This window comes from Hippoglossus hippoglossus, chromosome 10 (genome assembly GCF_009819705.1).
Source record: "Hippoglossus hippoglossus isolate fHipHip1 chromosome 10, fHipHip1.pri, whole genome shotgun sequence".
NCBI classification, from domain to species: Eukaryota; Metazoa; Chordata; class Actinopteri; order Pleuronectiformes; family Pleuronectidae; genus Hippoglossus; species Hippoglossus hippoglossus.
In genome coordinates this window covers 15,223,927-15,673,238 of record NC_047160.1, presented here as the reverse complement: position 1 = coordinate 15,673,238, position 449,312 = coordinate 15,223,927, and the positions used below count along the sequence as shown (strand labels likewise).

Sequence of the window (449,312 nt, the reverse complement as noted above, 5' to 3'; positions counted from 1 at the left end):
ATAGTATCTATGGTTACAACTATTTGGGGAATAGTCTCCATAGCAACAGCCTCATATACTTACCAAACACAAGGGTTCAAACAGTGAGGTGCTGGTGGGCCTTGAGGAAGTTTGGGGGTGTGTCCTTTCATATGCCGCACAGAGCACAGCTGACTATTGCTGCTGATTTGGTGATGCACAAATGTATCTCTAACTCCTAATTGACTATTAACTGGAAGAACAACAATTTCAACAAAAACCACAAACACCCACACATTTAAAATGCCTACAATCCCCTGAGTATTCATAGAAATTGCTCTGGTCCTCCTGAACTTATGCTCATTTGAGTTATACAAACAAATTAACAAACAAGCAAACTGGCTCAGTGTGCAGAAAAGTAGCCTGCAGTGTTTACTCTGCCGAGCAGTGAAGTGAATATCTGGCTCATGAATATGGATATATATTGTACCATGGCAGTGCGAACAAAGCCATGCAAGGAGTGCGTGTGTGTTTGTGTGTGTGAGGGGGGGCACTGTTCCCAATTTAGACACAATATAGATACAGACTTCATTAAATAGAGCTGTTGCCTGCATGCCTTCATCTTTTGCAGTATGGATTTGACAAACTAAGTACAACAAATATTTAGAGGTATGATATGCAAACACAAACAACTTAAATGGTCTAATAATATGAAAAGGGTCGATAAACATGATCTCACATGATTGTATGTAAATCCTCAGTGGGCAAAGTGTGTATGTGTTTGGGTGAGGTGATATTGCCAGCTGCAGTGACTCAGCAAAACCATCATCCTGCTGAGGAAGGCAAATGAAGTGACTTGGAAGCAGCCACGATGGAGATGGAGAGATTAATGTGCACCATAATTTGTGGCCTGCGGCATAACAGCACTGCACATTACACCTCGGAGACAGTGTGTGTGTGTGAAGTGCAAGGAAGTTCATAAAAAAGGGTGAGACCATGGGTTGATAATGAAATACGTTTGTTTCAGCCTGTGCAAGTGAACTTAAACGACTTACTGGTATGGCAGATATATAAAGAAGAAGCATTATAGCCTTCCCTATGTGCACATTTGTGGTAAGCAGTGCTGCCTCCCAGCAGCAGGTTTGTGGCCCAGAAATTGGGGATCAGGGATTCTGCATTGCATTCATTGTTCCAGAACCACTTGGAGTTCATATTTTGCCATGTGCCTGCATGGGTGTTCTGCAGGTATTCAGTTTCCCACTCCAAAATTAGCTGTAGGTGTGATTGTGAGGGTGAATGATTTATATATTCCAGCCCTGCAGTTTATGTTGTGAAGCTGATGGATGGGTTGAAGTTTCAATTATAATGACATAAAAATGTTGATATACTTTGTTCAATTTTTGCGTTTCAGTTGGGATGTATTTCATCCTGTAGTTACTTTGACTCACCACCATGGACAGCTCACACTATCCATCTGGAACATTGGATTTTGATGCAACCATGCTGCAGGGGAACAGGCAATGAGATGAAAAGCTACACATGAAACATAGATCGCCCACTTATCATGGTGTTTACTATGATGCATGCTGCAACACAATCTTTAATTAATTATTTCAATTAATATATTTTATTTTACTTGTTTTATTGATGCTTTTGATACATTGTTTTTTGTTCTTGTGTTTTTATCTCTGCCGTGTAAGGTGACCTTGAGTGCTCTGAAAGGTGCCTATAAATAAAATGTATTATTATTATTATTATTAACCCTTTACATTGACCGTATGACCGCTGTAAATCAAGAAAACAGGCTTGATTACCGAAACAATAACTGATCTCTGTAGAGATTTGTAGTGTTTGCTACACCTATACAATGAGGCCATAATAATTGGCTATAATGCTCGTACATGTCTGTGTTTTTACGTTGTGTGAATTCGCCCTCTTCTGTGACAAACTGAGCGTCACAGTTCTCATCGACATCAAGTCTTGCTGCGAACATGAGGCAACACCTCAGCGAAAAGAGTGTTGGACTACATGTACCAGGATGCAGTGCGTGCAGGACGTGGCACACCGTTTTGGTGCCTGCTTGAAGTGTTACAGCATGATATATTTTATTTAACAGTGAGGTTCACGTTCATGTTATAAAAACCTTCCTGTTTGAAAGGAACTGCATGATGCCGACACACTGCCTGTTCCACTCACTCCTGTGTGCTGCATGTGGTCCATCTGCAGGAGTGCTGAGCAAAAGGCGCCATCTCCTGGCCAAGGTTTGATGGCACATTTGTTTGTGAACAGAAGAAGCAAAAGAAAAGCTTTTTTGTGTGGAAAGACAATTTGTAAAATCATATTCGAACTTTCCGCCACCAGATGATTATAATGAGAAAATTGTGTAAAGCAAGGAAAGGGTAATGAAACTAAGTACTTTTGCACTTTTGGTGTATTTTGTATGGTTTTATTTTGACATTTAATCTGCATTATATTTTAGTCTTGAACGTCATTATTTCTTATGACTAAATAAAAGCTTTTATAGCAATTCTACTTTTAGATATTACTTTTCATTCATGGTTGAGCTCAGATGATTTCACGATTTTTCATTTGGGAAATGTACAGTCACTGCTCCAGCCCTTCCATTTATTTAAGTATACAAGTATAAGGCTGTGTGTAATGCAGTGCAATAATGCAGTGCAGTTTACTTCTTTTGAAAATGAAATAACTTAATAAAGGCTGCCAGTGGGTACCTGCTTTTACAATACGTTCATAAATGTCATCCATGTAAATCTAGAACTTCTTCAACAATACTTTGTTCTCATTTCAAAGAAAGATTTCAACTTCCCAGCAATAAAATGTCCAAGATATTTGAACTCTCTCACACTTTCAATATCAAAATTGGGTCATAAAGCAAATTTAGAGCTTTTATCATGTTTAGAATCAGATTTCTCTTTTTAAATAACAAAAGCTAAAAAATATTGTGATAAAGATATTTAAATATTAACATAAAGTATATATGTGTGTGTGTATATATGTGTAAATATAATATATAAGTGTTGCTATCTAGATTATAAATCATATTCCTGAATTTAAACGTGGCTCAACTAACACTGACGTAGACAGCCTGTTTAAATATTCAAACAGGTGTTTCCAGGTACCGGAAGTAGACTGAACACGAGAAACATCCGGTCCGCCAAAAAAACTGCTTTCCCCGTCAGTCCGCTGTGTTCATGTCGTGCTCTTCTCTTCGAAATGTTTAACAATTCACCACAAACAATAAGGAGGACCTCCTCGGTACCTGAGCTGCGATACACAGACATATTAATGGATACGTCGACGGCGTAACCAAAATGGCTACTAACACGATCAGGTAGGAACATTTCCCGTTTGTTAATGAATGACTAAGTTTGTCAGCTACTAGCTTAAATGCTATCATTGCCTACTGTAGCTGCTCTACCAGTTTGTTGGTTAGCCTAACTGAGTTAACCATGTCACCTTGTTAGCTACAATAGTTATATTGTCATTGACTTGTACATGTTTATTGAAGCTCAACATGGAGTTGATATTTTAGTTTTTAATGAAATAAAGTTAGCACAGCAGGACATAGATCACTGTTTACTTACAAGAACACATAGGCAAACACAACAGCTATAGCTAGCTTGGTGACGAGTGTAGGCTACACGATGACAACACCAACACAACGCCACATATATCATTTAATTTAGTAATAAAAAGAAAGAAAAACAGTCTCCACACATTAGACACTAGTTCAGAGCAGTAGTTTCCCTACAGCAGCTTTTGTTTTTGCTCTGTGATAGTTTTCTGATGTCTCTTTTCTCCACGCAGAAGGAACAGGAACAACTTTCAACAGTGCTAATAAGTGTTTTATCCTGACAACAACATGGTGACTCATAATTTCAAACTGTTGCCTCCTACACTTATCAGGCTTTACTTCTATTTTGCTAATGTCTATAGACATTACTAATGTGTGTCCCCTTTTCTCCACTAACTGGACACTTTCAACAGAGAAACAATAGCCTACTATTGGTCTTTGTATTTGTGTGCAAACCATATTTAATTTAATATTATGAATGAATATGTTCATTTGAATAATCTAGTTGTACAATGCAATAATAAAGCTACATGTTTTGGCTTTTCGGGCTAGTTGTAAAGTATAAATGTTCATTAATGCCAAGCTTTTTATGCCATCAATTCAAACTACAGTATGCAAAACTAAATGTAAGAATTCTCTCCTTAGGTTACTGTACTTCCTGGGAGAACGACCTTGCTTGTGGATAATGCTGGACATGCCTCGTCTTTCAGAACAACTCTACTGGTGAGTAAATTCAGATAAAACTGCTTTTGTGCGATCAGAAGATGTGAGGAAGAAATTCACATAATGCATTCTTGCAAACAAAATTCAGGATGTCATTCATTTCGTATTTTATGACTTGACTCTGTATATATCCGCCTTGAAAGAGTAATGTTACGACATGAATAATTTGATATCAGTGCAACTTAATGATCATTTTATTGCTGGGGTGGAATTTGTTGAAATTAAAATGGTACTTGTGGTATTGTTGGCCAACTTGTTTAACTTTAATCTTTACAGCTGATATTTATGGGTTACATTTAAAGGAACTATGTGGACACATTTCTGACTTTGGCACTCAGAGTATATTGAGGCTGGTATACAGCAATATAAACCAGCTTTCACGTATTATACAGCCTGAGAGAGCTGGACAAAGACATTATCATAAAAAGGTGGAGCTGCTAGATGGTGTGTTGTACTGAAGCTGTAATATCATTTGACCACCAGCTGAAGGGCAAAAACGATGGAGATTGTTTATAGTTTGAAGCCTAAAGGTAAATTAGAGTCTAGTTTCAGGCAGTTTCCAGAATAAGGTGAATTATTTGGTTATTCCACAAATACTATCACCAGAAACCAGTCTGACATGATGGGTTGGTCATCAAAACCAAATATATTCCACAGAATGGAATGGTAATCTTTTGAAAGACATGAAAATGTTGTTGCAACTTAATCAGTTCAGTTTAATGCTGTACATCTGTAATTCAGTGACACCCAGTGTATAAGGACACTGGAAAAGTATATTGTGCGTCTCTGAGCTTATTTCCTTATAAAGTGGAGCTCCACAATTTTTGCACTTTAAGTCTATTTGGAGAACTCTGGAGCACTGCTGCATATCTGAAATACTTTGTATAAAGCTCTTTGCGGCTTCAGAGGGAGCTGCATAGAAATCCCACGATTTGCCTCAAGTAATGTCACTCTAAATATGGAAAGTATGTGTGTCTGTGGAGTGAGAAAAGGAACTGACTAGACCTCTGTTGCTTGCCTCTAATCCTTGTCAGAGGCTAGTTGTTCCAGGCTACATTTGCCGCTACCAGCATAACAAACTCTAATACCCAGCTGTACTGCAGGCATTTGAGCTGAACTGTGAACTGAACTCAATCAATTTTGACTTTTTCCCCCCTCCAAACTGTTCATTGTGGCTCATATGTAAAAGTTGTCCAATGCAAAAGTTGTGAAGTAGTTGAACATGTATGCAGTTGTGGCATAGCATTATGGTCAATCTAGAATATAATTAACTATAATAATTTGTGTTTGTGTGTGAATTTGATCCTTACATGTTGCATTTATGTGGATTACTTTCTTTTGCCCTATATCTATCTGTTTTACTGCCTTCTTTGAGTGGTGTTAATGTTTTTGACCCACATCACATTGTTTCTCATCATAATACAAAGATTGATTGGTGAAGATTTTTATATGAGATATATTTTATGGATTAATTTATGCTGATATCACTTACAAATAAATGAAACAGGTGTCCTTTACCTTCCTGGGACTGACACACATTAACTCAGATGGAAAGTTTGTTGAAGAGCCTTCAAAACCAAGTGATCCTCCTGTTGTCCCTGTCCATGGTCCTGAAACAACTAGTCCTGAGCAACTGGACATTTCTTTTTCTCTTTTAGAAACATTATCTGTATTGCAAAATAATTATTTTAAGGGTCACACTATGAAGTAATTTGAACAACTTCTAAAGGAAAATAATTTGCCAGCATGATTTTTATATATGCCTACAATTGCGACACTACTTTCAGAAACATAAAGAATGGGGAAAATATATGTAGGGAACCAACTGAAGTACAATTACTGTCACTTACAGAGAAGAAGTCAAAGAAAAGACTGATATAAAAACTCTTTAATGCACCACAATATGCATCTAATGATAATAATATGAATGTTAAAGAAAACTGGGAACTGTAAACAAATATTTTAATAAGAGATGATGTTCAAAAAGAGATCAAAATGTTTTGGGTATCAATTATGATATAACAGTAACAGTATGCAAATAGAACTTGGCTTACTGGTTATATTTCATCAAGACCAAATAGAAAGAGATTTGATTTCATTCTGATCTTAATAGCAAATAAAATGATTACAATCTTCTGGTTAAAGCCACGACCCTCCAACATAATACAGTGGAGAGACAAATTAAATACGGTCAAAATATACATTGAGACTGCAGCTGAGAACAGATTTGATATGCACCAGTAGCACAGGCAAAGACAGAGCTCTGAACACCTCTTTTTCTGTTGCTTAATCAACAGGTTTTTATCAGATTGCGAGTATACCTATTTAGTTCAGTGGACTACTAAGAGATAAGGGAGCATGCTTTGTAAGAGAATGTAGTTTTGTTAGAGATTTGCTAATGTGATGGATATAAATTATGATTAATGTTTTATGTGAGGTATGTGTTATTCGACAGGTTTTATTTGTAGGTTAAAAAGTGAATCAACTAAAACTGGTAATATTATGTCACATATCCTGATGTGTTTGTATTTCATTTGTGAAATAAATAAAAAGTAAAAAAAATAAAAGAAACATTATCTGAAGCATTGTCTGAATATTGCTACTTTCATGATATGGCTAATAAACATGAATGTTTTGTAACAAAAATAAAGACCTTCAAATCAATCAGTTTCTCCTCTTATATTGTTAACAAAACATATTTTAACACACTGTTTGTAATTTGATATAATCCATATAAGGCTATTGCAGTAAATGATTGTTCAGATCTGTATTGAATATATGCTGGAGCTGTAGTTTATGCGTTTCTGTCATGGTTCATAGTTGCAAAATATATAAAATCTGTAATTAGGGCTCTACAAGTACGGCGCGTTGCTTGCAGCTGTAAAGAGTGAAAAGCGACTCATGGTGCCGCTGTGGGTTAGCACAACAGCAGTACAGACATCTCCACCCACCGTTACTGCATCAAATACAGTCGGAAGAAACCCCTTGTTTCCACGACAAATTTTCATTGTGCTCGCTGTTGTGAAATATTGGATTATTTACCCTGCTTTGCAACAGAGTTGCTTTCTTCGGGGGAAATCATTTGTTCAAACATCGAACGTATTTTTTCGAGGATGGGAGACAATGGATTTTCAGCGCTTCGATCTGTCTTCTGCTGCGCTTTCTTTATTGTAACGCTGAACCTCGTTTATGGAGACCTGAGTTATTCTTTTCCAGAGGAGACGAAGCGCGAGTCAGTTATTGGAAATATAGCGAAGGATCTCGGCTTTGATCTGAGGACCTTATCTTCCCGAAAGGCCCGTGTTGATATTGAAGGGACTCGGAAACGGTACTGTGACATGAATCTAAACAACGGGGATTTGATCACCACGGAGAGAATCGACAGAGAAAGCCTTTGTGGAAAGAGACCGTCGTGTGTTCTGAAAGTAGATCTGGTGTTAGAAAATCCTTTGGAGCTTCATCGTGTGAGTCTTCATGTTCAAGATGTAAACGACAACTCGCCAAAATTCAAAAAAAATTTGATCGAAATGGAAATAAGGGAGTCAGCTGAGAAGGGAAACCGCTTCTCAATCGAGGAGGCCCATGACGCAGATATAGGTCAAAATACTGTTCAGAGGTACAACCTGCAAAAGAACGACAACTTTATTCTTTCTGTTGATAATAACAAGGTTGAACTTGTATTGGAGAATAAACTTGATCGTGAAAAGCGAAACGAGATGAATTTGCTTCTGACAGCTTTGGATGGTGGCTCTCCTCAGAGATCAGGCACCGTAGTTATACACGTCACTGTGCTGGATGCTAATGATAACGCCCCAGTGTTTAGTCAGGCCGTTTATAAAGCCAGTCTGCCGGAAAACTCTCCTCCAGATACCGTAGTGATTAATGTCAGTGCCACTGACGCAGACGAAGGAGTGAATGGAGATGTGACGTATGACTTTGGTCACATGACTGACGACGATGTAAATGTGTTTTCTATCGATTCAAAAACGGGACAAATTACAGTAAGTGGTGTGATTGACTTTGAAGAAAGGAGTTCTTTTGAAATAAGAGTTGAAGCTAAAGATGGTTTAGGACTAACATCTTACGCTAAAGTTATGATAGATGTTACTGATGTGAATGACAATGCTCCAGTTATATATTTAAAATCCCTGACCAACCCCATACCTGAAAATGTGTCACCTGGTTCAGAGGTGGGCATCATTAACGTGCAGGATGAAGATTCTGATAGTAACCAAAAGGTTCGCTGCTCCATTCAGCAAAATGTCCCTTTTAAGTTAGTTCCTTCTATTAAAAACTATTATTCTCTGGTGACCACAGGACAACTGGACCGTGAACTAGTGTCAGATTACAACATTACAATCACTGCCACTGACGAGGGCTCTCCACCTCTGTCCTCCTCTAAAACTGTTCAGTTATCTGTAGCTGACATCAACGACAACCCACCTGTGTTTGAGGAACAGTCCTACAGCGCATATGTGACTGAAAATAACAAACCTGGCTCCACTTTATGTTCCGTTACTGCTCGAGACCCCGACTGGAGACAAAACGGTACAGTGGTTTATTCTCTGTTACCTGGCGAGGTGAACGGTGCCTCGGTGTCCTCCTATCTATCAGTTAACGGAGACACGGGGGTGATCCACGCTGTGAGGTCGTTTGATTATGAACAGTTCAGGAGCTTTAAAGTCCACGTGATGGCCAGAGACAACGGTTCTCCTCCGCTCAGCAGCAACGTGACCGTCAGCGTCTTCATATCGGATGTGAACGACAACTCTCCTCAGATACTGTACCCCGCCCCGGAGGGCAACTCCTTCATGACCGAGCTGGTCCCCAAAGCTGCACACGGAGGCTCTCTGGTGTCCAAAGTGATCGCGGTGGACGCGGACTCCGGACAGAATGCCTGGCTGTCCTATCATATAGTCAAATCCACTGATCCGGGACTTTTCACTATTGGTGTCCACAGCGGAGAGATCAGGACACAGCGGGACATTTCTGAATCTGACAGCATGAAACAGAACCTTATTGTGGCGGTGAAAGATAACGGACAGCCCTCTCTGTCTGCCACCTGTTCCATGTATTTACTTATTTCTGATAACTTGGCTGAGGTGCCAGAGCTGAAGGACATTTCTTATGATGAGAAGAATTCAAAACTGACCTCTTACCTGATCATCGCGCTGGTCTCTGTCTCCACCTTTTTCCTGACCTTCATCATCATCATCCTGGGTGTGAGGTTTTGTCGCAGGAGAAAGCCCAGAATGTTGTTTGACGGTGCTGTCGCCATCCCCAGCGCTTATCTCCCTCCTAATTACGCAGATGTTGACGGCACAGGAACTTTACGCAGCACTTACAATTATGACGCCTACCTGACAACAGGTTCCAGAACCAGTGACTTTAAGTTCGTGACATCTTACAATGACAACACACTTCCTGCTGACCAGACTCTGAGGAAAAGTCCTTCTGACTTTGCTGATCCGTTTGAAGACTTGGGGGCATCTTTAGAGGTAGGAACCGTTCAAAGTACTATATTAGTATTTAGACGTTTGGCTTGAATGAGTCCTTTTACTCTCTGTCTTACTGAATCACATGTTTTTTCCGAATCTGCAATGATAAAGTGAATGTGGTGTTGTTGGAGGAACAGGTATGGAGGGAACCTTGACTGTTGCCCCCTGTACTGTCTGTAAATCATTCCAGGAAGCTTTTGCATGTAATTAACAATTTTCCTGAAACATCATCGGATTGGTCACTTGTTCTCTAGTATTGTTGACCCCACCTCACCTGTCCTCATATGAGTAGCACTTTTGCTTAAATTGTTTTTTTCAAGTCCCGTCTCGGAGAAATCAAATTAGTATTTGAACGATTTCCTGACATACTTTAATACGTAGTTCAGGTCAATGATTTTATAAAACTGCTAATGTCGTATTTGGTGCTTTTCCGGTTTTAATCAAGTAAATCATTAAGAAGAGTAAGATCAGTCGTTAGATCAACTGAGCCTCAAGGATGTTAGTGCGACCAGATATGTAAGACGTCACTGTCTCTCTCCTTGGTGCTGAAACACTCCTGGATAGCTCAGGCAAAAACCTTAAATGGAGATTTTTTCCCCCCGTCAGCTACACTTTCCGTTTTTTTAATAATAATAATAATAATAATAATATAATTCTGTGGAGTATTGTAAAACCTGATTGACACAGCCCATTGTCTTGATATTGAGTGCTTTAACACATGTATTCAAACTTGTATTTGTTTTTCGGACGGCCGGAGATCAATATGCTCATGCAACCTATAATCACTCTTTCAAAGCTAGAGCGAAAGTAACATTTATCGGCGCTAAAATGTAGCGTTGGTCCACTGTATTGTGGTGAAACGTACAAACCTCGCGTTCAGCCAATTAAAGTGATAAATGTACGTGTGTTTTTTACGGAAACAAACGGTTCATATTAGGTGAGTGAATATTGTCTCAACTTGGTTTAAAACTATCTGAAAATATATTGTATTCCACATTTGTATAAACATTAATAAAAATACTCATGGTGTCGCTGTTGACTGACGGGAAATAGACACTCACCACTCCACCCACTGCAACTGAATATTTCAGTTGCAGATATTTCGGAGTAAAGGTTCAATTTCCGATCATATTCGGTCGTGTCCACTGCTGTGAAGTGTTACATCATTGATCTTTTCGGACGGATATTATTTCATCGCACTGGAAAGGATACGTTTAACAAGCTAAGGAAAGGTTTTGTGTCAGGATGGGAGACAAAGGATTTTCAGTGCTTCGTCCGGGCTTCTGCTTCGTTTCCTTCATTCTAATGCTGAACGTAGTTCATGGAGACCTGAGTTATTCTATTCAAGAGGAGATGAAACGAGGATCTGTTATTGGAAATATAGCGAAGGATCTCGGCATTGATCTGAGGACCTTGTCTTCTCGAAAGGCTCGTGTTGATTTTGAGGGGACACAACAGCGGTACTGTGACATGAATCTGAATACCGGGGATTTGATCACCACGGAGAGAATCGACAGAGAAAGCCTTTGCGGCAAGAAACCATCGTGTGTGTTCGTGGTAGACCTGCTGTTAGAAAATCCACTAGAGCTTCACCGTGTGAGTCTTCATGTTCAAGATGTAAACGACAACTCGCCAAGTTTCAAAAAAAATTTGATTGAAATGGAAATAAGGGAGTCGGCAGTCAAAGGAAACCGCTTCTCAATCGAGGAGGCCCATGACGCAGATATAGGTCAAAATACTGTTCAGAGGTACAACCTGCAAAAGAATGACAACTTTATTCTTGCTGTTGATAATAACAAGGTTGAACTTGTTTTGGAAAATACTCTTGACCGAGAGAAACAAAAAGAGATGAATTTGCTTCTGACAGCTTTGGATGGTGGCTCTCCTCAGAGATCAGGCACCGTAGTTATACACGTCACTGTGCTGGATGCTAATGATAACGCCCCAGTGTTTAGTCAGGCCGTTTATAAAGCCAGTCTGCCTGAAAACTCTCCTCCTGATACCGTAGTGATTAATGTCAGTGCCACTGATGCAGACGAAGGAGTGAATGGAGATGTGACGTATGACTTTGGTCACCTGACTGACGACGATGTAAATGTGTTTTCTATTGATCACAAAACGGGAGAAATCATAGTAACTGGTGTGATTGATTTTGAAGCAAGAAGTTCTTTTGAAATGAGAGTTGAAGCTAAAGATGGTTTAGGACTAACATCTTACGCTAAAGTTATGATAGATGTTACTGATGTGAATGACAATGCTCCAGTTATATATCTAAAGTCACTGACTAATCCCATACCTGAGAACGTGTCACCTGGTGCAGAGGTGGGCATCATTAACGTGCAGGACAGAGACTCTGAGAATAACAGACAGGTTCGCTGCTCCATTCAACAACATGTCCCTTTTAAGTTAGTTCCTTCGATTAAAAACTATTATTCTCTGGTGACCACAGGACAACTGGACCGTGAACTAGTGTCAGATTACAACATTACAATCACTGCCACTGACGAGGGCTCTCCACCTCTGTCCTCCTCTAAAACTGTTCAGTTATCTGTAGCTGACATCAACGACAACCCACCTGTGTTTGAGGAACAGTCCTACAGCGCATATGTGACTGAAAATAACAAACCTGGCTCCACTTTATGTTCCGTTACTGCTCGAGACCCCGACTGGAGACAAAACGGAACAGTGGTTTATTCTCTGTTACCTGGTGAGGTGAACGGTGCCCAGGTGTCCTCCTATTTATCAGTTAACGGAGACACGGGGGTGATCCACGCTGTGAGGTCGTTTGATTATGAACAGTTCAGGAGCTTTAAAGTCCACGTCACGGCCAGAGACAACGGTTCTCCTCCGCTCAGCAGCAACGTGACCGTCAGCGTCTTCATATCGGATGTGAACGACAACTCTCCTCAGATACTGTACCCCGCCCCGGAGGGCAACTCCTTCATGACCGAGCTGGTCCCCAAAGCTGCACACGGAGGCTCTCTGGTGTCCAAAGTGATCGCGGTGGACTCGGACTCCGGACAGAACGCCTGGCTGTCCTATCATATAGTCAAATCCGCTGATCCGGGACTTTTCACTATTGGTCGTCACAGCGGAGAGATCAGGACACAGCGGGACATTTCTGAATCTGACAGCATGAAACAGAACCTTATTGTGGCGGTGAAAGATAACGGACAGCCCTCTCTGTCTGCCACCTGTTCCATGTATTTACTTATTTCTGATAACTTGGCTGAGGTGCCAGAGCTGAAGGACATTTCTTATGATGAGAAGAATTCAAAACTGACCTCTTACCTGATCATCGCGCTGGTCTCTGTCTCCACCTTTTTCCTGACCTTCATCATCATCATCCTGGGTGTGAGGTTCTGTCGCAGGAGAAAACCCAGAATGTTGTTTGACGGAGCTGTCGCCATCCCCAGTGCTTATCTCCCTCCTAATTACGCAGATGTTGATGGCACAGGAACTTTACGCAGCACGTACAATTATGACGCCTATCTGACTACAGGTTCCAGAACCAGTGACTTTAAGTTCGTGACATCTTACAATGACAACACTCTGCCTGCTGACCAGACTCTGAGGAAAAGTCCTTCTGACTTTGCTGATCCTTTTGAAGACTTGCAGGCCTCTGAAGAGGTAGGGGCTTTTCAAATCATTGTATTTGTTTAAAGTAATCTTTTTTGGGTTGTTTAGTGTCGTTGATTTCACTCATAAGCTGTCTCTCAAATTACAAAGTGCTTTGAACGGAAATATTTGCTTAATCAATAGTTATACAACATTAGCAAGATTCATATTTGTTTTCCTTCTGTACTCTATAACCACAAATAGCTGTTTATGAAACACATTTTACTCTCTCGTTTCTTGGCAACATGGTATTTTGATCGATTCACTTTTTGTTTCTCGTATCATAAAGGCAATCTTTTTAATAACTGTTCCGACAGATAGCTATTCCACATTTTCAATCGAATTTATTTGTTCAATGAATCCATATTGCTTTTAGGAAAAGAAAATCATGCACCACCAAAGAGTTGTTGATGCAGTAGAAAAGTTTGGCCTCATGGAAGATTTTCGTGGGTCAATGCCAGAACAAACTGCAAATGTGATGCAGTGACATAATTAGTTTTAAAAAAGTAGTGATGAACATCATCCTCTGAGGGTTCGTTGTCCAGCAGTTTTTATCCATCAGCCGCATGCATCACGTTTTATCTATGACCATCAAGTGTCACTGACTTGTTGAACCTCTGCTGTTTGTGCAACTGATTTTACCTTGGTGCATGGTACACATATGTAAGAAGGGAATAATCACATTCATTGAGCCTAAAAACTCTTTTCTAGGGACGTACACAAATTTAGAATACCGCATATTGATATCTTTGTGCCACAATAATCTCAAAGTATCTGTCCATGGTGCTGAACTGCTGTTCATGCAGTAGCAAAATGTTTGTTTTTGTCCTAAGCCATGCTGCTAAAGTAGAATAATGACATACCAAATAAAAGCATAATAGTGTTAAGTACTGCTAATTCTAATAATAATACTGCTATTACTCTCAACAACAAAAACATAATAGTAATATTTATAATACATTGTTTAATAATAATTTCCCATTAAAAATATTACAACTTTCGATGATCGGTTTCCCTTTTCAACCAGGTGGTGATGTGAATATTTTTCAAAGATCTCCTATTTTCTTGTAAGCTTTTAACTTCAGGAACACAAGGGGTTTACGTGTACCTTGGTCAAGTGTCCATTCCTCTATGTTATGACTAACACTTATAAATGCACCACCACATTCAGAAGGTAATTCAATTATTACTGCACCACATTTATCTGACAACCTTAGTCCATTGCTACTTTTCAGATTAAGATTTTAAAATCAAGACACGTTTTTAATGCATTATTAAAGATTTGAACTGTGGTTTCCACAGTATTGAATGACTTTCAGTCACAAGAGATTTGTTTACACAGATCAAGAACTTCAAATACTTTCAGTATGGTCGATGATAATATTTCTGTACTATTTTGAGTAAAACATTCAATCAAGGACTGTTACTTTGCATAATGTTGTATGTGTACTTTTACTAAAGCAGATCGTCTAAGTAGCCCATACTTCTTTCATCACTGTCCATGGTGATGAACCTTGCCTCTGTACTGTGCTGGAGCCATTATTCTTCATCTGAAACAATACTCAGGGTAATTAAGTTGTCTTCTTGGCAACATATTGCGCATGTAATTGAAATGGTTGTATTCAATGAGATATTTTTCTTTTCTTTCCTATTATCACTTGCTCTGTGGTTTTTCTCATCTGATCATTTCCCAGTCACGTGGAGGCAGGCGAATGAAAATCGGGTCATTTTAGTCTTTATGAAGAAAATTTCCTATTATACGGCTGTAAAGATAAAATCAGACTGATGGTGTCGCTGTTGCCTGACAGACGTTTAACGCACACCCCTCCACCCAGGACTACTATGTGGGAATCGCTTGTAATTTACCAGAGAGCCAGTTAAATCCTTGAAAATATTTCGTCGTGTTTCGTCGTGCCATTAAGTGCTGGATTATTGAAACCTTTTCCATCAGTTTTATTCTTTTGCACTGGACACCAAGTAGTGCACGCTCGGGACACGTTTTGTGTCAGGATGGGAGACAAAGGATTCAAAGCTCTTCCTCCGGTCTTCTGCTTCGTTTCCTTTATTCTAACGCTGCACCTCGTTTATGGAGACCTGAGTTATTCTTCACCAGAAGAGATGAAACGAGGGTCTGTGATTGGAAATGTAGCGAAGGATCTCGGCATTGATATCAGAACCTTATCTCCCCGACAGACCCGTGTTGACTTTGATGGAAATCGGAAACGGTACTGTGATATTAATTTGAATACTGGAGATTTGATCACCACAGAGAGAATCGACAGAGAAAGCCTTTGTGGAAAGAAACCGTCGTGTGTTCTGAAAGTAGATCTGGTACTAGAAAATCCTTTGGAGCTTCATCGTGTGAGTCTTCATGTTCAAGACGTAAACGACAACACGCCGCAATTCAACGATAATCTGATTGAAATGGAAATATGGGAGTCGGCTGAAAAGGGAAGCCGCTTCTCAATCGAGGAGGCCCATGACGCAGATATAGGTCAAAATACTGTTCAGAGGTACAACCTGCAAAAGAATGAAAACTTTATTCTCGCTGTTGATAATAACAAGGTTGAACTTGTATTGGAGAATAAACTTGATCGGGAAAAGCAAAACGAGATGAATTTGCTTCTGACAGCTTTGGATGGTGGCTCTCCTCAGAGATCAGGCACCGTAGTTATACACGTCACTGTGCTGGATGCTAATGATAACGCCCCAGTGTTTAGTCAGGCCGTTTATAAAGCCAGTCTGCCTGAAAACTCTCCTCCAGATACCGTAGTGATTAATGTCAGTGCTACTGACGCAGACGAAGGAGTGAATGGAGATGTGACGTACCAGTTTGGTCACGTGTCTGACGATGATATAAATTTGTTTTCTATCGATTCTAAAACGGGAGAAATCACAGTAACTGGTGTGATTGACTTTGAAGAAAGGAGTTCTTTTGAAATGAGGGTGAAAGCTAAAGATGGTTTAGGACTAACATCTTACGCAAAAGTTATGATCGATGTTACTGATGTGAATGACAATGCTCCAGTTATATATTTAAAGTCACTGACTAATCCCATACCTGAGAACGTGTCACCTGGTGCAGAGGTGGGCATCATTAACGTGCAGGACAGAGACTCTGAGAATAACAGACAGGTTCGCTGCTCCATTCAACAAAATGTCCCTTTTAAGTTAGTTCCTTCGATTCAAAACTATTATTCTCTGGTGACCACAGGACAACTGGACCGTGAACTAGTGTCAGATTACAACATTACAATCACTGCCACTGACGAGGGCTCTCCACCTCTGTCCTCCTCTAAAACTGTTCAGTTATCTGTCGCTGACATAAACGACAACCCACCTGTGTTTGAGGAACAGTCCTACAGCGCATATGTGACTGAAAATAACAAACCTGGCTCCACTTTATGTTCCGTTACTGCTCGAGACCCAGACTGGAGACAAAACGGCACAGTGATTTATTCTCTCTTACCTGGTGAGGTCAACGGTGCCCAGGTGTCCTCCTATTTATCAGTTAACGGAGACACGGGGGTGATCCACGCTGTGAGGTCGTTTGATTATGAACAGTTCAGGAGCTTTAAAGTCCACGTGATGGCCAGAGACAACGGTTCTCCTCCGCTCAGCAGCAACGTGACCGTCAGAGTCTTCATATCGGATGTGAACGACAACTCTCCTCAGATACTGTACCCCGCCCCGGAGGGCAACTCCTTCATGACCGAGCTGGTCCCCAAAGCTGCACACGGAGGCTCTCTGGTGTCCAAAGTGATCGCGGTGGACGCGGACTCCGGACAGAACGCCTGGCTGTCCTATCATATAGTAAAATCTACTGATCCGGGACTTTTCAGTATTGGTGTCCACAGCGGAGAGATCAGGACACAGCGGGACATATCTGAATCTGACAGCATGAAACAGAACCTTATTGTGGCGGTGAAAGATAACGGACAGCCCTCTCTGTCTGCCACCTGTTCCATGTATTTACTTATTTCTGATAACTTGGCTGAAGTGCCAGAGCTGAAGGACATTTCTTATGATGAGAAGAATTCAAAACTGACCTCTTACCTGATCATCGCGCTGGTGTCTGTCTCCACCTTTTTCCTGACCTTCATCATCATCATCCTGGGTGTGAGGTTTTGTCGCAGGAGAAAGCCCAGACTCTTGTTTGACGGAGCTGTCGCCATCCCCAGTGCTTATCTCCCTCCTAATTACGCAGATGTTGACGGCACAGGAACTTTACGCAGCACTTACAATTATGACGCCTACCTGACAACAGGTTCCAGAACCAGTGACTTTAAGTTCGTGACGTCTTACAATGACAACACACTGCCTGCTGACCAGACTCTGAGGAAAAGTCCTTCTGACTTTGCTGATCCGTTTGAAGACTTGGGGGCATCTTTAGAGGTAGGAGCCGATCAAATTACTTTGCTGGTCAAAGCTGATGCATATTTATATTATTTTTGTGTGTGTCCGCTTACTTATATTTTTGATCCAAAATTAAACTGTTGAAAGGTATTTCAATTGAAATGTCTGCTGAAGGAATTGAGACTTAATTTTCTTAATACATTTCATACAAGGCGACGTCAGCAACGTTTTAATATATTGTAAACTGTTCCTATCCATATCAGTCACCGTTTCTTATTTTCATGACAAACCTTTTTTACTCGGTTCTCTCTCTTTTCAACGTTGTCCTCACTTTACAATGATGGAAATGTAAAACTCTCGACAAATAACGTGTGTTGGTTTCTGATACCTGTTCTTGTTTGATTAAATTCATTGAATTTATTCTTTACTAAGTATATTGAAACACGCGCCTATATTTTCCAACTTGCTCTTGTCTGTCAGATACTCTTGGGCTTGCAGGCTACCTGCTCTGACATATTCACAGGAAAGTCCAATGACAACTGGTGATGGAGCCATATTTTTATTGAAGGCTTTAGAGCAGGTTTTTAACAATTTTAAGCTTCCCGTTCTTTCCTGCTCGATTTATTTTTGGCCAATACAAATTGGTTGGTCGCCTATTATCAAGTGATGAGTGGACAGATAGTTCCGAATCAGTCCACCATCATCTCAGGTCTTACAAGCAGTCTGTATTTACTTTTGTTAAAATGTTTGACTTGCATTTTTTCAGTAGAAAATTATAGCTTTATATTGTCTTTGTGCTTTCAGCCCTGTCAAATCTGACAGTATCTGTCCATGGTGCTGAAACAGTCTTAATGATCTCATACAAAAAATTGGTGCAATCACTATAACTACAGCTGCAATCCCAAATACTACTAATACAATCACTTCTACTACTACTACTACTATTAATAATTATAATAATAATAAACTAACAACTGAGATTACTTTTTGATTTACCTGAATGCTGGCAAACATCTTAATAAACAGCCATCACCAACAGTTTGATTTTTACAATGTTGGTACATGCTTCATTATTACACTTAATTGTTTGTTCTCTACCATTTTTGTTTCTTTAAATTTATAATCCCCCCCAGTTTTTGTCTACATATATATACTAACAAGTTGACGGAACTGAATCACAGATATCAATTGTTACTGTGTTCCATTGAGATTTGCCGTATACTGGGGACTACAGCAACCAAGAACTGTAACCCTGAGCCAGTTATGAATAGAAAAGGGTTTTGTCAGAGCTGAAAGAAATGGTTTTAACCATTCATACACAATCATTTGTCTGTAACATTTATTGTACGCATGGAGTGAAGTCTATTCAGCAGTGAGTATCTTTATTTATCATGGTGGCGTTTTCAAAAGCACCAGTCACAGCGCTTTGTGAGAATGGTCCATTATGCAGATGTAGAGAAAAGAATTGACTGCTGGTGTCGCTGTTGGCTTACAGACGATGAACACACACACCACTCCACCCACCGCTACTGCATGGGAATTGGTTGTGATTTTCCAGAGAACCAGTTAAATCCTCGAATTTGTTTTGTCGTGTTTCATCGTGGTATTGAGTGTTGGATTATTGAAACGTTTTTCTACATATTGGATTTTTGCACTGGACACTAAGTCTTATAGGCTAAGGACTCGTTTTGTGACGGGATGGGAGACAAAGGATTTTCAGCGCTTCGTCCCACTCTCTGCGTCGTTTCCTTTATTCTAACGCTGCACCTCGTTTATGGAGACCTGAGTTATTCTACACCAGAAGAGATGAAACGAGGGTCTGTTATTGGAAATATAGCCAAAGATCTCAGTCTTGATATGAGGACCTTGTCTTCTCGAAAGGCCCGTGTTGATTTTGAGGAGGCACATAAGCGATACTGTGACATGAATCTGAATACCGGGGATTTGATCACATCCGAGAGAATCGACAGAGAAAGCCTTTGTGGAAAGAGACCGTCGTGTGTTCTGAAAGTAGATCTGGTGTTAGAAAATCCTTTGGAGCTTCATCGTGTGAGTCTTCATGTTCAAGACGTAAACGACAACTCGCCACAATTCAACGATAATCTGATTGAAATGGAAATAAGGGAGTCAGCTGAGAAGGGAAATCGCTTTTCAATCGAGGAGGCCCATGACGCAGATATAGGTCAAAATGCTGTTCAAAGGTACAACCTGCAAAAGAATGACAACTTTATTCTTGCTGTTGATAATAACAAGGTTGAACTTGTATTGGAGAATAAACTCGATCGTGAAAAGCAAAACGAGATGAATTTGCTTCTGACAGCTTTGGATGGTGGCTCTCCTCAGAGATCAGGTACCGTAGTTATACACGTCACTGTGCTGGATGCTAATGATAACGCCCCAGTGTTTAGTCAGGCCGTTTATAAAGCCAGTCTGCCTGAAAACTCTCCTCCTGATACCGTAGTGATTAATGTCAGTGCTACTGACGCAGACGAAGGAGTGAATGGAGATGTAACATATCAGTTTGGTCACGTGTCTGACGATGATATAAATATGTTTTCTATCGATTCTAAAACGGGAGAAATTACAGTAACTGGTGTGATTGACTTTGAAGAAAGGAGTTCTTTTGAAATGAGGGTGAAAGCTAAAGATGGTTTAGGACTAACATCTTACGCTAAAGTTATGATAGATGTTACTGATGTGAATGACAATGCTCCAGTTATATATTTAATGTCACTGACTCACCCCATACCTGAGAACGTGTCACCTGGTTCAGAGGTGGGCATCATTAACGTGCAGGACAGAGACTCTGAGAATAACAGACAGGTTCGCTGCTCCATTCAACAAAATGTCCCTTTTAAGTTAGTTCCTTCGATTAAAAACTATTATTCTCTGGTGACCACAGGACAACTGGACCGTGAACTAGTGTCAGATTACAACATTACAATCACTGCCACTGACGAGGGCTCTCCACCTCTGTCCTCCTCTAAAACTGTTCAGTTATCTGTAGCTGACATCAACGACAACCCACCTGTGTTTGAGGAACAGTCCTTCAGCGCATATGTGACTGAAAATAACAAACCTGGCTCCACTTTATGTTCCGTTACTGCTCGAGACCCCGACTGGAGACAAAACGGTACAGTGGTTTATTCTCTGTTACCTGGTGAGGTGAACGGTGCCTCGGTGTCCTCCTATCTATCAGTTAACGGAGACACGGGGGTGATCCACGCTGTGAGGTCGTTTGATTATGAACAGTTCAGGAGCTTTAAAGTCCACGTGATGGCCAGAGACAACGGTTCTCCTCCGCTCAGCAGCAACGTGACAGTCAGCGTCTTCATATCGGATGTGAACGACAACTCTCCTCAGATACTGTACCCCGCCCCGGAGGGCAACTCCTTCATGACCGAGCTGGTCCCCAAAGCTGCACACGGAGGCTCTCTGGTGTCCAAAGTGATCGCGGTGGACGCGGACTCCGGACAAAACGCCTGGCTGTCCTATCATATAGTCAAATCCACTGATCCGGGACTTTTCACTATTGGTGTCCACAGCGGAGAGATCAGGACACAGCGGGACATTTCTGAATCTGACAGCATGAAACAGAACCTTATTGTGGCGGTGAAAGATAACGGACAGCCCTCTCTGTCTGCCACCTGTTCCATGTATTTACTTATTTCTGATAACTTGGCTGAGGTGCCAGAGCTGAAGGACATTTCTTATGATGAGAAGAATTCAAAACTGACCTCCTACCTGATTATAGCGCTGGTCTCTGTCTCCACCTTTTTCCTGACCTTCATCATCATCATCCTGGGTGTGAGGTTTTGTCACAGGAGAAAGCCCAGGCTGTTGTTTGACGGAGCTGTCGCCATCCCCAGCGCTTATCTCCCTCCTAATTACGCAGATGTTGACGGCACAGGAACTTTACGCAGCACTTACAATTATGACGCCTACCTGACAACAGGTTCTCGAACCAGTGACTTTAAGTTCGTGACATCTTACAATGACAACACACTGCCTGCTGACCAGACTCTGAGGAAAAGTCCTTCTGACTTTGCTGATGTGTTTGGAACACCAGATGATTCTCCAGAGGTAGGCCGTGTACATTTTCAATGTAACATTTAAAGTTGATATTGGCTATAGATTATCTTGCATTTGAATGAACCTTGTATGTTAATGTTGAAATTTTGTGTACATGCTAACGTTATAGCTGAATCATAAAGGCCTACTTTTATCGTAGCTTTTTTCTGGCACAAGAGAGTACTCTCTAGGGAAAATATGAGGTTAAGTTTTTTTCCTTTTATATTTAAATATTCACATGGCATCGTGTAACTCCGAATTCCAAGCACATTTATTCATCAACCAACCGTAGACATTTTATACCAACACGGTAGTCGTCCTTTTATCCGCATACTTTATATTCAAATTCATGTTTACTGTGCATCTTTGACGACAATAGATACCTACATAGACAATTTATTTTTGGGCATGGCTTTTTCTTTTTCTCTGATCACGTAAACCAAAGCTTCCATTCAGATAAAGCACTTGTTGAAATACAAGTTCACTAATCATCTGTGCTTGGGCAACATTTTGAACCATGATTTGATGAAATGTTTATTACCACCTTTGATTATGTTTTCAAATTCTGTAACTGATTGAAACTTGAACCGTTTCTCTAACGAATATGCAGATTACTGAGCTTTTCAAGAAATTAGCTTAACATAATTTACAGTATGCCCATTGGACTTTATACTTACATGTATCTATTGCTTATACAGCATATGTCTGATTCAGAGGTTACGAAAGACACTCTCCCATTGTAGATGAAGTAATTGTGAAAAGATAAAAAAAATGTATGGGTGTCATGATAGTTGAAGTTGAAAAAATGTTTCTGACTTTGTCACATTAGATAACATGTAATTCATTCTTAAACACTAGAAATGTAACTTCACAATAAGTTTTTTTTTTTTTTTTTTTCGTTGATCAGTTTGTCTTATTAATACGTTAAGGACGAATATGTTAGATATGAAAAAATTGGGTCAAACCCTCGCCGTTCAAACGCTTTCCATGGATGCTGAATTGTGTTTTCTCTATATAACCCTAATAAAATATATCATTTAAAATGATTAATTTCACTTGGAATTAAAATAGCACCCTTACTAAACATTGCAGCAACTGTGGAATATACCTTTTACCTCGTGCTTATTCATTTGTAATATTGCAAATAAACTCAGGGCGTCGCTGCTCACTAGCACATATGAAGAACATTTCTCCACCCACGACAAAAGGAGTATTCCAAGCATTTAGACGATAGCTGCCATTGCTGTGGGAGCAACCTATCTTGATTTTTACCATTACGTTGTAATGTAATCAGGCACTAGTAGATTTTTGTGTCTGTAACCACGCTCTGGAAAAATAATGGACCTCAAAAGGAAATCGCTTGTTAGTTTTGTCTTTGGATTTGCTCTTTGCGTCAGCATCACCACGGCAGACCTCAGCTACTCCGTTCCGGAGGAGATGAGGCCCGGATCCATTGTTGGAAACATCGCAAAGGACCTCGGCCTGGAAGCAGGGAGATTATTTACACGAAAAGCCCGCATTGACTCCGAGGAAAACCACCAGCACTACTGCGACATTGATTCCAAAACTGGAGAATTTGTCATCAGGGAAAAGATTGACAGAGAGGAGCTGTGTGGGGAGAAGGTTTCGTGTTTGCTTAAATTCGAATTGGTCTTAGAGAGTCCTCTGGAGCTGCACCGCATTTCACTTCTCATCCAGGATGTAAATGATAATTCACCCGTTTTTCCAAAGGATACAATAAAACTAGAAATAAGAGAATCAGCCGTCAAAGGAGCCCGATATCGGGTCAACGAAGCACACGACGCTGACATCGGACAAAATACAGTTAAACAATACAGTTTACAAAAGAACGAACATTTTGTTTTATCTGTTCGAGACGACAGTGATGGATCTAAGAGTGTCGAGTTGGTATTAGACAAAGAGCTTGACCGTGAAAAGGAGCACGATTTAAATTTCATGCTAATTGCAGTTGACGGTGGCGTCCCACAAAGATCAGGAACTGCGAATATACATGTTACTGTGTTAGATGCTAATGATAACGCACCGGTGTTTGACTGGGCTGTTTACAAAGCCAGTCTACCTGAAAACGCTGCCGTTGATACTATTGTTGTCGCAGTCAGTGCCAGTGATGCAGATGAGGGAATCAATGGGGAGGTGACATATGAATTTAGTCGGATTTCAGAAAGAGCTAAAAATGTGTTTTCACTGAACAGTAAAACTGGAGAGATAAAAGTCATAGGACCACTTGATTTCGAGAGTAATTCTAAATATGAAATGCGGATTGATGCCAAAGATGGCTATGGACTTTCATCTGACTCCAAAGTCATGATTGATATTATTGATGTAAATGATAACGCCCCAGTTGTATATCTAAAATCATTGACCAATCCCATGCCCGAGAATGTGTCACCTGGTACAGAGGTGGGCATCATCAACGTGCAGGACAGAGACTCTGAGACAAGCGGACGGGTTCGCTGCACCATTCAACAAAATGTCCCTTTTAAGTTAGTTCCTTCTATTAAAAACTATTATTCTCTGGTGACCACAGGACAACTGGACCGTGAACTAGTGTCAGATTACAACATTACAATCACTGCCACAGACGAGGGCTCTCCACCTCTGTCCTCCTCTAAAACTGTTCAGTTATCTGTAGCTGACATCAACGACAACCCACCTGTGTTTGAGGAACAGTCCTACAGCGCATATGTGACTGAAAACAACAAACCTGGCTCCACTTTATGTTCCGTTACTGCTCGAGACCCCGACTGGAGACAAAACGGTACAGTTATTTATTCTCTGTTACCTGGTGAGGTGAACGGTGCCCAGGTGTCCTCCTATCTATCAGTTAACGGAGACACGGGGGTGATCCACGCTGTGAGGTCGTTTGATTATGAACAGTTCAGGAGCTTTAAAGTCCACGTGATGGCCAGAGACAACGGTTCTCCTCCGCTCAGCAGCAACGTGACCGTCAGCGTCTTCATATCGGATGTGAACGACAACTCTCCTCAGATACTGTACCCCGCCCCGGAGGGCAACTCCTTCATGACCGAGCTGGTCCCCAAAGCTGCACACGGAGGCTCTCTGGTGTCCAAAGTGATCGCGGTGGACTCGGACTCCGGACAGAACGCCTGGCTGTCCTATCATATAGTCAAATCCACTGATCCGGGACTTTTCACTATTGGTGTCCACAGCGGAGAGATCAGGACACAGCGGGACATTTCTGAATCTGACAGCATGAAACAGAACCTCATTGTGGCGGTGAAAGATAACGGACAGCCCTCTCTGTCTGCCACCTGTTCCATGTATTTACTTATTTCTGATAACTTGGCTGAGGTGCCAGAGCTGAAGGACATTTCTTATGATGAGAAGAATTCAAAACTGACCTCTTACCTGATCATTGCGCTGGTCTCTGTCTCCACCTTTTTCCTGACCTTCATCATCATCATCCTGGGTGTGAGGTTTTGTCGCAGGAGAAAGCCCAGAATGTTGTTTGACGGAGCTGTCGCCATCCCCAGTGCTTATCTCCCTCCTAATTACGCAGATGTTGATGGCACAGGAACTTTACGCAGCACTTACAATTATGACGCCTACCTGACAACAGGTTCTCGAACCAGTGACTTTAAGTTCGTGACATCTTACAATGACAACACACTGCCTGCTGACCAGACTCTGAGGAAAAGTCCTTCTGACTTTGCTGATCCTTTTGAAGACTTGCAGGCCTCTGAAGAGGTAGGGGCTTTTCAAATCAGTGTATTTGTTTAAAGTAATGTTTTTTGGGTTGTTTAGTGTCGTTGATTTCACTCATAAGCTGTCTCTCAAATTCCAAAGTGCTTTGAAAAGAAATATTTGCTTTTTCAATCGTTATACAACATTAGCAAGATTCATATTTGTTTTCCTTCTGTACTCTATAACCACAATTAGCTGTTTATGAAAGACATTTTACTCTCTCGTTTCTTGGCAACATGGTATTTTGATCGATTCACTTTTTGTTTCTCGTATCATAAAGTTAATCTTTTTAATAACTCTTCCGACAGATAGCTATTCCACATTTTCAATCGAGTTAATTTTTTCGCAAATCTCTTGGTTTTTGACTGTGTTCAATGAATCCATATTGCTTTTAGGAAAAGAAAATCATGCACCACCAAAGAGTTGTTGATGCAGTAGAAAAGTTTGGCCTCATGGAAGATTTTAGTTGGTCATTGCCAGAACAAAGTGCAATTGTGATGCAGTGACATAATTACTTTAGAAAAAGAAGTGATGAACATCATCCTCTAAGGGTTCTTTGTCCAGCAGTCTTTGTCCATCAGCAGCATGCATCACGTTTTATCTATGACCAACAAGTGTCACTGACTTGTTGAACCTCTGCTGTTTCTGTAACGGATTTTACCTTGGTGCATGGTACACATATGTAAGAAGGGAATATTCGCATTCATTGAGCCTAAAAACTTTTTTCTAGGGACGTACACAAATTTATAATACCGCATATTGATCTCTTTGTGCCACAAGTATCTCAAAGTATCTGTCCATGGTGCTGAACTGCTGCTCATGTGGTAGCAAAATGTTTGTCTTTGTCTTAAGCCACACTGCTAAAGTAGAATAATAACATACCAAATAAAAGCATAATTATCTAAAGTACTGCTAATTCTAATAATAATACTGCTATTACTCTCAACAACCAACAAATTCATAATAGTAATATTTATAATACATTGTTTAATAATAACTTCCCATTAAAAATATTCCAACTTTTGATGATCAGTTGTCCTTTTCAATCAGGTGGTGATATTATTTTTCAAAGATCTCCTATTTTCTTATAAGTTTTTAACTTAAGGGGCACAAGGTGTTTAAGTGTAACTTGGTCAAGTATTCATTCCTGTATGTTTTGACTGACACTTATAAAGACACTGCCACATTCAGAAGGTAATTCAATTATTACTGCACCACATTTATCTGACAACCTTAGTCCATTGCTCCTTTTCAGATTAAGACTTTAAAATGAAGACACGTTTTTAATGCATTATTAAAGATTTGAACAGTGGTTTCCACAGTATTGTATGACTTTCAGTCACAAGAGATTTGTTTACACAGATCAGGAACTTCAAATACTTTCATTATGGTCCCTTGATAATATTTCTGTACTATTTTGAGTAAAACATTCAATCAAGGACAGTTACTTTGCATAATGTGGTATTTGTACTTTTACTCAAGCAGATCTTCTAAGTAGCCAATACTTATTTCATCATTGTCCATGGTGATGAACTATGCCTCTGTACAGTGCTGGAGCCATTATTCTTCATCTGAAACAATACTCAGGATATTTAAGTTGTCTTTTTGGCGACATATTGAGCACGTAATGGAAATGGTTGTATTCAATGAGATCTTTTTCTTTTCTTTCCTACTATCAGTTGCTTTGTGGCTTTTCTCATCTGATAATTTACCAGTCACGTGGAGGCAGGTAAATGAATATTGGGGTCAGTTTAGTTTTAATGAAGAATATTTCCTATTATACGGCTGTAAAGATAAAATGAGACTGATGGTGTCGCTGTTGACTGACAGACGTTTAACGCACACCCCTCCACCCAGGACTACTATGTGGGAATCGCTTGTAATTTACCAGAGAGCCAGTTAAATCCTTGGGAAATATTTTGTCGTGTTTCGTCGTGCCATTAAGTGCTGGATTATTGAAACCTTTTCCATCAGTTTTATTATTTTGCACTGGACACCAAGTCGTGCACGCTCAGGACACGTTTTGTGTCAGGATGGGAGACAAAGGATTCAAAGCTCTTCCTCCGGTCTTCTGCTTCGTGTCTTTTATTCTAACGCTGCACCTCGTTTATGGAGACCTGAGTTATTCTTCACCAGAAGAGATGAAACGAGGTTCTGTTATTGGAAATGTAGCGAAGGATCTCGGTATTGATATCAGAACCTTATCTTCCCGACAGACCCGTGTTGACTTTGGTGGAAATCGGAAACGGTACTGTGATATTAATTTGAATACTGGAGATTTGATCACCACAGAGAGAATCGACAGAGAAAACCTTTGTGGAAAGAAACCGTCGTGTGTTCTGAAAGTAGATCTGGTGTTAGAAAATCCTTTGGAGCTTCATCGTGTGAGTCTTCATGTTCAAGACGTAAACGACAACTCGCCACAATTCAATGATAATCTGATTGAAATGGAAATAAGCGAGTCGGCAGATAAGGGCAATCGCTTTTCAATCGAGGAGGCCCATGACGCAGATATAGGTCAAAATGCTGTTCAGAGGTACAACCTGCAAAAGAATGACAACTTTATTCTCGCTGTTGATAATAACAAGGTTGAACTCGTATTGGAGAATACACTTGATCGAGAGAAACAAAAGGAGATGAATCTGCTTCTGACAGCTTTGGATGGTGGCTCTCCTCAGAGATCAGGCACCGTAGTTATACACGTCACTGTGCTGGATGCTAATGATAACGCCCCAGTGTTTAGCCAGGCCGTTTATAAAGCCAGTCTGCCTGAAAACTCTCCTCCAGATACCGTAGTGATTAATGTCAGTGCTACTGATGCAGACGAAGGAGTGAATGGAGATGTGACGTACCAGTTTGGTCACGTGTCTGATGATGATATAAATATGTTTTCTATCGATCCTAAAACTGGAGAAATCACAGTAACTGGTGTGATTGACTTTGAAGAAAGGAGTTCATTTGAAATGAGGGTGAAAGCTAAAGATGGTTTAGGACTAACATCTTACGCTAAAGTTATAATAGATGTTACTGATGTGAATGACAATGCTCCAGTTATATATTTAAAATCCCTGACCAACACCATACCTGAAAATGTGTCACCTGGTTCAGAGGTGGGCATCATTAACGTGCAGGATGCAGATTTGGATACGAACCAAAAGGTTCGCTGCTCTATTCAACAAAATGTCCCTTTTAAGTTAGTTCCTTCGATTAAAAACTATTATTCTCTGGTGACCACAGGACAACTCGACCGTGAACTAGTGTCAGATTACAACATTACAATCACTGCCACTGACGAGGGCTCTCCACCTCATTCCTCCTCTAAAACTGTTCAGTTGTCAGTAGCTGACATCAACGACAACCCACCTGTGTTTGAGGAACAGTCCTACAGCGCATATGTGACAGAAAATAACAAACCTGGCTCCACTTTATGTTCCGTTACTGCTCGAGACCCAGACTGGAGACAAAACGGTACAGTGGTTTATTCTCTGTTACCTGGTGAGGTGAACGGTGCCTCGGTGTCCTCCTATCTATCAGTTAACGGAGACACGGGGGGGATCCACGCTGTGAGGTCGTTTGATTATGAACAGTTCAGGAGCTTTAAAGTCCACGTGATGGCCAGAGACAACGGTTCTCCTCCGCTCAGCAGCAACGTGACCGTCAGCGTCTTCATATCGGATGTGAACGACAACTCTCCTCAGATACTGTACCCCGCCCCGGAGGGCAACTCCTTCATGACCGAGCTGGTCCCCAAAGCTGCACACGGAGGCTCTCTGGTGTCCAAAGTGATCGCGGTGGACGCGGACTCCGGACAGAACGCCTGGCTGTCCTATCATATAGTCAAATCCACTGATCCGGGACTTTTCACTATTGGTGTCCACAGCGGAGAGATCAGGACACAGCGGGACATTTCTGAGTCTGACAGCATGAAACAGAACCTTGTTGTGGCGGTGAAAGATAACGGACAGCCCTCTCTGTCTGCCACCTGTTCCATGTATTTACTTATTTCTGATAACTTGGCTGAGGTGCCAGAGCTGAAGGACATTTCTTATGATGAGAAGAATTCAAAACTGACCTCTTACCTGATTATAGCGCTGGTCTCTGTCTCCACCTTTTTCCTGACCTTCATCATCATCATCCTGGGTGTGAGGTTTTGTCGCAGGAGAAAGCCCAGGCTGTTGTTTGACGGGGCTGTCGCCATCCCCAGCGCTTATCTCCCTCCTAATTACGCAGATGTTGACGGCACAGGAACTTTACGCAGCACTTACAATTATGACGCCTACCTGACAACAGGTTCTCGAACCAGTGACTTTAAGTTCGTGACATCTTATAATGACAACACTCTGCCTGCTGACCAGACTCTGAGGAAAAGTCCCTCTGACTTTGCTGATGTGTTTGGAACACCAGATGATTCTCCAGAGGTAGGCCGTGTACATTTTCAATGTAACATTTAAAGTTGATATTGGCCATAAATTATCTTGCATTTGAAGGAACCTTGTATGTTAATGTTGAAATGTTGTGTACCTGCTAACGTTATAGCTGAAGCATATAGACCTACTTTTATCGTAGCTTTTTTTTGGCACAAGAGAGTACTCTCTAGGGAAAATATGAGGTTAACTTTTTTTCCTTATATATTTAAATATTCACATGGCATCGTGTAACTCCGAATTTCCAAGCACATTTATTCATCAACCAACCGTAGACATTTTATACCAAAACGGAAGTTGTCCTTTTATCCGCATACTTTATATTCAAATTCATGTTTACTGTACATCTTTGACTACAAGAGATACCTACATAGGTAATTTATTTTTGGGCATGGCTTTTTCTTTCACTCTGATCATGTAAACCAAAGCTTCCATTCAGATAAAGCACTTGTTGAAATAGTTCACTAATCATCTGTGCTTGGGCAACATTTTGAACCATGATTTGATGAAATGTTTATTACCACCTTTGATTATGTTTTCAAATTCCTTAACTGATTAAAACTTAAACCGTTTATTTCACGAATATGCAGATACTGAGCTTTTCAAGACATTAGCTTAACATAACTTACAGTATGCCCATTGGACTTTATTCTTACATGTATCTATTGCTTATACAGCATATGTCTGATTCATATGTTACGAAAAATAATTTCCCATTCTAGATGAAGTAATTGTGAAAAGATCAAAAATATTTTATGGGTCTCATGATATTTGAAATTGAAAAAAATGTTTTGGACTTTGTCACATTAGATAACATGTAATTCATTCCTTAACACTAGAAATGTAACTCCACAATTAGTTTTTTTTTAATTGTCGTTGATCAGTTTGTCTTATCAATGCTTTAAGGACGGATATGTTAAATATGACAAAATTGGGTCAAGCCCTCGCCGTTCAAACGCTGTCCATGGTGCTGAATGGTATTTTCTCTATATGCCACCTATTCAAATAAACCAATTACACTGATTAAGTTCACTTGGAATATATATGGCATTCTTACCAAGCATTGCAGCAACTGTGGAATATACCTTTTACCTCGTGCTTGTTCATTTGTAATATTGCAAATAAACTCAGGGCGTCGCTGCTCACTAGCACATATGAAGAACATTTCTCCACCCACGACAAAAGGAGTATTCCAAGCATTTAGACGACAGCTGCCATTGCTGTGGGAGCAACGTATCTTGATTTTTACCATTACGTTGTAATATAATCAGGGACTAGTAGATTTTTGTGTCTGTAACCACGCTCTGGAAAAATAATGGACCTCAAAAGGAAATCGCTGCTTAGTTTTGTCTTCGGATTTGCTCTTTGCGTCAGCATCACCACGGCAGACCTCAGCTACTCCGTTCCGGAGGAGATGAGGCCCGGATCCATTGTTGGAAATATCGCAAAGGACCTCGGCCTGGAAGCACGGAAATTATTCACCCGTAAAGCCCGTATTGACACGGAGGAAAACTACCAGCACTACTGCAACATTGATTTAAAAACGGGAGATTTTGTCATCAGGGAAAAGATTGACAGAGAGGAGCTGTGTGGCGAGAAGGTTTCATGTATGCTTAAATTCGAATTGGTCTTAGAGAGTCCTCTGGAGCTGCACCGCATTTCACTTCTCATCCAGGATGTAAATGATAATACACCCGTTTTTCCAAAGGAAACAATTAAGTTGGAAATCAGAGAATCTGCTGACAAAGGAGCCCGATATCGGGTCAACGAAGCACACGACACTGACATCGGACAAAATACAGTTAAACAATACAGTTTACAAAAGAACGAACATTTTGTTTTATCTGTTCGAGACGACAGCGATGGATCTAAGAGCGTCGAGTTGGTATTAGATAAAGAGCTTGACCGTGAAAAGGAGCACGATTTAAATTTCATGCTGATTGCAGTTGATGGTGGCGTCCCACAAAGATCAGGAACTGCGAATATACATGTTACTGTGTTAGATGCTAATGATAACGCACCGGTGTTTGACCGGACTGTTTACAAAGCCAGTCTACCTGAAAACGCTGCCGTTGATACTATTGTTGTCACAGTCAGTGCCAGTGATGCAGATGAGGGAATCAATGGGGAGGTGACATATGAATTTAGTCGTATTTCAGAAAGAGCTAAGAAGGTGTTTTCCCTGAACAGTAAAACTGGAGAGATAAAAGTCATAGGACCACTTGATTTCGAGAGTAATTCTAAATATGAAATGCGGATTGATGCCAAAGATGGTTATGGACTTTCATCTGACTCCAAAGTCATGATTGATATTATTGATGTAAATGACAACGCCCCAGTTGTATATCTAAAATCATTGACCAATCCCATGCCCGAGAACGTGTCACCTGGTACAGAGGTGGGCATCATCAACGTGCAGGACAGAGACTCTGAGACAAGCGGACAGGTTCGCTGCTCCATTCAGCAAAATGTCCCTTTTAAGTTAGTTCCCTCTATTAAAAACTATTATTCTCTGGTGACCACAGGACAACTGGACCGTGAACTAGTGTCAGATTACAACATTACAATCACTGCCACAGACGAGGGCTCTCCACCTCTGTCCTCCTCTAAAACTGTTCAGTTATCTGTAGCTGACATCAACGACAACCCACCTGTGTTTGAGGAACAGTCCTACAGCGCATATGTGACTGAAAATAACAAACCTGGCTCCACTTTATGTTCCGTTACTGCTCGAGACCCCGACTGGAGACAAAACGGTACAGTGGTTTATTCTCTTTTACCTGGCGAGGTGAACGGTGTCTCGGTGTCCTCCTATCTATCAGTTAACGGAGACACGGGGGTGATCCACGCTGTGAGGTCGTTTGATTATGAACAGTTCAGGAGCTTTAAAGTCCACGTGATGGCCAGAGACAACGGTTCTCCTCCGCTCAGCAGCAACGTGACCGTCAGCGTCTTCATATCGGATGTGAACGACAACTCTCCTCAGATACTGTACCCCGCCCCGCAGGGCAACTCCTTCATGACCGAGCTGGTCCCCAAAGCTGCACACGGAGGCTCTCTGGTGTCCAAAGTGATCGCGGTGGACGCGGATTCCGGACAGAACGCCTGGCTGTCCTATCATATAGTCAAATCCACTGATCCGGGACTTTTCACTATTGGTGTCCACAGCGGAGAGATCAGGACACAGCGGGACATTTCTGAATCTGACAGCATGAAACAGAACCTTATTGTGGCGGTGAAAGATAACGGACAGCCCTCTCTGTCTGCCACCTGTTCCATGTATTTACTTATTTCTGATAACTTGGCTGAGGTGCCAGAGCTGAAGGACATTTCTTATGATGAGAAGAATTCAAAACTGACCTCCTACCTGATCATCGCGCTGGTGTCTGTCTCCACCTTTTTCCTGACCTTCATCATCATCATCATGGGTGTGAGGTTTTGTCGCAGGAGAAAGCCCAGACTGTTGTTTGACGGAGCTGTCGCCATCCCCAGCGCTTATCTCCCTCCTAATTACGCAGATGTTGACGGCACAGGAACTTTACGCAGCACTTACAATTATGACGCCTACCTGACAACAGGTTCTCGAACCAGTGACTTTAAGTTCGTGACATCTTACAATGACAACACACTGCCTGCTGACCAGACTCTGAGGAAAAGTCCTTCTGACTTTGTAGATATGTTTGGAGGTGTTGATGATTCTCCAGAGGTAGGAATCATTTTACTGATTAAAACGCATTCATTGTTTTCTTTTACTGCTTTCTTCTGGTTATACATATTTCTTATGTTTACTTGATGACAGATGTTCAAAGTTTTACCAATTGAAGTAACCACCAATCTTCCCAATATGTCACAGGCTTCCATGTTGAGATGTGCTTTTGTTCAAATGATCATTCCATTTGTGATATCAACCATAGAAGGATGATGGCATGGGAACTTTACACAGCACTTAGTATTTATATGGTGCCTACCTGACCACAAGTTGTAGAAACATTGCATCACGTTACGTTTGTTACAATTGACTACGCACTCACTGCTGACCAGACTCTGAGCCCTACTAACTTTGTTGAAGCATGTAGGCAGAGTTCTTAGTGGTGTAAGCTACTTGATATGTTTCTTTTGTGATGGTGTTCACCTCCACTTTGTCTATTTTTATTGTGGTTACCACGCAGTATTTTATCTGGATGGTCATTGGTACTATTGTTATAATGACAAGGGATATATATTTCCGGCTATATATTTGTTCTTATTATTTGGTTGTGCTTGGCTGCTCCAGTGATATAGATGTTTTGATACACATTTGTTGAAGTGTTCCAAGATGCTTAGAGGTCGGTGCCTTTGCTTTTTTCGCAAAGTTAGTTTTTACACCCAAACCTATTCAAATAAACCTCGGTGATGTTACTTCCTTATTTTTTTTCATTCACCTTCATTTGATAGTTATCCAAATATTTAATTAGGCTATTTACCCTACTAACTTCACACAAACATGAACAAAACTCAAACATAACCCTTACATTATTTAGTTTAATGTGAATAGAAGGAAAACCTCACTCTGTTATAGGACATGTTGTTCCAAAAATCTTCACTATGTCTACCATTTGAAATGTCTGGAATTTTTTACCTATTTTCTTATCGTGAAGGCTACACACTCCTGCAATTTCCCTTAACTTGGCCATTTCATGAAAATCCATCTATGACAACTGCTTTGTAATCACATGAACAAGTCAGAGGGACAGGGGCACAGCATCTATCAAATGAGGCGCAGTGGGAAACTTTTCTTTCTCCAGAAGACTCACAGCATTTTCCATAAACCCTTTCCTTGAGTAGTGGGAAAAGGTTAAGGTAATCAAATTATTTAGGCTCTGCAATCTAATTTGTTTTTCATGCAACAATCAAAATGTTAAATGATATGTAGCCCATTGCATTATTTCAGGTAGTCACTTTAGACCACTAGTTTTTCTCAAAGAAGCAGTTTTTTTAATTAAATATATGGATTATCGTGTTCAGATTTTCAGTTTTATTTCACTAACCTCTTACTTTAGTTTTTATGCTTGGGAAACATCTTCTGAGAGTCCAGATAAACTCTGGCCCTGCTCAATGGTGCCATTCTATTTACTGTGGGATCTATCCATGGTGCTGAAATCAACCAGCCTTAAATATCACTGTTCTGCAATTAAGGCATTGTTAAGTAGTAAATAACATTCTCTCTGCTTTGGTCAGTAGAATAATAATCTCATCAATCTTAATTTATATTTTATTAGGCTATATATGATTGATTCTGACTGCAGCCTGGACTTTGTTTCTTTTTCCCCTTTTCTTTTTACTTAATTTTTCTTTTATTTCTAGAATACTCAATTATTTAAATATTTTGTAATACACACACTTTGCTCAAAGTGTCGCTGTCCACCAGCTTTACTTATTGTTGCTTGACGTTACTACCGTACGTGCTTGCACATTTCTAACCCATGATAGATTATCCGTCGTTGAAAACAGCGAATTTGCAGCATTGATTGTCGGGCTGTACATATTGTCTGAAGAGGATTACGGTTGCCTGGGTTCATTTTTTATGTTCCAAGTCTTCTTTGTGGTGATTGCAGCATTGGTCTTCCAGAAGAAATGGGACACAAAGGATTTTCAGCTATCGGCCTTGTTACCTTCTTGGGAGTATTTTTTCTGCTCCTGCGTAGCGTCCGTGGAGATGTGGCTTATTCGTTCCCAGAGGAGATGAAACGCGGCTCAGTTGTTGGAAATTTAGCGAAAGACATGGGACTTGAAGTGGAAAAACTGTCTGCCCGAAAGGCTCGCATTGATGCAGACGGGAACAGCAAACGGTATTGTGACATTAATCTGAGCACGGGAGAAATCATTGTTGCTGATAGAATCGACAGAGAGGGGCTTTGTGGCAAAAGGGCATCTTGCCTTTTGAAGCAGGAGCTTGTTTTAGAGAATCCTTTGGAACTGCACCGCATTAATATTCACGTTCAAGATATCAACGACAATTCACCACAGTTTAAAAAGAACACAATAAAATATGAAATTAGTGAATCGGCTGATAAAGGAAGTCGCTATCGTTTAGATGAGGCCCATGATGCAGATGTCGGTCAAAACGCCGTCCAGGGCTATAGTATCGAGGCAAATGAAAACTTTAGATTGAATGTTGTTACAAAGGGCGGAGGAGGAAAATACAGTGAGTTGGTTTTAGAGAAGGAGCTGGATAGAGAACAACAACAAGAGCTAACGATTGTGCTTGTGGCAACAGACGGAGGCTCTCCTCAGAGATCAGGCACTGCGGTCGTTCACGTCACTGTGCTGGATGCTAATGATAACGCCCCAGTGTTTAGCCAGGCTGTCTATAAAGCCATTCTGCCTGAAAACTCACCTTTAGATACTGTGGTGGTCACAGTGAGCGCGACTGATGCAGATGAGGGAGTGAATGGAGACGTGACTTATGAATTTGATCACATTTCGGATGAGGGTAATAACGTATTTTCCCTCGATCAGACAACTGGTGAAATAACAGTAACTGGGCCAATAGATTACGAGGAGTTGTCTGCCTATGAAATGCAAATTACAGCTAAGGATGGTCCGGGATTAGTATCCTCTTGTTCATTAATAATTGACATCACAGACGTAAATGACAACGCCCCTCTTACGTTCATTAAGTCACTGACCAACCCCATACCAGAAGACACCCCACGTGGTACAGAGGTGGGCATCATTAACGTGCAGGACAGAGACTCTGAGAATAACAGACAGGTTCGCTGCTCCATTCTGCAAAATGTTCCTTTTAAGTTAGTTCCTTCCATTAAAAACTATTATTCTCTGGTGACCACAGGACAACTGGACCGTGAACTAGTGTCAGATTACAACATTACAATCATTGCCACTGACGAGGGCTCTCCACCTCTGTCCTCCTCTAAAACTGTTCAGTTATCTGTAGCTGACATCAACGACAACCCACCTGTGTTTGAGGAACAGTCCTACAGCGCATATGTGACTGAAAATAACAAACCCGGCTCCACTTTATGTTCCGTTACTGCTCGAGACCCCGACTGGAGACAAAACGGTACAGTTATTTATTCTCTGTTGTCTGGCGAGGTGAACGGTGCCTTGGTGTCCTCCTATCTATCAGTTAACGGAGACACGGGGGTGATCCACACTGTGAGGTCGTTTGATTATGAACAGTTCAGGAGCTTTAAAGTCCACGTGATGGCCAGAGACAACGGTTCTCCTCCGCTCAGCAGCAACGTGACCGTCAGCGTCTTCATATCGGATGTGAACGACAACTCTCCTCAGATACTGTACCCCGCCCCGGAGGGCAACTCCTTCATGACCGAGCTGGTCCCCAAAGCTGCACACGGAGGCTCTCTGGTGTCCAAAGTGATCGCGGTGGACTCGGACTCCGGACAGAACGCCTGGCTGTCCTATCATATAGTCAAATCCACTGATCCGGGACTTTTCACTATTGGTGTCCACAGCGGAGAGATCAGGACACAGCGGGACATTTCTGAATCTGACAGCATGAAACAGAACCTCATTGTGGCGGTGAAAGATAACGGACAGCCCTCTCTGTCTGCCACCTGTTCCATGTATTTACTTATTTCTGATAACTTGGCTGAGGTGCCAGAGCTGAAGGACATTTCTTATGATGAGAAGAATTCAAAACTGACGTCTTACCTGATCATCGCGTTGGTCTCTGTCTCCACCTTTTTCCTGACCTTCATCATCATCATCCTGGGTGTGAGGTTTTGTCGCAGGAGAAAGCCCAGAATGTTGTTTGATGGAGCTGTCGCCATCCCCAGCGCTTATCTCCCTCCTAATTACGCAGATGTTGATGGCACAGGAACTTTACGCAGCACTTACAATTATGACGCCTACCTGACAACAGGTTCAAGAACCAGTGACTTTAAGTTTGTGACATCTTACAATGACAACACACTGCCTGCTGACCAGACTCTGAGGAAAAGTCCTTCTGACTTTGTCGATATGTTTGAAGGTGTTGATGATTCTCCAGAGGTAGGAATCTTTTTACTGATTAAAACACATTTAATGTTTTCTTTTACTGCTTTCTTCTGCTCAAACATATTTATTATTTTTACATGATGACAGATGTTCAAAGTCCTATCAATTGAAGTAACCATCAATCCTCCCAATATGTAACAGGCTTCCATGTTGAGATTGGCTTTTGTTCAAATTAACATTCCAATTTGTGATTTCAACCACAGAAGGATGATGGCATGGTAACTTTACACAGTACTTAGTATTTGTATGGTGCCTACCTGACCACAAGTTGTAGAAACACGTTACGTATGTTACAATTGACAACACACTCACTGCTGACCAGACTCTGAGTCCTACTAACTTTGTTGAAGCATGTAGGCAGAGTTCTTAGTGGTGAAAGCTACTTTATATTTTTCTTTTGTGATTGGTGTTTACCTCCACTTTGTCTATTTTTAATGTGGTTACCACGCAGTATTTTATCTGGATGGTCATTGGTACTATTGTTATAATGACTAGGGCTATATATTTCCGGCTATATATTTTTTCTCATTGTTTTGTTGTGCTTGGCTGCTCCGGTGATTTAGATGTTTTGATACACATTTGTTGAAGTGTTCCAAGATGCTTAGAGGTCGGTGCCTTTGCTTTTTTCACAAAGTTAGTTTTTACACCCAAACCTATTAAAATCAATCTCTGTGATGTTATTAACTTTTTTTTTTCGTTCACCTTCATTTGTTAGTTATCAAAATATTTATTTAGGCTGTTCACCCTACTAACTTAACACAAACATGAACAAAACTCAAACATAACCCTTAAATTATTTAGTTTAATGTGAATAGAAGGAAGACCTCACTCTGTTATAGGACATGTTCCAAAAATCTTCACTATGTCTACCATTTGAAATTTCTGGAATTTTGTAACTATTTTCTTATCGTGAAGGCTACACACTGTTCTACTGCAATTTCACTTAACTTGGCCATTTAATGAAAATCCATCTATGACAACTGCTTTGTAATCACATGAACAAGTACATGGGACAGGGGCACAGCATCTATCAAATGAGGCGCAGTGGGAAACTTTTCTTTCTCCAGAAGACTCACAGCATTTTCCATAAACCCTTTCCTTGAGTAGTGGGAAAAGGTTAAGGTAATCAAATTATTTAGGCTCTGCAATCTAATTTGTTTTTCATGCAACAATCAAAATGTTAAATGTTATATAGCCCATTGCATTATTTCAAGTAGTCACTTTAGACCACTAGTTTTTCTCAAAGAAGCAGTTTTTTTAATTAAATATTTGGATTATCGTGTTCAGATTTTCAGTTTTATTTCACTAACCTCTTACTTTAGTTGTTATGCTTGGGAAACATCTTCTGAGAGTCCAGATAAACTCTGGCCCTGCTCAATGGTGCCATTCTATTTACTGTGGGATCTATCCATGGTGCTGAAATCAACCAGCCTTAAAGATCACTGTTCTGCAATAAAGGCATTGTTAAGTAGTAAATAACCTTCTCTCTGCTTTGTTCAGTAGAATAATAATCTCATCAATCCTAATTTATATTTTATTAGGCTATATGTGATTGATTCTGACTGCAGCCTGGACTTTGTTTCATTTTCCCCTTTTCTTTTTACTTAATTTTTCTTTTATTTCTAGAATACTCAATTATTTAAATATTTTGTAATACACACACTTTGCTCAAAGTGTCGCTGTCCACCAGCTTTACTTATTGTTGCTTGACGTTATTACCGTACGTGCTTGCACATTTCCAACCCATGATCCATGTCCGTCGTTGAAAACAGCGAATTTGCAGCATGGATTGTCGGGCTGTACATATTGTCTGAAGAGGATTACGGTTGCCTGGGTTCATTTTTTATGTTCCAAGTCTTCTTTGTGGTGATTGCAGCATTGGTCTTCCAGAAGAAATGGGACACAAAGGATTTTCAGCTATCGGCCTTGTTACCTTCTTGGGAGTATTTCTTCTGTTCCTGCGTAGCGTCCGTGGAGATGTGGCTTATTCGTTCCCAGAGGAGATGAAACGCGGCTCAGTTGTTGGAAATTTAGCGAAAGACATGGGACTTGAAGTGGGAAAACTGTCTGCTCGAAAGGCTCGCATTGATGCAGACGGGAACAGCAAACGGTATTGTGACATTAATCTGAGCACGGGAGAAATCATTGTTGCTGATAGAATCGACAGAGAGGGGCTTTGTGGCAAAAAGGCATCTTGCCTTTTGAAGCAGGAGCTTGTTTTAGAGAATCCTTTGGAACTGCACCGCATTAATATTCACGTTCAAGATATCAACGACAATTCACCACAGTTTAAAAAGAACACAATCAAATATGAAATTAGGGAATCCGCTGATAAAGGAAGTCGCTATCGTTTAGATGAGGCCCATGATGCTGATGTCGGTCAAAACGCCGTCCAGGGCTATAGTATCGAGGCAAATGAAAACTTTAGATTGAATGTTGTTACAAAGGGCGGAGGAGGAAAATACAGTGAGTTGGTTTTAGAGAAGGAGCTGGATAGAGAACAACAACAAGAGCTAACGATTGTGCTTGTGGCAACAGACGGAGGCTCTCCTCAGAGATCAGGCACTGCGGTCGTTCACGTCACTGTGCTGGATGCTAATGATAACGCCCCAGTGTTTAGCCAGGCTGTCTATAAAGCCATTCTGCCTGAAAACTCACCTTTAGATACTGTGGTGGTCACAGTGAGCGCGACTGATGCAGATGAGGGAGTGAATGGAGACGTGACTTATGAATTTGATCACATTTCGGATGAGGGTAATAACGTATTTTCCCTCGATCAGACAACTGGTGAAATAACAGTAACTGGGCCAATAGATTACGAGGAGTTGTCTGCCTATGAAATGCAAATTACAGCTAAGGATGGTCCGGGATTAGTATCCTCTTGTTCATTAATAATTGACATCACAGACGGAAATGACAACGCCCCTCTTACGTTCATTAAGTCACTGACCAACCCCATACCAGAAGACACCCCACGTGGTACAGAGGTGGGCATCATTAACGTGCAGGACAGAGACTCTGAGAATAACAGACAGGTTCGCTGCTCCATTCTGCAAAATGTTCCTTTTAAGTTAGTTCCTTCTATTAAAAACTATTATTCTCTGGTGACCACAGGACAACTGGACCGTGAACTAGTGTCAGATTACAACATTACAATCACTGCCACTGACGAGGGCTCTCCACCTCTGTCCTCCTCTAAAACTGTTCAGTTATCTGTTGCTGACATCAACGACAACCCACCTGTGTTTGAGGAACAGTCCTACAGCGCATATGTGACTGAAAATAACAAACCCGGCTCCACTTTATGTTCCGTTACTGCTCGAGACCCCGACTGGAGACAAAACGGTACAGTTATTTATTCTCTGTTGTCTGGCGAGGTGAACGGTGCCTTGGTGTCCTCCTATCTATCAGTTAACGGAGACACGGGGGTGATCCACGCTGTGAGGTCGTTTGATTATGAACAGTTCAGGAGCTTTAAAGTCCACGTGATGGCCAGAGACAACGGTTCTCCTCCGCTCAGCAGCAACGTGACCGTCAGCGTCTTCATATCGGATGTGAACGACAACTCTCCTCAGATACTGTACCCCGCCCCGGAGGGCAACTCCTTCATGACCGAGCTGGTCCCCAAAGCTGCACACGGAGGCTCTCTGGTGTCCAAAGTGATCGCGGTGGACGCGGACTCCGGACAGAACGCCTGGCTGTCCTATCACATAGTCAAATCCACTGATCCGGGACTTTTCACTATTGGTGTCCACAGCGGAGAGATCAGGACACAGCGGGACATTTCTGAATCTGACAGCATGAAACAGAACCTTATTGTGGCGGTGAAAGATAACGGACAGCCCTCTCTGTCTGCCACCTGTTCCATGTATTTACTAATTTCTGATAACCTGGCTGAGGTGCCAGAGCTGAAGGACATTTCTTATGATGAGAAGAATTCAAAACTGACCTCTTACCTGATCATCGCGCTGGTCTCTGTCTCCACCTTTTTCCTGACCTTCATCATCATCATCCTGGGTGTGAGGTTTTGTCGCAGGAGAAAGCCCAGACTGTTGTTTGATGGAGCTGTCGCCATCCCCAGTGCTTATCTCCCTCCTAATTACGCAGATGTTGACGGCACAGGAACTTTACGCAGTACTTACAATTATGATGCCTACCTGACAACAGGTTCCAGAACCAGTGACTTTAAGTTCGTGACATCTTACAATGACAACACACTGCCTGCTGACCAGACTCTGAGGAAAAGTCCTTCTGACTTTGCAGATATGTTTGGAGGTGTTGATGATTCTCCAGAGGTAGGAGTCATTTTACTTATCAAATTGCATTTAATGTTTTCTTTTACTGCTTTCTTCTGGTCAAAAATATTTAATATTTTTTGGTCGAAAATATTTAATTTTTTCACATGACAGATGTTGAAAGTCTTCCCAATTAAAGAAACCATCAATCCTCCCAATAAGTAACAGGCTTCCATCTTGAGATGTTCTTTTATTTAAATGATCAATCCATTTTCTCATTTCAACCTTTTTGCCGAAGGATGGTGTCATGGGAACCTTACACAGCACTTATTATTAATATGGTGACCACAGGTTGTAGAAACATTTCGTGACATTACGTATGTGACACACTAGAGAAGGCTGCTATATATTTATAACGTGATTACCACGCAGGATTTTATACATCCCTTTGGACATCTAGATGGTCATGGAAGTTTTGTTAAGATGACAAGGACATTTGTGGCATTATATTTGTTATTTTTGTTTGGTTGTGCCTGGCTGCTCCAGTGATGTGATGTTGGTTAATATACTTCCAAAATAATGAGGAAAACGTTATATAGATCTTTTGATTCACAATTGTTGATACAAATCTTGGGAGTGTAACCCTCAAGCAAATAAGTACTTGCCATTATTTGCACTGCTAAATGAGTGGATTTGTGGATCTAAAATGAACTTTCCAAAAATATAGTTTCTTTGGCCCCATCTGCATAACCATGGTCATAGTTCTAAAGGAATGATTCTCATTTCATTGGTTAAAATACGTTTTGCAAGGCGTCGCAGAGTGCATGAAATATCCAAAATACTTATAACAGCGCAACATTTTTAATGTCAAACCTTTTAAAGATATATTTTGATATTAGTTTTTTATTTAAATAATTTTACCCACCCCAGTTTATTTTTTATGTATGTTTCATGGATTTAAGCCACACTGTAATCATAAAGAATATCCATACAACTGCACAGTTAGAGTACTGTATTGCAGGTATATAAATTTGATTTAAGCGTTCTCCGATTGTTTTTATTTTGCTGTTGCAGAAAACGTCCTTGAGTCACTACAGTATATGTTGAATGCGTATGGGAAAGTATTACATGTATGACTAATGCTAGAGTTTCAATTTAAAACACTTGGGTGTAGAAATCCATATTAAGTGACTGCAGTTGCAAACGTTTACATCAGTGAGTGATGACTGAAATGCTGGTTGCAGACCGTGTGTCAAGTTTTTTGAATTGTTTAATCTAAGAATGACTGAAGCAACTTCTTTTCCGGCAAATATTGTTAAACTACAATTATATTGAACAAATACATCTCTTTTGCTTCTTGCAGTTTGGGATTTTACTTGACAGTATCTGTCTAACAATGGATGCATGTGTTTATACTGCCTTTGAGGTAAAGGTAAACAAAACGAGCATGTACAATAAGTTGTTCTCTTGTTGAAATACAGTGGGTCAGTGATGTTCACAGATAATTCCAACACTTGTATTTTATAATATATTGCTGAAGACCATCCATTGTGGATTGCATTTATAACGACAGCGCATTTGTTTGTCTGTCTTGCCTTAAGTATATAAACGTGTAGATTGAGGAGGCCCTTGTCTGAGTTAATTCATGGTCAGGGTCATAAGCTCATCCACAGAATTTACACAGAGCAAGAAGTCATACTGGCTTGGAGGTTGTCACCTAAAATACAAGTGTTGTCAGTTGTGGTTCTTCCTCCGTATTAGAACCTCTGTAAATAGTTTGATTATCGAATTGGACTTGAGGTTTCTTTTCCTTTTTAGGAGAAAATATTTAACTTTTTCATATCTTTTCTGAGATACAGGCCAATATTGAGTGTGGTAATGTATCGTAAATTTTGCTGTTTAAGTTCGTTAAGTCGGTTTATTGAACACGTTCAAATAAACTATCTGCAGCCTATTTCCAATTCGAAGTTAATACACAACGGAATGACTTGGAATATTAGATTTTCTTTTTTGTCGTGGGCTTTACAATCACATGATTTTCAGAAGTCTTATTTTCCAAATCAACTCATCCTGAATTCCAGCATATATTGAATATCCAAACATTTTATTGCAATATTTCCACTGCACATTTGCTTTGTTATTGTTGTTATTTAACCAGTTCACTCACTTGTTGTCCCTCTCAGTGATGCAGAGAGGAGTCATGTTGGTCTCTATGAAAATATACGTAGCAGTTGGTTGATACACACTGAATGCTGTGCATTGTGTGTCTTGGTATTTAACCTCACTTTGTTTGGTTTTGGTTTACAGTACAACTTTCTGTTGCATATACTCTTAGAATCTCTATGCACATAATACCATCTTCCAGATAAGTTGTAATGGGAAATTCATGTTTACCAATGAATACAGAAGTGTAGTGTCTCTTAAGGTTATACATTTATTAACATTATTTGTATTAAGGACAGTTTATGAAAAGTGCAATGCAGAAAAGTAATCGGTGCTAAAATAACACTGGGACTTCTACAGATATGAGGTGTTCACACACAGCAGAAAACAAAATTACAACAGTTGCTCCGACATTGTAACTGTTTCACAATCTATAGGACAGTGTCATTATCATAATTTATAATTGATTGAGCAACAGTCTTTTTATACCTTGATACACAAAGTGAAATTGTCTACTTGTAGAGATTGCAGTGCTATAACTAAATTTAACTCTGGGTGTCACTGTGCACCAACCATGGAAGTACGTGCCATTTGCTTCATCCGTTCTCTTCCACCATTGCAAACCGTCTTGTTGTTCAGTGCGCGTGTGTGTGTGAAGAACGATACAAAGGGCTTACATCGTCGTGATATTCGGACAATAATTCGCGAGGAATATATCCGTCTTTGACCACTTTGAAAGACTTGCCCAGGGAAGGATGAACGCCTGGTCGATGACGGGAAAACCCGTGTACAGAGGGTTTTCTATGGATCGTTATGGTGTTGTTCTCCTTTTCATCAGCCTGCATTTCGCGTACGGAGACGTGAGCTACTCTGTCGCAGAGGAGATGAAACGCGGGTCTGTGATTGGAAATCTAGCAAAGGATCTCGGCCTCGGGACTGCTGCACTTTCCTCGCGTAAAGCTCGCATTGACACGGACAGGAGTGGCAAGCAGTATTGTGATATTAATCTGAGCAGCGGAGATTTGATTGTGACGGACAGGATCGACAGAGAGGGTCTTTGTGGTAAGAAGGCGACTTGCCTTTTAAAAGAGGAGCTTGTACTGGAAAACCCTTTAGAGCTTCATCGTATCAGTATTCATGTGCAAGATATAAACGACAACGCCCCTCACTTTAGTGAGGAGTTGATTTCATTTGAAATTACAGAATCAGCCGTGAAAGGAGCGAAATTCTTACTCACTGAAGCCCATGATGCAGATATCGGTTCAAATACCGTGCAGCACTACAACTTACAAAATAATGAACATTTCACTATTAATGTGGATACAGACGGTAGTGGACGGAAACACTCCGAGCTGGTTTTAGTGAAAGAATTAGACCGAGAACAAGAGAACGATCTAAAATTGGTGCTTACGGCTGTAGATGGTGGTTCTCCGAGGAGATCGGGTACTGCGATCATTCACATCACTGTGCTCGATGCTAATGATAACGCACCAGTGTTTAATCAGGTCGTATATGAAGCCAATGTGCCTGAAAACGCACCGTTAGATACAGTAGTTATTGCAGTGAGCGCAACTGATGCAGACGCGGGACCAAATGGTGACATTACGTACAGTTTTGATCATGTGTCTGATGACCATGCCACGTTATTCTCTCTTGACCAGAAGACTGGAGAAATACGAGTCATCGGGTCCATTGATTATGAGACTGAGACGTCTATTGAACTACGGATAAGAGCTAAAGACGGGCCAGGTCTTACCTCATATTGTACAGTAATTATGGACGTAACAGATGTCAATGATAACCCACCTGCTATCAGTTTAAAGTCACTGACTAACCCCATACCTGAGAACGTGTCACCTGGTTCAGAGGTGGGCATCGTTAACGTGCAGGACAGAGACTCTGAGAATAACAGACAGGTTCGCTGCTCCATTCAACAAAATGTCCCTTTTAAGTTAGTTCCTTCGATTAAAAACTATTATTCTCTGGTGACCACAGGACAACTGGACCGTGAACTAGTGTCAGATTATAACATTACAATCACTGCCACTGACGAGGGCTCTCCACCTCTGTCCTCCTCTAAAACTGTTCAGTTATCTGTAGCTGACATCAACGACAACCCACCTGTGTTTGAGGAACAGTCCTACAGCGCATATGTGACTGAAAATAACAAACCTGGCTCCACGTTATGTTCCGTTACTGCTCGAGACCCCGACTGGAGACAAAACGGTACAGTGGTTTATTCTCTGTTACCTGGTGAGGTGAACGGTGCCTCGGTGTCCTCCTATCTATCAGTTAACGGAGACACGGGGGTGATCCACGCTGTGAGGTCGTTTGATTATGAACAGTTCAGGAGCTTTAAAGTCCACGTGATGGCCAGAGACAACGGTTCTCCTCCGCTCAGCAGCAACGTGACCGTCAGCGTCTTCATATCGGATGTGAACGACAACTCTCCTCAGATACTGTACCCCGCCCCGGAGGGCAACTCCTTCATGACCGAGCTGGTCCCCAAAGCTGCACACGGAGGCTCTCTGGTGTCCAAAGTGATCGCGGTGGACGCGGACTCCGGACAGAACGCCTGGCTGTCCTATCATATAGTCAAATCCACTGATCCGGGACTTTTCAGTATTGGTGTCCACAGCGGAGAGATCAGGACACAGCGGGACATATCTGAATCTGACAGCATGAAACAGAACCTTATTGTGTCGGTGAAAGATAACGGACAGCCCACTCTGTCTGCCACCTGTTCCATGTATTTACTTATTTCTGATAACCTGGCTGAGGTGCCAGAGCTGAAAGACATTTCTTATGATGAGAAGAATTCAAAACTGACCTCTTACCTGATCATCGCGCTCGTGTCTGTCTCCACCTTTTTCCTGACCTTCATCATCATCATCCTGGGTGTGAGGTTTTGTCGCAGGAGAAAACCCAGGCTGTTGTTTGACGGAGCTGTCGCCATCCCCAGCGCTTATCTCCCTCCTAATTACGCAGATGTTGACGGCACAGGAACTTTACGCAGCACTTACAATTATGACGCCTATCTGACTACAGGTTCTCGAACCAGTGACTTTAAGTTCGTGACATCTTACAATGACAACACACTGCCTGCTGACCAGACTCTGAGGAAAAGTCCTTCTGACTTTGCTGATGCTTTTGGAGACTGTGATTCTTCTCCTGAGGTAAGGGCAATGCATATTTGATGCACATACATAATTAGAAAACGAGCCCCCTTTTCAGATTTTTGACTTGTAATGTGATAGTAATTTTGGAATAATCGCTTCTTAAAATATGAAATAAAAGAGTTCCTTGACGTGGTCATAAGTTGGGTCTATTTTTGCTATTTGTCTTTAGAATTATGAACTCACATTGCTTAGTAACAATTCCCTACCTGATATTCTCCAGTCATTCTTTGAAACATTGCCAACCAAGCGATGCAGCTGACATTAGATGCATTTATAACAGCTGTGTAGTTCCCTAGCTGGATTTTGTGAAGTTTGTGACTTTCCTTATACATCTTTTATAGCTGCACAATCGTCAGGGATGTTTGTTTTGGTACTAAATCATCAGGTATATATTTAAGTCTCAGGGGAATTTGCCGTTTTAAACGTGAGTATTAAATATGAGTGATTGTCATATGTGAGCAGTATATTCCGTATGCGGTGTCCTCGTCAAATAATCGTGTTGTAGATGCGCTCTTTATGTGGAATATTCCTTATATGTCACTAATTATTTTCCTATAGAAGTTTTCATTTATACTAATTTGCTCTTCATATAAATCTGTTTTATTGAGTCTAAATCTTGCGCAGACTTCCTGCAAGTGGACCTTATTCAGTTTGTAGAGGAGACTCACGATGTCGCTGTACACCAGCTGTGAAATTGTGTGTGTGTGTCATTATCCAGCCACTCCTAGCGAGCAGTAGTGTGGTTTATGCTTTTGCAGTTGATCGTCGAGACAGGCAGAGACTTGATTCTTCCTTGTTGAGATTTCGGATTTATTCCTTACTTTTTGGCTGTGTTCCTGCCCACCGAATAGGAAACATTTACTGATTCGGAGATCAGCGACACGATGGCTATCGCTGGATTTACGTTACGAAGCTGTGCCATTGTTTTGCAGCTCCTTTCTTTGCATTTCGCAAATGGAGATGTGAGCTATTCTTTTCCCGAGGAGATGAGACGTGGATCCCTCATCGGAAATATCGCGAAAGATTTGGGTCTTGAAAGAAGTACACTATCCGCTCGAAAGGCTCGGATTGATACGGATGGAAGCGACAAACGTTATTGTGATATAAACCTTCGTAACGGGGATCTGACCGTTGCCGAGCGCATTGACCGAGAAGGCCTGTGTGGAGACAAAGCATCCTGCGCTTTAAAACAAGAGCTCATGTTAGAGAATCCGTTAGAGTTGCATCGAATCAGTCTACATATTCAGGATATAAATGATAACTCGCCAAAATTTAATAAAGATTTGATTCAAATAGATATTAGTGAATCCGCGGCAAAAGGTGCTCGTTTTCCAATAGAAGAAGCACACGATGCGGATATAGGTAAATATTCAGTTCAGAGGTACGACCTGCAAAGTAATGATAATTTTATTCTGGGGGTTGGAACAAATTCTGTCGAACTTGTACTTAGCAAAGAGCTTGACCGTGAAAATTTGAAAGAAATCAATCTGCTTCTCACAGCTCTTGATGGTGGCTCTCCTCAAATGTCAGGTACTGTGGTCATTCACATTACGGTACTGGATGCTAATGATAACGTCCCAGTGTTCAGTCAGGCCGTTTACAAAGCCAGTCTGCCTGAAAACTCTCCACTGGGCACTGTCGTGCTGACGGTGAGTGCAACTGATGCAGACGAAGGTCTAAATGGAGATGTTACATATGATTTTGGACACATATCGGAGGATGTGAAATCAGTTTTTACTATAGATCATAAGACGGGTAATGTCAAATTGACGACCCCGGTCGACTTTGAAACGGTGTCATCATTTGAACTGCGTGTTACTGCAAAAGATGGTTTGGGATTGACCTCTTACGCAAAAGTCATGATAGATGTTGCTGATGTGAATGACAATGCTCCAGTTATATATCTAAAGTCACTGACTAACCCCATACCTGAGAACGTGTCACCTGGTTCAGAGGTGGGCATCATTAACGTGCAGGACAGAGACTCTGAGAATAACAGACAGGTTCGCTGCTCCATTCAACAAAATGTCCCTTTTAAGTTAGTTCCTTCGATTAAAAACTATTATTCTCTGGTGACCACAGGACAACTGGACCGTGAACTAGTGTCAGATTACAACATTACAATCACTGCCACTGACGAGGGCTCTCCACCTCTGTCCTCCTCTAAAACTGTTCAGTTATCTGTAGCTGACATCAACGACAACCCACCTGTGTTTGAGGAACAGTCCTACAGCGCATATGTGACTGAAAATAACAAACCTGGCTCCGCTTTATGTTCCGTTACTGCTCTAGACCCCGACTGGAGACAAAACGGTACAGTGGTTTATTCTCTGTTACCTGGTGAGGTGAACGGTGCCCAGGTGTCCTCCTATCTATCAGTTAACGGAGACACGGGGGTGATCCACGCTGTGAGGTCGTTTGATTATGAACAGTTCAGGAGCTTTAAAGTCCACGTGATGGCCAGAGACAACGGTTCTCCTCCGCTCAGCAGCAACGTGACCGTCAGCGTCTTCATATCGGATGTGAACGACAACTCTCCTCAGATACTGTACCCCGCCCCGCAGGGCAACTCCTTCATGACCGAGCTGGTCCCCAAAGCTGCACACGGAGGCTCTCTGGTGTCCAAAGTGATCGCGGTGGACGCGGACTCCGGACAGAACGCCTGGCTGTCCTATCATATAGTCAAATCCACTGATCCGGGACTTTTCACTATTGGTGTCCACAGCGGAGAGATCAGGACACAGCGGGACATTTCTGAATCTGACAGCATGAAACAGAACCTGATTGTGGCGGTGAAAGATAACGGACAGCCCTCTCTGTCTGCCACCTGTTCCATGTATTTACTAATTTCTGATAACTTGGCTGAGGTGCCAGAGCTGAAGGACATTTCTTATGATGAGAAGAATTCAAAACTGACCTCTTACCTGATCATCGCGTTGGTCTCTGTCTCTACCTTTTTCCTGACCTTCATCATCATCATCCTCGGTGTGAGGTTTTGTCGCAGGAGAAAGCCCAGACTGTTGTTTGACGGAGCTGTCGCCATCCCCAGTGCTTATCTCCCTCCTAATTACGCAGATGTTGATGCTACAGGAACTTTACGCAGCACTTACAACTATGACGCCTACCTGACAACAGGTTCTCGAACCAGTGACTTTAAGTTCGTGACGTCTTACAATGACAACACACTGCCTGCAGACCAGACTCTGAGGAAGAGTCCTTCTGACTTTGCTGACGCGTTTGGAGACTGTGATGATTCGCCCGAGGTAGGGAAACAGCTTAAATACAGTCAGTAAAATACGCTTAAAATACAAATATACATTTTTAACATCAACAATGAACATTTCATTTTGTGTTTCAAAGTATTTTTACTTTTAAATCGTATCTATTGTTTTCAATACATACATGAACACACACACACAATGCACACAAACACACACACAGACATCGTAATCCTTTCCCTCTCTGTGTTTTAGTTGTTTCCACTAATTCGAACAATTTTTGTAAATCGGTGAACGATTTATATGCCGCTCCTCTTTTCTCTGTCCATGGTGCTGAACACAGTTTTGTATCCAGCTTCATGATTAGAAGTTGTAAACATTTATTTCCCGTGTTAATTAATATGGCATATATAGCCACAAAGTCGAGTTGTCATCTTTTATATAGCTCTCATCTCTTTTTTTGATTTCTTTCCCCCTTGCATTTCTTACTTATTATTATAATTTTTTTTACATATTTCAGCATAACCCTTAGAAATAGAATAATTATATCTCGGTTCATTTTCATTGTATTGCAATCCAAAACTTGTTTACATATTAGGGAGTCATTCTTATCCCCGTAAATATATCTGGTATACACGCTTTAAAAGAAAAAAAAGAAAAATACTCGTCAGTGTTATGTCTCAAAAAGTACTCAAGGTGTCAGTGTGCACTAATAAACGTGAATGCACGTCTACTCCCCACCCATTCATGTAGACAAATATAAAGGCAGTTCTACATATAGTGGTTCTACGCTGAACCCGTTTGGAAGAAGGACGGTAGTGTGATGAAATTGGAATATCCGAATAAATAGCGAGTGTATTGCTAAAACGTATTTGAGGCTACGTCAATTATTCGCCATTTTTTCTACCTTCCTGCCGCAGCTATGGAAGCGAACAGATTTGCACTTTGCAGCTGCGGCCTTGCTGTCATGTTTTTTGCCTTCCACCCTGTCAATGGAGACGTGAGCTATTCTGTTGCAGAGGAGATGAAACGTGGATCTGTGATCAGCAATATTGCAAAGGATCTTGGACTGGATTTACGCGGTCTGTCCGCTCGCAAAGCCCGAATTGATACCGAGGACAACGACATTCAGTACTGCAGCGTCAACCTCAACAACGGAGACTTGATCGTACAAGAAAGGATCGATAGAGAAGGGCTTTGTGCGAAAAAGGCATCGTGTGTTCTGAAGCAGGAACTTGTGCTGGAAAATCCATTAGAGCTGCATCGTATTAGTATTCGTGTTCAGGATATTAACGACAATTCACCGCAGTTTAAGGAGGATTCACTTAAGATTGAAATTCAGGAATCGGCTGTTAAGGGGGCACGTTTTCAACTGGATGAGGCGCACGATGCAGACATAGGAGAATATGCTGTTCAGGGCTACTCACTGCAAGAGAATGATCACTTTAAATTACATGTTAAGTCAAAGGGAAGCGGGAGAAAATATGGCGAGTTAGTCCTGGATAAAGAATTGGACAGAGAGGACAAAAAAGAGATTGTGCTTTTGCTTACTGCATTTGACGGTGGCTCTCCTCAGAGATCAGGTACTGTAGTAATACACGTCACTGTACTTGATGCTAATGATAATCTACCAGTGTTTAGTCAGGCCGTTTATAAAGCCAGTTTACCTGAAAACTCTCCTGTGGATACACTGGTTATAACTGTGACTGCAACTGATGCAGACGAGGGAGTGAACGGTGAAGTTAGTTACGGATTCGACCATGTTTCAGATGGAAACCAAGTTTTCTTACTAAACTCTAAAACTGGAGACGTTACAGTTGCTGGAGCTATTGATTTTGAAAGAGAGTCGTCATATGAAATGCAGATCAGTGCAAAAGACGGTCTTGGATTGGCGTCATATGCAACGTTAATTATTGAAGTGACTGATATAAATGACAACGCCCCAGTTATATCCCTGAAATCACTGACTAACCCCATACCTGAGAACGTGTCACCTGGTACAGAGGTGGGCATCATTAACGTGCAGGACAGAGACTCTGAGAATAACAGACAGGTTCGCTGCTCCATTCAACAAAATGTCCCTTTTAAGTTAGTTCCGTCTATTAAAAACTATTATTCTCTGGTGACCACAGGACAACTGGACCGTGAACTAGTGTCAGATTACAACATTACAATCACTGCCACTGACGAGGGCTCTCCACCTCTGTCCTCCTCTAAAACTGTTCAGTTATCTGTAGCTGACATCAACGACAACCCACCTGTGTTTGAGGAACAGTCCTACAGCGCATATGTGACTGAAAATAACAAACCTGGCTCCACTTTATGTTCCGTCACTGCTCGAGACCCCGACTGGAGACAAAACGGCACAGTGGTTTATTCTCTGTTACCTGGCGAGGTGAACGGTGCCCCGGTGTCCTCCTATCTATCAGTTAACGGAGACACGGGGGTGATCCACGCTGTGAGGTCGTTTGATTATGAACAGTTCAGGAGCTTTAAAGTCCACGTGATGGCCAGAGACAACGGTTCTCCTCCTCTCAGCAGCAACATGACCGTCAGCGTCTTCATATCGGATGTGAACGACAACTCTCCTCAGATACTGTACCCCGCCCCGGAGGGCAACTCCTTCATGACCGAGCTGGTCCCCAAAGCTGCACACGGAGGCTCTCTGGTGTCCAAAGTGATCGCGGTGGACGCGGACTCCGGACAGAACGCCTGGCTGTCCTATCATATAGTCAAATCCACTGATCCGGGACTTTTCACTATTGGTGTCCACAGCGGAGAGATCAGGACACAGCGGGACATTTCTGAATCTGACAGCATGAAACAGAACCTTATTGTGGCGGTGAAAGATAACGGACAGCCCTCTCTGTCTGCCACCTGTTCCATGTATTTACTTATTTCTGATAACTTGGCTGAGGTGCCAGAGCTGAAGGACATTTCTTATGATGAGAAGAATTCAAAACTGACCTCTTACCTGATCATCGCTTTGGTCTCTGTCTCCACCTTTTTCCTGACCTTCATCATCATCATCCTGGGTGTGAGGTTTTGTCGCAGGAGAAAGCCCAGACTGTTGTTTGACGGAGCTGTTGCCATCCCCAGCGCTTATCTCCCTCCTAATTACGCAGATGTTGACGGCACAGGAACTTTACGCAGCACTTACAATTATGACGCCTACCTGACAACAGGTTCTCGAACCAGTGACTTTAAGTTCGTGACATCTTACAATGACAACACACTGCCTGCTGACCAGACTCTGAGGAAAAGTCCTTCTGACTTTGCAGATGCTTTTGGAGACTGTGATTCTTCTCCTGAGGTAGGGACAGTCGTTATCCATCTTTCGACTTCTCTCTGCACTTTAAAGTTGTCTTTCTTTCTCTATCTATATACTGAACAATTGAAACAATGTAAGGCACGACACAATTTGTCTCAAAAAACCATACAACTTAATTTTCATTATTTGAATCCGTTCTGAAATGCCTGAAATAAGCACAGTGTTTTGGTTTTCTTGTCAGATTTATTTTATAGCTATTGTTCAGGGGTTCTACTTCAGTAACGTTTGATGGGCTGATCTTTTTTGTACCTCTTTTCCCCAATACGAGATTTTCTGTTCAATCACATACTTATTTTGTCTCCTGAGTAGATGCAACTTGTGTGTTGGGTCTCTGTCCGTGGTGCTGAACTTTGGAGTTACTGTTGTGAATACTCCGGAGCTACTACCCATTTCTTCTATATTTCCACCTCTCAATCATCTTGGGTCACTCTTTAGTCCTCCAATATCTTTTCTTGACCCGCCTGGGTATTATATCACAATTAACATAAGTGTTGTTTAATGCAGTTAAAGGTTACTCCCCTTTGAATAAAAAAATTATAATAACAAACAACAACAGGGAAATAGCATTGAAATGGGTGTAAGCCGTTTGTTGTTAATGCAGCGGTTTTTTGTGAAACATTTCATGAATCCATAACAAAAGTATTTCACGTAGATTTTCACGTCCCTTGTTTTGCATCCTCTTATGTCTTCAATTTCGAACCGAATTTAAATCAAAAACTTATTTTTTCTCCAACCGTGCAATATGAAATACATCCTGCAGTTCTTCTCTGCTGTGTTTACGCAAGCTGTGCCTTTGTTTAGATTGTGTTTTATGATGTAATTTCTTTTGGGATGAAACTGGAGGCAGACTTTTGCATGTTCCCAGTCAAAATGACCTGGATGTTTTTAAGAGAGAGTAAGAAAGTTTACTGAATTGGTGACGAGTTTCTAAGCGCTCTTGATCTATTCAGCTTTAAACCCTAAAGGACACTTTCTTTGGTCAAACATTACCTCACATTCAGGGAATGTTTTGTAACTCGTGTCACTATGAACTGCCATTGGTGGTTCACATCGATAGGAGACACAATATTGTGTCAAGATATTTAGTGAACAAGTATCTCACCTTACTTCCATACGGAAAACACTTTAAAGTGACTGATTACTTTCCTCTTTACCTAATGATATAAACCTTTAGTCGAACTTTAAGACCAAACGATGTGATTAAAAAGTTGAATCACTTTTGTTACACTGTAATATTTCCTCTGTACTCACGGTGTCACTATAGACCAATGGAGTCGAATATTTAGCCTGATTTGCACACCACCCATTATAGGGATCGACCACCCGTGTGTTCTTCACAGCCTTCAACAAAGACGACAACTGCTCGACAGGCAGATACAGTGACTGAATAGCGTGTTTTTAGTGATTGGAACTATACAGTTCTATTTCGCGTTGTGCCATTTAAGATGATGCACAAACGGTGCATTATTCAAAGCTGCGGCTTTGTCTTTTTCTTTGTTATGGTGCAGTACGCACACGGAGACCTGAGCTATTCGGTACAGGAGGAGCTGAAGCGCGGATCTGTTATTGGGAATATCGCTAAGGATCTCGGACTGGAAGTGGGAAGACTGTCTGCTCGCAAAGCTCGTGTTGACATGGAGGGAAACGAAAGAGAGTATTGTGGAATTAATCTTCGAAGCGGGGATTTATTGGTTGCGGAAAGAATAGACAGAGAGGAGCATTGTGGAGAAAAGCCTTCGTGCGTTCTGAAATTCGACTTGCTATTGGAGAATCCTTTGGAGTTACACCGGTTGTCTCTGCAGGTGCAGGACGTGAACGACAATGCACCAATTTTCCCGAAGGATACAGTAAAGCTGGAAATACGAGAGTCAGCTGACAGAGGAGCTAAGTATCGCATTAACGCAGCTCACGATGCAGACATAGGCAAGAATTCAGTTGAAAGCTACATTTTGGAACAAAACCCTCACTTTGTGTTTAGTATTCAGACGACAAGTGCAGGCAGTAAATATGGTGAATTGGTTTTAAATAAGGAGCTAGACCGAGAGGAGCAGCAGGAAATGAAATTATTGCTCACGGCTGTGGATGGTGGCTCTCCTCAGAGATCCGGGACTGTAGCGATACACGTCATTGTACTAGATGCTAATGATAACGCCCCGGTGTTTACTGAGGCCGTATATGCAGCCGCATTACCAGAAAACTCGCATTTGAAAACCAAAATTATCACCGTAAGTGCATCAGACGCAGACGAAGGTGTCAATGGAGAGGTTACATATGAATTTAGCCGACTCTCTGATAAATCAAAAAAGATATTTTCACTTGATGAGAAAACGGGAGAAATCAGTGTGACAGGCGAGATAGATTATGAAGACGGATCCAAATATGAAGTGTTTGTCGAGGCTAAAGATGGTTATGGGCTGTCTTCAGAAGCAAAAGTGATTATTGATATTACTGATGTGAATGACAATGCTCCAGTTATTTATCTAAAGTCACTGACCAACCCCATACCTGAGAACGTGTCACCTGGTTCAGAGGTGGGCATCATTAACGTGCAGGACAGAGACTCTGAGAATAACAGACAGGTTCGCTGCTCCATTCAACAAAATGTCCCTTTTAAGTTAGTTCCTTCCATTAAAAACTATTATTCTCTGGTGACCACAGGACAACTGGACCGTGAACTAGTGTCAGATTACAACATTACAATCACTGTCACTGACGAGGGCTCTCCACCTCTGTCCTCCTCTAAAACTGTTCAGTTATCTGTAGCTGACATCAACGACAACCCACCTGTGTTTGAGGAACAGTCCTACAGCGCATATGTGACTGAAAATAACAAACCTGGCTCCACTTTATGTTCCGTTACTGCTCGAGACCCCGACTGGAGACAAAACGGCACAGTAGTTTATTCTCTGTTATCTGGTGAGGTGAACGGTGCCTCGGTGTCCTCCTATGTATCAGTTAACGGAGACACGGGGGTGATCCACGCTGTGAGGTCGTTTGATTATGAGCAGTTCAGGAGCTTTAAAGTCCACGTGATGGCCAGAGACAACGGTTCTCCTCCGCTCAGCAGCAACGTGACCGTCAGCGTCTTCATATCGGATGTGAACGACAACTCTCCTCAGATACTGTACCCCGCCCCGGAGGGCAACTCCTTCATGACCGAGCTGGTCCCCAAAGCTGCACACGGAGGCTCTCTGGTGTCCAAAGTGATCGCGGTGGACGCGGACTCCGGACAGAAACGCCTGGCTGTCCTATCATATAGTCAAATCCACTGATCCGGGACTTTTCACTATTGGTGTCCACAGCGGAGAGATCAGGACACAGCGGGACATTTCTGAATCTGACAGCATGAAACAGAACCTTATTGTGGCGGTGAAAGATAACGGACAGCCCTCTCTGTCTGCCACCTGTTCCATGTATTTACTTATTTCTGATAACTTGGCTGAGGTGCCAGAGCTGAAGGACATTTCTTTTGATGAGAAGAATTCAAAACTGACCTCTTACCTGATCATCGCGCTGGTCTCTGTCTCCACCTTTTTCCTGACCTTCATCATCATCATCCTGGGTGTGAGGTTTTGTCGCAGGAGAAAGCCCAGACTGTTGTTTGATGGAGCTGTCGCCATCCCCAGCGCTTATCTCCCTCCTAATTACGCAGATGTTGACGGCACAGGAACTTTACGCAGCACTTACAATTATGACGCCTACCTGACAACAGGTTCTCGAACCAGTGACTTTAAGTTCGTGACGTCTTACAATGACAACACACTGCCTGCTGACCAGACTCTGAGGAAAAGTCCTTCTGACTTTGCAGAGGCCTTTGGAGACTGCGATTCTTCTCCTGAGGTAAGACCGGGTGTCATATTCCGCTCAACACATCAATTTGCATCTTAACAATTCAACAAAACCCCCAGAGAAATTTAAACATGCCTGTCTTGCCTTTTTAAATGGCAAATTAACAATCTACAATGCGTGTGCTATGAAGATTATTTCTATAGATTCAATCCATTTTAGAAATATTCAACTTTTACTCTAAAGTCCTTTGTTCCTTTACGCTCATCCTGAACTTATTGGAGCATACTTCTCTTCACAGTTAAGGTTGAGTATTCTGGTGTCTTCCAATAGTTCAGAGAAGAGTTATCCACTCTTGTATGCAGGTAATTTAATTTGTGGTCATTCAAGAGACAGTAAAAACTTGTCCCCCCCTTAAAGCTGTATCACTTGACCACAAAGTTTCTGTGTGTCTCTGTCCTCGGGGCTGAACCTCACTTTTGCACTTGAGATGCATTTTCAAGCATTTCAGATTAGTTTCACTAACTAACTTGTTTTGCCAATGAGGCTCTGAATTAAAGTCCAGTAGATTTAGTTGATGCTTTCAGGAATTTTGAAGTGTTGAATATCATTGAGACCAACTTGACAACCGGTTCCAGATGCCGTAAATTTATGCCAAACAACACTGTGTGCTGACCATAATGATGAAATGTCCTTGTAACTTTCCTCATGCATTTAGAGAAGTCGATGGTTCTCATAGGGACACACTCAATATCACTAACGTCATCTTCAGTGTTCTGCAAAAGGCATTCTTTGGTTTTGGCTTAGATAACTCTACCTGGTATCATTTTACTGTATTGCTAGTTTGGCTTTTATGCAGGTGATTTAGAATTCACGTGACACATTGAGTTTAGTTTTTTTTTTAATTTAGTCTCACATGAAAAACTTTTCAAGATACGTTCTTGTTATTTTGTGCTTGGAGCTGTTTTTTTGTTGCATTTTTGTGTGTTTAGAGATACGTAACCCATGTGGTTCTTGCAATTTTCATTTAACCCTTTCCTGATTCTCTTGAAGATCTCAGCCATTCGGATTTTTCACAATATTGCTTATTTTCTTTGAGTATTTTTGTATCAACGGTCATTTGATGTTTAATATTGAAGCTGTATGAACAAGTTGAACATGAAGTGTGAGTTTGTCCTGGTTTGTTAGTTGTCTCTCTTTCCTAAGTTGGTCCTTGTGTAGAAGTTTGAACATTGTAAGAAATACAGTGCGTTGTTCTAAATTACTGGATGCATTGATTTGATTTTAAAACTGTTTAAGGAATATTTGAAAGCACACAACAGTTCAGATTACATCTATAACAGTCAACAGATTGTCCTGGAGGTTCAGCCTCAAAGGTTAATGTGCAGTACTAAATTTCACAAAGCGTTAAGAAATTTTTCTTCGGAATTCTACAGGTTTAAGTTAAAAATGAATAACGGTTCCCCTTTTGTCGTCAGACAAATAATAGGTTCTTCGCTTTTTCAAATTATAGTTTTTAAACTTGGAGTGTCCCAGAGGAACGGTTAAAGCAACTTACTGTTTATTTAGCTTTTTCCTTATTAAACATGCGCCAATTAGAACAGTAATTTTCAGTTTTTTATCAAAATCCAGTCACGGTAGAGATGAATATTTTTAATAACAGTTATGTTATACCCAACTTATGCTCATGGTGTCAGTGTGCACCAGTCAACCAGTAGTGATTCTCCACCCTTCAGTGTCATCGAATTTAAAGCCTCATTCTGCTTTTGTGCCGCAATTCACAAGCACAGCTGCGTGTTTGACTGGATTGTGACGTCTTTTTGGTTTATTTCGAGAAATCACAGATGCGTCGTTGATATATATTAACCTACTTGGGAATTGTTTTAAGGAATATTTGCTTTTCCTCGCAATAACAATGGGATGCTTTAGATTCTCACTGCACGGCCTGGCTTTCATTTTTCTTGCCGTCCTCCCCGTCAATGGAGACGTGAGCTACTCTGTTCCGGAAGAGATGAAACGTGGATCTGTAATCGGAAATATTGCAAAGGATCTGGGGCTTGACTTGGGCAGACTGTCCGCTCGCAAAGCCCGGATTGATACCGAGGACAACGGTGTTAAGTACTGCAGTGTAGATCTGAAGACCGGAGACTTGGTCGTACAGGAAAGGATCGACAGAGAAGGGCTTTGTGCGAAAAAAGGCATCCTGTGTTTTGAAGCAGGAACTTGTGCTGGAAAATCCGTTAGAGCTTCATCGTATTAGTATCCGTGTCCAGGATATTAACGATAATTCACCGCAGTTTAAGGAGGATTCACTTAAGATTGAAATCCACGAATCGGAAGACAAGGGTGCACATTTTCTTTTAGGAGAAGCGCACGATGGAGACATTGGGGAAAATGCTGTTCAAGGTTACTCACTTCAGCAGAACGAACATTTTAAATTAAATGTTAAAACGAAAGCAGGGGGACGAAAATACTGTGAATTGGTCTTAGACAAAGAATTGGACAGAGAGGAAAAAGAAGAGCTTATGCTGTTGCTTACTGCATTTGATGGTGGCTCTCCTCAGAGATCAGGTACTGTAGTGATACACGTCACTGTGCTGGATGCTAATGATAATGTGCCAGTGTTTAGCCAGGCCATTTATAAAGCCAGTCTGCCTGAAAACTCTCCTCTGGATACACTGGTTATAACTGTGAGTGCAACTGACGCTGACGATGGTTTGCATAGTGAAGTCACGTATGCATTCGATCATGTTTCAGATGAAAATAGCAACGTGTTCTCTTTAAACCCCAAAACTGGAGAGGTGAGAGTAGCTGGAGCTATTGATTATGAGAAAGTGTCATCATATGAAATGCAGATCAGCGCGAAAGATGGTCTGGGATTAGTTTCTTATGTAACGTTAATAATTGAAGTTAATGATATAAATGACAACGCCCCAGTTATATCCCTGAAATCACTGACTAACCCCATACCTGAGAACGTGTCACCTGGTTCAGAGGTGGGCATCGTTAACGTGCAGGACAGAGACTCTGAGAATAATAGACAGGTTCGCTGCTCCATTCAACAAAATGTCCCTTTTAAGTTAGTTCCTTCTATTAAAAACTATTATTCTCTGGTGACCACAGGAGAACTGGACCGTGAACTAGTGTCAGATTACAACATTACAATCACTGCCACTGACGAGGGCTCTCCACCTCTGTCCTCCTCTAAAACTGTTCAGTTATCTGTAGCTGACATCAACGACAACCCACCTGTGTTTGAGGAACAGTCCTACAGCGCATATGTGACCGAAAATAACAAACCTGGCTCCACTTTATGTTCCGTTACTGCTCGAGACCCAGACTGGAGACAAAACGGTACAGTGATTTATTCTCTGTTACCTGGTGAGGTGAACGGTGCCTCGGTGTCCTCCTACGTATCAGTTAATGGAGACACGGGGGTGATCCACGCTGTGAGGTCGTTTGATTATGAACAGTTCAGGAGCTTTAAAGTCCACGTGATGGCCAGAGACAACGGTTCTCCTCCGCTCAGCAGCAAACGTGACCGTCAGCGTCTTCATATCGGATGTGAACGACAACTCTCCTCAGATACTGTACCCCGCCCCGGAGGGCAACTCCTTCATGACCGAGCTGGTCCCCAAAGCTGCACACGGAGGCTCTCTGGTGTCCAAAGTGATCGCGGTGGACGCGGACTCCGGACAGAACGCCTGGCTGTCCTATCATATAGTCAAATCCACTGATCCGGGACTTTTCACTATCGGTGTCCACAGCGGAGAGATCAGGACACAGCGGGACATTTCTGAGTCTGACAGCATGAAACAGAACCTTATTGTGGCGGTGAAAGATAACGGACAGCCCTCTCTGTCTGCCACCTGTTCCATGTATTTACTTATTTCTGATAACTTGGCTGAGGTGCCAGAGCTGAAGGACATTTCTTATGATGAGAAGAATTCAAAACTGACCTCTTACCTCATCATCGCTTTGGTCTCCGTCTCCACCTTTTTCCTGACCTTCATCATCATCATCCTGGGTGTGAGGTTTTGTCGCAGGAGAAAGCCCAGACTGTTATTTGATGGAGCTGTCGCCATCCCCAGCGCTTATCTCCCTCCTAATTACGCAGATGTTGATGCTACAGGAACTTTACGCAGCACTTACAATTATGACGCCTACCTGACAACAGGTTCTCGAACCAGTGACTTTAAGTTCGTGACATCTTACAACGACAACACACTGCCTGCTGACCAGACTCTGAGGAAAAGTCCTTCTGACTTTGCTGATGCTTTTGGAGACTGTGATTCTTCTCCTGAGGTAGGGACAGTCGTTATCCATCTTTCGACTTCTCTCTGCACTTTACAGTTTTCTTTCTTTCTCTATCTATATACTGAACAATTGAAACAATGTAAGGCACGACACAATTTGTCTCAAAAATCCATACAACTTATGTTTCATTATTTGAATTCGTTCTGAAATGCCTGAAATAAGCACAGTGTTTTGGTTATCTTCTCGGAATTATTTTCTAGCTATTGTTCAGGGGTTCTACTTCAGTAACGTTTGATGGGCTGATATTTTTTTACCTGTTATCCCCAATACGAGATTATCTGTTCAATCATCGATGTGATTTATTGTGTCTCCTGAGTAGGCGCAGCCTGAGCGTTGTGTCTCTGTCCGTGGTCCTGAACTTTGCAGTTAATGTTGTGTATACTCCAGCTACTACCAATGTCTTCTATATTCCCACCTCTCAATCATCTTGCATCACTCTTTAGTCCTCCAATATCTTTTCTTGACCCACCTGTGTATTATATCACAATCAACATAAGTGTTGTTTAATGCAGTTAAAGGTTACTCTCCTTTGAATACAAAAATATAATATAAAAAACAACAGGCAAATGGCATTGAAATGGGTGTAAGCCGTTTATTTTTAATGCAGCATTTTGTTCTGAAACATTTCATGAATCCATAACAAAAGTATTCACGTTGATTTTCACGCCCTAGTGTTGCATCCTCTTATGTCTTCAATTGCAAACTGAATTTAAATCAAAAACAGATTTTTCTCCACCCGTCCAATATGAAATACATCCTGCAATTCTTCTCTGCTGTGTTTACGCAAGATGTGCCTTTGTTTAGATTGTGTTTTATTGTGTAATTTCTTTTGGGACAAAACTGGAGGCAGACTTTTGCATGTTCCCAGTCAAAATGACCTGGATGTTTTTAAGAGAGAGTAAGAAAGTTTACTGAATTGGAGACGAGTTTCTAAGCACTCTTGATCTATTCAGCTTTAAACCCTAAAGGACACTTTCTTTGATCGAACATTACCTCACATTCAGGGAATGTTTTGTAACTGGTGTCACTATGAACTGCCATTGGTGGTTCACTTCGATAGGAGACACAATATTGTGTCAAGATATTTAGTGAACAAGTATCTCACCTTACTTCCATACGGAAAACACTTTAAAGTGACTGATTACTTTCCTCTTTACCTCATGATATAAACCTTTAGTCGAACTTTCAGACCAAACGATGTGATTTAAAAATTGAATCACTTTTGTTATACTGTAATATTTCCTCTGTACTCACGGTGTCACTATAGACCAATGGAGTCGAATATTTAGCCTGATTTGCACACAACACCCATTATAGGGATCGACCACCCGTGTGTTCTTCACAGCCTTCAACAAAGACGACAACTGCTCGACAGGCAGATACAGTGACTGAATAGCGTGTTTTTAGTGATTGGAACTATACAGTTCTATTTCGCGTTGTGCCATTTAAGATGATGCACAAACGGTGCATTATTCAAAGCTGCGGCTTTGTCTTTTTCTTTGTTATGGTGCAGTACGCACACGGAGACCTGAGCTATTCGGTACAGGAGGAGCTGAAGCGCGGATCTGTTATTGGGAATATCGCTAAGGATCTCGGACTGGAAGTGGGAAGACTGTCTGCTCGCAAAGCTCGTGTTGACATGGAGGGAAACGAAAGAGAGTATTGTGGAATTAATCTTCGAAGCGGGGATTTATTGGTTGCGGAAAGAATAGACAGAGAGGAGCATTGTGGAGAAAAGCCTTCGTGCGTTCTGAAATTCGACTTGCTATTGGAGAATCCTTTGGAGTTACACCGGTTGTCTCTGCAGGTGCAGGACGTGAACGACAATGCACCAATTTTCCCGAAGGATACAGTAAAGCTGGAAATACGAGAGTCAGCTGACAGAGGAGCTAAGTATCGCATTAACGCAGCTCACGATGCAGACATAGGCAAGAATTCAGTTGAAAGCTACATTTTGGAACAAAACCCTCACTTTGTGTTTAGTATTCAGACGACAAGTGCAGGCAGTAAATATGGTGAATTGGTTTTAAATAAGGAGCTAGACCGAGAGGAGCAGCAGGAAATGAAATTATTGCTCACGGCTGTGGATGGTGGCTCTCCTCAGAGATCCGGGACTGTAGCGATACACGTCATTGTACTAGATGCTAATGATAACGCCCCGGTGTTTACTGAGGCCGTATATGCAGCCGCATTACCAGAAAACTCGCATTTGAAAACCAAAATTATCACCGTAAGTGCATCAGACGCAGACGAAGGTGTCAATGGAGAGGTTACATATGAATTTAGCCGACTCTCTGATAAATCAAAAAAGATATTTTCACTTGATGAGAAAACGGGAGAAATCAGTGTGACAGGCGAGATAGATTATGAAGACGGATCCAAATATGAAGTGTTTGTCGAGCTAAAGATGGTTATGGGCTGTCTTCAGAAGCAAAAGTGATTATTGATATTACTGATGTGAATGACAATGCTCCAGTTATTTATCTAAAGTCACTGACCAACCCCATACCTGAGAACGTGTCACCTGGTTCAGAGGTGGGCATCATTAACGTGCAGGACAGAGACTCTGAGAATAACAGACAGGTTCGCTGCTCCATTCAACAAAATGTCCCTTTTAAGTTAGTTCCTTCCATTAAAAACTATTATTCTCTGGTGACCACAGGACAACTGGACCGTGAACTAGTGTCAGATTACAACATTACAATCACTGTCACTGACGAGGGCTCTCCACCTCTGTCCTCCTCTAAAACTGTTCAGTTATCTGTAGCTGACATCAACGACAACCCACCTGTGTTTGAGGAACAGTCCTACAGCGCATATGTGACTGAAAATAACAAACCTGGCTCCACTTTATGTTCCGTTACTGCTCGAGACCCCGACTGGAGACAAAACGGCACAGTAGTTTATTCTCTGTTATCTGGTGAGGTGAACGGTGCCTCGGTGTCCTCCTATGTATCAGTTAACGGAGACACGGGGGTGATCCACGCTGTGAGGTCGTTTGATTATGAGCAGTTCAGGAGCTTTAAAGTCCACGTGATGGCCAGAGACAACGGTTCTCCTCCGCTCAGCAGCAACGTGACCGTCAGCGTCTTCATATCGGATGTGAACGACAACTCTCCTCAGATACTGTACCCCGCCCCGGAGGGCAACTCCTTCATGACCGAGCTGGTCCCCAAAGCTGCACACGGAGGCTCTCTGGTGTCCAAAGTGATCGCGGTGGACGCGGACTCCGGACAGAACGCCTGGCTGTCCTATCATATAGTCAAATCCACTGATCCGGGACTTTTCACTATTGGTGTCCACAGCGGAGAGATCAGGACACAGCGGGACATTTCTGAATCTGACAGCATGAAACAGAACCTTATTGTGGCGGTGAAAGATAACGGACAGCCCTCTCTGTCTGCCACCTGTTCCATGTATTTACTTATTTCTGATAACTTGGCTGAGGTGCCAGAGCTGAAGGACATTTCTTTTGATGAGAAGAATTCAAAACTGACCTCTTACCTGATCATCGCGCTGGTCTCTGTCTCCACCTTTTTCCTGACCTTCATCATCATCATCCTGGGTGTGAGGTTTTGTCGCAGGAGAAAGCCCAGACTGTTGTTTGATGGAGCTGTCGCCATCCCCAGCGCTTATCTCCCTCCTAATTACGCAGATGTTGACGGCACAGGAACTTTACGCAGCACTTACAATTATGACGCCTACCTGACAACAGGTTCTCGAACCAGTGACTTTAAGTTCGTGACGTCTTACAATGACAACACACTGCCTGCTGACCAGACTCTGAGGAAAAGTCCTTCTGACTTTGCAGAGGCCTTTGGAGACTGCGATTCTTCTCCTGAGGTAAGACCGGGTGTCATATTCCGCTCAACACATCAATTTGCATCTTAACAATTCAACAAAACCCCCAGAGAAATTTAAACATGCCTGTCTTGCCTTTTTAAATGGCAAATTAACAATCTACAATGCGTGTGCTATGAAGATTATTTCTATAGATTCAATCCATTTTAGAAATATTCAACTTTTACTCTAAAGTCCTTTGTTCCTTTACGCTCATCCTGAACTTATTGGAGCATACTTCTCTTCACAGTTAAGGTTGAGTATTCTGGTGTCTTCCAATAGTTCAGAGAAGAGTTATCCACTCTTGTATGCAGGTAATTTAATTTGTGGTCATTCAAGAGACAGTAAAACTTGTCCCCCCCTTAAAGCTGTATCACTTGACCACAAAGTTTCTGTGTGTCTCTGTCCTCGGGGCTGAACCTCACTTTTGCACTTGAGATGCATTTTCAAGCATTTCAGATTAGTTTCACTAACTAACTTGTTTTGCCAATGAGGCTCTGAATTAAAGTCCAGTAGATTTAGTTGATGCTTTCAGGAATTTTGAAGTGTTGAATATCATTGAGACCAACTTGACAACCGGTTCCAGATGCCGTAAATTTATGCCAAACAACACTGTGTGCTGACCATAATGATGAAATGTCCTTGTAACTTTCCTCATGCATTTAGAGAAGTCGATGGTTCTCATAGGGACACACTCAATATCACTAACGTCATCTTCAGTGTTCTGCAAAAGGCATTCTTTGGTTTTGGCTTAGATAACTCTACCTGGTATCATTTTACTGTATTGCTAGTTTGGCTTTTATGCAGGTGATTTAGAATTCACGTGACACATTGAGTTTAGTTTTTTTTTTAATTTAGTCTCACATGAAAAACTTTTCAAGATACGTTCTTTGTTATTTTGTGCTTGGAGCTGTTTTTTTGTTGCATTTTTGTGTGTTTAGAGATACGTAACCCATGTGGTTCTTGCAATTTTCATTTAACCCTTTCCTGATTCTCTTGAAGATCTCAGCCATTCGGATTTTTCACAATATTGCTTATTTTCTTTGAGTATTTTTGTATCAACGGTCATTTGATGTTTAATATTGAAGCTGTATGAACAAGTTGAACATGAAGTGTGAGTTTGTCCTGGTTTGTTAGTTGTCTCTCTTTCCTAAGTTGGTCCTTGTGTAGAAGTTTGAACATTGTAAGAAATACAGTGCGTTGTTCTAAATTACTGGATGCATTGATTTGATTTTAAAACTGTTTAAGGAATATTTGAAAGCACACAACAGTTCAGATTACATCTATAACAGTCAACAGATTGTCCTGGAGGTTCAGCCTCAAAGGTTAATGTGCAGTACTAAATTTCACAAAGCGTTAAGAAATTTTTCTTCGGAATTCTACAGGTTTAAGTTAAAAATGAATAACGGTTCCCCTTTTGTCGTCAGACAAATAATAGGTTCTTCGCTTTTTCAAATTATAGTTTTTAAACTTGGAGTGTCCCAGAGGAACGGTTAAAGCAACTTACTGTTTATTTAGCTTTTTCCTTATTAAACATGCGCCAATTAGAACAGTAATTTTCAGTTTTTTATCAAAATCCAGTCACGGTAGAGATGAATATTTTTAATAACAGTTATGTTATACCCAACTTATGCTCATGGTGTCAGTGTGCACCAGTCAACCAGTAGTGATTCTCCACCCTTCAGTGTCATCGAATTTAAAGCCTCATTCTGCTTTTGTGCCGCAATTCACAAGCACAGCTGCGTGTTTGACTGGATTGTGACGTCTTTTTGGTTTATTTCGAGAAATCACAGATGCGTCGTTGATATATATTAACCTACTTGGGAATTGTTTTAAGGAATATTTGCTTTTCCTCGCAATAACAATGGGATGCTTTAGATTCTCACTGCACGGCCTGGCTTTCATTTTTCTTGCCGTCCTCCCCGTCAATGGAGACGTGAGCTACTCTGTTCCGGAAGAGATGAAACGTGGATCTGTAATCGGAAATATTGCAAAGGATCTGGGGCTTGACTTGGGCAGACTGTCCGCTCGCAAAGCCCGGATTGATACCGAGGACAACGGTGTTAAGTACTGCAGTGTAGATCTGAAGACCGGAGACTTGGTCGTACAGGAAAGGATCGACAGAGAAGGGCTTTGTGCGAAAAAGGCATCCTGTGTTTTGAAGCAGGAACTTGTGCTGGAAAATCCGTTAGAGCTTCATCGTATTAGTATCCGTGTCCAGGATATTAACGATAATTCACCGCAGTTTAAGGAGGATTCACTTAAGATTGAAATCCACGAATCGGAAGACAAGGGTGCACATTTTCTTTTAGGAGAAGCGCACGATGGAGACATTGGGGAAAATGCTGTTCAAGGTTACTCACTTCAGCAGAACGAACATTTTAAATTAAATGTTAAAACGAAAGCAGGGGGACGAAAATACTGTGAATTGGTCTTAGACAAAGAATTGGACAGAGAGGAAAAAGAAGAGCTTATGCTGTTGCTTACTGCATTTGATGGTGGCTCTCCTCAGAGATCAGGTACTGTAGTGATACACGTCACTGTGCTGGATGCTAATGATAATGTGCCAGTGTTTAGCCAGGCCATTTATAAAGCCAGTCTGCCTGAAAACTCTCCTCTGGATACACTGGTTATAACTGTGAGTGCAACTGACGCTGACGATGGTTTGCATAGTGAAGTCACGTATGCATTCGATCATGTTTCAGATGAAAATAGCAACGTGTTCTCTTTAAACCCCAAAACTGGAGAGGTGAGAGTAGCTGGAGCTATTGATTATGAGAAAGTGTCATCATATGAAATGCAGATCAGCGCGAAAGATGGTCTGGGATTAGTTTCTTATGTAACGTTAATAATTGAAGTTAATGATATAAATGACAACGCCCCAGTTATATCCCTGAAATCACTGACTAACCCCATACCTGAGAACGTGTCACCTGGTTCAGAGGTGGGCATCGTTAACGTGCAGGACAGAGACTCTGAGAATAATAGACAGGTTCGCTGCTCCATTCAACAAAATGTCCCTTTTAAGTTAGTTCCTTCTATTAAAAACTATTATTCTCTGGTGACCACAGGAGAACTGGACCGTGAACTAGTGTCAGATTACAACATTACAATCACTGCCACTGACGAGGGCTCTCCACCTCTGTCCTCCTCTAAAACTGTTCAGTTATCTGTAGCTGACATCAACGACAACCCACCTGTGTTTGAGGAACAGTCCTACAGCGCATATGTGACCGAAAATAACAAACCTGGCTCCACTTTATGTTCCGTTACTGCTCGAGACCCAGACTGGAGACAAAACGGTACAGTGATTTATTCTCTGTTACCTGGTGAGGTGAACGGTGCCTCGGTGTCCTCCTACGTATCAGTTAATGGAGACACGGGGGTGATCCACGCTGTGAGGTCGTTTGATTATGAACAGTTCAGGAGCTTTAAAGTCCACGTGATGGCCAGAGACAACGGTTCTCCTCCGCTCAGCAGCAACGTGACCGTCAGCGTCTTCATATCGGATGTGAACGACAACTCTCCTCAGATACTGTACCCCGCCCCGGAGGGCAACTCCTTCATGACCGAGCTGGTCCCCAAAGCTGCACACGGAGGCTCTCTGGTGTCCAAAGTGATCGCGGTGGACGCGGACTCCGGACAGAACGCCTGGCTGTCCTATCATATAGTCAAATCCACTGATCCGGGACTTTTCACTATCGGTGTCCACAGCGGAGAGATCAGGACACAGCGGGACATTTCTGAGTCTGACAGCATGAAACAGAACCTTATTGTGGCGGTGAAAGATAACGGACAGCCCTCTCTGTCTGCCACCTGTTCCATGTATTTACTTATTTCTGATAACTTGGCTGAGGTGCCAGAGCTGAAGGACATTTCTTATGATGAGAAGAATTCAAAACTGACCTCTTACCTCATCATCGCTTTGGTCTCCGTCTCCACCTTTTTCCTGACCTTCATCATCATCATCCTGGGTGTGAGGTTTTGTCGCAGGAGAAAGCCCAGACTGTTATTTGATGGAGCTGTCGCCATCCCCAGCGCTTATCTCCCTCCTAATTACGCAGATGTTGATGCTACAGGAACTTTACGCAGCACTTACAATTATGACGCCTACCTGACAACAGGTTCTCGAACCAGTGACTTTAAGTTCGTGACATCTTACAACGACAACACACTGCCTGCTGACCAGACTCTGAGGAAAAGTCCTTCTGACTTTGCTGATGCTTTTGGAGACTGTGATTCTTCTCCTGAGGTAGGGACAGTCGTTATCCATCTTTCGACTTCTCTCTGCACTTTACAGTTTTCTTTCTTTCTCTATCTATATACTGAACAATTGAAACAATGTAAGGCACGACACAATTTGTCTCAAAAATCCATACAACTTATGTTTCATTATTTGAATTCGTTCTGAAATGCCTGAAATAAGCACAGTGTTTTGGTTATCTTCTCGGAATTATTTTCTAGCTATTGTTCAGGGGTTCTACTTCAGTAACGTTTGATGGGCTGATATTTTTTTTACCTGTTATCCCCAATACGAGATTATCTGTTCAATCATCGATGTGATTTATTGTGTCTCCTGAGTAGGCGCAGCCTGAGCGTTGTGTCTCTGTCCGTGGTCCTGAACTTTGCAGTTAATGTTGTGTATACTCCAGCTACTACCAATGTCTTCTATATTCCCACCTCTCAATCATCTTGCATCACTCTTTAGTCCTCCAATATCTTTTCTTGACCCACCTGTGTATTATATCACAATCAACATAAGTGTTGTTTAATGCAGTTAAAGGTTACTCTCCTTTGAATACAAAAATATAATATAAAAAACAACAGGCAAATGGCATTGAAATGGGTGTAAGCCGTTTATTTTTAATGCAGCATTTTGTTCTGAAACATTTCATGAATCCATAACAAAAGTATTTCACGTTGATTTTCACGCCCCTAGTGTTGCATCCTCTTATGTCTTCAATTGCAAACTGAATTTAAATCAAAAACAGATTTTTCTCCACCCGTCCAATATGAAATACATCCTGCAATTCTTCTCTGCTGTGTTTACGCAAGATGTGCCTTTGTTTAGATTGTGTTTTATTGTGTAATTTCTTTTGGGACAAAACTGGAGGCAGACTTTTGCATGTTCCCAGTCAAAATGACCTGGATGTTTTTAAGAGAGAGTAAGAAAGTTTACTGAATTGGAGACGAGTTTCTAAGCACTCTTGATCTATTCAGCTTTAAACCCTAAAGGACACTTTCTTTGATCGAACATTACCTCACATTCAGGGAATGTTTTGTAACTGGTGTCACTATGAACTGCCATTGGTGGTTCACTTCGATAGGAGACACAATATTGTGTCAAGATATTTAGTGAACAAGTATCTCACCTTACTTCCATACGGAAAACACTTTAAAGTGACTGATTACTTTCCTCTTTACCTCATGATATAAACCTTTAGTCGAACTTTCAGACCAAACGATGTGATTTAAAAATTTGAATCACTTTTGTTATACTGTAATATTTCCTCTGTACTCACGGTGTCACTATAGACCAATGGAGTCGAATATTTAGCCTGATTTGCACACAACACCCATTATAGGGATCGACCACCCGTGTGTTCTTCACAGCCTTCAACAAAGACGACAACTGCTCGACAGGCAGATACAGTGACTGAATAGCGTGTTTTTAGTGATTGGAACTATACAGTTCTATTTCGCGTTGTGCCATTTAAGATGGTGCACAAACGGTGCATTATTCAAAGCTGCGGCTTTGTCTTTTTCTTTGTTATGGTGCAGTACGCACACGGAGACCTGAGCTATTCGGTACAGGAGGAGCTGAAGCGCGGATCTGTTATTGGGAATATCGCTAAGGATCTCGGACTGGAAGTGGGAAGACTGTCTGCTCGCAAAGCTCGTGTTGACATGGAGGGAAACGAAAGAGAGTATTGTGGAATTAATCTTCGAAGCGGGGATTTATTGGTTGCGGAAAGAATAGACAGAGAGGAGCATTGTGGAGAAAAGCCTTCGTGCGTTCTGAAATTCGACTTGCTATTGGAGAATCCTTTGGAGTTACACCGGTTGTCTCTGCAGGTGCAGGACGTGAACGACAATGCACCAATTTTCCCGAAGGATACAGTAAAGCTGGAAATACACGAGTCAGCTGACAGAGGAGCTAAGTATCGCATTAACGCAGCTCACGATGCAGACATAGGCAAGAATTCAGTTGAAAGCTACATTTTGGAACAAAACCCTCACTTTGTGTTTAGTATTCAGACGACAAGTGCAGGCAGTAAATATGGTGAATTGGTTTTAAATAAGGAGCTAGACCGAGAGGAGCAGCAGGAAATGAAATTATTGCTCACGGCTGTGGATGGTGGCTCTCCTCAGAGATCCGGGACTGTAGCGATACACGTCATTGTACTAGATGCTAATGATAACGCCCCGGTGTTTACTGAGGCCGTTTATACAGCCGCAATACCAGAAAACTCGCATTTGAAAACCAAAATTATCACCGTAAGTGCATCAGACGCAGACGAAGGTGTCAATGGAGAGGTTACATATGAATTTAGCCGACTCTCTGATAAATCAAAAAAGATATTTTCACTTGATGAGAAAACGGGAGAAATCAGTGTGACAGGCGAGATAGATTATGAAGACGGATCCAAATATGAAGTGTTTGTGGAAGCTAAAGATGGTTATGGGCTGTCTTCAGAAGCAAAAGTGATTATTGATATTACTGATGTGAATGACAATGCTCCAGTTATATATCTAAAGTCACTGACTAACCCCATACCTGAGAACGTGTCTCCTGGTTCAGAGGTGGGCATCATTAACGTGCAGGACAGAGACTCTGAGAATAACAGACAGGTTCGCTGCTTCATTCAACAAAATGTCCCTTTTAAGTTAGTTCCTTCTATTAAAAACTATTATTCTCTGGTGACCACAGGACAACTGGACCGTGAACTAGTGTCAGATTACAACATTACAATCACTGCCACTGACGAGGGCTCTCCACCTCTGTCCTCCTCTAAAACTGTTCAGTTATCTGTAGCTGACATCAACGACAACCCACCTGTGTTTGAGGAACAGTCCTACAGCGCATATGTGACTGAAAATAACAAACCTGGCTCCACTTTATGTTCTGTTACTGCTCGAGACCCAGACTGGAGACAAAACGGTACAGTGATTTATTCCCTGTTACCAGGTGAGGTGAATGGTGCCCAGGTGTCCTCCTATCTATCAGTTAACGGAGACACGGGGGGGATCCACGCTGTGAGGTTGTTTGATTATGAACAGTTCAGGAGCTTTAAAGTCCACGTGATGGCCAGAGACAACGGTTCTCCTCCGCTCAGCAGCAACGTGACCGTCAGCGTCTTCATATCGGATGTGAACGACAACTCTCCTCAGATACTGTACCCCGCCCCGGAGGGCAACTCCTTCATGACCGAGCTGGTCCCCAAAGCTGCACACGGAGGCTCTCTGGTGTCCAAAGTGATCGCGGTGGACGCGGACTCCGGACAGAACGCCTGGCTGTCCTATCATATAGTTAAATCTACTGATCCGGGACTTTTCACTATTGGTGTCCACAGCGGAGAGATCAGGACACAGCGGGACATTTCGGTATCAGACAGCATGAAACAGAACCTCATTGTGGCGGTGAAAGATAACGGACAGCCCTCTCTGTCTGCCACCTGCTCCATGTATTTACTTATTTCTGATAACTTGGCTGAGGTGCCAGAGCTGAAGGACATTTCTTATGATGAGAATAATTCAAAACTGACCTCTTACCTGATCATCGCTTTGGTCTCTGTCTCCACCTTTTTCCTGACCTTCATCATCATCATCCTGGGTGTGAGGTTTTGTCGCAGGAGAAAGCCCAGACTGTTGTTTGACGGAGCTGTCGCCATCCCCAGCGCTTATCTCCCTCCTAATTACGCAGATGTTGATGGCACAGGAACTTTACGCAGCACTTACAATTATGACGCCTACCTGACAACAGGTTCCAGAACCAGTGACTTTAAGTTCGTGACATCTTACAATGACAACACACTGCCTGCTGACCAGACTCTGAGGAAAAGTCCTTCTGACTTTGCTGATGCCTTTGGAGACTGTGATTCTTCTCCTGAGGTAAGACCGGGTGTCATATTCCGCTCAACACATCAATTTGCATCTTAACAATTCAACAAAACCCCCAGAGAAATTTAAACATGCCTGTCTTGCCTTTTTAAATGGCAAATTAACAATGTACAATGCGTGTGCTATGAAGATTATTTCTATAGATTCAATCCATTTTAGAAATATTCAACTTTTACTCTAAAGTCCTTTGTTCCTTTACGCTCATCATGAACTTATTGGAGCATACTTCTCTTCTCAGTTAAGGTTGAGTATTCTGGTGTCTTCCAATAGTTCAGAGAAGAGTTATCCACTCTTGTATGCAGGTATTTCAATTTGTGGTCATTCAAGAGACAGTAAAATCTTACATTAAAGCTGTATCACTTGACCACAAAGTTTCTGTGTGTCTCTGTCCTTGGTGCTGAACCTCACTTTTGCACTTGAGATGCATTTTCAAACATTTCAGATTAGTTTCACTAACTAACTTGTTGTGCCAATGAGGCTCTGAATAAAAGTCCAGTAGAATTAGTTGATGCTTTCTGGAATTTTGAAGTGTTGAATATCATTGAGACCAACTTGACAACAGGTTCCAGATGCCGTAAATTTATGCCAAACAACACTGTGTGCTGACCATAATGATGAAATGTCCTTGTAACTTTCCTCATGCATTTAGAGAAGTCAATGGTTCTCATAGGGACACACTCAATATCACTAAAGTCATCTTCAGTGTTCTGCAAAAGGCATTCTTTTGTTTTTGCTTAGATAACTCTACCTGGTATCATTTTACTGTATTGCTAGTTTGGCTTTTATGCAGGTGATTTAGAATTCACGTGACACATTGAGTTTAGTTTTTTTTTAAATTTAGTCTCACATGAAAAACTTTTCAAGATACGTTCTTTGTTATTTTGTGCTTGGAGCTGTTTTTTGTTGCATTTTTGTGTGTTTAGAGATACGTAATCCATGTGGTTCTTGCAATTTTCCTTTAACCCTTTCCTGATTCTCTTGAAGATCTCAGCCATTCGGATTTTTCCCATTATTGCTTATTTACTTTGAGTATTTTTGTATCAACGGTCATTTGATGTTTAATATTGAAGCTGTATGAACAAGTTAAACATGAAGTGTGAGTTTGTCCTGGTTTGTTAGTTGTCTCTCTTTCCTAAGTTGGTCCTTGTGTAGAAGTTTGAACATTGTAAGAAATACAGTGCGTTGTTCTAAATTACTGGATTGCATTGATTTGATTTTAAAACTGTTTAAGGAATATTTGAAAGCACACAACAGTTCAGATTACATCTATAACAGTCAACAGATTGTCCTGGAGGTTCAGCCTCAAAGGTTAATGTGCAGTACTAAATTTCACAAAGCGTTAAGACATTTTTCTTCGGAATTCTACAGGTTTAAGTTAAAAAGGAATAAGCATTCCCCTTTTGTCGTCAGACAAATGATAGGTTCTTCGCTTTTTCAAATTATATTTTTTAAACTTGGAGTGTCCCAGAGGGACGGTTACAGCAACTTACTGTTTGTTTAGCTTTTTCCTTATTAAACATGCGCCAATTAGAACAGTCATTTTCTTGTTTTTATCAAAATCCAGTCACGGAAGAGTTGAATATTTTAAAATACACAGATATGTTATACCTAACTTATGCTCATGGTGTCAGTGTGCACCAGTCAACCAGTAATGATTCTCCACCCTTCAGTTTCATCGAATTTGAAGCCTCATTCTGCTTTTGTGCCGCAATTCACAAGCACAGCTGCGTGTTTGACTGGATTGTGACGTCTTTTTGGTTTATTTCGAGAAATCACAGATGCGTCGTTGATATATATTAACGTCCTTGGGAATTGTTTTAAGGAATATTTGCTTTTCCTCGCAATAACAATGGGATGCTTTAGATTCTCGCTGCACGACCTGGCTTTCATTTTTCTTGCCGTCCTCCCCGTCAATGGAGACGTGAGCTACTCTGTTCCGGAAGAGATGAAACGTGGAGCTGTAATCGGGAATATTGCAAAGGATCTGGGGCTTGACTTGGGCAGACTGTCCGCTCGCAAAGCCCGGATTGATACCGAGGACAACGGTGTTAAGTACTGCAGTGTAAATCTGAAGACCGGAGACTTGGTCGTACAGGAAAGGATCGACAGAGAAGGGCTTTGTGCGAAAAAGGCATCGTGCGTTCTACAACAGGAACTTGTGCTGGAAAATCCATTAGAGCTTCATCGTATTAGTATCCGTGTCCAGGATATTAACGATAATTCACCGCAGTTTAAGGAGGATTCACTTAAGATTGAAATTAGGGAATCGGCTGTCAAAGGTGCACATTTTCTTTTAGGAGAAGCGCACGATGGAGACATTGGGGAAAATGCTGTTCAAGGTTACTCACTTCAGCAGAACGAACATTTTAAATTAAATGTTAACACGAAAGCAGGGGGAAGAAAATACTGTGAATTGGTCTTAGACAAAGAATTGGACAGAGAGGAAAAAGAAGAGCTTATGCTGTTGCTTACTGCATTTGATGGTGGCTCTCCTCAGAGATCAGGTACTGTAGTAATACACGTCACTGTGCTGGATGCTAATGATAATGTGCCAGTGTTTAGTCAGGCCGTTTATAAAGCTAGTCTGCCTGAAAACTCTCCTCTGGATACACTTGTTACCACCATAAGTGCAACTGACGCTGACGATGGTTTGAATAGTGAAGTCACGTATGCATTCGATCATGTTTCAGATGAAAATAGCAACGTGTTCTCTTTAAACCCCAAAACTGGAGAGGTGAGAGTAGCTGGAGCTATTGATTATGAGAAAGTGTCATCATATGAAATGCAGATCAGCGCCAAAGACGGTCTGGGATTAGTTTCTTATGTAACGTTAATAATTGAAGTTAATGATATAAATGACAACTCCCCAGTTATATCCCTGAAATCGCTGACTAACCCCATACCAGAGAACGCGTCACCTGGTTCAGAGGTGGGCATCGTTAACGTGCAGGACAGAGACTCTGAGAATAACAGACAGGTTCGCTGCTCCATTCAACAAAATGTCCCTTTTAAGTTAGTTCCTTCTATTAAAAACTATTATTCTCTGGTGACCACAGGACAACTGGACCGTGAACTAGTGTCAGATTACAACATTACAATCACTGCCACTGACGAGGGCTCTCCACCTCTGTCCTCCTCTAAAACTGTTCAGTTATCTGTAGCTGACATCAACGACAACCCACCTGTGTTTGAGGAACTGTCCTACAGCGCATATGTGACTGAAAATAACAAACCTGGCTCCACGTTATGTTCCGTTACTGCTCGAGACCCCGACTGGAGACAAAACGGTACAGTGATTTATTCTCTCTTACCTGGGGAGGTGAACGGTGCACAGGTATCCTCCTACGTATCAGTTAACGGAGACACGGGGGTGATCCACGCTGTGAGGTCGTTTGATTATGAACAGTTCAGGAGCTTTAAAGTCCACGTGATGGCCAGAGACAACGGTTCTCCTCCCCTCAGCAGCAACGTGACCGTCAGCGTCTTCATATCGGATGTGAACGACAACTCTCCTCAGATACTGTACCCCGCCCCGGAGGGCAACTCCTTCATGACCGAGCTGGTCCCCAAAGCTGCACACGGAGGCTCTCTGGTGTCCAAAGTGATCGCGGTGGACGCGGACTCCGGACAGAACGCCTGGCTGTCCTATCATATAGTCAAATCCACTGATCCGGGACTTTTCACTATTGGTGTCCACAGCGGAGAGATCAGGACACAGCGGGACATTTCTGAGTCTGACAGCATGAAACAGAACCTCATTGTGACGGTGAAAGATAACGGACAGCCCTCTCTGTCTGCCACCTGTTCCATGTATTTACTTATTTCTGATAACTTGGCTGAGGTGCCAGAACTGAAGGACATTTCTTATGACGAGAAGAATTCAAAACTGACCTCTTACCTGATCATCGCGCTGGTCTCTGTCTCCACCTTTTTCCTGACCTTCATCATTATCATCCTGGGTGTGAGGTTTTGTCGCAGGAGAAAGCCCAGACTGTTATTTGATGGAGCTGTCGCCATCCCCAGCGCTTATCTCCCTCCTAATTACGCAGATGTTGATGCTACAGGAACTTTACGCAGCACTTACAACTATGACGCCTACCTGACAACAGGTTCTCGAACCAGTGACTTTAAATTCGTGACATCTTACAATGACAACACACTGCCTGCTGACCAGACTCTGAGGAAAAGTCCTTCTGACTTTGCTGATGCCTTTGGAGACTGTGATTCTTCTCCTGAGGTAGGATCAGGTGTCACATATTACTCAGAATATTAGAATTTGCATTTGAACAATTCACCTAAACCCCTTAGGAAAACATGTACTTGCCTGTGTTGCCTTGTCTTTTTTTTAAATGACCGATTCACAATGTGTAGCACGGGTGCAAAGAAGACGTCAAACCGACCTTTATTCTAAAGTAATTTGTTCCAATACTCATGGAGTATACTTCTCTTCTTATTTTAGGTTGAGTTCTTGTGGTATCTTTCAAGAGTTCAGAGAAGATGTTTCCATTGTGTTATTCAGATATTCAAAGTTTTGGTCATTCAAAGTACTTTTTTCCTGATCTTTTTCGAAAAATCTGTTTCACTTGATCTCAATGTATCTCTGTCCTTGGTGCTGAACATCACCTTTGCACTTGAGATGTTTTAGACCCAACCCCCATGTTTCTTTTCTTTCTTTTGTTCAAACATTTTAGATCACTGGTCCATTTGCCAACTTGTCTTACCGACGAGACTAAACAAAAGTAACTTTAGTGAGTCAGTAACTTTATGACATTGATATGACAAACAATGCTCCGTCGGCTGACCACATTCTGATTCTGACAAAATGTTCCATTATGCTGATGCATTTGGAGATTATAATTCCCCCCCCCAACCTAGGGACACATTAAATATCTCTAAATTCATCTTCAGTGTTCTGCAGAAGACATTCTCATTTTGCTTTGGCTATTTTAGATTGTACCATGGTTTTACTGCATTGGTAGTTTAATGTCTGAGGGGTCATTTGGAATTAACAAAGGTACATTCCGAGTGTAGATTCCTTTTTTAAATTTATTCTCATATGACAATTTTTTAAAAATATTTTCATTGTTTTTTGTGCTTGGAGCTGGTTTATGTTGCATTTTGGGTGATTTAGAGATCTGCTACCCTTGTGGATCACGCTTTCTTCCTTTTCCCGTTCGTTGATTCCTTTCTTGGACATCTCAGTGACACTGCTTTTTTCAATTAGTGTTTAGTTGCTTAAAGGTTTTCTTATGAATACAGCCTCCTTTAGATAAACAGTGATTAGACATAGATGAAGTATTGGAGCAGTGTGAACAGTCGGAACATGGAACCTGTGAATTTGTCCTTGGCTTGATTATGGTCTCCCTTTCTTAAGTTGGTCCTCCATATCTACAAATATAGACATTCATTTGTGAAAAATACAGTGTCCAGCCTTAAATTAATATGCAGTGCTAAAGTTTTTAATTGCATTCATCTGTTCTCGTCTTTGTTTCTTTGTTAGATGCTATAGATTGTTTGCAGGTGCATATAGTACAATTACAAATACTTTAAAGGTTTAAGCAAATTAATGGTTATCAGCTGCAATATGTCACAATCAAATGTTGGTTGAGCAACTTGCCACAATAGTAGTTTTAACTGGAAGTGCGATTGTGTTGTATCTGGTGAATTTCTAAGGTTGGAACTTCACAACTTACATTTATCCATATTCCTCACCCTTACCACAACTGTTTACAGCTGTTTATCTATCAGTTTGTTTTAATATTTGCTAAATTTCACAACTGAATAATAACTTGCATAGAGCACACTCAATATTTAACAATGTATATGTCTTTCCTTATAATGTTTTTATTTCTCAATACTGGATATTCAAACACAGATGCAAAAAATCTGATCTCTCGAGACTTGCCATCACTCTTGCTGGAGTGTGATTACTCCAAATCAATTTGTCTTTGATTGCAGTGCATTACTTTAAGTTTCAAACTGTTGATGGTATAAGCGTACAGCAGTTACATTTATATCTACAACAGTCAACACATCATCCTGAAGGTTCATCTTGGTTAAAGTGCAGTAACATATTCCAACATGTTCAACATCTGCAAAATTAGGAAGTTGAAGATGTTTAGTCATATGATTTGAGCAAAATGATAAATATACCAAGTTCCCTCAGTTTTACTTGATCTAATCTTCACCAGGAATTTGAAGAAAGTGAATGTTTAGGAAGCAATCTCCACCATTTTATCAAGGAGGGATTTTTGTACACTAGTTATCCTGCACTTTTAATATAAAACCAAATAGATGTCCCAGTGTGTCTTCAGATATATTATAGGTTGTTCAGTTTTTCATATCGTGAATCTACAAATTAGACTCTTCTTGAGACACGATTACAGCTTTTTCATGCTTAATTTGCTTTTTATGCATCAAGGGCCAGTTAGAATATACATTTTATTGTTTTGATTTAAAAAGGATGTCTGGGAAAGGGTCGTTTTTTTTTTTAAAGCACAGAAAACGTTTTGTTATACTTGAAAAATGCTCATGGTGTCAGTGTGCACCAGAAAACAAGTAGTGATTCTCCACCCTTCAGTGTCATCGAATTTGAAGCCTCATTCTGCTTTTGTGCCGCAATTCACAAGCACAGCTGCGTGTATGACTGGATTGTGACGTCTTTTTGGTTTATTACGATAAATCACAGATTCGTCGTTGATATATTTTTACCAACTTGGGAATTGTTTTAAGGAATATTTGCTTTTCCTCGCAATAACAATGGAATGCTGTAGATTCTCGCTGCACGGCCTGGCTTTCATTTTTCTTGCCGTCCTCCCCGTCAATGGAGACGTGAGCTACTCTGTTCCGGAAGAGATGAAACGTGGAGCTGTAATCGGGAATATTGCAAAGGATCTGGGGCTTGATTTGGGCAGACTGTCCGCTCGCAAAGCCCGGATTGATACCGAGGACAACGGTGTTAAGTACTGCAGTGTAGATCTGAAGACCGGAGACTTGGTCGTACAGGAAAGGATCGACAGAGAAGGGCTTTGTGCGAAAAAGGCATCGTGTGTTCTGAAACAGGAACTTGTGCTTGAAAATCCATTAGAGCTGCATCGTATTAGTATCCGTGTCCAGGATATTAACGATAATTCACCGCAGTTTAAGGAAGATTCACTGAAGATTGAAATTCACGAATTGGAAGACAAGGGTGCACGTTTTCAACTGGACGAAGCGCACGATGGAGACATCGGAGAAAATGCTGTTCAGGGCTACTCACTACAGCAGAATGATCACTTTAAATTAAACGTCAAGTCAAAGGGCAGTGGGAGAAAATATGGTGAATTAGTCTTAGAAAAAGAATTAGACAGAGAGGACAAAAAAGAGATTGTGCTGTTGCTTACTGCGTTTGACGGTGGTTCTCCTCAGAGATCAGGTACTGTAGTAATACACGTCACTGTACTTGATGCTAATGATAATCTACCAGTGTTTAGTCAGGCCGTTTATAAAGCCACTTTACCTGAAAACTCTCCTCTGGATACACTAGTTATAACTGTGACTGCAACTGATGCAGACGAGGGAGTGAACGGTGAAGTCAGTTACGGATTCGACCATGTTTCAGATGAAAACCAAGTTTTCTTACTAAACTCTAAAACTGGAGACGTTACAGTGGCTGGACATATTGATTATGAAAGAGAGTCGTCATATGAAATGCAGATCAGCGCCAAAGATGGTCTGGGATTGGCGTCATATGCAACGTTAATTATTGAAGTTACTGATATAAATGACAACGCCCCAGTTATATCCCTGAAATCACTGACTAGCCCCATACCTGAGAACGTGTCCCCTGGTACAGAGGTGGGCATCGTTAACGTGCAGGACAGAGACTCTGAGAATAACAGACAGGTTCGATGCTCCATTCAACAAAATGTCCCTTTTAAGTTAGTTCCTTCGATTAAAAACTATTATTCTCTGGTGACCACAGGACAACTGGACCGTGAACTAGTGTCAGATTACAACATTACAATCACTGCCACTGACGAGGGCTCTCCACCTCTGTCCTCCTCTAAAACTGTTCAGTTATCTGTAGCTGACATCAACGACAACCCACCTGTGTTTGAGGAACAGTCCTACAGCGCATATGTGACTGAAAATAACAAACCTGGCTCCACTTTATGTTCCGTTACTGCTCGAGACCCCGACTGGAGACAAAACGGTACAGTGGTTTATTCTCTGTTACCTGGTGAGGTGAACGGTGCCCGGGTGTCCTCCTATCTATCAGTTAACGGAGACACGGGGGTGATCCACGCTGTGAGGTCGTTTGATTATGAACAGTTCAGGAGCTTTAAAGTCCACGTGATGGCCAGAGACAACGGTTCTCCTCCGCTCAGCAGCAACGTGACCGTCAGCGTCTTCATATCGGATGTGAACGACAACTCTCCTCAGATACTGTACCCCGCCCCGGAGGGCAACTCCTTCATGACCGAGCTGGTCCCCAAAGCTGCACACGGAGGCTCTCTGGTGTCCAAAGTGATCGCGGTGGACGCGGACTCCGGACAAAACGCCTGGCTGTCCTATCATATAGTCAAATCCACTGATCCGGGACTTTTCACTATTGGTGTCCACAGCGGAGAGATCAGGACACAGCGGGACATTTCTGAATCTGACAGCATGAAACAGAACCTTATTGTGGCGGTGAAAGATAACGGACAGCCCTCTCTGTCTGCCACCTGTTCCATGTATTTACTTATTTCTGATAACTTGGCTGAGGTGCCAGAGCTGAAGGACATTTCTTATGATGAGAAGAATTCGAAGCTGACATCTTACCTGATCATTGCGCTGGTCTCTGTCTCCACCTTTTTCCTGACCTTCATCATCATCATCCTGGGTGTGAGGTTTTGTCGCAGGAGAAAGCCCAGACTGTTGTTTGACGGAGCTGTCGCCATCCCCAGTGCTTATCTCCCTCCTAATTACGCAGATGTTGACGGCACAGGAACTTTACGCAGCACTTACAATTATGACGCCTACCTGACAACAGGTTCCAGAACCAGTGACTTTAAGTTTGTGACATCTTACAATGACAACACTCTGCCTGCTGACCAGACTCTGAGGAAATGTCCTTCTGACTTTGCTGATGCCTTTGGAGACTGTGATTCTTCTCCTGAGGTAAGACCGGGTGTCATATTCCGCTCAACACATTAATTTGCATCTTAACAATTCAATAAAACCCCCAGAGAAATGTGTACATGCCTGTCGTGCCTTTTTAAATGGCAAATACACAATGTACAACGCGTGTGGTATGAAGATTCTTTTTATAGATTCAATCAATTTTAGAATAATTCAACCTTTTCTCTAAAGTAATAATTTGTTCCTATACACTCATCCTGAACTTCTTGTAGCATACTTCTCTTCTTCTCCACTCTTGTATGCAGGTATTTCAATTTTTTTGGTCATTCAAGAGACTTTTTTGTCTTTTTCCCCAAAGCTGTATCACTTGACCTCAAACCATCAGTGTGTCTCTGTCCTCATCAGTGTGTCTCTGTCCTTGGTGCTGAACCTCACTTTTGCACTCGAGATGTATTTTCAGAAGCAACCCATGTCTTTTACTTTCTACCACCATTCCAACCTTTCAGATTAGTTTCACTGACTAACTTGTTTTTCCAATGAGGCTCTGAATAGAAGTCCATCAGATTTAGTTGATGCTTTCAGAAATTTTGGAGAGTTGAATCACATTGACACCAACCTGACAACAGGTGACAGACGCAGTAACTTTGTGACAAACGCTTTTTGCTGAACAAACTCTGAGGAAATATCCTTGTAACTTTCCTGATGCATTTAGAGAAGGTGATGGTTCTCATAGGAACACACTCAATATCACTAAAGTCATCTTCAGTGTTCTGCAAATGTCATCATTCAGTTTTTGCTATCATTATTTTACCTGCTATAATTGTATTGCGTTGGTCGTTTTGTATGTCTGCAGGTGATTAAGAATTCACTTGGACACATTGAGTTGAGTTTCCTTTATCTATTTAGTCTCACATCAAAAAGTTATCATGATATGTTCTTTGATTCTTTATGCTTGGAGCCCGTTTATGTTGCTTTTTTTGTGTTTAAAGATACGTTACCCGTGTGGTTCATGCAATTTTCCTTTTCCCTTTGTTGATTCTGTTGAAGATCTTACGGATTCTGCTTTTTCCACATTAGTGCTTATTGTCTTTGAGGATTATGCATGAATACATATAGTACTATTGTGGATCAACGGTCATTAGATGTTTAATATTGAAGCAGTGTGATTCATTTGAATATGAAGTGTGAGTTGGTCCTGGTTTGTTAGTTTTCTCTCTTTCCTGTCCTTCTGTAGAAGTTTGAACATTGTAAAACATACACTGTGTTATTCTTGATAAATGGATTGCATTGATTTTATTTTAAAACTGTTTAACGAATATTTGAAAGCACACAACAGTTCAGATTACATCTATAACAGTCAACAGACTGACCTGGAGGTTCAGCCTCAAAGGTTAATGTGCAGTACTAAATTTCACAAAGCCTTGAGTATTTTCTCATTGGAGTTGTGCAGGTTTAGATGAAATGAATAACGGTTCCCCTTTTGTCGTCAGACAAATAATAGGTTCTTCGCTTTTTCAAATTATAGTTTTTAAACTTGGAGTGTCCCAGAGGAACGGTTATGGCAACTTTCTGTTAATTCGGCTTTTTCCTTAGTAAACATGCACCAATTAGAACAGTCATTTATGGTTTTTATCAAAATCCAGTCACGGAAGAGTTGAATATTTTAAAATACAGATATGTTATACCTAAATTATGCTCATGGTGTCAGTGTGCACCAGTCAACCAGTAGTGATTCTCCACCCTTCAGTGTCATCGAATTTAAAGCCTCATTCTGCTTTTGTGCCGCAATTCACAAGCACAGCTGCGTGTTTGACTGGATTGTGACGTCTTTTTGGTTTATTTCGAGAAATCACAGATGCGTCGTTGATATATATTAACCTACTTGGGAATTGTTTTAAGGAATATTTGCTTTTCCTCGCAATAACAATGGGATGCTTTAGATTCTCGCTGCACGGCCTGGCTTTCATTTTTCTTGCCGCCCTCCCCGTCAATGGAGACGTGAGCTACTCTGTTCCGGAAGAGATGAAACGTGGAGCTGTAATCGGGAATATTGCAAAGGATCTGGGGCTTGATTTGGGCAGACTGTCCGCTCGCAAAGCCCGGATTGATACCGAGGACAACGGTGTTAAGTACTGCAGTGTAAATCTGAAGACCGGAGACTTGGTCGTACAAGAAAGGATCGACAGAGAAGGGCTCTGTGCGAAAAAGGCATCGTGTGTTCTGAAACAGGAACTTGTGCTGGAAAATCCATTAGAGCTGCATCGTATTAGTATCCGTGTCCAGGATATTAACGACAATTCACCGCAGTTTAAAGAAGAGACTCTAAAATTTGAAATTCGTGAAATGGCAATAAAGGGCTCGCGTTTTCAGCTGGATGAAGCGCACGATGGAGACATCGGAGAAAATGCTGTTCAGGGCTACTCACTACAGCAGAATGATCACTTCAAATTGAATGTTAAGTCAAAGGGCACTGGGAGAAAATATGGTGAATTAGTCTTAGACAAAGAATTAGACAGAGAGGACAAAAAAGAGATTGTGCTGTTGCTTACTGCGTTTGACGGTGGTTCTCCTCAGAGATCAGGTACTGTAGTACTTCACGTCACTGTACTTGATGCTAATGATAATCTACCAGTGTTTAGTCAGGCCGTTTATAAAGCCAGTCTGCCTGAAAACTCTCCTGCGGATACATTGGTGATAACTGTGACTGCAAATGATGCAGACGAGGGAGTGAACGGTGAAGTCAGTTACGGATTCGACCATGTTTCAGATGAAAACCAAGTTTTCTTACTAAACCCTAAAACTGGAGATGTAACAGTGGCTGGAGCTATTGATTATGAAAGAGAGTCGTCATATGAAATGCAGATCAGCGCCAAAGATGGTCTGGGATTGGCGTCATATACAACGTTAATTATTGAAGTTACTGATATAAATGATAACGCCCCAGTTATATCCCTGAAATCACTGACTAACCCCATACCAGAGAACGTGTCACCTGGTACAGAGGTGGGCATCATTAACGTGCAGGACAGAGACTCTGAGAATAACAGACAGGTTCGCTGCTCCATTCAACAAAATGTCCCTTTTAAGTTAGTTCCTTCTATTAAAAACTATTATTCTCTGGTGACCACAGGACAACTGGACCGTGAACTAGTGTCAGATTATAACATTACAATCACTGCCACTGACGAGGGCTCTCCACCTCTGTCCTCCTCTAAAACTGTTCAGTTATCTGTAGCTGACATTAACGACAACCCACCTGTGTTTGAGGAACAGTCCTACAGCGCATATGTGACTGAAAATAACAAACCTGGCTCCACGTTATGTTCCGTTACTTCCCGAGACCCCGACTGGAGACAAAACGGTACAGTGATTTATTCTCTGTTACCTGGTGAGGTGAACGGTGCCTCGGTGTCCTCCTATCTATCAGTTAACGGAGACACGGGGGTGATCCACGCTGTGAGGTCGTTTGATTATGAACAGTTCAGGAGCTTTAAAGTCCACGTGATGGCCAGAGACAACGGTTCTCCTCCGCTCAGCAGCAACGTGACCGTCAGCGTCTTCATATCGGATGTGAACGACAACTCTCCTCAGATACTGTACCCCGCACCGCAGGGCAACTCCTTCATGACCGAGCTGGTCCCCAAAGCTGCACACGGAGGCTCTCTGGTGTCCAAAGTGATCGCGGTGGACGCGGACTCCGGACAGAACGCCTGGCTGTCCTATCATATAGTCAAATCCACTGATCCGGGACTTTTCACTATTGGTGTCCACAGCGGAGAGATCAGGACACAGCGGGACATTTCTGAATCTGACAGCATGAAACAGAACCTTGTTGTGGCGGTGAAAGATAACGGACAGCCCTCTCTGTCTGCCACCTGCTCCATGTATTTACTTATTTCTGATAACTTGGCTGAGGTGCCAGAGCTGAAGGACATTTCTTATGATGAGAAGAATTCAAAACTGACCTCTTACCTGATCATCGCGCTGGTCTCTGTCTCCACCTTTTTCCTGACCTTCATCATCATCATCCTGGGTGTGAGGTTTTGTCACAGGAGAAAGCCCAGACTGTTGTTTGACGGAGCTGTCGCCATCCCCAGTGCTTATCTCCCTCCTAATTACGCAGATGTTGATGGCACAGGAACTTTACGCAGCACTTACAATTATGACACCTACCTGACAACAGGTTCTCGAACCAGTGACTTTAAGTTCGTGACATCTTACAATGACAACACACTGCCTGCTGACCAGACTCTGAGGAAAAGTCCTTCTGACTTTGCTGATGCGTTTGGAGACAGTGATTCTTCTCCTGAGGTAGGAAGAGATGTGAGATATCCTATGACAGTTTTGTATTCGCCACTAAAATCGTAAAATTGTGATTTTTCACAATGTGGTTATGTTTCGTTGTGTAGATTCACTTTCTTTCAAACGTAACTACAGCCTTCAGTTTGAATTCAGTATATCACTGGTTTCTAAATCTGAGCACGGTGATGCATTGTGGAGCATCACTAAAGTAATGTTTTTTTTGTACTGTTGGCACTTTTCAAGTGTTCTTCCATTAGTGTGCAGGTAATGCCAATATCCTGGTCCTTTAAGAGATTGTTGGTCTCTTTTAGTATATTTTTTCATCCCCAAAACTGGTCTTTCTCTTTATACATAACAGGTGTGTCTGCCGGTTTCTTTTTGTTTTGCTGAGCTGGAGTTTCAGTTCTTTGTCTCTGTCCTTGGTTGCTGAGCTTTACTCTTCTTCTTGTTGCGTATTTGTGGAAGTAGTTTACCCGTCTTTTCCTTTTTTCATTGCTCAAAAGTTTTCCATTACAGTTTCACTTAGAAAAATGTGTTCCTGATCAGATTGTAATGGAGATGTCCAGGAGTCTTTCCTGATGATGTTGATTTTTAACGAACTTCAACACATGTATAAAATGACAGTAGCTTATAAATAGAAATGTGTATAGTGTTTTGTACTTTCTTTCTTTTTTACTTACTTTTTAAATTCTTTCTTTCATTCTTAATGAATTATCCTTTGCAGTTAAGTTTTCACTAAGTCTCATGCTAACTTTTCATTTGGATCTAAGAGCTGACCAATCAAAACTAGCTCATCATAAAATGAATATTACACAAAAGTTGTCATGGAAAGAATGTTTTTAAAATATTGGTAATGTTAGACAGAGTCAGGGTTTACTCTTAGGTGTGTATTTGGGATCATATCTTACGGACAACTTTGAGGTTGTAATTGATATATTTCATTTCAGTATGAGAGCCACTGAAAATATAACACTGTTGTACTTTACCTTTACAAACCTGGGGATCCTCGGGCTTATTATGAATGCTTTTTTCTTTTTTTTTTTAAATGACTGCAATATTTGAGGACTTGTTGTGTTGGGTGGCCTTGCACCTTGAAGGAGGCTAAACTGGTTATCCATCTATTTTAAGGGCCTTAACGTTGTGCTTCTATAGAATTTGATGTTTGCTGGTTTGGTAAAGAGGTGTAAGTCATTTGGTGTCTCTTTCTTTACGCAGTGGGGTACACTGAGCTGTAGTGGTTTGTTTACACGCTTTAATTAAAGGAGGATAAGTCAAACATCCTTCTCACCTGCAGTCTCTCTTTCCTTATCTCTCTGTTTCTTTCTCAGGCGCCTAATACATTTCAGTTAGGTCTTGTTTCATGGAGAATTACTTTCCAGGAAATTGTTTGATTAGTAAAGACTTCTCTCTGTTTCCATCTCTCTCATGGTTTACAATGATGGATCGCGACAATGTGCTTCATTTATGTCTTCCTCCTGTACATCTATCAAAGTTTTATTATGTCAGAGACAGTTTACAATGTCTGGATGACCAAATATTTTGGAGACTGGGCTTTTCAATATCAACAATATTGGCTTTTTACATTCCTTTCTAAAATAGCTTTAATGTGCCAAATTGATTTGTACGTCTCATTTACAATTACATGAATTACCATTTATTCATACCCACAGTTTATTTTGTCTTAAAATAATAAATTGAATTGTACATTCATTTATTTAATCTGTCTTTAACTTTAAGCTACCATTATTACAACAAATAGTGTTATTGTTGTTTCTATTCGTAATATTATACGTGTGTGCAGTGTGTCATTGCTTCATACCCACTCATGGTGTCGCTCTTCACTAATCTACATGAAACGTGTCCACCCTCTGTTGTACAGACCAATAAAGGGGCATATTTTTGGTTGCTTCTGGTCTCAGGAAGCATCGACAGTAGCCCGACGGTGAGCTGCTTTGGATTTTATTCTATCTGTTATATTCAACCATTGTTGGAGTCTAAATCAGACAGTCGTGGTTTTCTGTAACAAACGCATTGTCAGGATGGGGCCCAGGATGAGCTGCTTTGTGTTGCTCCTGCTCTGGCAAGCCGCGAACGGGGACGTGAGCTACTCGCTGCAAGAGGAACTGAAGCGCGGATCGCATATTGGGAATATAGCGAAGGATCTCAACCTGGACATGAACAAACTGTCTTCTAGAAATGCCCGTGTTGACGCCGCAGGAAATCGCAAACGATATTGTGACATCAATCTCGCTACTGGGGACTTGATTGTTTCCGACAGGATCGACCGAGAGGAGCTTTGTGGAGAAAAGCTGTCGTGTGTGATAAAACGCGATCTCGTTCTGGAGAATCCTCTGGAGCTGCATCCATTCAGTCTACACGTTCAGGATATTAATGATAACTCACCGCAGTTTAATGAAGAAATTATCAATATTGAAATTCAAGAGTCGGCAGTCAGGGGAGCTCGCTTTGTGATAGAGGAGGCGCATGATGCGGACGTAGGGCAAAATTCTGTTCAACAATACAGCTTGAAGAAGAATGATAATTTCATTTTGGCTGCTAGTGGAAACACACTCGAGCTTGTTCTTGATAAAGAGCTTGATCGTGAAAAACAAGGGGACATGAATCTGCTCCTTACAGCTCTAGATGGTGGCTCTCCTCAGAGATCAGGTACCGTAGTCATACACGTCACTGTGCTGGATGCTAATGATAACGCCCCAGTGTTTAGCCAGGCCCTTTATAAAGCCAGTCTGCCTGAAAACTCTCCTTTAAATGCTGTGGTGGTCACAGTGAGGGCAACTGATGCAGATGAGGGAGTGAATGGAGATGTGACTTATGACTTTGGACACGTTACTGAAGATGTGAAGAAAGTTTTTAGTATTGATCGCAAAAATGGCAAAATAACAGTAAATGGTGCAATTGACTATGAAACTGTTACATCATATGATCTGCGCATTAAAGCAAAGGATGGTTTAGGATTATCCTCTTACACAAAAGTAAACATTGATGTCACCGATGTGAATGACAACGTCCCTGTAATCTATATGAAATCTCTGATAAATGCAGTACCTGAGAACGTGTCACCTGGTACTGAGGTGGGCATCATTAACGTGCAGGATGCAGATTCAGATAGTAACCAAAAGGTTCGCTGCTCCATTCAGCAAAATGTCCCTTTTAAGTTAGTTCCTTCTATTAAAAACTATTATTCTCTGGTGACCACAGGACAACTGGACCGTGAACTAGTGTCAGATTACAACATTACAATCACTGCCACTGACGAGGGCTCTCCACCTCTGTCCTCCTCTAAAACTGTTCAGTTATCTGTAGCTGACATCAACGACAACCCACCTGTGTTTGAGGAACAGTCCTACAGCGCATATGTGACTGAAAATAACAAACCTGGCTCCACTTTATGTTCCGTCACTGCTCGAGACCCCGACTGGAGACAAAACGGCACAGTGGTTTATTCTCTGTTACCTGGCGAGGTGAACGGTGCCCCGGTATCCTCCTATCTATCAGTTAACGGAGACACGGGGGTGATCCACGCTGTGAGGTCGTTTGATTATGAACAGTTCAGGAGCTTTAAAGTCCACGTGATGGCCAGAGACAACGGTTCTCCTCCTCTCAGCAGCAACGTGACGGTCAGCGTCTTCATATCGGATGTGAACGACAACTCTCCTCAGATACTGTACCCCGCCCCGGAGGGCAACTCCTTCATGACCGAGCTGGTCCCCAAAGCTGCACACGGAGGCTCTCTGGTGTCCAAAGTGATCGCGGTGGACGCGGACTCCGGACAGAACGCCTGGCTGTCCTATCATATAGTCAAATCCACTGATCCGGGACTTTTCACTATTGGTGTCCACAGCGGAGAGATCAGGACACAGCGGGACATTTCTGAATCTGACAGCATGAAACAGAACCTTATTGTGGCGGTGAAAGATAACGGACAGCCCTCTCTGTCTGCCACCTGTTCCATGTATTTACTTATTTCTGATAACTTGGCTGAGGTGCCAGAGCTGAAGGACATTTCTTATGATGAGAAAAATTCAAAACTGACCTCTTACCTGATCATAGCTCTGGTCTCTGTCTCCACCTTTTTCCTGACCTTCATCATCATCATCCTGGGTGTGAGGTTTTGTCGCAGGAGAAAGCCCAGACTGTTGTTTGACGGAGCTGTCGCCATTCCCAGCGCTTATCTCCCTCCTAATTACGCAGATGTTGACGGCACAGGAACTTTACGCAGCACTTACAATTATGACGCCTACCTGACAACAGGTTCCAGAACCAGTGACTTTAATTTCGTTACATCTTACAATGACAACACACTGCCTGCTGACCAGACTCTGAGGAAAAGTCCTTCTGACTTTGCTGATGCGTTTGGAGACTGTGATTCTTCTCCTGAGGTAGGAAGAGATGTGAGATATCCTATGACAATTTTGTATCCGCCACTGAAATGGTAATTTTGACTCAAGTGTTTCATTTTTGTGCAAAATTGCGATTTTCACAATGTGATGACTACAGCATTCAGTTTTAATTCAGTATATCACTGGTTTCTAAATCTGAGCACGGTGATGCATTGTGGAGCATCACTAAAGTATTGTTGGCACTTTTCAAGAGTTCTTCCGTTAGTGTGCAGGTAATGCCAATATCCTGGTCCTTGAAGAGATTGTTGGTCTCTTTTAGTATATTTTTTCATCCCCAAAACTGGTCTTTCTCTTTATACATAACAGGTGTGTCTGCCGGTTTATTTTTGTTTCGCTGAGCTGGAGTTTCAGTTCTTTGTCTCTGTCCTTGGTTGCTGAGCTTTACTCTTCTTCTTGTTGCGTATTTGTGGGAGTAGTTTACCCGTCTTTTCCTTTTTTCATTGCTCTAAAGTTTTCCATTCTAGTTTCACTTAGAAAAATGTGTTCCTGATCAGATTGTAATGGAGATGTCCAGGAGTCTTTCCTGATGATGTTGATTTTTAACGAACTTCAACACATGTATAAAATCACAGTAGCTTATAAATAGAAATGTGTACATTGTTTTGTTCTTTCTTTCTTTTTTACTTACTTTTTAAATTCTTTCTTTCATTCTTAATGAATTATCCTTTGCAGTTAAGTTTTCACTAAGTCTCATGCTAACTTTTCATTTGGATCTAAGAGCTGACCAATCAAAACTACCTCATCATAAAATGAATATTACACAAAAGTTGTCATGGAAAGAATGTTTTTAAAATATTGGTAATGTTAGACAGAGTCAGGGTTTACTCTTAGGTGTGTATTTGGGATCATATCTTACGGACAACTTTCAGGTTGTAATTGATATATTTCATTTCAGTATGAGATCCACCGAAAATATAAGACTGTTGTACTTTACCTTTACAAACCTGGGGAACCTCGGGCTTATTATGAATGCTTTGTTTTTATTATTAATGACTGCAATTTTTGAGGACTTGTTGTGTTGGATGGTCTTGCACCTTGAAGGGGGCTAAACTGGTTATCCATCTATTATAAGGGCTTTAATGTTGTGGTTTGATGGATTTTGATGTTTGCTGGTTTGGTAAAGAGGTGTAAGTCATTTGGTGTCTCTTTCTTTACGCAGTGGGGTACACTGAGCTGTAGTGGTTTGTTTACACGCTTTAATTAAAGGAGGATAAGTCAAACATCCTTCTCACCTGCAGTCTCTCTTTCCTTATCTCTCTGTTTCTTTCTCAGGAGCCTAATACATTTCATTTAGGTCTTGTTTCATGGAGATTTACTTTCCAGGAAAATAGTTTGATTAGTAAAGACTTCTCTCTGTTTCCATCTCTTTCATGGTTTACTATGATGGATCGCAACAATGTGCTTGATTTATGTCGTCCTCCTGTACGTCTATCAAAGTTTTATTATGTCAGAGACAGTTTACAATGTCTGGATGACCAAATATTTTGGAGACTGGGCTTTTCATTATCAACAATATTGGCTTTTAACATTCCTTTCTAAAATAGCTTTAATGTGCCAAATTAATTTGTACGTCTCATTTACAATTATATGAATTACCATTAATTTATTCCCATAGTTTATTCGTCTTAAAATAATAAATTGAATTGAACATGAATTGATTTAATCTGTCTTTAACTTTAAGCTACCATTATTACAACAAATAGTGTTATTGTTGTTACTATTCGTATTATTATAAGTGTGTGCAGTGTGTCATTGCTTCATACCCACTCATGGTGTCGCTCTTCACTAATCTACATGAAACGTGTCCACCCTCTGTTGTACAGACCAATAAAGGGGCATATTTTTGGTTGCTTCTGGTCTCAGGAAGCATCGACAGTAGCCCAACGGTGAACTGCTGTGGATTTTATTCTATCTGTTATATTCAACCATTGTTGGAGTCTAAATCAGACAGTCGTGGTTTTCTGTAACAAACGCATTGTCAGGATGGGGCCCAGGATGAGCTGCTTTGTGTTGCTCCTGCTCTGGCAAGCCGCGAACGGGGACGTGAGCTACTCGCTGCAAGAGGAACTGAAGCGCGGATCGCATATTGGGAATATAGCGAAGGATCTCAACCTGGACATGAACAAACTGTCTTCTAGAAATGCCCGTGTTGACGCCGCAGGAAATCGCAAACGATATTGTGACATCAATCTCGCTACTGGGGACTTGATTGTTTCCGACAGGATCGACCGAGAGGAGCTTTGTGGAGAAAAGCTGTCGTGTGTGATAAAACGCGATCTCGTTCTGGAGAATCCTCTGGAGCTGCATCCATTCAGTCTACACGTTCAGGATATTAATGATAACTCACCGCAGTTTAATGAAGAAATTATCAATATTGAAATTCATGAGTCGGCTGACAAGGGAGCTCGTTTTTTGATAGAAGAGGCGCATGATGCGGACGTAGGACAGAATTCAGTTCAACAATACAGCTTGAAGAAGAATGATAATTTCATTTTGGCTGCTAGTGGAAACACACTCGAGCTTGTTCTTGATAAAGAGCTTGATCGTGAAAAACAAGGGGACATGAATCTGCTCCTTACAGCTCTAGATGGTGGCTCTCCTCAGAGATCAGGTACCGTAGTCATACACGTCACTGTGCTGGATGCTAATGATAACGCCCCAGTGTTTAGCCAGGCCCTTTATAAAGCCAGTCTGCCTGAAAACTCTCCTTTAGATACTGTGGTGGTCACAGTGAGGGCGACTGATGCAGATGAGGGAGTGAATGGAGATGTGACTTATGACTTTGGACACGTTACTGAAGATGTGAAGAAAGTTTTTAGTATTGATCGCAAAAATGGCAAAATAACAGTAAATGGTGCAATTGACTATGAAACTGTTACATCATATGATCTGCGCATTAAAGCAAAGGATGGTTTAGGATTATCCTCTTACACAAAAGTAAACATTGATGTCACCGATGTGAATGACAACGTCCCTGTAATCTATATGAAATCTCTGATAAATGCAGTACCTGAGAACGTGTCACCTGGTACTGAGGTGGGCATCATTAACGTGCAGGATGCAGATTCCGATAGTAACCAAAAGGTTCGCTGCTCCATTCAGCAAAATGTCCCTTTTAAGTTAGTTCCTTCTATTAAAAACTATTATTCTCTGGTGACCACAGGACAACTGGACCGTGAACTAGTGTCAGATTACAACATTACAATCACTGCCACTGACGAGGGCTCTCCACCTCTGTCCTCCTCTAAAACTGTTCAGTTATCTGTAGCTGACATCAACGACAACCCACCTGTGTTTGAGGAACAGTCCTACAGCGCATATGTGACTGAAAATAACAAACCTGGCTCCACTTTATGTTCCGTCACTGCTCGAGACCCCGACTGGAGACAAAACGGCACAGTGGTTTATTCTCTGTTACCTGGTGAGGTGAACGGTGCCTCGGTGTCCTCCTATCTATCAGTTAACGGAGACACGGGGGTGATCCACGCTGTGAGGTCGTTTGATTATGAACAGTTCAGGAGCTTTAAAGTCCACGTGATGGCCAGAGACAACGGTTCTCCTCCGCTCAGCAGCAACGTGACCGTCAGCGTCTTCATATCGGATGTGAATGACAACTCTCCCCAGATACTGTACCCCGCCCCGGAGGGCAACTCCTTCATGACCGAGCTGGTCCCCAAAGCTGCACACGGAGGCTCTCTGGTGTCCAAAGTGATCGCGGTGGACGCGGACTCCGGACAGAACGCTTGGCTGTCCTATCATATAGTCAAATCCACTGATCCGGGACTTTTCACTATTGGTGTCCACAGCGGAGAGATCAGGACACAGCGGGACATTTCTGAATCTGACAGCATGAAACAGAACCTTATTGTGGCGGTGAAAGATAACGGACAGCCCTCTCTGTCTGCCACCTGTTCCATGTATTTACTTATTTCTGATAACTTGGCTGAGGTGCCAGAGCTGAAAGACATTTCTTATGACGAGAAGAATTCAAAACTGACCTCTTACCTGATCATCGCGCTGGTCTCTGTCTCCACCTTTTTCCTGACCTTCATCATCATCATCCTGGGTGTGAGGTTTTGTCGCAGGAGAAAGCCCAGAATGTTGTTTGACGGAGCTGTCGCCATCCCCAGTGCTTATCTCCCTCCTAATTATGCAGATGTTGATGCTACAGGAACTTTACGCAGCACTTACAATTATGACGCCTACCTGACAACAGGTTCTCGAACCAGTGACTTTAAGTTCGTGACATCTTACAATGACAACACACTGCCTGCAGACCAGACTCTGAGGAAAAGTCCTTCTGACTTTGCTGATGCCTTTGGGGACTTAAATGGTTCTCCCGAGGTAGGAACATGATTCATATCGTGTGTCCCTGATGTGTAAAACGTTTTCAGTGTTGACTCTCTCTCTCTCTCACTCACTCACTCATTCACTCAAGCTGATTGATGCTGCTCTCTTCCTCTGTCCTTGGTGCTGAAACACATATTTCTTGATGCATTGTTTAGGCCTTGAACTCTCTCACTTTTTGTTTTTTTGACAGAACCTTAGCTCATTTTCCTGGATGGGGAAATATTTCATATTAAATTTGCTATGAAAAGGTATTTCACTAGTGTTTTGAAGACCCAAAATATATTTGCTGACTATACTTAATTGCCCTGTAATTGATGTAATTTTAAGTATATCATTCAGAAATAACTGATAGATAGCAAATATCCACTATAACATTATTTTGTTCAACAATTTAAGTAAGTTCGAAACGGGACATTCAAAGATGATATTTGACTGTTGAATTTTCAAATCATCACTTACATATTTGTAACATTAACCTCTGTACCACTGATCAGCTGCATGGACCATAGAGGATGTGACTGAGATTCAGTGATGACCTCTGACAGATTATGCACATGCAATTTACATTCCATAAGTTTTCTCTCATTGATCGTCATTTTTGATTGCTAGTTTGTGATCACTGAGTCTAACATGACCTGCCTCTGCTTTCTGTTTCTGACAGTCAAAATATATTCTGCAAACTATAATCTTAGTTGTAGGACAGATGATTATAATGTACTCTAGGTTTTTAGAGTTTATAATAAGTTTCTTTATGTTGTGTTATAATTTAGTTTAAAGTGATGGCTGTTTGAAAAGCAGTGTTGGTGTGAGACTGGTCAGATGGGACAGTTTGTCTTAGCAAGAACTGACATATAGGAGACTCTTTTTTCTGGGCAGAGCTGGGTTAGACTGGTGTTTGAATGGTGATCATTTGGGTGGGGTCTGGAATCAGCCTGCTGAAAGATGTGAGTGCTCACTTTTTATGTAAATCATCAGAGGGGAATCTACCTATTTTTGCTCAAAATATGTTGGTTTCTGTTTTTCTTAGGTGTCCTGCATGTAGAACTTCTATTGGTTGTTAATAGCTATGATGACTGAGTGCAGATCCTATAATTAAGAACCATCTCTCTCTCTCTCTCTCTCTCTCTCTCTCTCTCTCTCTCTCTCTCTCTCTCCCTCTCTCCCTCTCTGTGCCTGCAACATAAATTCATGTACATTTTTACCCTGGTCTTACGCTTAAGCCCTTGAAAGTATGTTTTATTGATATACCGACTGACTGAAAACCTATATATAGACATGATGAATGACATAACTTGTATATGTAGTGTTTTATATTTGAATCCAGTCTCTTATTAATCAGCGTTTTGTTCCTGGTGGTTTGGTTTGTATTAGTGAATGGTGTGACCACAGTTAGTGCAAAATAAAGATTATACAAATTTGGAAAGAAAAAACAAAGTTTGTCAGTCTGGACTTTGGTGTCTGTCACATGGATAGGTCTGCAGTGACTGTGCTTGTTCAACATCTCGCTGTGAATGTGTGACTTTTGTTCATCGTCATGTGAATCGTGTGTATTTTATCCAGTGTGTTTTGACTGTGAAGAGCCAGACTTGGTCTTAAGCTGAGACCAATAACACATTTTCTTCTCAGGCTGTGATCTTGCTGAATATGAGTCACCTTGCTCATTAAAACACACTCAGGGTTTCAAACAGGTGATCTTAGGTCCTCCTGAAAGAATGAGGGATTTGCCCTTTTAGGTAACTCAGATATTTAGTTGTTTCTGGTGTGCAGTGATTTTCGTAACAGCTGTTTTTCCTGAGTTCATTTTCATGGAATTGACTGGGTGTCTGCCTGTTACAATTATTTATATTGATTACCTGCATGCAGCTATGTTTTGGTTGACAGTGTAAAGGAATGAAGTCATGACTGAACATAAACTGGATCCTAACCGGAACAAAACATTACACATATATAGTGAGAACTTTAAAACAGTATTTACCAGCAAGCTAAACTCATATTAAGGCGTTGCTTTTGTTTCTGTCAGTGTTTTTTTTTTCACTCTAACTCACGGTGGCGCTGTACACCAGGCTTAAGAGAATTGCATTCCTCTAGCCATTGGTGTGGACACGCATTCTTGTGCTCTCCATACGCACAGTCACCCGCAGTTGTTCGTGTTAGGAGGTTGGGCTGTCTTTGTTCGCTTCAATCTTCAACTCAGTAATTTATGGTTTATAATGGATTCGAAGATGATCTTGTTTCAGCCGCGCTTCGTCTATTTCCTCCTTCTTTTTTCGCACCTCGCATACGGAGACATGAGCTATTCTTTCCCTGAGGAGATGAAGCGAGGATCGGTTATTGGGAATATAGCGAAGGACCTCGGGCTGCAAACGGGTGCGCTGTCTATCAGAAGAGCCCGCATTGACACCGACGGGACTGACGAACGTTATTGTGACATCAACCTGAACAACGGAGACCTGGTTGTTGCCGACAGGATTGACCGAGAGGGGCTTTGTGGCGGAAAGGCTTCGTGCATCCTAAAACACGAGCTTGTGCTGGAGAATCCACTCGAGCTCCATCGGATTAGTCTCCACATTCAGGATATTAATGATAACTCACCGCAGTTTAACGAAGAAATTATCAATATAGAAATTCATGAGTCGGCTGACAAGGGAGCTCGTTTTTTGATAGAGGAGGCGCACGATGCGGATGTAGGACAGAATTCAGTTCAACAATACAGCTTGAAGAAGAATGATAATTTCATTTTGGCTGCTAGTGGAAACACACTCGAGCTTGTTCTTGATAAGGAGCTTGATCGTGAAAAACAAGGGGACATGAATCTGCTCCTTACAGCTCTAGATGGTGGCTCTCCTCAGAGATCAGGTACCGTAGTTATACACGTCACTGTGCTGGATGCTAATGATAACGCCCCAGTGTTTAGCCAGGCCGTTTATAAAGCCAGTCTGCCTGAAAACTCTCCTTTGGATACTGTGGTGGTCACAGTGAGCGCGACTGATGCAGATGAGGGAGTGAATGGAGATGTGACTTATGACTTTGGACACGTTACTGAAGATGTGAAGAAAATATTTAGTATTGACCGTAAATTGGGTGATATTAGAGTAATCGGTGCTGTTGACTATGAAAGTAGTTCTTCATTTGAAATACGCGTTAAAGCGAAAGATGGGTTTGGTCTTTCATCTTATGCTAAGGTAATAATATCTGTCACTGATGTGAATGATAACGCCCCTGTTGTTAATTTGAAATCACTGACCAACCCCATACCAGAAGACACCCCACATGGTACAGAGGTGGGCATCATTAACGTGCAGGACAGAGACTCTGATAATAACAGACAGGTTCGCTGCTCGATTCAGCAAAATGTTCCTTTTAAGTTAGTTCCTTCGATTAAAAACTATTATTCTCTGGTGACCACAGGACAACTGGACCGTGAACTAGTGTCAGATTACAACATTACAATCACTGCCACTGACGAGGGCTCTCCACCTCTGTCCTCCTCTAAAACTGTTCAGTTATCTGTAGCTGACATCAACGACAACCCACCTGTGTTTGAGGAACAGTCCTACAGCGCATATGTAACTGAAAATAACAAACCTGGCTCCACTTTATGTTCCGTTACTGCTCGAGACCCCGACTGGAGACAAAACGGCACAGTGGTATATTCTCTGTTACCTGGTGAGGTGAACGGTGCCTTGGTGTCCTCCTATCTATCAGTTAACGGAGACACGGGGGTGATCCACGCTGTGAGGTCGTTTGATTATGAACAGTTCAGGAGCTTTAAAGTCCACGTGATGGCCAGAGACAACGGTTCTCCTCCGCTCAGCAGCAACGTGACCGTCAGCGTCTTCATATCGGATGTGAACGACAACTCTCCTCAGATACTGTACCCCGCCCCGCAGGGCAACTCCTTCATGACCGAGCTGGTCCCCAAAGCTGCACACGGAGGCTCTCTGGTGTCCAAAGTGATCGCGGTGGACTCGGACTCCGGACAGAACGCCTGGCTGTCCTATCACATAGTCAAATCCACTGATCCGGGACTTTTCACTATTGGTGTCCACAGCGGAGAGATCAGGACACAGCGGGACATTTCTGAATCTGACAGCATGAAACAGAACCTTATTGTGGCGGTGAAAGATAACGGACAGCCCTCTCTGTCTGCCACCTGCTCCATGTATTTACTTATTTCTGACAACTTGGCTGAGGTGCCAGAGCTGAAGGACATATCTTATGATGAGAAGAATTCAAAACTGACCTCTTACCTGATCATAGCGCTGGTCTCTGTCTCCACCTTTTTCCTGACCTTCATCATCATCATCCTGGGTGTGAGGTTTTGTCGCAGGAGAAAGCCCAGGCTGTTGTTTGACGGAGCTGTCGCCATCCCCAGCGCTTATCTCCCTCCTAATTACGCAGATGTTGACGGCACAGGAACTTTACGCAGCACTTACAATTATGACGCCTACCTGACAACAGGTTCTCGAACCAGTGACTTTAAGTTCGTGACATCTTACAATGACAACACACTGCCTGCTGACCAGACTCTGAGGAAAAGTCCTTCTGACTTCGCTGATCCGTTTGAAGACTTAAATTGTTCTCCTGAGGTAGGAACATGATTCATATCATGTGTCCGTGATGTGTTAAACATAAAACGTTTTCAGTATTCTCTCTCTCTCTCTCTCTCTCTCTCTCTCTCTCTCTCTCTCTCTCTCTCTCTCTCTCTCTCTCTCTCTCTCTCTCTCTCACTCACTCACTCACTCACAATCTGACTGTTGCTGCTCTCTTCCTCTGTCCTTGGTGCTGAAACACTGATTTCCTGATGCATTGTTTAAGCCTCTTGAAGCATCGCTCCTTTACTTTTTTGACAGAGCCTAAGCTCATTTTCCTGGATGGTGAAATATGCAACATTAAATTTGCTGTGGAAATGTTTTTTACTTGTGTTTTTCAGCATTATATATTTGCTGACTTTTTACTTAATTGTCGTGTTTTTTATGTAATTTTTAGTCAATCATTAAGAAATAATTCTCATCAGTATTTTGACCTTTGAAATAACAGATAGGTATTGAAACCAAATATCCACTATAACATTATTTTGTTCAACAATTCAATTAAGTTGCAACAGGACAATAATAGATATTTGACCGTTTGATTTTCAAATCATCACTTAAATATAACAGTTTTTTCCAGTTTATAATAGGTTTGTTTATGTTGTGTTATAGTTTGGTTTACAGTGATTGCTGTTTGGAAAGCCGTGTTGGTCTGACACTGGTCAGAGGGGACAGTTGGTCTCAGCAAGAACTAACATATCGGAGTCTTTTTTTCTGTGCACAACTTGGTTAGACTGGCGTTTGAATGGTGATGTTTGGGGACTAAATTCAGGGTGATGAAAGATGTGTATGCTCGCTTTTGATGTCAATCATCAGGAGGGAATCTCCCTATTTTTGCTCAACATATGTTGGTCGGTGTTTTTCTTATGTGTCCTGCGTGTAGAACTTCTGCTGTTTGTTTATCTCAATGGTTAATATGACTGAGTGCTGATCCTATAATTACTACTCTCTCTCTCTCTCTCTCTCTCTCTCTCTCTCTCTCTCTCTCTCTCTCTCTCTCCTCTGTCTCCTTTCTCCTCTGTCTCCTTTCTCCTCTGTCTCCTTTCTCCCTCCCTCTCTGTGCCTGCAACATAAATTCATATACATTTTTACCCTGGTCTAACACTTAAGCCTATTGAAGTATGTTTTATTGATATACCGACTGACTGAAAACCTATATATAGACATGATGAATGACATAACTATGTAGTGTTTCATATTTAAATCCAGTCCCTTATTAATCAGTATTTTGTTCCTGATGGTTTGGTTTGTATTAGTGAATGGTGTGACCACAGTTTGTGCAAAATAAAGATGATACAAATTTGCAGAGAAAAAAAAAAGTTTGTCAGTCTGGATTGTGGTGTCTGTCACATGGATAGGTCTGCAGTGACTGTGCTTGGTCAACAACGCGATTTGATTGTTGGACTTTTATTCATTGTCATGTAAATCGTGTGTATTTTATCCATTGTGTTTTCATTGTGAAGTGCCGGACTTGGTCTTAAACTGAGACCAATAACACATTTTCTTCTTACGCTGTGATCTTGCTGAATATGAGTCACCTTGCTCATTAAAACACACTCACGGTTTCAAACAGGTGATCTTAGGTCCTGCTGAAAGAATGAGGGATTTGCCCTTTTAGGTATCTCAGATATTTAGTTGTTTCTGGTGTGCAGTGATTTTCGTAACAGCTGTTTTTCCTGAGTTTATTTTCATGGAATTGACTGGGTGTCTGCCTGTTACCATTATTTATGTTGATTACCTGCATGCAGCTATGTTTTGGTTGACAGTGTAAAGGAATGAAGTCATGACTGAACATAAACTGGATCCTAACAGTAACAAAACATTACACATATATAGTGAGAACTTTAAAACAGTATTTACCAGCAAGCTAAACTCATATTAAGGCGTTGCTTTTGTTTCTGTCAGTGTTTTTTTAAAAGTCTAACTCACGGTGGCGCTGTACACCAGGCTTAAGAGAATTGCATTCCTCTAGCCATTGGTGTGGACACTCATTCTTGTGCTCTCCATACGCACTGTCACCCGCAGTTGTTCGTGTTAGGAGGTTGGCTGTCTTTGTTCGCTTCAATCTTAAACTCAGTAATTTATGTTAGGTTTATAATGGATTCGAAGATGATCTGGTTTCAGCTGCGCTTCGTCTGTTTCCTCCTTCTTTTTTCGCACCTCGCATACGGAGACATGAGCTATTCTTTCCCTGAGGAGATGAAGCGAGGATCGGTTATTGGGAATATAGCGAAGGACCTCGGGCTGCAAACGGGTGCGCTGTCTATCAGAAGAGCCCGCATTGACACCGACGGGACTGACGAACGTTATTGTGACATCAACCTGAACAACGGAGACCTGGTTGTTGCCGACAGGATTGACCGAGAGGGGCTTTGTGGCGAAAAGGCTTCGTGCATCCTAAAACACGAGCTTGTGCTGGAGAATCCACTCGAGCTCCACCGGATTAGTCTCCACATTCAGGATATTAATGATAACTCACCGCAGTTTAACGAAGAAATTATCAATATAGAAATACGAGAGTCGGCTGACAGGGGAGCTCGTTTTGTGATAGAGGAGGCGCACGATGCGGATGTAGGACAGAATTCAGTTCAACAATACAGCTTGAAGAAGAATGATAATTTCATTTTGGCTGCTAGTGGAAACACACTCGAGCTTGTTCTTGATAAGGAGCTTGATCGTGAAAAACAAGGGGACATTAATCTGCTCCTTACAGCTCTTGATGGTGGCTCTCCTCAGAGATCAGGTACCGTAGTCATACACGTCACTGTGCTGGATGCTAATGATAACGCCCCAGTGTTTAGCCAGGCCGTTTATAAAGCCAGTCTGCCTGAAAACTCTCCTCTAGATACTGTGGTGGTCACAGTGAGCGCGACTGATGCAGATGAGGGAGTGAATGGAGATGTGACTTATGACTTTGGACACGTTACTGAAGATGTGAAGAAGATATTTAGTATTGACCGTAAATTGGGTGATATTAGAGTAATCGGTGCTGTTGACTATGAAAGTACAACTTCATTTGAAATACGCGTTAAAGCGAAAGATGGGTTAGGTCTTTCATCTTATGCTAAGGTGATAATATCTGTCACTGATGTGAATGATAACGCCCCTGTCGTTAATTTGAAATCACTGACCAACCCCATACCAGAAGACACCCCACGTGGTACAGAGGTGGGCATCATTAATGTGCAGGACAGAGACTCTGAGAATAACAGACAGGTTCGCTGCTCCATTCAGCAAAATGTTCCTTTTAAGTTAGTTCCTTCTATTAAAAACTATTATTCTCTAGTGACCACAGGACAACTGGACCGTGAACTAGTGTCAGATTACAACATTACAATCATTGCCACTGACGAGGGCTCTCCACCTCTGTCCTCCTCTAAAACTGTTCAGTTATCTGTAGCTGACATCAACGACAACCCACCTGTGTTTGAGGAACAGTCCTACAGCGCATATATGACTGAAAATAACAAACCTGGCTCCACATTATGTTCCGTTACTGCTCGAGACCCCGACTGGAGACAAAACGGCACAGTGGTTTATTCTCTGTTACCTGGCGAGGTGAATGGTGCCCAGGTGTCCTCCTATCTATCAGTTAACGGAGACACGGGGGTGATCCACGCTGTGAGGTCGTTTGATTATGAACAGTTCAGGAGCTTTAAAGTCCACGTGATGGCCAGAGACAACGGTTCTCCTCCGCTCAGCAGCAACGTGACCGTCAGCGTCTTCATATCGGATGTAAACGACAACTCTCCTCAGATACTGTACCCCGCCCCGGAGGGCAACTCCTTCATGACCGAGCTGGTCCCCAAAGCTGCACACGGAGGCTCTCTGGTGTCCAAAGTGATCGCGGTGGACGCGGACTCCGGACAGAACGCCTGGCTGTCCTATCATATAGTTAAATCCACTGATCTGGGACTTTTCACTGTTGGTGTCCACAGCGGAGAGATCAGGACACAGCGGGACATTTCTGAGTCTGACAGCATGAAACAGAACCTTATTGTGGCGGTGAAAGATAACGGACAGCCCTCTCTGTCTGCCACCTGTTCCATGTATTTACTTATTTCTGATAACTTGGCTGAGGTGCCAGAGCTGAAGGACATTTCTTATGATGAGAAGAATTCAAAACTGACCTCTTACCTGATCATCGCGCTGGTCTCTGTCTCCACCTTTTTCCTGACCTTCATCATCATCATCCTGGGTGTGAGGTTTTGTCGCAGGAGAAAGCCCAGAATGTTGTTTGACGGAGCTGTCGCCATCCCCAGCGCTTATCTCCCTCCTAATTACGCAGATGTTGATGGCACAGGAACTTTACGCAGCACTTACAATTATGACGCCTACCTGACAACAGGTTCCAGAACCAGTGACTTTAAGTTCGTGACATCTTACAATGACAACACACTGCCTGCTGACCAGACTCTGAGGAAAAGTCCTTCTGATTTTGCTGATGCGTTTGGGGACTTAAATTGTTCTCCTGAGGTAGGAACATGATTCATATCATGTGTCCATGATGTGTTAAACTTAAAACGTTCTCAGTATTCTCTCTCACTCTGTCTCCCTGTCTCTCTCTCTCACTCTGTCTACCCGTCTCTCTCTCTCTCTCTCTCTCTCTCTCACTCACTCACTCACTCACTCACTCACTCACTCACACACACACACACACACACACACACACACACACACACACACAATCTGACGTGTGCTGCTCTCTTCCTCTGTCCTTGGTGCTGAAACACAGATTTTCCATTTAGTTTTTTTGACAGAGCCGTATCCCACTTTTCTGCAGTGGGTAATGTTTCACTAGTGTAGTTTTTTCTTTTTAATATACCCGAACTATATTTGCGGACTTTTTACTTAATTTGACTATATTTGAAGTAATTCTGATATGTGTTTTGCCCTTTGAAATAAATAATAAATTATTTGGCAGACACGTTTTTGGCTTGATGTTTACTAACTGTCCACAGAAACAGTTACATTATTGTTTGTACAGCTACACAATAATTCCAGTACTTTTTTTGTCACTCAACATTTTTGGGGATTTTCAATGATAACAGTAACATTCTTAAATGCAGGGTTGGTGATAAGGATATTGGTTCTGGTGTAGAGGTCATGAGACATATACATAGAAGTGGGTACTTCAGTTCATAACAGAGGGAGGGAGAGTACTGTATTCAGTCACTGGTGCTGAAAAGATCTTATTCAACAAAAGGAGATTACAATTACTTACTCATTAATAGAAACTCTGAACTGGACACAAAATGCTGTAAAATGTATTTTCAGAGCTCTTCCACATTTAAGTCATCTTTTTCTAATTCTCTGGTCCTTAATTTGAGTTCATTTAGAAACCTGTGATTTTTTTCATATTTAACATTCATTTTCAAGCTCTCATATCTATCTTGTATATTTATCACACACCAGAAATATTATAATGTAAGATGCAATTCATCATTGACCTGGAGCTTTTCAGTTTGCATTCACTGCTTCATAGTATTGCACGTTTAATATGCTACTCTTCATTCAGAGCTTGTTTGTGCATGTGCAGTGTTGATTGAAGAATATACTGTCAAGTGAATACGGAGATATCATGAACATGCTATTGCACAATATGTGTTTGACTATTATATACACTGCTGTAAGGCAATGGCCTGTGGGAAAACAAAACATTGTGTTGTGTTAGTTGTTTGTGTGTGGAGTGCCCTGTAGCACATCAAGCAGGGAGAAAAAATTGACTCAAGTAATGTGTTGTGAGTGAGAAGTCAACCCTGTCATTCTTCACTTTGAAGGTGTACAATTCCTGGAAGTTATGTGATTCACTGCAGATTTAACCATGTGTTTAAGACTGTGACTCTCAGACCAGACTCTGAGGAGAGTCAGTCATTTCTCTAGAGCTGGATCAACTGTGAATCTTTCTCAGCAACACAGGAAGTAGCGTCATACTTGTATGAAGTATAATGTTGCAGGCCCTCTGCTGGTGGGAGGTGGTTTTCACAGCCATGCAGCATTTAGTGCTCTTCCTCAGTATGGTTAGCCTGGAGAGTGTGTAACATCCACAGTTGCAGTTTGACCATATTATCCGCAATGCAATGCAAATTCATATATTACACTAGATGTAGAGCATTATAATGAATTCATTGTCAGGGAAATGTTAAATGAAACATAATAAAAATGTAATCAAACAATAAGCACAAAGCATTCATGGGAAACTTCTGTAAAGAACGGCATTGCATTATTCAGGTGTTGCTTTTACTGTGTCCATTCTGCATCAATGTTATTAAGCTTTTATTGTAATATTAAGTTAGCACAGCCTGATTTGTTCTGGTCTTGCCTTGGTTGCATGTGGTGCAAAAATGACAAATATAATGCACACGTATCTCATTGCTGTATACTGTCCACCGTTGTAATTATCCTCTCAGTCTCTTGGTGACGCTCTTTTATAATATCTGACTCATGGATGCTGTGGATGGCGTGTCTCACCTTATCTGTGTCAGTGGAACTGGAGTATTGGGCTGGAGCCGCGGGCTGTGTGTGCTTGCGTGGGTGTGTGTTGGAGAGGGAGGATTGTGTGTGCGAGTGAGCGAGAGAGAGAGAGAGAAGAGAGACGGAGAGAGAGCAGTGGTGAAATGGGAATAGAGAGAGGGATCCAAGCCGACAGCTTTCTTAATAGAGCATGATTAACTCAGTTGAGAAGCAGGGACTCGGTGTGTTACAGCAACATTTTCAGCTCCATATTCGGATGTAAACGTGTAGGATTTCTATGATGTCGGCGGTACATTTGTTTCTGAAGGCATGTTTAATAATGGACCAACCAGAAAACTTCAAACGATGGCTGCGTTTTTTATTCTTTAGCCTCCTTTTTGGTGTTTCGTTTGGAGAAGTCCGTTATGTCCTTCCAGAGGAGATGCAGCGGGGCTCTGTTATCGGGAATGTTGCGCGGGATCTGGGGCTGAAAGTGACGGAGCTTGGCGCTCGTCGCGCCCGGGTTGTTGCTGAAGGAACCGGCCAGCTGTGTGAACTGGACACTGCGTCAGGCAATCTTTTGATCAGCCAGCGGATAGACCGAGAGGAGCTCTGCGCGCAAGCAGCTGTCTGCATCCTACAGTATCAGCTCTTACTGGAGGCTCCCCTCCAAGCACACAGCTTAGTTCTGGACATTGCTGATATAAATGACAACAGCCCGGTTTTTGCTGCTGGAGACATACATCTGGATTTAGTCGAATCCACAGTTCTAGGGAGGCGCTTTCCATTGGAGAGCGCGCATGACCCCGATCTGGGTACCAACTCAATACGTGAATATAAACTGAGCCCGAACGATCATTTTGCACTGGAAATGAGCACGCAAATCAACGGCAATGCCTATCCGGAACTTGTTCTTAAAAAGCCCCTGGACAGGGAGGCAAAGGCTGAACATGTACTGAAAATCAATGGAATTGACGGGGGTAATCCAGTCAGATCAGGAACCGCCTCTATACACGTCCGTGTTTTGGATGCCAATGACAATGTCCCAGTTTTTAGCCAACGAGTTTACAAAGCGTCTGTGCCAGAAAACTCTGCCGTAGGGACTGTCATATTGACACTGAATGCCACGGACTTGGATGAAGGTGTTTATGGGGAGATAACGTACTCTTTCAGTCACCTTTCAGACAAGCTCGCAGGAGTTCTTGATATGAATCCCCTGACTGGAGAAGTACGGGTAGTTGGTCTTATTGACTATGAGGAGGCTAGTACGCACGAGTTAGATGTTCAGGCTAAAGATGGCGGTGGTCAGGCCTCTCACTGTAAACTTATAATTGATGTCATTGACGTAAATGACAATGAGCCCGTGATAGAAATAAAGTCAGCATCTGCCAACATAGGTGAAGACTCTAAACCAGGTACCATGGTTGCTCTGATTAATATCTATGACATGGACACTGGAAGCAGTGGGCAAGTCACATGTACGATCCCAGACAATGTCCCATTTAAATTTGTTTCAGAGGTAAAAAACTATTACATGTTAGTGACTGACGGGAAACTAGACAGAGAGCTTCAGCCAGGGTATAACATCTCAATCACTGCCACTGATGCAGGCTCCCCCTCACTCTCCAGTGTAAAAGTTCTAACAATCGTGGTTAATGATATAAATGATAACCCCCCGACTTTTATGCAGAGCGAGTACAATGCCAACATTTTGGAAAACCAACCAATTGGAACGTTTGTCATGAAAGTGAAAGCAGAGGACACTGACGATGGACCTAATGCTAAAGTGCTGTTCCAAATTTCAAGGGACACAAACTCAGAAGTGTTCTCTTTTCTCACCATCAACTCAGACACGGGGGAGCTCTTCACATCTCGTCTCTTCGATTATGAACAGTCAGTTCACTTCCAAATCAAGGTGATAGCTCGAGATGGAGGCGACCCCCCACTCTCCGCTACCTGCACGATACACGTTTTCATTAAGGACCAAAATGACAATACACCTGCGGTCCTATATCCTGTCCAGTCCAGCGGGTTCATCGCTGAAGATATGGTGCCAATAGAAGCACCCAGAGGGTACCTGGTTACTAAAGTGGTAGCTGTGGACGCAGACTCTGGCCACAACGCCTGGCTTTCTTACAAAATAATCACAGCAACGAGGCCTAACCTGTTTATGGTGGGGCTGCACACAGGTGAAATCAGAACAGCGCGACCATTCATGGAGGAGGATGAACAGAAACAGACTGTTGTCGTTTTGGTAACGGATAACGGGCCAGAATCTCTCTCCGCCACTGCTACAGTCAGCATAGTAATCGGTGATGGCCTGCCGGTTTTAAATGAACTTTTTGAGTTTGTTGATGAATCACAGGACAGCGATAAGCTAACGCTCTATTTGATCATCGCTCTGTCAACCGTTTCTTTCCTTTTCCTCCTTTTAATCACCGGGGTGTTTTATTTTAAACTGTGCCGGCAAAGTTACGTTTACCGTTCAACAACCGCCAGTCTCCCCGTCTTCCCCACGACCTACTGCCCCCCTAGTTTTACAGACTTCAGTCATTGTGGGACCCTGCTAAATGATGATCGCTATGATTCCTTCTTGACCACTGGCTCGTGGAGAGGGGACTTCCGTTTTGGCGCAAACACAGACACTGACACACTGAAGAAAAGAAGCGCAGCCTATCAGAAAAGCACCCTGAGGCGCATTAGTGCAGACAGAGCTAGTCTGAAGGTGAGGGCAGGTGTACCTCATCCTTGCTACGTGGTCAAGTGAGAATCGACCATAACATAAATAGTACATATACAGTATGGTCAAATAATCCAAGCCCCTTCTGACTGTCCAATTAATTATAATTCCATTATTTTTTATCAAGGTTGAATAGAATTTGTAGTAAAATCCATACTGTTATGTTCACTTTTCTACAAGTATTTGGATGAAAATGATGTAAGTGCATCACAATGTTTTGTAATGGTCTTAGAGATTTTGTATATGACCTTATTCCTATTTCCCTGAAATCTGACCTTAAGCTTAAATGGTGATCTTAACCTTTTATCTTCTGGAATATTTTTTGAAAACAGTATAAACTATGCCATTTGATTGAATAAAGCAATTATGCTGTTCAAATTAAAGACAGTTTCTTGTGTAACTTCAGTCAGGTTTGTTTTGTTTGCCTGCCTAATTATATTATTGTACTCTGTCATTAGTTTGAACTCTTTTACTCTCTTTTCTCGATTGATGGGTTGCCATGCTTATTTTTCTCTGATTTGTTATCTGCTAATATGAATTGTTGCCACACCTTAACAAACTAAACAGATGGTTATAGGGTATTAATGAAAAACATAAGCATGAGTTTCTCTCTGATAAAATCTCATAATATATAAATATTAAATATGTCCGTTAAGAAGATTAATATAACCAATCACCTAATGTTGATGTGTCTTATATTTTGCATTTACAATGCATGATAGTCCTCTGACTATATTTACCCATATGTCTTCTGAGAGTGATACAGTTGATATAATATATAGTCCGAGCTGTTGTTTTGCTTTCGTCTGTGGTAAACTTGTCTTTGCCTCGTTTTTGAGTTTTGTGTAAAACAATCTCTTTTCAGCTGGAATACACTCAATTCAGTTTTTGAAATTGCTTTTATGTTTTCAGAAAATAACACATGATTTGTTGTGACAGACATTAAAAGCAAAACATTTGCGCTACACGACTTGAAAAATGTTTGAATAGACTGTATATTTCTGATGAAAAATAAACATTAAGAGATGATTGTGTTACACTTCTCCATGAGCTGCATGACCTGCTGCACAGAAGTTGTGAAGGACATAAGTGAAGCTCAGTAACAGAAACTTAAACACATGGATATGATAACAACAGCACATGGTAATGCAAATTCACCCCCAAAAAAATTGTCAGCTACACAGTCAATAAAAAAGAAGACCTCTACTTTAAGATAACTGGTTTCAATTTTTTTAATGTGAATAATTAAAATATGGTAGAGAGTCTCTACACACAATAAGCTTTAAGTAATTACTTGCAACATGCCCTCCTTCTTGTTAGAGCAGCAAGAATTTGCAACATGTTGGTGAATAAAACCAAAATTAACCTTCTGTAGATAATTGTATTTAGTTAATGCAAAACAACACTTCTAGATATTTGCTAAATACTTTATTTTTAACCATAATTTTGCAGCTAATTTGAGATTTCAGCTTTGATAATCATATATATTTGTCCACTGACATATAATAAGATGTGTTTAACCAGGGGAGCTGATTATGAATGGATTGTTTATTTAAATTGTTGTTGCCCTTGTGACGTGAGTGCTGCCCTAAAAACTAGCAAATGTAAAGAATAAAAGAATAACAATGGTATTGGTCTTTGTTTCTCTCTCAAAGAATCATTGACAACATAACAATTTATTTCTCAGTAGGTTGTCATTGTGCAAACATGGACCAAGTGTCCTTCTCAGTTTATTGTTCAGTAAAAAAAAAAGAATTTGAAAGCAATCTAGCAGTTCAGAAATCAAAAAAACATCAACACTATACTTAAGTAGCTAATCAAATAATTAAAGTTACAACTTACAACAGATAAGTGTTGCTTATTTTTCTTTCATTTTTAAACCCATGTTTTTTTTTTAGATCAGGTGTCAACTAGACTCTACTAGGGCACAAGATTTAGACATACAATAGTAAACATGCAGTGTAACATTTTAATTACAAAAATATACAACCATAAAAAAGAAAAACATGAAAGTGCACAGTACATGAGCTGCACTCAGATCAGTGGTTAGAGTCTAATTCGACAGTCAAATGGTTGTTTGTGTGCGTGTAGTGTGTGTGTGTGTGTGTGTGTGTGTGTGTGTGTGTGTGTGTGTGTGTGTGTGTGTGTGTGTGTGTGTGTGTGTGTGTGTGTGTGTGTGTGTGTGTGTTTGTGTGTGTGCCTGCTACTGACAGTGTCATGCCAGTGAAGCAGATAAGTTTTGTCAGCAAAATAACTCCCATGTGAATTCATGTGTGTTCATCTTGGTGTTATAGCTGTGGGCCAATTTGTGCTCCTACTTTCAGCTGGGGAAGGAGAAGGAAAAAAAAAACAACCAGTGCTTTTTTTAGACATTATCTGGGTCATGAGAACACTGTTTGAAGCAATGTATTTGACAACATTGGAGCGTGATAGAAAAGTATGTCAACAAAATGCCAATTAACACAAGCATCACTGAGTCTCTAGTGTTTTTAAATACTGTGGGAAGTCTTTTTTTTATTTACACACACATGTTGTGTAGAGGATGAAATGTTGGAAAACCTCTGACACATAGGAGCATCCATCTTTTAATGACACCCTTTAAGCTGTGTTTCCATGTGTATTTGTTTATAACATATTTTCACTTGTTCCTATCAGTCTATGCCATGTCGTCACCCAACGATATGATCCATGCATATGAATGATCTGATTGGGTTTTATTAGGATTCATACTAATTGTTATCTCTTTTCTCCTTGTTTCTTTCCACATTGCTCTTCTTGAATGAACCGTCTACTTTGATCGAACAGGTAAGACAGTTTTCTTTTCCCATTCATTTTAAATGTCAAATTGTACACTATTTCTTTATACTGTGTTATGTTGCTGCTACAGCCTCATCAACACAAAACTCAATTCCCACGGTCAATATGAAACACAGTTGACGCAAACTTAGGTTTAGTCCATTTTCCATCTCCATTCTTTATCTCTTTATCTCTATTTCACCACATGGAAACCTTGTTGAAACCAGCTAACATATGTTAGGAGTGTTTATAAGACACATTTCTTATTCCTGCAAGACTGAACGTTCTTGTAACACAGGCAGCTGCATTGGTGTGTGCTGTGTGATTCGACCCCTGCAGGCTTTAAATTACATAAATATTAATAAATGTGGCTGCTGCTCTGCAGTGACTCCCTGAATAATGCACAATCATGATGTGCGGAATGTTTTGTTCTGTGAGTGCGAGTGCTGTCAGGCACAGAAAGAGTGTGTGTGCATGAGAGAACATGATGAAATGCAAAATCCTGACCTATAAAATTGTTATTCCTACTCATGCAGACATCATGTTTCAGGAACATACAGAAGAAATATACTGCTGTAAAATGTTGATCCGTTCTTGCTTGTGGGTGAGCATTGCAGTAGTTTCATAATGGATGATAATTCCACTGCTCAAATGTAGGTCACTGGATTTATCAGTTAGACTGGTTAATGAGAGAAGAGATTATCTATCTATCTATCTATCTATCTATCTATCTATCTATCTATCTATCTATATGCCTGTCTGTCCTCTTTTATTGCTGTAAAAAAAATATCAGATCACTTACTTACATTTAAGACTATATGGAGCTGTTGCTCTAAAAGAAGATGTGAGGGTTAGATGTGTTTGCTCTCGGCCTCTGCCCAAACCAATGCAGTGTCCCCATACTTACACACTTTTTTGTAATTCATATTTATAGTTCAGTGTATTATCAGAAAACTTTAATTCTACATCATCAATTGTATAAATTCCCATTCTAAATATAATGTTGCAGTTGTTTCTGCGGTTAGTGGGCAAATCCGTTACGATGAGAAAAGGATTGTTTGTCGGAGACGTTGCAAAAGACCTGGGCTTGGATGTAAAAAGGTCGGTTTCTGGTCGAGCTCGACTTGTTATCGATGACGACAGCCAGTATGAGGTGCTGAACAAAGGGCATATTATTGTCAGTGAACGAATTGACAGAGAAAAATTATGCACCAAGAAATCCCCGTGTAGCTTTAGTCTGGAAATTGTCCTGGAAGAGCCACTTGAGTTGTTTTCCATTACCATCGAAATACAAGATATAAATGATCATGCTCCTGCGTTTCCCAAAAAGGAAATCAATTTGGAAATTAGTGAATCTACGCCCCACAGGGACATTATTCTTGCTCGATAGCGCAGCTGATCCTGACGTAGGAATAAACTCACTGCAAAGTTACTCTTTGAAAGCAAATGAGCATTTTGTTCTCAAACAACACACTTGATCAGATGGGAGTAAATACGCTGAAATGATGCTTCAGACTGGTTTGGACCGAGAGGAGAAAAGCGAGCATACGCTCATTTTAACGGCTGTGGATGGCGGGGAGCCGCAGAGGTCTGGGACAGTGAGGATGCACTGGACGCAAACGACAATGCACCCGTTTTTACGCAGTCTGTGTACAAAGCGTCTGTGATTGAAAATGTCGGTCGAGGCACAGTCATTGCCAGAGTCAGTGCCGTAGATGTGGACCAAGGTTAAAATGGTAACGTAACCTATTTTTTCAATCACTTGGAGGAGGATTCCTCTTGTCCTTTCGAAATAAACTCATACACGGGAGAGGTTAAACTTCAGCCACCAGAGAGCCACCAGTCTGGACTGGCTCTCTGGTGGCTGAACTGGTGCGTCGTTCAGCAGATGTGGGCTATCTGGTCACTAAAGTGGTGGCTGTTGATGTGGACTCTGGACAGAATGCCTGGCTCTCCTATAAACTGCAGAAAGCCACAGACAGGGCGCTGTTTGAAGTGGGCTCACAGAATGGAGAAATAAGAACTATCCGCCAAGTCACTGATAAAGATGCTGTGAAACAAAGACTGAGTGTTATAGTGGAGGACAACGGGCAGCCCTCTCATTCAGCTACAGTCGTTGTTAACGTGGCGGTGGCGGACAGCTTCCTGGAAGTGCTGTCGGAGTTCACTGACTTTACGCACGACAAGGAGTACAACGACAACCTGACTTTTTACTTAGTGTTGGCTCTGGCTGTAGTTTCCTTCCTCTTCATCACGTGTGTAGTGGTTATTATCTCAGTGAAAATCTACAGATTGAGACAGTCTCGCGTCCTGTATCACTCAAATGTCCCTGTCATTCCATATTATCCACCACGTTACTCAGACACTTTGGGGACAGGGACTCTCCAACACGTGTACAATTACGAGGTGTGCAGGACGACTGACTCCAGAAAGAGTGACACGAAATATATGCAGCCAATGAGTCAAGATCTGTTGAGTGTGGATGGCGCTGGAAATGAAACTTTGCATAATGGAGAGCAGTCGTCAGCAGTATCTCGCATGTCTACTCTGGTAAGTCTGTCCTTTCGGATTTAATTGAAATCAAATTGACTCCAACATCTGTGAACATAATGCTATTTATGTTTATGGTTACCGGTTGTGGGCACATTAGAAAGTAAGCACAGAGCGCAGCATGTTTAAATGAATGGTGATCGGGTCTCCGGCTATTGCTCTGTCCATGGTGCTGAAGGTGGGTTTTGCGCTGAGATATTGCCCGTTCTAAATACTACTACTACTACTGCTACTACGTCTGGTACTACTACAAGTAATAATAATAATACATATAATAACATGTTATAGGGTAGTAAATAATAATTAATTGTTGCTAAATATTCCTTGCAAATTAGTATTATATTGCAGTACTTTGTTCATAGTGGTTTAGTGTTTTTTCCATTCCTGAAGATACTCATTACTTTCCTTATGTTCTTTTATAAGGACAAAATCACATTTTAATGACATCACACAAATTTAGGATGATTAAATGCAACTCCTATGATATAAACAACAAATCAAAATTTTACTGATTACGAATTTGCACCCGCTTATTCCTCTCTTTTTTTGTTTCTTTTCTATTAGATTTTTTTTTTTTAAAGATTGAGGCTCATTTATACAACTGTAAATAGATGTTTCATAGTCAGAAATACTTGATCGTTCCCCTGGGGGAAATCTTATTGGCTGTACAAAATTTACATTACATTACTTACAGAATTAGAATTTGCAATCATACACGTGTGTTTATTTCCAAGTTTGTCGTTGCTGTCGAGAATATCATAAAAAAACTCATGATATAATGTCTGGTTATACAATTTTCATGTATTATCCTCTAAGTGACGCTGTTGTCTGGTAAATCAATTCAACCTTTGATTGTGGGGCAGTGTCGTCGCCTCCCCTGTCACTGCGTTTTTAGAGGAGGAGATGATCTGCGTCTCATACGAGCTGGGGTTCTTAGACGTTTGATTTCAACTTCAAACGCTACTAGAAATCAGTCTGTAATATTTGCGATTTTCTCTTTGAGTTGAAATCTGCTTTGTTTTGCTCAGACGTCCTTTTCACATGGCATTTATAGAACATCATCGAGACGGAGGACTAAAATGGCGATTGTTTGGGAGATCGCGAGGGGTAGTGTATGTATTTATGTTGCAGCTTATTTTTCTTCTTCAAACGGAGGGACAGATCCGGTATTCGATCCCAGAGGAGATGAAGAAAGGGTCTCTTGTTGGTAACATCGCACAAGACCTGGGTTTGGATTTAAAAAGGCTGCGTTCTGGTCGGGCCCGCATCGTGACCGGAGAGAGCATTCAGTACACCGAGCTGAAGACAGACAAAGGGACCTTGGTCGTGAATGAGCGAATAGACCGAGAGCAGCTTTGTGGTGACGTGACACCGTGTAGCTTTACCTTTGAGATTTTACTGGAAAGCCCCATGGAGCTGCACCCTGTGACCATAGAGGTACTGGACGTAAACGACAACGCTCCCACATTTCAAAACAGCCATCAGGAATTTGAAATAAGCGAATCAGCCGCACTCGGCTCCCGTTTTGTTTTGGAGAGTGCGGACGATGCTGACGTTGGGCCAAACGGTCTGCAGAACTACATTTTAACCCCCAACGACAATTTTGCGTTGAAACAGAATGTTAATCCGGATGGCAGTAAATATGCTGAAATTGTGCTTCAGAAATCATTAGACCGAGAAGAACAGCCACGCCTGTCTCTAAAGTTGTTGGCAGTGGACGGAGGAAATCCACAGAGATCCGGTACAGTAAATATAGGTATCAATGTCTTGGATATTAATGATAATGCGCCTGTCTTTAATCAATCGATATATAAGGGAACTGTGATCGAAAACGCACCGAAGGGTACTCCTATTGTTACCGTGAATGCAAGCGACGCAGATAGCGGTTCAAACGGCCGAGTAACATATTTTTTCTCAAAGTCAAAAGCAGGAATAGCTGATTTGTTTGACATAGATGAGGCTACAGGGAGAATTTATGTGGCGAAGGAAATCGATTTTGAAAAAGACAAAAAATTTGAGTTCAGAGTGGAAGCTAAAGATCAAGGAGGACTAACAGATTCAAGTAAAGTTGAAATTGAGGTTATAGATGTAAATGATAACGCTCCGGTCATTAACGTTATGTCATTCACCAGCTCTGTTTCGGAAGACTCGCCTGCTGGTACCACCATCGGCATAATTAATGTTAAAGATGTTGATTCGGCTGAAAACGGTCAAATAAGGTGCACGATCGAAGGCAGTGTTCCTTTTAAAATTAAATCCAACGTGAGAAATTATTATGCATTGTTAACTGATGCCCCATTAGATCGTGAACACCTGTCAGAGTGGAACATCACTGTCATTGCGTCGGACGCAGGATCGCCTCCCCTCTCAACTAAAAGAACGTTTTATTTAAAGGTCTCGGATGTCAACGACAATGCCCCCGTATTTCCGAGAGGCCTTTACAGTGCTTTCATAACAGAGAATAACTCCCCAGGCGTTTCTGTACTAAGTGTTAATGCTAAAGACCCCGATGAAAACCAGAACGCCCGTGTTTCTTATATTTTGGAAGACTGTGAGATTGGTGGATCACCAGTATCTCAATATGTTTCCGTTAATGCTGAAACCGGAGTCATTTGTGCAGATCGTTCATATGATTACGAGCAAATCAAAGAACTGATGTTCGTCATCAAAGCTCAGGATGGAGGCTCTCCTCCATTCAGTAGTAACGTGACTGTGAAAATACTGATCCAGGACCAGAACGACAACCCCCCTCAGGTTCTGTACCCAGTCCAGACTGGTGGCTCTCTGGTGGCTGAACTGGTGCCTCGTTCAGCAGATGTGGGCTATCTCGTCACTAAAGTGGTGGCTGTTGATGTGGACTCTGGACAGAATGCCTGGCTCTCCTATAAACTGCAGAAAGCCACAGACAGGGCGCTGTTTGAAGTGGGCTCACAGAATGGAGAAATAAGAACTATCCGCCAAGTCACTGATAAAGACGCAGTGAAACAAAGACTGACTGTGATAGTGGAGGACAACGGGCAGCCCTCTCGTTCAGCTACAGTCGTTGTTAACGTGGCGGTGGCGGACAGCCTCCCGGAAGTGCTGTCGGAGTTCACTGACTTTACGCACGACAAGGAGTACAACGACAACCTGACTTTTTACTTAGTGTTGGCTCTGGCTGTAGTTTCCTTCCTCTTCATCACGTGTGTAGTGGTTATTATCTCAGTGAAAATATACAGATGGAGACAGTCTCGCGTCCTCTTTCACTCCAACCTCCCTGTGATTCCATATTATCCACCACGTTACTCAGACACTTTGGGGACAGGGACTCTCCAACACGTGTACAATTACGAGGTGTGCAGGACGACTGACTCCAGAAAGAGTGACTGTAAGTTCGGAGGAGCTGGTAGTCAGAACGTGCTGATAATGGACCCCAGTTCTACAGGGACGATGCAGCGGATACAGAGTGAAAAGAGCATCCTGGATGAACCAGACTCTCCTCTAGAGGTGAGTTAAATAATTGTGCTCGCCGCTTCTCTTTCTCTGTCTAGTTTTTAGACATATATCAAGTCATTGCATTGTACACTGTTACTTTCAGCACCATGGACAGCACGACACTGTTCATTACCCGATAGAAATGCTGATCATCTGAAAATCTTTATAGATTGAGCATCGGGAAGGAAATGCTCCTCACCTAAGCTTATACGAACACTGCTATGTAATTATATGTTGTATTACAAATACTTTGGCAAAGTAATGCTGCATTAGTGATAACATATATTTTGGGGTTTGCCCCAGGTGTGACTTATTTATTTTGGTATGTCGATGTTCTGTTGTGAAGATGGTGAATCTTGTAATAATATAATGTCATCGCTGAGTAGAGCATCACACAGCATTCATTTCCAACTCCTACTTCATCTTTATAAGTTACTGTCAATCAATAAATATGTCAATTTAGAATGTACACTCTTAGATAACAATTAATTTTTGTTAGGCTTTTTATAACACACTTAGTCATTTCCCCTGTACCATCCGTTGCACTGGAGGCAAATTGTTACTGAGACTTGATTTTCTGTTATTTTTGATACATAACTCTACGTTCTACTTTTACAATGTATTTGTTTTAGTACAGATACTGACTTTGAACATGTTTAAATTTCCAAATATACTAAAATCAGTCTCATTGTAACATCTACATGTGATAGAGATGTGTTCAATTTGTCTATTTATGAGTCATAGCACTGTTGTCTTGGTCTCGCTTAACTTCCACTTTTTAGACTCTAAGCGACGCTGTTGGTCAGTCAAATATAATTTTCCTCTGTTGTGTCGTCATTCAGTCCATCCCCTGAGTGATTATACAGTGAAATAGGCTCTCTGTGTTTCGTCGAGGTTTGGTGCGAACATGGTCTCACGGACTTGCAGATGAACGTTGGAGACTTTTTTAGGATTCAACCAGGAAACCAATATATCTGAATCATCTTCACCGTGACATTGTACGGATATAAATCGATCGTTTACTTGTGGTCGGGATGGCATCTCGAGGATCTCCAATATTCTTAAAATGGCGATCTTTTTGTGGACTGCGACAACAAATAGGACTGCTTATGTTGGTGCTTCATGTGGTTTGCATGGTAGGTGGTCAGATTCGTTATTCTATACCGGAGGAGATGAAGAAAGGCTCGGTGATTGGTAATGTGGCGCAAGATCTGGGTTTGGATCTGAAAAGGCTCCGCTCTGGGCGGGCCCGTATCGTGACCGGTGAAAACGTTCATTACACCGAGCTGAAGACAGACAAAGGGATTCTCGTCGTGAATGAGAGAATAGATCGAGAGCAGCTTTGTGGAGAAGAAACTCCGTGTAGCTTCAGCTTTGAGGTGATTTTAGAGAATCCAATAGAACTGCACAGAATCACTGTTGAGGTTTTGGATATAAACGATCACGCACCAGTTTTCCCGAAAAACAATAAACCTATCCGTTTTGAAATAAGTGAATCAGCGGTAGTGGGGGTTCAGTTTCCACTGCAGAGTGCAGAGGATCTTGATGTGGGTCAGAACGCATTGCAAGATTATGTTTTGTCGCCAAACGACAATTTTATTTTGAGGCAACATGCCAATCCAGACGGAAGTAAATATGTTGAAATGGTGCTCCAGAAGCCTTTAGACAGAGAACGACGTCCACATTTGACATTAAAACTAATCGCAGTTGACGGAGGAACACCACAGAGATCTGGCACAGTGAATATAGATGTAACTGTGTTAGATGCAAATGATAATGCCCCAGTTTTCAACCAGTCGGTGTATAAATCTTCCGTGACGGAAAACACGATTAAGGGCACCCGCATTGTTATTGTAAATGCCACAGATGCAGACAGTGGTTCAAATGGACGTATTGTTTACAGCTTGTCTAACATGAAAGGAAGCGCAGCAGACATATTCACTATTGATGAAAACACCGGAACAATTTCTGTGTCTGGTCAAATAGATTATGAAAAAGACAAAAAATACGAGGTGAGAGTAGAGGCAAAGGATCAGGGTGGTTTAACCGGGACAAGTAAGGTTATAGTCGATGTTATTGATGTTAATGACAATGTTCCAGTTATAAATATTATGTCATTTTCTAGTCCGGTATCAGAGGACGCACGTCCCGGTACAACAATTGCTGTCTTGAACGTAAAAGATACAGATTCTGATAAAAATGGACAAATAAAATGTTCTATTGACGCTAAACTTCCGTTTAAAATTGAATCCTCAATAACAAACTATTACAATTTAATCTCGGATCAATACTTTGATCGAGAATCCGTTTCAGAATATAACATAACAATAACAGCCACTGATTTTGGGATTCCCCCACTTTCTAGCTCAAAAAAATTGCATCTTAAAATCTCTGACGTAAACGACAACGCACCATTATTTCATAAAACCAGTTATTCTGCTCATGTCACTGAAAATAACTCCCCTGGATTTTCGATATTTGCTGTCAGCGCGAAAGACTCTGACTGGAATCAAAACGCCAGAATATCGTATCTTCTAGAAGACACACAGGTCGGTGGTAGTCCAGTTTCTACTTACGTGTCTTTAAACTCTGAAACTGGAGTTCTTAGTGCGGTTCGTTCCTTTGATTATGAGCAAATTAAACAGCTTGAATTAGTGGTGAAAGCTCAGGATGGAGGCTCTCCTCCACTCAGTAGCAACGTGACTGTGAAAATACTGATCCAGGACCAGAACGACAACCCGCCTCAGGTTCTGTACCCAGTCCAGACTGGTGGCTCTCTGGTGGCTGAACTGGTGCCTCGTTCAGCAGATGTGGGCTATCTGGTCACTAAAGTGGTGGCTGTTGATGTGGACTCTGGACAGAATGCCTGGCTCTCCTATAAACTGCAGAAAGCCACAGACAGGGCGCTGTTTGAAGTGGGCTCACAGAATGGAGAAATAAGAACTATCCGCCAAGTCACTGATAAAGACACAGTGAAACAAAGACTGAGTGTTATAGTGGAGGACAACGGGCAGCCCTCTCTTTCAGCTACAGTCGTTGTTAACGTGGCGGTGGCGGACAGCTTCCCGGAAGTGCTGTCGGAGTTCACTGACTTTACGCACGACAAGGAGTACAACGACAACCTGACTTTTTACTTAGTGCTGGCTCTGGCTGTAGTTTCCTTCCTCTTCATCACGTGTGTAGTGGTTATCATCTCAGTGAAAATCTACAGATGGAGACAGTCTCGCGTCCTGTTTCACTCCAACCTCCCTGTGATTCCATATTATCCACCACGTTACTCAGACACTTTGGGGACAGGGACTCTCCAACACGTGTACAATTACGAGGTGTGCAGGACGACTGACTCCAGAAAGAGTGACTGTAAGTTCGGCGGAGCTGGTAGTCAGAACGTACTGATAATGGACCCCAGTTCTACAGGGACAATGCAGCGGATACAGAGTGAAAAGAGCATCCTGGATGAACCAGACTCTCCTCTAGAGGTGAGTTAAATAATTGTGCTCGCCACTTCGCTTTCTCCGTCTAGTTTTTAGACATATATCAAGTCATTGCATTGTACACTGTTACTTTCAGCACCATGGACAGCACGACACTGTTCATTACCCGATAAAATTCTGATAATGCGAAAATCTTTAAAGATTGAGCATCGGGAAGGAAATGCTCCTCACCTAAGTTTACACGTACACTGCTATTTAATTATATGTTGTATTACAAATACTTTGGCAAAGTAATGCTGCATTAGTAATAACATATATTTCGGGGTTTGTCCCAGGTGTGACTTATTTATTTTGGTATGTCGATGTTCTGTTGTGAAGATGGTGAATCTTGTAATAATATAATGTCATCGCTGAGAAGAGCATCACACAGCATTAAATTCCAACTCCTACTTCATCTTTATAAGTTACTGTCAATCATGAAATATTTCAATTTAGAATGTACACTTTTTGATAACAATGATTTTTTTAAAGGCTTTTTATAACACACTTAGTTATTTCCCCTGCACCCTCCGTTGCACTGGAGGCAAATTGTTACTGAGACTTGATTTCTGTTATTTTTGATACATAACTCTACGTTCTACTTTTACAATGTATTTTTTTTACTACAGATACTGACTTTGAACATGTTTAAATTTCCAAATATACTAAAATCAGTCTCATTGGAACATCTACATGTGATAGAGATGTGTTCAATTTGTCTATTTATGAGTCATAGCACTGTTGTCTTAGTCTCGTTTAACTTCCACTTTTTAGACTCTAAGCGACGCTGTTGGTCAGTCAAATATATTTTTCATCTGTTGTGTCGTCATTCAGTTCATCCCCTGACTGATTACACAGGGAAAGAGGCTCTCTGTGTTTCGTCGAGGTTTGGTGCGAACATGGTCTCACGGACTTGCACATAAACGTTGAAGCCTTTTTTTGGATTCAACCAGGAAACAAATAAATCAGAATCATCCTCACCGTGACATTGTTCGGATATAAATCTATCATTTTTTTGTTGTCGGGATGGCTTCTGGAGGATCTCCAATATTCTTAAGATGGCGATCTTTTTGTGGACTGCGACAACAAATAGGACTGCTTATGTTGCTGCTTCATGTGGTTTGCATGGTAGGTGGTCAGATTCGTTATTCTATACCGGAGGAGATGAAGAAAGGCTCGGTGATTGGTAATGTGGCGCAAGATCTGGGTTTGGATCTGAAAAGGCTCCGCTCTGGGCGGGCCCGTATCGTGACCGGTGAAAACGTTCACTACACCGAGCTGAAGACAGACAAAGGGATTCTCGTCGTGAATGAGAGAATAGATCGAGAGCAGCTTTGTGGAGAAGAAACTCCGTGTAGCTTCAGCTTTGAGGTGATTTTAGAGAATCCAATGGAACTGCACAGAATAACTGTTGAAGTGTTAGATATAAATGATCACGCACCAGTTTTCCCGAAAAAAGATAAACCTCTCAGTTTTGAAATAAGTGAATCAGCGGTAGTGGGGGTTCAGTTTCCACTGCAGAGTGCAGAGGATCTTGATGTGGGTCAGAACGCGTTGCAAGATTATGTTTTGTCGCCAAACGATAATTTTATTTTAAAGCAACATGCCAATCCAGACGGAAGTAAATATGTGGAAATGGTGCTCCAGAAGCCTTTAGACAGAGAACAACGTCCACATTTGACGTTAAAACTGATCGCAGTTGACGGAGGAACACCACAGAGATCTGGCACAGTGAATATAGATGTAAAAGTCTTAGATGCAAATGACAATGCTCCAGTTTTCAACCAGTCGGTGTATAAAGCTTCTGTGACGGAAAACACGATTAAAGGCACCCGCATTGTTACTGTTAATGCCACAGATGCAGACAGTGGTTCGTATGGGGCCGTTACTTACAGCTTGTCTAACATGAAAGGAAGCACAGCAGACCTATTCACTATTGATGAAAACACCGGAACAATTTCTGTGTCTGGTCAAATAGATTATGAAAAAGACAGAAAATACGAGGTGAGAGTAGAGGCAAAGGATCAGGGTGGTTTAACCGGGACAAGTAAGGTTATAATCGATGTTATTGATGTTAATGACAATGCCCCAGTTGTAAATATTATGTCATTTTCTAGTCCGGTATCAGAGGACGCACGTCCTGGTACAACGATTGCAATTTTGAACGTAAAAGATGCAGATTCTGATAAAAATGGACAAATAAAATGTTCCATTGATGCTAAACTTCCGTTTAAAATTGAATCTTCACTAACAAATTATTACAATTTAATCTCAGATCAATACTTTGATCGAGAATCCGTGTCAGAATATGACATAACAATAATGGCCACTGATTTTGGGATTCCCCCGCTTTCTAGCTCCAAAAAATTACATCTTAAAATCTCTGACGTAAACGATAATGCACCAATATTTGACAAACGCAGTTATTCTGCTCATGTCACTGAAAATAATTCCCCTGGATTTTCGATATTTGTTGTCAGCGCGAAAGACTCTGACTGGAATCAAAACGCCAGAATATCGTATCTTCTAGAAGACACACAGGTCGGTGGTAGTCCAGTTTCTACTTACGTGTCTTTAAACTCTGAAACTGGAGTTCTTAGTGCGGTTCGCTCCTTTGATTATGAGCAAATTAAACAGCTTGAATTAGTGGTGAAAGCTCAGGATGGAGGATCTCCTCCACTCAGTAGCAACGTGTCTGTGAAAATACTGATCCAGGACCAGAACGACAACCCCCCTCAGGTTCTGTACCCAGTCCAGACTGGTGGCTCTCTGGTGGCTGAACTGGTGCCTCGTTCAGCAGATGTGGGCTATCTGGTCACTAAAGTGGTGGCTGTTGATGTGGACTCTGGACAGAATGCCTGGCTCTCCTATAAACTGCAGAAAGCCACAGACAGGGCGCTGTTTGAAGTGGGCTCACAGAATGGAGAAATAAGAACTATCCGTCAAGTCACTGATAAAGACGCAGTGAAACAAAGACTGAGTGTTATAGTGGAGGACAACGGGCAGCCCTCTCGTTCAGCTACAGTCGTTGTTAACGTGGCGGTGGCGGACAGCTTCCCGGAAGTGCTGTCGGAGTTCACTGACTTTACGCACGACAAGGAGTACAACGACAACCTGACTTTTTACTTAGTGCTGGCTCTGGCTGTAGTTTCCTTCCTCTTCATCACGTGTGTAGTGGTTATTATCTCAGTGAAAATCTACAGATGGAGACAGTCTCGCGTCCTGTATCACTCCAATCTCCCTGTGATTCCATATTATCCACCACGTTACTCAGACACTTTGGGGACAGGGACTCTCCAACACGTGTACAATTACGAGGTGTGCAGGACGACTGACTCCAGAAAGAGTGACTGTAAGTTCGGCAGAGCTGGTAGTCAGAACGTGCTGATAATGGACCCCAGTTCTACAGGGACGATGCAGCGGATACAGAGTGAAAAGAGCATCCTGGATGAACCAGACTCTCCTCTAGAGGTGAGTTAAATAATTGTGCTCGCCGCTTCGCTTTCTCTGTCTAGTTTTTAGACATATATCAAGTCATTGCATTGTACACTGTTACTTTCAGCACCATGGACAGCACGACACTGTTCATTACCCGATAGAAATGCTGATCATCTGAAAATCTTTATAGATTGAGCATCGGGAAGGAAATGCTCCTCACCTAAGTTTATACGAACACTGCTATGTAATTATATGTTGTATTGGGGAAATACTTTGGCAAAGTAATGCTGCATTAGTAATATAAGATTTTTTTGGTTTGCTTATTTATTTTGGTATGTCGATGTTCTGTTGTAAAGATGGTGAATCTTGTAATAATAAAATGAGATCGCTGAGTAGAGCATCACACAGCATTAATTTCCAACTACTACAGCATCTTTGCAAGTTACTGTTATTTGTTTTAGTACAAATACTGACTTTGAACATTTTTAAATTTCCAACTAATCTAAAATCCGTCTCATTGGAACATTTACATGTGATAGAGATGTGTTCAATTTGTCTAATTATGAGTCATAGCACTGTGGACTTGGTCTCATTTAACTTCCACTTTTTAGACTCTAAGCGACGCTGTTGGTCAGTCAAATATAATTTTCCTCTGTTGTGTCGTCATTCAGTTCATCCCCTGACTGATTACACAGGGAAAGAGGCTCTCTGTGTTTCGCCGAGGTTTGGTGCGAACATGGTCTCACGGACTTGCACATAAACGTAGAAGACTTTTTGGGGATTCAACCAGGAAACCAATATATCTGAATCATCCTCACCGTGACATTGGTCGGATACAAATCGATCGTTTTTTTGTTGTCGGGATGGCATCTGGAAGATCTCCAATATTCTTAAAATGGCGATCTTTTTGTGGACTGCGACAACAAATAGGACTGCTTATGTTGCTGCTTCATGTGGTTTGCATGGTAGGTGGTCAGATTCGTTATTCTATACCGGAGGAGATGAAGAAAGGCTCGGTGATTGGTAATGTGGCGCAAGATCTGGGTTTGGATCTGAAAAGGCTCCGCTCTGGGCGGGCCCGTATCGTGACCGGTGAAAACGTTCACTACACCGAGCTGAAGACAGACAAAGGGATTCTCGTCGTGAACGAGAGAATAGATCGAGAGCAGCTTTGTGGAGAAGAAACTCCGTGTAGCTTCAGCTTTGAGGTGATTTTAGAGAATCCAATGGAACTGCACAGAATAATTGTTGAGGTTTTGGATATTAATGATCACGCACCAGTTTTCCCGAAAAAAGATAAACCTATCAGTTTGGAAATAAGCGAATCAGCGGTAGTGGGGGTTCCGTTTCCACTGCAGAGTGCAGAGGATCTTGATGTGGGTCAGAACGCGTTGCAAGATTATGTTTTGTCGCCAAACGACAATTTTATTTTGAGGCAACATGCCAATCCAGACGGAAGTAAATATGTTGAAATGGTGCTCCAGAAGCCTTTAGACAGAGAGCGACACCCAAATTTCTCTTTAAAGCTAATCGCAGTTGACGGAGGAACACCACAGAGATCTGGTACAGTAAATATAGATGTCACTGTGTTAGATGTTAATGATAATGCACCAGTGTTTAACCAATCGGTGTATAAAGCTTCTGTGACGGAAAACACGATTAAAGGCACCCGAATTGTTTCTGTAAATGCCACAGATGCAGACAGTGGTTCAAATGGACGTATTATTTTCAGCTTGTCTAACATGAAAGGAAGCACAGCAGACATATTCACTATTGATGAAAACACCGGAACAATTTCTGTGTCTGGTCAAATAGATTATGAAAAAGACAAAAAATACGAGGTGAGAGTAGAGGCAAAGGATCAGGGTGGTTTAACCGGGACAAGTAAGGTTATAATCGATGTTATTGATGTTAATGACAATGCCCCAGTTATAAATATTATGTCATTTTCTAGTCCGGTATCAGAGGACGCACGTCCTGGTACAACGATTGCTATCTTGAACGTAAAAGATGCAGATTCTGATAAAAATGGACAAATAAAATGTTCTATAGATGCTAAACTTCCGTTTAAAATTGAATCCTCAATAACAAACTATTACAATTTAATCTCGGATCAATACTTTGATCGAGAATCCGTTTCAGAATATAACATAACAATAACAGCCACTGATTTTGGGATTCCCCCACTTTCTAGCTCAAAAAAATTACATCTTAAAATCTCTGACGTAAACGACAACGCACCATTATTTCATAAAACCAGTTATTCTGCTCATGTCACTGAAAATAACTCCCCTGGATTTTCGATATTTGCTGTCAGCGCGAAAGACTCTGACTGGAATCAAAACGCCAGAATATCGTATCTTCTAGAAGACACACAGGTCGGTGGTAGTCCAGTTTCTACTTACGTGTCTTTAAACTCTGAAACTGGAGTTCTTAGTGCGGTTCGTTCCTTTGATTATGAGCAAATTAAACACCTTGAATTAGTGGTGAAAGCTCAGGATGGAGGCTCTCCTCCACTCAGTAGCAACGTGACTGTGAAACTAGTGATCCAGGACCAGAACGACAACCCCCCTCAGGTTCTGTACCCAGTCCAGACTGGTGGCTCTCTGGTGGCTGAACTGGTGCCTCGTTCAGCAGATGTGGGCTATCTGGTCACTAAAGTGGTGGCTGTTGATGTGGACTCTGGACAGAATGCCTGGCTCTCCTATAAACTGCAGAAAGCCACAGACAGGGCGCTGTTTGAAGTGGGCTCACAGAATGGAGAAATAAGAACTATCCGCCAAGTCACTGATAAAGACGCAGTGAAACAAAGACTGAGTGTTATAGTGGAGGACAACGGGCAGCCCTCTCGTTCAGCTACAGTCGTTGTTAACGTGGCGGTGGCGGACAGCTTCCCGGAAGTGCTGTCGGAGTTCACTGACTTTACGCACGACAAGGAGTACAACGACAATCTGACTTTTTACTTAGTGTTGGCTCTGGCTGTAGTTTCCTTCCTCTTCATCACGTGTGTAATGGTTATTATCTCAGTGAAAATCTACAGATGGAGACAGTCTCGTGTCCTGTATCACTCCAATCTCCCTGTGATTCCATATTATCCACCACGTTACTCAGACACTTTGGGGACAGGGACTCTCCAACACGTGTACAATTACGAGGTGTGCAGGACGACTGACTCCAGAAAGAGTGACTGTAAGTTCGGCGGAGCTGGTAGTCAGAACGTGCTGATAATGGACCCCAGTTCTACAGGGACGATGCAGCGGATACAGAGTGAAAAGAGCATCCTGGATGAACCAGACTCTCCTCTAGAGGTGAGTTAGGATAATCCCACCTTTTTTGTGCCTGTATGTGTATCTCCCTTTATCCTAAACATATGCTTTGATGAGTTTTTATACTCTGGTATCACATTTAGCACCATGGACAGCATCTCATTTAGTTTATACAAAATATAATTCTTCAAAACACTTTGTAAATACATCAGTGGCTTTGAACCACGTTTACAAATTAAATTGTAATTCATTTATCTAAAATTCAAAAATAGAATATTTAGTTTTGGGTCGTTTGGGCTTTTAACTTATTTTTTATTTAACAGCAAATGCAAGTGATAGGGAGATATTGTTGTCACGTTTAATCAGCAGTGTTCACAACTTGAGGACAGTGGTCATAGATTACATCTTAACATCCCTATTCTAATATTTATGTTTCTCCACTGAATTTGCACAGCTCATATGAAGTGGTAGAGTACAGTAGTACTTATTAAATATACATGAATTTTGCAGCTTCCACAAATTTCATGTAACAACTTTCAAGTGATTGAATTAACAGTGAAGTCAATAATGCTCTTTTTGAAGAAAGAGGTTTGTATTTTAAAATTGTGTTGCTTGCACAGAGCTCTTGAAATTGTGCCGTTTATTGACTTGGAATGGGTTTTAGACTGTTATTTAGTAGGTTGACTGTTTCTAGGATGAAGAATACGGCCCTAATGTTGTAGAAATGCTTTTGTCTCTTTTTTGGTATTATAAAAGCTAATACTTATTTCCTTATGGGGGTTTGTTTAAGATTCAGTAACCATGAACAATTGATTTGGAGTTATTTTCCTTATCTGTGTTGATATTCAGTGACTGGACTCTAAGGGACGCTGTTGGTTTAGTAAAAACAAATCCAGGCAGTGTATCAGGCGGTGCCTTCCTTCATTCTGTTCTGTGGTGGGTGGATGTGCTTTAAACCGTGTACGGCGTCGAGAAGGGCGCAGATAGACCGGTTCGGATTTGACGCTTTTTTCCACGCGAGAGGACATTGGACACATACATGCTTTTAGAATAAATTACCCTGGAATCTGTTGTTCATTGGGTTGTATCGGATTAGTGATTGGATCGTATCCCTCATACCAGTCTTTTGATAACATGGATTTGGGAAAATATCTCCGCCGGACTCTAAAATGGCGTTTATGCTACAAACTGTCGTCGCAGTGCATTCTGTTTCTCTTTTTTCTGAGTCACAATGCCACCGGACAAATAAGATATTCGATCCCCGAGGAGATGAAGAAAGGTTCCCTTATTGGAAATGTCGCATCGGACCTTGGGATAGACATTCAGAGGCTCCGTTCTGGTCGGGCCCGTATCGTGACCGGAGAAAACATCCAGTACACCGAGCTGAAGACAGACAAAGGGACTTTGACCGTGAATGAGAGAATAGACCGAGAGCAGCTGTGCGGAGACATGACGCCGTGTAGCTTCAGCTTTGATTTGATTTTAGAAAACCCGATGGAATTACACCACGTTACAGTCGAAGTGTTAGACATAAATGATAATTCACCTTCTTTTCATCAGCACGACATGAAACTGACGATTGGAGAATCAGCCGCTCCGGGAGCACGTTTTGTTTTGCCAACAGCAAATGATCCTGATGTGGGAGTCAATGGGCTTCAGAGCTACCATTTATCTCCGAACGAAAATTTTATTTTAAAGAAGCATTCAAATACTGACGGAAGAAAATATGCGGAGATGGTACTGGAGAAACCGTTGGATAGAGAGCGATATCCAAGTCTGTCCCTAAAACTGATAGCAGTTGACGGTGGAACGCCACAGAAATCTGGTACAGTAAATATAGATATCACTGTCCTAGATGCTAATGATAATACTCCGGTTTTCAATCAGTCAGTCTACAAGGCTACTGTAATGGAAAATTCCGTAAAAGGAACATATATCATTACTGTAAATGCAACTGATGCTGATAGTGGCTCAAATGGTTTGATTTATTATTCTATTTCTAAAATGCAGGGAAACATTGACAGGATATTTGAAATTAACAAAACAACGGGTGTGATATCTCTTTCAGGGGAAGTCGATTTTGAAAAAGCAAAGAAATATGAAATAAGCATTGAGGCAACGGACCAGGGAGCTTTGACGGACTCGTCTAAAGTTATAGTTGATGTGATTGACGTGAATGATAATCCGCCTGTCATAAATGTGATGTCATTCACTAGTCCTGTGTCAGAGGACTCTCCTCCTGGAACAACTATTGGCATCATAAATGTAAAAGACCTCGATTCAGGTGATAACGGACAAGTCAGTTGTAGAATAGAACAAAACACACCTTTTAAAATTAAATCTAATTTGAGAAATTATTATACATTAGTGACAGACACTGTGTTAGATCGTGAAAGTGCTTCGGAATATAACATCACTGTTGTGGCGACAGATGCAGGAATTCCTCGTCTCTCAACACAAAGAACTTTTCATTTAAAGGTCTCTGATGTGAACGATAACGCCCCAGTGTTTTCACAAAGTCTTTACAGTGCGTTTATCATAGAGAACAACTCACCTGGCGTTTCTCTTCTCACTGTAAGAGCGCAAGACCCAGATGAAAATCAAAACGCTCGTGTATCTTATATTCTAGAAGTTAATGAAGCTGGCGGATCTCCAATTTCTGAGTATGTCTCTGTCAGTGCAGAAAGCGGAGTTATACATGCAGTGCGCTCTTTTGATTTTGAGCAAATTAAAGAGTTGGCTCTAGTCGTCAAAGCTCAGGATGGAGGCTCTCCTCCACTCAGCAGTAACGTGACTGTTAAAATATTGATCCAGGACCAGAACGACAACCCCCCTCAGGTTCTGTTCCCAGTCCAGACTGGTGGCTCTCTGGTGGCTGAACTGGTGCCTCGTTCAGCAGATGTGGGCTATCTGGTCACTAAAGTGGTGGCTGTTGATGTGGACTCTGGACAGAATGCCTGGCTCTCCTATAAACTGCAGAAAGCCACAGACAGGGCGCTGTTTGAAGTGGGCTCACAGAATGGAGAAATAAGAACTATCCGTCAAGTCACTGATAAAGACGCAGTGAAACAAAGACTGAGTGTTATAGTGGAGGACAACGGGCAGCCCTCTCGTTCAGCTACAGTCGTTGTTAACGTGGCGGTGGCGGACAGCTTCCCGGAAGTGCTGTCGGAGTTCACTGACTTTACGCATGACAAGGAGTACAACGACAACCTGACTTTTTACTTAGTGTTGGCTCTGGCTGTAGTTTCCTTTCTCTTCATCACGTGTGTAGTGGTTATTATCTCAGTGAAAATCTACAGATGGAGACAGTCTCGCGTCCTGTTTCACTCCAATCTCCCTGTGATTCCATATTATCCACCACGTTACTCAGACACTTTGGGGACAGGGACTCTCCAACACGTGTACAATTACGAGGTGTGCAGGACGACTGACTCCAGAAAGAGTGACTGTAAGTTCAGCGGAGCTGGTAGTCAGAACGTGCTGATAATGGACCCCAGCTCTACAGGGACGATGCAGCGGATACAGAGTGAAAAGAGCATCCTGGATGAACCAGACTCTCCTCTAGAGGTGAGTTAATGTAGCCTTGTTTCTTTACCCATAATTCCCTGTGTTGATTTACGTGCATTAGTGATCAGTTGCGCGCCATGTCCTAATTTTCAGCACCATGGACAGCATTTTTGATAGGGATGCTGCTACTGTGCTGACATTCCGAACTTCAGATTAATGGCATCCCTTTCTCTATTTAAATTTTGTGATGATATACAATTTCACAGACACATTACTTTTGTGTTTTTTAACACACAGTGAAAGGTTGTTGGGTTCTTTCATAATAAGGACTATTTTTCGTCAATGTAGTCTTGTCTCTTTACTCGTTTTGTCCTTTTTGCTTTTACTTAAATTTGTCAAAAGTCACGGGCCATGTCCTCATTTCAGCACCATGGACAGCATATTTCTTTGCATCGTTTAATAGGGTTGCAGCTGTGCTGATATTCAGAATTTAAGATAACACCAGCCGTTACTTTAACATAATTTTGATCTGATATAAAATTTCACACACACATTGCTTTGAATTAAATGTGGCTGTTTACTTGGAGCGATAACTTGCTGGGTTCTTGACTAATTATACATGTTCCAGTACAGTGTATGTAGTGTAGTGTATCTCCTGGAAAGCTTAATGTGCATTAAATCGTGATGGTTTCTATTTTTTTTACTATTTCATTAAAATCATATTTCTGGGAATCAAAAAGACTCCCCTCACTGCTGCAATCACCACATTGTCTTTTCTTTCCCAACACTTCCTGAACTATTGCGGTGGTTTATATTTTAGTGGGAACTTGATTAATGTTGCTTTCCAGTAATGGTCAGGCTTATATTTCGTAATTTAACGTGTTGAAATATCTGTCCAACCACATTCAATAAAATTTCCCTGAAATATTTATCTGCTGCATGTTGTTACTGGTTTTGAACTGTAAGAGACGCTGTTGGTCAATCCAATATAATCTTTAAAACATTGCCACACAGTCCCCTCCCTTGCTCCATACAGTGGGTCGTCAGAGAAACGGAGATAGTGAGCATTATGTGGGCTGACATTCGAGAGGAGGACTCGCATTAACGGATACATCCACAAATACAGTAAACTGTAAGGACAACATATTCCTTCTTCAGAAGATTTTTTCTTGCTTATTTCTTGCAATAAGCATCGTGCTTGGATCATTGTGGATAATATTGTCGTGTTTTTCTTGCCATGGCATTTGGATTGCAACGCTACGCCCGGTGCGTAAAATGGCGCTTTGGCTGCGGACGGAGCTGTCAGCTTCTGTTCTTCCTTTTTTGTCTCAACGATATTGTCAGTGGTCATATCCGATATTCAATCCCAGAGGAGATGAAGAGGGGCTCTCTTATCGGTAATGTAGCCCAGGATCTTGGTTTGGATCTGAAAAGGCTTCGCTCTGGTCGGGCCCGTATCATAACTGGAGAAAACAACCAGTACACCGAGCTGAAAGCAGACAAAGGGATTCTGGTCGTGAATGAGAGAATAGACCGGGAGCAGCTTTGTGGAGACGTGACACCGTGTAGTTTCAGCTTTGAGGTAATTCTAGAAAACCCTATGGAGCTACATCAGATTACCGTTGAAATAACAGACATAAATGATCATTCGCCCACGTTTAAAAGAAATAGCATCCCGTTTGAAATCAGTGAAACGGCCAATGTTGGCTCACGCTTTTCCTTGATGAGTGCAGAAGACCCAGACGTGGGTGTTAATGGACTCAGAGAATACTTTTTGTCCGAGAATGACAATTTTATTTTAAAACAAAGTTCGAATGCAGATGGAAAGAAATACGCGGAGATGGTGCTTCAGAAGACATTAGACAGAGAGACAAATCCTCGTCTGTCTCTAAAGCTAATAGCTGTAGATGGAGGAACTCCGCAAAGATCTGGCACAGTGAATATAGATGTTATTGTTCTGGATGCAAATGATAATGCACCTGTTTTTAATCAATCTGTGTACAAAGCTACAGTAATGGAAAATTATCCAAGTGGTACATATGTTACAACTGTTAATGCTAGTGACGCAGATTTTGGGTCAAACAGTCTCGTATCGTATCATTTTTCAGACCTAAGCAGTGGTTTTGGTAAGTTGTTCACAGTCGATGAAAAAACTGGCGTAATTTCAATATCTGGTGTAATTGATTATGAGAAAGACAAAAAATACGAGCTCAGAATTGATGCAAAAGATCAAGGAGGTTTGACAGATGCCAGTACAGTGATAATTGAAGTAAGTGATGTGAATGACAACACCCCCACTATTAGTGTGATGTCATTCACTAGTCCTGTGTCAGAGGACTCCCCTCCCGGAACAACTATTGGTATCATAAACGTAAAAGACCTCGATTCAGGTGATAACGGACAAGTCAGTTGTAGAATAGAACAAAACGCACCTTTTAAGGTCAAATCTAATTTGAGAAATTATTATACATTAGTGACAGACACTGTGCTCGATCGTGAAAGTGCTTCAGAATATAACATCACTGTTGTTGCAACAGATGCAGGAATTCCTCGTCTCTCAACAAAAAGAACGTTTCATTTAAAGGTCTCTGATGTGAACGATAACGCCCCAGTGTTTTCACAAAGTCTTTACAGTGCGTTTATCATAGAAAACAATTCACCTGGTATTTCTGTTCTGACGCTCGTTGCGAAAGATCCCGATGAAAATCAAAACGCCCGAATATCTTATATTCTCGAGGATACTAAATTTGGTGGATCTCCAGTTTCTAATTATGTTTCTGTAAATTCAGAAAGCGGAGTGATACATGCGGTCAGGTCGTTTGATTATGAGCAAATTAAAGAGCTGACTTTTGTCGTGAAAGCTCAGGATGGAGGCTCTCCTCCACTCAGTAGTAACGTGACTGTGAAAATACTGATCCAGGACCAGAACGACAACCCCCCTCAGGTTCTGTACCCAGTCCAGACTGGTGGCTCTCTGGTGGCTGAACTGGTGCCTCGTTCAGCAGATGTGGGCTATCTGGTCACTAAAGTGGTGGCTGTTGATGTGGACTCTGGACAGAATGCCTGGCTCTCCTATAAACTGCAGAAAGCCACAGACAGGGCGCTGTTTGAAGTGGGCTCACAGAATGGAGAAATAAGAACTATCCGCCAAGTCACTGATAAAGACGCAGTGAAACAAAGACTGAGTGTTATAGTGGAGGACAACGGGCAGCCCTCTCGTTCAGCTACAGTCGTTGTTAACGTGGCGGTGGCGGACAGCTTCCCGGAAGTGCTGTCGGAGTTCACTGACTTTACGCAAGACAAGGAGTACAACGACAACCTGACTTTTTACTTAGTGTTAGCTCTGGCTGTAGTTTCCTTCCTCTTCATCACGTGTGTAGTGGTTATTATCTCAGTGAAAATCTACAGGTGGAGACAGTCTCGCGTCCTGTTTCACTCCAATCTCCCTGTGATTCCATATTATCCACCACGTTACTCAGACACTTTGGGGACAGGGACTCTCCAACACGTGTACAATTACGAGGTGTGCAGGACGACTGACTCCAGAAAGAGTGACTGTAAGTTCGGCGGAGCTGGTAGTCAGAACGTGCTGATAATGGACCCCAGTTCTACAGGGACGATGCAGCGGATTCAGAGTGAAAAGAGCATCCTGGATGAACCAGACTCTCCTCTTGAGGTGAGTCGCAATTCGCGAAGTTTTATGCAGTTGTTATTTTTTCAGAACTGAAATTAAAGTGCAACAAGTAGTTTGCTGTCGTCTAAATGAAATGATCACGATTCTATTCAGCACCACAGAACGGACAGGTCCTATTTGAATCAAAATGGTAAATATGTAGGCATTTTTTAGTTTTTCTAATAATTTATAACCCGAAACTATACAGTTTGATATACTACTTCTAGTGTTAGGACTATGACTATACAACAACAACCACAACAATAATAATAATAACATTATAAGCCTATCGTTAAAGCATGCTTAGTTGGCAATTTTCTCAAAATTTCCAAATGCAATATTTTGTCACTTACATATTCATTATTTTATGTTTTTCTTTAAGGCAGTCGGAATTATAAAACATAAATTAATATTGATCATTTGACTTCATTTGGATACTGCTTATCTCCGTTGTGCTTTCAAACGGTTTGGTGTTCACATTACCGACTCTAAGTGACGCTGTTCAACAAGAATATGATTTGGACCCATAATGTCTCTGTTGCAGTTCAGTTACGTCCCTTGTAAGATCACACTGTAGACTCAGAGGCAGCACAAGGAAACATATATCTCGGAAAAGAAACGCTTTTTGGACTCTATGCAGCTTTTTCTGATATTTTAACAGAGCTCACATGGAAGAGTGGACGTAGATGGATTCAGGTTGAAGGATTTCGTTTCTTTTTTCTCGGAAAATATTCCTCTTTGACATGGCGATGCAACGACCACTCTGCAAATGGCGTTTGTATTTCGGACCTCATCCGGTAATTGTTATCTTTTTACTTTACTTCTTTAATATCGTAGCTGGTCAGATACGCTACTCGATCCCAGAGGAGATGAAGAAGGGCTCTCTTATCGGCAATGTAGCACAGGATCTCGGTTTGGATGTGAAAAGGCTCCGCTCTGGTCGGGCCCGTATCGTGACCGGAGAAAACAACCAGTACGCAGAGCTGAAGACAGACAAAGGGATTCTAGTCGTGAAGGAGAAAATAGACCGAGAGCAGCTTTGTGGAGACGTGACACCGTGTAGTTTCAGCTTTGAAATTATTTTAGAAAACCCTATGGAGCTTCACCACATAACGATTGAAGTGTTGGATGTGAATGACCATCCTCCCGTTTTCAAGACGTCAGATATTATGTTAGAAATAAGCGAGTCCGCTAACCTCGGTGCGCGTTTTGTGCTGGACAACGCAGAGGATGCTGACGTTGGCGAGAATGGCCTGCAAAATTACGTTTTAACCTCAAACGACAATTTCGTCTTAAAACAGCATGTGAATCCAGACGGGAGTAAATATGCAGAGATGGTGCTGCAGAAGCAGTTAGACAGAGAGGAGGCTCCGAATCTGTCTTTGAAGCTTATAGCTGTGGATGGTGGAAATCCACAGAGATCCGGTACCGTAAATATAAAGATTTTAGTTTTAGATGCCAATGACAATGCACCCGTTTTCAATCAGTCTGTGTATAAAGGCACAGTGATAGAAAACGCAACAAAAGGCACGAATATCGTTACTGTCAACGCTACAGACGCAGACAGTGGCTCGAATGGTTACATCACGTATTCAATTTCAAACGTAAAGAGCAATATAGCTGATTTGTTGTCTATAGATCAAATATCTGGTGTGCTGTCTGTTTCAGGTCCGATAGATTTTGAAAAGGATAAAAAATTTGAGCTCAGAATTGATGCAAAGGATCAGGGAGGTTTAACAGATTCAAGTAAAGTGATCATTGAAGTAAGTGATGTGAATGACAACGTCCCTAGTATTAGCGTGATGTCATTCACTAGTCCTGTGTCAGAGGACTCCCCTCCTGGAACAACTATTGGCATCATAAATGTAAAAGACCTCGATTCAGGTGATAACGGACAAGTCAGTTGTAGAATAGAACAAAACGCACCTTTTAAGATCAAATCTAATTTGAGAAATTATTATACATTAGTGACAGACACTGTGCTCGATCGTGAAAGTGCTTCAGAATATAACATCACTGTTGTTGCGACAGATGCAGGAATTCCTCCTCTCTCAACACAAAGAACTTTTCATTTAAAGGTCTCTGATGTGAACGATAACGCCCCAGTGTTTTCACAAAGTCTTTACAGTGCGTTTATCATAGAGAACAACTCACCTGGTATTTCTGTTCTGACAGTAGTGGCCAAGGATCCCGATGAAAACCAAAACGCCCGAATATCTTATATTCTGGAGGATACTAAGATTGGTGGATCTCCAGTTTCTCATTCTGTGTCAGTTAATGCAGAAAGCGGAGTGATACATGCGGTGAGGTCGTTTGATTATGAGCAAATTAAAGAGCTGGCTTTTGTCGTGAAAGCTCAGGATGGAGGCTCTCCTCCACTCAGTAGTAACGTGACTGTGAAAATACTGATCCAGGACCAGAACGACAACCCCCCTCAGGTTCTGTACCCAGTCCAGACTGGTGGCTCTCTGGTGGCTGAACTGGTGCCTCGTTCAGCAGATGTGGGCTATCTGGTCACTAAAGTGGTGGCTGTTGATGTGGACTCTGGACAGAATGCCTGGCTCTCCTATAAACTGCAGAAAGCCACAGACAGGGCGCTGTTTGAAGTGGGCTCACAGAATGGAGAAATAAGAACTATCCGCCAAGTCACTGATAAAGACGCAGTGAAACAAAGACTGAGTGTTATAGTGGAGGACAACGGGCAGCCCTCTCGTTCAGCTACAGTCGTTGTTAACGTGGCGGTGGCGGACAGCTTCCCTGAAGTGCTGTCGGAGTTCACTGACTTTACGCACGACAAGGAGTACAACGACAACCTGACTTTTTACTTAGTGTTGGCTCTGGCTGTAGTTTCCTTCCTCTTCATCACGTGTGTAGTGGTTATTATCTCAGTGAAAATCTACAGATGGAGACAGTCTCGCGTAATGTATCACTCCAATCTCCCTGTGATTCCATATTATCCACCACGTTACTCAGACACTTTGGGGACAGGGACTCTCCAGCACGTGTACAATTACGAGGTGTGCAGGACGACTGACTCCAGAAAGAGTGACTGTAAGTTCGGCGGAGCTGGTAGTCAGAACGTGCTGATAATGGACCCCAGTTCTACAGGGACGATGCAGCGGATACAGAGTGAAAAGAGCATCCTGGATGAACCAGACTCTCCTCTGGAGGTGAGTTCAGTTTAAGCAAATGATCAATACTTGTTTTTGGGCTCTCCAGATCCCACAGTTTTCATCCCTGCTCATTGTTTGTTTTTTTATAATTAATCAAGGGTCCGCTGTTTCAAATTTAAATCTACAGATCACTTGGGTGAAGTAATTGACCTCTACATGGGCCAAAAAGCAAAATCTGAATTTAGTCAAAATACATCAGACATGACGTTTTTCTCTTTGTGCAGTGAATGGAACGCTTACTGTTCTTTAATGAGGGTTTGTACATTATGGTCAATAAGGTTCATTGAATTTATTTGAGTACTCAAATCTGATCTTGCATATCCTTCCTCTTCCTCCAACTATCTGCGCTCTTTTTTGTTTCAGTACCACAGACAGCGACATTTTATAAGTCTATATACATTCTATTCATCTACTGCTTTCTAAATGTTGTGTAGTTTTTTTAAACAACATTGTATTTAGCGCCATGGTTGATTGAGTTCAGATACAGTTCTGAACATATGACAAATCAAGAAATCTGATATATTTGAGCATTTAGTTCATATGGACCAATTCACATGGAATAACATACTCAACCTCCAGGTCCCAGTGCGAGGAGTTCAGGTTTTGGACTCCAAGCGACGCTGTTCGTCAGTGAAACAATTTATGTGTTCACAGCCAGCCTCCCATTTCTCCTCCCTTCATCGTAGTGTAGCATAACAGTGGAGATCTTTTCCGTCGAGGGAGGACACGGTGTGAAGAAGTGCCTTTCTACACATTGGTGTTTGGAATATAACAGGAGCGCATTGTTCAAGAAAGCTGAATCATTTTTAAGGTGGATTACAAGCTCGTGTTTATTTTCTTTAAGTGAGGATACTTCATTCTTCTGGATCTATTGTTTGTGATATGGCAACCCGAAGCCAACTGCACCCTAGAAATGTAAGATGGCGTTTATTTTGTATATTGCAATGGGAAGTGGGCTTTCTTCTCCTGCTCACTTCTATGGGTAACAGAGTTGCTGGACAGATTCGTTACTCTATCCCAGAGGAGATGAAAAAGGGTTCCGTTATTGGCAGTGTCGCACAAGACCTCGGTCTGGATCTGAAAAGGCTCCGTTCTGGCCGTGCCCGCATCGTCAGCGGAGAAAACATCCAGTACACTGAGCTGAAGACAGACAAAGGGATTCTGGTCGTGAATGAGAGAATAGATCGTGAACAGCTTTGTGGAGACGTGACGCCGTGTAGCTTCAATTTCGAAATGATCTTAGAAAATCCCATCGAACTCCATCGTGTCACGGTCGAAATTTTAGACATAAACGACAATGCTCCTTTCTTTCCAAATAAAGACATCCAGTTCGAAATGAGTGAATCTGCTACAGCTGGAGCAAAATTTCCGGTTGAAAGCGCAGTTGACCCTGACGTCGGATCAAACGCATTACAAAATTACATTCTGTCTCCGAATGATTATTTCATTCTGAAACAGCATGCAAATCCAGACGGCAGTAAATACGCTGAATTGGTGCTTCAGAGGCCATTAGACAGAGAGGAACATCCCAGTCTCCCTCTGCAAGTAATCGCTGTAGATGGTGGAAACCCGCAGAGGTCTGGCACGGTGAATATACATGTATTAGTTTTAGACGTAAACGACAATGCCCCTGTATTTAACCAGTCAGTTTACAGGGCTGTCGTCGTGGAAAATGCCGCCAAGGGGACTTACATTACAACGGTTAACGCTACAGATGCTGACAGCGGCTCTAATGGGGAAATTATTTTCAATTTTTCGAAAATAAAAGGCTTCGCTGTTGATATATTTAGTATTGATGAAAACACAGGGGTCATAGCAGTTGGTGGAATTATTGACTTTGAAAAAGAAAAAAAATTTGAGCTCAGGTTAGAGGCAAGGGATCGAGGTGGTTTCACTGGGACCAGTAAAGTTATAATTGATGTCATTGACGTCAACGACAATGACCCGGTTATTAATATCATGTCGTTTTCTAATACTGTATCAGAAGATGCCCCACTTGGTACAACAATAGCTGTAATCAATGTCAAAGACGCTGACTCAGAGAAAAATGGCCAAATTAAATGTACCATAGACAAAACGCTACCGTTTAAAATCCAGTCTTCATTAACAAACTACTATAATTTAGTAGCAGATCAGCATTTTGACAGAGAGACAACTTCTGAATATGTTATTACAATAACAGCCACGGATTCGGGGTCTCCTCCTCTTTCTAGCTCCGTCACATTACAACTTAGAATCTCTGACGTAAACGACAACGTTCCGTTGTTCGAGAAAAAGTCGTATTTTGCCTACGTCACAGAGAATAATTCTCCTGGAATGTCCATCACCACAGTCAGTGCGCAGGACTTGGACTGGAGTCAAAACGCTAGAATCTCTTATTTTCTGGAGGACACGCTAATCAGCGGTAATCCAGTTTCTAACTGTTTGTCCATAAACTCTGAAACTGGCGTTTTATATGCGGTGCGTTCGTTTGATTATGAGCAAATTAAAGAACTTCAGCTCAGTGTCAAAGCTCAGGATGGGGGTTCACCTCCACTCAGTAGTAACGTGACTGTGAAAATACTGATCCAGGACCAGAACGACAACCCCCCTCAGGTTCTGTACCCAGTCCAGACTGGTGGCTCTCTGGTGGCTGAACTGGTGCCTCGTTCAGCAGATGTGGGCTACCTGGTCACTAAAGTGGTGGCTGTTGATGTGGACTCTGGACAGAATGCCTGGCTCTCCTATAAACTGCAGAAAGCCACCGACAGGGCGCTGTTTGAAGTGGGCTCACAGAATGGAGAAATAAGAACTATCCGCCAAGTCACTGATAAAGACGCAGTGAAACAAAGACTGACTGTGATAGTGGAGGACAACGGGCAGCCCTCTCGTTCAGCTACAGTCGTTGTTAACGTGGCGGTGGCGGACAGCTTCCCGGAAGTGCTGTCGGAGTTCACTGACTTTACGCACGACAAGGAGTACAACGACAACCTGACTTTTTACTTAGTGTTGGCTCTGGCTGTAGTTTCCTTCCTCTTCATCACGTGTGTAGTGGTTATTATCTCAGTGAAAATCTACAGATGGAGACAGTCTCGCGTCCTGTTTCACTCCAATCTCCCTGTGATTCCATATTATCCACCACGTTACTCAGACACTTTGGGGACAGGGACTCTCCAACACGTGTACAATTACGAGGTGTGCAGGACGACTGACTCCAGAAAGAGTGACTGTAAGTTCAGCGGAGCTGGTAGTCAGAACGTGCTGATAATGGACCCCAGTTCTACAGGGACGATGCAGCGGATACAGAGTGAAAAGAGCATCCTGGATGAACCAGACTCTCCTCTTGAGGTGAGGCCTTTAACTTATTGATTAAAGTTATGTCTGTGCTTTTTCAGAGAGGTTAGTAAAGAGTGGGTACCCTTGTGTCCACTCGTTAGGCATTTTCAGTACCACAACTCGTGGACAGCTCCACTACCCCTTTTCAGCTGCTGCTTAGTTCTCTGCGGAGGAGGGGGTTTGCAGTAGTGGGTGAGTGTGTGAGTCCATATTTGTTGCAGAGTGCATCTGCGGGGTGATTAAATGTTCGGTTTCTATCACTGAGAGATATACAATTATGTTGGTGATAAATGAAATTCACAACTTGTAAACAGTCTTTTTTTGTGTGTTATCTTGAAGGATGGTAATGTATTTTGTGTTGGTTTTTGTTAACAAACTCATCTCCACCGGAATGCATGGCAAAAACATGTTGATCCATCATTCATCAAAAACCTAGTGTATTTCTAGATTACATGTTGGTTATTTCTTTTCTATGGCTTGTCTCTTTGACTTTTCGAATGGTGTCATTATTACTTGTAGTTACTTGCTCAAATCAGAGTTGAGGCCAGTTGACTGAAAAGTGAAGGAGGCAGTGAGGACGGTGCACATCGTGACGCTATCAGCTGATATCAATCTATAATGATGTCTGTGTGTTTTTGTCTGTTGTGATTAGAACTTTTACATTGTCCTCTGCAGGGTCTGGATGTGATTCTTAAACGTATTAGTACCACAAATGTGGGTTTTCACTCACAAACTACATTGTGGCTCCACTGAATTTTGCTCTCCCAATTTGTCGCTGCCATTCAAGCATCTTATGAGCTGCATCATTGATTTAATTTTGTTTTTAATTTTTATGCAACTCACTTATGCACAAATTTAATGAAACATAATTTCTAGATCCCCCCCTTTCTGTTGTGACTGCTCTTGTTATTTTCATATCAGACTCTGAGGGCCGCTGTTGCCCTTCAAAGCAAATGTGAAGCCTTTGAAATGCAGCTACACCTCCAGTCGTCGTCTTAGTGCACAGCGGAGAGCAGGACATACGGTGCTTCAATATTCCGGTTGATTTATAGATTTATTCGTTGCCACACTGCGGATTACAAACACACCAGCAGAGGAAATATACGGGATAATAAGCAGACTGTTTTGGACCCTTTTTGTATGGCGGATTGCCTCGTGAATATGATTCTTATCAGCAACGAATCCACGGTTAAAAGGCAAGTACGGGCCTTCATCCTTGTTTTTCTCATCGAGGCGACAGTGTGCCAGATCCGCTACTCTGTCCCAGAGGAGATGAGAAAGGGCTCCTTTGTAGGAAACGTGGCTGAAGATCTGGGTATCGACGCTAAAAGACTGAAATTAGGAAGTGCCCGAATTGTTAGTGGTGATAGCAGCGAGTATATCCGGCTGGATGTAGACAAAGGGACTCTGGTCGTGGGAGAAATAATAGATCGAGAGCAGCTCTGTGGGCAGACATCGCCCTGTAGCTTAAATTTTGAAATGATAATGATGAATCCAATGCAACTGCACAGCGTCGTAGTGGAGGTGTTGGATGTAAACGACAATGCACCCGTGTTTCACGAGAAAGAAATACATTTAGAAATAGTAGAATCTGCTCTTCCAGGTACCGAAATGTTACAAGTGAGTGCCACCGACCTAGATGTGGGTATCAACGCTTTACATGGCTATACGTTAAACCCAACAACGCATTTTAATATCAAGGTCCTGTCCAGCCCAAATGGTCATAAATATGCACAGCTGTATCTCTCCGGTGCTTTAGATCGAGAGAAAGAAGAAAAGCTGCTTCTCACGCTAACTGCTGTGGACGGGGGTGAACCACAGCGTTCAGGGACACTAAAAATTCATGTAACCGTCCGAGACACAAATGACAATGCCCCCGTTTTTACGCAGGCACTTTTCAAGGCGTCTGTTAGAGAAAATGTGCCAAAAGGAACCTTAGTGGTGAGTTTGAGCGCAACAGATGCAGATGAAGGGATGTACGGTCGTGTCACGTATCACTTTAATCGCATGTCCAGTAATGTTGCGGAGCTATTTCTCCTGGATGAAAACAGCGGCGATTTGACTGTAAACGGTGTTATTGATTATGAGGAGAATAAAATATATGAGATCGGTGTGCTGGCAAAAGATCAAGGTGGACAAAGCACATCAACAAATGTCATAATTGAGGTGACGGATGTAAATGACAATGCGCCAGTAATAACACTCACCTCGTTTTCTAGTACCATCGCCGAAAATTCTCCTAGTGGAACCACTGTAGCAATAATTAACGTTAAAGATGTAGATTCAAGCAAAAATGGCAAAGTGAGCTGCTCAGTTAAAGACAATATCCCGTTCACGATCCAGTCATCTCTAAAGAATTATTACACTCTGGTAACAAGCGGTGCACTTGACAGGGAGCGTAATCCTGAGTACAATATAACTTTCTCTGCCGTGGATGACGGAAGCCCACCTCTCTCAATTAACAAGACCATAACACTTAGAGTCTCTGACGTCAATGATAACGCCCCTGTATTTGAACAGAGTTATTATGAAGCTAATATCATGGAAAATAACTCACCAGGATTATCTGTGTTTACCGTAAAGGCACACGACTTTGACTCGGGGCAGAACGCACGTGTCTCTTACCTGCTTATTGACACTCAGATGAACGGTAACCCCATATCCACTTACATATCTGTTAACGCAGAAACTGGAGTTATACAAGCAGTGCGATCATTTGACTATGAGCAAATTAAAACTATAAATATTCTAGTGAAAGGACAGGATGGTGGTTCCCCACCTTTAAGCAGTAATACGACCGTAAAATTAAATATTCAGGACCAGAACGACAACCCCCCTCAGGTTCTGTACCCAGTCCAGACTGGTGGCTCTCTGGTGGCTGAACTGGTGCCTCGTTCAGCAGATGTGGGCTATCTGGTCACTAAAGTGGTGGCTGTGGATGTGGACTCTGGACAGAATGCCTGGCTCTCCTATAAACTGCAGAAAGCCACAGACAGGGCGCTGTTTGAAGTGGGCTCACAGAATGGAGAAATAAGAACTATCCGCCAAGTCACTGATAAAGACGCAGTGAAACAAAGACTGAGTGTTATAGTGGAGGACAACGGGCAGCCCTCTCGTTCAGCTACAGTCGTTGTTAACGTGGCGGTGGCGGACAGCTTCCCGGAAGTGCTGTCGGAGTTCACTGACTTTACGCACGACAAGGAGTACAACGACAACCTGACTTTTTACTTAGTGTTGGCTCTGGCTGTAGTTTCCTTCCTCTTCATCACGTGTGTAGTGGTTATTATCTCAGTGAAAATCTACAGATGGAGACAGTCTCGCGTCCTGTTTCACTCCAATCTCCCTGTGATTCCATATTATCCACCACGTTACTCAGACACTTTGGGGACAGGGACTCTCCAACACGTGTACAATTACGAGGTGTGCAGGACGACTGACTCCAGAAAGAGTGACTGTAACTTCGGCATAGCTGGTAGTCAGAACGTGCTGATAATGGACCCCAGTTCTACAGGGACGATGCAGCGGATACAGAGTGAAAAGAGCATCCTGGATGAACCAGACTCTCCTCTTGAGGTGAGGCCTTTAACTTATTGATTAAAGTTATGTCTGTGCTTTTTCAGAGAGATTAGTAAAGAGTGGGTACCCTTGTGTCCACTCGTTAGGCATTTTCAGAACCACAACTCGTGGACAGCTCCACTACCCCTTTTCAGCTGCTGCTTAGTTCTCAGCGGAGGAGGGGGTTTGCAGTGGTGAGTGAGTGTGTAAGTCCATATATGTTGCAGAGTGCATCTTCGGGGTGATTAAATGTTCGGTTTCTATCACTGGCAGATATACAATTATGTTGGTGATAAATGAAATTCACAACTTGTAAACATAGTCTTTTTTTGTGTGTTATCTTGAAGGATGGTAATGTATTTTGTGTTGGTTTTTGTTAACAAACCTAGCTCATCTCCACCGGAATGCATGGCAAAAACCTTTTATATTCTGCCTGTGTTCATGACGTTCATGCTTTGGACAGTAAGGGACGCTATTGGTCAGTGAAACAAAAATCCAGAGTTGATTCAGAGGAGGCAGAACCTCCTTTTTCTGTTTAGACACGAGAGAGATCAAACGGCACTTAACGGGGACAACAGCCAGAAATTCATTCGGAGCGAGGACTTTAATGTCGAAGGATTTCTTGATTCCACTGCCTCTGTTTTTTCTGGATTTTATGTAGCAGGCTGTTGGTATAGTATCTTTTCTTTTTTGTGCAATGGCGTTTGAAAATTCTCCTCCCTCCTGCGTAAGATGGCGTTTGTATTGCAGGCCAGTAATGCTTTTTCTGCTGTTCCTGTGGTGTTTCGGTCACATCGTATCCGGCCAAATAAGGTATACAATTCCAGAGGAGATGAAAAAGGGCTCAGTTATTGGTAACGTAGCTCAAGACCTTGGATTAGATGTGCAAAGGCTCCGTTCTGGCCGTGCCCGTATCGTGACCGGACAAAGCCTCCAGTACACCGAGCTGAAAACAGACAAAGGCATCTTAGTCGTGAACGAGAGAATAGACCGAGAGCAGCTTTGTGGAGACGTGACACCGTGCAGCTTCAGCTTTGAGGTCATTTTAGAAAATCCAATGGAGTTGCACCGAATAACAGTGGAAATAACTGACATAAATGACAATTCTCCTACTTTTAGAAAGGATGAAATCACATTTGAAATAAGTGAGTTAGCTGCACTGGGGTCGCGCTTTTTATTAGCCAGTGCGGAGGACGCAGATGCGGGCAGTAACGGTCTGCAGAAATATATTCTATCTGCCAATGACATATTTAATTTGAAGCAACACTCAAGTCCGGATGGTCGAAAATATGCCGAGATGATTTTACAAAAACCATTAGACAGAGAAACCGAGCCAAAAATATCCCTGAGGCTCATCGCTGTTGATGGTGGAACTCCGCATAGATCCGGTACAGTAAATATCTATATTACAGTGCTCGATGCTAATGATAACCCCCCCGTATTTAACCAGTCTCTATACAGGGCTGCTGTTAATGAAAATGCTTTAAAAGGCACCTATATCACTACAGTGAATGCAAGTGATGCAGACAGTGGATCAAACGGTCAGGTTACATATAGATTTACAAATATGAAAGAGCAGCTGGCAGACATATTTCATTTAGACAGCACAACAGGAACCATAACACTTTCAGGGCAAGTGGATTATGAAAAAGATAAGAAATACGAAATTATAATTGAGGCTATGGACCAAGGAGGTTTGACAGATTCAAGCAAGGTGCTAATCGAGATTGTAGACGTCAATGATAATGCACCTGTCATAAATGTGATGTCATTCTCCAGCCCGGTGCCGGAGGATTCTCCCTTGGGCACCACAGTTGCAATAATTAATGTGATTGACGCAGACTCAGAACTAAATGGTCAGATTATTTGCACAACAGACAGAAGCCTCCCTTTTAAAATAAAATCCACATTAACTAATTACTATGCATTATTAACGGAGTCACCTTTTGACAGAGAAGTTGTGTCAGAGTACAACATAACTGTTAGGGCTGCCGATTCAGGATCACCATCTTTGTCAACTACAACAATATTACGGTTGAAAATCTCTGACGTGAATGACAACGCCCCGTCATTTGACCAAATTAGCTACATTGCTCACGTGGCAGAAAACAATTCCCCTGGAATGTCCATATTTTCTGTCAAGGCACGAGATATTGATTGGAATCAAAACGCCAGAATTTCGTACTTTCTAGAGGAAACACAGATCAGTGGTAATCCAACCTCGTCTTACGTCTCCATCAACAGTGAAACTGGAGTTATTCATGCAGTGCGCTCGTTTGATTATGAGCAAATTAAAGAGCTTCAGTTAGTGGTCAAAGCTCAGGATGGAGGCTCTCCTCCCCTCAGTAGCAACGTGACTGTGAAAATACTGATCCAGGACCAGAACGACAACCCCCCTCAGGTTCTGTACCCAGTCCAGACTGGTGGCTCTCTGGTGGCTGAACTGGTGCCTCGTTCAGCAGATGTGGGCTATCTGGTCACTAAAGTGGTGGCTGTTGATGTGGACTCTGGACAGAATGCCTGGCTCTCCTATAAACTGCAGAAAGCCACAGACAGGGCGCTGTTTGAAGTGGGCTCACAGAATGGAGAAATAAGAACTATCCGTCAAGTCACTGATAAAGACGCAGTGAAACAAAGACTGAGTGTTATAGTGGAGGACAACGGGCAGCCCTCTCGTTCAGCTACAGTCGTTGTTAACGTGGCGGTGGCGGACAGCTTCCCGGAAGTGCTGTCGGAGTTCACTGACTTTACACACGACAAGGAGTACAACGAAAACCTGACTTTTTACTTAGTGCTGGCTCTGGCTGTAGTTTCCTTCCTCTTCATCACGTGTGTAGTGGTTATTATCTCAGTGAAAATCTACAGATGGAGACAGTCTCGCGTCCTGTATCACTCCAACCTCCCTGTGATTCCATATTATCCACCACGTTACTCAGACACTTTGGGGACAGGGACTCTCCAACACGTGTACAATTACGAGGTGTGCAGGACGACTGACTCCAGAAAGAGTGACTGTAACTTCGGCGGAGCTGGTAGTCAGAACGTGCTGATAATGGACCCCAGTTCTACAGGGACGATGCAGCGGATACAGAGTGAAAAGAGCATCCTGGATGAACCAGACTCTCCTCTTGAGGTGAGGCCTTTAACTTATTGATTTAAGTTATGTCTGTGCTTTTTCAGAGAGGTTAGTAAACAGTGGGTACCCTTGTGTCCACTCGTTAGGCATTTTCAGAACCACAACTCGTGGACAGCTCCACTGCCCCTTTTCAGCTGCTGCTTAGTTCTCTGCGGAGGAGGGGGTTTGCAGTGGTGGGTGAGTGAGTGAGTGTGTGAGTCCATATATGTTGCAGAGTGCATCTTCGGGGTGATTAAATGTTCGGTTTCTATCACTGGCAGATATACAATTATGTTGGTGATGAATGAAATTCACAACTTGTAAACATAGTCTTTTTTTGTGTGTTATCTTGAAGGATGGTAATGTATTTTGTGTTGTTTTTTGTTAACAAACCTAGCTCATCTCCACCGGAATGCAATGGCAAAAACATTTTATATTCTGCCTGTGTTCATGACGTTCATGCTTTGGACAGTAAGGGACGCTGTTGGTCAGTGAAACAAAAATCCAGAGTTGATTCCGAGGAGGCAGAACCTCCTTTTTCTGTTTAGACGCGAGAGAGATCAAACTGCACTTAACGAGGACAACAGCCAGAAATTCATTCGGAACGAGGACTTTAATATCGAAGGATTTCTTGATTCCACTGCCTCTGTTTTTTCTGGATTTTATGTAGCAGGCTGTTGGTATAGTATCTTTTCTTTTTTGTGCAATGGCGTTTGAAAATTCTCCTCCCTCCTGCGTAAGATGGCGTTTGTATGGCAGGCCAGTAATGCTTTTTCTGCTGTTCCTGTGGTGTTTCGGTCACATCGTATCCGGCCAAATAAGGTATACAATTCCAGAGGAGATGAAAAAGGGCTCAGTTATTGGTAACGTAGCTCAAGACCTTGGATTAGATGTGCAAAGGCTCCGTTCTGGCCGTGCCCGTATCGTGACCGGACAAAGCCTCCAGTACACCGAGCTGAAAACAGACAAAGGCATCTTAGTCGTGAACGAGAGAATAGACCGAGAGCAGCTTTGTGGAGACGTGACACCGTGCAGCTTCAGCTTTGAGGTCATTTTAGAAAATCCAATGGAGTTGCACCGAATAACAGTGGAAATAACTGACATAAATGATAACTCTCCTACCTTTGAAAACGATGAAATTACATTTGAAATAAGTGAGTCAGCTGCACTGGGGTCGCGCTTTTTATTAGCAAGTGCGGTGGACGCAGATGCGGGCAGTAACGGTCTGCAGAAATATATTCTATCTGCCAATGACATATTTAATTTGAAGCAACACTCAAGTCCGGATGGTCGAAAATATGCCGAGATGATCTTACAAAAACCATTAGACAGAGAAACCGAGCCAAAAATATCCCTGAGGCTCATCGCTGTTGATGGTGGAACTCCGCATAGATCCAGTACAGTAAATATCTATATTACAGTGCTCGATGCTAATGATAACCCCCCCGTATTTAACCAGTCACTGTACAGGGCTGCTGTTAATGAAAATGCTTTAAAAGGCACCTATATCACTACAGTGAATGCAAGTGATGCAGACAGTGGATCAAACGGTCAGGTTACATATAGATTTTCAAATAGGAAAGAGCAGCTGGCAGACATATTTCATTTAGACAGCACAACAGGAACCATAACACTTTCAGGGCAAGTGGATTATGAAAAAGATAAGAAATACGAAATTATGACTGAGGCTATGGACCAAGGAGGTTTGACAGATTCAAGCAAGGTGCTAATCGAGATTGTAGACATCAATGATAATGCACCTGTCATAAATGTGATGTCATTCTCCAGCCCGGTGCCTGAGGATTCTCCCTTGGGCACCACAGTTGCCATAATTAATGTGATTGACGCAGACTCAGAACTAAATGGTCAGATTATTTGCACAACAGACAGAAGCCTCCCTTTTAAAATAAAATCCACATTAACTAATTACTATGCATTATTAACGGAGTCACCTTTTGACAGAGAAGTTGTGTCCGAGTACAACATAACTGTTAGGGCTGCCGATTCAGGATCACCATCTTTGTCAACTACAACAATATTACGGTTGAAAATCTCTGACGTGAATGACAACGCCCCGTCATTTGACCAAATTAGCTACATTGCTCACGTGGCAGAAAACAATTCCCCTGGAATGTCCATATTTTCTGTCAAGGCACGAGATATTGATTGGAATCAAAACGCCAGAATTTCGTACTTTCTAGAGGAAACACAGATCAGTGGTAATCCAACCTCGTCTTACGTCTCCATCAACAGTGAGACTGGAGTTATTCATGCAGTGCGCTCGTTTGATTATGAACAAATTAAAGAGCTTCAGTTAGTGGTCAAAGCTCAGGATGGAGGCTCTCCTCCACTCAGTAGCAACGTGACTGTGAAAATACTGATCCAGGACCAGAACGACAACCCCCCTCAGGTTCTGTACCCAGTCCAGACTGGTGGCTCTCTGGTGGCTGAACTGGTGCCTCGTTCAGCAGATGTGGGCTATCTGGTCACTAAAGTGGTGGCTGTTGATGTGGACTCTGGACAGAATGCCTGGCTCTCCTATAAACTGCAGAAAGCCACAGACAGGGCGCTGTTTGAAGTGGGCTCACAGAATGGAGAAATAAGAACTATCCGCCAAGTCACTGATAAAGACGCAGTGAAACAAAGACTGAGTGTTATAGTGGAGGACAACGGGCAGCCCTCTCGTTCAGCTACAGTCGTTGTTAACGTGGCGGTGGCGGACAGCTTCCCTGAAGTGCTGTCGGAGTTCACTGACTTTACGCACGACAAGGAGTACAACGACAACCTGACTTTTTACTTAGTGCTGGCTCTGGCTGTAGTTTCCTTCCTCTTCATCACGTGTGTAGTGGTTATTATCTCAGTGAAAATCTACAGATGGAGACAGTCTCGCATCCTGTTTCACTCCAATCTCCCTGTGATTCCATATTATCCACCGCGTTACTCAGACACCTTGGGGACAGGGACTCTCCAACACGTGTACAATTACGAGGTGTGCAGGACGACTGACTCCAGAAAGAGTGACTGTAAGTTCGGCGGAGCTGGTAGTCAGAACGTGCTGATAATGGACCCCAGTTCTACAGGCACGATGCAGCGGATACAGAGTGAAAAGAGCATCCTGGATGAACCAGACTCTCCTCTTGAGGTTAGTTAAGTAATTAAGAATCGTATTTGTATCGTGTTTTTTTTTTTCTGTCTAAAGTTGAATTCATTGTGAACTACTTTGCACCATGCGTTCTTATTCAGCACCAGGGAAAGCATCCCACCCAAATGTGTATCACCTAACATCACTGCTTCTCTATTCATATTTATAACCTTAAACATATCAAATTATGCTCATTTTGAAACAATAATTCCCTCCTATATCACATATTCTCCTTTGCACCGTGTCTTAAAGTGGAGTAATTACTTGCCAATATTTTATTTTGCAACCGACTGTTGTCTAGAGGTTTGCTGATTACAATACAATGTCCTTTTGTACCTTTTCTCTTTTGAACTTTATATCATATTGTAGTCGCTGGCTTTCTGACTGTTTGATTGTTCTTGGAGTATGTGGTTTGATTGTGTATCCCGGTTAAAGACGCTCCATTTATTATTATTATTAGTTCCACTAGTTGTATTCTCTCTCTGTTGGTTCACACAGTGGATTGCATCGAAATTAATTCATAACCCAGTTGTGGTTATCCATGTTCTTGCCTCCGTTTGGACTCTAAGGGACGCTGTTGATCAGTAAAACGGAGTTTAGTGTTGTTACGACTGTGATAGAGGAGAGAAAGGCAGGAGGAGAAAAACACAGCCCTCGTATAAGGAGGCGTCCGACACAACCACAGTTGCTCTGACACGGCGTGTTTTTGTCTGAATACTCGAACAATTCTGCTGAAGAGAAATGCAGCTATATTGAACTGGAGTGTATATCTTGCATCTACGTGTCTGGCTGAAGGATTTAATTCACTGTTTCAATTGGATTTAACTCTTAACGACATGGGGATACGCCAGCATCGATGCGGAAAATGGCTGTCGTGTTGGACTCTGACATTGCAACTCTTCGTTTTTGTCTTCATGATTTCTACCGTCAGCGGCCAAATCCGTTATTCGATACCGGAGGAGATGAAGAAAGGTTCACTAATCGGTAATGTAGCACAAGACCTTGGTTTGGATCTGAAAAGGCTTCGTTCTGGTCGCGCCCGCATCGTGACGGGGGAGAACAACCAGTATACGGAGCTGAAAACAGACAAAGGGATACTAGTCGTGAATGAGAGAATAGACCGAGAGGAGCTTTGTGGAGACGTGACACCGTGTAGTTTCAGCTTTGAAATTATTTTAGAGAATCCAATTGAACTGCACAGGGTGACGGTAGAAATATTAGATATAAATGACCATGCGCCAACTTTCAAAAATAAGGTGATTAACCTAGAAATTAGCGAATCTGCAACGATGGGATCGCATTTCGATTTAGAAAGCGCATATGATCCAGACGCGGGGCTGAACAGCCTGCAAAATTATGTTTTATCGCTTAATGATAATTTTGCTCTGAAGCAGCACTCGAACGCAGACGGACTCAAATTCGCTGTAATGATTTTACAGAAGCCATTAGACAGAGAGATGAACCCACACCTGTCATTAAAGCTGATAGCAGTAGACGGAGGAACTCAACAGCGATCTGGTACAGTAAACATAGAGATCACTGTTCTAGATGCTAACGATAATTCTCCTGTATTTAATCAATCACTGTACACTGCCTCTGTGACAGAAAATGCAGCTATAGGCACCTATATAGCTACTGTGAATGCTTCAGATGCTGACAGTGGGTCTTATGGCCTAGTTACATATACTTTCTCAAATGTAAAGGGAAAGTCTGGGGAAATGTTTGAGATTGATAGTTTATCTGGCAAAATAACAGTTGCTGATAATATTGATTTCGAAAAAGACAAAAAATACGAAATAAGAGTGATTGCCAAAGACCAGGGTGGCTTAAGTGACTCAAGCAAAGTGGTTGTTGAGGTCACTGACATAAATGATAATGCTCCAGCTATAAATATAATGTCATTCACCAGTCTGATTTCAGAGGATGTCTCTCCAGGCACGACTATAGCAGTTTTTAATGTAAAAGATGCTGACTCTGAAAGAAATGGTCAAATAACATGCTCGGTGGATCCCAAACACCCATTTAAAATCCAATCATCTTTGACTAATTATTATAATTTGCTTTCAGATGAACCCTTTGATCGTGAATCCAAACCAGAATACAACATAACCATAAGTGCTACCGATTCAGGGTCACCTCCACTTTTCACTAAAGTAACTATACACCTCAAAATATCTGATGTAAACGATAATGCTCCAGTCTTTAGCAAACCGAATTATTCTGCTGATATCATTGAAAATAATATTCCTGGGATGTCAATATTCACTGTGAGTGCACAAGATTCTGATTGGAATCAAAATGCAAGAATTTCATACCTTCTAGAGGAAACACAGGTCAGTGGCAACCCAGTGTCTTCTTATGTATCTATTAACTCTGAAACTGGAGTTATACATGCAGTGCGCTCATTTGATTATGAACAGATCAAGCAGCTTGTACTTATTGTCAAAGCTCAGGATGGAGGCTCTCCTCCACTCAGTAGTAACGCTAGTGTGAAAATACTGATCCAGGACCAGAACGACAACCCCCCTCAGGTTCTGTACCCAGTCCAGACTGGTGGCTCTCTGGTGGCTGAACTGGTGCCTCGTTCAGCAGATGTGGGCTATCTGGTGACTAAAGTGGTGGCTGTTGATGTGGACTCTGGACAGAATGCCTGGCTCTCCTATAAACTGCAGAAAGCCACAGACAGGGCGCTGTTTGAAGTGGGCTCACAGAATGGAGAAATAAGAACTATCCGCCAAGTCACTGATAAAGACGCAGTGAAACAAAGACTGAGTGTTATAGTGGAGGACAACGGGCAGCCCTCTCGTTCAGCTACAGTCGTTGTTAACGTGGCGGTGGCAGACAGCTTCCCTGAAGTGCTGTCGGAGTTCACTGACTTTACGCACGACAAGGAGTACAATGACAACCTGACTTTTTACTTAGTGTTGGCTCTGGCTGTAGTTTCGTTCCTCTTCATCACGTGTGTAGTGGTTATTATCTCAGTGAAAATCTACAGATGGAGACAGTCTCGCGTCCTGTTTCACTCAAATCTCCCTGTGATTCCATATTATCCACCACGTTACTCAGACACTTTGGGGGCAGGGACTCTCCAACACGTGTACAATTACGAGGTGTGCAGGACGACTGACTCCAGAAAGAGTGACTGTAAGTTCGGCGGAGCTGGTAGTCAGAACGTGCTGATAATGGACCCCAGTTCTACAGGGACGATGCAACGGATTCAGAGTGAAAAGAGCATCCTGGATGAACCAGACTCTCCTCTTGAGGTGAGGCCTTTAACTTATTGATTAAAGTTATGTCTGTGCTTTTTCAGAGAGGTCAGTAAACAGTGGGTGCCCTTGTGTCCATAACTAGTAACTCGTGAGGCATTTTCAGAACCACAACTCGTGGACAGCTCCACTGCCCCTTTTCAGCTGCTGCTTAATTCTCTGTCGAGGAGGGGGTTTGCAGTATTGGGTGAGTGAGTGTGTGAGTCCATATATGTTGCAGAGTGCATCTACGGGGTGATTAAATGTCTGGTTCCTATCACTGAGAGATATACAGTTATTTTGTTGATAAATGAAATTCACAAGTTGTAAACATAGTGTTATTTTTTGTGTTATCTTGAAGGATGGTAATGTCTTTTTTGTTGGTTTTCATTAACAAATCTAGCTCATATCCACCGGAATGCATGGCAAAAACATTTTATTTTCTGCCTTTGTTCATGCTTTGGACATTAAGTGACACTGTTGGTCGGTGAAACAAGTATCCAGAGTTGAGTCAGATTAGGCAGAACCTCCTTTTTCTTTTTAGACACGAGAGAGATCAAACTGTAGTTTCCGAGATGGACAACAGCCAGAAATTCATTCGGAGCGAGGACTTTAATATCAAAGGATTACTTGATTCAACTGCCTCTGCTTTTTGTGGATTTTATGTAGCAAGCTTTTGGTAGTCACTTTTCTTCTTCTTTTTGCAATTGTGTTTGAAAATTATATAGTGGTTTGCAATTTTTCCTTAAGTTCTATGGAATTACAATTAAAAAATAATTTACCATTATATACTTGATCTTAATTTAAATATTTCAGGTTTACCAGACAATTATAATTGTGTCAATTATTGTGCATGTTTCCTGATTTGAGCACCAGTGTCAACATTACCAGCACACATAAAACAGAATGAATGAAATTATTTGAAAAGCATAAACCTTTAAGAATAGAAGAACAACAAACAATAGTTTTGAAATAATCAGACATTGTCTTTTTGATCTGTAAAACTCTCATTAATCAAAACAAGCACATTCTCCTACAATGGCTTCAATTCATTATTTGTTCCTTTTGTTTTCATGCATACTAACGTACGGTTTCATTCATAAGTATATTTGAATTAACGTCTTTTTTTGTGCATCTTGCCTTCGTAGCTGGCTCATTGTGCACACGTGTGTGTCTGATTTCCTGGGCTTATGTGTGTTTCTGTATTTGTGTAAAACGGGAATGCATAAAATGTGTTCCTGTATCAATACAGCATCATATCATTTTTAAATGTGCAGTAAGTCAGTTCTTGTTTTATTAATAAATAGTGAGTAATCAAAATGAACAAACTTGACTGGCCATTGTAATCAACCACTTACAAATCAGAAAAAAAACAAGCATGTGCATATGTAGTTCAGTGCCTCCAACTCGGAGGGACGCTGTTGGCCAGGCGTCTGAGATTTCAGAGCTCAGTGTGGCTGTACCTCCCCCATCATTTATGAACGTTACCGAGGAAGAAATAGACTTACATGACCGAAAAGGCACTGCTTGGAAAAAGGAGATGAACAAACACGGAGACAGCAGGAGAATTGGGTGCATTCTTGCGACTGAGGATTGTGGATTATTTTACTGATTTTTTTGTCGAACATTCTTTGACTGAAAAACGGATTTGAAACCACTCTTTTATGCACCGGGATATGTCGGAGGGAACAATGACACGGCAAGTAGGCCTACTGTTGTTTGTGTCGTTTGTTTCCCTCAGCTTGGTTTCTGGGCAGGTCAGCTACTCCATCCCTGAGGAAATGGCCAAAGGATCTTTGGTCGGTAACATAGCGCAGGATTTGGGTTTGGATGTGAAACGGCTGAAATCGGGGAAAGCTCAAATATATACCGGAGACAGTACAGAATACATCGAGCTGAATAAAGAAAGAGGAGTCATTGTAATCAAAGAGCGGATCGACAGAGAGGCGCTCTGCGGACAGACGACGCCCTGTGCTCTTGATTTTCAAATAATTTTAGAGAATCCAATGCAATTTTACAGCATCACTGTCGAGATCACCGACATTAATGACAACTCTCCCCTTTTTAAGAACAGTGAAATTAAATTTGACATCAGTGAGGTGGCTAAAATAGGATCGAAATTTGTTTTAGAAAAAGCACTTGACGACGATGTGGGTATCAATGGGCTCCGTGGCTATTCGCTGAGCTCAAGTGACACATTCATTTTAAATCCTTATAGAAAAGGTACCAGTAGAAATGTTGAGATGGTTTTAAAGAACCATCTTGACCGAGAGAAGCAGGAGCAGTTGTCTCTAGTATTAACTGCTACAGATGGAGGCGAGCCGCAGCTCTCTGGAACCATTCTGATTACCATAACCGTACTGGACGCTAACGACAACGCTCCTGTTTGTAGTCAAACAGAGTATAAGAGTAATGTAAAAGAGAACTCCGGAAAAGGAACTGTTCTAACCACAGTGAGCGCTTCTGATGCAGATGAAGGTCCACACGGACATATACAATACTCAATTTCTAATGCTCCAAAGGGAGCATTAGGCTTATTTGACATAGAGAAGGAAAGCGGTGTTGTGATGTTAATGGGAAAACTTGATTATGAGAAATTTCGACATTATGAAATAGACGTCCAAGCATCAGATGAAGGTGGTAACTCAGACGTATGTAAAGTTGTAATTGAGGTGCTGGACACAAACGATAACCCTCCAGCTATTAATATTATGTCCGCGTCATCGAGTATATCAGAGGACGTTAAGCCAGGCACGGTTCTGACAATGATGAACATTCAGGATCCAGATTCAAATGAAAATGGCAAAGTCCACTGCGCTCTTGATGAAAATACTCAGTTCACAATAACATCAACGTCAAATAATTTCTTTACTTTGGTGACGGACAGTGAATTAGACAGAGAGAGATCCTCAGAGTATAATATCACAGTGACCTGCTCTGATGAGGGCGTGCCCTCCCTCTCCAGCAGCGTCACTCTCACCTTACAGATCTCTGACGTGAATGACAACGCGCCTGTCTTTGAGAGGAGCTCATATGAGGCCTACATTGTAGAAAACAACACACCAGGTCTCTCTGTATTCACAGTGAAAGCCAGAGACGCTGACTGGAACCAGAATGCCCGTGTTTCTTACATACTGGAGGACTCCTCTGTTAACGGAGTGCCAGTCTCCTCATATGTGTCCGTTAGTGCTGATAGTGGAGTCATCCATGCAGTGCGCTCTTTTGACTACGAGCAGATCAAAGATTTTAATTTCCTAGTCAAAGCTCAGGATGGAGGCTCTCCTCCACTCAGTAGCAACGTGACTGTGAAAATACTGATCCAGGACCAGAACGACAACCCCCCTCAGGTTCTGTACCCAGTCCAGACTGGTGGCTCTCTGGTGGCTGAACTGGTGCCTCGTTCAGCAGATGTGGGCTATCTGGTCACTAAAGTGGTGGCTGTTGATGTGGACTCTGGACAGAATGCCTGGCTCTCCTATAAACTGCAGAAAGCCACAGACAGGGCGCTGTTTGAAGTGGGCTCACAGAATGGAGAAATAAGAACTATCCGCCAGGTCACTGATAAAGACGCAGTGAAACAAAGACTGAGTGTTATAGTGGAGGACAACGGGCAGCCCTCTCGTTCAGCTACAGTCGTTGTTAACGTGGCGGTGGCGGACAGCTTCCCTGAAGTGCTGTCGGAGTTCACTGACTTTACGCACGACAAGGAGTACAACGACAACCTGACTTTTTACTTAGTGTTGGCTCTGGCTGTAGTTTCCTTCCTCTTCATCACGTGTGTAGTGGTTATTATCTCAGTGAAAATCTACAGATGGAGACAGTCTCGCGTCCTGTATCACTCCAATCTCCCTGTGATTCCATATTATCCACCACGTTACTCAGACACTTTGGGGACAGGGACTCTCCAACACGTGTACAATTACGAGGTGTGCAGGACGACTGACTCCAGAAAGAGTGACTGTAAGTTCGCCAGAGCTGGTAGTCAGAACGTGCTGATAATGGACCCCAGTTCTACAGGCACGATGCAGCGGATTCAGAGTGAAAAGAGCATCCTGGATGAACCAGACTCTCCTCTAGAGGTGAGTTAAATAATTGTGCTCGCCGCTTCGCTTTCTCCGTCTAGTCTTGACATATATCAAGGGTCTTTGTGCATGGAAAGTACTTTAAATGGCAAAGATGTGATGTTCCTCATATGTTTTTGGAAATTAGAATCTTTATCTTTTTCCTGCATCAACGTCTGAATAAGTGGTTAGTCGGTCATTTCCTCATTGATTATTTATCTGCATAAATTTAGATCTACCTGTGATTAGTTGACTTTAAAACACTTTGTGGAAGGTGATTAAAGGCTACAAACAAAATTGACCATTTACTCATATAAAGGTGCTGGTTCTGATTAAAACCACATAATGGTGCTGGGTCTTCAAGGAATCTGATTAAAAATATTCCACCTGGAATTTGTAGCTTACTTCCTACCCTTAATGGTTTTTAAGACTGATTTGTTATTGATACATTAATGAGTGATAATCGTGATTAATTAAATGGTTAGATGTGACTGTCATGGTTTGAAAATGATCGAGAATGTATAGGAACGTCAGATTTAACCTTTGTCGGAAATAGTAAGCTTAAAAAACGTGTGTGTGTGCGTGCGTGTGAGTGAGAAAGAGAGAGATTTGAAAATGTATAGATGAGCTGCAAGTGCAGTAAAATATACTCTTCCTCTTCCCTGTTTGTACCCTATTTACAATGGTTTATTTTTTTTATTCACCTCAATCCACGTGGTTGACATTTCAGGTTAATCTGAAATACTAATAGTCATAATAGACATTAAATCGGGTAAATCGGACAACATGTGCATCATACGAAAGTTTGAATCCTCCCTTTTCCCCACATATTCTGTAGTTCAACATGATGAACTCTTAGGGCCGCTGTTGGCCAGTCTGTGTTTGTTGGGAGAAGAAAACAGCAATACCTCCCACATCATTTCAGACCGAGAACGAGAGAAAGGCACAAGGGATCGTGTGGAATACGAAGTCAAGAGCTCTTAACGTTATTCTGGACGGATACGGTGATATTACCTTTTTAATCTACCGCCTGACCGGTCACTGTTTAAAACCCAAGGACATACGAAGGATACGTACCGAAGAACAGCAGGCATTGTACAGGAATAATACGCGATTCATTTTACAGGACCATGACGGACAGAACAATGAGACGGCAAGTGCTGCGGTTTGTCTTGGTTCTCAGTTTCAGTTCAGCGATAGGCCAGGTCAGTTATTCAATCCCAGAGGAAATGCCGAAAGGCTCTTTCGTTGGTGATATTGCGCAAGATTTGGGTTTAGATATGAAGAGACTGAAATCGGGAAAAGCTCGTATTTATACGGGAGACAGTGCAGAATACATCGAGTTACATAAAGACAGAGGAGTCCTCCTCGTCAAAGACAGAATAGACAGAGAGGTGATCTGCGCTCAGACGTCGCCCTGTGCTCTGCATTTCCAGGTTATTTTAGAGAATCCGATGGAGTTTTACAGCATTACCGTCGAGGTTACAGATATTAACGACAACGCCCCGATTTTTAAAAGAGGTGAAATGAAATTCAGAATCAGCGAATCAGCTACGACAGGGGCAGTGTTCATGTTGCAGCAGGCGATAGATCTGGACGTCGGTGTAAATGGCCTTCAAAGTTATTTGTTAAAACCAACTGATAACTTTGTTTTGAGACTGCAAAATCAAGCAGACGGAAGCAAGATGGTAGATATGGTTTTACAGAAACCTTTAGACCGTGAAAAACAGGATCAGTTGTCGCTTATTTTGACTGCAGTAGACGGCGGTGAGCCACAGCTCTCCGGAACTGTTCAAATACACATCAACGTGCTAGATATTAACGATAATGCTCCAGTTTTTACGCAGAACGTTTATAAATCCACCATAAGAGAAAATTCCCCCTCAGGAACGGAGGTAGTGATGGTTAGTGCTTCTGACTCAGATGAAGGATCTAATGGCAAAGTGTCTTATGCGATACTAAATTTACTCGACAATGTGTCAGAGTTATTTGAGATAAACAGAGAGAGCGGAGAGGTTACACTGATCGGCAACACTGACTTTGAAAAAAAGCGACAATATCAAATACATGTCCAGGCCAGTGATGAAGGAGGATTAACCGACTCGTGTAAAATTTTAGTGGAAATAACTGACACAAATGACAATGTGCCTGCAATAAATGTGATGTCAAAGTCCAGTGAAATAAAAGAGGACATTCCGCCTGGAACTGTTGTCTCAATGATCAATATCCAAGACCCAGATTCGGGCAAAAATGGAAAAGTTCAATGTTACATTAACGAGAATATTCCATTAAAAATTTCCTCAACGTCGAATAATTTCTTTAGTTTGACAACCGACAGTGAATTAGACAGAGAGAGATCATCTGTGTTTAATATCACAGTGACCTGCTCTGATGAGGGAGTGCCCTCCCTCTCCAGCAGCGTCACTCTCACCTTACAGATCTCTGACGTGAATGACAACGCACCTGTCTTTGAGAGGAGCTCATATGAGGCCTACATTGTAGAAAACAACACACCAGGTCTCTCTGTATTCACAGTGAAAGCCAGAGACGCTGACTGGAACCAGAATGCCCGTGTTTCTTACATACTGGAGGACTCCTCTGTTAACGGAGTGCCAGTCTCCTCGTATGTGTCCGTTAGTGCTGATAGTGGAGTCATCCATGCAGTGCGCTCTTTTGACTACGAGCAGATCAAAGATTTTCACTTCCGAGTCAAAGCTCAGGATGGAGGCTCTCCTCCACTCAGTAGTAACGTGACTGTGAAAATACTGATCCAGGACCAGAACGACAACCCCCCTCAGGTTCTGTACCCAGTCCAGACTGGTGGCTCTCTGGTGGCTGAACTGGTGCCTCGTTCAGCAGATGTGGGCTATCTGGTCACTAAAGTGGTGGCTGTTGATGTGGACTCTGGACAGAATGCCTGGCTCTCCTATAAACTGCAGAAAGCCACAGACAGGGCGCTGTTTGAAGTGGGCTCACAGAATGGAGAAATAAGAACTATCCGCCAAGTCACTGATAAAGACGCAGTGAAACAAAGACTGAGTGTTATAGTGGAGGACAACGGGCAGCCCTCTCGTTCAGCTACAGTCGTTGTTAACGTGGCGGTGGCGGACAGCTTCCCTGAAGTGCTGTCGGAGTTCACTGACTTTACGCACGACAAGGAGTACGACAACCTGACTTTTTACTTAGTGTTGGCTCTGGCTGTAGTTTCCTTCCTCTTCATCACTTGTGTAGTGGTTATTATCTCAGTGAAAATCTACAGATGGAGACAGTCTCGCGTCCTGTATCACTCCAACCTCCCTGTGATTCCATATTATCCACCACGTTACTCAGACACTTTGGGGACAGGGACTCTCCAACACGTGTACAATTACGAGGTGTGCAGGACGACTGACTCCAGAAAGAGTGACTGTAAGTTCGCCAGAGCTGGTAGTCAGAACGTACTGATAATGGACCCCAGTGCTACAGGGACGATGCAGCGGATACAGAGTGAAAAGAGCATCCTGGATGAACCAGACTCTCCTGTTGAGGTTAGTTATAGACTCTTCCATTCGTCTTCAGGCTTATTCTTGTGAATTAGACAATTTTCAGTGTTTCAGTTGCATATCTACTCTTTTAGCTCTGCTTGCAGACTGATTTTCAGTTCTTTTGATTCAGTACCATGGACAGCGCACAGAACAGCCTTGTTACTGTTTTATCTATCTATCTCTTTATCCCTCTATCTCTCTCTCTGTCTCTTTTTATATCTCTCTATCTCCATATCTATATCTCTGTCTTCCTTTTATGTGTATTTTTGTGTGTGCGCTAGGTTTCTAATGAACAAAACGACTTGGACAAATAGACATCTTTTTTTATTTATTTTGATGTTTACATTTCCTATCTGAACTCTAATGGGCTCTTTTGAAATTGGAAATTTCTTTGTACAGTATATTTTGTATGTTAGACCCACGGCCAGTGCAAATGATATATTTCTTAATACAATGGACATGGTGCATGGAGAAATACTTTACATTTCCCTTTTTTAGTCTTTGAATAATGGTTTATATAGTTGTCTGGGTGTTCATACTTTTTGTTTGATTGTATTATTGTTTTATATTCTGGTTTTTATTATAAGTTCTTCCCTGCAGTAATTTGTATTGCGTAGGTTATACAGAAACACACAAATTCGAGTATTTGAATCAGATTTAAATCCGTTAAAACGTTTCTCAGCAAACATGTGTTACATATATATGTATATATATTTTTTATTTCTTTATTGTGATTGCATGAGACACCCTGTAGTTCAATTCAGTGGACAGAGAGGGACGCTGTTGGCCATCGATTTGCTAATGAAGCATTTGTTCCAGCACCTCCCCTGTTCCAGCACCCCCCTCCCCCTCCCCCCTCCCCCTCCACATCTCATCGTATATGTTTCGAAATAGAGAGAGCCAGTTAACAGTCGGGATTGACATGAGCAACATAAGCGTGGACAGTACAATGGGATTCTTTTGTTCCTTCATTTTGGATAATTCTCATCTTTAGGACCAAACACGTGAATAATCAGGTCAAAATCGGAACCTGGAGTGAAGAAACAGAGGATTTATTCATTTCCTTCACAGACGAGTCGACCGGAACGATGGGATGGCAAGTGCTGTTGTTTATCTCCGTGCTCTCTCTCAGTGCAGTGTGCGGGCAGGTCAGCTACTCTATTCCTGAGGAAATGTTAAAGGGGGCTCTAGTAGGCAATATAGCCCAGGATTTGGGTTTGGGTGTGGAGAGATTGAAGTCTGGTAAAGCCCGTATTTACACCGGTAGCAGTGAAGAATATATTGAGCTGAAGAGAGAGAGAGGAGTGCTCCTTATTAAAGAGAAAATAGACAGAGAAACGCTCTGTGGGCAAACAATGCCCTGTGCGCTCCATTTTCAAATGATCCTCGAAAACCCAATGGAATTTTACACGGTTACCGTCGAAATTACCGATATAAACGACAACCCTCCTACATTTGAGAGAGGAGAAATGAAATATGAAATTACCGAATCAGCTCTTACAGGGGCACGATTTGTTTTAGAGAAAGCCATAGATGATGATGTTGGTGTCAATGGGTTGAGCAGCTACGCCCTAAAACCCAGCGATAATTTCGCTCTGAAAACCATCATCCGCGGTGATGGGACTAAACACGTCGAGATGGTTTTGCAGAAACCTTTAGACAGGGAAAAATATGAGCATATATCATTAGTTCTGACCGCTGTGGATGGTGGTGAACCACAGCTCTCGGGGACAATGCAGATTCTCATAACAGTGTTAGACGTTAATGATAATCCTCCCGTTTGTTCAAAAGCAGAATACAAAGTGAGTGTGACAGAGAACGCTCCTATCGGCACTGTAATAACTACAGTAATGGCTACTGATGTGGATAAAGGCAATAACGGGAAAGTAACATACACAATTTCAAAATCTGGAGCAGCGAGTCTCTTTAAAATTGGTCCAGATAGTGGAGTACTGACCTTAGATGGAAATGTAGATTACGAAAAAAAGCGACGTTACGAGCTAGATGTTCAGGTGTCAGATCAGGGGGGATTATCCGATGCATGTAAAGTGATTGTGGACGTGACAGATACAAATGATAACCCTCCATCCATAAACATCATGTCTAAGTCAAACACGGTATCTGAGAACATGAAACCAGGGACAGTCGTGACAATGCTTAACATACAAGATCCAGACGCGAATGAAAACGGCAAGGTCATGTGTGTTTTAAACGAAAATATTCCCTTTGCCATTAAATCAACAACAAATAATTTCTTTACCGTCGTCACAGACAGTGAATTAGACAGAGAGAGATCCTCTGAGCATAATATCACAGTGACCTGCTCTGATGAGGGCGTGCCCTCCCTCTCCAGCAGCGTCACTCTCACCTTACAGATCTCTGACGTGAATGACAACGCGCCTGTCTTTGAGAGGAGCTCATATGAGGCCTACATTGTAGAAAACAACACACCAGGTCTCTCTGTATTCACAGTGAAAGCCAGAGACGCTGACTGGAACCAGAATGCCCGTGTTTCTTACATACTGGAGGACTCCTCTGTTAACGGAGTGCCAGTCTCCTCGTATGTGTCCGTTAGTGCTGATAGTGGAGTCATCCATGCAGTGCGCTCTTTTGACTACGAGCAGATCAAAGATTTTCACTTCCGAGTCAAAGCTCAGGATGGAGGCTCTCCTCCACTCAGTAGTAACGTGACTGTGAAAATACTGATCCAGGACCAGAACGACAACCCCCCTCAGGTTCTGTACCCAGTCCAGACTGGTGGCTCTCTGATGGCTGAACTGGTGCCTCGTTCAGCAGATGTGGGCTATCTGGTCACTAAAGTGGTGGCTGTTGATGTGGACTCTGGACAGAATGCCTGGCTCTCCTATAAACTGCAGAAAGCCACAGACAGGGCGCTGTTTGAAGTGGGCTCACAGAATGGAGAAATAAGAACTATCCGTCAAGTCACTGATAAAGACGCAGTGAAACAAAGACTGACTGTGATAGTGGAGGACAACGGGCAGCCCTCTCGTTCAGCTACAGTCGTTGTTAACGTGGCGGTGGCGGACAGCTTCCCGGAAGTGCTGTCGGAGTTCACTGACTTTACGCACGACAAGGAGTACAACGACAACCTGACTTTTTACTTAGTGTTGGCTCTGGCTGTAGTTTCCTTCCTCTTCATCACGTGTGTAGTGGTTATTATCTCAGTGAAAATCTACAGATGGAGACAGTCTCGCGTCCTGTTTCACTCCAATCTCCCTGTGATTCCATATTATCCACCACGTTACTCAGACACTTTGGGGACAGGGACTCTCCAACACGTGTACAATTATGAGGTGTGCAGGACGACTGACTCCAGAAAGAGTGACTGTAAGTTCGGCGGAGCTGGTAGTCAGAACGTGCTGATAATGGACCCCAGTTCTACAGGGACGATGCAGCGGATACAGAGTGAAAAGAGCATCCTGGATGAACCAGACTCTCCTCTTGAGGTTAGACTCCTTTAATACTGTTTCAGTAACAAACACAACTGTTATTCTTTATATTCAAGCATCATATGACCACACCAATGACTTGTTTTTTAATAGGAATGGTTTTATATTTAATATAAAGGCTAATATTATGGAATATATAGTACTTTGTGTGTTTTTGCTGCATTGGTCTTATTCACTTTACTCACTTCAGAACAGCGGACAGCGACATTATGGTTAGTAATACCAATAGACATTGTATAGGCACATGCCTGTGTCCTCAGTTTAATTATCAGTATATTCACCTTTTCTTCTAATTATCTGTTGAAAATTGTCATTACTTATGGAAAACTCTTTTTTCCGAGCTCTTTCTTCCCTTCCAGTCTTTCAGTTACACTCTGCTGTACATCTGACGCTTGATTTATCTGTGACATCTGATAAACACATCATCTCTTAGTTTGTCTCTATTATCTTAGATCTATGGTTGAATTGAGTTGGATTTTCAACACAATACATTTTTATGTCTGCGAGAAGCCGTTTGGAAAGTCACATATAGTAGGTGTATTAAAAACATATGTCCAGGTGGTTTATAGTTAGTGACCATAGACTTTAATCTTAGTTGATGTTTTGCAGTGTTATAGTTTGAACTCTGAGGGACGCTGTTGACCAGAGTGTTGATGACTGAGAGCAGGATTGTTGCAGAACCTCCCATGTAACCACGACATAACACAGACAGAACACGACGGGAGACGAACGAAGAATCAGGGCTGTGGATAATTTTCGGAAAAAAAGAGAGATTTCGACTTGCAAGAGAATCACTTCCAGTGACTTCAGCTTGTAATTTGGGATTTGAAATTGGAATCTAATAGTTGTCTTTTTTGTTGGATGTAAGCAGTCGGTTGAGCTTCACAGGGAAAAAAAGACGGGTTGAACAATGAATCGGCAAGTACTGTTCTTTATCTCTCTCCTTTTCCTCGACACGGTGTTCGGGCAGGTCAGCTACTCTATTCCGGAGGAAATGGCGAAGGGATCTCTCGTCGGAAATATAGCTCAAGATTTAGGGGTGGAAATAAAACGCTTGATATCGGGTAAAGCCACGATCTATACGAGAAACAGCGACGTGTACATCGAGCTGAACAGAGAAAGAGGAGTCATCCTTGTCAAACAGAGAATCGACAGAGAGGCGCTGTGCACAGAGACCGCGCTTTGTGCGTTACATTTTCAGATTATTTTAGAGAATCCTATGGAATTTTACAGTGTGACAGTCCAGATCACAGATATCAATGATAATGCACCGACATTTGAAAAAAATGAAATGAGATTTAAAATAAGCGAGTCAGCGATCACGGGGGCAAAATTTGTACTCGAAAGGGCTGTGGATCTTGATGTAGGAATTAACGGTGTCCATGACTATAATTTAAAACCAACAGACAATTTTGCTCTAAAGGTTCATAACAACGCTGATGGAAATAAAAACATCGAGATGGTTCTACAGAAACCTTTAGACAGAGAGAAACAGGAGCAGATATCTCTCGTGTTAACGGCTGTAGATGGAGGAGAGCCGCAGATGTCAGGAACAATGATGATCGTTATTACAGTTTTAGACGCTAATGATAACGCCCCTGTTTTTACACAGTCCACATACAAAGCTACAGTGACTGAGAATTCGCCCAAAGGAACAGTTGTAGCCACTGTTACAGCTACAGATGCAGATGAAGGCTCGTATGGGAAAATAACATATTCAATTACAAATACATTGGAAAATATAAGGAAAATGTTTGAGATTAATCCCACAAACGGGGAAGTTTCCATAATTGCAAACATTGACTTCGAGAAGTCAAGACACTTTCAAATTAATTTACTCGCTAGCGATGAAGGAGGACTCACAGATTCATGTAAATTAATCGTCGATGTACAAGATGTAAATGACAACAAACCTGAAATTAATATAATGTCGAAGTCAACTGTGATTTCCGAGGATGCAAAACTTAATACAGTTGTGACAATGATAAACATCGAAGACAAAGACTCTGGAGAAAACGGAAAAGTGCAATGTTTAATTAGGGAGAATATACCATTCATTTTAAAATCATCTACAAATGATTTCTATAGCTTAGTGACAGACAGTGAATTAGACCGAGAGAGATCCTCAGAGTATAATATCACAGTGAGCTGCTCTGATGAGGGCGTGCCCTCCCTCTCCAGCAGCGTCACTCTCACCTTACAGATCTCTGACGTGAATGACAACGCGCCTGTCTTTGAGAGGAGCTCATATGAGGCCTACATTGTAGAAAACAACACACCAGGTCTCTCTGTATTCACAGTGAAAGCCAGAGACGCTGACTGGAACCAGAATGCCCGTGTTTCTTACATACTGGAGGACTCCTCTGTTAACGGAGTGCCAGTCTCCTCGTATGTGTCCGTTAGTGCTGATAGTGGAGTCATCCATGCAGTGCGCTCTTTTGACTACGAGCAGATCAAAGATTTTCACTTCCGAGTCAAAGCTCAGGATGGAGGCTCTCCTCCACTCAGTAGCAACGTGACTGTGAAAATACTGATCCAGGACCAGAACGACAACCCCCCTCAGGTTCTGTACCCAGTGCAGACTGGTGGCTCTCTGGTGGCTGAACTGGTGCCTCGTTCAGCAGATGTGGGCTATCTGGTCACTAAAGTGGTGGCTGTGGATGTGGACTCTGGACAGAATGCCTGGCTCTCCTATAAACTGCAGAAAGCCACAGACAGGGCGCTGTTTGAAGTGGGCTCACAGAATGGAGAAATAAGAACTATCCGCCAAGTCACTGATAAAGACGCAGTGAAACAAAGACTGAGTGTTATAGTGGAGGACAACGGGCAGCCCTCTCGTTCAGCTACAGTCGTTGTTAACGTGGCGGTGGCGGACAGCTTCCCTGAAGTGCTGTCGGAGTTCACTGACTTTACGCACGACAAGGAGTACAACGACAACCTGACTTTTTACTTAGTGTTGGCTCTGGCTGTAGTTTCCTTCCTCTTCATCACGTGTGTAGTGGTTATTATCTCAGTGAAAATCTATAGGTGGAGACAGTCTCGCGTCCTGTTTCACTCCAATCTCCCTGTGATTCCATATTATCCACCACGTTACTCAGACACTTTGGGGACAGGGACTCTCCAACACGTATACAATTACGAGGTGTGCAGGACGACTGACTCCAGAAAGAGTGACTGTAAGTTCGGCGGAGCTGGTAGTCAGAACGTGCTGATAATGGACCCCAGTTCTACAGGGACGATGCAGCGGATACAGAGTGAAAAGAGCATCCTGGATGAACCAGACTCTCCTCTTGAGGTTGGTTGAGTACCTTTGCTTCCTCTCTGCTCTTTAATGTCTCTTAGTATTTAACTATATTGATTCTAAAATGTTTAAAGCCGTTCCTTTATGTTCTGAACCGGACAGCATCACATCTCCACATTTTAAATCACAAGTGTGTCAAATCATCTAAACTACACCCTACTCTTGTGTCGCAAATCATACTTACAACGAATTTAGAGAGAAGACAACGTAAATATTATTTTCAGAACTTTTTAATGGTACAAGTTTTATCACATTGTGTTTGAACAATTTTAAACACTCAGGATTCTTATTGTACTTTCTTCCCATTTAACGCTACTATTACTTTAATTGCAATCATTTTTATTGGTGTTTTTTTTAATCAACTGGTCCTAGAGTGTGATTTCGTGTCAATGTTCAGTTGAAATATCCAAAAATACTTTATCAGTATTAAAATATTTCTATTCTATTCTCGTCCAGATTGGAGGTGCACTGTAATGCCTTTTTGAATACACAATATATAATTATTTTTATTGTTAATACTGGTACAGAGTTAAAATATCAGTGAGAGACTTAATTTTCTTTTATTGTAATTGGTACATAGTTTGTTTTCCTTGTAACCACATGTGATGGTCATGTTGTTACTGTAGGATTTAAGTCTTTTATCATTTCAGGACCTCGGTCAGCGACATGTCCAGAATATACTCCTCTCGTTGTCCACGTTTCTCAGTTTAACCTCATAGCTGTTTTTTTTTTTCCTGTAATCTGGTCATCCATTTAAAAACACATTATTTGACCATCTCAGTCATGGTTCGTGCAGTGTGTTTTTGGACACATGAAAAACTGGAGATTCCTAGAAAAAAGTGAGAAAGCAGAAATATAATTTTTTTTAAAGAAAGACTCAATGTTTGCAAAGAGGATGTTTCTGAAAACAGTTATAGTCTTAGAATGTAAAGAGTCAATCTTCTGGGCAGATTTATTCATGTGGATTTCCTGCAGTTTTGCAGTGTGGACTCTTAGGGCCGCTGTTGACCAGAGTGTTGATAAACCAGAGTAGGTTTGTATCAGCACCTCCCTTGTATCCTCGACATTATTCAGAGAGGACCCGACGGAGAAGAACCGACACTCGAGAGCTGAAACATATTTGATATCAGAGAGGTCGAGCATCGAGCCTTTTTTTTCCTGTATGTGGATTTTACAATTACAAGATTCATGCTTGACCCTGGATTGTATTTCAGTTACTGGGATATATAACTGGACTGTAGCGCCTCGCTGAGAAAATACTCGGATAGAACAATGAAAGGACCGGCGCTGTTGTTTGTCTCTCTTCTGTCCCTCGGCTGCGTAACTGGGCAGGTCAGTTACACGATACCGGAGGAAATGGCCAAAGGATCTTTAGTAGGTAATATAGCGCATGATTTAGGTTTACAAACCAAACGTCTGGCATCTGGTAAAGCTCGAATTTATACCCGAGGAAGCGACGAGTACATCGAGCTGAACAGAGAAAGAGGAGTCCTCCTCGTCAAAGAGAGAATCGACAGAGAGGCGCTCTGCAAACAGACGACGCCGTGCGCTTTACATTTTCAGATCATTTTAGAGAATCCTATGGAATTTTACACCGTCACAGTCCAAATTGCTGATATCAATGATAATGCTCCAACCTTTGAGGAAAGTCAAATCGAATTTAAAATTAGCGAATCAGCGATCACGGGGGCAAAATTTGTGCTGGAAAGGGCTGTTGATCTCGATGTAGGAATAAACGATCTTAAAAGCTACGAATTAAAACCAACAGATAATTTTGCTCTGAAAATTCACAGTAACGCTGATGGAAATAAAAACATCGAGATGGTTCTACAGAAACCTTTAGACAGAGAGAAACAGGAGCAGATATCTCTCGTGTTAACGGCTGTAGATGGAGGAGAGCCGCAGATGTCAGGAACAATGATGATCGTTATTACAGTTTTAGACGCTAATGATAACGCCCCTGTTTTTACACAGTCAACATACAAAGCTACAGTTACTGAGAATTCACCTAAAGGAACAGTTGTAGCCACTGTTACAGCTACAGATGCAGATCAAGGCTCTAATGGTAAAATAACTTATTCAATCACAAATACATTAGATGATGTAAGAAAAATGTTTAAAATAGACAAGGGAAGTGGTGAAATTACTTTAATTGGAAACATTGACTTTGAAGAGTCGCGGATTTTTCAAATAAATGTACGTGCTAGTGACGAGGGAGGACTCACGGACTCATGTAAGTTGATTGTCGATATACAAGATGTAAATGACAACAAACCAGAGATTAACATAATGTCAAAATCAACGGTGATTTCAGAGGATGCAAAACTTAATACAGTCGTGACAATGATAAACATCGAAGACAAAGACTCTGGAGAAAATGGAAATGTTCGATGTTTTATTGGAGAAAATGTACCATTCATTTTGAAAACATCAACAAATAGTTTCTATAGTTTAGTGACAGACAGTGAATTAGACCGAGAGAGATCCTCTGAGTATAATATCACAGTGAGCTGCTCTGATGAGGGCGTGCCCTCCCTCTCCAGCAGCGTCACTCTCACCTTACAGATCTCTGACGTGAATGACAACGCGCCTGTCTTTGAGAGGAGCTCATATGAGGCCTACATTGTAGAAAACAACACACCAGGTCTCTCTGTATTCACAGTGAAAGCCAGAGACGCTGACTGGAACCAGAATGCCCGTGTTTCTTACATACTGGAGGACTCCTCTGTTAACGGAGTGCCAGTCTCCTCATATGTGTCCGTTAGTGCTGATAGTGGAGTCATCCATGCAGTGCGCTCTTTTGACTACGAGCAGATCAAAGATTTTCACTTCCGAATCAAAGCTCAGGATGGAGGCTCTCCTCCACTCAGTAGTAACGTGACTGTGAAAATACTGATCCAGGACCAGAACGACAACCCCCCTCAGGTTCTGTACCCAGTCCAGACTGGTGGCTCTCTGGTGGCTGAACTGGTGCCTCGTTCAGCAGATGTGGGCTATCTGGTCACTAAAGTGGTGGCTGTGGATGTGGACTCTGGACAGAATGCCTGGCTCTCCTATAAACTGCAGAAAGCCACAGACAGGGCGCTGTTTGAAGTGGGCTCACAGAATGGAGAAATAAGAACTATCCGCCAAGTCACTGATAAAGACGCAGTGAAACAAAGACTGACTGTGATAGTGGAGGACAACGGGCAGCCCTCTCGTTCAGCTACAGTCGTTGTTAACGTGGCGGTGGCGGACAGCTTCCCTGAAGTGCTGTCGGAGTTCACTGACTTTACGCACGACAAGGAGTACAACGACAACCTGACTTTTTACTTAGTGTTGGCTCTGGCTGTAGTTTCCTTCCTCTTCATCACGTGTGTAGTGGTTATTATCTCAGTGAAAATCTACAGATGGAGACAGTCCCGCGTCCTGTTTCACTCAAATCTCCCTGTGATTCCATATTATCCACCACGTTACTCAGACACTTTGGGGACAGGGACTCTCCAACACGTGTACAATTACGAGGTGTGCAGGACGACTGACTCCAGAAAGAGTGACTGTAAGTTCGGCGGAGCTGGTAGTCAGAACGTGCTGATAATGGACCCCAGTTCTACAGGGACGATGCAGCGGATACAGAGTGAAAAAAGCATCCTGGACGAACCAGACTCTCCTCTAGAGGTTGGTTAATAGTTTGTTTTTTTCTTTTGCCTTTGTGCAATCATATTTCTTTCATTCTTTAGTTACATTCATAGTCAACTGTTTCAAGTTATTTCATCATTTTCAGAACCAAGGACAGTGTCCCATCAACAAAGTACATATCATTTAACCTTTTAATATGATAAAATTCACATTTTGTTTGTCAAAGCATCATCATACCTAATTTTGAGCTAACACAACGTAAACATGAATCTCTGAATATTTTCATAGTATAACTTGTATTAATTGCTGTGGCAAATACGTTGTTACAAGAATTCCACATCTAAAATGATTTCCATAGTTCTTACCTATTTTTAGTAATTGTATTGGTCCATTTTTTTATTGGCAGAAAAAAAACCTGTCTTTGACTTGTGACTTGGTTTTGATCGTTTTTCAACTTATGTTTTCGTGTTATACTATATATATTTATATATATACAGTATATACTGTTTTCGTTCATCTTGGCCGTGAACTCTACAGATATGTTGAAAACTCGGTTTCACATTTCACAATAGCATATTTTCAGTGACATGTTTGACAGTTTGAATTTGTTTTATATATCTTAACTGGAACATGCTGTCTTGAACTTGTTATCGCCATGATTTTAGTAAGCAAAACTGATTTCAATTCAGCACCTCGGAGAGCGAAATTTTTAGTCTGCTTTTTTCCTCCCTTTGTTCATGTTTCTCATTATCTAATACTTAAATTTCATAGTTCATGTTTCCTTATTCTTCTTCTTGTTTGTTTGGGTTATTGGTGAAAAACATATCTTAAACATCCCCTCTTTGATTCTTTCAGTCATGGTTCGTGTAGTTATTGACACATGATACTCACAGAAGATCCAAACAAAATGTGTAATCAGTTACAAACTGTTTTGAATTAGCGACTGGCCGTTTGCAAAGAGGATGTTTCTTACGTTGCTCTTGTTACCGTGTTTTAGTTTGTTTTTTCTTCAGTATCAGTCTTGTGGGTAGAATAAATCCTGCTGGGTTTCTGTAGTTTTGCAGTGTGAACTCTTAGGGACGCTGTTGACCAGATTGTTGATGACACGGAGTAGGTTTGAATCAGCACCTCCCCTCTATGCTCGACATTATTCACAGAGAACACGACGGAAAAGACCAGACACTCGAGATCTGTAAAATATTTGATGTAAGAGAGGTCGACCATCGAGCCTGATTATTCTGTTTGTGGATTTTCTCATCTCAACACCCATGCTTTACCCTGGATTGGATTTCATTTTGTGGAATATATAACCGGACTGTAGAAGCTCGCTGAGAAAAGACTCGGATAGAACAATGAAAGGACCGGCGCTGTTGTTTCTCTCTCTTCTTTCCCTCGGCTGCGTAGCTGGGCAGGTCAGTTACACGATACCAGAGGAAATGGCCAAAGGATCTTTAGTCGGCAATATAGCGCATGATTTAGGTTTACAAACTAAACGTCTTTCATCTGGTAAAGCTCGAATTTATACCCGAGGAAGCGACGAGTACATCGAGCTGAACAGAGAAAGAGGAGTCCTCCTCGTCAAAGACAGAATCGACAGAGAGGCGCTCTGCAAACAGACGACGCCGTGCGCTTTACATTTTCAGATTATTTTAGAGAATCCTATGGAATTTTACACTGTCACAGTCCAAATTGCTGATATAAATGATAATGCTCCAACCTTCGAAAGAACAGAAATGAAATTCAAAATGAGCGAGTCAGCGATAACGGGGACAAAATTTGTGTTAGACAGGGCTGTGGATCTTGATGTTGGAATTAACGGTGTTAAAAGTTACGATTTAAAGCCAACAGATAATTTTGCTCTGAAAATTCACAGTCACGCTGATGGAAATAAAAATGTTGAGATGGTTCTACAGAAACCTTTAGACAGAGAGAAACAGGAGCAGATATCTCTCGTGTTAACGGCTGTAGATGGAGGGGAGCCGCAGATGTCAGGAACAATGATGATCGTTATTACAGTTTTAGACGTTAATGATAACGCCCCTGTTTTTACACAGTCCACATACAAAGCTACAGTTACTGAGAATTCACCTAAAGGAACAGTTGTAGCCTCTGTTACAGCTACAGATGCAGATCAAGACTCTAATGGCAAAATAACATATTCTTTCGCAAATCCATTGGATGCTACCAGGAAACTGTTTGAAGTGAATGAGGAAAAAGGTGAAGTTATTTTGATAGGAAATACTGATTTCGAAGAGTCTCGAAATTATCAGATTAATTTACTCGCTAGTGACGAGGGAGGACTCACAGATTCTTGCAAGGTAATCGTCGATGTACAAGATGTAAATGACAACAAACCTGAAATTAACATAATGTCGAAGTCAAATGTGATCTCAGAGGATGCTAAACTTAATACAGTCGTGACAATGATAAACATCGAAGACAAAGACTCTGGAGAAAACGGAAACGTGAAATGTTTTATCAACGAAAATATGCCTTTCAATTTAAAATCATCTACAAATAATTTCTATAGCTTAGTGACGGACAGTGAATTAGACAGAGAGAGATCCTCAGATTATAATATCACAGTGAGCTGCTCTGATGAGGGAGTGCCCTCCCTCTCCAGCAGCGTCACTCTCACCTTACAGATCTCTGACGTGAATGACAACGCGCCTGTCTTTGAGAGGAGCTCATATGAATCCTACATTGTAGAAAACAACACACCAGGTCTCTCTGTATTCACAGTGAAAGCCAGAGACGCTGACTGGAACCAGAATGCCCGTGTTTCTTACATACTGGAGGACTCCTCTGTTAACGGAGTGCCAGTCTCCTCATATGTGTCCGTTAGTGCTGATAGTGGAGTCATCCATGCAGTGCGCTCTTTTGACTACGAGCAGATCAAAGATTTTCACTTCCGAGTCAAAGCTCAGGATGGAGGCTCTCCTCCACTCAGTAGTAACGTGACTGTGAAAATACTGATCCAGGACCAGAACGACAACCCCCCTCAGGTTCTGTACCCAGTCCAGACTGGTGGCTCTCTGGTGGCTGAACTGGTGCCTCGTTCAGCAGATGTGGGCTATCTGGTCACTAAAGTGGTGGCTGTTGATGTGGACTCTGGACAGAATGCCTGGCTCTCCTATAAACTGCAGAAAGCCACAGACAGGGCGCTGTTTGAAGTGGGCTCACAGAATGGAGAAATAAGAACGATCCGCCAAGTCACTGATAAAGACGCAATGAAACAAAGACTGAGTGTTATAGTGGAGGACAACGGGCAGCCCTCTCGTTCAGCTACAGTCGTTGTTAACGTGGCGGTGGCGGACAGCTTCCCTGAAGTGCTGTCGGAGTTCACTGACTTTACGCACGACAAGGAGTACAACGACAACCTGACTTTTTACTTAGTGTTGGCTCTGGCTGTAGTTTCCTTCCTCTTCATCACTTGTGTAGTGGTTATTATCTCAGTGAAAATCTACAGATGGAGACAGTCTCGCGTCCTGTGTCACTCCAACCTCCCTGTGATTCCATATTATCCACCACGTTACTCAGACACTTTGGGGACAGGGACTCTCCAACATGTGTACAATTACGAGGTGTGCAGGACGACTGACTCCAGAAAGAGTGACTGTAAGTTCGGAGGAGCTGGTAGTCAGAACGTGCTGATAATGGACCCCAGTTCTACAGGGACGATGCAGCGGATTCAGACTGAAAAGAGCATCCTGGATGAACCAGACTCTCCTCTAGAGGTTAGTTAAATAGTCTTTCGTATTTGTGCTTATATATAGCTTTCTTAGCAGATTTCCCTTGATTGTAAACGTTTTGCTTGGTATTCCAATATGTTCAGAACCATGGACAGCATATATAGCCTAACTTAATGTTCAATCAATTAACTTCTTTTAAATGCACCTTTTGTCGGTCAAAGAACTCTGATCACTCTTTTCGAGGTAACACAAATTTAAAAAGGAATCTCATTATATTTTAATAGTAAAACTTCTTTATATTTCAGTAGCAAATGGTTTTGTAAACGAGACACATTCTACAGTTATTGTTGTTTAAAAACCAGAAGTCATAGCTTTGAGTGTTATCTGCAGAGGTGTGGGTATGATTTTATATCGAGTTTTTATTTATACTGAGTCTCATTCACATTCAGATATATACTGAACAACACAGAGTAAGTAGTTTATGTTGGAGTTCTGCAGTTTTATATTGTGAACTCTTAGGGCCGCTGTTCACCACAGTGTCGACGGCAGACAGTGGGGTTGGTACAGCACCTCCCATGTAACATCGACATTATAAAGAAAGAGCGAGACGGGAAAGAAGGGACACTGGGCTCATGGAGAATATTTGATAAACTAATCGATCTTTCATTATTCTTTCTCTTGTGTGGATTATATTTGCGCTGGTGTAACGTTTCATACTGGATTCTATATCAGATTTCTGGGATATAAACAAACTCAACCTTTTGGAAGCATTTCGGAAAGAACAATGACGAGGCGAGTACTGCTGTTCATGTCTCTCCTCTCCGTCGGCACGGTGCTCGGGCAGGTCAGCTACACTATTCCTGAGGAAATGGCCAAAGGATCTTTAGTCGGCAATATAGCGCATGATTTAGGTTTACAAACCGAACGTCTCACATCTGGTAAAGCTCGAATTTATACCCGAGACAGCGACGAGTACATCGAGCTGAACAGAGAAAGAGGAGTCCTCCTCGTCAAAGAGAGAATCGACAGAGAGGCGCTCTGCAGACAGACGACGCCGTGCGCTTTGCATTTTCAGATTATTTTAGAGAATCCTATGGAATTTTACAGTGTGACGGTGCAGATCACAGATATCAATGATAATTCCCCGACCTTTGAAAAGAATGAAATGAAATTTAAAATTAGCGAGTCAGCGATCACGGGGGCAAAATTTGTGCTCAAGGGGGCTGTGGATCTCGATGTTGGAATAAACGATCTTAAAAGCTACGAATTAAAACCAACAGATAATTTTGCTCTCAAAGTTCACAGTCACGCTGATGGAAATACAAATGTTGAGATGGTTCTACAGAAACCTTTAGACAGAGAGAAACAGGAGCAGATAGCTCTCGTGTTAACGGCTGTAGATGGAGGAGAGCCGCAGATGTCAGGAACAATGATGATCGTTATTACAGTTTTAGACGCTAATGATAACGCCCCTGTTTTTACACAGTCCACATACAAAGCTACAGTTACTGAGAATTCACCTAAAGGAACAGTTGTAGCCACTGTTACAGCTACAGATGCAGATCAAGATTCTAATGCTAAAATATCATATTCAATCACAAATACATTAGATGGCATTGTTAAAGTATTTGATGTAAATGAGGAAAACGGTGAAATTAGTTTAATTGGAAATATTGATTTCGAAGACTCTCGAAATTATAAAATAAATGTTCTTGCCAGTGACGAGGGAGGACTCACAGATTCTTGTAAATTAATCGTCGATGTACAAGATGTAAATGACAACAAACCTGAAATTAACATAATGTCGAAGTCAACTGTGATTTCAGAGGATGCTAAACTTAATACAGTCGTGACAATGATAAACATTGAAGACAAAGACTCTGGAGAAAATGGAAATGTTCGATGTTTTATTGGAGAAAATGTACCATTCATTTTGAAAACATCAACAAATAATTTCTATAGCTTAGTGACAGACAGTGAATTAGACAGAGAGAGATCCTCTGAGTATAATATCACAGTGAGCTGCTCTGATGAGGGAGTGCCCTCCCTCTCCAGCAGCGTCACTCTCACCTTACAGATCTCTGACGTGAATGACAACGCGCCTGTCTTTGAGAGGAGCTCATATGAGGCCTACATTGTAGAAAACAACACACCAGGTCTCTCTGTATTCACAGTGAAAGCCAGAGACGCTGACTGGAACCAGAATGCCCGTGTTTCTTACATACTGGAGGACTCCTCTGTTAACGGAGTGCCAGTCTCCTCATATGTGTCCGTTAGTGCTGATAGTGGAGTCATCCATGCAGTGCGCTCTTTTGACTACGAGCAGATCAAAGATTTTCACTTCCGAGTCAAAGCTCAGGATGGAGGCTCTCCTCCACTCAGTAGTAACGTAACTGTGAAAATACTGATCCAGGACCAGAACGACAACCCCCCTCAGGTTCTGTACCCAGTCCAGACTGGTGGCTCTCTGGTGGCTGAACTGGTGCCTCGTTCAGCAGATGTGGGCTATCTGGTCACTAAAGTGGTGGCTGTTGATGTGGACTCTGGACAGAATGCCTGGCTCTCCTATAAACTGCAGAAAGCCACAGACAGGGCGCTGTTTGAAGTGGGCTCACAGAATGGAGAAATAAGAACTATCCGCCAAGTCACTGATAAAGACGCAGTGAAACAAAGACTGAGTGTTATAGTGGAGGACAACGGGCAGCCCTCTCGTTCAGCTACAGTCGTTGTTAACGTGGCGGTGGCGGACAGCTTCCCTGAAGTGCTGTCGGAGTTCACTGACTTTACGCACGACAAGGAGTACAACGACAATCTGACTTTTTACTTAGTGTTGGCTCTGGCTGTAGTTTCCTTCCTCTTCATCACGTGTGTAGTGGTTATTATCTCAGTGAAAATCTACAGATGGAGACAGTCTCGCGTCCTGTGTCACTCCAACCTCCCTGTGATTCCATATTATCCACCACGTTACTCAGACACTTTGGGGACAGGGACTCTCCAGCACGTGTACAATTACGAGGTGTGCAGGACGACGGACTCCAGAAAGAGTGACTGTAAGTTCGGAATAGCTGGTAGTCAGAACGTGCTGATAATGGACCCCAGTGCTACAGGGACGATGCAGCGGATACAGAGTGAAAAGAGCATCCTGGATGAACCAGACTCTCCTCTGGAGGTTAGTTATAAACTCTCATTCGTCTTCGTGCCTATTCCTTTGAATTAAACCATTTTCAGTGTTTCAGTTGCAGATCTACTCCTTTAGCTCAGCTTTCTGAGAATCTGGGTTTATTTCACTTTTAGGTTTTTTAGTTTCAGTACCATGGACAGCACACAGAACATCGATGTTACTGTTCTATCTATCTATCTATGACCTGATGTAGGGTTATAGTGACGTTGAACTAAACTCCCCTCTATAGGTGATGTCCGTATTTAATGAGTAACATTGCTATCATCCATTGTTTTTAGTAAAGACATAAAACAAAACAAACAAACAAAAAACTTGCTGTAAGTCGTTTTAGTTGATTTTCTTGCGTGGTTTTATTTAGTTCAGCACCACGGACAGCGCTAGACGAACCACCATATGTATGAGGTTGAGGCAGATTCTCGTGTATGGCATCTGTCATTCTGTTTTTCCATTGCTCTTTTGATATTGACTCATACCTGAATTCACACACAACTGAGTGAGACACTTTTGGTCATCATGGTGCAATGCTGTTTTGTTCATGCACAATGTCCTATCAGGAGTAATTTGTGTCGTCTTTTATTTGAATCTACCGAATGCTACTGTGAGAAGTTCTGTGAATAGTATTTTTTAAAACTACAGTTCCTTATCTCCTTAATAGCCCCTATATTCTGCAGTTTCGTATTTTGCACTCTTGGCGACGCTGTTGGCCAGTGTGTGTTAGTGCCATTGCAGTTTTCAGCAGCACCTCCCAGATCATTTAGTTGCTGTGGGATGTAAGGACGGTACAACACAATATTTTAGTCATCGAGAAGAGTACACACGGACCAAAGAGTTGGAATAATTTACATGGACATTTTCACTGACGTTTTTTATTATCTCAGTCCCGCTGTTTGTGGATTACTACTGCCTTTTCTGTGGATTATTTTCTTATTCGTTGTGACGGTATAGCTCCGTTGAAACGAACAATGAGACGGCAAGTGCTATTGTTTCTCTCGACGCTCTCTCTCTGTTTCGTGCACGGGCAAGTCAGCTATTCCATCCCCGAGGAAATATCGAAAGGCTCACTGGTCGGAAACATTGCACAAGATTTAGGTTTGGATTTAAAACGGCTGAAAACCGGAAAAGCTCGCTTGCATGTTGGAAACGGCGCCGAATATATCGAGCTGAATAAAGAAAGGGGCCTCCTTCTCATTCGGGAGAAAATAGACAGAGAGGCGTTATGCAAACAGACGAGTCCGTGCGCTTTACAGTTTCAAATTATTTTGGAGAACCCCATCGAGTTCTATCGTGTAACAGTAGAAATAACAGATATAAACGACAACGCTCCGATATTCAAAATGAACAGTATGTTATTTGAGATAAGTGAATCGGCTGTCAGGGGGGCTAAATTCGTATTAGAGAAAGCATTAGATACTGATGTTGGAGGAAATGGGCTCAAGAGCTACTCCCTTAATCCAACAGATAACTTCGTTTTAAAACTCAACGGAAACGCAGAGGGAGAAAAGGAGGTTGAGATGGTCTTGGAAAAACCTCTTGATCGTGAAAAACAAGAGCATCTGACTCTAACACTAACCGCCTTCGACGGAGGTGAACCTCAGCTCTCAGGGACAGTGAAAATTCACGTAACTGTATTAGATGCGAATGACAATGCCCCAGTATTTACGCAGTCAACATATAAAGCGAGTTTAATGGAAAACACTCCGAAGGGAACTTCATTAATGACTGTAGAGGCTAGAGACGTAGATCAGGGCGCAAATGGTTTAATAACGTACTCCTTATCTAGTAACACTGATGGGATTCTGGATTTATTTGAAATACACGGTGCAAGTGGTGAGGTACGTTTGATCGGAAAAGTAGATTATGAAACATCAAAACATTATCAGCTAAATGTTAAAGCAAGAGATCAAGGTGGGCTCACTGACTCCTGCAAAATACAATTTGACATAATTGATGTGAATGATAATGTTCCAATAATAGATTTGATGTCAACTACACAGTCTATACCGGAAGATTCTGCGATACAAACAGTTGTCGCTGTGATGAATGTGCATGATGCTGACTCAGATAATAACGGAGTGGTTAAATGTTTTCTGAGCGAGAATGTACCTTTAATCATTGAAAATGCATCAAATGTTTTTTATAGTATCGTCACAAACAGTGAGTTAGACAGAGAGAGATCCTCTGAGTATAATATCACAGTGACCTGCTCTGATGAGGGCGTGCCCTCCCTCTCCAGCAGCGTCACTCTCACCTTACAGATCTCTGACGTGAATGACAACGCGCCTGTCTTTGAGAGGAGCTCATATGAGGCCTACATTGTAGAAAACAACACACCAGGTCTCTCTGTATTCACAGTGAAAGCCAGAGACGCTGACTGGAACCAGAATGCCCGTGTTTCTTACATACTGGAGGACTCCTCTGTTAACGGAGTGCCAGTCTCCTCATATGTGTCCGTTAGTGCTGATAGTGGAGTCATCCATGCAGTGCGCTCTTTTGACTACGAGCAGATCAAAGATTTTCACTTCCGAGTCAAAGCTCAGGATGGAGGCTCTCCTCCACTGAGTAGCAACGTGACTGTGAAAATACTGATCCAGGACCAGAACGACAACCCCCCTCAGGTTCTGTACCCAGTCCAGACTGGTGGCTCTCTGGTGGCTGAACTGGTGCCTCGTTCAGCAGATGTGGGCTATCTCGTCACTAAAGTGGTGGCTGTTGATGTGGACTCTGGACAGAATGCCTGGCTCTCCTATAAACTGCTGAAAGCCACAGACAGGGCGCTGTTTGAAGTGGGCTCACAGAATGGAGAAATAAGAACTATCCGCCAAGTCACTGATAAAGACGCAGTGAAACAAAGACTGAGTGTTATAGTGGAGGACAACGGGCAGCCCTCTCGTTCAGCTACAGTCGTTGTTAACGTGGCGGTGGCGGACAGCTTCCCTGAAGTGCTGTCGGAGTTCACTGACTTTACGCACGACAAGGAGTACAACGACAACCTGACTTTTTACTTAGTGTTGGCTCTGGCTGTAGTTTCCTTCCTCTTCATCACGTGTGTAGTGGTTATTATCTCAGTGAAAATCTACAGATGGAGACAGTCTCGTGTCCTGTTTCACTCCAATCTCCCTGTGATTCCATATTATCCACCACGTTACTCAGACACTTTGGGGACAGGGACTCTCCAACACGTGTACAATTACGAGGTGTGCAGGACGACTGACTCCAGAAAGAGTGACTGTAAGTTCAGCGGAGCTGGTAGTCAGAACGTGCTGATAATGGACCCCAGTTCTACAGGGACGATGCAGCGGATACAGAGTGAAAAGAGCATCCTGGATGAACCAGACTCTCCTCTTGAGGTTGGTCTCAAGCACTAACACAAAATGTTGCATTAGCAGCACAGCTTGTTGTTTCTTTTCAGTAGTTTGCACCCAAAACTGGGGGATCTTGGAACTAATTACAATGCAATTGACTTATACTTCTTCCTGTTGTCATTTTCACTCTTACAATCAATCTTCTTTTGTGGTTTTAAAGCTACACCCTCAGTATCCACCTCTTCACATACTGTTTTATTGTTTGTTTATAGCAACATTACAGTTTTGACCCTGTGTGTCCTTGTCTTTACAATGTCAACCTTTGAAAGTCTTAAGTTGCTTGAGAACTACAGGGACTCATGTGGAAACTAATTTAAAAGTTGCATATACCACGCTGAATTTCAAACTTAGATTTTTTATATCAGCAATGTTGTAATCAGTTGCTATGCCTTATTGCACTAGAGTAAAAACTAGTGATAAATATCTAAGTGTTAAGGTTGTCTTTAGCTGTCGGGCAACTAAAATCTCTAAACGTTGTGTTCAATACAAGTTTCAAGTCAGCAGGACTTGGTAAAAGCAACATATTTTCTGATAATCTACTGTCTCTACTTTTGGCAACACACAAGGCTTTGATTAGATAGACAATGGTGCTGAGCTTTAGATTGTGCTAACACATACTATTTCTGGAATTTACAGTTAACCTGCTTACTCATATCCACAAATAGTTAACTTTTCAAGTAACGTAATTTTTCGGTTAATGTCTTGTGTGCAAATTTGCTTTAGATGAAAATTGAGGTAAACTGAAAAATTGACCAGATACATTTTTTTAGCTGAGCTGTTCGTGTTGCTGACTTCTTCATCAGCTATTTCCACCCTATATATTATACATTCAGCACCAGGGCCGTGGACAGCACTTTCAGCTTTGTCCCTCACAAAGCACCAAGATAATCGATGAAGAATTATTCCCAGTCAGTCCATCACTCCAAAACACATATCCACATTCTCATTTATTGGCAATTGTTGTGTTTCTAGAATCCCTTGGCCTACAGGAAATATTCTGTTTTGTAGCTAAAGACTGGGTGGATTAGGGGGCTGCTATGAGCTCTGAAATGAGCTGTGTTTTCTTGTTATTCGGACCATGAACACTTCCGAGCACAAGGTTGGCCTAGCTGTACTTGCATAGTGGAAAACATATTGTCTCAAGCAAAAATCTTGCTGTCTTTGTTGTCTGAAATATCCACCTGTTGTTGATAACATATTGGTCATGAGGGAGGAGACACCCACGTCATTAGATGCATATGTTGAGATTTGCTGCGATTACAGTCCTCCTATCTCTGATGATGTTAAGTATGTTCAGTATGGCTCAGTGAAACATAATAAGTCACTCACTCTGAATTCCTGCTCCATCTTTATTCAGAGAACTGCGTGTTTGAAGGGATAGAGCTGTGGAAGGGAAACAAAATTGTTTAAAGACGTAGAACAAGACATCACTTTGATTTACAGTCAAACTCTGTGTTCAGCAAGTGGCAAATAGTAAGTAATTAGTATACTGTCATTTTAAATGTTAGGAGGATCATGTAAAAAAATTGTATTGCTGGGTACATATGGTGATAAGTTATCTTGTGCTTTATCTGTTTACCCAACAACAAGCTCAGCCAAACATGTTCAATTGCCTATAACTTATCAGCATGGTAAAGTTTTTGTCGTGGCTGAACAGCAGTACATTAATTTTTGTAATGTGCTGAAGTCTATAGGATGTTTCTTTCCCGTGCTCAATTTATCATAACAGCAAAACATGTATTATTTAGATATTTATGAACACAATTTACCAAGCTCTGATGGTGCCTTTTTCCCTGCAATTTCATGTAAAAAAATGTTACTCAAGTGAATTTGTTTAATATCTGACTTAGTTTAAAGGGTGACTGTTAATTATTCTATATTTCCAAGATAACCTTTTAGGATTTAACTGTTTCTGATTAACTAAACATGCTTTTATTTTCTACTAAATAACTTAAAGGAAAAAAAGTACATTGCTACCACAACAACTGCACTCTCAACCCAGTTATGTCTACATGATGTAATTTGCCTTTAAGTATCATTTCACTTGAGTAAAGTGATTATACAACCCCCCCTGTAAAGTGAAGCGTTGCTCAGGAATCAAACAGAGTGGTGTGATCTATTTGTTTTATAAAGACTGCGAGTCCTATGTATTTCCTTATACTGAGCGTCCTATACTGCACATTGCAGTTTCCTGCAGTGCAAGTCTTTGGACTCTCAGGGCCGCTGTTGACCAGCGCAGAAGCTTCTCCTTTCATTTTGTGACATGAAACTGAGACAGAGACGCACACAGCACACTGGCGTCGTTGCAGAAACCCGGACTTATCGGCGTTGCGAGTCGTTTTTCTCGGATTCAGAAAAAAACCCGCGGATTTTATCAATCTCCCTCTCACACGCTTTGTGATTGAGGAACATTTGAGGCTTTGTGGAATACAGTACCTTTTACATCTGCAGGACTCGTCGAAGATAAAATGTGGGAGAGAACAATGAGACGGCAAGTACTGTTGTTTGTCTCGCTCTTTTCCCTCAGCTCAGTCTTCGGGCAGGTCACCTACTCCGTTCCAGAGGAGATGACAAAGGGCTCTCTAGTTGGTAACATAGCGCAGGATTTAGGGTTGGACGTAAAAAGACTGAAGTCGGGCAAAGCTCGCATTTATACGGAGGACAATGCAGACTACATCGAGCTGAATAAAGACAGAGGAGCCCTGCTTGTGAAGGAGAGGATCGACAGAGAGGCGCTGTGCGGGCAGACAACACCTTGTGCATTACATCTTCAAATTACACTGGAGGACCCTATTGAATTCTTTTCTGTTACAGTTGAAATTAATGATATTAACGATAATGCACCGAGCTTCAAAAAGGAGGAGAGGAAATTTAGGATCAGTGAGTCTGCTGTTATTGGAGCGAAATTTGTACTCGAGAGAGCCGTGGATCTAGATGTGGGTGTTAACGGATTGCAGGGTTATTCGCTAAAACCTACAGACAATTTTCAACTAAAACTTCACAATCAGCAAGATGGTAGTAAAATAGTGGAAATGATTTTGAAAAAACAACTAGATAGAGAAGCGCAAGAGCATCTCTCCTTGACGCTCACAGCTACTGATGGGGGTGGTCCTCAGCTGTCGGGAACAATGCGAATAGAAATTTCAGTGCTAGACGTCAATGACAATGCCCCAGTTTTTACGCAGGAAATATATAAGGCAACCGTTGTGGAGACTGCTCCTAAAGGTACCGTTTTGAGTACAGTTAGTGCTGTAGATGCAGACGAAGGTTCCAATGGAAAAGTGTCGTATTCAATAACAAACACGTTAGGTGATGGCCCTGTCATGTTTAAAATTGACGAAGACAGTGGTGTTGTAGCTTTAGCCGGAAGCCTGGATTATGAAAAAGCACAGCACTATGAAATACACGTACAAGCTAGTGATGATGGAGGACTAACAGATTCATGTAAGATTATTGTTGACGTTACAGATACGAACGACAATCACCCCTCAATTAATGTAATGTCTAAGACGAATTCGATATCAGAAAATACCAGGCCAGGAACTGTAGTAACTATATTTAATGTTCAAGATCCTGACTCTGGAGAAAATGGAAAAGTCTCATGCAATATCGAAGAGCACATGCCATTTCTGATGAAAACAACGTCGAAAAAATTCTTTAGCCTCGTGACAGACAGTGAATTAGACCGAGAGAGATCCTCAGAGTATAATATCACAGTGAGCTGCTCTGATGAGGGAGTGCCCTCCCTCTCCAGCAGCATCACTCTCACCTTACAGATCTCTGACGTGAATGACAACGCGCCTGTCTTTGAGAGGAGCTCATATGAGGCCTACATTGTAGAAAACAACACACCAGGTCTCTCTGTATTCACAGTGAAAGCCAGAGACGCTGACTGGAACCAGAATGCCCGTGTTTCTTACATACTGGAGGACTCCTCTGTTAACGGAGTGCCAGTCTCCTCATACGTGTCCGTTAGTGCTGATAGTGGAGTCATCCATGCAGTGCGCTCTTTTGACTACGAGCAGATCAAAGATTTTCACTTCCGAGTCAAAGCTCAGGATGGAGGCTCTCCTCCACTCAGTAGCAACGTGACTGTGAAAATACTGATCCAGGACCAGAACGACAACCCCCCTCAGGTTCTGTACCCAGTCCAGACTGGTGGCTCTCTGGTGGCTGAACTGGTGCCTCGTTCAGCAGATGTGGGCTACCTGGTCACTAAAGTGGTGGCTGTTGATGTGGACTCTGGACAGAATGCCTGGCTCTCCTATAAACTGCAGAAAGCCACAGACAGGGCGCTGTTTGAAGTGGGCTCACAGAATGGAGAAATAAGAACTATCCGCCAAGTCACTGATAAAGACGCAGTGAAACAAAGACTGAGTGTTATAGTGGAGGACAACGGGCAGCCCTCTCGTTCAGCTACAGTCGTTGTTAACGTGGCGGTGGCGGACAGCTTCCCTGAAGTGCTGTCGGAGTTCACTGACTTTACGCAAGACAAGGAGTACAACGACAACCTGACTTTTTACTTGGTGTTGGCTCTGGCTGTAGTTTCCTTCCTCTTCATCACGTGTGTAGTGGTTATTATCTCAGTGAAAATCTACAGATGGAGACAGTCTCGCGTCCTGTTTCACTCAAATCTCCCTGTGATTCCATATTATCCACCACGTTACTCAGACACGTTGGGGACAGGGACTCTCCAACACGTGTACAATTACGAGGTGTGCAGGACGACTGACTCCAGAAAGAGTGACTGTAAGTTCGGAATAGCTGGTAGTCAGAACGTGCTCATAATGGACCCCAGTTCTACAGGGACGATGCAGCGGATACAGAGTGAAAAGAGCATCCTGGATGAACCAGACTCTCCTCTGGAGGTTAGAAAACTTTAACATTCATACATTTTCTATTAATAATTCAAATGTAAGGGTATTAATGCACTATGTTTATAATCAGTAGTTTTCAGTGGGAGACAATATATATAAATGTCTCAGTTTCTCTGTAAAGCCCCACCATTCCTGTTCAGCACCATGGAGAGCGACACTCAACACCAGTGAATACGTTGCCCATGTATCTTTGGTCTTGGCTTCATTTGTTTATATATATTATGAAAGTAACGTTCTTCAGTTACATAAAACAACTCTTTTCTGATTACAACACTTAATATGATATAAACAACACTTATCAAGTGTGACCATCAAAGTATTTATTTGAGAATATTAAAGTAGTTATTTAAGAGTTCAATTTACTCCGTTTTTTTCTCGCTCGTTTGACAGTGTGACTTTGGACTTTATTTATTCATATTACATGTAATTTGCTCGGTCAACTCAAAGGGTCGCTGTTGGCAAACGAGTTGCTGTATAACTACATGTTATTTGTGTCTGTGTCCTGCCTCTTCGAGTCGATACGTTGGGCACAATCAGAAAAAGGCAGAGTGAACAGTCTGCGCTCATAAAACGCCCTGACAAAGGTTTTACCGGACACATTGCTGAGCTTTGCATAGCTGGATTTTGGACGTATTCCTCTTTTTGTCACTAACTTCACATCGACTGCAACGGAGACGTTTTTCTTTTAATGATACAGGAAACGAATCGATGTCGGAAAGAACAATGAGACGGCAAGTACTGTTGTTTCTCTCGGTGCTCTGTCTCAGCTACGTGGTCGGGCAGGTCAGCTACTCCATCCCCGAAGAAATGGCCAAAGGCTCTGTGGTTGGTAACATAGCGCACGATTTAGGTTTAGATCTTAAACGGTTAAAATCAGGCAAAGCTCGGGTGTATACGGGCGGCGGTGCACAGTACATCGGGCTGAATAAAGAACGGGGAGTCCTCCTTATACAAGAGAGGATAGACAGAGAGGCTTTATGTGGAGAGACGACGCCTTGTGCTTTACATTTCCAGTTAATTCTGGAAAATCCAATGGAGTTGTTCCGTGTTACTGTGGAGATTACAGATATAAACGACAATACTCCTAGTTTTACAAACGCAGAAAAACGCTTTGAAATCAGCGAGTCCGCCGTTATAGGATCGAAATTCGTATTACAGAAAGCTATTGATTCCGACATCGGTATTAATGGCTTACAACATTACGCACTTACTCCAACAGATAACTTTGCATTGAAACTAGAAAACCAGGCAGACGGGAGTAAAAAGGCAGAGATGGTGCTGCAGAAGCCTCTGGATCGAGAAAAGCAGAATCACATTTCGTTGTTACTCACTGCAGTAGATGGAGGAGAGCCGCAGATGTCAGGGACAATGCAGATATTTATCAATGTGTTGGATGCGAACGACAACGCACCCACATTCGCTAAACCACTGTACAGAGCAAAAATACTCGAAAATTCTCCAAAAGGCACCAGCGTAACGACTGTCAGTGCCTCTGATAAAGATATTGGCTCGAACGGAGAATTATCATATCTGATATCTCCCAGCAAACGGCTTTTATATGAATTATTTAAGATTGACTCGAAAAGTGGTGAAATTGTCCTAATCGGTGAAATAGATTATGAAAAAGCAAATGTTTATCAGATCGATATTGAGGTTACAGACAGCGGGGGACTCTCTGATTCCACGAAGGTGATAGTTGACGTTATTGATATAAATGACAATAATCCTCACATAAACATTGTTTCTAAATCTGAATCTATTCTTGAGGACTCGCCTCCAAACACTGTAATTGCAATGTTGAGCATAAGTGACCCAGATTCGGAGAATAATGGAAAAGTGCAGTGTAACATAGACAATAACATTCCTTTCAAAATACAAACAACACTAAATGGATTTTATACCTTGATTACAGAGGTCGCTTTAGACAGAGAGCTCGCTTCTCGATATAATATCACAGTGACCTGCTCTGATGAGGGAGTGCCCTCCCTCTCCAGCAGCGTCACTCTCACCTTACAGGTCTCTGACGTAAATGACAACGCGCCTGTCTTTGAGAGGAGCTCATATGAGGCCTACATTGTAGAAAACAACACACCAGGTCTCTCTGTATTCACAGTGAAAGCCAGAGACGCTGACTGGAACCAGAATGCCCGTGTTTCTTACATACTGGAGGACTCCTCTGTTAACGGAGTGCCAGTCTCCTCATATGTGTCCGTTAGTGCTGATAGTGGAGTCATCCATGCAGTGCGCTCTTTTGACTACGAGCAGATCAAAGATTTTCACTTGCGAGTCAAAGCTCAGGATGGAGGCTCTCCTCCACTCAGTAGTAACGTGACTGTGAAAATACTGATCCAGGACCAGAACGACAACCCCCCTCAGGTTCTGTACCCAGTCCAGACTGGTGGCTCTCTGGTGGCTGAACTGGTGCCTCGTTCAGCAGATGTGGGCTATCTGGTCACTAAAGTGGTGGCTGTTGATGTGGACTCTGGACAGAATGCCTGGCTCTCCTATAAACTACAGAAAGCCACAGACAGGGCGCTGTTTGAAGTGGGCTCACAGAATGGAGAAATAAGAACTATCCGCCAAGTCACTGATAAAGACGCAGTGAAACAAAGACTGAGTGTTATAGTGGAGGACAACGGGCAGCCCTCTCGTTCAGCTACAGTCGTTGTTAACGTGGCGGTGGCGGACAGCTTCCCGGAAGTGCTGTCGGAGTTCACTGACTTTACGCACGACAAGGAGTACAACGACAACCTGACTTTTTACTTAGTGTTGGCTCTGGCTGTAGTTTCCTTCCTCTTCATCACGTGTGTAGTGGTTATTATCTCAGTGAAAATCTACAGATGGAGACAGTCTCGCGTCCTCTATCACTCCAATCTCCCTGTGATTCCATATTATCCACCACGTTACTCAGACACTTTGGGGACAGGGACTCTCCAGCACGTGTACAATTACGAGGTGTGCAGGACGACTGACTCCAGAAAGAGTGACTGTAAGTTCGCCAGAGCTGGTAGTCAGAACGTGCTGATAATGGACCCCAGTTCTACAGGGACGATGCAGCGGATTCAGAGTGAAAAAAACATCCTTGACGAACCAGACTCTCCTCTAGAGGTGAGTTAAATAGGGCTCAACTGTAACTTTACCGTGTTTGCATTTTTTTGTACTTACTATTATCGTATACTGGGCGCTGAATGTAGTCAGCACCATGGACAGAGACATTGTTATTCCCTCTAAGCTTTTCTTATTTTTCCATTGGCACGTGTGTTTGCAAGCACATGTGTGTTTTTATATGCAGTGGGTTTGGTGTTTGTCCACCATTTCCTTGATATAGTGCTTGGAATGATTGTTACTTCATATTAACTTTGTTGAATACTGATAACCTAATATTTTACGGTTAACCCACCAGCTGTTTATGTAATACAACCCTTAGCCTTTATTCTATCTATCTATCTATCTATCTATCTATCTATCTATCTATCTATCATACATCTACACATCTATATATCGATACATCCATACATCTAAACACACACAGCTATACATGCAAATAAACATACATACATACAGTACATGCAGTTCATTCATACATACTCTATATCATACAATTATTTGACCCTCAATCATTGGTGATAGATATTGTGTGAGTTTACCTTTCTATTGTACATTATAATCACTGAATATTATTTATTTTACCCTGAGCCATATGGAAATTAGGTCTTTGGTGTTTAATTCTGGCTATTAGATTCCTCTCTCCTGGAACATATACAAAGGTATCCTCTCCAGTACAGAGTTTTTTTTTTTTTGCCCAGGATTTGTCTGTAGTTCATTACAGTGTACTCTTAGGGCCGCTGTTGACCAGCGTGTTGATGTTTTCCAGCAGATTTAAAGAGAAACGTCCCCCATCACGATGATATCAGACAGAGAAAGAAAGGCAGGGTTATAACGTCGACGCACACTAAAAAGGACAACGGTGCAGTGGCTCTTGTTTAACCGATGTGGATTCATATTGTTTGACTTCTGGATTTCTAATGGACTATACATTTTCTGCCTTTTTGGGACACTATTCATCGTAGTAAATTGCGCGAGGACAATGTCGGGCAGAACAATGAGACGGCAAGTACTGTGGTTTTTCCTGGTCCTTTATGTCAGTTCAGGACTCGGCCAAGTCAGCTACTCCATCCCTGAGGAAATGCCGAGTGGCTCTTTAGTCGGTAATATAGCTCAGGATTTGGGTTTAGATGTAAAACGACTGAAATCAGGCAAAGCTCGTGTTTATACGGGGGACAGTGCGGGGTACATCCAGCTGAACAAGGAACGAGGAGTCCTCCTTGTCAAAGACAGAATCGACAGAGAAGCGATCTGCAGACAAACGACGCCCTGTGCTTTACATTTTCAGATTATTTTAGAGAACCCGATGGAGTTCTACAGCGTCACTGTCGAAATAACAGACATAAATGATAATCCGCCCACATTTGAAAAAAACGAAGTCAGTTTCAAGATCAGCGAATCTGCTGTTATTGGAGCTAAATTTGTTTTAGATAGAGCAATAGATCTTGATGTCGGCAAAAATGGTCTTCAGAAATACGAGCTTAAGCCCACGGATAATTTTGTTCTTAAACGGGACAGTCATGGTGACGGAACAGAAAAGACAGAAATGATTTTACAGAAGCCTCTCGACAGAGAAAAGGAGGAGTTGGTGTCTTTGGTTTTAACAGCCTTTGACGGAGGAGACCCGCAGATGTCGGGAACAATTCGCATTTTCATCACAGTGTTAGATGTCAATGATAATGCACCTGTTTTTTCACAGTCCACCTACACAGCCACTGTTTTTGAAAATGCCCCAGAAGGGACAGCTGTCACCAGCGTGACTGCAACAGATGCAGACCACGGAGCGAATGGTCGGTTAAAATATTCAATCGCCAACAGTTTAGATCAAGCTCATGCATTGTTTCAGATAAACGAAGACAGTGGTGAAATTAGGTTGATTGGAAATATCGATTATGAAACTGCGCGGAATTACCATATCAACATACGTGCTAGTGATGATGGTGGACTTACAGATTCATGTAAAGTCATTGTTGAAGTAGTGGATATGAACGACAACAAACCAACTATTAATATAATGTCGAAGTCAAACGTGATATCTGAACACTCTAAACCGAAAACTGTTGTAGCGATGATGAACGTTCAAGACCCGGATTCAAATGAAAACGGTAAAGTTAACTGTTTTATCAACGATAACACTCCATTGACCATAATGTCGACATCAAATAAATTCTATAGTTTAGTGACAGACAGTGAATTAGACCGAGAGAGATCCTCTGAGTATAATATCACAGTGACCTGCTCTGATGAGGGAGTGCCCTCCCTCTCCAGCAGCGTCACTCTCACCTTACAGATCTCTGACGTGAATGACAACGCACCTGTCTTTGAGAGGAGCTCATATGAGGCCTACATTGTAGAAAACAACACACCAGGTCTCTCTGTATTCACAGTGAAAGCCAGAGACGCTGACTGGAACCAGAATGCCCGTGTTTCTTACATACTGGAGGACTCCTCTGTTAACGGATTGCCAGTCTCCTCATATGTGTCCGTTAGTGCTGATAGTGGAGTCATTCATGCAGTGCGCTCTTTTGACTACGAGCAGATCAAAGATTTTCACTTCCGAGTCAAAGCTCAGGATGGAGGCTCTCCTCCACTCAGTAGCAACGTGACTGTGAAAATACTGATCCAGGACCAGAACGACAACCCCCCTCAGGTTCTGTACCCAGTCCAGACTGGTGGCTCTCTGGTGGCTGAACTGGTGCCTCGTTCAGCAGATGTGGGCTATCTGGTCACTAAAGTGGTGGCTGTTGATGTGGACTCTGGACAGAATGCCTGGCTCTCCTATAAACTGCAGAAAGCCACAGACAGGGCGCTGTTTGAAGTGGGCTCACAGAACGGAGAAATAAGAACTATCCGCCAAGTCACTGATAAAGACGCAGTGAAACAAAGACTGAGTGTTATAGTGGAGGACAACGGGCAGCCCTCTCGTTCAGCTACAGTCGTTGTTAACGTGGCGGTGGCGGACAGCTTCCCGGAAGTGCTGTCGGAGTTCACTGACTTTACGCACGACAAGGAGTACAACGACAACCTGACTTTTTACTTAGTGTTGGCTCTGGCTGTAGTTTCCTTCCTCTTCATCACGTGTGTAGTGGTTATTATCTCAGTGAAAATCTACAGGTGGAGACAGTCTCGCGTCCTGTTTCACTCAAATCTCCCTGTGATTCCATATTATCCACCACGTTACTCAGACACTTTGGGGACAGGGACTCTCCAACATGTGTACAATTACGAGGTGTGCAGGACGACTGACTCCAGAAAGAGTGACTGTAAGTTCGGCGGAGCTGGTAGTCAGAACGTGCTGATAATGGACCCCAGTTCTACAGGGACGATGCAGCGGATACAGAGTGAAAAGAGCATCCTGGATGAACCAGACTCTCCTCTTGAGGTTAGACTGCAAAGTTTATACTGAATACTTACATTTTTGTATTTTTAAGTGACCATTATTTCTTGTTTCTATTTCATATAAAACGTATGTTTTTTTCTTATTATTTGTTTGGATGACAAAGAGCTCGAGTAAATAGAAACGATATTTTGTTCCTTGCACTCATTTGAATCTCACTGAAGTTTCAACCACTATTAACAATATTCTGTAAATAAGTAAATCATATTTTCTAGGACTTAAAAGGATTTTTCCGACACCAGCCCATTAGTCTTCTTCTTCTACTACTAATACTATTACTATTACTATTATTACTACTAATAATAATAATAATAATAATAATAATATGCTCACTTATGTTTAGTTTTTTGCATAACTCGCAACATTCTCGTCCCCCTTACCCCAACATTTGCTGTTTGGTGAATTGAACAGAAAGGGCCGCTATTGGCCAGAGTGTGGCAGTCTTAGATAGGGCTAGTAACTGTACCTCCCCCTTCGACTGTGACATGTTAGACAATAAAACAGGCACCAATCCCCTGCCTTCATTTAAGCAGAAACCTGCTCACGGACATGGAAAGCGGATATTTGTGTTCATAATCTCTTGGAAATACAATCGGACATTTTAAGGATATTCCTATGGATTACAATTTTATGAAAAGGACACAGGAATACTCCGACAAAATAATGTTACGGCAAGTACTGTTGTTCATCTTGGCGCTGTCTGTATCCTCGGTGTTCGGGCAGGTCAGCTACTCCATTCCCGAGGAAATGGAGAAAGGTTCATTAGTGTGTAATGTCGCTCAGGATTTAGGTGTGGATATGAAACGGCTCAAATCAGGCAGAGCTCGTATTCATTCCGGAGACAGTGCAGAATATGTCGAGCTGAACAGAGAGAGGGGAGTCCTCGTCATCAAAGAGAGAATAGACAGAGAGACGTTGTGCGGAGAGACGACGCCTTGTGCTGTACATCTGCAGATGATTCTGGAAAACCCGATGGAATTGTTCCGCATAACGATTGAAATCACAGACATAAACGACAACGCTCCCAGCTTTGCATCGAGCGAGAAACGATTTGAAATCAGCGAGTCGGCGGTTATCGGGTCTAAATTCGTGCTGGAGAAAGCCATCGATGCTGATATAGGTGAAAATAGTCTCCAAAGCTATTCGCTCAATCCAACCAACAATTTCGCATTGAAACTAGAGAATCAAGCAGACGGGAGTAAAAAGGTAGAGATGGTGCTACAGAAGCCACTCGACCGAGAGCAGCAGGAGCAGATATCACTGCTATTAACGGCTCTAGATGGTGGAAAGCCGCGTATGTCTGGAACAATGCAGATAATTGTGAACGTGTTAGATGTAAACGACAACGCACCGGTCTTTACTAAGTCTGTATACAAGGCAACTATAACCGAGAATTCCCCGCGAGGCACCAGTGTCATTACTGTCAGTGCATCTGACAAAGACGGGGGCTCAAATGCAGTAATTTCATACGCAATTTCAAATAGCAGGCGTCGTTTATCTGATCTGTTTCAGATTAATAGAAAAACCGGAGAGGTCATTTTGATCGGTGAAATTGATTATGAAAAAAACAAGCTCTTCCAAATTGATATCGAGGCTATAGATAACGGTGGACTCTCTGATTCCAGTAAGATCATAATTGATGTTATTGATATCAATGACAACAGCCCTCAGTTAAAAATACTGTCTAAATCAGACACCATTTTAGAAGATTCTCCTGACAATACTGTCATCGCTATGCTCAGCGTGAATGACCCTGATTCTGAGAGGAATGGAGAGGTGAAGTGTAATATTAATGATGACATTCCGTTTAAAATACATAACACAATGAGTGGATTTTATAGTTTAGTGTCAGAGGTAGCTTTGGATAGAGAAGCCGCTTCCCAATATAATATCACAGTGAGCTGCTCTGATGAGGGAGTGCCCTCCCTCTCCAGCAGCGTCACTCTCACCTTACAGATCTCTGACGTGAATGACAACGCGCCTGTCTTTGAGAGGAGCTCATATGAGGCCTACATTGTAGAAAACAACACACCAGGTCTCTCTGTATTCACAGTGAAAGCCAGAGACGCTGACTGGAACCAGAATGCCCGTGTTTCTTACATACTGGAGGACTCCTCTGTTAACGGAGTGCCAGTCTCCTCATATGTGTCCGTTAGTGCTGATAGTGGAGTCATCCATGCAGTGCGCTCTTTTGACTACGAGCAGATCAAAGATTTTCACTTCCGAGTCAAAGCTCAGGATGGAGGCTCTCCTCCACTCAGTAGCAACGTGACTGTGAAAATACTGATCCAGGACCAGAACGACAACCCCCCTCAGGTTCTGTACCCAGTCCAGACTGGTGGCTCTCTTGTGGCTGAACTGGTGCCTCGTTCAGCAGATGTGGGCTATCTGGTCACTAAAGTGGTGGCTGTGGATGTGGACTCTGGACAGAATGCCTGGCTCTCCTATAAACTGCAGAAAGCCACAGACAGGGCGTTGTTTGAAGTGGGCTCACAGAATGGAGAAATAAGAACTATCCGCCAAGTCACTGATAAAGACGCAGTGAAACAAAGACTGAGTGTTATAGTGGAGGACAACGGGCAGCCCTCTCGTTCAGCTACAGTCGTTGTTAACGTGGCGGTGGCGGACAGCTTCCCGGAAGTGCTGTCGGAGTTCACTGACTTTACGCACGACAAGGAGTACAACGACAACCTGACTTTTTACTTGGTGTTGGCTCTGGCTGTAGTTTCCTTCCTCTTCATCACGTGTGTAGTGGTTATTATCTCAGTGAAAATCTACAGGTGGAGACAGTCCCGCGTCCTGTTTCACTCAAACCTCCCTGTGATTCCATATTATCCACCACGTTACTCGGACACTTTGGGGACAGGGACTCTCCAACACGTGTACAATTACGAGGTGTGCAGGACGACTGACTCCAGAAAGAGTGACTGTAAGTTCGGCGGAGCTGGTAGTCAGAACGTGCTGATAATGGACCCCAGTTCTACAGGGACGATGCAGCGGATACAGAGTGAAAAGAGCATCCTGGATGAACCAGACTCTCCTCTAGAGGTTAGTTAAAAGGGGCTAAATTGTCACTGTAAGGGTTTTCCATTCTCTTCGTTTGTAATGTACCATACCGGGCGACACATTCTGTCAGTACCATGGACAGAGGTGCCACACTCTCCTCTGTAGGTTGGTAGTTAGGGGTTAAGTTAATTGCTTTCATGCCATTTAAAACTGTTTAGTTTGTTACAAGGCATCATGTTGGCTACATTTCAGTACCTTGGACAGCGACCACAAAAGTACAGCTCCTTTTTTTACTCTCCTCCTCCATGTGTTTTTCTGTAGTAGCCTCTCCGGTATTTATAACAGTTTTATAACACATTACTAATCATTCATATTCATATCATAGTAATCAAGTATTTTGAGATTCTTACTTTATTTTGAAAATAATAATACTACTAATTGTGGTAATTTACACATATGTGAGCTTTCAGTGTTTTTTTCTCTTACTGTTGCATTTAAAAAAATACATGGCGTTATTGTTGCTTTTCGTATGTACTTTCACAATTTGAACTCACTGGGCCGCTGTTGCCCAGCGTGTAGCGGTGGAGCAATGCTTTTGGAAGATATCCTCCCCGCCATCATTCTGGCACAATACTGAGGCTCAGGCTCAGATGTACAATTCCCTTCTCGGAGATCAGACCCTACGATCCACAGGCATCACCAACCTGGATTATATTTTTCTGCTGTATGGACTAAAACCAAATTCTCTTCAGTTTTTGTTTACATGGGTGGAATCTTACTGCTAAAACGGAATAACACGCTCTATCTGTTGTGCTACAGAGGTATCGGCCAGAACAATGAAACGGCAAGTACTGTTGTTGATCTCCATCTTTTGCCTGCGTCCTGTGCGCGGACAGGTCAGCTACTCAATTCCGGAGGAAATGGCAAAAGCCTCTTTGGTCGGTAACATTGCACAAGATCTAGGTTTAGACGTCAAACGGCTGCGGTCCGGTAAAGCTCGTATTTACACGGGAGACAGCGCTCAGTACATCGAGCTGAATAGAGACAGGGGAGTCCTCCTCGTTAAAGAAAAAATAGACCGTGAAGCGCTCTGCAGACAGACAACGCCTTGCGCTCTGCATTTTCAAATTACGTTGGAGAACCCATTAGAATTATTCCCGGTTACTGTAGAAATCACTGACATCAATGACAACGCTCCACTTTTTCAAAAGGAGGAGAGGAGATTTGAAATAAGCGAGACTGCCGTCATCGGCTCTAAGTTCTTGCTAGAGAAAGCGATTGACCCCGATATCGGAGTAAATGGTCTTCAGAGATACACTCTAAAGCCGAGTGAGAATTTTGCGCTTAAACTGCATTCTCAGTTCGATGGAAGCAATAAGGTAGAAATGGTTTTACAAAAGCCTTTGGACCGAGAGAAACAAGAACACATATCGTTAGTGTTGACTGCGGAGGACGGAGGAGAACCACAGAGGACAGGAACAATGCAGATTCACGTGACTGTGTTGGATGCAAACGACAATGCCCCTGTCTTCGGTAAACAGGTTTACAAAGCAAGTATTACAGAAAACTCCGCAATAGGAACACTCGTTACTAAGGTCAGTGCTTCAGATGCAGACAAAGGCTCAAACGGCGAGGTTACATACGCCATAGGGAATAGCATGGATACCGTTTCAAAATTATTTCACATTAACAGTCAAGGTGAGGTGATACTAGATGGTGCAATAGACTATGAAAAAGAAAAACATTATCACATCGACATAGAAGCGGTCGATCAGGGCGGACTCTCAGATTCAAGTAAGATAATTATTGATGTAATTGACGTGAACGACAATAGCCCTATTGTAAATATGATATCAACATCAGGCTCAGTACCGGAGGACTCGGCCCAAAAAACTGTAATAGCTCTAATGAGTGTTAATGACCCTGATTCTGACACTAATGGCAAAGTCCAATGTGTTATAAATGAAAACATGCCATTTGAAATTAAATTTACCTCTAATAATTTCTATAGCCTGCTAACAGACAGTGAATTAGACAGAGAGAGATCCTCTGAGTATAATATCACAGTGACCTGCTCTGATGAGGGCGTGCCCTCCCTCTCCAGCAGCGTCACTCTCACCTTACAGATCTCTGACGTGAATGACAACGCGCCTGTCTTTGAGAGGAGCTCATATGAGGCCTACATTGTAGAAAACAACACACCAGGTCTCTCTGTATTCACAGTGAAAGCCAGAGACGCTGACTGGAACCAGAATGCCCGTGTTTCTTACATACTGGAGGACTCCTCTGTTAACGGAGTGCCAGTCTCCTCATATGTGTCCGTTAGTGCTGATAGTGGAGTCATCCATGCAGTGCGCTCTTTTGACTACGAGCAGATCAAAGATTTTCACTTCCGAGTCAAAGCTCAGGATGGAGGCTCTCCTCCACTCAGTAGTAACGTGACTGTGAAAATACTGATCCAGGACCAGAACGACAACCCCCCTCAGGTTCTGTACCCAGTCCAGACTGGTGGCTCTGTGGTGGCTGAACTGGTGCCTCGTTCAGCAGATGTGGGCTATCTGGTCACTAAAGTGGTGGCTGTTGATGTGGACTCTGGACAGAACGCCTGGCTCTCCTATAAACTGCAGAAAGCCACAGACAGGGCGCTGTTTGAAGTGGGCTCACAGAATGGAGAAATAAGAACTATCCGCCAAGTCACTGATAAAGACGCAGTGAAACAAAGACTGAGTGTTATAGTGGAGGACAACGGGCAGCCCTCTCGTTCCGCTACAGTCGTTGTTAACGTGGCGGTGGCGGACAACTTCCCGGAAGTGCTGTCGGAGTTCACTGACTTTACGCACGACAAGGAGTACAACGACAACCTGACTTTTTACTTAGTGTTGGCTCTGGCTGTAGTTTCCTTCCTCTTCATCACGTGTGTAGTGGTTATTATCTCAGTGAAAATCTACAGATGGAGACAGTCTCGCGTCCTGTTTCACTCCAATCTCCCTGTGATTCCATATTATCCACCACGTTACTCAGACACTTTGGGGACAGGGACTCTCCAGCACGTGTACAATTACGAGGTGTGCAGGACGACTGACTCCAGAAAGAGTGACTGTAAGTTCGGAGGAGCTGGTAGTCAGAACGTGCTGATAATGGACCCCAGTTCTACAGGGACGATGCAGCGGATACAGGGTGAAAAGAGCATCCTGGACGAACCAGACTCTCCTCTAGAGGTTAGACCGTTACATTAAAGTAGTTCTTATTATTTTGCATTTGTATGTGTATAGTTACCACTCCATGCATAAAATTCATGTACATAAGTACAATTTCCGTGGTCACTTTCAGCACCAGAGACAGTTTTTAGAAGAAAAAAAACATTCTTGATTACTATTTCTACACATATATCTTATACATCCTACTAATTGCATTTGTGATAAATTGCAGCAACTTTGTTCCAACAAATTAATAAATGCCATTTCATCTTATTATCAATGTACCTTTCCCAGCATTTATAACATCATTGTGGTTCAATCTTCATCACTGTGCTCCAGACAGGAGTTTATTTTTATCAGTGTTCCTGTAGTTATGCATGTTGAACTCGTAGGGACGCTGTAGTCCAGCATGTTGCTCGGGTGGAGCATATTATCAACAGTGCCTCCCCATCTTCAAACGCAAACGAGGAGAGGAGGGTACTAGATATAGCACACGACGGTGTTAGAGTCGAGACTAAAACACCCATCTCGCTTGGATTATTCTCTTTCTTTGTTGAGGAATATACCCTGACTTTGTGCTTGTTGTTGGAATATATCGTTGGCTCATTTTCTTCGACAGCTAAACGTGCATTTCTGCCTTTAATATAATATCGAGGAGAACAATGAAACGGCAAGTACTGTTTTTCATCTCGCTCCTTTTTGTCGGTGCTGTGCTCGGCCAGGTCACCTACTCCATTAACGAGGAACTGTCTGTGGGCTCTGTTGTCGGTAATGTCGCAGAGGATTTGGGTTTAGATGTCGAGAGACTGAAATCACGTAATGCTCGTGTGTACTTCGGTGATAGCAGAGAATACATAGAGCTGAATAAAGCCAGGGGAGTCCTCCTAATCAAAGAACAAATAGACAGAGAAACGCTCTGCGGACAGACGATGCCTTGTGCTTTGCATTTCCAGATTATATTAGACAAACCCATTGAATTTTACAGAATAATAGTTGAAATCGTAGATATAAACGATAATTCTCCTGCCTTTGAGAAAGGTGATATTAAATTTAAAATAAGCGAGTCTGCAGTGATCGGATCTAAGTTTGATTTGGAAGGGGCGGTGGATTTAGATGTGGGAATAAATGGTGTCCAAACCTATCGCTTGGAACAGACTGATCATTTCGCTCTAAAACTACACAATCAAGCAGACGGCTCCAGGAATGTGGAGATGATTTTGAAACAACCTCTTGACAGAGAGAAGAACGAGCATCTGTCTGTAGTGTTGACGGCCGTGGATGGAGGAGAGCCTCGCAGGTCTGGAACAATGCAGATTCTTATCACGGTGTTAGATGTCAATGATAACGCACCAGTTTTCACAAAGCCCATATACAAAGCTACCGTTGAAGAAAATTCACCAAAAGGCACAGTTGTGACGACAGTCAGTGCATCAGATGCCGATCACGGATCAAATGGAAGAATAACGTATTCGATCAGAAGCACGTTAGATAGTGTCCGAAATTTGTTTGAGGTAAATGAACACACTGGTGAGGTTAGATTGATTGGAAATATAGACTACGAAAAATCACGTAATTATCAAATCAATTTACGTGCGAGTGACGAGGGAGGACTAACCGACACATGTAAAGTAATGGTCGACATTTTAGATGTGAATGATAATAACCCACTGATAGATGTAATGTCTAAAACAAATGTGATATCCGAAGATATTCAAAGTGGCACTGTCGTAACAATAATTAACATCCAAGACATAGACGATGGTGAGAATGGAAAAGTTAAATGTGCAGTAAATGAAAATATTCCGTTCTTATTGAGGTCGACTGAAAATAATTTCTATAGCTTAGTGACAGACAGTGAATTAGACCGAGAGAGATCCTCTGAGTATAATATCACAGTGACCTGCTCTGATGAGGGCGTGCCCTCCCTCTCCAGCAGCGTCACTCTCACCTTACAGATCTCTGACGTGAATGACAACGCGCCTGTCTTTGAGAGGAGCTCATATGAGGCCTACATTGTAGAAAACAACACACCAGGTCTCTCTGTATTCACAGTGAAAGCCAGAGACGCTGACTGGAAGCAGAATGCCCGTGTTTCTTACATACTGGAGGACTCCTCTGTTAACGGAGTGCCAGTCTCCTCATATGTGTCCGTTAGTGCTGATAGTGGAGTCATCCATGCAGTGCGCTCTTTTGACTACGAGCAGATCAAAGATTTTCACTTCCGAGTCAAAGCTCAGGATGGAGGCTCTCCTCCACTCAGTAGTAACGTGACTGTGAAAATACTGATCCAGGACCAGAACGACAACCCCCCTCAGGTTCTGTACCCAGTCCAGACTGGTGGCTCTCTGGTGGCTGAACTGGTGCCTCGTTCAGCAGATGTGGGCTATCTGGTCACTAAAGTGGTGGCTGTTGATGTGGACTCTGGACAGAATGCCTGGCTCTCCTATAAACTGCAGAAAGCCACCGACAGGGCGCTGTTTGAAGTGGGCTCACAGAATGGAGAAATAAGAACTATCCGCCAAGTCACTGATAAAGACGCAGTGAAACAAAGACTGAGTGTTATAGTGGAGGACAACGGGCAGCCCTCTCGTTCCGCTACAGTCGTTGTTAACGTGGCGGTGGCGGACAGCTTCCCTGAAGTGCTGTCGGAGTTCACTGACTTTACGCACGACAAGGAGTACAACGACAACCTGACTTTTTACTTAGTGTTGGCTCTGGCTGTAGTTTCCTTCCTCTTCATCACGTGTGTAGTGGTTATTATCTCAGTGAAAATCTACAGGTGGAGACAATCTCGCGTCCTGTTTCACTCCAATCTCCCTGTGATTCCATATTATCCACCACGTTACTCAGACACTTTGGGGACAGGGACTCTCCAACACGTGTACAATTACGAGGTGTGCAGGACGACTGACTCCAGAAAGAGTGACTGTAAGTTCGGCGGAGCTGGTAGTCAGAACGTGCTGATAATGGACCCCAGTTCTACAGGGACGATGCAGCGGATACAGAGTGAAAAGAGCATCCTGGATGAACCAGACTCTGCTCTTGAGGTTAGACCTACATAATTATTACTAGAAAATCATATTTTTTTGTTTAGTTATATTTTCAATTACGTAATTTACAATGCATACACTTTCAGTACCTTGGACAGCGAAAGAACAGCCTCCGTTTTTTCCCATTCGATCTATTTATATATCTGTCTATCTCTCTCTCTCTCTCTCATAGTGTTATTTATTGTCTTCATATCTTTCTCTTTTCTTCACACTTTAGAAACAAATACTTAGTTGGCAAAATGTGATGTTTATCACCAATTTAATTTACAGTAAAGCTTTCCCAGTAGTTTTGAATGGGTGGTTGTTTGTTCAGCGAATACATAAGTAACAGCAGAGGTAAGATTGTGTTTTTTCCTTTAACACGTGTAGTTTCAAGTAGTGAACTGAGTGGGCCGCTGTTGACCAGCCTCTCAGCGTTTATAACCATATTTATACGAGGACAACCTCCGTTCTCTCACAAGGGAGACGGACTCCGACACATAAATGCACAGTCGACGGAGGATGAAACACAATGCGCGGAATATATCAATCTGGAATATTTTTCTGTCAGTTGTTGATTAAACTGACCTTCCTGTGGGTTTGATTTGCATCAGTAACGGTGATATCTAAAGGGAGGACAACACGTTATTTTTTATTCGAGGAGTTTTCTGAAAGAACAATGAGACGGCAAGTACTGTGGTTTTTCTCGGTCCTGTGTCTCAGCTCAGTGCTCGGCCAGGTCAGCTACTCTATCCCCGAGGAAATGGCCAAAGGCTCCTTGGTCGGTAACATAGCTCAGGATTTAGGTTTGGATGTTAAACGACTGCAAGCGCGTAGAGCTCGTATTCACACAGGGGACAGTACAGAGTACATTCAGCTTAACAAGGAAAAAGGACTCCTCGTTGTCAAAGAGAGAATCGACCGCGAAGCTCTGTGTGGCCAGACAACGCCTTGCGCTTTGCATTTTCAGATTGCCTTAGAAAGCCCAATAGAAATATTCCCGGTTACTGTCGAAATCACAGACATTAACGACAATGCTCCAGTTTTCCAAAAGGACGAGAAAAACATTGAAATCAGCGAGTCGGCAGTCATCGGCTCTAAATTTGTGTTAGAAAAAGCAATAGACCTCGATATAGGACGGAATGGTCTTCAGAGCTACACACTGAAGCCCAATGATAATTTTATACTTAAATTACACGGTCAGTCTGACGGTGTGAAGAAGGTTGAAATGATTTTACAGAAGCCTCTGGATAGAGAGAAAAAGGAGTTTGCCTCCTTATTGTTGACGGCTGTAGATGGTGGAGAGCCGCAGAAGTCTGGCACTATGCAGATTCATATAACTGTGTTAGACGTTAATGACAACGCTCCTGTGTTTACACAAACAATATACAAAGCAAGTGTGAAAGAAAATGCTCTCAAAGGAACCATCATCACCAAAGTGAGTGCCTCCGATGCGGACAAAGGCTCGAATGGGGAGGTTAGCTACGTAATCGGTAATGATGCGATAGGATCTTTAGATTTATTCCACATTACCGAAGACGGTCAGCTCATTTTAAATGGGCCGATTGATTTTGAAAAGGCGAGAAATTATGAAATAGATATTGAGGCAGTTGACCGAGGGGGTCTGTCTGATTCAAGCAAAGTGAGCATTGATGTGGGTGATATTAATGACAATAGTCCTGTTATAAATATGATCTCATCATCAAATTCAGTTGGAGAAGATTCACGTTCACACACCGTGGTAGCTGTAATGAGCGTAAATGATCCTGATTCTGAAGAAAACGGGAAAGTCCGGTGTGTGATTAACAAAAATATACCATTTGCTCTTACAGCTACATCTAGTAATCTATACAGTATTGTGACAGACAGTGATTTAGACCGAGAGACAGCATCTGAGCATAATATCACAGTGAGCTGCTCTGATGAGGGAGTGCCCTCCCTCTCCAGCAGCGTCACTCTCACCTTACAGATCTCTGACGTGAATGACAACGCGCCTGTCTTTGAGAGGAGCTCATATGAGGCCTACATTGTAGAAAACAACACACCAGGTCTCTCTGTATTCACAGTGAAAGCCAGAGACGCTGACTGGAACCAGAATGCCCGTGTTTCTTACATACTGGAGGACTCCTCTGTTAACGGAGTGCCAGTCTCCTCATATGTGTCCGTTAGTGCTGATAGTGGAGTCATCCATGCAGTGCGCTCTTTTGACTACGAGCAGATCAAAGATTTTCACTTCCGAGTCAAAGCTCAGGATGGAGGCTCTCCTCCACTCAGTAGCAACGTGACTGTGAAAATACTGATCCAGGACCAGAACGACAACCCCCCTCAGGTTCTGTACCCAGTCCAGACTGGTGGCTCTCTGGTGGCTGAACTGGTGCCTCGTTCAGCAGATGTGGGCTATCTGGTCACTAAAGTGGTGGCTGTTGATGTGGACTCTGGACAGAATGCCTGGCTCTCCTATAAACTGCAGAAAGCCACAGACAGGGCGCTGTTTGAAGTGGGCTCACAGAATGGAGAAATAAGGACTATCCGCCAAGTCACTGATAAAGACGCAGTGAAACAAAGACTGAGTGTTATAGTGGAGGACAACGGGCAGCCCTCTCGTTCAGCTACAGTCGTTGTTAACGTGGCGGTGGCGGACAGCTTCCCTGAAGTGCTGTCGGAGTTCACTGACTTTACGCACGACAAGGAGTACAACGACAACCTGACTTTTTACTTAGTGTTGGCTCTGGCTGTAGTTTCCTTCCTCTTCATCACGTGTGTAGTGGTTATTATCTCAGTGAAAATCTACAGATGGAGACAGTCTCGCGTCCTGTATCACTCCAATCTCCCTGTGATTCCATATTATCCACCACGTTACTCAGACACTTTGGGGACAGGGACTCTCCAACACGTGTACAATTACGAGGTGTGCAGGACGACTGACTCCAGAAAGAGTGACTGTAAGTTCGGCGGAGCTGGTAGTCAGAACGTGCTGATAATGGACCCCAGTTCTACAGGGACGATGCAGCGGATACAGAGTGAAAAGAGCATCCTGGATGAACCAGACTCTCCTCTAGAGGTTAGAAAGGTGTCACATCACTTTTCCTTACTATTTGTCATCACGAAAATCTCGAATGTAAATGCTACACAATTTATATACATTTTCTGGTTTTCTCCTTTTCAGCACCTTGGAGAGCAGCATTTGCACAGTATAATTTTGTGTTATTAAATACGACAGAAAATTACCAATTTTATTCTTCACACTTAAAATGGAATTAAGGTTTGAATATATATACTTTTAAGCCTGATAGTGTAACAATTCAATCCCAGCTTTTATCAGTCGTCAGTCTTCACTTTTTCTCCTCTCCCATCCCTCCTCTTTCCGTGTAGTTTTGCTTTCTGAACTCAGTGGGCCGCTGTCGGCTAGTCTGTTGCAGTTATAGTATACTTACAGCAGCACCGCCTCTTCATGTCGATATATTCGAGAGGAAGGGCAGGCGCAGACGGCATTGTCTCCTCCAGAGTGGCCGATTTATCTCGCGACAGGATTATCTTTACGTTTCGCCCATCCTGAGGACTGTTTTTGTTTCACATTTTGTTTCGAGTGACTTTACAATCTTTCCAAAGGATTACAGGAAGTGGCTGTTTCTTATTGCCGATGAAATTTTAAACAATGGGACGGCAAGTACTGTATTTTATTTCGATGCTCTGTCTGAAGTCAGCCTTCGCACAGGTCACTTACTCTATTCCGGAGGAAATGTCGAAGGGCTCTTTCGTCGGAAATATAGCCCAGGATTTAGGGTTGGATGTTAAACGACTGAAGTTGGGTAACGCTCATGTTTATTCTGGTGATAGCAGAGTATACATCGAGCTGAACAATGACAGAGGAGTCCTCCTTATCAAAGAGAGAATAGACCGAGAGGCGTTGTGCGGCGATACGACGCCGTGTGCTGTGCATTTCCAGATCGTGTTAGAGAACCCTATGGAATTTTACAGCGTCACAGTAGAAATAACAGATATTAACGATAATGCACCGAACTTTGAAAAAAACGAAATTAAATTCGTAATTGGCGAGTCTGCAGTTGTTGGGGCAAAATTTGACTTGGAACGAGCAGTGGATTTGGATGTTGGCTCAAATAGTCTTCAAAGTTACGTGCTTAAGCCAACTGATAATTTTTTATTGAAGCTGCACAGTCAAGCGGATGGCACAAAAAATGTTGAAATGGTTTTACAAAAACCATTGGACAGAGAGAAAAACGAGTTTATATCGTTAGTGTTGACGGGTGCAGATGGAGGAGAGCCACAGATGTCGGGAACAATGCAGATTTCCATCACTGTATTAGATGTGAACGACAATGCTCCCGTTTTTACACAGAAGATTTACAAAGGAACGGTGGCTGAAAATGCTGCAAAAGGCACGATCGTGACCACCGTTAGTGCTTCAGATGCTGATCATGGTTTGAATGGTAAAATAATGTATTCAATCACAAACACATTGGATGACGTCAGACATATGTTTGAAGTAAATGAGGACAGCGGTGAAGTCAGATTGATCGGACGTTTGGATTATGAAAAGAAGAGACATTTTCAGATCAGTGTACGTGCAAGAGATAATGGAGGGCTGACGGATTCTTGTAAAGTGATTGTCGATGTAGTTGATATCAATGACAATGAACCTACGATTAAAATCATGTCTAAATCAACCGTTATATCAGAGAGTGCAGACCCCAACACAGTCGTCACAATGATAAATATCCAGGACCCCGACTCGGGTGAAAATGGTAAAGTTCAGTGTTTTATAAATGATAATATTCCGTTTTTACTGAAATCGACTTCGAATAATTTCTATAGCTTAGTGACAGACGGTGAATTAGACAGAGAGAGATCCTCTGAGTTTAATATCACAGTGACCTGCTCTGATGAGGGCGTGCCCTCCCTCTCCAGCAGCGTCACTCTCACCTTACAAATCTCTGACGTGAATGACAACGCGCCTGTCTTTGAGAGGAGCTCATATGAGGCCTACATTGTAGAAAACAACACACCAGGTCTCTCTGTATTCACAGTGAAAGCCAGAGACGCTGACTGGAACCAGAATGCCCGTGTTTCTTACATACTGGAGGACTCCTCTGTTAACGGAGTGCCAGTCTCCTCATATGTGTCCGTTAGTGCTGATAGTGGAGTCATCCATGCAGTGCGCTCTTTTGACTACGAGCAGATCAAAGATTTTCACTTCCGAGTCAAAGCTCAGGATGGAGGCTCTCCTCCACTCAGTAGTAACGTGACTGTGAAAATACTGATCCAGGACCAGAACGACAACCCCCCTCAGGTTCTGTACCCAGTCCAGACTGGTGGCTCTCTGGTGGCTGAACTGGTGCCTCGTTCAGCAGATGTGGGCTATCTGGTCACTAAAGTGGTGGCTGTTGATGTGGACTCTGGACAGAATGCCTGGCTCTCCTATAAACTGCAGAAAGCCACAGACAGGGCGCTGTTTGAAGTGGGCTCACAGAATGGAGAAATAAGAACTATCCGCCAAGTCACTGATAAAGACGCAGTGAAACAAAGACTGAGTGTTATAGTGGAGGACAACGGGCAGCCCTCTCGTTCAGCTACAGTCGTTGTTAACGTGGCGGTGGCGGATAGCTTCCCGGAAGTGCTGTCGGAGTTCACTGACTTTACGCACGACAAGGAGTACAACGACAACCTGACTTTTTACTTAGTGCTGGCTCTGGCTGTAGTTTCCTTCCTCTTCATCACGTGTGTAGTGGTTATTATCTCAGTGAAAATCTACAGATGGAGACAGTCTCGCGTCCTGTTTCACTCCAATCTCCCTGTGATTCCATATTATCCACCACGTTACTCAGACACTTTGGGGACAGGGACTCTCCAACACGTGTACAATTACGAGGTGTGCAGGACGACTGACTCCAGAAAGAGTGACTGTAAGTTCAGCGGAGCTGGTAGTCAGAACGTGCTGATAATGGACCCCAGTTCTACAGGGACGATGCAGCGGATACAGAGTGAAAAGAGCATCCTGGATGAACCAGACTCTCCTCTAGAGGTTGGTTATTTGCGGTTCATTTTAGGTCAAAATTGTTTGCATATATATTTTTGCTGTAATATGTGAAGTTATTAATAGTCGTCAATAGTCATAAACCTGCAATCAGCACCATGGACAGAGACACTGTTACTGATCTGAACTACTCTACTCCTTAAAAGTTAAATGTCAGTAGATATCTTGACTGATGTACAAGATATTTTCAAAAGGAAAAAAATATTTTCAAAATGATTTTGTTTTGAAATAGTATTCCTCTCGCTTACACTCTGTCTGTTTTCAGCAACAAAAAAAGTCTGTATAATATCAGCACCTACTGTCTTCTCTGCAATCTACACGAATTTTTTATTTTTTTATTTAATTTAATTTTACCAAACTAATTTCTGTAACCATCACCAATCATATGACTCGTTTGCACATCCCTTGTGTAATTTTGACTTCGAACTCAGAGGGACGCTGTTCACCAGTGTGTACCAGTCTTACAGCAGATAAATAGTGTTACCTCCCATCATCTCCGTATATCTGAGCTTCAAGCAAAGAACGGGGACATACAAAGAAGCACAGGCGAGGTTCCAACAGTTAGCATGGACATAATGAACGACTGTTTCTTTCTTCGCTGAGTGGATTATTGAGACCTTGTTTTTGACAGCAGATTTGGGGGAAATACTTGTAAAGGAGGACTGACTGGTTTACATACGGATTTCTTGCAAAGACGACGACGTACGTAACAATGAAGCGGCAAGTACCGTTGTTTCTCTCGGTCCTCTTCTTCAGCGCAGTGCTCGGACAGGTCAGCTACTCCATTCCAGAGGAGATGCCGAAAGGCTCTTTCGTCGGCAACATAGCTCAGGATTTAGGTTTAGATGTCAAAAGACTACATTCCGGAAAGGCTCGCGTTTTTACAAGAGACAGCACGGCGTACGTCGAGCTGAACAGAGAAAGAGGAAGACTGCTGATTAAAGAGAGAATAGACAGAGAGGCGATCTGTGGACAAACGACGCCCTGCGCACTGCACTTTCAGATTCTATTGGAAAATCCAATGGAATTCTACAGTATCACAGTTGAAATCATAGATATAAACGATAACCCCCCGACTTTTATTACAAACGATGTTCAATTTAATATTAGCGAGTCTGCACTTATTGGCAGTACATTTAATTTAGACAGGGCGACTGATGCTGATGTCGGCGAAAATGGTTTAAAAACGTATGTCTTGAAACCAACAGATATATTTTCTCTTAAAATGAACAATCAAGGAGACGGTAGTAAAAACGTTGAAATGGTTTTGAATGCACCGCTGGACAGAGAGAAAAATGAACACCTTTCTCTAGTTCTGACGGCGGTGGATGGTGGCGAGCCGCAGATGTCAGGGACAATGCAGATTCACATCACTGTTTTAGACGCTAATGACAATGAGCCTGTTTTCACACAGTCTGTTTACAAAGCCTCTATACAGGAAAATGCAGCAGTAGGAACAGTGGTAGTGAGAGTAACAGCAACTGACGCTGATCATGGATCGAATGGTAAAATAACATATTCAATTTCAGGTATGCTAGATCATGCCCGTGGGATGTTTGAAATAAATAAGGCGACAGGCGAGGTCACCTTGATTGGAAAAGTGGACTTTGAAAAGTCGAGAAGTTTCCAAGTTAATATTCGCGCTAGTGATGATGGTGGACTAACTGGTTCATGCAAACTGATAGTCGATGTATTAGATATGAACGACAACAGCCCTGATATTCATATTATGTCAAAATCAAATGTGATATCAGAAGACGCAAAACCTAACACTGTTGTGACAATGATAAATGTGGAAGATGTAGACTCTGCTGAAAACGGAAAAGTACATTGCGTCGTTAATGATAACAACAACTTCATGTTAAAGTCAACGTCAGATAAGTTTTATAGCTTAGTGACAGACAGTGAGTTAGACAGAGAGAGATCCTCTGAGTATAATATCACAGTGAGCTGCTCTGATGAGGGTGTGCCCTCCCTCTCCAGCAGCGTCACTCTCACTTTACAGATCTCTGACGTGAATGACAACGCACCTGTCTTTGAGAGGAGCTCATACGAGGCCTACATTGTAGAAAACAACACACCAGGTCTCTCTGTATTCACAGTGAAAGCCAGAGACGCTGACTGGAACCAGAATGCCCGTGTTTCTTACATACTGGAGGACTCCTCTGTTAACGGAGTGCCAGTCTCCTCATATGTGTCCGTTAGTGCTGATAGTGGAGTCATCCATGCAGTGCGCTCTTTTGACTACGAGCAGATCAAAAATTTTCACTTCCGAGTCAAAGCTCAGGATGGAGGCTCTCCTCCACTCAGTAGTAACGTGACTGTGAAAATACTGATCCAGGACCAGAACGACAACCCCCCTCAGGTTCTGTACCCAGTCCAGACTGGTGGCTCTCTGGTGGCTGAACTGGTGCCTCGTTCAGCAGATGTGGGCTATCTGGTCACTAAAGTGGTGGCTGTGGATGTGGACTCTGGACAGAATGCCTGGCTCTCCTATAAACTGCAGAAAGCCACAGACAGGGCGCTGTTTGAAGTGGGCTCACAGAATGGAGAAATAAGGACTATCCGCCAAGTCACTGATAAAGACGCAGTGAAACAAAGACTGAGTGTTATAGTGGAGGACAACGGGCAGCCCTCTCGTTCAGCTACAGTCGTTGTTAACGTGGCGGTGGCGGACAGCTTCCCTGAAGTGCTGTCGGAGTTCACTGACTTTACGCACGACAAGGAGTACAACGACAACCTGACTTTTTACTTAGTGTTGGCTCTGGCTGTAGTTTCCTTCCTCTTCATCACGTGTGTAGTGGTTATTATCTCTGTGAAAATCTACAGATGGAGACAGTCTCGCGTCCTGTATCACTCCAATCTCCCTGTGATTCCATATTATCCACCACGTTACTCAGACACTTTGGGGACAGGGACTCTCCAGCACGTGTACAATTACGAGGTGTGCAGGACGACTGACTCCAGAAAGAGTGACTGTAAGTTCGGCGGAGCTGGTAGTCAGAACGTGCTGATAATGGACCCCAGTTCTACAGGGACGATGCAGCGGATACAGAGTGAAAAGAGCATCCTGGATGAACCAGACTCTCCTCTAGAGGTTTGAATTTCTTAGCTCTATGTTCCTATGTTGAATTCGCCATTTCAATTTACTATCCCCTATTTATTTGTGATACAATGTTGTTCAAAGTGATTTATAGCAGGGTCTTACACTGAAGCTTCAGTTTAACAAGTACTATATGTCAAGCAGTACAACAAGTACTATATGTTAAGTAAGAGAAAGTGTGTGGAATCAGTTGAAGAACCACGCCGATGTGTTATTTTCAGCACCCTGGAGAGCGACACGAGTTTATATTGAAAACTACGTATGTTTTTCAGTTAGTTTTTGGTGAGTTTGCTGCTTTAATTAACCTAATCTGTTGCAAATCGAATATTGACACCTCACATTCCTCTATTAGGTGCCTTTTCATTGTTAGTTAGCTGTTGTATCAAACATCCCCGCCCATTCACATGTAAAGTGTTTATTTTTAATTTTTTATGTTTGTCCATTTAGTTTTGCCACTTTCCGTTGCAATTTGTATTAATAGCCTCGGAGGGCCGCTGTTGGCCAGTTTGTATCAGATTTACCGCAGACTCTTTGTACCTCCCATAAAGCCTTTATTTTAGAGCGAGAGAAAGACAGACGCTCAGCGCACCGTTTGGAATTAACCGGAGATACAGGACGTCGAATTCCTTTTCATGCCCGGACTATACTTAAATAGCTTTGTTTTCGTTTCAATGCGGGACAACAAACGATAAACATCGTTGATGGTTCACACTGGAATTACGTCGGACAGAACAATGAGAGGGCAAGTACTGCTGTTTTTGTCGGTCCTCTCGCTCAGCTCGGCGCTTGGGCAGGTCAGCTACTCCATTCCTGAGGAAATGCCCAAAGGCTCTCTCGTTGGAAATATGGCAAAAGACTTTGGGTTGGAAGTTAAAAGACTTAAATCTGGCAAAGCTCGCATATTTAATCCAGACAGTGTTGAATATATTGAGCTGAATAACGAAAGAGGAGTCCTCCTCATCAGGGAAAGGATAGACAGAGAGGCGCTCTGTGGACAAACGACGCCTTGCGCTTTGCATTTTCAGATCATATTAGAGAATCCGATGGAATTTTACAGTGTAACTATTGAAATCACAGATGTTAATGATAACCCTCCTTCATTCGAAAAGAACGACGTCAGATTTAAAATTAGTGAATCCGCGGTCAGCGGGGCTAAATTCATATTAGACCGGGCCGTTGATCCTGATGTTGGTTCAAATGGTTTGCAAACATATAGACTCGAGCCGAGAGATAATTTTATGATTAAACTACACGATCAGGCAGATGGAACAAAAAATGTGGAAATGGTTCTCGAGAAACCTCTCGACAGAGAGAAGCATGAGCACTTGTCTTTAGTTCTGACGGCCGTGGATGGAGGAGAGCCGCAGATGACGGGAACAATGCAGATTCTCATCACTGTTTTAGACGCTAATGATAACGCCCCTGTTTTTACACAGCCAATTTATAAAGCCTCGATAAAAGAAAATTCTCCAGTCGGTACATTTGTAGTTACAGTTACTGCAACAGATGCAGATCATGGAAGTAATGGTAAAATAACTTATTCTATTTCAAGTATATCAGATCACGCCCGTGGGTTATTTGAGGTAAATGATGAAAGTGGTGAAATTCGACTGAAAGGAAATGTTGACTATGAAAAAGCTCGAACCTTTCAGATAAATGTCCGAGCAAGTGATGATGGAGGACTAGTTGATTCATGTAAAGTGATGATTGACGTCACTGACGTGAATGACAATAAACCCGAAATTCATATAATGTCAAAATCAAACGTGATATCAGAAGATGCCAAACCCGGTACTGTTGTGACAATGATAAATATTAAGGACGCAGACTCGGGTGAGAATGGTAAAGTCCAGTGTTCTATGAATAACGATATTCCTTTTGTTATGAAATCAACAAACAATGGTTTCTATACTTTAGTGACAGACAGTGAATTAGACAGAGAGACATCCTCTGAGTATAATATCACAGTGACCTGCTCTGATGAGGGAGTGCCCTCCCTCTCCAGCAGCGTCACTCTCACCTTACAGATCTCTGACGTGAATGACAACGCGCCTGTCTTTGAGAGGAGCTCATATGAGGCCTACATTGTAGAAAACAACACACCAGGTCTCTCTGTATTCACAGTGAAAGCCAGAGACGCTGACTGGAACCAGAATGCCCGTGTTTCTTACATACTGGAGGACTCCTCTGTTAACGGAGTGCCAGTCTCCTCATATGTGTCCGTTAGTGCTGATAGTGGAGTCATCCATGCAGTGCGCTCTTTTGACTACGAGCAGATCAAAGATTTTCACTTCCGAGTCAAAGCTCAGGATGGAGGCTCTCCTCCACTCAGTAGTAACGTGACTGTGAAAATACTGATCCAGGACCAGAACGACAACCCCCCTCAGGTTCTGTACCCAGTCCAGACTGGTGGCTCTCTGGTGGCTGAACTGGTGCCTCGTTCAGCAGATGTGGGCTATCTGGTCACTAAAGTGGTGGCTGTTGATGTGGACTCTGGACAGAATGCCTGGCTCTCCTATAAACTGCAGAAAGCCACAGACAGGGCGCTGTTTGAAGTGGGCTCACAGAATGGAGAAATAAGAACTATCCGCCAAGTCACTGATAAAGACGCAGTGAAACAAAGACTGAGTGTTATAGTGGAGGACAACGGGCAGCCCTCTCGTTCCGCTACAGTCGTTGTTAACGTGGCGGTGGCGGACAGCTTCCCGGAAGTGCTGTCGGAGTTCACTGACTTTACGCACGACAAGGAGTACAACGACAACCTGACTTTTTACTTAGTGCTGGCGCTGGCTGTAGTTTCCTTCCTCTTCATCACGTGTGTAGTGGTTATTATCTCAGTGAAAATCTACAGATGGAGACAGTCTCGCGTCCTGTTTCACTCCAATCTCCCTGTGATTCCATATTATCCACCACGTTACTCAGACACTTTGGGGACAGGGACTCTCCAACACGTGTACAATTACGAGGTGTGCAGGACGACTGACTCCAGAAAGAGTGACTGTAAGTTCGGCGGAGCTGGTAGTCAGAACGTGCTGATAATGGACCCCAGTTCTACAGGGACGATGCAGCGGATACAGAGTGAAAAGAGCATCCTGGATGAACCAGACTCTCCTCTTGAGGTTAGACAGGTGTCACACTACACGTGCTAGAATTTCTTAGAACTTGAACTCACCATTTACAATCACTGTTGTATTGATTGTCATTTTGTCATTTTGCAAACGCTTTATAACTGGGGAACAACACCAAAGCTTCCATATGCTACCGTACAGCTTGAAGAAAGTACTGAGTTAAATATTTTTCGATAAAATAAAGTGAGGGAAATCAGGTGAAGTTAAATAAAATTATGCTAGTTATTTTCAGCACCTTGGAGAGGGACACGAGACAATGTGTCAGAGACATCAATTATCCTCCATCTATCTATCAATCTGTCTTACGGTCTATCTTTCTGTCTGTCTGTGTGTCATGTCTGTCTTGTCTGTCTATCTACATTTTTTTCTCTGTCTGACGGTTCTCTTAATTCAGGCAGACAACTACAATTTAATGATCCTGCAATATCCTTTTTACGTCCCTACGTGCCGCTGTTGATCAGTGTGGGGAAATTCTCTCCCTCTCTACAGCGCATTCCTCCCTTCTCTGCTCTGTTTCGATTTCAAGTGGCAGTATAAAGACGACGCACGACTACAGGCTCACAGCTAAATATCTCTATCGCGGTGGTGTTTTTTAAATCCAGTTGAATTTTGCATTGACTTAACCATCATGGGGGGAGGTTTTACATTTCCACGGAAGCTGTTGTTTCTCTGCATTTGTGTCGCAAATGTAACCGTCGGGCACGTCCGCTATTCTATACCAGAGGAAATGGCGACGGGCTCCATTGTTGGGAATATCGTTCAGGACTTGGGCTTGGATGTTAAGCGGCTGAAATCTGGGCGGGCGAGGATATTTACCGAGGACGGCAGTGAGTACATCGGTCTTAATTTGGACAAAGGGACTCTAATTGTCAACAAGAGGATTGATAGAGAGGAGCGGTGCGGGCTAGTGTCTCCTTGCTCTCTGCATTTTCAAGTCATACTGGATAATCCTATGGAGCTGCACCGCGTCGATGTGGAGATTCTTGACATTAATGATAACGCTCCGGGTTTTGCCAAGCGGGAAATGAATTTTGAAATCAGTGAATTAGCTGTAAAAGGAGCCCGTTTTTCTCTTGACAGCGCCAGAGACCCAGACGTTGGGTTGAATTCTCTCCAAACGTACAAACTTAATCCTACAGATCATTTCAAATTAAACATGCTGTCTCGACCTGACGGTACTAAATATGCTGAAATGGTTCTCCAGACCGTGTTAGATAGAGAAAATCAAGAAGAGCACAAACTAACATTAACAGCATATGATGGCGGTGATCCCCCTAAATCAGGGTCTGTCAAGATAAACGTTATTGTCATGGATGCAAATGACAATGCACCTGTGTTCAGCCAGTCTCTTTACAGAGTGACGGTTCCTGAAAACGCATCAAGTGGTACTGTCATTTTAAAGGTTAGTGCCACGGATGCTGATAAGGGAACAAACGGAGAGCTGGTATATTCGTTCTCTCAAAATAGTGATATCACATCATCTAAATTTAATATGGATTCTCATACCGGGGAAATAACTGTAGGAGGGGAGTTAAATTATGAGAAGGTCAAACATTTCGAAATTGATGTTGGAGCAACAGATAAAGGAGGGTTGACAGACACAAGTAAGGTTCTAATTGAAGTGACCGATGTGAATGACAATGCCCCTGTCATCAGCATAATTTCCCTTTCCAACCCCATCCCAGAGGATTCGGCTCCAGATACTGTTATAGCTATGCTCAATATAAAAGATCTAGACTCGGGTAAAAATGGTCAAGTTAAGTGTTTCATTAGCCCAGATTTACCTTTTAAAATCAAGTCAACGACGTCTAATTTTTATAGTTTGGTATCTGATGATGATCTGGACCGTGAAACTGTGCCTGAATATAATATAACAATAACTGCAATGGATGAGGGTTCACCGCCCTATTCGACGAACAAGACCATTAATTTAAGGATATCAGATATAAACGACCACGCCCCAATGTTCCCACAACCATTTCTGAACGCTTTCATCCCTGAAAATAATTCACCTGGCATGTCACTCCTCTCTGTCAAAGCCAGTGACCAGGACTCTGGGAACAATGCGCGCATTTCCTATTTCCTAGAGGAAAGTCAAATGAACGGGATGTCAGCCTCTTCTTATTTTTCAGTGAATGCAGAGAGTGGAGAGATACTTGCTGTGCGTTCCTTCGACTATGAGCAAATGAAACATTTCCATATCCGAGTCAAAGCTCAGGATGGAGGCTCTCCTCCACTCAGTAGTAACGTGACTGTGAAAATACTGATCCAGGACCAGAACGACAACCCCCCTCAGGTTCTGTACCCAGTCCAGACTGGTGGCTCTCTGGTGGCTGAACTGGTGCCTCGTTCAGCAGATGTGGGCTATCTGGTCACTAAAGTGGTGGCTGTTGATGTGGACTCTGGACAGAATGCCTGGCTCTCCTATAAACTACAGAAAGCCACAGACAGGGCGCTGTTTGAAGTGGGCTCACAGAATGGAGAAATAAGAACGATCCGCCAAGTCACTGATAAAGACGCAGTGAAACAAAGACTGAGTGTTATAGTGGAGGACAACGGACAGCCCTCTCGTTCAGCTACTGTCGTTGTTAACGTGGCGGTGGCGGACAGCTTCCCGGAAGTGCTGTCGGAGTTCACTGACTTTACGCACGACAAGGAGTACAACGACAACCTGACTTTTTACTTGGTGTTGGCTCTGGCTGTAGTTTCCTTCCTCTTCATCACGTGTGTAGTGGTTATTATCTCAGTGAAAATCTACAGATGGAGACGCGAGCGCCTGGTTTACAAATCCACTGGGAATCTTCCAGTCATTCCATATTACCCGCCCCTTTACGCAGACGTAGGCACCGGTACCCTCAAGCAGGCCTTTAGCTATGAGGTGTATGGAACTACTGACTCCCGGAAGAGTGATATGAAATACCCCCGACCCTACAGTCAGAACACTCTGACTGTTGACCACAGTGCTACCAGGACAGTGCCAAGACACAAAACAGAGTCAGAGAATATTCTCACAGAGGTGAGATCAGCACATTCATTAAAACCCTTGTTCCTATAATGTTGTGTGTGTGAGAGTGTGTCTGTGTGTGCCATCAGTTAGTTAGTGGTCTTCTCAATACTGTTGTACTGTGCCAAACAGGTGGTCAACAGATATTTAGTCTCTTGTTTGATATTTAGATTTATGATGTCTTGCAGCTTATCCTGTGGTTGGAGCTACAAACAGTTATTCTCGGGGGTTAAGAATCAAATATCAAATTGCATCAAGCATAGTGGAACATTGAGAATATATGTCTCATCAACACTTTCTTTTTTGCTGTTCCCTTTGTATTCTGTGTTTCTTCATCAGCTCAACGTTGCCCACAATGATACAAGTAAAACAGGCAATATCACTTAAATATATCACTCAGGTTCTGTTTCTTTTTTTGGCATTTTTCTTTTTATTCGATGCAACAATTTCCCTCATGTTTATATTTTGCTTTGTTTCTCTCTGACTTCTATTCTTTGATATTCATAAAGATTCATTTGTACTTTTGCTGGGCATTATATTGAATATCTTGCATTGAAACATAATGTAAAAATGCCATTTATTTCCTATGTTTAGATCCCTTTATAGTCCTGCCAGAGAGCATTGTGTGATGGGCTGCAGAGGTGTGAGAGAACAATACAAAAGCTACAATGAAAAAAAAAAAACCCTGGCATCATCCCTGGTCAAGCTTTGCCACAGATTGCTCCCACATAGAGACACACAACCATGCAGTGCACTACTTCAGTGACCTAGTTCCCTTCGTGACGTAGTGCAGCCCATTGGCATAAAGCTGCACACAGAGAAAATGAGCAGAGATGGATGCTGTCGATGCAAATCAATAGATTAAATGCAAAGGGTCACACAATACTGTTTATTGAGAGCTTTAAAATGCGGTAGAGCTGAAGCGGGAACTGTCACTGATGCTGGGGAGATGGAGAACGAGGGAGAGATGCAACGTGATGGAGAAGCAGATAGAGAGAGAGGCAGCGGGGGAGGGGGAGGGGAAGAGCCACGTGGTAACCAGCACAGTCTCCTCCATCCCTGTGCAGAATTTGTGTTGGTGATGCAGGGCAGCCATTTTGATCTGCAGCTCTCTTTGTCTGCTCAAGTACAGGGCTACAGGAAGTCTTACATGTGAAACAGTCGTGTCAGGCTGCTGACTGCACTGTGAAGGACTCAGAGGGGCTGACATTTTTTGAAAGAATATTAAGGAAAGAGAAGAGAGAGAGGGAGAGAGAGACATCTTCATGCATTATGTCACAAATGACAAGGGGGTGTCAGAAATCAGGACACAGGCTTAATGTGAAGAGCACGTCTGTGACTGCTATGATCTCCTGTAAGAATCCCCACCTCAGAGGGTTTGTTGTGTGGTAAAAGTGACTGTGTGGTCGACAGGGCACAGATAACCCTGTCATTATGATGATACCTGTGGTGAGGGAAATAAAGAGTGGGCAAACTAACTTTCTTCTCTCTCGTTTGGTGGAAATAACATGTTTGTTTAGATTTGGGGCACATGAAGCTTCATTGAAACATGTGTGTGGAAGAGCTTGTTCTGTTCTGCATGTGCTGTGTGTTTGATGAGTTTAGTCCCTGTTTCAAAGGAAGCATTAGATCAACTAGTGTGCCTCATTCAGTCGCTCTGTGTGTGTGTGTGTGTGTGTGTGTGTGTGTGTGTGTGTGTGTGTGTGTGTGTGTGTGTGTGTGTGTGTGTGTGTGTGTGTGTGTTAGCGATAAATTCCTCATGATGCTCAGTGTGTGCATGTGAAAACAGAGGTTGACAAACTACAAAGCAGAAAGTTAGGTTAAGTGTGTTAACCCCCATATCCGCTGGAAGCAGTCTGTCAATATTATTAGCCCACATCTGTATCTGCTTTACCCCAGGGTCTCATGTTATCAGGTTTATAGCGGTGAACATTATACCAAGTTCCATAAATTCTTTTGACCACAGTGTCGCCAAAGGGGTCAAAGCTCACAGAAACCAGCTACGGCTCAGTCTCTTTGATTTGCTGCACCCCATCAGCGTGTTGCCCTTTTATCTTTCAGTTTCTTATAAACCTCCTCAGATGTGTCATCAGCCATTTTGGATCTCATACAAAGCCCCTAAACGTCGGTTTATTAAACCAGTTACTGACCACAAAACTGTAATCAGCAGCAGACCTCCCGGTTCCCACAGGCCCAAGCTCTTGTTCAAGCATTCCACCTTCTTAGCCAAGCTGTCTGGTGAGCAGCTGTGTACCCATGTGTCTGCCGGCGGGGCCCATCAACATACTATGCACTGTTTGTGAGAATGAGAGGATGTGGTTGTTGTCACAGATGTTTATCAGCACCTAATCCTGTTTTTGTTCATATACCAGATATCGTACCTATAAGGGACCTTTGGGTGTGACTACTTACTACAAAAGAGATACTTTGATACATTAAACATGCAATTAACAGATACAAATAACACATACTACTTCAGTACTGCTTGGTGCTGTCCCTCTGTTTGTTGCTTTTTGCAAAAAAAGGTCCAGTCATCCAGTCTGCTTAAGTTTCAACAACATGGCACTGTTGAGATTGCTTTGTTTTTTGTTATGGAAGTGGGGAGAGTTTTCAGTCACTGTATTTTCTGTGTAACAATTGCAGATGCATTGCTTGGTCATGTAGAGATGGCAGTTACATTGTTTATATCATTACTGTAACTAGGTGTAGATAAGTAGCTGGTTAGAGGAGTGTGCCAGTCTTTGCAGTGTGAGACAGGAATCCCTTTCAACATATTTATTCAGGATCTAGTTTAAGTTGTACAGTCCAGTGTAGTAGTGAGTTTAAAGGATCTAAACAATTAATATAAATGTATGATTTAGTCATTCAGAGATGAAACTGAAAAAATAACAGCAAGTACATCCCCACACTAGAATTAGATTATAAACTACAAATTCACATATGTAACTTAACCAAGGAGGCATCACAACAGAATGTTTCTTGCCAGAGAAGGGTTGTTTATATCACGACAGGATGGTGGCTCATTAAACACAAAGTCATCTCTTTGATAGTATTCATCTGGGATTATGATCCCTTTCGTACGACAACAGAACTATACTTTTATTAGTTTAGTTTACTATCTGTATATTATTTTGTTCCTCAGCTGAATAGAATTTACAGCAGCAGTACAACTAGCACAGTATCAATTTGCAAGGACCTTTCTTTACCTGAAGTCAGATAACCCAGAAATATGTTTACGACAACTTGATGTTGTTGTTCGATGTGGGATTGTGTCTCAGAGGTGGAAGTGAGGAAGTCTGTACTGGTTGATTCTCTGGAAAGGATTACACTGACACTACGGATTACTGGGAGCAGTGTAATATGGGGCAATGACCAAGTTTTGTCAACCTCACAAAGACTGTGAAATGTATCCACATACAGGCTTTACCAAAATGTTTATTCTTTTCTAAAATTCTTCAAATTTAGTGGCAACAGTGATTCTCAGGGGCTGTCAAACCATATCTGCTGTTTTCACCCTTAAGATGTTTGATGTGATTCATTAGAAAGACATCTTGCCTATTGGTATAGGAGATGTATTGCATTATAATTATTATTCTATTATAATGTATTTACATTATACAACCTCCTATATCTATTTACCATGGATTGTATTAACATTGTAACTATAGCATCCTAATTTAATTATAGTAATAATTCTGTGAATACTTGCTTTGAGGATTTCCATTTACTCTGTCACTAACTCTGTATCAAACTGGATGGCCACTGTTCAGCAGTCCCTCTCTCTCGGTTTCCAACAGTACTCCTTTTTCCTCCTGATCTCATTTTCTGCATCCCTCCCCTCCCCCTCTCCAGCTGCACCACTCTGCAGCAGAGAGTGAAAGGGACAGAGAGAAAAGGAGGAGATTGCTCAATGTAGGACATTTTGTTCGGTCTATAAAAAGACATTAAATGCCAAACTGTGTCGTTTCATCACTGAGTAGGTCATTGTGTTCGTGACAAGAAGAAATATCTTCTATCTACCACTTTTCAGTCATTCGTCACAAGACTCTAAAATACGTGTATAAACATGTGCTTTAGTTGAAGAACATATTATCAGTGTGTGTTTGTGTGTCTCAGCATCATTTCTGTCCCTGTCCTTTGTTTTCTTCTTTACCCTCCATGTTTTTTTATGTGGTTCCTTTTTTTTTGCCACCATTGCCTGCTGGCAGGAAGCTGGGTGGGATGCAAGTAAGCGAGGTGGGATGTGTTGCCATAGCAACAAGCTGACTCACTGGCAGGGCTGTACCATTTCCAAGGAGCCACAGGGGGTCAGCAGCAGATGCAGCCTCGTATGTGTGATGGCTCCATGTATTTGTGGTTACTGGGAGGACAGGAGACACCCCTACTTTGGGCAATGAGGTGCAACATCCAGAAACCAGGGGTGGTGATGATGATGGAGAGAAGGGAGGGGGAGGGTGTGATCATGGCTGCTTGTGATATTTATTCTGATCAGTGCTGCCCTGTTTGTTTTGCCTTCCCTTGTTTCAGCAACTCATGTCCATGATGAGTGTATTGACTAATATGTAGCCTTTGATTTAAGTTCTTATTACGTTCCTGTGTTTTGTTATATGAATAGACAGAAAACAGCCTCTTGACATCCTTTGTTTGTGTCTTTGTTGCTCCTTTCCCTGAGGGATTGGTTCATTTTGTAGGTGCGGGTGTTTTGGAGCAATAGTATCATATTATGTATTTACTCAAAATCATTTCATTTGCAGAAACACAAGGTATAGGATGTACACTTTTATTTAAAGTAAAGTACACTGCTCTATTTTTTTTAAAGCAGGAACTGCTTTCCTTTGTCAAACATGCTTAGAATTGATCTCACAGAGACACATCAGCTGCAACACACACAGGGTCACAGAGCAGAGAGTCTCATTAATAAGGCATGGATTTGTCTGGGGGCATCGCCTAGAGGCCCCCTGCTGTTGATATGAGGGTAGTGGCTTGGTGCAGCAGTGCAGTGTTGTGGTTTAGTCTAAAGTGGTTGTATTGTACCAGAGTATGTATACACTTGATTATTATTCATTATGTTCTCTATACACACACACACATATATGTAAATAAAACTCTTTCTCTATATACGTATATGTACATAAATCTGGGATTCAAGACTGTGAACGTCACCTGAAAACAACCTGATTCATTACCATCACTCTTCAGAGAGGTAGAGCTACTGCCTCTGTCTTTCTAAACAATATTATCATTGAGCTGTTTTTTTAAAAGAAAAATTTAATATTTTTGTTTTGCTCATTGTCATAATAGTCATCCCTCTCACAAGGATGTCTGGATTTTAACAGTTTCCCTCATTGTCTCTATCTCATTCTCTCTCTCTCTCTCTCTCTTCCTCTCACTCTCTCTCTATCCGTCAATCACTCATGAATTTGTTCATTAGTTGAACATATAATTTAATTCTTAGAATATTGTCCCAATGCATAAATAACCCTATTACACTGTTCTATTATTTGCATACATTTAACCAAAAATAGTTTTAGTTTCCTATTTCCTTAAATTCTTTCTGACAGTATGTACTGATACTTTATTTAATCTTGTCATTACTCCACTAATTGAAGGCACTTACAGATAATGCAACGCATCATTATTTTTTTTACTTCAATAATTTCTTTACACACGCAGCAACACAATTATGACAGACAACCTCTTTAAAAGCACAAGTAACAGAAATGACAGACTTGTGAATTATGTCACACACGATTTGATGTGGGCCCCATGGTAAGTATGTTGGTTGCTGTACTTCCCGAAGCCAGACTCTTGTTTTCTGACCACCAGTCTAACTGATATGTTTTCTCTCTTGTTTTTCTCTTTCATGTGCCCCTCCCCTCTCCCTGATGTCTGCTGTTGTTCCTGTTTCCACCCCGACTCCTTTTATATCCTGACTCACCAAATAAGGTAAGAAATATAATCCCTACTGTGCACAGACACATACAAACAAACATACAGTACAAACTCATACACGTTACTGATGCACATACAGCTGAACATCATGCTCCAGATCACCACGCAGTCTACACAAACTCTAGCGGTGACTATCACAAATTGGCACTGAGTCAAGCTGTTAATCAGATTTTCCACAAGTGACGCATACACAGGCCTCACACAACATCTCACAGAACGTCTATCACCACTGATGATAACTTTAATCAGGCACTGATGGACAGAGCTTGTGTTGACAGCAGATCATGAGTGACCGTGTGAGTGGCTGGATGGTCAAAACAGGGTGTGATTGTTTTATTTGAGGTGTTATGCAGGATTACACTCAACATCACATGAAAGTAATATAGAGTCATTTGATAAGTGTGCATTAAATTTGTATACTAGTCCCTCAAATTGTTTGTTAAAACTTTAGACTGGCAACTTTAATATGTAATTCATTTGAATCAGTATTTTCGCCCTTTTGAGCATTCCCTCTTTTTTCAGGGTGCTGAAACGGTGCTTCATTACAATTGAAGTTAGACAGCTCACTCTACTAACATGCTTACATGGTTTAGTAGTAAGTATTAGCAGGAAGCACCATATGTTAAAGTAACTCATGCCAGATGAAGAAGCAGTGTATCTTGGAGTTTAGCCTTTGATTTCTTACTCTGGACCATTATACACTGTATATAGGCAATAAAACAGCATGACATCGCACTCATTAAAACATGAATCACACCATAAAGGAACCTTTCATAATAGTTGGATTTATGGTGTTGATATATTGAATTGCATCATATCCTTATTTAGCAAAATATCATATACATTGTTGCCAGTCAAGCTGAAGCTAAAACAGTCTAATGCAACAGCTCTGAAGTTATTCCTGTCTCCATGAACATTTTTGTGATGACGTTTAACTTAATTGATTTACACAGAGGTGTGTCTGTTATTCAACCTACCTCCACTGATGTAAGTGGGCTGGACAGAATATTAGAAACACCTCTATATCTAACAATAGGGCACCACAACTGCCCTTTGCTTTATAATGAAGGCTATGTTAGAAGATCTAATGCAGACCAAAGACACTAACACAACATACTACGACCTTAAAAAGACAACACAACTGGTTTAACACACAAACATCTAATGTAGCAGTCTTAACTAAACCTAAACATCATGTATGCCTGGCATTATTTATAGTGTTTAAAGATCTTTTGTATTACAGTGCACTGGAGATTGTGTGTGTGGCTGTTTTTCCAGTCACTTAGTATCAGTTCATCTGAAACAGGTTTGGGTACAAACCTGTGTCCCTATTCACTACATAGTATTTTACAATTTGAAGGTCTTAGCACAGTTATAACTGTCACCTCGCAGCCACTACATTAAATACACAGCTGGGGGTCTTGTGTGGGTGCAGTGCATTTGCCCTGTGATGTGGTATTTACCTGTGACTAAGTGTGAGGTGGAAAATGCTCCATCTTGTTAATGAAAAAGAGTAATAGAGAAAAAATGAATGTATGGATCGATTGTTTTTGCCTCATCTTAAAATAACAGTTAGCTTTAGTGGCTGTGGCTCAGGGGACAGAACGGGTCGTCCACAAACCAGAAGGTAGGTGGTTCGATCCCCAGGTCCTCCAGTCCACATGCAAAAGTCTCCTTGTACATGAGATTTAACCCTAAATTGTCCCTGACAGTGGTGTGTGAGTGTGAATGATATGTGACAGAAGAAGCACATTGCTTCAGAGTCAACTGTACATATGAAAACCCATTTGTTCAAGATTTTGCTTTACTTTAACATTTCTGAAAAAAATATAGAATGATTTGAATCAAAAATATACTTTTTTTATATATATACTTTCTTATAGGATGAATTTCGTTGTCTTTTTATGTAAATCTTGATCTTTCCATGTCCAAAATGTCCTCTACAGTTAGTATTCGTAAATTAAGCTTTGCTGGATTAGGTTGTTTCCATTTACCTGACACTTTCTTCATGGTCAGTACACATAAGACTTCTCATCTGGATTTATATTTCCTAATAAAATCTTCATTTCAGTTTTTAAAAAATGCTTTAAAAAAAAGAATGTGCTTTCATGTCTTTTTCAATTTCTTCCCAAAGGGATATTGAAACTATGGGGTCAAATAAATAAAGCATAATAAAATATCTCTTGCTCACTTTCCAAGCAAAACTGATTGTGATCTCACATAAGTGTCAGCCCAGTGTTCTGTTGATATGTTATTTATAGCTTTTTTCAATTTCTCTTTTTGCTTTATTATATGCAATCCTGACTTTTTGCTGGATTTTATTGATATTTTAGATATTCCTTTAGCTTTGTTTCTATTCAGCATCAGGCATTGTTTTAAATATATAAACATTTGTAAATTGTCCTCTTCTAAATGTTTCATGAGATAACTCCCCCATTGTAATTATTATCAGGCTCTGTTTATAGCAGTTAAACTTGATGAGCGTCTGAAAATGATGTGGTTGTGTATTTATTCCTGTTTGATAAGAAACAGAGAGGCAGTCGAGCTGCCTTCTGTCTTCAATAGGAGCCTGTGAGGATGTTGTTTCCTCTCGGTTCTCATCAGCCTGCAGCAGCAGCAGTTGGCCGCCTGTGTGGCGCTGTCCACATCCGTGGTGCTGAAATCAGCTCCAGCTCGCTCTCCCCCCCTCCCCTCCCCTCTCTGCCTCTCCAGCTACATCTCCCTCTGTCGACCACATCCAGGTAGGGCAGAGGACTGTTGCAGACACTAGGTTTATTGTGTTAATTGTCCACAACAATTAGAACAATTTAAATACTTACATTGGAACAGATTGTTTCTCGGTTTTTAGTATTGAAAATAGGCGTTTTAGACGTTATTTTGAATTTACTTGTCAGCCTATAATGCCTGCTGCAAAACAGGTGTATTGCTTTTTGGAATGATTTGATATATACAAGTGTAACACAGCCTTATCTGTGACTACAATTTGCATCTGGTCTGTATATTGGGTAAAATAGTGTTGTGTGTATGTGAAGGGAGGGAGAGGGAGAGGGAGAGAGACAGAGAGATCATCTGCGCTCCCCCTCCCTTTTCATTTGCTCTACAGACCTTCATACGGGTATCTGACGCTCGCTGCTGACAGGATTATTTCTCTGAGGCTTGTTGGGAGCCGTGAAGACGTAATGACGTGTTCAGGCTGCACTGGCTTTCTGTCGCCACAGGAAGGCAACGAAGAGCCTTATCAGCCACAGAGGCATGTGCATGCATGCAGGCACATAAAGGACATATGGATAAAGACATATTATTATATATGTGATCATGTAATGATCAGTCTTTCACTTATGAATAGGAAACTCTTCTTAAGTCATCTGTTACCTACAGCTGATATTAAAAATGTGTGCTTTATAGTTTTTTCTTTATGATATTTATATTTTTATACACATTTAAATACCGTATGAGGTGATGAGAAGGCTTTTAAATGCATATTATTAATGTTAAATGAGTGGTATTTATGATTTTATATTCATATTTCAAGGCTTGTCCGTAAATTCACATTTTTTAAATCATTATGAGTAATGATGATACTGTTAGTTTATTATAATGATATGATATTTATACTCATCTATTACCTATTCCCAATGTTAAAGCCTTTGCAGGTGATGGGGACTTTAATGAGTAGTAACTGATGACATTTCTGGAGCCATGAAAACCAGAATATTTTTTTCAGTGGACTATCCTTTTACGTCACTGTTTGGTAGATGTTCACTGTACCAGGATTGGTGGAAACGCGTTTGCTTTTTCCACCAGTCACATCCCTAGCTGTACAAAGAGATCTACTCCGTCTCATCGAGTAGCTTCAGCGTCATAACCATTGCAATGCTCTACACGGGAGCGGAGGGATATGCAGACACAAAGCATGACCGTCATTGTTATGCATAAGGACGCTTTTGCATTGGATTATAGACCTTCTCTGCTTAATCATTTGAGAATTTGGAGTTGTGGTGAGAAGATATGGGATTTATGGAACGAGGAATAATGTGGAACAAACTGCTCACATGGCAGGCGTTTTTGTGGTGGCATCATTTCTTTGTATTGTGGAGTACAATAGATGGACAGACTCGCTACAGCATCCCGGAGGAAGTGAAACAGGGCACTGTGGTAGGAAATCTAGCCAAAGATTTGGGTTTGGTTGTATCTGAACTGTATCGACGTAAATTGCGGATAACCTCTGAAGCTGGTAAGCAGTTTTTTAATATGGACTTGGGGAAGGGAGAACTGGTGGTGATTGATAGGATAGACAGGGAGGAACTGTGTGGACAAAGACCGTCATGTCTGCTGCCTTTGGAACTAGTTATAGATAACCCCCTGCAGCTGCATAGAGTCGAAATTGAAATACAGGATACAAACGATAATTCACCCAGTTTTCTTACTAAAGAACAAGTGCTGAAAATTGCAGAGCTGGTAAATCCAGGCGCGCGTTTTCCTTTAGAAAGTGCACAGGATCCAGATGTCGGCACAAATTCTGTTCGCTCTTATCTCATAAGCAAAAATGACAATTTCAAATTGACAGTTAAAAACCACAAGGATGGAGGAAAGATTCCTGAACTAGTTCTGGAAAAACCTCTTGATCGAGAGAAGCTGTCTGTACATAATCTTATCCTCACCGCTGTAGATGGTGGAGATCCTGTGCGCACAGGGACGTCAGAAATAACAGTAATAGTACTTGACAACAACGACAATGCACCACAGTTTGATAAGCAGGTGTATGAGGCTAATGTCAGTGAGAAGGCTGCACCTGGAACTCAAATACTGCAAGTTAAAGCCACAGATGCAGACGAAGGACTTAATGGAGAAATTGAATATTTTTTTGCAGATAAAACTAAGGATCTAATTTTATTATTATTTGATATTCAACCTTCTACAGGAGTCATTACTGTTAAAGGAAATTTAGATCATGAAACAAACTCTTTTCACAGATTTGACTTAGTTGCTCGAGACAAAGGGAATCCTAAAATGGATGGGCATTGTAGCGTCGAAATTAAAATAGTGGACATTAATGACAATATTCCTGAAATAATAGTGACGTCGTTAACGACACCTGTTCCTGAAGATTCTCCGATTGGAACAGTTATTGCGTTAATTAGTGCAAAAGACCCAGACTCAGGTGACAACGGCAAGGTTAGGTTAACCGTTTCTTCCAAATATCCCTTCAAGTTAAATCCCTCGGTCTCTAATCATTACTCATTAGTAACGAGTGGGCCACTTGACCGTGAGAAAAATGACCGATATAGTGTCAAGATCAGTGCGACTGATTCTGGAAAACCCCCATTATCGAGTGAAAAAATAATACTCGTTGAATTATTAGATGTGAATGACAACCCACCAGTTTTCTCCCAGCCTTCTTATCTCGTTTATGTAAAAGAAAACCATCCTCCTGGGAAAATACTGTGCTCTGTGTCAGCCTCTGACCTGGATTTTGGTGAAAACGCTAAAATCTCTTACGCTATACTGGACTCTAAAGTGCAGGACGTTTCTGTCTCATCGTATGTTTACATTAACTCAGATAACGGCAGCATCTACAGCATGCACTCGTTTGACTATGAGAAACTGAAGGTGTTTCAGATTCAGGTTCAGGCAATGGATCAGGGCTCTCCGTCTCTCAGCAGCAACACCACCGTCCATGTTTTTATCCTGGACCAGAACGACAACGCCCCCGCTGTTATTTACCCCTCCTCCGCTGCCCTGGGCTCCCTCTCTCACCAGAGGATGCCCCGCTCCGCTAAAGCGGGTCACCTGGTCACTAAGGTGACGGCCGTGGACGCGGACTCGGGCCATAACGCCTGGATCTCCTACAAAGTGGCGGAGGCCACAGACGCCTCTCTGTTCACTGTCAATCTGTACACAGGGGAGGTGAGGACTAAACGCGCTGTGTCCGAGCAGGACGACTCCTCTCAGAGGCTGCTTATAGAGATCAAGGACGACGGGGAACCGGTCCAGTCCTCCACCGTCACGGTGTCCATCCTGCTGGAGGACGGTCTCCATGAGCCCATCTTAGACCTCCGACAGAAAGTGACCGAGCCCAGCAAGAAAACTGGGAGAATCACCCTGTATTTGATTCTCTCTCTGGCCTCGGTGTCCGTGCTGTCTGTGGTGACTTTTCTCATCTTAGCGGTTAAATGCATGAGGAGCAGCAGAAGCAGCGGTAGTTGCTGCATGACACAGGGCGACTATGATGGTTACAAGAACCCCAACAGAAACCTGCAGATTCAACTCAACACTGATGGACCCATAAAGTACGTGGAGGTCCTGGGAGGAGACATGTTGTCTCAGAGTCAGTCCTTCAGGTCCTGTATGTCTCCAATGTCAGAGTACAGTGACTTCACTATGATTAAGCCCAGCAGCACCACTGACTTTAAGGAGGTGATCAGTGTCCTGGATGCGTCTTTACCCGACAGCACCTGGACCTTTGAGAGCCAGCAGGTGAGCAGAAAACAGCCATTTATCTGTGTAATAACAAAATAAAGATATGTTTTGTTCAGAACACCATAAACTTAATCATGAGGTAATTGTATTCAACCCACACGTCTCACACACGTACGTCTGAACACTTCAGCACCATCATAGTGGAGAGCGAAATACTATACTATAATACCCATGCATAACGATTAGTTGTGTGTTTTGTCCCTGTTGTTCTTCATATTTTCAGAAAAAAACAACCAAAATAGACGAAAGGAAAATTTGATTTCTCTGTAGAGTTGAACATTTATCTATTTTCTGTCTTTTATTTACGTTATTTTTCATCTCCCACGTTTTATAATACCTGCCTGTGGTTAAAGTGAAGAGCCACAAACACAGTGAATGCTGCGTCTTTAAGAGTGTCGATCAGTCTCGCTCTCATTGGATGGTGGAAATGGATGCTGTGCACCAATAGGATTCGGAACTGTACAAAGCAATCTAGTCCCTGCCCCCATGCAGCCTCGGCGCTGTAACACTTAGTCTGCAAAGAGGTAGAAGAGAGAGCAATGAGCTCTTGTTGTAGAATACGAAATGTGTATATTTCGGCTTATTTGCATGGTCAGTAATTTGTGAAACATTTTCTGTGGGAATAATACCTGCGATGATGGATTCCGAGATTTTTCTACACATCACGACGGTTGGAATTAAAGACTTTTAGCGGAGGAAGGATGACAAAGACAATAGGATACCGAGACTGGAGATGGCAGGCGCTTTGGTGGCATCACTTATTTCTCTTGTGGAGTATAACAGACGCACAGACTCGTTACAGCATCCCGGAGGAACTAAAACAGGGCTCAGTGGTAGGAAATCTAGCCAAAGATCTTGGTTTGGGACTGTCTGAGATTTTTGACCGTAAGCTGCGAGTCGCCTCTGAGGCTGGTAAGCAGTATTTCAGTGTGGATGCGGGGAAGGGCGAGCTGGTGGTGAATGACAGGATAGACAGAGAGGCTTTATGTGGACAAAGCGCCAGCTGTGTGCTGCCTCTGCAGGTTGTAATTGAAGACCCGTTACAACTGTTTCGTGTCGAGGTTGAAATACAAGACATTAATGATAATTCGCCAAGATTCCCATCAAATGATATCACATTGGAAATTGCTGAATCTACAGTGGTCGGTGTTCGATTCCCTCTGGAAAACGCTATCGACCCAGATGTCAGCAGTAATTCGCTGAAGTCATACACTCTCAGTAAAGACGAATGTTTCAGTATTAGAGTTAAAGAAGTTGCCGGTGGAAGAAAAGTCCCTGAATTGATTTTAGCAAAACTTTTAGACAGAGAGAAAAAGGCTGTTCATAAGCTTTTGTTGACAGCTCTAGATGGAGGCAACCCTCTGAGATCAGGCACCTCTCAAGTTACGATTAAAGTCCTTGACAACAACGATAACGTTCCAGCTTTTGAGAAAGCATTGTATAAAGTATCTATTAATGAAAATGCTGCGGAAGGTGCAATAATTGTACAAACAAAAGCCTCAGATATGGATGATGGTCAAAACGGAGAAATAGAGTATTCTTTTGGAGCGCACACATCGGATGCTGTTCTCTCCGTTTTCAGTATTGATCAAATATCAGGAACAGTATTTCTAAAAGGAAATTTGGATTACGAATCAACTGCAAATTATGAAATAGACATAAGTGCGAAAGACAAAGGCATTCCGAGAATGGAGGGGCACTGTACTGTCCATGTTGATGTTTTAGATGTTAATGATAACCCCCCAGAAATAATACTCACCTCTCATCCAAAGCCAGTGCGTGAAGACTCTCCTGACGGCACCGTAGTAGCTTTAATCAGTGCCCGAGATCTGGACTCGGGTGATAACGGTAAAGTCACATTACAGCTCCCCAAGAAATGTCAATTTTCACTAAAACCATCGTTTTCACAAAATTATGCGTTGGTTACCAGAGGTATTTTAGATCGAGAAAATGTCTCCGAATATAACATTGAAATAACAGCCACTGATTCAGGCTCTCCTTCTTTGTCCAGTAAGAAAATTATACCAGTCAGCATCACTGATGTGAATGACAACCCTCCTGTATTCTCTCAGCCCTCCTATAATGTGTATTTAAAGGAGAATGGGGTACCAGGATCTATACTGTACTCAGTATCAGCCTCTGACCTGGATTTTGGTGAAAACGCTAAAATCTCTTACTCTATACTGGACTCTAAAGTGCAGGACGTTTCTGTCTCATCGTATGTTTACATTAACTCAGATAACGGCAGCATCTACAGCATGCACTCGTTTGACTATGAGAAACTGAAGGTGTTTCAGATTCAGGTTCAGGCAAAGGATCAGGGCTCTCCGTCTCTCGGCAGCAACACCACCGTCCATGTTTTTATCCTGGACCAGAACGACAACGCCCCCGCTGTTATTTACCCCTCCTCCGCTGCCCTGGGCTCCCTCTCTCATCAGAGGATGCCCCGCTCCGCTAAAGCGGGTCACCTGGTCACTAAGATGACGGCCGTGGACGCGGACTCGGGCCATAACGCCTGGATATCCTACAAAGTGGCGGAGGCCACAGACGCCTCTCTGTTCACTGTCAATCTGTACACAGGGGAGGTGAGGACTAAACGCGCTGTGTCCGAGCAGGACGACTCCTCTCAGAGGCTGCTTATAGAGATCAAGGACGACGGGGAACCGGTCCAGTCCTCCACCGTCACGGTGTCCATCCTGCTGGAGGACGGTCTCCATGAGCCCATCTTAGACCTCCGACAGAAAGTGACCGAGCCCAGCAAGAAAACTGGGAGAATCACCTTGTATTTGATTCTCTCTCTGGCCTCGGTGTCCGTACTGTCTGTGGTGACTTTTCTCATCTTAGCGGTTAAATGCATCAAGAGCAGCAGAAGCAGCGGTAGTTGCTGCATGACACAGAGTGACTATGATGGTTACAAGAACCCCAACAGAAACCTGCAGATTCAGCTCAACACTGATGGACCCATAAAGTACGTGGAGGTCATGGGAGGAGACATGTTGTCTCAGAGTCAGTCCTTCCGGTCCTGTATGTCTCCAATGTCAGAGTACAGTGACTTCACTATGATTAAGCCCAGCAGCACCACTGACTTTAAGGAGGTGATCAGTGTCCTGGATGCGTCTTTACCGGACAGCACCTGGACCTTTGAGAGCCAGCAGGTGAGCAGATGACAGCATTTCATTCTACTAATGAAAATTAAATGCCATGGCTATTTTTACTTAGCAAAACAAATATTTTGTCAAAACGTGTTTTGTGTGGAAGTAAATCTTTCAAAACAAATCTATATGCCTACGTCCATCCATCCTGGCTGTATATTATTTTCATCACACCTTTTACGCATTGTCTATCATAAAAACTGACTTCAAAGGCAAGTAACATACATTAAACCTGTGCAGAAATGTTGGAAACAACTGTGTTAAAGGAATGCAACGACTTAGTGTTACACATGCACACTTGAATAATTCAGCACCACCACAGTGGACAGCGACTCAGTAATATAGTGGATATATTTTGTGAGGATTTACTTACTCTGTATTGAAACTACATTACTGTTATTCTTTCAAATCTTTATCTGTGTCTTTGAGATTTTTAGTGGCAGGATTTCTTTTTATTATTAATAATATTTCGGTTCCATGTTATTTGGCATTTACAAATATTTGCTATAATCCCCCATGAGAGCTCAGAATCAGATTGAGGCTGCCTCTACAGCAGTGTCGATCAGTCTCTCTCTCATTGGATGTTGGACATGGATGCTGTGCACCAATAGGATTCAGAACTGTACAAAGCAATCTAGTCCCTGCCCCCATGCAGCCTCGGCGCTTTAACACTTACAATGCAACGAGCTCGGGGAGAGACAGCAATGAGCTCCCGTTTTTTTTAAAGATTTAAACATATGCATTTCAGCTTTCAGCCATGCTTAGACGACGTGGTCATTTTTCTTTGGGAGTATTTCCTACTCTGTTGGATTCCAGCATCGTTATGAAGAATATCTCGTTTGGAATAAGTGTGTTATAACGGAGCGAGGATGACAAAGAGAATAGGATACCGAGACTGGAGATGGCAGGCGCTTTGGTGGCATCACTTCTTTCTCTTGTGGAGTATAACAGACGCACAGACTCGTTACAGCATCCCGGAGGAACTAAAACAGGGTTCTGTGGTAGGAAATCTAGCCAAAGATCTTGGTTTGGGACTATCTGAGATTTTTGATCGTAAGCTGCGAGTCGCCTCTGAGGCTGGTAAGCAGTATTTCAGTGTGGATGCGGGGAAGGGCGAGCTGGTGGTGAATGACATAATAGACAGAGAGGCTTTATGTGGACAAAGCGCCAGCTGTGTTCTACCTCTGCAAGTAGTTGTTGAAAACCCTTTGCGGTCGCATCGAATTGAAGTGGAAATCAGAGACATAAATGACAATTCTCCTCGTTTTCTAACGCAGGAGATTAACCTTAAAATACCAGAATCCGTTGCGCTTGGCAGACGTTTTTCTCTGGAGAGCGCAGAGGACCCTGATGTTGGGAGCAATTCTTTGAAAACCTACTCGCTAAGCAAAAATGATTATTTTTCTCTCAAATTTAAAGAAACAAAAAATGGAAAAGCGGTCCCAGAATTAGTGTTAGAAAAAACATTAGACCGGGAAAAGAATGCTCTCCATCATATGCTGTTGACAGCATTAGATGGAGGAAACCCAGTCACGTCTGGAACCTGTAAGATCATCATTACTGTACTTGATAATAACGATAATTTCCCAGTATTCAACGAAAATGAATATAAAGTCTCATTAAAGGAGAACAGCACCAAAGGGACACTTGTCATCAAACTCAAAGCCACAGATGCTGACGATGGTCTTAATGGTGAAGTTAAATATTCTTTCGGGTCCCGAACTCCAGACTTTGTGTTATCAACATTTGAAATTAATGATATAACAGGTGAAATCGTATTAAAAGGTTTATTAGATTATGAGACTTCTAAATCTTACCTGATCGATGTAACTGCTAAAGACAAAGGCGTCCCTGAAATGGAGGGTGACTGTCGTGTGCAGCTGGATGTGGAGGACATAAATGATAATGCGCCAGATATTGTGTTGACTTCAAAACCCGTGCCTGTTCGCGAAGACGCACCAAGTGGCACAGTGGTGGCTTTGATCAGTGCACGAGACCTTGACTCCGGTAATAACGGTAAAGTGAATTTGCGTTTACCCAAAGGTTCTCATTTCACTCTAAAACCCTCATTTTCTAATAATTATGAACTGGTAACCAGTGCTGCTTTAGACCGAGAGAGTTTCTCAGAATATAATATTGAAATTACAGCCACTGACTCAGGCTCTCCTCCTCTATCCAGTAAGAAAATTATTCCTGTCAGCATCACTGATGTGAATGACAACCCTCCTGTATTCTCTCAGCCCTCCTATAATGTATATTTAAAAGAGAATGGGGTTCCAGGGTCTATACTGTACTCAGTATCAGCCTCTGACCTGGATTTTGGTGAAAACGCTAAAATCTCTTACGCTATACTGGACTCTAAAGTGCAGGACGTTTCTGTCTCATCGTATGTTTACATTAACTCAGATAACGGCAGCATCTACAGCATGCACTCGTTTGACTATGAGAAACTGAAGGTGTTTCAGATTCAGGTTCAGGCAAAGGATCAGGGCTCTCCGTCTCTCAGCAGCAACACCACCGTCCATGTTTTTATCCTGGACCAGAACGACAACGCCCCCGCTGTTATTTACCCCTCCTCCGCTGCCCTGGGCTCCCTCTCTCACCAGAGGATGCCCCGCTCCGCTAAAGCGGGTCACCTGGTCACTAAGATGACGGCCGTGGACGCGGACTCGGGCCATAACGCCTGGATCTCCTACAAAGTGGCGGAGGCCACAGACACCTCTCTGTTCACTGTCAATCTGTACACAGGGGAGGTGAGGACTAAACGCGCTGTGTCCGAGCAGGACGACTCCTCTCAGAGGCTGCTTATAGAGATCAAGGACGACGGGGAACCGGTCCAGTCCTCCACCGTCACGGTGTCCATCCTGCTGGAGGACGGTCTCCATGAGCCCATCTTAGACCTCCGACAGAAAGTGACCGAGCCCAGCAAGAAAACTGGGAGAATCACCCTGTATTTGATTCTCTCTCTGGCCTCGGTGTCCGTGCTGTCTGTGGTGACTTTTCTCATCTTAGCGGTTAAATGCATGAGGAGCAGCAGAAGCAGCGGTAGTTGCTGCATGACACAGAGCGACTTTGATGGTTACAAGAACCCCAACAGAAACCTGCAGATTCAGCTCAACACTGATGGACCCATAAAGTACGTGGAGGTCCTGGGAGGAGACATGTTGTCTCAGAGTCAGTCCTTCAGGTCCTGTATGTCTCCAATGTCCGAGTACAGTGATTTCACTATGATTAAGCCCAGCAGCACCACTGACTTTAAGGAGGTGATGAGTGTCCTGGATGCGTCTTTACCCGACAGCACCTGGACCTTTGAGAGCCAGCAGGTGAGCAGATAATAGGACATTTTGATGTTATCATGACATGTTTGTTATCGCTGTTTAATTTTCACCTGGTAAAAACGAGAAAAACTGAATTTTCATCTTCATTTTCATCAACCTCATATTGAAAATGTGTGAGCAATGCCATATCATTTCATCCAGTACTTACATAAATAGTGCAATTAAGTGTCCAGTCAATATTTTGATTCAGCCACTGCCACTTTATTCTGCCCAAATTCAATTATCCAGTAACTCGCAGTTGCAAAAAAAAGATTTGTCTAAACAACTGTAAAAAAAAAAAGGTGTCTGTGTTTTGCTATTGTAGTTGTGGAATTTTCCATTTTCTTTTTTAATTCAAGAAAGAATAGTGGTTTATTTTTCTTCAAGAAGGTGTTTAACCTTAGTAAAGGGGATAGAGGTGGGAATTTCGATCTGTTAAAGTGGTGTATACTTAATACACAGTTTTATATGATGGTATTTCATAATGCACTAGAAACACAAGTTTAAATCCTGAGCACTATATCACACACTGTAATGCGTCTGTGCCTCCTCTCGTGGGCGCAGCTCTGTGTCTAAATGCACTGCTCAGTCGTCTTCCTATTGGATGCTAGTGAGAGATGCTGTGCACCAATCCCATACAGAACTGTACAAAGAGATCTACCCCCTCCCCTTGGCTGCCTCGGCACCATACGCGTCAACAATGCAATGAGCTGGAGGACGGTGTGTGATGCATCTCGGCGATCAAGACGAGATTTTCCAATTTAAGCATCAGAGATGAACGAAAATGCTTTGTATATTTTTATGGGGGTAAATAACGCTCCTGTGGAATTGGATATTATCTTCGATTTTCTCGATGGGAAATAACATATTCTAGCGGACCGGGGATGACAAAGACAATGGGATACCGAGACTGGAGATGGCAGGCGCTTTGGTGGCATCACTTCTTTCTCTTGTGGAGTATAACAGACGCACAGACTCGTTACAGCATTCCGGAGGAACTAAAACAGGGCTCTGTGGTAGGAAATCTAGCCAAAGATCTTGGTTTGGGACTGTCTGAGATTTTTGATCGCAAGCTGCGAGTCGCCTCTGAGGCTGATGAGCAGTATTTCAGTGTGGATGCGGGGAAGGGCGAGCTGGTGGTGAATGACAGGATAGACAGAGAGGCTCTATGTGGACAAAGCGCCAGCTGTGTTCTACCTCTGCAGATCGTTATTGAGAACCCTCTGAGTTTACATCGCATTGAGGTCGAAATAAAGGATATAAACGATAATTCACCCAGATTTCACACAAAAGAAATGTCTTTGAAAATTGCTGAATCTGCAGCAGTGGGATCTCGTTTTCTTCTCGAGGGTGCAGAGGATTCAGACGTTGGAAGTAATTCGGTGAAATCCTACACGTTGACTAAAAACGAATGCTTTACGTTGAAAATGAAGGAGGTTGAAGATGGAAAAACTGTCCCTGAGTTAGTGTTAGAGAAGCTTCTTGATCGAGAGAAGAAAGCAGCTCATCAGCTACTACTGACTGCGTTAGACGGAGGGAACCCAGTCATGACTGGTACCTCACAGATCACTGTCACAGTGCTTGATGTAAATGATAATTTTCCGGTTTTTGATAAAAATATATACAAAGTGTCGTTGCAGGAGAACACTGTAAAGGATACTTTTGTTGTGAAAATGACAGCAACGGATGCTGACGAGGGACCAAACGGTGAAGTTGAATTCTCTTTTGGCTCGCGGACACCTGATTCCGTTTTATCAGTATTTGAAATAAATTCATTAACAGGGGAAATACAGTTGAAAGGAGACTTAGATTATGAAAGAACAGCCTCCTACAAAATTGAAATAAAGGCGAAAGACAAGGGAGTTCCTGAAATGGAAAGTCAAAGTCGTCTCCAAATCGATGTTATAGATGTTAACGATAACACTCCAGAAATTGTTCTCACCTCTGAACCACAGCCGGTGCGCGAAGACGCACCAAGTGGCACAGTGGTGGCTTTGCTCAAAGCGCGTGATGCTGACTCTGGCAATAACGCTAAAGTGACATTGCAATTACCCAAAGGTTCTCCCTTCTCTCTAAAACCATCATTTTCTAATAATTACGCACTGGTTACCAGTGGTGCTTTAGACAGAGAGAGTTTTTCAGAATATTATATTGAAATTACAACCACTGACTCAGGCTCTCCTCCTCTGTCCAGTAAGAAAACGATACCAGTCAGCATCACTGATGTGAATGACAACCCTCCTGTATTCTCTCAGCCCTCCTATAATGTATATTTAAAAGAGAATGGGGTACCAGGATCTATACTGTACTCAGTATCAGCCTCTGACCTGGATTTTGGTGAAAACGCTAAAATCTCTTACTCTATACTGGACTCTAAAGTGCAGGACGTTTCTGTCTCATCGTATGTTTACATTAACTCAGATAACGGCAGCATCTACAGCATGCACTCGTTTGACTATGAGAAACTGAAGGTGTTTCAGATTCAGGTTCAGGCAAAGGATCAGGGCTCTCCGTCTCTCAGCAGCAACACCACCGTCCATGTTTTTATCCTGGACCAGAACGACAACGCCCCCGCTGTTATTTACCCCTCCTCCGCTGCCCTGGGCTCCCTCTCTCACCAGAGGATGCCCCGCTCCGCTAAAGCGGGTCACCTGGTCACTAAGATGACGGCCGTGGACGCGGACTCGGGCCATAACGCCTGGATCTCCTACAAAGTGGCGGAGGCCACAGACGCCTCTCTGTTCACTGTCAATCTGTACACAGGGGAGGTGAGGACTAAACGCGCTGTGTCCGAGCAGGACGACTCCTCTCAGAGGCTGCTTATAGAGATCAAGGACGACGGGGAACCGGTCCAGTCCTCCACCGTCACGGTGTCCATCCTGCTGGAGGACGGTCTCCATGAGCCCATCTTAGACCTCCGACAGAAAGTGACCGAGCCCAGCAAGAAAACTGGGAGAATCACCTTGTATTTGATTCTCTCTCTGGCCTCGGTGTCCGTGCTGTCTGTGGTGACTTTTCTCATCTTAGCGGTTAAATGCATCAAGAGCAGCAGAAGCAGCGGTAGTTGCTGCATGACACAGAGTGACTATGATGGTTACAAGAACCCCAACAGAAACCTGCAGATTCAGCTCAACACTGATGGACCCATAAAGTACGTGGAGGTCCTGGGAGGAGACATGTTGTCTCAGAGTCAGTCCTTCAGGTCCTGTATGTCTCCAATGTCCGAGTACAGTGATTTCACTATGATTAAGCCCAGCAGCACCACTGACTTTAAGGAGGTGATCAGTGTCCTGGATGCGTCTTTACCCGACAGCACCTGGACCTTTGAGAGCCAGCAGGTGAGCAGAGAACAATAGGAGAGCTACTATGTAATCTTGTGTCATTTCATGCAATATTTCTGTCATTCGGATATTCAACTTCCCTCTGGTTACATTGTGTTTTAATTGCTTTTAATATTGGCTACAGGTCACAAACATTAGTTTTCAGTTTGTTTGGGGTATTTTTAGTTACCTTCACTGGAGTTCTGGTGATAGTTAAACTTCTGTTATCACATAATCTCATGTTATTTCATAATTTATTTTAATTGTTGATGTCAGATTACAAATAGAAACGAAATACCAACATGGTAATCACTCCTCATTTCAACCCAGTCATCGTCATTAACAAATCCTGGCCATTTTGCTGGGCTTTTGTTACTCATGGACATCCTGTGCTGCAAAATGGGTTGTTGTTTTTAACTCCCTCTATTATTTTATTATTAATCCACAAAATCATATTATTTAAATTCAAAACTTGTATTCAGTTCTGTTTACGGTATACAGTGCTCTTGTTTTTTGAAATGCTCTTATAATGGCAGTTTGTTTCAGCACCAGACACATGAACAGCGACACCTTGAATAGGTTTTCTTATGACTGATGTAAACTGCTTTCTCTGTTCTTTCTTCTTGTTCAAATCACAACAGTAGTTTTGTTTAATCAAAGGTTCGAACAACCAGATCAGTATTGTTGCACTCAGAATATTATTATAGGTGCAGTAACATTATTGGCCACGTGAAGCAGCTGGCATTTCTCTACACACTGTAAATGCATTGAGGCGGATTCTTTGAAGGGCGACTGTGTCTTTAACAGCACTGCTCACCTCCCTTCCTATTGGTTGGTAGAGATGAATATTGTCCACCAGTGAAACATAGAACTATACAAAGAGATCTACTCCCTCCCCCATGCAGCCTCAGCACCATCAACACTTACAGTGCAATGAGCTGAATGAGAGGGAGTGATGCTCTTTTCGGAACTAGAAGGAATAATATTCATTTTACTTTTTGTTATGAGGCGATTTTGGAACTTTCTTTTAGATTAATGCCTCGTGGCAATGGGTGGTAACAATTTTCTTTTCGATTACCTCACTGGGAAATAATTCGAACGGACCGGGGATGACAAAGACAATAGGATACCGAGACTGGAGATGGCAGGCGCTTTGGTGGCATCATTTCTTTCTCTTGTGGAGTATAATACACGGACAGACTCGTTACAGCATCCCGGAGGAACTAAAACAGGGCTCTGTGGTAGGAAATCTAGCCAAAGATCTTGGTTTAGGACTGTCTGAGATTTTTGACCGTAAGCTGCGAGTCGCCTCTGAGGCTGGTAAGCAGTATTTCACTGTGGATGCGGGGAAGGGCGAGCTCGTGGTGAATGAAAGAATAGACAGAGAGGCTTTATGTGGACAAAGCGCCAGCTGTGTGTTGACTCTGCAAGTTGTTATTGATCAACCTTTGCAGTTGTACCGAGTCGAGGTGGAAATACAGGATATTAATGATAATTCTCCAAAATTTCCTTTGCAAAATATAATATTAGAAATAGCAGAGTCTACGGCGGCAGGGGCACGTTTTCCAGTGGAGATCGCTAAAGATCTCGATGTCGGAGTGAATTCAGTGAGGTCCTATACCATAAGTAAAGATGATTATTTTAGTTTAAAGATAAAAGACGTATCTGGTGGGAGGAAAGTCCCAGAACTCGTCTTGTCTAAATCTCTCGACAGGGAGAAAAAGGCGAGACATCAGCTTCAATTAACAGCTATAGACGGAGGAAACCCAGTGAAATCTGGGACTTCTGTAATAACCATTAATGTGCTGGATAATAACGACAATTTTCCTGTATTTGAAAAAAATATTTATAAAGTTTCCATAAGAGAAAACAGTGTAGAAGGTGCATCTATCATCAAACTGATTGCAAAAGATATTGATGAAGGCCCTAATGGAGAAGTAGAGTATTCATTTGGAACCCACACACCAGATACTGTCCTGTCTATGTTTAATATTGATTCGTTAACTGGAGAAATACGACTCGCAGGGCAATTAGATTTCGAAACAAACGAAAATTACGAAATTGACATTTGTGCAAAAGACAAAGGAGCTCCAAGAATGGAGGGACACTGTACTGTGCACATCGAGGTGGGTGATGTTAACGATAATGCTCCGAATATATTCCTGACCTCCCAACCAAACTCTGTGCCTGAAGACGCACCGAGTGGAACTGTTGTAGCGTTAATTAGTGCCCGAGACCTTGATTCAGGGGACAACGGTAAAGTGTCTTTACAGCTCCCGAAGAATTCTCCTTTCAATCTGAAACCCTCTTTTTCAGACAACTACGCACTGGTTACTGGTGCAGCTTTAGACCGAGAGAGCTTCTCAGAGTATAAGATCGACATTATAGCCACTGATTTAGGCTCTCCTCCTCTGTCCAGTAGGAAAACAGTAAATGTCACTATTACAGATGTGAATGACAACCCTCCTGTATTCTCTCAGCCCTCCTATAATGTGTATTTAAAGGAGAATGGGGTTCCAGGATCTATACTGTACTCAGTATCAGCCTCTGACCTGGATTTTGGTGAAAACGCTAAAATCTCTTACTCTATACTGGACTCTAAAGTGCAGGACGTTTCTGTCTCATCGTATGTTTACATTAACTCAGATAACGGCAGCATCTACAGCATGCACTCGTTTGACTATGAGAAACTGAAGGTGTTTCAGATTCAGGTTCAGGCAAAGGACCAGGGCTCTCCGTCTCTCAGCAGCAACACCACCGTCCATGTTTTTATCCTGGACCAGAACGACAACGCCCCCGCTGTTATTTACCCCTCCTCCGCTGCCCTGGGCTCCCTCTCTCATCAGAGGATGCCCCGCTCGGCTAAAGCGGGTCACCTGGTCACTAAGATGACGGCCGTGGACGCGGACTCGGGCCATAACGCCTGGATCTCCTACAAAGTGGCGGAGGCCACAGACGCCTCTCTGTTCACTGTCAATCTGTACACAGGGGAGGTGAGGACTAAACGCGCTGTGTCCGAGCAGGACGACTCCTCTCAGAGGCTGCTTATAGAGATCAAGGACGACGGGGAACCGGTCCAGTCCTCCACCGTCACGGTGTCCATCCTGCTGGAGGACGGTCTCCATGAGCCCATCTTAGACCTCCGACAGAAAGTGACCGAGCCCAGCAAGAAAACTGGGAGAATCACCTTGTATTTGATTCTCTCTCTGGCCTCGGTGTCCGTGCTGTCTGTGGTGACTTTTCTCATCTTAGCGGTTAAATGCATGAGGAGCAGCAGAAGCAGCGGTAGTTGCTGCATGACACAGGGCGACTATGATGGTTACAAGAACCCCAACAGAAACCTGCAGATTCAGCTCAACACTGATGGACCCATAAAGTACGTGGAGGTCATGGGAGGAGACATGTTGTCTCAGAGTCAGTCCTTCAGGTCCTGTATGTCTCCAATGTCCGAGTACAGTGACTTCACTATGATTAAGCCCAGCAGCACCACTGACTTTAAGGAGGTGATCAGTGTCCTGGATGCGTCTTTACCCGACAGCACCTGGACCTTTGAGAGCCAGCAGGTGAGCAGAAAACAATGGACGTCACACATTTTCAGTTATTATTGGCCAATACGTTTATTTTTAACCCTCAGTGTTGGTTTATATTTATGAGAGCATTATGGAGGTATAGTGTTTTGACTGGGTTCTTTTTCATTTTTTTCTATTTGCTGCTTCAAACGTATGATTTGATATTCGCACAAACAACATTTACAAGTGTGTTATTCAGTATTTGTTTCCATTCATGCAATCATTCATTATCTTCTATAACCTTCAATATCCCGAGTTTAAACCTGCAATGCAGTTAAGCATTGACACCCTGCTGTTGTCTCATTATAATCAGAAAATGAAGATGATTATACGTATATAACTCGGAACCAATACAGTATTTTTTAGCGAATGGAATATTTGGTAATATGTTTGACCAGCATTTTTTAGATTGATTTATTATTGATTGATTTCATGCAAAGGCAAATACGGCAGCAGAAATCACTGAAACTTAGATATACATTTGTTACTCAATTATTGAATATAAAGACACGCTTTATGTGGCGTTTCTGTTTATTTTCTTCTATTTTGTATGTGATAATTCGAGTAAAATTATCACATAAATCTCACTCCCCTCCCCTCACTGCTGTCTGTGACGGAGGGGAGGGGGGGGGGCAGACTTGGCTCTCTGTGATTGGACAGCAAAGATGGCTGCTGTGAACCAATAGCATGGAGCACTGTACAAAGAGATCTACTCCATCCCCCTTTCTGTCTCACCACGGTAACAAACACAGTGTCAGAGCTGGAGGAGAGATGTGCGTATTCGATGGCGTCTGGCATTTAGGTCTTTATTATAACCTATCTTGGAGTTAATTATGATGAAATGTCCATTCTGCCTGTGGAATTTATGTTGATCTGCCTGTGTGAACAACACCTCGATGGGAAATAACATATTCTAATGGACCAAGGATGACAAAGACAATAGGATACCGAGACTGGAGATGGCAGGCGCTTTGGTGGCATCACTTCTTTCTCTTGTGGAGTATAACAGACGCACAGACTCGTTACAGCATCCCGGAGGAACTAAAACAGGGCTCTGTGGTAGGAAATCTAGCCAAAGATCTTGGTTTGGGCTTATCAGATATTTTTGACCGTAAGCTGCGAGTCGCCTCTGAGGCTGGTAAGCAGTATTTCAGTGTGGATGCGGGGAAGGGCGAGCTGGTGGTGAATGACAGAATAGACAGAGAGGCTTTATGTGGACAAAGCGCCAGCTGTGTGCTGCCTTTACAGGTTGTAACAGAGAATCCGTTACAACTACACAGAATAGAAGTGGAAATTAGGGACATTAATGACAATTCTCCCATTTTTTCAACAGAGGAGCGATCTTTAAAAATAGCAGAATCTACTGCCACAGGCATACGCTTTCCCTTAGAAACAGCACAGGATCTGGACGTTGGTAGTAATTCAGTAAAATCTTATACTCTGAGTAAAGATGATTGTTTTAGTTTAAGGATTAAGGAATTGTCAGGAAATCGAAAGGTTCCAGAACTACTACTGGAGAAATCACTCGACAGAGAGAAACAAAGTGTCCATCAGCTACTGCTGACAGCTGTGGACGGAGGCAACCCTGTCAAAACTGGAACCACAAATATTATAGTTACTGTACTCGACAACAACGATAATGTCCCTGTTTTCAAACGACCGTTGTATAATGTAACTGCGCATGAAAATAGTGTCACTGGTTCGATTCTTGTAAAAGTCGAAGCAACGGACGCAGATGAAGGTGTTAATGGAGAGATTGAATATGCATTTGGTGAGCACACACCGCAGTCATTGTTGTCAATTTTTCATTTAAATTCGGAAACAGGTGACATTTCCATAGTAGGTTCGTTAGATTATGAAAGTAATGCAATACATGAAATAGATATCACTGCAAAAGATAAAGGACTTCCTGAAATGGAGGGACACTGTCGTGTACAAGTAATAGTACTAGACATTAATGACAATGCGCCAGAAATAGTTCTCACCTCTGAACCAAATCCGTTACGGGAGGACTCGCCAAGAGGAACAGTAGTAGCTTTAATCAGTGCACGAGACCTTGACTCCGGTGATAACGCCAAAGTGACATTAAAGCTCCCAAAGGGATCCCCCTTCAATTTGAAACCGTCATTTTCTAATAATTACGCACTGGTTACAAACAGTGTTTTAGACAGAGAGAGTTTCTCTGAATATAATATTGAAATAACAGCCACTGATTCAGGCTCTCCTCCTCTGTCCAGTAAGAAAATTATTCCTGTCAGCATCACTGACGTGAATGACAACCCTCCTGTATTCTCTCAGCCCTCCTATAATGTATATTTAAAAGAGAATGGGGTACCAGGATCTATACTGTACTCAGTATCAGCCTCTGACCTGGATTTTGGTGAAAACGCTAAAATCTCTTACTCTATACTGGACTCTAAAGTGCAGGACGTTTCTGTCTCATCGTATGTTTACATTAACTCAGATAACGGCAGCATCTACAGCATGCACTCGTTTGACTATGAGAAACTGAAAGTGTTTCAGATTCAGGTTCAGGCAAAGGATCAGGGCTCTCCGTCTCTCAGCAGCAACACCACCGTCCATGTTTTTATCCTGGACCAGAACGACAACGCCCCCTCTGTCATTTACCCCTCCTCCGCTGCCCTGGGCTCCCTCTCTCATCAGAGGATGCCCCGCTCCGCTAAAGCGGGTCACCTGGTCACTAAGATGACGGCCGTGGACGCGGACTCGGGCCATAACGCCTGGATCTCCTACAAAGTGGCGGAGGCCACAGACGCCTCTCTGTTCACTGTCAATCTGTACACAGGGGAGGTGAGGACTAAACGCGCTGTGTCCGAGCAGGACGACTCCTCTCAGAGGCTGCTTATAGAGATCAAGGACGACGGGGAACCGGTCCAGTCCTCCACCGTCACGGTGTCCATCCTGCTGGAGGACGGTCTCCATGAGCCCATCTTAGACCTCCGACAGAAAGTGACCGAGCCCAGCAAGAAAACTGGGAGAATCACCTTGTATTTGATTCTCTCTCTGGCCTCGGTGTCCGTGCTGTCTGTGGTGACTTTTCTCATCTTAGCGGTTAAATGCATGAGGAGCAGCAGAAGCAGCGGTAGTTGCTGCATGACACAGAGCGACTTTGATGGTTACAAGAACCCCAACAGAAACCTGCAGATTCAGCTCAACACTGATGGACCCATAAAGTACGTGGAGGTCCTGGGAGGAGACATGTTGTCTCAGAGTCAGTCCTTCAGGTCCTGTATGTCTCCAATGTCCGAGTACAGTGATTTCACTATGATTAAGCCCAGCAGCACCACTGACTTTAAGGAGGTGATCAGTGTCCTGGATGCGTCTTTACCCGACAGCACCTGGACCTTTGAGAGCCAGCAGGTGAGCATGGTGTAATACAAACGTGGCAAACACAGAATTTTATTGTAATTGCTTTGTTTGTGGGAAATCGCAGCGTTCTCAGCAACTAAACAGATTACTGCATTTGTATGTGGTTTTATTAATTAATTAAATAAAATATTTATCAAATATTCTAAATATTTAAATATATAATTTACATACAAAATGTAAACGTATTTGTCAAGTAATCGTAGTGTATTTAGGCCTCGCACACTGGCTGTTGGAAATGTACAGTGTGTTAGAAACTGCAGACCTCCTATATCTGAGACTTTCAGCACCACAGGGATGGACAGCGACTCTGACCCATGAGACCTGTGGCCGGCCAGCGAATAAATTGTTGTTTGAGGCATTTACTCAGGGTGTACCAAATCACTCAACTATTTTCATTTATTTCATGACTGGTCTGTTTGTTTATTTTTTTTAACCAATTTACGTAAAATGGGCTGATGGTATTTAGGCATCAAATACATGAAAACACATATACTGTCAATGTAATTTAATATTAAACGTACATTTAATGTAATGGAGGCATCGACTTAATACATTTATTCATTTTTCATTTATTGGATGCGTTGATATGTTAAAATACATCTCCCTCTGACTCTTCACTCGCTCTTTGATGACAGTGCAAATGGTGAGTGTGTCTTTAACGGCGCTGCTTAGTGCTGCTCTCATTGGATGTAAGAGGTGGATGCTGTGCACCAATAACATTCCGAACTGTACAAAGAGATCTACTCCCTCCCCCATGCAGCTTCAGCACCAAAACCACATTGCTCAGAATGGGGGAGAGAGAGTGTAGGTAAATGTTGAATATAATCGAGGGAATCATGTTAATTCTGAATTCATTTTTGGGCCATAAACGGACATCTTTTTAACGGAATATGTCCCGCTCTTGGGATGTGGATTTTGACTTTATGTTCTTTGTTCCTGTGGATTGGAAATGATGCATTTTACTGAATCACGGATGACAAAGACAATGGGATACCGAGACTGGAGATGGCAGGCGCTTTGGTGGCATCACTTATTTCTCTTGTGGAGTATAACAGACGCACAGACTCGTTACAGCATCCCGGAGGAACTAAAACAGGGCTCTGTGGTAGGAAATCTAGCCAAAGATCTTGGTTTAGGACTGTCTGAGATTTTTGATCGCAAGCTGCGAGTCGCCTCTGAGGCTGGTAAGCAGTATTTCACTGTGGATGCGGGGAAGGGCGAGCTGGTGGTGAATGACAGAATAGACAGAGAGGCTTTATGTGGACAAAGCGCCAGCTGTGTTCTACCTCTGCAAGTGGTCATTGAGGACCCGCTACAGTTGCATCGCATTGAGGTTGAAATACGAGATATTAATGACAATTCACCAGGTTTCATTTCAAACGAATTATCTTTAAAAATAGCAGAATCAGCAGCGGTTGGCACCCGCTTTCCTTTGGAGAGCGCAACGGACCCAGACGTTGGCAGCAATTCACTCAAATCGTATACTCTTAGTAAAAATGAGTGTTGTTCCCTCAGAATCAAAGAGATAGAGGGTGGTAAGACCGTTCCGGAACTTGTCTTAGAAAAGCCACTAGATCGAGAAAGGAAAGCTGTTCACAAAATCTTACTAACAGCATTAGACGGAGGGAATCCAGTTAGATCAGGAACGTCACAAATAACCATAACCGTGCTTGACAATAACGATAATTTTCCAGTTTTTGAAAAGAACGTTTATAAAGTAACACTGGGTGAAAAAAGTATGAAGGGAGCTATTGTGATAAAACCCAAAGCAACAGATGCAGATGAAGGTTTGAATGGTCAAGTCGAATTCTCATTTGGCTCCCGGACTCCAGATTTTGTGTCGTCAATCTTCGATATTAACTCTATAACGGGTGAAATCAGTCTGAAGGGGGAGTTAGACTATGAAACTGTAAAGTCGTTTGACATCGATGTCACTGCAAAAGATAAAGGAAGCCCTGAAATGGAGGGACACTGCCGCGTGCAGGTTGATATTACTGATTTCAATGACAACGCTCCTGAAATTGTCCTCACGTCTCAGCCAAAGCCAGTGCGCGAAGACGCACCAAGTGGCACAGTAGTTGCTCTGATCAGTGCGCGTGATCTTGATTCTGCTGATAATGGCAAAGTAACGTTGCAACTCACCAAGGGCTTCCCCTTCGCTCTGAAACCTTCTTTTTCTAATAATTACGCACTGGTTACCAGTGGTACTTTAGACAGGGAGAGCTGCTCACACTATGATATTGAAATTACAGCCACTGACTCAGGCTCTCCTCCTCTGTCCAGTAAGAAAAGGATACCAGTCAGCATCACTGATGTGAATGACAACCCTCCTGTATTCTCTCAGCCCTCCTATAATGTGTATTTAAAGGAGAATGGGGTACCAGGATCTATACTGTACTCAGTATCAGCCTCTGACCTGGATTTTGGTGAAAACGCTAAAATCTCTTACTCTATACTGGACTCTAAAGTGCAGGACGTTTCTGTCTCATCGTATGTTTACATTAACTCAGATAACGGCAGCATCTACAGCATGCACTCGTTTGACTATGAGAAACTGAAGGTGTTTCAGATTCAGGTTCAGGCAAAGGATCAGGGCTCTCCGTCTCTCGGCAGCAACACCACCGTCCATGTTTTTATCCTGGACCAGAACGACAACGCCCCCGCTGTTATTTACCCCTCCTCCGCTGCCCTGGGCTCCCTCTCTCACCAGAGGATGCCCCGCTCCGCTAAAGCGGGTCACCTGGTCACTAAGATGACGGCCGTGGACGCGGACTCGGGCCATAACGCCTGGATCTCCTACAAAGTGGCGGAGGCCACAGACGCCTCTCTGTTCACTGTCAATCTGTACACAGGGGAGGTGAGGACTAAACGCGCTGTGTCCGAGCAGGACGACTCCTCTCAGAGGCTGCTTATAGAGATCAAGGACGACGGGGAACCGGTCCAGTCCTCCACCATCACGGTGTCCATCCTGCTGGAGGACGGTCTCCATGAGCCCATCTTAGACCTCCGACAGAAAGTGACCGAGCCCAGCAAGAAAACTGGGAGAATCACCCTGTATTTGATTCTTTCTCTGGCCTCGGTGTCCGTGCTGTCTGTGGTGACTTTTCTCATCTTAGCGGTTAAATGCATGAGGAGCAGCAGAAGCAGCGGTAGTTGCTGCATGACACAGGGCGACTATGATGGTTACAAGAACCCCAACAGAAACCTGCAGATTCAGCTCAACACTGATGGACCCATAAAGTACGTGGAGGTCATGGGAGGAGACATGTTGTCTCAGAGTCAATCCTTCAGGTCCTGTATGTCTCCAATGTCAGAGTACAGTGACTTCACTATGATTAAGCCCAGCAGCACCACTGACTTTAAGGAGGTGATCAGTGTCCTGGATGCGTCTTTACCCGACAGCACCTGGACCTTTGAGAGCCAGCAGGTGAGCAGAAAACGAAAAGGCCATTTGTAAAATTGTGTTTGTAAAAGTTGCACTAATTTTGTTTGTGTGGTGCTTCTAAACAACGAAAACCAGATGGCACAACTTCTCTGGGAGGGGATTTCAACACTAATGTTGTAACTCTTATTGCGTGACAGACCATTTGTTTTGGGCCTGAATGAAATGTCACAATATTCTTAATAAAATTAGTGTACTAAAAATGGCAATAATTTTAGTAAGATAGTGACTTATTTTTATGGAATAGTTAGATATCTTAACATAATCCTAATTTAATTTTGCACTTCTTAATGTTAGAATAAAACAGTTCATTTAAATGTTTCATATCCAGGTTATTATTTCAATATTTTTGTCCAACTTTCCTCTTTTGTCCATTCATTCCAACTCCAATAATGTTCTTTTGTATTGTCTGCAGCAATTATTTTACTTTATTATTCTTTAATAAATGCACTTTAGTTTGAGCTACATTACGTTGGCATTTTTATAGCTGTGATTTATTTGAAAGTATTTTCAATAGAACGACTTCTCTTTATTGCCCCATGAAGTTTGACTCCAGCTTTACTTTGATGTGCGCTTGGGTTTCAGGGCAAAACCACTTTGGAAACTATGCCCCCCCGCGGTTACAAATGGCATCGCTATAAATAACAGCCACCACCTACTGCTCTAGGAGCTCTTCGTGGGAGCGTGCGTGTGCGTGTGCGTGTGCGTGTGCGTGTGTTTGTAACACTAAGTTCACATCTACACTCTATACAAATACATTTTTCATTATCCAAGAAAAAGCACCGATACTTCCTCGTGCTTTTCCCTCGGCATTGTCCTCTCCACCCTCTAAGCTGTGAGACTGGTACTTGCCTCCCAGTGGAAGTGGAGTGACTGAACAAAGTTTTCAGTGTGTGAGGGAGTGTGTGAGCTGTGTGACAGCGCTGGTCCAGCCCTGTCCTCCAATGAGAGGGGAGGCCCTCAGTGGCCTCTCCCCGCCCATGAGGGGAGTGAGGCGGCGGAGACTGAGCAGAGTTTCAGCGGAGACGGGGAAAAAAAAAACTCTGATTTTCGCCCTCGTTTTCTCTCTCAAGTCGGCCGTCATGATAACTTCAAAACTTCCCATCGCCCTGTTTTTAAAACGGAAATGTTCACCCTCGAGAGGGACAGCCTGGTTGTGAAACTACCATGGACACGTTACGGTGAGAGAAGAAGTTAGAAACTTTCCCCCGGATCCTCGGAGCGCAGCACAATGGATTCCGGGCAGAGGAAGCGCTCCAGAGGAGGGAGGCTGTGGAGCATTTGCTTGTATCTCGCTGGCCTCTCCTGTGCGTCCCCTCAGCTCAGCTATTCCGTATCGGAGGAACTAAGCCCGGGCTCCGTCGTTGGGAATATCGCAAAAGATTTGGGTCTGACTGCTCAGCGGATCGATCAGAGGAGGCTGCGGGTGGTCTCGGATTCCACGACTCAGTACTTCGAGGTGAAGCAGGCGACCGGCGATTTGGTCATCAAACAAAGTATAGACAGGGAGCAAATGTGCGAACTGAGTTTAACGTGTACGCTCCACCTTCAAATAGTCCTTGACGATCCATTAGAGATCCATCGCGTGGTGGTGGTCATTCTGGATGTGAATGACAACGCGCCGCACTTTTCGACCAGCAACATTTCTTTGGAGATATCCGAGGCGGCCGCGCCGGGCACAAAGTTCCGCCTGGAGAGCGCGCACGACCCGGACGTGGGGACCAACTCGTTACGCACGTACCATCTCGCCGCAAATGACTTTTTTACTTTGAACGTGGAAACTAAAAGCGACGGCAGTAAGTTTCCAGAGCTCGTGGTGGATAAACCTCTGGACAGGGAGACGCAGGCCAAGTTTCGCCTGATGCTCACGGCTGTAGATGGGGGACAGCCGGAGAAATCTGGCTCAACACTTATGCTCATTAAAGTTCTGGATGTAAATGACAATGCGCCCGTCTTTGAAGAATCAGTGAATAAAGTTAGACTATTAGAAAATGTTGCACAGGGCACTTTAATCACAAAGTTGAACGCAACTGACGCGGATTCCGGCAACAATGGAGAAATCTCTTTTCTTTTTAGTAAATATACACCGGAGGGGGTTCTCAGACTTTTCAGTGTGGATTCTAAAAGCGGGGAGATCCGTGTGAAGGGCCATGTGGACTATGAGAAGGCCACTGCGTACCACATCACAGTGCAGGCCAGAGATGGGGGCTCTCCTGCTATGGAGGGCTCATGTAACGTCATAGTGGACATCGTTGATGTGAATGACAACGCACCAGAGGTCACAGTGACGTCACTCACCAGTCCTATTAGAGAGGACTCAGCACCAGAGACAGTGATAGCGCTCATAAGTGCCCGGGACCTGGACTCAGGTGTGAATGGAGAGGTTACATTGACTGTCCAACAAGGTTTGCCATTTAAACTTATTTCAGCCTTTGGCATGCATTACAGCCTCATCACAGCTGGCAACCTGGACCGTGAGACTGTCCCAGAGTACACAGTGGTCATCAGGGCCACTGACGCGGGTTCACCGCGCCTTTCATCACAGATAACCTTTGTGGTGGAGCTCTCTGATGTGAATGACAATGCTCCAACTTTCTCTCAGAAGTCATACTCTGTGGACATCCCAGAGAGCAACGCTCCCAGTGCCCCCATCGCAGCTGTTTCAGCCACTGACCCAGACCTCGGTGACAACGCTCGCATATCGTACTCCATCCTTCCCAGCATGGTCCAGGGCTCATCCATTGCTTCTTATGTCTACATTAACCCAGATAACGGTCACATCTACAGCATGCGCTCTCTGGATCATGAACAGCTCAATGCATTCTGTATTGAGGTGCAGGCCCGGGATGCTGGGGTGCCCCCACGGACCGCCAATGTCACTGTGCATGTGTTTGTGGTGGATGTGAATGACAATGCACCAGTGATTGTACACCCCTCCTACCCAAAAGAGAAAGGATTACAGCTCACTGTGCCCCCATCTGCAGGCCCAGGGCACCTCATAAATAAACTTGTAGGGGTGGATGCAGACAGTGGGCACAATGCATGGCTGTTTTACTCCATAGCCCCGGGACCAAATGCTGGAATGTTTCGTATTGGGCCACACACAGGTGAGCTCCGCACAGCCCGCAAATGGGCCGAGGAGGAAGAGGGCTCAGCCTATGACATTTTGGTTATCATTCAGGACAATGGTGAACCGCCCAAGTCTTGTTCTGTGAACATTACAGTAACCGTGGATGAGAAGAGCACAGCCGTTGATGCTCCAGCAAGCCCTCGCCACACGCCCTTTTACCACCGCACAGGGATGTCAGACATCACCTTGTACCTTATCATCTCTCTAGCCTGTGTATCAGCAGTCTCCTTTATCACCTTTGTTGCCCTCATGATACGCTGCCTAAGGCACCGGAGCCCGGGCCTGGGAGACTCCGACTGCTGCTGCTACGATAGCCACAGGTCCACCCGCTACCATCAGAGGCCCAGCAAGGACCTGCACCTGCAGCTCAACACTGATGGACCTATACGCTATATGGAGGTTGTGGGAGGGTCCCAGGATCCAAACACACGCACTTACAGGCCCTGCTACTCCACCCTGTCCAGCCGGAGTGACTTTGTATTTATGAAGACACCAATGCTGAGTCACAACAACACACTCAACATGACACTCAGCAGGAAGCACCTTATGAACTCAGTCAATGAGGTGAGGGCTCAAGTTGGAGAGAGGGAATTGCATTGGTTGAATTTACAAAGGTGTGACCCGACAAATACAGGTGTTGCAGTTTGGATGTATATGGATGTGGATGTATGGGTTGTAGAGTATCTGAAAACATCACATATCATATTTTTTTGGTGCTTTGACTCCTGACAGTAGAGTAGTACTAACTGAGGTTTCCTCAGTCACGCAGCTCTGCAGTATCTTATCTGTATTAAACTTTCTACGTGGAGAAAAAGCTCTTAAGGCTTCTACATGACAGATTTGGGCAGAGAGAAGAATCTTTAATATTTAATATTACCCGATGGTCGGAAATGAGGTCTCTCACTTTCAGTCACTAAACTGGCCGAGAAGAACTGTTCTTTATGGTAAAGATGCAGATTGAGTGAAATATGCTGAAAGAACATAGATGAAGATCGCTGAAGAAATGGGAAAGGAAGGGGAAAGGGGGGAACATAAGTGCTTCTAGCAGATGGAGAGGTGGAGACAACAGATGAAAATAGGTCCTGCAGTGTTGGCTCAGTGGAATAGCTGAGAGACTGAGGGGAACAGGATGACAGGGGGAGGGGGTTAGAGGGAGAGGAAAAGGGCCAAGGAACGAAAATGGTGAGAGGGGTGGGGGGGGAGAGTCAAAGAATAAAGCGGTGACTGAAAAACAGGAATCCATTGGGTCAGTGGCCTGACCCCTGACTTCCTGTTGTCCTCTGAACTTTTGGTTATCGGTTCCAGGACTCAGCATCACATGAGTGGTGTGTTCCTGTTCCTAATTATCATTTGAAGATCCTCCTTTCAATGTGTTCAGTGTTGGGTGTGAAGGATGGCCGACCAGATAATGACCACATGTCAGCTATAGAAAATGGCTGACAGTGCTCTCACCAGGATGAGTCATTTTAAGGGAATTCTAAAAGGATTTTGTCCTCCTTAATCCATTCATCCTTAGTCATGTTGTCTTTAATGTGGAGTTGATGATTGAAGGTTGTTATTTTTCTTTGGTGATTTAATGGTAACTGTTCCTTCTCCACAGTTTACCCTTTAACGTCGTCTAATTCTTGTTTTGTGCGTCTGTGTAACATAGATTCTCTCTCTGCATTGAATGGGTTTGTCCCTGAGGTTAGCAGGATGCCATCTGTCTCTCTGCTCTAGTGACACGTGTGCAATGAGGACAACAGAGGAAAAGAGGTGGAGGGAGATAGATAAAGGGAAAGAAAGGATGGCTTTACGCACGTGTGCCACAGCACAGGCTGTAATGGCTTAAGAGCTGTAGCTATCACTGAGAGTGTTTATGTGCCTGTGCGTGAGATTGTGTGTAAAAAGCATCAGGCACAAGGAGCCCTGCAGTAGTGTGTAATTTTAGCAGGACCCTGGGGCCATTACGCCTTCCCACTGCCCTTCTTTTTTACCCTCTTTTCCTTTGCAGTGTACTGGCACACTCTATTTAAATGTGTGCTAACACAGAAAGTTTGAGGAAAAAGTCAGTTTTACGTTTCTTCCCCTGAAGCAAATTAACAGCCTAATTATTTCCAATTGGCAAATCTTTTCTTTTTAAAGCAATAGTCTCATGATCAGGAGAGTTTGGGACTCAGGAACATGCCATGTAATCCTGATGTCACGAGTCTGCCGCACTATTTTAGTGCAATGGGACCATTTGCCACCGATATCTTTCAAATGATCACTTTTCTCACAGTATGAACATTTCCATAATATATGGGTTTTTCGGTCTCGGAGTCTGTGGAAGTTTATGAGGGTTGGCACGTGCACCGAGTGAGTCCAAGTGTTTTGTAAATATGCTTTTTATGGATGATAAAAGCTGCACATGCGACAAACTGGCTCATGCGGTTCAGTGAAACTGTCCACAAGGGTTCTGTCAATTGAGTCATGATGTTTGTCTCGGGGAAAAGAAGATTAAAACCAGGAAGTGCAGATTCAGTCCTGAGGTTTTTCCCTTATAGTGGATAAACGGTATAATCCTGCATTTTAGAGAGTCAATATTTCCACTAGCCTAATCATTTGCCGAGCATTAAACAACACTGTCTTTGGCAAGAATGTGAGATAGCTGGGAAACAGCACGAGGGAGTGAATGTGTCTGCCTCTATCTGTTCTGGGTTATATGGTGTGCATGTGTGTGATAAAGATTATCAGAGCAACAGAATAGAAACGACTTCCTCTTTTCAAACAGCACCAGGTGCAGTCCAGCCATGGTTCTTTTAACACCAATACAGTTAATGTGTGTGTGTGTGTGTGTGTGTGTGTGTGTGTGTGTGTGTGTGTGTGTGTGTGTGTTAGGAAACTGGATCAGGGTCAAAGAGCACCAGGTGGACCAGGTGAAACAGTTTCTCCTTTGTACACCTGAATAAATATTTGTGCGTCATGATGAAAGAATTGGTTAGCTAGTAACTCAGATGTTTTAACATTCACATGATTTACATACATGCTGGATGGAGTCCAGATGTTCCTGTGATCAGTCCATCTTATTCCCCTCCTGATGAATCCGGTGCTCATATAATGAATATCCATCTCATCTCTGAAGGTGATAGTGTTTCAACTGACACACATTATGGTGCAGGAGCTAAGGAGCTCAGTCCAGTTGTAATTCACCTAAAGAACCTTCAAAGCTCTTTAGTTCAGTTCCGTGATGTAAGGAAAGCAGACTGACAGCGTGTAAAGCTTCCAGACTGACATGAAAGTCTTACAACTGGCCCACAGAGCTGTAATCCCTTCATCTCTCTACACTGGCCGAGCGTGCCTGAGCGTCTGTCTGACCTTCTCTCTCTCTCTCTCTCTCCCATCGAGGCATTTTAAAAACCTTAATTTTTACTTAGAGATCAACTCATTTAGTAGAAAATGTAATAAATATAATATGCTTCATATACGTGGAGTGGGATCGGACCTTGGAAAGGACGAGTCTGTGTCTGCGAATGTTTGCGCGTAGAGAAGGAGTCACACAGCTGGAATGCTGGGCCTCTCTGTGGATGTTAACCTCCATGTGTCGATGCTTTTCTCTCCCTATAGCAAAACTCAGCCGGACTCACATGCCCACACACACATAGTCAACCCTGAGTCCAATTTTAGACTCTAAACATCGACCAAGCTCTGCTCTGAAGAAGAATACGAGGTCAAATATGTCTTACTCATCCACTATGATTTCCTGTTGTAATAACAACAACAACTTGTGAGTTCTGGCACTGCAGGTTGTTATGAGGATGAGGGCGAGCAGACATGTCCTCTCTCTATCTGACTATTTCCTCTCAAGTGTTGAGGACTAGATTAATTGTATTTGGTGATCACCAAGGAGAAACAAATTATTTTGTAGACAACGATGAAATTGGATCCAATTTGACTCAACACTGAACGAACTATAGGGTTATTCAATATTGTGTTATTGACAGAACACTGAATGCTATTCAATTCCCTCATGTCTTTACATTCACACTCCCTCTAGCACTTTGTGGTGTCCATCACAGGTCCATAGACAGTGCGTTCTTTCATTCCTCTGTTTCTGCAGTAATTCCATTTTTAATGGGGCAGTCACTTGTTTTGTCTTTTTTTCCCCCTTTTCTATTAGACACTCCAGTTATGATAGTCACCAGTTTACTCCACAATACTCTTCCTTTAGCATCGGTATTTTTTCTCTTCCCGTTCTTTTGCTCCTGTCGATGATTCTCTCGGGTACAGCGGCTCTTTCAATAATGCAGCACATCATCCTGCTGGCCTCTCTCTCAGGGGAGCTCTTGTGTCGATTAGGCGGCAGAATCTGGAGCCGAGCCAAGGGTCTATTCACTGCATCAGTGCACAACAAGAGAGTCTGAGAGAGAGAGGGAAAGAGCCAGAGAGATGGAAAAGACACGGTGACATGGTCAGTGAGGTAGAGATGGACAGGAGTGCAATTGCCTTGAAGACATTTATAGAGAGAAGCAGGGAGAGATCAGAGAAGCTGCTGCTCCGTCATCATTGCAGTGTCTCCATGACATTTAGGTATCAAAATAAGAACATGATTATATTTCAAGGTCTCTCCCGGACTTAAACTTAACATCCTCCCTGTTATCGAATATGGTTGAGTTACAGTTTCATTCTGTCTGCTTGTTTCCACTCATAATCATTTGAATGTATTTCAGACTGATCTTTGTGTGTTTGTTCATCCAGTAAGAGAATCTCTTTTTGATACACGTATCATGAACGTCCCATTTCATCTTCTGGCTGCTACTGGTGTATTTTTTTCTGGGTTATTATATTGTTAAATAGCCGATTGCTCACACATGTGACTATCTACATTTTGGTTTGAGTTTTAAATCCAGTTTTACAAGCTGTGTCCCATTTTGCAATTTGTTTGTCTGAGTGCGAGTGTATGTTTGTCTGTGCGCGTGTCTGTGTGTGTGCGTGCGTGTGTTTGTGCTCCTCTGCAGCATTTTATGCTCCACAGCTCTCGGAACAACATGGCTGCCTGAGTACACAGAGATTTGTTGCCATCTGTAGCCCTTTGTTGAGCCTTACTGAAACAAAGAGGTTTTCTAAATCACAGCCTGACACACAACAGGATGCACACAGACACAAACACCCTCACACACAGTTGTGTCAGCCGCAGAACAACATGTCATGAACCAAATGGTGCCCCTCAAACGTTCCAGCTGTTGGCCCAGTGTAACACACGTCTCATGTTGCATCTTCTGTTCTCTTCACAGCAAAAACCCCCCAACAATGACTGGCGCTTCACCCAGGGACAGCGACCTGGACCCAGCGGGTGAGTACACTGACACACTGGTAAAATTCCCATATTGACATGTTGTTGTGCTGCAAGGGGCAGCTTATCAGGCAGAGAGAGCGATGGAGGATGGAGAGTAGAATATAAGGTGATGGTAGTGAGTGCTGCTGCTGATTCTAAAGAGCTGATTACAATGAAATCCCTTCAATTTAGTTTTATTTATACAACACCAAAACACAGCGTACATTATCTTTAAGGCACTTTACATAGTAAGACTGAAACCTCACAATATTATAGCGATAAACCCAACAGCCATGATTACACATCAGAGTCTGACTTTGAATGGCATCAATGTAATTTATTGTTCCATTTTAATTGCATAATTCTGCTCCACCGGTTTCTGATTTATATTCCCGGAATGAGCATCTCTGCCTGTTTCCAGGCTGCTTTATAAAATGGCTGCCGCAGCTTCCACTCCCCCCCTCCCCCTCCTGTTCCCCTCCTCTCTGCGCTCTCTGAGCCTGTGCGCCATCACTCAGTACTGCTGATGAGGGACTGTGACCAGAGCCAGTGGGGGGATGGGATTCTGTGTTTATCCTTCGTGCTCTCTCTTCATTTTCTGCCATCTGAGGGGTCGTACTGACTCAAATTCAATTGTTCACATCAGTGAATTATCTAGCAAATGACAGCAGACAAACTGTGTTTTCTATCCCAGCTATGTGTTTTAGTTTTTCGCCCATTATCATGTGGGCTCAAATGCGGTGCCTGCACCAACAGTTTCTCACAATAATGATTGCACAACACGCTCCGTGAGACAAGGTTTCTCCCTGAAACAGCCGAGCTGAGCCAAGTCAGGAACATTTTAGACACACACAAGCACAAGCCACTGCAGTTTTACAAGACAACTGGGATTATGGCATCTCTGGTATTTTCAATGGATTTTGCAGACACATGTTTTCCACAGAGCTCTAGAGCAACAATATTTTCATTAATGCTGCCCCCCCCCACCCCCCACCCCAAAACCTTCAGTGAAAAACAAAATGGTAATTTGAGACTGTATAACTTGTTGTGTTTTTAGTCCCCACATGCCATACGGTACACACATACGATGGACGCCGAACAATGGGAACAGGTACTAATTTAGACGTAGAAATTGTCTGGTCTCTTTCTGTCCTTATTGGCTGATCAGTGGTCACTGTTCTGAAGTCACTGTTTTGTGAGAGAGGGGCCTGATCAGCTGATGATGGCAGATGGTGGCTGTAATCTGGGTAGTGCACTGCAGTTGCGTGCTGTGCTGTGTGTAGATGTACCTAACCCATAGCTTCTGTTAGTCTCCCTAAAAGTTTGATGGGGTTTGTTGATCGATGTGCATAGGCCACAATGCCTGCTGTGGCGTAGAAAGGATTGTGACACTTTTGATTTTGCGTGCAGTGTTTTGTAGATTTCTTGCTATGCCTTGTATATGTGTGCTATACATACAGTATATAGTCATTACAGTCTGAGAGCTCCTGCTTTTCTCCCTCCAGGGAACTGGCTTCCCCATGAGTGTTGCCTTTGTTGTGTGTCTGTGATGGTTGTAGCTCAACATCACCACATGTGGCTTTTTCATGTGATCAACTGGACTACAAACGCTGAAAACAGCATTTTCATGATTTAATTCTTTAAAACACCTGTTAGAAGGTGAAAAGTTCCTTAATGGAGGAAGAAGCACATTACATTTGACTCTTGAAGTCGATGTGCGGATGAGACAGACGTCACCATGGGACTCTGTATCGTCTTAAATTAAGTTAGAAGTTATAGTGTTCTCTGCAAAACATCAAGGAGAGTTAAAACATGTCACACAAGTTTGCAGAGGAAAAACTGATAGCAATGTCTGGTCAACCAAGGACACCCCTCTGGACCACAGTTCACATCTTAACCACAGGAAGTGATAATTCTAACCACAGGAAGCTCTTAACTCAACCACAGGATGTGATAAGCACAGGGAGACGCTAATTTGGCACAAATGAAGCATTCCCTTTTAGCTTAACTGAGGTAAAGAGGCACAAAATGGCAGCCCTGGCTATACTGACTGTGCACTACCCCGCAGCCTGTGTCTCATTGGCTGCCTGGCACAGGACGTACATGTTTCTCTCCCTCGGTCTTTCTCTGGCACTGAAGGGAAAACCACTTCAGAGTTCTGGCAGTGCAATCTGGCAACCTGCTCTCGAGCAGAGCCCAGTTTTTTCTGTCAGAATTCCCTTTTCACTTTTTTCTCCTTATTGTGTCCTTAACTCTCTTGATTCCCTTGAGCAGACCAATTTGTCCAAAGGGTCTTTTAGTTAGAAAGGAGAGCTTTTCTCTCCACACTGTGGATGTACGTGCATTCTTGTTTTCCTCTTGAAGCCTTTATTCGTCAGACATGAGACTTCAGTGTCAGCGTAGACCCTGATGTGTCACTGACTGTCCTTCCCGGAGCTGTACACTCTAGCAGAACCTTTTACCCATGTGCCTGTGTCAAATAACCAATGTTCTCAAACACACAGACACACACGCATAATTCAGGATATTGAGCGAGAGTAGTTAAAACCATGTTTGTTGTTATTTTTGTCCCCGTAAATCTGAACATGCAAGCAGCATAGCATGCAGATAACATACTGCAGTTTAATTGCAAACTGAAGCCACCATCTAAAAATCCAAAGTTAGAGCTTTTTGGGAACAGAGGCATGGCCATGATTAAAGCACTGACCTAGTTATCAGCTGTGGAGCTTGCACTGCTGTGTCATAAGAGGGGGAATGGAAATAAGTAGGCGTGCATACAAGATCGCAGGTCCTATCCTCTGTTGCTCCCACATGCAAATTGCAGACTTTAAATAAACAAGCCTTTGAAGGTGAAGTTTACCCAGATGGAAATGTTCAGTGCTGTCTGAGCGCTGCGTGTGTGCCTTTTATGCAGAGCACTATTTCCTTTACAAAGGTGGGATCATTAAATATTTCATCCGATTTACTAGACGGCACAGCACTCACGGCCATAACTGAGAGAGTGGTTACTGTGTGTGTCGAAAAAGTGTTTGTTTGTGACAGACCCCGTTTTGTAAACTTAACATCCTCCCCGTTATCGAGTTCTCCTCAGGCTGTGTACTTCGCCATCAGCTGCTTTGCCTTGACATCATAAACCACCAACTGTCAATCCAACGAGCTCAACATACACTCACATGCACTCACTGTAGAGAACAAACCACGAGTTAATTACGGTTCTTTTTCGCCACAGGGCAACTGGAGGACCTGAGGTTGCCATGGGAACTGGTCCCTGGCCCCAGCCCCCTACTGAGGCTGAGCAGCTCCAGGCCCTGATGGCTGCAGCGAACGGTGAGTCCTATACCTTGTCACCTCTCCCCTCCCTCCTACCAATACATCTCCTTTAACCCAGCTCTTTTCTTTTTGTTTGGAGGAAAACTAACTCACTCAGTGTTAAAGTTCCCTCTGTCCACATTGATGTTTCCATGAAGTCAGACTGTGAACGTAGCTACCAGCACCAGATAAACAGTACACAGTGGATGTGTTGAACTCAATAACATGACAGAGATGCATGTTTCCACTGTAGCACACTGATCACACGCGCAGTGTTTTCTTATAAGCAGCAGGCTTAGGGCCACTCGTCTGCAGTGACTGCATAACCAGCACACACACACTCACACTCGGTGAGTCATCTTTGGGCTGTTACTGTGGTAATCACATGGAAAAATACACATGAGAGCAGCCACTGAATATAGTGACACAAACACAAAATAGCCCAAAAATGGCGGAAGGACAAAGATGTATTGCCAAATGCACTCAAGTCATTGTTTCCACTGTTATTTAATCCAATCGACACATCACACACACACACACACACACACACGCACACGCACACACACACACACCCTGTCGTCCTCCTGGACACTGCACCGGATGGTGTGTGGAATTTTTCCATTGCAGTGAACAGAGAGAGAAAAACGCTCTCTCTCTCGGGCCAACTGATAATGTCAGCACAAAGTTAGACTGAACAAACAGTTTGTGTCGTCAGGAAAGAAAGAACAAACGGTGCAAGTGATAAATACTGAAGGTCATCTCTCCTCTAAAGTTAATGTCACTGCGTTGATAAGGATGATGCTGATGGAATCTCACAACTGGAGCACCGAGTCAGAGCAGAAGAGAGTTTAAAGAGTGTACGTTTTCAGTGTGAAGCCGCTGAAAATATATCATATCATGACAGCTTCCACGTACGTGTTTATATAGGCTGAGAGGATCTACAGGATGGGGGAGGGAGAGCGTTTGTGTCTCTGGCTCTGCAATGCAGGGGCTGTGGGAGAATTATGAGCTGAGCAGCTACGTCACTCGCACACTGGCTCAGAGCATGCATGACGGAGAAGCAGAAACACATGAGAATACTAGAGAGACAGTTTAATCATTCATTTAAAACAAATCTGCACACCATGAACATTTATTCTCACCATCTCCTCTTCCTCTTTTGTTCATTTTTCTTTTTCTACTTACTGCCACCAAAGTCTAATGTTCACACCCTTTAATCCACAGCCTCATTCCTTATAGATTGTTTAATAGTAATTAGTTGTATCTCTTTTCATGACCTGTTTTTAATTCACCACCTCTTTGTAACACTGTCATACTAAAAACCTTCAATTTCTCGATGTCTAACAAGTTTCATTCCTCTCTCCTTCTCCCTCCTCCCTCCTCACCCCTTATCCCCCCACTGTGTCTCTCTTCCCCCCAGAAGTGAGTGAGGCTACAGCCACCCTGGGGCCTGGCACCATGGGCCTTAGCACCCGCTACAGCCCCCAGTTCACTCTGCAGCACGTCCCCGATTACCGCCAGAACGTCTACATCCCCGGCAGCACCGCCACCCTCACCTCCAACCCCCAGCAGCAGCAGCAGCAGCAGCAGGCCACCGCCCAGCAGGCCGCCCAGCAGGCGCTCCCTCCACCCCAGGCCTCGGCCCAGCCCGAGCCCCCCAAGGCCGCCCAGACCCCTGCCTCCAAGAAGAAGTCCACCAAGAAGGAGAAGAAGTAGATCTGGATGGAGAGAGGAGGAAGAGGAGGAGGAGGAGGAGGAGGAGTAATGATAAACCCGGCCTGATCTGATGAGAAATTCAACCCCCCATATCCTCCCATTAGGTATCTGACTGTCACTGTCACTCATACTAGCCTCGGTCTAAATATTGACATCTAATCATTTTAGGCCGCATGGACGATGTTGATGGTTCTTTGACAGAGTGTCTTGAAGAATATGAATGTGTTGAAGGCTGTTGATGGTGTTGATAACCCGTGCTGTGCTAAAGGTCTAGTATTGCTCATGTAATCTTTGTTGGTAGATATGTTTGGCAGGGTATGGGGGGTTATTGTGATTTTTGTTTTCCTTTTGGCAAAATCAAATGAACTTGGACAAAGCGATTCAGTGTAACGAACCTTGCTGGGATGACAAGGCTATACGCAGTGATGTATTAAGAGATGAAATGTTGATGTCTTTCATGTTGGATTTATTGTTCTTTCCTGGTGGTGGAGAGGTGTAAAGTACGCTAGTTGCCATCCATTAGATTCCTATATAGGATCAGCCTTACAGGGTCCTAAAGCAAAAGTCCTGTGGATATAAGGCTGTTGTTCGACAGGTATTACAAACTCTTCTGCATGCTCTTTAAGGTTCAAACCACATATTCTAGTTTAGAGTTAAAAACTATGCATTGCAAAAGCAGAGGGGAGGACCAACCGGAGTCTAGCATCCTCCCTCCAATCGCAGGTCAACATAATGCACATGTAGCATTTATTTGACACAAAATGAAAATTACTTTTGTAATCATAGTTAAAAAAAAAAAAAGATAAGATTTTAATCTCCTGTTATTTTTGATGACCTGAGCATGCACCCAGAGGACGGGCCGGTAGAGGGTGGGATGCACGGCGTTGTTGAATGGAGTCGTGAGCCGTGCTGTCCGTGCAGGTGGTGTAACAGCAGGGCCCCGGCTGCTGGTGTAACACGTCCAGATGGGCACAGACATGTCCTGCACCCTGTACCGCCCCCTCTTCCTACCCAGCTCGTGTCCTCCACCTCACTCACTACCCCACGTTGAGAGCCAAACAAAGAGAAATGCACAGTTCGTATTCTGAAGATGAGATGAAGCAGGGGCTAGGATATCCCTTCGGTCTTTAAGGAAACGCGTAGATGTGGTGAACTTAAGTGCTTAGGTGTTTCTAGACACTTTGCAGGCCTCTAGGGCCGGGGCGGAGTATTTTCCCTCACTTTCCTAAAGTGCTGAAGAAATTTATTGATGTGACACAGTAACACGCTTTTTTTTTCTTTGGGAGATAATGATTCAATAGCATAGAGGAATTGTTTGTATAAGAAATGAAGTCTTTACGTTGCCGTCCGTCCATCTGTCTGTCGGGGCCCTGGCCAGACACAACTGCATGAGGAGAGGCAGCTTGCACGCTGGTTCTGGGGGGGGTGGAGATGGGGTTTTGGGGGTGAAGGGTACACAGACTGAGGTGGCACCATTACATCGACCAGGAGGGTGGGGAACAACCTTGGCTCTACCCACTGAATGTACAGAGGAACCACTGTTGACCCGCCCACCCCGTAAACCTTCTCTAATGCACTGACCCAGGTAGAGGTCAACAGAGCCAGGCACAGCTGTCCCTGTAGGGGAGGAGACACCACTCCGGAGCCCTTTGAAACATCCTTCTCCACTGAAACCGAACCTCAGCCTCTGTACCGCTCACCTCTCCCCTCCACTCCCCGGCCCTGTGAGGCTCTTCCCACTGTAAATAAACACAAGTCCTGTCGATGGTATGAGCCAGTTGTTTGTATAGTAGGGACCACGTCCAACATTTTCAAAATAAAAGTCCCTCTCCACAAGGCGTGGCTTACTACTGGAATGTGTTGCATTTTGTTTTTCAAGAAAAATAAGAAAAACCACGGTTTAAAAAAAAAAAAATCAGTAATGAATAAAAAATCTGAGATGTTCTTCAACAGTTTGTGTTGCAATGTAGTAACTAAGCACCATGGAAGCCAACTAACTCTTCAGTGTAAATAAATGAATTAAAGATAACTTTAGATAAGTAAACAAAGTGACACACGTAGACTAGTTAACTTGTGATATGTGTTGCGCATATTTTTGTGTTCATTTTCTCTCTACTATCTTTTATCACCCTGTAAAGAAACAAAAAAAAAAAAAAAATATGGAAACTGTTTCTATCCTTCTGTAACCTCTTAATGTTCTTTTGCGGTGATTTTATCTCGTGCATTTGTGAAAGAATGCCTCTCATTCTCTCTTTCTGTCCATATGAACAAATGATTATAAATATTATATATGTGTATGTCCGTCCGCTGCTGAATTAATACTGCTCTATCCTGCTGTATTATCTTTCTTATCAAATGCTTAGCCCCCACGCTACCCCTGTGTTACTCTCTTATTTTTATGCTAATATTTATATTGCTGTTTTATTTTCTCTTGGACACTGACATTTCAAATAAAAAGATTCTGAAATCATTTAAGAAATTATCGTCTGTGTCATCTGTTGTATGCTAATATGTATTTTTTCTTCTTTCTTAACTGCTGTTTAGCAAGTTAACTTAGTGTTTACATTGCTAGTAAAGCTGCAATATCCAGTTTGCTGTACATTCAAATCTGTGTTAAACCTTTTTGTCAGTGTGAGCCAAGTTCAGCAGGACTGCAGCTCTTCTAATGAAGCTTTACTCCTGGTCCAGTTACTGTGTTCTTTGTGTCTGTGAGGCAGATAGAGAGTCGGTGTCAGTTCAAAATAACACAAGCTTTTTAACTCCTTTTTTATTGCATGATGAATTGGAGTAATGATTCAGAGTGATTCTGATGATAAAATGATTCAAATACAAAACTAGAATGACACTCAGAGTGCATACACCTCCACCAGGGACCAACTGTCCCCTTGAAATTAGACATACTTACATTTATCAGTCCCTTAAAGATGCCGGGTTTTCTTCATCATGGCCACTGTATATTTCTTAAGAAATTCACAAAAATGTTGAAAAAAACTCCTTCTAATTACGCTAAAGAGAGGGAAATCTGCACAAATATTTGATGGTTTCTCCCCTGACCCAATCTGCATCCTTCCACCAAATTCCATCCAGTAGTACTTACATAATTCTGCTAACTTACTAACAAACAACAACTGATAAAAACAAAACTGATGTAATTGATTAAATTCCCATTTTAAACGTTACTGCAGCAAGACCACCAATTAAAAAAAAAACATTACCCCGAGCAGGAAAAAGAGTGATACTAACAATCTTTGAATTTGATAATGAAAAGCTATAAGCACCTTTAACACTGAAAAGATGCTTCCACTCTTGTCTAGTAAAAGTACAAACATGTTAGCCAAGTCGTTTACATAAGGAATCCACTTCCAAACCTTTTTGTCTTGAGCAATTATCAAAATGTAAAAATAAAAGCTTGTTTAAGTCAAATATGTTCACATTTATATAACTCATTCCCACGTAATCTCCCTTTCTCCTGCTCCATCTCATCGCCCATTTTTGCACATGGAGACTTCAGGGGACATGGTGGCCTGCTCAGGCTCTTTGTGCCTTTCACGAGGTCTTACACAATAACATACGTCCCTATAAATAGCCCATTGGAGACGTCACCGAGCAAAACAAAAGGAGCAGCCTTTAACTCACTGCTGCAGATGCTGGGGGATGGAAGGAGTGACTGCTGAGCTGGAGGGATGGAGATGATGAGAGTGTTGCTCATGAATCAGACGTGTCGTCCATTCAAATGTCAGCGGACGCAGGTTGTCTGAGTTTATGTTGCTGAACATGACACGAGAACAGCAGCTATGAGACATCTGAGTGCACACTTGGATAAAGATGCTTTCATTCATGTAAAATTCCCCATCTGCTACTTAAGCTTTCCTCCTATTAGATTTAATGAAAACCTTTTTTAATTTGACAATCCAGCAGCATTCCCCCATCAAACACTGCACACTCACATGCCCAAAATGGCCGACTCCTCTCCTACCCTGCTCTTGTTGTATTATGTGGTTGCTACAGCAACTGTCAGTCCAGGCGCTTGGATGCTTTTCCTCGTATCCACATCTTCATTACGGATCTATGCAGTGGACAGTACTGGCTCCGCTCGGGGGGGGGGGGGGGGGGGGGGGGGGCCTGGCTGAGCTGAATGACCTGCGGGATGACAAACATATTGGTCAAACCCTGGCACCACAGAGAGAGACATATGCAGGAAACATGGCAGAGCCCAGCAGAGAGAATCCCACACACTGAAACAAGAGGATGAGTCAGAGGTAGAAATGCACAGTGGGCCTGCTCCACTTTGATTCACTCGAGATTTCGCAAAAGAGCTTCTAATTTTGGTGAACAATCGACGGAAGATTAAATATGATTCATGTGGGTATATAATGCACACTGTGTACTGTCAGGCTTTAAAATAACTTTAAAGCTACTTTGTCAGCTGATGTTTCTCATCCTGTGACTCACAGAGGCTCCTGATGTCCTCACTGTCCCCATGTGTCACCCGTTTCCTGCAGGGGAGACCCAGCAGAATGGGGAGATTGTTCTATTTTATTGCCCACCCCCCTTTATCTCGCTTAATTAAGCACATTCCTGCTGATTATACACACAGAGAGATATGCACAATAGAGTGACAGTAACACACAGGAAAAAGCCTTCGAACCAGAGATATATAGCCGGGTCGTCCAGTGAGGGGAAGCAGTAGCAGACTGTAACTTGACAATAGACAGGCTGTGTGCGGTAATAACATTAGCAAACCAGCCCGCACATAAGACAGAATAGCAGGCGTCTTCACATCCTGAGTGTGACACATGCACACTCATGCAGGCATGTGGTTTGCGGCCCACAGACATAAACATAAACATGATCAGACGTTCAAACACAGCTCACACATTTCATGAGCAGCCTCAAAATCTAATTTATTCTAGTTACACTAAGATCAGTGGGAGAGGAAGCAGCGCTGCCTGCCCTCCCTCTCCGTGTGGGAGCTGAACTTCCAGCGAGAGGAAACAAGGATCTGGTTTCAGGCTGAGGAGGATCACCTCTGATCCATGTGTGAAAAGAGCAGGACGTGACGCAACAGGCCACATGTGGCGGGACAGGAAGTGAATTTCCGCGCCTATTTTGCACTTTTTTTTCCCCCCTCTTAGTAGTCCAAGTAAAGGGAAATAACCCTCCCCCTCATCCTCTCTCACTGACTTCCTCTCTTCTCCCCCCTCTATTCCCTCCTTCCTCTCATCCTGCAGCTGTCTCTGCAGTGTGCCGGGTCACCACATGTTGGAGGACAGAGCTCTTCTCTGTGGATTCGAACACTGAGGGATAAACACCAGCTTAATCTGGACTTTAGTGTGACTCTGGGATGAAGTGCACATATATTCACTCAGCCACAGTCAACTTAATCAGGGTCTAAATCCAAGTGACACACTTAATGGAAAGACCCAGAAACAGGCAGCAGAGGATTAATGCAGAGCAGAGACACAGAGAAAAACTCCTCCTCCTGTTTGAGATGGACGTTCTCCATAAAAAATTAACAGGGAGAGAAAGGAATGGAGTCTTTTTTTTCTGTTGGCTCACCCAGCCAGCTCCAAAAATAAACCCTGACTGTCCTGCACATGCACAGTGTCCAACATGTTCAACTACCTGCCCCTGAACACTCGATATTTCTAACATTAAGTCGAAAAAAAGGAGTGTTTGCATCATCTGAGAGGAATGTGCTCATCAGACAGGGTCAACAGGGAGCTCAGTCGTCTTTGGCTGAAAGAAGAAGCCGGAGCACTGGAGCCTGAGCGTTGCTAAGGCTAACGCTACCCTGATTTAAAGAGACACAGTAATGTGCTGGCTTGCTGGCTCGGCTAAATCACAGAGACGGAGCTGTAGCAATGTGGAAGAAGAAGAAGAAGAACACAAAGCTCCCTTTCAAGGCAGCAAACTCCTTTTTTCTTCCACTGAAAAGTCTCACTCTCTCTCTCTTTCTCTCCAGCTCCATCTTCTTTGCCAAGAGCTCTCGGGCCTGTTGTCTCAGCTGGGAGGATGGAAATCAGACAGGGGGGAGACAGGAATGAAGGGGAGAGACAGAGGGAGGGACAGTGAGGGTTGCATTTAAAGGGATAATTTCTTGGTTATGAATTGTCTACAGTGAGGGATGGAGGGAGAGGAGAGGAGAGGGCGTCACTTTACAGGTTATGAGTCAAAGGTCAAGAGTGTGAAACAAACAGCGGCAGTTCGGTCCTGTTACTTTGCTATCGTGGTTTCAATTCACTCGACACGATGGAGCAATGTGTGATTTTAAAGAGATCATAAGCTTCCATCTGGTGCAATGTGGTTTTGGGGGCATCATCTACCCCCCCACCCTGTCTCCACACACACAAACACACACACGCAAAAAACATTCAACCATAACCCCAATCCCTCTTTATAAGTCTTACACCCTATAAGTACCCCCCCCCCCCCCCCCCCCCCCCCCCCCCCCCCCGCATACAGCACTCACACACATACAGCTGCCACACCCCCCAGCACAGCACAGAGCATCTAATTCATTTCCTCCGACGCTGCGGTTGTCATGGAAACGTAAAATTCCCCATCTGAGTGAGGAGAGAAGGAGGGAGCGGAGAGGAAAACCAGCGGATATACAAAATGTGAGGATGCGTCATAAATAGACAATGAGGAAGTGTGTGTGTGTGTGTGTCTGTCTACATGTCATTGCATACAAAGGATGTTGTCTTGCATGTACGACATTTTGTCCGTGCCGTGGCGTTCACTGGGAAAGCGTGTGTACACGTTCTCAGGCGTCGGACACATTATGAATGTGAAGCCCCTCACACATGCAGACACTGACACAGAGGCATGTCGACAACTCAGCACCATGGCGACAGGTGTTGCCGCGGAAATGGTGCAGCTGCTGCATGGATATTTCAGGCTAATCAGCGTATCCCCCCCCCCACACACTCTCCTTACTGTGCTCTGCTCCGTTCCCTGGACCAACACACCCCTGATGGTAATGGAGGCTGGAATGCAAACTCTGAGGGGGAGTCCATCTTACACATACAACTGTGTGTATGCTGTGTTATTACATATTCAGCTGTTTAACAAGAAAACCAGACACAGGGGAAATGATTTTCAAATCAATCAATCATGTGAAAAGTCTTTAACTACTCGGCTGTCAAGAAAATAAAGATTTGAAGAAATGTCCATCTTTAATCCTTCAGCCATCCCTAAAAACATGAACATTTAAGTTCACATAATCAACAGCTTTAAAATTACCTGGAAAATTTGAATTTTATGTTGAGGCAATAGTTGCACAGTTTGGGGAAATGCACTTATTTGCTTTGTTGCTGGGAGATGGATGACAGGATGGATATCATGATGTTTGCTGAAGTATGGAGATGGAGCCAGGAGGTGATTAGCATAAAGCTTAGCATAAACATTGGAGGCAGGAGCAAACAGCCAAACTGGTTCTGACCAAAGATTAACAGTCCAACTTTCAAAACCCCTGAAGACAAACAGAAATTTGAGATTCCAGGAAGTGGCTGCAACCTGTTTGCCAACAAATAGTTACAGCATGTAAGTAACCCGAAAATGAGAACTTAACCTTTATTTACATTTCTGATTGAGTAGGAATAAAACTTTAATGTAGCTTTCTTTTTTACCATCACATCCTGGTTCCACCTCTTTATACAAAGCTAATCACTTCTCAGATCCAGAGCCGTGATGAATACACAGTCATGAAAATGTAATATTTTCTTATGGAATATTATTACAAATGTTATGTAGTTTATTCCAACATTAAATAATAGTTGTCTAAACAGTTATAAAGGTGGAGGGGGTTTAATAAATCATTATTTACTAAGCATTAAATCTGAAGCACTAGATCTGCTTCATCCGGACTCTGTGGTTTAATCACATCTGACTGACAGTAGGAACTTCCTGCCACAATAACAGATTCAGACACTGGCAATATTGTTGGATTCTCCCTTTTCCACTGCGCCCAGCTCAAAATACTGACAAGAGCAAACGTAAAGGACAAACGCAGCAATATCTCAATTTGAAACAAGCAGTAACGTCCTAATTTTGCAGAAAACATGTTCATGTCAGACCCAGAGAAAATAAATTGTCATAATTGAGGTCATCATCAGAAGACACACGCACACCCATTAAAATGCACCAAGATAAGACCAACTATCTGCACACTGCCATCATATCTCTTCTCTGCTGTACATTACACAACGTGAGAAACTGCATCTGTGCAGTGGTGACAAGCAGAGTTAATAAAAAGACTAATAGAAAGGATATTTCATCTTATGAACTTCATCATCAGGAATTCCAGAAATGTCTAGAATGAGCAGACATCCTTCCACAGTCAGGACTCACATCAGAATCTAAAACAGAACGAAGAAGGAGTGGATCCAGATGGAAACTCAAACACTGCGAATTATATGAGAAAGTTGCATATTTGTGAAGCACCAGGGGAAAACAACCTGGATCTAAACACATGAAATCAACAAGGGGGACCTAAGGGAATATGTTTAGAGCGATACTTCACATTCAGATACGAGGGACTTGGCTGCAGACCACGACCTCTGGGACACGTGTGAAACAAATCAGCAGCGCAGGACACTCACAATGCTGGAGAATGAGGAGGTAACACAAGACACGCGAGAGGTTAGAGGTCTAAGGGAAACGTGTAAGGCATAGGGCCGACTGTAGCATCTTTTTTCTGAGCCACATGAATTTTTAAGAGCGTGAGAAGAACCAGAAGAAGATTAATGACACAGAGCTGGAAGCTGGTGACGGTGAACAGGAGCCTGTTCTTCTGCTTCTTTTGACGCAGTGCAGTCACACTGTGCACTATTATACTTCCCAAGTCAGTTCACAGTCTGCATGAATCATGACTATAGCTTGATTGCATGAGTAAGGCTCTGTGTGTGTGTGTGTGTGTGTGTGTGTGTGTGTGTGTGTGTGGGTGTGTGTGTGTGTGTGTGTGTGTGTGTATCAACAGCAGTGAAAGGAAACAACACTTGAAGAGGATTAATTAGAAAATACTGCAGGATGTTCTGAGAAAAAAGGAGGAGGAGGGAAAAGAGGAAAAACAAGCTCCAGTGCCCTAATTTACTGCTCTCATGGAACGTCACCAACCCTTCATCTCCCCTTCTCTTTGTCCCCCCCCCCCCTCTCATCATCTCTGCATTTCCACCAACACACAAAACTCATTAACTTGGTTCAAATACTTTAACCCCCCCCCCCCCAGTCTTTTCTAATATTGTCGCTATACATCCATTTCATAGTCTCTCTTTTGCCAACCCAGATAACCAGACACACTCTGCCCCAGATAAAATGGAGGTCTGTAAGTCTCCCTCTGCGACCCTGCCTCTCCTCCATCCATCCTCCCACCTCTCCCCCTGTAGTGACCCCTCTGTGTTTCCATCTGAGGTTGTGGTGGGGGTCCAGGGAGCAGTCTGTGTCACTCATCTGTCCCTGTCCATAATACTCAAATATTCATGCGCCCGCTCTGCATCGCGCAACAACCGATGATGTCTGCTGGCAACAGACTCCCAGTTTCCATGGCAACCTCCACCATCCATCCCCTCCCTCTCCCCTCCTTTCCTCTCCCCTCCTTTCCTCTCCCCTCCTCTCCTCTCGAGTCTGCTGGGTGGGTACAGACGGTGATTACCTCCCTGGCAACATGTAGCACTGGGGGAAGACATGTTGGCATCACAGGGAGTAGATCACCAAGAGGTGAGACAGAAAGAAGAGAGGAGCCGGAAAAAAGGGAAAAACTACAAATAATTGATGCCATTAAAAGACAAAAGGAAAAAAAGCACATGTTGGTGTTTGTTCAGTGAAAGAAAGACATCTCTACACAGGGGAGAGACGAGCCTCCCCATCCTCAGCTCTGCCTCTCTCCAGGTCTCCTCCTCTGTGTCGGCTCTTTGTTCTTGTTTCTCTCCTGCACCCCCCCCCCCCCCTCCATAAAGAAGCAGAGAGACCATAAGCTGCTTACTGTAATACAGCAGCACAATGGCTTCTAATGCTCCTCTTTTACCCCCACACCCACCCTGCCTGGCTGAAAAACAAATTGTAATGCTGCACGCTGCCCCCCCATCCACACACACCGCTTCACACTGGCTGCTTCTGGGAGGCATGGCTTCTCTGAACTAGACGTGACACTGCAGCACTTCCTCTGCAGAGGAAATGTCTCTGGACCAGGATTTAATGGAACACTTGACCCGTCTGTCCTTTATGTTATCAGTGTGGAGCTGTGACTCATGGCTGAGCTGCCCTGCTGTGACTGTCCTCCAATCACACGTCAGTCATTGTTTACAAGCCTGATCTTTTCTTCTCATCGCCTCGGCCGCCATCATTACTGCAGGCTCCACCGAGCATCACCCGCGATGGTTATTAAACTCTGTTTCGGCTGCAGCTATACATTCACATCTGTGCGTTCTTTGTCTATGTGGGTCATCTCTGTTTCTGCATCGCTCCCTCCATTTCCTCTGGTAATGTACAGACTCCATTTTAAAAGTGAGGAGGAGAAAAGTGTGAAAGCTCAGACACACAAAAAAACATAAAACCCAACATGTTTTGAGAAAGAGCAAGAAGTGGGAAATTGAAGAGGAGGAGATGAAAGGAGAGGATGGAAGAAGAAAGGAAATTTGGAAGGAAAAAGGAGAGAGAGGCAGACGTGAGAGAGGAAACAAAGGGAGTTAGAGAGAGAGGTGAGGAAAGGAGACGAGACAGGCAGGGAAAACATCAGGGGAAGTCGGGTATGGATGCTGATTCTTGCCAGCATGAGGTTGAGTGTAACCATGGTTACGGGGAAAAGGGGTGATGTCATCGTCTCTAACATGTGCTTGGCATGGTGGGGGTATTTTTGGGGAGTTGGAGGTGTGGGTCTGTCTTTACCCACAGTGATTTATTGTCTCACATCAGGAGGAAAATGTGGAAACGTGTTTGTCTATGTGGATTTTCTGGAATTTCATTTAGAGATAATAAAAGAGGAAGACTGATATTGTCATTGTCTTTAACATGTGCTCCAGTAATGTAGTTTTATTTCCATTATCAGTTGATTTGTTGATTATTTTCCAAATAATGAAAAGTCATCTTATATGAAAACGTTTTGTATTGTGAAAAATGAATCTCAACCCTCATTCCAGTATTTGATATTTTAGCACGACAGGTGGATGAAGAAATTTTGTGATGTTCAAATCATGCAAAAAAAACTGTGTGTGTGTGTGTGTGTGTCTGTGTCTGTGTCTGTGTCTGTGTTTTCTGGTTGAAGATCACAAGGGTCAACACTTTTCTACATGAACTTCTATAGGGAACTTCTTCATCTAGGGATAAAGATCTGTCCCCATACTCAAACTGGGTCAGAACAAATGTCTAGAAAGATATTAAATTGTCTCTTTAATTCTCTGTAACCTCTAAATGTCAGTGTCGATGTAGGTTACTCATCTTCACCCCGTGCTTAACCCCTTAGATGGGGATACCTTATGTAGGACACACACTCACACACACACATACATGTAGACGCTTCCAAGACATGCATGCATGCACCTCATAATACCCTTATATGCCACACCCAGAGATGTACTGCCCCCAGAGGAAATCAGACTGCTGCAGGCTGAGCCAATGTAGGTCAATGGACTGACACCTCCCCTACCTCCATCAATGTGTATGGACAGATAGGGGGCAGGAGGGAGGGGCGAGGCACGTGCACACTCACACGTGGAAAAATCAAATCTTAATTTTGTTCCTGTCTTCTTAAAATCACAAGAAAACAAAACCACTGACAACAAAAAGAAAATATATATGTTACAGAAATTCTAAAATAATGTGAATGTGCTTATGAATGTATAGTAAACAAACTGGAGGATCTCGTAAAATAGGTCAGCGGCTCAGACCCTTGTGATCAGAGTCTGACTCGTCCACATAGACACAACAGCCCCGGGGCTTCCTCGTGGTACCACTATCATTTTATAGCTTCCTCATATCAGTAATCGACTACATCACTAGCACCACGTCTTCCTCATGCTGAGAACATCTAAAGGTTCAGACTGGACCTCAGAGGTTTGTCCCACCTCATTGTCTTATCGGTAAAGATCAACCATCTGCTCATCTAGAAAGGCTTTTCTCTGCCCTGCAAGAACGTGTGGTTTATCCCGACGTATCCAAACACAAACAGAGCAGCATCTGATTCCAAATCACAACAGTATCCACGTGTTTCCTCAGTGTGTATCTGAGCACAGAATCATCACTGTCTCCTTAAAAATCACACACGTTGAGTGTCAGTCACAGAAAAGCTCCATTCAACATTCGACGATCACCAATCTCATGTTGGTTTGTGTACTATGTTTTATTATTTCCATAGTTACTAAACTAAACAAAGCCCAATGGAAGTAAAGGGAAGAACTGTCAAATCAAATATTTGCACATTTGTTTGGTTAAAAAATGGTCTCATCTACCAAGCATTTCAATCAATCAATCGTGTTTTATATGTTTAGCCCATATTCACAAATCACAGTTTGTCTCATAGCAAGGTGCGTCATCCTCCGCCCTTAACCCTCAGCAAGAGTAAAGAAAACTCCCCAAAAGATTCTATTAACAGGGAACAAAAACATAGAAATAACAATATTTACAGCATTCATTAGAAAAATGCATTAGTCTAACATAACTGGAGAGGTGTATCCATATTTTCAGTATTTATACAAAAGGAAATTCTGACAGAGATGAAGGGAGCAGTCATGACAGCTGTAATGTGTAGTAAAGTTATTGTCTATAATAGTAGTTTAAGTGTGTGGGTATATATTTTAGCAGTCTAGTTGTAATCATCATAATCCACAATCAGCTGCCACCATGATCCACGATCCATGATTCCGACTGGGTTTGCATAACAGTTGCTGTGAGATTAACCTCTGATTTGAACTATATCTACAACATTTTTATATGTATAGAACTAAATAGTTATTCTAATATACTCGAATTTACATTTGCTCAATTCATTAGGTCCATTTAAAAGATTTCACAGCTTCCAGATTTACTCAGTCACTATCACTTTAAGTTTCTCAGAGTGAAATACTGATGGAGGCAGGAAGACACGACTACACATGCTGGGTTTCAAAGCTGCCTTATTGCACACGATTCACAGGGATGATCCTCATCCGTCAGCTGTGGTCATGTTAAAGACCACACGTGTGTGAGATTACGGATTCTAAACACACGTCACTATAAGATAAATGCCAGGTTTGTTGTGTCCACACTGATATCGTCTGTACTGATCCTATATGTCTCTATCATGATTGTTTATCTATCATGTCTGCAAAGGCTGTGTAGGTATTCCAGACTGTGCCTGTGAGAGAGAAACAGGGGGGGGGGGGGGGGGGGGGGGGGAGCAGAGAAAGACAGGGAGCACTGTAGTCATGAATGTGGCTGCGTAACCCCATGGTGCTTATTGATATTCTGTTTGCATCGGCCTTCAGCTCAGCCTGCAGGAGAACACAGACCCTCCTCTCTCTCTCTCTCGGCCTCGCTTATATTTTGGGGAAAAAAATGACTCCTCAGAGAGACGATGTTGAAAAAAATGTGTAATAATGAAAATTGTGGGTGGTGGAAGGATTTATGTGAATTGGGATTGTGGGGTTCATGGTGAATTTGGGCAGATATAAATAAATAAAGGGAAATTCTGCCGTAACTGGCAACATAATACATAGTAGGAGACAAGAAGATAAGCAGGAATACAGGAACAGATGAGGAGGGAAGAGCAAAATTGTGTATCGATGCAGCTCAACATGGAGACGGAGACACACAGACAGACTCACACAGACAGTGCTTTTCATCTGTGAACCTCGGGGCCTCAGGGTTGAAGACGGCCAGCGCTGTGATGATGGAGATGTCACTCAGCGGTGCGATGGCACAGCCAATCGGTTGACACTCTCCGGCCCCATGTTAATTGTCCGCTAATTGTGTGTCACATGGGGAAGTGTTGAACATGAAGCCGAGTAATTTGATCAAGGTGATATTATTAAGATATGATGACCAGGGCAGGGAGACTGAGTCAAGCAGTAGGACACACAATTACACACCCGACAGAGACGTGTGTGTGTGTTATGTTAATTTGCAGGAAAAATAATGCAAATTGCAAGTACATACTGTAAATACCACAGCACCATTTACATATTCAAATACACATGCGTACTATTATTTAGAAACATCAGCTAGAGCCAGTTTTTCTCCTTGGCATTCATCCTCAGTCACTCAGAGCCTGTTTCTCTGGAGTTTAAATGCCACAGCAGAGTGTATTTCTCTCCTTAACCAGCAGGAAAGCTGAGAAACGGCCAAACTAAACAAATGAAGTTAGACTTTAATCCACAGTTCTCAGAATCTGAGGTGGAGAGACAGAGGAGCTGAGCAGTGTACGGCCAAGTTTAAGACAAATGAAACATTTATTTCAGAGCCCTGGCAATGAGGATGCTGATGGCAGCCAGAGCAAAACAAACACACACACACACACACACACACACACACACACACACACACACAAACAGACACATGAGAATGTCAGTCCAAGAGAGAAAGTTTGAGCAAAGAAAGGATGGGAAAACCAAAAGGAAACCAACAAATTATTAATTATGTTCTCTGTATGTAATTCTATTGTTTAGCTCTCTCCATAGTTGAGGTCACATCTCGACATCTAATACTCCCTCCTCCTCCTCCTCCTCTTTTTCCTTCTCCCTCCTCCTCCTCCTCCTCTCCAGGAGGCGGAGGGGTGACAGATATGCTCCAAGGTTCACTTTGCTACCTGGAGACCGACAGCCTCCCTCAGCCAGCCAATCAGAGGCTATAATTCACAGCCTCCTGCTCTTCCATTGGTCCACCGCTCCCGGGAACTCATTCCACTATCAATGGCCATATCATTGTGTCGTCTGGCAGTGCTGAAGCCAATTATACTGCCCCCTCTCTTTGTTCAGATCTCTTTTCTCCAGCAGACCCCCTTCACGCATATAAGGGCACAGACCCACACACACCCACACAGACGCACAAACGCATACAAATCTCCCCCGACTCCCTAGAATGTCACAACAAGAGTCTGAAGGAGTCTGGGAATCAAGAAAACCTGAAACTCATAGTAATGAGACTTCACTTTGGATCCGTCTGCAATCCCTGCTATTACTGCAACTACAACAAACCCACATTCATATCAAAATAAATACGCAAAACCTAAATATATATATTTTTTACTATAGCCATAATCAAAGATAATTCTTATAATTGTCTCCAGTACAAATTTGATTTATAACAGCTTTTGTGCAGCTGCAACATTGAGAAAGAAGAATGATAATTTAATGTAGTGAAAGGATAAATAAGCCTGTAGACGAGGAAACAGTCGGCCTTCAACACCTGTTGTCTGCATCATGTTTCACACAAGCAGTGTGTGTATATGTTTATCATTTCAACACATAAGATAATATTCCTGTATTAAATATCAGTGATAAATAAATAGTAAATGCTATTGAAACACACTAATATTTGCTGATTAGCATTGGATAAGTAGTACAGGTCTGTGTCATATGAAACATCATTTGTTTTACAGGTACTTGATCAGAAGTGAAAGTGTTGGCAAAATGAATATGATGACCTGATCATGTCCGGATAATAATGAATCCTGATTGGAATATGAAAGTATTTTTTTTTGTCATGCTCATATTTCTAATTTCAGATCCATCAGAACATTTCACTAAAAACCACATGAGTCGATCTCATGAGGCAGCATTACATTTCCATTTCTCCCTCATCTGAACTAGAACGATTTATAACTGCGAGAATGGAAACAGCGAAGTTTAACAAAGTTAAAACAGATGGCACAACTGTTCTCCACCAGGCTTTATTCAAACTTCTCAAATGTGATGTGTGACAGCTGAAGAAAGCAGAACATGTTTACTTACCACCCTGATAATGGCTGGAAACACTGAAAAAGAAAAGATTAATGTGTTAAGAGTTGTGCAACATGTTGTAGTTGACATGAGCTCGATTCATTCTAAACTACAAGATGATTTCTATAACTGATGTGACAAATACGGGACCTCCTGATAGAAGCAACATGTGTGAGTAAACTGAGGATCTGTGTATGTGGGAGAGCAGGACTTGTAATAGACAAGTGGTGGGAAGTAACATAGTACATTTACTTTGTTAGTTTTACCTGTGTTTTACTTAAGTAGGTTTATTTACAACTACTTTTCACTTTTACTTCACTAGATTGTTATAATGCATTGTGTTACATGTCAGTATTGCTTTTTTTAAAGTAATCAATAACCATAGGGGACTTTCTTCCCTGAGCCAATCAGAGCCAGCGGGTAACATTAGACCCCGCCTCCTGCTGCAGCATCATCAATGTCTCATCCTCACATAACAGGACAAACTCTGTGATACTGAGTTCATGTCATGTCATGACTTCTTCCAGCTTCCTGTTGGCAACATGAACAGGATGTTTACACGCAGCCAACCGCGTGTCTCAGGAGTGTAACAGGAGTGTAAGCACCCGCTCAGACACGCCCACGTGAGAACACACCTATAGGCTACATCTACTCAAGGATGCAAATGAGCCAAACAAAGGAGGCAAACACAGCAGGCGTGAGTCCAGAACACACACACAGAACACACACACAGAAAACACACGCAGAACACACACACAGGACACACACACACGCAGGTCGTCTGTTCTCAGCGGCTCCTGCTGTAACGTCGGTGTGAACACAGGCCTCAGCTTTTGTTCTTCACCTAATCACTTCATCATGGCCGACATCTCCTCCCATATCGCCCCTCACTGTTTCAGTCCCTCAGCTCCCCGTCTTTTCCTCTGCTCTTCTATATGTTCCCTGTTTCGTTCATTCTCAAACACACTCACTTGCTTTAAATTGCAAATCTCACCCTCTGCTCCCAACTGTGTCAGTCACTGGAGCACGACGTCACGCCTCTTTAGCATTTCATTTAGAAGCTCCATGTTGGATGAAGGGAACTGTCGACTGGAGAAGGAAACATTGTGAGGAAGAAAGTTGTTTTAACTACTAATGACTGTCAAAGATTAATGGTCCAATATTGTAGTAAGTGAGATTCCCATGTCTCTTGATTACAAAGCAGATCAGGGTGCTCTATGAAAACTGTGAAAGGATCTAAAACACTCAATCCACAGAGAAAAACTCAAACACCATATTCACCATATTTACCATATTGCTGCCAGTACTTCTGTAACTTTGTGATGTCCCAGCTATACCATGAAAACACAATAAAAACTGATGGCTGTGTAGATTGAACTTTGTTTCATGTGAATATTTGGGTTGTATTGTTTCTGCCAGCATCATTTCTGATCTCTTTGCAGTTGCAATATCAAAATTTGATCAAAAGACAAATGTTCTCCGCTCCACAACACAACTAACTCTTGCAGGTCTGCTACACAAATGACTTCAGCAACATTTTTGTAGATAGCATATGGAACACACACACACACACACAGCTATGGGCCCTGTTGTTGTCTTTGATTAGGATCAGATGCTGCTTTCTGTTTTCAAACCGACAGGAAAAGCGACAGAGACACAAACAAAGCACACTTTGATTTGATTTTCTTTCGTGCCACGCCAGAATGATTGCAGCCCCATGGCCTACATGTGTGTGTGTTTTCCCACAGAAGGGTGATAAATGATGAAAGGAAGTCAGCGTTTTCCGGTTAAATTAACACGGAGCGGTTAATGAGGTGAAAGCTCAGATTCACTGCAGAGCCGAGGCCTTCGTTCACAGCGCACAGGAGAGCTGCTGGGAACCGGGCTCCTTATTCTCCAGGTGTTCCACATGAAACCACTTCCAAAAACAGAACTCGTTATTTTTCCCGAAGTAGTGCTAAATCAGAGAGGAGAAAACAGTAGAAGGGGCTCTGTTTAAAACGAGAGAAATGCAAAACACTGTGTATTCAGATGTTTGAATAGTTTTCAGAATCCTGCAAAAACATTGTATTCACATACAACAGGGTAACGAGGAAAACACGAGGTAAGTGCTTAAAGCTTTGGAATCAAACCGCCCAGCAGAGCTTATACTGAGGTACATTATCCATAAACTCCTTTTAGCTTTCACTGGTAGTTTCCTGTAAAGTTTCTTGGCCAATAAAACCCTGCACATGGAGTCTGGCTTGACTGATGTTTATCATCCTTGCTCATTAACACATACAAACAGGGGGGTTGGATGTGAACTTAGTTTTCAGGTAAAACCGTGTCCTGCTGAATGATAAAGGACACAAGTTTATTTCTTTCCAATTAAAATCAAAAGCAGAAGCAAACCGGTTGTTATGTGGTGACGTGTCCAACATGCCGCAGGGCTGTGTCCCTTACCTTTGTCTTTTGCTGGTGTGTGCTGACACAGATATGGATATCAAATCACAAAGGTTTCAGTCTGAACACACCGCGGCCTTCATCCTGACTGAAACTGTGAATTCACCTCAATGAAGACAGCTGAGTCCAAGAAAACCTCCAGCTTTTATGCCAGGTTTGCATCTGTGGTATGTGGCATGAGCCAGCAGGGCATTTCTGAGATGTATTTCCAGACAGAACAGGCCCGTGTGACTGGGCTGACCACTGCAGGGAGGAAACTGGGATCAGTGCAAGTCATGATTATTCATGTTATATGTTTGGAAACTTTTCCGAGTGTCAGCTGTGGTTCCAGGAGAAGGGGATGAGGGATCCAAGCTGGTGATTCTGCTGACGGTCAGACACAGATGAGCTTCCTCTGGGTGAGCTGGTAAAAAGGGAAATCCACATATTTCACATATTAAAGTTTACAGGTCCTGGGGAGCATCACTCAATACGTGCAGTGCCTGTTAAGTCTCAGGAGCTACTTCTGATAGAAAACTTTGTGTCCATCCTACCTGGTTTATCTGCAGTGAAGATTTTATTGTCATTTGTTTTATTACTATTCAAGTGTCTTGTATATTAGTTTGAATAATTAACACGCTTACTTTTTCATACACTGCATGTCGGCTATTTCAGAGGTCCGTTAAGCAATGGACACAATTGACGCCCTTTGTGGCGCCAGAGAGAGCTGCATGCAAATGTGGTTAGTAAAAATCTATTTTTATAATAAACCTTATTTATATGTAACTTATCAAAACAGGGTTACGAGGTGCTTTACAAAATGGAAAAAAATACACATAGCAATAGAGCATAGTTACAGAAATAACAGAGAAGAGTAGAAACAAGACTAAATAAAACATGAAAGGATTAAAATAGATGGTAAGATCAGAACAAGGAGAAAACACATGTAAAAAAATAAAAGGTTTTAACAGTGTGAATGTTGTTGTTCTCTTTTAAAGTCACAACATCTAAACGGGGCCACCAACACTGTGAAGATACAATGATCTACGCTCTGGCCCACCGAGTTAATTTTATTAACTTTAGACAATTTTATTACAAAACACATAAAACAAATAGAAACTGAGGCCAAACTATGATGTTGTTGTTGCTGGAATGTAGTTATCTGAGTTTCTATATGTTTATTTGTTAACAGACATTGAGGTGAAAGAGGAGGTGGTGAGAAGAGGAAGAACAGCAACATGAGGGTGTAAACAGAAAATGAGAAAAGAAGGGACACATGATGAAAAACAGAATAAAGGCATCAACTGTTCTCCATCTCTCAAACACACACACACACACACACACACACACACACACACACACACACACACACACACACACACACACACACACACACACACACACACACACACACACACACACACACACACAAAATTTCCTGGTGAGGGATCATGTTGTAAACAGGCAATCAATGCTGGAAAATGTCTGTGGAAACCCTTGAGCCATGGAAGTGGCTGGAAATTGTCTGTAAAAATAACTAATTCCTCTGTTTATTCATTCTTCTGCTGCCTTTTGGCCATAAAATGATGGTTTTCACAGAACGCAGCGGCTGTCTGGTATTTCACAGCACAACGTGTTTACATGAGAGAGAGAGAGGGGGGGAAGAAGAGAGAGAGAGAAGGAAATTCAGTAAATACATGAAAACGACTGAGCAGCCGTGTCTTCTCACTAACACACCTGCAACACCCACGTGACAACTAAAAAACGAGCAAATCATTCACTTTCTTGAGACATTTTTTAATAAGTTTTGTGTAGCAAACAGAACGACTATGTGCATTATTCTGTGTACATAGGGAAATCTCGGAGAAAACAATCAAATACATTAAAACAATCAACTGTAAAAATTCACATAGAAAACATTCTCTTAAAAAAGAATTTAGGAGCAAAAGGAATGACTCAAATTTAAAAAAGAAAAGAAGCAAAAAAATATTCCAGTGATGTTGTGATATCCTTTTCATTTTCTCTCTCTGGTTTAAGCTAAGGCATATTTTGTACTTAAGAGCGGGTGCATGGTCTATGGGGTTTTGCACCCAATTATAATCAGTGTTACTGTATGAGACTAAAGCACGAGATCAGAACAAAGATTTCTCCTCCTCCTGTTCTTAAAGAAGCTCATTTATTTGTACATGTTAAGTGCCAGTTCCTCCAGACATTCAAATATATATGGAAATGTCATGTTATCACTTGGGGTGTTGCGATTTTTAAAAATTCCTAAAATTCGGAAACTTCTGCAGCTATCGAGCTTTTCCTCGGCAACACCACGCACTGATCTCGAGTCAGCGGGTTGATAATAGATCACCTATGTCAGCCCAGTGGTTTTTACGTCCTGAGGTTGGCTGGGCGAGAGAGTGCACGCCACACTATTGTGTTTGCATAGATATAAATGTTGTGTGGAGCAGCTGACATCACCTCTCAGGATTCCTGTCAGATATTACACCGCCACATCATGGCAACATGTCTGCTGCCGCCTGCTGAATACCAATGGAAGCAAGGCCAGACATTCAGCAACTTCTGCTGCAGTTCAGTGGGAGGGGAGGAGGGTGAACGCATACACACACACACACACGCACACGCACACACAACTGAACACATACTTGTCTCAGCAGTTTTTGGGCAGTTTTCCAGTGTGCTATATCCTCAGCAGAACGACCACAAAGCTGTTTGTGAAACCTAACATTTCTGACAGCATGGTCGGTACCGTACAGTAATTACAGATGGCAACACACACGCGCACTCTAGCCTACATGCACAAACACAGACACTTGTAGGGAGTCGATTGTACACACAAGGCTAAATATAGGCGGCTTATACTTCTGACACACACACACACATACACGTTCTCATTCTCATACACGAACACACAGGCACGCAAACTCCTCAGACTGGGTTTTGTACGGAAACACCCTTTTTAAAGTTTTTTTGGTTTAAGTGACTGTGAAAGAACTTTCTCCCCTAACTTTACTTCACCGTGTAGGATTTATGAGAACATTAACGTTCATGGATGAAAAGTTTTCTTTACTGTTGTGTGCATTTGTGGCAACACATCTAAGACATGTTTATGTAAATTAATCCTCAACATCCCAACTCATACATGCAGACAAAACGAAAACTCACCCAGGTGACGACTACTGTCTGACTGGTCCACACACCACCGCAGTGCAAGCTGTGACTGGACAAAACCAGGAAGGGAATTGACAAGACTGGATTTCTATTGGTTGGCACTTTTTCATCAACAATACAGGAAAAATGATTAACATTTTCAAACAGTAACGTACAGTATATAAGACAGATGTAACACAGTTTGTTGTATGTAAAAAAAAAAAATTATAAATCAAAAAGCGCAACCTGCTTGTGGCTGAAACATCCAGAGAAAACTATGAAGCACCTGCAGGATATTGCCAAATTCCAGACGTTCCCAATCTTAATTTGGAATTTGGAAATAACCACAACACAATGGGTGGATCCCTCCTGAGTTAAGTCTTTGGAATTTCTCAAGATGCCCTTTGATGAACGACAGGTGAAGTGAAAGAAGCAGAAATACGGAGGAAGGGAAACAGAAAAAAAAATACATAAACAGATATGTGCACATGCTGAAAAAAGCAAATTAATATTATCATGACAATGGCAAAGATCGAAAGGTTGATGAGGGACATCCAAGATCTGAGGTGAGAGCCCCGCCCTCATCCTCTGCCTCTCTCCGTCCTCACAGAAGACACAGACAGCGCTACCCATAAAGATGCTCCTGTTAAGACAAAGGTCAGAAAAACACAGGCCTTTTTTCCCCCCTGTAAAATAATCTCAGATCGATGTTGGCCCGTTGGAATGCCTCCGAAATATATCTTTGTCTGTATATCACCCTCTCAGTGAGTAAAAACATTCTGCATGTGTTGTCTAATTAGAGCGAGTGGGAGCAGCCTCCAGTAACTCCTCTAGCGACTCGGCTCCTTCTTGTTTAGGCTCCTCTTTCTCCTCGTTCTTGCTCTTCTTTGCCGTCACTTTACTGAACGAAGGCTTGTCCTCCTGCATCAGCTCTTTGGCCAGGATGTTGGTCACTGCATTACCAGCTCGTCGGTGGTTGGCTAAGGAAGAGAAAGACAGAGTGAGACAAACAAAATAGGACATGACGATAAGTTACAGAAATAGTTCATCACGACAAATCCATACAGGTATGTCAACGCATGCCATAAAGTGACATATCTGATGCACGTGCAAAAAAGACTTGCTTGCTTTAGGCTTGTCGGTTAAACATACAGCATCACCACTTCAATATGTTAACACACACGAGGCTGCGAACACACTGTGAGCAAGTGTGAGTCTCTGAGGATATTATAAGCTGGTTTCAGACATGCACTGAACTCTGGGAGATCTCCTGAAATGATCTGGAGGGGCCGTATGCGGACATTCTCCAGAGTTTTTCCTGCCAGGCACCTAGTAAAAACTCTGGATAAATGTCTGAGTGACCCCATGTGAGAATACAGCAGGATATTGCCTGGAGGATTCACCCCAAGCAAGTGGGCACACAAAGAGTACAAATGTGTCAGGATGAAAAAGAGGTGTCATACAACAAGGATGTCCACCTGGAATTTAGATGCAAGACTTTTGGTCAAATGTGTTTATAATTTAACATAAAAACACAAATGACGTGGTCGTGTATGTGCGTGAATCAGATTGATATGTGGGGCAATTCACTGCTATAGTCAGATTAGACCTACGTATGAGCTTGACGAAGAGATTAGGAAAAGAGGAACGAAACAAATGGAGTAAGAAAAGTAGGACTGGAGATAGTGAGTGTGTTAAAGTAAGCTGAAACACCATGAGGAGTTGGATGATTCATTCTGTGGGAGGATTAAAGATGCAGCGATGAATGAAAATGAGACAAACATAGATGGAGAGACGGAGGGAGAGGAGGAATGAGCCGTGAGGAATGACAGGAATAAGTAGTGGGATAGATCACAGGGGAACAGTGGATGTGGTGAAGAGAGATTAGAGATGCACAGGGATGTAATAAGAGAGAAAGAGAGACAGAGACCGAGAGAGAGAGACAGCGAGAGAGAGAAACAGTGCGATGGATTATGCCCTGAAGATGCTGTCGTTTTTATTCGTCTACCTGCTCACTGTTCCATCCTCTTCCGCCACACACACACAAGCTTTTACCTCTCTTTCCCTCACTCTACCCTTTACCACTCTTATCATCCTGCTGTGTGGGAGGACAGCTGTGCGGCAGCGGCCATTTTGAATTATATAGGTCAGTGGGAGATTGTGTTTGTGTGTTTGCTGTTATTTTAAGAGCTCCTCACTCCTCAAGCAGAAGATGCTCTGAATTAAATGTTAAAAAAAGTTTAGTATCATTAACACAGAAAAAAATCAACATCACAATGCAATCCAAAAGAAATACACATGCAAATGAACCATGGGAGCAGACGTGTCGCATGGTTCTGATGGACGACAAAAAACAACACACACATAACACACATAGCCCAACACACAGTTACCGAGCAGGTCTCCAGAATGAGCTGTGACAAAGACACAATTGAGTCTGGGGAGAGAGAGGAGAAGGAGGATCATGTTCACAGTTGACTTGTCTCGGTTCTATGTGAGGCTCAGCTGGACTGATCAGCTGGGGTGTCAAACTATCACCTCCAACTCTTTCCTCTGAGAGACAGAGAGACGCAGATTTCTCCCCATCGTCAACACCAACACTTGGGAACGCTTTCTCTCTTTCTCAGTCTCCTCTCACATGCGTCCACATCTATTTCCGTCCCGTTCCAAAGCTCCTCTCCCTCACTCATAAACTTATTAATTAGAAATTATGCAATTGACCCAAAAACAGAGAGAGAGAGAGAGAGAGAGCGCAAGTATGTGTGTGTGCCAGCGTGGGTGTTGCTCTACATGTATTTGCGCTGTGCCGAGCGCGTCCTAAAAAAAACCAACCCTGCAGAGAAAAGCTCTTCAAAAGGCTGTCAACCCAGCTCCTCTCCTCTCACATCCCTCTCCTCTGTCTCTCGAGGGAGAAGACATGGAGGAGGATAAGAGTCAGGATCAGAGGGTTGTTGTGTTGGAAGCAGCATGGGAAAAAGTTTAGACAGAAACCTGCAGATTAACGTCATGACAGGAAAATGTCTTTCTATATTTAAATATATAGTTAAAATACAGGAACTCAAACAGCCTCAGGAGCAGATACATGACGTAACAAACAGCTCCGAAAGTATGAACAGGCAGTTTGTTACATTGGTAACACATGAGTGAAAGAAAAAAATAAAAAACTATTATGTTCTGTACTTGTATCCTATTATTATACTATAAACAGTTTATCTATGTGCAGCACTTTCTCTATCACACATCAACTACACACTGTCGGTACAGCAATCAGGGGGCAATATGGGGTTCAGTGTCTTGCCCAAGGACACCTTGGAGGAGCCAGGGATCGAACCACCAACTTTCTGGTTAGTGGCCGACCCACTTTACCTTTACCTGCCCTTGGAGAGTGTGACCTAAGTCTAAGACCAGTAATTTGTAATATTTATAAATGGGTCAATTGTGATATATACTTACATTTTTCCTTCAAGTAATAAAAGGCACCCAAAATCAACCAAGACACTTGAGTTTCTAGTGTTACTCAAAACAGAAGTTAATATGGCATCTGCTGGATGTAGTAAGAAAAATATAGACCATAAGCAGAATCATCTTTGAAGGAATGACTCCAGCATTCTGGCTCCACTGGAAATTTGGTGGCATAACCTTTAAACTTTCAGAAGTGATTGACGCAATAAATTATCCCAGTTTTAATTATTTAGAGGGGCCCTAGACCAAATTTTGTGTGGCTCTGGAAGGAGCTATTTAAAGCCTAAGAACATAACCATGATGATGAGACGTAAGATCCATTGTTGAAAGGCTGTTTTGGGGTCTGTTTACTGGCGTGTGTAAGAGTGAATGAGTGAGTTTGCAGGCCGAGAGTCGATCAGGGGCACAAAGAGTGTAGTTAAAATATCATCTGTAACAAATTACACACCAGGGGACTGCATAATGACTGCCTGCTGACGGAAAGAACGCTTTGTTGTTACAGTATACGTGCGCTGCCCTTAAGAGGGGAAAACACAGAAACAAGGAGCAGCGTGAGGAGGGAATTAGCAGACGAGCAAGAGTAGAGCTGTTTGTGATGAGAAGACAAGATTGTTGCTTCGATGCTGAAGAATACAGAGAATGCTCAGCTCTGCTTTGATCACGGATTATAACAGATACCTAATGACAGTGAAATCAGCATGGTGTGACGTGTGTATGACGAGGAAGCAGCCGTCTTCACACTCCGCAGCAGTCACGTGGTGGTGACAGTGCCTCCACTAGAAGATGGTGTGTCTGCAGATGGAGGCTAGATCTTCATCTGTGTCTCCGGCTAAGCGGAGACTCATATCGCCCTCTTCAGGCTACACCGGGGAACACACTGCTGCTGCTCTGCACTAGAGGACTGTGGGAAAGAGTGACGTCATCTAACACCACTAGAGGCTTGTGTCTCTGGGTAAATACTGATGGGCAAGAATACATTTCACAGTATGTCACTGAATGTGCTAAACTGGCACATATACGTGGTCTGATGGTCTGAATGATCTCTGTGAGGGTTAAGAAGAGGAAGCACAGGACAACAAATCTTCTTCATGAATGGTTTGATTGATGAGTGCTCTCCTATTGGTCTGAATTAGCTCTGTTGTGTGTGCGCACGCAAGTGTGTGTGTGTGTGTGTGTGTGTGTGTGTGTGTGTGTGTGTGTGTGTGTGTGTGTGTGTGTGGACATCTGTGAAAGCACAGATCTTTGTAGGGGTCTTTTTCTTTTTTTGTAAGAGCAGACTGTCTGCAGAGGCAGCGTGTGCCTCTATTGTTGCTAACCCCTTTATCTCCCCCACCCTTTCCTTTGACTACTGCTTTGTCAACTTGTTGCTACTGTGATTGGTTGTTTGAGCGAGGGTCAAGACCCAGCAGATGTGTCTATAGTGAGCGTTTAGACACGTCATTCCTTCACTTCAATTGCTTTTAGAACACAAACGCATGAATTAGCCAAATGTAGCCAAGCTGACAAGTCTGGATTCATACAAAAGGACATGAAGAGACATTGAGATCAGAATCTAAAGCAAAAAATATGCAAGGTTGTCTGTCCTCTGGAACGTAATATGCGTGTTGGCATGTGTATTGGTATGCAAACGTCATCCATGTTTGTCTTTGTATTGGCATGTGGGCATCTGTGTGTGTGTGTCTGTGTAGGGGGGGCTAGACAGACGGTGGGTAGACAGCTGAGGATCCCCCGTGCCGTCTATTTATTCTATACAACCAGCACAAAAACACACACAGTGAACTGAGGTGCAGGTCAAAGGTGGGAGCCTCTGCAGCCTCGTGACTTTTGCATTCAGTCACACTGCTGTGACACAATGAGCATGACAACACACTCAGTGAGCCCTCAGTCGGCTTTTAACAGCAAGTTGGTGACGTCTGCAGTCGCCACAGCTGTGACGGGACGAAGACAAAGAGGAGGGACACACTTCGTGTAATGAAGGCCATTACATGCACAATGGCAATCAAAAGCCCCACAGGGGAAAAAAGTTAAATAAAACAATGTATGTGATTAAATAGAAAATGTTGCTTGTGTTTTGAAGGCACAGTCATAAATATATTAGCAGTAATCATGCAAATATCTGATCATAGTGCATTTGTGTAACTTTATTTCTTCTGTCATTTATGCGATTCAAAATCCAGACACCCATTAACTTTCAACAAACTTTATACATAACGTATCATATAATATAATAAAATGTAATGTCAGATGTTAAGGCACCTAGAATGACTCAGGGAGTGAGTTTCAATGTAACATACTATGAGTAAGGTTATTAATGTATATAATTAGTTATTTGCAGCAAATTGAAAATGCAGGTTTAAAAAGGCTTTTTAAGACCCAGATTATAAGCATTAGTATGTATAAGGTAAACTTTCACCTAATATTACTAACCACTAATATTATTCCCAATTAATACTTCACTTAGCTTAAATGCAAACCGAATTAGCTTATGACATGCATTCAAAAAATGAATAAATGAATAAACCAGCCCGGCACTAGTACCTGTTTTTCATGTGCAGGGGAATTATGTTGGAATATCAGGAAGCCGACACTTCTGTTTTAACAAATGACTTCATTTTGATTTAATAGGTTATTTTCCTTGTTTGCCTCCACTTATGTTTATTTATAAATCATTCAATTGGATGAACCTGTGTTTTGTGTTTGTAGTGCCATTATGTGACACCTGATCTATAAGAGTTTAAATAAATTGTGTTTTAACTGCATGGAAATGTAATAAGAACGAGGAACAATGAGCAACTGGTTTAACTGGCTTTAGTGCTGGTGACATTATCCCTTACAATCATTGGAGGGCAAGATGAGAAACCTATATTACCAAAAACTATATTACTATATTACCAGCTTCAAATGTTTTCATGTATAGAAAAGCAATGTAAATCTTTTCCATAAAATGGTAAGAACATTAATCACCTTTAACCACAGCTGTGTTATTGTACTGTGTTATGTACTTATACAACAGAGGTGGGGGAACGTCTGACGTCCGGGCCACAAACAGCCCACATGACTTAAATAGTAGAACATTTCCTTCAGGTTGGTCCCTTCTGTCTGTTTGTCTTTCAGGTCACAGTCATGGTGAATGTAACTTAGTTGTTAAGTGTCATAGCTGACAAACATCATGGTGACGGCACATAACTAATAGTAGATGTGGGATGTTATGTTTTACAAGGGAGGGAGAAACCAGTGTGCCAAGTTTACGAGGAAGCTATCGCAGTGATGAAAAGGGGAAACCTTGAGTGTCATTACAAGGACAAACGCTGATTAAAGTTAATTATCTTCGGCAGTTTGGTGCCAAACAAGTACCTTTTACAAGACTGCTTGTTTATATTCTGAAAGAGACAATTGTGCAGTTTTGTGGTGAGTAAGCTAGTTAAGTAGTGAAGAAGCTGAAACCTAATTCAGAAGGCGAATTTGTGAAGGAGCCTCACTGTCGCTGTAAAGCTGCTGCAACATACAAAGTGAAATTGTTTAGAGTTGCAGAGCAAATAACTGTGGGCAGTTCTGATGCAGTCACTGATGCAGTTCTAGTCATTGCATTAGGTCATGGTGTGTTCATTTCAACAATTGTAATGGCCCTTGTGAGTAAAAAGATTCCCCAGCTCTGCTATAAAACAAGCACAGAACAAATTAACGGTAACTTTTCTCCAGATCTAATTCTCTTTAGCCACATTTTATAGATGTTCTACACATTATGAGGCAAACACTACAAATACTCTCCCTGTGTACATGAGCTGGATAGAGCAGTGGTTTCCAGCCTGCTGACTGAGGCTGCCTGTCGCCGCACTGGTGCATGATATGTATCAATTGATCCAAAGTCAGGATGTGCCTCCTCCTACTTTGGCTTTACTTAATTGAGACTCAAACAAACATGCACAGTCACAAGCACGAAGACACCATCCTATTGTGTGGGTGAAAGACTTGAAGCCCTTCCTGGCTGGAAGAAGCAGAGCTGGCAACTCTAAAAGGAATGGCCTTTAAACATTAGAGAAGAAAATATAAACTTCTAACACATCTGAGATTGCCCCAAAAAATCCCAGCGTGGTTTCACAAGCTTCTAATGAGCCAAGGAAAACACTAAACTTGGGTAAAAGAAAAACAGGGATGAAAAGGCTGTGGAGGAGAGCAGACTGGAGGAGGTAGTGAGCAGAAATGTGATACATACGGCCACTTTCCTACCACAGACCAGTATGCGTAGGGAGGAAGGCTCGCGCGCCCTTTCTCTGTCTCACACACACACATGTTCAGGTATTTCCTGTTAGGAGTGTGAGGTGGCCAAACAGTATTATGGGTGACTGACTGAGCCCTCAAATGGGCCCCATTCTTAGTCATAGAGGTCTCCTTCCTCTGCTCCCTCCTCTTGCTGTTGTCTGACTCAGTTTAGTGGTGACGAGTCTGAGCCTTTTGTACTAACAACTGTTAACTGCAATAATTTCTCAGTGTGGCAGAAGCTCTGTTTTACGGTAATGGAAAATTACAAAAGATAGAAAACAAGCTAGAGGGACAGAAAGAAAGCAAGAAACAGAGCAAGAGAGAAAGCAGGCAAGAGAAAGATCCTTTAGTTATTCCACTCTGGATCACCGCTTCACATCTGGCTTCTATTGACGGAGGGATTGGGTTGCACACACTCTTCCCCAACCTCTCTTATGTGTGAATATGCAACCCACACACATGTGTGTTAATACACACACATACAAAGTCTCTCTCGCTCTGAGTTAATGGCTATGGGAATCTTTCCCACTCACATGGTTCCACACGAGTTCCCTAACACCAGGAATCATGTTCCATACATCCCAACAGCTCACTTGACCTCATTTTCATCTGCTTGGTCATATCTACTAAATGTGGCTTTTTTTTTTTTTTTAAACTAAAAGGGGAGAGAGAAAAACTGTCTAGTCTCCAATAAACGCAGCTGGATTTAGCAGAGGAAGTAACAGATTAATGGCCTATCTCTATGAGCTGACAAACTGAATTACGTTGCCTGAATGAAAATCAATACAGGCTGGGGATGAGATGAGGAGTATGTTCTGAAAACCTTTTAATACACAGATAAAATAGAAAGTTAAATTACTGTGATTCAACAGATTCTAGAATCATTTTATAGTGAGCTGTGGATTCAAACCTTTCGAGAAAACGATGTGAAACAAGTTTGAATTACTTTCATACTCAGGGTATGTGCACAGGTGATTTCCAGTTTTTCACATCACACTTGTGTAAGTTGTATATCGGACCATGATTGCCTTCTTACTATGTCTTACTAACTATGAAATAGTTTCTCTAATGAAGAAAAACACTGCAGTAGTATTGATGTAGCCTTGAGGTCAAACTCTCTCCTTCACCATAAGATGAATTAAAAACATGGACTCAGACTCATAGCTTCAAACTTTCAAATGAAGTATCAATAATAAAAAGAGATTTTTGAGAGGAGGGGGACTTCATATGAAATATGTGTTGTCTCACTCAGTGATCTCACTTCCTTCAACTTTCTTCCCACACTGGTTTACCCTCCTTGGCTCAACATTCATATTTCTCTTATATGTTCCTATTTTGCGACCACACCCTCATCAGTCGCTCCCCTTCTTAGTATCTTGCTGCCCACACTAACCCTTGGCACCCTCCCCTCTTCTTTTTTTGTTATACCAGCTCCTCGTAGAATTGGATTTGAGGCATGCTAACCGTGGTCAGCGAATACCTACCACATCTCACAGTCTCTGAGCCATGAAACATGTGGAACAGAGACAGGAAAACAAACATATCTGCTGCTGTGCATTGACAGAAATATAGAGACAGCGAGGAAGAGGAAGAAATTGGTCTCATATGGTACATGTGTTTCAGGATTGTACACATGCCATAAATGTGCATAAAGAATTGAAATCTGTAAATCAAGTGAGACATGACACTTTGAAACATCCACATGTTTCGTGGGGATCTACAGTTCTGCTTGTGTATGTGTACCTGCTTGCCGGGGTCCTCTCTTTCTCTTGAAAGCAGCACCGGACTGCAGCGCCTCCAACAGGCCATCCATGATACCAGTTTCATCACCCTCTGTAAACAGCAACAAAACATGAAATCAGGAATGCATCATCAACCACAGGAGTAATCAACACAAACCAACACGCACACTACCTTCTCTGAAATACACACACATTTTCTATCCCTCCCACACAGCAGTGATTGGTGTTTGTTTTTTTTAAATCCTCCACACATATCTAGCAGACACACCAACACACATGCAGGCAGGAGGTCATTTACCAGCCACGTGGCCACTTGAGCAAATGAGCTATATTAACCCAGATAGGCAGTGACCTAGCTCAGCTAGCGTCACTGCTAGGGGGCTAAACACAAACACACCCTTATTGGAAAGACGCACACACAAAGACTATACCTGCACATAAACATTAAAATACTATAGAATAAGATTGTAGCTTACAGATGAAAGGCTCCTTATATCTCAGTGGGTGTGCAAGTACAGTTTGTATGGGTGGCCTTGTTGTTTGTGTGTTTGTTTACATCAATATTCTCTGCACAGCTTCAGTGGCTGGTGGCCTTAAATTAGGAGTGGGGGCCAAACCAAGAGAGGGGGGTACTCCATGGTAATGCTGCTGTGTGAGTGTTGCCATGCTTGTTTTGTGGGCAAGATTCAGTGGCACAGCTCAGCGCTCAGGCAGATGGTTTTAATTATTTCTATTTGAAGCTGAAACAGACCGAGGGGGCAGTGGGGCTGGGGGGTTAAAGGTTTATGTCGTCGCCTCCCAACCCCCAAACACAAATACACACATACACACACACACTGTTTAATCCTGCAGTAAGCCATGAAGCAGATGGCCAGTGGTCTCGCCTGTCACGTCAGAGAAAGTCTCTCAGACATTCACAGAGCCCTTGCACAGCTCACATACACCCCTCAATGTCCACGTCCTGGAACTGCATACACACTTTAAATTGATGTAGGCCACGTTTTCCGCCTTCTGGGGAAACACATCTGGCACATTTCCTCTTACACTAATCACATGGTTGGCTTAAACCACGAGTGGAAGCACAGAGACACACAAACCTATTTGTGAAAATGTACTGTAGGCAGTAGAGGGACCACACAATGACCTGGCTGTGCATAAAACAGACTTCTTGTTGACCGGCTGAACTCCCGACTAAAACTAGAAAGTCCTGGGGCCTTTGTACTCTCCAACCTTATGCAGTTCTATTTTGTTTTTATGAGACTGTGGCCGAGGGCAACAGTATTCGATGAAAACATTTATGAGTGTTCTTACATCAAAGAAAAGTTTTACAGAATTTGGTTTGTTAGCACTTAGTAACAGTTTAAAAGTAATGGTGAGGGGGGCACTTGTTAAATCACATGATTTTTCTGTGGACTTGACATTTAAACAATGGTATATTATTGACAATTTATACAAAATCAGGTTTGAACTGGCTTCACTCAGTGCAACAATGCAACACACACACACACCGTGATACAAACAGCAAGGTTTTGCCTGAAGGAAGACAGAACATAAGGCAAATGAATTAGTGTAATAGCATTAGATCATGAGCTGTTGAAGATGTCTCTGCGGAGCCAATCTATGGCACACACACCGAACGCACATGCGCACACACATACACACGCACACAGGGGAGGGTAGAATGTTGTGTGGAGCAATAGCACCCCTAATGGTTGTTCACACAGTAGCAGATGAGGACATGGATAAAGAAATGACAGAGAAGAGAGGTGGAGCAACAACATAAATAAAATAGAAACAAAATAATGGAATAAAAACAGAGGAAAAGATAAAGCATATGAGAAGGAAAGACAGAGTTCAAATGAGTCTTGGGGCAGATTTTGCATCTCTCTAATGTGACAGGATTGTGCCTCTCCTACAGTCAGCGGGGGTGAGACATCAGGCCATCCTGGCTCATCCCATGTGATTCCCTCTCTCACCATGTGCCTTTCTCCTCTCCTCCTCTTAACCTTCTTTTCTGAGAGATGACAACACAGTCTAATCCCCAAAAGAGCATCTGCTGACCTACTCTCCTCCCTCCCTTTACCCTCCCCCCTCACTACCACCTCGCTTGCTTTCTGAGTGGAGCACAAGCACTCCTGGTGGCCATTCCCATACTAGCAGCTGCATGGGTGTGTAAATCACACATGCACACACCCCCACATTCAGAGGAAAAGACAGCCTCAGACAATCTTTTACAGACAGTACTGACACCTAGCTGTGGAAATAAGGAATAGTTGGTTTCCAAACAGCTTTGGCACATGTCCAAAGATAAAATATATAACAAACAAGAAAGGATTTTTTCATTACAGTGGTAAGAAATAGTCATCAGATCAAATTAGAGCAAAGATTTTACTTTAACCACAGATGGTGAATGTGGACCTTTGGGTGTGGCATCTGCCAGTCTCACACACTGAATCACGAATCCTCCGTGTTACCAAGAGCCACACAATGTGAGTAAAAGCTCTTATTAAAAACAATCTCAAGTTATAAATCTATGACGTATAACAGAAGGACTGTTTGTTCCCAATAACCATCATCACATTCTCTCACACATGTGAGGCCCTGCTGAGTGGAGCGTCTCTGCGTCCGTCTGACTCACACAGGAATGACAGGGCCACAAACTGCAAACACACACTGACCTTGCAGGGTTTAGCCAACAACTGGGACATTATGTTTACTCATTCTAAGAGTTCATGAGATAGCAAGGGTATGTGAGTGGATAAGTGGGAGCCAGGGAACCAGTGAAGATTTTCAGCATGCGAGAGACTGGCTGCTGAAAACAACCATTGTGTAAAAGGTTATAAACAAATACGGAACAAAGAACAGGTGTGTGTAGGGCAGATTTGCATGTGGGTGTTGAATGACTCGAGGCAACAGGGGCAGTCAAATATACCACCTGTATGTAAATGATCCCACGAATCCACACGCACACACACATCTTTGAAGCACTATTATGTTCCATTCGAACATGCCTCTAGGGAATAAACATGAAATTTGACTATCTTACTTTCTATCAGAAACTGTCTACCCCGACACTGAGGCTAAATATTCCAAGTGGGTTGCTGTGTCTTTAAGTGCCCTTTAAATGAACGGCTGACAGAGTGGGAGGGAAAGGGGAAAAAAACAAGAGGGAGTGATGGAACAAAAGTAAGAAAGAGAGGAGAGGAGAAGCCAGCTGGAACATGGAGAAGTAGGAGAAAGGCCAGAAAGACTTTTATTAAAAAGGGATTCAAAAAACACACGCACTTTGGCCAACTCAACATTTCTCTAACACAAACCCTGACTGAGAAACAGACACGGGGGCTCTAGCAAATTTTGACTGTGGAGTCCCAGGAGAATCTGAGTGGAGCCACAGAAAAGAGGAATGTACTGAAACTAGGTCAGAGTCAGAGAAAAGGGGGAAAAAGTGCCTGAGCATAAATGTCTGCGAGGGAGGATTTGAGTTTTAACTGTGTGTATACAGGGATGAGTGTGCGATAACGTGTGTCTGTTACACAGGACAATGTACCGCAAGCGTTTTACAAAGTACAACAGCATCTCATAGAGGGGAAGAAACGTGTTTTTGGGTGATAAAGAGATTTAGCCATCCTTTCAGTTCTCTTTAATGGAGGCAAATCCCTTTTTTCGACAGAGGAGTGAAAAGAGGTCAAGCAGTTGCTTGCGTACCCTTCGTTTGCCTCCTCCTCACTTTATGTGGAGTTTCCTTGTCATGTGTTTACTTCAAAACAAGGATCATCAACATTAGATTAACTCCGGTCTATAAATACTGATGGGTTGCTCTTTCACACACGCACACACACACAAATATTCCATAAAAGTGTGGACTCTGACTGCCCCCAACTGGAGTCTGAGGGAAATACAAAATGAAAAGACGTGGAGTGAGTTGCTCTGTCTTTCAGTCACATATGCAGGTAAAGACATATGATCCAGAAATCGTGACCTGTGTTGAAGTCGGGGAGCTTGTTCCTTTTCTGTTTCTCCTCCTTCTCCTTCTCCGCTTTTTCCCGAGCCAGCTTGGCCTTCCTTATCTTCTCCTCAGCCTCCCTCCTCTTCTGATTCTCCTTCACTGCTTGCTGTCGGGGAGAGTAATTGAGAAGGAGAAAATATACATGATGTTAAATGGATCTGTTGGATGTTTTCGTATGTTAACAAAACTTAAATCCACTTCAGTGGATGGCAGTTATCCATAATAACTGGTAAAACACGTTACTTCCAGAGGGAGACCTCCCAATGGCACATTTACAGCTGATGTATAAACTGACAATATAATGGAGTCACTCCCTTTCATTATTGTGTCAATACAAACAGGTGCACCGGCTCCTGTTTTATCCCATCCGGGTTTGACATTATCTTTCATTGACTTTTTCTTCCCCAACTCCATGTGTGTGAGCCTTTGTACTGTATGCATAACAATGTTTTTGAGTGTGGTCAGGAAACACTGAAAACCACACCACCCCCATTTTGAATGATATGAGACTTTGTTTATTCACATGAAAAACATTCACGCACCTGGAACATGTTCTTAAAGGTGTTGAGTTCCCCGAAGAATTCCTCAGCAGACATTTTTCTCGGGTCAAAGACAAAATAGTCTCCCATGTCAGTATATTGCTTCTCCATATTCTTATGCATCAGATCCAGCTTCTCATATTGCTCATGGGCAATGACCACAAAACTGTGGAGACACTGTGTTAAGGAACACGGAACCATTATCTCTGCCTGTTAATTAAGAGGGCATAAAAATGGTATCTTATGATGTATTGGAATTGTAAATGAACACATTCTATTAAATTTGGAACAGAATAAGAGGATATAGACATCTTTTCCGCAAACTGGTCCTTGTCATTTTGTGGAGGAGGGAAGGTCTCCAGATCCTTCTCCAGGTTCTTGATCTGACGGCCCATCTGTTCTATGCTCCTCTGAATCGTCTCTCCAGAAACTGTTGGGGACAGGAGGGAAATGTTAATGTCCACACAGATGGACATAGTATATGCTTTTTTCATTTGAATAAAAGTCCTGCTGTGAATAATATGTATATGTATGATCCATATGAGTGTAAACTCTAGTCATAGTGAATGATACTGTGGGGAAATGAACATATAGAGGTCAGTTAGATGACCCATGTACCTCTGCTGGCCTTTTCCACATGGATGAGATCATCTGTAAAGCCCATGATATCAGGATAGTGCTCCTGGCACACATCGGCGAGGAAATGGAGCAGTGTCTGCTTCAGATCAGCTGATTTGGTGTCACGCAGCTGATTGGAAGAGGGATCGATTAAAAAGGGTAGACTGGGATGTCAATCAATCAAAAGTTATTCAATGTCTGCACGTATGTGCGGTCAGTGTGTTACACTTTCCATATGTGCTAAATATGCTTAAAATTCCAGCATTTATGCACTGTTCATCTGAGTGTCTCTTGTCTATTCTACATTAAATACATGTAATACGGTATAAACCTTTGTTACTGAAGACATTTAAACTATCACAGCAGGTAGCAAAGTACAGGTGTAAATAATGACATTAAATACTGTCTCATTTGATCGTTATTGCTGGCAGGAAGATGTGGGCCTTTCTTTCTGTGACAAGTCAAAATGTCTGCTATAGATTTCTTGTTGCTACACAAAGTTTAGCCGTTTTCAGACATGAACTCCGGAAAATATCAGGACAACTGGAAAGTCTGGACTTTGCCTTTCACATATGGAGAAAGCAGCAGGAGATTCTTCGGGTCGGACATTCAGAACAACAGGAAAATCTCCAGAGGATTCAGGTGAGAAACCCTAACCCTCACATTTAGCCCCTCTGGACAATTTCAGGAGGATATCAGGAGTTCATGTCTGGATAGCATCAGTGTACTAATGAAGGGACTATGGTGTCACCTGTACCTGTGTATATGTATATGTATATGTATATTTGTGATATTACATACCTAGATACTATTGAAAAGGCGACGGGGAAAACCCTACATGTTATTGTCTACATACACATCTTCCATTAGATCTCCCCTGACCACTTGCTATAAAACTGAATCATATGGCATGTCCACACTTGACCTCAGGAAATGACACAACAGGTAAGAGTAAAGTGGCTGGTTTTCACTTTGTGTGTATGTAGATTGGCTACACCTCCTATTACCTTGCACAGGTATGAGATGGAGAAGCCGAATGCCTTTCCATTGCGAGAGCCAGAGTTCATGTAGTTCCCAAGGAGGAGGATAATCTCTAGCAACGTGGAGAAGTTCTTGCTCTGCCTGAGCTCCTCGCACGCTGCCGTCACAGACACCACATCCGGCTTGATGTTGTTCAGCTGCTCCTCAAACTGCAGCTTGAACAGGATGGCCTGGAGTCGTGGCATCAGTTTCTTCACAGAGGACATCTGCAGAGAGTGAGGGGGGGGGCTTCATCCATTACTCACACCTTCCACAGTTGAACAAAGCAGTCTGTGTTCAACAGGCAGTGTTTTAATATAGCGACAACTGCATGACTATCTCACTCGCTCAGCATTTTTCATGCCTCATTTGTCATCACACTGATTTCCTCGCTGCTTTGGGGCAATTCACATTCAAGTCAGCTGGCAATTCAAATAATAGCTATTAAACTTGCCGTTTGTTTGTGTGTGCTTTAGGTTTGTGTGTCTCATCTCACCACTACTCCAAACTGTTCAGCCTCAGCCAAGTCATCGTATTCATCCTTCATCTCTCCCAGGACACTCAGCTGTTCTGGTGCTGGCAGCTGCTTGACCAGGTTCTACATGGTAATAACAGAGAAAACACACAAGATTAACTGGATAGGGAGAAACTTCTCATTGAAAAGAAACATTGGGTCTTACAACACAGACATATTGGTCACACAGTGCAAAGTGATTTAGTGTTTGCATTAGCCACTTTTCTAAACTCTTCAGCAATTATCCTAATATTGAAACATGCTTTATGTCCAATACACAAATTAATGGAAATAAATACTGTGAATGAAGCTACTTATTCATCTAAATGATCAGTACCACAACCAGATTTCTGCAATGGTGATGGTCACTACTCATGATATACTATTCTGCTTATTTACTTTGTGTACAGACTCTGGAGCAGATCTGAGCTCAGTACCTGAACCAGGGACTCTGTTAGGATCTTCTCATTGACCTCCAGGACGGCATCCTTGATCTGTTCATAGGGGAGACGGAACGATCCCAGGAAAATGGCTGCAAGCATACGAAATTAAAAGAACATATTTAAATCCAACTGTAATTTAGTTGAGCGTGCTTTAGAATTTACTTTTCAGTGAAGGAGTTAATTCAATGTACTTGATACTCCCATGAAATTGGTATGGGGGTATCAAATGTCAAAGTGTGGACTTACAGAGGTTCTGTGACGTCTTGGCGTCAATAATCTTGAGCTCCTTCACCTTCTTCTTGTGCAGCTGCGTCTTCTCGTCACCACCATCCTGCTCCTTTTTGGCTGGAGAGGTGGACAGAGAAATGGGAGGGGAGGTCTTTCTTAGAAATTACATATATACATATGTGACTTTCAGATAACTAGTACAGCTGGCTATGAATAGAAACGATGTCAGACGGAAGGACAGTAGTGAAATCGGTGGGTTCTGTGGATTTGAGCTATGGACAGAGGGCTCATGTGATGGCTATAACAACAGACAAACTTGACACAGCCTTCACTTTTTTTGCCCCTTCCCAACTGTATGGTGTCACAGAGGTGATAGGATTATTGCATCATTGGCCTTTGGTAAGCCTGAACTACTATGAAATGGCTCTAACACTGGAGGAAAGATATGTGTGTGTGTGTGGTGGGGGTATGGTAAATTTGGTTGGATGTTTGTTAGCTGAAGGCATTTAAAGTTTGCTGTCAGCTTACACACATGCATATACAGTACTATAACACATACACACTTCACATTAACTTGCTCTGACAAGGTCAGGTCTGTGTTAATGTGTGTGTGTGTGGGGGGGTGAATATGCACTGGACAAGATGAACAAGCACATGGGTTTGAGCACATTAGAGCCCACTGTACAGAGACAAAGGCACATCATATCTAGGGTCAGTGGAGAAGAGGATGTCACACTTGTACACTTGATCCTGTCAATAGTATTAAACCTATTTTTATCAATTTTTCAGTCACCTGAAAATACAGCACAAAAAGTGAATATCATGATTAGCCAGGCGATACAACAACGAGGGCAATCATCACTTTCATACAGGGTTAGTAGTGTACACCTATTAATATAAGTTGTTATATAAGTTGAAATGATATTAAATGCACAGGTAACTGTTTGGTACCCGGGAAGAGAAATATGGTATGGAACACAAACTGTGTAAACACAGTACATAAAAAACATTTATCTCTGTGTTTCAAAAACTATGAACATATGTGTCTTTCCGATATTCGTCTATTTCTCTCTCTCCCTCTTCAGGTCTAGTAATTCTCTGTGTAAGATTTTTGTACTCGTCTCTCTGTGGCCTTGTCCTCGTCTTATCTCTTTAAAAACAAGGCAGGAAACAAGAATTGTTGTCTGGAAAACAGCCAGAAACAACGCTGGTACAGCACATACAGTACGAGTGTGCTGACCTTCTTTGTCACGTTGTATCTGAAAGACAAACAATGTGAGTCAAAATCAGTCCCTGTGTGCTGAGCAGCCCATCAGTTTCCACAGCCAGGTGATGACCTCATATAATGTCATCTGAAGCTATAATAAAGCCTCAATCTGGCCTGAAATCACAAAATATTGAATAATAAAGATGAAATGTTGCGGCGAATTTCTAACATCTGCTTTAATCACATCTATAAGGATTACCTAACCCCATTTAACCCCCTTTTTCTGACATCCATTCACATCCTTCTCTACTTTGTTAGATTAATGAAAAATAGTTTCATTCGCGCAGTCACGGAGACAGCCACTACAGCATAACAACCGATTCATTCATCGGTCCATCCTTCCATATGTCCAGTCAAACAGGGCTTTGTCTCCATGCGAGAGGCCAAGTTGGACTTGGCCTCTCGTTGGTCTGTTGGTCTGTTAACGAGTCTTGTCCTCTTAATGAGCTCCACGTCTCTCCATTTAGCCATTCATTGAGTACACACACATACACACAAAACAGTCAGTCAGACAGTGCATTGGGGCCTCTATAAGTCCCAGTGTATCACTCAGTGTCAGCTTCATGAAACTCTTCTATCAGAATCGACCATCATCGTTTCTCAAGTTTGAAGTCTGATCCGTTTGAACTCTTCTGCCATATATATGTAATGTCTGTTATATCACTGTAATCAGCTGCGTGCATTTCTTATCATGAATAAAAACTATTGAGTGTCCAGCTCTCCAGCCAGAGTCCCTGCTGAGAGTAGGAAACCATAACAGGAAGTGAACCGGTACGCACGCACACACACACACACACACACACACACACACACACACACACACACACACACACACACACACACACACACACACACACACACACACACACACACACACACACACAGGGTAGGAAAACCCACCAGGACATCAGAGAGGAAACAACATAAATATCTCTGCACACAAACACATAAACACAGCTGAAGGGCCGGAAGAAACTCAAAGGATGTGACCGGCAGTCACAAATAAACATCTTTACACAGAGACACTGACGGGGAGACTGATAACAAACTAAAATTATCAACTTCTTTAAGATGGTGCCATCTAGAAAATGAGGGAAATTAAATCTTTTAAGATAAGAGTGAGAAAAATAAAGATAAATATTAAAATCAGTGAAGCATAAGCACAACAAACCCTTGTATACACAGTTAAACATGCACATGGAGATTTGTACAAAGACAAGTGTACATGCTGCAGCGCAGATGACTGTGTAACCTGGCCAGTATATGATCAAAAATAAGGAATAATCCAGTTAGTCTTGGACTTAGTGACCTAGTGACAGCATCATGTCACTAGGTCAGTGTGTGTGTGTCTCAGAGAGATGGAGAACTGGTGAGTGAGCATGCGTGTGTGTGTGTGTACATCTGTGCTATAATAGCCACAGTGCCAGCTGCGCTCTAGCCAATGAAATCAGTCTATGCTGACATCATGGCTGATTCATAAAATGGGGTCTGGTGTGCAAGAGTGTAAAATGGCTGCTCCGTGTTTTCCACATGCACAGCCGGCTCATTTCATTTATGAGCCTATGGCACCTCTGGTGGAGGCTATCTAACACTGCACCACGTTACACTTAGTCATCGTTGGGGAGGACAGGAGATGACAGAGGCAGAACACAACTGTTACCAGACAGACACACACACACAACTCAAGCAAATATGAACACACTTGTGGAGTTCTGACATCCACATGTTTTGTTCAGAGGACCCTTGTTCAGAGAAAAGGACCCTTTTCTGAAAACTAATCACTACCACCCCATCTGACACACACACACACACACACACACACACACACACACACACACACACACACACACACACACACACACACACACACACACACACACACACACACACACACACACACACACACACAGCGTTTCCTGGACCACCTCCCCCCCATCTCTCCAACAGCTGCTTGGCACTGAGAGAAAAAAAAGGGGGGGATGTGTGTGTGTGTGTGTGTGTGTGTGTGTGTGTGTGTGTGTGTGTGTCATTGCATGCATACACGTGTGTCATGAAAGAAAAACAAAATTCTTCCATTTGTAACTTCTGTTTTTAATTAGGAGCAGGAGGGAGAAAAGAAATGAAAGGGGAAAAGGCGGAGGGATGGAGGGGGAGAGGAGGTGAAGGAAGGGTACAAAGAATCATGAGGAGCCAACTCATGCAGAGTTCTCTGTCAATATGTAACTAAGTGTATCCGTGCATGTGTGTGTGTGTCTCTCTGCACAAAGAGGAGTCTGTTTATCAGTCAGCAGACCTGAGTGCCCCCCCCTCTCCCACTCTCTTCCTCTCTTGTTCCCTCACTCCTTAAAAGGAGAAAATGTGTGGAGGGGAAGATGATGGGTAGCCAGGCTTGGAGAAAGAAAAGTAAAAAAGGATTAGACGAATGGAAAGAGGAAAAAAAGAAGAAAGACTAATAAAACAAAGACAGAGAGAGAACAAGACACTTTCATCCTTGAACACTCAACTCAAAAAACAGTTTCAGTCCTCACTCATAGCCTCTCTCGCTCTCTCTCTCTCTCTTTCATTCTTTTCATGCAGTGCTTTCATCCCACCATCACCACTCCCTGTTTGTGGAGCACTACAGTTTATTTTTAAACCACTAAAAGCTTTCAGATGATGTGCTCTTTTGTGTATCCGTAATGCCAAGGGTGCTTTTCAGGGGGCCCTCTGGTGGCAAGACAGGAGAAAAGCACAGCATTCATTTTATATAACTTTTAAACTAACTTTTTCCATTCAACATTCCAGGGCTGGGGATTGTGTAAACTGGAGCAGAGGAGAGGGTTTAAAGTTTCACCATCAGTTTCTGTGGGGGTGAGCTGCTCTTTGGAAAAAAAAAAAAAAGAAAAGTTGCTGAGGTTGCTCAGGAGAGAGAAACGCACAAGACACAAACAAGTCTTTTGCCAACTCTTAACAGCAACACAGACTGAATACGTTTGAGGGAAACTAAATAGGAATACATTATGTTCACGGGTTTAGAAAGTTCCCCTTTAAGAATTTTGAAGTACTGGTATTAAAAGTATTAAAAGTGAAATGAGAAGAAGAGAAAGGAGAAGAGAGAGGGGGCATAACGTTCTTTGTCTAAAATAAACAGAAGGCCAGAACAGTGGCAGACAGAAGGACAGCTGTAGCTTTGGTCCCTTTAAACTTTAAATGTCCAACATTCTGTCACTAAGAATGTGTGTGTGTTTGACAGAAGAAGAATAAGGGGGTTTCCACGGTAACCTCGGGTCTGAAAGAGCCCCTTCATCCTGTTTTTCACTGTGAAAGGAAATGAGGAGAAAAGATTCCTGACTGTGTGCGTGCATGAGTCAGTGTGTGTGCGTGTGTCTGAAAAGGACCAGATGGCAGGGTGGGGCAGGGAGGAGGGGGGACGGGGGCAGGATGTGGGACGGCCAGGATGCAGGGGGAGGGCATATGGGCGTGGCTAAACTGTGCTCACTTGCGCACCCCTCGTGTATGAAGAGTGTGACTGCACCTGAAATTATCTGAACTGATAAAGTTGCATATTATCACAGTATTTTTGCTTTTTAAAAGCTATTATATCATAAAAATTATGGAGAAAAATCGGAATAACTGAACTAGTTTCACTACAACACACTTCTCAATTTTTGCTTTACAACAGAATTATAAATAGTTTATATATTCATGTTTATTGCCTGAAGACATTTGCATTACATGTTAAAATAATTTTCATTATTTACCTGAACACATATTCTTATAATACTAATCTAATAAATACTAAATGGACATTCTGGGTCTTTGTCATAAATTTTTGACAACATGGCATCTTGTTATTCATTATTCAGGCTCACTCTGCAGTTTTTTTAATATAAGAGTTAAGATAAATTTGACATGAGGCAGTATATTAAGTGACCAGTCAATTATTTCTAGAGTGACACCACGTTGCAAATCTATGTTCTGAGTTTTAATAATTTAGTTGATGCTTGAATGACACACTTCAGTATACTTTAAACTAACAATTACAATAATCTACCATAGACCTTCAATGTAAAGTAGATTTTTTTATTTGCCAACACAATTAAAGCCATTTTTACTCTTCTATGTATTAAAAACAATGTGTAGTTTAGTGTAATCTAGAGTGTAAATGGATTTCCATTCAAATGTATTGACAGGAGGCACAAAGTGTGGCTGCTTCAGTGAGGTTACAGTTTTTGTATGGGGTCACAGTGCCCTCCATTGGACAGATTGGTGTACTGCAACCAGACTGCAACTTCACCTGGATACAGTATTTATTACTTTTACACTCCATCTCACTCCCCATACCAGTTGTGTGTGTATATAGGTGTATGTCAGAAAAAGGGAGAGAGGAATAAAAGCTAAAGTGAATAATGTTCTGCTTGTGATTGTTTGTATGTGACATAACAAAAAAAGGGGGAGACGGCGCCGGAAAGAGTGTGTGGACGTGTTTGAAGGGGAAAGAAGGGACAGAGGTTTGGAAACAGTTGGTCCCTGTGTGTCACTGTGTGTCAGTGTTGTTCTCTCAGGGCCACTCTGACCTCCCTCTGCTCTTCTGGCCATGAAGGTCTTCAGCAATGACGCACTCACGGCACGTAACTGCATCGCTGATGGCACGCATACACACACACACGGAATGCTGCCTGCATTGCTGATAAGGTGCACTACAGTCGACACACCGACACAGCACTACCTTGAACTTGAATTTGCACTTGCTGAAACCACACAAACAGCCCATAAATCCCCAAAGCAAATAACAGAGGACACAGACAGACCCCCCCACCCCCACCCACAACACGCACACACACACAAATGCACACACGCAGGGAGAGGTGAGTTGCTATGGTGTGCTTATTAAATCAGTCCTATATCAGCCAGTCTCCTTGGGACAGCAGAAAAGATTTACTACAGCAATTACACTGGCTAATTACAAGGAGGAGAGACAGAGGGAGCGAGGGAGAGCTGGAGAGTCTAAAGGAGAGAAGGTAATCAAATCAAAAGCAGCGAGAGCAAATAAAAGGTGCAAAAACGATAAGGGAGCAAATAAAAGGGAGAGAGATAGAAGTTGGCTGTAAAGGACAAAGATGATGAGGATGTGACCTTGAGACAATCACAATACCTGGGACTTGAATGGGGAACATGGAGACAACACAAAGACACAAAGGTGCAATGTTCAACTCACAAACCACCGGTGTTTGTCTGTGTGAGAAACAGGGAGAGAGGGAGAGACAGAGAGAGAAAGAAAGAAAGAAAGAGTGAAAAAGAGAGGGAGAGAGACGAACGGAGTGACTCACTGAGTATCTAAGTAGTTTTTCTGTGGTACTCCGGTGTTTGTTATTCACAGTGTGAATGTCCTTGACGCTGCACTGGCCTTCACAGCACAGTGCTCCCTCTACGGGGAGGAGAGTGAATTACATAATTAAGCAGGCTTGCTCAGTGTTATGCTTGGTGTAAATCACCCTGATCTTTGTTCTTTCGCTGTTAAAGACATGCGGTGACGTTTGCAGAAACTTAATACACTTTGTGTGTGTGTGTGCGCGCGTGCGTGTGTGAGAATATGACTGATGAGATTAGTGTTCTTTGAAGGTCTGACAACCTGAAGGACTCACACTGAATATAGTCTGTAAGAAAAGAAATGAACAACTAATAACTTTATACTTAATTGATCCCCTTCAAGAATTACAATTTTAACTGGTGCCTTACCTTCAATAAACAGCGGAGGCTACAGATTTAAATTGGGGTTTTGTTATTGGTATGGATTCAAAGTGTTGCTCATGGACACATCGACTCAGGTCGTGCAGTTCAATGGTACCCTCGCTACACACGGCGCCAGCTGCCTACCAAATGTACTGACATTTCCCTGCAAGTTAAGTGCACTGTTCATCCTGACCGCTTCTATTACATGTGCACAACCATGCAGAAAGTCTCATTTACATGACCACTGAGGTAGAAATGAAAACTTATAAACTGGGTTTCTATCTCAATTAAAAAGTTAGATGAACTGTAACACACATTCACCCCATGAGGCATATTTTGCCCCGGGCAAAAAGGATTAGGTTGAAGCGCTCCTGTCAGCCTTCAAATATTCATTATTACCTTATAGAAAGATAGCAGACAGAGTGAGTGGGAGCGAGAAGGAGCAAGAAAAAGGGAGAGTGCAAAAAAAAAAAAAAAAAAGAGCATGGGTAAGAAATAGAGAGGCAATTTATGAATACAAGCAGTCCTGACTTATGCAAAGCAAAATAGATGAAAGGAGGACAGAGAAAAATGGAGGTCTACACGGTGTCATGCCATGGAGGACAGTTAAAAGCTCATCGCAGGGCTGGAGCACAGACTCATCCTCTGTTAATCCCTCAGCTTCTGTCCTCTCGTGTCCAACCATCCATCCCTTCACTCGTCTTTATCTCTGCTTCAGTGATGAGGACAAAGGAAAGCACTCACTCATTTGCCCCCCCTCCATCGTGTCTTGGTCTCTTCAGGCAAGGCTCGCAGGCCTGATTAGCAATTGTGACTTGACCGCATGGTGGAAAGATTGGCACACAAGAACAAACACACACAGGAGCATGTACACATACACGCATATGTGGCAAAGAGAATGACGTGGGCCAGTTTTGCTAGGTCTAATAAACCCTTGAGCGTGGCCCCAAGACAAAGAGGGGGCTGGAGAGGAGGAGAGAGTTTTGCCTTTTCTAATGTCAGCCATCGCTTGCAGGATACACATACACACACACACACACAGACACTTGAGAAAGTGTATCTGTCTGGCGGCTAAAAGATTGGGCTATTTTCTTGTGCTTGTCACTACGGTTTTTTCCCCCCACCCAACATGTTAATAGGACCAAACCGAGAGGAGAGGAGAGGATGTAAAATATTGTAAAAGGAAAATAGGGGACAGATAATATTGCTGTGGGGTAAAGGGGATGAGTAACATACCAGAGAAATTGCAATGGGAGGCAGCATTATGGAGGACACACTGTGGAGCAAATAGGATGAGAAACAAGGATGAAGAAAAAGACGATGAGATATGGTCAACGGATTAAGAGATAATCAAAGTCCTGCTCCTGAAAGACTTTGCCTCAAATATGACGATTAACAGACAAGATAGACACAAATCTCCATATGCAATCCTCTCAATTTAAACTGGAATTTAATTTACAGCTTTGAATCTTTTCAAATGCAGCGAGTGCAGTGGTCTTGCAATCCATACTGCTGAGAACACCGCAAGTCTTTCTTTTCATTGGCTTGTGTGAACCTTTTTCCTTTGTTGCACATGCTTTGGGAAAACTACTGCAGGTGTTTCAAATACATCAATAACACTGGATCATAGTCAAACTCGGTAGCTGGAGGGGGGGTGACAACCATGATCTGGCAACCTCCACCTTTGTATTTAAACCTGGGGAAAAGTCTGTCTCATCAAAGATCTGTTGAGGTGCTGCAGGGTTTCCTGTGTGTGAAATCAGTTTTACCTCCTCCCCAGGAGAGAGGGGGAGAAAAAACACACCCCAAAATAAACTACACGAGAGAAACATATTTAAACAGAGAGACAGACGTGCAAATTCTCTCCTAGAACATCTGTCTGCTGGCCTCTCTCAGGAATTGGCTGTAGTTGGGGCTAGACAAAAATACACACATACAGGCAACACAAAGACACAAAACAATAACACGCATACACAAAAGTACACACCATGTGCTTAGTGAGTCGTCGGGGGACGTGTTGCCACTCAGACAGCTATGTGAGGCCAGGCGAATGAAAACAATCAAGGAATAACACAAAATATGGCTCAGAGACGAGCATGTGTTTGTGCGAGCCACAGCGTGTGTTTGTGTGCTTGTTTGTGTTCACACATTCACGCGCACACACACACACACACATAATGCAGGGACCTGCCTGTGTGTTCACCCAGTGCATTCCTAGAGGGACTGTGTGTGCAGAGATTTTCTGGATCTTGTGTAAATAAAAATGATTACTGGCAAGAGTGGCATATTGATTGATTTAGTACTCAAGCATCCAGCACGCACGTGTTTTGATGAAAGTGTCTGAAAATAAATGTGTATTGTAGAGATTATTTTATGTAAAGCGGAGCTATTTCAACCTGTACATTTACCTGAATGTCAATTGTTTTTATTTGACCATTTACTTATTTTGGTTGATTCCTGATTTCGAACATGACGCAAGGCAAATTCAAACTAAAAGACAAACTCCTCTACCGGTATTGGGGAAAGGAGTCAATCAACGTTTTTAGCAGGTATACCTGCATATAACCACTAATATTTGCTTACAAGAGGTATAGGACAATGAAGCAACAGTGTCCTGTATCTTCACAGTGACTGTATCTTATGTTTAAAACAAACTGTCAATAAAAGAGCAGGATTCGCCTTTAAGGTCTGACAGCAAGTCAATAGAATACTCCCTAAACTACAGGACAGGTGTAGTATTTTCTTTCTTCTACCTGTTGTTTGTGCTGTGGACTTATGACCTAGCATGTGTATGAATGTCTAGTGAGCTATCGCTGCTCTCTCTGTCTTGTCTCTTCTCATGGCTCAGTGAGTGTGTCAGTCTGCATTGGCCCTCTTTCAGAAGCTACTGAGAGATGGCAGCACCATTAAAATTTAACCCACTATCTCACCACTCACCACAAGCTGACAAGTGAGGGAGGGGGGGGTGGGGAATGGCAGAGATAGCTGGGACAGGCATACAAGGATATACAGGCATGTATCTAACCGCAGATATGCGCGCACACACACTCATTCCCGAAGAGTTAGTCAGATGTGATAGCGAGAGATGGGAAGCGACAGAGCGAAAGATCCAATACAGATGGGGAGTAAAGAATAAGGTGGAACAGATTACCACTTGAAAACACACACAGACAAACACACACAGACAAACACAGTGGTGTGATTTGATTCATATATGGCTATATGGAAATGAATGGCATCAATTTAGTAGGGAAATGGGGAATGTGTTTGAATCTGGCGCCCCATCATTCTGCATCATTCCCCTTTGAATCCACATTTCCTCACTTTCTATTACTTTCTCCCTCATCAGCTCGGGCTTCTCACTCCCTCACAGACAATCCTTCTTTTAGCTTCCCTCCGTCTTCTCTCTATCACTCTTTAAGTTCAATATTTTTTGACACGTAGCATCTCTCTGTACTCTCTCTTTCTCTGTCTTTTGTCTCCTTACCATTTTCTCTCTCTCTCTCTCTGTTCCTATCCTTTTCTGCCCCAGTGGAGTGTGGGATAGCAGGCAGAGCTGGGAGGCCTAGGGTCTCTTAATTAAGAAGCAAGGCGGAACGAGGCCACAGTTAACAAGGACACACACATGCACTGCTTTACTTGTAAGGACCATTTTGTCAGCAGGCCCAAGAATCAAAATTAACCATCAGGACCATGAGTCTGACCCGAGGCTCTACCCTCTAACACTGATCTGCACATGTTTGATACCTTCACCATAAATCCAGGTTCTAATCCCTCACCTGGAAATGCTGAGAACATTTTTTGAAATGCCTTGACGTTTTAACAGTGTCTTCACTTGTAAAATCTATATCCAAATTCTGCTGCACAAAGATAGAAGCACAAGAAAACACACACATGATTTCCTCCTCCTTCCTTCCTCCTCACAACACCTAATCAGGGGTCTGGGATGAAATCTGCGGGGCTAGGACTCAATCAGCTAGTGCAATCAGACACAGGCCACACACACACACACACAGACACATAATAAGCCCTGAGCTGACGGACGAGGAAAAGGCCATGATATTATTCAGTCTACCTCATCACCACTGTAACCAACACACACTCGCACACAGACACACAGAGGAGGCGGGATGGAAGCAGCTATTTTGAGCGCGTGTGTGCGTGCGTCCATTCTCTGCGAAGGTGACTTTGGGCTGGCTGGAGTGGTAATTGGGTACACATACAAATGCCTTTTTCTTCCTCTTCCCCACGTTCGCTTCACCCCACCCCACCACCATGCTCCCCCTCTTTCCCTCACTACAGAGCCCGAACGTGATTACATTTCCGACATGAGTGAGGGGTGAAGAGAGAGAGAGAGGGAGCAGTGGAATGGAGAAAAAGTGAGAGAGACAGATGACTGACTTGAAAAACAAAGAGGGGGTAGAAAACAGCCCTTGCACCGAAGGGTAATAAAAAAAGAAACAACAACAACAAAAGAAATGCATAGACAAACACACATATATATACACATTAGTATTTGCCCTCTGTACACAAACACACATCTATATATGCATATACATCATTTACTCGGCAGGGGAGCGAGGAAAAGCGAAAGAAAAATACACAAAATGTAACCCTGATCTTTTCTGTTGACACACACACACACACACACACACACACACACACACACACACACACACACACACACACACACACACACACACACACACACACACACACACACACACACACACACACACACACACACATTTCCTCGGACGAGTGACATTTCTCTCTCTCTCTCCCCTATTCTGTCTCTCCTCCTGCACTTGTCACGGTGGTGATGAAATTAGCATTCCTTTCCTTCCTCTGCTTCTCCCTCCCTCGATGGCTGGACAAGAGGTTAGGACCACAGGGACAAAAGAAAGAAGAGAGAAAGAGAAACAAATGGAAAGATGGGAACAAAAGAAGACATTAAGAGGAAAGAGGGAATAGCCTGAGCGAGACGCGAAGACAATCAAACAAACAGAACGCTGAGTGCGACAGGTCGGAGAAAGAAAAAGGATAGTTAAGACAAAGACAACAAGAAGCAATAACCGAGAGCAAGAGAGGAAAAAAGAAAAATACAGCAAGTGGACAGGACGCAGACTTGTGGAGAGAATAAATGAGGGGGGGAATTCAGCCTTGAGGGAATCGAATCACCATGACAACCTTCTCCTGTCTCCTTTGCTGTCCAGTTGCATGACAAACTCCTGCTACCTTAGTGGACCTCAGCATGGATCAAATCAACCCAGTTATCAATAAGTGATGAAATAGTTAGTTTTAAAAAGTTCCCTCATACCTTTAGTGACTAATTTCAAAACAGTGCGTTTAAAAGAACCTATAAAGAAACAACAGGGTAAAAAACATAACCATTTAAATTGTGCTGGGCAATACTGATTGAGCCTACTTTGTTTGTAATGCATGAATGCACTCCACTTCAGTGCATGTGGGCAGGTGCATAAATCCGCATGTGTGCACGTTTCTACAGGGACAGGGCCCGCAGAGTATAATTAAAAGCTAGAGACAGAGTCCTTGGGAGAAACAAGAGAAGAAAAATAAAAAAGAAAACTGACCTTTAAAAACACAGAGTGAGATGGAGAGCAACAGCGAGGGATGAGAGAGGTGTAACAGAAGATGGGAAAGTGGGAGATAGACTGAATTAGATTATGGTGAATTGAATGAGAAAAAAAAAAAGAAAGAACAAAAAGGTGAGAGATAGAGCGGGACGGGAAACATGACTGGACTGAGTTGTTTGTGGGGGAGGACCAGAGGGAGGGACAGCAGAGCGGGGAGACGTAGGCTGTCTCAAATAGGAGTCATTACACTCACTATATACACTGTATACACAGAACACTGTCATAGTGTTGTCCCAAATCAAACACTGCCATGGTGCACTAACCTGAAATGACAATCGCAATATGTGCCGTGATTGTCACCAGTCAAGATACCTGCAGAGTGCTTTGCTCACTGGACTCAAGGACAGACATTTTATTTTCTTGTGTGTGCTGTATTGTTTCTTGCGGCAAGGAAATTACATCAGCATTGCACTGACGAACTATCTTCCTTCGGCCACCATTTTCACAGCTATTCTTTCTGTTATGTAATCCAGATGGTGACCTTTGAGGACAATAAGTGTCCATCTTATTACAAGGGGCTTTTTAAGGGATTTGGGTGCATGATCAGGCTAATTTTCACGCACTGCATGTTGCAATACTTGTCATTGTGAGTGCACATATGCACTGAGCATTCCATGTGTGAGTATCGGGGTACACAAATTGCGACAATAGAGAGAGAGAGAGCGGGACCAAAACAGAGAGAAAGAGAGGTTACAAGAGAACTCTAATCAGAAATGTGAAGAACAAAATAATAAGGTTGACTGACTGCAAATGTCAGCTGAGGGAGGGGAGCAGACAGAGGGAGAGAGTTGGAGAAAGGCAGAGACAAAAAAGAAATAGAGGAAGAAGGGCAGAGAGAGGAAAAGATGCAGTAGGAGACAAGTGGGGTTGGAGTGATGGAGACACTTCCCCATCACTGCTCCCTCCAGGAGAAAGGAATTAAATCTTTGCAGTGCTACGATGCAACACATTGCAAGGAAAGATATTCCCAATCTCCCATTGGAGGGAAACAGAAATATCAGGTCAAGCAGGTGAATCCTCATATGAGGGTCTGTACGCACGTGTGTGTGTGTGTGTGCGCTTGTACACCAACACAGTCATTGCCTGGCAGACAATTGCTGCCCTTGAGCCAACCTTGACTGCAGTTTCACTCTGGCTGAGATGTGCTTTAATTCCCAAATCAAAAGTTATCTTTTTCTCGACCACATGTAACTTCATCGTGACTTAATGGAAAGACAGAGGCCAAGCATTCTCTCGTAGCTTTCCTATATAGCTGTCTAGTTATAATTCTTCGGTCTTATTCCCATAGAGACAGAGCAAAAAGCAGGAGGGAGCAGACCCGTATCGACATTAAAAGGGGAGAGTTACCTTAAAATTAACCTATTTTTTCTTCAAACCATCATAGACAGCCAAAACGTGGAGAGTAACAAAAATAACCTCAAATAAAAGATGTCCATTTCTAATATACAATTTCATAAATCTATGATTAAATTGAACTTTAGCCATCGTCTTTAAAATTTAAATACTCAACAGTGTCAAGAAGCCAAGCAAAAGTCAGTGGTGAATTAGATAATATATGCATCGTGTCAGGGTGAACATGAACAATGTGAATCTTAAAAGGAAATCAAACTTTAATGAGTTGAACAGTTCTTTCAAGTTAACCTAAGGTCAGTGGGTTGGAACCGAGGTTATTCAGAAGTGTATATTACACATTCTACTACAGTCAAATACTGCTCAACTTACGGTTTCAGCCTGAGCAGTCTGCCTCGATCTATTGTTGTGATTCCTATAATGGAAAAATATCCACGCATTACCAGCTGTCAATTCCTGCAGGAGAGCTGTACCTGTTAAATTCATTTATTACCTCTGCCCAGGAGGTTATGTTTTCATTGCAGTTTGTCTCTCTGTTGGCAGGATTATGCAAAAACTACTGAACCGATTTTACTGAAACTTGGTGGAAGGGTGGGGTATGGGCCAAGAAAGAACCCATTAACTTCTGGAGCAGATGCGATTAAGGGGGCAGATCCAGGATTTTTGTTTTTGAACTTTCTTTAACATTATGCGATAGGGCATTAGCACTCAGAGTTGTTGTCAACAGGATTATGCAAAGACTTCTGAACAAAGTTCTGCGAAACTTGGTGGAAGGATAGGACATGAGCCGTAAACGAACCCATTAAATTCTGGGCAGATCATCTTTAAGATTTTCAACAATTTCCCAGGTAATAATGCATGGATCTTAAGAAAAAAACAGGAATATTTAGGGGACTGACATTTGGTGCAGCACGATTGAATTTAAGGAGACCGTTGGGCCTTGGCGGAGGAATGCGCTCTGCTGAGTGCCATTCTAGTTATTAATGTGTCTGTACTCATGCTTCTTATTTCTTAGCTGGCCACAGTCAAAATGACAAATGTCACACACAAATTTCATCTTCTGCAGGTTATTGACTCTATAATTCCATGAGGTAGCCAAAGGACAAAGTCAAAGGGTTGGCTGTTGCCTGGTTAGCATGTACACGCAGAGTATGATGGTGTTTGTATTATTTAGGCTGGCTCAGAGAAGCTTTCTTGAAGGGACCTCACTCTGTTTTGTTTTGATATTTCAGCAGATTCTGCTCATTTTCATTTCAGACAAACACACAGAGTGGTGAATCTTACTTTAGCGAAATGAAGTGATTGCGTTAAACCTTTTCCACGCTGGTAGACAGCAGCTGTTAACATCAGGTAAGAGTCGAGTGCAAAACAAGTGGCAGATAACTCCTGCAGTTAAGCATATCAATATTTTAAGCTTAACTGAGATCTTAGCTGAGCAGTGTGGGAACATTTTGGTTATTGACAAATTATAAAACCTACTCTGACTTAAAATTAGGGGCTGTGAATATGAGAAGCACCTAGATATCTTAATCCAAATATAATGACTGGACAGTACATGCTCACATTTGGATTATACTTGAAGGATTAAAAGTGTATAGGTACTGTGAGTTTGAGCCAAGGATGGAAATCTTAACAATTACCTAAACTTCCCCTGGAATAATAGCATTCGTTCAGCCCTGAGCAATATCTCTATAAGAAGGTCAAAAGGAGATAGGGGTTATCAACTACTTAAAAAGCTGTCTCTGCATTTCATTTCCCATAAACCACGGTTTCACCATCGCACCTCAACCGTCTTCCTCAGTAAGGACATCTTCCCAATCACTTGTTCACCCACTCTTTCCCTCCCCTAGTCGCTTTCTCTCGCTACACCCAGTGAGTAATGGCGGGAGCAAAGGATTGTGGCAGAGAGCTATAAAAGTGTAATTTGCTTCATTTTCCTCAGGAAACCAAATTCACTTTCTGTCCTGTGTTACAATCTGTTAACATTCAGATGGCCAGCTTTTCAGACAGCGCATTACCCGCCTACACTCGCTGCTAATGACCCTCACGCAGAGTGCACACACTCGCAAGCAAGGAGAGCAAGGACACACGAGCTATAAGTGTATAAACAGTGCAAAGTGTATACACATATTCTTGTAGACACACAAAGGCTCAAATTCTGGTTGTAATGGATTGAGAAAAATACAGAGCAGGAGAAAGGAAAGAGAGAGAGACATTATGAAGAGAAACGGTAGATAGAAAGTTTCTCTCTGAATTAAATTAAATAACTTGTTCAATCTCACTTTTTCGCTTCTTAAGAAAGAGAAGAGAGCTCTCTCTACTGCCCTACAAGCCTTTCTCTTTTTCTAATCCGTCTCTCCTCCTTTCCATTCCGTCCATTCTTTCTCCTACTCTTTATAAATCTCCCAAACTCTTGTTCCCCATATTCTTTGTCACTTCTTTCATGCCCGTCTCTCTCCTCGCCTAACTTGTTCACCAATTCTCTCTCACACTCTCATCACATCTTCCAGCCCTCACAGCAATCCATTCTCTCTTTCTCTATCCCTCTCCTCCATTTCCACCACTCCACTCTCAGGGTGCTAATAGTCTCCTCCTTTGTTCTTGGAGAACAGCGGGGAACAATGGCGGAGTGAGGCTTGTCGTTGTGGCAACAGGCATGAGACAAGAGAGAGGGAGGAAGACAAAGAAGAAAGGCAGAGAGAGAAAGAGCAAGCACAGAGGGGATGCTGGTTGTTAGCCGGGCGGCAGGGAAGCGAGCGCTGGCTAATTACACTCGTTTCTATGCACTCCGCAATTAAACCCTGATGCACGCACACACACGCACACACACACACACACCGCCCGCGCTCAGAATATCCATCGCCAGCCACACATACACACACTTGCTCAGCAACATCAGAGAGAAAGAGCGAGCAAGATAGAAGGTGGCAGAGAGGCAGAAAGGGGGAGGGCTGGGACAAAAAAAAAAAAAAAAATGACAAGAAAAGACTGAGGCTATTTTAAATCAATGCCACTGTTCTCTCAAGTAGCAGAGTAAAAGTTCATTAAACTTCTAGCTCAAACACAATCAGCTTCATCAACTCCATTTAAAGACTGTAAGTTGAAAATTCAAGTATTAGGTGGCTTGGCGACCTCATTACTTTCACACATTCTCCAACTTAATTAAAAGTCAAACGGCATATACCAGCAAACCAATAGTTGCTGCATTGTCACCGGTTAGAATCAACACGCTTAATTCTTCTCCTCTGCTTATATCAGTTCCATCCCTCCCACTCTGCATATAACCATCAGTTCATCTCGATCCATCTAATCAGCTCATCTGGCCCCATCTCTCCACAGGATGATCTCACCCTCTCCAGAGATGAAGAGATTTAACTTCACACAAATTAACAAACTGGGAATATGGGAGCAAGCGAATGAGAGGTTGAGATAAATGTGAGAGAGAGAAAAGAGTAAGAGAGACGACAATGGGGAGACTTGCATCCAGGTCACACCACCCTGTAGGGTAGAACTTATCCTCCATCTCATAAACACCTCTTCCCAGCTTCCTCCATCCCTCTACCAAAGCACCAACACTCTTTTCCATTAACGCACGACTCGCAGGAACATGTGTTACATGCTGTCTGCCTGTCTATTCTATTATTCATGCAGTTTAATGCTTACCCAAAGTGTGTGCATGTGTGCGGTGAGAGTGTTGCAAGTTCATGTTAAAGAGCAGGAACATGCCACTGCATGTCTGAGGGCCAGCTAATGTCGAGCTTTCAGTCTTCATAGACGCTTAACATTGTGCGCACATGCATACAAATATCCACACAAAAAGCAGCATGGACAAACGCACACACATACATGCAGGCTGCCAGTGAGGCACATGAGGAGTGAAAGGAGTCACATTAAACAGCCAAACTTGTCCTGTTTCGCTTTCATAGCCTCAGTCCATTTTCATAATGCATTAAAACCACCGCTGAGAAGAGAGGGAGACACGGAGGGATGAGGCGGGGGAAGAGAGGGAAGGAGGCACAGAGAGAGAAATGGAGAAAAAAAAAAACAAGGAGGGAGAAGGGACAAGAAACATTCACAAAGTAATCCAAGGCTGCCGAATGCACGGGGATGCGAGGAAACAAGATAAGGATGAAGGGAGGGGAGGAGTAAGAAAGGAAAACCCATCTCAGAGTCAAGATATGGGAATAGAAAGTGTCTGATAGAGGCACAGTCAGATTAGGAAAGTGAATAAAGGAAGATGGGATGCACTGATAAAACAAGTGAGGGTGACAGCAATAGATGGGAAAGATGATTTAGTCACAAACTTTGACTGTGTTTATTATGAATGCATGAGGGTTTCTTTACGTGTGTATCTGTGTTAGTAGTTTTTGTAGTGTGTGTGTGGTTGTACAGTGGCAAGGGGCAGAAGGTTCTCTGTTTCAGCACCAGCAGGCTGATGAGAGTTTGGGGCCAAACAGCCTGGAGGCAGTGCTGGCCTTGTTACTCTCTCTCTCTCTCTCTCTCTCTTTTTCTCCCTCTCTATCCCCCTCTCTCTGGATCACACAAACAGACACACATTCTCATATTTAAACCAGATAGAGCTACCACCAGTGCAACATGCCGAGCATTTTGAACACTAAACCTCAGATCACAACAACGTGGCGAACACACACAAAAAAATACTATAATATATTAAAGTATTTAGAATAATAATCCACTTGTATTATGAGTAACAAGTAATCCACTTGTATTATGAGTAATAAGTGCTAATTAATCCATTTTGGTTAAATATATTTCAATATCACACAAGCAATTATACTGCAGCAGTTGACAGACTCATTTCGACAGGTTTGTTGAAATGTTTTAGTTTGTTAAAGCTAAGACACCAAACTAACGCAACATCCTACAGGTATGTTTCAGCTCAGTGAGTTTATTTACATGGACAGCAATATTCCACCATTAACCAGATTAAGACAATAGTCTGAATAAGACAATGCCATGTGAAATAGCTTTTGTGATTACCTTAACCTGAATAAGGTCATACTCCTGGGGTATTCTGATCTTAGTCACATTATGTAGACATGAATTCCTCTTAATCACATTATACATGTAAGGTTGTGATAGAGTTTTCAAAGCATTTTGAGGCATTGACAAACAGCAGTGACCAACTGCTTGAAAACACCTGCCCTGGATGTAAACAATAAAGAAAAAGAAAAAAGTTGTCGCTTTTGCAAAAAATCTGAACAAAAACACCCAAAATGGTCATTGTACATTACACTATTTCAGGTTGGGGTCTTATAACTGGCCGATGTATGGCGTAGTGGATGCAATAATGTGAGTCATAATCAGGCTATGCTCTTTAACATTTTCCATTAACAATGAATGGAATACTCTATTCACAACCCATGTAAACACCATAATCAAAGTAATTCTGAATATGGTAAATAGCTGGAATAGCGTTGTCTATGTAAACGTAATCAGTGTTGTGGTTTAAAAGATTGTACCATTGTCCTATCTTACAAACCCACACAAGGCAGTTGCATGTTATCTGATCAGCACAAAATATTTGGGGCAAATGCATGAAAATGTGAGTTAACGTGTCGTCACAAAAATCTCACAAGCATAAAAAAGCCCATGTATTTATTTTTGGAGAAAGTGGTGAAGGTAAAAGAAATGTGACTGTGAAATCCCCTTGACTCTCTATGTTTGCTGCATGTGTAAATATGAAAATGTTTGAGAGCACATGAGCCATAAAAATTTCACAAGCTTGACCACTCACCGAGGTTTGGTTTTCTGAGACAGTTTGGAAAACTTTTTCTTTTTAATTCAGTACTTGCTGACACCTGAAACTTGCTTGAGGTGTATAATCCATCATAGCTAACACTATGCCGGCTTACTTCCTGTCTTTGACAAAGTTAGGCTGTTGTCATCAGTGACACTGTAGCAAAACTTGCAAGTGAGATGTGTTTATGACCTAGAGAGAAGCTATCCAAGTCACATTAACGTGCTAATTATATTTCCATTATGCTCATCCTATTGTCTGCCTCCGAGGGTTGATTTTCTGACAAAGCCTCCAATATTTCATAAAACATATTAGCAGTCAACTCTCGAACCATTTTTCCACCAACACTAATATACAAAGGCTAAACCACGTTTAAAAAAAGCGGATTTTCATTCCCTGAGCAGAAACACATGCCTAAAAGAAAGGAAAACTGACAGAGGGTGATCTATGAAAAATTGAATAAGCATCAACCAAATCTGAGAGACTCTAGAACAAGTGACTATCTGCTTTTTGACTGGGTAGTGAAGAGTTAAAGAACTAGTCTAACAGCAGCTGAGGCATCCAAAAGCCTATCTCGTCCAAAAGTCAATGGCGTGAAGGCTATCTCACACACACCTGACAGAGACAGAGTGCTGCCAATAGTGCCAGAGGGAGTAAGAAAGAGGGAGGGTGGCAGACAGTGAGAATGAAAAAAAAAAAGGAAAGAGGGAGCAGAAGGCAGCTAAAGAAAGGAGACAAAGAAAGAGCATAAAACCAGAGACATGAAAATGAAGTTGGAAGGGTGACGGTGAACACTGTGGCGGAAGGATGACTGCTGCATGTGTTGATGTCAGCACACGGACAAAGGGAGAGGCAGCATTTTGTATTTGTGTGTTAAGTGTGCTGCAACTGAAAGAGGCACACCACACACTAAAACTTTAATCAGGCATTAATAAAAACAATATCATTAGAGTCTGCCTAAGGTAGAATCAACACACCTCACCGCATCTTGCAAGCACACACACACACACACACACACACACACACACACTAGAATACAGTTCACAAAACACTCACGCAGACATAAACAACCTCATTTTCCCTGTTTTTACTCGGTCTCCATTCCCCTTTTTATTGCCTTTCATCTGTCAGTCTATCTTTAAAATCATTGTGCAAGGTAAGGCACAGAGTATGGGTGTACAAGTGCACACGCTTCTGAAAATGAGCAGCTAGATGGGTAGAGGAGTGAAAAAGCAGGAAGACCGAAAAGCCTCGTCTCAAGGACAAAGGTAAGCCACTCAACACTTGTCTGAAAGCAGAGCTGCTTCTTGTAGCAAGAAAAAGGGCTGAGACTTGAGCCAGGCAATTGTAAGTAGTGCATTTCCCCAGCCACACTCTTCACAACAGAAATAAAGAAAAAACTATGAAAAATGGGAAGCCAGCCACAAAATGGACATCCAGAGAGGCACACCTGAATGCCGGAGCCTTCTTTAAAGAGTAGCACGGCTATAGAAATCTCTCTCACACTCTTTCTGTCTTTGACAAAGCAGGACTGGAAGGATAAAAGCAGCGAATAAAAGCTGACACAGGACCTTAACAAGACAGGATAATGGTGCCAGTGAAAGCAAGACAGGAGTTGCAGAAAACAAGGGCAAGGAGAAGACTGAAAAAAAGTAATTTTATGGATGTCCCTAGAATATACTAAGGGGAGGAAGATGAAGGAAAAGAGAATGTGAGGGTGGATGACGAGTGGAGGAGGGTAGGAAGCAACAAGGAGGTAAGTAAGGCAGCCAGAGGAGGAGAGGGAGAGGGCAGAGAGAGGAAACTGAATGAGAAAGTAATAAAGTCAGAAAAATCATAAAAAATTACTTTACTTTTCTTTCTCAGTTTGGAATAATCCATGCCCTATATACACACTCTAACAGAGTGAGATATGTGTATGTGCACGCGTGTGAGCGGATCACGCACCGATAACATTACACTCCTTAATTCCTAATTAATCCTTCTAAACTGGATTATGGCGCAGAGCCTGACAAGTCCAGGATTTCCACCCCTCGCCCTGATGACTGTGTGTGACTGTGTGTGTGTGCGTGTGCGTGTGTGTGTGTGTCACTTTGCTGTTTTTCAGCTCGAGGTCTCATAAGGCCGGCCTGTCCTTGGTTACATGATGTTGGGAAATGAAGCCGACAGTGTCTGCGGTCCCCTATGACACAAACGCACGGGCCCTTGAACACGCACACACTCAGTTAGACTCTCTCTCACACACACACACAAATACACTGTTGCTTGCATGCGTACACAACTGCACAAGGAGCCCCTAGACCACAGGTCTTGAAACACTTATGAATTATAGTGGTGAGTGGCAAGAACTCTTAGCATTACTTTACACATTTTAAGTGAAGACTCGTGGGGGATATGTGCTTGCTCATATAACAAACACAGGTCCCCCGACACATACACTTGTCCTGGTTTAAAAGCTGCCACACAAACTGTCCCATGTGATGTATTCTTTATTACATTGCAGTTTGAAATAAAGCAGAGGGCTCAGCATACACCAATAGGTAATGAATTCATCATATTTTCAATTGTACTGAGTAGATGAGCTGACAAGTGTATTCTGCTGCAAAATAGATCTGATATATAAAACACCAGAAAAAACTATGTGGGGTTAATGTTATAATAAATCCACTGTTTTCTTTCCCAAGAGAATTTAGTGATGATTGCCGCATGATGTACAAATGAAGGGTACCAGCACATGACATATATACACACACAACATATGTGACATACTAGATTCAAAACAATGTACTGATGTTACAGCAATATTAAGATACACTACACAGAGTCGTACCATTCTGAACCTGGCCGGGGACTTTTAGGACAACGCCATCACTCCTCTCTCTCTCCCCACAGTCCCCCATGTTCTTCCCTTTCAACTGTCGATACTTCTGGTTTAAAAAAAAAATCTAACTACAGTGACATTCCACCGCTTGATGACGGAGAAGGCAGAAGGACAGGAAAACAGACACTGTGCAAATTGCTTTTCTCTCAAATAACCAAGAATAAAGTGACAACTCAGAAGGAAACTTAAGGACTGCACAGCACAGAACATAATCTGGATTTTCTGACAAATTTATATCTGTGTCCCTCGAGCCTGAAACTCAACTTAAAAGTTTGGATTTATAGGAAGACAGTTCATTTGATGGGAGAGATGAACAGAAACAGAAAATACACGTCTCAGGCTTTTGCAATATAATTGGCTGATGCTTATGTTTGACTCCAGAAAATCCCAAAATAATAATGGTAACATCCTAGATTTGTGTTTTAAAATGTGGACAATCTGAGATAATTTTCTATTGTTTTGGGGGAATGTAAGATGATGAAAAAATTCATGGAAGAGGTAAAATGATATAATACAAGATTTTGCCAGAGCAATAAACCATGGAGCCCGAGTTTTTCTGATTCGGTTGTTAGTGAAAAGAACATTACATAAGGAAGAAGATATTTCAACATGTTTGTTAGAAGCAAAACATAAGATAGCACTGATATGCTCCTCCACTTGGAGCAGAATGCAAACCCAGCATGAGCATTTAGATCATTTTGAATGTTGGGTGGGTTGAAACACTGTATGATATTGGGGATTTCTTTCTTCAGGAGAAATACTTTTATTTTCCATTTCTATCTGTTAATTTTTTAAAAAAAGAACGAGAGTTTCGCATCTGAATTAACTGTTCTCACATTCTAACCTTTACCAAAAGAGACCCCACATTTTTGCTGCAACATACAATAACCCATTTTAGGTGTGGTTGGATGCGTGGACGGATGGAGGGGGATTACAAAGGGATAGATGGAGTAAGTTGGGGGGAATTAGCATGCTTTCTTGCATTCTACGCCTCAGTGGAGCACTACGGGGCTTGTTGATGCCTCTAAGTGCTATGCAGTATTAAGCAGACAATCTCTAAGGAGGCCCAGTGGCATAGTGTATGTGTGTGCGCGTGTGCATGCGGACTGACCACTAACTGTGTACAGTGAAGTACAAAGCCCTAAATAACCTGTTTGGGGAACAGAGAGAGGGAAGGGACGCGGCGAGATTCAGTGGAGAGCCAAACAGTGTCAGAAGAACAAGGCATTAAATTGCTCTATGTGATGTGTTCCACCCCTCAGAGAGAGACAGACAGGAGCAGAGCAGAATACGATTAAAAGGCAGCAAAAGGTCTCAGTACCTCCCGTCTTTTCTGCCACATACTGTACACCAACAGAGAACACAGATGTTGATCACCTTTCCCTAAGAGCGGAAGCTGCGTCTCCCCCGTGGAGAACTCCACTGCAATGAGCCGGCAACGCATTAGATGTCACAGTGACCATCCTGACCACCTCCTCTGCCCGGCTCGCTCATTTCGCCTTTTCTCACTCCCATGCTATCACATTCAACTTAACTCACTCTCCTCATTTTACCTGCACCTCAATCCCCATCACTCTCGTTGCTTCATGTCTCCTCACCTTTTGATCATTTGTCATCCCTTCATTCCCTCCCTCACTGCTCCCTTCAATCGTACACAGATCACTCCCTGCCTCCATTCGTCCTTCTTCTAGCCTCATTCATTCGCTGCCTCTCTCCTTCACTCTGCCCTCAATAACACCATCCGTCTTCTCATCTACTGAACCAAGATTAGTCTCCATCCATCTGCGCCTTTGACAATAAGCTCTAGTGCTTTTTTTTTTTCTTCTTTTCTTCAGTACATGCAGTTTTCCAAAGTCACATTAACGACATCTAGAATAAACCTGAGGAGAATTTAACACATAAACGGGATCAATACATAGGTGAAATCCTTAATGCTGAACCATACCATTTGCATACGCTGAATACTGATCGACTGGCTTCAGAATGCAAGTGTGAACCTGCCGTCACTGAAGGTTTTTGTTTTTCCTGAAAAACAGTGCACTAGCCTTCATGTTTGTTTCCTTCAACTGGCTTCAATCGAGCAGCATACTTGTTATCATCAATCCAGCGCCCCAAAAATGTGCACTTTGTGGCGGCAAGCTGTTATCTATCTTCGTCTATGCCCACCATCTCGTGAGAAGTAACTTCCTTTAAAAAATAAATAAAAAGCTGCAGTGCTGCATAGAGCAAACCCACATTTTTCAGTCTGGAAAAAAGGGAAAGCAGCATGTTTGTTGTTGTACTGAGAAAGATTTACAGCCCTGAATATCCTTAAAACGTAATAGCTAAACTGTTAAATTAAATTTGATTGATTATTAGTTAGTCAATTATTAGTCATTATACACCAAAGAACTGCACTTTAACGCAAAAAAAACGACATCAATTTCATGTTTCATTCTATTATTATGAGTATTTTTTTTTCTTTAATGCTGTTATGGTCTATTGCTCCTGCAGTATTAAACCGCAATCTTCTTTGAGGCTGGAAACAAAGACAGCCGTGAGAGGGAGAAAAACTTCAGAGCAAAAAAAAAATCAACATGAAACTTTGAAAGCACAAACTCTCTGGGTTCTTCAAAAACTTTCCAAAACAGACTTAAAAAGCCATTCTTGGAGAGATCTTTAGATATCTCTGGCGTGTCACCCTATTCACCCAAACAGACAGGAGTTGCTGCTGCATGCACAACAAGTCCTGAAAGGTTTGCTCTGCTCGCTGCACATCTACAGTGCAGCAGTTCCAGCAGACAAAGCACTTCTAAGTACAATACACCAAAAACAAAAGGCAGAGACAGTATCTAAGCAAAACACCTGACTCGCATTAGTTATAGGTACCGTGTGGTTAGTGCACTGCAGCTTGTTATAGGTGTAATTCAGTGTTAGGTGAAATGGCTCTAACATCAGGACTGTACTTCTACACTGATGATTCATATTTGTGTCCTAATGAAACTGCAACAGGAAGCTTTGGTGTCAGGCTGACGTGGTTTCTGCCTCTAAAAGTGGTCAAGGAAATGATTAAAGAATTCAGTAAGGTATTAGTCACTCCACAGGCTTTGTTCAAGCCAAGATGGAGTTTTTCTGGTGAAGTTGGACTCCAATTTTCTGGCGCAGTCAAGCTCTTCGGCCGCTCGGAAATGGTACAACTCCAAAGCCCACTCACTCAGATCAATACATAAAGTAGTAACTCCATCCGCACAATGACAAATTACTCATCTCCTTTCTTTTCTCTTTCTTTCACTGTTAGTCTCTGACGCCCTGCAACCATCACCCTGCTTTGCCAGTCTCAGTTTCACCCTGCAGTTAATCTGCTGGGTGGAGTGATGTGCGCTTGGGGAACCGACAAGAGGAAGATGAAGGAGATGAAGGAAGAGGGGAATGAGAGGAGAGGGGAGGCGATGGGGAGATGGCCATGCATTATTGAGCATACAGAGTGGAGTTTTTAGGGGATAAATGTGAAAGCGTGTTTAGGGACAACCTTTTCCTTTCTGCCTCCCCCGCCTTCTCCCTTCCTTCATTCCTTGCCCTCCCTCCAACTTTCTTTCCCCAAGAGGACAGCCACATGTCTTATTCAGCGGGGAGGTTAAAAATTCAAAACTAGGAGGGAGGAGGTGGAGGGGAGAAGGAAAGAGAGTACCTGAAAATGGTCAAAATGAAGGAATGTCTTTAGGGAGTTTTCTCCAGTGCTAATCTGGAGAGCTCCGTGCTTTGATTAGACACGTGCGTGTGTGCGTGCGTGCGAGAGGTGGGTGGGTGTGCGGTGAGGGAAAATGAAGACGGGGGAGGTAGATGAATAGAAAGGGAAAGGAAACGGGCGCAGGAGAGGGAGTAGACACTTTCATGCAGCGCGGTGTAGTGTAGCACACAGCATGGTGAAAAATTAAGGTGCCTGCAGGGCGAAGCAGAGCCCACGTCTCACAGAACACGACACATGCAGATACTGAGTAATGGAGCCAGGGCTTCAGCATGCAAATACGCACAAACAGGCACAAAGACACAGGAGCACACCAACTGTAATTGACCAGGTAGCATACACACACACACACACACACACACACACACAACAGAATTGTACTCACATAAACTATGCATACACATCTAAGTTCTTATGCCTACCCTACACATCACTGACACACAAACACACAATTTAGTACACACACACAGTTACACGGTTACTGGTAGCAGATTAAGGTCAGAAAGTGGAGCATGGCCTGGTCCACCTAGCCCTGTAAATACCATCGGTGTCTGGCGTAAATGCCACTGGGTTATCCATATTACACACACAGCCTCACACGCAGTTCGAGACCAGGGGCCTTGTTACACGAGCAGCAATAAAAGCCAGGCAGGTTCAAACACACTCACAAAGCTCACACACACACACACACACACTGATATAAACAACATAAAGTGCACCTTGAGAAAGTTGGTGCAAGTGTGTACAAAGTTGGGCTGAAATTGATAGTTTTAATATGTGTGGTTGTGTGAGAACCCTGAAGACACGGTCTGAGCCATCAGCATAATGGGGGAGATAGTCTAATAGCACCCTAATAACTCACTAGCTAGCCAATACAGCATCAGTCGCAGCTTAAGGCTACTGTTAAAAGATGCGAATGAGATAGAAGCTTTTGACTTTAAAAGGCCACTTTCAGATGCCTCTGTTGCAACCATCCATCTTTCCTTTTCTCATTTCCCAGCATGCTTTATCTTAACCTCTCCACCGTTCTTATGTCCTTTTGCTGGTTCTATCCCTTGTTCATTGTCTCTTTTCATAAGAAGCCCTTTATCAGGGGGAGATAAGAGATGAGAGGTGAGGAAATCAGGAGAGGAAGAGGAGAAGAAGGAAGGGGGATGGGAAGGTTAATGCTCCTATCTTGTCAACTCCATCTTTGAAGTTGTTGCTCTTTACCGCTCCATTTTTTTTATGTATGCTATCAGTGACATCAAAGTGGGCTAAGTCTCCTATGTGTGTCTATGCATCTGTGCATGTGCGTCTCTGCCCTCCGGGATAGGTAGCTAATATTGCAAAGAATAAACAGAGAGGGATTCGCTGCCTCAGGCAGAACAGTCAATCTGCACTTTTAGCGGCACTACTACTTCTCTCTTTATCTTTTTCTCCTAATTAACATGCTTTCTATGCATATCATAGATATGGTCTCAGTAAAACAACCCTTCCTCCAGAACAGATCAATAATAAAACTTGAACTGAACCTATACCTTCAAGAACACTAGTGCTTCAGAAACACAGATCCTGCACATGGTAATACACATGCATACATATAAGGAAACTGGACAGGGGGGGGGGGGATGCTGATGCTGATGTGACCAAGAGAAGCTAAACAGATAGGAGGAGTGGGTGGATGGAGTGTAGGTGTGCACAGATATATCCCTTCATCCCCTATCTCTCGTCATGTCTTTTCCCCTCATGGCCTGGGTGGAAAGAAAAAAAAAATCTCACAAACAATGGGAATACTTAGCATCTGTAACAAGCTTTTGAGCTTATCGGCCAATCCCTCAATTAAACACACACACACAAAGATTACAAATGTACTCACAGGCGCACACACAGGCGCACACATACACACACCCAGAGGTTCTCTCAGCCCCTGCTCAGCTGTCATATCACTGGGAACATTTTAATGGTAATGGTGTTAGGATGAGAGATTGGAAAGCAGGCAGGCAGGCTGGCTGGCTGGCTGGCTGGCTGGCTGACCGACCGACTGGTTGGAAGAGGAGCCAATTGAAGCGAAGAAGGCCTATTCCGTTTAAAAACAGGATAATCTCCGCGAGAGAAAAGGCAGCAAGGAGATTAGGCACACACAGCGGTAATGCTCCAGCATGAGTACACAGCTCATTTGCATGTAAAACAGAGGAGAGAGAGATGTAACGAGGGCGGGATGGCGGGAGAGATGGAATGAAGAGAGTGAGACAAAAGCATCCGTGTGTGTGTGTGTGTGCTCATATGTACTCGCATAAGTGTATGCTTCTGTTTGTGCATGTGAGCTATTGCGGTTGGCAGTGAGAGCCACACAGATGTGTTTGAACCTGATAAGGCCTGATGAATGAGCGTCGTTTTGCGGCTGTTCCTCAACCATAAAGAGACGGTGAATGAGGAAACGCTGGCTATTGCCGCACTGAGAATACCCACCGAGGCTTAGAGAGCGAGCAAAGCCAACCTAATGCACCGCTGCTGTTAAGGGCTTAAGAGGTATAGTTAGGATTTAAACTTAAGCAGTGGTACACATAAACACTTAAAATTACACGTAAACACACAACCCCAAACACAACCTATAACCATCAAATCTTCCATTTACAGGTTACTGAAAAGCGTGTCTATATATGGGCCATAGGTGCTGTTCAGATTCATGTGTCTCACAGACACCACACACAGTCATCCAATCGTGGGGCCATTTGTTGGGGGCAAAAGGTGCGGAGGGAAAATGGGGAATAGAGATGTTAGGGGAGAAATGGCTGCATCCAGAAATGAAATGGAAAATGGAGAAAAGAAGGGAAGAATAGCGCAATATTTTTTCCAGCTCTTTCTGCGGCATTAGTGACCCTTGCATTAACCTGCTTCTCCCTCTGCAGCCTGAAAAACTGCATGATTTATTAACAAAGCTGGCCACTGTAGGCTACACAAGTACAAATATACACGCAGAGATGTACACACGCTCAAGGAGAACTCAACACATTATACACAAGATTTTCAAAGCTAATACTAATTTATCACCACGGCGCGAGCATGCACAAACACTGTTATGGCTTGATAACATGCGCCCATTCCTCATTTAGTCATGTAAGTGCTTTATTAGTGCACATTTTAAACAGTCTCAGGAGATGCCAGCTCTGAGTGTACACATTCCATAAACAGTTATCTGAAACCCTCTAATTATACACATAAACACACATTGGAACTCGCAAATGTTTCTTGGCTCTGACCTAGAGGGAAAGGGAACTAACAGTAGGAAAATAAACATGCTCTAGATGCGAGTTGTGGAGTGATTATCACACTGGGGTTGGCGAGGAGAAGATGAAGAGGTAAGACAAGCTGAGGTAACGTCCGTGCTACTATGTTTGCTGTAATGATTGCTGTCCACATGAGCGTTTTGGCTCTGAATCAGTTAAAATCCCTGTCCACACTATCATGCCAGAAACTGCATGTCACGTGACCACCCACGTACACTGGGCAAGTCTGAACTACCTTGGTAGCTGAGGCTGATGCTGTAAAGTGGTCATGTTATAGGAGCCTGACGAAACCAGCGAAGGCTCCATCAAGACTGAAAAGGACACCTCATTATTTCAGAACATCTCTGTATGTGCCTGTACAGACTAAAGCCCTGCAGTTTTCAAACTAAAACACGTCCAGGAGCGTTTTCCAAACATCTCCGTTTTAGGGGCTCTAAAATTCCGCAGTAGTGTGGACGCCAGGCGTTTCCTTAGCAGAATAGAGGTGAATTAAAAATAAAGAATAGCAGTGTCTTCCAGTTTCTCACCAACACCAGATTAAAAAAAGAAAAAAACTTGAGGGTCATTTTGTATCAGTCACAGTAAAGAGCCCTGCTTGAAGAGCAGGACTGTGCTTGATTTAATTAATTTGCATAGAAATTCTCCTTTGAATGACAATGACCTTGAATCAGTGCACTGTAACGAAAAGTCAAAAACAAACAAGTCAACAAATGTTGTCAACTCTGTAGAAGAGGTAATGTTAGTCTAACACTTCGCCATAATTCTCGGTGCCCCTTGGTCTTCCATTGGTAATATATTATATCTTATTGCTTTCACTGAGACAACTCGAGAGGCTCCACGTAAGTGCACACACACGCACACACACACACACGCACGCACACAGTAGTTAGATGAAAGTCTGCAACACAAATACACAAACATCCACGACCACACTCACATAAATACCTACAGAGAAGGAAATTGATTTTTTAGAACATAGGGAGATCATTATTATAATTGGTTCGTAAATGTGGCTGAGCTCACCCACCCACTCTCTCAAGAACATAAGCAGCAGACAGACAAACATGCATTTAATTGCAATTAATTTGCCTCGATTTTACGGGAAGCACGTGTGTTACCAGAGGGTGATGGTGCATGTGCAGGTGTGTTACAAAGCGAAGCCCTGTGGATGGTGTCACAAAATTCCTCCTTGGCATTTTGGGGGGGGGGGAAAGGGAAACAAGGTCATCTCACTACAACAGACCACAGAAACACAGGGAAGGGGAGGGGTGAAACGGCTGGAGAATTGGGATATGAAAATTATGTTCCCATTATGAGGATTAATAATCATATATGCTCCTGGCACTTTTCTTTCTTTTCTCTCCCGAATCAAATTAATCACAGACGCTCCCCGTAGCCCAGACTTTCCCTCTGCTCACTCTTGTTTTTTTCCACCTATACCTCCTCCTCCTCTATCCAACTCTGGCTCTCTTTCTCATTCTTTTGCTAATTGGCCTATCTGAGGTACCAACTTCAATAGCTACCCGCTAGTCTAAAAAGTGAGAAAATAACATTTCAGGATATATTATATATACATACGCATTGGATGAAAAAGGGACAAATTCTAGCCTTGTCATTGCCGTCCTACACTTCCTAAACAACTGAGTAACTTTGATTAAAAAACATTTCTGTCCACCTATTTATATCGCTATTATTATGACCAAAAGAAAGAAGAAAACTTATCAAAAAGCAGAAAACAAACACACTGACTTAAAAGTGAGGAATTAAGAACCAGTGGCTTGAGAGAAAATGTGAGAATAAGCTTGCCGCCTGAACTACTTTACAGCAACACATACTTGCTCATGTCTCTACTCTGTCTGCAATTGCAAATAGTTATATCACGTCGCTGATCCTAAGCCCTTACATTCACAACGATGGGGAAAAAAATAATAGCATGGTCTCTCCAGCACAAATATTGCAGTGGAATTTGGAGTCACATTAACACATAAATTGCTGTGAAGGCTCTGGATGGAGCCTTAAATAGATTTTTTGTAATCAAATCAAAACAGACATTCACAGATGTACAGCTTGCTATAATCTCAGACTGGGCATCAGTTCAACTTCATTCAAAAGCGTAGTTGTGTAATAAAAAGAAAAAAAAACGCAAGCAGTCTTATTAATATATCATCACATATTTTCTATTCAAAAGGCAGTGGTTTGGTAAAACTAAAACGCCCACCACCTAAAATCTACCTTCAACCTCAATATGTTTTATCAACATCACACAAATGGATATGCCGACTGGACCACATGAAGAAAACTAGCAGGCAGCCTGCAAGCAAGACTGAAAAAAAGTATGCCCCAACAGATCCCAGAGGTGGTGCAACTTCTGGAAACCTTGACAGTGAAAACCTAACTCAATTTATTGACTGGCATCAAAAATGAATATTTTTTAGTTGATATCAGAGTTTTGTATTTCAATCCGAGTGAATAATATGTTAACGGTGACCTTGACTTCAATGGTTGTTTGCCAGGAAGGTCGAGGAGTTTGAGGGGAGGAAAGGTGAAAAGTCTTGAGGTAAAGAAGGCTCGACTGGAATAAATCAGCAAAGGTGGAGCTTTTCTCCAATAGTTCATGTTATTGCTTTGCCTGACCTCAGAACCACGGTTGAAAACACGTAGCCAAGTAGGTTAAATGCCGAAATAGTTTAGTTCTATTAGGCATGAGGTGAGTGTGTGTGCACTTGTACTCATATTTGTGAGGACCATTTTGAGCATAGACCTTATGGAGTGAAGACATGAAGACCGGTCCTCACTTTTTCAAAGTCTTGTTTGAGGGTTAGAATTAGGGTTAGGTTAGGTTAGACCCGAGGGGCACAGGCACACAGGGATGACTTGGTCCCCGGTACCCTTCAAGGAGCACGGGTAAGGGTTAGGCACTTAGTTGTGATGGTTAAGGTTAGGGTAAGGGGCTGGCAAATGCATTATGCCAATGAGTGTCTTCACTAAGATGTAAGTACAAGAACGTGCGTGTGTGTGTGCATGTGTGTACGAGAGCTAAAATAGTACAGATGTATACATTTCAAATATAAATATGTAACCAACCTAATACCACACAATTTAGGAAATATTTAGGAAATGCTCCATATTCAATTTGCTGTAGGATAGTAATATAGAATAATTTACGTGTAAATTAACATAAACAAAATGCTAATAACTGATTGTAAATGTCAGGGGCCTCAGGGGATGTCTACTGTTAAATAGGATTTCACAAGCTCTGCTCTTGTTGGCGCAAAATCCATCCTAACATAAAAAATTATCACTTCAATTAATACAAGCGATAAATGTTATGATTGTAATCTCTTCCATTTGATTGGATTGTGGGGACATTTTGCTAAGTAGCTGAAGAGTATCAGCAGCATAAAGGATAACTGGCCTGAGCTTGATAAACAGATACAGAGACTGATAACGGAAATAACTACAGAGATAAAATGATTGAATATATGTGCAGTCTCTCAGTGTGTGTGTCAGAGTGTGTAATTGTGTCCATGAGAGCCATTTGCAGCCAGAGGGTGTGTCTCCCACCATCAGCTCTCTGCTCTTCCGCCGAGCCTCGGAGGTCAACACCCCTGACCCTGCCCTGAGCGTGCCACCCCCACCCGAAAGTGTGTTTTTCTGTGTGGGTGTGTGTGTGCGTGCAACCCCAGTTGCGCTGCTGGGCAGGCGATGCAGAGGAGGAGGAAGGGTCAGGGAGGGTCAGCGGAGACTCGGTGTGGTGTCGGTCTGCTTTTGCTGGGTAACAAGGAATGGGAGGCGCAAGAGGAGGAGTAGGATGAGGAAGAGTGAAGCCAGGCTCCCAGAGGTGAGGGATAAGGAGATGATAAGGAATGGATTAGGCCTTGAGCAGAGTGTTTAAGCAAGAGAAGGAAGGACGGGGGGTGAAGGGTCAATCGGCAGCTGGTAGCTTATTGGGAATATGTGTATGGGCTGCCACAGACACACATGCATGTATACACACTAAAGACACAGTGTGGATCAAACCACACGAGTATTCACAAGCACACACGCACAACTTAAATGCATCCACAACCGCTAAACAAAATCCCAATACTGCTTCAATGTTTTAGTCCGAACTACCACATTTCAACACATTCAAAACACACACCGGAAATCAACCACACACACAGAGTAATAAACACTCGGCGAATCTCTCTCCCTCTCCTTCTCATTCAGTGCATCCACACGGGCAGACAAACAGACAGGTGTGGGGCTATGAAAAGGCCACGGTGTCTTTATAGTGAGCTCTCAGAAAAGGTTATTAGACATCAACTGCAACAGGCGGCTGTCTCAGCCAATAAAAGGAAAGCGTGGGTGAACAGGCCAAGGGGGTGGGGGGGTCAAATTAAGGAGTGACAAGCGGAAGTAAGGACTTGCCATACAGGTGAATGCAGATGGGGCAACTGCCAACACTGACATTTAGGTGACATCTACAGCTAGCATCAGCCATGTGTGCCTGCATAGGCTGTTTATGTATATGACACAAGCTGTGTGTGTGTATGTGCAGTGAGACTAAATCTGAAGGTCAGACGGAATTATATACACACCCACACGCACTGTCTGTCTGAGAGTTCCCGGTACCCTGGTTATGATATGAATATGGAGAAGTGAGAGCAGAAGGCTCAGTGACACCGGGACAAGGTGATAAGAGTGGACAGGTGTGCGTATGTGAGCGTATGCCCGTGTGTCAGCGCTTTGTGCCAGGACAGCAGGTGGCTAGTCAAAGGACATCGGTGACCTTCTCCTTATCCCTCTATCCATCTCTCCCTCCGTCCCCCAAGTCCCAATTCATCTCACCCGGATGGGAGCGCACCGTCTCTGCACAACAACTCATGGGCACACTCGAGAAGATGAACACAAACACAGGTGTGGGTGGTTTATTCATGAACTCACGGGAGTGTCTGGTTTGACACAGCATTGCTGAATAATGTAAATATGCAGCGTGTCCTCCGAGCAGAGAGAGAGAGAGAAGGGTGAAAAGGGCTGGAGAAGATGTGTGAAAAAACTAACTAAATGGAAGCGTGTGTGTGATATTCTTACCTTTAGTGGCTGATGGAAGCAAAGGCACGAGGATTGAAATAGATGTGGAGTTTGGGTGAGATGGGGAGGGAGGTGAGAGAAAGACTTTGCTTATTACTGTGAAACACAACACGAACCAAAAGAGTTAAAAAAAAAAAAACACAAGCACTCACTTTTTGTCTGTGAGGAAAAGGTCAAGGTGAGTTTGGCAAAGAGCTCATTGCTTTCAAATTTATCCTCTTTCGCCTTGGTCCAGAAACTGTTCTCAGAGAGGTCTTCAGGGCCGATCTGAGAGAGAAGACCAGTATACACAGAGAGAGGGGGAGAATGGAGAGGGTCAAAAAGGCAGATGTATTGTTTCTGTGAGGTGGCTGTATCATCAAAAGTGACAAATTTTCCAAAAATGGTGAGCTGCACAGCAAACAACGAGATGAGCAGATACAGAAGTTGAGAGAACAAAAGAAACAACAGGCTGGTATAGGAAGAGCCAGCAGTGTGGTGGTAGAGGGAGGGAATGAGGATGGCAGGAGGGAAGGACGTATAAAGGAAAAAAAGGAGGAAACAAGAAGTCATTTTCTCTAATCTTCTTCACAGTGTCTCTAGCACAAAGCATATTGAGTTTCAGAGCTTCACACACAGAAATGCAAAGATATAGAGGGGTTTCCCCTCCCTTTCCTGCCCATCTCATTTCTTCCTTCACCCATTATCGGCTGCTCTCTCTGTAAACCTCTCCATGTCTTGGTGTTGCACTCGTTCTCTATTCTAGTCACAAGTCACAATTAACTTCATCTTTTTTCCCCCTACACTTTCTGAGTGTTCTCATCGAAGGGAAAAGACAAAGAGAGAAAGTGAAACCGAGAGAGCGAATGGGAAAGCAGTGGTAGTAAATTTACAGATATCAGGCCTTTCATTATGGACAAAGCCTCAGGGGTGGGGACGTGGGACGGGAAAGACAGAGAGCATGGAAAGGAAATGTGATATTGGGATGAGCTGAAAGAGCAAGAAAGAAAGAAAGAGACCAGGCCATAAAAAAAAGTTAATTTAAATTACAAAAGAACACTGTCCTTTCTAGCAGCAATTTAATTATCTTTCAGTGGTGCAGTTAAAAGAAGAAGGCTTATTAAAAAGCAATTTCTGTGACATCCTCGTCAAACACTCACCAGCAAGAGAGGGAGGGAGAGAGAGAGAGAGAAAGGGAGGGAGAGAGAGAGAGAGAGTAAATGCTGATGAAGTCTGCTGAAGCCATTAAACAGTAGCTTTAGGCTAAAGAAAGACAGAGGGCAGTTTTGATGTTTTAACCATCACAGATGAGAGGGAGGGGAAGAACATGAAGCACATTGTCATGAGATACACGTATGCGTGCAAGTCACTTTAGTTCACCATCTCACTGTTAAAGATCCATCTCACACAAAAGCCCACCCTGAGCTATTTCATATTGCATCTTCAAACTTTGCCACGCAAACTTTAAATTAGGTTTGAATTATTTACAATAAAATCCTTATCTGTTTCAATGCGAGGGTTCCATTTGTGTGATAATGAGAAGCTGAAAAACACTATGATAAATCAGCTGAAAATGAGATTCATTTTCAACAATGGTGAGATTTTGGGCATTAAAACTGATTTCAGGGTTTCTGCACGTTGCAACATGTTAAATTTAAGACTTCTTAAGACATTTGTACAACCCTAGTTAATTAACCTTCAGACCTGTTGATAATGATAAATACAAAGGAATATCGGAGTCCCCAAATGATCTATTCTTCCCCTAATTACAGATAAGGTGTTTGTAGACTCAGTTATCAGTTCCACGTTGGTGGTATTTGTAGTTTTATTACAACGTGCTAATATCTATATCACTGAGAAAGAACGACAACACATGGAGACATTTCAAACCATGCATGCCACCAAGAACATTTCCCATAACAAATTTAATTAATTTTGAGGCACAACGGAAGAAGCCCTAAATAATTGGTGACATAAGTAAGATCTACCTAAACTACTTTAAGTTTTAAGGCCTAAAATTCAAATTATTGAATTGTAGACTTTTTAAGAAACAGTTCTAAGGAGGATAATTCAACCAAACATCTGGGAAGTACCCACCAGACAAAATGTAGAAGCTAGACACATTCAAAAGCGAAGGGTTAGTTATATCATATGACCAATCAATACATAGAAGTAATCATGAAAGACCAATCAAAAAAAATTTCAATAAAAAAAACAAAAAAACAGCTACTTTGCCGTAACTTTTTCAATATTGGTGATCTATTCGAGCACTGACCTTGCTCCAGTTGGCTCTCTTCAGCTGAACCTCAGGCTTGTAATCCTTCTTCTGTTTGAGCCCAAAAGGCAGAGGAGGGGGAGCGGGCGCAACCCATCCTCCCATGCCAAATGGTGGTGGTGGAGGCATGCCTGGGCCCGGGGGTGGTGGAGGCATACCAGGAAACCCAGGTAGGGGCGGTGGTGGTGGAGGTCCCATCCCAGGTAAGGGTGGAGGAGGCGGCGGGCCTACCATGCCAGGAAGGGGCGGGGGTGGTGGAGGTCCTGGCATGCCAGGCAAAGGAGGTGGTGGAGGAATATTGCCTTGACCATGTAACGGTGGGGGAACAAATATGCATGCATGGCCTGGTAGAGGTGGAGGAGGGGGTGGAGGTGGAGGGGCCATACCGACATTCTGGCCAGGGAGAGGAGGGGCGGGCGGGGGAGGGGGCACACCAGGTGTTGGCACGGGAACAGTCACTGTGACAACTTTAGTCTTGGCCTCTTCCAGATCCTTAGACAGCGTTTCAATCTGTGTGGAAGTAAGGACACAATTAATTATCATAAATAATGATTAACATCAACTTCTGCACATATTACCGTATATGTCGAACAAAATACAGTCATTTATCATACCAGCATGCCTTGACTGTTGGTTCCTGTTTATTTTTTGAATTGACATTAATTTTGTTTGGCAATTTCCACCAGTGAACAGCCGTGCCAACAGAGTGATTAGGTTTGAGAGGGAAAAAAAGAACAAAGAGGTGGAAAAGAGGAAACAGTGAGAGGGATTAAAGCCTGGGCAGGACTGAGTTTGGGGAGAGATGGGGAGAGAATGGAGAACAAGGCGTGGAGAGAAAAAAAAAAACATAGCAGGGGGGAATTAAGTCCACAGAGGCAGAAGAAGTTTTAAAGAGGAAGACAAATTTTTACATTAAAAGTGAGTGTGAAATAAAACATTTATTTCAACATTGAAATACTGATTAAAGTATTTATATCAATTCTCGAGAAAACGGTCCAACCCATTTAAGTTAGTCAGCTAATATTTGGCTGTGAGAGAAGACGGAGAGTTGAGGGGGAATATTTTATATGTGATTTAAAGAGTATGTATAGAGAAGATGAAAATGTACCACTGTTCGCTGAAACGACTTCACTGCGAGTTTTATTTCAAGCGACCAACATGTTTTGCCCGTACTTTCTTCAGTTGTACTCAGCAAACCTAAAGAAGTGACTTCACAGTGAAGTTTGCAGTGGTTTTTCACTGAAGGTGTTTCGACAACCAAACGGCACCTGATCACTGACACTGGTTAGTACGGCGAGTTCTGTGGATGTATAGAGAGGTTTACTTGGTGCATGTGTTCTTAGGTGTGTAACGTGTTAGTGCGAGTGTATGCAGCATAACAAACTGTGCCGTTTCCTCTAACTTTGAAAAAGAAGACAGTAACAGGCATGAAGGGCCTCGGAGGCAGGCTTTCTTAGTGAGGCGGCAGATGAAGAGTTGGGCACAGCATCACACAGCCAAACAGTGAGAGATCTCTACATGTGAAGAAATCTTCGATGGGCAGTGCCTCAAACACACAGAAAGTGAGCCATCTTAGAATGAGAAGCTTGTTTGATGCCTGCCTCGTGATGCTGTTGATGCTTTGGACAACTGCATGTGCATATGTGTCCATGTGTGTATGTGTGAAAGTGTGCGAAGATGACTCTGCTGGCATTAGCCACTTTGGATGAAGCTCATTTTGGAGCAGTGTAGTTCTCCTACTGACAGAAACAAATACACACATGTACACACACAGACGGTTCTGGGTCACTTGGTCTGTTTGTGAGTTGGGGTGTCACTGTGAGGCAGAGTCCAGCTGGTGCGGCAGCAGGACACTGACAGCTAAACAATCCTCATCTTTGCCTCCCGACTGTATGTGCCTGCCCGCCCGCACACATACACACACACACACACACTTTTGTACTTCTATCTTAGTGAGGACACTCATCGGCATAATTCATTCCCTAACCCTAAAACCAAGTCTTAACCCTCAAACAGCCCATTGAAAAAGTAAGGAACGGTCAAAATGTCCTCACTTTCCCAAACTGTCCTTACTCTATAGGGTCTATGCTAAAAATGGTCCTCACAAAGATATAAGTACAGCAACACACACACACAGCATGTGTGTCTTGGCCTTAAAAAATTCTGTTTGTCCCGTCTCCATCCTTTCTTTCGACTCCCATTTCCCCACTTTCCATGTTTTTATTGAGTTTCTTAATCTCTGAAGGATTTGGCCTCTTCTCACAATATTTTTTTCCAGACTTTTTTCTTCTCTCCTTCTTTTCATGCCATGCTAGTATTTAAGGCCAGGAGCCTTCTGCGTTTGTGTGGGTGTGTGCATAGATGTTGGACAGTTTTTGGTTTTGGTGTAACTGATTTTGTTTCAGCATCTCATATAGTCATTGTGACTTTAATCTTTCAGAGGAGACCACTATCGACTTGAAGACTAGTAACCTTTTTATTTTGGGTGCATTACTTTCAGACTCAGGCAAAAAAATTGGCATGTCAAGATTGATTCACACATTGAGAAATTCTATAAATAAGTTTTCCAATTAACCTTGTTGACTTGAAAAAAGCCAAAAATTGTAAACTCTTTAAGATTTTGAGTTATTTGAATTAAAAAGGCATTAAGGCTCACACAGCCAGGTGTGTGTGTGTGTGTGTGTATGTGTTTGTTTGTACCTGCTGTTTCAGAGTGTTTAGATCTTGTTGTAGTCCCTGATTCTCCTTCTCTCGCTCCTGCTTAGAAGAGGCCAGCTGTTCCTTCTCTTGGCTCAGGTCCCGCAGCTTCTGCTCGTAGTCGCCCTCCAGTTTTTTCAGCTCCACCTGCAACTCGTGGCGCGTCGTCAACTCTGCATCCAGCTAATGCACATAAGAGTCATGGAGAGAGAAATAGACTTAGGTACAGTTCCTAAAAAAGTGCTGGGAACAGTTTCTGGTGAAAGTTCTGTGTGGAAGCCACTTCCAATTGGCATGATGTTGTGGGCAGAACACAATGTTGTTGTTTCTTTTTAGATTTCACGAAGGCGCTAAAAAATAGATACTGTGCCACTTTGTTGAAAGTGGCATGTCTGGTATGTTTGTGTCCTGAATATTCAATTAATTGTGTGCAACTTTTGCTGATGCAGTTCCACCAGTGACAGCCACATCCACCTGGTAAACAAATCTCTTCCCCTTCGTTAGGAGAAACTCAGGATGGGCGACAGACAGAACGGAGTAAATAAAACATTGTAAAGTAGTGTGCATAGAAAAATATGATCAAAATGTTGTTTTTTGGAGTGGCTGAAAATTTAAAATTATTTTAAGTATGAATTCAAAACTGAGGAATAATAACGTCATAAATTACGATAGCAATGTTTTAAAAAGACACAATTCTCTGCTTGACATCAGCCATAATGTGAGAATATAAAACTGACTAACAAAATAGATTTCCCTGCTCATGATTTTCTGTCAAACAAGCCTTATAAAATAAAGGCTGAATAAAATGAGATACGAATGAATGTAGTGAAGCTGCAAATCAGAGGGGCACTACCTAAAGAATAAGGTTGAGCTAAGAAGTCGTTTCATAAACAAGTCATTTAAAGGATGATTGTGAAGTAAACCACTTTACAACACAGTAAATACATTAGAATCCTGAAGCTACCAGAACACTGGTTCTCTGGTGAGATATTGGAGCAAAGTGTGTGTGCATGCACAAGCCTTCAGCCTCCCTTTTGAAGCTGCAGCAGTTTCCATATCTCATAGACCTGTGGAAGCCATTTCCTGCAGTCTGGTGCTTTCAATTTCATTGTATAATTTACACTGCAAATTAGTGTCAATTATTGAGTTAGACTGCTTCAGTGCACTTGTATGAGCTCACTTCTCACTTTCCTTTTTTAACGACTTCACATCCGAAATGAAAAAAGGAGCAGGAGAAACATTTTCATCTCAGTGTTTAATTTTCTAACTTCCATTAAATGTTCGTGGGTTTTTTACTTGACAAACACGCTAAGTGTATTTAAACGGATGAATACATGAACACACAGACACACACATGGCTGTTTAATTTGCAGACAGCAGATCCGTTACTCTCGCTGTCAGCGTCCTGACAGCCTCATCCTTAATTCCTGCCAAAGAGACTGCCTGCAATTACCCCATCATGCACAACTAGCACTATGGTGTGCGTGTGGTCAACAAAAATGAATCCAAGTGTGTTCATGCGATGTGTATTTGTGTGGACGTAAGCGTGTGGATATGATCCTGTCTGAGTGTGCGTGTCTTCATGTGTGCCAGGATGAACGCTAGTTTTACCTCCCTCTTGGCAATTATCCTGTCACTCGGACAGAAACATCAGAGTAACAGCATGCCGCAATCAAGGCATTTACCCCCTTGTGTGAATGTGAATGTGTGCGTGTGTGTGTGTGTGTGTGTTTTGCGAGCCAGTAAAATGTGTCTGTTGGTTGGCTGTCAGAGATGTGTATGCTCATTCTCTCACCCCCGGTTTCTCCTTTTTTCTCATTTGTCATCCCATCTCAGCCAGACACTGGTTCCATAGAATTTCATTATGATCCTAGTGTGTCAGTGTGTATCAAGGGGAAATGTATGTTTCTTTTCCCTTTTGTGTCCATATGATCGTAATAGCTTGTGTGCTTCTAGATTGACACGTAAATAGGTCTGTGTGTATGTCATGCTATTGTTGTGTGAGTGTGTGTATGTTATTATTTTCATTGTGAATAACTGTATTTCACCTTCTTCCCCAACTCAGTGGCCTTGGCCTCACTGGTTTCCACCTTGGTCTGGTCCACCATGTTGTCTGCGGACAAAAGACAGGAGAAAGAAAAAGAGGAAAAAAAGGGATGTGGGTAAGATAAGGTATTCAGACGCCGCAGCTGTGCACGTCTGGCTGTGAAGACATTGTACCCTTCAGTCTGGCACATGCTGTGTGCACACACACATTCACAAACAGACACATACACACAGAGAAGGCATCCTATCTCCCTCTTTTTCCTTATCTCATGACTCAAAGTCAAGGACTGTGAGAGCACTGTGGAGGCATCTCGTTACAATAGGATGCTATCTTGTGCATGCTTCTTCTTCACATCATTACCTTTAAAGACCTTTGTCTGAATATATCTATGTGGAGGAGATGAGGGAGCGAAATTCATCTGACACCACTTTTTTAAAGTCTTATATTCCCCCCCCACCCATTATTTTTCAGAAAGAAAATACACGAACGACTATACAACAGTCTGCGAGTAATCCCATTATCAGAGATTCTGCCTGACAGAGGACAGGGTGATAAGGACACAGGATGACCAATGGGATACTTTTCCAGAATAAATGTGGGGTCTACAGGTGGTTCAGAGCCAAGGGGCTTAGCGAGCATGTGCAGTAAAGGAGCTAATTAACATGAAGATGAATAGCACAAAGTCAGTGGATCAAAGACGGCTAATCATGCTGCCCAGGAGGGGGATCAAGCAGATAGATCGCGGAGACAGGAGAGCTGTGAAAAGCTAAAACCGAAAATAAAGAAAGCGCATAAACTCATAGAAAAGTGAATCATACAGATAGTGAGATAAAGTGCGAGTCTTCAGCTGCAATTAAAATATGGCTAGTGGAAAAAAGGAGTTGAAACTCTGCCAGGTTTTGTATATCTAGATGAGTTTGTAAGCAAGCCAGAGCGAAAGGAGAACTCTATTTTGTGAAAGAGGAGGTTTTGCCGGATGAAAGCACCTCACAATAAAACGCCAACCCACATACAATTTCAGAGTGTGCATTTTGTGTATGAGTAGATGGCACATGGTTATTGGATGCGTAATGGTGGGGGGGGTGTTACTTCTGTCATGGTGGTTGGGCTAAATGGGACAAACTTCGAAGAGAGGGAGCACTAAGGGAGACAGAATGTGGGGAAAAACTGTGCTGAATTTCAGAGTTCAAAGAAAAACACTAAATAATGCATGCGGGGCAGAATTGGGCTGCTTTCCACCGATAATAACTCTGGCAGTCTTAAAGGAGGCCAGCCAGCCTGTGTGTGTGTGTCAGGACACATTTAGAAGCAGCGCAATTAGAGCCTCCTGCGGTGAGCAACGGAGACCTGCCATAAAGGAGTATTGAACTCCTGAGACGTGGCCTATACACCTCCAACTCTGCTCTGGTTTAGTTTAATAGTCAGCAGGTGTTTGCTAGTCAACATTTAGAGATGCCAGTCATGTTCACAAGATCTGTGTGTTTTCACCAAGACACTTGATGAAAATGAAACATTTGGTGTTTGTATTCAACAGAGGGGGACAGGAGAGGAATTGGCTCGGTGGTCGACGTGACCTGATCAGTAAAGAAAAGTCTGCGTCACTACTGTTGTTTGAGGGGATTTTGTGTCTTCCTCACAGGAACTAAAACATAGGAGATAGTCGCAGATACAAGCGCATGGGAAGCACAGCTGACAAATATTATACAGATACAATCACCACCGGTCACTGAAAGTTACCATCTCACCAATGTAGCATTATATATCTGTCAGGGATCAAACATTGGAAAAGGACAAAGAAATATTACCCAATGTATTTTGAAATCAGATTCTGGGATTTCTTAATTTGGCAAATCTTTTATCCTTGTGATAAGATTTATTCTGTAAAACCTGTAGCAGAATTTACCCCACATCAAGGTGTGTTCCCTCTCTGGCACCACCCTGTGGTGATTCTTGGTGAATGCACATGTATTATGACCAAATTTACTTAAATGAAATCACGCAGAGGCATGTTTATTGCAATTGACAGCAACACAGTAGTTGTGTCAGTGATTGGAGCGGGGTAATGAAATATGGTGTGAATGTCACAGTACTGCTGGGTAAAGTTTGATTTTTCGAGCCCATGTGTATTCTGTGTATACATATATATATATATATATATATATATATATATATATATATATATATATATATATATATATATATATATATATATATATATATATATATAGATATATATATACACAAATACACACACACAACACAACACACACACATAGACATACACACAGGTGATGGGCACATAGACAGAGGAAAGTAAAGACTTGATCACACATGTGTTTGTTCTGGTCACAACAACTCACCTATCAAGCCTTCAATGTTGAGGCTAAGGTTACGGCACTTAAAGTCAGGGTCAGCCCCATTCCTGTGAAGCACGATCTGAGCGATACACTCGTCTATCAACTTGTAGTACTGAGGCCTGTGGGGAGGAGGGTGTGACAGACGGATGGAGTGGGAGATGGAGAGAGACATGCGGAAGAAGGGAGGGAGGGTAATGGTAGAGAATGAGAACTTTTATGTGGTGCTTGGGGGAAAAAAAGCAAGTGTTACTAGTGGCACAATAGCAAATATAGCATATGTATGTACTTCACAATACCAGTATATTCTACACATTAACAAAAAAACTTGGCTCATATGTGAGTAGAGTATGGGATTGACTGAAAGAGCAAGTAGGTTCATTTGTTCAGATAAATGTGTGAACACTCATGCTCTGTCACTCCGTCTTTGTAACTGAGATTGGCTGTCTGTGCCAGCATGACAGTTTGAGTTTCTTGTCACAAAGATTGATTGTGTGCAACTGTGCTCGCGAGAGTGTGTTGGTGTGTGCCCAGCGCCCTGTCTGATCAAGCTGGCTTCACACAGACACTCAATTTTGGAGGTGTCTTATTCCCTGACCCCATTAGATGCAGCCAGAGTCACAAACTCAATACTTTATTTATTCTGTCTGCCCCCCCTCCCCCTTTCCTCATCTCTCTTAGTCATCCTGTCTCTGTCTAACACTTATTCCAATCCTTCACTGTGATTCAAGAGATTTATTAGTGGAGCAAGAGAGACATCTAGTGGCAGTGAGTCAAAGTGAAATATATTATTTGACTACATCCTACATCATCCTCATGAAAACACATTAAATCCTGATTTAATCAAATTTAGACAGTTATATTTTTTAGGTATATTATAAATAATGTGGTTGGAAGGGATAACGGTAAATACATTTTGAAAAATCCTAAACTACATATACAAAGTCAGATTTTTCTTCATCAATAAAGCCCTTTATCGCAGACTGTGATAACCCATAGTCCGCACATGGCTCCAAGTCTGACCATTATATGAATGCATTAGTTACTCCATCTCAACTTGAGGTCGAAATAGAAGAGAGCAAATATGAAAAAAGCACGACGCAGCAGGTAGTCGATCATTCATTGTGACACAAATGCCAACTCTTCCATTCCGTGTAGGTACCTCCCTCATTCTCTCTGCATCTACCTAGCAATTTACCTCAACTCTCAATTTCTTTCCCATTATTGTCTCACCCTCCGCCTCCCTTCTCTTTTCATCTCTGTAATTACCAAGCAGTATTTTCTGCCATTCTGCAGCTCTCCCTCCCACCCCTACTTCCTGTCTCTCTCAGCGGAGTCCATTACAGACAACCTCTATTGTGTTCCACTGGATCACCTGGATGGAAAAAGCAGGATTAGAGAAAGGGAAGGACTGAAGTAATAGAGGAGGGGGGCGGGGGGGGATACTTCAGCTGGGACCGGTTGTTTAGGCCATCCTACCGTTTCCATCCTCACAATTTATTCCCCAAACAATGCTAAAAATACACCAATTTCCTGCCTGTGTGAAACCACCAAGACAACAGTGGACAACATTACTAACACAATCCAAATATGTGCACGACTGCACATATTGTTGTGTTCTCTGTCTCTTTTCTGTAATATTACGTCAAGAAAACTATTAGTCCTTTCAATGTTATGTGTTAAAGTGGACCAACTGTGTTTAAATGTGCAAACACCATCTACTCTCATCTTGTCTTTCAATCATTCTCTCTTCCTTTCCCTATATTTTTCCACAACTAAACCACCCAGGGCGGTGGAAGACACAGAGAGAGACATTAGCATTTTTCTGGTGATAAGAGGAGATTGTGCTCATTTCTATTAAAATGGAATTGGACTTCTTTGCGTGTATTAATTTCACGGCTCAGAAACGGGGGTCTAGACAACAAACAGCAAATGAAGGGAAGGGGATAAGCGCAGGGAGAGGTGGATGAAGAGAGGCAACAAAGAAATTGAGCAAATTTTTTGCCTTCTTCCTTTTGTCATGGTTATTTTGGTTTTATTTCTACAACTGCACAACCACTATGTAGGAATTGCGTGGCACTTTTGCATTGTGCTTCATGGAGTTGTCCTCTGTCCACCTCTATAGTGATTGCTATTTGTGTTATATGTGCGGTCTTCATACAGGCTGTGAAAAAAAGTATATAGTATTTGTGGGTTTGTGTAGCTTTTCCAATAAAGTGTGAAGTAATAAGATGATCAAACACAGCCATTATTTTTTCATTACGCTTAAACAGAAAAAATCTAACAATTTGCCATATACTTGTTTTATTACCCAAAAAAGAAAACTGCATCACAATAATGGGACAGCAATATATCCCAGATGATACAGTATCTACCCTGTTGTCGCGAAACTAAATTACATCAACTCAACTGTGTGAAGATCTGAATAATTGAGCAGAGTAAGTGTGAGAGAGTATCATCATGCAAGAGTGTGTACTGTGTATGTCACCTGGCCAAATAGTCATTGCGGATCAACAGCAGATGTTGCATCACGGACAGGAAGTGGCTTTCCCCTTTGGAGTCCTTCACAGTGTTGACCAGGATCTCAAATACTTCCCTCACATCAGTGAAGCAAAACAAGTTAAGGTCCAATTATTAAACACACAATATCATTAACAGTTACTTCACCGACAAAGCTGACTCGTCTTGCAACATTTTCCTGTATAAATTAGGTATACTCAACACTGTCATTTGTGCATTGCAGGATATAAGAGACATGAAAATGTGAGTGATGCTGGACTTGTCATCCATTTGATGATCTCTGTCGTTTGGTTTGTTTATGTTTTCAAAGTTAATTTGACGTGCTGTGTTACATTATCTCTTAGTTTTAGTTATAGCCAGAGCCAGACAGACTCAGGACTGCGTGAACACTGGGTTGTGAACGTCTGGGAGACATCTTGTGTTGGAAATTGTAACTGCACGTCAAAAGTAACAGAAAGCATAACAGCAGCTTTTACTGACAACCTGTCTATCCTGGATGAAGAAATTAAAGAGTTGAAAATGGTAAATGCTGTGTGATAAATATGAAACAACATCCTTAGCATCCGTCTATTTAAATAAGACATCATCATTATGAACGTGGTTCTACTGTTATAAACTGTACAGCATGAAGCTATTGAGCCATTTTAGGTCCAGGTTTTCATAAAGTAGTCATCTATCAAAGTAGTATGCATGTGTTCACAATGATATCAAAGTGTAGTAGCATGAATCATCAAACCTATATACAATAGAAATCAATACTTAGATAATTAGCTTACAATGTTGTTGCGTACGTAACTGGACTGACACTTATATGTATTTATAGTGAAAGGGGATCATTTAGAGATCAAACAGAGCAGTGTTGAATTTTAGTTGGGTGTTTTGCTGTCTTAACAGCACTACGGTAGCTAATGTCTTTGAGATACTAATTGGCCAGGATGAATTTTGAATGTGAAACGTCTACAGAGGGCTACAGTGTCCCCAGGGCCTGCAAGCTTATGCTTATTAAGTATGCAAATATTACATTTTCTTCTGTCTGTGAAGAAAAGTGGTCAGGCTGATTATACAGGGGAAGAAAGGAGCAAACTTTTGTGACTCATTTTTATAGATTCTACACACTGTCAGAATCATGCATATTTTTTTGTGAAAAACTAATTGGGTGGTGGTTATTCCTCTCACTTATCAAGCTTGCAATGTAATTTAAACACAAAATGATGAGTACGCAAAAATATCAAAAATATGATGCACCCAAGTTATAGATTTTGTCCGGCTGATGCTTCTCACTTTCAAGAGTCAGAAAGTAGACCTTGAATTTCTACAGAGGGACAATTTTTCCCAGTGGAAGGATATTCCATCTCGATGCGGATGTCATCAAGACGTACTTTGAGGTCCTCAGAGTCATCCTCCGCCTGCTCATCAAACACTGTAAGTTGCACCCTCAGCTCTTCATTTTCTATCGTCCGCACCTCCTGCGGGGAGAGGGATGGGATGCGGGCAGAGGGATAAAAAGGCAAGAGGGAGAATAACAGGAAGAGTGTGACAATCAAACACAGAGTTTGGGTAGTTGAGAGAAAGTTTCTTTTACGGCGTACGAGTGTTCAGCCTGTCAGCAAGACAGGTATAAGAACTACGCTGTGCAAATGTGTGTTGTTGGAGAGTCACTTTGAGAGAAAGATCAAAGAGTGTTTTCTGTACCGTCAGCAGGTCTCTGAGTCCCAGTCTATGCAGCTCCGAGCGAATATGGATCCTGAAGTCCAACTCCTCTCCTCGGCTGATCAAGGCATTTATTAGCTGCATGCAGCCACCCTGTCCCAAAAAAAAACTCATTAAGTCAGTTTTGCAAATCATGCTAACTGGTGAGACGATAACTGAAATAGAACATAACATACCAGTTGTCAGCAAATAGCATCAACTAGTGCTGCCACACCGGTGGATTTACAATTAATAAAGTATGTGGTTGCATCTGTGTACAGTATATACCTTAAGAGCAATGTTCTGAATGGTCATGCCTGCGATGAGAGGCTGAAACCTCTCAATATCCCGTTTCTCAGCCTCCTCTGTAATGGCTTCCAAAACACGTTCATGGCTGCAAAAATAGACAGTGATTTAAACAAAATGTTACTGCATGTAGCTACATTTCAAAAATACATATGTAGAATATTTGTCATGGAAATTTCTTTTTTTCCCCATAATGATTTAATATGGAAAGCTCTTCATAGAACCTGACAGGTGAAAGAGAACAGAAACTCAGTTACTAACACCAATCCTAAGTTGTTATCCAACAGAGCGGGTCAAGACTGTAAATTGGGGCAACCCTTCATATTTGATTTGTGTGGGGAAGGTTTGGGCATAACTTCTGTGGGCAACGGATTACATGGCATTGCATCAACCTGTCACTAATGCTTACAGGTTCTCAGGATGTTCCAAAATGGAGATGGCAGAGAGCAGCTTGACAGCATCCACCATCATGTGAGGCACCGTGGGGTTGATGGCTCTGACCAGCAGAGGAATTCCCTCCTCTGACTCCAGCATGGATGTCAAACCATGCTAAGGAAGAGAGAAAGGGAAGGAGGAGGAGAGTAAGCACAAAGTCTGCAGGCAGGGCTTTCATGCTTCAAATTACAGTGTTTATATCAGAAGAATGAGTCTCTCTTGGTCCAGATAAAATGTACTACAACAACAACAACAACTCGTAAATACATGACATGAATATATATTTACTGATATTATGTTGGTGTAATGATAAGCGCTAGCACTTTTAAAATGGTACATAAGGAGCACAGATTACATAACTATCTACAGTTAGCATTTATACTTTAAGCTGTTAATGTGGACCATGATAAGCAGAGACTATGACAATCTGTTTTTAAATAAATGTGTACTTATACAAATCCAAAATATCATATTGTTAATTCACAATTATCTGTCTAATATCCATTTATAAAAGTAAGACTGACTTCGGTCAATTCGGATTACAACCAAATTTGAAAGATAATTATATTGTCGTAATGTCCCTGTTTTAAAATTCAGTTTATACCCGAGTTGAGTAGTGTAGTATCCTGTGTCACTTATGCACCATATAAGATACTTTATTAGTGATATTTAATTCTTAAATATGATAGACTTTGAATAGCTTCATAACAGTTACCCAAGGTTAATGCACAAAAGCATTTCAGATTGTTTTAGTGCCTGCATCCAGTGCATTGAGTGGACCAAAGGTTCTTTCATTATATTAATGATGCCCTCTACTGGAGCAATTGCTACACTACAACAAGGAGCTGATGGTTGTATTACAAGTTCTACTAAAGAAAGGATTACGTATTTTGATGTATGTAAGGTAACAGTCTTACCTTGTTGTTCATATAGGCTTTAAGACATCGAATGATTTCATGTTGGCATTTCACTCCCATCATTCTAGTTGGAAGAAGAAAGCACAGACAGATAGAAAGTTTATTACAAACACACTGATAGAAAGTAATGTTGAGCACTCTGTGGTGCAAGTGTCTTACGGGTACTCGTCTTTCTCTTCCTGTAGTTTTCTCAGCAGATTCAGCAGCAGGGCCAGACCCTCAGCTCCAAAGTTCTGCACCCAACTGGAGGTGAAAAGTCCACGATTAGTACACGGTTTTATATATGCAGATTTCTTTGCACACCTTTTCCTTTGGTATTCTCCATTCCCAATGAGAATATTTTATTAACAATTTAATTTTGTTAAATTTATTTATTTTTTAAATGCTTGTGTCTTCTGAATACACTATTTTACATACTTGTAAAAAAGTATAATACATGAAATTAATGGCAACAATGTTCCCTGTGCTTCGAGGGTCTGTTCGGCCCAAATTACAAGTAGACCGTTTAAACTCGGTTTCCATTTTTCCTATTATGACTTACTTGTACTTCTTGACAAAACAAGAATTTGCTGATTGCGTTATCAAAATTAAAAACACGTCACTCCCTTCTCAAACCTGTTGGTCTTGCAAATCTGTCTTTTAAATAATGATAGTTGATGTGGTATTTATATAAATGTCAAAAAAAGGAAAACAATGAAGAATAAAAATAATGAACTCACTTAAATTAGTTTGAACAGTAATTGCATATTGCACTGCAACTAAAATGCTTTAGAAATTTGAATCCCAGTGATTAATGGCACGCCTTACCACTGGTCAACAAAGACTCTAATGTTAAAACTAAATAAATCTATTGAAATATATGTGAAAATATAAAACAGAAAATACTCTCTAAAGCTGCATTACCATCACCTGTGTGAGTGCAACGCTCGACCTGATATGTAACACTGCATTGTTGTGTGTTAATGCCAGTTTTTAGTTGAGGCTTCTTTAGGAGCAAGTGAGACCTTTATGAATGCATCTGAATCATCTTTATCCCCTCTGTGTGTCTGAACACCGCAATGAAAGATGAGCAATTTTATGTCCTTCTCAAGCTCTCAGCTGACCTGTGATCTTAACTCTGACTTGGCTGCACCAGGAGATATTTTAAAGCAATTCCTGCATTTATTAGGCTTAATGCAGCAGTTTGATAGGCAGTGTGTGTATCTGTAGTATACGTGTGTGTATTACCTGACAGGGTTGTTGTTGAGGGAGACTCGTAGAGATTCCAGGCAGCTCAGCAGTGGTGTGTCTCGGTAGTCTGACTTTAACTCCTGGATGTACATCCTGGCTGATTTAGAGCTCTCCTTCTGGTTTTGGCCCTGATGGACAAACACAAACACTAAATCCCTTTGTTGTCTTGCACCTATTTTATATTTGTTTTATTTTCCACAAGAAAGCACATCAGGAGGGCACAGAGGGCAACACTCAAGCATAATTTGAAAAGTTGATATTCTAATAGGAATATTTCACAGTTAAATGAACTGTGCGAGCAGCCATCTGTGCCTGCTCTTACAAGCCCTTTGAGCTACTTGATTTCTGCTTTGTTGATTATATTTCATCTGCTGCTTTTGAAAGTAAAATAAAATGCAAATACTTCAAACCTGGAAATTAACAGTCAAGAAAGGGCCCTTGTGTGCACAGGTGCATGAATAGTAATTCCTAGATAGTAGAGTCTTACTGACTAAAAGAACAGATCCATATGCAGCACTATGTATATGTTTTTAAAATAGGATGATATGAAATGTTAAGGTCTAAAGGCAATGTAACCGATTTTGGCCAAAACAGAAAACAACAACAACAACAACAACATGCAATCAGCTTCCTGCAAAATTCCCTTCAGCACAATGTGTTGGCAAAATTCTTATTTTGGTACTAACGGCTTTGGACGTGTGGAGGTACTGGGAGACCATCTCTCGCTTGATCATAATGTCTTTCGCTCTCAGAGGTTGCTGCTTCTCCCCATTCAGATTCATATCCACCTGGAGGAAGACAGGAGGAGGAAGACAGGAAGAAAAGGAGTAGGATGGAGAGATAAACCACATACTGTGAGACAAGGATATGTAGCTCAATGAAAAATCTGTAGACTGAATAAACAGCAAATATACGCATCATAAAAATGTAACCAATATCATATTGGTGTATTTGAAGAATTACATGTCAGCTCATCTTTCCTACTCATCTTTTCTACAGAAAAACCATCTCGTACAGAAATCACACAATGTTGTCAAAATTCATTGACCAGTATTGGGATAAATCAATATGAAGGGTTATTATTTAGTGAGTGATTAAATATTTGTGGGTTTACACACACGCAAACGTTTCATGTCTTTCTCACCAACATCTGTTCAAAGAGCTCCAGGACATATTCATCAGAATGATCGGGCATCAAGGCGGACTGAGCATTGATCTCATAGTTTGCGGCTGAAGAGTGACGCTGACTTGGCACATGGCCAGGCTTCTCCTTGTCCTTTTTTATTCTCATGCTGGTGAAACGCTCCAACTGGATAAACAAACAACAAGACAGGTTAGAGGACAGAGGTCTGAGCAGAAGAACAAAGAAGAAACTACGTTTACGTGGACAGCGACATTACAATATTAGCGAGATTAAAACGGTAGCCTGAATAAGACACTGCCATGTAAACAGCATTTCATGATTACCTTAATCCGAATAAGGTCATACATGGAATATATGATTTTAACAGGAACATGAATGGAATATTCTATTGGTTACTCATATAAACATCAAATCCAAGTAATGTCTTATTCAGAATAAGGTCAATAACATGTATCATACAAGCCCTATGCAATATTACTGTCCATGTAAAAGTAGTCACTGTAGGGACACACAAATGAGGGTGCAATCCCTAATCAAGTCGCAGTAAAAAAATGGGCCCACTGTGTTAATATCATTTTATCTTTTTGAATAACTGAGCAATAATTATTTCTGGATTTGTTTTGGGCAATTACATGTTCAACAAAAGAAACCTTTTACCAATGTGAGACGAAGATTAGGGATTACACACCAAAGGGTTCTGCCAACAAACCACCACACAAAGTCAACATGCATTTGAAACTGTGAGATATGTGACAGTTTTAACAAATGACGACTTTGTGTGGTAAATTGCAAATATTTGAGAGTAATATGTTTATTATTTGTTGCCAAAAAACAAAAACAAAACAACAGTGAAGAACATCAATTTATGGGTGAAGGTGACCTTGGCACATACTGACATAATGGCCCTGTACAACAACTGATTAAAAATAAATAAGATCTTGGCAACTTGCTGTTGCCTGCACATAGAGGCATCACTTGTCAAGTGTATGTGCCAAGGATTTCATGCTGTCAGTGTGCATCTTGAAACCATGCACATCCAACGTGAGTACAGCACAAGACAAAACACAGATGATGGATTAGGTTTGAGACAGACGGTGACGTGACATTAAATGGATATTGGTGAGAGAATTTATCAGAGAGCACAGTGACAGACTGACGGGTCAAGCACAGGTGGTGATGGTGGTAGGCCGTAACAAACCTACCTCGTCGGGAATCAGCCGTTTGAGTGTCTGTAGAGAAGAATATGGTACGGAAGGGTCCGAAAAAAAAAAAACGACAGGGAAAAGCCGTGAAGAGAAGGGAGACAGTTGGAGGGAGAGAAAAAAAAATGAAAGAATCAATTAGACCGAAATTATTTATGACAGGAAATGGATCCAGGAAGATGTCAGAGTTCATGAGTGATTCACAGCAGGACAGAGAGAAAATCTGTGAATAAATCACTGTGGCAAATCGTAACAGTTATTCACGCACATTTCTACAGGATAAATGCATCTACGTTCAATTGAAGACAGGGTTAATGAGGACATTTGAAAGGCAGTAATCAGGAGTTGGGTCCAAAAGTGGCAACATTGTATCCTGAAAATGTTTTAAGACGCACTAGCAGGTTTTGACCACTAGATGTCACGCTACACCCAATAATGTTGCTGCAGGGAACTGAAGCACGAATGGCTATTGCAACCCAGACCAACATATGCCCTGCCATGATCCATGTCGGGCACAGTACACCATAATATCTTTTCTCTTCACCTGCTGTCTGCTAAAGCCTGAGAAGAGAGATGCACCAACCTCTCTGTTGTACAGCTTATAAAAACATATCATATTGCACAACTTTAAAAATTAGATCCAAGGTAAAGGGAAAAACCAAGTGTATAAATCAACTATTGACCAAAACAGCTGTAGCAAATATTTTCCATGACCTTTACATTATTCACAACATAAGTAAAAAAAAAAAAGCCTCATAAAAAGGCATTAACCCGGGTTTTCAGAGTCAAATACCAAAGAGCAGAATAGCAGCGGAACACATACATTTTCTTTGCAAAGCCTAAGTTACAATATGTTTGTTTTGTCTATTCACTGTGCTCGAATGAATGCACAAGACTTGACGACTGGCCATCAGGCAAAATGCACTAATGTCACCAAGGAAACTAACTAGCAAGGAAGTTTTGAATATTATAAAGATATTCATATATTTACTAAAATGTTCTTAAGAGAGGACGTACATATAGAAATCTAAACAAAGGCACATTATAGAATCATAAAGAATCACATTAAGAAACATACTAATCTGCAGCTCAGACAGGTTTAACTTTATGTTATTAAGTTTGACATTGACAATGTGACAACTGAGGATTACACTACAGAATTATTTGACTTTATTGCAGCATAGTATTCACCTTCTGTATGGAAGTCATCTTGACAAAAACAACTAAAAAAGGCACTGATATGTAAATTAATCAAACGAAACGTCAACAGCACATAAAGATCTGCAGGCTTCTTTTTTACCTCATTTAGTATTCTGTGCTGGGCCTTCGGTGTCATCTTAGCTGGCCTCCCACCAGGGAGGGTAACCACAGAATTTAATTGTCTCCATATAGACAGTTTGTCAGACCATGGACTGTTGAAAAAAGTACTTTCTCTAATGTTTCCCATATAACTGATGCTCACACTTTTAAATGTGTTTGTCTGAATTACATTTACTGATATCAACTAAGATTGTCTTTTATAAACCAATAATTTAGAACCTGTGATTTTTCCAAATCAGTTTACACCTTCAGCAGTTTTCCCTGAATCCACACTCGCGTATGTTCGCCAATAGCCTTTACATCAAAATAAATCACATCAAATTAATAAGGCTAAGAAATCAATAGAAAATAGGTGTAGATTGATGACAAAGCAAAAATATTTTCACTTGTGTTGCATTTAGTCATTTAAATATTTGTTTTTATTAAACATTGAATTAGTTGTGCATTATAGAGCAAATTTGGTGAATTATTTCATTGTTATAATTCAGGTTTCATGTTTGAGCCAACACCTACTACAGTTGCCTATGTGTATAATTTAAACAGATGACCTCACTGACCAAACACCTATTGAAATGGGTATGCCTTATCGTTGGAAGTATTTACTTTACAGATTTTGCAACAACATTCATTTAGTTACAGTGACTTCCTGTGTCCTTGTGTTCGCACACCTAGAATAACGTAGGTCATCCCTGTACGACAACTGTCTCAGCTGGACAAGTTAATGGGACATTCTTCACTTGCAGGAAAACAAGGGGTAAAGAGAAGGGACAAAGAAAGAGGGAGACTGAAAGAAGACTCTCTGATTATGGGGACAACATTCAAGATAGGGATGTTTCTGCTTACACAGCTGCCATTAAATAACAGACCCTGAATCCATGCACACACACACAACAGCCGCAGACACATGAAAACAAATGTAGTGGTGCTCTTCAGCCCACAGAACAAAAAATACGCAGCTGACAGTGGGTACGGTGGCTTCTGGGTAATCAACTGAAGTGTTTGGAGTGTGTCAGGAGGAAACAGAACGTTCTTGAATTAAACTACCTGTACATTTCCGCCTTTTAAAACCACAAGTACAGTCAAGAGTCTACGCAAACATTGATATCCTCAGCTGCAGTGTTTGAGTCAAGATAGTCACTGAGGGGTCAGATGGGGCTTTTAAGTACAGTCTCTTTGTCTGAAGGGAACTTTACAACAAATCCACACCCAGAGACGCTTTGATTACAAGGCCTCCATTAAATGGCCGAGCCAATGATGCAAGTATTAATTAGTTATTCACATGGCTGGGAGATGTAGCTGAGTTTAATATATAATAAAGATACGGATATAATTTAGCTAAAGCAGTGAATGCAACGTTGCGTATCAGATAACCGTTTTCTTCTAATAAGCACAGCATCAAAGAAGAGCTTCACTTACTTACCGTTGGGTTTTAATTAATTTACAGGAATCATCTTATTGAAAGCACTGCATGAAACAACTGCATGTTATGATCGTATAAGGATCCACTGACAGTCACGAAGATATTGAATTATTCTACGATATTAGATATTTATGCTTATGTGAATTGAGAAACGGGAAGATAGAAATCTCAGCTACACTGATCCTTAACATAACAGTGAAGTAATCCACTCAGCCTGTGGTGTGAAAGGCTCGACATCCACAAACTGAACAGAAGGATGTAATCCTGCTGAGATTAAAGGAATAGACTGAATTTACTAATGTCTGATTTTATTTTTTTTTTTTTTACAGAAGTGACCGGACCTTTTTCTCAGTTTTGCCAAAACCAATCCAGCTCTGAAATGAATTGTCAATTAATGAAACAGTTGATGAACAAAACAGTAAATCAATAATTACTTTGGTGATTAATCAGATCACTGCACAAAAATGCCAAATGTAAGCTGCAGTTGCAGGTTCTCAAATCTGTCGAATGGCTTCTTTTGAATGTTCATTGTCTTTGTATATTGAAGACCTTCTATTTCTTAAATGATGGTGGGACAATACAAGCAATGACATGTTTTTGGGATCCGAGGAATGTGATGGGCCTCTTTCACACGTTTGCTACATTATATAAACCAAATTATTTATCATTTTTTCATGAAAGTGGGCTCCCTGTACATGGGCTCTGAATGTTTACTTTGGACCCAACAGCAAACCCACAAACCTCCTTGATTATAATTCAGAGAGCTCTTCAAGCACAGACTGCCAATTAAATGAGCTTAATCATCTGATCAGCTACAATGGAGGTGATTAAATGAAGTAGTGAATCTGAGAGGTTCCCTCTTTGGATGAATGTTAAGACACAAACACTTTACCAAGGTATTGCCATGTCTACACAGTGGCCACATCATAATACGGACACTAACCAAAGAAAAACAAGAGATGCTGTACTCAATTTACTGAAGACAAATTCGGGTATTAAAGATTTATTCAAGTCTGTTCCTTCAGGCTTGCCAGTGTGTTAAACTTTAGTGGCAGAGTGAAGATTTGGCTGGCTAATGCTGTCAGACAACTATGTCAATTTACTAACTTGTTTGCTAGCGACAGTCCCACCCCTACTTTGGGTTTGTCTTTTCTAAAGTTTGTCTTCTCTTTTAATAGAGAAGTATTTAACAAGACATTTGTTCAGATAATAAAAGGAACTAGAATAACCACTTCGAGGTTGTATGCCTCAAGATTCAGGAAATGTTGTCGCAATCTCTCCATCTTGAGTTAGGGTGTTGAATAAAAGGCCATTGTGTTTTTTCGCAGATCATTGTGATGCCAGAGTGAAGTACTCCTTCGACATTTTGGAAATAAAATGTCATATTAGCTTGGGAATTTTTTTGTTATGACCAAAAACACATTTTGTGAGGTCGCAGTCACCTTGACCTTTGACCACCAAAAAAGTCTGGTTTCTCTCAATGCATTATTTTCATGATGGATTCACGAGGCCAGAACATGTTTTGTGAGGTCACTGTAAGAATGACCTTTTGACTTTTGAAAACTAATCTGTTTAACATCCAGTTTAAGTCCAGATAAACAGTGGATGCTGGAAAATATGTTTCATCCACCTCCAATGGGGACTGAGAAAGTATTCAATAGTATTTGTTATTTGTCACAAGGCATGTTCAACCGTACTTTACTTTATCCACAGAAAAATGGTAAATGTGGGCCTGAGAAATTAACCCATTTGAATGTTACAGCCCAACAAAAAGCTTCAAAAAGGTAGAAATCAAACAACAATCACTAAATAATTCAACTCGGATATGCATGATCATAACATAAGTTTGAATAGTTGCTAGGCTGAAAAAAAGTGAACATAGACATTGAATGTACATGAGTTTCTGCAGGTCCCCACATAACCGATTGCCCGATGGCCTGAGGTCTGTACAGATTTATGCGGGGCAAGTTGACTAACCAGTCACTGGTCCGTCTAGGCAGTGACCATATACTTTTTCTTTCCCCTGTAGCTATTGTTGCTTTCTGGTTCTCAGTGGGTTTTTATAATGTGCCAATAGATGTATTTTCAGCAAGACAACACATCTGTTTTTTAGGTGAACATAGTAAACAAACTCCTTATAAATTGCTTGTGCTGAGTTCCAGTATGTTTGTGCCTATAGCACAGAGTTTTGTGATTGAGCTGTTGACTGCTCAATGACCGTACTTAGATAAAACTTTTACTTTGCTGACTGTCTAATGTTGAATGCTGTGGGGTTTTTTAGGAGGCAGTTGTTTCTTGCACAAATTTCTCAAGTAGAGGAAAATATGTCTCTGTTTCATAGTGTGAACTTTTATATTTAGTTATGCATTAATTCAACAGTAAAGCTATGATCTACTGGCCATGTGAGCCAGTAGCCGGGTAAAAATGGTGCATCGGACATTGCTCAACACAGACTACAGTACAGTTATAAATGATTAAAACCACAATTGCAGCAATTGTACAAAAGTAATAAATCAAAAGATGATTCACTGATTGTTGCTTTGCAAAGTGCAAATCCCCTGAAGTACCCCAAAGCAATGTCCCTTACTAAACATCCACACAAATTCCCAGACACACATCCAGAACATTTAAGTGTTTCAAAGGGAACATAATTACACAGCCGTGATGGCAGCAGCAAAAATAAGGAGGATGGAGATTAGGCTGTGTCTGCCTCTCTCTGGCTCGGAGACCAGACAGCTGAAGAGAACGCAAATCAGCTGAAGCATTCGACTCGTGACAGTGATATAATGAGCCGGTCACACACTGATGCTGATGTTTCTCGGTGTGTGCGCGCGTACCTACACTTATCTGTGCATACATATTTAAGTAGCAGGCCCTGAGAGTGATGAGAGATACTATGTAAATCAGAGCTGCAATGAAAACTGAATAAATGCAGACTGACACAAAGCAGGGTGGCCACTTTTACAGGCAAATGTGTGCAGCAACACAGTTTTGTCAGATGATCAGTGCAAATTGAGGCACACTGGGTAAACAGTTGGGCTGCGTAATATGGAAAAAATTTAATTTTCAGACGGATATTACAAATATACAAAATGTAACGTGGTACGAATTTCACCTGTCCCGAGAGCTCAAGGATTACACTAATGGAACAAACACGACTACAAATGTATCCAGTGAATTTAACAGATCAGCCATGATGCCAACTTCTTAAAATCTGCCAGGCACAAACTAGGATGATATAAAAATGGATGATACCTTATACCATGCCATGTCCTAACATACCGTACTGTACTATACCTTCACAGGGTATTTACAGAAATGAAAAGGAAACAAAACTACATTAGCAATCAGAAAAGCACATGCCTCAATTAAAGCCCAACAGTCCCCATAAATCCAATTACATTGCACTAATCTATAAGCACACACTTGTAGATTTCAGTCCCCAACAAGAGGTACGCATTATCCTCTGGGAAATTGGTGACATCAAAAAACGCTTTTTTTGCAATGTTAAAGTAAAAAAAATTCCTGCATCTGCACCATAGTTTAATGGGTTATTCTTTAAGCCATACCACATCCCTCCACCTAGTTTAGTGCTAATGCACCCGGTTGTTTTTGTGTAATGCTGCCAACAAACAGACAAACACAGATCAAAACATTATGTCCTTGGCTGAGGTAATGACCTATCTCTGTATTATTGCTGCACTCATGCATTCTGTATAGTTTTTTTAGGTTATTTGTAAAACATTTCTGGATATTCATACTGTGTGAATAGGTCTGGGAGACTGACATGAATGTTTGAAAAGTGTATGGCGTGTGGCAGTAAGGATTAAAAGTAGGCTGGAGATGGAGGGTAAAAGGAAATTTGGGACAATAAATGTTATTCCTGCCGAAAACATTTTGAACCAATGTGGGTGTAACATCTGGATTTTACTAGTGAAAACCTGTGACCACTTTATATGAGGTTGGGGAAAAAGATGGTTGTGGAGATGCAGTGCATTACGTGTGTGTGTGTGTGTGTGTGTGTGTGTGTCTGTCATCTAGTTAATACTGCTTATGATGTTGCCATGGCTACATACTTATGATATCATACAAGGAAGCAGCACTAAGGCAGGCACACCCAGACCCAGATGAAGAGTTTCCTATACATAGAAACAAAGCAGGAAATTACACAGTCAAAAAAGCTGCTAGGCTAGAAGTGTAAAAAAAAACCTACTCCTTCCGCAATAACACTCAGCATTCCAGCATTATACTAAGAGAGCAGGTTGTGATGATGTTGTAGTCATTGTTTCAGAGATACCCTGCCTGTTGATAGTCAGTTACAAACACCAACACTGAAACAGGGAGGCAAAAATAACGACTCATCAAAACAGCTAAGGCCATATTTTCCCCGGTGCGGAGGTTAGAGGTCACATCTCCAAGCTGCACTGTTTAATGCTCCTGCACGCCTCGCTGACCTACCGATCCAAGGTCCATTTGAGTGCACTGACTGTGTGAGATATTATGATTGTATTCCAGTCCAAGTGGGACATGTTTGCTGCATGACTGCTCCTCGTCCTTGAGCTACTGTTAATGGAGAGACAAAGCCCGATCACCCCCGCCCACCTCCACTTAAAACAAAGGAGCCCTCTGTTGCCATCTCTCACTTTTGCAACTCTCACTTTCAGTCTTCTGAAATTTATAAACTTTGGGTTTTTCAACAGCTGACTGAAATAAAAACATCACTTTGCATGATTCCACTGACTAATTATTTGATACTTCAAGTATACTACTCAACAAAAGTACCCAAATACAATTTTGTGTGTATGTGTTCGTCTCTGTCACGCTTCACACACAAACAGACAATAACATTTATTTAGTTGTTAGTTGATGGTGTCTGATCATGAATCCGGATCGTCCTGGTGACTTTAACACAGATTTTACCGGCACACAAACGGTTAACTGAGACTGATCGGCAGGTCAGCGATCCTGGCCAATTAGGCTGAAAATCCTCCAATCACTGGTCACTGGCCGATCCATCAGTGAGAGTTGCTTTGTCTCCGTTTAGATTTATTCCTTTGACCAATTTTTTTGTTAGGTTTATTGAAAGACTTGGTATTAAGCTTGTAAAATAATATTTCACCCTCTGGTTAATATTGGCACAGTGATATGATGTACTGTAGTGTTCAGTGTCAAGTTGTATTGAAGCTGACATGAAGGATGAGGCTGTACCTTTGTTCTCGTTATACCCACAACCAAGTATTTAAATTCACTAATAAGTAATAGCTAAGGCGAAGAATTTCCTGCATTGTGGGTTTGTGGACCAGTTTTTTTTTTCAAGGTTTTGAGTTTTGTCATGATTAACAAGTTACCCGCCTATATGCACACACACATCGACAACATAAAGACAGACACCAGTATCACACTTCGGACAGGACTTCTCCATCCCAGAGGGGGGTAAAAGAGCTGTGTCATGTTCACGTAATATTCATCCCAAATATGCTTTTACTCAATTCTAACTTCTGCAAATATTTCCAGAGTTCTAAAATGTTTGGACCAGTCTCATTACAATATCTAAAAACAACAACTAACAAGTTATTATATTTCACAGTAACTCAGACATAAGTGGAATATTAGAAGAAAAGTGGAAAAACGCTCACTGTTGAAGTGAGCTAAATTCTTGGTAGGACCAAGTGCTATTTCCTGGAGCACATTTCTTTACTGAGTGAGGGTGGGGCTTGATGATGTCATCATTCATTGTAACGTTTAACTGTAGATACTGTCATACGACAAAAATTTACACCCTAGGAAAAATCTTGTCCATGTTTCATGCTGATGTTTTTTTTATGCACAATCCATAGAAGTGATCCACCTGATCATCACTAATTGTTCTGTATGCAGGAAAAAAAAGGACTTCTACCTCAAAGCCCCTGGACAATCTAGAAAATCACCTAAAAAAAAGTAAAGTTGAAGATATGTCAAAGGAAACAGAAATATAGTAAGTATGGCTCAAAGATATTTTGCATAATATCATAATAATCCTTGATTTGACTAATATGTAAGACCACTCACCCCTAAAATGAGTGCTTGAGGAAGTGCAAAAAGACAGCCAAACAAATACATGTGCATGCATGAACAAACAGAACAACAAAAATTAAATGTCACACATCAACAACCACACAAAGCCTCATGTAGGAAACAATGAGGGGAGGGGAGATTTAAAAACAAGTCCAGGACTAAGCCTATAATTTGGAGAGGAGTTGGATTTTACGAATGGGTTTCAAAGAAACACAGAGATATTTAAAGGAGGTACATCTGAGTCACGAACACTAATAGCACACAATTCAATTATACCCAAAGAAGCCAAGAGAAAGAGGGGGCAGGGGGAGTCTATGTTCATATGTGCCAGGAAAAAACCAAAGTAGCACTAAAGTAATACAGTCAACAGCAGCACCAGGCCAGCAGTCTGAAATGCAAATCAAAAATCATTTACTGAATAACTTCACATTTCAAATTCACAAACCATAATCTATGGGCTATTTCCAGATTCAAAGGCAGTGATGAAGGCCAAAAGCACTTTTAAAGTAATGTGTTATTCATTCCCCTGAAATGTCACCACAGAATACAAAATGAAGAAGCCATCATGATTATTAGACTGGGTGCAGTGCAGGTATTCTTTAAGTATCATTTTACGTGATGGAACTTTTACTTTCTTTCTTTAATGTAATTCCTGAATGGCTAATGTGCATCCGTCATCAACTGATGACTTCATCCTTCTGAATCAGAGACAGAGGAAGGGTTTGTTCCTATGGTGGCTTTGAGACCCAATGACAACTAGCTCATTCTTTACCTATGACTCAAGGAAGATGAACGAGTAAGGAACAAGGAACCTCCTGCTGGGTGTCACTGACTCTGTCCACTAGCCCCGATATTAACTCTCTCTTGGTAATTATGGGAAACACTGCAACTACATTGAAAAGCTATATCGGCATGCACATTAAGAAGAAATAAGAAGTTATATCGCATGCAATAATGTATACAAAGATAGTGTATGACATTGCATGATACTAAGAGGACCTGTTTGCACAGTAAGAAACACCAGACAAGGAGCAGACAGAGGTCAGTGACAGCCTGGTGTCTTGGCAGTTTGAACCTTACATCATTGTTGACGATTGATCACTTATTATCACATGTTGAGATGAGATGGTACAACACTGCATACTGCAACTATTGATACACAGATCATCTGCTTTGTCAAATATGTCAAAGCATTATTATCGGACATGTACAAACTTTCTTAACTATTCTCAAGTGAAAATATTCAGGTTACTCGACAGGGTACAATTTTAACCATAGAAGCTGATATATTTGTTACTTCAATTACTCAAGTTACTTTCTCTTACATTGGTAATTAATTCACATATGATGACCTGGAAGCATACAGGATCCAGATAAAGAGAGTCACTGGTCCAGCATATTAAATGTGTGCAGTCGTGGCCATAGCTGCTACAGTAATCACTATTTTATTTCTTTCGTTCGTCTACTAGTTGTTTTTTTGCAGGAAATGCTTGACCATTGTTTCACCTTTTCTGGTATTTTTTTAATCACACTTTCCTCCACTACATTTTGATTACTGTGTTTGCCGTTGCCTCTGAAGAAATATATAAATATATAAAAAGGTCAGACAGAGTGGTGCTGATGTGTTTAGAATAAATCATGTGTTATTTGGATATTAAAAACGTGTAAACCCACTATAGGACCCATGACTCAAAGTATGAACCTGTAAATCAGCATAATGTCTCCATTTCTAATAACAGACAGACAATACAACCCTCCACACACTCAAATGTGAGAGCGGCACGCAGGCCCGTGCTTTTTAACAGGCATCTTGAGATACACAGAGCAGTCTGAGATTAGCTGTAATCTGTCAGGGGGACACTAAGGAGAGTCAGAGGAGGAATGGCACTGTAATCCCAACTAAGCACCCCCATACACAACACAGATAACAGATAACAGTCAAGAGTATTCATATCTGCGATGATCAGCCTACAGGTCTATCCAGCTCTCTACTGCTTGGTGAACTGACGAGAGAATACTTTTGCACATACACTGGGAAACTCCCCAAAACAATATGTGGTGTTCATTCAGTCAACATGCAAAAGGAGGAAGGACTGAGTGCAGAAATGTTACGATGCATGAAGTTGGGATTTCAGAATAGGGGGAAATAGCATAGTTTGTCAATGATGCAAACTGAAGTGTCAGAGACTGTCACAAAAACACATGTTGTTGTGCTAATGTCATGTGTCCACAGACTAATCACAATAATATTACATAGTAACATAGTTTGGTGACCCAAAATGTATTTTGTTCATTTAAAATACATGTTTAAAGCTTATTAAATCAACATAACACCCTAACTCAACTTTCACAAAATACCTGCAAGTCAAAACATGCGACTTTTAAATATGCTTTGATATATTTGGACTATAATCAAAAGGCAAAATTATTTGAATATAATGATAAAATGATGAACTCATGGCTTTTTTACAAAAATGCTCAAAAACTTTGGAAATACTTTTCCAGCAGTTTCACAAGACACCAGAGAAAAGTGCTAATTAGAGATGCTGCATTTCAAAAACAAAGTTCTTATTCTGTTGCACGCTTCACTGTTATAAAAATCGAGCATTTTAATTACAATGTGTCTACCAATGGCATGGAAACCTCTTCGCTAAGAAGGCAATTTGTACAAAATTTCTTCTATCAAAAATGCAAATAGTTTCCTGGCTTTAATTTCTCAAATGTGACAATTTGTTGCCTTTTGTTGATCAGTTCACTTTTGACGCCACCACATTTTGCTTCATCTGGTGAGTTTTTAAATGGTTTTCTCCATGAGATTTCACAACCAATGCCACATTGCCACAGAGGTGAATGCAACTTAATTTCTCAACATATCTTATTTGAAAACCTCAACAGCTAAAAAAATGATTCCCCGATAACTGAGGGTCATACAGTTTCTATCACTCTCTGGAAATCTTTCCCACATGTCCATTAGGTTCCAATGATACAACTCTGCTCTATGTTTTTTCATCATCCAGGCCTTGTAAGTCCTGAGAGAGGGCTGGGTGCATGTGTAATAAACATATTAATGTGCCCACTGGTATCTCCATGCACAATGGATGGAAAGGAGTGAATGAGAGAGATAAGGCTAAGCAATAATGCGGACGAAAACGGACGCATCCTGTGCTATTTTTGCACAACTTCCTGTCACAGCCCACAGAATTTGAGAAATATTATTGCGTGGTAACACTAACTTATCTGTTTGAGTCTGTGTGTGTGTATGCAGATGCGCATGCACACACAAACACATACACAGCTAGAAAGAGTAGGAAGGAGAAGTACGATTTAACAGTCGACAGAAAGTGTGAACAACAACACCCAGGAGGTAATATTTAAGTTTCCCCTTCAGGAAAGACGAACACTGTTTAAAAGGGAAGCCATCTGTCCGACTCTGCAAATAATTCCAAAACATGCACAGAAGTGACTGTTTGTTTGACTAAAGGACATGAGAGTGAACAGAGTAAGTGAAACACTGTATGGACTTTACACCCAGTGAAGGCTTTCAAACAAACATCTATAAGCATCTATAAGCATCTATAAGCAACAGATAAATACTACAATAACTCCAAGAAACATATGCTCAAAGACATTTGTTGAAAGTATTACTGAGTAAGGGGAAACAGAAGAAGACTGAAATGCAGAGGAAACACAGACTCCCAGCATCACACTGAATGACAGGCATGGCAGCATACACCTCTAAGCAAACAGTCCAGGAGACGATGATTTTGTGCGAACTGAGGGCTTGACAGTTCACTCATGTTTGTGTAGAGTTTAATCAGTCTGGATACCTGTGCACATTGAAACCTGCCACTTATATGCAATATGAGCCTACATGACAGTATCTATAGCTGAAAGACATTATTACAGCCTCGTGTGCACAAGTGAAGTGCCGCAAGCACAGGGCTATAATGAGCGCTAGCCCGAGCCACCCGTCGCCAACTGCCCACTTGTTAAGTTGACTTTTGCCCAGTGATTGACATCTACACACCTTTGATTGGCCACTTTTAACACTGACACTCTCTGGCCTGGAGAGAGGAACCCATTTCATCAAGCCACTTGGCAACATCCATAATAACATTTTTATAACCCAAAAATAGGGCTGTGGTGATATAGAAAGACAATGAACATTACATTAAAAAAATATATTGATAGTGTTAATAAGTATAATACTACCAGAAACCAGCTGGATGAAAAATAAAGCCAGTGAGATCAAGGGAGAGAGACCAGTGAATGCCGATGTGAGGGAAAAGTTAAAAAATTAGAAAAAAAACTCTGATAATGGCAAAGATGATGTATCTATAAATATTTTTTGGGGAATTGAGGTTCACATTTCAAGAGGTATACCTAAAAAAAATAGAAAAATAGGTTGTGTAATTCAGGAGACAGTAGACTGATCCTGATTCTTGTTATGTTAAGAGTCAGGTTCATGAAGCTCTTGCATTAAAGCTAAAAACAAAAGTGTTCTTTCTGAGGTCTAAGGTTGATGTCCTGTATCGGGAGCCTTGCATTTCCAATGAGTAAAATAAAAATTGGTGTTACTGCTAGAATGAGTGAGGGAAAGAAGTGAGCAAGAAAAGCAGGAAAAATGTGATTCTCATTTTATCCAGAATTGTGCAGCTCCAACATCATCATGTATATACAATTTGAAGCAAATAATTAGAAAGATAGTGTAGTATTGTATTGAAATAAATGTAATCATTTTTCTTCTATGTGTTTCCAATCATTCATCCTCCTGCCTCAGTGCAGTGTCAAACCCAACAACTGTAGGACCTAACATCCCTGCTGGCACAGCAGGCTGAATATAATGCATCAGTTATCTTATGAAGTGACAGTAACATTGTGCCAGAGGCAGCAGCAAAAAAGAAATTAAAAGTGCTTTCGCCTTTCAGCGTGCAGAGTAAAGTGTCACAGGGGATTTGGACGAGACGCAACACCAACTCTGCCCTTTGTGAATTTATTCATGTTGGCACAAAACAGGCAAGTTACATATTTTACTCAGCTGTATGGCAGCTCCGTTTGACAGGCAGTCAGGAGAGCAAATACTTACATAAAAATATTATAGTTACTAAAATTGACAATTATTGATTAATTTCCTGATGTCTTTTCCCTGAATGGACTTTTTATCTTTTGAATGTCAAAATTCATAAAATTCATATAAATTTATTCCGACATTCAGAAAGGCTATAATGAGACTCTAAAGTTGTCTGAGTACATCAAATAAAGTGAGTGTTGTGTAACAGTTTTGTAACCAAGAAATTCAACAATCTTGTGTTGAGATGGTTGCCGCAAGCAACATGTTAGGTTCTCCAACATTATGGACCGACTACCCATTTGTGGAATGTATAAAAACTATACATCCTTCAGGTACTTTGCTCATCTGCACTTCTTTTACACAACTGTCACATGCAGTGAGAATAAGTAAAGCAGAGCAAACCAAACACAGCTCTCGGCTGAGCCAACAGCTGCTCCTCTTCGATCTGTAAAGTCCAGTAAGAACAGATCAAACAGAGGCCACAGTGCACTTTAATCAGCCAGCTCACACATGGAGATTATTGCATCAAGTTTCATTATTACATCCAACTCCTGATGTCTGAACAGGATATTAGTTAACTTGAGGGTGACTGACAACTTGCTGTAAGCTGAAGAGTCTTAAAAGTGCTGCCAAAAATCTACAGCCATTTTTAAACGGAAACTCCTGAAAGTGTTCGAACAATTGGATCCATCATGGTCTGAAATCTCCAGAGAATTCAGGCAAGAGGTGGCACAGCATGCAGAGGCAGCATATAACATCTTTGCATCCAACACGTGTTAGAAACATCAACGCACTCTGCAGTGAATCCTCCGGATAATCTCCTGCTGCAGCTTATTACAAGGGGGCTGGCAGGGAAAACTGGAGATTGTCTGCAGCAACTGACTCAGACATATGCGTTCTGACATACAGCCCGTCCAGAGAATTTCAGAAAGTCATCTGGTCAGTGCAGGTCTGAAACAATCTTTCATGAAGTAAACAATATTAGGGGTCATTTTGATCGACAAAGGGAGAAATGCATCATGTGCTTTTCTCTACTACTCCATTCCACACCAGCTGTGTCACACAAGGAGTTTTAGCTTTGATATTTAAAAAAAAAAAACTCCTGCCTTCAAATCATTGACTTGGGGTGTGATCAACATGCTTCAAATTTTAAAACCATAGAGTAGTGCTGCGGAGGTTTTCTGCCTTGTATGATTCAACACCTATTTACCCGTGTTTTTAGAATCAACTCAGTAATCTAAGCTTTCCATGCCCATCACACCACCCGTAACTTGTTATTATCCCTGACTGCACCCCCACTCCCTGCCTTCTTTAATCACCTTATCTGCATTTCCCTTTTTTGACTTCTTTCCCACTCGACTCTCCCTATACCTCCCTGTGTACCTGCTCAGTGCTCACCGGTGGCTCACTTTCTTCCCCTTGCTCTGAGCCAAGAGGCCCCTGCCACTAGCAGTCCATTAACCACTTCAGTTCCATGCCGATAGTCAGTCATCCTATTCTTCAGTTCACAGAATGCTTCGCTTCCTCTGAGACGTAGAGATCCGGAAACTGTTTGTCAGTGTGTGACTAGGTGTGTATGTGCTGGGGGAACAGAAGAGGCACATAAATATGAAAGAAACCAGTGCAAAGGGAGTGACTGAACATCGAAACAAACTTCTCGACTTGACTCAGACTACGTGAGGCAGACTGTGTGACTAAAGAGTCGTGACCTGACTGGCTTAATTCATGGCGTTATCTTAAATGAAGCATTTGCTGAGGTGGTTCCCCCAGGAAGTAGGTGCACCGCTGCACAAAAGCATATGCAGGCACAAGTTTGCATGCTGATTGTGCCAGTGTGGCGTGGTTTTCCGCTGAAGCTGCTACACAACTGCATTACTTTTGTAAGGAGGTGGGACAAAAGAAATAAATGTAGTTATTTATCGCAAAATATGTTCTGTATCATGACACTCGCAAGAAAATATGATTTGGATTTCAGGTGTCAAAGTCTAAGAACAAAAATATACCTGATGCATCCAAGTGTTTTTTGTTTTTTCAAATTCACAATTTCTAATTTTTTAAGTCAACAGAAATTCCTTCTGTTACAATCATCTTTTAACATGACAGCAGTGATCCAACTGGTAGGCTGGGGTTGCATGCATGAGCTAGTCAGCATATTATTCCACTCTGCAAATATTTTAAAAGAGAGAAATATTGACACTTGCTCTAGGGCTCTCTGAAAAGCATAGACTAGAACAGGTCGGTCTTGTGCATCTATGTGTTAGATTTCCTCCTGGAAGTCATATGGGAAGTTTGATAATTATAAGTTTTCCTATCATCAGAATGGGTGATATAATTTTCTCTTTATGTAATGCAATATATCAACTAACACAGCCCTAAAAGGAAAGATCTGCCTCAAAATAACAGGAGAATAATCGATCAAAGAGAAATACAGGGATGTCCCCGAAAAAATAAGTTGAAGTTGTAAAGCTCACTCCAAATATTTGTTACTGGTCTCCTTCATAACCAATATCTATTTTCGGGGCATGAAAAAAGTCAGCGCATTCTAACAAGAATTCAGCCAAACCTTTCACCTAGAAAGAAATCTGATAAAACGGCCTCAAAAAACTCTACAAGATGTCCCAGAGCCAGAATCTGTGATCTACAAAAGTTCGTCTTGTATCCCAAATAACTCTCCATGCAGTGATCCCTAGCTAATCCGCCCTGTGCCTGCCTGCTGGGTTCAGCAAGTATGTTTATGTAAACAGTGATCTTGGATGCGGATCCTCTCCGTCTCTGGGTCTGAGGATAGTGCTTCAAGGGGAGCAGAGCAAAAACTGCAAAATACCTGAGTCATACTCAGCTGCAGATGTACTTCTAGATGCAGTGAATCACGCCAAGCATTCCTGTTAAACATAACTACAGGTTACCTGAGTTGCTTGATGTTCCATGTGAAAAAAAGGGACCAATCACCAAATGTTTGTGTTGAACAGACACATCTGATTTAACCGACCCTGACAGACTCATATTAAACATCACATCAATACAGTATTTTGTGGGGTAGAGCTTGAGTAAACATAACAGGGGTTGATTTTGAGGTGAGTCAAAATTTGTTTTAAAAATTCAAAATGGTGATGGGGCAGAATACACTTATTTTGACAAAATAACGATAGAAAAATACAACTCTTTCATTAATTATAAATGCTGCATTCAAGCCATCCCATCCATTCGTTTTACTGCCAATCCCTGCTGAAGTCAGTGGTATTATTCCAACAACATACTGTATTTTAAAAAATAAATCCAGCCAGACTAATCCAAAAACTGTGACCATGTCTAGGAAAAAAGATGATGATTAAACTGGATAACCGACCCACACCGCTTCAGTCAGTCCCAGACAACACAACAGAGACGCAGTCACACAAGGGTGATGTTAGCTTGGAATGCCACATAGTAAGCCGAGTGGCGATCACACACACACACAAACACAGACACACACACGTCACTAAGTCCCACGTTATCACATCATGTTGTCTGAACAGAGGCAAAAGCAGCGAGTGATGACGTCATAGATAGTGGACTGATAGCAGCAGACTGCAGATCGAGTACACAACCAGACATACCTCTACACTGCTTTACCTCTGTCTGAACTCTGACTGTGCTGTAATAAAAAATTTGGCCAGAAAAGGCTAAATTTTCAGAGTCTGTGTTGTACTTAAGTCGAGGACCTGCCTCACTGAGTCGAACACACAGACACACACTCACACTTTCAGGTGGCTCTCACTCAAACCTCAGACTCGTGTGTGCATGTGTGATCTCAGGACATTGCAAAATGACTTCCTGTCGCTGACTCATGTTTACTTACAGCCCAACCTTAACTTGTGGGTACATTAACGCAGCTGTAATATTATCACTTCAGTAATTTCATCAATTCTGTCTCTGGAACTGAAATTAGTTTTCAAGAGTGAAAACGCCCTAGAGCAGCATGGACAGGTTTTCAATGTACCAGGTTGTGATTGCATGCTTGTGTGAACCGACTGAATGTCTTGTCATCAAAAATATGTATTTAACTTGGACAAGCTACAAACTTATATATCTGTGCTTGGCATAGGTGCATTTAGGTCCATGCCCAAGTGGAACTAGTTCCACGAAAAAGCCTGACCAAACTGTTTGCCTGTACAGTCCTGTCAGCAGGAATCGCTGGTGGTTTAATCGAGGGAGCTTCGGAGAGGGACCAATAAAGAGGAGGGAAACCTCCCTCACTGAAAGGTAGTGCGCATGAGTGTGTGTATGTGTGTGTGGCGGAGCAGTTTACTAGGCGACCACATGTCTTCTGTGTGCATCCTCTATGGTTACCGTTTGTCTGCATGTGTATCAGTTTTCACCTGTTGCTAGACATGGCCATGAGGTCAAGTTACACAACAGTTCGCTGTGGCCCGACGACAGACATCTCTACGAGTGACTCCTACTCTGCTCCCAAGACACCACGCTGAGTCACACATGAGGCAGGCGCGTCCAGGTTCACGAAATGATGTCATCGCGATTATGTCAGCTTTAAGGCATTCAAGCCACGCCATTCCACAGAATGTTTGCTCATTCTTTTGACACAATTCTTACAATGATTATCTTTCAGTTTAAATCATTAACAAAGTATGCACAGTGCTCTCTGTGAAACAAATTAAATGCGATGATAACTTATTAAGCTGTTAGATTAATGACAAAAGGTTGTTTAAAAATAAAATAGCCTGGGCACTAAAATTGATTACAATAACTATCGCTGTATAACTTTCATCAATAGCAATATAACAAAAGTTCATAATGTTTCCATATATTGCTTATGCAACGTGACAGCATGGTGAGGAGAAGTAATACAGAATAGCTTTTAATGTTGTGTGTCGGGTTTGTGAGATATTTTGATGGTTATCAAGTGTCTGCCTATTACGTAAGCCACAACTTTCATAGGCAAAATAATCAGTCTGTCATCTTAAAATAAATAATATCCTGATAGTTATCAATGTTGACTCAATGTTTATCTTGAAGACATTCTTGGCCACATTGCCAAGCCCCCGTATTAAAACATGAGTCATGTGTTGACTTGTTGCACTTTTACTGCACAACTTGCACAGTACACGTCTTCAGAGTGGTAGGCACCAGCTTCTTCCTCCTCTGATGATACTTGCAATGACCTGGAATGGTGAATTCTGCACACAGGGTAATATTTCAAGCCGTACTGATCACAGCTTTAGGGGGTGAAAGTAATTACAGCTTTGGTCGCAGTTTGTTGCTCCACTTGAAATGTGAGAAGAAGAAAAAAAAGTAACCATCTGCCGAGTTAGGTGCAGAGGAAACCTTTGAGCCCTCGCAAACCAAAACAGAGCGTAAAAAAAAAAGTGCAGCGGAGTTCAACATGTGGGATACTCACAAACTTCTTTTTCCCGTCTCCATCCTCGTAGTTCTTCTTTGACTTCTTGTCCTTCTTGGGTCCAGCCGCTGAGGCGGAGCTGCCCGTGTGTGGATCCATACTCGGGGATTAATCCTCGAATCGGTTGTCAAAATAAACCCGTGTGGCGGTGATCTCCACACACACACACACACAACACAACACAACACAAAGACACAGTTGTCCCACACGGGGGTTTCTTCGCCGTTAATTCCCCCCGGGCCTGTGATAGTCCCCCCTGGCTAACTTACTAGCCACAATTAGCACAGCGCTGCTAATGATTTGGTCGAGAGCCAACTACACCGAGCGGACCCCTCCGCTGAAGCCGCCTGTCCGTCTCCCTGAAGGAGGGAAATTCAAAGCGCAGCCCCGGAGCCCCGAGACGAAAAGTACGGAAACGACCTGTTGCGTCTACACAACAAACACTGAGGACATTCCCGCACCAGTGTCCCCAGTGTAACACAACGTGAAGCCTCAACTATGTGAATCCGGAAAATATACGACACTATATGAGCTAACGTTAGCTTTAGCCCCACTAGCTAGGTAACGAGTAACCGTGAGCTAAGGCAAAAAGACAAAAACCTCCGCTCTTCTTCCTTCCACGAGTTGTTTCGGTGCGTACAGCGCGAGGAGCGAGTCGATGTTAATGACAACTAGTCTCCGCAGTGTCTCCCAAGTTAGTTTCCATGACTGAGACAAGTTTAGTTAACTTTTTTTATCCACTGAGTGACAGAGTGTGAACGGTGGAGTCTTCCTGTTCCTCTCTGACAGACACAGGGGGCGGAGCCAAGAGCCCTGCCGCTTCACCTGAGAGGAGCTGCTCCGAGGCAGCAGCAGCAGGAAGCGACATCACAGCCAGGGTGCGAAACCGCTGCTCGTCGTCCACATAACAACAAGTTCATCGTGAGTAAAAGACTGTGAGTGAATGTTCCCCAGCGGCACTGATCAAGAAAGAGAATGTAAATGTCACTGCCAAGACAGCCGAGCTCTGGCCACACTCCTTCCCTTTGTAACATCTTACCCGTGTGAGAAAGGGTTTTTCTGCATTTTGCCTCAATCAAGACACAATACAGATCAGACCTGGACCTTGAGCATTAACTCTGCAGCTTCACTTGAGAGGATTTAACAGGCTGCTCCAGGGAAGCAGCATCACAGCCAGAGTAGTACAACTGCTCATCATACCAGAGGGTTAACTGTAACACAACAACAAAAAGAAGACTGTAGCCTGAGTGAATGTTTCCAAGGATTACTGATCCAAAGAGAGTTGGGGAGTTGTAGGGAGGAGAGCCCTGACCACACTCCTTTCCTTCGCCACATCTTGCCTCAGTGAGATTCTGTCAAAACAAAATGCAGATCAAAGCTGCACAACAAAATTGAGCCACAGAGTCTCACAGCTGCTGAGATCTGCAGCACAAAGCAAGCGCACACCGCTCACTGAAAAGATTCTGGGACTAGAACTGTTGTTCATGTGGAGAAAATGTTCTGTTTTTTGTTTATTCTCAGGGACTTGATACACTTTTTTGTGCAAAGAGGCAATTCTGCAAAAAACAAGTGATGCTGATGTGGAGAAAACATGTAAGAAGCATGCTGTAGGGTGCAAATTCCACTCCAAAGAGACTTGTTCCTTTTTTCTGTAATATGTCATGTTTAAGTAGAAGTTAAATACAACTTTAGAAGACGCATGATGCATATGGTCACTTTTAATGCTTCCTCTCTGGTGACTTGTTTTGTCAGTGACATTTCACACATTAAAGTTGGATTTCTGCATTAATTATTACCGACAATGTTTCAAATAAAGTCTGTCAGAGTTTACAAGCAGGGCATGTCTGTGTTTATTGATGTTTATTTTATACATGATTGTCGGACGTCTCTGACTCTGACATTTGCGTTCTCACATTCAGCTCCTTTGGATAATTGCAGGAGATTATGTAGGTGGGAGTTGAGGTTTGGGAAATTGTTCTACCTGCCAAGGAACAGCCCTGCAGAGAAAAAGGTTGGGAACCACTGACTTAGAACATCACATGGAATGATGCAGGTTTATATTGTGTATCAATCTAGAATCTAAAATCTAGAAGATGAGATGAAGAGGATAAAGACCTGTAAACAAATTGTCAGTTGATCAGTGCAATGGATAAAGCCACCAGCAGCAGGCAGCACAGGCCAGTATCAGGGATCACTAACTGGTCTTATATTAGGTGACTGGTCTCAGGCATTTGGTTGATGATGCTATGGAATTATCCGCTTCAATGACTTCTAGGTGATTGAGTACAGGAGGATGTTGAAGCAGTGTCTTAGGTACTTTCCCAGTTCTGCGTTTAATCAGTTCAAGGAAGAAAGCAGTAACACATAAAGTTCTGCTTATTTAAAGTATTTCATGTGTTCAAGAAGCTCCATAAGAGAGAAGGTGTAGCCTGTATATTGTAGTGTAATCTCATGTGTTGCCTTTGCCACTTTTCTCTGCAGGTTACAAGTCTCTGTATGACTCAACTTTCTGTGTCCTTGGCCTTTAGGTTCTGATATGAGATCGACCAGAAGACCTTTACTCACATATTTAAGGCGGCACATTCTAAGACATTACACAACTCATCTCTTATTTCCGGAAATGAATCAGACATTTGGGTGTAGGTGAGACCTCAACTGTGCAAGTGTTACAATGATTATTATAAAAAATGTAGATCGATATAAGTAATTTTCCCTTCCTTATTTAACTATAAATACCAGTGACAGTACTTGTTTAGTGCAGGTGAGTATTTTGGGGATTTTGTAATGGTGATCTCTTAAATTGTACTTTGGACGGTTGTAATGAAGTGTGTATACAAATAATCAGCGTTCAGGCGCCACCGAGCGGTTAAATTATGAACAGCAGGTGCTGCGGTTTCAGCGGAGTTGAGACAGTGCGTCAACCAAAGTTAATGTACCGGATGGGAGCGTGTGTGTTGTAGACTACTATATAATGTTCTCTAAAATGACTTGTTTGCATTTTTAAGTGTAAGCCATTGACATTGGGTGGCAGTTATAACTGTACAGAGGAATATTGAACTTGCCTATAAATAGCATTTGCAGCAATTGACTGAATGAAGAAGCCACATGGAGCTTTTTTTTCTGAATGTGAGGAATAATCGATCCAGAATGTGAAAATAACAGCTTTTAGTTTGTCTCAGTCCTTATGCGCAAACACCCCGGGACACTGTGTCCTTCTGTCTCCAGCCTCCAATCTGTGCAATGTTCTCAAATCCATAAAATTACGCACCACAGACATTTATATTTCTCTCTTTAGTGGGATTGTTCATCTGCGACAACGCATCCAGGGGTCAACTTTATAAATGATCTCAAGAATTGTTGTGTCCATGATCCCCTGACATGGTTTATATTCTCTGAAAGGCAGAGTTTGTCTTACCTCACAGAGCGCACGACACACACACACACACACGCGCGCGCACACAGACAGACACACAGGATTACAGAGATAGGCTCATCTTTCTGTCTTGGCATGTGAGAAGTGTTTTCTAACAACAAGATTGGGGGGGATATGCGCATCACCAGTGGCAGCAGACACCAGTTCGGTTTATCGCACAGGACTCGTCATATGTTGTGCTTTTTCCAGCCTCGAGTCATTCTCCGGATATTGTTGCTGTAAATTGGGCGAGAGGTTAATTAAAAGCGAAAGTGCAAGATAAGGCCGGCAGCCCTATGGCTCTCGTATAACCCCCCCCCGTGGACGCAGCCTATTAAATGATTACCAGTTGGCCCTTCACACCAGCAGCTGCAGCATCACCATCCACATAAAGACCAAAAAAGACATCAAAAGTACATTGAAATACCTTTATGTGACGATATAGGCCTACAGTCCGTCATTTAATCCATTTAATCACCAGTGTACAATATGGGAGATTGCGGGTTGATTGCATCATTTCACAAGACAAGACAGGTAAGTTACAGTCTTACAAAGTGTGGTATATACAAACTGCTGAAGATTCTCTCTGCGCTGACATGGCCTGTCACTCTGCTGTGGGAAATAAGAGTGATTCAGTTTGTCAGGGCCAGTGGGAAATCCCGTGGATCTGCACTCAAACTGCAGGAGACAGGTCAGATTGCTAAGCCACTATATAGATGAATGAGGAGAAGCTCGTGAGTGGAGGCTACATTAGGGACTAAACTGTTTATTTCCAAAGTGTTTTGCGGGGGTTGCAGTGGATGATGGATGGTTTCACAATTCCTTCATTAATTACCAGAAAATACAAGAGTCTGAAATTGAATCAGGAGTTAAATTGTTATCTTTCCACCGGCAGCAGGCCCCCCCACACACCAGTGATCTTCAGAGAGGACTCCCGTGGTCTGAAGGGGGCCGGGGGTCTTGAAGTGGAAACATTTGGGCAACATTTGACACAGTTGAGACCCTCACTCATCGTGTTAGGTCTGGTTGGGGATTCCTGTTTATTTAGAGCATCAAATGTGTCCGAGACAACTCATAAAGGCAACTAGCCCCACGCAGGCACACAAGTCAGTCCTCAAACAACCCCCCAAAGGGCCACGAGTCGCAGGGATCCATCCCAGCGGGTCCAGCCTTACTTGTAGGAGGTCCGGGCCTCTCTCAGCGACCTGTCATATGGCATGGAGGCGAAGAAAGAGTTCCGCAGCTGGCAGTTGATGAAGAACACAATGAGCAGCACCAGCAGGAAGAGCAGCAGGCACATGACAATGTAGGTGACCAGGTCCGGTTTGTGGAGCTCGCCCTCCCGCAGCCCCCCGCCGCCTCGCCCCGCGGTGGGTCGCAGCAGGGCGGCCACGCTCACCGAGCCGCCGTGGGAGGCGTTCAGGGAAGAGGGGGCTTGCGTGGAGGACTGGGCCATGAGCACCAGGTCGAAGTCCGGGGTGTCGGTGGAGTTGAGGAGGATCTGCCTCAGCATGGTGCTCTGTGGCGGGCTCGCCGGCTGCGTCTGACGGCTGCAGGGGGACAAGACAAGGAGGAGATTATGTAGCCAACTGAGCCTGTGTGTGGTCACTCTGTGCGTCCTGTCTCACAGATTAAACCTCTGCAGAGGTGATACAGGTGCGAGGATTATAGAAACATCCAATGACTATTATGTAATGGCAAGAAAGAACACCGTAATGTCTCGCAAGGTCACTGATAAACTCCCTCCAGTGACACAACATCATAATCTCCACTTATCTACACCACAAAGTATATGGCTGGGAGTCACTGCAAACTACAGATTCCTCTAAAATACTACATGTTCTTGTTATGTTATCTCAGCCACATGCGTAAAAGGCACCAGAGCGCATGGATCTGTTCAGGGAACGACTTACTTTGGTGTTGGCTGCGAAGAGTTCCGCAGGTGAGCTGGTAAAGACTGAGTCCCGGCTCCGCATTCCTCAGTGGTCCCGGTTCTTTATGCTCCAGCCCCGCCGATGATGCGCCGTGGAGAAGCAGCGGGTCGATGGCTTCAGATGTGCGCTCACAGACCATATGTCGCTGGGTACGTGGGTTACTAAAACGCGAGCTCAACGCGTCACATTTAATTGAACTGGTCGAATCCACGTGTCAGGGTCCCAGCATAAGGATAGGCTACATTACCAGTTTCCACTTGTTGGCGTTTCCATTCAAAACCGTCTACTGCCACGCGTGAATTTACGCGCAAACCGCGTTATGGCTATTGCGTCGACATCCAGGGTCTGTCACAGAGGAGAGGGAAGTTCAACTGGAGCGCATGGAGCGCACACACACGTCCCTATGGTGGCCGATGACAAGATCGGCGCAGCTGGTGCGCACAGGGCGCAGATGAGGTACATGCCGGACTCCCCTGAATCCCCCAAAACCTGCGCGCTTTTATCCAGTCAAGGGTCGATACTCGTTGGATAGATGCCACCGATGGTCTGCCCTAAAGGGATTATCGATCCAGTATGACTAATCAGACCAAAGGAGGCATTAGTGGAGGACAAAACGCAGCGCACCGGGTCGTGAGCAGCCTCCCATCTTCGCCCTGGGTTGCGTGTGTTTGAGGGAGAAACAGAGGGAGAGAGACAGAGGGAGGGAGGGAGAGAGAGAGAGAAAATTGCAGATCAGGAGTGAGGGAGGAGGTAGGAGGTAGGAGGGAGGAGGAGGCACGTCACTGGACAGGGATGTGTAACTCTAAAGATAGAGTCACAGAAAAAAATTATATCTATCTATCTATCTATCTATCTATCTATCTATCTATTAATCCATCTATACATCTATACATCTATGCATCTATCTATAAATCCATCTATACATCTATGCCTCTATTAATCTATATATCTGCATCTGTATCCATACATCTCTCTCTCTATCCATCTATAGAGTCCATTCCTCATATTATTAACAAAGTGATGAGAGAAAGTGGAGTCAGAGCAGTTTCTGGGCTGGCGTGAGGAATGTCTCACACTGGAGGGATGAGAGAACAGAACAGGAAAGGGTGTGAGATTGGTGAGTGTGTGTAAAATTCATAGGGGGTGATTACATTTTAGAAAAGATCTCCCAGGTTGTCCATTGTCTGCGTCTTGGCGCCTGACTTATCTGAAGCGTTGGATATCAGAGCACTGTCCGCTCTCTGCATTTACTTTCGACTTTCCATTACAAAGCAACCAAACTGCCCTCTGCCTCTCTGCTGTGCGCCCTGATCTGTGCGTCCGCCACAAAAAAAAAAACGTGTTTGCCCTCTGTGAAATAGATTTTGCATCGGTGCACGACACTAAAAAGACGGTGCTAAAGATGGAGATGGGGAGCCAGTTTGCTCTAACATGATGTTTCGAACATGAGCGCGCATACAAAGGGCCAGACCATATAAGCTCTGACGGTCTGTTTCATATTCATCTGCACCTGTTCTGTCACAACAGAATGGCTGGCAGGCAGAGACCAAGGACAGAGGGGCACACACACACACACACACACACACACACACAAATACAGACACACGCAAATGCACAAGCACACACCACAGCAAAACTACAGTAAACAATCCATAAACTGGAAAAGAAAAATTTGATGCCGCATGCACATTTGCACAAAAGTTTGAGTCAAACTTGTCTATAATAACAGATAAATACCTGGCAGCATCCTGGTGTCCCACATCAACCTCTTCTACAACAAAGAGGATTACAGTGGACCAGAGTTTGGTGGAATGTGTGTCTCCCATGGGAAATCTAAATACAGCCTCAAGCCTTGTTTACATATACGTGCAGGGACAGCAAGAATTGTGACGGCTAAGGAGAATACCGGTTATTATTCGTTTATTTGGAATGTGGCACTTGTACACTGCTTTGCTATGGGCTTGCTGCTATCCTCATCCCCATCACACACACGCACGTACGCACACACACACACACACGCTCGTACGCACACACACACACAGTCATGTCCCCTTGACTTCTGAGGACATTACACTGACTTACAACGTACATAGACTTCCTGGAGACTTACTCTAAACTGCACCATAATTATAACTTGCCTAACCCTTAAGCTTTACCTTAACTTTAACTTTAACCTTAACCTAAACCTAAACCTAAATCTAAACCTAAACCTTAAAACATGTCTTGACCTTGAAATATAATGATCTAAGTTGTGGGACTTGCTTCTGTGCCCATAAGGAAGACAAGTCCCCAAAATGTGATCGTGTAAACAGATTTCGAACCCCACAACATAAATCACACGGACCACACACTTTCCCAAAATGTCCTGAATCCATGAGGCCTATAACTCAAACTGAACCTCACGAAGGAGAAGTAGTCTAAACAAAGATATCTGTACAAGTACACACACACACACACACACACACAACACACACACACAGGCACAATATGAGGTATTTTGCCAAAATCTGCTTGTGTCTTTAAGAGGTGATCAGCGTCACATTAGTAGAACTCCTCAGGCAGCGTGGTTCAGTTGAAAGGAGGGAAAGAACGAGAGGAAGAGGAGGGTTGGGATATAGCATGACACATATGTTGACTCATGCCCTGCTCTGTGACTAATTGTAAGAGGTATCAGACGGTGCTCATTAGCTGTAACTCATTACAGTGGAATTTTGATTAGGAGGGGGGGAATTGTAATTCTCTGCCACTATTGACACTTCATTAAGGATCTCAGCAAATCTAAGCCCAGTCCCCTCCTCTACCTCCTCGACTCTGTCAGGCCTCACCTATTGGCATCACACAAAGCAATGGCCTGTCTCCTTGTATGCGTTTGTTCACGTGCACAGGAACACACACAGACCGTGCACACCTCTGGATTTTTTGCTCTTTCACCTTTCAAGTCTGGCTCTTTGAACCATATTCCTCTTCCGTACGTCTCTTTCTTATGTCCCTTTTCCATTTCATTGTTGTGTGGTCTGTTCTGTCTTCTTCTTCCCTCCCTCCCTCTCTCTCATTTTCTCTTTCTCTACAACGGCGCTTTCCAACTCTGTTTCTAATCCTATTAATCCTTAAAAACAGGGGGAAAGACAAGTCATCCATGAAGCACTGAAGAGCTCAAAAAAGGAGATAAAACAAGAAAACTAAAAGTTTATTTTCCAGAGTTTTACAAGATGGAGAGAAAGAGACAGAGAAGTGCTTAAAATAAGCTTAATGTTCCTGCTGATGAGACATAACCAAACCAAACGGCGGGCTATGTGAGTCAACGGGGATTATATGTGTATGTGTGCGTGTTATGTACACACACAAACAAACAAACACACACACACACACACACACACACACACACACACACACACACACACACACACACACACACACGCTCCCCTGCACTGTCAGCGAAGTGGAGAATTGGGTCTACACAGGGGTAGTCATTATTTTATTACTCTTATTTTTCATTATTACCATGAGGGAGAGAACAACGTTTATAGAAAATCCTCCCTTAGAGCTATCTGCCACTGTTTTACATCATTAAGTTTCAGTCACCTCAAATTATGCCATGTCAAATGAGGGTGAGGTAAAGAGCAGAGACAAAAAGGCACCGGTAATCTGTACCCACAGCAGCGCTCTCTGGAGCTGTTCTCCCTAAGTCCTTCGAGACAAAAATTGCTCGAATCCATCGGGTTTTTATTTATTTTTGCCTCATGAAAGAGTAATATTGTTTTGTTGCTTTCCTCAGCCGGAGCTGCTCTGTGCAGCGGAGCTGTACTCGCCGCACAGGCAGGAACCCAACAGCCACCCATAATCACAGAGTGTGGAGTTGATCTATTCCTGCTTTTCAATGCTTAACGAATGCTAACCTGGTTCACAGCCTTTTTAACGTTTTGCAAGGACTGACCAAAAAGCTTCACTTTCCCAAAATGTCGCCACTCCACAAGGTCTATAACTCAAACTGGTCCTCACCAAGCAACAGTAAACATCCAAGGCAAGCACACACACACACACACACACACACACACACACACACACACACACACACACATACGGCATCAGACAACAGTGATGCGTACAGACAGACTCTCTAGACTAAAAGACAGAAAGAGACAGATTATGAGAGCCTGGATGGGCACACTCAAGCATGTGCGCACACAAACACAGGAGCCATCTGACATGTAGAAATCGCAAGCAGCCATTCACACACACACACACACACACACACACACACACACACACACACACACACACACACACACACACACACACACACACACACACACACAATAGAGAAATACGGAGAGGAGACACACAGAGCCACATAACACAGACAATATGATCACTAATAGCAACACAAGCAGCCGGGGCGCCATTATCTCCGATGTCAATACAGTTACGTTCTCTGACTGACTGATTTCCAACAAAAAACCTTTAACAAACAAAACATGTGACACAAAAATGTCTCCCTCTCGCATCTTCTGTAATTGGCTACATTTTCTCCTCGCCATCTCCTTTTTAACCTTTGTGGAAAAAATCAGCTGGCAAAACAGGATTTTCTTCCTGCCAGCGCATCAAACGCCCCCTTTGGCAGAAATAAGACGCTCTACAATTAGTCACTTGATTATCTCGCCAGAGCACCAAATGCTGCCTCTCATCTCAGGGAGGCATAAAGGGACAGGCGTTGACTTTCTTGGAGAAAAAGAAAAAAAGATGCTTGAAATGAGCAGGAGCCGCTGCAGCCTCCAAAACAAACAAGTAACACAAACAATAACACATATTTTGGAATGTGGAATCTTGGAATGTTGTCATGAGAAAATGGATAGAAAAATAACAAATCTTTCCCAAAGTCACGGAAACGGTACATTAATTTAATTGCAATATTACATAAATACATACATAAACTTCAATTTTTTCAGAAATTTGACAATCTTTTTTAATCAATATTATTTTGTATTATTATGTTCTGTTGCAGTGTGTCCTTAACACGCCTTCTATCTTTACGATGTAGCTTATACACTGGAGTGTATAGGCCCGGATGTGAGTGCAGGTCAAGTGGCCTCTCAGCTCTATGACAAACACAGCACACTCAGCCTGTATCAGCCACCAATGTGTTTCACAGTGTGATCTTGAGAAGAGTAAACAAACAACGAGAGAAGAGCAGAGATGCCGAGGCTCTGCCAGCTTCACTGTCTCTTTTTTCCATCTGCATCTCAGATGTGAATAATTTTGTGACGTTTGTGTTCAGGATCAGTGGAGCGGGTTTTGGAAGAGGGAGGGAGCCCCCCCCCCCCGGTAAATGGGTGCTTGTCTGAGTGTGGGGAGGGTCCCTGGTTCAGTGGCCATGTGATAGAGCAGGGACTCACCTGAGGAGCAGGGGAGAAGAAAAGGGAAACTAAACAGATCGTGTGTGTGTGTGTGTGTGTGTGTGTGTGTGTGTGTGTGATCCAGGTATTACTCATGTTTTGGGGAACTAAATCTGTTTACACAGTCACGTCATAGGTTTAGACATGTTTAAGGTTTAGGTTTAGGTTAAGGTTTTGAGGTTTTGAGGTTTAGGTTAGGTGAAGGTTAAGTCAAAGTGAGGGTTAGGTTACAGTTAGGTTTAGGTTTGGGTTTAGGTTAAAGTAGGTGTTAGGTTAAGGTTAAGGTTTAGGTTAGGGTTAGGGTTAGGGTTAGGCATGTAGCAAATGTCGTATGTTTTGAGTAAGTCTCCAGAAAATCAATGCAAGTCAATATAATGTTGTTTCAAATCACGGAGACAGACAAATCCAGAGCCAGAAAGACGAAGAGTCAAAAACATGAAAAGAACAACAATGCAAGAAGAGGTAAAAGAAACAAACTGAACGTGACAGAGAATAAAAGAGATGCTGTGTAGCAGAATTCTCTTTTAAAAGACGGAGAAACAAAAGGAAAACAAAAGGGTGAATTAGTGAGTGAGAGGAGGTGGAAGTAAACAAGACAAAATAAAAAACAGACCCAAAGACAGAGCAGAACAAAGGGAAAGAAAGCCAACGTGAGTCAGAAGACAGATGGAGGTACAACAGCTATGGCTAGCCCATAAAAGGGAAACTATGTTGTACGCACATAAATATACTGAGGGGAAATGTAGCTGTATATTACGAGCAGCAGTGCTTGGATTATTATAAACATGACTTCCTCTCCATGCCTCAGTCATTCTCCTTTCATACTCACACACACGGTGAATGGGGGAATGTTCACATCCAGGAAATGTTGGAGCAGTTTCTGTAAAGCATTATTCACTGTTCTCAGGGATACTGCGAGAGGGACTCACAAGGGGAGGACAATGGGGATGGTTGTATGATGATCATATACAGATTAAAAGTTATAAACTAATATTACTGCCTCGTTATTGTATGCCTCCATAAACCAGTGCAGTTTCAGTCTTCATAAATTCTTTAGTCTGGCTTATCTGAGGACACCGTGACCTTTGACAAGGACATCTAATCAGTTCATCTTTGAGTGACAACTGGACAAAATTTTTAATTCCCTGAAAACAGACTCGACATATCACGTTAAAGAGGCCAAAAACATGGTTTGTTAGCCCACCTAACCCTAGCCCTAACCCCTAACCCTGACTGTAAGTTTGACCACCTAAATCTAATCAGTTTATCTGTGAGTCTGAAATGAACATTTGTGCCAAATTTGACAGAATTTTCTCAAGGCTTCTTTTTCGAAAACAAAGCAAAAACGGGGTTTATAAGGTCCAGGTGACCTTGACCTTTAACCTCCAAATTGTAATATATTCATCCTTGAGTCCAAGTGAATGTTTGTACTAGATTTAATGAAATTCGTGTGGGTGTTCCTGATATATCACATTGACAAGAACGTGATGGCACTATGACCTTGACCTTTGACCTTCAACTGCAAAAATTTGATCAGTTCATCCATGAGTCCAACTGAATGTTTGTAACAAATTGGAAATTATTCCCTGGAGATGTTCTGGAGATATTGAAGTCACAAGGCAACTGAACCATTGTACCAAATTTGAAGAAATTCCCTCAAGGTGTTCTTGAGATAGCGTGTCCACAAGAACGGGTCGAACGGACAACCGAAACAACACACTGCTTCTGGCCACCGGATGTCACTGGTGTGGAGGCGTAAAAAAGTATCTCTGCTGTGATTCTCTGCACTTGCACATATATTCTGGGGTTTTGGAGGAGTTTTACAGCCCTATATTCTGACTTCTGGAGTAAATCCTTGTTGTTTTTGCAAGTTTTCTATGAAACTCGGAGGTTGTTTTCCAGACGTATTGTTGAATATCTGTTACAATGTTAGTTATAGTGTGAAGATGTTGCCTCATGTCTCAGCGCATGACATGAGGATCAATGGCTCTCAGTCAGAGTCGGTAAGACTGAAAGTATAACTCTCGAAAACCTGTAACTTTTCATGTTGTCATAGCGGTCGTACAGAAAGGAGTTACTGATATCGGATGATTTATTTATTGAAGTGCCAGATGGAAGTGAGTGGTGGCAGGTTTTGAAGAAACTGCAAGGCATCCCACATGGCAGGAGAATTCAAAGGCAGAATAAACATTGAAGAAAACACATCTTTCCATGGAGGCACATGAAAAGAGACTTCCTCTCACGGTCGGAGCAGGAGTTGGGCTGAGTTGGGCCAAATCAGGCAGGCGTATTCACAGGAGAATTCAGGTAAGTTTAATTGGATTAGGTTAAACAGCAGGTCAATGACTGCAAGTCCTGAACCTCAAACCGGGCGAACGGAAACCATCCTGCGACGTCTGCTATGGAAGTCGTGACGGTCGTGATGACAACGAGGAGGATTTGTGGGTGTAAAATTGATCCCGTGAGACAGATGCACGTCCGACACATTTATTTTGGGTGCACGTGCCGGTGTCCTCGATGAGTGCTCTGAGTGGCTGCTTTCCACTCTCTTTCCTTAGCACACACACACACACACACACACACTCTTCAGGGACTGGCCGTGACTGGAGGGCTTGTCGGGGAGTCGTCACACGGGTCCCTCTATCCATCTGGAATCAGAGCGCCGCGGCTCAGAAGAATTGGTAAACACTCAACATGTCTTTTGTTCTGATATAGCCCCCTGATATCCCCCTTCCTCCACTACTCCATCAGCCCTCTGACTGCTCCAGAAATGAGATATTGGCGTTTCGCCGATGATGTCGACTCGTAAAACAAGTCTCAGACCTATAGATTTATGATTTTCACGTCATTGAATTAAAAAAAATTACTTAGAGCAGGTCGGATGATATTCTTATGATGGTAATAAAGGTTGTATCTTTGGTGATAAATGGCTGTGATTGTGTGATGGTGACAGCTTTATCCTCTGCAATCGTGCTTTGGTTTGTTTTAGAGGTTTGTCTTGATGAGGTCCTCTCCGGGGGGCTTTGTTCTAATGAGATACTGAGAGCAGAGACTCAGATGGCTTAAGGGGGGGGGGGCTGAATGATGGGGTCTGCGTCTGTGAGCTTGCGTGCAAAAACGATGACTGACACGCAATCGTCTGCGAGCGAGCACATGCTGAAGTGAGAGCCACAGAGCGACTTTTGAGCTTAAGCCTTTCTGTGTTTTTAATGCCTTCATTTGTTTGTTTGTTTGTTTGTTTGTTTGTGTACATGAAAGTTTAATTGTGAGTAGCTACGTCACAATCTGGTGTGTGAGCGGGCCTGCATATGTGTGAGTATTGACGCCTGAGTATGTGAAGTGTGTGTCAATGTTCGGCCAAAAAGGGAGCCCACCCACGTGTGAATTCGAGCTCCCAATAATATACAAGGAAGGGTAAGCTGCTATGTGTATATATACATATACATATGTTTATACAAGCAAGAAAGCGTTTTTTTTTAACATGCTCATGCTGCTGAAGTTGGTCTCCTCAGGGGCTTCCGGGCAGTAGGCGGGAGGAACGTTGGAGACTCTAATCTCTCCTCCAAATCCCTGGAATCTCTGTCTCTCAGAGGCAGGAGGTCACATCGCTCACTGCCTCGCCGGGAGAGACAGAAACAGAGAGAGATAGATGGAGGAGGCGAGAGGGATGGAGAGTGAAAGCGAGGGAGGATGAAGAGGAGGAGAAAAGAAGGGGGAAAGGGAAGGAGGGAGGGATGGAAACACATCCTCGCCTTGGGCCTCTGGGACAAATTACACCAGAGAGAGGCGGGGGGCAGTTTTACACACACACACACACACACACACACACACACACACGCACACACTCATGCACAAACACAAAGTCACACACATAAAAACGAGACTTCAAGGTGTTCCTTGCATGCACAAGGGCGAATGTCAACTTACAATTCATTCACAATCGAGCATGAACAGACGCTTCCCTAAAATGTTATCTCATGCTAAAAGCAAGACAAGATGCAAACATATATGACACACACACACACACACACACACACACACACACACACACACACACACACACACACACACACACGCCGTTATTGAGTAACACCCTAAAGGTCAGAACTCATGAAAAGTCTGAGGCACAGCACAGGAGGAAATCAGATAATAGAATTTCCTGTGCACTTTCAAAACCACATATCCCTTGGACTGACATTGTTGCTATGGTGATTGGCCAGCATGGGTCTCGGCCGCTGTTCATGTGTGTGTGCATGTGCGAGTGTGTGTGCGCGCTCTGTACACAACGTTTCATGGGTTGAATTAAGTGCTCTGTTTTGAGACAATGTTATGGCATTTCTGCGTTATTGGTCTGCATATATAGTGCAACAGTGAGTGAAAGGACAGGGGGGGGGGGGAGAGGAAGAGCGGAGGAAACAGAAAGAGGATATGACAAAGGTTAGAAAGCAAACTCACAACATGATGGGTAAAAGAGGCTCCCCTGAGTGTAACCAAGCCTGTAATTGTGGTTGTAGCGGAGTTTTTCCTGCATGATTAAAGCTGCTTCGATCCAGAAACAGACACACCATCTTGGAACTTAGGTTGCGATTAGTGGGATTATCCCCTCATACCTGTTAATAAAGATGGCTGCAACGTGTGTCTGTTAGTCCTCATGCAGTTATAGTTCTGTCAAGAAATTTAGAAACAGTTTTGGTTCATCAGCTATATCTTCAGCCCTGCATCGGTGTTTAAAGTTGCCTACTGGAGGTTAAAATGCCTAAAAATGCAAAACCCTGTAGATGGCAAACGTTTTTCACAAAAATATGTCTTTCCTTCTCCCAGAAACAAACTTGCACTGAAAGCAAAGACCCCCAATGTGTGGACCCCTCGACTAAGAGCTGACCATGTAAGGTAAATTTCAGTGACACCTAACGTGTTTCGTTGGCTTCGTGTGATGACGGATGAGACAATAAAAGGAAGTCTGTCGGTGACAGGCGGAGAAAATGCAGAGAAGCCTCAGTGAGAACTGTGAATGAATGGTGTGGCGTAAACTGAGCTCTGGTAAACATCTGGACGCACTGTATGTCCAGATGTGTGGACTGTTTACTGAGCTGCTCTGGAGGGCAGCCTCCAGGATGTCACTGACACACCAAGTGTGATGGTGAGGTGAACACACTCCGGTGAATGACTCGGCTGCACACACGCTGGAAACACAATGCCTCAGTCAAGGAGGGATCTGTGGGTCTTTAAGAGCATCTTCAACGATCAGTTGAATCTGGATTAGCGAAATGTAACAGTAAATAAGTAGCAGTGTGGCTTTGCTGCGTTATCACATGAGCAGTGGTGGAATGTTAGAGAGAGTTGGGGGACGTAATATTTGTTTAGACTGCAGGAGCAGTTATTGTTTTGGGCCTACAAATCCTGCTGAGACATTAAATAAACTGGGCTAATGCATTTTGTTATGATACCTGCTGATGTTGTTAGGACAATGTGCCAAGAGTGACTTTCATACAACTCTTATTAATCAGGGAGGGATTTTGATTTAGGTCAATTAAAAAACAGGATTCGGACATGAGCTGAAAAACATCCACGAAACAGAAACACAATTAATTGTTTAAGTGTTGAGCTAAAAGTGCAATTTCTTAAAAAAATATTCGAAATTTTAATAAATAAAATACTCCACGTCAGATTGAACATTCTAGAGTAATTGTATTGTTTTATGTATTGTGTGTATTAAAAGTGTTTCGTTCATGTTACTGCATTTTGGTTGTGAGTTTATGCAGTTGTGCAAAGCTGCATATTGGAGTAACACTCAGTGGAGCACACATAACTCTACTCAAGCACCAACAGTCTCCTTCAATCCATCCAAGCTGCACCAAATCTTACTCACATCATTTCCCTAAATGAGACAGATTTTTATTTTCCATCTAGATCCATGAAATATTCCCTGGGAAATCTGTGACAAAATTGATTTTGATTTATAAATTGATTTCTCTGGGAAATCAAAATAAAAAAGTATCTCACAATATGGAAGAAAGACAAAATTATATTCCTGGATCTGCCCCCTGATCCGGATTCGCACCCAAACCTAATGGGCTCTTCCCTGACCCACACCACATCCTTCCACCAAGTTTCATGCTAATCTGTCGAGAAGGTTTTTGTAATGCTGCAAACTAACACACAAACAAACGCACATGAAATTACAGACTCCTCAGCTGAGGTAAAAGAACAAAAAAGTGAACCTCTAACAGGCTATAAATAAAACATTAGGTTTCTCCTGCTAGACGATAAAATAAACACGGCACTGTGTGGATTGTTTAGATAAAATGAAATGTGCATTGTGTGTGTGTGTGTACATTTTGCACAGTTGCTCCCAGCTGCTCAAATGTTTGCTTCACGAGCCCTTTGTTCCGAGTGTGTACACTGAACTCCAACCATCAGCACAAGCACACAAAAACAGGAGTAGTCGACCAGTTTAGAGCTCAGTCTCTTTAATTCAAGGATCAAAAATATGACAATATACAGTAAAAGATTTTGCTTTAATCAACATTTCTCGCGTACAAGTTAAAAATACAGTATTTCTTGATAATTGGTCTTCCTGGCAGTGGGAATCATTTAAAAACCGTCTCTGGGAGTCTCAGTATAGTCTGGTTGTGCGCACAGAAAATAGGTAGCTGCTCTTTCACTCTCTGACACACACGGTAAAAATAAATATAGACACAAGTTCAATCCATTGACTGCTTATTTAAATGAAAACTGTACCTGAAACTAAATTCATGTCTCTAAAAGCTTTTTGATTAAAAAGTAGCGCTCAGCTTTGATGGTGTAAAGAAGTCTTCATGGCTACGAGTGAGTTGAAGCTTTTAACCTATAAGAAGCTTTAAGAAATCACTGTCAGGGTTCGTTTGTGATATTTCTGTCGTGGCAGGAACTCATCTCACTCAGTCTTCCGAGTTGAAGTTTATGCATAATGATGATAAGAGGAACAAGATTTCATTTTGTTTCATTTCCCAACAAAACAAATGATGTATAACAATAACAGCCCTCTAAATGTGTTATTAGGTGCAGTAGGCCCCTGCTGATCCTCCCCCGCGAGACTAATGACTTTTAATAGCATCCTCACAATAACAGAATAATAACATTGTGAAGTTTGAGCATGACATTTAAAAAAAAAAATATTTTAAGTTTTAAAAGGGATGGGAGGGATTAAGGGATGATTGCTAATTATCTGAATTGCAGGAGAAATCTTGCAGGGACTGTGAAATCCATTAATCTAATAAATCAAAAAAATGGAATTCAATAAAATGGAATGAAATACTAAAATGTCTTGAGGTTTCAAGTGACAACACAGGAACATACGCAGACCAGTGTTGGAGTAAGAAAGTGTCACTTTAGACACTTTACCTAGAAATATGAACATAATCTGACAGATTATCTCATTCTCAAATTTGAGAGATTCGAGTTACGGTTTAAATCAATGATTAATGGTTAATTTGTTGTCAAAACCCAAACCTCCACTGCGGATACATGAAGGACAGATGCTGTGGCGGATCCCACAGGCCGCCATGATCTTCAGCAACCACGTTTCTGTGTTTATTTTTTATCAATATCCGCATCCTGTTTGCTGCAGATACAGTTTTCCAACTGCACAATAAAAATATCTCATTTATGGTGGGCAGGATTAGCAGTTTGTCAAATTGCATTTTCATTTAAAAGTTAATTTACTCAAGTTTGCTGTTGCAGCAGTTTGTCAAATGAGTCTCAGACGTAAACAAAAAGACCACATAATTGCTCCACACAGCTTCTGCAGTAGAGTCCCAGTGTGTTACAGCCACATGATTGCAAAACAAACATCGCATATCTCTGCATCTCCATGATTTTCCTCATCTCTCAAATGTCTGCTTGTCCTAAGGCAATCAGACTGGAGAGCTGTGCTGCCGTCGTGTGATTCTCAGAAGCACTGCCCTCCTGCATGTTACAGCTGAACACACAGCTCCTCGAGGACACGTCGCTTTCGGTTGCTATTTTAGCGAACGAGACACGGAGAGACACTTTGTGCTGTAAAGGCGCAGCGAGGAGGAGAATGTCCACATCACTTACCCGAGCCACGTTTGAACACTTCTGTTGGTTTAAAGCCGATTAAAGATGCATGGGACGTAACGTTTCAACAAAGAAACAGAGATATATTGTGTTTTTAATCACTAAAAAAACGCTGCTGTCTGGAGTAATGTTATTGTCACTTTGCTTATTTAAAACTCTACAAGCATAAGATTCCTTGCTTTCAGACATGCACTGAACTCCAGTTAATCTCCTGAAGTTACCAACAGAGGCTCCGGACGATCTCAGGAGAATAATGTCCGAATGAGGCTGAGCCAATGTGAGAAAACAGCAGGAGACTATCGAGAGGGTTCATTGCAAGCGAGGGGGCTCACTGATGACACAAAACTGACCAAAACCAAAGCGATACAAATATCTCAGGATTTAAAAAGAGGAGTCGTACACGAAGAAGAGACCAATGAAGATGTCAACTGGGAAAGACGACGAGATTTGAGAGATTTTGGTGATGACGGGTCGACGCCGGTGTGTCAATGTGCTGTAAACAAAACTCCATGGCAGATTTTCAATGTCGCGTCGTTCCCCCTGCATTGCAGACGCCACTCTTCTCCTTAACGCTCCAGAGACTTTTCTGATTCTGCGTTGTTCGTATGTGAAAGGCAAACCCTGCAAGTCCAGACCGCATTGTCTGAACGGCTTATGATTAAAAATACAACACGCTGTGTGCTATGTGGGCATGAACATTTCTCAGATTTACAGTAAAGCTTAAGATGATAAGCTTTTTAATGAAATATTTCTTTAACAACTAAGGACTAAGTGTATAAATCCTACAGTGTTTTCCCGCTTGCTCCTGAATTCCTCGGACCCCTGATCGCAGGTTGTGCGTTGTGGACTGAGATGCATTAATTAGATAGAGCCTGGTGCGTAAAGGGGACGCTCCGTATCTGGACAGGAATCGATGCTTGTCCTGACAGAGTGAGGACGCAGAAGCAAAGCCAACCTTTCCGTTGTGAATAACGGTGGCATTTTTTTTCTTTCAGATATCTATCTTCTCTGCCCCTCCTCCCCCTCCTGACCTCCCCGTCTATTATCCTCCCTTCTCCGAGCTGGCAGCACATGTGGGGGCCCATCATCGCTGCACTGCTTCAGTTTGCTGCCCCGTGGAGCCTCGTGCATCTCACGGCACTGGTGCACTCCTCATCCTTCGTCTCCCACCAAGTCTGTGACCGAGAGCCTCTGTCCTCCTCCCCTCTCTCACTCCCTGAAGTCTCTGCCTTTAATTAGAATTCAACTGTCAACACCCCCTCCCCCCCCCCACACACACACACACTTCACCTCTGACCCAATGACCTCATGCTCACTTGCAGTCGCAGCTATCTTCTTTTTTAAATTCTTCCCTAATTGGTCATTGCATATACAAAACATTTTCTTTTTGCCTTATGTAAGCAATTTTCCCTCCCTACATTCCTCCCTTCCTCTTTCTTTTCTCTCCCTCTTCCACTATCAAGGCCTTAAAACTACCCGTCCTCACCCTGCTTCCACCCTCTTTCACATCTTCTTCCCTCTGTCCGTCTCTTCTCCTTCCCGCGAGTCCTGTCAGTGTCTCATGGTGTTCTTGCCAAACTTGTCCCCAAGTTGCTGGATGAGCAGAGCCAGCTCTCCGGCGGCCTCAGACTTCTCCTCCAGGAGCTCGTAGCGGAGGCTGGAGATGTCTTGCTTGATCTCCTTCAACTCACCTACAAAGCAAGTCGCACACGGCCAATCAGAACACGTGAGTGCCAGGAAAACGCAGACATTTTAGCAAATCGAGCACTTATCTACAATGTCATTAATCTAAAGCAAGAGTAGACGCTACAAACAGGACATACTGTACAACACAACCATACACAGCATGTGGCCTTGCATTAACCCTCATGTCTGTCTCATACAATCTCGCACACACACATACCCTGAGCAAATAATGACACAATGAGAGCGGGCCTTGGTAACGAGGGTATTTTTTTTACCTTCATTGACTTCGTCGCTCTCTCTGTCTACTTGCGCCTTCAGCACGTAGCGCTTAATCAGACGCTTCATGATCATCTGCGAGGAGAAGAGGAAATACGATTAAATAGAGGGACGACAACACAGGGTGTATTCATCCAATAAACAAAAGCAGCCTAATTAGATTTTTTTTTTTTTTTTAACCCTGTGCACCTTTGTGTGCGTGTGCTTATATGCACGTGCAGACAAGTGGTAGAACACAGCGCCTTGTCTCTGCGATGCTGTGCGAAATGTTGCGTATTGATTTTGCGGCCAGTGGGAATGTCCTGCAGCCACTTTCATGGCGCAGGAAGTCAATCCCTGCATGTAGGCACTCTGGAACTGGGTCGATAGCTGTCACCCCACATACAGCACACATACAATGTCTTATCAAGTGACATCTCAATGCATGCTGTGTGTGTGGGTGTGTGTGGGTGTGTGGGTGTGTGGGTGTGTGTGTGTGTGTGTGTGTGTGTGTGTGTGTGTGTGCTCTTGTGATGCTATTTCTGTGCCGGATAAAACACACCCACCCACACACTGGGAGTGTTGTGAGAAAGGTGCAGCAGACCAGTGAAGGAAATTAGATTTCCCTGAGGGTAAAGGTGAAGGGCAGACTAAAGAGTAGAGCATCTTTCTGCACCGTGCAATACTTAACTTTAGCTCATATACCAAGTGCTGGTCTTCGATCTCACCTCAAACAGCTCATTAGAGACATTTTCAGTCTTACTCTCCTGCTCTCTTGCTCTCTTTTTGTCAGTCCTCCTCTTCCTCTTTCGCTCACTATCACTCGTTCGATCCCAGCTTCCTCTCATCCGATGCCCTTTCATCGAAACTTTCATCTCCGTTGTTTCTGGCTTATCATCCCGCATGTCTCCTTCTTCCTTACCTCTTTCCTACCACTCTCCCTTTAACCCTTCCACCCATCATTGTGTCTTCCTGTCAACCCTTATCACCCCTCAGCCACCACCTCTGTCCGCCTAATTTCCTCTTTCTTCTCTTCTATACTCCTCAACCTCTGGGTTCCTCTTATATCTTTCTTCCTTTACCTTCTTCACTCCTCCATTTTCGGAGATCCTCCATCTTTACTGAGTTTCACCTTTCCTCCTCCTCCTCCTCTTCTTTGCTCTCTGTCTTACCTGATGTCTGGTCGGCTGTTGTCTGGATTTCCGGGGCATGAACTCTTCTCCCGGTCGGGGATAAGGCCTATAGAGCTCATCCTGATGAAACAGCAAGATACAGACGACAGTGTTAACGTCACATTTCAGGGCCAAGTGATGTGCGAGTGATGAGGTCGTTAGAAAAAAGTTTTGTATCAGTGTTTGCATCTGGTGCATTATGGTGTCTTCAAAGAGAGTTGACATCACTTGACCAGAGTGAATCTTTTATTAACTGACTTCTAGTTGCCTCCCACTTCCATGACCTTGCTTTGCAGCTTGTGTGTCCATTCAGAGCTGTAGAGACAAAAACTGATTTCAACTAGAACAGCACTAAGCGCAACAGTTCCATAAAATGCCTCAGTTTTTCAAATTGCAGACAAACTCCTCTCTCTGAAAGAACGAGTTATACAATCACAGTTTCCTTTTTTTTTTAGGAACTTTTAGATGAAATAAAAATTAACTGCAGTGACAAATGATTTTCCTGTGGAGAGGCTAATTCACATTGCCTATACACAGCTTCAACGATCTCCACAACCAGATGGTAGCTACTGTTTGAGCTTCATGACACTGGGAGGAGCACATCTGCTTGACACCAGGCAGCAATGTGGGCCATCTCAGAGCCCATCGGCTATCGTCTGAGATTAAACTGTGGGTAGCCACGGTAGTCGACTGCAGTGTGGGCCTGATAGATGCAGGCGGGGTGTAGAGCGATGACTGTGGTTCTGATCATGAAGAGCAAAGGACGGTTTGTTCTTTTTGTCTGAAAGATGTCTGTTAGAGTTTGTAAATAATAACTTGGCAAATCCAAGTTTGGGTTTTGGAAACAGGCCGTCTCTACTGAACCCACGCGTCACCAGCATCTTTTGTGCAGAGGTTTTCCAAAGCCCCACAGACGAAGCGTAAATCTCTTTGCTGTGTACTCTGTGATCTATAGTCTCTATCAATAACCTGCTTTGAAGTCCTCTGCTGCCTCCATTTCACCACAAATTCATTTGATCTGGTTTTTGGCAAGAAATTAAATCGTCCTTACTACAGTTAAAAAATGATAAGCTTATTCGCCAAAGGCCCTGAGCACAGAGAGGAAATATTCAACTGAACAAACATGTGAACTGCATGTCAAAATTGTATTAAATCCAAATATGAATGTTAAATGTTAAACATGAATCACCAGAGGTTCAGTTAGTTCCTCTGAAATAGACACAATCCAGTCATTAAAACTGATATTCAACCAACCATTCACTTGGTTTTCTTACTTAAACACAATTAGCTTTAACTTAGAGCATCACTTGTTTTGAATGGTGGATATCCCACATAAAAAAAAAACATAAAGTTACTGACTCACAAAGAGCATCCCGTCATTTCAGAATCTCGCTTGACATTCTCAACGCTGGGTGAATGTGAGCTTACGCATTGATCGCTCGCCGCACCTGCTCGGCTCTGCGACTCAACTGTCAGAGAACTGAACGTGCTCACAGGAGCAACAGGGTGTAACCCATCCTGTCCCCCTCCACAACCTGCCCGGGCATTTGAGCAGAAGCAGGCGGATCCGATGGCCCGACTAATAGCTTAGCCGAGGCGCTGAGGTGAGCCGTTTAAGCAGCGGAATCGGACAGAGCGAATGACTGCGGACAAGGCCAGCACAAAGATTGATTCTGTATTCAATGGCCCCTGCGATTTTCTTCACGCTTTGCATTACAGTGGTTTTATTTAGATGGACAGTCCTTGAGAGGGAGGAAGTGTGAAAAAGAAAAAAAAGCTGAAGTTGCATTCCAGTCTTGCATTGGGAATAGCATGTATTTCGTTTCCTGGGTCCTAACCCAGAAGGCCCTCTGACCAAAATGCACACATGCTGACAGTGCAGTAATTGACCATCGTGCTCTAAACAGTGTGATATACTCATATAAACAAGTCGGCTTCAGAGCTTTTTGATGCAGTTCGAGAGCATTTTCAACAATTCGTTTACCGGAGCCACGCGGTAAACAAATATAATAGCTGGCAAAACAGGAACAGCAGAAAGGAAAGAGCAACAGTGGCAGTACACAAGTAATTATATGTCAACCGCTGCAGAGAAAAACTTGAGGGGAATTGAACAAACTTGTTATTGTACATTTTGCATTGACTTTTTGTGTCACTTTACAACACTGTTTTCCTGAGTATAATATGAACAGGAGGAAAATAAAGTAGCAGTAGTAATTAACTATCCATCATGATACATAAAATAAAACATCAATATAAAGTCAGAAATAATGTGTGGCCCAACACTTGTTACTTGTCACAGGATAATGTGTAGAAAATGGAGAAAATACAGTTACTTGAGATTAGGGATGAGTAAGTTCCGGACACTGACCTTTCCCTCTGAATTGACCTTGCCCATCTCTAGCTCGTTGTTATGACGACGTCCGTTGGCCTTGCACAGGCGTATCAGGCCGGACTTGATGCGGAGGACCAGGTAGTAGAAGGACTTCGGGCTGGGAACCAGGTTGAAGGGAGCAGGCAGAGTGCGTCCTTCGTCAAAGTAGGAGAGCCACAACTTGGCTCGGGCAAACTTCCACTCCACATCGGCATCCTCCTGCAGAGACACAGACAGAGACACAGAGACAGACAGAGACACACAGGTAGAGACACATACAGAGAAAATTATAGATATCGATATAGATACAGAGACACAGACATAGACAGACAGAGACACAGAGACAGACATAGAGACAGATGCAGACAGATAGACAGACAGAGACACACAGACAGAGACACAGATAGAGACACATGCAGAGCAAATTATAGATATAGATATAGATACAGAGACACAGACACAGGCACAGACAGATAGACAGACAGAGATACAGACAGACAGAGACACACAGATAGAGAAACATACAGAGAAAGTTATAGATATAGATACAGAGACTCAGATACAGACAGAGACAGAGAGACAGACAGAGACACCGATACAGACAGAAACACAGATACAGACAGAGACAGAGGGTGTGTTTGAAATAAGCAGCACTAGTTTCAAGTGGAGTTAAAAAAAAAAAAAACACACAATAGGGTTAAATCTTAGACTTCCTTACTTTTAGTACTGGGTGGCAAACTATCAGTTTAACTCCATGTTTTAATTCTAAGACAATAAAGTGAAAACTATAAAATCTACTTTGGATCAAATCCATCAAAATGAACTGCTGTTACCTCATTACCTTGCAGATTATCAGTTAATGAGAGCGGCTGTAAATTTAGGCAAACGATTGGTGGTTTTAATAATTACATGTGATTGTTATGAAACAAACTATGTTGAGTGAATTTTAAAAAATCTACTTTTAACATCTCTGTAGGAGAAACAATCTAATCCACGTGCTGAGTTTGCTTTCACACAGCTCCTTTAAATGAACACCTATCTGTCCTCTAGTTCTCAGCAGAGCTCCGTTTTTTCATCCTATTGTGATAAAACAAGAGCAAAGAAAATCACATCACAGTTTGGATTTTCTCCAAACAGCTCGAAAATACTTATACCGATGTTTCTACTTCGGATGTCATGTGCAGCTTTAATTTTGTAGTCTTTGTTTCTGTTTGTTGCCACTGTATTGATTCCTCACAGCTCAATGGGGTTTTCAGCTGAATCTCCAATTCCCCTGCTGGCCCAGAGGCGATCAAAAAATAATCCCCTCTGAATTGTTGACAGATTTATATCTGATCCGCGTACCTCTATCTCCTGGTAAGAGTTGTTGATCATGGCGATGAGCATGTTGAGGAGGACGACCACCATGGTGACATTGTAGACTCCATAGAGCACGTAGCCGATGTTCTCTATGAACTTGTGGTCGTACTTGAGCACCACGGAGATCACTTCCGACAGCCCGAAGATCGACCAGAAGAGCGTCTTAAAACTCTCCTCCACGCTTTCAGGGAGAGAGAGAGAGAGAGAGAGAGAGAGAGAGAGAGAGAGCGAGGGATGACCACATAAAGCCGCAGCTAATTGTTCTTTCAGTCACACACAAAAACACAGACACACACACAAAATGCTTTTTCATGTGGTGGAGTTTATGAGGTGGCACTGATGAAATGCCTGATGAGTCATGTCAAATTTGAACACACGTTATCGAATTTCTCCGTCTCTCACATATAAACACACAGACACACATAGAGAAACAGAGAGAGAGAGAAATGCAACTAAAACCTTGTCTGACTTCTGCGTAACTTAAAATAAATAAAATTGACCTGCATCAAACTTTAAATAAAACAGATTATGAAAAATCACTTAATAGAGAAACACTCCAAGTTAGTTTTTCCTCCCACATAACTTCATCCATGCTTTTTTTTTTTTGTCTTGTCACACTGAACATTTGAAAATTCACGCTGCTCAAATTGACGCCGTTAAGTTTAACTTGAATATAAATTCTGAATGCAATTTTTAAGTTGTACAGAAAGGTGTTTTTTGTGTTTGAGCTACCTGTGCCTTTGCCCTCTGCTATTTAGATATTATTTCAATTTCCATAAAAAAATGTGTTGCGTGTTTCAGAGTCAAATATACATCCAGCCTGAGGGATTATTCTCCGACCAGAGTGGGTGTTTGTGTACCAGAGGGCTGAGACAGAGGAACAGGGGACGAGGTAAAACAGCGCAAAGCTCCAAGACCTGTGAGCATTGACATTCAGGTACACGTCTGTCTTTAAATATTCCATGAGTGGCGAGCACGGGCTTGAGATGACAGAGGGGCGGCGGAGGGGCTCGGTGGGGGAAGACGAAGCCGCCCCGGCTGGATCGCTGGAGGGGATGGAGGAGGAAGGCGGCTGTGAGGAGAGCAGATCTGTGGGCTCCGGGGTCTCGAGCTGTGGGCGTCTTACAAATTAACTTATTTCAAGGGGACGCGGTTTCATTGGTACGCAGAGAGCTAGGTGAAGACACGGAGAGGGAAAACAACACACTCTCACATTGATGAAAAGACGGAGACAGACACAAGCGCGCACAGGCTCTTTCCTCTTCTCTCTCACAAACATGAAAACACAGACTCCCCCGAGAACTTTAACCTTTGCAGGAAAAAAGAAAAACACAGTCTTTAACCTCAAGACTGAATCTGTGACACTGACTGTGTGTGTTTTCTGTCTCAAAGAACATCTAAGAAAATCTTAAAAAACACTTTCCAGCAAACACTTATTAACACCAGCTAGGAATTAACCAATCAAACTCTGTAACTACTACTTTCCCCCTATTACTGCCTCTTTATACATTATGTTTAACGTATAGAACGTCTTCGGTTATTTCTATTGCAAACTAGAAACAGTTCTCTTTAATGACTCTGTTTATCAGGCTGCCTATTAGTTGGGTGTTTGCAGTAATTATTTCCTGTTCATCTCTGAACTTTCACTGAACAGTACGATTAATGGTCATTACCTTTCCGACTGTATATCTATAGCTTTAAACAACTGAATGGACGTAACATTTGCATTGATTTTTCCATGTTAGCATGATGAGCTGCACGTACTAACGGAAACAGGCTGGTGCTTTTGCATTTTTTTATTCCATAAATCAGTTTTTCAGGACTCTACCCTCTCAAGGCCCGGAAATCTTATTTTCCCAATCAGCATCTTAGCATGAGTGATGGCGTCCGACATGAACTCACAGTTTTCTGCCAGAGTTAGAACAAATTTGATTATTTCACATTTAAGGTTTTTTCTATTCCTTTTTCTCATAGGTTTGAATTGAGCAGCACTCAGAACAGTGGTGTTACACACTTCGCTGCAACGCTCGACAATGCAATTTTAGCAACATCAGACCCGGATTGAAGTAGGTGAAAACTATTGATCAAATCTGAGCAAACTGCATCCATACACAAAGCAGATGAGCCTCATTTCAAGAGCGAAATCCTTAAAAACATATTATAAACATTGAGTGTGGCTAATTTATGTCTTCACACGAATCAACTGCTCTTGTCCTAATCCCCATCAGCCCCTGACCTCTGACGTTTGCATCAAGACACAAGGCGATTGCCTAGAACAGGAAATCATCACATAAATAATGTAGTTTGTCGAGAAAAACTACGCAGGGAAAAGCTCACTTTGGACCACGGAACACGATTTACTCAACCAGCCGAGTCTAAGTGTTTTATACTAAGACTAACTGCAACATTACTCTGCTTCTGACCGGAGGAACATATAATCATAGAAAACTATTTTTAATCACATTGACATTTGAAGAGGTTGACACCCCCCCAATTGAGCTCCTTGATGACTACTCTGAGAGGGGAACTCAGAAGCAGAGGCGTGCACGTTACTGTCATAAGTGCCGAGACATCACAGTGACATCCGGCACTTGAGGCATGTGTGAACAAAAACACACTCATAAGCATTAATGGAAGTTCGCAAATGGTTTTCTTCCTCATGCGGCAGAGACGGACGGTCGAGACATCCGACAAGCGATTACTGCGAGACTAGTACCAACCGAAGGCCGTTTTCAACAATATCACCTCGCTCCCTATTCACATCACACCCACCCACATGCCTATCGTGCAATCAGGAGCACAGAGGAAGGTGATTTTGGTGGACTTGCCTTGAGAACCTGTTATTTTTGAGCCGTCTCTCTTTAAATAATGTCCTTTCACTTATCTGGAGGCTCTCTTTCAAGATGAAAACGCTTCCCTGTGGCTTTTTTTGAAATATGAAACTGAACTAAAAAAGAGAGAGAGAGAGAGAGAACTTGATTATCTGAGTGATGAATTATCTGGCCTTGATTACGTTACATCCCAATTATCTCTGAAATGAAATTATTCTGAGTTTCAGCTGCTCTTCCCACCCTTGTGAAATGCTCACTCGTTTTAGATTTTCAGGTTCTCACAATGCGTGTTGATAAAGATGAAGGGCTTTGTTCCAGGCAACATTAATGTGCCATTAAAGCAGACACACACGCGGGGATAAAGGCACACAAACACACACAATTAAAATTAGTCACTCACCACAAGGCAGATTATTTATATACACTCTTCATCCGTCCTATTACTCCTCCTCACTTCTATCCATAACACACTGATACAGATAGAATGAGGATAGACGTATACGCGAGTTAAGGGGATTCTGCCATACTGGATAATGTTGATTTATGGGCAGACAGTGCTGCTGCGCATTATCATTTGTTTTGCTCACCTTGTTTTCCTGCTTATTTAATTCACTGACATCTGAGTGACATAACTCTGAGGGAGGAAGAGAACTAAACAGAACTTTTAAGAGCCCCGTATTGATAAACCTGAATTTCTTTTTTTGGGCTAATTTCATTTAAGGTACTGGTCATGTTTGTATTATGCAATACCTTGTAACTGAGATGGAGGAGATGCTCAGATAATGGATTATTTTCTAACATCCTAAGAATGAGATTATTTCATTTGTGTGTGTGTGTGTGTGTGTTTTATTACATCATTGCAGAATTGACAACAGGCAGCAAATCAGCAGGGACAGTGAGCATCTGGAGACAGAGATGGACAGTGTGTTATTATCCGTTATTAAGAGTGGCAGCTCCCAATAGGCTGCTCGCAGTATGATGGCTGCACACACATGCGCACACACACACACACACACTTACCCCTGCAGGACACAGACAGTAGAGAACTGGCTCTGTTACTCACCCTGCCACACACTCACGCCACATACAGCCTGGTGTGTGTCTGTGTGCGTGCTGGAGACTGGTGAGTCACTTTGGCTCCGCGGGAGCGCTCCAAACCCAATCATCGAGAGGCCCAAGTCAACCTCCTCCCCCCAGAGACATGCTCTCGGTCCTCGCTGCTTCATGCTTCATGTTTGTCTCCTTCACTGTCTTCGCTATAATCTCGGCCTCTTCTTCGTTTTCTCTCTCTCGCGCATTTTCTCATTATTTTCCCATTGCCATTGCTTTTATATCTCTCTCTGCATCACTCTCCCTTCCTCTCTCATGCTCTCGCCATCTTTCACCCCAGCAGCTTTTAGCTATTTTTGTCACTCACGCTATTCATTTGATTTATACTTTTCTTTTTTCCCATTATTTTCCCCTCTCATATATTTTTCCTCATTGTTTAATCTGCAGCAATATTCTCACATTGGCCAAATGTAAATGTAAATGTAGACTTGTGGAGCGGCGGCACCCAGCCCTCTGCTCTGTCTCTCTGTCTCCGTCTGCCCTCCAGTCATTAGTGAGATATTAAATCTCTCGTTCTCAATCACCTCTTCTCTGTTCTTCTTTTTCCTCCTCTTCTCTCCACTCCCCCGAGACAGACAGACATTCTCAGAGACAGACAGGTTGTTCAAAGAGACATAAAAACATAGACGAAACATCTTTAAATATTTAATTCAGTTAAACTTTCTATCTGTCGTGCTACAGGAGCTGTCACCATAGCAACAGCAAGGGAGGGGTCTTGCCCACCTTGGCTTTTAATGACGGAATGAAAAGTGCCAAGAGATGCCCGCCTTCCTGTCTGTGTGTGTGTGTGTGTGTGTGTGTGTGTGTGTGTGTGTGTGTGTGTGTGTGTGTGTGTGTGTGTAATGACTGAGATTGATTGAGATTGAGAGACAAGAAAAGTGAAAGAAAGCGAAAGGACTTATCCAAAATTGTTGTGTCTTGTTATCATGCTTGTCTATGAGTGTGTGTGTGTGTCTGTCTGACAGTGGGATACAGATTGCAGCAGAAAGCGAGCACTGAAAAAAATAGGGACTGTTTTCCGTGTGTCTTCAGGCAAGTTGTGAGAAGTCTTATTAAGTGGGGAATACAACACCACAAGATCAGCAATTGCAATTACGAGTGTTTTGATAGTGAATCAGGCAAGACATCAACTTCACTTTAATTTGCCTGCCCCTGTGCGGTCTGGCTGTTTTTCTGTCTCTCTGTTCAACTTCATCTTTTCATAATACGCATGTAGGTTCCTCCAGAAACACAGCTGGGAAATCAAAATGGACACTTCATATATTCCATTCACCATTTATTTGATTTTTTATTGACCATTTGCTATAGCTTAGCACCGTAACTAGACAAGCTTTAGATTCTCCACATGTTGAGGAACTGTGCGTGGGGCTATAATAAGACTCATACTTGTACCAAAACAATTAAAACTGCTAGAAAAGTGTTAGAAAATCATTAAATAAGCCGTTTCTTAAATAAACTCTGAAAAAAGTCCAGAAAATTGGGTCTGGATTTACCCTTCACATATGAAGAATGCAGCTGGAGATTAACTGGGTAAGAGGTGTTCACAACAACAGGAAAATGTAAGGAACATTTTTTTGTTGGCGTCTTCTTGGAGCTCCTCTTTTTCATCCTGAGATACTCGTAGTGTTTTTTTGTGGTTTGAGTCTCTTATCTGAGTCTGGGTCACGGAGGCAGCCAGGGAAGTTGGCTCCGGGTTTACCCCTGGGTCTCTTCACAGTTGGGCGTGCCTGGTAAACATCCAATGGAAGCACCCAGGAGGCATCCTCTTTAGGTGCCTGAACCCTCTCAACTGCCCCGTTTGGCATGAAGGAGCAGCTCAACTGCCCCCGGATGTCCAAACTCCTCCCCCCAGCGGAGGGTTTTAAATGGTAAGTGAAATTTGTTAACTAGTTACCGCTGATGAAGTCTCCTAGCAACAGGAGGCTATATCTTTCAGCCACTAAAACTAGGGTTTCGCTGACTGGAGTGGAAATCCTGGCTTTGTCTTCCTCTAACTGAATCCCTGCTCAGGAGCCTCTTACCTCGACAAAAAGGAAACAATTTCAGTGCAGAGTCTAAGTGTGTAATGATGGTCTCAGTGCTATTTCAGGGGGATTACATCTCACCAAGATGGAAATTGAATGCTTGGCATCATTTGTCATGATAATAGTAACATTTATTGGGGAATTCTAAATATTGGCACAAGCTAAAGCTATTGGTGCGGAGGTTGACATTTGAAAGCCTCCACAGGTCACACTGTATGAATGCACTCTTTTTTGGTTATTCTTCGTCCCTCCCGCCTCTCCGTCTGTAGAGCCTTGATTGTAACCGTGTCTCTTCCTCCCCTCATTTGAACATTCAGATGTGCTTGACTGCTAAAGGCTGAACACAACACCTCTGCCTTGCCTTCAGAGAGAATAAATTCTCTCTTAAGCTCGTCCCGACTCTGTCCTAACCATTTCTTTTGCTCTCAGCCTCTTCTTATCCTTCTTTCACACCCCGCCTCCCTCTCTGTCTCACCAGGATTCCCGTCTCGCCATCACATTTAATCAATCAAATTTTATTTGTATAGCCCATATTCACAAATCACAATGTGTCTCACGGTGCCTAACAAGGTGCGACATCCTCTGTCCTGAACCCTCAACAAGAGTCAGGAAAAACTACCAAAACAAACCTATTAACGGGGGGGAAATACGTAGAAACCTCAGAGAGAGCCACATGTGAGAGATCCCTCCCCCCCGGACGGACAGAAGTGAAATAGATGCCGCGTGTAACTGAACAATCAATGAAATAACAGTATTTACAACATTGATTGGAAGAAACAGTTTGTGACACAATGGTGAAGTGTGTCAATGTATATATACGTAATCAAATGTCTGAAAGAGATGAAGGGGGCAGTAATGACAAATGAATTAAGGAGTTATTGTCAGTAATGGTAGAGTGTCTCTGAACCCTTTCACGTATTTCTTTTTTTCCCCTCCTCCTGACACTTTGTCTCAGATCTGCTTTAACTTTACCTTCCTGCCTGCATCTTCAGCTCCTCAGCATTTCTATGTGCCATCTTTTATCCACTCTTCCCTCTCTGCATCCCTGCCCTCTCATCGTGTTATATGCCTTTGTCCTTGGCTTTAATCTGATATGCCTCCTATCTTGCCCGCACCGTCTGCAGCACTCTGTGTCTTTCTATTCAAATGCATGCCTTGTTTCACTGCTATGAAAAGAAGTTCATGTTGCCAAAGCAACTTAACTCTAACTGACGTAGCACAAAACTCTTCATTATGGTGTTTGAATAGCAATTATGGGAACAGGTAACAGTCAGTAGTCATTAATTGCTTTATACTAAACAGGTTCTTTTCTTTCTCACCTTTTTGAATTTGATAAATGTCTAAAGTCTAAATCTGTACGGAACCTGCGCTTCTGTCTGCTTGACCTTCTCTCATCCTCTCTCTCTCATTTTCCCCTCCTTTGTCTATGCATCCTGGCTGGTTTCCAACATTTGCCTGAACAAACAACCGAGCCCAAAAAAAAAACACCTTCATCTGCATCTGTATCTCCCCCTGTGGCTTTCTTCTCCTCCCTCTCCCTTCGTCCTGCTGCTATTCCCCGCGTTGCCCTGCCGTTTGCTGTCCTAATCGTGCAGGACTTATTCACTTGTGTTTCCGATGATTTACTTCAGCATCAATACAGTTATTGTTTTAATCTATTTTCAAGGTCCTCGACACACCCGCTGTGTCTTTTTCCTTTGCTCTGCCGCCCCATGGCTTCGACCTCTGACTAGTTCAAAAAATGTTCATCCCCATTTTCTGCCTTTCCCTCCCCTGTCCTCTCGCTCTCTGCCGCTCTCTTTGTGCAGCGTTGTCAAGCATGGCTGAGTCGAACATAGAGACGAGTCCACTGCTCCAGCAGCACTGTCCAAATCAAAAATCCCGATAAGCCCGTCTCTGTGTGTGAATTGATCTGTGTATAAATGTTTGTTTGCCCACCTAAGCACCTGTTATATCATAAGCAAGAACAAACAGCGCGAGAGTGAATGTCTGAACGTGTATGTATGTGCCTACCCCTTGTGTGTGTGTCCCCCTTTGCTTAAGTGTATTTGCACATGTGAGAACATTACTGCGTGGGCACTCAACAAAGAACATGTGCTGTGTGTGTCACTCAGATAGTCATCTGAACCGCCACGCTTCTGGGGATTGTGTGTGCTGCTGAGAGTTTATTAAGCTCTATCCAGCTGTGCATTTATGTGTGTGAGTTTTAGCTTGTGTGTCCATATGTGTGTGTGTGTGTGTGTGTGGCACCCTAAGCCTCTCTTCCCCGGCAATACCCCCCCCCCCCCCCTGTCCTCCAGCCTGAGTGGTCCCTCCTGGGATATCATTACTACCTCCACCTGGCTCACTCCTCATCTCGCTGTATCAGAGCTATCAGACCAGCCCTGACTGCTGCCCTCCATCAAACATGCCCTGTCAGATCTGTGTGCCCACACACACACAGACGGAACTGTGCACGGACACACACACACACACACACACACACACACACACACACACACACGCACACATGCTTATCACGCAATAGGTTCTCTGCTGGGTGACACAAAAGATGATTCCTTAGTAAATACATCATTTCTGCACAGCATAGACAGAAAAAAAAAATGTGCAGACACAAAAGAGAGACACAAAAATGCAAATCAAAATTACACAAATAAGTTGATTGGATCTGCAGAAACAAAAACATTGCAAGTACAAAAATAAAAGCATTTGTACTGTCAACCACTTTACAGAGAGGTTGAGATTTAAAGCCACACTGACCCCTGGTGGTGAGAGTGACAACAACACAAACGAGGGAGTTCCTGTCACGCTGAAATTACTGTGCAGCTCCCACCATTTGAATAAGTAAGAGGAAATGGCTCATTTAGAGGCTGAAATTAAGGGACACAGACGAACGAGAAGAGCAGTCAGAGGTTGTTAAGACGAGCAGAAGTGGTTTCCATTTGTAAAGCAGCTGTGTAAACGCCCATTTCTGGAATGAGCCTTGATGTTGAGGAGAAGTGATAAGGAGACTATGCACTGAGCTAGATCGTACTCTCGTGATGGAAAAACCGTAACGGTAATGATAAGACAGTTACATCTACAGAGCCCGAGGCTTGTTCTGTACCCTTTCTTTGCTTTTGGAGAAGTCTTCATTATGCCGGTTTGCCACTACGCTCTCTCCGACTGCTCATTCTAACTCCATTAGACTCTGTTTCCACCTGTCCATCTGCCTCTCTGTCAGTTAACTCCCTCTCTGTCTGTCTGCTCATGACGTTTCCCTGGTTCTCTGGCGCCATGTGGGCAGCCAAGCAGAACTCGCAGCCAGTAGCGCTGTGCTGTAGCTCAGGAGAGAAGCTGCTGTATGTAACCACGGCACAAAGGTTCAAGCAAAGGTAGAGTCCAATCCCACACGTTTTATCATCAGGGATTCTATGTACAGTGAATGTTTAGCAGGTCATAAATTCAGAAACCACTCCCAGGCCACTCATAGCTCATAGTTTATAGGGACATGTGAGGTTAATGGAGTTCAGACATCTGGTTCATTTAACCAAACATCTGAGGTTGCACTAACATCGACTGATCGAAAAGAGTCAAGAGTGTAATTGCACAAAGAGTGAAGGGTAAGGTTAGATACACACTGTATGTAACTAGAATGTCACTAAGCAGAGCATATACTTCTGCCAAGGCCCAAAAGGCTCCTTAATGAAAGCACATTTAAATTCATATTAATTCAAATTTTCATAAATATCCATCAATTATACTATGAGGAATGTTGAAAAAGCCCTTTCTCACAGCATTAATGAAGGTAAAGAAGAAATTCTTGGATCCACACCCAGATCTGGATCTGCACCAAAATCTTATGGCTTCCTCCTCCCATACCACATCCTTTCACCAAGTTTTGTGGTAATCCATCCAGTAGTTGTTGCGGGTTGTTGACAAACAAAAAGGCCAACAAATAAATGGACAGGGGTGAAAACAAAACCTCCTTGACGTAGGTGATATAGAGGAGCGCTCTCCTATCAAGTGAACATGTAGACCCAAGTGCAGAAAGTTGCACAGGCAGGTGCATTACCAGATAAGAAGAGCAGGCAGACAGATGGATGGGCAGAGAGTCTGGCACAGTGAACAGCCAGGAAAACTGAATCATAATCATAGCACGGCTTGCCAAACAAATAGAGAGAACAACATGGTGGCAATGCTCCGATGGTCATTCTAACATTATCACGTTTAATCCTTCAGCTCTGGTTGTATTATGGAGATGAATGTTGGGTGCAAGGTAATAAGCTCAGGGTAAACCGTGGTGTGTGATTCACTAAACCAGTAACAGCAAACAAGCCCACAACATCAGGTTTATACTCATGAAGGAGACAGATGCTGACATCTGGCAGCAGTTTGTCTTCATCTTTAGGGTTTAACTTTGCTGCTATAATAAAATTCACTGAAGGCAGACATTCAAGTTCAAGTCATACACAAATCTGAAAAACGTGGAGGGTAAATTATGCAAAAGAACATAAACAAGAGTGTCATGCTCCACTGTGTCGAGACTGATTTTGAACTTGTCTTTTGCTCTTAACCTGGTGAGATGACTGATTATCAAACTGAAAAAAAAAGCTGGAGCACTGCAATAACATAATTTCCCACTGTGGTAAGGAAAAACAAAAAGAACAGCATGGGACAATATAATTACAAAAAGACTTGCTCTGTCAGAATGAGCAGAACTGGTTCAATGTCATCTGTTTAAATCCCAAGAATGTCTTCTTCAGAGGGAATGAGTAATGATATGTGACAGGGAGAGATACGTGAGAGAGAGTTTTCATTCTGAGATGAATGATGATAAACAGACTTGCTGAAAGATCCTGTCAGTCGCACAAGATGGGTAACTTCCCTCCACACATGAGACAATAACTTTGAGAGTTGCTCCATCACTCTGGTTGCCGTGGATGTGTGGCAGTGATATGGATGAGCTCAAAGGAAGGTGGGAGGCAGATGCGTTGCTGCTCAGATTGATGCCTTCAGGGATTTGTTGGATGAGTTGATCGCTTTACAACCAGGTTGATATACGACACAACGACTTGAACATGTAAATGCTAAACAGCGAAATTAATAGACTTTCAATCACTTGTTGCTGATATGGAAAAGGTTATTTAAACAAGTGAAAGATGTATATTTAAGGCTTGGTATGGATGTATGATGTGTCTGCTGTTGAGTGCAAACTGACTTCAGTTTAAAATGCACATTTCACCCTTTGAAATGAGCCTGATAAGCAAGTTGAATGCAACACTTTCGCAGGTAGAGTGTTGTTATCACCCCATTTGCAATTTCAGTTTGGTCATTTCCAATTATAAAATTCAATAATAGCCTGCGCCAATTAATCTGTCAAAGTCCTACAGGAGCCCGAACAAGGACCAGGTCTTTAACAGCGTCGTCGTGCTGAGATTATCTCACGGCCTGTGTGAAGAGGATGATATGAACTAATGACAAGAGAATATTGAATTAGTGTGAATCGATTCTCGAAGCCTTTGTTCTTGAAGTGCTCTATCAATTCCACACACTTGTGACCTTTAGTTATACATGGATGGCTGTCATTTGGTACAATGGCCTCCATCTCATCACTGTCAACCTTTCTTCATAAATCCTGCTTCAGATCAGAGCTGGATCCTGGCACCTAATCACACGATAGGCAAGGTTTTGTACCACAGAGAAACTTCACCAAATAGTTTGGAGTATGTGATATACCAATACAGCGCCTGTTCTATACATGCCTGTGTGGAATAAGCTATTTTCCTGGCTGGTGGTAATGCTAGTGACAGCTTTCCTACTGTGAAGACAAGCTGCCAGACTCAGTGCGCTGAATCAGTTGTCTTTGCCTAAAAACACGGTGTTATCGTGATCGAAAACCTCATGAGCGTTGATGAGTCCCAGCCGCCGCTGCTACAGAGCACCGTTCGCCAATCAATCAATGGGCTCAGACCTTTTTGCCTCATAAAAAATAAACTTTCGGAGCATTTTTATAAATATTGATACTTTCCCCCTTTCCGCTCTCACAGACACTTTCTACTTTATTTGAATTCCCCTTAAATGTAGATCAATAGCTGTGTTTATAGCAGAGATAAAGCAGACTGCAGGCCTGTGCCACGGTACAGAAAACACACGATGCTACTGCAGAAATGGACAGTTTACTACCCACAGTTTTGTTAAAGCTGTGAGTTACACTAACCATTCAAAAGTGTTTGTTATAGATTTTAACGTGCGAGGAATCCCTTTAACCACTCTCCTCATTAAAATCAACCAAATGGGCTGATTTCCAGCAATGAGCCAGAGGAGAGATTAAAGTTTGATCCCTGCCACTAATAAAGAGATTTAACTAACAGTCTAATCAGGGTGGACGTGACAGTTTATATGTCCCTCGAGGTTTCTTTGTCCTATGGCCTTGTCTGGCAATAAAAGCAACAATGGACCCCCATTTAGATTCTCTTGACATTAAATCACCAGCACTGGGGATCCTCGTATATCCCCACTGTGCTCAGCTTCATGAGTACGAGTGTAAGAGTGAGTAGGGAAAAATGCATGGAGACATTAATGTGTGCGTATGTTTAGATGGAACCACGGTCGGGACACACAATCACACATTCACCCAGTGCCATACGAACCAAAACACAGTGAGGCAGTTACTCACGTGGTGAAGGCAGGATTGTATTTGGCTCCCAGGTAATACGAGTACAGGTTGAACATGCCGATCATGAAGGCCACAAACACCATGATGAAGATGACCATGAACTTGAAGATGTCTTTGACCGTGCGCCCCAGAGAGATCTGCAGCGGGCCGAAGCTCTCATTGGCCGGCAGGATGTAGGCGATGCGCGAAAAACTCAGCACAACGGCGATGGCGTACAGGCCCTCGGAGATGATTTGGGGGTCGGAGGGGCGCCACTTGTTCCTGGCTGGAGGAGAAAGAGAGAGAAAGAGGCTGAATAGGTGAATAAGGCATCTGTGTTACTGAAAGAGCAACCGCAGAGTCAAACTAGAGATTGTTGTATTGTTGATTAATTTAGAGGCAGTAAAAATGTCCCATGTTTCTTCTAGAATCTGATGATTCAAGCAGAAAAGTAAAGCTCCAACTTTAATGTTGAATAACTCATAGCTGATTTTATGGATTGAGTATTTAAGGTATTTCTGATTGTCAAACTGAAACAATTGGTCAAAAGTCGATTTCATATTTGCTAAAACTATTTAATCCCCCATATTTACTTTAGCCAAGGAGTTTGTTTTCATTGGGATTTGTTTGTTAGTCTTTCTGTCCGTGGGGTTATTTAAAAACTACTCAACCAATTTCCGTGAAGTTTTGCAGAGAGGTGAGGCACGACCCAAGGAAGAACCCATTACCATAACACTCCTAGAGGTGTACGCTCTCCGAGTGCACTTACAATTAGCATTTTTTTCCAGCCTGAAACCGTATGATAGTGTTTTATTAAGCATTCACTAAAACTTCAGGAAGTGCTTATGAATACTAAATTGTTACTTCAATCTCATACATCACCTTATCCTGTGTCACATGTGCAGAGAAAACGTTTGGTTACAGTGTGATCTCATGTTTGCAAGAGATATTCCTAAAGAGCATGAACTAGGCTGTTTAGGAACATGTGCTTTGATGAAGGAGAAGGATTATGTGAGGATGGAAAGATGAAAGTTGGAGGGGAAAGAGGGAGAGGGAGGAGTATCTGACTTGTGGACATCAGAGGGGAGAGATAAAGAGATGAAGGAGAAATAAGAACGCAGAAAACAGTCACACATGTAGACAGATCGGTAAACTAGATAAAAGGCAAATAGAAGAAATAAACAGAAGAGCATGTAGAAGAAAGATCGCGTCTGTGAAACGGTGTGTATATGGGAAAAGGAGCATGAACATATATCAAACAAACATGTACAATTTTCAGTGCAGATGTGGGGACGTGTGAGGATTATAACTGATAATAAACTGTATTGCTGGATGTGTCATGACAGAGTCAGACCACCAGATGACAGCACTGATGAAGGTTCCCTGAGAAGGCCACTCAGAAGTGTACAGTCCAGTCGCCAGCAGGCTGTAGCAGTGTTTTTATGGTGGAGAGGAGTTATGATATGATGATTTGTTCAATATCCTGACAGTATATTTCTAAGAAAGTCAGACAAAGAAGGAAACAGTATTAATTCTGACTTGAACATCTTGCGATAAGTGATGACATTTTTATCTAAATGACAAAACACACTCTTATCCTCGATGCACGCACAGGTTTTCAGTTATTCATGACATTTTTACTCTAAATCTCATTTAATTAGATTTTCTTATCAGTGACTGATGCAGCATGAGACCGATTCAAGCAGCTCATGAAAGCTTTAACGTTTTATCATGGGGGTGTAAAAAAAAAACTGTCTGGTAGATAAGGAGTGATGCAGTTTAACATTTTGTGTCATAGAAAGAAAAAAGGAAAAGGATGGTTAGCAGGATAGTCACCATGAACAGAGGTAGTCAAAGAAGAGGGCCACATACAGGAGACTCAATCACTAACATTACTGTCATCGTTACACTAACTGCTTACCGAAAGTGAAGTAAGCGACTTCGTCAGGCAGCGAGGCGTTGCTCAGGTCTTCGTCTAGTACATGCATGTCCACATACTGCTGAGCTTTGGACGCCTTGAGGAACGCCATGAAGCGTGCCGTGAAGGATGCCACGAAGATGGACAGCATGCCGAAGTCCAGCACGTTCCAAAGGTGCATCAGGTACTCCCTGGGCCCGTCGCTCCAGATCTCCTTACACTCCGACCAGATCATACCTGAGAAAGGATACACATACGCATACATTAACATATGAATACACTGTGGAAAGACAGGGAATGCAGAAGATAAGTACAAATACACAAGGACAGACAGACGCTCAGAGGCAGTCCTAGGAACCTAAATGAACTAATAAATGCATAGACATGGAAACTTGAATGTTCACAGTAGAACCCCACTGATTCATCAGTTGGTTGAAAAAACTCTGCTGATATAAGACTTTCACAGATCAGTATTTCCATTTGTGTTAGCTGATATCAAAACTTTCAAAGATATCCATTAATGTTTACAATATCTTCATTCAAGTTATACATATTTGGTCGTATATGTGCTTTCTTTTTATTTAGAGTTATTTATAATATAGTTTAGAGTTTAACTGTAAAATATTAAGCCTCAATCACATTTCCTGTTCTTAAGGGGTTTTACAATGACCTTTATAATGTCCTTGGCCTGGTGATTTTAAAAACGTAGGAGACCACAGATATAATGACAGATTTAACTGATTTTTAATCTTATAATCATCAGAACGCTCAGACTATTTGGCCAGAACCTAGGACCACACACTTAGCGTTTGTAGGAAAGGATTTTGTATTGGCGATTCCAGAGATTTGGGATCTGACACAAACTCGCGTGATTCTTCTCCTTCTTTTTTTTTAATGAAACTCCAGATCGGGGAGGCTCCGACTCAATCAGCAGCATTAAGATGATTTTGTAAACCCCTCATACTTCAGAATTATATGGGCAGATAATCTGCACCGACTGCCCCCTAGTCAGGAATCATTAACAAACTTTTTTAAATATAGACTGATATATTAGTATCATAATTTATTTACTCCCTAACATCAGTATTGCCATTGGCAACAGCCCCCAAAAGTCCTTCCCTACCTGTAGCCCCCACACACACACACACACACACACACACACACACACACACACACACACACACACACACACACACACACACACACACACACACACACACACACACACACACACACACACACACACACACACACACACACACACACGCACACGCACACGCACACGCACACCTAATTCCTCCTACGCAACCACTCATTCTCAATTTGGAGCCAAAACAAGATGAACGTCACTGGAAAGGCTCCCTGATCAGTATCATCTCTATAACAATTACTGAGCCTTCAAAGCATGCTGCTGGAATTACAATTACCCTGGTTTGTGTAAGCCACGACTCACTGCACACACACCCAGATACACACACCCAGATACACACAAACACACAAGAGCACCTGCTGACCACAGAATGGCGTCATTATACAATATGTTGAAAAATAAAAACTGAACCATATGTGAACCAAGTTTTACAAAGGCACACACGTAATGTTATATTATGTGTGTGTGAGTTTCTGGATGGAAATAACACAATCAGCAGATAAGAAGCAGACGAGATCTGACAGACATTTCCATGGACTCTTTATCCTTGCAGTTTGTCCTCGTCTTTCTATTCTTCATTTTTCATGCCTGCCTCCTCGTAAGCCACACATACACTCTACTCCTCCTTTTACTTTCATCTGCCTCCCTCAACAGACCCAATCGTTCTGGCATTTCTCTTTCTCTCCATCCCTCCCTCAAACAGTTCCTTAGCACCACCTCTCGGGTCAACCTCCAGCTAATCGTTTGGAATCAGCATGGCTACTGCTTCAACAAGTCTGGCCCATGCTGCATCCAACCCGGGAAACTTCTATTACATCCTTGCAAGATAAAAGGCTCTGCTAAGTTCAATTGTAGTTTGTGTATTTGTGTGTTTGTTTGTCAGCAGAATTATGCAAAAAAACACAACACAGATTCCTGCAAAACTTGGTGGAAAGATGGGACATCAGCAAAGACAGTACCCAATAAATTTTGCAGCAGATCTGGAAATCTTTAACATCGTGATATAGGGCTTTTTCCCCCCATAATGGAAATTATGATTGCATTATTTGCATTGTTCTCTTGCCTTAGCTACAAGGCTTGTGGATTTATGGATACTGTTGGGCCATGGTGCAGGTATGTGCTCTACATCATACTGATTAAAAATTGATTTTAAACAGGAAATCCACCAGGAAATATTTTGCCCTGACTCTCTTACATGTCATGTCAAGGATATTTCTTATCATGATGGCGAATCTGCCTTGACCGTGACTATCTTACATGTATTTGCATTTTAATTGGCTGCAACTGTGCAGAATATCAAACGAAGCCTGCATGTGTGTGTGTGCGTGTGTGTGTGTGTGCACTGTGTGTACAGTCTACGTGAGAAGGCGACTCACCCAACACCCATTTCATGATCAACATCTCTGTCCAGGAGAACTGGGTGGTCTTGACCCGGAACACCTGCCGCGGGTGGTCTGTGATGGTCTCGTTGGGCAGGTTCTTGACGCCCTCAAAGCGGTCGGAGGCGTTGACGACCAGCAGACCCAGGAAGATGGTGAAGGAGACGGCGTGAGCCACAAACTTCATGAAGGGGCTTCGCAGGATCTGTCCGATCTGGAAGTGAAATAATATCATCATGAATAGAATAGATTTAAGGTGATGCCAAAGCGGTCTTGTCACTGCAGTGGATTAAAGGATAGGACGATGAACACATTACAGTTAAATCTGTTGAGCATTTGTGTTGATGTGTGTTTGCCAACACAACAGCCTGTGACAGGAAGTCGTACTGAACAAGCATGTTTGACGTGTTTTTTGAACAGTTTAAAAAAGTGAGGAGCTGCTGCCAAAATAAACAGTTTATAGTTCCTGAGAGTTTGGTCCTCAGAGATCAAAATTTGAAAAGCACCACTACACAACCATCTTAGCTTGAGAACAGCATCTGCTTCGTGGATGTGCTCAATCACCAGTCACTTTCACAGAAACACAGAGCCACAGTAACAGGGTGCCAAACCATCAAGAGTGTGTGCAAATGCACCATATGTTGAAAATGTAAGGAGCGTTAAACATGCCACCACACAGGGACCCTTTCATAATTGCACAAAAACATGGCAAGATACACACACACACACAGAGAGAGAGACTCACACACACACCACACGCACACACGCACACACACAGACTCACACACAGGCAGACAAAGAGACACTTCCAACCCCATCTGAGATCCCACCATTCGCTACTCTCTAAACCTGCTGCGTTCAATATTGGCTACCCACAGGATATCTCTACTCTCTGCATGCACAGTAACACATGAGGTTCAATGGCTGCTCCAATGCCAGTCACTACCAAACCATGTGGGAAGAGGTTGTCTGGTAAATCTCAACCCTGCACAAACCATTTATCATCCTCCTCCTGCCACTGGGACGGCTCTCCGAGCTGCTTCACTGATAAAGCTGATCCATTTCACTAAATGAGATGGTCAACCTAGATCAGGCCTACCAAACGTGAAGACAGCTAATCCTACGGGTTTCTTTTTTGTATGCGCGTGATGGTGACAAGAGCTGATCCTCTCGACTCCTTCGAAATGGTGGCCGCTGGCAGCAGGGTGCATGAAGGCTAAATGAAAGAGGTTTGGTGTGAAATTGAAATCCCAGAAGGCAAGACTGGAGCTGCTCGGTCCTCTGTTATTCTCTAACATATTTTCACCTGGAAGAATCAAAGCTGACATATACTTAGTGGAGACGGACATATGCTCTCTCTCACACATACTCTATACCATTTACCATTATTTATTATTTATCTAAATGTCAGCATTTTCTTTCCCTTTTTTTTTTGACTACTATTTTGTAGGTGATTCAAATTTTGCAACCTTAGTGACAAAGGTTAAATTGATTGTGAGCCTTTCCTCTGGGTATCGATTGGACTTTCTTGGAATTTCTCGCGACCTGGGTTTGAATGTCCCAAGAGACAAGAGGGCAAAGGGGGATAAAACAACAAACAACAAATGACAGCGATGCAAGGGAGGAGCCAAAGGACATCTTGAGTGTGAATAATGAAATAATTTAAACCCCACAACCAGGGCTTGTGAGAGCTTGCATGCAAAGAGAGCTTAGAGCAAATTAAACGGATGACAGACTGCAGGAAAGTAATTAAAGAGAAAATCATTAGCTAACATGGGAGTGTGGGAGCAGTGTGTAAAAATTCATAAATGTCAGGCTATCATTGTCAAACTGATGTGATAGCTGGTATAATTACCATAAATAAATAGCCTCTACACCGAGGCTCCGACCTCTTGGCTGTATACGGCCCACAAGACAAAGCAAAATAGAAATACAAAGAAAAAAATCCCGACAGTAATTAACTTTTTCTGAGGATTAAAGAAAATGGTCGACTAATATGTCATTCGGGGAGGTCCCTCCCGGCTGTAGTGTGAACAAAACTCACATGTAGCTGTTACATATCATCACTGACAAGTACAGTGACTGTCAAGAAAAGAAAAGTAGAAAGGAAAAACAATAAAGACAAGGCAGTGTGCCTGGTTTGCAGGGGGAAAAAGGGCCAATCTCAAGCTTCATTACAGCTGGAAACATGCTGCTAAACTGGATGAGTTGTAAAGACAAATGCTCGGAGAGATAACACCCTTCGCTGGAGTGTGCAGCAGCTTTCACGAGACTGCTTTCTGACAGAGACAATGCCATGCAGACAAGTTTTGTGTTGAGCGAGCTAATAGCTGAGAAGCTGAAACCACACTTTGAAGGAGGATTTGTGAAGGAGCCTCGCTGCTGCCGTGGAGCTGCTGGAACTGGTAAAACTGTCAAAACGTTTCTGTTTGTGTCAAAGAACTGTCACAGAGTGGAGCACTAATGTGGCAAAATATATTGGAAAAACCACTGAGGGGCAACCACTTTTCCTCTTTGGCTTGTTATGATACAAGAGGCATAAAAATACCATCCGACTGTTTTGTGTGTGGAATCAGGCAGTAAATGGTGTATTTGCAAACCGTGCATGGCGTGACCAAAGAAGGCTGGGATTTATCTAAGTAAGTTGTTTTGTACACAAACAAATCTGAACTTTGAAACATTTTAAAGTTTAATAATCTAGCCACAGATGGAGCCAAGGACTGCTTGAGTTGGCAATTGTCAAAAAGACACGAGTCATCTCAGTCTTGATCTAAATGATATAGATATATGCTATTTTATCATAAAACAAGACATTCTCTGCACACATTCGCTAAAGCTTAAAAATATTACAACAACTCAAGCTCAATGTCCCATCCATCTTCTCAGCTCTCTGCTTTCAAATATGAAATCATCTCAAGCTAAATTAAAGCTGTACCAAGTGCAACCAGAAGGGGGAAACGTTTTGCATTTCGCTCCTCTGCAAGAATAAAAGCCTGCTCTGACATCTGTATATTATGCCTGTGACTTTGTAAAACTCCTTGAGGCATTTAGCAAGAGGTTTTAGGACATGAAAGGCAAACTAAGAGAGCTGTATATATTATAATCCTTTTAATGTGGAATCTTTGAGCTGCCAAGCAATATCAAGGTCAAATGCTCGTATTACAACCTCTCTCTAATCGAGTCCTACAAAGTGTATGTACGTCCTGAGGATTTTCTTATTCTGAGGAAACGTGTATTGACGTGCATCTCTGTTTGGAACTAATTTCTGCTGTGAACATTTCTTTCAAAACTGACTTTTGCAAAGACGCACGACTGACTCACACAAACCTGGAAGACTAAAACTGTGAGTATCAGCATCAATACCATCTGACATCAGATGCCTCCCCAATGTGTTTGATAGTTCATAAGTCATTCTTCCTCACGACTTGCGGTAAATCTCTGTTGAGGAATGAACAGCACGTCTCACACTCACTCAATAAAGTTACTGGTGTCCACGGACCTAACACAGTGTCAACAAATAAAGGAAACAGATTAACAGGACTGGTTTATTAAATTCTGTATTTTGTACAGCAGCAATTGCCAATTTCTCTGCAATATTCTTATTTTTAAGGGAATGATGTTGATTAACTACTAGAAATAAATACTGACCCACTAATTATTTCATCAATAATACATTGCAACAAGTAGATTTGTCTTGGAAAGCTGTTTGCTTTGCTGTGTAAATGTATTCAAATACTAAGACACTGTTCCTTAACAAAAAAGCATGGTGCTTGTTCCAGGAGCAGGAGGAGGAGGGGAACCTGACATCCACTCCCAGGCGTGTTTTCTCTTATTCCATGTTTCATCTCCTTCCTGTCACTCATGTAAGGTTGCAGTATTCTCATAAGCATAACCCCCCCCCCATATAACACACCATGTTTCACCCTTACCAATCAATAAGAGAGAGAAACCATCTACATCAATATTTACATCTCTCGTGGGTTTTTTTCTTTTATCTTGTGAGATTTTCAAAGACATCATATCCATGCTCGCTCTGTCTGCCTCCAGTAACTCGCCACTTATCTTCGAGCAACAAAATTATCGATATCTTCTTCGGCTCTCCCCTGCTGATATGAAATGTAATAGGCTGTGTGGTTGTGATAATGGTGTGTTGTAGTGAACGTTATGAGCTGTAAGACATGAGCATTTGATGAGATGAGCACAAAATTGCGTGATTAGCACCGGGTGTGTACGAGTGCACTCTCACAACACATCAAAGCTTCCTGGCTGCAGCCTTTGTCTTGATGTATTTTTCTCTTTCGCTCCGACTTTATCTATTTCATTATCAAATCCGTTTAATATACCTTTTTGTCTCAGTTGAATTGCCATCACATCATCAAGTCTGCATAAACATCCATTTAGTTTCTCAGTTATTAATTTGATTAAATAGTTTTTTTTGTTTTCCTTCCTTCTATCCTGGCCTTTCCTCATCTCAAATGTCTATGTTCACTATTTACCTGGTCTTTTAAAATCATGTACTGCATAATAATGATAACAACAATAGTAATAATACACAGTAACATGGTGCTTTCCGGGATTTTTTATTATTTCTCCACACTGTGACCTTTTTTCCCCTGTTCTCGCAGCTGCATCAGAAAATGGCAGACTGTGACAAGCAGGCTCATCAGCTAGAGGACTCATAATCAAATGAAATCACACATGTGCATACACGTACAAACACACACACATGCGCGCACACACACACACACACTCATTAACATTAACAGGTGTTTTCGTGACACGGCGCGATCTGAAGCAGCTCGTGTCTCGTGATTAAATCCACGTCTGGCTGGTGGAGAGGTTCAGTGTCACTGCTCCACATCCTCTCACACAAAATGACTAATTCATTAATCATACCTAACACTCAAAAGCCCTCAACCTTGTTTCTGAATCTTAACACACAGACACACACACACGCAGATGCACACACTCAAACTCATACACACTGCAATTGATGAAAAGGTAGAGGGGTATGACGAGCAGTTTGGCATAAGCGCTAGCTCAGCTCCGTCGTATTGTGTCATTTTACAGATTATAATTTGCTTGATGGAGTATTAACTAAACGTGGTGAAGTGCCTAGGGGCCCTATAATCAAATCGCGATCATACAGTGTTCTGTAATCACAATTCTGTGATGTTTTTAGCTACTATACACAATTAAATTTGGTCACATATTCACCAAATGGCTTTAATGATTCGTTTGTGAGAAAGAGTGTGCAGCAGCAGTCTGTGGAGCTGATACAACTGTATCACTCACATTGAGTGAGTCAAAGTTTAATTCAACTTCAATTTGATTTGTATAGTGCCATATCACAACGTGTATTATTTCAAGGCACTTTACATAGTAAGATTGAGACCTTAGAAGATCATAGAGAAACCCAACAGTTCCCAGAACAAGCAAGCACTTGGAAGACTGAGAGGACAATTGTCTCATGATGAGGGTCGCTGGGGGAAACTGGCTGGAGGGGTACTACCTGGACGGGTCACTGGCGCATCTCAGAGACAATTTATAGAGACAAACAACCATTCACACTCATATTTACACCTATGGTCCAATTAACCTAACCCCCAATGTGCATGTCTTCGGACTGTGGGAGGAAACACATGAACACACAAACACGGGGAACACATGCAAAGTGTGCTTCCCACTCAACAAACCACATGCTACATGATAAGTTAAGATCTACAGTAGATTCTGGATGGAGTATCACCTTAGCATTCAGATGCAATCATGTTAGCATATTGGTGGGGTTGTAACAGGACTGTAATGGGGCCACTGGCATGCTAGCATTCAGATCAAAGCACAGCTCATCCTCAGTACAGCTGAGGATGATGAAGTACAAAGGCAGGTGAACATGTAGAGAGAAAATGTGGAGATGAGGCTAACAAGCTGAGTCTGTGATGTTTTGAAATAGTCTCTGTATGGAGTCTCTCAATTTTGTTATCATCCATCAAACAATGTTCATGGTGTGCAATGTGCCTTTAAGCTGCCATGGTCTGCTAAAGGACTCTAGACTTCCAGTATTGTTGCCACAGCTGTGTATTACAAAACAAAAAAGAGAAATGACAAAAACCGCATAAAACAATCCTGTGTGTATTAACTCTGAGTTGGATTAGTGGAAATGATTGGACAAAGAGCTGGTGAGTAAAATAGAGTATGTGTTCATACCTTGCTGCATGGCATTATCCAGTAGGCAATGGCCAGGAAGGGCAAACCTACGGTGACCCCCAGCACTGTCCAGCACTTCACCCCCACGGACTGCTGCCTCAGACCAGGCAGGTTCTCATACCAGATAGTCATGAGCTGCTGCTGGCAGTTGGGATGGGCAACGAACTAGAGCGAGAAAGAGAGAGTGATGGACACAGAGAGAATAAAGGGAAAGGAGAAAAGAGAAGAAACGTGAGTGAAAAGAACAGAAAAATAAGAGAGGAGCTTCTCATTCTAACTTCATAAAACATTCAGATGGTTCTTCTGCAGAAGCATATAACCACCACACCGGATCATGGAAACAAAATGTCAGTATCACATTATTATGTGAAAGGTTTATTATAAGAAGATGTTTTATGTTATAATAATATAGTATTTATCTTTATGTCTTTTATCTTTCTAATGTGAAGTGTTTCATGTTCCTTGTGCACCAAGTGGAGGGGCACTACAAATTTCTTTGTATCATAATACAATTACAAAGGCTTTCTATTCTATTCTACGTTATACTATATTCAATAAATTGCTATATTTTTATAACCTGAAACTTGTGTTTGAATGATGAGAAATGTGCCCAGAATAGATAAATTGATGAATGTGGCTCATTTACATGATCCAATTAAGTCCTCCACCATGCTAAATCTCTTTCCACTCCACTGGCTCATGGGCATACAGTGTAGATTTGGGTAGAGAGAGAAGGGACATGTCCCTAACAGGGTGTTGCTGAACTGTAACTACATTTACTCATCTTAAAACAACGTTGGCATTTTAACTCCCTCTCTGTGTTACTGGTAATATCTATGAATGCTTATTGTGATGAAGAATGAAAATTGGTGGAGTTGGTGATGAATGTGAAACAGTATTTATAGTTTAAATCTTTTTAATGTCACAAGTGGACTGGTTCTTCAGTAGATGTCCTATTTACATGGCACTGGTTCAGTGTCCATTAATGAGGTGAAAATGCCTCTTAAGTGAATTAAGACTTCAGGTCATTTCAGAGAGAAGAAGTGAAGTGGAAACAAGTGCTGAGCAACATTGATCTCCTCTGAAATTAGATGGAAAAATATTTACCATTAAATGCCTCCTCCCCCCTGACCATTAGTGGAAGTTGTGGTGATAGAGTTATAACTGCACGTGGGTCATTAAGCATTATTTATAAAGTAAATTAGCCGCAGCTTGTCCATCTGAGTCAGCAGCAGCAAAATCTACTTTTTCCTTTCTATGAGAAACTATGGTCATTTATGCTTGTGTTGTGTATTTTGGGAATTTCTTTTTCTTCTTTCTTTAAGACCCTTTTCCATTGTTCCAGTTACTATATCCCACATTCATTATGTCTACACTGAATGATTCAAGTATAACACCACCGAGCATCTTTAATGTGTGCATGCTGCACTGGGCACTTTCAAGTACTTTGGAGTAAAAGACACAATGAATGTAAAATGAATGAAATTATACTGTATTCGTGAATAGCGCTTGGTTTTCTCCTCTTAATGTAAATAACCACAGTATTTCCAAGTATCTGAATGTGTTGGCTGCTTTTCTATTTGGAGCAAATCTATTGTGCACTCATCACACTCAAACTATTTTATTCACAACATATTCACAACAGCTGCCACTTGGCTTCAGAAAGAAATAAATGGCAAATAAATGTAACAATGTGCAAAAGAAAGCAGGCAACTGATAAGAGGCAATGAGTGTTCACAGATGAAGCACGTTCGGTGGAGAAGGCCTGGCCCGGTGTTCCAGCATCTATTGATGATATTTCTCCAAGAAAGGACATGATAAATGAGAGCTGCACTGTCTCTGTGGTGAGACAGGAGAGGATGAATGTTTTTGTTCCTGCTGGAGGAAGGATGTGGACGGCAGGGGAATCAATGCTCAGCGGGGGGGTAAACTCGTGTCACAATCAAACCGTGTTTGTGTATTGTTTATCGGTCACATCTCAGATCTGACACACAGGTTAATTCTGCTCCCCCTTTGTTTTCGTTAGCCTATTTGTTCCCCCCTTCACTCTTTCACACCTTTTCACCAATCAGCCTCAGATATCAGTAATTTGTGAATTACACCATGGGCTACACAGCCATCAACCCAAAGACCCATGACACACGAACCCCGCCTGCATCCAGCAACGTGCATTAGTCATGCTCCACCTGATCCCCCCCCCCCCTCTCTACTCTTCCTCTGTAATTAGTTCCAATAGAGTATTGGTCATGCTTTCCTGTACAGGATATAAACACAGTTCAAACAGGCTGTGTACTGCCCAACATACACACACACACACACGCACACACACGCGCACACACACGCACACGCACACACAAACATAACAGCACACTTACATACTGGATTTGAGAAAACATTCAGCACATGAAGGTCAAACAGGAGTGTGTGTGTGTGTGTGTGTGTGTGTGTGTGTGTGTGTGTGTGTGTGTGTGTGTGCGTGCGTGCGTGCGTGCGTGCGTGCGAGTGAAAAAGAGTAATGGCAGGGTGAAATGGGGAAAAGGGATTTGGTTTGACATTTAGTAAGAACACCTCTGCTCAGCAGGGATTACCTCTCTGACACAGAGGCCAGTTTGTTGTTTACATAGGGCCCTCTGAGGCCACACGCACACAAAGATACACACAAGTACTGTACATGCATATGTGCACAAAATGGCTCATAGACACTTGCTCACTCACATACACACTAACACACACAAATTTAGATGTAAAACACTGCAGTAAAACTGTTTTGGTGTTAATCTTCCTCAAAAAATATTAAATCATGGGGCATATTATAAACCTGATTTACATTTGAGGGGGTATTCAAAACCAGTATTTAAAAACAAGTGCCCATTGCAGTTAATGATTATGAACATCTGCAACCAACCCAAATAAAACAGCATCTGGATATGAATTCTTTGAAATGTGATGTGATTCTTTATTTATATGAGTTTAAGTTTATCTTCCGTCACAGAGATGTCAGCTAGCTGCTATGGATGAAGGATTATATTGATCAATAGATATTATATTACAGAAGGAACTTCCTGGGTAAACGAAGGATGCATAAAATAGAACGACTCTTGGCAAGGGGGTGGATATGTGGCTCCTCTGACAAGTTCTCATATTAGATTTTAAAAAATCAGGTAGTCTGTCAGTACATATTAAAAACTTATGAGCATCTGTTCATCCTGCATTACAATAGTGCTGAGCTTGGATAACACTGGCATTTTTCAGGCAGGGAGTGTATTCCAACACATGTTATCAGCATTTGTGGGAAATGTAGGACTAGAGTTATTAGAGCTTGTTAGAGACTAAATGGTTCAATATCGCTGCCTGTGATTCTTCTTTAATGCTTCTTGCAATTCATACAACTGTTCAGAAAACCCATTTAATGTTGAGTTTAAGACAGATCATTGTCATTGTTGAGGAAACTGGACTGAGACATGAACTCAGTTCAGATTTGAGGTTGTTCATTTTGACAAAAACTCCAACTGAAATATAACTTCTTATTTTGCCATCTTACCTTTTTGACTTCGTACTTGATGGACAGTTTGATACGACTGAGGCAGGGTCGGTTGTTGGGCCTTGGGGGGCAGTTTTCTACGTCACCGTTCAGTATGGCCTCCACTTCCTCTGTGTTCCGACAAAGGTCCAGCACACCCACCACAAAGTCCTTACATTGCATGGACAGCTTACGGTAGTCATTCTGCAGGAAGAAAATAAGCTTGAGTTAAAAGACAATTTAAACATCAACTTCTTGTCGGCTGATACAGACCATGCACCATCATCCCCCTCTTGTTTTGAAGATCTTCCTAAAAGATTCAGATGGGCTCACATCAACCAACCCTCAGTTTGTCCTGTCTGTTCAGACCTGTCTGACTTGTAAAAAATGTCATCAGTTACCTTTTGTATAAGAATCATTTTATCATTACCAGTAAAGGCTTGATGCTGCAGTGTTGGAGCTCACCTGTCTAAACTTGGACTTTATTGAATGACATGAGATAGGGTTGGGCGATAAAACGCTGAAAGTAATTATCGCGAAATAACTTTTCCTCGATAGAAAAAGAAGACATGGTCGATACAACGTCGATCAAACTCATTCCAGTCATGTTTTGACCGACAACACAAACTATTTAGAAGTGTGTGTCCATTTGACTAGTTTCTAGTTTCCCCCCCAAAAAAATTGTAAGGTAATTGCTTAAGTTATGGTTTTCAAGACCCAAAATGGAGATACAAGACAAGAAAAGGTGAGTGCAATCATTTTAAAAGAACACTACTCTTAAAGGTGATCGAGCTGCGGACAGTCAGACAGATGAGAGTAACCCAACAAAACTGATCAGAGGTGAAGTAACAACAGAGAGCTTTACTGACCGAGAGGACTGGGAGCACAGAGAGTAAATGCACAGGGGAGGCAGCGATAATTGGACACGGATGAGGCGCATCAGAAGGGGCCGACAATCACATAGCGGGAAAACTACACAAAGACATGAAGCAACTCAAGTGATATCAAAATAAATCAAGGATTAAGAGTCCTCTCAGAGGGGTAGATCAGTCGACAATAGACCATTCCTCCAAAGAGACCAAGAAGTTAAAAAATCGTTGTTTAAGAAAATTACCGAAAATGTAATAAAACAGGAAATGTTTGAACACAGGAAGCTTGTGCATTCATTCAATGAACACAATGTTCTTCCTATGGGAAGCAACAAAGGAACACTATGGATTTAACAGGGAAATAGTGGAGATACTGGCGAACAATATTTGCATAACAGTGGATGGAAAAAACAATTTGCATTTTATTCTGCAAACATTTTCAGAATTTAACAAATGGGTATCAATTGAACAGAATTAAAGACAATAAAAAGCTGCACGCTCATAACGCTTATGAATTTATTTCAACTGAAAAACATTGTGGCAAACAGCCTTCTTTGGTTTCATAAAGTACCTAAGATTTACACTTGAGGTCAAAATTCGAACAAATGTCAAAATTATCAAAAATGAAATGCTGTAGTTTGTAAGTTGAAACAGATGCATCAGAGTGATGAGTTTGCAGTTTTCTATTTTAATTCTATTATCTGCCTGTGAGCCAGCGAGTGGATAGTTCCCTCAGTTTATTATGAACTGAAATGAAACATTATTGAAACATAAAACTTGATTGTCTTAGTGCAGTGGAGCTAATGCTGCAGCTGCACTCCACAGATTATGAAGAAAATGTGATTTTTAGAGAATTACAAATAAATGCAACGCAGCCCCCGAAGTCCAAACGTTTTTACTTGTCTCTACAACATCACAACTTATGGGCACAAGCAAGAAAAGATATTGTGTTTCACGGGTTCCTTCTACATTATGTGTCCTATTGAGCCAACGGCAAATGCAAACATTTAATTGAGTTTTTACAACTGGATCCAATGTTGAATATAATTTCATTAACCTCACTGTAACGCACAATTCTCATCAGGCCTCTCTACCCTGTTCTCCTCTTGCTCCCATACAAAGTGTTGTGGTTTCAACCCCCAAATCAATTCATCTTCCAACCTTCTCTCCTCCCAACACCACCTCCCCTCGCTATCCTCCCTTGATGTGTTCCTCCTCAACAGTTGGTTCGAGTGGGGAAGCAGACGGCGGCTTCTGGCAGGTTGAGTGTCCCTAAGGAATGATTCTCATTACGCATTCACCGCCTTGTTTGTACTGGGTTTAAACATACCATTACAATGTGTTGTTAATGCCCACTTTCACCAAGAACAAAAGCCAAATCTTTATCATTGACACTTTGTGAGACTGCCAGTTCTCTTGGAACATATGTTTCGCTTGACGCAGGTATGATATAGTATGTGTGTATAGTCTGTGAAGCACCCGCTGACCATGAATAACATCTTCTATCCTCCAGACCTTGGACAGTGACTTGAATATGAATTGGGACCATCAGTTTTGTGATGGTGCGTCTCGGCACTGCATTAAACCAAACAGCTGCAATTCATGTCCTTAACATTATAAAATCAGGCCCATCAGGCTTAGATTTCTCACATGAAAAAAAAACAACTTGCACAAAATAGCACGTTGGATGAGTTCAGTCAAAAGGCCCATCATTATCTGCAAATTAAAAAGCTAAATCTGGGCATGAAGCAATGGTGGCATGCATCTAATGCCCCTTTGGGTTGATGAAGGAAAGAGGGGCATTTGGTGTATTTTACCTTTTGGCTGCTGTGTGAAAGAAATCAATAACAATCTTGGAAACGTGGAAAGGCAGGGCCTCTGGGTAGTACAGGTGCAAGAGAGCTTTCCTAATCAATGATATTTGCATATACACACATCAGGAACACATGCACGCAGACACCAGAACCCATACAGCATAAGGGAAAATCCAATCACAACGCAATGTATGAGGTTTTCACCTCAGGCGCTGAGATGAAGTAAAAGGGAACAATACGGGGAGAGGGAAAATGGCGACAGCAATGTGAAGCAGAGTGAGAAATGTTTTGGATGAGTGGACTGAAGGGGACACGAGCCAAGTGTTAAATAAGGCGGGAGGGGGGGGGGGGAGGAATGTAAGGAGGGAAGAAGAAGAAGAAGAAGAAGGAGATAGAGATAATTTATACTGCGCTTCAGTGGACATCCACCACCACCAGTTCAGCTTGTCCCTTAGCCATGAGTATTAGAAAAACTAAATTAAATTAAATAAGCTTAAAAAGAAGAACGGGGGAAAACAAATTAGATTAAAAAAATTGGATTAAAAAAATTAAAGGACACCCTCCTTTGCTTTACTTTCTCTCTTTCTGTCTTTCCCAAGGGTATGTGGAGGGTGAGCACGTCTGTGTCCGGAGGCTCTTAAGAGAGACTGATGGGCTGTCTTCAGTAGTAAGATGTTTTTAGATGAATGTTGGGCCGTTAGGGACGTTTTCATGTACGTTTAGCCGTCCCCTCACAAACATCCAATATGCACTACTAGCAGCACTCCAATATGATAATAATCATGATAATCATAATAAAGATGGGGGATCTGGACAGGCAGTCTGACAGCTGTGACGAACCTAATCTATTTTTAACTTGTAGACAAACCCACCAGACCAAAAATCTTCCTCAAGTCCCCAGATTAAAATGACGAATTGATATCATAATAACAGCCTCTGGAGCTCCTGCCCTTGACATTAATAAGCACTGTCATGTCATCTGTGTCAGACACCCAATCTAAAATCATCACCAAAAGAAATTCAATCTCCTGGATTTAAAACAAAACGAGTTGCCAACATCTGGCATTGATAATATATTATCTCTTACTGGTCCTGCTTTGGCACTGGAGACATTAAGACCAATAAATCTGTCCACATCTATAGCTCACCTTTTTACAGCATCCCGTAAGAGCACTCCGTGAGCACTGTTGCACAAAGTGGTGGTGTCTTTTATCTCAACTTTTATCTAGACTTGTTTGGCAAAAATCCTAAAATCATTGGCTAATATAGCCTATAACTTCACACCGTTATCGACTCACACACACTGTAGCCAGAGCAGTCTGGTTTTCAGTTGAGCCACAGCCACAGCTGCAGTTTCAATCCCTGATGCCATTGTTTCCTCTCTTAAATCGACCTCTCAAAACCGTACGATACCAATGATGGTCAAATCCTAATCCACAAACTACATTCAATAGGTCCATATAATGAAGTCATGCTTAAGTGGTTTCACCTTAGAGGGAGAATTCAGACTGTTGTTGATGATGGTCGAACAATCAGATAAGGGTTGCCACAGGGGTCTGTGCTAGGTCTGCTGCTTTGTAAATTATATGTAAATAACATAGTTCTCAGTTCTTTTGCTGATAATACAATTTGATATGCCCCAGACCAGGCCCTGGATCCAGCACAGCCAAGACCCTGTCTCTGCCTTTGTTGACTTTCATTAGCTACTAGTTTTAAGTTCACAAATATATAGAAAACACATATATGGATTTAATAACCTCCACCCGATCGGATTCTGTAGATGGGTAAAGCCACATAATGAAGAGGGGAGAAATCTATACCAATGACCACAGGTTCATCTGTGTGACTGTGTGTCTACCATCCATTGTTGTGCTTGTGAAATTTTTGAGTAGTGGCAGCTGTTTAATTCAGAAAACCAAACCCATATGGAAACATTCGTGTCACAATTAGAATAATTAGCTTCTTGAATCTAAAAGGGTGCACAAGAGCACATATGTCAGCTACACAGTGTCTGAACAGTCTTACTCAATGCTCAGACTTCTTTCAGTCATTTTATATGGGCTTAGGTTTTCTGAAATTATAAGTGGCATTAAAGAAATAGTTCAACTTTGGGGGAAATATGCTTATTTGCTCTCTTGCATGAGCAGATTTCTACATCACTTTCATGTCAAGTTGTTGAGTATGACGCCACAGCCAGAAGCCTCCCCTGGTTACCTGGCAAGCTATGAAGTGACAACGAGACAGTAACAGGGAGTTACTGTCACCTGCCAAGAAATAGTTGAGCATATAATCCTGTTTAAAACCCCAAAACTGTCGTTTTTAAACCCAGGTCTTTGCAAAGATTATCATATTAATTTGTGAACTTTAGAAGGTAGACGTTGGCTCCTTGTTTCCTATAGCTGTTTCCAATCTTTCCAATCGAGATAAGCTCGTATGCTGCTGGCTGCAGCGGTTTGCTTACTGTACGGAGGTTAAAGTGGTATCAGCCCTCTAATGCTCAGAAAGTACAAGTGATAATAAGTGAATTTCCCAAAATGCTCAAGTATTATTTCCAGGAAAACAACTGTAAACAAATATTATTAGAGACCTGCAAAACTGATCAAATTCTGAATTGATAAAACAGACACAGGCACCCACAGTCTTCAGTTAGATCGTATTACATCAGGAATCATGGCCCCAAAAATATCATGAAAACAATGCTAATAATTGTACTGAGGATTATGGGACAACATTTGGATATCTGTGTTTGAAATGTGCACTGATACTTGTTGCATCTTTAAAATATGCTGTTATTGGCATTACTGCTGGAGACTGCATATCATTTTCATGCTTTTGAAAAGCTTTAGTGTCAGAAAGGTTTCATTAATTGCAAAGTATTGTTGGATTTGTTTAGATGCCACATTAACTCTCAGTGACAGGAAGCCTCAACCCATGCCCTGACTTTCATTCCCCACATTTGATTTTCCCACATGAAACAGAACTTTGTGAGGCTATTATCACACTGTTTTAACAATATTTGATGTTTTAGCGTAATGAGAGGATGACGCGCAGAGGGATGGGGAGACAGAGGGGTGATAATGAGATGGTAATGAGACAGATGAGCTCCAACACAACTCTGGTCCCTCAGGTGAGCCCTTCTCATTAACTTGTCTGGAGACAGGGAACAGAATGACAAGCAGAAAAGCTGAATGACGAACACAAAGGTGGCAGAAAGAGGGAGGAAAGGACAGATAGGAACGAACAGAGGATTAGGAAAATAATGCAGCGACACGTGGGAAGACAAAGGGGGGAAAATGAGCAAAGAGACGGATATTGTAATGTTATCAGACCATTGTTTCCTACTGGTTCAATTACATGATTATGCTTTCTACTGTAATGATCTGAACTATAAACATAATAGTGTGCAATGACAAAGAAACCCGCTAATTCTCTATAAATATTCATTAAAATGAAATCATTGTCCTTGTATGCACTTTAAACTGATCAGTAAATGAAATGTAAAAACTGTTGAGAGAAGGAATATTATGATAGAAAACTCTCTAGAAAATTTGAACAATAGACTATAGATGACTAATTTTACAGTAAACATTACTATTATTATCCTTTTTAGGTTTTCTGCTGTCTGTAAGAACAAGGGATGTCCATATTTTCATTGCCACAAACAGAAAACAAAGGAGTGTGGACAGTTGAAGACAAAGTTTGTGGTGTAGACCTTTATCAAAAAAATTAAAAATAAGGTCCATCTTCAATGTTTGAATTAATAATAATAATAATAATAATAATAATAATAACTTTATTTGTATAGCACTTATCTAAACATGGTTAAAAAGTGCTTCCCAAAATACATGGCAAAAAACACTGAATGAGTAAAGATATAATTAATTAAGTACAGGAAGTCTGTGTTATCGGCTTATCTTTAATAGTTCAATTGTCCCTCCCTTATCTAACTTCTTTCCTTTAGGAGTGGTTGATTATTTACTATTTAATTGTTAATAGAAGTCCAGCAAAATCATATTGTGATATGAATGTGTTATCCTCAATATATCCTCAATGAAGCCAACTGATGTGGAACACAGGTTTCATTTTAGTTTTTTAAGCCCCAGATATAGAATTTTAGCCACAGATACAAAGATGGTGGTGTGTGTGTGTGTGTTGGGGTGTGTGACTATTATACGTCAAAGCTGTCATAGACCTCAGATCCAGCCACTTCAAACAACATCAATAACTATTACACACATGAGCAACTAAAATGAATCTTCACACGCACACACGAAACACACCAACACCCTATCTTATTGTTTTTCACAGCCAGTATTATGATGGAAGCGGGTTTCGATTGAGCGGCTGCAGTATATGGTATGCAATCGTTTTTTCTCCATAGAAGTGCACAAAAATCTCATATTTTCCATCAAGTGTCCCACTGCACAATTCTTATTTCACCACAACCTGAGGAAAGATTGCCTCGGTAGAAAGGTAGTTCAGGAGAATAATAAAAAGCTGGACGCATGCTGAGAAATCCATTCAAGACGAGAGTCTAGTGACTCAGTTAAATTATTGGCAGGAATCAGTTGAAACGTTGGCAAAGATGGATTGACATTTTCATTCAGCTCTATTTCCCTATTCAGCATAAAACTCAGAGAAAAAGCCATAAAGAATACAATGGGAGGTGATGATACCAGAATTGTAATTACATCGAAGGTGATGAAATGATTTAAATCTGCTAACGTACCAAAATTCCAAAAAAGTAGTGTGTGTGTGTGTGTGTGTGTGTGTGTGTGTGTGTGTGTGTGTGTGTGTGTGTGTGTCATAAGGAAGGTTATTCCTTTTAAACAGAGAGTAAAGTGTAGTAGATTTAAAAAAGTTAAATATCTGCCAACATGCACAGAAAGACACAGAGACCACCTCACCTTGAACTCTGTCTCGATGTTGGCCAGTCTTGCCAGTTCATTGCTGAGCTCAAGAGCAGTCAGCACAGGGTCTTCACTGCTGAGCGACAGGTAAGCTGCACTGGCGAGGCCTTTGTAAGCATTCATCCTGGAGCGCGAGTGACTGAACGAGTCTTGCTTCTGTTTCTCAAAACATTCTGAACACTTACAGAAGTAGTCGTGTGGCCTTTCGATGCGTGCCCCCTTCATCAGAAGGATGTGGACGATCTCGTACTCCTGGCAGTGAGCAGCCAGGATGACGGGGGTGACATCATGCGAAAAACGCGTTCCATCCTCGTCGTAAGCATAAAAGTCATCATCCCGCATCTCCTGCTCCAGGGGGCTCAGAGCCAGCCGGAGACCTCCACCGAAGGCTGGGTTGGCGAGAATGGCTTCGACGATTCGAACATAACCCTTAGAGATGGCCAAAAGCAGGCCGTCCCCGATCCTAGCCAGCCCGTCCTTCTTTAACAGCAGCTCGGTCACTTCTAGGTGCTCGTTGCCCACTGCCAGCTGCAAAGCATTCTGGCCCATGTAGTCAACACAATTGAAGTTTAGCGTTTTGGATTCTTCCAGCATTTTGCGGACCACCGGAATGTTTCCATATTCAGCAGCCTCCAGAAAACGTTCTTCTTCTGCAGTGAGGGGCGAGCCGCGTTCATTGAACATGTAGGCCGGGCCTCGTATTGCTTGGCGACGCCCCTTCTCCCTCACCGTGGTGTGGCGGCGATGCATGGCTTCCACCCTGGTAGTGACATGAGGCAAAAGAACAAGGATTAAATTGATGGAGATGGAGAGAAACACACCTGAGATTAAATACAAGGGCAGATGAAAAAGGGAGTGATGCAGGACAGAGGACAAGACAGTATCATTAGTTTTATGTGTGACAAGGCAAACAAAGTCGTCAGTGGCCCACAGGAAGCAGAGCTTAACACAGACTTCCCCTCTGACCTCAGAGACACCAACACATCTGTCATCTACACCTGTCAATTTTCAGATCTTTCCATATCAATGAATCAATACGAGGGTCAAAGCGCACTGCGGGGCCATCTCAGGTCAACAGCTCTGATTGGCAAGGGAGCGATGAAGCCGTCACCTTTAATTGCTCTGGCATGACAAACGTACACTTTTAGTCAGTGGTCATAAAAGAGTCTTCTTGTGCAATGGTTGGATCTGTCTTCATCTATCATTGCATACATGCACAGAGACATGCACATGCATCTCTTACTATGTACAATATGTCATCATTTGATTTTCTTCACGAGTGGAGGCCCTATTTTTACACCCCATCACATCCCAGCAGGACAGAGAGGGTAAAAATCTTCCGCACCAATAGGGACTTGTAAAATATAACTAGCTGCATCTTCCTCAGAGCCCCCGGTAATCACAGCTGTTACCGCAAAATACATCCATTTAGAAACACAAAGACCCCTCCTGATGTCTGCATCTGCTGCTTGGTCTGACCTTCTGACCCCCACAATACAAGAAAGGCTATTTTTTCTCCAAAGCTGGACAAATTTAATGACAATGTGGGTGCAGAGCAAAAAGTGCTGGGTATGAGTGAGCTCTGAAATGACAAGCAGGAGTCTTGGTGTTTGGTGGAAAGGCCCAGAACAGTTTAATTTCCCACAATGCAATAACCAATTCAAACTGGCTGATTCAATTCATAAAATGCTAAAATGATATCAATCGACTCAGACTCTTACTGAGTGGACTAAAAGGGATCAAAGCTAATTGCCAAATTGGAAAACTTTAGAATAATAATTGGTTATTTTGTCCATACAAAAGACGGCCCAAAGGTTCTCAATGCAATTCTGCACTTTTGTGTCATTTAAATTGGTGCAGTGACCTCACACACAACAGGAGGTCAAATCTCATCATAAAACCTGCCATCAAAATAGAAAAACAGGTGAGGTCATTTATAATTCAGGCTATTTTTTTGCATTTGTGTGTGTGTGTATGTGTGTGCATAGAAGGCTGAACATTGGACATTGAATCGAAAAGATTAAAATGGAAACCTGTTCATAGTGAAAATATTCCCTGGGGTTGTTGTGGAATCGAGACGATGAAGAAAGCCCTCTGGTAGAGTGTGAATCAGTGTGCAAGTTTGTGTGCAAGTGTGTGAGAGAGAGAAAGTATGTTTGTAAGTGTGCTATTAGAAGGTCTGTGGCTCTTGATTTTCAATCTACACAATCAGCTGTGTTTGCCTTTGGCTGCCAATCAATGGTCTCTCTCTCTCTCTCTCTCTCTCTCTCTCTCTCTCTCTCTCTCTCTCTCTCTCTCTCTCTCTCTCTCTCTCTCTCTCTCTCTCTCTCTCTCTCTCTCTCTCTCTCTCTCTCTCTCTCTCTCTCTCTCTCTCTCTCTCTCTCTCTCTCCTCTCTCTCTCTCTCTCTCTCTCTCTCTCTCTCTCTCTCTCTCTCTCTCTCTCTCTCTCTCTGTAAGCAAAGCAGCTTTGTAAGCATCTGAAGGATTTGTTATAAATGAGGGGACAGTCTGGCTGCCAGCCCACTTAGATAACCATATAGTCAGGTAATGAATTGCCATCTCCCATCTCCCTCTATCTTCCTCTCCATCCATCTCTGACTGTTTGTGATTCTGATTTGAAATAGAATTTACCCACATCATTTCTGTGAGGAATTACAGTCACAGCGACAGGAGGAAGGAGACACAATGGAGATGGATAGATAGAGTTTGTGTGAGTGGGAGAAAGAGAGACAACGTGATGACCGAGAAGAGATATGAATGAGAGAGGGAGTGGTTGTGTATTTGTATGTCTGCTTATATAGTGTGAGTGATTTTCCATCACATAGGACACACAAACCTTAAGGACTCATAACATTATCATTGTTTCACCAGACTGTATTTCCCATACGGGTGTAGAAGAACACTATATATCATGCAGCAGCTAGAATAGCCCCAACTACAAAATACAACTACACAACAATCCATCCCATCCCACTAGAGTCTTTTCTCCTGTGTGTTGACTCTAAGTCCAGTATTGACCCACATTTAACCCCTCCTAAAAACATGACAAAATATATCTGGGCCTTTCGTTTGGTATGATTAACTGACTTTGACTGGAGAATGAGTCACTGAAGCTGCAATGGATTGTAGAGATAGCTCTTCTCACATTTCCTTTATAAATACTGTTTATTTATTATTTGAAGGATTTTACTATGATATATGCAACATTCTTTAGCCCCTGAACCACACTGCTGCAGTTGTTGCTCAGTCTACACAGCTCTCGTGCTCTTGATGGTGCATCCAAGTCAGCGGCTGCTGCAGATCAGTCAGAGAGCCTGTCTGAGCGAGCAGCTCCTTCTCCTATTAACAACAAAACTGTCAGAAAAAAGAGACGGCATCTTGAATCACTGCTATACTGGTGATTCCAACTGCAATTTGATCTCCAACACACTGTTGCAGAATCCTTCCTGCGTCCGGGCCAAGGTTCTTAAGCTGTGGTTCTTTATCATAAGGTGCATGCATGCGTACAATGTGAAAAAGCCTCTTGTTGAGAGAGGCCGCTCCTCTGAGAAACACAAAGGTGTTCCTACTTCAGTTGACTGAGATAGTTGAGTTAAATTTGTGTCAAGGTGCTTTGGAGAACCACAATGTCTGACACACAATCGGCTACTTGTACAATGTAAGCGTTATTAACTTGAGCTATGCAAATGGGATATCAATCCTATAGTACAATGTACTGATTCTATTGTCAATCTGAAATGAAATGGCAGTAGAGAAATGCTTCTTCTAGAGGCTGAAATAGGTGCAATAACAATTTCATTCCATTCAATGAATATGAAAAAATAGAAATTGCTCATTAAATGTTTTTGTGATGAACTTATTACTCCAGATGCACTGAAAATGTAATAAAAATGTAAACAAAATACTCAGAATATACTGAATATCCCATTACATCTGTAAGTTTACTTTTTCACTGCTGTAATTTGCAATCTGTTTATGCACTCAAGCAGATGTGGCTATTTACTGGTAAACCTGACAAAAAGAACAGCGGAAGAATCAAATTTGGAGGATAACGAGTGAAAGACAAGTTTTCCCTCAGCAGGAATATTTACAGAGACTAATGAGTTAGTACTTTATCAGTGCGCAGGCACAAGCAGAATACTTGAAAGACATACACTCTGAGCTCTCCCTCTGTATCCAGTCCACACACACACATTCAGACACTGTCAAGCAGTAAATTGCCAATTTTTAAGATCAAAGCTTTAGATGCTCACCATATCTCGCTGTTAATGAGAAACAGGCACGTTCACCCTCTCTTACCCCCTCTTTTACACCGGCCCAGCATTTAGCCTGGTCAGGCTTCACTGAGAGCACATGCTGCTTTTCCATACAAAGCTCAACGCTGGTGTATCAAAGAGACAGACTGGGGAACATCAAAGCCCCAGCACTGAGGCCTGCCATCCTCAATATCTGATCCATCTATCCATTGCTACATGAATTTCCATTAAGTCTCGTAATCTATGTCTGATTTTGTCTCTAAGGATGTTTCCTGCAATGGTCTGCGTTCACCAAATTAACAGTGAGCACTTATCTCACATAAGAGATTATATAGGGGAAAAAATGGCTGAGAGATTCCCAGTGAGGGATTTTCTGAATGGCTGTGTGTGTGTGTGTGATGAGTCTGACATTGTGGGGATGTACTATGCAAGCCGGTTTCTCGCTAACACACAAAAACCAGACACACAATCCCCGTTGAGTCCTGCTAATGCATTCATGCACCGGAACCAATCAGAAGGCTGCCTCTCCACACAGAGAGGACATGGGGGCTGTAGTAGCAAACCCCTGAAGACACATTCATTTATTCAGGCTGGCACACCTGAACAGAAGGACATGAGGAAAATAGCCCCAGACAAACTAAACACAACGTTCATGATACAAATATTGCATTTTATAAGTTATTATAGAATGTGCGGTACAAAATATTGCATTTCATAGGTTATAATAGACATTTCTGATACAGATAGTGAAGTTATAGGGGCAACCCAAGTTAATTTATGACTCAGTTAATGTTGATGTGTCTAATATGAAAGCTCCAAGTGAGGGTCACCAGTACAGTTGCCTCACTGGTAGAAAGGTGTACAGTCCAGTGAATGGCTCAGTAAAAACCCTGCTGGCTCTACTCTCCTCTCTCCAGAAGTGGCCTCGACTTGTTGACATCCCAGGTGGATTATTTGCTCCTGCTTCTCTCCACCTGCAGAACAGTTTTCCATTTCCCTAAGTGCAATGGCCTATTTGCACAACTGCACATTGCAGATTGAATTACACGAACCACACAAGGCCGAGGAACAGTCACTTTACTGGTGATGTCTCTGTATGGGTGAATGGAAGTTATTGTAGAAAAGGAGGACTCACGTTTGCCGGCTCTCGGAGTTGAGCTCGGTGTCTATGTGCTCCACTATGTGGTGGTTCCCGTGGTCCGGCGGCTCCGGGCTCCGCTGGGGTCTCGGCCCGCGGTGCTGCAAGTGCTCAGCGGTCGCGGCGCCTCGTCCTCTCCACTTGGGAACGGGGTCATCGTGGCGGTCGTACACCGCGTCCACCGGCACATCCCGCCGCGAGGGGAACGGTGAGCCGGAATCCCCGGTGCGCTCGCGGAACTTTGGCGGCGTAAAACGTGGGGAGTCCTCGGGGTCCCGGTTCTCTGGAGACGGGTGAAGACACTCCGGGGAGGCGAGGTACGGCGGGTCCGTGTCGTCCAGCAGCGGGGAGGCTGAGGAGAAGAAGTCCAGGGGCCGCTGAGGGGACGGAGACCGGCGGGGGAGACACAGAGACGGGGATGGAGAGTCGGAGATGTGCGCTCTCTCGCCGCCGTCGCTTTCTTCTCCCTCGTCAGACATGGCGAGAGTTCGACAACAGCATACACTTGGAATTGCCCGCCGCTAAGTGACCGACATTGGACGCTGTTTGTCAAAGTTTCCGACCGCACAAGTTTCTCCCGACGAGCCGAGCCTCCACCTTCTCGCCAGCGTGCCCGCGCCAATTAGAGAGCAGAGCGAGTGCGCGCCCAGGGAGCCAGCCCTTTACAAAATGGAAGGGAACGTGCGAGTGGCAGCAGCATCACAAGACAAGCTCAACTTACACACTGCACACACCTAAAAGGGAATATTTGTTATATTAACCCTTGTTACAGGTTTAAGACGTCTAACTCTGATATTCCCGAATATTTAAAATGCTCCTGTACTTTTAAAATTTGGCTTTAATGCGCAGTTCACACGTTTTAGCTCATAAGAGAAGAAAGACTGAAAAATACAACACAAAGTGACGAGCAAGTAAAAACTGTAATCATAGATCCATAGTAGAAAAATGTAGACGAGGGGCAAGAGATAGCGAAAGAAGGAGAGAGAATAACGCTGAGTTATAGAATAGGAGGTTAGGTTAGGAAGTGAGGGGGTTAACATGCCCATCAGTTGTTGGCCAATTACTGGTACTGACATAATCTTGTTATTGCTTCAGAGAACAGACATGTAACACTAACAGTAGACTACATCTAATCCCACTGGTGGGTTGATCTGAGGACATAGTGTACATCGACTCTAACTTCTTATAGGTGAGCACAAACCTGAGCATAAAGCATCATGTGGTTTCTGTCTTATGAAGATATGAAGAGAAAGAATATCCAGCGTGTAAATGTAACTCTGTTAGTGTGTGTAAATGTGTGTGTGTGTTTGGTTCTGTAATTAGAGGCAGAGACCCATTAGTCACGATGGAGACTTCCTGCACCCCCATACAGACAATAACCAGTCCTGACCCAGCGCTTTGATCCTCTCCTTGTATTTATGCATCTAACACATGCACACACAAATGCACACACACACACACACACACACACACACACACACACACACACACACACACACACACACACACACACACACACACACACACAGATGTCAAAAGATCAAATAAACACACATCAGACATGACTCACAAGTTTTCACTGTAGTTAATGTTTGGGTTGAAAAAAGTGACCGAAACTATCTAGAATGAAGCCTGTAGCTTGTCCCATACAATTGGGACATTTGAATAAAATAATAAAACAAATAAATCTCTTAACAACATCAGTGCAAAAAAAAATATATATATTCTCTATATGTTACAAAAATAGAGGAAGTAGGGTCGGGTACTGAACTTATACCTTAAAGAGGACCGACCATACTGACCATGGACAACATGGAAGCTTCCCACAAGTGAAGCCAAATCATCTTGAGCCCCCTGGTGGCTGGCTGCAACCCCACCTCCTCCATGTTAGCGGATGCAACATGAACCAAACTATGTCAAATACATTTTTCTAAAAGATTGCTCTTGTCATTGTAGGTAGTTCTTATCACACTGATTTATATTATCCAGCAAGTTTGTTTTTAATTAGTTAATTGATGCTATAAAACAGGATGCACATGATGATTGACAGCTGAGGCTGGCCTTCGATTGGTCAAGTTCATGTATTGGTGGGACATAGATAACGCAGCTCCACTCCATGATCATTAAAGATGCCGGCAGGGGTACCAGAAGTTTGTCTTCAGTAGAGACACATCATCCATCTTCATATGGTAGCCTATCGACTGAGTTAAGCTGGTACTACCGAGTACTGATTGCCTTCAAATTAAGGTGTGAAACAAATGTGAACAGTTCCCAAATCTAACATGAAGACGAACCTGTAAGATCGTGTTCAGCAGTTGACCTCCACCCAGAATTTGATATGCTTTAGACTAACACTTCTTACCTGGCTCACTGTAGTGGCTTGAAATTGCACACCCAAATGACAAAGTTCCTCTCCGGGAAGTGCTCTAAGAAGAAAAAGGTAAATCCAATTACTTTAAAGTAGATTCAGAAAGTTTGGGGCCCATAAAAGGTTTTATATGTCAGATGTTTCACATATTCCCACATTGGAGTAATGAGGTTAAAAGGAAAATCTAGTAAAGAAGTCCTGCGAGATTAATTACACAAATGAAAAGAGAATCTTTCAGTGATATTGTAGAGGTGGTACAAGCTACGACTCGAGACTGTGGGTGCAGTTTAAAAAAGAAACAAAAAAACACTGGCTTGGTAGCAAGTGATCTATATGCTCTACACATGCTGACCTTGGATAGAACACCTAAGGGGTAATACATTATCGTTGCTTATATTCCATCCTAATCCATCTGAAGTCTGCCCCTACCAATATTACAGAGATTACTGAGAATTGGGAAAAGCTGTGAACCACGTATCATGAAGTCCTGAGTGAATGTCAAGAGGCACTGAGAGGCTGTGTGTGTGTGTGTGTGTGTGTGTGTGTGTGTGTGTGTGTGTGTGTGTGTGTGTGTGTGTGTGTGTGTGTGTGTGTGTGTGTGTGTGTGTGTGTGTGTGTGTATTATATTTTGATTCATTTAGCCAGAAAGCGTTGTTCTAAGCGTATTTGTGTGACCGTAGTATCAAAAAACTTAATCAAGACCATTTTTCTATCGACAACCAGTTGTAGTAATAGCAATAGTTTTTAAATTGCCATAGTAAAAAGCTTGAAGGGAGCTTGTGTCTAAAAAATGAAGTCACAACCACCTGGAGCCCAAGGCGCACGATCATCCTACTTCACATAAATGAGACATTGCAGATTTGAACAACTAATAAATAGGTCAGACTCCTTTCAGGGGAAGTTATTACAGGATATTAAAAACAGTGGAGACACTTGTTCGGCTATTCAAAAGAGTAATTCAGTTGTAGAGTAGATTGACAGTCTGTAGAGCACATACCAGCTCCAAGGCAAAACAATCATAAACATGATCGTCTATTTCTTATGGGACACATATACAAGATAAAGGAAGTGGTTTGAGAAGCTAAATGATTTATGGATCATTTAACATAGTTCAAAACAGTAGACATAACAACTCATGTTATATATTTGACTAGATGTGTATCTGCACAAGCAAAATAAACATATAAAATATGCAGTTGGATTCGCACCAAACTGTACATGCTCATAAATAACAGGCTGCTAAATAAGCCTGTTTTTGTTATTTTATCAAAATCCAGGCATCAGTCCCCGAAAAACTGATACAAATGTTGAAACATGCCCAATGTTGAAGAAAATGATAAAAAAAAAGTTCCTGGATCCGCACCTTAACCCACCAGGTAGGAGTTTCTGTGATATCCTGGTAAAAATATAACTGACAGCCGATAAATAACTGGCAACAACCTGCTGGTATGGAGAGGTTTGTCACATTCCTGATTTCACGTACAATATAAATGTTCATGTTAAGATGCTTTATCCATAGTATGTTTAAGAAAGACGCACAAAGACAGACAGTAATGAAAGTTAGGCAGGAGATGATGGATTGAATTACATCTTGTTCGGAACAAAGGCCAAGTCGCATCACATTGAACACCACTCCCATGTAACAGCCCAAACATGAAAATGATCTTCTCTCACTCTACATATTAAAACATGTGGCCCCCTTCATGACACCGCCATAAATCAGAACCTGTCACACCTGACAGCACAAACATAGAACCAGAGGTCTGCTATTATCTCTGAGTCCCTTTCCCTTCTCCATATGGACCAGACCCAACGGATTGGGCTTAACAGCTGAACGTACACTTGAAACATCTGCTGCCTTTTCGAATCGACTAAGGCTTGGCTAAGGGCTCAACTGTTTCCATCAATGACCTCCCCCCCATCTGTGCCATCACAAGCTATCCACAGCATCTGGTAGAAAACCCAGCAACTCTCCGATGAACTCAGTCCCTCAAGTCTGATGAACGAGCTGTTCAGATGCTTCACTTTAGCGACTATCACTAACAGAGGAAACCGAGTAAGACGGCTCCCCTCATACCCACGTACCTGGCACTACATTTCAAGCTGCTTGCCCAAATTTGTGGCATCCAGACAATGCCCATCGAAAAGAAGTGGCAGTCCATGAAGCCCTGAGCTTTTTTTGGCTTAAAAGGGAAAAGCTGCAAACCCTCTGTCACAGCAGGTTCACAAAGTCCTTATTAACTTCTCCCCTTAAGGTATGAACGGAACAGCAGGTCTCCGCCACAGAGAGTCCAAGTATTCAAATGGATCTCCAACGTTGCCCCATCAAGTTTGGCAGCCTAATCTATGGCAGCTTTCTACCAGCTGCTATAAAACTGAGTTATATTGTTAGATAGCAAGGAAACAAATGAACAAAGGGGAACCCACGAGTTAAAGTGCACCACGCAAATCCAGAAACACACACAGCTCAATCAGGTGACAGTATAATCGTACACATTCAAGCTCATAATATATACACACCTACAGCATATTGACAGATGTCGTATTCACATGACACACACAAATGGTTTCCTATATAAACTCTTAATTTAATATGAATCTAATCCGAGAAATTTATCTCATTTTCAGAACAAAGGGTTTTGAGACTGTAGAGCAGGGTTTGCATCCTGCGCCCAACATGTTGTGAGGTGAAGGTGATTTTATGAAATATTCAAGGCATCCAATCTTGTATTTTGAGTCAGCACTGACATCCTCAATATTTATGCCTTTCCCTTTACATACTTTGAGTCGCTACATATCAAAACATTTATCCCGTCAGCAAAGGGTAGTGTCGGGGAATACGAATGAAATATGTTGACAGCGTCAGTTTTGCAAAGGCATTCAGTTTTTGCTGATGTTCAATATAAACATTTCAATGTTTGTGTTGAACAGAAACATAATTTAGGCTCCTTTATGCCTCCCACCAAAATGATTTATTCATGCAAATTGGATGCATGTGATTAAAGTAATAGAATTTTTTTTTCAAAGGAATCTATTCAGTCAGCTTTTTGCTTTCAGTATCTTGAGGAGTTTGAACCAAATCTTGGGCGAGTGGACACATTTCTTTGTGGAAAATGGCTTTTGTAAAAAGATGGGAATAACAGTGATTAGAACCGGTTTGACCATTATCAGACCTCTCTGATCAAGATGTGTCAGTAATTGAATGAAGCTAAAAAGTGGTGAAATCACCGTCCATCATGTGTAAACAAGGCCCCGTAGCAACCAGTCTTCAGGTCCTATTGACTTCAGCAAGCCAATCAGTGTTAACGTGCCAGACAAGGAAGGGCACCAAAGCTGATCCCTCACACCCTCCATCGACTTGTGATAATTTTATAGGTCACTTGATCAATGACATGTCATGTGATCAATTGTTGCAGCACTCCCCCTGAGAATTGCAGAAGGTAGTGGTGTTTCCCTACAGATTTGTGCTGAGATCCTTCACAGCTGAGACTGTAATAACGGGCTGATATTGGAGTCAATACATACTCCATGCATATTTTATCGGTGCAGAGCAATGGGAGAGGCACTGCAGTGTTTAAAAGTTTTATTATGTCTGCTTGCTGGGGTTTGATGAATGACTTGTGACAGAGCATTTAATGAGGTATTCTGCCAACTGGCGTTTATTAAAGATATCAGACACTTTGTGTGTGTGTGTGTGTGTGTGTGTGTGTGTGTGTGTGTGTGTGTGTGTGTGTGTGTGTGTGTGTGTGTGTAGGTGTCTGAACCACAGACCCTTATTATGTGCACACAAATGCACAAGCATAATTACAGGTGCCCATACAACATAAGCATTTACAGCAATTATATATCATCAAAACGAAGGCTATGCACATCTAGCACACCGACATGTACATATATTTACAACCTAATGAGCATTACTAATATTAACCTTTTATGCAAATAACAAAGTTTAATCCATACTTTTCTCAGCTTGCCTCAGTGCATCCAATCCATGCCCACCTTGACCCATGACTCGAAGTCATTAGAGAAAGTGATGGCAAGTGTTTCTTGTTCAGCGTGTTTGGCTGTGCGTGTGTGTGTGCGTGTGTGTGTGTGTGTGTGTGTGTGTGTGTGTGTGTGTGTGTGTGTGTGTGTGTGTGTGTGTGTGTGTGTGTGTGTGTGTATTTGTGTGTGTGTATTTGTGTGTGCGATTGTGTGTGGGTCAGAGCTAAATTCAGCAGATTGGAAAATTCTAAGAAAAAACAAAGAGTGAAATTGAACCCCCTCAAACATGGTGTCGTTGCTTGTTGTGAATTTAAATTTGGCCCACTAACTTCTGCCCCCAGAAGGCCGAAAGACAAAATGACAACCATTGCTCTTCCCCTGAGTAAATCAATATTTGCTCAGGTGTGCCCCACATTCTCTG

General features: G+C 42.4%; 40 protein-coding genes, 2 long non-coding RNA genes and 3 pseudogenes across 92 annotated transcripts; 42 read left to right on the top strand and 3 right to left on the bottom strand.

The window, feature by feature from the left end:
* The first annotated feature begins 3,145 nt into the window (after positions 1–3,145).
* Positions 3,146–4,325, top strand: LOC117769033. Its single transcript, XR_004615141.1, has 3 exons — positions 3,146–3,310; positions 3,787–3,930; positions 3,978–4,325. It is a non-coding gene; the product is annotated as an uncharacterized LOC117769033 (long non-coding RNA).
* Positions 4,326–7,251: 2,926 nt separating this feature from the next.
* Positions 7,252–9,822, top strand: LOC117769824 (protocadherin gamma-A12-like). The gene has a single exon (XM_034598969.1). The coding sequence runs from the start codon at positions 7,390–7,392 to the stop codon at positions 9,820–9,822; it is 2,433 nt and encodes an 810-aa protein (XP_034454860.1). The 5' UTR covers positions 7,252–7,389.
* Positions 9,823–10,859: 1,037 nt separating this feature from the next.
* Positions 10,860–13,437, top strand: LOC117769823 (protocadherin gamma-A11-like). The gene has a single exon (XM_034598968.1). It carries the CDS (start codon positions 11,020–11,022, stop codon positions 13,435–13,437), a length of 2,418 nt encoding a protein of 805 aa, XP_034454859.1. The 5' UTR covers positions 10,860–11,019.
* A 1,854-nt stretch (positions 13,438–15,291) lies between these two features.
* On the top strand, positions 15,292–268,522 carry LOC117768880 (protocadherin gamma-A11-like). 47 transcript variants are annotated; one of them, XM_034597318.1, is made up of 6 exons: positions 246,572–246,969; positions 250,406–252,580; positions 260,978–261,036; positions 262,076–262,129; positions 264,248–264,345; positions 265,748–268,522. In XM_034597318.1, exons 1-6 carry the CDS (start codon positions 246,691–246,693, stop codon positions 266,041–266,043), a joined length of 2,961 nt encoding a protein of 986 aa, XP_034453209.1. In that variant the 5' UTR covers positions 246,572–246,690; the 3' UTR covers positions 266,044–268,522. The 47 variants fall into 47 exon arrangements, with proteins under 47 accessions (XP_034453228.1, XP_034453249.1, XP_034453230.1 ...); XM_034597337.1 differs by lacking the exons at positions 246,572–246,969; positions 250,406–252,580 and adding an exon at positions 15,292–17,787; XM_034597339.1 differs by lacking the exons at positions 246,572–246,969; positions 250,406–252,580 and adding an exon at positions 19,293–21,831.
* Positions 31,169–33,919, top strand: LOC117769775 (protocadherin beta-15-like). Its single transcript, XM_034598898.1, has 2 exons — positions 31,169–33,675; positions 33,884–33,919. Exons 1-2 carry the CDS (start codon positions 31,285–31,287, stop codon positions 33,917–33,919), a joined length of 2,427 nt encoding a protein of 808 aa, XP_034454789.1. The 5' UTR covers positions 31,169–31,284.
* Positions 40,943–50,858, top strand: LOC117769773 (putative protocadherin beta-18). Its single transcript, XM_034598896.1, has 2 exons — positions 40,943–40,975; positions 49,521–50,858. Exon 2 carries the CDS (start codon positions 50,022–50,024, stop codon positions 50,856–50,858), a length of 837 nt encoding a protein of 278 aa, XP_034454787.1. The 5' UTR covers positions 40,943–40,975; positions 49,521–50,021.
* Positions 45,045–47,583, top strand: LOC117769774 (protocadherin beta-16-like). The gene has a single exon (XM_034598897.1). It carries the CDS (start codon positions 45,142–45,144, stop codon positions 47,581–47,583), a length of 2,442 nt encoding a protein of 813 aa, XP_034454788.1. The 5' UTR covers positions 45,045–45,141.
* LOC117769772 lies at positions 55,449–58,002 on the top strand (annotated as a pseudogene).
* Positions 59,432–62,587, top strand: LOC117769771 (annotated as a pseudogene).
* Positions 63,561–67,724, top strand: LOC117769770 (annotated as a pseudogene).
* LOC117769769 (protocadherin gamma-A12-like) lies at positions 71,673–75,830 on the top strand. The gene is made up of 2 exons (XM_034598895.1): positions 71,673–74,169; positions 75,810–75,830. The coding sequence occupies exons 1-2, from the start codon at positions 71,776–71,778 to the stop codon at positions 75,828–75,830; spliced, it is 2,415 nt and encodes an 804-aa protein (XP_034454786.1). The 5' UTR covers positions 71,673–71,775.
* LOC117769768 (protocadherin beta-15-like) lies at positions 84,916–88,921 on the top strand. The gene is made up of 3 exons (XM_034598894.1): positions 84,916–87,594; positions 88,801–88,804; positions 88,914–88,921. The coding sequence occupies exons 1-3, from the start codon at positions 85,210–85,212 to the stop codon at positions 88,919–88,921; spliced, it is 2,397 nt and encodes a 798-aa protein (XP_034454785.1). The 5' UTR covers positions 84,916–85,209.
* LOC117768907 (protocadherin gamma-A12-like) lies at positions 98,455–100,972 on the top strand. The gene has a single exon (XM_034597392.1). It carries the CDS (start codon positions 98,567–98,569, stop codon positions 100,955–100,957), a length of 2,391 nt encoding a protein of 796 aa, XP_034453283.1. The 5' UTR covers positions 98,455–98,566; the 3' UTR covers positions 100,958–100,972.
* LOC117768889 (protocadherin gamma-A2) lies at positions 107,483–111,175 on the top strand. The gene has a single exon (XM_034597373.1). It carries the CDS (start codon positions 107,700–107,702, stop codon positions 110,166–110,168), a length of 2,469 nt encoding a protein of 822 aa, XP_034453264.1. The 5' UTR covers positions 107,483–107,699; the 3' UTR covers positions 110,169–111,175.
* On the top strand, positions 116,402–118,982 carry LOC117768896 (protocadherin gamma-A3-like). The gene has a single exon (XM_034597381.1). It carries the CDS (start codon positions 116,529–116,531, stop codon positions 118,980–118,982), a length of 2,454 nt encoding a protein of 817 aa, XP_034453272.1. The 5' UTR covers positions 116,402–116,528.
* LOC117768894 (protocadherin gamma-A11-like) lies at positions 119,859–122,449 on the top strand. Its single transcript, XM_034597379.1, has one exon. It carries the CDS (start codon positions 119,996–119,998, stop codon positions 122,447–122,449), a length of 2,454 nt encoding a protein of 817 aa, XP_034453270.1. The 5' UTR covers positions 119,859–119,995.
* Positions 123,165–126,078, top strand: LOC117768893 (protocadherin gamma-A2-like). Its single transcript, XM_034597378.1, has one exon. It carries the CDS (start codon positions 123,461–123,463, stop codon positions 125,912–125,914), a length of 2,454 nt encoding a protein of 817 aa, XP_034453269.1. The 5' UTR covers positions 123,165–123,460; the 3' UTR covers positions 125,915–126,078.
* On the top strand, positions 126,599–129,189 carry LOC117768895 (protocadherin gamma-A5-like). Its single transcript, XM_034597380.1, has one exon. The coding sequence runs from the start codon at positions 126,736–126,738 to the stop codon at positions 129,187–129,189; it is 2,454 nt and encodes an 817-aa protein (XP_034453271.1). The 5' UTR covers positions 126,599–126,735.
* Positions 130,873–133,757, top strand: LOC117769767 (protocadherin gamma-A4-like). The gene is made up of 4 exons (XM_034598893.1): positions 130,873–130,963; positions 131,207–131,436; positions 131,953–132,708; positions 133,663–133,757. Exons 1-4 carry the CDS (start codon positions 130,873–130,875, stop codon positions 133,726–133,728), a joined length of 1,143 nt encoding a protein of 380 aa, XP_034454784.1. The 3' UTR covers positions 133,729–133,757.
* LOC117768885 (protocadherin beta-16-like) lies at positions 133,848–136,377 on the top strand. The gene has a single exon (XM_034597369.1). The coding sequence runs from the start codon at positions 133,886–133,888 to the stop codon at positions 136,373–136,375; it is 2,490 nt and encodes an 829-aa protein (XP_034453260.1). The 5' UTR covers positions 133,848–133,885; the 3' UTR covers positions 136,376–136,377.
* LOC117768901 (protocadherin beta-16-like) lies at positions 136,880–139,526 on the top strand. Its single transcript, XM_034597385.1, has one exon. It carries the CDS (start codon positions 137,065–137,067, stop codon positions 139,504–139,506), a length of 2,442 nt encoding a protein of 813 aa, XP_034453276.1. The 5' UTR covers positions 136,880–137,064; the 3' UTR covers positions 139,507–139,526.
* On the top strand, positions 140,473–146,403 carry LOC117769765 (protocadherin gamma-A10-like). The gene is made up of 3 exons (XM_034598892.1): positions 140,473–140,661; positions 141,766–142,068; positions 145,630–146,403. The coding sequence occupies exons 1-3, from the start codon at positions 140,473–140,475 to the stop codon at positions 146,401–146,403; spliced, it is 1,266 nt and encodes a 421-aa protein (XP_034454783.1).
* LOC117768892 (protocadherin gamma-A1-like) lies at positions 146,899–149,533 on the top strand. The gene has a single exon (XM_034597377.1). It carries the CDS (start codon positions 147,062–147,064, stop codon positions 149,516–149,518), a length of 2,457 nt encoding a protein of 818 aa, XP_034453268.1. The 5' UTR covers positions 146,899–147,061; the 3' UTR covers positions 149,519–149,533.
* On the top strand, positions 150,061–152,762 carry LOC117768898 (protocadherin gamma-A1-like). Its single transcript, XM_034597383.1, has one exon. The coding sequence runs from the start codon at positions 150,186–150,188 to the stop codon at positions 152,628–152,630; it is 2,445 nt and encodes an 814-aa protein (XP_034453274.1). The 5' UTR covers positions 150,061–150,185; the 3' UTR covers positions 152,631–152,762.
* LOC117768897 (protocadherin gamma-A5-like) lies at positions 153,270–155,980 on the top strand. Its single transcript, XM_034597382.1, has one exon. It carries the CDS (start codon positions 153,458–153,460, stop codon positions 155,903–155,905), a length of 2,448 nt encoding a protein of 815 aa, XP_034453273.1. The 5' UTR covers positions 153,270–153,457; the 3' UTR covers positions 155,906–155,980.
* On the top strand, positions 157,172–159,954 carry LOC117769764 (protocadherin gamma-A2-like). The gene has a single exon (XM_034598891.1). It carries the CDS (start codon positions 157,531–157,533, stop codon positions 159,952–159,954), a length of 2,424 nt encoding a protein of 807 aa, XP_034454782.1. The 5' UTR covers positions 157,172–157,530.
* Positions 161,043–163,499, top strand: LOC117769763 (protocadherin beta-16-like). The gene has a single exon (XM_034598890.1). The coding sequence runs from the start codon at positions 161,058–161,060 to the stop codon at positions 163,497–163,499; it is 2,442 nt and encodes an 813-aa protein (XP_034454781.1). The 5' UTR covers positions 161,043–161,057.
* On the top strand, positions 164,291–166,957 carry LOC117768905 (protocadherin beta-16-like). Its single transcript, XM_034597390.1, has one exon. It carries the CDS (start codon positions 164,540–164,542, stop codon positions 166,931–166,933), a length of 2,394 nt encoding a protein of 797 aa, XP_034453281.1. The 5' UTR covers positions 164,291–164,539; the 3' UTR covers positions 166,934–166,957.
* Positions 171,289–173,888, top strand: LOC117769324 (protocadherin gamma-A5-like). The gene has a single exon (XM_034598176.1). It carries the CDS (start codon positions 171,495–171,497, stop codon positions 173,886–173,888), a length of 2,394 nt encoding a protein of 797 aa, XP_034454067.1. The 5' UTR covers positions 171,289–171,494.
* On the top strand, positions 174,895–177,842 carry LOC117768906 (protocadherin gamma-A5-like). Its single transcript, XM_034597391.1, has one exon. The coding sequence runs from the start codon at positions 175,193–175,195 to the stop codon at positions 177,584–177,586; it is 2,394 nt and encodes a 797-aa protein (XP_034453282.1). The 5' UTR covers positions 174,895–175,192; the 3' UTR covers positions 177,587–177,842.
* Positions 189,386–192,084, top strand: LOC117768903 (protocadherin beta-16-like). Its single transcript, XM_034597388.1, has one exon. The coding sequence runs from the start codon at positions 189,661–189,663 to the stop codon at positions 192,067–192,069; it is 2,409 nt and encodes an 802-aa protein (XP_034453279.1). The 5' UTR covers positions 189,386–189,660; the 3' UTR covers positions 192,070–192,084.
* On the top strand, positions 192,850–195,478 carry LOC117768902 (protocadherin beta-16-like). The gene has a single exon (XM_034597386.1). It carries the CDS (start codon positions 193,040–193,042, stop codon positions 195,461–195,463), a length of 2,424 nt encoding a protein of 807 aa, XP_034453277.1. The 5' UTR covers positions 192,850–193,039; the 3' UTR covers positions 195,464–195,478.
* LOC117768900 (protocadherin beta-16-like) lies at positions 195,987–198,526 on the top strand. Its single transcript, XM_034597384.1, has one exon. It carries the CDS (start codon positions 196,070–196,072, stop codon positions 198,509–198,511), a length of 2,442 nt encoding a protein of 813 aa, XP_034453275.1. The 5' UTR covers positions 195,987–196,069; the 3' UTR covers positions 198,512–198,526.
* Positions 201,742–204,739, top strand: LOC117768904 (protocadherin beta-16-like). The gene has a single exon (XM_034597389.1). It carries the CDS (start codon positions 202,320–202,322, stop codon positions 204,717–204,719), a length of 2,400 nt encoding a protein of 799 aa, XP_034453280.1. The 5' UTR covers positions 201,742–202,319; the 3' UTR covers positions 204,720–204,739.
* LOC117768883 (protocadherin beta-16-like) lies at positions 205,163–207,912 on the top strand. The gene has a single exon (XM_034597367.1). The coding sequence runs from the start codon at positions 205,366–205,368 to the stop codon at positions 207,895–207,897; it is 2,532 nt and encodes an 843-aa protein (XP_034453258.1). The 5' UTR covers positions 205,163–205,365; the 3' UTR covers positions 207,898–207,912.
* On the top strand, positions 208,327–213,856 carry LOC117768908 (protocadherin beta-16-like). Its single transcript, XM_034597393.1, has 2 exons — positions 208,327–210,726; positions 213,836–213,856. The coding sequence occupies exons 1-2, from the start codon at positions 208,342–208,344 to the stop codon at positions 213,839–213,841; spliced, it is 2,391 nt and encodes a 796-aa protein (XP_034453284.1). The 5' UTR covers positions 208,327–208,341; the 3' UTR covers positions 213,842–213,856.
* Positions 229,772–232,577, top strand: LOC117768884 (protocadherin gamma-C5-like). The gene has a single exon (XM_034597368.1). The coding sequence runs from the start codon at positions 229,934–229,936 to the stop codon at positions 232,442–232,444; it is 2,511 nt and encodes an 836-aa protein (XP_034453259.1). The 5' UTR covers positions 229,772–229,933; the 3' UTR covers positions 232,445–232,577.
* Positions 232,934–235,572, top strand: LOC117768890 (protocadherin gamma-C5-like). The gene has a single exon (XM_034597374.1). It carries the CDS (start codon positions 233,107–233,109, stop codon positions 235,570–235,572), a length of 2,466 nt encoding a protein of 821 aa, XP_034453265.1. The 5' UTR covers positions 232,934–233,106.
* On the top strand, positions 236,094–238,907 carry LOC117768891 (protocadherin gamma-C5-like). Its single transcript, XM_034597375.1, has one exon. The coding sequence runs from the start codon at positions 236,427–236,429 to the stop codon at positions 238,890–238,892; it is 2,466 nt and encodes an 821-aa protein (XP_034453266.1). The 5' UTR covers positions 236,094–236,426; the 3' UTR covers positions 238,893–238,907.
* On the top strand, positions 239,199–246,051 carry LOC117768886 (protocadherin gamma-C5-like). 2 transcript variants are annotated; one of them, XM_034597371.1, is made up of 2 exons: positions 239,690–242,212; positions 245,758–246,051. In XM_034597371.1, the coding sequence occupies exons 1-2, from the start codon at positions 239,759–239,761 to the stop codon at positions 245,845–245,847; spliced, it is 2,544 nt and encodes an 847-aa protein (XP_034453262.1). In that variant the 5' UTR covers positions 239,690–239,758; the 3' UTR covers positions 245,848–246,051. The 2 variants fall into 2 exon arrangements, with proteins under 2 accessions (XP_034453261.1, XP_034453262.1); XM_034597370.1 differs by lacking the exon at positions 245,758–246,051 and having other exon boundaries at positions 239,199–242,245.
* LOC117768887 (protocadherin gamma-C5-like) lies at positions 242,765–249,242 on the top strand. Its single transcript, XM_034597372.1, has 2 exons — positions 242,765–245,757; positions 249,145–249,242. Exons 1-2 carry the CDS (start codon positions 243,304–243,306, stop codon positions 249,157–249,159), a joined length of 2,469 nt encoding a protein of 822 aa, XP_034453263.1. The 5' UTR covers positions 242,765–243,303; the 3' UTR covers positions 249,160–249,242.
* Positions 268,523–283,512: 14,990 nt separating the features above from the next.
* On the bottom strand, positions 283,513–377,962 carry LOC117769157 (protein diaphanous homolog 1). Of its 3 annotated transcripts, XR_004615162.1 has the most exons (29): positions 377,116–377,962; positions 357,856–357,882; positions 356,654–356,818; positions 356,196–356,297; positions 355,507–355,637; positions 354,439–354,522; positions 354,280–354,343; positions 353,337–353,476; positions 352,910–353,015; positions 352,625–352,735; positions 352,280–352,398; positions 350,901–351,017; positions 348,419–348,534; positions 346,060–346,124; positions 344,015–344,194; positions 341,315–341,824; positions 339,213–339,327; positions 339,061–339,069; positions 304,382–304,480; positions 304,130–304,224; positions 303,675–303,776; positions 303,166–303,405; positions 302,159–302,288; positions 301,846–301,970; positions 301,544–301,708; positions 300,975–301,107; positions 296,997–297,086; positions 287,021–288,511; positions 283,513–283,528 (listed from the first exon to the last, which is right to left on the bottom strand). XR_004615162.1 is itself a non-coding variant. In XM_034597854.1 (28 exons), exons 1-28 carry the CDS (start codon positions 377,212–377,214, stop codon positions 288,324–288,326), a joined length of 3,627 nt encoding a protein of 1,208 aa, XP_034453745.1. In that variant the 5' UTR covers positions 377,215–377,962; the 3' UTR covers positions 286,617–288,323. The 3 variants fall into 3 exon arrangements, 2 of the variants coding, with proteins under 2 accessions (XP_034453745.1, XP_034453746.1); XM_034597854.1 differs by lacking the exon at positions 283,513–283,528 and having other exon boundaries at positions 286,617–288,511; XM_034597855.1 differs by lacking the exons at positions 283,513–283,528; positions 357,856–357,882 and having other exon boundaries at positions 286,617–288,511.
* A 2,979-nt stretch (positions 377,963–380,941) lies between these two features.
* Positions 380,942–383,147, bottom strand: LOC117769609 (small integral membrane protein 32-like). The gene is made up of 2 exons (XM_034598612.1): positions 382,441–383,147; positions 380,942–382,077 (listed from the first exon to the last, which is right to left on the bottom strand). Exon 2 carries the CDS (start codon positions 382,038–382,040, stop codon positions 381,699–381,701), a length of 342 nt encoding a protein of 113 aa, XP_034454503.1. The 5' UTR covers positions 382,041–382,077; positions 382,441–383,147; the 3' UTR covers positions 380,942–381,698.
* A 13,377-nt stretch (positions 383,148–396,524) lies between these two features.
* trpc7b (transient receptor potential cation channel, subfamily C, member 7b) lies at positions 396,525–443,186 on the bottom strand. 2 transcript variants are annotated; one of them, XM_034598403.1, is made up of 12 exons: positions 442,537–443,186; positions 437,143–437,905; positions 429,574–429,756; positions 426,033–426,197; positions 419,823–420,039; positions 417,300–417,533; positions 415,400–415,664; positions 402,762–402,957; positions 401,415–401,636; positions 399,047–399,127; positions 397,895–397,970; positions 396,525–397,624 (listed from the first exon to the last, which is right to left on the bottom strand). In XM_034598403.1, exons 1-12 carry the CDS (start codon positions 443,016–443,018, stop codon positions 397,485–397,487), a joined length of 3,024 nt encoding a protein of 1,007 aa, XP_034454294.1. In that variant the 5' UTR covers positions 443,019–443,186; the 3' UTR covers positions 396,525–397,484. The 2 variants fall into 2 exon arrangements, with proteins under 2 accessions (XP_034454294.1, XP_034454295.1); XM_034598404.1 differs by having other exon boundaries at positions 401,433–401,636.
* Positions 403,875–412,758, top strand: LOC117769493. Its single transcript, XR_004615242.1, has 3 exons — positions 403,875–404,962; positions 405,080–405,082; positions 412,748–412,758. It is a non-coding gene; the product is annotated as an uncharacterized LOC117769493 (long non-coding RNA).
* Positions 443,187–449,312: the final 6,126 nt, after the last annotated feature.

Coding starts and splice junctions, on each gene's coding strand:
- LOC117769824 (XM_034598969.1), top strand. CDS start 7,390: ATGGGAGACAATGGATTTTCAGCGCTTCGATCTGTCTTCTGCTGCGCT.
- LOC117769823 (XM_034598968.1), top strand. CDS start 11,020: ATGGGAGACAAAGGATTTTCAGTGCTTCGTCCGGGCTTCTGCTTCGTT.
- LOC117769775 (XM_034598898.1), top strand. CDS start 31,285: ATGGACCTCAAAAGGAAATCGCTGCTTAGTTTTGTCTTCGGATTTGCT. Junction 33,676..33,883: donor GTGTTGATGATTCTCCAGAG/GTAGGAATCATT, acceptor TATCAACCATAG/AAGGATGATGGCATGGGAAC.
- LOC117769774 (XM_034598897.1), top strand. CDS start 45,142: ATGAACGCCTGGTCGATGACGGGAAAACCCGTGTACAGAGGGTTTTCT.
- LOC117769773 (XM_034598896.1), top strand. CDS start 50,022: ATGGCCAGAGACAACGGTTCTCCTCCGCTCAGCAGCAACGTGACCGTC.
- LOC117769769 (XM_034598895.1), top strand. CDS start 71,776: ATGGTGCACAAACGGTGCATTATTCAAAGCTGCGGCTTTGTCTTTTTC. Junction 74,170..75,809: donor ACTGTGATTCTTCTCCTGAG/GTAAGACCGGGT, acceptor TCATGGTGTCAG/TGTGCACCAGTCAACCAGTA.
- LOC117769768 (XM_034598894.1), top strand. CDS start 85,210: ATGGGATGCTTTAGATTCTCGCTGCACGGCCTGGCTTTCATTTTTCTT.
- LOC117768907 (XM_034597392.1), top strand. CDS start 98,567: ATGGATTCGAAGATGATCTTGTTTCAGCCGCGCTTCGTCTATTTCCTC.
- LOC117768889 (XM_034597373.1), top strand. CDS start 107,700: ATGATGTCGGCGGTACATTTGTTTCTGAAGGCATGTTTAATAATGGAC.
- LOC117768896 (XM_034597381.1), top strand. CDS start 116,529: ATGGCATTTATAGAACATCATCGAGACGGAGGACTAAAATGGCGATTG.
- LOC117768894 (XM_034597379.1), top strand. CDS start 119,996: ATGGCATCTCGAGGATCTCCAATATTCTTAAAATGGCGATCTTTTTGT.
- LOC117768893 (XM_034597378.1), top strand. CDS start 123,461: ATGGCTTCTGGAGGATCTCCAATATTCTTAAGATGGCGATCTTTTTGT.
- LOC117768895 (XM_034597380.1), top strand. CDS start 126,736: ATGGCATCTGGAAGATCTCCAATATTCTTAAAATGGCGATCTTTTTGT.
- LOC117769767 (XM_034598893.1), top strand. CDS start 130,873: ATGGTACTGGAGAAACCGTTGGATAGAGAGCGATATCCAAGTCTGTCC. Junction 130,964..131,206: donor TGGAACGCCACAGAAATCTG/GTACAGTAAATA, acceptor TATCTCTTTCAG/GGGAAGTCGATTTTGAAAAA. Junction 132,709..133,662: donor AACCAGACTCTCCTCTAGAG/GTGAGTTAATGT, acceptor ATTGCCACACAG/TCCCCTCCCTTGCTCCATAC.
- LOC117768885 (XM_034597369.1), top strand. CDS start 133,886: ATGGCATTTGGATTGCAACGCTACGCCCGGTGCGTAAAATGGCGCTTT.
- LOC117768901 (XM_034597385.1), top strand. CDS start 137,065: ATGGCGATGCAACGACCACTCTGCAAATGGCGTTTGTATTTCGGACCT.
- LOC117769765 (XM_034598892.1), top strand. CDS start 140,473: ATGGGTAACAGAGTTGCTGGACAGATTCGTTACTCTATCCCAGAGGAG. Junction 140,662..141,765: donor CAGACAAAGGGATTCTGGTC/GTGAATGAGAGA, acceptor CCGTTGTTCGAG/AAAAAGTCGTATTTTGCCTA. Junction 142,069..145,629: donor TGAAAATACTGATCCAGGAC/CAGAACGACAAC, acceptor AATATTCAGGAC/CAGAACGACAACCCCCCTCA.
- LOC117768892 (XM_034597377.1), top strand. CDS start 147,062: ATGGCGTTTGAAAATTCTCCTCCCTCCTGCGTAAGATGGCGTTTGTAT.
- LOC117768898 (XM_034597383.1), top strand. CDS start 150,186: ATGGCGTTTGAAAATTCTCCTCCCTCCTGCGTAAGATGGCGTTTGTAT.
- LOC117768897 (XM_034597382.1), top strand. CDS start 153,458: ATGGGGATACGCCAGCATCGATGCGGAAAATGGCTGTCGTGTTGGACT.
- LOC117769764 (XM_034598891.1), top strand. CDS start 157,531: ATGCACCGGGATATGTCGGAGGGAACAATGACACGGCAAGTAGGCCTA.
- LOC117769763 (XM_034598890.1), top strand. CDS start 161,058: ATGACGGACAGAACAATGAGACGGCAAGTGCTGCGGTTTGTCTTGGTT.
- LOC117768905 (XM_034597390.1), top strand. CDS start 164,540: ATGGGATGGCAAGTGCTGTTGTTTATCTCCGTGCTCTCTCTCAGTGCA.
- LOC117769324 (XM_034598176.1), top strand. CDS start 171,495: ATGAAAGGACCGGCGCTGTTGTTTGTCTCTCTTCTGTCCCTCGGCTGC.
- LOC117768906 (XM_034597391.1), top strand. CDS start 175,193: ATGAAAGGACCGGCGCTGTTGTTTCTCTCTCTTCTTTCCCTCGGCTGC.
- LOC117768903 (XM_034597388.1), top strand. CDS start 189,661: ATGTCGGAAAGAACAATGAGACGGCAAGTACTGTTGTTTCTCTCGGTG.
- LOC117768902 (XM_034597386.1), top strand. CDS start 193,040: ATGTCGGGCAGAACAATGAGACGGCAAGTACTGTGGTTTTTCCTGGTC.
- LOC117768900 (XM_034597384.1), top strand. CDS start 196,070: ATGGATTACAATTTTATGAAAAGGACACAGGAATACTCCGACAAAATA.
- LOC117768904 (XM_034597389.1), top strand. CDS start 202,320: ATGAAACGGCAAGTACTGTTTTTCATCTCGCTCCTTTTTGTCGGTGCT.
- LOC117768883 (XM_034597367.1), top strand. CDS start 205,366: ATGAGACGGCAAGTACTGTGGTTTTTCTCGGTCCTGTGTCTCAGCTCA.
- LOC117768908 (XM_034597393.1), top strand. CDS start 208,342: ATGGGACGGCAAGTACTGTATTTTATTTCGATGCTCTGTCTGAAGTCA.
- LOC117768884 (XM_034597368.1), top strand. CDS start 229,934: ATGGGATTTATGGAACGAGGAATAATGTGGAACAAACTGCTCACATGG.
- LOC117768890 (XM_034597374.1), top strand. CDS start 233,107: ATGACAAAGACAATAGGATACCGAGACTGGAGATGGCAGGCGCTTTGG.
- LOC117768891 (XM_034597375.1), top strand. CDS start 236,427: ATGACAAAGAGAATAGGATACCGAGACTGGAGATGGCAGGCGCTTTGG.
- LOC117768886 (XM_034597371.1), top strand. CDS start 239,759: ATGACAAAGACAATGGGATACCGAGACTGGAGATGGCAGGCGCTTTGG. Junction 242,213..245,757: donor GGACCTTTGAGAGCCAGCAG/GTGAGCAGAGAA, acceptor GAGAGCCAGCAG/GTGAGCAGAAAACAATGGAC.
- LOC117768887 (XM_034597372.1), top strand. CDS start 243,304: ATGACAAAGACAATAGGATACCGAGACTGGAGATGGCAGGCGCTTTGG.
- LOC117768880 (XM_034597316.1), top strand. CDS start 253,827: ATGGATTCCGGGCAGAGGAAGCGCTCCAGAGGAGGGAGGCTGTGGAGC. Junction 261,037..262,075: donor CAGCGACCTGGACCCAGCGG/GTGAGTACACTG, acceptor TTGTGTTTTTAG/TCCCCACATGCCATACGGTA. Junction 262,130..264,247: donor ACGCCGAACAATGGGAACAG/GTACTAATTTAG, acceptor TTTTCGCCACAG/GGCAACTGGAGGACCTGAGG.
- LOC117769157 (XM_034597854.1), bottom strand. CDS start 377,214: ATGGATCCACACACGGGCAGCTCCGCCTCAGCGGCTGGACCCAAGAAG. Junction 353,016..353,336: donor TTGGAACATCCTGAGAACCT/GTAAGCATTAGT, acceptor CTATTTTTGCAG/CCATGAACGTGTTTTGGAAG. Junction 351,018..352,279: donor GACATCCGCATCGAGATGGA/ATATCCTTCCAC, acceptor GTTTTGCTTCAC/TGATGTGAGGGAAGTATTTG.
- LOC117769609 (XM_034598612.1), bottom strand. CDS start 382,040: ATGCTGAGGCAGATCCTCCTCAACTCCACCGACACCCCGGACTTCGAC.
- trpc7b (XM_034598403.1), bottom strand. CDS start 443,018: ATGTCTGACGAGGGAGAAGAAAGCGACGGCGGCGAGAGAGCGCACATC. Junction 429,757..437,142: donor ACATCGAGACAGAGTTCAAG/GTGAGGTGGTCT, acceptor TTCTTCCTGCAG/AATGACTACCGTAAGCTGTC. Junction 397,971..399,046: donor AACAGCCGACCAGACATCAG/GTAAGACAGAGA, acceptor TTCTCCTCGCAG/ATGATCATGAAGCGTCTGAT.